This window comes from Typopeltis vanoorti, chromosome 19 (assembly GCF_054136105.1).
Source record: "Typopeltis vanoorti isolate ZY-2024b chromosome 19, IOZ_Tvanoo_1.0, whole genome shotgun sequence".
NCBI classification, from domain to species: Eukaryota; Metazoa; Arthropoda; class Arachnida; order Uropygi; family Thelyphonidae; genus Typopeltis; species Typopeltis vanoorti.
The window spans coordinates 7,970,550-8,544,877 of NC_143567.1; the positions used below are offsets into that span (position 1 = coordinate 7,970,550).

A 574,328-nucleotide genomic window follows, 5' to 3' on the forward strand; every position below is an offset into this window, starting at 1 on the left:
AACAATGAATCCTGCACCACACTATGTTGTCCCTTATAGCATCTATGTAAACTGTTATTTTCTAAAATACCTGATCCAGTCCACCAAATATCCTCTCCTGATCTGCTGTGACACCAATTTTATGATTAAAAAGTTGTTCTAAAAGCTTAAACTTTGGGTTTGTATAAGGATAAAACATCCGATACGCAATTCAGAGATTATTAGCCTTTTTTCTAGGTTCTGGAAGACAGCTCTTGAGGAAGCCTCTGTCGTTCAGCTGGTATTGACGATGCCTTTTGGTTAGAAAGATCCGGATTCAAATCTCCTCTCGGATGCGAAGAACCTTTAGCAAGGCTTTCATAACTGAAGGCGAGTTATCCGGTCTGATGTGGAGGTAGAGGGGTTCCCTTTCTCGGAAATTCAAGTTTTTCATCCTTCAAACAGATCAAGGGAACACACACACACAATTAACAGACATAATACACACTGATCTCATAGTTTTAGCTGCTTCGATCATGCGCTCAATTAAAAGCAACATCCTTTTCTTGAGGGTTCAGAGAAAGGAGTGTTTTACAGTGTGGAGTTTAGTCCCACTCCGATCCCCAATCTCGACGACCATTGGGAATATAGCTGAACCAGGTTGTTCAGCTATATTCCCAATTAGTTCAAGTACTTCGGGAACGCCACCACAGTAAGTCCCTGGGGGAAAAGATGAGATTTCACTTCGTATAACAATGCTGCAAATTTCCCCTGGCATCAAATCATCGTGTGCAGTTGCTTCAGCATCCAGAAAACAGATTCCTCTTTTATTCCAAATACTTATTTTCAGTTAAGAAGCTTTTTATCTTCTGCGAATTCCTCATTCTCGACAATGACAATAGAGTATTGCTCACGTATTGGAGAGGTTCTCTGAAATCTTCATTTCAACCTATGATGGTGAACAGAAAGCTGTCAGACTGATTAACAACTCCTATCGAAGCAATTAGCCCTATTTCCTAGAAAAAAGATGCTTAACCTCTGCACGCTTTTCTTCAGCTACTTCTGCGGTTATTGTTCACATGAATGCACTCATAATTCTGTTTGAATGTGCCACTAGCTACTCTTCCTCTTCATCCATTCGTCTTCCTTTTGTAAGAAGTCATGTGCATCAGCGTTTCCCAGCAAGAACTATTTCTTCCTATCCACTTAAACTGTAACATACAAGCACACTCAAAACTTTTGAGAGTCAAATATCCACAATGAAAGTTAATAAGAATTTCGAAGTTGACCCTTTAACAACGCGGGTTTGAACTGTGCGGTTACACTTATACGCGGATTTTTTTGAATAAATATATTGGATTTTTTTTTTTTTTTTTTTTTTTGAGATTTGAGACAATTTGAAGAAAGTCGCAGACGAACCACGTAGCTTATAAATATCGGAAAAATTAAGAAAAAGTTAGGCATGTTACGAATGCATAAAATATATGTAGATATTAGTCTATTTTATCATTTACTACCATAAAATATACACAAATCTCTTATGAAAAGTTAAAATTTTTCAAAACTTACGCACACAAACGTAAAGATACAGTATTAAATCATCATTGCAGAAATTCATTATTAATTAATTACATTTACTTAATTAAAAAGCTCGAAGCAATCATATCGACTGCACTAGGCTACCAGAAACAATCATATTGCTTCGTTATCAATGCATGAATCGTTATACTACCTGTAAACAAATATGGATTTCTTTTTCACATTATCTTTTCATTTTTGATGACTAGTGTTAGTAATACGTATAACATCTACAGTGTTTTGTATCTATTAAGACAATATTGATGTAGGTACTGACAGACCAGACAGACGATTCATCTCCTAAACAGATGACGTATCGATAAATACAGTACAGTACAGTAAATGTATTTTCTCTTCCTTATGATTTTCCTTAATAACATTTTCTTTTCTCTAGCTTACTTTATTGTAAAAATATAGTATATAATACATACCATACAAAATATGTTAATCGACTGTTTATGTTATCGGTAAGGCTTTGGTCAACAGTAGGCTATTAATAGTTGTTTTTGGAGAGTCAAAAGTTATACGCGGATTTTCGAACAACGTGGGAAGTTGGCTTCCATAACCCACCGAGTTATTCAAGGGTATAGTTATTTAAACCTTAGTTCTGCTATCCTTGGATAGTCGTCATGGCAACGAATATATGTACTAAGAAAGTCAGTTTGGAAAAATTCCGATAAAGGATGGTAGAATATGGATTTCGAAGAGTCATTCGTCAGTAGAGGGCAGTGAGAGAATTCATCCTATTTTGATGCGCATATGAAGTGGCTTTTGGTCCACTTTGAAGTATAATTAATGTGTGACAGTTTAGTTTTTTTCCCTCCAATTTATGTCGTTTCTATCACTAATTGAAATATATATATATACGTCGTTTCACTGGTGTCAAGCAGGTCGTATTTGATAAAGCGCCTTGTCAAATAGTTTTTGTCAGCATTCGAGACTTATCAATTCGGGAATATTTGTGGCATTTTATTAAACCACGGCACTTAAAATGGAATCCCATTAAACCATTCGTGTATATTATTTTTAACTGCAGAGAAGTAATTATTAATTATACAGCCGTGAATGTTATGACAAGAGCAATTTGTTTAATAAATTCTCCAAGCTTGCTATCATTGCATTGCTCTTTATCCTCCCTCTATTTGTGGGATTGTAAATGAGCAGCAAACAACAAAGAAATCGCCACGAGCGAATAACTGCTAAAATTATTTCGCACATATTTAATTTCGCGATGATTTGGTAGAAATATTTCTACGATCCTGGCACAAGTTATAGCTTCCCATTGAAAATATACAGCTTAGCTGACGTCGAAATGTACTGCTCGGTTATTATAAAAGTTGAGAAGAAGAATGACCTCTTTCAGAATTACTAGAAACGAACAACAAGCGCATTTGTTTCTTGGAGGGCCATCAATGAAGTGAACGGCGACGAAAAGAAATCGGCGAATGCTAAACTGAGAGTCATTTAGAGTCATTTTCTGAACAATTTTTAGTTTAGTCCAATGCTTTTGGGTGGCTGGGGAGGGGAAGAAACTTAATAAACACCGCTCTGAAATTCACAGCAACTAACAAAAATAAAACTTAGCTACTTTCTTCGAAGATTAGTTTCATTCGCAATTTTTCCCTCATTTCGAAAGCCTGACTGCCCCCGAAATCCACGCTGTATGATTGTAATCAATAATTGTCTCCATATAAGTTTGAGATTCTACAGTATATTTTTTCCAATTTCTCTGTCTCAAATTCTTTTCTCGACTTTTCCCACCCTCCCCTTGAAAAAAAAAAGTCAAGGTGGAGAAGCGGAAATAGTAATTTAACGACAAATTAACATGTGTAAAGCCATCTACATATACCAAATATGTCATCAATATTACACAAAAAGCGTGGCGCACGCGGTCGATTAACATCATAATTATGCTTCAACAGCTCGGATAGGCTCAGCAAGCTGAATGTTAATTCTGGGCTTGAAGCCCGCTGTCAATGAGAGAAATTGGGCATACGGCATTTAAAAAAAAATAATTTTTATGTGACCTTAAATCGTTTCACCTAATGCATCTTGTTGCAGTCTATATGAATATAGAACAAATTTACAAACCTTCCAAGTAACATTAATTCCCTGTGACTTTAAATATAACGAAATTATTACATAAGCTCGTTATATGAAAGTAAATATTTTATATGGTGACCCACACACTAGAGGTTACAATACCGTTTCTTAAAAAGAAACGTTGTGTTAATTGAAAAAAAAAAAAACGATTTCGGTGGAGCAACGCTGAAAATAACCATAAAAAGATCAATGAGAAAGTGAGGGGGGGGGGACTTATTACGCAGATTGAACTTTTCTGTATACATTCAAGACCTTTCATTGAGATTTTGCTTGCACCAGTATTAATGTGAGAATAATATTCCAAGGTAGATGGATTTATGGGATTTATATGGTGTTCGGAGTTGAGCAGTCTGGTTGACCAAGCGTATGCTTACCTAATCTTCAAACCACAGGCTGTGGGTTCTAATCCCACAGCCATTGGCATGGATCTTAATGTTTGTCTTATTAATTTTGTTTGTAAAGGACAACTTCGACCCCGCTCCTTCTAACAAGGACTTCGCTCCCAAAGCCTATGATATGTTTATGCCGAAACATCTCATCTATCGTATGTCAAAACAAGCTAGATGAGAAATTAATCGACAAAGGAGAAAGTTATCTCGGCTGGAAATCGGAACATTACCAAACGTAAGAGGGGGGAAGAGATGGAAGTAGAATCTTTTTACTGGCATTAAGCCAGGCCTGGGTTTAAATAACATTGAAATTCTCTGAATTATCTGCATTCCACTTGAGAATGGTGAAGATAGCGTTTAACACATTGTTATGGGAGAATTTGAGCGTCAGTCATTTTGAGTACTATAAGATTTTTTACAATGAAGAGAATGGGGAGCGCCATCGTCAGCAAAATCATGAATAAGATTTGAAGTTAGATAAAGGCCATTGGTATACATAGGAGGAAGAGTATGGGTATCAGTAAAAAACTCAGGAGTGCTCCAGCATTGAAAAAAATTCACGGAGGCCATCCTCTATGATATGCAGTGAACGACCAGAGGAAATGGCTATCCATCACACAAAAGGAAGGCCATCTTGGTGGGTAAAGTAGGCGAGAATCCTCATTGATGAGCGCTAACTGATGCGTCTCCTGGTAGTAAAGAAGCTGGTTGTTTTTGATGATCTTTGTCGGTTTGGAGAGTATTGAGGCGAGGGCAATAGGATGATAGTTGAATACAAATGATACGGCAGCAAAGGCTAAAAATCTGCAACATTTATTTCTACGTGAATGTCTAAGAAGTGGGAAAAATCGATTTGAATTCTGTCGCGCCAGAGGTTTTCATCTCACAAACTATCCATCTGAACACATACAGTTAACATGTACAGTGCACAAGTCTCATAGCATTAGTTGTGTTTTCGGTAATTCAAAAAATTAATCCGACAGTCAATTCCAAAAACTGAATCTGAGATTCAACTGATTTTGATAGCAGATTTGTTTGAACATAAAATCTCGTCATAAAACTATGCAGCCAGTCTTATCAAGAGATTTGTGCATTTATTTCCATATTAAAAACGATGTAAACCGTGAAAGTGGTTGTTGTTGTTGGCATAAGCATGTTGCTTTCCAACCCTGTTTATTCCCAGCAGAACACAATACTCGCAAATGCTCAAGAATAGAGATAAAATTCACTCGTTTATATGTTCATAGAAATGAAGAGTTCTTTTACGGAATTTTCAGAATAAAGATTTTGTTGAGGTTGAGAGCAGCATTTAGGTCAGTTTTCTTTGACAAAAAAAAGTGAGATGAAGCAATAAAATGTGCATCTGATTACATTTAATCATTTCATGCGTTCAATAAGTACCGGCTGACGAAATCTATCAATCGCTTAAGATTACACACGCAAATTCTCAAACCACTTTCAGCATACAGGACGCATCGATGAAGTAAGAGGGAAAAAAATTATAAATTCGTTAACTGTTTAGTGGCGAATGAAGTGACTCTGTCAAGCACTTTCCTATTTTAACATATCCATTATTGGTGCTCATGCTGCACGCTCTTCATGTCCAAATTCTTTATTGTTGCATATTTTCATCAGAAAATGTGCTTGCTCTGCTTGTCAGTTTAAATAATAATAAAAAAAAAACATGTCTCCATAACATAGAAAGAAAAGATTTTTTTTTTTTCATTTTAAATTTTAATTCTAACTTTTATTTTTACGATGGCTTTTACACATCAGGTAAGTGATAATTATATTTTAACCAGATTTGTAACTTTCATATACATGGAGTTTTGGGATATTGCTAATAATATATTACTCAAGAAACAGTTTGGGAATGGAGAGATGATTATATTAAATAATGTTTCAATTTGTTCCATTTACCTTGAATGATTTTTCAGAAAACAAGAAAAAAAGATTAAGCAGATTAATGATTTGTCGGGAGTGCAACAAGTTATTGTTGCGCGCCCGATTACTGATTTATACATTCTTACTTTTGTGAGATCTTTATTTTTACATACAGTTGAATTTAAACTTTGCTATTTTATAAGCCTTCGGGGATTGTTCTTTTACTTCACTCCGTGTTATTCCTGGATATTTAAATGTCATTACTTGTAACAGTATTTTTCCCATTTAATTCTAATTTACATCTGATTGCTTCTTTTGCAATTACTGTTTTTTCATTTCTCTCTTGGTATTTTTATGTTAAAACTGCTGCATATCTGTTGAAATTTGAATATTTGCTTTTGGAGATCATCCGATGCATCGAATGGCCTCCCAATGTAAGTTCTTGAAGGAACTAGGTCTGACTCTTTTTTCGAGTTCCTGGATAGATAATATATAAAAAAATTGGCCAGTGCCTCACAGAGCTGAAAACAAAGCGCCAATTAAGAACTGAGTGAAAGATTTTGTGTTTTCATATTGGATGTTTCCCAATAAGAATTTATATGTTCCTCAATTCTGATAACATTTTCTTCAAATTGCATTTTAGTTTATTTTGATAAAGTATTCTCATACTATTCTCTTGTAATAATTCAACCTTATATTTATTTTCTTGCAATTCTTTATTTTAGTTTTTCACTTTATATTATATTGGCGTTGAAATTTTTCGAAAAACCTCAAAAAAAAAAAAAAGGTTTTTATTTTGAATTAAAACAAATATTGTAATTAACACCAAAACACTAATAAATTGTATTCTGAAACATTAACTCTACCCAGAGAAGGACAGCACAACTGTCCAATAAGTATAATTATTGTTCACAAACCCTTCCCCTACATATTAACATTCGATACTGAATGTTAGTTATGATTACTTCAAACGGACCCTACATTTGTAATATAAGACATGTTTACATCTCATCTCTCCAAATCCAGTGTAAAAAATACCGACATTTCTTCATATACAAACCGACCACTGAATTACAAACCTTTATGCAGATTATATGTAAAAGTCACTTAAATAGCGTATATGACCAAGTACATGCAAAATACTTCGTCACGGGCGTCACCACGTAGGCAACTATTTAAGAATGCTGCTGTTGGTCAATAATCGCCAATAGCGTTGATCACAATAGAAAAAAAAACAAAGGATATTCGGAGTTCGACATAAGGCTTATTTGTTGGTGCCCGACTGGCTGGCGTCACGATTTCGAAAACAGCAGAGCTGATTGGTTTCTCAAAAAGCGAGATATCTCGGGTGTTTAAGCAGTGGAAAAATGATAAACATTGCTTGTCTAAAAGGCATAACTGCGATCCTGAAAAGTCTGTCAGGAATGATCGTCTAAGGCGTGTACGGACAAAAACAAAGCTTCCTGTCTGTGTAGCAATTGATCGAATTCAGTGAAGACTGTTCCTGACCAGATCTCACCGAACTACGCGCAGGGAATTGAATAGAATCAGTATTGGCAGTCGCACAGTTATACGGAAACCATCGATTATGCGAAGAACCGAAAAGGTCGTCTACACTATGACTGGATGCTGGTCATGTGGTCCGATGAGTCCCGGTACACCTTGTTCTGTACAGACGGCCGGCAGGCAGTTTGGAGGGAGTACCATGATGCAACGAACCCAGCTTGCCTTGTAAGCACAACTCAAGGTTCTGTTGGTATGGAATGGGTCCCATGATATTACTGAACGGTCGGGTGTCCTCTCCTCCGAGGAATATCTGAACATTGTTGCCGATAAAGTTCATCCTGCAATGTTGACCTTTTATCCAGCAGGTCGTGGACGACAATGCTACATGCTACTATCCATCCCGCAAATATAATAAAAAACTGGGTCTAAGACGAAACATTAACTAATAATAAGAGAAAAACAACTAAGTGTTCCATAACGACAGAAATAATTTTTAAAAATATTCTGCATACATAGCTCTCAAAATATAAATAGCCTTGATTCAGAAATAAGATCGGAAAATAATAATCCACAGTTTAAATTTATAATAAGGAAATCCTAACAATGACTTATTTAGAACTAATTAAATTGAAAAAAAGCATTTTACACCTTAGTTTCAAACAGAAATACAAAAAAAAAAAAATACATGATTACATTTTATTTCTTATACTGTACTTTCTTGAAATATAAATTATCAACAAAGTAACGAAGCAATTCTAAAAACCGAAACATCAAATACAAATATTCACAGAAAAAAAAAAATCAGACGAGTTGTAACTTGTGGAAGCAATTCAGAGAACTGCCACACAGATGCTTTATGCATCTTTGATTTTTTTTTTATAAATTCTATAGAAACAAAGCACATATTTACCTAAAAAGCACTACCAAATCACGCAAGCAAGAAATGTTGTGAACTCTCCAGAAAACCTAGCAGAAACTTATGAGAAGTTTTAGATAGAAAATGTATCCTTTTCTATGTTTTCGTGCAAAGAGTTATTGGCAAAGTAATGGAAGTTCTCTCTCCTATTCATATCGCGTACAACAGAATATCGAAGACTTCTCTCCTGTCCAATATAGGAACGAAGTCTGCAGTACAGTAAAGTACCTCTACATAGTTTTTGCTTATGCGGGAACTGCGTCAATTTGATGATAATATTCGAAAACACTGTTTTTATAACGAACCAGGAAACCTGGAACTAAATTACGTCTCATTAGATTTTTCTGGAGTTCCTGTGTGTGTCATGCGCCGGTCCACCTAGTTAACTGTACTGTTCTTCAGAAGCAAGTGCACGGGACGTCAAACAACCGGATAACTGATGCAGCAATTATAAGGTGTCAGTTAAATGCCTGTAACGGAATCTCTTCAACGTTAATTACAAATAGGTTCTTTCCTCTTTCTTGTAGCGGTGCCTTTTGTAGCGAATTAAAAGTGAAATTAAAGCCCGACACACAAACGCCCCCTATACAGTGACAGTTATGAATGATCCATTGTTGGTATCCGAGGTTAATGAACTGTTTAACAATGCCATGGATGATAAATTGTTCCACAGATTCTGAGTTCCACAATGTACACTTCCCAGACCACCTTTGGGACCGAAGTTGGTGACTTAAAAACTGACTGGTTGCAAAACTTAATTCATCAAATAACCACGCGCATCCTTTTGTCACCTCTTATTAGTGTCGGGAACGCTCGGTGGCATGCAGAAGTGAAGAGACAGAGAAAAGCAATTACGGCACTAAGGAAAAACATAGGAATCGTGACTAACACACAAAAACATGCACGTGAACGGGGGGGGGGGAAGAGAAAGAGAGAGAGACAAAAATAGATACCTGTGCAGCACGATGTCTCCTGAAGGTAGCTGAGAGCATCTTACGTATTACTATTCTTAATCCGCAAAGAGCGGAAATACTTAACCAAGCAACAAGCGGACAAATGCAGGCTGAGATGATAAGGGTAGGGAGAAAGGACATCTCGACGCGAAGTTAATTACAAACAGTTCCTTTCTTGCCGTCGTGTCTTCTGTAGCGTATGAGAAGTGAAATTAAAACCAGACACTCAGACGCCATGGGTACAGAAGTCATCTTAATACATCTAAATCTGTTACGTCATCGTGAATAATGAAATTAAATGTCTCATTTCATCTGCCAGTCCTCGTTCAAAGTTTGAAGCAGAAGTTTATGAAAGAGAAATAACACAAAAACATCACAACAACAGACATGCACGTGAACCGGGGGGGGGGGGGGGGGGGTACGGAGAGAGGAGACAAAAATAAATACCTGTTTGTCACAAGAAAATGTCTTGTGACAAACGTTCGTCATAAGCAATAACAAATCTACAAAAGTAAGAAAAAATTAGAGTAATCGAGCAGCAAAATGTAATTAATGCCTTGATAATTGCATAATTTCATACTTCCATTTGTATGTTATAACTTTAATTCAGCTTGGAATTCAATCAAATTCACCCCACTGAGTTGGAGAAAACTGACTGATTAACCCCCCCCCCCTCAGTCCTTCCAACCTCATTTTTTTCTCTTTTTGTCCAATTATCAAGAAAAACAAATGGTTAGCTTTTACCATCGCGACAAAATTTTACCATTCCAGACAAAATTTTATATGATGGCGAAGCAACCAACACCGCTCATAATTAGCGGAAATTGTGAGGTATGCTATCATAATGATATCATAAAAACGAACTCCTCGGTACGAGCTGCACTCATGACTTGCCAACATTTTCTGTATCATTTGATAGTTGAGTGACAAATGTATTCTTACCCCGAGAAAGAGTTTTTTTTTTTCTCGTTTCTTAAAAGTTACTCAGGGAAGGTTGGAAGGACGAAGCATTTTTGTGCGATTACTGCTCGTTCAAAAGGAGATTCTTAGTCAAAAGGTTCTGATTTATAATTCATATCTAAATTAACTTCTGAGTTTTCTTTCCACAGATATTTCTAGATAGAGCTTTATGGAAGAGATAAAGTACCGCTTGAGTGGCAGGTGCAATATTATGCTGTGAAAAAGAAAAAAAAAAACACGAGCTGCATCGCAAATGATATTTATTCCTTTTTGATCACTAGCATTCCTTATTTGTTACTACAACATCATTTATGATTTTTATTCATATTTCATTAAGTAAAATATGAAATTGATATTCTGTTACGAAGAGAGACACTTACTCGTTTTCACTGAGATATCGATGTTACTAGTAAATGTTTCTTTTCTGCCATGAACTGTTTCGATATTGCACCGTAGTTGAAAGATAAATATTATACAATACATAAAAAAAAACCACAATCCTCCCCCACCCCACACACACACCTGCACCCTGTCCTGCTAAAAGTCATAGGACGCTTCTCTCAAACTGTAGGTACATTGATAAGAACACAATATTAATCATGAGTGACAAAGAAGATTATAAGTTCTTTCGGAAGTCATTTCGACCTTGTATGCCAAATGATGAGCATATGAAAAGGGTTAAAAGGGTTATTAGTGTATAATTAATCGTACTTCGCCTACAGATTTTGACTGAAATGTAGAACTTTTACTATTCTTCAGAAACAGCAGTTGAGTTATTATTATTACGTAACACCTCCAGGGAGCCAAAGACTCATCGAGGGAGGCCACCTACTCTATAACTCTGTCTCCACCACTCAATCCACCGAACCGCAACTACACCAACACTACTGTTTTCACAATCGCAAACATCCATGCCCACAGCGGGATTCGAACCCGCAGCCTTTTGGCTGGAGAGCGGATACGCTAACTACTCGACCAACCAGGCCGGATTTGGAGGTTCTTCAATTTATGTTGATAATTTTAGGTGCCGCTACTCAAAAACAATGTTCTTTTCATGTACCGTAGCTTTTATATTCTTTTTAATGGAAATCCACATTGATATTTGAGGTGAAACTACTAGAATGTTTTTTTTTTTTTTTTGATAACATGGATGACTCAAGGTTGGATTTAACGCCACTTCAAGCCTCCTATAAGTGAACGGTAGTCTCACACAATTTTATCATCTTCCTCATGTGAGGAATATAATAAAATTCATCTTCCTCACATGACCACAGCTTGAATTCAACACGCAGGCTGTTGGTTGAAAGGAGGATACTTTGTCCACTCGTATAACTAGCCTAAACTGAGGATCTCTCTCTCCTTATCTAGAAAGAGAGCCTCATCGCTGGGTAGCTAATTCGGCTGAAAAGAGCATTTCTTTTGTTTTTCCACTCTTGAGAAACGAGTATCTGAAATGCCCAAATTCCTATTTGGGTAGTTCAGATGTTCATTTGTCACTTTTCTCTTTGGGATTTCTCATTTGAAACGCCCCCAACCACTACTTTTTTTTTTCCCTGTGGCTGGGAAATTCAACAGACGATAACTTGTTCATTTTCCTGAGGTTTTTCGTATATAATCGATTTATTTTACACTTTTTCCCTAAGGATATCGCAATATCTGATTTCACTTGTATAACGTTCTTTGTCAAAATACTTGCATCTTGCTTATTATAGAGAAAAGCTCTTATTTCATTTACATATCCTGAATTCGTCACTCAGCATAACGTATTCTGAGTGACGAATTACGTCCCAAATGCAGAAATGTTTATCAAGCATTCCCAGTTATCCTGGTGGATCGCAAAACATACACTCTAAATCGTAAGTCTCCCAAAATGTTTAAGAATTAATATATTTATCATATTTTAAGTATTTATACAGCTTTAATAGAGCCTACAGAATATACTAGCAAGTCTTATCTTTTTAAATTCTTTATTATTCTTCCTGTCTCCACATTAAACTCGTCCTGTAATTGGAATCTATATAATAAAATAAAGAAGATGCCGCTTATCCTCATTTTGATGGGTCAAGTTCCGAAGAGTTTACATGCAGTCATATTGAGATATGAATGCTTCGGGAAGATCGATACACCATCTGATTTATTATATACCCCGCTGTTAAAAAATAGGTTTATGCTTCTCTCATTACATTGTTCTCGGAATATTTCGAAACTACGTTTGTAAGAAAATTGTTCTGTTTTGATCACCGGAAGCAATTTGAGAAACCGCTTCAACAACTTAATGAGGCCCTCGAGAGATATCCGCAGCATAATAACAACCATTTTTGAAGTTCATTTTAATTATTAGGGCAAATCTTTGCAGGAAAGATAACCTGTGGTTTAATATTTCTTAATTATCAACCTACGACTACTTTAACATTGGTTCCATCGGATGGGCTTCGTAAGGAGAAGACGGTATTGTTATTTCAAAGGTTAATCGCAGTCTGAAAAGTTGTACTTTCAATATCTGAAATTAGCACGTGGAATTAATACTTCGTCATGAAGGTTCCAATTTCTGTAAAAAGAAACCGAGTTTACCAATATTTGCTAACGTTTTATAAATCATTTATTTAGTCTGCCTAATACCGTTTATTAGGCAGACTTAGCTTCCATTGAATACAACTCCTCAGCAGGCTTTAAAGACAAAACACGAAAGACAATTTGAATCGAAATAATGGACGATTAGCACTTGAGTTCGAAATGGTAGATTTTTTAGAATTACAGCCGAAGCAACTGAGGCTGTTTATCCTTTTTATAATGTCTGTGAATGGCGTTTATTATTCTGGTCTTTTAAGGGATGAAAACTCAGTCTCCAGGAGGAAAAATCATTCTACCTCCCTATGAGACGCTAACTCAGATGAACTCTTATGAAGGTTCTTCGTGTCCTATACGGGACTGGAACTCGGGTCTTTCAAATCAGACAGCATTGTAATGCCGCCACGCTGGTGTGGTTGAGCCTAACAGTGTCCACAGAATATTGTTCAGCAACCAAAAACCATTAAACCAACAGCAATCCTGTGGCTGGAGTTAGCTTATATAATGCTCATATCAGAAAACAAAGAAGGGCTAAAAGAATCGTGCAGTCCAACCGAAGGACCAGAATCGCTCCAAGGTAACAAGACAATGATCTGCAAAGGGACAAGTTAGAATGTACAATGCCAATTGAAACGCGATATTACGAAGGTCATCGGAATTTTCATTGCTCGGGAGAGACTACATACCACTTTTTTGGTTCATAACCCTTGCATAACCTTAAACCCCTCCCCACCCCACCCCAACACGCACTAGATACGCCAGTAGGTTATTACCAGCCTTTAATGGGACTGACATAAAACACAACGACCTCACTGGATTTCGCTTCTGCTCAAAACAATATTTACGAATATAGTGGGCACAGAAAGAGCCATCTGCAATTGATTTAAAGGACTTCTCTCTCTGTACGAATATACAATCTCTTGTATATGATGTGGTTAAAATATGTTTCTATACCTGATGTGTGTTGGACTTAACATGCGGGAAAATGTTTATTTCCATCCTTCAGGGTGTCAACGACTTCTTGTTAGGTCAACGAGCATGAAATCACGTCACATGATTGCTAACGAAATCGCACTTTATCTGTGCATGTTCAGATTTGTTTGAAAATATTAAACCTTGTTTGGACATTGAGCATCATTCTGTGAGCACAATCCAATTGCAGAACTTAAAAATTAAATTTTATAGAATATTGGTACATTGTCACCACCTCGGACTGCAACTGGAATATTCAGTGAGTGTCTGAACAGTCACCGTAAATGCCAACTTAAGGCATTGCAAACAGATTGTTTCTATTGTGGTAAAGCAGTTGATACCTCAGCCAGTGGATTAAGATGTCTTAAAATATTACTACTTATTCCACTGACAGAAATTAAGAATCCAGAATCAAGGCATTTCATTCCTCGAGTAATAGCAATGCCTTCTACTAGAAGGCCACAAGACGTTTTTATTTATTATTTTTTTGTGTGTGTGTGCGCACGCATGCAATGCGAAGTTGATTCATTTTCCTAATCTCTTAGACGGACATTTTGAATCGCCTTTACGAGCATCATTACGTTGCCATGGTAATAACCATACAATCGAAGAGGACCGTTGCACACATGTCTTTACAAATCAAAATCATATATTTTCGCTACTGCATATGACGTTTAGAATTCACAAACAGATAGCTAAGACCCCCCCCCCTTTTTCCCTGAAGCACCACACAGTGTGATTTACACGAAGCAGCTACTGGAGGAAAAGACTAAAACGAAATTATTTCCCTTTTTACCCTATTTTCTGCATGCAATATACCCACGATCCGTGAAGCGAGTGCCACGTGCCCATAAATTACCCCACAACCCAGATAACAAAAGCTGCGAAAGTTTCAGACAAAAGGCTTTTAAGACGGCGAAGCTAAATTATCTTTTAGTCAAGAAATTACAAGGCATAAAAGAAACAGCTAGGAGGTTATATTAATCTCCCAATTTCCCCTTCTCCGTTGTTACTTCCGCAGTGAAACTGCGATCCGAAAAAAGGCGACTTTAAAAGTTAAGAGTTAAAAAAAAATAGCAAAGGGGGGAGGGGGTTTGTAGCGGTAGAAAGGCAACACCATCTCGCTTCCATAGAACAGATCATTAGTCTTGGTCACTTAAAGCCTCGAACCGGCTGCTCTGACGTTTATTTGCCGTGATAAATAGGCAGACATAATGTAAGAGAATGATTTTATGTACTTCTGTTACCGAAGCGGACTTGGGAGCGAGCGAGAAACAACTAGTAATGGTCTTTGATTGCTTCCGAAATGGTGATCATGGGGCTAAACAAGAATAGGGTTGCTAACAAAATGTCAGCCCAATAATGGAAGGCACGCAGGCCTCGCGCTTAGCGAACACCGGGTTTCCTTTGTGGCCAAGACGGCTGTTATAATGAGTAACCTTTAATATTGTTCTAATGGACCGACCTCCCGTGCGGTAAATAATTGGATAGAATTGTCATTCCAGTTGAATGAACTAAACAGGTTGGATGTTATTACGTCGCCATTTCCAACGCATGCTAAACTGTCACAAGCTTAGCCTTCGGGATGAGCTCCAGCTATCTGACACGTGACACCGCTGCTGTTACTGCCGTAATCAGTGTCAACAGTGGGTGATTGGTAAGCGCCCGTTAAATCGACGGTAGATATCCAGACTGCCTTATTCGCTGGCCACTTGTGAGTCGCCGTTTCTCTTGTGGATTAAAACGGCGATGATAAAGGAGCGAAGTTCCTTAGTAAGAGAGAGAAAAGACGTGCACAGAGCACAACCTGCTGTACTGATCTCCCACCGATATTGATGTCAGCGAAAGTAACGAGTTAGTTCCCTGGAGTGTGACTCAAAAATTAGAAGCGTTTGTCAAACTCATTTGGTGGATTGGGGTATAGAAGAACACGATTCCATGGTTTACTTATCCGCATCTTTGTCTCACTTCGATATTGCCTGTTTGGTAATATTGAAGTGAAAAGAAAATAGATTAGCGATATTCATCAGAACACCTCTGTATTTCAAAATGTTTTCATGTCGAAATTTCGGAATGAAAGCCAGTCTTTTTGTTCATTCCAACGATTCATATACTTGCTGGATCAATTGAATACTGCTGTGATGCAGGTTTAGCAACGACGGGTACTGGTTGCTAAACCAAATCAACAGTGAACTCAGAAAGATGAAAGTTATGTTTGGACAGGGTTTATGTGGTTATTACCTGGAGAGCATCCGAGACGGAATGTGCACAGAATCTATTGAAGGACTGGCAACTGCATGACAGTTACCAATAACCATATAAAATTTTCCGTTGTTTCTTCTGAAAATTTAGGCAAATTATATGAGCGAATTCTGCTAATAAATAAGGAGGATACAAACTATTTAGATATTCCATATAGGTTTTTGTTTACGGATTCTCTATGTTTCATCCGAATATAGATTTCTTTAAAAATCTTATATGCTTTTAGAAACGCTTATGTGAAAAATATTTAAAAAATTTAAAGGGAAATACATCTTTATTCATTTGTTCACCAATGGGTTCGTTTTCAGTTGGATGCAGTAAAACATGACACACTCTCGGAAAGGCGACAGCTTCCTCTGATGCACCTACACTACGGAAAATTAATTCCCCCCCTTCGCAGTCATTTTATATGCTTTCACCTTAAACTTCAGTCCCTCACACCTGATGTGAACGATGTTTCTAGCAATGTTAAATACTATTATTATTAACAACCAAATTATGAATTTATAACTTCGTATTAATTACCAAAAAGAATCTCGCATTTGAAAGAGTTCTTCTTAGCTTGGCACATCACTTAATTCCTGAAGTGCTTCAATAACTCAGTGGATAGCTTTTCAGAAAGACTTTAACAAGAAAGATTACGAACTAGCGGTAAAAGGTGATACTTCTGTATTATAAATGGAGCCGAGATGCGTGTGCACGTTAGCTTTTTTTTTTTTTTTTTTGATAAAAAAGATCCTCGTATCTACTGTTGTACTTAGTTTAAAATAGTTGGGAAAAAAAACATTATAATTACGGCCAAATTAGGGCACGTTACTTAAATTACTACATTCATGCCAGGCGTTAAAACAGCAGCTTGTCTTTGTAGAGTAGGCGTAATTAGAGCCAACATCTTAAAGCCGAAGCACCCATAGAGAAATTTTAAATTAAGGCTGTGCTTAATTATGAACACAGGCAAATAGATGTATAGTGTCTATTAAAAGGAAACGGGCGCTAAGAAAAAAATAATAAAACCAGGCCTGCAAATTACAGTCATGTGACGGGCAACCAGCGCGAGCCAAATTACACCGGCCGTTTCTCCAGAATCCCTCATAACGAGCGCTGCTCTCAGGAGAACAATATTACTAGCGGTCCGCTCATCTTGGACATGGTCATTATTATCATCTCGTGGTACGTGGCTGCCTCTGCCTTTTCAAAGTTTTGTTTTTGTCACCTATTGATTTCTCTTTGTTTGCCTTTTTAACAACCCCTCTGGGCTTCATCTGTTCTCCTCTACTCGTAAAGTATTTTGCCAATATGGCCATACTGGCAATATACGTTAGATTCGGGGACTTTTAAGAGCATTCGCTGGATGCGAGAATGCATTTTGCGCACACAGAATTGCAGAAGGAGAAATATTTACTCGCCCCTAAAGACTTATGTTACGGATAGGATATTTTCATGGTGTGTAAGGATCTTCAAAATTGAGCTGTTAATGTGACAACCATTACTACGAAACAGAGATGGCGTTTTATGGGATCTCTTCTTATTTTACGATTGCATACTTTTCTCAGTTTGCGTTTAGTTGTGCGCACTTTTTATCGTACTAAATGCGATCGCGTGTCTCCTGAAAAGGGCTTTCCGAGAGATAGGGACAGCACGGTTAAATGTCTGAGGATTTCCGTTTTCTTATTTTGGGGATAATAGCCACTTTTCCAAACTTTCTTTAACCATATTTTATTCTTACATCAAGTTTTTGATGCGATAAAAGATTTTCAGTAAGGATAGTGTTAACGTAAAAAAGGGATGGCAAGAAACTAAACAAATAAAGACGAAAGGCTTGCAATTGGCAGCTTGACTAACTCGCAAAACTTTACTCAAAGATCCTTTATTATATAAAACTTGCATTACAATTGTGATTCAAGGTGATCCAACTAATGCGAAGGCAGAATAAATTTTCATTGCACACTGGCGATAGGAAAAAAAAAAGTAGATAACTATCATCACAATGTAACATTCCAAACACTAAAATTTTGGACGAAGAACCGGTATCTAGGAAGGGTCATAAATCTGGAGGATATGAAGCCGTATTTATTGTGTTAATCTCAAGAAAAAAGGACCCATCTGAAAGAAAAAGACGTTTACTTCTGGTCAAACTAATGGGAAACAATTTTGGTATTAAGGCAACAGTTGTATTGTGATAAACTGACAATCCCTCCAGTTAATCACAATAACGGACTGAAGCATTACTATTAAAACTCGATTTCCGAAATGATTGATATTTTGTGGGCTTACGATGGTCAGCAATCGACGAATGAAGAATGTGGCGAGGGAATAACTGGGATCTCAAAAGTAACGAAGCTAACACTACATTTTAGATTGAAATTTGACGTACAGAATGAGAAAAATACACCCAGTCTAATTAAGAATCTTTTAATTCTAATATACAGCTCATTCAGTCCTTGACAGCATGTGTGAATATATAGATTTACACCGAGACATTCACAAATATGCATTTAAATCAAAGGAGTGAAAATTTACACAGTCCCGATTTACAAAATAATTAAAAAAGGCTTTACAATGTTTGGCTTCCGTCTGTTATCTTGCGCGAATGGAAAGGCATTCTTCGCGTCCTCATACGCAGAGAGTTTATTTAAACTATATGGCTAAGTTTTCAATTACAACTAAAGAACTCAGTATTATTGATGGCTTTGCGAAGACAATTCAGTCTATCTTCGGATACAAGCCAAACATTAAATAATTCTTAACAGGTGTATTTATTTCAATAGAATTAAGGATTTTGTTGTCTTGTTTTCTGCGATACGCAATTCGTCATCGTTATAATCCTTGCTGCAAGTGAAAAAATTATAATATATACGATTAACAAAATTAGAACGAATCGAAGCCCATCGGATTCACCTGAACCTTCCTAGACTGTCATAGGAAAGCTTAAAATAGAACTTCAAACGTTGTGGCTATTTTGCAGCCACAATAAATGTCAGGATTATCTTTAATAATTATAAACATTATTTTGTTGGTCACTATCCAATTAGTTATTACACACGCGCATTCCGAATACGTTCTATACGGGGAAGCTCGTCAGATGTCCTTTCTAATTACGGAGATTCCAGTGCAAGGATGGGAGTATTTCTAATGGTTTACCTTCAGCGGATCGTAAAAGGTAAATAGTGCTGGAAGAATTCTTTCGGTGTCAGCGGATAAAATTAAATTTTCCTCGAAAATAATTCAGTCAAGAAAGCTAACTCTCTTTGAGTTGCGGTACCTCGGCAATTTTGCGAAAGTTCTTTATCTACCCGTATAACAGTTGGTGTTTGTTATTGCAGAAACGAGGCAGAGAAAGAAAGAGGAATCAAAGTAAATGAAAGAGACCTGGCTATTATCCAACAAAAAATTCAGACACAAATAAGAAAAAAAATTCTCGCCTTTGCGTGCAATGTTTACTTAGAGTAAATGAAATTGGTCTTGTGGTGTCAGTGAACGCTGGTTTTTTTTTAAAACTAACCGTCAGTGCTTACTGTTAGCCGTCAACTACACGCTTACTCCGGTAATTTGAGGTTTGCATGTATGCTTAGTGATTATGTTGTAATGAGAAGAATCTTAAATACCTGATATATTTTCTACTTTTTAAATTCCGTGCAACTGTTTAAAAGTAATTTGTGAATGTTTGAATTACGGATTTTAAACTATTGGACGTTATTACCATGCCAAAAAAGTTAAATAAGCAACGACGCCATATTTGAAAGCGACACGATCAACCACCATTTTTACATCCAATTACATTTTTATGTACAATTGGTGACGTACTTTATAACGAAATGTACAACAGAATCAGCAGTAGGTGGCGCCACAAGAAGTTCTGGTAGGAAGTAATCAAGTAAAAATACGCTGCGTTTGTCAGTGATCGGATATTCGTAACCGTGTTAACTACAAGAAAAATTTACGCCATAACAGAATGTTTTAAGTTTTTTTCGCAGCGTTATTACTTAGTGAATTTCCCTTTCTGGAATGAGATAAAAATGCAGACGCAAATTTCCAATTAAATACCATTATTTGAAGACAATTACTGCAAAACGCCAGTTACTTGTAGCTTACAGCGCCAGCAATTATCCAAGAAATAAATCCGATTAAACAGCTAAGCTCACGCTTGTATTAACACAATTAATTGCATGCCTGTTCCGAAAGCAAAACAAGTGTTTATCTTGGAGTCGAAAGATAAAGTTTAAGCATTTCATTATTTTTTTTTTTTAATTTCCGAACATAAATATCTTTTTTTCCCCCTTCTTTCTGCTGTTAATGATTTTCAATTATGTTTGTATTAGGGCATATTACATACCCTTTCTTATTTTAAAAATCCTTTTAATTTGCACTTCCTTTCACCGCTGTAATTGGGGGATCAGCGGGGTTTCGGATTACTAATTTAGTAATCATTTAGTAGTCTATTTGATCCCATCGATCTACTAAAAGTAATTAATATTTAGCAAATTATGATATGAAGGAGTAGATTATGTAATTTTTCAAGAAGCATGTTTCAGAAGAAGCGGAATATTATTAATTCTTGACTTTCTTCACCAGAACTGCAAAGTAGCTCATTTTGCTGGAGGTTCTGCTGTTCCGTTGCCAGAAATATAACGACTATCGGACTTCATTTAAGAAGTGAGTTGAAAGGAAGAGTTACTGCGTCGATGGAGGTTGGCCAAAGTCAAGAGTTGCCAAAAATACTTAATTTGTCAAAAAAGCATCGCAGCAGTGAAATTAAGAAGGTTCTTAACACAGAGTTTCGCTGATAACCGAACTGTCCAAAAGGCGAAGTCGTAACTGCTTTTCCACTTCATCCATAATGCGCACTTCTGTTAAACAGAATCCAAAGCACTCCTACAATTGGAAACATTGAATGTTCGCGTAATGAATATGTACAAGAGCACTCGAAAGCATTATTCCATTTGCCTCTTCGAATACAATTATGCGTTTGAATTTAAAAAATAATTAAAATATTCTACGTATTAGAAATGATCACGAAATGATCTTCCATCCCTCGGAAGTTTATGAAAGTTGGTGTTTTGTGTGTTAACATCCAGGCCACCTATTTAACAAAATAACTGAGCAAAGAACACAGAAAAAATTGCTCAGGATTGTCCAATATAAAATATAACAAAAAAATAAAAAATAAAATAAAATAAATAAAGGAATGAAAAACAAAAGAATTTGCGTATGAATTAGAGTTGATGAGCGAAATAATTCCACTGATTATTATTGGTAGCAGCCGTGATAACGAGCGCGTGTTCTACAATGTATCATCAGAACAATTATTATTAATGATTAAATAATTAATAGTAATTTTTTATGTGAAACTGGGTTTAAAGAAGGCTGGAAAGATGCCAAAGATGATGCGATGCATGAAGCATTAGTCCCACAAACTGCAGAATCGAAAGCAATGCTAAAAGAAATTTGGTTCATTCAGTTTAACTATGCGGTTAACAACCAGAAATAAATTTAAATGACGAAACGGTAAAGTCCGTGTTGGCAGGAAAGCTAAACTCGAAACTTTCTCCTAAGAACTGCAAAAAAAAGGTTTCAAATAACTTATAGCTCTTACCAAAACTTAAACGGCATTTTGAAAAAAAAAAACTTCGGTAGCAGCGGAGACTGAAAATAACTTGGAAGACAATTCCAAGAATTAAAGAATATTTGAAGTATTGAAGTGATGAAAGTGCACTTTCCACGATTTATGTATTTACTTTGCATGTGTCGTCTTCGCCTCGTACAGAGCCCTCTGTGGTTTCAAAAAACCCTCTAAAACAGCCTCCTATTCAATCAACAAAATAATTTTAGGCGAGCAAACAGCGCTTGCGAGCTGTATCATATCAATTTATCCGACCTCGTGAAAACCAGAACGGATGAAGACGAACCGAATCTGATGGGGGAGGAAGACATTCCCTGGAGACTTTTGTTGAGATTTTTTTTTTTTTTTTTAAAGCCGGATAACAACAAATGACTATATCTTGATATGCATTGAAACACATTTTTCATTTCACCAGTGGAGCCAGTATATTCGCCACGGGAATGACTCACTGATGTGTTCTCTTTGAATGGGAGTTTAATCGCATCCCTATAATATTAATTGGACCCCGTGATCACAATCTTGCATTATTCTTCTTATCTTTTGTTTGCTGAGTAACAGTTGCTAAGTAACGGATGTTTATTGTTCAGTATACCTGCAACTATTATGTTGTTAGCATATTTGCTTTTGTTTTTTCAGTCGCTATTGAGAATGCCCTTTGGCAGATGTTTCCTACCAAAATCTTTGGAGATTTTCCTTCTAAGGACGCTTTGAACATTTATAAGGACTATCACTTAAAAGTGAGTTAGTCGCATACGAAAGCCAGAAGAACAAGCCATTAAAGCTTGTTCTTCTGGCTTTCGTTTTTGGCTTTGAAGTCGTCGCTGAATCTCTTTAGAGGACGTTTTCATTTTTCCTAATGGTTTGTAATTTAAGGCTTGTTTCGGTAATCTTTCTGTTCTCATTCTCTCAACGTGTTCCATCCATTTATGTTTATATTTTTTTATTTTTCTATTACTGATTCCTGGTTTAATTCTTTCATAATTTCTACGTTTTTTTTTTTTTTTTTTTTTTTTTGGTGATCGAATAGAGTATACTTTGCAGTTTTTCTCATAAACTTCATTTTTGCTGTTATTAATCTTCGTTGGTCTTTTTGTTTTATTGTCCAGATTTCGCTTCCATACATTAAGACCGGTAGGGCTAATGTATTGTATACATTTAGCCTGGTTTGTTTTTGAACTAGGTTTGGTTTAAATATAGAGTTAATTACACCTCTTATTTATAAATGTTTCGCAATTTTTATGTTTATATCTTTTTCATATGTGATCATACATCCTACGTAGTTAACAAGATTTCCTAACAGGTGAATTTATTTATTTATTACTATTTTAATTCTTATTGAATCTTGTCCTTTAAAGGCCATCGTTTTTGAGTTTTCTGTTGATATTATCATACCATAATCTTTGGCTATCTCACTTAAATTTAAAAGACCTTTCTGTAAGTTATCTTCAGAATTTGTAGTTATTTGATCATTAGCAAAAAGGAGTGTTTATGTTCATAGTAGGAGATGGAAATTTTTTTTCCATTTTATTATTTCATTTAAGTAAATATTTAAAAAAGTTGCTGAAAGGGGGCATCCCTGTCGGACTGAGTTTTGTAAGATATAGGTTTTAGAATATTATTTGGTATTTGTCTTTCTTTTAATATGTTAAATAAAATGCTTCTAACTTTATCAAATACTTTTTCGCCAAATCATATGCCTCCTCAAAATTTTTGCGTCGGGAGAGAAATATTTAAAATCTTCCTCTCTCCGAAAAAATTGAAGAATGTCCTATATTTTTGTTTAGAGAACTTTCCTGCTAAACCCATATATTATTTACATAAAACAGTAAACATTTATGGTTTTTGATGAATCTTTGAACTCTTGCGTCCGGAAGGATGCCACGCTCGTATTAGTTCACTATATATAATAAATGTTTGAAGGAAAGGATGTTCGTGAACAGATCCACCTTTTTCTTTATTTAAAATTAACAATAAAAAAACGAAAAGAATATAATCTATAAATCATATTCATAAATGTTGAAAAAGCGTTCGATAAGGTAAAAAGAAAGGAAAATGTCAAAACCATTCAAAGCAATATAACACACGCATATGAGAATAATTAAGTACAGAAAAGATCCAACTTTATATTATTATTATCATTATTAAACGTTTACAATACACCACCACGCATACTAATACTGGACAATAAGAGAAAAAAAGATGAATAGCAGCCGGAATTTACGGCATTAAAATATGCCATAGATTAGTTGTGCGGATATTCTTGAATGCTAGTAATGTCAAGTTATTTTCTAATACATTCTGAATAGGATTCTTCAGTCCCCTAACTTTGACTCAGAACTGTGTGTGTATTCTTTATTGAACTGTTTTATTTCTAACCTCTCTACTATCCATGAGTTAAAATTCGTTCCTCTTGTTCCATGTAAATTTATTCAGCTGCTCCCAAGCACGTGAGGCTTGCTCATTCTGTTATCTATTTCCAAATTTAATCTGCCACTTTCACTAAGAATAGTACTGCAAGTATTTAGGTTTTCCATTGAGAATATCACTGGTGTTTTCCAGGTTCCTTCCTATTTTTGTAGTTTGTCTTTTTATTGCTGATTTCCATTACTATTACAGCAGCAATTCAATCTAAACAGATTGAATTTAGAACTTTATGTGCATAAAATAAGGAATGATGATAGATGGTGAAGTTAAATCTCACGAATTAACTGCAAATATCAACGGTCATCCAGCGACAACATAAGTGATGGCATGAAAGCTCCATTACTCCCACGAGTCTCTTCTAAATACCGAAAGGATATTCGATTAAGTTTCAATAATAATCCGATCGTAGATCGGTTATATTTGATATGTAGAATGACTGCTGAAACAACTCAAGTAATGAGGCCCACATGTTGTCTGTTAATTGAGTGTTCTTGTTAGTGTGCTGCTCTGCGGATAAAAGCTTGCGATCAAACAAATATCCACAATTATCTTCGACATAAATCTGGAATTTACAAAATTCTATTCACGCAAGAGAGATTAGTGACTTACATCCCAGATCAGGGATAGCAAATCTGTGGCGTGTGACAAGATGTTTTCTGACAGAAAAATGAATAGGACATAATTCAACTCGGAAATTAATTTACTTTTTGAAAGAGACGATGATGTGCCCTACCACGTTTAGTGTGTCAACAAAGAATAGTTTAGTAACAAGGCACCTAATATACTACATTTAATTCCCCATTTAATGAGGTTCTTGTGGAGAACATTTTTTTCTCCGCAAGAACATAATTAAATGGTGATCATTAAATGTAAACAAAGAAGAGAACATCATCATCTTCCATGTGCATATTTTTACTTTATATCTCTTCTAAAATAAGGATTTTCTTTTCATTTTAAGGATGAAAATAATATTTTATACCCTTCTATAAAGGCATGTTACACGGATTAAGTCAGATTGAATTGAACTTCCTATAGCCACCTTATTGTAGATGCGGCCATCGTTTGATTTAACATTCGCCAAATACTGCAACATGTTTTAAAACTACCCCCCCCCAACTTCTAAACACGAGCTGTCCACATGACATGGAAAGTAATATAAATTCCGTCTTCAATTTAAAATTAACAAATCTTCGAACTGAATCCTCTGAGTTGCTATGGAGTTATCGAACCTACTCTCCCGAGAACCAATTATTCTGTACAGTTTTTCGTTATTGCTTTTGGGTGTTTTGGTCGTGATGCTGATGACCAGATCGTTTGAGATACGTTTTAATACATTGATTCCACTGATTTTCCCTTTCAATCTTTCCGACCGTAGGTGACTTTGTACGCTTACCCACAAAGTATTACTGGTGAGATTTTTACAGGGTAGTTCACCATTGCTTTCCCAATCCCCCACCAGTGTAATCCGGTCTCAGGACCGACATATGGCTGGTACGTATTCATGACTGTCATCGATATTTCTTCACGGGGACGGATTGCCTGTTCTGGGGGACGAAAAACCCGAGTTTCCGGGTGAAAAAACACCCTTCCTTCGTATGAGACTGGCTAACTCACCTTTCGTCGAAAGAGAGAGAAGATAAAGTTTCCTCACGTCACTGACCAGAATCGAACCCAGGTCTTTCCGATCAAAGGGCTTCGTCTATGCTGACTGGGCTAAGGAAGCTCTCATTGCTTCGAAGGAGTCCACATTTCGAAAACAGTCAGTGGGTGAGAGATCAGGGCTTATGCAGCCATTGAACACATTTTGGCGATCTATTCACTGGAGGTATGATATTTCATCTAACCATTCTCGGACGCGTACGAGGGGGGGGATTCTGATAACACCTAGAAACAAAAATAATATTAAAGCAACCGTAAGAAAGTCACCTCTGTTCTTATATCCTCCTATGTGCTTTCTTTGTTATATCACTTGCTTTGATATCATTTTTGTTCTAGGTGTTTATCAGAACTTTCAAGACCCCCTCGTATTATGTAATGCAAGTAAGGCGTTGGTTAGATGGTAAATATCGGTGGATTACCCCCATGCTGAATGTATACAAAATTTTCTTCGTAAACTAATTGGATCTTGTTTGTGTAATCAATTATGCGTTGCAAGCAAATAGTACAAAAATTCCTTTGTGTACTGACAAATAATGACTTCTGGGATGGACCGTTTTTTTTTATACACTATCCAAGACGCAAAGCTAAATCTTGCAACGCTTCCCGTTTCATCAAACCATTGCATTAATATTACATTTAAAACATCTAGTTTTAGTTTATCAAGGAATATTTGATGAAATTCTTCAAGTATATCCATGATATCAGCACGTAGCAGTAACGGAGTTTCTCATTGTGTATAATTCTTCATATTAAGCACGAGAAAGGGCCAGCAACGATGAGCATATGGATATGCGCGCACAACTCAAGAAATATAATTCCAACGTTTATTAGTGTTATGTATTTTTGCAAGCATATTTTGTAAATAAATTACAATTTCTGCCATAAATAAAGAACTTTGTTGCACTCTCAGCGTATACATACAGTAGATAGCGCGCAAGTTTGAAAAACACTCATTTTGTGGTTTTGGCAACTAGCCAGCAAGAATATTTTCGTAATCAGTGTTCTAACTATTAGCAGTGACCCCCCACTGACCCATCAGAATGGCAGTCATATTTATTTTCAGGATACTTCCTTTTAGTTTATCGCTCTAACTTCTTTCCGGCTTATAAAAGAAGTTGTGGGAGTTATTAGGAATTCCCCTTTCCATAAATAAGGATGAACTCGAACTGAGCACTTTGATTTCATCAACCACCGGTCAATCAAGCCTTCAATACCTGAGTAATCTTAGCAACGACCGGAAGTTTTTGAGCTTTGTTCATAATGAACAGGTGATTACTTAGCCAATACAGTACTGGCTTTAATACTCTGTCTATATGAAGCTGTGGAGCACTGGTGAGCTTGTTATCATCTTACCGTATATAGTAGATGGGAATAATTATCGATTACATGTATCAAGAGAACATTGTCTCTGTTTCAGAATTTAAGATTCATCAAATAATATATATTCAGACAGATCTTGTTTTAAACCAATCCTCAAAAGCTAAATACACGCGGTGGTAAACCTTTCAAATTTAATCCACCTCGATAATTTTGCCCTTCACTGAAAATTTAACGACCGAAGCTCCTATCAGATTTCTTCAGCGTTTAGATTAACCGCAAGGGCGCAATCATAATGACTGTGTAATAACAGGGGGCGCGAAACGCAACAATGAATATGATAATTTATACTGTGCCACGTGCCCTAGTGACGTGTAATGAAGAGAATCATTAGCGCGGCAATAAACTTTGGCACGTGAAATACTTCACCAAGTTGCGCGGGTTTATTATATCGTCCGGCCATTATGGTTCAAGCAAACAGTAAAATCTTAAGTAATCCTAGCTTCCAATAAAGTACTGGGAGCACAGTTAATGTGCTATAGTGACCATCCAAAGGGAGTAATGATGCACTTGGATTTGGATATTGTGGTTTAGTAACGAATACGAATATTACACTCTTACTACGTTGACCATACAAGACATATTTCAAATGGTATTTTATATAAATCTCTTTATAATAATACCTACTTTATTCCGTATACTTCTTTGTGGAGATTCCAGGACTTAAGCCCCTAAATGGTAGAAATATGCGCTGTTCTGAATAGCTGCTATAAATATTGCGCCTGGAAAGATGTCCATTTGTTAAAGTTGGGGAAGCATTAGTGGGCTGGTACAGGGATAGAAGGAGATAATTAACTACGCTAAAAAGACATTAACGGAAGCAAGAACAGAAATTTGTAAACATAGCATAATTTTCTTAAATGAGAATCCAGAGAAAAGTATACTGAAATTGAAGCTTAATGTAGTACTAATACCATGGTTTAGTATTTAATTTGTAAAAGTTTTCGTATATCCCTACTGAAAGTTTACTGAGATGACAGGAAACTGATTCTGGGTTTGTACATGTTCACATTACATCACTATTTTGCTGGGCAACACCGTTCTATCACTTCTTTAAGCTAGTAAAAAAAAAAAAAGGGGGGGGGGGAGAGCTACTGGTTCAACATGCATCCATTCACCATCCAGCTTCAAAACGTACCGAATTAACTTCATCCCTTTCTTTTATTCCCTATATCTATCTATTCTTTGAAACAGCCATTTACACACCGTTTTACACAAATAATACCACTTCCGGTATTATTTACGCTCTTTAAGAAAACTATGTCAACAAGTTCGGCGATTCCCATTAGGAACTTGTCAGTACTGACGTGTTATAGTTGCATGTCATGGAATGAAAAACTGCAACGCTGCCGTATGAGATCAGCTAACATGCTTATAGTTAAACTACTTGGAAATGTTCATTTCGTAAAATGATGGGATCGAACCCGCATCGCTAACGAGAGAGAGAGAGAGAAAAATTGGCGCAGAACGAGAGACACAATGAGGGGATGCATTCAATTGCCAATCTTGAATATGAGCTGCAGCGTCTATCACAAAGCACGAACGATAAACTAGTAAACACAGTGATAAAGGAAAGAATTTGAGGCTTGAGCCAGTCTTTATGAGCTATTTGTCAGTTCGGCAGTACACGAATAAGCATGGGGTGTACTTGTACAAAGTACCTCGGAACAGCTACGAAAGAAAATCGGTCATCGTAATATAATAATAAATGGACATTGGTGCCAGTGATTGCCATAAAATTGCTAAACACACAACATATGAATTCTTGAATGGCTCAAGTACGAGGGTAGTCTGAAAAGTTCTCGGCCTAACAATGAAAAAAAAAAAAAAACGAATTTATAATTTCAAAATTATTTTTATTTTTCAACATAATCTTCCTTAAGACTAATACATTTATTCCAGCGATGCTCCAGCGCCATTATCCCATCCCTGTAATGGTTCTCAGTAAGATCTGCAAAATACCCCTCTACAGCTGCAATCCTCTCGATTCGAAGAAAAACGCTGACCAGCGAGGAAGAGTTTTAGTTTTAGGAAGAAATAGAAGTAAGAGGGAGCCAATTCTGGGAAATAGGGTGGATGTTCCAACAATTCAGTGCACAGAATTTTCTCTTAAAAATTCTGTTCGAGTTCCATGTTCTATACTATAAGCTCTGTTTCTATATGCATCTACTTAAAAAAAAATAGAAAATAAACTTGCCCACAACAGTATGCCTAAACCTAGAATCCACCTTTATGGTTGCTCTTGCTTAGAATTTCCTTACGATATTTTGTAGCATTCAGGTGCTATCTTGATCGCTGTAAATTGTGATAACCGCTTCGTTCTCTTCGGTTATTTATCATGAAAGCTCATTTTCTGCATTCAAAATACGAAAAACAGAGAGATTAACTTTCTTCATAATTCAATATCCACAATTCAAACTGGCTTTCCTTCTCTTCCACGAAAAAATTGACGAACTACTGCTAAACGTCTAAAATGACGTTCTATCATATTATCAGTATGTAAGAACTTCACGTCCTGGCATCATTCTTCTCCCACTACTGCATAGATGAACACGACAAATCCCCCCCCCCCCCATAATGCTATGAACAATTCATTCAATGTTTCCTCTAGTTATTTGTTAGAAAAATTAAAAACAACAACTTTGAACAGCTTAATGACGTTCACCAATTGTGCTCAAAACTTATAGTGCAGAATTGACATATCCAAAATCTCCTTTTCAATCTTTGCTACATCAACATCTGCCCTACTTCAAGCAAGAAGCAAGCCTAAACTCAGTCTATTATGAAAATCGTCAGCCATGAGTGTATCGTTCCACTGTTCTTACCTCAGTTATCTCAAAAATGATGGAGAAGGTAAACAGCCATGTTCACTACGTGAGGAAAACTAGTCACTTTTTAGAGAAATACGAATTATGTCTTTTCAGATCTCTTACCCAACCTTAAACATTTGTACATGTTTAAATTTGGGTAAAAGAGCTGCTGAAGATTATTAACCTTGAAAGCAACTCATATGGTCGCTCATAACATTTCTTGGGGATTCGATTTAGTTTAAGACAGAGGCTTCCCACCATCCTTTCACCTTACAGTCTGCAATCTAATATTTGCAGTTGGGTCTCCAGTTTCTTTTCCGGTTGTTCACTATATGTAATGGAAGGTAACTTGCGCTTCTCATATTTCCGGCACCTATACGTACTAGAGTATCCGAGGTCTCTATTTCACCTTATGTCTTTCTACTGTACATAAATGACTTCTCACTGACTAATAATATGGCGCATAATCACTTCATTCTTCAATGAAGATAACCTAATGAACTTCCATATTACCGAAATGCAGTCCTATTTATTGCAAGAAAGATCTCACTTCTTTCCCGTATCTTTGATGATAACCAGATTTTCGTGGCTACTACTTCTAGCTCTATATAAATCCTTCATCACTCGCTATGCTGTTCTAACGTCTGGTGTGGTGCACAAAATCCTTCCCTAAAATAATTGTATTCGGAGAGGGTAATTTTTCCCACACAATACGGCACTATTATGTTATAGATCTTGGGAACCTTTCGTGTGTGTGTGTGTGTGTGTGTGTGTGTGTGTGATATAAAAAAGTATAAGTGATTGATATCCTTCTATCACACATACACTACAATCACATCATACACTATGTTGACAAAATTATTTGGACACCTTACGTGACATGCAAATTTCGGATCCTACCACATGCAAATATTCAGGGAGTGTCTGCGTAAGTCTGGTAATAAAAGGCGGGGTGAGCTGCATGATTGGCACTGTATTCAATGTCAAGATACCACACGTTTAGCTGAACTGACAGACTTCCATCGTGGGATGGTAGCTGATTATTACATGAGTGGTGGTTCTGTCCGTAAAATTGCCACCTGTCTCAGTATGCCAAAATCAACCTACCCTTATGGCATTCGTAAATGGAAAGTTGATGGTGCTGCCGCAGCAGGAAAACGCCCTGCTAAGCCATCAACACTCACTGACCGAGATTGACGAGATCTGTCTTGAAATGTTCGAGCAACCCACACGCCATCAGCAGCAGACTTGGCAACCAACCTGGAAAATGCTATAGGGACATCTGTCAGCACTAGAAATATCCGCAGAGGATTGCATGCCTTAGGTTACTACGGAAGAGCTGTTGCCAACAAGTCCTATCATCCTTGGACTGGCGTCTTTCACACAGTTCTTGGGCCATAGATGATTGAAAAAGATTCTGTGGGGCGATGAATCACGTTAAAAACTTTTCATTCTGACAGTTGTGTTTGAATCTGACGATTACTCGCGGAACGGTTCCGCAGGACTGCAGCATTCCAACTTCAAGTTTGGTGGAGGCTCGGTAATGGTATTGAGGTATTTCAGTTGGATCTTGGTCCATTGGTGGACGTGCTCAAAACCATGATGTCTGATGGCTACCTGGACAACTTCATGCTTCCGAAGTACTTTAGCAGTGATGATCCTTGCATGTTTCAGTACGACAATGCTCCGTGTCATACTGCACTGCGCATCCGAGACTGGTTTCTACAAAACAACATTGAAGTTTGGACTGGCCGGCTCAGAGTCCAGACTTTAACTCTGTCGAATACCTTTGGGGAGAATTAGAACGCCGAATTCGCTTCAGACCACAACTGCCGTCATCGGCATCAGTAATGAGGACCTTTGAGCGAGGATAGAAGAATATTCCTATGCAACGTATCTGAAATTGATTGAAAGCATTCCCCGAAGGGTAGTTTGTGTCATTCAGGCCAAAGTTGGTCCTACCCATTCTGGAAATTTAATTAAATCGCATTTTTTACCACAACTAGGAGTCCAAATACTTTTGTCAAAATAGTTGGTGTTCTTTTTGCATTACGCCCATTCTGTAAGTACACGTATTTTCATTAGCAGCTTTCGTCTGAACTGGTCACCGTCATACCGCTTTCTTATGAAAATGTGAGAAAACAGAGCTAATCATTAACTTCCGTTTATTGTGCAACTTTAAACTACCTAATCAATTTAATCGACTCAATCTATCAAACGAGGTAGTGAATCCAGGATGAAAAGGTTGTTGGGGCTTAAGGGGATGGTAGTTTCTATATACATACAATGAGTGCAGGTCGAGTGATAATTATTGGGGGAGGGGGAACTTCAACTTACTTCGGAGATAGACTAGGAGGAGGAAAGATCGCATGGCAGGAAGGAAATGGAATTTACACACTGAGAAATAATTACTTCAAGTAACCTGTGATGGAGGCGACTAGGAATGAGAGTACTGGATTTAGTCATGGAATCAGAGACATGCCCATAACTAAGATGGCTACATTGCCTCCAACTGAAGAGCATGATGCGGCCTTGACTTGGGAGGTTGCAAAATATGTATTTTTTTGGTTAAGAAAAATCAGGAATAAGCGGAACTACGGGAAGGTGATTATAACAAGCTTCGGAAATATCTTGCAACGTTCCATATCATAACAATTTGCAAGGGAAGATGTTCACAGTGCTTGGGGGGATAGTCAAGGGGTATCAGGAGAAAGACTGTATGCATACAACAATGTATGCCCAAGTTCAGGAGGGTAAATCACGTAGGTAGGAGATGGATGGATGGATGGATGGATGGATCTATATGGATGGGATGATGCACACCCACTTTTCAAGGTTATATCGTCTATATAATCCAAATGAGGATATTGCTGTGGCAGAGACTGATGTGAAAACAGAGGCTGATGAATTGGTGGTACTTAGGACATTGCAGAAATCCACGATGACTCTCCAGAGATGCCAGAGCATTAATAATTTGTTTCCCATCTGTCATTTCATCCATTTAGTTTCTTCGGACAGCATGGATCTTTGTAAAAGCTTCGTCTGAATGAGCTTGTAAAGCTCCTTGAGTTTTAAAGACTTGTCTATTAAAAAAAAAAAAAAAAGCAAGCACGCTTAATTTGCAAATACTGTACAATTCCTACAGTGATGTTTGTCAACGCTTCGTTTGTACTTCCGTAGCTGGTATAGTCGAAAGAACGACAGTAACTCGTGGAAAGGAATGGGTTCGAATCCGGTCTAGCGCGAGAAACATTTTAAAGGATTTTCAACTGGAGGCGAGTTAGTCTTATAATAGCGAAACTTAGTTGGAAAATGATGCAGCATCTCGGTGGCCACAGTGAGTTCGAATTCAATTCTGGAATGAATGTTTGTGAAGCCCTTAGGTCATAGGTCATTTGAAAAATGACCAAGTTCGGACTTTAGAACAAGGTTTCGGAACAACTTAACTCACCCAAAGTACCAACGCGATAATTTTAATCTTCCACGGGTTCCCGGAATTGTTATAAAGAAAAGAAGTATTATATTTTACTTCCAGAAACTAGTTTCTCCAACCACAGCAAAACAGATTAACACACGAAATTAAAAGAAAAATGTCTCACGGCTTTACCTACTCCGCATTAACAATAAGAAACCTGCAAATAATATAAGCATCTCAAATATACGTTGTATACCCTCGAAATAATGAAGTAAGTTACAAGATAATTTACCTGATAATATATAAAGCTTCTTAAAAAGAATAAGAAAAGTGGTTTAAAAGCCCGCTCATAGCATTCATCCTTGAAATTATACGTAACTATTTCTTAGAAACAAATTCCTGTATAAACATCACATTATAAACTTCAGGTCTCGTGTATTATTTTATTTTATTTTTCCATTTTAATTTTTCCAACCTCAGCGGAATACCAGATATTTCTGAAATTCGTTTTCCGGAACACTTTAAATATTACTGATGATGCGCAATCAACCCATCATCAGATGACACAAGTTTTCAAACGCATCCAAATATTGTCTTGAGGCGGTCATTACCTGCTCTCGATTTAACATAACCGAGACACGGAGTAATTCCGACCGAACTTCTCTCCACTGCTTTTCGTTTTGCAAACACTTCCTAGAAGGGAGAATTATATATGCAGCTTTTAAAATAATAATAAAGTAGAGAATTAGCATTACAAATTCTACTATCAATAAATAACTGATAAAAATGCAAAATATTAAACCGCTAATTTATATTTAATTTCAAATGCGCTACTCGAACTTGCAATCTCTCCAATGTACACTGCACCCTCACGATATTCTTATTTGAAATGATCACGTTTGTTTGAAAGGAAATTTTAAAAAATTGATAATTATAAAGTTTGATGCAACAAAACCGAAATTAACATTACACGTGCATTAGATTATGTTATAAAGTAAAAGAATAACAAAAACGGCTTGCAACAGATTCTTAAAGTATGCAGTTCCATATATGAGCACTGCTTAGTCTTTTAGCCACTTTACGATTTCATTACTTTTCCCCAATTTCACTGTCTTTTCTAACCGCCAGTTGAGCGCTACTTGGCAAAGATTAACGTCCGTGTTTCAAGCAAATCTCCCTTGAGAGTTCAATGTTTCAACCCACAAACTGATAAATATTACCTGGCTGAAAACTCACCTAAAATTTAATTACTATCTCCTTCCATTTGAAGCAGAAGGGCTCCGAGGTAATTGAATTATACTCGACGAGAACCTTGGGAAGCTAAACCATGTAAACAGATCCATATATCTTCCAGCTGTTAGGTCCATCAGCAAGATAATTGTAGTCGTCCATCTCTGCTCTCCCTAGATGGTGATTACAGAACATGTGATGGGACTCTATTGGTTGATATTCTCCCGCAGGTTTCGGTACTTACTGCCCAATTCCGTCAGCGGAGGAATTAGGAATCGCAGGTTTTAAGAGCGTACCCAATCACATTTAGGTCATTCTCTGGATAAATGCGTACGTAGAGCGTTCATAGTTTCTTTCCCAATGGGTCTGTGATTCTTGATGACTCATATTAGCAGTCATGCAATATTAACCGAAGAAAATAAGTAACACGCAAGAAAAACATTTTCCAGAGCCACTGACAAATGGCATTTCGTGGAATATCTCATACACATTATTTGCTTTTAATATTTAAAAAAAAAAAAAAATTATTGTGCAACTTTAAACTACCGGTGAATTTTGTTTCATTTATTTTAATTTTCTATATTCGAAAAACTTCTAGAAAGGTTATAAAAGTTTGTTTCTTTTAAATTTCTATCTATTACATAGACGAGTCTTTTGTGAAAGCATTTTTAAGACTTCCCGAATGCAATTCATTAGCATAGATCATCTCCGCAATATCTAGATCTTTCATTGGAATAGCCCATTTTAGTGAACATTGTCGAAATAAGATTTCAGTGAAAGCCACTGACCTTCGGTGACCTTGAGATTTCAATAAATCTCTTTAGATATTCATAGTAGGATTCTCTGGAAATTTTTAGAGGCTTTCGGGCCCTCTTTCTGCCGCTTTGTTTCTTCACGTAATTTTTAAAGTTCTTGTGTAATTACCTGTGAGATAATTATAGCTTTTCTTTGTTCCCTTTTTCTGTATCTTTCTGCTTTTTTGTCGTGTGTTATAAAACGAATAGCTTTAAATCACGACATGGAACCATCTCGGTGTTTCAGAAAGTGGATTTTATGAACGAGAGAGAAATATTAAAACCTTTAAAATAGCAATTTGGCTTTCAGGGAATCAAGAATGTAACTATGGTGTAAGGTCTATGAAAGATAAAAATCAAAGATGGATTTCCTATTAAGTAATAAACTCGAGCGAATGCGGGGCACATGGAACTGATTCAGTCCCGCATTTCTCAGCATAACTATGACAATGATCTAAGGGAGGAGCATTTAAAAGAATGCGGGAAGATAATTGAAGTGGTCTGGGAGTTTCCGTAAGTTTCAATAGGAAGTGCTGTGACGTTCGTGTTAGAAGAAAATAGTTCCTGACATGCTAAAAATCTCTTCCTCTGTACCGATAATCTCATTGAGGTCGAATGAAAGCAAAATGCTGAACAGGAGGGTCTCAGGATAGTTAATGGAATGCACGGAGAACTTTGAAGATTGTTCCACCCAGGACGAGCACAATCGTTGATACGCCTATCGTCCGTTTCGTAAGTGGATGAACTATGAGCCAGATAATCCGGGAACTCAGCTGTAGAGGCCAAACATGGAACTTCGTCGAGTCTCTTCATCCCCCCAGTAATTAAGGTGGTTGTGTCGTCTCACACCAGGCCGTGAAACTCATCTGCCATTCTAAGAACAATCACAAATATTCATAAAGCAGCGATTAGATTCAAGAGTCATTCACTCGACCAGCCGAGTTATTGAAAGTAGTCTTCAAATATTTATAAAGAGAAACTTCAGAATAATAATAGCAACGCGAAAAGGTAACTATTTAGGGCTACAAGAGAGAAAGCTCATCAATCATTCAGTAAATAGAATTACTTTCAACAATACCCTAAATGCCTTGTTATACACAATTTTTATCTAATTAGAAGAACGTAATTAACTACTACTTCTGAGAGAATTAAGTAATTTCTTGTCACGAAAGCTCAATAGGTTTCATAAACAAGAAAGTGTCCCTATTAACTCCTAAATTAACAAGTATTCGTTAATTGGGCAGTTATCTGCTTAGTAATGTGAAATTCAATGGTAAATATCTAATATTCTTGGCGCTATTTAATTTTTTTCATGCGATATTTAATATTGCCTTTCTTTAATGTTGCTTTCAGAATAAAAATTTGTTGAGAGAGAGAGATTATACGGTGATCATAACTACAGTCCCATGTCTTCAAAAACATGAACAGTTTTGAATGAAAGAGCTTAAAATGTGTACACAACGCAGATTATAATACTTTATAATCTGCGTTGTGTTCACAGATTATAATACTTTATAATCTGCGTTGTGTTTTCAGCCTTAAAACATATGAACCAGTCAAGAGGAAATTCAAGCTCGCTATACAGAAATCTGACACTCCTTCCAGGTGTTACAAACAGGTTAAGGAGAAATATAACCTTTAATAATTGCAACAAGCAGTCTAAAGAACAAGTCTGACAGCATTTTCTAGCAATATTTTTTCAAACGCTTGAAAAAGGCAATATGGATATTCAAAATCCGCATTTCGCCTTTAACCAGAAGCTCCATAAATCCCCCCCCCCCCAATGGAATATCTTTCTGGAGACATTTAGAAAGATTAGACCCAAAAATATTCCGAGGATTTAAACACCAAATGTGTTTAAATGTGTCCAAAATGACAATTGATAATTCCGTTTTGGAGATACCATTATTTAAAAACATTCCGGAGTACCGGAAGTGACAGAAATCCAAGGCTATGGATTTCTCTGTGGATGCCGCTCCCCCTCGCGGTTTAATATTCATTGTGAAGTAGTTGAGCTTTTGCATATTTTTATTTGTTTTTCGAATCAAATGAGAAATTTTTCTCATTTCATTCTAAGAAAGAATGCACTCACCCTTCTTCTCCGCCCTGACTTCCTATCTGTCTACTTACCTGTGGGTTATTCTCTCTTTTTCTATTTCGCTCTGTCTTTCCTATGCCTCACTTTCTTTCTAATGTATAGTAGAATGGATGCGAGAAATCAACTGAAGATGAGTAATGTTTGACAACAGACAGTAAGAAAACTTAACGGAAAAATAATTTCCTTTCTCCCCAAACAAATTCAAAAACTGCATAAAGGGGCAATTTTCCTTGTCGACTCACCGGTGATTTATATTATAAATGAAGTGTTGTCTGCAGCTTAATGCATCGCCAGATATTATTGAGTGTTTTCATAATTGTGGGGTAATTAAGTCCGCATCACGTTCAGACACCATTATCTTAAAGTTAATGGTAAAAGCTTTTATCTCGATAAAAACAATAAGCCCTGCACTGACATTAGCACTTCTGATGTATTCATTGTGTTCATTCTCAGGGGTAGAATTTTCAAATCCCCCGAGATTCATTAGATAAACGTATTATTTTGTGAAAAGAAGAAAGTAGGAGGTTCTAATTAAAATCTTCAGAAGTTGCTTAACAGATATCCTACCTTAATGAAATTATCTCCGGAGTGTCTATAGAGTAAAAATTTAAAAAATATTTTTTTTTTCATCGCGGAAATTAGAGGATACAGAAAACAAATTAGTGAATGCTTTATGAATTCAGTATACCATCATCATGGAAACCTGATTATTACAGCGATCTTCCAGCTGTCGTGGTTTAATGAAGGCCAACTTCTTAAAGCTCATCCCCCAATATTTTCTTTAAGGATTCGTTTCTGTTCATTACGATGTTCGCCCCTTTTATCAGCACTTAACGGAGGTGGAGAGAATCATATCACAAAAGGAATCCGCAATGGTGAACTCACTTTCTTCCATTCAGGATCTCTTCCAGTTTTATCTATTAATAAATCACTTTTTCCGATTGTTTAATTTTTTCTATTGCTTTTCGTGGTCCCATTCCAGTTGTTTCCTCTCTCTATAACAGACAATTACATTTTCCAAACAGAATAAAACTTTGTATATCACTCGAACAAGATTCACACACCCATCACTTATGACTTTCTTTTGCAGAAATCAAACTTCTTGGAATCATGAAATATTTCAGCTTTTGGGAAATATGAAGTTTTTATGTGAATTGCACTAATGAAAAGATGTAAGTTTGTAGTATATTAGTACCGTCGTGACTAAGGATTAAATTATCCGGAAACTCGCTCGAGGCCAAACATGGAACTTTTTTAAGCCACTTCGGGTCTCCAATAAGCAGGTTGGTGGTTCACACTGTGCAATAGAATTTATCTGCCACTTGAAGAAACTCACTAACATCCATGTCCAGGATGGGATTCAAACATACATCGCATGGGATTGAAAGCGTGTAGACCAAACGGTTTGGCCATCGTTGCCCACCCAATACGCAAAAATATCCACCTAAGAATAACTTGGTTCTGCAGGTTAATATAGAAATTTTAAAAGATAAACTTTTATAGTAGGGAAAAACAGATTAAAGCTATAATTTATGCATTTTAGGAAAATATCTCTTAAATATCCAATACCAAGTGAATTATTTCAACCAAAAGTAGGTCTTCTTTTACGGTGGGTCTGAAATAAGGTTCCCCCCACACACACATCCAAAAAATAATAATTTGTAAATTAATAGTATTTTTACTATGCGTTTATGTTAAAATGTTATCCTCAAAAAAAAAGAAAAAAAGATCTGATGTGTTAAAATATCTTGTACTTTTACAATATTTTTTTTATAATTTATAAATGTAAATAAAAAAAATTACGTCTCATTATGAAAAAAAAAAAAAAATCAAAACTTGAGTAAGCAGGAAGTCGGTTGCAATTCGAGAGAGCATCCAACTTTCTCGACAACTAAAATAATAGCCAAGTAGCCGCTTCTAAATTTAATTATAAGCGCATTTGATAAAAAAATCATAGCAGATGATATTTTTTTTGTATCAAATGTTTTTGAGGACTGATGGATTATTACTTATTTTATATGAAGTCGATAAAACAGCAGAGGGGGGAAAAAACATCGGACTATGCAGTAGTTTGGAAGAATTGTTGCACGATGTAATGCAATACGTAGCAATTCTTAGAGTGTCTTTCTTCTACCTTCTTCGTTCCATTTCGGTTCAAGTTGAACTGTTAGAGGACTTGAAGCCAATTCCATATCTGATAGGAAAAGGCTGAAATATGCAAATTTCATCAGTTCTTTCTCCACTGTTTTACCTACTTCATAAAATAAATTATCTCACAAAAACAGCTAAGTAAAGAAAGTGGGCAAATACTGAAGAAACAGAAGGTTGATGCAATTTAGATCGTATTGTGTTAGTTGAGAATTAAAGTTCATTCCGAAATGCGAACACTCAAGAGAATGCTCTGCAATTCTCCTTCATTTTAGTCCAATTAGGCTGAATTCATCAGGCGATATTACGTTGACCTTTCAACATAAACAGAAATATCTCAAACTCCTTTTCACTTTCAGACTATCTTAAGCACGGTCAGAAACACAACCTTCCGCTGTTCAAATAAACATTAAACAGTCCTTATTTCTTTAGACTGTTAGCGGTCTAAAACGATATGCAGCGATATCTCAAGGAAGCGACTCTTCCCCCCTCCTCCACACACCCCAAACATCTCCGTTTTTTGTCCGCAACTGAATGGCAGCATACACAAATTAGTGTTTCAGAGTCGGTGAAAATCGTTGAGCGAGGTGAACTGATGTAGAATCGGATCTTCAGCTACAATATTCCAAACGTCATCGAAATCATTCGAGCGCCGTCACACCTACAGAAGAGAACGACGGTTTGAATGTTTCTCGCCATTTTCCAAGCGCTCTACTTTTATTATTGTTATTAAATGGATTTAACACTCCACATTTGACAGGTTATGTCGTCTTGAATACCGCTGCTAAATAAGAGTGGCGGATCGATAATATTCAACTTAGAACGAAGGAGTTAAGTCGAATTTCGGTCCTGACGATTCTTATAAGAGTGAATACTTGCAGCTTGAGGTCATCGACGTAACTTCTGATTATGAATGGAATGTAGCAAGTTGTCAAGATTTCTGTAGTTAATTTCACTATGCCATGTGAGGGTGTTTTCATATCGCCCAACAGTGCTGATCAATTCACATAACTCAGTACTTGTTATATTGTTACATCGAATAACAAAATTTGATTTCGTTAATAACATAAATGATATAATAACTTTATTTTATTAAATCAGCTAAGCTCTGTTGATTATGAATATAACGAAGTGGGGTTTTTTTTTTACAATTTTTTTACCATTTCATAGTTTTTATATGTATTCAAATTATGTGAACTTTTACTATGTTGCCAAAAGTATTGGAACAACCCAGCAGATGTGCAATATTGCATAAGACATGCAAACAGAGAATTTGCAAAAGAAGTAGTGGCATTCTAGGAAGACAATGAAGATATAAAGATGTAAGCAAGCACCAGGTTCATCTTGAACTAAACAAAAAATTGTTTACCAAGAAGAACTTTCTGATTTCGAAGGGGATTATGAAAGCTCATGCTCAACGACGGTTGTGACGGAGAAAGAGCAAAACAAGAAAAGTGCATACAATTTGCAGACCAACACAAGATGCCTTCTTTGAGTTTTGCGTCACTCAATCTCGATAAATTTGTAGTTCAAAGTGTTTACTACATTCCCCTGCAGGCCTCAGCCGTATGCGTAGCGTAGGAAGAATATCAACTTTATGATTCACTAACATGCATTTGAACAGTCACAAGTCTATGACTGCATGCCACAAATATGAATATCTTTATCCAGTAAACTTGATTTTCGCAGTCAGGAACCAAAATGTTCGGCTTACTAAGCATTAATACTCACGTTCCGTTACTTGGATTATTCAAATAAGGTCTGTTATACTCTTACGGAACTTCAGCCGGAGACTTCAAAAATTACCCCCCCAACTCAGTTGTCCAAACTACATTGTGCACAATTCCTTACCTCACAGAGGCGGTAAGTGTGCACTTCTCAGATTTAACGTTCCATGTCAGAGAGTTCAGAGGATACCAGACAAAAATCCTCTGGTGTACTGTGGCTCAAAAAAAAGTTCCGTATCTTTATCGCCCTTAATTCCGACAGTCAATCGATCTCTCTCTCTGATTTTCTGTAATTCAAATACCCAAATGGTGATGAGGTTTTCAACGTCCACAACTCAAACTGATTTTTCTTCACCAATTCCACTTATCACGCAACAACAAACAACGATGCCGTGGTATTTACTGTTAGCATTGATCTCACAGAAGTATTCCATTTGCTAGAATACTAAACATACTTAACTTCTTAAATAGTTCTCCTTCCAAATATATTAGATATGTAACTCAGACTATAACATCGTTTCCTTTAGTTGCTCCCCTTTAGTCTGTTTGTATTATAGTAATGGCAAATGTTATAATCTTCGTGAATTCTACTCTTTCCATGATCTGATTGTTGCTTCCGCTCTGCTGATCCAAACACTTGCTGCAACCAAATAGTAAATATAAGTAACTGAAATTAAGAAAACATTCAGCATATCATTAGTGGTTAGAAACCAAAACTTCACCTTACACTCGGTTCTCAAAAGCTGAAAAAAAAAAAAAAAAAAAAAACTAAATCAGATTCTGAAAGGGTCAAATGTTAAAACAAAATTCCTTCCTGTTCAAAATAGCGAACCTATTTGTCTTTTCACTAGAAAATTCACTGTTACAACTTTTATGTTCCACTCATTCTGATAATAAGATCTCAACATCACCTAAAGATAAGGCAGCCCTCATGACATATTTCCTTTCAATTCCTGCAGAGATGACCAAGACAAATTAACTTCTATATTCTAAATTAAAAATAGCTCACTAATGTCTTCCCTAGTCTCACGTCAGAAATAAATCAAAAGAACCTAGAATCAAGACGTAATCCAGCATCTATTCTATACAGTGTGTAAACAAATGCCTATACTCGGCTAATTCCAAAAAATAAAAAATAAAAAAATAATAATAATAATAAATAAATAAAATAAAAACGTAACCTATCAAACTAATATACAATTGATTTTTCTCAGAAAACATGGAGAAGGTATCCAAAATGATTATTTTTTACTACAGAGATCTGCCAGCTAATTAGTGACCAGCACCATGTATTTCTTCGTCCTCATCAGATGTAGCCACCTTTAGACATAAGCCATGAAGATGTTTGGAGTGACTCTTATAGCTAGCCCTTTGATCGGGTAAGGCACAAAGAACAACCTGGCAAATTGCCATCTTATAGCGTGTCTTCTCTCCTTCAATATGGATCTCCAGCTTGCTCTCTAGTCATTCATAGTAGATGGCTTTCTCTCCTCTGAGTTTTCTATTAATGTATCTCATGATTTTTACTTTCATCCAATCTCTCCCCCCATTACATAAATGATCTTCCCTCACTGCATTTGAAACGTGGGTAATAAATAAGGAATAAGAAGAAGAATTTCGGCATTTGAAAGAATTTGTTACAAGAACATTCTAAGAATAGGATGTGTACAGAAAGTTACAAATTAAGAGCTCTGTCGGAAGATACAGCCAAAGGAGAATCCAATGCAGAAGATTATACAATGGAAGCTGCAATTATTTGGACACATCTAGAGAATGAGTGAGGACCGGAAGATAAAGACATTCATGTTTGGTATTATGGATGGTGTGAACAGAAGAGGTAGACCATATAGAGAATGGATAGACGGCATAAAGGACTGTGTGGAATGGGTTTACAGAAACTTCGACCCTGTGCACTGGACAAAGAAAGGTGGAAGAAGATAGCGAAGGAGGCATCGGACAATGAACCCATAGTTTCTGATGATGATGATAGTTTTGTTAACGATGTTACAGTTCATTTAAAAAAAGTCCATCATTGGATGAGCTTTTTCAAACGAATCCGCCCATCCTTTGATATTCTGTTCCGAAATTTCGAGTAGTGCATCAAAAATGTTATCCAGAATGGACCATGCAATTTTTGGTGATCTCTCTGACGTTCTCTTTCTGTCTATTATATAGGTGTTTTCATGAAAGTGTTCTGCTGACCTAGTCGGCATCATTCCTCCATTGGTCAAAATCTATTTGCTATTTAGCTTTAGACCTACCGGACCAATTCCTCTCCCTCTTTAATTCCGTCTTTCTTTCTTTCTTTCTCTCTCTCTCTCTCTCTCTCTGCAAAGCGTACATGTTCAATAACAGTTGATTCTTTCTTTTCCCTTTACTTCTTGGCCACGCACGACACTAATGTTCTACAGATTCTGCAACCTCTCGTGTGTGTGTGTGTGTGTGTTTCTACCAAGTTATAGACATAATATTCTAGCTCATGCAACCGTAGCTGCACCGTTCTACCTCAAAATTTCTCAACTTTATGTAACCTGTTATGCAGGTTACATAAAGTTGATAAAATTCACCTTGTTATGCTATCTTCATTATTTTCTGAAATTGTGATTTTACTTCACACTATCCAACCATACATGCACATATACCAAAGATTTCGACGAGGATGACCGAGGGATAATTTCTCCATCTAACAAATTCACAAGAAAACAAGCTGAAGTGGAACAATTCTCACTCCTCACACACTCTCATTTTCCCTTTTATTGCTGCGAATAAATCATACACGGATTCTACGAACATTTAGTTTACTGCAATTTTACAACAAATAATTAGAAATGCCATTTTCTCCTAAACTGTGATGCGAAGCTAAAATTAATTCCCATTTTGAAAGAGACTGCTTTCAAATTTTCTTGGAAGAATAACACAAGTCCACTAAAATTGTCGATTTTTATATTTTCAAGAAAATTTGAATCTGCACAGGAAATAGCAGAAGAAAATTTCTTTCCAAATAATAATGCTTGTTAAGTTCGGTCATTAGTTGAAAGATCTTTTCGGTGAGTTATTTCCATAAATTAGTGAATTATTTTACTTACTGTATGAAGTGACATATAGTAAGTAAAAAAGTGACAAAAGTATTCTCATTGTGACGCGCGTCATTTAATTACTACATTGTCATTACGTAATCTGCAAAAAAATTCATTTTTAAATTTTCTGACTGTTGAAATTCAACTTATATATGTAAATAAGTTTTTTTTTTTACCTTGGGAATAATGTATATTAGGGTTACCAAGTAATTTTATAAACTTATTCTATAAAATAATTTTATATACATTATTCCCAAGGTAAAAAAAAAACAAACAAACTTATTTTCATATCTCCTCCAGAGATTCTTATTCAAAATAAAAACACCTTGTAGCAACTTGTATAGGTACAGTTGATAAGGCTCTGTATTACTAAAAACCTTGGTATTTAGGGTCTAGCTACTCACTGAGGGGACCTCAAAAAAGGTTGAAACCGGTCTGGGTAGTGACCCCACCCATAATGCATTGCAGCATACATCTCTTAGTGAGATGTGCTTTACATTATGGAAAATACTAAGAATAGTGATCAGAGCTTTATCCACCTTTACAATGAGTTGCCCTGGTGTTGCACCACCTTTAGACTTGAACTACGTTCAGGCGCAAACTTAACTGTTTGCTTACTTGGGATTAGGAGTAAAATAACCAAGTTTATAAAATTACTTGGTAACCCTAATATATATATATATATAATATATATATATATATATATATATATATATATATATATATAAAGACATTCTGAAAAGTAGCATTTGTCGGCTTTACTTTTTTCACTTGTAAAACTCCTCCTTTGCTTCATTCGAGATCCCAAATGTCTGTTGCCAACTCTAATGGCATGTAAATGTAAATGCACAGAATAAATAAGGAAGGAGATTCTCATGCAAAAACAAAAAAATTACAGTAGACATTAACTTGAGAATTTATTTCTTTAGCAATATGTTGCTCAATTGCATTTCATTTTACTGACGTAAATTTTCTGAAGCCAACTTTTTTTCTTTAAAGAGACTATTTCGAAGCTATACTAGACGTCTTAGAGTCTGTTATTCGCTGCTAGTAAACATGCAATTATATATCGACTTAGTCCACTGATCGCATAATTACCTACCGCCATGCAGGAAGTGCGGGAGAACTTTCTGCGCGGTCTAATCCCATTAGTGGTGATGAGAGACAGGAATCGCAAACTTTAACCAGTTGAGGGAACTTTAATCCGTGTTCACTACGCAGTTTTGTACACTCTCTGTAGAAGTCTAGAGATCACTGTAATCAAGGGATAATACGCGAACACATCGGCCGCTGTTGTACACGTGCTTAAAACGCTGTCGCAGAGCATAAATCATATTTGCACGTGGCACCGCGTAATCGAAATGTCTGCAGTTATGTTCGTGTGGTCATAGGCATAAAGTTCAAGAACTGTGTGTGTGTGCGCGCGCGACCGTGGTAGAGAGAGAGAGAGGGGAAGAATTGTCTATCGTACTTTTAAACACCACTATGTATAAGTTAAAAATAACTAATTCGCTTCCTTTGCACTAAAAGCGGGTTTAAGAAATAACAATGGATGCGAATAAAACAAATCAATGATAAGTGCACATTCTCCATTCAAAGTTCTTTCCACATCACCTGATTCGTTCTCCTCTACCTAAAAAAAAATGGGTGCATCAAGTTGTTATTATGCATCTGATTTTGTCTTCAAGTGCAGCTAATCAGCAGTCTTAGCTCAGAAGAGACCAAAAATCCATGAATCCATATTTTAAGAAATCATTGAGTTTTATCTTCTATTGAAACAACTAGCGATCCTCCCCCTCCCCCTTCTTCATGATGGTTGATTCTGTCAAATGCTGTAAAAACTACACAAGAATTAAAGTCTAATGGTTAAAGATAGACTTTTAGGAGTTTTTCGTCTAAAATATTACAGTCATTCCAAAAATCGATTTCGTCCAGGAAGGTTGCAGGAAGAAAGGTGTTGGTTTGTTGTTTTTGATTAAATCACTGCAAATGCTACAAGGAAAGGGTATTATTTCTACTACTATTATAACTACTGATGTCCGTTGGCGTCTGAAAAATGACCAAGAACGACAAGGCGTCAGCCTTTTCTCAACAGATCTCATCTTGCTTCAGGGGGTTGCGAGAAGAAACCCCCAAGATATGAATTTTTGAAAGCTGGATTCGAATTAATTAGAACCGTTATTAGATATTAAGCCACTAGAATTCGACTACGCTCAGTCTTTCCACATTATCAACCAAACACTTGCTACTGGGGGGGACCATTGACAAGAATATCTTGACGATAAACAATTATTACTGCTGAGAACAGAAACTACAGGTGTGTGTGTGTGTGTGTGTGAGAGAGAGACTTCAGTTTTCTGATCACTATATGACAACTTTCTCTTATGAACAGTGTGTGCTGTAAATGGTCAGATGTTGCAAGAGTAAGATGGCTATGAATGCTATTAAAAAAATCTCGAGCTTGGTGAGCCCTTAACTTATAGCATAATTCCGATTTTGCAAAGAATAAAAACAGTCAAAATTCGTCGCTCAAACTACAGTACAACGAGAGGAACAAATTATTCCGTACATAAAAGTTTTTGACATGTTGTGATTAAACCATCAAACTTATAAGGAAGAAAAGTCTTTCTTCAAAATATGGGTGTATATTTCATCAGTTAATTCCGGTTTATTTGACAATAGGACATCCCCTCCTTTGATAATTCTCGTTACAATTCGAGAGAAAATTAGGTTACATTCATATACATTCAAAGGAAGTGAAGTGAAAATGATAAATTAGTTTCTCTTTTGCTGTATCTTTGCTCGTGTTCATTATTCGTGGCGTTAACAGTCCATAACTAGGGCAGATTACTGGCGGATCTAAATTATTCTTATTTTCTCTAATTGCTGTTATAACGAACATAAAAGAATAAAAGCGCCATTTACTAAGGGAAAATCCATTTATAGTGCTGCCATCTGGTATAACGATGATGAACTGTAGTAAATATTTTTGTGGCGTGTGCGATTGACGTGACATCAGACTGGAAATGTTTGAACTGTCTGATTCATACTTTGTATTTTCTCTAACATGATGCCTACTAACCTATAAAATCAAGATGTTTCGAGAAAGTTAGAAACATTTTGTTTGACTTTTTTGTTTACATAAAAAACCTGCCCGTTTTTCCCTGAAATATTTTATTCGTCATTAAAAACGATTCATGAAAAAATTCAATCAAACAATAATATTTTGATCCCGAGATTGCCATCTACTGTCCTAAACCAGATTTTATTCTTATGCAATGATCGTACAAAAAACATCTGAGTTTGGACATTTACGTAAAAAAAAAAACGTGTTAGTATTTTGTGTATTGTGTGTTAAATTTATGCAATTCCACTCAAAATTGATAACGTTGCTTTTTTTTTATTGATTGGTATAGATGGCTGCGTTTAACAGTTATAAAATGGATTTTATCCTTGGGTTCAATAATAGAAGATATTTCAATCATTAAAATCAGTTTGGGTTATGCATAGAGTACATAATAACTGTTAGTAATAATTAATAACTAATTAAAAACTTAATTTCTGTGTTAATGACCTTCCCCCTCAAAAAAGGGTATCCTTACAGATCAAGGATATGCATTAGAGGTATGGAAGACTCACTGCCCAACCAACCAAGGAGTAACCAATCTACTGTCCGACCACTGATGCTAGAATCCCAGCTGGCAGATTGCCAAGAAGAGTCAATTCATGTTGAAGGGGAGAAAGGAATAAGACGATGTGCGAATTGGTCACCAACACGCGAAATCATGTGCTTTATATGTAAAATTTTCCAGGTGGTCTACAAGCAAAATAGTTACTACTTTAAAAACTGGAATTTTCTTAAAAGAAAAGCTAATTTTTCGATGTATGATAATAAACACTCATCCCACGAAACGCATTGATTACCCTATTATCGGGACGGATTCGCCTTCTGCCATGCGTCGAAGTGTCGAGGGGTCTCGCATCTGTGGTCGCACAGTAGCCTCGACAGTTCTTTCCTCCTTTCACACCACTGGAGTGTCGAACTCCCTCCAGGCACGATCTGGCAGAGAAAATGACAGTAGGATTATTTGTTAGCTTATGAAGAAGTCTCTTTTGCCGTGGTTAATTGAAGAAGTCAATTAACCACGGCCGATATCTTCTGCTGTTTTCAGAAGATATCGGTTGTGGTTAACTACAATACCTTAGGCCCACGAAGGTTGCAAGCACTGCTTGTAAAAAAAAAAAAAGACAGAAACTGAATTCACTGCTCTCGAAACAAAATATAATTTGAGGCCCCCAATAAGATGACTTTCACCTAGCGATGGAAATCTTTCACAGATCTCGTTGCTATTTTCACTATTTAGAGAAATCATGTTTTTAAGGCAGCATTACTGTGCCTAAGGTCGGGTCTGCGGAAATACAGCATATCGTGTGTGTGGGGGTGACTTGGCTGGGAGAAGCTGTATGTTGTTCTGTGCCGTTCAGCTACTCCCACTAGTCCATTAGTGGCTAAGTGTTGTCGATATTACTGTGATGCGTCTTCGCGCGTCTCTTCAGGTGCCCGCGAATTTATTTTCTGCGCAAACGATGTTTATTACTTTTCGGTAATTCGATAGATCAGACCCGCTGCTTTTATACGATACACGTTTCGTTGTTTGTAAGGTTGGTTTACATTAATGAATGAAATGAAAAATTCACAATTTAAATTAAATACATAAATATTTCAATCAAATTGTTATTTTCCGTTTATTTCTATTTCGAATCTCTTCATTAAGCATTTTGACGTACATTTCTGTACTGCATTAGTTAATATTTGGAATTGTTCCCCTGAATATTAAAAACCATCACCCAAAAAGGTTAATGAAAAAAGGTACATCACTGTTAAATTCTGTCGTAGGTTTCACTATTTATTTATTTTTTAATTCTCTATAAATGATATTGTAGAAATGCATTTCCAGTTACTTTTTTGCAACGAGTTCAACTTAGTGGTTGATAATCTTTTGCAGCCAATACGGACGTCTTGACTGTTATTAACAATAAGTGGAAAATTCAATCAAGGATGAATTATTAATGGGGCTTCATCTGAGGCCCACTAATTTTACAACCCCGCTAACAATTTCAAATAATTTTTGTAATAATTAGTATTAAAAATATGAAGCATAAAGCGTACTTGTTTTGATGATGTTAAAAATTGTGACTACAGAAACCTTGAATATTATTATCAGCGAATTTTTATCGGAGTGTATGTTACGTCCAGAATCCTCGAGACAATCTTTTCGTTCCAATGCAATTTTCCCACGCTGTGAAGGTTCAAAACGAACCTTACTATAAATAAAATAAAAACTGTCGTCGACAGTTAAGAGGTGAGAATGAATAGTAACTTAAACAGTGAAAGTAGAGCTGAATTTCTTATAGGGTTGTTTACGTAACTAGTGTATAAGTGGGTTGTTCTCTTCGATCGGAAGACTTACATCGATACGTCTTGGCAGGTCGATTTATTTCACATTTATTTATTGAATCATGAAACTGCAATTTCTCCCAAGATTCTTATTTGAGATATGAAATGAGAGCGTGTCCACAGAACATACAAACCAGTCACTCTCGTTCATTATAAATATTTTCCAAAAATTTTCTGCCTTCCTTTCGCTCACCATCTCGCCAGTTAATAGCATTTCTGCTGATACATACTTGAGATTACCAGCGTATTTTATTACAATTGTTTAACACACTATTTAGGAAAAGATTACGGGGGTAGCTCGCAGATGGGCCATCCATAATGAAGCAAGCTAATGATGCACCCTCTTCTAAAGCCCTAGCAGGGTATTTTCTATTCCGCAGAGGGAAATTTTAAAAGCCTGCTCGTCTATTTGATGTCAGTGAAGCGGAATAAAGCATTCTTTACGATAGGAACCATAGTTTCAGTCTCCGTCTGATAATACCCTTAAGCAGTCAGGAGAAATGAAGTTTTTTTTTTCTTTTTCTTTGTAGTTTATTCCGCGTTTGTTTCTACGTTTAATAACTTGAGTTTCGGCTCGTTGCACGAGACTCCAGACTACTTTAATCAAAAAAGACTTTCATAAGTTCCGAAATGTTCTGTATTATTATTTTATTCTTTCCGTAAACAAGCAAACATTCATTGGGGATTTTTTGTAATGAAACCGCAGACAAAAACGTTTCACAAAGAGGTCTGTTAAATCAGATTCTTCACTTCATTGTTCATACACAAGAAATTATCTTATGATACTGGTGTTACTTAAAGTCGTCATTCCTTTTAGGCATCTCACGATAATTCATCTGCTATCCTGTCTTCCTTCTGTCCATTTGAAAGATCTGATCAAAAAGTCCCCCCCCTTTAAAGATAATAATAGTTACCTGTTGCTCAGCATCTTTCGTCCAAGTGATTTTCTGAGCTTCATTCAGCATTCCGCAAATGTTTTCAACAATGGGGAGACGTTCGCTGTTTTGTCTTATGCAAGTGGAGCATTTCGTTTTTTTTTAGAATCATGGGGATATCTTGCCTCATTCACTGACATAGATGTCACTTAATTCTGTTAGTTCTGCATTTCCAATAATAAAAAAATAAAATAAATAAAAGAGAAGAGGAAGAAGTTACATTACGGAGTGGCGGAGACTAACCATCTTCTATGCTGCTAAAACTCATGCCAGATTTATCAGTTTTAATTTGGGTCATCAAAATTAAAAATTCCGGGTTCTCAATCACATTTGCAGCCCACTCAGTATACGAGGAACTTTTCTGAGGACTTTTCAGCTGAAGTTCAGTTAGCCAACTTATACAGGAGTTTTTCCCCTGCACAACAGACAAACGGGTTAAAGAACAAGCAAGCAGCTGACAGACCGACATTACCCACGTAGCTTGTAATGCGAAAGAACCACAATCAAGCAGGTTTTCTGGTTTGCCACTTGATGGATTTAGGTCTTCTGGTGGTGGTGATGATCATAAATCCCGAATAATATTAATACAGTTCTGAACAAACAACACAAATGAAAATGACAACACTTCGTTGGAATCTTCTATGGTTTAAAAGTGATAGCGATTTTTAAAGAGGGTGAACGCTATAGACCAACGTGTTTACAGCAACATTCTCTTGCACAAAGCAGATGCACTGTAAATTCCGTAATATCTGGATAACAGACTAGATTTATCGAGTTGAATTTACGGCCGAAGCGACTAAGGCAATGAGGCTAGTCTATTATGAATTTAAGTTGTAACTCAAATTCTGTCAAGTACAAGACTGCGCAACGCTATCATTAACGCTGTCTATGATGTCCTTTGGTTGGAGAGGTCTGGGTTCGAACTCCTAGGACGTGGAGAATGGCCCGTCTCATACTGATGTTGGTGGGTTTTACTGCCGGTTAAACTTCCATTTAACCGGCAGTAACACATGCGAGGCCATCACATTTATTTGTGATGGCCTCGCATGTGTAGAGCGACAATTTTTTTCTTTTATCACTCAGATAATAATTAGTCAAACAAATACAAATAACAGACAAGCATTGATCGTCTTGCATTATTTGCTGCTGCTTCTGTCGCTATCTTGGGCAGAATAACTTCACTTACAAGGAGAGAGTTGAAATGATTTTTTTACTTTCTTTCATGTATAAAAACACGAAGATCTGATGGATCTTCCTGTGAGAAGAATTTAAAAAGTTTGAATTTTGATGGACTCCATAATGATACCAAAGTAAAACATAATTCTGAAGGCTGATTAATTTGGGATGTAATCTTAATAGCCGTACGCTTTCTTCTCGGCTGCTTTTTAAGAAAAAAAAAATCTGCAAATATCCATTTCACTATTTCCGCATACCTATGGAAATGGGGTTAAAAATTCTTTGTAGGCTGTTTATAGTTATTCAAATAAAATAAAATTCAGATATTAATCACATCGGATACTTCACATTACGCCGCGATGGATGACTCAAAGCCAGTTAAATGCAGTAAAAATTAATTCCACTTTCTATTTAATAATTCACACAATATTTTAGATACCCTTAGGTATATGGGGGGGGGGGGGTGTTCGAAGTACAAATTGTTCGTACTTACTATTATTACAGTGTAATAATAAAAGGTTCGGTGGATGCTGATTTATAAAATAAAATGACAGATTGATTAGGTTTAACACTGGACAATTTATTTTGATTTTAAATTTATCGAAAATACAGAATAACGCCGTTGCACTATTAAAATGAAATTCATATAAAATTATTTAAAAAATAAATTAAATTTCACTATACCATTTCAAAATTTTACAAATGAACAAGCTTCGTGGTTTGGAGAAAAAAGCATAAATGAAGTATCAATGTTTACAATGTAGTTTAAATTTTAATTATTCCTATTACATCATCTTTTATTAATTAAAAGGAAACCTTATATTAATGTTTATTAATTTTTATGATTTATTATTTTCCATAATGATTTACTTTATTCCTAAAAATTGACTGCATTGTTTGCAATTATGATCGAAGCAACGCAGGCTATGAGCCTATGCCTGTTAACTGCCTTTTTTGCAGAATGCAAAACTTGTGCAACAAAAGCAAAAATTCTGATTTCTGATAATGGTGTAAGCGAGGAATAAGTAAACATACTTTTGCTAGGAAAATGTGTGGGAATGTTTTTTTTTTTTTTTTTTTTTTTCCCCTTTGGATCTATACGAAATGTACAGCTCGTCGATTGTATCAGATAAGATAGCTGAATCATTTAGATATGTTGTAATTTAAATTGTGTCTCCTTAATTACGAAATGTGTTGGCAATCACTGAAATACCTCTTAAATTTACAGCGCAAAAAAGTTTTCCGTTTTGATGCTTATGACCTTTTAAACATCAAAAAACAATTGCTTAACGTTGGTATCGCAGTAAGGCAGCAGTAAAAAGCCGGTAGTCATCCCTTGAATTTACTTTCTTAGGAAATTCTTATCACAACAGATGTGACCTTTGGAATAATTTCCTCGGTTATTAAATTTCCTTAATAAAACCCATCCTTTCCAGAAGTGCAACTTTTTAAACGTCTGCAATGCGACAGGAGATGAGGCTTAACCTTGTCGAACTTCCTCCAGCTACAGGTTTCGAAGTTGCGTGTGGTCTTATTACAGTAGATTCAAGGGTAGCCACACCACTTGCGTTACGGTCGGAACCTCCCACCTACTAAATTATAATTCCCTCCCACATGCACGTGCAGATCGGAATGTTATTAAGCCTGATGACCCTGACACGGTCTACATTGACTCCTGAACAATCGGCAGTTGTTCGCTTAACCGATCCTTCTATTCAAGAAGAAGAAAAAAAAAAAATATATATATATATATAAAATCCACGCAAGAGGGCGTTGCTATACCGACCTTGCGAAAGCACACACTCATATGTATGTCAGTAGGGTAAGACATGTAGATAACTTTCGCAGAGCTCGTGATGCGACACGCTGACCGTTCCTTAGACCAACCGAAATACGTGGAAGGAGTGTAAGTTAGCCAGATCCGAAAGGCGCGCGCCTCAATGAACCACCCGCACCCACAGCATGCAATATGTATGTGTGTGAACTCGCAGAAACATGAACGGAGTTGCGAAATCGCTGACGCACTTTCGACTTCCTGTCCTGGTGAATGGATGTGCATCGGATATTAATCGTGACTAGACCAGAGAACAACCAACGCAACCCGAGACACCCAACCAACCCCCCCCCTCCTCTCCCCATTTCTCAGCTGCAACGGAATACTAAACGAACGTCCGAGACCTTCAAAACCTTTCATTGTGTTGGCGATCCAGCCATGCAACATCTACAGGTGAGTGAATCCCTTCGTGTGTTTCGCTAACTTCGATTCTGTGTGGTGTTACGGCAGCACTCGGGCTTCCGATTTACATTGATCAGTTCATTATTAGTTAAAGTTTAATACAGTGATGGCTTGCTAAGTACTATGCAGAATCAAAGTTACTTAGACAAAATTTCTCTCTTAATATTTTAATTTTACTATTTTATCATCTCTTTATTCTTATAAAGTATTTTTTGTTCTTGTTTCAACTCAATCGTAAGCATGCTAAGTATACAAATATTATCCGATCTTATGGAAAAAACATTCCATAAATTAACTATATGAAGAATTGTTGCTGATGAGAAATGACTGTTTGATATGTGCGCTTCATCTAAGGATCACGTGAGTTAATTATCAAGGAAAACAGATAAAGTCAAACACATTCTTAGCTTCCTGTCCTTGGGACTACTATTGTTGCTGTTCACTGTTCGTTCATACACGTGCAACTCATTTCCGTGATGAGCTAATCAATTATACTTAACATAGTATCATTAATATGTTGCTCGGCTATTTGAACATCGAGAATTCAGACCACAAGCCATCTGGTGGGGAATACCTGAAGCTTCAATACTGTCCAGTGCTTCGTGAATAGAAAAATCCCTCATCTCGTGAAGTATCACGTGCAAATAAGCAATCACCTCAGCGTATTATAAAAAAAGGCTCTAGTTTTCAATTAGTTAATAAACTATTCATCGCAGACATTATACGAAATTATTTGAGATGCACGAGTGAGGGTTAGTCCACGTTTCCAGATTAATAACTGCACCGTCGTGTTTAGTGGCATCTTTTCGCTGTTCTCTTCCGTGGCGTCTGACGTTTACTTTTTTTCTTTTCGCTTTCGCGGCGTTGCGATGCGCGAGATTGGCGGAACTTTTTACTTCAAGGCCGGATGAAACAAAAATACTATAATTGAGTACCTGCACATCATAATTAGCCCACAGCAGAATTTAATGTAATAGAATTAAGATTTCGATTAGTTCATTTTTTAGTTATTTCTTTTCTTCGTGGACTTTTTTTAAAAGAAAATTCTTAAGTCATCTGAAAAATAATTGCTTTTCGTTGTAAGCGGGTAGTTGAGTACACGGTGCTTTATGGGAAATAATGATCTTAACCGGAAGTATATCAACTGAGCATGTTCATGACGTCATTAGAAAAAAAAATATATATATATATATATAAAAAAACTTCTGAACAGGAATTCGCTGACATATTTATCACAATGACCTACGGGAAAAAGCGACGTAGTGAAATGATGGATCAATTTTCACTTTCTTGCTGAATCACATCTGGTGGAACGAGAAAACAAATTAAAGGAGGGGAAAGTTGTGGGTTTTTCCCTTCGCGTGCGACGAGAAGGATGTTTCATGCAGGAACCATCGCATAATTGACTGCAAAATTAAAAGATCGCTGCTCGAACGGCAACTAATTTTTCAATGGATTAAATAATTCAGCGGAACAGAATTCACGGGGGAGAATTTAAGATTCCCAAAAATACCCACCAGAGAATGGAAGAGAAAAGAACAAAACAAAACAGTCACATAAAAATACCAAGTATAGATTTTAAACTAAGTTTTTCTAGTCCAGATGAACTTGTTTCATCAATCATAAATAAAATGGCAGCCTACGGTTGATCCCCGAGCAAGTTTTTGCACTGCGATGGCATTCGGTGTAATGGGGGCGTTCGATTCTTGATATTACTCCAACGAAATCGCTTGCTGGATTCTAGTCTCAACATTTAGAGACTTTCCCAATTCACAAATGCAAAGTCAGAGTAAAGAATATTAGCGAGAGATCATAATAGAGGGTAGATAGATAGAAGAAACTTCAAAGCATTTTTTTTTAAAAGCTTAATTAAGAAAATGCCAATTTGGAGATATTCATTGAATGGAATTATTTCAGCTTGAGCCTTCTCAATCTAGTTTCATTTAGCGAACTTATCGAAAGCATTTTAGAAAACCATACTGAGCGAATTAAAAAAAAAGTAAATAAAACAAGCCTGAAAATATATACAAAAACGGAAAATGGAGACTAAATCGTGCGTGGTAGTAAATAGCACGAGTGACGATTGTCGTCTAGCACAACAGATGTCACTTAATGAAGACCGCTGCTGTCAGGTATCAGTAATTCCTTGAAATCTATGTGGAGGCTTGGGGCTGACGCTGAGGGGAAATGCGCTATGATTTATTATTAGTACCACAGGCAAGTACAGAAATGCAGGCTTCGAAAACTCCTTTTCATGGTGTGTAAAAAATTAAAACGCTGGAGGAGAAGCTCCATCCAGAGGTGGTCTTCTATAAGCGGTTTTCCTAGGTTTTTTTAAATATCATAGATGCTTTTATTTAATTTACTAATTTTTCATTACTAATGTGCTCAGCATTTAATGTACATCTTAATACGGTGTTATCTCTGACACCATAATCAGTAGCATTTCATATTTTCCCTTTTCTTCATCTATTTCTGATCTACTTTTTTCCTCTTCTTGCTTTTTTTTTCAGATTCAAACTTATTCTAATAATTTTTTCTCTACAATTATAATGCTCAATGAGTGCTATTTTTGGCAGTAGTGTAGTATGTTTTTATTTTTTTCTTTCTTCATAAATTTCCAGATTTTCTGTCAGATGCAATTACCCTGATTACCTTGATAGACTTGTGTTTCACTCAGGATTTCTCCATGAGTGCAGCTCGCAAAGATGCCTCCAACGATTTCGATCCTCTCTCTTCCATGTTATACCCATAGATTTCACTAGTGGATCCTCCGAGCTTGTAGGTGGTCTTCCTGGTTTTCTCTTTATTCTTGGTTGCCAGTTCAGTATTCTATATGTCCATCTGTTATTGTTGAGTCCGGATATGTGACCTGCCCATCTCATCTTGCTTTCGTATACTGCAGTTACCACATCTTTTATGCCTGATCTCTTTCTTAGTTCCGTGTTTCCAACATGTTCCATTCTGCTGATGTTACAAATCCTGCGTTCTATTGCACGCTGAGTTATTCTGAGAGTCTCTTCTTCTTTTCTTGTCGTGTTCCATCTTTCTGATCCATATGTGAGTGATGGAAGAATGTCACTATTAAATAGTTTTGCCTTCGCAGAGACGTCAAGATTTGGATCAGTAAGTGTTTCTTTTAGTCTGTTGAATGATAGCCATGCAGCTTTCTTTCTTTTTGCTAGTTCTTCAGATAAATCGTTCTTCATTTTTATTGTTTGTCCTAAGTACTTGTATGAGTCAACTTGTTCTATAGGGATGTTATTAATACATAGGTGACTGTCACTTATGTAGATGTTTTGGATCCATTTTGTTTTTTCTAGATTCATTTCTAAGCCTATCTTACTGCTGTTTGTGTATACTTTTTCACCCATTTCCTGTAGGTCTTTTGGGTTGTGGGATGTCAGTTCTAGATCATCGGCAAACATAAGAATTTGTAGCTTTTCACCATCCATGCTTATTCCTCCGTTTAGGTCTATTTTTGCGGAATGTATTCTAAAGTGCTGGTAAATAGATTTGGGGAGATCACATCGCCTTGGCGAACCCCTCTCTTTATATCTATAATTATAAGTTGATCAAATAGGGTTATTTGTGTGTGCTCTGATTTTTGTTAATTTCTTTTATCATGTGGACATAAGTAGGATCAACATTTATTTCCAGTAAGACACTGATGACTGCATTGTGTTCTATGGTATCAAATGCTTTTTCTAAAATCAATAAAGAGGAAACAGAGTGATTCGGTGATATGATCTATTGGGGAGAAGCCTTTTCTGAATCCTGCCTGCTCTCTACTGGAGTTATCTTCGAGAGTGTTTTGGATTCTGTTCAGTATTACTCTGTTCATGATTTTATATATGTGAGATAGACAGATTGGACGATAGTTTTTTTATGTTCCCTTTTTTGAATAGAAGTATAGTTTTTGAGGTTTTCCATTCCTCTGGAATCTTTCTTTCTTTGAAGTACCACGTGAATCTGGCATCCAAGGCTTTGAAAATAATTGGTCCCCCTTGTTGGATTTCTTCAGCCTTAACATAATCAAGTCCTGAGGCTTTTCTTTTACTCATTTTCTTAAGGGCATGTTCTATTTCTTCTGGAAGTACATCTGGTATATTGCTTGGTTTTGGAATGATAGTTTCTGAAACTTGGCACTTAGTTGCATAGAGATCATTCTAAAAATTCTGCACAATTTCTTCTATTCTTTTTCTATTCGTATGTTTTTCTCCATTTTGATCCTGTAGAGCAGATGGAATTGACTGTTTAAAATTTAAGTCTTTCTCTATTTTTTTCAGGCTGGTTTTTGCCTACACTGCTTCTCTTAGTTTTTGTATCCTGAAAGCTTTGTAGTCTTTGGAATTCTTTTCCTTAGTAACTTACAGATAATTTTGTATTCTAGAAAATTTCTAAAGATTTCTTCAAATGTAATGCATTACACAATTCCAATATCTTTCGTAGTGAATTTCTTTACTACTTTATTATTAACTGCATCGTTTGCGTATTAGTTTTACATAAGATCGCATGGTTTATATTTTTTCAAGCCACTTATTTCTCCGAGCTGCTTCCTATACGTAAAATATCTTAAATCCCTTCTGGATGCAGTTACAGGAAAGTTACACGGCCTGCATAGGATCGTTTTGGTATTGCTCATATGATGCTAGTCTTTTGATCCTGTGTTCTTCGTTAATCCTTTGTATTAAAGGTTCAGTTGAAAGCAAGACTCAGAGGGATATCTCGACCCACGCTATTACTCACTTTCATTGGCATATTATAACCATTGTTAAGTCTTCTTATGCCCCAGCTTTCTGAGCATTTTTTGTTTTGTTTTCTTGTGTAAATTACCTTTTATAGTAACTATCTGGTCGGACAGAACGGTCTTCTGGAATTTCATATAGTTGAAATGGATAAAATCACTTTAAATTATATTTTAACTATCTTTAGAATACTGTATATATCTTATAATAGTATAGCGATGTTAAAATCAATATTAGAATAAAGCGCTAATTTCTTTCGTAAAAAGCAAGATTTCCATCAAATTTACTAGAGATAAGTAGCGGCCGGTGAAAATTTTAAGTGGGGGCGCTGCATATACAAAATTTTTTAAAAAAAATTCTTTTTTTTTTCTAATCAGTAACCAATTTATTAATAAATAAATTTACATATTAAAAAATTGCTTTATTAAAAATATTTCACCCGAACAAACACCAATAATAAAAGTTTCGTATCTCACAGAAATAACGTGCGCAAGCATACGATACACTGCCCAAACGAGCAGTGTTGGATTGACTTGTAACGTGCAATCACAAGCGCAAACGAATATCGGCGAGTCTGGCTGCAATTGGCCGAACGTAATAATTCCAACACTGCGTTAGATCGCAGTGCTTTTGTTTCGTAATCTTAAGTGTTAATCGAACAATTCCAATTATTAACTATTCAATCAATGTCGAAACATAAGCTGTAATCTTTAATATGTTGTATTGCATTTATATAATGTTGTAAGCATTTTTATTATTTATAAACACAAACGAAATTTAATTTTTTCATTTTTTCCTTGGGGGTGCTGCAGTGTTAGAGTGCTTATATACGAGCCGCCACTGCTAGAGATCATGAAATGTTAATAACAAGCGTTTCACGGGCATTGCTCTGTGCATTATCGTCTACTCTCTGTTGATGTTATTCGTAATTTGTTCAGAAAATAGTGCAGTGTACACTAATAATTCAGATTAGCAGAATTCAGAGATCTGGTTCAAAACGCACACGGCAGCATGTCAGGATAATAGTACGATCGATGACCGCCAAACGTTGCCAAAGTCTGAGTACGAGGGTAGATTTTCTCTGAGCAACCGGCTATGCAGAGACAAGTTCTCTCGGTTATGGCTGCTGGTACGGATTTGAATCCTTTTCATTTTAAAATCCGTACCACTGGTACGCTTTGATCCCTTCTAGCGCTATGCACACGCACGTGAATCAATACATATATAACAAAACTGATATATATAGCAATATATGGTACCCTGAACCGGCACTGAGAAAAATCTGACCGTATTTGACATGTTATTATTATCGTTAGACACTTTCAAGGAGTAAACTCATCGAGAGAGGGGCACCTGCTCCACAACTCTCCCTCCGCCACTCAATCCACAATCACAAACATCCATGCCCACGGCGGGATTCGAACCCCCAGCCTTTTGGCTAGAGAGCAGATACGCCTATGAAGTCAACTTATTTCTGTGCTAATTCTACAAATATGAATCCATCTGTCTTGAGTGGATGATGAATTTTATCGCCGAGTGTTCCACAGCCTGAAATGACTTTCAAATGTTAACAAAAAAAAAAAAAAAATACTCGGCCCACCAACAATGTCTTATAGGTTTACAAAAACCTTCCTTGGGTGGAAGTCACATAAAAAAAGTTTTTTTTCTTAAGAAAAGAAGTCTGTTTCTACAGCAGCAAATAAAATAAAATAGACCTCAGAATATACACGCAGTAATTTAATTATCATTAGTAACACGAGATTACGGCTGCCGGATTCTTGTACCACCTTTCGTCTAATCAGGTCAACTAGAAATGCACTCTATTTGCTGTGATGACGAAGGGTGGGATGGATTGCGCAATTTCAACTATCATGCCGGTGTTTGCGCATGAAAGAGCAATGTTTCCGGGAGTAAAAGGACAATGGGGAGAGACTGATTGCCAACGGATTTCAAAACTTAGGAAATGCCAGTTAACAAATAACCGCTTAAAATTCCTGAAAAGATAGTTCCTACTTTTGCTATCACGTGATGTTTGTGTGCTAATTGATCGCATTTTATTTCCCCACATTAGCCAGTATATGCTATTAATGCTGTCTTCATCCATTACGAGCACGAAATATTAGAAATTTGTAGAACATTTTAAAGCAGTGGGCGGACAACAAAGAATTTTCATAAATCGGACACTTTGCTGTAGAGCACAAACACGGAATTTTTTTCCCCCGAGCTACTCCAGATTTTCATTTAAGTGTGATGGTCTCTCACAGTGCGACGAAATTCATCTCCACCTAGGGACATGAGCACATATGTATGTCCGTAATGGAACCCACGACCTGTCGCGGTTGATGTACGTAAGCATCATACAATCAGACCGGCAAAATTATTACGTACTACGAATATTGCTTCACAGTTGCTAAAATGCAGTATTTCCATAACTGCAATCATTGTTGGCACACCTTCGGTCGAATTTTACAGCAGCTCAATTACATATAACACGCGTACTGTTTTACATTTTTATAATACACAGAATGAAAATGTGAGAGGGCTACAGTGCTGCAATCGATGTATGTATTGATTACAGTATTTTGCACCCGCCTCTCATCCTCTAGAAGTTGACAGTTGGTGTCTTATGAAATGTTTAGCTAGATGTACTTTTAAAAGGCATTTGACTTCCATTAACTTTATACAAGCTTTCGTGTCTGCTTTCTATATCAGAATTGCCGATTCTAACAAGCTTTCCACGTTTTTCTTACGACTGCTGCCGATAAGAAAAACGACAGCAATCGTTTTTCTTACGACTGCCGTCTATTAACATATATTTTCTCCTTTTCCTGCTTTTTTTATTTCAATTATCGTGTTTACATCACTTCTCTCGGTGTTTTTTTTTTTTTTATCTTTCGTAACAGTTCACACTCCCTCATTCCAGACCTACCAAAGCAAAGAAAATGCTGCACAGATTCGCAGGTATATTTCACATCCTCGCGAAAACACTTCTCAGAAGAATGACGCCGGTGAGCGGACATTAGTCATCACCACCACATCCGTGTGAATCGAGATGCTGGCCACTGCTTGGACGAGGCAGTTTTCATTGTGAACTATTCGTAGAGAATCCTCGAGTACATCCTGTTGCTTGTTTAAATTTTCCCACGTGTGTGCGGGTCTTAAACGACCGCCATAAAACTAACGCAACGTAGTTTAACCTATTGATCCAGGGACCACCGAAACATCCTTAAATCTCGCGTAGCTTCGTAAGACAAAAGAATAAAACCAACTACGGTAATACTGATGGACTCACTAATTCTGTTAATTAAATTTTTGCAATTAATTTTCTACGTAATTAGCCCTGAAGATCCTAAGAGATCAATTTAGAAAACTATTAATTTCCTCGCTGCCTCTAATCTTATCAGCGTCAAGAAGAGAAATATCTCGTTTCACTCACTTGCTGTGTGCGCGTAGTTTGCGAGTTGAAAGATGTTGCTATCTTAAAGTTTAGGAGTTTTCTAGGCCGAGGTCCTTTGAGGCAATTAGGTTTTCTTAAAAGGTTTCTCTTCTACATGTCAAATAACTGAAACCTACTTCGACGAGACTGGCTGAAAGAGGATCTCTTTCTGTTCCTAAAAACTCTATTATATTATTAATAGGGAAAACGTCTGTTTCTGTACATATATACACACATTATATATATAAGAAAATAATTCTAAATCATGGGATCATACCAGCAGTATAAAACAGAATATTCTAAAACCCCTAATGCACTCAGCAATAAAATAAAATTACTGCGATACGCTAAATCACAGAAATATCTTTTTATCCCAGAATTAGCACAGGATAAGAGAAATTGGCACTTCATTTGGAAATATTAAAAATTCCACATTCTAAAATACATTTAAGATAAACATAACACTTATATTAGTGTTAAAATGTGTATAATCTTTCTATCTAGAATTTTAATTCTGATCAGAATTAGTTCAAATATTAGTTCAAAAAATCCAACGCAAAATGTTGGACTTTTAAATGGCAGACAGATCTGAATTTGATCCACCATTGCTACTCTGCTAGAATGAAACTGTTGAAATCTCTTCCAGAATCAATGTCTTTACTTAAATGGGAATTAACAGATTAAATAAAACTTTTATTTATGTAGGGATTATATATTTCCATACATAACTTCCAGGATTAGAAGTTATTCAGAGTTTGATTATATGCAATCCAGAGTTTCATGGAATGATTCTGTTCAGAATCCATACTCATGTGTACGCAGAAAGGATACGAAACACCCAGAATTAGGAGTTTAGTTCACCACAAAGTAAGTTATTCTGCAGTAAAATATCTGCAGGAATTGAATGTCCAAAACGTCTTCCCCAGTTTCTTTCAATGGTTATCAAATCTGTGTGTTCAAAATTGTTTGAATTTCAGGAACAAAAGTAAGTTGAATGAGCTGAATATGGGAATTTCTAAGCTTGATGTTTTGTCAAAACAAGCATGAAAAAAAAAAATGTGATTCGGATCTTCAGCTAAATTTTCATAGTCGCACGTAATTATGAAATTTTCAACTTTTTTTGCTCTCTAGTCGGTTAATCATCTGTCATTTCGAAGTAGCTGCACTGTCTTTCTACGCTCGAGAATATTGGACGACCATCATGACATTTCGTGACACCAATAATTGTCCAGAATGCAGTTCACTTTCTGTTGAGATTCTTTCCTCTAAATCGACGGAGCCAATTACTGATGTGCAACCTATAGTTCCGTATCCAAGGGTCATTTCAAAAGTTCAAAACAAACATGGGATGGTCTCATAATTTGATTTCGTCAAGTTCTTTTCTCTGTAATTAAACATACCGTCAGCAATCGGAAGGAGTATTTAGAAGATATCTCAGGTCTCTTAGTTTCAAAGATATGGCTAAGTCTTAATTACAAAAATATGGCAATGTTTATTGTTAAAAGCGAAAATTAAATTAATTCAAAACTAAGATTACATATTTCTGCTCGCTTTAATTTATTCTTTGAGTTTATCTCCGATAATTAAAACGGATATACTACTTGGCATTCGACACTAATAGCATATGAAATCTGGGTTCTCTAATGTAATTTAAAAAGGTTCTACACACGCAGACCATCCTGCTTCACACTGTCTTCTCTAGTTAGTAATCAACACATTATTTTTGCCCAACTGAGATTTTCTTCCCACAGTAACTCAATAAAACTTTAATTTTATTACGGAAAGTTTTTTTTATAGAAAGTGCCACAGTCGAAGCCAATAAACATTAAAGTTACGCAAAAAAACTAAAGACAAAGAAAAAAAGAAAAATTGTTAAAGATTATCGCTTCCGTTTTAGGCAAGCATCCAGTTTTAAAAGGGCGGAGTCAGAACGTTAGTCTTAACAGTACTGTTAATTGGAGAAAAAAAGGTAACTCAGATTTTGACAAAATGTCAAAATAAGAAATGCACTATTTTAAAATTCTGCATTACTCAGAAACCATGGTTTAGAAAACGTGAAGGTTTGTCTGTTGTGTCACTTTCTTATCTCAAAGTTCATATAACCAGAGCTAACACTCGCTTTTACTGAAAATATATCACCGCTTCCGTAGTTTTCGCGAGGACACACGAGACAGTTTGTTCTTTAATTGAAGGTCAGTTATCCAGTTTCGTACGGAAAGGAAAGCTCCACCCCCACCCCCTAAAACTCGACTTTTTTCCATCCCGCAAAATAGGAAAATTGGCCGCATAATAGCAAACACAATCCGCAGCGTAAGTTATTCTGCTGTATTCACAACAAACTGAAAGGTAAACTTCTCAAACACCCACATTTTGTTCACTTACGATTATCGTAACGGCAATGGAGGTCTGTCATTGATTTATCCACCATATTGCCCGTAATTTTTTTTTTTATTAAGAAACAAAATCGTCTTGGGGGTGGGATTTGCGAACAAATCAAATGGTTTTACATTTGAAAGCGACAGTAGGCATTGAGTAGATAGCGTCTTCGTACTCCGACCACTAGGTAGTGGGTTCGAATCCACCTCCCCCCCCCCAGAAAGGTGGGAGATTAATTTTATCCCCTGCGCAAGGCCTGAAGTGGCTTGCAAAACAGTTCCCTGTTCAGTCTATAGAGAAGATTTCCTAATCCTTAGCTCATCCACGTTACTAAAAAGGTTTACAAACTTCTCGTGGATACAAACTTCTTTCGCACACGCGCGCAAAATAGTTTCTTTACAATTCATATTTTCTTACCAAAAGCAAACTCGTACTGATAGCTTTTGCTTACTTTAAAACCTCAAGTAAACAAGCACCTTGTAGGATACCTCGTATGAAGTTGTATAGTAAAAGTAATTGGCCTATAAACGCTTCGAAGTTTAATGCAAGGCAAAAAAATTACAACCCTCCCAGTGCGATTTGCAAACACACTTTCTCTTCATCAATATTGATATTAACGAGCGTTTGCCTGATAAATTCCACTTCGAGGGAAATGCGATATTCTTGTAGTCCTAAAAAATTCTTCGAAATTAATTATCCCTATTCAGCGCCACTCAGCTTTTTTATGAATGGTGTTGATCAAACGAACTAAATATTTCAGGCGATTTTAAAGCTACTGACTTAAGGTCGAATAAAATCAAAGTATGCACAAAAATTAAAAACCATCCGTGCTGCATTTGACTTTTTTTTCTCTTTCGTAGTCTTCACGGCCTAAGCAGATTTAGAGCAAAGTAGGTAGGGCTTAACAAGTTTATGTAAATGATATTTACTTCATTGCACGATCTCCACACATCAAAGTGCAAATCAATACAGCCAGCAAAAACCAACCTGGCAAACAAATCATGACGGGCAGCGTCTACCGAACAACTTTCGGCAAGCTCTCTGCACATACCGCGTCGCCATCATTGAAATTCCCTACCAAAGAAACAAAGTAATTAAGTTCACATGCGAGTCATCCGCTCACTCCGTAATCTTGGCACGGCCGCTAGTAAGACGAAAACGCTAATCAGACGATGAATAAAACATGAGGAGAGTTAACGAAGTCCTTTTCATCCTCTCTTGTCCTAGGATAGAACTGCACGGGGTCTGGGGGAGGGGGGGGGCTCACGGCGCGCACGAGCACACACACTGCTCTAATTTTCTTAAGACTCCCCGATGCTTGGGTGCACGTTTCTTGTTTAAGAAACTCATAAATTAAGTAAACTAGGTCGCTGTCCTTCGTATTCGGTGACCTTCGCAAGTAAGTCACGCTCATCTAAAAAGTCTAATTGGCTAGTCTGATTACTGCCGTGATATTAACCGCAAGTGAAGGTAATAATAGCACGTGTGCGCATAAACCTTGAGGAAGCATGTTTTGATCATTTAATGAAAGTTTATGATGGAGACTTCGACTCTATAATGAGATTATAATAAAAGGGATATTGTGAAGGCCTTATCGTCTGCTTACCGAGATTAAGCTGGATTTTGCAGACGCGTGCGTGTGTGTGGACAACTATTAATTTAATGTTGGGAACTGCGGCATTCAGAAAACAGCAGTTATCTTTTGTGTTTTCGCATAAATTTTAGGGAAGTTTAAAACAAATAAAAAGCTTGACCGAAAAAAATACGACCACGAATTAAAATGATAATGAATGGAATAGGAAAGGGATAAAAGTCAGTATTTTAGTATCCGCATAATGAGTTTGATGTTTCGTAGAAAGAGGACAAAGCAAAAATTAGCATGACAAAATGATAAGAATATTCTCTTTCAATCTTATTAAATTAGTCTATTTTCCAACAAAAGAACGCGAGATTTGTACTTCACTTCCAAGTATGGGAGCAACTTTTTCGTGCCATTCATGTTCGCGAATGAAAATACATTTCCAAGCTGCGCCTCAAACTTGTGCTTAAATAAGATAGCAGCTTGCAATCAGCATCTAAAAGCAGATGACAGAGTATCACACGCTGTCATCAGCAAAATGTGGATGTTTGCAAACTTAATGGCGGTACGTCACTTAATTTCAAGAATAGGTAGCGGAACGGCTTTGAAATTCGCTCAACAAATCCATCTGCTAGCTGCGATACCGCGTTGTGAGCAGTCAAACAGTTGCATAACTATTTGCAAAAATACAAACAAGAGCACGCGTTTGCTTAGGAGGCAACGGATCGTAACTGCCTGCAAAGAAAATAGTTTGAAATAAGAGAAATTCAGTGATTCCTGGAAGATTAAGTTATTTTGAGATTTTCTGGGACTAGGGGCGAATGCTGGTCTTGAAATTCACGCTTGCTCTTGTTATCATTCAAGGAGTGAGAGGTGTGATTGAAGTCTGATTAGCGGAATAATGAATTACTTACCATTTAAAACTATGTATTTAGAAATGTATGTACATTTAATCATACAAATACAACATTTATTTTACAAATGATATTTTATATATTTCAATTTAGCTACTTGAATACAAATTCTACCCTACGGTTCTTCTTTATGAACTGGTCAATAACATCGTCATAAAAAGTTGGTTGTAACTTAATTTTCTCAAGCAACACGCACACTTGTAAAGGCTGCAGCTCACTGGCTACAGCTACTTTGATTGCCTATGGCCTGTGTTTAAGCAACAGAGTGAGACGACGTGAAATGGCTATGCGCACGCATGAAATCATAGTGCTCCTGCGAGGACTTGGAAGCTCCCACAACCGAGCAAGCCAAGGTAGCTTTGACTAGACGAGCAAGCATCGGCCTTCGATATACAACGCAAAGCTCAATTATTGCCGTGCAAACTTAAGACGTCTTCTGTCTGCAAAAATAAAAGCCTAAATGGAATGCTTATAAATGCATGCATTTATTAACAAATAAATAGTACTTCTTTCTCAATTAATGAGCTTGCGCAGCAAGCATGGAGAATTCGCCCCTGTCTGGGATGCTTTCACTGTGTCTGATACCAGCCTGGCTTGTTAATTCTTGAGATAAAAAATGCCAGATGTCAAAACGAAACATGACACTATCGTTTCGAAATAATTTTACAAAACTGCAGAAGACACACCTACTGACACTGCTGAGCACAATCTTCGTATCTATTAGATATACTAACATAAAACTATTACATATACTAACCTAGGAAACGAATTAGTCTATAAATGTATAAACATACAGAATTCATTATTTGCATTTTGAACATATTCAGTTAGCAAAAATTCGATTTGCATTTAATTTGAACGAAGAATTTAAAATTTCAATAACAATTTTGTATTCCACTATTTTTCGTAGCCCTTTCCTTTAATGAAAAAAAAAAAAAAAAAAACCATGAAATTCCTCGAGATAATAATAGATTCTCTAAATTGCGTGACCGGTTAGTAATCAATATTTCTTTCCTGTTGTCACAATTACAGACAACAGGAGACATTATTAGCAAACTCGAGACATTCACGATTGTTCGTAGGCGACCTTCTGGCACAACTAAGCATTGTAAACAGGAAGTGTCGAGGTTAAACCAATTTTCCGATTAAGTTCCTCGCTCAATGCAAAAATTACTTGCAGAGATGCGAAGTAGTCTACGACCACGGACTGTTTCGAATTACTGTTCTTTCACTGTTTCATTAGAGGCGAGTGGCGACTATTCTAGTTCTAACTCGGGAGATTATGTTACGGTCAAATCAAGGAAACAAAAAGATTTAAGGAAATGCTGGCCGAAATATCAGGAGAAAATAAACAAACTAAACACGAAAATAAACAGGGAAGCGTGGTGCATTTATTAGAGTGAGTGGAATATTAAATAAGCCATAAGGAAAAGCAGAGCATAAAATTACAGAAAACTAAACACAAAATTTAAAAGGAAAAAAAAAGGGAAGAATAAATGATGAAAGGTAATAACAGGCAAAGGTGCAAATTGATAATTCTGGTACATGTTAAAGTACGTGGTTCCTCAAAGAACAACGCTCTTTGTGGAGCCATGTATTTTTTTTTATTCGAAATATTTCTTTTCAATTTGTTGCTTTTAAAATCGCAGTAACAAATCTTGTTAATGACAGTTCGAAGTGACGAGTTTATTTTGAGTAAACATGTACGGAGCAAGTCGTGTGGCTCTTTAAACATCAATTCTTTTATCTCTTCTAATCTGCATCCAACATTTTCGGGGCACTTTTTGAGAATATTTTGAGTATATGATAAAACGCGTTGCACGTTTGTTAAACTGTGGCAATGGGATGGGCAAGGAGTGAACACTGAATCTCCTGCATTCTTAAGGCGTTGCAGCACCTCGTCTTAAAAACTTACTCCTTAAAAGCTGATGAAGGGTCGTGGTAACTAAGCAATTAAACATGCTTTACAAATTACTTGACGTCCCCTCCCTCCCTTATGTGCTAACGAATTCAGCTGGAAGTGTTTAAAAAAAAAAACCACAAAGTTATACACTGAAGGAACTATACAAGATCATGTAGAGCAGGATTTCTCAAATATGCTCACGGTGGGATTCGAACACATAATCTGTTGGTTGGAGGGCGAGTATGCTATCCACTCAGCCAACCAAGCAGGCTACGTATAATTGACAACAAAACGCTGGGACTAATTGATCAAAATCAATAATCCATACCACCACTGTATCATGCGGTTGATGGTGGTTACGAGTTCCTAACAATAGTTAGGAAACCCGCAGCGTTGATCACGTAATAAAATAGTATTATTAAGCAATCACCACAATATTCGTTTATCTACTAAAAATAAGGAACATGAAATATTAATTTTGAGAAGAATTCCAGTTTCCCTCCTCCCCTAGAAAAGAAACTGGATAGATCACCTTGCACGAGGGTGTACAGATAAAAATAATACAGAGCCAAGGTATTTCCCGTTAACTTTTGTCCAAGCACTTTCTTTTTTCGTACTTATCCTACTTATAAAAGCATGTGACATCTTTTTTGACACCAGACAAATCTTTTTGTTTCGGTAACTGAAATCAGTTTAAGTAATTAATGTATTTCCGAGATGTTGAATCGAAATATGTATTCAAAACAAAAAAAAAATCAACAGAAATTTATTTTGTGGGGATAAAATACCTCCCCCCTCCAAATAAATAATTTTGGGAGCATTTTATCATGAATTAGTCAGTAATAATAATAGTAAAAATTTAAACTGTTATTTAACTTTTGTGGACGTTGCGATTCCCAAGGAAAATGTAGATTGAAAGCGAATGAAGGCAAGATCTGAAGTTGTCTTACATGAAATGCAAACTTTACAGTTTAGAGTTCCCTGCCATTCACGTTCGAAAGAATCACTGAATCTCTCGTTTCTTTAATTTCTAAATTTGCCACATTTTAAAGTTAGGGACCGTTAAATGAGCGCAACTGCCTTTGTTATGTGTCCCTAAGCATTAAAAGCAACCAGACATCCGTTTGATGTGCATGTTTTCATTGCGTTGGGTGTGGAGTAAGCAGGGAACCAGGATAGAATGTGGGTGGGATCCTCTTTCTTGCACCACGTCTTGTAAAATAATTTGATTCGATGAATTCAAGAAAAAGGTGCGAAACTATGACGGTTGGGGTGATTTGGAAAGAACTAAAACAAGAACATGCAACAGATTGTTAATTCTATTTAAATAACGTATGCGAATTTTCCATGAAAAACAAACATTATATCGTTCCCAAACGAAGAGGGGGATTCTTGAGATGTTCCAGCAATTTCTCTACTATCAACACAAAATATTGCAGTCGTGGAGAGGAAGTTGTCTACAAATCTAATTGATTACAAGGAACTAAATTCAGATATCCTACAAGAGCGTTTATCTAACTGGAATTTTCCAGCCAGTTACTGGAAAATTCTAGTTAGCCGTAATTTAATTTAGAGATGTATTAAAATATAAAGAATTAGAAATGTCTTATTCAAATAGATTCGAAAGTCTAAAAACCGTTCGGGGATAACGTTAAAGGCTTGGGACGACTTCAAAGTAAACACAAGAAGTTGCTTACAAAAGGAAACAAAGTACTTATAGTCGCTTAAATGTATGTGTAACTGTTTCCTGTTATTGTACATAAATTCTACCCTAAAATGCACCTGTTTTGATTCTTGTTGACTGGCATAATTAAGTAGAAGATAAAACGCGCAACGTACAGTGCAATACCTTCGCTAGTTGCGGTACTGGTTCAAGACCAACAAAAATAAACACTTTCGAATGGTTCCATGATAACGTCCTATTGCATCTCGAGAACCATGCTTTATGAAGGAAGCAGTCATTCGTGCTGTCTGCTCGCACCGGTGTGTACATAAACAAAGGCAACAAATGTGAATCGACTAAATTAAAATCTACAAAAGTAAATCACGCTGATATAATTTAGTAGTCAGCGGTGTCCACTCCTAATAACCTTTAGCGTGTGCTTCAACATTGCGTTGTAGGTTAAATGGTCGACTCGCTGCGCAACTTTTATTTTCTGTGATGATTTATAATAGCTTTCTGAGGGAGAAGCCAGCGTCGTTAATTTATTGAAAACACATGGCAGCTTGTAGATCTGGTATTTATGTTTTATTCAGTGGAAGTGACTAACCTCATAAAAACTGCCGAATGAGGGAAAAGTCGGTTCTCTCTAAACAGTTCGGATGAAAGAATTCAACAATTTTCATAAGAACAGTCTGCAGACTATTGGACTGCGTTAACAAAATGATCTCATTTTAAATAATGGATTAGCCCAGCACATTAACCTAGGAAGCCATTTTTGAAACATAGCGAAGTATGTGCCACAATCTCACCCAACAGCTAAAAGAATACGGTGAAAAATAGTACTAAAAATGCAATACGTTAACAATTAGGTAAATAACCAGGTTTTTATCTACTTGACAAGAGATTCGTACTCATTCCGTACACCATTTGATGATCGTTGCACTAATCACAATGGACCTCTAGCAAACAGAACTATAAGCGACCCGAAGGGGGGGGGGGAATCTTGAAACACCAAGCCTCCCCCCTTTCTCGTCAACCATTATTGTGAAATATTTTGCAACACCTTGTTTATCTACATCTAAGATTTTATTTAAGTTTAATTTTTTTTTAATCAAGAAATCTCTAGCACAACCTTGAAAAATAATCACAGCGGTGCTCAGAACGCAGCCACATCTACTTCGCCTTAAAAACGAGTGCGGAAAAACAGTTAAAAATATTTCAGTGTTATGTTACTGCAGGGCTCTATATTTTATATGTTCTTATTCAATATATAAACAAAGTACGGTATTATATAAACAGATATGTCAGCATTTGTCGCTCCAATGCTGAACATAACTGTATGTTGGATCTACACGAAAAGACATTAAGAAATGTGAACAGCATACTGCGCACTGAAGGGCTATATTGGTGGGGGAGGCCTCATAACGGGAGTATCTGCAGCTCCCCCAATATTCGCACTATAACTAGAACCTACTGTTCTTAAGAAATATGACGTATCAACTTCGAATTCTTTAATTATATCCATTGTTCCTAAAATACGCATGATTAAGGTTAACTGTTTGTCAAAATATCTTGATTAGAAATGAGTTCATTGCGATTAAATCCTGCTTTACTATTAAATATTATACAAAACAGTTCTTAACAAAAATAAATACGAAGGTTTATTATAAAAGGCTGAAAAAGGTTGGTTTATTAATAAATAGCATTAATATGAAAATTAAATTCATTGTCTCCGCTGGTAAATAATGAATAGAATACAAATATTTTTTGTCAATTTTTACGCAGAAACATTTCACCCTACTGGAAACTCGTTTTGAGGTAAATGGACTACGAACAATTCATAATGCAACCATCATGAACTCCGTCACTTAGGTGACGTACCTCCGTGACATCACCTCCCTATACATACACACAAAGAATCAGTTCTCGAGCTTTCTTCTAAACCACAATGGGGGGAGGGGGAGAAAAGCTGATAGGAAAATTTCACGTAAATATTTTTCGTTTGACACTGGTAGCTAAATTATTACCCTCAGGTGGAGGTTCAAGATTTTATAGTACGTTGTTTTTACTAGGCTGACCTCATACCAATTACTTGTTAGTCATTTCTCTTTAAAGTCTGAGTAAACGGGTAGCTAGAGCAACGGCGCTAGCCACCCACTCAGATAATATATTCTGTCATTGGACATTTTACATGAGAAAATCAGTCCTCAATTCTTAACTTAACCACACTAACTCCTAGGGATGTCTCCATCCTCCATTCGTTACTCATACTGTTTTGTTTGAAAATATCCTGTTTTGTATGATTTTTCCATCCTGTCACTAGCTCCCATCCCATCGCCAAGAAAATGTAATTTATTAAAACAGTATTTTCCTTTTACAAACCTGTGAATCTCCCCTCTAAGATATTCGTATCCTGCTTTGAAACTAAAAGTAAGTTAGTCGGTCTCATAAAGAGGTGGCAGGCTTTTCATTCCCAAAAGACAGATCCGCCTTGGTTACTTCTGCCGAAAACAACAACCAGTCAAACCCATTTCTATTCAGCCAGTCCAGAATTTCATTCTCTTATCTGCTTTGCCACTTCGGTAGAACATTTCATGGACAATAAAAATAAGTGACAACCATAATAAGTTAAACCAGTTTCTTCTGATTCCTCCTCACGACCTCTGGATACAATTTCTGTCGTTCCGTGCTCTAATCTCACCCAGACCATAACACTGTATTTCCAAAACGCAAAGCTGACCTCCGAATATAATTCAGCTCCTTTAACTCATGTTTATGAAGGTCAGTTATATTTATCATTCTGCTTTCTCACCAAATCATTTTGGTCAACTAGAGAACCGATTATCGAAATGAGAAAAAAAAATAGTATCCTTGATGTTCCTTCTTTCTTCAGAAAGGAATTAGAAGAAATGGAATGCACACATGCCACTTCCGACTCTTCGAAGCAGGCAAACAGAAGGAGCATACATCCAGTTGACAGACATACTGGCCTCATTAACCCTAGATGCGACTGATGCAAATCCAACAAACCATAAGATACCTAAGAAGCCATCAAAATACTCAATTTCTTCACCTGATATCTACTCTCATTTCACAGCGGATATGCCAGCCTACATCAGCTACCCCCAGACGGAAAAATTCGAGAACCTTGTCACTCTTGACATTTCCGGGCACTTGATGAAGCCTGAAGTAATGGCCTGCTTAGCAAACTACTGTCTACTTTATACTTCGTCCTTCCTAACTGAATGGCCTGTTTCCCCTCCAGTGGTTCCAGTGTCTGGCGGTTTCCTCTCTTTATATTTCCATACCAACGCTCGAGTGCTCAAGAATGTTTTATACTTTGTGTCTTCTCCTGTTCACAAATTACATCTCTCATCGACTTAAATTATATCACTATTATCAAAATACTTTGTTCTATTCTTCTTCAATTTAGCACTGTCTTCAGTGCTAACTTATTCTAATATTTCCTACAACCAATGTTTATGAAGATCTCAGTTATCTCCTTTTAAGTTTGACAATGCCAGAAATCAAGAACAAAAGGAAATGTTTTCTTGGCTGATTTACACTTCCATCAGTTCTTGTCACGAACACGTTATATCCACAATCTTCTCCGCTTTCTGAAATGTCCTTTTTCCTCTCAACACATGACTTGCAATCTGCACAGCTGCTAACTCTTGAAAAATGTAAAATGCTGTTCTCACATTTGAGGTGACGAATCAAAAACATCTTTGATTCTTGATATATAAATTCTTGATGTAGCCAAAAATAGCAATTTGGGAAATTCCAAACCTCTATGAAGGGTCAATTCAGACGACTTTCTTACAGACGCGCTTTTTGTTATAGGTATTTTGATGGTTGGCGGTTCAGTGAAACATCCATTAAGATGATAACGCTAACGACAGTTGTTTAGTACCTAGTCCGACTGCAAACTTGTCATACCTGCTTCTCCTCATCTTTCATTATGTCTAGCCTTTCTTTTATTTGTTTTCGCTTAGGACGACATCTTCCAACAGTTAAAGAAAAACATCGATAGGTTTCTTTCCTCTAAACCTCTCTCACATACACTACTGTTCTTCTGAAGGCCTCAAACTGAATTAATAGTTACAAACAATAACATCAAAATATCTGTAGCACGCACGGATGAGAAACGGCAGTAGGTTAAGTTTATCATAAATTAAGGGCGTCATTATGATATTTATCATTTTATGAACGTCTTAAATCATTTCCCTGCTCGTAAGTCTCAGAATATTTTTATTACCAAAATACCTTTCGAATTAAACAGCTTATGAGAAACAATTCTGAATGCGTGAGTGCTTACTAAAGAACTATTCTAATCTTTTTAATCTTTATATACTTCTCTCTCGTTTTCAATTGAATCACTGAATACCAATGAATTGTACGACATAAATTTAACTGGTATTTGAATCTCTCCCCTCTCAAAACAAAACTTTGTCTAAAATATCCAGACAAAAATTATTCGCTTTTTCGGATTTCTTCCAGCTTATCCTTGTCCAAACAATCTATAAGTTTATTTATTATACAAATTAAGTAGATATTCTTTGTATTTTTTTAACATTTGAAATTAAGCTTAAAACCTTCCTGAATCTGTTTCCAAAAACTTAAAGTAACCACGACAACGTAATACCTAGCAATGAGTAGGCACAGGAATCCAGATGAAGGAAAAGGCTAAACAAGTCAGTTGTCTTTACAGGGCAAACGACAAATGACAAATGAATAGAACTGCGTGTCCGTCTATTTCGGACGCTAAAAGAACTGTTTGGTTATCGAAAAACAGACGAGGGGGGGGGGGAGTAAGAGCATTAATTGAGCATATCATATTAGCTTGTCTCGACTAGTTTCAACAATCGTAAGAACACAAATATTAAAATGTATAAAAACAAAAGTCTTACCTAACTCATTATCCGCAAACCTTCCATTGCACAGCAGACTTTTATTTCATTAATTTCAACGATTCCATTTATATTCTCTGGAAAATGGCCTTCCTCTTTCGATCTGCATATCCTTTACAGCATATTCTTCTTCCAGTATTTCCAATCCACTATAGGAGTAAGACTCAACACTGAAACACATGAAAGGTGAATTTCAATAACCAAACTGTATTGTTCTACAGAAGATATAAAATCAACAGAAACAATAAATACAGTGGAGCAAAATGGCCGGCCGACTGGTTAGCGGGTCCGCTCTTCAGTTAAGTGGCTACGGGTTTGAATCCCGCCGTGGGCACTGATGTTTGTGATTGTCTGCGGAAATACTAGTGGTGGTGGTCGGTGGTGTAGTTGCGGTCAGTTGATATATTGTGAGTGGTGGATGCAGAGTTGTAGAGTAGATGCCCTCCCTCGATGAGTCTTTGGACTCCCTGGAGGTGACTAATAATAATAAATCGTTCATTTTATCGCGTGCGCGAGGGTGTATTTTTTAAAAATCAAAAATGACTGTCTTATGTACAAAGATTAACCGACTTTGATTCTGTTAGTCTGGCAGTGAGCTTACATCCTCATTGATTGCTACGATACAATAATGTACAAGTTTTGTTGTATGCACCATCCAGTCGTTTCTGACTCTTGGTGATCTTGTGAACAAAGGCTCTCCATCCTACTCGAACTCTTGTGCTTTCTTTCAGAAATTGTAAATTCAAGTTGGAAAGTTATTTTATGTTGTCCATTCCAATAGTTTTGTGGTCTTCTTCTCACTTCCTTGATCTTCCCCAACATAACTGCCTTTTCCATGATTCATCAGCTCGCATAACATGTTCAAAGTACGTCAACTTCCGTTTAGCGATTATCGCCTTTAAGAAGCATTCTGTTTTTATACTCTCTGAAACCTTATTGGTCATTCCTGCAATTGGGACACTCAGTAGTCTCCTCCACACACGTCTTTCCTCTTAATAATCCAGCTTTCACATCATCATTACTGGAAATACCACTGCTTTCATAATTTTAACTTTCGTGGCCTTACTGCCCTTTTAATTTCACCTTCGTATTGACCATAATTTATGATTTACAGAGGTCCAGAATCAGAACTTTCAATTATTTCTATTTTATCTCCCTCTATTATAAATTCATTTAAATTGTCAGAATGCATCATTTTAGTTTTGCTGATGCTTAAAGTAAGCCCGGTTTTGTTACTTTCCCTCTTAATTAAAAGGGTGCTGCCGCATCCTTTTTTCCACTCGAATACTGTTTCTCCAAAGATTTTTTTACTGAAGCTTCTTGGTTGTCATACAGCTCTCTTATCAAGGGAATTAAATGTGGTGCAAGTATTCCCATTGATCTCATTACAATCCACAGTCTGTTGTGATCCACGCAATCAAAAGCTTTCTTATAATCAATAAAACAGATGAATACTTCCTTCTGAATTTCTCTTGTTCTTCCCACAATCCATCTCATGTTTGCTATTTGATCTCTAGTTTCTCTACCTTTCCTTAAGCCTGCCTATTCTTGTGACATTTCTATTCACATATGGCTCCAGCCTTTGTTGGATCTCTTTCAGCATAACTTTACTTGCATGTGAAATTAAAGCAATAGTTGTATAAATCTCACAATCTCTGGGATTTGATTTTTTTTGGGGAAATGGGTTGAATACTGTTTTCCAATCTCTAGGCCAGTATATTTTCTTCCAAAACTGTTGACATATTTCAGTCAATATATTCGACTACTTTACCCAACTGCTCTCAGTTCCATTGACACTCCGTCAGCTCCAGGAGCTTTTCCTTTTGGCAGCTGTTCCACTGCTGATATCACTTCACTTTTCATTATCATGGGTTCCTCAACAAATTCTTTACAAATATACAAGTTTTATGAGAATAACAGCTATAAGATGATATAATACTTTTCATGCTAATAACAATTACAATACCACGATACTATAACACATTAAAATAGCAGGTTGCTATAAGACAATCTTATATTTACGTGCAAGTAAAAGACGATCCTTATTCATTGGTAAATAGTAGGAAAATCTTTCTTCTCTCTTTTTTAGAAGAGACAAAGATGTTTCTTCTAAGTTGGGAAGTAGATTGTGATGCAGTTGCCCTGCTCAACAGGGATCGATTTCGTGGATTTGGTAGACAAGATTCTGCGTGTATTGATGATGCTCGTGTAGGATACGACTTCTTACTTTTTGTTTAAAGCTGAAAGGAGATGGTCAGCTGCTCTCTCTTGGTGGAATTGTTATGCTATCTGGTCTTGTCTTGTGTATCGAAGATAGAAACTGTATATCACTGCTTTCACAGTGAGTTGCAGATCGAATGGTTTTTACTGTGCGTGCACAAGATTGAGATATTCTTCTTCTGTATGGAGACAACCGCTGGTTGAGACTGTCGGTTCCCGAGACGAACGGATTAATTCGCTGTTAAACGAGAGCTTCTAAGTAGATATGCCGGACTGTTCATTCTCGGTGACAGGAAGTACAAAATACATCCCTAATTCGTTTATTATCATTTAGTAGAAATTCGAACGCTGTACTTAGGCCTATAAAACACTTGGTTGTTTCGTATTTTTCTTCAGCAACATGAACATAATATATTGCAGCCATAGAATAATCACCGCACTTTCTTCGTAATTGACACTCCCAAGAAAAGGGTGCGGAGAGATCGGTAACTATTAAATTAAGTAAATAATCCCCAATGTTTGAGTGGAATCAAGAAAGGCCATCTACTATAAAATTCAGGTTACACTATCGCTAACATCAGTAGAATCCAAGGCAGTCTGGAATGGATTGCCAGAAGGAAGAGAAAGAGAACTGGAAAAAACTAATCTTATTTACAATTTATGTTTTTTCTTTATGATATTCATAATTGTCATCGACAGTTTCCCTGATAAGAATATCAGAAGGTAATCAATCTCTCAAGGAAGACTTCGTTTAGAAAAAGTGGTTTGTAACCTCACTTCAGTTAATAAAAAATGGTGTTGAGCGAGATATATAAAGACTCGTAAATATATATTTTTTTTCTTTTACACAAGGAAGTTATCCGTTTTAAATGAGGTAATTTAAGATGCATGCGTAACTTGAAGTTAAAACATTTAAAAATGAAAGAGGACATTTGTCGTGAATATGTAATAGATTTACCTAAATCTCAGCTAATATATGACACTGTTTGTTCTCGCTGGTCTCTAAAATAAGTGACACATTAAGACATGTCCTTTTATTTGGCTAAGTATCAAAAATACTTATTTGACCTTCTCGACAGCTTGCTTTCAATGACCTCAACTTCAAGACTTGTTAAGCGCATTTTCCTCATTTTCTACAGCAGCAAAACCAGCAGAACACTTTAAGTTAAACTTGTTTCTAGATTACTTTAAAAAAATATACGAAAACGTTAATGTGTTGGCACAGTATAGTGTACTAAGAAATTAAATAGTTATGATACCACTGCTTATCCAGCATTTCGTTGCCGAAAATAAATAGAAAATAAATATACTAATTATTTCCTGTATCAGTTGAAAGCACTCAACATACAAGGCATTTCTTGACTGTCGACGCGAATCATCAGGCCACTTTTTAGAACTCCAACCTGTTAATCTTTGGGTCTATAGCTATACCATTGCGGATTTTTATATTCAATTTTTTCAAGAAATTTATGCCTCAACAAAACTCCTTCCTTCAACTTGCCAATGAGAGTAGTTACATGACGATCTTTCAATCCATCTCTTATTGCTAGTTGCAGAGTGTGAACAGCACAACACATATGATGAATTGTAATTAGCTTAGATGCTTCTTCAGCAATACCATCTAAAATTACAATGCTCTCTTCTGTTTGTGAATTACTCGCAGAAACGTCTTCTTCGTCAAATTTATTCATTTTCTCAATTGTGCTTAACACATATTTGAAGCATTATCTGTTAGAATACATAGAACTTGCTCCTTTTTAATTTCAAAATCTTCTAAAGCATCTTCCACTAACTTTTGAAGATATTCGCTGTTTTGATGTTCCCGGTGTCCTTTACTCCCAATATCTGAGTTATCATTTTAATGTTTTCATCAACAAATCTAACATTAATAGCAAAAGAATCGACTGTGACGTGGTGCATACGTCCATTTTAATAAAGACAAAACGTTCCTTCAGACACTTTCGAAGTTTTTTCTTACAGTTGGCCTCTTCAATTATCAGTTTCTTTATACTTTCTTTCCAGAGTATTCTAGACATTTCTCCATATTTAAGCCCTAAAAAGGCTGGTTGTGAAAAAAAGTATAGAAGTACATTATTCTTCACTGCACTGCCATTTCAATTATGTGGGCTTTTTTTTTTTTTTTTTTTAACTTTTATGGCGTCACTGTTACCTTTTTTTACTTTTTTTAACTTTTATGGCGTCACTTTGTCAGATGTAAAGAATCCTGGTAGTTTTGTTTGGCCTCCAGTAGATTTCAGATCTTTCTTTAGCCCCGAAGCAGAGGGAATGTTTGTATTGCTGTCTTTCTCATTCATAGCCTCTAACACTTTAGGATGAAAACGCTGCAAATGTCTTTTTTTTAAATTGTAGGTGAATTTTGATCAGTTATTTTTGCATCACATGTTATTTGACAACCATCAATAATAATACATTGAAACAAATATTTCCCATCTGTTGTTACTGTAAAGTGTTCAAAAACAGCGGACTTAATTGACACTTTTTCGCCGTCATGAATTTTTTCATGGGGTGTAGCTTTATCTAATATAATATACAAATTATCATAAAATATGTTTTATTTTGAAACTTGCAAAGAACTTGAAATTAAAATATATCAATTCCACGGCGCCCACCTTAATAAGATGTAGGAACTCCTTTCTCTGCGATGACTGCAGCAATCCTACGAGACATACTTTTCACAGCTATGAACGGGAATTTTGGACCATCCTTCCTGTAGGCATGTAATTAGGTCTTGGACTGATGTGGGACGGACGTCCCTTGACCTCACCCAACGTTCCAGTTCATCGAACAGATGTTCGATAGGGTTGAGGTCAGGGCTCTTTGAAAGCTAGTGTGGTGACGTTCATGTCCACAAACCATCAGTTACAGCACAGCAGCGTTATGACGCGATGTATTTTCTTGCTGAAAGAGACAATGGTCAGTTCTGTAGAAACGCCACATTACATTGTCCAGAATGATCGGAATTAAACGTTCGTGACACGACAAACAGAGGTCAAGCCATGAAAAACAGAACTATACTAACACACCACCATCTCAGAATTTCATAGTTGGAGTTCTCACTCTGGTAAGAGACATTCATCGGGAATCCACCACAGCCGTCTATCTGCTCGGTAGAGGGTGTAGCATGATTCGTCGCTTCATAACACGGCTTAACAAGCTTCCACGTCCCACTTTTAGAGGAATCTTGGTGGGTCGCCAATGATGTTCGCAATGGTACACGCTCTTTGCACCACTGAAGACAACGCAGCATGTTGGTTCGGATAATGCGGGGCTTACATATTGCGGTCCTACCATGGAAACCCATGTTGTGTGCCTCGGTTTTGAATTTGTTTGTTCAGATTCATGTTCCTATAGTGAATGGCGGTTTTTGAGTGTTATCTTTCGTAGCGCCTTATGGTCACTTTTAGTGAGGTGTGGTGAGTCGTCCACTACAGGTAGCACTTGCAGTTGACTCCCTGTGCTTCTGTCTCAGTATGGCATCACCGACTGTTGACACGAGATGGCCCAATTCGTCAACAATTTCACGAACAGATAGGCCTGCAACGTGGCATCCTTTCACAACGTCTCTTTCAAACTCCGTCAGTTCCCTTCTCGCAGCCATTTCACCCGGACCCAGTTGCACTGACTTGGGGACATCGTATTCCTCCAATTTATACCAGACAAGCAAATGACTCATTGCAAGACACTATGTCCATGGGGGTGGTTTTGAAAAAAACTGGTTGCATAACACTTAAAGTTAGGTGGAATAATATCTGATCTCAGCCTCTATTTGTCCTTAAAACTTTTCTTAGAAAAACTTGACATAAACGATGAAGTTAAGTGATGCCTGGAAGACATTTCTGGTATTATTGATGCCAGAGGTATTTTTAAAATTGGCGAACGATTCTGTTGCATCGAAGATACTAAGATGGCATGTGGATCACGGTGCGGAGATGATTTTTTTTGAGTATTTTTCAAAACTTTTAGGTGGATCTAGGTGGTCTGGTAAGGAGCCAATGATATTCGCAACTGCATGGTAAAGATTTCCGAGAGGGAGGTCAGATGTTCTTTGTGATAAGTCTAGTCAATCCAAGGAAGAGATTGTCATTAAAATTTCACTTAATTTCTCCATCTCTGATTTCGCTGGATCTTCGGAGATAGGTTAGGTGATTCCTTCAAGCAGCATCATGCAAACACATGCAAGCAAATCTCTTAATTGACTGGCTTTCCATAGGCAAGGAAGAACTCGTGCTAAAACAGGATTACCAGCCTAGGAAATGCCTGATAGGCTGAATTTAACAGCATTGTTCACTGATGCCCACTAAATGACACTTGCATTACCACGCGAAAAATGTCCTGCTGACAGTAACTTTTAGATTTTATAATTTTGAAGTAATCACGATTTCTCTCATTCCTTGCCAATACTTTGACGTTGTATTGGCAACATAATACTTGAATCTCAGGATTTAGGAAACTATTAACAGAAAAAAAGTAACAATGTTGAATTTGGCAAATCAAATGCAGCACGGCAGTAGAATTTAAGGACACGCCTCCATTACTTTTGGCATGATTATAATTCTCATTGTAAGAAGAATATGACCACATCATTTCAGATTCCATCTTGAAACGCTCCAATCCCTTCTAGACTGTCTATAAATAAACCAATAAAAACAAGCTTCAGAAGAACATCCATCGACATCTTCAGCCTATTTATAAAGTGACGTTAGGGGGGGGAACATCAATACAATTTGCACACCCCTTCATTTTCTCAATCCTCATGGAACTTCGTACATTGTGTTAAATCACTGTATATAAAGAACAGTTTATATCCGTTAGAACAGACAAGGAAATCCAGATTGGTGGTCGTCTACTAAGTGAAATGGAATGATGTTCTAAAATGTTCATCAAAAGACGAAATCTCTTAAAAGTATTCAAGAAAGTATCTCGGAAGAAATCTCTCAGAAATTAAACGAACTGATTATAACGTAATTTTTCCCAATAAGACGTTCTTGTATAAGACAATTTTGAAGAAAGTCTTATTTCAAATCGAAGATTATTCTTCATAATTGATTTTGTATCTAAAGAATCTGAAATATAATGCTGATATATTTTCTTTAATTGCATCAAAAATGACCTTTCACTGTCACTGAGTATTGTGTTTCATTTAAAGTGGATATTAGTGTTGGTAGAAACCATGACAGTTTCGTAAGTTTGACCTGAGAGCTTACGAGAATACAATCCTCGGCATCCCCGAGTTGCCTTATCTTGGACTACTTAAAAGACATGGGCGCTGCCCCAAGCGTTCATATATTCGCCTTTTATTAGTCCATTTGAAAAAGGTTTGACTGGCCTGACAGCTGCTTCAAGCTGGTTCGTTCTCTTCAGAATCAGGCAGAAACCTTAAGAGGACTGTGAAACCTTTATCAAATTACACTAGTACAAGGCGAATATGTGAGCGTTTGGGCAGCGACCATGTCTTTTAAGTAGTCCAAGCTAAGCAACTCAGGGATGCCGAGAATCGTATTTTCGTAAGCTCTCAGGTCAACGTACGAAACCTTCATAGTTTCTACAACGTTTGGCATTGAAATAATGCTGGATTTAATATCAACTCTGCCTATGCAATTTTACATCGCCGAAACGAAGCCTTTTGGCCCTTTCTTTAGTAATTAGATATATTTTTACCTATCGTTTCTTCCAGAATTACAACTCAAGCAATTAGCAGTTCAAATGAATTAAGTTATTGTATTCCCGACCACCTCAAGTCATAAGAACTAAAAGAACAGCAATGTTTTGTTTGTGTTAAATGGCCTTTCCATTTATGAAATTCCCGATTCGACTATGGAAGACTATAAGCTATATTAGGCACGAAAGTTTCTATCCATTTTGGTTAATTACAGCATGTGCTAATGTTGATATTAATCTCCAATTCTAATTAAAAAATTAATTATGGGTTGGAAACGGTTTGAACAATTACGGTTGAAACTCGGGATGAAAGAATTTGGATAACAATGAAATAAGTTGCGGATTTCGTCCTTAAATCTAAGTGGCTTCTTTGTTCGAGAAAAATCTGGCGTTGTGATAGCGGAGAAGATCCCGCAGAGTGACAACTACCGTAAAATGTCTCTACAAAAATATTTTACATGAAAAAGGAGGGGTGTGCGTATCAGAAATTACTAAGATAGATGTAAGTAATTACGGCAGAGACATAATGATTTGCCTGCATACAAGCCAAAGGTGAGAGTTCGAGAGGCAGCGGGATGCTTCCCAATATCGTCACGTTAAGGTGGATTAACATAAAACAATAAACTGTCAATACTTGGAAAACTAAGGAAACTACGACCTAAAGGAGGCTCCAGGAAGAAGGGGAATATTTAATACATTGGATGCAGAGTTTATTAAATGCAATGAATCACCAATTTCCTATTGTTTGAATGACGATACATTTTGAAGACATGTTCGAGACTTCCAAGAACAACTTATACATGTACGACAAGTGGGTCACGGATACCAAAGGAATCGGTCGAAAGACATTTCGTGTATACACGATTCGTATGCCAGTTCGATTTTCCATTAATATCGCAGATGAATTATGCCTACAAAATTATCTGATTTTTCCTAATCCGAAGTGCCAACTCCTTGCGTCATATCTAATTTACCAATCTCAAACTCTTGTTGTTACCCAGAATTTGTTTCCTTCTAACTTTAATTATTTTTAAAAGAATACTGATTTGTAACGTAGACAGTTCCTTTACTAATACGCTACTATACTGTGTCATGGTTTCAAACACCCAAGTATAACAAAACAAATTACTGAGTTGCTTGGCCGAATAGAGCTTCTCTACTTTCATTCTACAGGCTACGAGTTCAAATCCAATGAAAGGATGGATGGTGAATATTTTGAGTGATAGATGCTATGCGTCTTTTGGTGCTATATCATGGTTCTGTTTATTGGAGGTCTGAAGCGACTTTAAAAAAAAAATAACGTTTGGTCCATAAAGCAGGGTTCTTGGATTCCAGGTACAGTCACTCTGAATATTTTTTTCCCTCACCTTGCGCGGTTACGTGTGTGTGTGGAGCAAGCTTTCTCATTCTACAGTTTGTTTGAAAACTGGCTGAACGCCTGATTAATCGCCATAAGAGGCACAGTAAAATAGACAGTAAGAAACTCGCACTAGCTCTTCGAGTTACCGAGTGAACTAGGCAGCGGTAGAGATTTACAACCACAACTTACAGGTCTGGAGCACTTAATGTCTAGCTACATGTTCAGGTAATAATTTCATTAATTTTTATGCCTTTGAGGATTTCAATACAGAAAAGAACATCAGAATTAAAGGGGGGGGGGAATAGAGTGTATTCTGTGTCTATATAGTGTCCAAATTGGTTACCACTTACAAAAGTTTCTTACTGGGCACAGATTTTTCATTTGCACTGCTTTATCTTCCACAGTTGGGAACGTTCGCAGCTTCTATGTGTACGATTAGCAGCACAATGACTTATTCTAGTCTGCTTGCTTCATTGGGAAAAGTTTATACCATAATTGCTCCTGATAATTGCATCCAAGGTCGTATTCAGGATTTAGCATAATTGTCGTATGTCTAGTGAGATGAGATTCCCGTGAAAATGCAATTCCATAAATTATATTAGCACGAAAATATAAAATTACATCAAAGCATCATTTTTTTTCATAATTTTCACATTATTGAAAGTATAAGGAATACATATTTATGAATAAATCATAGACCCTCCGGAATGAGGAATTATTATGCACATTTCACTTAAGATGGCATGGTTTTAAGTGGGGGAGGGGAACAGACAATAAGATGAGCATTTACTGAAAAGACTTAAAAGCCAGGTAAGTGTGGTAAAATTACAAGAATAGCAATGAAATTACCTTCAAGGAGTTTTGTTCCGGAAAATGACAAGAAACAAAAGTCGTTTTCTTTTTTCATTGTCTTAGTCACGGACACCATGTTTTTTTTAATTCTGGTCGAGAAGCTGAAATCAAAAGAAAAACAAGTATGGAAATGACTGTGGCCACTCAAAACAAGAAGTGTTTCTTAACGGCATTCTTGTAGTGATGCCATTCATCGTAACAGCTGGCGATGGAACCCGTTTCTTAGAAGTTTTACAAAATCCGATTGAGACAAAAAACTGATTAACCATTCAAGCTTTTCTTTCAAACGGTCACAAACTTGTTACAGGAGCACAAAAGGAAAACGTGTTGAAACTATATATATTGCAATAACTCGACCTTGCCTGGGTGTAATTTAATAAAATTTCGGAATTAGATTTACGAGATGCCCAAAAAAATTAATTTTGGTTTTGATCGGAGCATTTTCATTGGCAAATTTAGCCAGTGAAGTTTAGCCTTTCAAACGGTAGCGAGTAAGTCCTTTAGCGACCTGGATTCGCTGGATCACGTCTCAGACACGTAAAACTTTAAGATTTTTCACAGAAACTGAGTTAGCCGGTCTCGTGAGGAGGGATTTCCTTCCTGAAACTATAAATTCCAATTTTTTATGTCTTGTGTAATGTTTGACACAAAACATCAACATTTATTGTCAAATGTCTTACATACGGCTCTAAGTGGGTCCATCTAATCTATGATTAGATGATGCTCTTAGGAATTAAGTTAGTAGTTGGAGATTTTTTTAAAAATCTATGAAGACAAACAGGCAAGTCAATTTCTTCTTTCCAAAAATGCAAATAAGAGTGATTGAGATGTTGCTTAAAGAGCTATGATATTTGTGGAGCACCGTCTAGAAACTCCAAGGGGTTTGTGTGCGCATGGTACTATATTATAATTCTAGAGGATATTTATCAGCAGAGGGCGTTTGCTGTTGAATATTTGGCATTTGTGAGGGGAAAAAATTGAAGTTGCAAAATGTATTATTAGATTCCACTTGGATCTCTGGTCTACGCAATTTTCAAACAATGAATAATTGCTAGATTAATCTTTTTAACCCAAAAGAAGCACAAATTATTTCTGCTTGTTTTTATATCTGGAAATACCAGATTTTTGACGAGATTTTTTTCATTAATCTAGAAAATTAATTGTTCTGGTTGTATCTTGCAGGTCAGATTACTTGTTACCTATGGACTTTGTTTTTAATTACTTACAGATAGAAGGTAAAACAGTAACCAAATGCATGAAATTAGACAAATCGGTTTATTTAGTGCTAGCTGAGATGATGGCTACTAAGAAAACTTATTTGCAATGGTTTGTTACTGAATCACAGAGCAACGGCATATCTAAGAAACAATCACCGTTGCCGTTCAGGAAATCAATGTTTAAGTATCCAACAAGTAAAAATCTGAAGACTGGTCAATGTTTGCTGTTGTAGAAGGCAAAAATTGTCAAATATTGAGATTGTCTGAAGGTTTACAGTTGGTGCCTGTTGTTAAATCAAGTTCGTCCATCGGGTATTTAAAAATTGCCATCAATCATGCTCATGTTAGGGTTTACTGTTTTCTTTCTTTCTTTTTTTTTTTTTTTTGAAAATACTTACTTTTCTTGGTTATTTTATGGATACGTGCAGTGTCAGAGCCAGGAAGACTGGAGATTAAGATATTAGTTAGCCATGTTTTAATGCTAAATATAATAGGAAATTTGAAGTTGTTTACAGCTGAGGTCATCTATGACAAACAGTAAAATATTTTAAAACTTGCTTTTAAAATTTGACGAATAATCACAGAAGTTAGATAACCTGAGGGCATTATAGTTGAGGAATTAAATAAAAAATATGCATCCCAAAACGTGTTATAGTTCTGTAATTTTTTCATTAGTATATCTCTCAGATATTTTAAGATAAGCTAATAATCCCACTGAGTTGATTTTTATCAACATCTAAAAACCTATTAGTTAAAATTACGTTCATTCCACTCTCTTCTTAAAACTTCCTTGCCATTTCTTAAATATAGAGTTCTAAAGACTCTTCAGTTAAAGGTGATGTAGCCGATTTCATATTATTATTAAGAGAGACGTCCAGGGAGTCAGGGACTCATCGAGGGAGGCCACATACTACACACACACACCAGCTATCATACTTATTCTTTAATTCATTCACACTGCTTTCACTCACAACATCCAATGGCAATCCATTCCAATCACGCACCACCCTCTGAGAGAAAAATTTAGCCCTCACACCCTTCTTGGGGGCCCTTCATTCTCAGCTTCCAAGGATGCCCTCTCGTCCTTCACCACCCTCCATAAATTGAAAAAGTCCATCAATTGAATCCTGTATGATCCTTTCAGAAGTTTGTAAGTCTCAATCATATCATCCCACATTCTCCTGTTTGCTAGCGTCTTCAGTCTACAAATTCTCAATCTGTCTTCATAATCAGTACTCCAAATTCCTGATATCATTTTTAACACTCTCCTCTGTACTCTCTCCAATATACTGGTCTCCAACGACACCAGACCTGCGCACAATAAGTCAAGTGAGGTCTTATCAAAGCCTTGGAAAGAGGCAAATTAACAAGTGAACTTTACATGTGAACGTTCATTTCATCATTGCAGTTACCTTTGAGTTGTATTTGCAATCTTTGCCACATGGACCCTGAACTTCAACTTCCAATCTATTAACACTCCAAGATCCCTAGCCTCACCAGTTTCTTCTAGCCTAATCTCACCAATATAATACGACATTGGACATCATGCCGAAATGAATGATTTTACATTTACTGAAATTGGACTGACCATTTTCCCATGCCCACAATTCCCGCCAATTCAAATCATTCTGCAAAGACTGTATATCAGCAGCATTCCTGATTACCCTACCTATCTTTGCATCATCAGCAAATAACTGTATGTCGCTTATCAAATCCTTCCCAATATCATTAATGTACAGATTGAATAACGGTGGACCAAGCACTGATCTTTGTAAAAAAAAAACAAGTGGTGTCACTTGTTTTTTTTTTTAATCTTTGTACTGGTTATGGGCAGTACTACCCTTACATCACGTCCAGACTTGATATAGGCCTAAGCCTTTACGAGTGTTTTACCCTATGCCTGTTCTAGTTATCATTGTAGTCACTCTGGTGGCAACGCCATGCCACCAGTGTGCCCTGTAGGGCCCTCAAGGAAAGAACTTTTATATCATTCTGCGTAAACCCAAGCTGTTTTAAGTCGTTTTAACTATCTGCTCTCCATACGCCATGTAAAGAGATCGTGGTGTTGGTTAACCTCTGAGTTTCCCCATGCATCTCCCGTATCTTACTAACTAGATCTTGGTTATTCTTATAATTGTTTACCTTATTATGGCTATAGGCTAGTGGGCACCCTGTTCCCACCACCTGGGCATCAACTACCCAAACGTCACCTCTTTTAATCTCTTTTAATCACTAAGTCTGGCTTAGTCTCACTAAGTCTGGCTTAGTCTCACTAAGTCCGCCTTCGCACGCGGACCCCATGGGTGCGGAAGCAACGTTGGGCTATATGAGACAATGCCTCACTGCAGTGACAGCCAGCCCTACAGTTTGAATCGTCACTACCCCATCTAGCTGTGCGGGCTCGAGTGGGCAGGGCATTGATCCTCGTCCTGATAAGGTCAATATACTCGAACCCGGGGAGGTGTCTGGTGCCATCCCTTACCCAATCATGTTGGGGGAGGCACTAGATATGACTCTTTTAAAGGAGCACCATCTACAGAACAGTGCAGCAGATATGCCCATCTCTCGTGTTCTGTGGGCTAACTCAATTAAGGTACCTTGAAAATGGGACCAGCCTTTAGCCCCTCTAAAGTCTTCTTGTATTAATGGGCTATACAAAGCCTCTCTGCAAAGATAGGGGAAGAAGATAGTTCTAACTTCGCGATTCTTGACAGCCGCAGGCGTGGGATCAGCCATCTAAGTGATGGAACCCCGACCCCGCCGTCCTTCACCCTTGCGTGGAAATATGCAGCAGGGGTGTCAGGCGGCAGTCGGAGCCATGATCTCACGGCTGAACGTATAGCCATGTCCATTCGGGACAGTACCGAGATATATGTCCCACCAAGCACCAACTTGTGGTAAAAGCGAGGTAGGAGATAGTGGGAAAGGAGAAACAGTCTTTGCGGGGCTTGAGAGGAACTTTCCTCAAAAAAACCGATCCCAGCTTCTAGGATATACCCAGAAGTGGAGATACCTCGGAACATGATACTGAGGTATCTCCACTCTTCCAGGATGGTCAAAGCATGCAACGGCCTCTCGTGCAGGGAAAACTCTATAGTCTAGACCTTAAGCTCCTTGTCACGACCAGAGGGGACAAGAGCTAAAGAGTAGAACTTCTCTACATTAATAGAAAGGTCACGAATAGAAAAAAAAAGTCAACTGTCGGTCAAGGAGTTCCTGCAAGCCTACCTGAGTAGAGGCTACGAGAATAAGATCGTCCGCAAAGGCCATAGCATTAAAGGAAGAAGCGCCTATAGAGTAGCCTATATGGCTAGGAAGAGAGTGAAGAAACTCATCTATGACGCAGTTAAAGGGAGGGAGATAAAGGATCACCCTGGCAAAACCTTACAGACTCAGATCCCCCTTATACCACTTTTTGATATCTGTCAGTCAACCATCCTCTTATCCATTCTAATATTCTATAACATAAACCCATTTTCTCCAATTTATGCAAAAGTCTACCATACTGTCAAAAGCCTTAGCAAAATCCAAAAGTATCATGGTGTATCCATTCCTCTTGTCTAGTTCAATGGTAACATTGTTATAGAATGCGAGCAAGTTGCTAAAACATGACCTTCCCTTAGTAAACCATTGTTGTTCATTGCAAAGCAGATTCATTGTCAACCCATTTCTGAATGCGGGCCCCTGACCAATTTTTCCAAAAATCTTCACTTCCACTCCTGAGATGCTAATTGGTCGATAGTTGGATACATCGGTCTTTGCACCACCCTTGTGCAATGGAATTACCATAGATTCTTTCCATTCCTCCGGAATCTCTCCTGTTCTAAGACTCATATTAAACATCCTGGTCAAAGGAATGGCCAGTACAACTGAACACTCTTTTAGCATGCGTGCTGAATTCTTATTCAATTTGCGCAACAGCTCTAATACCTCCTCCTCACACACCTGCGTTTCTTCTTCTAGTGAAACTAGAAGTGAAACTAACAGTGCGCTCAATGTTGCGTTCACCAGGTTGACAGCTTTTAACAAAATGGGTACTCATTAACCGAGAGGAATTTTCCAGAAAACAGACAAATCGACTGGAAAATACACGTAATTCATAGATCACCTAATGCACTTCGTGATAAATAAATGGAACTCGACTGTTTTTCTAAATAGTTAGCATTTACATTTCATTATTAGCTCATTACTTCTACTGACAACGTGCGTAATCTTTTATTTCACTGCAGTGTAGGTGTTTGAGTGATGGCGTAAACTATACACGTATTGACGAACAATTCGGACAAAATTTCAGAAAATGTATTTCTTAATTACGTCATTCAGTGCTCAGATGATATGAATGATAACATCCGTTCCAAGAAAAGCTTCTGCGCGAGCACTAGTTGCCATTTATTAAGCATATAACTCTTTTTCTGAAATTTTGTCCAAACAGCAACAACAAAAATCCTTATTAACAATAACATCAGCGCACTTCTCTTCTAAATTGCCTCTAACCTTACATCTTACTTTAATTAATTTTTTTTTCACATGCGAGTTTGAAATTTTTTTCCCCTTAGGTTTAGCTCTCCCGTAGTTAATCGGATTAAAATGCAGGGGGGACGGTTGCAACTTCGAGTAGTATTTTTGTCCGCAGATGCACATAAAAAACATTATTAATTCAACTTATTTCGACAAAATATAGAATATGGTCGTTTCTTACGTTACTGCTCCCCTGAGAATTTTAGCCCAGTCGGACTAAAACGGCGGAGTCGCTTCTAACACTTTGTAGTTAAAGCTTCCAACCGATTATTCAATCCAACTTGGAATATCGTTGTTTCTTACGTTGCTTAAGATCTACGGAAAAGTGCAGAGTCGGACCAATATGGAGTGGTGAAGTGGGCGGGAGTAAACAAGTCATATTATGCAAGCGAATTTGGTCACCTATTTCTGGCTTGCTTTTTTTCTTTAAAAAGTAGTGAGGTGTTTGGTTACGTAAGGTTAGTTATGAGGCCAAAAAAGCGATTTTGATATGAAAAAAAAAAAAAAAAAAACACCTCAGTTCAAAGAAAAGTAAAGTAATACTGAAGGCATTGGAATTTAGAAGCGACTCTTTGGCTATTATAATTGCCAAAAACGCGAATTCTGGGAAATTCCAGTACCACAATAACAATACCACGAATAAAGATAATGGCAAGAAGAGTAAATTGCAGCCGTTGTCCTGCTTTCTGAGTGCTTGATTCGTGTTTTTACATACGGGGTGTTTCTAATTAGATATATTTTCGATATATGCCAAAAATATTAAGATGTGACTATGAGTGACGTACATTAGCAACTCGCATTGGTGCTTGAGAGGAATGATGCACGACTGTTTCATCGTGAATAGGATTGGATGGAAACATGGTGATAAATCTAAACCCCAAACAGGATTTCTTCCACAAATTATTTATTTTTAATCTGTTAAGCAAGGTAGTTTCTCTAGCACCAGGCGATAATTTATCATGAAAAGACCTGTTCTAGGGAAGGAAAAACATCTTACCTCCGTAAAACCGGCTAACTCACTTTTCGTCGAAAGAGACCAGACTATGTTCTTCGTGTTGTGGACGGGCATCGAACCCAGGTCTTTCCGACCAAAGGTGTTCGTCTATACCGACTGAGCTACGGAGGATCAATTGAGCGACCTCAGTATTCACTATTAAGGTTTAGTTCTGATATCGAACTTGGTATTTTAAGGTTCAAACATTTGAAAAATGTAAAATTGTTTTACTAATTTATATTCCTTCCATATTAAAGATAAAAAAAAATTCTTAATATGCTTTGGCGAAATATATTGAAAAAAATCATGGAAATTTAAACTGCTTACCGATTATTTAATTATAAAATTCACATCGATTCAGACTTTCAAAAATGATTTAAGAAACTTTTGGAAGACAGCACAGGTCGACGCTATCGTATTTCACAAAGCTCTCAAAAAGAAATTTGTCAGAGGCAAAAGTTTTCTTCTTCCAGGCAGCATTTAAGAGCTCGAAACTTCCACTTTGGATAAAAAAAAAATAAAAATAAAATAAAAAAAAAAGGAATGTGAAATGCTGAAGTGAAATATCAAGAAAATAACGCAAACTTTTTAATTTACTTTTTTTTTCTGTTCTACTTTCTTCCGTCTCGAACTAAATTCTAAAAATATTTAGCTATGAGTAGCTCCGTCCACAATGAGTCAACAGATCATGAAACCCTTTTGCTTAAAAATAGTAGTGCATCCATATAATCTCTGACCGGTAATTTTTAAATTAATAAAATGATTTCATTGTTCAATTCACTGTGGTGAGCTCAGGTACTCTTGTTTAAAAAAAAAAAAAAATTCTTCTCTTACAGCCGATATAATGAGCAGTTTTAGTTAGGATTTTAAGGACAGTATTAAAAGCTATGGAAGAAGTTAAACCAAATTAAATCACTATGGAACGCTAGTTAAATACCACACGAGCTAATTTTGAACTGACTTGCAGTTTATAGTTTACAGTAACAATAAACTAACACTCGTTCTTTATCCTCTTCTAGATGGTTCTCTCAATTGTGTCCATTACATTAGGTCTACGCCTCCAAGGAGAAATCATTCGTGGATACCCTTGTATCAGGAAGCTGAACCAACTTTACTGTCCCAATCCAGGATCTAATTATCCCAAGTAAGTTTTGAACATCGTCCCCGTTTTATTTTTAATTGTTTTCCTGTATTCGCGTGAAAACGGAATTATACAAAAAGCATTTTACTTATTTTACAAAAAACGAAATAAACGTTTTCAATATCCTATCTTTTTTCAAGCCGAAAAGATACGCCATGAGTGTTTTCTTTTTATCTTCCGTCTCCCTGTTGCTTCACGAATACCTTAAAATGTGCACAAGGAAATAAACACTGCATGCTAGTTCGAATTCCTTTATATTTACAGTAGTTTTATACTGGGTGATCCAAAAGTAACAGAAAAAGTAAAAATTCAATAATTCGGAAAGTATAGACAGTAGCACGATGCGGTTTTCACAGAAATGCACAGAAAGACATGGGATTTTTTTAATAACGAAAAATTTTATCTCCAGAATAGTTACATTTGTCACCGACAGGTGGCGCTGTAGCGGTCCCGGAGCTGCTGCCTGTCGCTATTTAAACCGTGAGGTGCGTAAATTTCAGATGTAGTGAATACTGAAGTTAAACTTTCAGCATTTAACGTTTATTACCGAAGTTAAACGTTCTGCCAAGGTGAGGCCTGTTACGAGATAAAGCACTTTTAGTTAAGCTGTATTATCAGAACTCCGAATGTGCAAGTGCAGCTTTGAGCACTTATCGTTAGATGCGGGGTATTAGAAATGGAAAGGGACTGATGTCTTGTTCCTCACTGATAGCTATGATGAAAAGGTTTGAGGCCACTGGCAGTTTGGAAGCACGTGCAAGAAGCGGGAGACCCAAAAAAACTATTGCAGTTGTGCACGAGGTCGAACACGATACCGACACACAATCGGCAGCTTACGCACATGGGCAATGCAGTGCGCGTGAAATTTCAAGACATTGAACATTTGTAATCCTAGTTGCGTTGCGAACTGTGCTGTGCCGCTGTACAAACTACTGATATGACTGAAGCGCCACCTGTCGGTAGCAAATGTAACTATTCTGGCAATGAAATTTTTTGTTATTAAAAAAAAAATACTGTCTATACTTTTCGAATTATTGAATTTTTACTTTTTCTGTTACTTTTGGATCACCTGGTATATCCGCATTTAGGTGAAGAAATCTCAACGGTATCAGTACAAATATTGAGAAAAATAAAGATTTTATTCAATTACTTGCTGGAAAATTTTCACTTATTTTTATGTTTTTAAGGCAGTGTTTCTCAAAGTGTGGTACGAGAAAGGTCTTCAGGGGGTATGTGGCAATTTTCGGCTATGCATCGTTAACGCACGGAATCATTATACTTCTCAACAAATAGTGCAATTAGAGATATCTGGGATTAAAAACAGCACTAACTAATGAATGACATCTCCCCTGAACAGAAACTGCTGTATAGACTCAAGCAAGACCATATGTTACCAGTGCAACATATGGTTTTGCTTGACATCACCCTGTCGTTAACGTGTTAAAACTAAGAAATATATAGTGAATGTGTTTCAGATATTATGGAATTCGGTTGAAGAGCATTAGCATTTCGATTCAACTGTTGAAATGCTAATCTGACTTTGGTTTGTGCGATCTTTTAAATACCGCACCAATCATATCCACTTCTTCATAGCTGTTCGACGTATCTCGAGTCTTGTAAATTACTGGTAATTTTTGCTTGAAATAATGGGAAAGAAGATGAAGCTATTTGGGTAGATGACTTTGACGATGCACACATCGATGCCTAAAGTAGCGATAGCGAGTAAGAGCTTCTTGGTGAGTCATACCATTTGCATTCTGAAAACTTTAATTTCTGAAAATCCCCGCATATATCTCGCACCACGATTTTTTAGCTTTAATTTTGAGAAAAAAGTTATTATATTCGAGTAGATAAATTTACGGTAATTTTTTTAAGCTTTCAAATACATAAGTATGTGGATCAATGGTTAAAAATTATAAACCACAAAAGAGAACAATATAGCAAATACAAGTAGCTGTAAGCAACAAGAAAACGTTGATATTGCATCTGGATCAAATGAAATTGATAAGAGTGTGTCGTCTGACATCTCTATAGAGATGAAAAATCTTCTTCCTAGGAAGAATCATACTTACGAAGAAGATTTTTCATCTTCTTCCTAAGTATGATATGAATTACTTGAAATGTGGATTTTGATGGACGGCAAATTAAGAGGAACCTATTCCAAATTTTGTTCTATTAAAAAGAAATCGTATTTTTTGTTTACATGAATATATAAATTCAAATAAAATAGACATTTACAATGAAATATACTTTATTTATTATTTGATAAGGGAGTACTTGGAAATAATGAAAATATATGAAGGGATACGCGGATATCTGAAGTTTGAGAAACACTGTTCTAGGTAATAAAGAGGGGTGGGGAGTCAATCGAAATCAAGAAATAGTCGAAGAGAATTTGGTGTTCCTAAATTGATCGCAATGAAATTCAGCTACAGACATCTTAAAAGGGTATTTGAAGCATCAGCTTAACTGTGCATTCCATCCTTCAGTACGACTTGAAAAATGCCGAATTAAATGTTATTGGTACGATTTATATAAGGTTTGCAAAGATAAGCCAATGATGGTCTCCTCGGTTGTTGTGCAGAGGAGTAATGAATTATCCATTTCGGTCAGTTTTGAGACTCGCTGCCTATCATGAACACGTGATTATTATACAGGGTGATTATAAAATAACGTCAAGTGTTCAGAGCCCTCTAGCGAGTAATGTATTGGACGAAACACACCAATATTCGGTAGATACACAGTGGAACATGGGGATTCGATTTAACGAAATAAAAATAGTACCAAAAGTCGCAAACCGGGGAAATTTTGGCGCTGTTTGCCAAGTAAAATGCATTAATTTGCATTATCGCGTTTCTTGTGAGCGATCATGGAAAAGGAAGGTCTGATTTTTCTTATCATTCGTAGACGAACTGCTTTCGATGCCTCTTACCTTACGTTAGCGTGCTTTGTTAGTCAAACTCTATTATCAGCGAAACAATAATGCCAGTGATTTTCGGCGTATGAAAAATTTACTAAAAGAACCGATTGGCGTAACAAACTTACGAAAACTGATTCGGCGATTTGAAACTACTGGAACTCTAGCAATGCAGGTAGGCAGGGGATGCAAACCAATCAATCACCAACAAGTTGAACAAGTTGCAACCTCTGTTGTGGAACAGGAGATGACGAATGTGCAGGGTACGAGCAATATCCCGTCAAACGGATATCGCATACACAACGGTGTGGAAAATCCTACATCAGATGTTGAAGTTTTATCCCTATAAAATCAGTCATGTTCAAGAATTGCGCCCTGGTGATGCGACCGCACGAATCGACTTATCTTTGAGATTCTTAGCGTGCATGGAAGTAGATGATGCATGGCCGTGGCAGATTTTATGGAGTGACGAAGCGCACTTTTATTTGAACGGCGATATTAACACACGCAACTGTCGCATTTGGGCTGCAACTAATTCGCACGTGTGTCTGCAGACGCCTATCCACTCGCCCAAAGTCACAGTGTGGTGCGGATTTACGGCATCATTTATCATCGGTCCATACTTTTACGAGGAAAATCGCCATGGATCAGTGACCTGTTCCGTCAATGCTAACAGATATGCCAATATGCTACAGAACTTTGTGGTTCCACAACTGCAGCAAAGAGGATGTCTCGATTCGACCATCTTCATGCAGGATGGTGCACCACCCCACATCGGACTTCAGGTACAGCGTGTTTTGCGACAACATTTCTCTGACAAAAGAATCATTAGTCGTGCATTTCTCACGCCATGGCCATCGAGATTGCCTGATCTCAATCCTTGTGACTTTTGGCTGTGGGGATTTCTTAAAAGCATTGTGTATCAAGGACATGTACCCGATATTCCAACTTTGAAAGATCGAATAACGTTACACATGAGATAAATCAATTCCGATATGTTGCGAGCCACTGTGGAAAATATCGTGCACCGTATGCAGTTCCTGGAACATCAGAATGGTGGTCATATTGAACCTCATTTGTAATTAACAATAAACGTCATGAAATTGATGTGTGCTGTCTCTCATTTGCCATTTAATCAATTCATTAGTCACACCAACTAAAATTAATTTGGCAGCGCCAAAATTTCCCCTGTTGGCGACTTCTGGTACTATTTTTTTTCGTTAAATCGAATTCCCATGTTCTACTGTGCGCGGCTACCGAATATTGGTGTGTTTCGTCCAATACATCAGTGCTTCCCAAACTTCTGGATGTCAGGGCCCCCTTTGCAAAAATTAAAATATTTCACGGGCCCCCCCCCCTCGAAAAAAAATCGTAATAGAGAGATATATTATTATAATATTTAATGTATTTATATTCAATACAAAACATACACAGCGAATATTGCAAAAATCAAATGCAAATATTACATTTTTTGCCTCTCTAACTCGCACACATCTAATTAATAACAATAGTTTTTAGTTAGATACTGTGTTTGCCCATGCAACAAATGGTTTTGTTTCTGTATGAGGGGACATGTGATTCATTAATTAGTGTATTTTTATCCCAGTTGTCTCTAATTGCACTATTTGTTGAGAAATATATTACACAGACTCCTCATACCTTATTCACTGGCATAATAAAAGTACTCGTTTTGATTGCCTCTGCAGTATAGTGGCTGTTAGGGAGGGGTGTTGTTTACCACTGCAAGCGCGTTACTATCTCCCCACATGAACTTGTTTAAGCCTTTTTTCATGTGTGAAGTATATGCGAAACTTATTGGTAACAGAAAACTAATAAGTTTCGCATATACTTATTAGTATATGCGAAAATATATAAAACTAGCTCGGATGATAGTGATAATATAAAATAAAACGAGTTTTGATATGTATATAAAGTCAATATCAACAGTCCCTGATTACGAACGCGTGATGAAAGGGACAGGAAGATTTGGAGCTTCCCTGGAGAGCATTCGAAGTAAATACAATTAACCACTGCTTTGAAATGAAACATATGAATAAGCAATATTTACTAATATTCATTAAGCGCCGAAATACGCAGGAAGCAAAGTTTGTGAACCAACACCAATGTGTGAACTTTTCCATTAAAATATAAAAAATAACAAAAAAAGAAATAATAAAAGTTCAATACGTTTCTTTTAAATAAAAAAAAATCTACTTTGTCTTAAAACATTTAAAATTTGTTTTCATTATTTCATGGCCCCCATCAACAAAACCTACGGCCCCCAGTTTGGGAAGCGCTGCAATACATTACTTGCTAGAGGGCTCTGAACACGACGTTATTTTATAATCACCCTGTACTTTCTAGACAGAACGTACTGTCTCTTTATTTAAAACCAACCAAAACAGTATATTCTGTGCAATTATATAAGAATATCCTGATCTGATCTTGATTTTCCCTTTCAGTCGTTTTTCGACTGTAGGCGACTTTGTAGCCCCACAAAGTATTCCTGGTGTGATTTCTATAGGGTAGTTTACCATTGCTTCCCCCCTCCCAATTTTTATCCGGGCTCGGGACCGGCAAATGGCTGGGACGTATTCATGACTGTAATCCATGCGTGTTCACGGGACCGGTTTGCCTGTTCTGGGAAAGGAAAATCCCGAGTTTCCTGGCGAAAAAAAACCTGTACCACCGTATGAGACTGGCTAACTCACCTTTAGTCGAAAGAGACCAGATAAAGGTTCCTCACATCATGTAAAGGAATCGAACCTAGGTCTTTCCGGCCAAAGGGCTTCGTTTATACTGACAGAGCTAAGGAGGCTCTTGACATAACACCAGTTAAACTTGACAAGCTTTAGTGGTGTTTAGAAGAGTATGAGGAGCTGATTTTAATAAAAAAATCAATTAATGCCATTTCTTAACAAAATCCACCTAGCTTACCTATGTCCTCAGGGCATTCGCAGACTAACACTTTTCTCTCTATATATATAATATACTAAGGGGTTTGGTTTCGCCGTAGGGGTTTTCCACTGCTTAGGAAGGAATCTATCCATTAAGTTAATTAAGTTCAAATTGCTGACTTAATTATACAACTGAAAATGTAAATAAAAATCATAAATAGAAAAATTCAGACTCATATGCACTTGATAAATTTAGCAATACCAATTGTTGCTATTAGTAACCCTAGTAGTATTAATTAAAACTGCTGGAAACAAATATTTTGTTTCTACGTTTCTTGTACAGATGGCGCCACTAGCTTGGCGAGTTTAAAATGCGATGCATTTAAAACCAGATGGTTAACAGCGAACGTTTGATATTATGTAAACAAAAATAAAACAAAAGAAACCCTGTAACCACCTCTTATTCGCCAAAGGGTGTAAACGGAGCTCCTCTCGCTCTAATATTTTGAAGACAGATGGGGTAGCCATCTGGTAAACATTCTCATCTCCATCGCTGCTCATGAGTATTAATTAAAATGTCAGTAACCCTATTTTAAAATATTATTTCGATTGAAAGATTTATGTGACGTTATCAAGGAAAAGTTCGAATAAACTGTTTCGAACAGTTTATTTAAAAATATTTAATACATATTTTAGTACAATGCAAGGGAAATTTTTCAGGCAAATGTCGTGATAAAATTTACTTGAATTTTCACTGCTAAAAACCTAAAAACTCTGTAATCCTGTTTAATAATCGCAAGCATTTTTCTAGGAGCCACTGCTAACACATACCATGCTTCAAGAAGATCGCTGCATATCTGTTACTAACATTTTTCTTGACAAAAAGGCACCTTTTGTCAAGACAGAATTAAAATCGGAAGCACACAAAAATCTGCTTACAGTTTTAATTCGTTCTCATGTACATGAAGTAGCAGTAATAAAATATCAGTCTTAAAATACATGCAAGGTTCCCCAAGGGGTGGATGATGAATACTTGTGTTAGCCTTACCATTTTAATCAAGGGACACTACAGTGTGCAAGTGTACACAAAATCAGGGCAGAAATTGCAACTCAGTTCAGTGTGAAAGTCAGCCATTGTTCTTTCTTAAAAACAGCAATCGATAATATCGTTATATTTGCTATTATAACAGCGCTATCTTTTTCGGATGGGCCCACGAAAAAGAGTAGATTAAAACCACGTTAGACTGTGGATATGAAATATCTTGAAGATGCATTGCTTAAATTTATTGTTCGCTTTCTTGGTTTCAAGAGTCAGCCCTCTTCTTTTCCTTGGTATGCCATATTCCCCTCGTTAAGGGTGATGTTTGGAATTATACCAGGAGCAACAGTGCTATGAGGAAGTATATTTTGTCTGTAAATTGCGTGTGTTGTTCTGGCGTCTTGTGTGATGAAAAACTTGTAAGGAAATCCTCAACCTTCATACGACAATGATAACTCACCTTCATCTGAAAAGCCCTTAGAAAGGTTCTTTATAATGGCTTTTCTTAAATGGGATTAAGAAAAGATTATGCTCGTGGTCGAGAGATTATTTGGTTTCTCTTTACTTTAGAGCTTGTTTTTGGGGTATGTAATCTGTCAATCTTCCCCCGCCCCCGCCGAGGTGGAGTTTAATCAAGTCTAATTCGTCCAAGGTCAAAGACAAGTCTAACAATTATACAACATCCACAGAACTTAACCTCATGAGTTTCGAGTGTGGGCTGGTTTAGTTTGGAGGCGCAAGGACAGCTAAGGTCATACTGCGCCAATACATGTCAAAAGTGTACCCAAGGTAAGAAATACATAAAACAACAGCATAATCAGGTATAAAAATAAGTGTATAAAAACAAGCGTAAAGATATTCATAAAAAAACGTTAAAAGCTTATATACACTACACCTAAGTATATAACTACTGCAACCGGTGACAGCAATATAACGTTATCAAGATCATCCTGAGAGATATCTGCAGGAGGTTAGTAGATCCGACTCTCAGTCGGGTCTCTTATAACAGAGACCCGACTGAGAGTCGGATGGCAACTGCCTCTAAGCTTGTGTTAGTGGGACTTGCTGGAAAGGGATGTGGTTGCAAACGAGGATGATGTCGATTCCTTTGTGATTAGGTCTATCCCTCGTCCTATTCTTATGAATGACTGTACATTTCATAATGTCGGATCATCAATGGTTTCAGGTATGTTTCCCGAAAGCAAAAGCACATTGGTTTATACTTCTGCAAGAAACCGTGATGCCTTGACAGAATCCACATTTTCAATGTAGAAATGTTTATTATTTTTGGTGGTATCTTCTGACTTCCGATGTTGTGAGAACTCGTTTTCAATGGTCTTCGATGCTTTTCTTTTTAGAGAAATGTGGATAACTAGTGAATCGTTTCTTCTTCCTCAGGAAAAATATCCAAGACGTTATCAAAATGGACTCCCTCTAGAACATATATCAATTATTTTATCTTCGTGTTGGGGAATGGAGATATCCATCCCATCTATTAACGAGTCTGGAGGTATGTCTCTTATCTGCTATTCACGTTTCAAATTTTTTTTCTTTCATTAGTGGATTCTCGTGTCGTTTTGGGCACATCAGGGGTGAGCGGATATCCATTTTTTCCCTTGATACGCGCTAAAGAGCAAATCATACCATTCAGAGATGTAGTTGTGAGAAAACGGGCCTACCATACCCGTTAAGGTCCCTATTGACACTTTCTTTACTGTTGCCTTCTCAGCTCGGTTTTTATTTTTTGGATCTCCTTTTCATTCTTCCTCGTATCACATGCTGGAGAGTACGTTGGGAGATCTCCCTCACAGTTAGGGCATTTCAGTGTTTTGCTCTCACAATTTTTTTCTCTTTATCTTTACTGCCACATCGGACGCAGATTGTAGAGCCCCAAGACAGACAGTTCCAGAATAACTATACTTTTGACATTTAAAGCAGCGCAAAGGATTTCGGATGTAGAGCCTAACAGTTCAAAGTTTTGTAGCGGGGGAAATTGACTAGTATTTCCTCGATGGATAGTGCAGCTGCTTCCTTCTTGCACTAATCCATCGAGGAAATACTAATGGGATTGCCACTAGCAATAATATCAATAATGCTAATGTCAATCCGACAATAATGTCGGATTGTCTGATGGTGTCTTAAGAGCAATATTAAAAACGTCGTATGTTTGTTGTCATCTCCGATGGGGTTAGTTTTTTTTTTGCTTGATTTTGTTTTCCGTTAATGTTGCAATGGTTTTTGGACATGCTTGTAATGGCTGAGGGCCTCTAATGAAATAGATGAAAAATTATTCATACTCGAAGGGAGTTGGATTCAATGCCAGAGCTCCCACTCTCCAGTAAGCAATGACTGCGGTCGAGAGTGGAACAAGGGGTTACCCAGTACTCCATACTGGCACCGCAGCAAACCTTGGGCCGTACCTCCGGACCACGGGGAAGGAGACTTATCGCATTAATAGTTATTCTTGCATGCAAGACCAATAGCTGATTGTTATCGGTCGTGCTGTCCAGAACCACTCCCATCTTGCTGAAGCAGAGACCAAAGTGGTGCGAGACCACCAAGATCCCCCCCCCCCTTCCAGATGTTCACGGGTCGCACAGCACGGAAACCATGACGGTTGTCTGAAAGATAGGACAGTAAAAAAGACTCAGGAGAAGTCTAGCAAAGAAAAAACAAATAATAAGGCCGAATATTGTCACTGTGGGGCCTCCCTCCACCACGAACTTGGAGGGGTGCAGTAAAAAACTAATTTGTTGACATACACTGGTGTCCAAAAGCGAAGGAGGAACTAAACTTTTACCTGTGTATGAAAACAACTATGACGATAGCCAAATAGGAGCATAAATTTATTGCCAGCATACTAATCACTAAGATAATAAGTAATATCCGAAGATAATAAGACTAAGATAATAAATTATCTTATGCAAAAATGTGTCATAAACAAACGTTTAGGCAAACTTACAAATTTCCTAAGGACGTACTTAAGGAATTAATGTACACTGCTTACAGAAATCTATGCGCAGACATTTCCGTATGGAATATGTCCAACCCGAACTGCAATCTCACAACATCCTCTAAGCAAGTGATTCAGGAGTTCTTGAGTCAAACTGGCCTACTCCTCCTTCACAGACAGAATAAGGCCTTGTTTGTTTTCTTGGGGGGGGGGGATTTCGATCCACAGTGCGTCTCTATATTGCGTCTCAAACGGGCTCTATGGGGTTGAGATCGATTCTATTAATGTTCTCGATCTCGAGAAGTATCTCCGCTGCTCATGTACGATGTGGTGTGGCATTGTCATCCATAAAAATAAAGTCATCGCCTACAGCACCACGAGACAATCGAACATCTGCAAAGAGGTTTTTTATTCAGTGGCCGCTATGCGTAATTACATAAACATAGCGTTGTATGTCGGTAACAACACAAATGCCCACTTGATTTTAAACCTTTTATATTACTTTTTTCATTATTTTATTACGTTCTTCAGTAGCAATCGTGAAACATTTTTTAAAGGATTATTTTTGCGAAATCTAACTTCAGCAGTCGATGTGTTAAGCCTACAACTCACGGCTTTACTAGTTTTTTTTTTTATTATTTAATTCCTAGCTTAAATTTCTTATCCGCCATAACATTGAAAATCGTATTCAGTAATCCTTCACGTCCTTCTCATTCGATTTGTAACTAATTAATTCGAATTTATTACCTAGTCGAATACATTTACATTTCTTCACATTCAAGTCTGAAACCTCACCTAATTGAAATTCTTCCCCAAGATCCTTTACCCCCCCCCCCTATTTTTTTTTCGATTTCTTAAAAAACGTGAAGTTCATTCACAGTCAACCACGATTTTGTTTTTGAATTTAATTTTTGGGATAAATTCAAAACCTCTTATGAAGAATGTCCTTAAAAAAACTTCCATGACTATCAATGTTCATTAACACCTTACTTACCAAACCCTCAAAATCATCTCCTAATTTCAATTCCCATTATATACCACACAGCGTCTCTAAGAAACTAATGCGAGGATTTTTTAATTTCTAACTCGAGTTTTCGGGAAAACGTTTGTCATCTTCGCATGTGGCTAACTCACTTTCATTCGTTCGATTCAAGACAAGAATCGAACTGAAGCCTTTCCCAATCGAAGAACGCAATATCAAATGGCGAATTGGAGGCGCTTAATTAATGTGATTTCCTGGCAAACTGAATAGCTTGTCCATAATACAATCGCTGGTTTCTCTGTTGCGATAATATAATCTTATTCATAACTTTACAACTCTCACGTTTGTCAAACAAGACAGTTTCGAACTTCTCGCTGGTACACATTTAATGAGGAGTCAGTTTGGTTCCCTACTAAATAACAATACCACACCCTTCTTTTTCCTATTCGGTCGCAATAATTCTCCTTGTTTAATTCAAGAACTGCAAGATTAAATATCAGTTACTGGTATTATATGAGAATTATCGCCAAAGGCTACTTTAAACCACAGAAGCTTAGTTTATAAACTTTTTGCAGTAGGCGCAAAGAAACGTTAAACTTCAACTATTTCATTGTTTTTCCCCTTCGCCTCTGGCGTTTCAGAAGGGGTTTACACAAAAAAAAGTAGTTTGAAGATCAACAAACAGACATGCACAGTTTAAAACCCATGCCAGCACCATACTCAAAAGCGCACCATCAAACATCTTTTTCGACAGCTGGCCTGGCCCACTCTCGGCCCACTGAAATCAAAATCCAATACAAAGCACTAGAATACATAACATATATTCCTTCATATCAGATTTTACTACCGCACACAACACAGTAACAAGGACAGGAACCCTGTGGGCCGAGAATACGTCTTTGCTATTAATGGGTCATAGTTGCCAGTCTCGCTATTAAAAGTTATTTCAGTAAAAATTTAATCGCATGTTTTGTGGCTTCTACCAACGAAAAGTTTCTGTAAACCAATAGTACATTCCTACTATGGGTGGGCCAAGGATTTGTTTTCGAATTATCAAAGTAGCAGCACTAATAAATGGCGAATATACGGACGCCTGCTCAGCGTTCGTGTATTGAGTAGTGCTTCTGGTTACATTTTCGAAACTGTCAAAGTTCCTACATCATATATTCTGCTTTGAAATAAGGCTGGAATTTGAAATATTAATATCCGCCCACTATATATATATAGGAACTTTGGCAGTTTCGAAAATGTAACCAGAAAGTTTAGGAAGACAATCCATGTTTATATATATATATATATATATATATATATATATATATAAACAAAGCTATTCTCACCTTGACTCTCCTATTACGTCCAAAGACCTGTCATGACCAGAGGTAGGTGGTACCTTAGCTTCTTAGAAACACGATAGGATGGCTAATTCCATGTGCGTTGTATGCTATAGCTGGAAGTTGTGTGCATTCTTAGGGTCGTTTTGCTTATGTTGCGGGATGAAAAGGCCGAGTCTCCCGGAGGGGTAAATCCTTCCATACCCGTATGAGACCGGCTCGCTTATCTTTGTTTGAAAATTCCCAATAAAGATTATTCGTGTCTTAGAACGTAGGTCTTTCCCAAAGGACTTCATCTATACCTACTGAGCTATGGAGGTTGGGTGGCGGGGGGGGGGGGGTATCAGGGTTTTTTTTCCTTGTATTTCTCTATGTATATTTTTTCTTATTTGAATGAAATCAACACTCATTTATATATATTATATATATATTTAGTCATGAGCTGCTAAAGTAAATATAAGCCAGATTTTTTTTTTTTTAAATAATCGGCACTCAAATCGTTATGAAAGCACATCCTATTACTGGCGAACGAGCTCCACTGAAGAACCTCGTGTTTTAATACACAGTCTTTTAATAGTTTGCTTCCATTGATCTTACGCATTCCTGGCTATCGAATCTTATTTATTTTGCTGCCAAAGTTGCAAAAAAAAAAAAAAAAAAAAAAAAAAAAAATCCTCCTCCAATTTTGTAAATCAATTTTAAATGATTAATTCCCACTGATATGAATACCTCGGAATTGTTTTCATTTTTCTTATAATTGGCATATCGTAGGCCACTGAACATTGCACGACTTTCTTGTGGTCGATTCTGCTTAATATATTTATGTCTCAAAGTACTATGAAATCTCCGAAAATTGTAACACTGAATATTAACTTGTCAAAGTTGCAAAGGACTTTCATACATGAATGTAGCGATTTCAAGTTTTATAAATAATTCTAACGACTTTTCTTAACAGCATTTATAGTTATGTGACTAGTGTTAACCAATTCTTCAACATTTTCAGCTACGCGGAACCTTTCCCCCTCCCCTAACTAATAACATCGTTGCACTTAACATGCACTTAATATCTCTAACAGTTATAACACGTGACAATTCCTCCAGTCCAATTTTTTTTCGTAATAGTTCATATCAAAATTTCTAATGTAAGTTGTTAATATTGCTTTAAAATTTACACATTCTTGAATATGTCGAATCATAACCATTAACAGAACAAAACGAGGGAAGAAATACTGCAGTTGATGTTCAACTCGTAAATTCTTACTTACACGCACCAGCCATTTATGTTCATAAACAATAATAAGTGAAATATTATCTGTGCGCCTGCTTTAAAAGCAAAATGTTGCAGCAATTTTATAAACACTTCTGTAAAATAAAACTGAAATAAAATTAACTAAATCTCTTTAAAAGAATTAAATGTGTCGTACAAAAAGATCAGAAGGGAAGGCAGGATAGCCTTCAATTTTTAGTCAGCGTTTTAGTTTTCTAATGATATCAAAGCTTTTTTGTATCTAGCTGTAAACAGTACTTGTTTCAAACTTACTTTGTTGTTGTTCTTGAAGACATATTTCTGCCGCTAAACTTCAGTTCGAGTATATTATTTCCAGGGTCACGATTTAAGAAATGAATAATTTAAAGTTTGCTTGCTCAGAGATAAAATCAAATCATTATTACGCTTTCAGCATAACAAACCTTATGAATAAACAAGTTCGTCACCCCCACACTCACTTATGTTTATTTGTTTACAATTATTTTCAGAGAGAGAATAGATGTCTTCATTGACGAAAACAAAGCTCTCATTAAAAGAATGTTTGGAGATTACGCTACGCCACCTAGTGATGATGACATTCAAATACCTATGGACAAATACGAAACTTACGACGGAAGAACCTTACATGTGCGTTCTGAAAGGGCGCCACCTTTTAGCTCAACTCCGACAAACTCGAATAAGTAAGTATAAGTTTTCGAGATTATTATTATTTTATAGGGGGTGTGCTATCCACTCGACCAATCAGACCAGCGATTTTTACTTTTTCAAATCTATTTATTGATTTTCAGGTTATATTGCTGATAGTAAAAGAAAAATCCTTGTATTGGTAAATAAACGATGTGAATATTTTTTATACTATAGGAAATGCTGCAACCAAAGAAAGTAGCTGATAACCGCTGCTGGCTATTAAGAATTTTTCAGCAGCAGCAGTGATAAAATTAGAATTTCTTTCCGTCGCGGCCTGTGTAGCTCAGTGGATATGACGCTTGCGTCCTTTTCGCTTGGTCGCTTGACCGATTCCCGAGATAGTCGATTTCTGGCACGGGCAAAAGGGTTCCCCCCCCCTCCCGGAAAGTCGGGTTTTTTGTCCCGTAAACTCCAGAAAATCGACCGTCGTACCCACATTGTTTTAGACAGTAACATATCTTATTAGCGTTAGGTACCAAGAGATGGCAACACTTGTTCGCCAGCCTCTTCATCGGTGGCTGCTATAATTAGTGATAGACATGGGCCAGCTATCTCTGATTGGCTACCGGTGGAGATTGAACTGCCCACTCAGTCTCCAAAACCTAGATAGGAATTAAAGGCCTCGCCTACTCCCTACAAGGGAATAAACGACGTTAGCTGATTTATTTATTTCTTCTTTCCGTTATTTCTAGGTTACTCAGTACATTTATGCACAAATCGGTATACTAAGACACTCCCATTTTCGAATGGAACATACTAATATGTATGTTCAGTATATTACTGGTCAGTATATTACTGGCGTCAAAATTAGCCTACACCACTAATATAAAGCCAATGGAAATATCATTTAGACGATGTCTACATTGTGGGTCGCATGTGGTATACATGTTGGTTATCCAAAACCAAAATAAAAAAACCAAAAATCAAAAAAGAAAAATTAATTAATTAAACAAATAAATAATAAAATAAAAATAAAATAGAATACAAAAAGAGGACTCCATATGAAGAGCTGCATAGTCTGAATTTCAATGTAACCGCAGTTGCATATCGACACTGCTGACCCCACTGGTATAAAGAACATCGTGATTAGCCCATAGAGCGTTGGAAGTCTGTGTCACCGAACAACAAATCACACCACCACCATCCCTTTTCCCAATGGAAGACAAATATTGGTATGCCAGATGCCTGGGAAACCCCTTACGCCTAAGTACATCAATTAAGACAGCAAGCAACCCCTCCCCCCCCCCAGAATTTTCTCACTGAAAGTTTTTGTAAAATTTGTGGTCAAGATGATCGGGAGCTCCCAACGATTAAATATTGTTGGGAGAGGATACTCCCAACAATGCGCCAGTTTAAGACCAGCTGCAACATTGCCTGGGCATCAGGACATACTGCACGTGCTACTGTGACATGATTTGAGGGAAATGATTTTTGAAAACGTTACTGACCTGCATCGATCCCGATCTCAGTCCAACAGAACATGAAAGAATTGGAGTGACAGGTATTGGTCATTCAAAAATACTCATATTCTTCCAAACTTGGTCTAGATGGGCGAAAAATATGATCATTAATCAGAGCCAGAGTGAGATTCTCATCACATTTTTCGTCCTTATAGATATGGAGATGTATCTAATTTGTACAACCAACTAAAGTTTTTTTTAAGCCTATTTACATGCAATCATAGATATGAAACTACTTGAATCCTTTACGAACAAGTTAATCTGGCTTATACAGCAGCAGCAAGTGATTTTCTCCCTGAAAGTCAAATGCTTCTACATTCAACTTTCACCTCACATGTAGTGGTACGTAGTACGGTACACAAAGACTACCACGGCAAGATATCTAGAAATAAATGGAAAAATAAAAATAATGAACTGCCAGTGTGCTTCAGAGGGAGCAGCGCTTGCATTTTCTACGCAAGGTCGCCCGGAGAAAAGTTCAAGTGAAGTCGCCGACTGTAGGAACTTTTCCTAAGGCTCTCTTCGATCTGTTGCCCAATTAGCGGGTTTATTCTCCCAGAAGCTCGGGATTTTTGTCCCGTGAACTCAAGAAAATCGATTGGAGGCCCCTGGCGGTAAAATTTACAGGACCACTAAAAGTGGTTGTATATTTATGCTTCACTATAAAAAAAATTAAACACACATAATATGTTATTCATCATCATCAAATTCCTGATATGTACCCTCAAGGGGTGTATTGGATATGATAGTACTACATGAAAAACTTACATCATTACTAACTTCTTATCTACAATTTTCCTCCAAATCAATCTGTTACCTGTCAAGACTCCAACATTGTCAGATCTTATATTTCTATCTTCTAAGGTATTTTACCGCATCAATCCACCTATATCTTGGTCTTCCTCTGGGTCTTTTTCCTGCTAACCTTGCAGAGAACACTTGTTTTGCTAATCTTTCCTGTCCCATTCTGTTTAAGTGACCAAACCATCTGAGATTAGCTCTGCTAACGCATTCATTCCTGGATGCTAACAATGTCAAGTTCTTTCCTAATATCCTCGTTTTTAATATGATATTGCCATTGATGCCATCTATTCACGCCTCTAATCTTTCTCAGGATTTTCATATCTGTGGTTTCTAGTCTTTGGTCAAGTGATTTACTTCTGACCCAGCTCTCAGATCCATAAGTTAAACTTGGTTTGAACACTGTCTTGTATACAGCTAATTTAGTGTTTTGACTAATTTCTCTCTTATTCCATATAAATTTATTCAGTTGACTTCCTACCATACCAGCTTCGCTGATTCTGTTGTCTATTTCCATATTTAATTTACCATCTTCATTAAAAATTGTGCCTAAGTAGCTGAAATATTTTACTTGTTATATAGGTTCTCCATTCAAAATGAAGTTGATATTTTCAATGATTCTGCCTATTTTCATTGCCTTTGTCTTTTTATTGCTGACCTTCATACAACAGTTATTCAATTTATCCTATTACAACAGTTATTCAATTTAATCAGCGAATCATGCAGACTTGTAGCGGATTTATTTAGAAGTATAACATCCCTTCTGTTATTAAACAGAAGGGATAATGTGCATCCTTGTCTGACACCAGATTTAACATTAAACCATCTTTCTGCACTTACTTTAGTTCTAACTGCTCACTTACAACTCAAATAAAGACTAAGTATTGCTTGATATAATTTCTCCACTGACACCATACAACTGAAGCGTTTTGAATAGCTTCTCTCTTGGTATCGTGTCATATGCTTTTTAAGATCTACAAAACTTAAATACAGATCTCTGTTATATTCCCATGATTTCTGCACTATTTGTCATAAAGTGAAAATCTGATCCTGACAGCATCTATTTGGCCTAAATCCAGCTTGTTCTTCTCCAGGCTTATCTTCCACAATCCTTCTCAACCGTTTCTCAAGTATACTTGCATATATCTTACCAGGAACACTCAGTACAGAAAGAGCTCTGTCGTTCTCACATTCAGTTTTATTTCCCTTTTTATATATGGGTACTATGAGAGTTCTACTCCAATCATATTTAATTCGTCCCTCTGTGCAGGCCTTCTGAACTATGCAGTGCAGCCACTGCAAGATTTTAATACATCCATACTTGAGGATTTCTGGTCGAATATCATCTACTCCAGCTGCCTTTCCACTTTTCAGGCTTCTGGTGGCTTTTTCTACTTCAAGCATGGATATGTATTCCTGATTGCATGTCTGGTCAGTGTTTTTTTACCACTGTGCTGTCAACACTGCTTGTTTCATTTAGCAATTTTTCGAAGTAATTCGAAAACTCCAGACTTCTAGGATACCTTTTTCTCCAGTTCGCATGTCACTTTTATCATCTCTACTTTATTTTACAGTACTCTTTCCTCCATTTCTGAGCTTACTTCAACAATCTCCAGAATATCTTGCTACCTTCATGATATTTATTTTCTACGTTCTTGCCAAAGTCCTTCCATGACTTTTGTTAAGCTAGGTTTACACAGTGTTTCGCTTTCTTACATTTGTCTCTGTATTCTCTAAGAGCATAAGCTGACTTATTTGACAGGAACTTTTGATATGCTTTCTTCTTTTCTTTCACTGCCTCTTTAACTTCCTGTGTCCACCATGGAGTTTTGATTTTTCTATCCTTGCAGACAACCTTCTCTGGTTCAGCCTCTCTGGCTGAATCAATCAATGTTTACCTCAGGGACTGCACACTGAATCTCCAAGATTTTTTCCTTGTTCTCAAACTCTTTCATTTTTTCTTCAATAATGTTTGTGTATTTTAGTCTACAGTTCACATCTGAGAGCTGTTCAAGTTTTATTCGCTTTAAAACCTTCAATATGAAATTTAATTTTATCCTCAAGACTAAATGGTGATCATCACTTCCAATTTCAAATCCTCTGTGCACTCTCGTGTCCTGCAGTAGACTGTAATATGTTATTTAATATTTTTATTTCAAAACACTGTAATAAATTTTTCTTTATAATAACATCAGACATGAAATATATAAAAAACATAAAAATTAAAATTACAACAAATTATTTTAAGAAAACAGAAAGAAATATATTTAAGTTGGAGTAAAATGTTAAATAAATTTTTTCCTCGATTTTTCGAGGAAAAAATTTATTTAACATTTTACTCCAACTTAAATATATTTTTCTCTAGTAAATTTATAAATTCTTTTCGATGTATCGAAAGCTAGGCTCTTGCGGCTCCCAGATCCGATACCCATTTGATCCACCTCTGCGTAGAACCCACACTATTTCAGACAAGATATATTTTATAGGTACTAAGAGATGGCAACGTTTGTTGCCAATCTCATCAGTAGCCACTTATAATTAGTGATAGTCTTGGCCCATCTATTTCTGATTGGCTACTGGTGGAGCGTGAACTGCCCACTCAGTTTCGAAAAGCTAGATAAGGTTAAAAGCCCTCGCCTACTTTTTATAAGGGAATAAAAGGCATTAGCTAATTTAAAAATGTACTTATTATTTTATAAAATACATGCTTTTTATTGACGAAAGTGATACGGTTTTAAATTAAACGTTTATTCTTTCTTTTGGAAATTCATGTAATAATGCAGTTCGTATGTCCTTATTAGTTTTGCAGCAAATCGAATATGACGCTGGTTATTTTTGTGCATAGATGCAAATTACCTTTAATAACAAATCCGTTTATGTTTCAGAGTGGATTCTTGTGAATCTGCTGTGGAAATTGTAACTCCGTACTGGGCTTCGAATAGCGCGGGAAAAATCAGGGCAGTGGTCAATACCCAACATCTCCAACAAGCTATTCACCAAGAAGTTTGCCAGTAAGTAAAGAATAATATTTATTATTATTATTATTATTATTAAATTTTATATAATAAAAGAGTATTAAAAAGACATACCCGAGTATGTATTTTTTGAAGGGAGAGATGCCACGATATTTGTTACCGGACTTCATTGAGACGAAAATTTAAAATTTAGAAAAATAGCGAGAATGAATAACAAACATGTGAACGTAAACTATGTCCACTAATCGAAATGAAGCATGAACAGAATCAATAATAAAGAAGATAATGAATAAAGGGGGTTCTATTAAGCAAAGAATGAAATTCACCATTACCATAAAAGCTTTGCTATTTTTTGTTCATCACAAGTCACTGTTATTAGTTATAATAAAATTATTAAGTTAGTTATCTGAATCCACATTAAAGCTTCGTGTTGAACATAAAAAAAGCCAATGTACATTCCATGGACTAAGAGAATATTAAACATCCACTAATGCTTAATAGTCTAGATGAAATTGCAACAGTTAAGCAGAGCGGCTCGTGCATAGGTATTATGGAACTGCAACACCCTGAATTTTTCTGATATATTTATTTATTTATTTATATTTGCTTGTAATATTTAATTTTATCATCAACAATCCTATACAATTCGCTTATTTTGTGTAAAAAATAATAAAAATCCATCTTGTGGCACTTAGGAGGGCGATGGACGCTAGCAGCACTGTGGTAAACACAGTGCCATATTGCTACGCGCGCAAGCATATGCACGTCATAGTGAGATGCGAGCTATTAGCGTAATGTGGCACTCTCCGTCGCGCGGTTTTTACTGTTGTTTATATGCAGTTTGCGCCAGTAGTAGAGTGTTCGTAGTGCTTATCGTGTTTACTCCGTTTCTTTAAATATTTGGACATTTCAATTAAAGACATAACGTTTGTTATAGTTTTTATTTTAGAACATTATTGGAGTTATGATAAAATGGATTTTATTTTTAAGTAATTTTCAATACTAAACTGTGTAATATTATCGATAATAAACAATCTTTTTTCATGTTTAATTTTTTCTTAGTTTTTACCATAATTTTGATATTTTATCCAAACACGTATGCACTGTTCTTACAGTGTGTATGTATATTTCGAAAATTGCAGTACCCCCCCCCCTCCCTCCACGATTTCAAGCCACGAGCTGGTATCAAGAGTCACCCCTTTTCATTTATACAGTATTTGTGAGTGTGCATTCGACTAGTGCATAAATGAACTAGTCGAATGGTTAACGTACCTGTTCTCCAACTAACAGGCTGCGTGTTCAACTCCGTCGATGTTTGTGATTATCTTTAGGTGGCTGGTGGATACTAGGGCCTGGAGTGGTTCCATGTTTGGTTTCTAGACCGACTTACGTAAAAAATACAAAAATAAATTAATAATACCCTTATGGCAAGCACGATACTAATATATTGTAGAAAAATATACATATTTGTAATTAAACTAAAGAATTTTCTCCAACTAGGAAGGGAAAAATATCAGTTTCCGACAGCGCTGTGATTATCACTTCATAGGTGTGATCCATCAGCTTATTAATAGTGCCATCTTTATCATACTAAAATGCATGCCTAATTTAGAAAAACCGCACAGTCCAATGTGTGCCTTCTTCCTTTTAATTATTAACACAGAAGACATGTTTAAGGAAAACTAACTTGGCTTTTGTAAACCTAATTTTAGTAATGATAGGATGGCTATTTCTGTCTCTCTCTCTCTCTCTCTCAGTATGTGTTCTCTGTTAAGTATGTCTGTTTGTCTGAACCCATACCATGTATGGAAAATCCTTACCATTGTATAAGTTCAGCTGGTGGTCAGTTCGTATGCTAATATTATAGTAAGGGCTTTCAACTCGGAAAATCGGTTTTTATCACCTCACAAATCAGACAAACCTGGTGGGAAAATGCGCTAAATAACAGACATAATACTCTGACCTCATAGTCTTAATTTCTCCCCGTGTTTTCAAATCAAATAATAACTATCGAATTAACCCACATCTAGCACTTTTTTTGTCGTTGTGTTGGTAAAAGTATTATGACTGAGAAAAGATTATCTAAACTCTAAACCTGTACTTCTTCCCTCCTAAAAATCCAAACAAAAATGACAACAACAGGTATTGAGGAGCCTGTTTACTTCTCCTGTAAGTACTTTGCAATAAGTCAATTATTTATTCAGTTAAATATCAGCCACGTGTAAAGCTATACCTACCGTGAAAAACAAAGATGGCGGCAACAAAAGCCAAGAATTTATTGTTTATTATGTTATGTTACAAAAAATATTCTACTTAAATGTGGATTCTCTGACTGCACTAATTACTTCTGTGTCAACCTTTATATACACAGCAATACTGAAAAGAAAATTAAACCGTTTAGAAACACATTTGCTTTTGATGTATTAATCGATGTGTCAATAGTAGATTCTTTATTGTATTGATACATTGATATTAAAATAATTAATTGAAAAAACAAAGAGGATTCAAGTTATTTACTCAATTCAATATAACAATATGAGATAAAACAGAAGATATGGCATTTAAAGGAAGGCCAAGAAGAAGCAAAATAGTTTTAAATAGTAAACCAATAGTATAAGGTAATTATTTTAATTATCTTGGCGAGTATAAGCTATTACATTAAAAGAAACAGAAAACAAAAAAAAAAATACATTTACTAAAATTACTGGCATGATTAACGATATTTTAAGTCAAATTTAATTTAGTATAAATGCAAGATTAAAATAATAATAATAATAATAATAATAATAATAATAATAATAATAATAATAATAATAATAATAATAATAATAACATGGGCAGAAAAAATTTGAGAAAAATTACAGGATAACTGGATAAGAAAAGAAGTAGAAATTTTACAAGAACCGATCTTATAAACAATAAATAATTATAAATATAAATGTAAACATCATGTGAATATAATGTCACTACAACACATGAATAATATATAGAGAACATCTTTAAAGATATAGTGTGAGACAAACAGACAATAATAATTAAGGAAATGATGGTGACAACGGCATTATCTGAAAACGTATTCATAACTTTTTTTTTTTTTTTCAAATGGTGGATCATCATTTTTTCCCAGTTTTTTCTTCCTCGAATCTAAATTTCTTTCTCTCTGAAAAACAACAAACTGTCCTTAAAACATAATAATTTACAGGTACAACATACTGGCCTCGTTGTATTAGTTCCCAAGGCAGCAATCCAATCAACGAATCAATCTCTTGGAATGTTTTATTCAGCTTCTGCTAAGTCATAAGCCTTGTATCTAATTACCAATTATGTATATGACTATACTTCATTATTCTTTAAAATATAAAAATAAGGTTTTGTTGTGATTTTTTCCTTAACTAAATAATTCTCACTTAATACTGTCCATACTTGATATTGCAGGTCTTCCCAAACAAAAAAATGTACTGACGATTGCGGTTGTGAGCAGAAATATAAATGGCATCGTCTACTAGCTTATGATCCGGATAATGACTGCAAAGGCATTTTCATGGACTGGTTTCTCTTTCCCTCGTGTTGCGTGTGTCGATGTGACAATTCTACTACCAAGTAAAGACACTCAAGAGAGACAAATATGAATGTGCAATTTTAAAACAGATTTCATTGGAAGATATGTATATATTTTACTGAAAAAAATATAAATAAAATATGCTGACTAAGCCTTTTATTTCAGTTTAATTTCTTTGAACTTTAGTTATTGAGAGGTTTGTTCAATTTATGTTTAATGATGAATATAAGTCAATCACCGTACTGATTTAAATTATAGAAAGAAGGAATTTTTTCGTCGGCATTCCCAATGCGCAAACTAACATTTGCTCCAAACTTGGCTCCCTTAAGAACATTTGATTCAGTAGACAGCATTTCTTTGACCTTGTATGTGTATATGCTTTCTGTATCTATGACCTCATTGTTCCATGGTAAAACATCTACTTGCTGCACCAGTGTATCGAAGGTTATATACTTTTATGTAACAACTCGCATCTGGCTTAAGAGATGCACAAAAGTTCAACAGATTTGTAATTATGAACTCTAGACTTTAATACATTTTTAGAAAACATATGAATCATTTATTTACGAATAAATCATGAACAAATTACAAATTATGAAAATTTTCTTGGCAAAGTTATTCGCTCCCTCGCTGCCAGGTCATAACTGAGGGGAGGCTAGGTAATCGTATGCGACGGGGTTTATCGAGGACGCTTTAAGGAATATAGACTGGGTGCTTTCTGAATGGACGACATGTTTAGAGTCTATTTCTTCTTACGGGAGTAAACCTAAATAAATATTGCACCACCGCAGTTAAATTAAATCACAATTCTCCCTTAAATATTTAAATCCTCCAAATATTTAAAAGCCTGTGTAGCTCAGTGAATGTGGCGTTTGTATACCACGGCGCTTGGCCGCACGAAGGAAGACTTGGTTTCGAGTCTAGTCGGCGACTACAGAAAAATTTTTTCTAAGCCTTTTTTCGACCAGTTCCCGAGTTAGTCGATCTCTGGCACAGGCAAGCGGGTTTTTCCTCCCGGAAACTCGGGTTTTTCGTCCCGTAAACTCAAGAAAATCGACCGTAGAACCCACATTATTTCAGACATTAAATATATTGTGTTAGGGTTAGGGACCACGAGATGGCGGCACATTTGAGCCGTCTCTCTTCACTGTCTACCGCTTAATTTAGTGATAGCCTTGGGCCATCTATCTCTGATTGGTACCAGTGGAGATTGAACTGCCCACTCAGTCTCCAAAAGTTAGATAGGGCTAAATGGCCTCGCCTACTCCCGTATACGGGAATAAAACGGCGTTAGCTGATTTATTTTTATTTTTAAATATTTAAAAACTGAAAACATCTTGCAAACTTCCTTACATCATTCTTGTCACCCAACTCCTGCACAGATGACCAAGGCAAATCTCCTTCTTCTTTACCTGGAACATTGCATCACATGCCTTCTGTAAACTTTTGCCAGAAAAACCTCACAAGAATCTTGAGCAATCAGGATACCAAAGACTTTTGCTCCTGATGGAAATCCCCAGCTGTGATCTTGAAACAACACGTTCTTTATCATCTATGCATTAGATTATACTCAGCTGGCATCCACTCTACATCATGGAAGCAAGACTGCATACAGCCAATTCTAAAATAAAAATGATAAGTGTTTTTCCATCAAACTATCTACCTATTGCTTCACCACAACATCGTCCAAAGTAATGGAGAAAGTCATCAACAGTCAACTTCTTTAACACTTGGAGATATGTCAATTAATCAGTGACCACCAATATGGATTTCGCAAATCAAGATCCACAGCATATCTTCAGGGCTTCATCACCCACTTATGATCACGTGACATGGAATGATTTGCAGAAATTTGTGCTGTGGCACTAGGAATTTACAAGACATTTAATGGAGTCAAACATCGAGGGCCTCTTAGAAAATTGCCATCATGATCTGTCCCCCCCCCCGCCGTTTGTAATTGAATTGACAGTTTTGCTCATCTCTTTCACTACTTTCGGAAACCCGGATTTTTCATCCCGTAATCTATATAATAGACAAGGAAGGCAGTGGGAACACATCCACCCCATCCCACCAACCATTAGGTTGAGGAGAGAAGAAAATTGTATTGAACTTATTGCTTAATAACTGATTAGTGGAAATGATCAATAGCTTTCTTTTTGAATGCTTCCTCTGGAGGTTACAAAAAATTTTAATTTGTTTTATATTCCATTGGTAATAATTTTTTGTAACTGTATACAGTATTATATCCTGATTTCTTGTGTCTTTTTGGCTATTGTTTTACACAGCTAAAGAATTCAATCCGACACGACTAGATCTGGTTTAATTTTTCTTTTGTTTTTGATCAGGTTTACAGTTAATCTCGTGTCAAGAAAGAATTATCTCTTCTTCTGAAGATTTCTTTATTTTATATCGATATTTAATAAATTCATAGGGAGTCTTTTAATCATTTTCGATCTTTCAAGTATTTGTTGATTATGATATTTGAACTCACTAATCGATGCGTTATTAATTAATGTTATTAATTACCTGTTCAACTGGTGTTTACTCATGTCTATTTCTCATTCCTCATTTCTTTGTAGAAAGTATTCGCTTTGTAATATTCCATGCTTTCGGTCGAGCTGTGTTCCTTCTTCAACTTTTATTTCTCCGGTTTAGTTCCTATTTATGAAACAACAAACAGGAATTCCTGTTTGTTGTTGTTTCATTTCTTGTTACTGATGCAACAGGTAATAAAGAAATCATTTTCTTCCTGGGATTTTGGATTATCATCATAAGTGTATAGTACTTGATTTTTTTAATCCTTGCTATTTACACCAGTTTTGCTCAAACTGATGATGTTCAATTTTATATTGTCTGTTTTTAATAATAAATCATCAAGTCTCGATTGTCCTAATAAACATCTATAGTTGTAGATACACATTATACAATGCTCTATTAGTAATGTTAGGTTTTATGGACCATCTTGGTTTTTTTCCTTAATTTTTTTTATTACGAGTTGACTTTTATGTGACTTGGAAAAAAGTCAGGTCATGTTTGAAGGAAAGTCGTATTCATGATGTCCTTGGGCATTTCTGTTACATCAAAATGTAATTAACACTCTGCAAGGCACGCATCACATAAAATATTTGCTGTGGTAACTTATTACATATTTATCCTCACTATAATGCTTTAATATGAAGTTCGATTTAAAAAAAAAAACATTGATTTATTTTATTTTTTATAATTATTGGTATTTATATAAGCTGCTCAAGAGTCCCAAGCTGTACCGCTAAAAATGTTCAAAATGTCCCTAGTTAACAAGGCAGAATATGTTGAAGGGCGCTGTTATAGACCATGTGATACACAGGAAGTGAATATAAAATGTATCAGTCAATTAACTCAGCTGCCAACAAATGTAATAATTATGGGAAAAAACTAACTATGGTGACAGACTAGAAGAAGGAAACAGCATATTGAAGGGAATTTATAGAGTTGTTGAAGGTAAATCCTCAATACAAAAATCCGTTAACGGAATAAAAGCCGTTAACGGACTTTTGTGTAAGAAGAGAGTAGGCGAGGCTATTTACCACTAACTTTTGAAAACTAGCGAGCAGGCAGTTAAACTCCAGTTTGTGTGCGACCTTATGGTGGTACATGGAAGTTGAGTTTAGAATATCAGAGCAGGAAGTTTTGCTAAAATCAGACAGCTTTAAATGACACCAGGGGAGGACGAGCTGAAAGAACAATCAAAAGATATTAAAAAAAAAAAAAGTAATGTAAGTATGTACGAGGATGTGCTGAAAAGTTATGATAATCATCATGAAGGAATTGGGATACGGCGGCTTGTGGCTTGAAATCGTAAGGGTGCTGCAACTTTCGAAACATACATGCACACCGTATGTATATTTCAAAATATCAATAATTTTGATATTTTGGATAAAATATCAAAATTATGGTAAAATTTTTTTAAAAAAATTAAACATGAAAAATATTGTTTATCATCGATAAAATTATACAGTTTGGTATAATTCAAAATTATTAAAAATAAAATATATTCTTCTTGTTTTGTTTCATGAAAGAATATTGTTTATTATCGATAAAATGATACAGTTTAGCATAATTCAAAATTACTTAAAAATAAAATCCATTATCATAACCCCAATAATGTTCTAAAATGAAAACTATAACAAATGTTATGTCTTTAATTATAATGTCCAAATATTTTAAGAGTAAACACGATAAGCACTACGAACACTCTACTACTGGCGCAAACTGCATATAATGGAACTGCGCGACTGACAGTGCCGCATTACGCTAATAGCTCGCATCTCACTAATGGTAAACACAGTGCTGCTAAAGTCCTGCGCCCTCCTAAGTGCCACAAGATGAATTTTTATTATTTTTTATACAAAATAAGAGAATTGTATAGGATTGTTGATGATAAAACTAAATCTTACAAGCAAATATAAATAAATAAATAAATATATTTATGTATCGAGAAAAATTGGGGGTGCTGCAGTTCCGTAGTGCCTATGCACGAGCCGCCCCTGGTTGCTTTAATATAATTTTTCTTCTAAGTGTTTAGGAATACGAGGGGGGGGGGACTTTCCAATCTCCCTCATATTCCTAAATTAAACATTCTAATCCTAAAGAAGTAAAAGCGACCGACAGCGTGAGTATAAATTTTGATTCAACATTGCTAATACTACCCGTCGGTCTGTGAAATACTATTTTCGGTTTGAACCGAACGTTATTATTTTATTTTGTGTTTCATTTTCAGTTATACATTATGCCAATAACTTGTGTGAATAGTCCAGGCGTATTTGCTTATATCTGGTGAAAAAGAGGCCGCAAAACATGGATCTGTGAAATGTGCGTACCATGCGTTGGGTTCGTCTCATGTTTGAAATGAACAAACTTCGGCGTAGTAATAGTAAACAGTAAACAGTAATAAAAAATAATAAAAACAGTAAATAGTAATAAAATAAAATAAAAACAGTAACTAGTAAAAAGCAAAACGATATTACTGTTACAAATGTCATTCTTGAAACAAATCCATGTTGATCAGTTATCATCACTGTGTTAGGACTATCATTTTTTTTTTTTTTGAATGCATACCTGATACTCCAAAAGGTCTTTATTCTTCACAGTACGACACACTGCCATTAAGCTATCTTGACTATTACCTTACACAATACCCATCGGTTCCGTATTCCTTAAAATAAAATAAGATAAAATAAAATAAAATAAAAAAATAAATCCAGCTGAAACACAAATATCTTGAAAGCTAAAGTATGAAACTTCACGCACATTAATTGGAATAAACAGAAAATTGAATTATTGGGATTATAAGTGAAAATCATGGTAATTAATAGCGCTAGGTCTCCAGAAAAATGATTATCATAAGTTCGAGTCCGACTAGAGATTTATTTTTTATTTTTAGCAGATTCCTGAGTTAGTAGATCTTTAGCGCAGATAAGTAGATTTTTTTTCTTAAGGGAACAGATTTTAAATATTAAAATTTCAAAATTAAAATATTTTAAATATTTTTATTTAAAAAATTTAATCAGTTTAGTAATATTGACCGTCTATACACCAGGTACAAAAGTACTAGTATCAGGTTAAGAACATAATTACTTCACACAACGTGGAAACAGCCTCAGCCACGATGAGCACGGCGCTGACTACCCATAATTTATTTTTTGGGGGGAAAGGGGGAAGAAAAGATATTGAAGGATTTACTTTATTTTTATCTAAGGGTAAATGTTTAATACATATATACATACACTACTTGGAAAGAAGTCAACGAATACCCTCATGGGCAAGGTGCATCGTGCTGTGTAACGAATCATGTGTTTGTAGCCAGTATGAATTGGACGAATATAATACTTCCAATTCAGTGCAACTGTGTCTGGGCGAAATGGCTCCGAGAAGGGAACTGATGGAGTTTGAAAGAGGGTGTAGGATGCTGCGTTGCAGGCCTATCTGTTAGGCAAATTGAGCCATCCCTGGTCGACAATCAGCGATTACCATACTGAGTTAGAAGCGCAGGGAGGCAACTGCAAGTGTTACCGCAGTGGAGGACCCATCACGCTCACTGAACGTGACCGTAGGGTGCTACGAAGGGTAATATGTAAAAACCGCCATTCGTCGGGCGACCCATTGAATGCAGAGTTCCGGACATCGACTGGAAACACGAATCTACCCAAAAACATTCAAAACCGAGGCTCACAACATTGGTTTCCATGGTAGGACTGCAATACGCATTACTCTAACTAACACGCAGCGTCGTCTTCAATGTTGCAAATATCGTGTAGAGTGGGATGCTGAAGTTTGCAAAACTGTGTTATGGAGCGATGAATCACGCTACACCTTCTACTGAGCAGATGGACGGGTGTGGCGTATGCCCAGTGCACGTCTCATACCAGAGTACGTAACCCCATTTATGAAATTAGGAGGTGGCGGTGTGATGGTATGGTTCTGCTTTTCCTGGTTTGGCCTTCGATCTCTGTAGTGCCACGAATACTGAACTCCGAGGCAAGATAATGCACTGTCATAAGGCTGCTGTGCTGTAGCTGCGTGTTTATGGCTATTAACGTCACCACAATTGACCGGTTGCAACAGAGCCCTGATCTCAACCCTAATGAACATCTGTGGAGTGAACTTGAGCGTCGGGTGAGGTCAAGCGACATCCGTCCCACAACAGTCCAGGACGGACCTCATTACATGCTTACAAGAAGAATGGTCCAAAATTCCCATTGATCGCTATCATACGGTTGAGATAGCGTATGCCCCATAGGATTGCTGCAGCCATGGCGCGAAAGCAGGTCCTACATCTTTTTAGGTGTGCGCCGTGGCTCCTCACACTATGCTGTCTGTTAACTTCTTTCCAAACAGTGTAAATAAAAGAATACAGGTCAAGAAGAAGAGAAATCGCGGCATTCTCCCTTTTATTTATGTGTTGAACTATTTCCTGTTATGAAAACTAATATGTTACAGAAGTCCAGATTGACTGGCGATCCAGCTGATGACATTGAATATAAAAAATAGTAACATGTATTATTATTAAATAATAATAATAATATTTTTAAACATTTTATTATTTCTCAGATAAATTACATACATGCAATAGTAATTTTTTCATTAAAATTATGATTACATATTGTGATTACATATGACACATACATTTGATTACATATGATGCACACACTGATTACATATATTTTTAAAATTCAATGCTTTTTTATTATTAAAATTATTACATATTGTGATTACATATTTACAACAGGTTTAGTTCTTAAAATATAACTTATTGTTTGTGACCATAGGTTTTTTTTTTTAATTACTATATATGTTCATATAATAACGCCTACCAGTTTCGCTAGCAACTGTCTAGCTTTCTCAAGGCTTGAACGGTAAACACAAAAAAATGATAAATGCACAAAGTATAAAGAATACAAAACCGTTAGTAACTATAAGGTAGCTAAGTTGATACGTTCGCGTGACAATGTCAGCATGTATTGCGAATCTTTAGTCCGTGTCCTGAACACGCGTTATATGATTGTTGGCGTACTGTAGTTCCGTCAAACTGAGTGAATTGATTAAATTTTCCCAAGTCTCATTCAATATGGCACCTTGATTTCTGTTTAGGTTGCTGCCTGTTCATAGGATTACTGTTGCTTCTTTGAATAGTCGGTGTCTGAATAAATATACTTTAAATAGATTTAGTTCTTTTTTTTTTTTTTTTTTTTTTTTGTAACACTGAAATTCGTACAGATTTTCTTTTTTTTTTTTTCCAGTATAATGTATTAATAATAGTTACTGTAGTTGGTAATTTGTTTCTAAGGTTGAATAATATTGCTTTTTTTAAAGTATTTATACATTTAACAATGAGTTATATATATTTACAATTTTCATTTAATGAGTTTAAGCGCTGCAACTACTGCACTTAAATGTGATATATGGATTCCCCCCCCCCTTTTTTTTTCGTTGATCTTGGTTGAGATGTAATTTCTCAGCTTGTTGCATCCTTGAAGCTTGTTAAGCCACACACACACACACACACACACACACACACGATAATTTGGAATGTCTTGACGTGTCTCCGAACTGGAAAGCCTGAACTCTAATATATTGTGTTTCATTAAGTTTGTAAGGTGTGTAGGGTGCATCTTTCTTGTTCATAGTATGTCCTTAGGGCTCTTTTCAGGCTATTGTAGTTTGCAAGGTTCTTGTATTCAAAAGGTAATTTATTTAGCATGTAATAATAATAATAATAATTGTAAACCTGCCATTATATCACAACAGCTGAAATGCTGTATATAATTCAGTTAAAGAAAAGGCTGTTGCATAAACTGGAGAATATGAGATCGGAATATAAAGTATTTACTTGGATAAGCGGGTGGCAGATGGATGGGTGTCAGAAAGTGGTGTATGGTGAGTAAGAAGGTATCAGATTTAAGGTGACTAGTGGTGTACCACAGGATCACTCCATGGACCATTGTTGTTCGATCTAAATATTAATAACATTAGGAAGGATCTAATAAGAGATGCGCAATTATTTGCTGATGACGCAAAGATAGAACAGCAATCAAAGATGCTACTGTTATACTTCACCAACAGAAGGATTTCAATAGCCTAGAACTATGAAACCTGATAATAGCTATCAGTTTAGTGTTAGTAAGTGTAAAGTTATGCACGTAGGCATGATGAGATTTACAGCGGCATATTATCTTGGTGGGATTATGTTGCAAAAGAAATTGATGAGACTGGGGATCTCAGTATTATGGTGGATATGAAAACCGAAGTTCAAATGCTGCATTGTGAAAAGGAAGATACAGTTTAGAGGATAATTGTGATGTAGAAATGAGCACCGACGTGTGAGAGTAAGGAAGTTATTTTGCCTCTTTTACAAAACCTTGACATGACCGCACTCGGAATACTCTGCGCAGATTTGATCTCCTGTTTTTATTTTTTTTAAATGTAGGTCCCCCTCCCCCAGAAAGGTTTCAAAACAAACCTATAGTACATCTGTATCGTGGGCACGCTGAGGATTTTTCTATTTTTTCATCAATCTTTTGTATTTTTAGTTATTATTTTTACATAGTTGGAAACCCTGCTCTAGAGACGAAACGTGGAACGTTTTCAAGCAACTTCAAGCCTCCAATAATCAGGGAAGTGGTTTCACACCAGACGATGAAATTCAGGTAAACAGGAGAAAGGGAAGTGATATGATTGCGTCATCGATATGATACAGGTCTATAAACTTCTGAAAGTTATAGGTTAATGCTGCCCTTATGCCAGGGGAAGAGGGACACTGCCTCAAGCTTTAGAAGACAACTGCGTATCACAAAAAAAAAAAAAAAAAATTAAATAAATAAATAAATAAATAAAAAATTCAGAATCAATCTTATATAAAAATAAATTTCATAATTTATGAACTATTCACTGTCTTTATTTTCTTACACATGCAAATATCGTCGGCGCACCAACCGAGTCTCCAAGATGTGAGCAGTATAATTAAATTCAGCATTTTTTATATTTTGCCGACTTTGAGTCAAGGCGAAACCATAACTTTATATTTTTCGATTTTGTCGTTATGAAGGCATACTTGTCAAGATAGGAGAATATAACTTACTTTATTTAAGTTTGTTATCTTGATTTATATTTAAACGAGCCTCCGTAAACCAGGAATCGAACCCAGGTCTTTCCGACCTGGGTTCGATTCCTGTCCAACACGTGAGAAACCTTTATGTGGTCTCTTTCGACCAAAGGTGAGTTAGCCGGCCTCATAGGGGTAGGAGTTTTTTCACTTGGAAACTCGGGTTTTTTCGTCCCCTATAATTTGAAGCGTTCATTTTTACTCTTGCAGGGCAAGAGTAAAAATGAACGCTTCAAATTATGGGAGACGCACGGTGAGATTGGCATTTGAGTGGGTGTGGCTATATATATATATATATATATTTATATATTCACGTGGAGTATTTGCTGCAAGCTACTCTGAACTCAATTAGTGTTTCTCTAGATAAAATATATATATATATATCAGCGTCATTTATGTATCCAAGAAATAGTCTTAATCCTCTCTCTTTTAAAGGTTGCTTCCGACTTGTCATTTCTGAGTTAAGAGAGTTAAATATTCTTATGCCAGGAATGTGAAATGGCACTCCAGGATACTTCCCCCCCCCCTGAGGTATCTGGGAAATTAGACTATCGTGGGTGCAGGTCAATGAGGCTAATCCAATGCTAATCCTTCTTACATATAAACATAAATATGTAAGAAGGATCAGTTATATATATATATACCAAAAAGGTATATATATATATGTATATATATATACCAAAAAGGTATATATATATATATATGTGTATATATATATATATATATATATATATAACTGACGTTGAGGAAAATTGAATTATAGTTGTCAACTGTAGTGTGATAAGACATGAAGATTTTCTTTAATATTCTGTTGTGCAGATTGTACAATTTGCTAAGGATATTTTTTGTATGCTCCCCTAAACTATAAATTCCATATCGAATTTTTCAGAAATATATAAGATACTATGCGTTTAATGTTACGCGTTCTATACAATGTGTACCTTTGTTTATAACAGCTTGGATATGGGTTTCCCTTTTAAATGATCTACTGTACGCCCAGATACTGGTCGCTGTAGGCCCATTGAGTAGCTTCGCAACTGCGGTCACTTACGGAGTCGCTGGAAGTGGTATGATATTTAATTGTCAGGACGGCTTCTCCACCCTTCAGTTCAAATAGTATAAATTTAGTTTTCTGAATGCTCATTTTGATTTTGTTTTCAATGAACCATGTATGCAGGCCTTAATAAATCAGATTCCTCGTTACGCTTTAAGCTTGACATATCGCTCGATGAGAAAACTACTGCCGTATTATCAGCATAGCTGATTAGATTCCCTTTCAATTCCATTGAACAGAGCGCGTTTATATAGATAATCAAAAAAAGTCTCAAGGCTCCTTACTTTAATCGAGAACTGAGTCTTGAGGAACACCAGTTTTGATGAGTTGGTATTCGCCCAAGCTGCCGTTTCTTTGAATTGCTTGCCATCAGTTTTCTAAATAAGATTGAAACCACAGGTGGTGGAAATTCTCAGAAAGAATTTTTTCTTTCCAAACTAGTTTGACTTAAAAGTAATCTAATCAGAAATAAAAACAAAACATATTTTCAAGAAACGAAAACTGCAATACAGATAAATGATTCCAACATGTATATTCAGCTTACGTTAGCGGGAGTATTTAATAAAACAACCAGGGGCGCCGGCCATATGTGCAATGTGTGCGACGCACACATTGTACAATTTGCCAGGATAGTAAAGGCGCCAAAGAGGAGGAAATACTTAAAAAAAAAAAAAAAACGTATTTTTAAAGTTAATTTTTTTTATTGGAGGGGGTAGAAGCGCCAACTAAAGTTTTGCACACAGGCGCCGGACACTACTGGCGCGCCCCCGAAAACAACAACTCTAAATTTGGTCATAGCAACACGTGTACCGTTATGACCTTACAAGTAAACAACATACCACAATATAATGTTATGGCTACCGAAATAAGCCTTTTACTCCCCGCTTGGAGGTCTGTCAACTCAAAGGACAGGGCACGTTGTTTATTTCCTTCAAGGAAGGTTGTAGTGCATGGGTGTTTACAAGATATCTACATTGTTTATACGGGTCGAACCTCGGGAGGTGGTGGTGGCCAAGTAAAATCATTGCGCCAAAGGAATCTTTACATAATATTTATTAGTCTCTTGGCTTAAAGTGTTAGAAGCACACATTTCAAAACATAGAATTAGGAAAACAATTCCAATATTAAGCTTTTTAAAATATCACCGTTTGATGGAATGGGCAATGATTTCTTGTAAAAGTATGAATTTGATATAAATGAACTGTAATTAATATTGGCACAGGCTGACGCACAGCTTGTAGGAAAATTGCATGAATTACCACCAATATATTTCTTAAGGCCTGCACATAATAATCGCGTTTGCCAAAATTCAAGGTGCTTGTGCTTGCCTTTAAAGAAATACTGTACAGTGTATCGAGAAGTAAATCTTGGTCAGTTTCACAAAAGGCAACCTCTTTTATAAAATTTTATGTTAGTGTTGACTGCCATATATTAGCACCTAATTGATGTTATTCAGAAGTGGGGAAAATATAAGTTTTTGAAATCTTTTATCCCCAAACTCATGATTTTCCTTCCATTACATTTCATACCAGGTGTTATTTTAGTTATTAGCGATGAACCTTTCACTTCCCTCATTTATATATAATACTTAAACACTATTTTAAAGTGAAATGTGTGAATTTCAACCCAAATGTTATTGCTGAAAGGAAGGTATGAAATAGAAACAAAGTCGATTCCGTCGAAGCACATTTACGCGGCAGATATTTACATATGGAAAGATTGAACTTCTAGTCAAAGGATGCAAAACCACAATGTCAACTCGAAAACTCCTAAACAGAAACATCTTTAAGAAACATCTCATGCAGAAAATAAAAAAAAACTACAAAAAACCTGGATGTGATACATAAACCATTCTGTTGGTTTATTAGCTAATGTATATATATATAAAAAAAAAAAAACCACTCCTCCATGGTAAACTTATTTTCTACAAAACTACAGAAACTGAGAAGAGAAAAATTGTACACCTCATTTAATGAGTCTTCTGAAAAGGACTTCAGCATCCTACATTTATCTAAGCTGCCAAGAGCCTATAAAGCTTTTCACCTGAGAGTGAGTTAGCCTGTCTCATACGAGGATTTACGAGCGTTTCCTCCCAGAAACTTGGGCTTTTCTTGGCGAAAAATAAGCGAACTGGATAGAAAAATACACGCAGTGATTTAGGGCCATTTGCTTCGGCCTTAATTCCAAACGACTCAACTCATTCCAGATTTCTTTAGCAATGTGTTTTCTAACTGTGAGCCGCCGACCATTGACATCCTTCACAAATTCGAATGCGACTTCCAATCGCTGCTCATCTAAACATAACAACAGATGAGCATGCTTTAAAAAGCTTTGTACGTTTTTTTTCCAATTATTTTCTAACATTTTACTCATCATTTCTATTTTATTATTTTTCGAGAGAACATTTTAGCCCTTTTTAAAAAAACAACAACAAACAAACTGCATCAATTACCTCCTCAAAACCCACAAGTGCACCCACGTGTATACTCATCACTATTCTTAGCTTAACCCTCCTCTTGTCAACTGCAATTACTTGCCTACGAGGACATTCGTGAGATTCATGAGATACGGCACTCCTGTAGTTGAGGGATAACAGAGACAGGATTAAATAAGTGAAACATGATTGAAAAATCTTCAGGAATGATAATTTTTTTTTTTCAAGTTTACCCATTTTTTTTTAATCTGAATTCCTGTATATTTTAGTATTATATTCTGAGTAAACCTTAGCAAAAAACTACAGAAATGTTACCCCCAAATATACAGTTAGGTATATACACTATAGCAGTGTTTTTCCAAGTATTTTGATCTCGATATGCAATAATACATTTTACATTGCGACGTAGCGCGCGCGCGCACGCACACACAACACTGAAACAAACATTTCACAAAACTATAAGTATCCTTACTACATACAATAAAGTAAAAAGAAAAACGTAGCAAAATGTCAAATATGATTTTATTATTATGTAAATACAACATTGAAACATAAACTCAAAATAAACAATTACACAAACAGAAATTAGGAAATATTTTATTAAAGCATGAAAGCTGTGAAATCCACAGTGGTATTTTTTTAATGAAATACTACGGGTATTTCATTAAAAAATACTTGTCGCGACCCACTAAATTGATTTCACGATCCACCAATGTGTCACGACGAGCAAATCTATAGTATACTCAGCATCAGTGGCGCACCCAGAGCCAAAGAAAAAGGGGAAAACACTAGAACATTTTCCAAAAATCTTTTCCTAATTAATAAAATTAATTTTTAAAAAAGTGTATGTTTTGTCGTGTCTTCTATTTCCATACTACTTATGAATTAGCGATCATTGCAGATATTCAGTCATAGGTCTATGCGATGCGTAGTGTGTATTCTCAAATCTTGAGTGCGCTACTGTTAAGCATAATCTACTTCTTCTCAAATATACTTTCCGCTTGTCATGGAGAATATTTAACAGCTGTTTGGGTTCTTCGGAGTAATAAAAGCAGCAGCTCAGGCTATGAGGCAGCTATATTATGTTTGTAAAATTGTGTGTTATTCTGATCAGATGATCTGTTTTTTGTATGAAAAACCATTTTCTGGGAAGGAAAACCTCGTTAACTCCGTATTATACTCAGAGGTTTAGGCTTTAAAATCCTCCTGTCCCCGGATATATCACTTCCTCTGATCTTCAAATGCAACAGCTTTATTAGCAGTTTAGGTGTTTACACTGAACTAATTGCTTCAGTAATTCGCACTGGTTATATTTCGTCGTAAGAAAATCAAATTATTAATTTTATTTTCTTTCATTGTGCAAATTAATAAACGAAATTATTAATTGCATTTTGATAAATTATTAATCAATTACTTCACTCAATGCCTACATTACCAAATAAAATCATCTTCATCACAACAGGTTCGTAAGAATAGAAAATTCAGCTGAAAATCTGTTCCTCTGAAGTGCCTTTGAAGGAATTTCTTTGATACATTTTTTTTTTTTTTTTTTTTTTGGGAGGGGGATAAATTATCTTTTAATCAAGATATCAGTGAATCTCGCGATTTGTAGAATAATAAATTTTTGTTTGTTTTTCAGTAATTGCGTGAATTAACCTGATGATTTGTAGAATTATTCCTTAGGGTACAATGTAGATTTAGTCAATTATTCAAAAATGAATAACTAGTGACAAGCGACATGGAAACAAGAACTGGCTTGTTCGAGGGATCTTACATCAATAATCAATTATACATACCAGCCACTGAATTAGAAACCTTTATGCAGATATCGGTAAACGTCACTTACGCAGGGTATATGCAAAATACATGGTCGCGTGCATCACCACGTGTTCTAGGCAACCGTTCAAGAATGCTGCTTATGCTGGTGACCAGTAATCGACAACAGTGTTGATCATAATTGGAAAAACAAAGGATCTTTCCGAGTTCCATAATGGGCTTATTGTGGGTACTCGTCTGGCTGAAGTCACGATTTTGAAAACAGCAGAGCTAACTGGTTTCTCAAAAGCTGAGATATTCCGAGTATTTAATTGGAAAATAATCCAAACTGCTTGTCTAAGAGACCTAACTGTGGTCGTAAGATAGTCTGTCAGGAACGAGATCGCAGTCTTCTGAGAAAGCTTATACAGACAAACAGAACTTCCTCTGTGTGTGTGTGTGCAGCAGTTGCCGGAAGTATTTAATGAAGGCTATTCCGACAAATATCTTACGGAACTATATGCAGGGAATTGAACAAGATCGATATTTGAAACATTTGACAGTTTCAAAGCTATGCGGAAACCACTGATTTCTGCGAAGAACCGGAAAGTTCGACCATAGTAATGTCAGGAACACTGTAATTGGACATTGGGAAAAAAAAAAAAAAAAGTCATGTGGCCCGACGAGTCGCAGTACACCTTGTTCTGTACCGACGACAGGCAAACTCTTTGATAGGAGCACCATGAAGCAACGAATCCAGTTTGCCTTGTAAACACAACTCGAGATTCTGTTGGTACGGAACGGGTCCCCTGTTATTACTGGAAGTTGGTGTGTTCCAAGGAATATTTGAACATTGTTGCCGATAAAGTCCATCCTGTAATATCTGATGAGTTATAAATGCAGCCGAATGCCTTGTGGAATCTATGCCAAACCGCATATGTGCTGAAATTCCGCTGGAGATCCAGCCAGCATTAAATAAAAATTTCTAATTCAGTGGCTGGTAGGTGTAGTTAAACCTTTCCTGATTGTAAGTTTTTTTTGTGTAGGGAGAGAGAAAAATATTAGTCCTATTCTCATACTGAGTAAATTGTAAACACCAGTTTCCAATTTACTCAGTATGAGATTACGGCTTGAATCATGTTCAATAATCCCGACGTGAAATCAGTACTTACGATTTAGATAGATTTCACATTGGTTTCAACGGAAAGAAGCAAAATGCTTCACTTGTACTAATTCAGGGCACATTACCAAGCCAGTGCTCCAAGCTCATTAATACAGAACACAATCATTACCAATCAAATGACCCAGTTCACGGTCATAAGCAGTAAATTATTATCGTTAGGAAGAATAAAAAAAATCAGAACACAACAGAGGTAATGGTACAGAAAGTAATTAAGTCCATAGTCATGACACCTACGAAAGATTCCTGAGTAGCTAAGTGGAAGTGGCGTGTTCGGAACACACCACTTCCACTTAGTTACTGTCTACACTGTTGACAGGGTGTAGCATAGAGCAACCTACCTCACGGTGGGGCTTAATAAGGGCGCTCGTTTAGCCATATTGCGCTAGGCGCAATATGGCTAAACGAGCCATATTGCGAATCTAACACAAATGATCATTCTATGAACCTAACACAAATAATCATTCTACCAACCAGAATACCAGACAATCCTCATCATTCTACCAACATTCTTGACCTTTTCTTCTTCCTCCCACCACAGATGTCAGCTCTCCCCTTGACAACTCTGAACACAATCTTATTCAAGTCTTCTGCTCAGCCATTCTCAGACTTGTATCGTATGGGACTATAATTATGCCAAATGGAACCACCTCTGGAATTTTCATGCTGCTTTTCCATGGTCAGATTACTGTTTTCACTCTAGTGATCCAAATACCTATACTGAACTAGCAACCAATCAAATAATCTTCACTGGGATGAGAGCCTCCATTTCCCACTCCAAATTCTTGACATGTAACAAAGCACTGATTCTCAAAAAAAAAATGTGCTTCTGCCATCCATGATAAAAATGCAGCTTATTTTCAGTGGCTTAAATTAAAAACTCCAGCTTCTCACTCAGTTTACACAACAGCTAAAAATGTGTAAAAAAGTTAATTCCATGCCCACTACATACCTCCCTCTGAACTTTCACCAAAAGAAAATCAGGAAAACCCTCAATCTTGATACTAATAAGGCTCTTGGTCCAGATGGTATTCCTCTGGTGTGTTCCAGAATTGACACCATCCTCTATCGTCTATATAAACTTTATATTCTACTGGCATCTACTCAACAGCATGGAAACAAGCCCAGATCTAGCCTGTACCCAAAAATGGGAGATAAAAGTCAGCCATCTAACTATTGTTCCATTACTCTTACCTCAGTACTTTCAAAAGTGATGAAGCAAGTTATCAACAACCAGCTTCATTACCTGGAGCCCCATCAGTTAATTAGTGATCAGCAATATGGATTCTGACAATCTCATTCTACAGCTGACTTCCTAGCTAATTTCACCTACTTTTGGACTCAGGCCATGAAGAGGTTTGGAGAAACTCATGCTATCGCTCTCAATATTTCTATGGCATTTGAAACTGCCATTTTATGGCCTCCCTTCTACACTCTGTGACTGAATTGCCAGCTTTCTCACAGGCTGTTCACTGAGTATCATGGTGGATGGCTTCTTCTCATCAGATTTTCCCATAAATGCTGGAGTGCCAGTGTTCTGTGCTCCTTTACATCAATGACCTGTTTTCTCTGACTTCAAATCCTATTCACAGCTTTGTCAATGACAGTATTCTTCATTGAAAAGCCAAACGGCTATTTTTCTGGCGAGGTTGATAAGTTAAGGGGATAAAAATCCCTTATTGTTTTTCAGCCAGTAAGCGAAACTACGATCTGAACATTTTCATGCCCACGAACTGTCGGCGGATCCAAGCGTAAGTGACCACTTGGTAGTGCCACACCAAGGCAACTCGTTGCAAAGGTGGAGCAAGCTCCCTCACTATTCTTGATATTTTCTCATAATGTAAAACACACAGCTCCTAGGAGATGTAGTACTGCTTTACATTATGAGGAGAGGTCACTACCCAGACCGGTTTCAACCTTTTTTTGAGGTCTCAACCTTTGCAACGAGTTGCCTTGGTGTGGCACTACCAAATGGTCACTTACGCTTGGATCTGCCGACAGTTCGTCGGCATGAAACGTTCAGATCGTAGTTTTCGATCGTAGCTTCGCTTACCGGCTGAAAAACAATAAGGGATTTTTATCCCCTTAACTTATCAACCTCACCAGAAAAAAATAGCCGTTTGGCTTTTCATCTTAGTTATAATATAGTGACACACCTTTCTGGCAATCGTATTGCGAAAGTATGTAAGTTCTTTTCACTTAAACTCTGATATTCTAGGTCTAGCTACTCACCGATACACCTCAAAAAAAGGTTGAAACCGGTCTGGGTAGTGACCTCTCCTCATAATGTAAAGCAGTACGCAGTACAACATCTCCTAAGAGCTGTGTGTTTTACATTATGAGAAAATATCAAGAATAATGAGGGATCTTGCTCCACCTTTGCAACGAGTTGCCTTGGTGTGGCACTACCACGTGGTCACTTACGCTTGGATCCGCCGACAGTTCGTCGGCATGAAACGTTCAGATCGTAGTTTCGCTTACTGGCTGAAAAGCAATAAGGGATTTTTATCCCCTTAACTTAAGTATTCTTCATTATTCAATAAACCCTGCAGTACCCTAATGTTAGATGCCTCAAGATCTTCCATAAGCAGTGACTTGAAACACTGATCTCCTCAACATCCTAAAATGGGGTAAGACAGCTTAATAAATTTCAATGAAAAAAAAAAAAATGGAGTAACATTTACACTTTGGATGGATTTAATATACTTCTTTCTTTCTTTTTTTGTTGATAAGTTATAAAATAATAACTCTGCTAATAATAACTTAATATAAAATAATAAGCAATAAAAAGCAGAGTCAAGCAATACAAAATAAAATACAATTTCTTTCTTTCTTTTCTTTTTTTGTACAATAAAAAGCAGAGTTTAAGCAATATAATATGAGTAAAAAGTATAATAGGACTAGATAAATTTGGCAAGTTGCTTGGTTTACAACTAAAAAAAAAAAAAGAAGAAGAAGTAAAAGCTGCACTGCAATCCAGGCAAATTTCTACTTAGAAACTTTCAAGATACAAACAATATGTACTTATACACACTGCATGGACTAATAAATTGTGACTCCAGATTCATGTAACAAACATCCAACTCAAGCTGCCTTATAATAACCAAGAAAAATCCTACCTCATCCCCCTCTAATTTTGGATGTTAGTTTCCTTTCAAGATCAACTTTCTCTTCTTAGGTTGACTGTCATATTCAGTTTATCCTGACACAAACATATTACTCACATAACCTCCTTATCCTCTAAAAGTATGATGTTCTTTACTGTTCTAAACATTACTTCTCCTTCTCTCAACTCCTAACATTGTATGTCTCAGATCAATCCAACTTTGGAGTACTGTTCCCACATTTGGGATGGAGCACTCAATGTAAAAGGTAAAAATAAAAGTATCTTTGGCTCTCCAGGAAGATCATCCAAAAATACAATAAGTTCCAATTTAGCTACTGAGGCATAGTAGTGTTTATTTTAACTTTGGATTTTTTTTTTTTTTTTTTTTTTGAAATACATGTAATTTAAGAGATTTAGTAACACATACACACATGGGAGGAGAGAGAGAGAGAATTGAAAAAAATGAAGCAACATTTACACTTTGGATGGATTTAATGTACTTTTTTTCCCTTTTTTTTGTACAATAAAAAGCAGGGTTAAGCAATACAAAATAAAATACAATAAGACTAAAAAGAATAATAAGACTAGATAAATTTGGCAAGTTACTTAGTTTACAACTAAAAACACTGCAATACAGACAAACTTCTACTTACAAATTTTCAAGATACAAACAATTTGTATTTATGCACATTGCATGGACTAATAAATTGTGACTTCAGATTCATGTACCAACACAGAACCTCATACTTATAAACATTTTAAGTTGCTTGAAGTTAACCAATATTTTATGATGTGTACAGTAATTCTTTCCTCTTTCTATGACATACTGAATATTCTTCAGTTGCTAAACATATTCCACATGTTAATAGTGTGCATGTGCATATTTCAAGGATAATAAAAAAAAATGAGAATAGTACATGTAAACATACCATTCTATTTTTTATTATCCTTGAAATGGAAAACAAATAATGCAGTGATTGCAAAAGTGACAAAGAAAAAAAAAATTCTATTCATTTCAACAGAACTAAATGGAGTTAAATAACTGATCTAAAAATGACAAATCATTTGCATTAACTAGTCTTGTTAAGGTTGTCACTCGTTTTTATATTTGCAGCAATTTTAAAAGATAAACAAAAAAATTGTGATTATGCAGTGTACACTTTGCTCAGTCTGTAGTTACAGCACTTGGGAAAAAAAAAAAAAAAGGAAATACCATAATAGAAGAAACAGAATGTTGTTTAACAATTTGGATGCAGAATCAAAATTAATTTTTCTACAATATAAAGGTATTAATGGAGAGTTGGCTTGCTACAAATAAATGTATAATGCAGGGAGATTTAAAAATTGACTTCAAATGACATATTTTTATCATAAATTCTTATTGCAAAATACAAATTTAATACCTTCTTATTAATTTATACAAAATAATAACTTTTTATCAGTTATACACTAACAGTTAACATGTTGTACTTTATTTCTTTCAATGAAGGAACCAAAAAGGACATTGTCTAATTAATTAATTAGAAAAAATTTATATTCAAATTATTCATTTTTTGAATCTTTAATATTAAGGTAATTTATTTCAATTGCATAAAAAATACACGTTTCTTGGAAATGCATTTGTAAATTCAATTTACAAATGCATCATATTTGCAAGTTGGGGTCACCCATACATGTTTTAGATGTCAGAATTGGCATAACTCACATCCAGGTAAGTTTGAAATACTTATTTCTATCTATTGCATACATGTCTGAAGTTATCAACATATTTTTGTAGCAATTACCATAAATCTTTTTTCATTTTTTAGTTCAAACAAAACAAAGTAAACAACAGTATTGCTAGTATGCACTGTTAAGGATATCAATCTATGGTACGATCTTATTTAGTAATAATGGCACTCTAGAAATGAGTAACAGCATCTTCTGTGAATGAGCACAGTAGTAAATTAAAAAATATGCATTACATCATTTTTAGTTATAATTTATAATGAAATGTTTCTTTACATATTTATGTGCTCCACTGATTCATGTAGAAACTTAAAGACTGCTACCATTTTATATTATATTTTTAAGATCTAATGTAAAACCAATTAAAAAGAAAACAAAATTTTCCATTTGCATTTATCTATACATTTCTTTGGCAATTGATAAATGTGCACATGCTTTCCATAAACAGAAACAAGTAGGAAGTAGTAGCTTGATTCCTTTATTGCAAAGGAAATCACGTCTAATATACACAAATAATGGGCAATCCCAGTTATACTTAGGATTGCAGATGCAGTATAACTATGTTTGGTAGCACGTGGGGAATTTTTTTAGGATAATAGATATTTTGTGAGCTGCAATAGGGTATCGTACAATCATCTTGATAAACAGTATTTATCTTGTTTCTGGGAAATACATTTCAGTAGTCACAGAAATACTTCACTGTGCTCAGTAGTTTAATTTCTTCCCTATTAGAAATATTATTCTTTTTTTTTTGTCCGAATTCCTGGAGATTCCCTATAATCTTTGTATGCAAATTATTAGTACAAATCCCCTCAGAAACATGTTTCTATCCTGTTTATTATAATGTAAAACAACATATTTTTAACAATAAGGATTTCCAAAACCAGTCCAAAACATTTCAATTTTAATTTTCACAGATAATGAAAATATTTCATTTAAAAGAACATTACTCATAATTTTCGATATAAATTCTTTCAGTCAGCTCTGTGGTTCTCATACTTAAGAACTACCTTGTCTGTATTTGATAAGCCTTATTTTAAATAAGCTTAAATAATAATAATAATAATAAAACCACTGCTTTTTGAGTTCCTTATAAAATCATAATAAAATATCAAATTAAAGTATTATTTATTTTAATATTGTGTCTGTTTATTAGCCATTTGGTCATCACAAGCAGTTGGAAATATTTGATTGAGATTCATTTGTAAGAATGACGGTGCCTAGAAAATGCTTAGATGAATAACAATAATTAAACTGATAATAAAGTTATACTGAAAACTGAACCATGTCTCATTGTTGAGAAAGTACACAATTCTCTGGGAAATGACAGTTATTCTAAATTTCATATTTTGCCAAACTTGCACAGATGGTTTCTCACCCCATTTCCAAAATGAGTAAACACACGATGTCAAAAACAATCAAATGCCATACACATATACATTTATTTGATGTCTTTATTGGTATTCAAATTCTGATAATCACTCTAACCTTTAAAGAATGATTTTCTGTAGCCTATATACCCAAAGGTGAAGGTCATCTTTCTTGAAGACTTCAATGTTCACAACTTAACCTGCTATTTCTGTCATGTCTCCCTTATGAATAAGGGAGACATGACAGAAATGTATTTTCTGTTGGTAATGATAAAACACAATTATCCACCTATCCACCAGAATATATAATAATTCTCACCAGCCTCCCAATAACATGGGCCTTTTATTAATCAGCTCTCCATCCAAACATGCTGTAGATGTTATCATTCCTCTTGATGAAGCACACTATAACCTCATGCATGTTTTCTTATTTATGGAACATTCTTCATATAGTCCTTTTCAATCCCTTGTCATTTGGCATTACATTAGTATTAAATGGAATGACCTGTGATATCTGCTCCTCCTCCTTCATGGTCTGATTACAGTTTTTGTTCTCTGTGGATCCAAATGCCTGCTCTGATCGAATAACTGAAATAATCCTTTCTGAAATGAAAATCTTCATCCAACAGTCGACCCAAAATACTACTAAAGCCTAGGTTCTCAAATAAATGTGACAAAGCAGTCCAAGAGTTAAAATTCAACATATCTCCAGTGACTTAAGTCAGAGCTTCACACTCATCCCACAATGTAGCCTACAACATCATTAAAAAAACTATAAAGAAATCCAACTTTTAAGGGGAAAAATACAGGAAACTTGCCTTCTGCTCAAAAGACAGTTGACTCTTTGGGCCCTCACCCTTCCATATTTCAACCTCTGATATTCAGATGGTACCACTGTGTCATTACCCAAAGATATGGCTGCCCTCTTAATGTTATTCTCCTTCAGTTCTTGTACAGATAAGCAAGGTTCACCACTATAACAAGAACAACTACCTGCATGCCTTCTGATCTATTTCCAGAAAGATAGAAGAATCTGTAACACTTTGGATACCAACAAGTCTCCTGGTTCATATCCAATTGTGCTACAAAATTAACATCAATCTCCTATACTGTCTGTACATTAGCAGTGTTACACCCTGATAACTTAAGAATGTGAAAATTTCAGTTATCATGATGTAACAAGAGAAGAAATAAAAACCCTGTATAGATAACTAAGTAAGCAAGCTTGTTCCTAAGCAGATATTGTTAAGAGCCTTTGAAAGTAATGAATACAAAAAATAAAAGGAAAGAAAAACATGCTTGCATCCAAGTGAAAAATATAGCTGAAATTGTTTGTTGAACTAAATAAAAAAAAAAAAAAGAAGGGAATTTTATTACAGTTGTGATATGATAAAATAACATTAAGTAAAGCAAAGAAGATTAGTCATAGGATTTTGTATGTGAGAGGCTAGTTTTTACACTCGAAATAAGAGATTAAAGATTCAAGTTAATTCTTAGAAAATTTTGGAAAAGGGATTAATTTAGTATAGATGACATAGAGGTTAGCTTAAACAAAAACCAAAGCTCAAGGTCATAATTCCCGAATTGAGACTTCGTCACGTCAGTCGCGTGCACACAGACCACATGATGTTTTGGCAGAAAAACGCCAAATTTAGAGAGTTTTAAAGGTCAAAAGTGTGTATTAGTCAGCGAAAGGATAATTTTAATCCATATTGTCTTAGTGAGAAAATTAGAGTAACTGATTATATATGGCCTAGAAAATACAGAATTATAGCGTGATCAAACCAGCAAGGGGTTAGACAAAGGATCAACTAGTTCTAGGATTATACTTGTTTGTATGTATAGAATCTGTTATGGCGATATGATCACAATTCTCATGTAGGATCTTAACCTAATACTTGTGTTTAGCTAGTGAAAATTTGTATTATATATTCTTAGTATTGAATTGAGTTTTATTTGATACAGAATTAATTGTACCATGTTTAAGAGTTCAATAAACTTTTGTTCACTGAAAATACAGTTGTCTGAGATTGCCGCTCAATGCAACACTTGTAACAATGTACGAACCTAATCACGTGGGGGAGATTTGTTAAGTTACGAGATAAAGGTCACGACTGCATATTAGTTTCATACTCAAATATATTTTGGTAATTGCTCCTTGTTTTTGAATTTTATATCTTAAACTAAATGTCCTGAAAGGCGCAGTATAAAATAAATATTTAGGGACACTAAGGGGAGAAGAAGCTTGAATATTTGTGTTTGGACGATATCTCGTATATAAATAAGATTTGGACAAAGACAAGTAGAGTTTCACATGTAAGGATAGTTGAAAGCCTAATAATTGTAAATTGGGACACAACAGCAGCCCACTTCTTCACTACATGGAAGCCCACAAATTAATCTGTGATCACCAATATGGATTCTACTACTGCTAATACACAGATCTTATATATTATCCTAAACTTGTATCCAAAGGTTAGTAAGGAAATAACAGGTACAGAATGTACCCACCTTTGGACCTAAACCTTATTAAAAACTCAGTGCTCTTGACATTTCCAGGGCATTTGATCAAGCCACTTTATCTGCCTTCTGACCTCTGCAACTGGATTGTCAGTTTCCTCTCAGGTTTCAAGCTTATGCATCCTTGTAACATTGTTACATTAAATTTAACGGATAAAAAATAATATTGAGGAAAAATAAATTAAAGCTTATTAGCTTAACTTTTATTTAGTTACAGTTTATATCCGACTAGTATCATCAGAGAATAGAAGGTCTATGAAGTAAATAGTGAATGCACAAATTTGAATCTATTATGTAGTCATGCTTAAAATTGAAAGTAACATCCCTGTTGTTAATTGGTTACATAACAACAGAGTATTAAGTAACAATTTTAGGTGTTGATTTTTCACATAACTATTTACCAAATGCAAGAAATTGACACAGAAACAGTCTTACTATGATGTGGTTGATGTAGAAAATTTTCAGAAGATTCCCTGAATAATCTTGCAAATTTAAAAGAACTGAGATGAAGTGCCATTTAATCTGTATAAATGCCATGATGACCTCTTCTGAACATACCAAGTTGGCAGAAATAGATGTTTCATATGTTCTTGTTTAACCTCAGCTGAACAACCAGTTTGACTTATGTTGATCAGCCAACATGATCAAGGAATACAGTATACACCAGAATAAGACCAAGAATGTACTTTGTCTATTGTAGAAGGAAAAAAGGAAAACAGGTGGAAAACCGAAATTTTCACAGATTATGAATGGTTCTTTCAGAAATATTTTTAATGCACAGAACAATTCTCTTTTCATTTATATCAGATTATTTAATATTCAATTAATAGTAGATATTTCGTGAACATTTAAACAAAATCAAACATTTCATAATAGCACATACATTTTTGGCCATGAATAATAATAAAAAAAAAGCAATATTTGGAAGTTTTGAATTTAAAATTTGAAAAATGTAAAATATGCAAACAACAAAATATTTGAGTAATAATAGTAAAAAGGAAATACATATGTATGATAATCATATAAAAATGCAAACATAGCAATGAATTTGTAAAACAAAACAAGGTGATTGAAAAAATTTAAAACCACAAAATCTAAAAAAAAGTCTAAAATCAAATCTTCTTCTTTTCGGCCATTTTCTGTCCACTGCTGGACAAAGGTCTCCTCCAGTTCTTTCCACCTTTCTCTGTTCTTGGAAATGGTTGACCAATTTTTCCCAACAAATTTTGACAGTTCATCACTTCACATTCTTTTAGGACGTCCTTGGCCTCATTTCCCTTCTTCTGGAATCCAGTTTGTTAGTATAGTGGTCCATCACTCATCTTCTCTCCTGGATAGATGTCTGGCCCATTTCCATTTTAGTTGCTTATAGTGAAGAATGATGTCAGTGATGTGAGTCTGGATTCTTATCCAGGTATTTCGCTTCTTATCTTTTAATTAATGTGATGCCTAGCATCAACCTCTCCATTTTTCTTTGAGCTGTTGTTAGTTTATTTGCCAGTACTTTTGTTACCAACCAAGTTTCACAACCATATGTGATGACTGGAAGTATACACTGGTTAAATGTCTTCCTTTTTAAACAGAGTGGGACATCATTGTTTTGAAAAATGCTTTTCAATTTTCTGAATGCACCCCAGGCAAGTTGAACTCTATTTCCTTTTGGAGTCCACAGTTTAGATCAATGAGATGACCTAAGTATGTATATGAAGAGACTCTTTCCAATAAATTGTTTTCTATCATTATGTTTGTTGGTGTTACAAAATGATTAAACACAATTTTAGTTTTTTCTCTGTTTATTTTTAGACTGACAAAATCAAATAACCTAAATAAAATTCAGATGACAAATAGGCAAAGTCTTTACATTACACTATGGATGAAGTTATTGCACTGGATAACAGAACATAATTGCATAAAAAAAAAAAAATAATAATAAAAAAAAAAGATTCCCAAGGATATGTCCAGCTTGGTTGGCTGAGTAGTTAGCATATCCGCTTTCCACCCAAAAGGCTGCAGATTGGAATCCTACTATAGGCATGGATGTTTGTGAAAATACCGGTGGTGGTGGTGGGAGGTAGATGGCATTGGTGTAGTTGCGGTTTGTTGTAGTTGGTGGAGACAGAGTTGTAGAGTAGATGCCCTCAATGAGTCTTTGGACTCTCTGGAGGTGTCATGTAATAATAATAAAATTAATAATAAATTCTCAAAATGCTTAAGTTTCATTCTACATTTGGGTATAAAATATGAATAGATCCATAATATCCTCCATTTCAATATCTCATTTATGCGAAATTGAAGCCTCTCAGCTCTATACTTTAATATTTGACAGATATTTTATTTAGGAAAAGCCACAATTTTATCTTTTTATCAAGGAAGAGTGTAAAAATGTAAAAAAAATGAAGGTCCTTGTTATTTTAAGGTTTCTGCTTGATGTCTGATAACTATCCGTTCAAAAGAGCTGACAGGCTAGTGAAACATTAATCAAAAGCACAAATAAAATGATAAAATGTGAATATACAGATGCTGGGCAGCAGTCATATCTTTTAAGTAAGGCAACTCCTGCCAAGGATTGTATTCTCAATAAGTTCTCTGGTCAATTTTCGCAATTTCAAAGTGTGTCTGTGTGCATGTGTGTGTGTATGTATATATATATATATATATGTGTGTGTGTGTGTGTATACGTACACATAGATATTTGGCTCTGTGCATTCCTAATGCTAACTACTTTTTTATTTCTGCATTTTCGTGTGGTTACATGTTTAGACAGATGTATAAATATGTTTTTTGTTGTTGTTTCTTTTTAAATCTTGCTTCATTCTGCAATTTGGCCAAAGCACTGAATATTCAGTCAAAGCAGAGTGAATTCAATTTTATAAACAAATGTTTTGAATAAAAAAAAAAAAAAAAAAAAAATATATATATATATACAGTCGGTGATAGATGGCGTTGGTGTAGATGATGAAGGTAGTTGCGGGTGGTGGAGATGGAGAGTTGTAGAGTAGGTGCCCTCCCTCGATAAGTCTCTGGACTCCCTGGAGGTGTAATAATAATAATAATACACACACTTACCATTAAAAATGGGTATCAATTTTTAATGAGCAAAAACAGGACAAAAAAAAAAATATTGGTTCATAAACTTTAATTCAGCATGCTTTGGCCAAATTTCAAACTGAACGCTTGGTATTCTGTGCTTCTGCCAAATCATGGTTCTGCACATCCCTAATGCTAACTACTCAGCCAACCAAGTGAATAAAATTGTATCATGAAACCTGTGTGGCCTCAAAGAAAGTTCTCCTGAGGAAGAAGTGGAGGAAATTTTTGAATAATTAAAGAAGACAAATGACAAAGAAAATGGAAATGCTAGTCCATGTTGGAAATATAAACAGAACATTTCCTATCCTGCTGTAGGAAATGATTCTGCATGTAGAAATGTTTTGGGAAAATTTGGAGGACAGCTTATAATAATGATAAAGTGCCTGCAGGATTTCTGTTTTGGGACACAGAGGCAGTCATACTAATCTCATGGTTCAACATAAAGATGTGAATAAACTCACATTGAAACAAGACAAAATTAAAAAGAAAACTCATTGATTATATTATTAGTTTAAGAGGCTAATAAACAGAGTCTAGAAAGGGTACAGCACATTCTTCCCAAGATAATTTCATAATTATAGTACTTAGGGATAAACCTCAGAAGTCAAAAATGAAGGTATAACTGATCATTAGGCCACATGATGTCATAATAAACTTTGGTAAGTCTGATTGGTCAGCAGCAACCAAACCCTCTTTCTACACCTTCATGTCTGTGGACCTGTAATAAAGCTGGATAATCCTCATTTGGCCATCAAGATGGAGAAAATTATTTGGGAGTTAATTAATATAGGAAATGGTCAAACTGTGGCATCAAAATGTACTCATATGTTTTCTAAATGTCAATTTATTATTATTATTTTTTTTTTTAATTATGTGACTTCAACCCACAAAAGATTGCAAACCTATACTAATGTATAGGTACATTAGTAGAGAAGTGGGCAGGTTAAGAATTTTTTCCTATTTTTATTAATTTTATATACTTTTTTTTACATAATTCAGAAACCTTGCTCTAGGTTTTCCTAACATGAAACTTTTTTCTTCAAGCCACTTCAGGAGTCCAATAAGTGGGATGGTGGTCTGGATGATGAAATTCAGACGAATTTCATCACTTTTCATCATAAAGGTGGCATTTTGATATTTGCTCTGACAATATGTCATGGCAAAGAGTTTCCAACCTGGAATCCTCTCTTTTAGATCCTTCCTGGCTAAAAATATTTCTATCTGGTACTATCAAATTAATTTCCTAATCTGTTGCTCTTCTAATGCTACCAATCATTCTGAATCATTTGATTCTCTTTCATTAAATGCTTCAATTTTTATTAGTCCAATTTACTAACAAAATCATTCATCTTACTTAGACTATTCTTGAAGGAAAGACTTACAAGAGCATCCCTTTTTGATCTACCAGAATTATATCTTACTAAGAGATTTTAATGTTCATGATTTCAAGTGGTTTTCCTTTTGCTAAGTGCAGGCAGAAATGCCAAGACATTTACTATCACCAACGATTCCACACAAATTGTTCATCTGCATAACAGAATACTTAGGTAACTATGCTTTTTGATCCCTTCTTCACCAATAACCCTTCTAAATATACTGTTGATATTGTTTGTCCTCTAGAATATCCAGACTATAATCTAGCATTGATTTCTTCTACAAAGGAGCAACACTCAAAAATCCACTCTAATCTATACATCGTCTGGCATTAATGTCAATAATGTCAAGTAGGATGATACTTGGTATTTCTCTGCCTCACTTCCTTGAGTGGATTTTTACTGTTTTGAGTCTTCTGTTCTAAACATCTGCGCTAAGTGAACTGCATTCATTCATCAAACTTTCATTCACTTTAAATTCCTGTCTCTTATATGGGTTATCCAAGAAATGTGCTAAGGCTGCTCAAGAGAAGAATCAAGCATAATGCAACTAGCTTTCATAAAAACTTTCCTTTCCTTTTTCTGTTTATACTAAAACTTGAAATAGCTGCAAGAAAATTATCAGTACATAAAAACTGATTCTGAAATGGAAAGAAGCAGGAAACATGCACCATGAGAAATGCCAATTATGCATTCTTGCTCTTTGCTAAAGCTATTGGTCATAACTTTTCTCCAACTCAGTCTCTTTTGCAGTCAGGTGATTTTAAGCAATTTTATTGCACTACTACCCATGGAAAAAGCCAAACACTTAGCACCTTATTTTTCTTCTGATTCTTGCACAGATGATCTTTATAACTTTGCTTTAACAATTCCAATCATAACATTTAATGCCCCCCCCCTTTATTTTTTTCCAGAAGAGATCAATAGAATCTTTGTTTAAAATGAATACAAAATAGTCAGATGGCATTTTTCCAATTGTTCAGAAGGTACATTCTGCAGAGTTGAGAGAATAAGATGTTTCATTTCACTATCTTATTCTCTCCTATTCCAATCATATCTTGCACCCAGTGACATTGCTAGAGCTTTTGCTGTCCAGGGTGGTCTGTGAGTTTGCTGCCTCTCAATACACACCAAAAATACTATAAAAAGTCAAAACAACATATAGGGTAGGGTTTAAACATCTGAGGGGGGGGCAGTCTTCTCCCCCAGCTAAGGCACTGCTTGCACCATGAAAATTAGTTCATATCCTATTCCTAAGAAAAGCAAAATGATCTTTACCATCAAATTCCTGTATACAGTTTCTCCTAATTCTTTCTCAAGTAGTGGAGAAAACCATTTGTAAAAATAATCATAATTAAAATTTTGAATATTTTTAAGAATTGTTTATGTTAGAATGTTTATTAGTTTTAGTTTCATAAAACGCATTGTCGGCACTTGCAATGTGCCCGTTGTTGAAATTGTTTTGTCAAAAATGATATGTAAAGAAGTTAAAAAAAATTGATGTACTTACCAGATTTGATATTTGTATTACTTACAAGAATTTTATTGTAATTTAAAAATTATCAAAAGTTGTGTTTTATGAAGACATTCTCTCTTGTTGCTAACGGAGACAACGTGCCAGCCATTACACCTAGTTTCTCACTTGCTATTTTCAAGGAGTGCGCATGCTCACCGAGAAGTTTGATGTGTGATTGACAGCTGACAGAAAGGGTTCAGTATCAAAGCAACGAGAGAGTAAACAGGATAGCGTTCAGAAAGAATTTAGAACACAGGCCGGCAGATATTTAGATTCAGAGGAACTTAAGTTTTTTTTATGTGACAGTCAGAGGAAAATTAATAGTATATTCCGAAAAAGGAATCGTGGAACTATTAAGTTTTAATGTGGAATAAGTATGTGGATAAATAAAAGAAAATATTGCTATATATTTTAAACGGAATATTGGAGGAAACACAAATTGAAAGATTTATAGTAGATTCCAAAAAGGGAATCGTCGTAGAGCTGTAAGCTTTTTTTAATTGGAAGAGTAAGACTGTCAATAAGCATTTAGTGAATAAAAGAAGAATTTGCTATTTACATTCTAAAGGAGTGTTCGAGAAAACTCTGATTAGGAAGTTGCATCTGTATTAAGGACGCCAGATCTGACTATTATTTCTACAGAAGAAAAGAGACAGAATTAAGTTCGGAAGAAAGGATCCTGTAAAAATGAAGAATAGAGTCATATGTCTTCTGAAAAGGGCCTTGATAGAGAAAGAAACTGGCTATGAACATTTTGTGATTGTGCAAACTTACACTTAAGACTAAAGTGTTTAGTCTTAAGTGTAAGTTTATTTTAAAAAGGCCTTGGATCCAATTAAACTTGCAGTTAGTTATGCAAAGTTGTTTGAAGTGTATATATATATATATATATATATATATATTGTTTTTGTTATATTAAATGTGTTTATTTTGTATTTTGGTCTTGAGTCAGTGATTATTTGGATTCTGAAAGAAAGAGTTAAGATCATTGCACCAATTGGAGTGAACCCTTGTGCATATAACAATATATAGGTACACTCAGAATTAAAAAAATAATTGTTAGAAACAGAGATCATCTCTATGGTAGGATTAATATTAAGATAATATCTATGAATATCCTCTCTATATAAAAATCCACCGATTATTAACACATTAATATTTAACTTTTATTCTACCTGGAAACCTCTCATTAAAGGAATGCTATTATGGATTCTGTCGTTAAATATTATGATCAACAAGGGGAGAGGGTCATCTTGCTTTTTTCTTTTCCATGGAAAAGCCTGGGGATATGTCAAAGTGGTTGTTCTTGACAGCCCATATAATGAGAGTTTATTTAATAGGCCTTTGTGTCAAACACAATGTTTAGCATGAATGCTTCCTAAGTAAACTCCCATTATATGGGCTGTCTCCTAACAAGTGCAACCAGGTGTCCAGATTTCACTCTGGTTGTATATTATCTGTGCTGATGTTAAGGTTCCATAAGGTTTTCACTTTTCTTCCTTCTATATATCAATTCTCCAGCTCAATACAAATCCCATCTACAGTTCTGCTGATGACAATGCATTTCACTTTTTTCTTCTTCATTTGACAAATCTTTCACTATGAAAATCAACACAAAATTTTTACGATATCCATCTAGTTTCTAAATTGGCCATCAATGGGATTCTGATAATTTTCTTAATTTCAATGCTAGTAATATGGCCTCCTCAACAACCAGAAAAAAAGTTGGTTCTCTGTGTTTACAAAAAGCGTTTCTCTTTCTCTGAACAGCTATTATTCCTGTACAAATTAGAAATCCATCCAACCACTGATTACCGTTTTGAAGTTTAAGGTGGTGACCTAAGCTATCTAAAAATGACTGATGCATAGGGAGGAATCTGGTTGATTAATGACCTATTCCCTCCATTCCCTTTCTGCTTGCATTTTCTACAAATATTTCCAGTCAGTACTCATTAGAATTGGTATTACTAGATCTCTCATTCTTCTCTAAATGTGTTGCAACACATTCAGCTGCTATTCATCACTGCTTTGCATTTAACATCAAAACTCACAGAACAAATTTTTTTCTTCATCCATGCTTTCCACTGCTATCTTTTGGAACAGTTCAGCGCCCCTACTTCTGTATTTTCAGGTGTGGAAAATGAGGAGAAAGAAGATATTGCACAATTTCTTCTTTCTTCTCAATCATGATGGTAATGTACTGTAAGACTCAGTATGGGATCACTATTAAAAAAAAGAAAAAGCTGTTTGTATTGGTGAGCAGCAGAGATAAGGATGTGATGGCTGCAGAGTACTGATCACATCTGGACTACTTCATGCTGATATTAGTCGCCTAGAAGATAAGGACTTGAAATGTCGGCTGTGAGGACGAAAATATAATCTGCAGAATTTGGTACATAAGAGAACTAATATTAGTGAGGCATGTAGGTTATTTAGATGCACTTACCAATAGACAGATAAGAGTTTTCAAAATGAAGAGACAAAGTGCAAAAACATAAGGTAGAGACCAAGCAACTATTCTGGAAGGTATAAGAGAACATAAAGTAGGTTTTTTGCATGGAGAATATTTTGGTTGTGTGGAATTCACTGCATGAGAGGATGGAGATTCAGCAGACAGTGAATGATTGAAAACACACTCCAGGAAATGACAATACACATAGTTACATGCAAAAGACACTTATGTATAATGCACTATACAAAAAGATCAACAACTATTTACTATAGTGAGTCACTAGTGATAACTAATGCTAAAGATTACCAAAATAAAAAATCAGATATCTTAATGCATAGCATGATTTCTAATGTTAAATCTTCAAAGAAATAAAATTAAAATACAATTTCTTATTCTCTCTTTTCGTATGAACTGTTTTTTTCTTTTGAGTCATCTTTCCTTTAAGACTTCCTCCTCCTATGTTAATGCTAAACATAAATGTGAATCAAAATACAGTCAAAGGTCACTATAGAAAATATCGTTATAACAAACTCACTATAACCTATTATGCTATGCTAAAAGAAATTTAGTATAGCAAATTAGCCACTACAACAACTGTTGTGTGAGAGTCAACTGTTATGTAAATGAATTTGCAGAAACATGACTGAATTTATATTTTTAATGTTTGAAATTCAAAATGCAACTAACACACTCATGTAAGTAGGTGTGAAAATAGGCCAGAGAAAAACAAAGATATGAAATTAATCTCGCACTTCTGCATATTTGAAATTTGCTTTAAGAATTCAAATTAGGTTGATGTAGCAATGTTTCTTTTAAAAACTCTACTTGCTGCTGAAAATGATCTAGAAAAAGTTTCTCTAGTCAGCAATTAGAATTTTTTTCCCAAATGCTCTTGAAAACTTGGGTTTTAAATCGTGCAAGTCAAAAAACTATAAACTGATACTATTTCAGAAAACAATGTACCAATCAGAGTTTAGAATCGTGAATGACAGAAGATGGAGCCATGGTCTCAGTTATTGTTGAATGCAAGAGTAGAGATGGCTGTTAACCAATTTCCAAAAGTTAGCTGGGCTAAAGAAGCTCTGCCTACTTTGGGGGAAGAATCCAAATTTTAAGTGGCAGATGAATTGCATCACATAGTATGAACACCCTGCTTATTGGAAGCCTGATATGAGTACAGGGTTTCTGGATTATCTAACTATACTAATGTATGACAGGTTTATTACCTTTTTTGGGTGGGAATTACATATGCAAAAGAGTGAATGAAAACAACATAGTATGGTATATATGTTTATGCCTATAATCTTAATTTTCAAGAGATTAAATTTTTAAACACGCAAGAGTGTATTTGAGCCTGGAAGCCACTTTCTTATAAACCTGCATGAACATGATCAGCTGCTGTGAACACCAATTTTCATGACCAGCTTCAAACCTATCGGCTTTAGAACACCTTCCCTCACACTATTTTCTAAGACTACAATTTTCAATGCTGTCTGAACTGTAATGTTCAAAAACATCCAAAGATTCCTTCTTTTCCTTTAACTACCTTCCTCACACAGCTATAGGTTTTTTCAAATAGGCGAAACTGATTAAAAAAAAAAAAAAGTAATTAAAATTTATTAAACTGTAGAGGCATCTAAAGCACAATATAAAAATGAATAACAGCATTGATTAGTTCATCATCATTATCAAATTCCTGACATATCCTTAGGGGATGTACAAGATATTAGGTAGTACTACATGAAAAAGTTACACCACTGACAATTTCCCTCCAAATTAGCCTGTTATCTGCCAACATTCCAATATTACCAGATCTTATGTTTCTTTCTTCTAAGGCACTTATTACTGTGTTGCTCAACCTATATCTTGGTCATCCTCTGGGTCTTTTCCCTGCCATTTTAGCAAAGAATACCAGTTTTGCTAATCTTTCTCCTCCAATTCTGAGATTAGTTCTGCTAACACACATTCCCAAATGCTAACAATGTCAAATTCTTTCCCAATATCCTCATTTTTAATATATAATACCACCTGTTCAGTCCCCTGATCTTTCTGAGGTCTCTCATATCTGTGGTGTCCAGTCTTTGATCAAGAGTTTTATTTCTAACCTAGCTCTCAGATCCGTAAGTTAAAATTGGTTTAAGACTGTCTTGTATACAGCTAGTTTAGTGTTTTGACTAATCTCTCTCATCTCATATAAATTTATTCATTTGACTTCCTACCATACCAGCTCTGCTAATTCTGCTGTTTAAGACCACAACGCAAAATGATGGTGCAACACTGATTAGTTAAGAAACCTAAATTTCTGTTCTAGTCTTCTGAATGTGATCCCATGGACTCAGTAAAATTATAATGTAACCTATTTATTAAAAAATTCTGCATTCCTAAAGAATATGCATTGATAAGATTGGCACCAGGTTTAGTGGAAACCAATTTCATCTCATCAGTGAAATAACCTGCAGTAACAGTCAACTGCAATGTCACAAAATAGAATGAAATGGCTCAATGAAAAGGATATCCATTATTCTTGTGGATAAGAAACAATTTAAAACAACTCAAAAAAAAACTTTAAGCTGCAATAACCTATTAAAATATATATGTGGAATTTCCAGGAAATGAAATACATATTTCTTTAATATTCACTTATGTAACAAAGGAATATTAATGTTACTATTAATTTTCACTCATTAATTTCTAATAAGTAAATCAGCAGTTTACCTGTTTTCGTACTTAGAGTACGCATTCTTCAACAACAGAGAAATTCAGACAAAAGAACATTACTAAATTCCTAATGAATTAATTAGTGCAATGATACAAAAAACTTGTATGAAACATTATGTCCTCAAATGCGTAGCGCTGCAGTTCATTCCCTATTTAGCTAAAGGTCACAAAAATTAGAAAACACACACAAAAAAAAGATAAAAAATAATATAAAGTGAAAGAATATTTTTCTTAGACTTGGTCCTTTCTTCACTTTGCTAACACTGAATCTGATGGAGGTGATGTATGCCTCAAATCCTACTGCCAAGAAGCCACATTTCAATTATTTTATTTTTTTTAAGATGCATCAGTTTACTTATGGATTAAAAGTTAAACAATAAAACAGTCAAAGGATTATTATGCATTATAAAAATTAACAATGCCCTCTATTATTAATTGTGCAATTTAACTTTCTCACAAATGTGGTCTATTGCCTTGAGACAAATTGATAATATGATCATTTTGTAAATAGCCTGTGTTTTACTCAAGTAATGTATTGCAGACTTGAGATAATGGCATTAAGTTTCACAGCTATAATTGTAATGTTATCAACATTCCTAAAATGAAATGTAATTATTAATTTCCTAAAAGGATATGAAATAAGAAAAGAGAATATTCAAAAATCAGAGGTATTACAAACTATGACTTATTGTACAGCATCACTTCAATAAATATAGTAACCCTACAGGATATGGACCAGAGAATTACTATAAATTGTATATTGCAAACCCAACCCATTATAAGGCACTTTCTATTAGCATTTCTGCATAATACTGTACATGAATCCATATCTTTCTTAAAACAATGACAATTCTCAAAGCAACCTGATGATCCTTAAAGAAATTGCTAGATTTATAAAACCTTTCTTGTTATAAGATCAGTAACAATATTTGATTTTATTATATTGTGTCCTTATTTCTTAGCAGAAAAAGCTAATCTGATATGAACTTTGAGGGCTTTGATTTTGTCTTTCTAAAAGTGTTTGATTGTTATAAACGCTATAAAATTCAACATGATAAGGAATGTCCAACATCTTTGATAACAGTAGTTAAACTCCAGGAACTCAAACTGTTAAATAACCTAATAGCACATCAGAAAACAACCTCTTTATGCCCTTGTGCGTGTTCCTAAATCAACAATGCCAACGAGCAACCACTCAAAATCAACTCCTCGTCCAAAATCATAAACCATTACAGAGAATATATTGATGTACACTAAATTATGAAGCTATAGATATTTATTTAACATTTTACTTCCTCCATCCCAGGTTGAAGATCTTGTTGGCTCACCATATTTAAATACTCCCAAAGCATTATGATGTACACCTGAAATGAAAAACACTTACTTTATTCTTTGAATGATTGGAATTACTATTCAATTATGAATATAAACTATGTGTTAAATTTTTTCATGTGTATTTACAAAATAAATACCATATCCATCCGTGTGAAAGTACTCAAGAAACAAATCAATATACATGAATGGAAGATTATATGTACCAAAAGAAGACAATCAAAATTTAAAATAAATAAGTTTATGCAGTTACACAGTAATTCTGGAATATAATACTGAAATGGAGGAGATGGCACACTTAAAATAGCTAGCAGGATGTTGACTCCTGGTGAAATGACTGATTCCATATTATTATGGGCTACTCCATGGAGTAAGACTCATCAAGGGAGGCTCTAAACATCATGCTAAACAATATCCAACATTTGCACGGTATCTATCATACTGTGGCATCCACAACAGGCTCTGGCAACCTATTCCACTCATTCACCACTCTCCAAGCAAAAACATCCAGTTCTAACACTATTGCTCAGTTTCCAAGGATGGTCCCTAGTTCTCCCATCAGACCACTTTCAAAATATTTCCTCTGTATTAATCTTGTGAAAACCTTCATTAATTTGTATGTCTCAATCACATCACTCCTTCTCTGCCTATCAACCAATTTCTGTAACTAACAAATCTTCAACTTGTTCTTGTAAGGTTCATTCCATAGATCTGCTACCATCTTGGTCATTCACCTCTGGTTCCTCTCCACCTCTTCCTCATTGCCATGAAACCCAGATGATCAGATCTGCAGTAGTCAATATTCCAAGAGCAGTTGTTTACTAGAATGAACAATGTACTCCAACTTCAGATAAAGGGAAACTGCTTGTCTCCAAGTCATCCATTGGCCAGCCATCTCAAAGAATCACCTAAAGGATGGACATGTCATTGTAAAGGTACTGGAGATGTGATTAACCCACTGAGCAAGCCAAAATATGAAAGTGAAGTGATGTGGTCACAACCTGTTTTTATAGGCATGAGTAATTTGCATTGTGTGTAGACCTGCTGAGAGATAGATCAGTTCCTATTTCTAAAATATTAATGAAAACCATTTTGTTGTTTTAATTTTATTGAGCATTGTATATCAGAAGAATACTAAATAACTTAGACACTATAAGGTCTTCCAGTCCCAATGGCATCTTTCTCCAGCTGGATTCAAATGTGTTCCAGTGATAACATATGATCTTATATCATCAACATAATCTATACTCAGCTAGTACAGTTCCCAATGCATGGAAGCAAGCATATATCCAGCTTATTTCAAAAATGAAATAAAAATCTTCTGTCAAACTACCAACGAATTCCTATTCCTAGTTCTCCCTAAAATTAACAGCCAACTTCTCTACTATATAGGGAATTCAAAAATTAATTGATGACCACCAGTATGGATTCTTCCAATCTAGAGACATGGTTGGCCTCTTAGCCTACTTGGAGAAACCATGTGCTGTTCATCATCATCATGCATATCAAGAATTTAGGCCTAGAGTGGCCTGTTCCGGCCTTAGAGGTCATTGTTGAATCTCTTAAGAGGATGTCCTGGTTTTCTTTTTCCTAATGGTTTGTAATTTAAGGCTTGTTTTGGTAATCTTTCTGTTTTCATTCTTTCAACGTGTTCCATCCATTTGTGTTTATATTTTTTAATTTTTTCTATTACTGATTCCTGGTTTAATTCTTTCATAATTTCTTCATTTCTTTTGTGATCAAATAGAGCAGCGCTTCCCAAACTGTGGGCCGCAGCCCCCTTGGGGGCTGTTAATTTTGTTGAGGGGGTCGTGAAGTAATGAAAACAAATTTAAAATGTTTCAAGACCATGTCAAATGTGTATATAAGATGCTACAAATGTAATATTTGCATTTGATTTTTGCAATATTCGCTGTCTATGTTTTGTATCGATTATAAATACAACAAATATTATAATAATATATGTCTGTAATATGATTTTTTTTTCGATGGGGGCCGTGAAATATTTTAATTTTTCCAAGGGGGCATTTACATCCAAAAGTTTGGGAAGCACTGAAATAGAGTATACTTTGCAGCTTTTCTCATAAACTTCATTTCAGCTGTTATTAATCTTTGTCTTTATGTTTTATTGTCTAGATTTCACTTTCATACAATAGGACTGGTAGGGCTAATGTATCGTATACTTTTAATTTGGTTTGTTTCTGTATTAGGTTTGATTTAATTATAGAGTTAATTACACCTGTTATTTTTAAATATTTTGCAATTTTTAGGTTTATATCTTTTTCATTGTCATATGTAATCATACAACCTAGGTAGTTAAATGAATTCACCTGAGACAAGGAGTTGAGAGCTTGATCCACCTTTGCTGTGAGTTGCCCGGTGTTGCACTACCTTACCTCAGTCCTGAAGATATTTTCAGGTGCAAACTTTGTTTGCTCACACTTGGATAAAGGATTTAAACTAAATTTATTATAGTCTAACTAAGTGAAAAATAAACTTTCAACATCTTTCTCTAAATCCAGAGTAATTTAATAATAACGTGGCACACCCTTTGGCAACTCCTATAGGTAAGGATGATCTCTCCTATTGCTTCTGGTTTAGTATCTCCACTCTGGGCCTGGCTCCACTGACGAGACCTCAATAAAGGTTGAAACCGTTATGGGTAGTGCCCCCCCCCCTTAATGCATAGAAGTATACACGTCCGCAAAGAGATGTGCTGTGCATTATTGGAGATACTGAGACAAGGAGTTGAGAGCTTGCTCCACCTTTGCTGCGAGTTGCCCGGTGTTGTACTACCTTACCTCAGTCCTGAAGATATTTTCAGGTGCAAACTTTGTTTGCTCACACTTGGATAAAGGATTAAACTAAATTTATTATAGTCTAACCAAGTGAAAAATAAACTTTGTCTATTACTATTTTAGTTACTGGCTCTTGTCCTTTAAAGACCATCGTTTTTGATTGTTCTGTGGATATTATCATTCCATAATCTTTGGCTATCTCATTTAAATTTAAAATACCTTTCTATAAGTTATCTTCAGAGTTTGTAATTATTATTTGGTCATCGGCAAAAAGGAGTGTTTAAGTTCACAGTAGGAGAAAGTTTAATACCTTGATGGAAATTTTTATTCCATTTTATTATTATTTCATTTAGATAAATATTAAAAGGAGTTGCTGAAAGGAGATATCCCTGTCGGACTCCTTGGTTTATCTCTCTGGTATATGATAGCTCATGATTTACTTTTATTTGTATTTGGTTATTTTCATATATACTTATAACTTTTAGAATATTATTTGGTATTTGTCTTTCTTTTAACCACCCAACCGGCCAAGACATGTATATATATACGTCCAGGTTACCATAGATGCAAAGTGCATATTAAAATTGTAATATCATTGGTATTACATCGAAATATATGATGGATACGAAGTGTAGAGGAGTGATGTATTTTATCCACATTGACGGCGAAGTGGTTAATATATTAAATAAAATGCTTTTTTTTTTTTTTTTTTTTAACTTTGTCAAAGGCTTTTTCAAAGTCAATAAATGTAACACGTGTTTCTAAATTGTATTCTTTTCTCTATTATTAATTTTAGGCAGAAGCCAGATCTATACATGCTTGTCCTTTTCTAAATCCATTATGTACTTCTAAAATAAAGTTTTCAGAATATTTTATTAGTTTGTTATTTAAAATTCTGCTATATATTTTGTAACAGGAATTTAGTATACTTATATCTCTATAGTTTTTAGGGTCATCTCTACTACCTTTTTAAAAGATAGGGATTACATTTGCTTTTTTCCATTCTATTGGGGAGTTACTAGTTGAATAGATTTCATTTAAAAATAACAGGAGTCTTTCTTTGAACCTTGTTCCTTTATCATGTGCTGATGCTCTTGGCATTTCTGGAACTTCTGATCATGTATGGCATCAGAGCCTACTCAGTAAACTGCCATCCCTTGGTCTATCTGACACTCTGTAATTTGTAGCCAGATTTCTCTGTTGTTATTCACTGCAAATTATGATGGATTGACTAATATAGGATTACCCAAAGGCTCTATCACTTAACCACTTTCTCCTATATATAAATGGTCTACTCTCAATCACAACTAATCCTGTCCACATCTATGATGATAATAGGGCACTCCATCTTGTTCATTTGACACATCATGGAGTGTTCAGACATTCAGGGCCAAGCTTCAAGATCATCTGCAACCACTGCTTAAAACATTGATCTTTATATCAACCTTTAATGCAGCAAGGATAACATGGTGACCTTCATTGGCACCAAAACACAGCCTTGTCTTTTCTTTTTCTCTCACAAAAGGAATCTCAACTAAGTGACATTATCCTCAGTAATATATAAATCAATAGACATGATCAGATCTCTCTCTCCCTCCCTCATTGGACAAACATTCCTCCTGGCATAAACACATCACAATAACTTCATTGGCCTCTTAAAAACTAGCATTCTTTACCATTCAAGATGTCACTTTTCACCCATCCAAATATTAAATATACAAATGCAAAATCTATCCACCCTTAAAATACTATTCACATGATCAGGGCAGTACACCTAAAACCTCTCTAAAAATTCTTGTTACTGTCTGCAGGAGAGCAATTCAGCTAATAGATTCTCCCCCCCCCCCCCTAACTGACTAACTTCAACCTCTCTATCTCACAGCTGCAATGTTTCAGCTAACTGCATCTTTTCTATAGATACTTCCACAAACACTGCCCCAATGAACTGGCACCTATCATTCCTCCACTTCGTGTTGGAGAGGTTAAAACACATCCTCTCTACACCCCCCCCCCACTGATGGTTCTTCTACCTCTCATGTATTTAATCGATTAAACTCTTATGCTTTCCTGCATTTGGATTTTATAGAACATAGTACTATGCATGTGAAGACGTACTCAACCTAGCACATTACACCATAAATGTGAATAAACCTCTAATCTAATTTTAATTAAAATCCAGCATCATATTCTAACATTATTGCTTTCATCTCAATTTTGTCTAAGGTAATGGAGAATGTTATCAACAGTCTACTTCTTCAACACTTGGAGAACTGTCATCTGATCAGTGACCACCATTATGGATTTCGCCAATTTAGACCAACAGGTAATCTCTTGGCCTACATCATGCATCTTTGGACCCATTCTGTGGAAAGGTTTGGAGAAACCTGTGCTATTGCATTAGACATCTCTAAGACTTCTGACAGGGTCTGGTATCAAGAGCTTCACAAGTTGCCATCATATGGACTGCCTTCATCCTTGTGTAATTGGATTGCCTCTCTCAGATTGATTTCTATGTATAATGGTGGATGGTGTTCTCTCTTCAAACTTTCTTGTAGATGCTGATGTTCCTTAGGGCTCTGTCATTTCACCCATTCTCTTCCTGATTTATACCTGCTCTCATTAACTGCAAACTCTATTCATAGTTTTGCTGATGATAGTACACTCCACTCATCCTACATGTATGAAAAGCCTTGCAACTTCAATGCTTTAAAACATAGTTTTGCTTGTTTTCATGCAAAAAAAGACCTCAGATCTTCTTCACTTACTTCTGATAATACTCATCTCGACAGTCAAGATCAAATCTCTCTTTTGATTTGAGGTACTTCTCTACTAAACAGTTACTCTGTATAAATCTCAAATTCGACCAACCTTGGCATATTGCTGTCATGTTTGGAGTGGTACCCTTAAGACCTCCTTTAAAATTCTTGACACTGTTCAGAAAAGGGCAGTTTGGTTGATTAATGACATTGCTCACAGACTTTTCTATGGCCACTGTTCAGTAGAAATTAGTCCTCTCATTTTGGTCAGATAAACACAAAAATACAACTGCTTGACATATCTTTACAGTTGAACTCATTCAATTCACTGAATCTGCTACTGCCAGTTATCTTTCATTCCAGTCACCTTAATTCTATAGAACAGACTCCCCCATGATGCATTTTTAAAGGACTGCAATGGTTCAAGAAGAATATCAACAGATTACTGTACTCCTGACTCCCCTCCCCTCCACAGCACAGCATTTATTTACTATAGGCTCCTCTGCTTTTTTTGTGTGCATGAATATTAAAAAAAAAATTATAAACTCCATTTTAAATTTATTTTAATAAAAAAAAAAAAAAATAATTTCAATGCAAGGTAATTCTGCAAATATATTTATAATATTCAAGTGGTTGTTAATAATAATATAGCAATCAATATATAATGAAGAGCAGTTCCTATTTTAGTAATTTTAATACCTGGTGGATTAAATGGTACTGCTCCAAATAGATCTTTCTGACCCAAGTCACAATTACTAGTGATTAAACTATCTGTGCTTTTGATGTCAGTAATACCTGAAACAGTAATATGGAATTTAATTAAAACAACACTTTATTGGTGAAAACATGCTAGCAAATATCAAAATATTCTGTTCTCAATGAAATTTTTGTGAGAAAGGCAAGTTAGCTAGGGGTACTGTGTGCCTTTTTTTACTCTTAGTTTCTTTACTCTCAATAAAGTTTTGTGTTGATTACTTGAGCAATAAAAGAAGAAAATAATGAACAGTTAGGAAAAAATAGATAAACTACAGAGTTAATTTTAAAACACAGCCCATTATTTTCATATATCACTTGCATATGATTTTATTCATTGTTGGTAGAAGTAATTCACTGAATCCAATCAGTAAGACTACTTCATGCAGATGAGCAATTAGTAGTGTATGAGGATTGTTTGAAAAGTTTGGTAAAAATATAAACACATTTTTTTGGAAAAAAATCACCTTTATTTCTCAACATAATCTCCATCAAGGTCTACACATTTGATCCAGTGAGTTTCCAATTTTTTCGTCCCATCTAAAAAGTAGGATGTGTCAAATTGTGCAAAATAGTCATTGACAGCCTTGATGACATCCTCATTCTAAGAAAATTTTTTCCCATCAAGCCAAATTTTTAAGTTTGGGAACAAGAAGAAGTCACACGGGGCCAAGTCCAGAGAATATGGTGGATGTGGAACCAATTCAAACCTCAATTCATGCAATTCTGCCATTGTGACTGTGCATTGTCTTGATGAAAGAACACTTTTTTGTGCACCAATCTTGGCCATTTTTTCTTCAGTTCTTCTTTTAAATAGTCCAACAATGATGCATAATAGACTCCTGTTATTGTCTTACCCTTTTCCAAATAGTCTATTATGATAATTCCTTGGGAATCCCAAAAAACAGTGGCCATCACCTTCCCAGCTGACAAAACAGTCTTTGCTTTTTTTTGGTGCTCTTTCACTGGGCATTGTCCACTGTTTTGACTGCTGCTTGGACTCAGGTCTGTAGTGGTGGATCCAAGTTTCGCCTACAGTCATGAATTGATGCAAACAATCCTGCAAATTGTGATTAAACACTGCATTGAATGTCTTTTCATAAGCGTTTTTGATTGACAGTCAACAATCGCAGCACCCATTGCGCACACAGCTTTTTCATGTGCAATTTTTCATGCAGGGTACCTGCATGAAAGTTGTTCAGTTGAGATGCCTACAATCTCATGCACTTTCACCTGGCAGTCTTCCATAACCATACCATGGATTTTGACAATAATTTCCTTCGTAGTGACCTCAGCCGGGCATCCGGAACGTACTTCATCTTTGATGGACTTACGACCATTTAAACTCATTTATCCAAAAATAAATAGTATTTAATGCTGGTGCAGAGTCCCCATGAACTGCATGCAACTCGGCCTTGATCTGCGCGACCATCCACTTCTTCAAATAAAAGTGTTTTATCACTGAACAAAACTCGTTTTTCTCTATTTTTATGAAAAATGCGAACACAGTTATTTTGAATATTTGCCAAACAAGAACTACGTGTCGCACTTGGGCTAAACTTTTTCCAGGGATCATGAAAAAGATGATACGCGCTGACACTGGTATGAATGAATGAATTGTGTTGCTGTCTATTGGAAATTTACCAAACTTTTCAAACAACCCTTGTAAAAAAAAAAAAAAGGTGTGTGTGTGTTGGTGCACTGTACCAGAAAACAAGGCTATTTTGTAACAGTTCATATGCATTGTACCCAGAAGCTTTCTAAATGAGATGATGCCAAACAAAGCAACAATTTACTGCCTTACCAGAAGGTTTGAAGAGACAGGTTCTGTGTGTGATCAAAAACATAGCTACAATCACACAGTCCTTATATAAATCATTTGTGAAAATTGTTACAAGCAGAAAAGAAGATGCCTTTTGGCAGAGTGCACTTGCTTCATCCGAGTGCATTGCATCCATATAGTGCACAAATTGCTGCTGCCAGACTGTTACTGTAATTTGTTTAATGCCTTTGTAATGATAATACTGTTTTATAAAACTTTTTTTACTAATGAAGCATGGTTTCACCTGTGCAGGTAAGCTAATAGCCAGAATAACTGATTTTTTTTTTTTTTGAAGAATCTGAATGCTTATCCTGAAAGAGTACTGCATTTAGTACAATGGTGGAGGATTATTCGTCTAATTTTCTTTTGAAGGCAGTATGACAGTAAAACATTACTAACAGATTTTAATATGGTTTATTGCTTTGAAATGAACAAGAGGAACATGTTGTTAAACATGTGAATGACTATGGCACTATTATGAGAATTTTTTGGTGAATTTTTTCTGGAGAACAGCTGATTTAGCAAGGCTAGTGGATTCAGTCACCTGAATTCACAAGGCTACTGTCTACTGACCTATCTTCACCAAATTTCTTTCTATGGAGTCAACTTAGAGGTGTGCATAAAATAATCTTCTCCACACTAAAAAAAAGATATGAAATTTAAAAACTTGAAAAAAATGTAACACACACACACACACACACACACACACACACACACACACACACACACACACACACACACACACACACACACACACACACACACACACACACACATATATATCTGATATATATATCAGACGCATGCAGCTACTTAATAGAACTTCAACACGGACTGTAGCTACAGTTCAAAGCTAACTGATTTTGTAATAGTCGTTTTATAGTGATACGATGTTTCTTATAGTGTTTACTTGCTTTCTATGTTCCCACGCCTGAAGAAGTCGGACAATCCGATGAAACATATTGCGTTTTGAATAAATTTAATTGTTATTCTAGTCTCGGTTATAGTCAGTATATATAAACATGAATATATATATATGAGGATTGAGGGTGGTCTGGAAAGTTTTGATAAATACCTAGGGAAAAAAAAAAGATATTAAAGCAACTGATATTACCACAAGAAAGAACATATGAGGATATAAGAACATAAGTTACCTTCATAACTCTGCTACTAGTATGTTCTTTCTTGTGGTTATATCAGTTGCTTTAATATCATTTTTGTTCAAGGTGTTTATCAAAACTTTCCAGCCTTCCCTCGCGTGCGTGCGTGTGTGTTATATTTAACATTATCAGGAAATCTTGCTCTACACAGCAAACATGGAATATTTTTCATACCATGTCAAGCACTCGATTAGCAGAGAAGTGGACCCCTACAATGGACAATGAAATTCATATCCTGTTAGAAGCATTCACAAACATCAATGTTTAAAGCATGATCTGAACTCAAAGCCTGTTGGAGAGAGTATGCTAACTAAGTTGTGAACCAGATCAGCAGTTTGTAATAGGTCACTGAATTTACTATTCTCTGCATAATTATAAACAGCATGGGGGTAAGTAGTTGCTTCTCCCATGGATATATATATATATATATATAAAATATATAAGAAATTAAAATACATTCAAGTAAACAACCAACAGCAGCATCAGCCAAATAGCAAGTCAAAGAAGAAGAATAAGCAAAAGTTGAGCCTAAATGAACTTTTAAGTTGCAATTAGTTGCATTAAATGCTGTGTAGGAGGAATGTTTGAGAGATTTTGGATGTGTGGAGTGAGTTTCAGAGAAGAATGCAGTGTTTACAAGAGGGACTTAATTTACAAGAAAATACAGCCTACACTTTGGTATTAAGAGTTCGGAGAAATTATTTATTTATTTATTATGAGACCTATGATGGAGAGTCAGTGAAACTAGATTACGATGAAAGGAATTTTGAGAATCTAAAAATAAGAGCAGCTAAGTTATGCAACTGTGTTAATGATACCAATGTGCATAATCACGGAAGCCATTATGATGACTGCATGCTCATCCAGTTCAGACTTAAGCATATGCAAGGATAACAGCATATAAGGCAGTGAGGCATTAAATATAAAGATCTGCATGTTGTCCAACTCAGTCATGGAAACTACAAAGGCAAATAAGCCTAGGGTGGGAAAAAAAAAAAAAAAGCCAGATATACTAACTGGAATCAAGTGTAAAAGGTACCGTATTAGTGTGTATGTGTGGGGTGCTGGTTGGATATTGGATGACTTGATTGCAATTAGGATAGAAAGCTATGAAATACAATATTAGTAACAATTTTCCATTTAGTGGTGAGTTTGAAGCTATGTGGTTCCAAATGGAATCTAACAAGATCAAATACATCTGAAGTTGGTAGACACCTAGTGGATCAGTTTCTGATGAAAATGAAATGTACTGCCAAATGAACCTGTGGATGCTGAACCACCACAGGATAACTTTAATTATCCAATGATTGGATATAGTTCTCATGAGAAGAAGAAGAAGGATGAATATTTTGAGCTATGGTGAGATAACTTACTTAAGCAGCAAGTGTCAGAAGAAACTTAGGATCAAAGAGTGTTAGATATGATTAATAGTATCAGAAGGCATTTCAACTAAAGAGATCACTTTTTTGTCTATGGATGGTGACAGGGATCATGATGTACTGACCTGGGAAGTGGCTAAGTATGTGGATGATCCATTCAGAAAATTAAATGTTGAATTACAAAGAAGGAAATTATGACCAGTTGAGGAGAATACCAGGTTCAGTCCCATGTTTTTATTGTTGAATGGAAAGGATACTGGCAGTGCATGCTAAGAATTAAAAAATACATATATGAGAAAGCATTCCTAGAGTTTGAAGAATAGAGAGAAGTAATGAAATGAATGTACAGTCTTATTAAGGCAAAATATTCTTAAGAAAAATATGATGTGGACAAAATAGTGTGTTATGAAAATTATAAGGCATAGACCAGAAGACTTACAAGTATTGTACAGAAATCTGAATGTGAAAAGAAGCTGGCTCTGTAAGCTAAAAGACAGCCCTGTTATGCTGTAAATAAAAGAAGGAATGGATGTGAAAGAATAACTACTGAATATGGATGATATAGAGGTGACAGTTGCAGAATGTTCAAGAAACGTGTGCCCCTTTTTGCTAAGAAATTCATGTTATCTCTACAATGGATGAAGAAATTCAGATGTATGAGGAGGTACTAGAGCTGTTGCATAAACTAAATAAGAATTCGGCAATACAGGCTGATGGGATATCAGTAGAGATGCTAAAGGATTGTTCAGCTAAATTGGCTGTGCCTTTGACTTGCTGTATAATTTAAGTTAAATAGAAGATTCTAAAGGAGGGGGGAAAGAATGCACCAGGGTGGTGCAGAGGATGATTTATGTAACAAATGACTTATCAGCATCTTTGAACTGTGGTGAAGATTTTGGAAAAGTTTGTAAGAGCTTGCATACAGAAATGCATTGACAGAGAATCTATTCTTTGCAATGATCAGCATAGGTTCATTAAAGGAAGGTCATGCTTGAGTTAACTTGCTCATGTTTTATAATAATGCCAAGAAAGTGGGGAGAAATGGATACACTAAAGAAGGTTGTTGCATAAGTTGGATAATATGGGATTAGATAATAAACTATTAGCTTATTGGATAATAAACTATTGATTAAGAGGTTGATTGACTAATAGACATCAAAAAATGGTGTGATGGGGAGGGATCTGAAAAATTTAAGGTGACTAGTGGTGTACTCAAGATGCGAGTTTTTGGTCCATTATATTATCAAGCTTTACATTAATGACAGTGATAAGGATATACCAATGATATATTAAACTGGCAGGATTATGCTAAAGGAAACTGATCAGGATAAAAATCTTGAAGTTCTCAGTGGATAGGAAGTTTGAGTTCACGGCATATAACAAACGTTGCTGAGCAGCGGAATACTTCAGTACAACCTGTAAGTACTTATAGTGTATTAAATCAGCTATCCTTCCAATTTTAAATCAGCCATGTGTAAGCGCTCACGATGCCTACCATATGCAGCAAAGATGGCAGCATCAAAAGCCAACAGCGAACGAGCACCACGTGACTCACCAGTACAGTGCTGTCATTCGCCGCAGACAAACCTATTACGTGCCGCAGCTGCAAAACTGGTGTCACAGACAGAAAAAAGGGCATATTCTGTGAGTTCTGTTGCCACTGACTGCACGCTTACTGTGCAAAAATAGATGAAGCTGCGCAAAAGCTACTTATCAAACTTAACCAGCCATTCTTCTATTCGCTGTGCCTCCCTTCGGTAAAACAACTTCTCAACATAGGTAAACGTGCCGAAAACCTCCAACAGCACATCAATGCTTTAAATGAACTTTTACCTCCAAAATACATGCAGTCAAAGCTAAGCTAGAACAAGTTAAAAACCAGCGCAATGAAAGCTCTATGCGCAAAAGAACTTCGCGTATAATCGCATCAACGGTAAACGACTTGATGGAGGCCAAACACAAAAAACTCAATGCCATCATTTTGAACTTACTGACAGAAAACGGAAAATCATTACAAGAGGACATCAACAAACTAGCTGAAGAATGCAACATCGATCCTAAGAATATCGTCAGGCACCATCGTTTCGAGCCTATAAATAAAAGGAAGAACGGAACGAACTTTCCGTACCTAGTAAAAGTGACTTGCGACACACCGACAAGCACCCCAAAAATAATAACAGCAAAAACAAGTTCAAAGACGCCTGTCCCCAATTGCACATATGTGCACAACCAGACTTATCATTTGCACAAAGTGAACAAAGACGGCAGCTTCGAAGACAACTCAAAGAAAAATGTCAAAATGGTGACAACAGTTGGATCATCAACTACAGACAAGATAAACTGGTGAAAAAACCAAGTGATGCCACTAGCAGCCACCATGGAGACCAGCATGCAGGCACCGCATAGGAAATGTGCAAGATCCATGTGGTCCAACATATGACTCACAAAATCCTACACATCCACTTCACCAACATCTGTGGCCTAAACTCCAACCTGAATAGTGTCCACTACCACCTATAGTCTACCAAACCCCACCTACTCTTCCTGGCAGCAACTCAAATCTCACCTCCCCCTAGCATCACTTATCTCAACCTTCCAAACTACTCACTCTTTAACAACTTTCGCCCTAAGGGTGGTGTCTATGCATACATCTGCACTGACATACCTTGCCAGAGAGCACCCAACCTAAAATCACCCAACTTTGACCTTCTTTTGGTCAAAGTTGGGTGATTGAAAATATCCCTTCCCTACTCAGTCCAATTCATCTGCTGTCTTTATCGCTCTCCCAACACAACCAACCACCCTGAGCTCTTTAATTTCCTCTCCCTAAAAATCGACTTTCTCCAATCCCACTTTCCCAACAGCAAAATCATCCTCCTAGGAGATTTTAATGTCTGCAACACTAGCTGGCTTTCCTCCTCCAGTTGTACAGATCTTGCAGGCAGAGATGCTGAAATATTTGCCACCACTAATGACCTTACACAACTTGTCCAGATGCCAACCAGAATACCAGATAACCCAAACTACTCCCCAAACACCCTAGATCTCTTCCTCACCAATGACCCCCTCCAAATAGACAGTGAAAGTAGTGAGCCCCCCTGGGAAATTCTGACCACAACCTAGTGCTCACCTCCTCCCCCATGCAACAACGTTTATACAGACACTCCCATACAAGAGTAGTTTGGCACTATAACAGTGCCAAGTGGGACAGCCCCGCAACTTCTATGCCGCATTCCCATGGTTGGACTATTGCTTCCGGCCTTCCAACCCAAACATACACACCAAGCTTATTACCAAAGTAATCCTCACTGGCATGAATACATACATTCCACACAGTACTCTGAACTGCCATTCCTTAACGAAAAGATGCACCAAGGCTGTAGAGATGAAACATGAGACATACCACAACTGGCTGAAATCAAGAACCTCATCCTCCTTCAAAGCTTACACCGAAGCCTATAATAGATGCAAAAAAAAAAAAAAAAAAAAAAAAAAAAAAAAAAAAAAAAAAAAAAATCAACGTTTCCAAAACAGAGTTCGAAAGAGCAAAAAGCAGGAAACTAGCAGCCTTTCCAAATGGCAGCCGAGCCTTTTGGTCTCTCGCCAAAGCAATTGGCCGTAACTTCTGTCCAACACTATTCCCATCCCTATCATACCCAGATGGCTCTACTGCATCATCATCCACAGAAAAAGCCAATCTTCTGGCTTCATACTTTGCTTCAAATGCATGCATAACTGATGATGGTAAATGTCCCCCAACTATTCCAGACACCCAATATACAATGCCCCCCTATTTCCTTTTGCCAGGATGAGATCAAAAAATTACTGTCCAAATTAGACACACAAAAAAGTCTCCTGGCCCTGATGACATTCCCCCAATTGTTCTGAAAGTTTGTGCTCCAGAACTGACCCCTATCCTATGTCACCTATATATATATATATATTCTTACTCCACTGGAATCTATCCCACAAACTGGAAATTTGCCTATATTCAGCCCATTCCCAAGAAGGGTGACAAGTCACTGCCATCCAATTACTGCCCTATCTCGCTTACTCAGTCCTGTTAAAAGTAATGGAAAAAATCATCAATTCCCAACTCCTACACTATCTTGAAGACACATCACCAAATAAATGACTGCCAGTATGGATTCCGCCACTGCCGATCAACTCACATATGTCACCCATCTCTGGACAAATGATATCTAGATGTCTCCAAAGCCTTCGACCGGGTCTGGCACAAAGGTCTACTAGGCAAACTACAATCATTCAGTCTGACTCAGGACTTCTGTAGTTGGATTGCCAGCTTTCTGTCTGGATTCACACTGTGTGTGATGGTGGACGGCTCCCTATCCTCTCACCATTCAATGAATGCTGGGGTTCCACAAGGTTCTTTCCTCTCACCAACCCTCTTCCTGCTACATATATCAATGACCTACTGCAATTGACCTCCAACCCAATACACAGTTTTGCAGAAGACAGCATACTACACTCCTCACTTGCATTTGATAAGCCTTACCCTACACAACTCACCTAAACTTACAGAACATCAATCGCCACCCTCAACTTTGATCTCCAAGCCATCCTACAATGGGGTTCAGATAACCTCATAAATTTCAACGCCAATAAAACCCAGTTCTGTACTATTTCCCATAAAAAAGAAACCATTTTTTCCCCAGTATCCTTTTTGACATGAAATGCTCATCATGCTTCTTGGAATCACCCTCACATTGAACCTCTCTTGGCATAAACATATCACAACCATTGCATCCTAGGCCTCAAAAAAACTGGGATTTCTCTTTTGCTCAAGACGTTACTTCACCCCCCGAACAGCTATTAACATTATACAAATCTGCCCAGCTATTGAATACTGCTCCCACATATGGGGTGGGGCCCCTAAAAACTCTCTCAAATTGTTTGACTCAATACAGAGGAGAGCAATTAGACTTATCAATGATCCATCCCTTACCAACTTTCTCCCCCTACTTTCACACAGACATATGGTTTCTGCAGTATGTATATTCTACAAATATTTCCATTGGAAATGCTCATGTGAAATAACATCAATAATTCGTTCGCCCAGTACTAAGCTCATTGGAATACGTGCAGCAGCTGCACAACATCCCTTCACAGTACACCTAGAAACCAACAGAACAAGTTTCTTTTCCTCTTCCTTCATCCCTGCACAGGGGCACGCTGGCCATATGTGCAATGTGTGTGATGTACACAGGCGCCAGGATAGTAAAGGCGCCAAAGAGGAGGAAATACTTTAAAAAACGTTTTTTTTATATGATTTTTGTATTGAGGGAGGGGATAGGGGCACCAACTAAAGTTTTGCACACAGGCACTGGACACTACTGGTGTGCTCTTGTCCCTGCAACTGCTGCACTGTGGAACAGTCTCCCACCTGCTGTTTCCCAAGGAATACAATTTAAAGTGGTGAAACACACACACACACACACACACACAACAAAGACTTAATCAGAGGATAATTGCAATACTAAAATGAACATTGACATCTAAGGAAGTCATTTTGCCACTTTACAAGGCCTCTGTGCAGAGATCTGGTCTTCAAGTTTCTGAAGTAGTGTAGATACAATGGAGAAGGTGCAAAGGAGAATGCTTAAAGATGTGTAGGACTGTGCAATGCATATTATGACGACAGATTGAGAGTGTGACTGCAGTTACTAACAAACAGGAGAAAGGGGACCAATATGATAAGACCTACAAACTTCAGAAAGGATCATATGGGATATCTGTAGATGGAATTTTTTATTTAGCCTTTGGAAGTGGTGAATAAAGGTGGTGTGAATGAATTCAAGGAAGGATATGATGTTGTTTGGGATATGTGACTTTCTTCGTTGAGCTCCTGATTCTCTGAAGGTTCTCTAGTAGTAACAATTATAAAATTTTTTCATCCTCTTCACTAGAATTTTTTGTGCAAGCAGTGTAATTAAATTTTTTTTAGTACTTCATGATAAGGTATATTATTATTATTTATATCTGACCCACAAACGAATGTCACATGACCTATAGCACATCAGTGCTGAGTCTGGATGAGAGGATAAGAGGAAAGAATAAATTTTTTGACATGCTTTAACACTGAGGGCTGTAGTCTTGAAAGTTGAAGACAGAGTGAAGGATGCAGTTCCAAAGGACAGAGAAAATGAAAGAGAAGTTATTTGATAAGTATGAAGGTGAATGGTAAATGGATGTTGACCAGAAGCTGCTCTTGTTCTTACAGCTTCTGATAAGATTAGAGGAACGATCGTGGACAATTCAGCAGAGCACCAACCATGAAAGTGCCCATAAGAAAGGTATGTCAGAAAATAACATCTGTAAGAGAGGGAATAGAGTGATTCTGGGAGGAGGGGAAGTAAGAAATTAGAATTTATGGAGACAAAAACACACGTTAGGACAATTACTTATAATTAAGAAAATACTACTTGACATTTTACCTCTATATCGAGGTCATCATCATCAGGAAAACATACATACATAGAACAAGACAATTTATGTGATACTACACAAAAGTAAGCTAAATCTAACTGCTTTTCTAATTGTTTATACTAGCCTGACTTCAGGTGAAATAAATGATTAAATTTCATTAAATAACAAAAGGTGAATGTAAATGTGTAAGCAATGACTGAATATTAAAAATTTCTAAATGTACCTCCATATATTACTATTAATATCAGATGCTGGTACTCTATACCCTCTGGACCGTCCTCATCAAAAGTACTGGGTATCTTGAGAAAGTATTTTTCAGTGTTATGTTGAGCCCATACACGAGAGGCTGGTTGATCAACCTATAGTACATTACTACCGTATATAGGTAATGGGTTGGGAAAGGAGAAACTTGTTTACATTTGATTTCAAACCTTGTATATTGTATTCCTTGGGAAACACATCAAGGGAAAGACTGTTCCACGATATGGCAGTAGCAGTGATGGAAGAGGAGGAAAAGAAATTTTTTCTGTGGGTTTCAAGATGTACTGTGAAGGGATGTTGGGTGACAACTGCATGTGTTTCGACAGGCTTAGTACTGTGTGGGGAATTATTGATGCTATTTCAAATGAACATTTGCCATGGAAATATTTGTAGAATAAATAAATTGCAGAAACAAAACATCTATGTGAAAGTGGGAGGAGTGAGTTGGTAAGAGATGGGTCATTAGTCAATCTAATTGCTCTCCTGTGTATTGAGTCAAGCATTTTGGTGGAGCTCTTAGGAGCCCTGCTCTAAATGTGAGAGCAGTATTTGACAGCTGGGCAGATTTGTGATTTGTATAAGGTTACAAAGAGATGAAGTAATGTCTTGAGCTAGTTTTTTAGAAGCTGAGGGTACAATGGTTGTGTTGTGTTTATGCCAGGAGAGACCTGATGTCAAGGTAATTTCAAGAAGGGAGATCTCATCTTGTTTGGAAATTTGAGTGTTATCAAAAATAATACTGGGAGAAAATGGTTCTTTTTAAATAAGAGAACTGAGTTTTACTAGAATTGAAATTGATGAGGTTATCTGAGCCCCATTGGAGGATGGCTTGGAGATCAGAAATGAGGGCCATGGCAGTTGATGTTTTGTAGGTTGAGGTGAGTTGTGTAAAGTAAGATTTATCAAATGAAAGGGAAGAGTGCAATGTGCTGTCATCTGCAAAACTGTGTATTGGGCTGATATATAGAAGGAAGAGGGTCGGTGAGATGACAGAACCTTGTGGAACCTTGGTTACCCAGTTCAAAAGCTTTGGAAATATCAAGTGCAACCACTTGAGATTCACTAAACTTCTCCATGGCATTTGTCCAGAGATGGATGATATATGTGAGTGGATCTGCTGTTGATCGCCAATGATGGAATCCATACCGGTCATTGTTTATTAGCTGGGTGCTTTCAAGGTAGTGTAGGAGTTTGGAATTGATGGTTTTCTCCATTACTTTAGATAGGACTGAGGTAGGGTGATAGTTAGATGGCAGTGATTTGTCAGCATTCTTGGGGGACATGTACAATATCGACCAATTTCCAGGCTGTAGGATAGATACCAGTGGAATAAGAGAGGATATACAGGTGGCATAGGATAGGATTTCCAGTGTACACACACTGAATCACTTTAAAGCATGGTTGGATAAGCATTGTGTGCAATAGTACGTACCTCACATGATAAGTCTCTGACTCCATGGAGACCAAATGTTAACAATAATAATAAACTAAATTAGATTTAATGGAATGAATACAGCAAATATAAATAATTAAACACAAGTTTAATCTATCCTATATTTCTTCTCAGTCGCTGAGACATCGTCAGAAAAACAATATCAAAATTGTAAAAACACATACAAAAAAGCACAAAACAATAAGTGGAAAAAATTAGACTGAAAACTTCAAGTCCTATGAGGGTACCCTCTATAGGTGCTGTTAGGCAGGAGGCCTAAGAATTAAAATTTCCCAAATCTTGGAAAGTTTAAAAGCAATATTTATCAAGATTTGTTTGTTTTGTTTAGATATGCTGCCAACTCTAAAAAAAGTCTTTCAAGTATGTATTTGTTGTGGCATAGCACAGTTGTTAGTAATTTTTTCCCCGTGATTCCACGCAAGGCATGGCCAGTTAGATCTGACTAACCATACTTATTGGCAGCATATGTATTTTTTATGTTCTTCTAGGTGGATGTTAGCAGATTTCCCATAATATGATAAATTGCAAGAACAAGGAATTTTGTAAACACCTGGAACAGAGAGAGAGAGAAGGTAGAGAATCCTTGGAAGAGTGGATGAGGGCAGCCAGCTTCAGAAGAGGTTTGAATGCAGTGCAGAGATTGTACTTTTCTAAAGTCTGAGTACAGGTAACCCTCGTATAATGCGGATGTTAGGTTCCACAGAAATGCCACGTTATATAAATCGCGTTATGCGAGACTGAGATCACATAGAAAAAGTAGGGCTATGTTCCAAATTTTTTTTTTTTTTTAATTATATAAACAACAATGACATATCCAACATAAAAAATATTTTTATTTAATTCAGGTAATTCATGTAAATTAAGAAAACAAACTATGAAACAAATACATAGCATAAACTCATAAAAATTACAAATTGTATGCAAACTTCATTGCACATAATGCATAAATGTTTTAGGCAAAATAAAATACACTGCATATTTTTAATCGTAATCAAAGTCTTCAAAACTAACATTTCGTAGATGTTCTTTATTTACGAGTGGCTGGACATCATCATCATCACTTGAAATCTCTTGGATTTCAAGTTGTTTCTTGGATTTGTATAATTCTCATTGCATACTTCGGCTGGTTTAGTTATCAAGAAGTCAGTAATAAGACCTTGCATACTATATACTACTATGCTGCCATTTTTTATTAAGTTCATAATATGGAGCTAAACAAATATCCATTGTCTCGTGAATATTCCTGAGCTGTCCATTGAGGGATCATTATCCATAAAATCACTTTCTAACTTTCTTGCCAAGTCCAATCCTTCTGCTAATTTTTTAAAATTGAATTATTTAACGGATTCATCACAATCAGAATCTTTGGTAGAACTTTCCCTGCCATCTGGTTCGACATCATCTATTAATTGTACCAGTTCCTCCTAATTTAATTCTATTTCCCCATCAATTAATTCACTAATTTCGTTTTCAATCATATGGTAAAAGCCCTTTAAGTGGCCATTACTATAAAAATAAATTTTTTACATAAAAAAGCATTACATATTGTATGTAACTCAACAGAAAATAAAGTGCTCAGCTTCAGATTAACATACTTATGATTATTAAAGCGCTTTCCTGGCAGAAAATGATGACAATTTTCAATAATAAATACTTTATATGGTAAACAATTGACATACATGCATGCTAAAGGGTATTTCCTCTAATATAAATTCGCTACTTATAACTACATGCACGATACTGGCAGACGCAAATTTAATGAAGGTAAAATTTGATTTTTAAGTCACACGTTGAAAAATATATGAAAAGATAAAGGGTATCTACAATTTGTAGAACGCGTTATATCGAAACAGCATTGTATAAGTACCGTGTTGAACAAGTTTTAGAATATGTATTGTTAATGAGGGTTACCTGTGCTTTTTTTAATGTGCACCAGATATAAGAAAACAATGATAGCATTACTATAGTCTGCATATTGAGAAGGATGAATTTCTAGGTGTATGCACCCTCTTTTTAACCAGTTTGCATGTGCAAAAGCACACTGCTTAGAGGAAACACTGACTGTCGCTCCCCTATCTGATATTTCAGAGCAAATTTCATTATTATGGACAACCAGCAGATCTTATTCTGATATTACATGCAGATCCTCCTGGAAGTGTTCAGTTTTATATAGTGTTGTTGTAAATGATAGTCCTCCAACTGATGTGGCATGAAGGAGATGCTCTGTTTCTTGTTTTGTTACAAGAAGTTCACCTAAATAAAGATCAGTAATATGAGGAAAAATTAAAAGAACTAGAATCATCACTGTCAAGTGCTCTTCCAAGCTCCACTTGGAAGAGCACTTGACCACCAAACAAGCAACCTAAATGGAAGAGAAAAACATCTGTATTTCATGCAGAAATACTGTATTTTTAAGAAAAGTTGATGTTCAAAATTAAAATTTAAAACTTCTTAATTTAAAAATTAAACAAAATATTTAAAAGTACTGATATAAAAATAACTGACTGGTGACTTAGGTACTTCATTATCCCTTGCAATACATATATATCACATTTATCTAATTAAGAATATCCGACCAGAACAATGTATTTTAATCATATTGCTATTTTTTGCATAACATTTTAAGCAACTTACTATTTTCTGAATCTCTCCTGAGTAAATCAAATTCCTGGCCAAATATATGTTCTTCTGTCATCTGACTAAAAGAAATAGCATCACCAAATGGATTTTCGTGGGCAACATCTGCTGAAACAGGTCTTTGTAGAGTATTTGCAACTGCTGTTGGAATTAATTTCTTATAATCAGTATGTTTTTTCTGTGATATGTCATATGAAGCCAAAAACTGTGAGGTTTCTTCAATAAATGTCCTAAGAAAATAAAGGATATTTCATTCAATCCTTAATTTTAATTCAATAAATAAAAAAATCACACACACACACACTGCTTGGAAAGAAGTCAATATACACCATAGTGTGAGGAACAAACAGCCATGGCACCCACTTTAATAAGAGGTAGGACTTCTTTTCACTGCAATGACTGTAGCAATCATAATCATATGGAGCATATTTTTCACAAGTATATGATAGCAATCAATGGGAATTTTAGACCATTCATCCTCTAGGCATGTAATGAGGTCCAGGACTGTTGCAGGGCAGTATCCCTTGACTTCACCAGTTCATCTCACAGATGTTCAATAGGGTTGATATCAGGGCTCTGTTGAAACTGGTCAACTGTGGTGACATTAATATCCACAAACCATGCAGTTACCACACAGCAGCCTTATGACAGTGCATTATCTTGCTGAAAGAGACAATAGTCAGTTCTGTAGAAACACCACAAAGTAGGAAGCTTTGCATTGTCCAAAATGTTCAGATACCTATTGGAGTTCAATGTCTGCTCCACCACAAACAAAGGTCCAAGGCCAAACCAGAAAAAACAGACCCATATCATCACACGGCCACCTCCGAATTTCATAGTTAAGGTTTTGCACTGTGGTAAGATACATTCACCGGGCATCTTCCACACCTGTTCACCTTTATCAGCTATAACAAGGAGTTAGAGATGAAAAAGATATCTTTGAAGTATGCAGTAATTACTTTGAAAATTTGCTAAATGAAACAAGTAGTAATGACAGGACAGTGATAAAAAACACTGACAGGCATGCAGTCAGGAATACATATCCATACTTGAAGTAGAAAAAGCTATCAAAGGCTTGAAATGTTGAAAGGCAGCAGGAGTAGATGATATTCAACCAGGAATGCTGAAGTATGGTGGTATAAAAGTCTTACAGTGGCTGCACTGCATTGTTCAGAAGGCCTGGACAGAGAGACAAATTCCTGATGATTGGAATAGAGCTGAAATAGTACCCATATATAAAAAGGGAAATAAAACTGAATGTGAGAATTACAGAGGTATATCCCTACTGAGTATTCCTGGTAAGATATACGCAAGTATACTTGAGAAACGGTTGAGAAGAATTATGGAAGAAAAGCTTGGTGAAGAACAAGCTGGATTCAGGTCAAATAGAGGCTGTCATGATAAGATCTTCACTTTACGACAAATAGTCGAGAAATCTTGGGAATACAACAAAGATCTGTATTTAAGTTTTGTCGAGTTGGGAAAAGCATATGACAAGGTGCCAAGAGAGAGAGAAGCTATTCAATAGGCTGCAGTTATATGGTGTCAATGGGGCATTATATCAAGCAATACTTAGTCTTTATTTGAGTTGTCAGCAGTCAGAATTGAAGGAAGTACAGGAAAATGGTTTAATGTTAATTCTGGTGTGAGACAAGGACGTACATTATCCCCTGTTATTCGTTATCTATATGGATCACATTATGAAAGAAAGTGGTATTAAACATGATATCAGAATTGGAGATGTTATGGAAATGTCAGCTCTTTGCTTTATGCAGACGATGTTATACTTCTAAATAAATCCGCTACAAGTCTACAAGATTCTCTCACTAAATTGAATAACTGTTGTAATAGATATGGTATGAAGTTCAGCAATAAAAAGACAAAGACAATGAAAACAGGCAGAATCATCGAAAATGTCAACTGTGTTGTAAATGGAGAACCTGGGGAACAAGTAAAACATTTCAGATACTTAGGCACGATTTTTAGTGCCCAAGTAGCTGAAACAAGAATATTAGGAAAGAAATTGACATGGTTAGCATCCAGGAATGCGTTAGCAGAGCTAATTTCAGGTGGTATGGTAACTTAAACAGAATGGACAAGGAAAGAATAGACAAACAAATATTCTCTGCGAAGTTGGCAGGAAAACGACCCAGAGGAAGAATAATATATAGGTGGATTGATATAGTAAGAAGTGCCTTAGACGATAGAAATATAAGATCTGGTAATGTTGGAGTCTTGACAAGTAACAGACTGATTTGGAAGAAAATTGTAGATAGGAAGTTAGTAATGATGTAAATTTTTCATGTAGTGCTATCATATCCTGTACACCCCTTGAGGGTACAAGGCAGGAATTTGATGATGATGATGATGATAACAGGAATAAACATTCTTTCAGAAACAATGATGTCCTATTTTTAGTATTACAATTCTTATTTTTGCTTTTAAGATACTGGATTTTCTTCAGTCCTGTTTATAGTTGTTCTTAGTGAGAAAGTGGGTTGAATATATCCTTTCCATATGTTTGGAAATTTTAGATCATCATTATTGTTTCAGATTGGGGTGGTTGATAATAATCTCACAAGCTTCCTTAAATTTTCGTTCATACAATGTTTTCTACGAATGATAAATGCACGTAAACACAAGAAAGATATTTAATTAACCAAATATTTCAGTCTGGAAATAGCAGACCATCTTCAGTGGTATTACAAGAATAGTTTTAAAAAATACAAGCTAGAATACTAACAATAGATCGTTAAAAATAGAACATGCCGTGTGATGTTATATCACTAAGTATTAAGTATAAAACGGAACATTTTGAAGTAAAGACATGATTGAAAAAAAAAAAAAAATTAATGAGTAATCTTGATTAGACTTTCCCAGATTTTTGATATAGAATTACAGTTATTACGATTCAGGTTCAGACGATGGAGTAAGGCCTCCACGCTTTCCTTGAACAAATGTTCGAACCTATAACGGGATCTATGTAAGAGGCGAGTCCTGGACCAAAAGATGCTGTGGTCAGTTTCAGTCACTTGTTGAGCCAATCCAGACTTTTCAGGCTTGTTGTGAAGAATGGAGGATTGATGTTCTTGGATTCTTTTTTCAAGAGAACGTCCAGTCTGTCCAAAATAGGAAAGATCACAGTTGCAAGGAATTTGATAAACTCCAAGAAGAGATAAAGTTGAGCGTTTGTCTTTAGGAGAAGGAAAATGAGAAGACAATTTGTTAATAGGTGAGTACGTAGTTGTTAAATCATATTTCTGTAAAATTCTTGCGATAGGTTCTGAAATACCGGAGATATAAGGAATAGGCACTCAACGTATTGAGAAGATGTTGAGTACTTTTTTTAGAAAAGCCATTGAGTTTCATGTGTTGTTGGATAGTAGAAAGTTCTTTCTGTAGATAATCAAAAGTAGAACAATTAGTTTTGGCTCTTCTGATGAGGCATTTTATAATTCCTGTTTTTTGACAAGGATGATGGGCTGATTCTTTAAGAATATAACGACCCGAGAACGTTGGTTTCCTGTATACTGTAGTTGTAAGAATATTTGAAGGTGATCGGATGATGAGAACATCTAAAAAAGATAACTGGTTGTTTTCTTCTATTTCCATAGTAAACTTTATACGCTGATGCCAGGAATTAATACTATTTAAAAAAGAAGGTAAAGAGTTTTTGCTGTGTGGCCAAATAGATGAGAAGAGGACTTTTTCTAAATGTTCCAAATACAAGTTGGCTAAAGCAGGAGAAAGAGGACTTCCCATGGCCGTTTCTTCTACTTGGCTGTAAAATTTATTTTCACATACGAAATATCCAGAATGTATTACGAAATCAAATAGTTTTATAATGTCTTGAGGAAAGATGTCAGCAACTAATTTTAAAGTTTCCTTGAGAGGTACATTGGTATATAAAAATTCTATATCCAAGCTAACCATAAGATCTGTAGGTTGTAATGAGATATTTTTTAATTTTTCTAAGAAATCTGAGGAGTTTTTAAAAAAGAATTAGAGTTGCCAACGTAAGATTTTTCTATTGTTCCAAATAAGATACCATATCTAGATTCCCTAGTTAACATTGAAAGGAATCTCAATCATCTAACTAGTGATGAAGCTAATGCTCTTCGCCTAGAAGTCGCTTCTTCTCTACTTAAGGCCAAACTTCCTCCTTCTAACATATCTCCTTCTGAAATGAAATCTTTACAGTCCTTGAGAAAAAATAATCACCTCATTATCACCAAAGCTGACAAGGGAAAAGCAACAGTAGTTATGGACTCAGCAAATTACAGAATAAAACTTTCTATTTTGCTTCGATATCATTCTACATATCAAGAAACTGATTATAATCCAACCAAAGGACAACTAAAGAAATTAAATTCTCTCTTAGATGAAGTCATCAGTTTAGATAAAGACATGATTGAAAGACTTAAATCTCATTTTTCCAGACCTCCTAGAATTTATGGCCCTCCAAAAATCCAAAAGATTGACTATCCTCTTCGTCCAATAGTAGATTGTATTGATTCTCCTACTTAACGTATAGCCAAATATCTAGCTAAATTATTTAAATCTTACATTGGCAACTCTAATTCTTTAGTTAATTCTAACTCCTCAGATTTCTTAGAAAAATTAAAAAATGTCTCATTACAACCTACAGATCTTATGGTTAGCTCTAATATAGAATCTTTATATACCAATCTACCTCTCAAGGAAACTTTAAAAATTACTTGCTGACATCTTTCCTCAAGACATTATAAAACTATTCGATTTCGTATGTCAAAATAAATTTTACAGCCAAGCTCTCTTTCTCCTGCTTTAGCCAACTTTTATTTGTAACATTTAGAAAAAGTCCTCTTCTCATCTATTTTCCCTCAACCATCCTTTTGGGTAAGATATATAGATGACATCTTTACTATTTGGCCTCACAGCAAAAACTCTTTACCTTCTTTTTTAAACAGTATTAAGTCCTTGCATCATTGTATAAAGTTTACTATGGAAATAGAAGAAAACAACCGGTTATCTTTTTTAGATGTTCTCCTCATCTGGTCACCTTCAAATATTCTTACAACTACAGTATACAGGAAACCAATGTTCTCAGGTCATTATATTCTTAAAGAATCAGCCCATCATCCTTGTCAAAAAACAGGAATTATAAAATGCCTCATCAGAAGAGCCAAAACTAATTGTTCTACTTTTGATTATCTACAGAAAGAATGTTCTACTATCCAACAACACATGAAACTCAATGGCTTTTCTAAAAAAAGTACTCAACATCTTCTCAATTCTTATAATCCTCCACAAAACAACAAAGTTTCAATACGTCGAGTGCCTATTCCTTATATCTCCGGTATTTCAGAACCCATTGCAAGAATTTTAAAGAAATATGATTTAACAACTACGTACTCACCTATTAACAAATTGTCTTCTCATTTTCCTTATCCTAAAGACAAACGCTAAACTTTATCTCTTCCTGGAGTTTATAAAATTCCTTGCAACTGTGATCTTTCCTATTTTGGACAGACTGGACGTTCTCTTGAAAAAAGAGAACATCAATCCTCCATTCTTCACAACAAACCTGAAAAGTCTGGATTGGCTCAACACGGGACTGAAACTGACCACAGCATCTTTTGGTCCAGGACTCGCCTCTTACATAGATCCCGTTATAGGTTCGAACATTTGTTCAAGGAAAGCGTGGAGGCCTTGCTCCATCGTCTGAACCTGAATCGTAATAACTGTATATCTATATCAAAAATCTGGGAAAGTCTAATCAAGATTACTCATTAATTTTTTTTTTTTTTTCAATCATGTCTTTACTTCAAAATGTTCCGTTTTATACTTAATACTTAGTGATATAACATCACACAGCATGTTCTATTTTTAACGATCTATTGTTAGTATTCTAGCTTGTATTTTTTGAAACTGTTCTTGTAATACCACTGAAGATGGTTTGCTATTTCTAGATCGAAATATTTGGTTAATTAAATATCTTCTCTTGTGTTTACGTGCATTTATCATTCAGTCTTATGTCACAAGTATCCTTAAAATAACATGTTTTCTACATCGCATTTATCATTCAGTCTTATGTCACAAGTATCCTTAAAATAACATGTTTTCTACATCGCAGTAAAACATGGTATGAATGGAAATTTAAGGAAACATGTGAGATTGTTATCAGCCACACCAATCTGAACAATAATGATGGTCTAAAAATTCCAAACATATGGAAAGTATATATTTGACCCACTTCCTCACCAAGAACAACTATAAACAGGACTGTAGAAAATCCAGTATCTTAAAAGCAAAAATAAGAATTGTGATACTAAAAATTGGACATCATTGTTTCTGAAAGAAAACCATCTGAAAAATTGTTTATTCCTGTCATTGTAAATAGAATTTAGCTTGATGTAATTTGTATTTTTTTTTCACTTACTAGAGGTCATGCCAGTAGAATCATTTGATCAAAGCATTGTTTCTTTAGCTTACAGTTAATAATGTAACTCAGCTTTTCTTGGATATTGATGTATGCTCCAGATGATGATCTTGAAGTGAAGATCGAAACGTCGTATAATAAAAAAGTTTTTTTAACACGATTGTAAATTCCATAAATTTTTAAAATGAATATTTGTTTCCTCTTCCATTCCAGTGGCTGTAATCGTAATATGCTGGGAGCTGTTTTTATTATATAAATCTTTGAAGTATTCTTCCCATCTGGCCATTCTTTTTTTTTTACTTTCAATTAGTTGTCCCTCTTTGTTTTTGATCATTATAATTTTTGTTGTCCGTGTCTTACTAATTTGGTCTATTTGTTTATATAATCCATGAAGGTTATTTTCTTTTGATAGCTTTTCATCATTTTGCATTTTTCTTCTAAATGCAAAAATCTTCCTGTGTAAATTTTTCTGCCGAATTTAATATTATTTCCTTTAATTTCCACCAATGATCTTCGATGTTTATATTCTGTTTTGGTAGTTCCTTCAGGTTTTTATCTAGTTCTAGTTGATATTTTCTTAGAATATTGTTGTCTTGTAGTTTTTTTACATTCAGTCTCCTTTTGACTCTAAAAGTGCTTCCAGATTTTAACTTTATTCTTAGGCTTGCTAACACTAGCTTATGGTCTGATCCACAATCTGCAGAGAAGGATCTGCAGTTCAGGATACTTGATTTCCAACTTTGGTTTACAATAACATAGGATATCATATTCTTGGTTTGTCTGTCTGGTTATATCCATGTCCATTTTCTTTGGGGTTTTGGATGTTTAAAGAGAGTGTTGGTTATTGTTAGTTTATTATTTGAGCAGAAGTTTAGCAGTCTTTCGCCACATTCATTGCTTTCTCCATACCTGAACTTTCCGATTACTCTTGGCCAGGTATCCCAGTCTTTGCCTACTTTTGTGTTTAAGTACCCCATTACAATTAGGAGATCTTGACTTGATGTCTGCTGTACTACTTTTTGTAAATCTATATAGAACTGCTCTATGTCTTCTTCTGATGATTAATTCCTTATGCACCAAAGAAAAGAAGCTCACAAGACTAAGAATAAAATCTAAAAGTGGCAAGATACTGTAGACAAAAATGAAGAATTCTTAGTATGGAAGAACTACTTTGAAAAACTGTTGAATAATTCATCAGTGAACTTTACTGTGCAGAAGCTTTTTCAGAAATAGTAATCCAAAAAGAACTTTCTATTATGTGTAACAATTTTACAACGCGAGAATTTGAACCTGCACAAAAAAAACCCCCAAAACACCTGGATGGTATAACAGCAGAGGCTATTAAACATGAAAGAACGAAGTTTTAAAATAACTGTTAAATATCTGTAATACAGCTACATTCAACATTCCATCATAATGGAGAGACCTAATAATACCAATACTCAAAATAGGCAATCTATACAATCAAAAAATCACAGAAGAATCACACTGCTTCCTACCACACTGAAAATCTATAACAGGATGCTTCTAAACTGAATTAAACCATATGTAACACCTCATCATTATCAAATTCCTGATATATATATACCATCAAGGGGTGTACAGAATATGACTACTACTACATGAAAAATTTACATCGTTACTAACTTACTATTTACAATTTTCCTCCAAATCAGTCTGTTACCTGTCAAGACTCTAACGTTATCAGATATTATATTTCTATCTTCTAAGGCACTTCTTACTGTATCAATCCACCTATATCTTAGTCTTCCTCTGGATCGTTTTCCTGCCAACTTGGCAGAGAATATTTGTTTTCCTAATCTTTCCTTGCCCATTCTGTTTAAGTGACCATACCACCTGAGATTAGCTCTGCTAATGCATTCCTGGATGCCAACAATGTCAAGTTCTTTCCTAATATTCTTGTTCTTAATATGATATTGCCATTGATGCTATCTGTTCATGCCTCTAATCTTTCTCAGGACTCTCAGTGGTCTCTAGTCTTTGGTCAAGTGTTTTACTTCTGACCCAGCTCTCAGATTCATAAGTGAAAACTGGTTTGAACACTGTCTTGTATACAGCTAATTTAGTGTTCTGACTAATTTCGCTCTTATTCCATATGAATTTATTCAATTGACTTCCTACCATAACAGCTTTGTTGATTCTGTTGTCTATTTCCATATTTAATATACCATCTTCACTAAAAATCGTGCCTAAGTAGCTGAAATGTTTTGCTTGTTCCACAGGTTCTCCATTCACAACACAGTTGACATTTTCGATGATTCTGCCTATTTTCACTGTCTTTGTCTTTTTATTGATGACCTTCATACCATATCTATTACAACAGTTATTCAATTTAGTCAGAGAATCTTGCAGGCTTGTAGCGGATTTATTTAGAAGTATAACATCATCCGCATAAAGCAAAGAGCTGACATTAACATCTCCAATTTTGATATCATGTTTAATACCACTTTCCTTTATAATGTGATCCACATAGATAATGAATAACAGAGGGGATAATGTACGTCATTGTCTCACACCAGAATTAACATTAAACCATCTTCCTGTACTTCCTTCAATTCTGACTGCTGACTTACAACTCAAATAAAGACTAAGTATTGCTTGATATAATGCCCCATTGACACCATATTACTGTAGTGTATTGAATAGCTTCTCTCTTGGCACCTTGTCATATGCCTTTTCCAGATCTACAAAGCTTAAATACCGATCTTTGTGATTTCTCAACTATCTGTTGTAAAGTGAAAATCTGATCCCGACAGCCTCTATTTGACCTGAATCCAGCTTGTTCTTCACCAAGCTTCTCTTCCACAATCCTTCTCAACCGTTTCTCAAGTATACTTGCATATATCTTACTGGGAACACTCAGTAGAGAAATACCTCTGTAATTCTCACATTCAGTTTTATTTCCTTTTTTTATATATACGTACTATGATAGCTCTATTCCAATCATCTGTAATTCGTCCCTCTGTCCAGGCCTTCTGAACTATGCAGTGCAGTCACTGTGAGACTTTTATACCACCATACTTGAGCATTTCTGGTCAAATATCATATATTCCTGCTGCCTTATCACATTTCAGGCTTTTGATGGCTTTTTCTACTTCAAGTATGGATATGTATTCCTGACTGCATGCCTGTTCAGTGATTTTTACCGCTGTGCATCACTGCTTGTTTCATTCAGCTTGTTGTAAATTCAAAGTAATTACTCCATACATCAAGGATAACTTTTTTTCCAGTTTTCATATCACCTTTATCATCACTAATTCCTTTTACAACACGCTTTCCTCCATTTCTGAGCTTTTTCAACAACCTCCAGAATATTTTGCCACTTCCTGATATTTATTTTCTATGTTCTTACCAAAGTCCTTCCATACTTTTGATTAGCTAGTTTTACACAGTGTTTAGCATTCTTACATTTGTCTCTGTATTCTCTAAGTGCACAAGCTGACTTTTTTTCCAGGAACTTTTGATGCTTTCTTCTTTTCCTTCATTGCCTCTTTAACTTCCTGTGTCCACCATGGAGTTCTGATTTTTCTATCCTTACAGACATCCTCACCACATGAGTCTCTGGCTGAATCAATCAGTGTTTTCTTCAGGGCTTGCCACTGAATCTCCAAGGTTTGGTTCCTGTTCTCAAACTCTTTCATTTTTTCTTGAATAATATTTGCGTATTTTCGTGTACAGTTCACATCTGAGAGCTTTTATTCGCTTTAAAACTTTCTTACATGTTCTTCAATTTTATCCTGCTCAAGACTAAATGGTGATCACCTCCAATTTCAAATCCTCTGTACACGCTGGTGTCCTGCACAAGGGAGAAAATATCACTATCAACAATAACATAGTCAATGAGACTTTTCTTATTCCTTGCCTCTTTTCTTCATGTGAATTTGTGCACATTTTTATGTTTTAACATTGTGTTAGTAAAAACCCACACCATGTCTGGAGCAGAAATCGAATAGGTATTTGCCATTATTATTAGCTTTGCTCTTCTCTCCAAATTTTCCCAAAATATTTTTGTATGTCTGACAATCATTTCCTACTCTGCTGTTTAGATCCCCGGGAAGGACCAATTTTTCCTTTTTCCATTGTGTCAGTTGCTTTCTCTCAAGCCTCAAAAAATTCCTCCACTTCTACCTTAGTAGATCCTCCTGTGGGACCATAGGCACAAATAAGTCTCATTATTCAGTTCCCCATTCCCATATTTGCCCACATCACTCTACTTGAGACTGCCTGCCATTCAAAAAGATTAGCCTCGTATTTAGTGTTTTTGCCTTTTTTTTTGTTTTAGATTCAAATATGTCGATTATGTCAATCCAGTACTTATCCAATTACTCAGCTAGCTCCATTTCTTTACCATTCAGGCATCTTATATTGATAGTACCGATCTTGAACTCTGGTGATGTTGAGTTTGTATGTAACACCTCTTCTACTCCAATATCAATGAGGTTTCTTGAAAAATAGAAGCACTGTTGAACACATTCAGTCTTAACCTTCCCTTGATCTTAAACTTTATAGAATTCTTAAAAGCTTTTAATTCAATCAATACACTAAGGATGCTCAAAATTTTCACTCATTATGGTAGCATATCCTTGAAAATAATCAAAGCAATAGCAGAACCAAACCAGAACTATCGTGCAAGGTAATGGTTAATGTAGAAATGACTGAGCTTTCCGGTTTTTTCTGCTGGAGTCCTTGAATGAAATTCTCTGGTACCATATCTTTTCTTTATTACCATTATTATGTATTCATACTCACACGAAATGGGCACAGAATAACTCCTGAAGATTCAGCAGGAGACAAATCCACTTATGCAATCTCTGCTTTGCAGATGATGATGTGCTGATCGACGCTAAAATTTAGACTGCCCAAAACTACTACCTGTCCATCTAGATAACTTATGTAAAAATGCAGCACTGATTGAGTTGGTAGCAGTCAAAAGTAGTAAAGGTCAAGTCCTGAAGAACAAAAGAGAAGGAAATATTAGACTAAATGACCATATTCTTCAAGTAGTAAATGATTTTCAGTACTTTTGTTCCTAAAAGCTCTTCAATTCCATAAGTCTAATATCTAACTCTGCCATAGGTGGAGCTTATGTTAATCCCTATGCCGGTCCTAAGCCCCGTTAAAAGAGGAAGGTTGAGCGATGGGCTAATCACCCATCCTCGTAAAAAATCCATGATTAACAGAAACTATGAGTGAAGCAAGAAATCCCTTGGGGCAGAGTGCTGTTGTCTCCCAACAGATGAATAGTTACAGGACTTTAGAGAGGAACCAACATCTATGACACAGGTGGTGCAAAGCCTTATGGAACCTCACTTGTGATGACATCAATCACTCACCCTAAAATTAAACTTAAAATCAGAACATGGAACATTCGCACAATACCAAATTGGAAAAACTAGGCAGACAGTCAACAAGATGAGCAAATACGGTCTTGATATCTTAGGAATTGCTGAAACAAGATGAACAGGTTTTGGTGAGATAAGAGCAACTGACAAATATTGCATATTGTATTCAGGAGATGATGAAAGACATGAGAAAGGAGTTGCAGTGATTATAAGTGAGAAAGCAAGGAAAAGGCTGATGGAATGGAACCCAATAAATAACCGAATAATTAAAGCTAGAATTTTCTCCAGGTTCATGAAATTGACCATCGCACAAGTATATGCACCCACAAATGATGCTGAACAAATGGAGAAAGCACAATTCCATGATCAACTCCAAAAAGTGATTGATAAAGTCCCTAAACATGACTTGTTAATTTTGATGGGAGACATGAATGCTAAAGTAGGGAAAAGAAAGATGAACATGTTATAGGAAATGAAGCGAGTGGTGAACAGAATGAAAACGAAGATCAATCACATTGCTGTATGTAATACTTTCAAGAGGACATTACAAGATGCAAGGGTTAAAAGAGGAGCTGATGTAGCTTCAGACCATTTTCTGCTAACAGCAATAGTTAAAATAAAGCTAGCAAGAAATTCAAAACTAAGAAAGATTAAGAAAATTAAATATAACATTGATAAACTGAAGGAAAATAAAATAAAAGAGAAATTTAGCAATGAACTGAAGAAAAGATTCCCAGTTTTGGAAGAATCAAATGAAAATGATGAGGAAAATAAGACTGAAGCCAACTGGGAGAAGTGTAAAGAAGTCTTCAATAAAACTGCAGAAGATATTTTTCGAGTGACAAGTGGGAAGTCACACAAAGAATGGATTACAGGAAATACATTAAAACTAATTTAAGAAAGGAAGAAGATAAAATAGAAAATAAACAACTGCAAATTAGAAAGATTACATGGAGAATATCAGAAGCAATACCAAGATGTACATAAGATGGTAAAGCACTCTGCCAGAAATAACAAGAGAAACTACGATCAGCTGTTGGCTGAGGATGCTCAGAGAGTGAATTATACTAGAAATTATTATTATCCAGGCCTCCATGGACTCAAAAGACTCATCGTGGGAGGTCGTTTTTAGGAAGTTTATCATACCGCTCCTTGAACTTATTGACTGTTCTTGCTCTCACCACTCTCTCAGGCAACACATTCCATGGTTCAACCACCCTCCATGCAAAGAAACCACTCCTCACCCTTGCTCACAGCTTCCTTTCGTAACTTTCAGGGATGGCCCCCTTGTCATCGCTCCTTCCTGCCATTCCACCAAGTGAAAGAACTCCCCAATGTTTACCCTGTAACTGCCTCTCAACAGTTTAAAAGTCTTGATCATATCACCTCTCCATCTTCTATCCACCAAACTCTGCAGTCCTGACCAAATCTGAGAACAGTAGTCTAAGTGTGGTCTGATCAGGATCTTATACAATGGAATGATAACTCTTTTATCTCTGCAGGTCAGCGTCCTTCTCAGTATTGCAGCAATCCTCTGGGTTACCCTCACCACCTTTGCAATATGCTCCCTGAATTTCACTTTTCTATCAATCATCACCCTCAGATCTCCTGTCTCCCCTACTACCTCCAGTATAGCTCATCCAATTGAGTATGCATCCTCCCATCGATGGATCCCAAACTTCAAGACTTTACATTTTGCTGCATTAAATCGACATCCCCAGCTTCACATCATCTGCAAACAACTATATATCCCCTTGCAATCCCCTGACAATGTCACATATAAAAGTTGAACAATACAGGTCCCAGTACTGAGCCCTGTGGAACCCCACTTGTAACCTTCTGCTTCCTTGATATTGCCCCACCATATACAACTCTCTGATACCTATTAGACAGCCAATCCTGAATCCAGTTGACTAACCCGACATTTAAACCCATATGCTGCAACTTTAATATCAGCTTATTATGTTGCATCCTGTCAAACAGTTTTGCAAAATCAAAAAAAAAAAAAAAAAAAGGCAGTATATGCCTTTCCCTTATCAACTGCTCTTGTCACTTGATTATAAAAGGCAATCATCTTACTAAAGCAAGAGCGCCCCTTAATAAATCCATGTTGATTCTCACAGATAACATTACCCTTGTCTACCCATCACTGTATATAGTCCCTCACTAATTTCTCCAAGACCTTAACTGATGACACACAAAATGGCCTATAATTAGCCACTTTCAGTATCCTACCATCCTTGTGCAGTGGCACTATCTTACCTTCCTTCAATTCCTTGGGTACCTTTCCCACAGCCAGACTTTAATTGAAGAGCCAGGCCAACTCATCTTGGGAGATCATTTTTAGGAAAAAATGTTTAAGAAACAAAAGAAACAAAGTTTATCATACCACTCCTTGAACTCATGGACCGTTCTTGCTCTAACCAATCTCTCAGGCAATGCATTCCATGGTTCAACCACCCTCCACGCAATCTTGGAGAAGGTTATAAAATTATAAGACAACTTGGAGGAACCTATCAGATGAATGAATGTGGGGTTAAAGATAAAAATGGTGAACTACTAGCTCAAGAGCAAGAAGTCCAACAAAGATGGAAAGAGTACTTTGAAGAATTATTAAATGTTAAACACGATTCTATAAATCCAAATATCGAATCTCCTTTTGAAGAGATACCAAATCAATTTGAATTTCATGTGAACATGAGAGAGATCACAGTGAAAGAAATCATGAAAGCAATCAAAATTCAAAAGAACAGAAAAGCAAGAGGAAATGATAACAGTTGTTTTGAACTGCTCAAAGCAACATCAAAGCAGACATGCTAAAAACATCAGAAACTATACTGTATAAACTGTTTAATATCATATGGGCATCTGAAAAGATTCTGAGTACCTGGAAAGAACACAAATAGTCGAAATTCCAAAAAAAAAAGTTAATCTTATAGAATGCACCAACTGGAGAGGAATCAGTCTATTGTCAGTACCATCAAAGATCTTCACTAGAATCATAATAAATAGAGTAAAAAATAGCACTGAGAAAATTCTGAGAATAGAACTAGCAGGCTTTAGAAATGGAAAAAGCACAATGAATCAAATTTTTATACTTAGAAACATAATTGAACAGAGTGTTGAACTAAATTGAACTATGTATCTCAATTTTATTGATTTTGCCAAAGCTTTCGACAGCATAGACAGAGAATGTCTATGAAAAATCCTGAAAATTTATGGATTTCCTGACAAAATAATAAATAGTATAAAAGATTTGTATGATGGAAGTAAAGAACAAATTCTATTAAATGGAAGAGCTTCCGAAAGTTTTTACATCAAAACTGGTGTTAAGCAAGGTTGTCTCATGTCTGGAACACTTTTCATCGTTGTCATAGATTGGATAATGTGGCATACCCTGAAAAACCTGAAAACTGAAATAGGATGGAACACTGACACCACATTAGAAAATATGGACTATGCTGACAACATTGTACTACTATCATCTAGATTTGAAGACATGAAAATTAAGACAGCAAAGTTAGAAAAAACTGCTAAGCAAATAGGCTTACATGTCAATGAGAAAAAAACCGGATTATTAAATACTTAAGGAATTGACAGCGTATACTAGAAATATAAATTAAATCAAACTTTAATATATACTTTCCAATATTTTGGCAACGTCACGTTGCCATCTTCATGGGAACTTAAGATAAAGACACGTGCACGCAAGTTCTAAACAACAGCAAATGAGAAACGAAGTGAGGAAGCTACCATTTTCCTAAAGTCCTGATGGTGTCCTCCTGGCAGGCTATATTAGGTGTTCTTGGCCTTTGGACTGAAGCTTTGTATGTTTCCCAAATTTGGGACAGTCTCATGCATCCAAATTTGTTGAGGTTTGGCATGTTCCTAAGGGCTGAGGCTGATTCCATGAATAGTCTTTCATATTTGAACTTGCTGTGGTGTATTACTGTGGCTTTCTTCCACTTTATTCTGTAGTGAGTATCCAGAGCATGATGGTTTGCAAGCCTAGAGTGATTGTACTGGTGAAATCGGATGTAGTCCTTGTGCTGTCCTGCCTGTTTGGCCAAAGTAGGACAATTTACAGCTGCAAGGGACCTGGTATACACCAGGTAGGTCTTTAGTGGAACGGATAAGGGATGCCAATTTCCTATGTGGTCTGTAACAAGAGGTCAAGTCATGTTTTTTTAGGATTTTGTTGATTTTTTCCGAGGTGCCTCGGATGTAGGGAATGGTGATGGATTTAGAGTAATCTTTTTTGTGAAGGGGGGGGGAGGGTTGTGGATAACTTGTTTCAGTGTTTTTTGGATTTTTGGTGAATTTATCGGAAGGGGAGGCTATTGTTTTCCTCTTTTTCCAGGGTGAACTTGATTCTGGGGTGTTGGTTGGTTAAGTGTGTTAAGAAGGAGAGGAAGGGGGGGGAATGGTCAAATAACGAACACATCATTGTAGCGAAACCATATAGTAGGTTTTTGAGGGGCAGAGTTTAAGGTTTTCTCTTCAAAAGTCTCCATAAAGAAGTTGGCCAAGGGTGGGGAGAGTGGAGAACCCATGACTGTCCCCTCTATCTGTTTGTAGAATTTTTCCTGCCAAACGAAATAGCCTGAGTTCATTGTGAACTGAAATAGGGCTGAGATATAGGGAAGAAATTTAGCTTGGATTAGCTCTAAGGTTTCTTTGAAGGGGAGATTTGTGAATAAGGAGGAGACGTTAAAACTGACCATTATGTTGGAGTGTAAGGTTTTCTATACTGGCTTTGAAGTGGGCTGAGTTTTTTTATGTGTGATGGTGTGTTGCCAGTATAGAGTGAGAGCACTTTGGCTAAATATTTAGCTAGTTTGTATGTGGGGGGAATCAATGCCATCCACTATAGGACGTAGTGGCACATTTACTTTATGTATTTTTGGGAGCCCATATATACGGGGGGGGACTAGAGTTATATGGTTTTAGTTTGTTAGTAATCTCCACAGGCCAAGAAGTGACCTTCTTAAGGAGTCTATGGAGTTTTCTAATTTGTGAGTTGGCGGGATTGTATTCAATGGGGAGGTAAGTAGCCCGATCTAGTAGTAAAGCATTAAACTTACCTGTGTATTCAGTGTGATTGAGTACCACAGTGGCGTTCCCCTTTCCCTTTATCCGCTTTGGTGATAACTATTTGTTTTTCTTCAATTCCTGTAGAGACTTGTATTCACTATTGGATATGTTGGTTTTTGGTGGTCTTGCTTTTGTGAGAACACAGGCTACATCCAATCTAATATCGTTGGCAATGTGGCTTGGAAGGTGGCGAATCTTGCGTTCAATCTGGATCATTAATTCCTCAGTCGGTATTTTCCTAGGAGCAATGACGAAGTTGTGACCATGTGAGAAGAAAACCAAAGTATTAAAAATCAACAGTAAAAAGAATGACCCAATCTTTATAAATGGAAATCAAGTAGAAGTGACAAGCACTTTTAATTACCTCAGAGCAACTGTCAACATGGAAGGTGGTACCAATGAAGACATTGCAATAAGAATAAAAAAAACTCTTGTTAAGCATTTAAAAATTTACAGAAAATCTGGAAATCATCCAATATAAAAACAAACTTAAAGGGGCAAATTTTTAACTCAACTGTTAAATCTGTATTACTTTATGGAAGTGAATCATGGAAATTAACCAAACAACAAGAAAATAAAATCGATGCCTTCCAAACAAAATGTCTTTGCAGAATTCTCAAAATTTACTGGCAAAATAAAATCTCAAATATTGAAATTTACAACAAAACCAAATCCAAACCCAATACAATAGAGTTAAAGAAACGCAGATGGACATGGACAGGCTATGTATTGAGAATGTCAACATCAGAACACATCAGAATAGCATTGACATGGATGCCTGATGGTAAAAGGAAGAGGGGAAGACCCAAAATGACATGGCACCGGATGATAATTAAAGAACGAAACAAACTAGGATGGTCGAGCTGGGGGAGAGCAAGAGAAGCGGCACTGGACCAAAGAGGATGGCACGCTAAACTCGTGGCTTCATGCACCTTATAGGCGCAAAGAGCAATAAGTCAAGTAAGTCAAAGTCAACTAATATCTAGAAATCCAATCTCATCACCACAAATACCAAAATTCATCTGTATAAAACTGCCAGTCAAGCCACATTTACACACGGTACCCACACATGGAACATCACTACTCATGAGTGATGTTCCATGGAACATCAACTCATAAATCATGGAACATCACTATTAATGAGCAGTTAATACCATTAACTGCTCATTAAGTTGTGATTGAGCAGCTTTGAGACAACATGTCTTCGATCAATACTAGGACATACACATGGCAAGATCACATTCCTAATACTGATACTGTCATTCTTGAAGGAAGCGAGCAAAGACCCATATCAGAAACCATTCAAAAAAAGTCAGCTCACTGAGATGGTTGGGAGACCAACTTAGACATACCCCTTCACCTACATTCAGTGCTTTTATTCTCTGAGACCAACTAATGGACACAAAAGAAGAGGAAAACCAAGAAAACATTTTTGGCAATACATATCCAAACCTCTTTTTTTAAAGATGCAACTCATGAACCATCTGACATTTACAATTTGGCACAAAACAGAGCAGCTTGATGAGTTGTTTTATGAATATTTCTATACATATTTGCATAATCACATCATCATTATCATTTATTCATATATGAATAGAAAAATATATACCAAAATAATCATTGCATGGAAATAAAGTTTATTAAATGAAAGTGAGCCAAATTGCTCTGTTTTGGGCCAAATAGAAAAGGGTGTTAGAAAACAATAAATTTTCTCTTCAGTTTTTTTTTTTTTTTTAAATGGATCATAAAAAAAAAAAAGGGAGAAGGAAGGCTAATAATTTATAATATATGTTATCAATAGGAAGTTCATTCATTACAAATGTTACTGGAGTTACATAATATAATAAATGGAAAAAAAAAAAAAGTAATAATCTGGGATTAAAAATAAATAAAGAAAATAAAAGCCATGAAGTTCACTAGAGAAAATATGTCCAGGTTCATTTTAATGAATGTAAAACATAAATCTGAAATAAAAAGAAGTGGAAATAGCTCAATCAAACTGACATTAAAAATATTACTTTGGATGCTAGGAAAAAACTGACTGAATGTAATGTATGTCTGGCTGACTTTGGTTTATGGAGCTGAGACATTTACTATACTTAAAGATTCCATATAAAACACAAAGGTTTCTGAAAACATGGAGTATGATGAGAATCCGCTAGACAATACTAAATTGAAAGGTGAGGAGAGTTTAAATACTGCAAAAGACGAACAAGTACTCCAAACTATTAATGAAAGGAAAGTCTCATATTTTTGACATTTAATTTGATAACAGAAATTTCAACGATGAAAAGAGAAACCTGATTTCATGATGAGTATATCTAATTGGTAAAGAATGGGTAAAAATAAGAGAATATTGCTTCTACAACCTCCTGGTAAGAGAAACAACATGAAGCTTAATTAAGAAAAACTTAATTATACTTTTCTTTAATGTTTCTTATCTTATATGAAATTAAGATATAATAAAGTTCTTCCTATTTAACTTCATTTTTTATAAAGTGTCAATTTTGAAATAATGAATGAAACACACAAATACCCACTTGTTAAAAGCTGAAGTATCACTAACATTTCTACGATGAGCACTATGAGGCACCTGTGTAGGCGAGGAAGGAGGTGTTAAAGATATTAAAAGTTGTTGATGAGGTAAGCATTTGGTTGTAGTAGAGGAAGTAGAACTATTGAGATTCTGATCTGATCTTAACAATGGAAAACAATTTGGTAATGGTATTTCATTTTTTTCTTCTCTCTTGATTTGCATCTTCTTGTTACTATCTGAAAATGGATCTGGATATACTGATGAAAAAAAGAGAGCATCCAGAGAAACTGTTTTCTGTCTAGCTTTCAATGTAAGAGACTGCTGGGGAACTGAATATTTTGATGTTCCACTAGAACTCAATGGTGGAGGCAGCTGATGATAGCTGACAGACGTTGGCAAACCAGATGAGCGGCGATGATGAACAGAAGGTTGTACATTTTGCATATATAGAGGATTTCGGATATAGCCTACAGGTGCTTGCATGTGGACACTTAGAGGTTCCTCAAAAGATATCAACAAAGAAGAAGAAAGAGAAGTGGCACACTCTGTGACGGGTGGAAAAGATTTCTGTGCAACTGCTGGCGAGCAGAGTGATTCTGAAAAAAGACAAAATCAGGAAAACTCAATTTTTTTTATAAGCAGGTATCTAAGTTTAATATGTTAATTAAATTTAAATAATGATATGCAAAGTATACCTGGTTCATCAAAATGTATATGGATAATCTCCTCCACCCGCAATTATTATTATTATTACTATCTTCAGACCTCTAGGGAGTAAAAATCATCGTGAAAGGTCCCTGTCACACACACAACTCATCATACCATGCCTTAAATACATTCATACTCTCTGCAGTCACCACACTCTCAGGCAATAAATTCCAATCATCCACAAAAAAGTCAATTCTAAAAAACGTTTTTAGAAATTCAAAGATATCTTCTATTTCTTTATTATTCTCAATAATAAAGAAATCACAAATTATTAAATTCTAATTAAGTTTAAATTATCCAAATATTTCCATAAAGTTACTATCTATGTTTCTTTTCAAGACTGCACTTGAGATTTACATCTAAGTTGCTTTTTGATTTTGATTTCACATTACATAGCACTGAATTTACTATATGAGTGATCTAGGAGTTCTTGGAATTTATGATATGATAACTTGATAACTTATATTTAAGGAATTGACAGTGTAATACTAGAAATATAAATTAAATAAACTTTAATATATGCTTATACTTACGCAAAGCTCAAGGCTTTGCTATTAGATAAGTAACCTCCTTAAGAAGGTTACTTCTTGGCCTGTGGAGGTTACCAACAGACTAAAACCCTATAACTCTAGACCCCCCCCCCCCGCATATATGGGCTCCCTAAAATACATAAAGAAAATGTGCCATTACGTCCCATAGTGGATGGCATTGATTCCCCCACTTACAAACTAGCCAAGCGTTTAGCCAAAGCGCTCTCACACTATACTGGCAACACACCATCACACATAAAAAACTCAGCCCACTTCAAAGCCAGTATAGAAAACCTTACACTGCAACATAATGACATAATGGTCAGTTTTGATGTCTCCTCCCTATTCACGAATGTACCCCTCAAAGAAACCCTAGAGCTAATCCAAGCTAAATTTCCTCCCGATATCTCAGCCCTATTTCAGTTTACAATAAACTCAGGCTATTTCGTTTGGCAGGAAAAATTCTATAAACAGATAGAGGGGACAGCCATGGGTTCACCACTTTCCCCACCCTTGGCCAACTTCTTTATGGAGACCTTTGAAGAAAAAGCCTTAAACTCAGCCTCACAAAAACCTACCATATGGCTTTGCTACGTTGATGATGTGTTTGCTATTTGGCCACATGGCCCGGATTCACTCCTCTCCTTCCTAACACACTTAAACAACCAACACCCTAGAATCAAGTTCACCCTGGAAAAAGAGGAAAACAATAACCTCCCCCTTCCTAGACACACTAGTCACCCGCCAACCTGATGGAACCTTGGTTTTCTCAGTTTATAGAAAACCCACCCATACAGGCAGATACATTCACCAACAATCCCATCACCCCCCCCCCCTCACAACAATATGGAGTTATTAAGACACTATTCAACAGGGCAAAAATAATCTGTTCAAATGATCAAGCCCTAACCACTGAACTAAATCACATCCATGACACTTTCTCAGCAAATGGCTACCCCCCCCCCCAAAAAAATCCAGAGAATACTTAACCCAGTTATCCACAACCCACCATCCCCTCCCCTTCACAAAAAAGATTACTCTAAATCCATCACCATTCCCTACATCCGAGGCACCTCGGAAAAAATCAACAAAATCTTAAGAAAACACGACTTAACCACTTGTTATAGACCACATAGAAAATTGGCATCCCTTATCCGCTCCACTCGAAGGTCAGCGACTATCTTGGTGAACAAACCGCGCTCTTGTGCTAATCTGAGCAGTTGTGCACTGCTCTTTCCTGTCCACGTCTTGATGTTGTCAAACCATGATATTCTTTTTCTTCCTCTAGATGGTCGCTGACCTTCGATAGAAGATAGCACAATAAGAAGATCCGCTCCACTAAAGACCAACCACTTCCCCTAGACCTACCTGATGTGTACCAGGTCCCTTGCAGCTGTAAATTGTCTTACTTTGGCCAAACAGGCAGGACAGCAAATATCAGAATCTCAGAAGACAAGGATTACATCCGATTTCACCAGTACTGCCACTCTGGGCTTGCAGACCACGCTCTGGATACTCGCCACAGAATAAGATGGAAGAAAGCCACAGTCATACACCGCAGCAAGTTCAAGTATGAAAGACTATTCATGGAATCAGCCTCAGCCCTTAGGAACATGCCAAACCTCAACAAATTTGGATGCATGAGACTGCCCCAAATTTGGGAAACAATTATCAGAAGAACTTCAGCCCAAAGGCCAAGAACCACCAATATAGCCAGCCAGGGGGCACCACCAGGACTTTAGGAAAACGTTAGCGTCCTAGCTTCAGTTCTCATTTGCTGTTATGTAGTACTTGTGTGCACGTGTCTTTATATTAAGTTCCCAAGAAGATGGCAACGTGATGTTTGCCAAAATATCGGAAAGTATATATTAAAGTTTATTTAATTTATATTTCTAGTATACGCTGTCAATTCCTTAAATATAAGTTATCTTGGAATTTATGTCTTAATGTTGCATTTTTTCTTTTAATGAGTACATAATAAATTATATCTATTCTCAAGATAGACTTCCCAGGGTTTGAATCCTGTCTTGACAAGTCCTAATAAGGAACCTTTAGTTCTTTTCAATTGAAGGTGAGTTAGCCTATATCAAAAGAGATGGTAGGTTTCCTTCCTCCTCCTGAAAACAGGTTTTTCATTCTGAAAAGGCAAACTGACAGGATACACATAGACCCTAACCTTGATACACCTAATTAACAGACATATGCTGGCTAATCAAAAACAATCCAACCAAATTATACAGTTGGCTTTAGCTACAGCATATACATAGAGGCTACAAGGATACAGAAGCTTGTTTGCTATAGTGAATTTCTTTTAGTACAGCATTATACTGGCAGGACCTTTCTTAGAACATTTCAGTAATTTTGATAATATGAGTAAGTCTGTTATATTCAGAGCTGACAGCATTTGCGAGCAAAGATATATGAATTACACATGCTTAATACTTAATCATCATAATCATGCATATCAAGGATTTAGGCCTAGTATGGCCTGTTCCGGCCTTAGAAGTCATCGTTGAATCGTTAAAGAGGACGTTCTGGTTTTCTTTTTCCTAATGACTTGTACTTTAAGGCTTGTTTTGGTAATCTTTCTGTTTTCATTCTTTGAACGTGTTCCATCCATTTATGTTATATTTTTTAATTTTTTCTATTTCTGGTTCTTGGCTTAATACTTAAGTGATGCTTTATTGTTTAGAATAAATGATCAAAATAGTCAGATTCAAGAACTTTTCATTTATAATTTCAAACTTGGACACACTGCAGCCAAATCGGCATGAAGCTACACTGAAAAACTTTTAACTTAGTTAGATAAAAGGGGCTGCTCCATTACCAAAATAGCTTCACTTTTTCAGTTTAATATCAAATTTTAGGAATATGGCATTGCCATCAGACTATTTTAAACAGCATGAAAGTTGTTTAGCTGTTGGGGAGGGCATGTTGTTTACTGCACAGAGCGAGTTACTATTGTCAGGATGTGACGATAGTAACTCGCAATTTGAGTAGGAGAATTCATACATAATATATAATTTATTGAGAAATATATACTTTTTAATTTTTTTTTTTTAATAATGATTCCATGCGCTAATGATGCATGGCCAAAAATTGCCACGTAACCCCTGAAGACCTTTCGCGTACCCCCCAGGGATACACGCACCACACTTTGAGAAACACTGGTCTACTTTATATAAATATTGTTATAAGTGATGTAAAAAAAAAAAAAGTTATGTCAACAAAACAAAGTAGTACATTCTTTAATTATCCCTATACATTACACATAATTATACCGAAATAGGCTTTCCTTTAACGTGGTTTTAAAATGTATGTTACAACGCCGCTCATCACAACTCAGTTTGTTTTCTTTTGTTTATTATTCATAATAAAGAGTGAATTTACATAAATTATCTACAAACAATAATTTAACAGGGAAGGCAAATGATAAAATTTATGAAAAAAGAAATTAGGTAGCATTCAATGTGGAGCCAGACTCTCTTTTCATGATGCACTGAGTCACATGAGCCAGTCTTTGATTTGTCTTTGCAACATAACTGTATATTTTAAATAACAGTATTAAAAATCATTTTAATTATTCAACATGTTCAAGTGTTCAATTGTACTGAGCTAATTCATGTTGTGAGCTGTGAAAATAAGCTCAGAAGAATTACTATGTTACAACTGTGCAACTACTTAAGGGGTAAAAGTGTTAGAAAAATAAGATGTAAAGATGAACTATAGTATTTAATTAGATTGCATTCATTTTGTGTTTATAATTATCAGTTTATTTTGATCAAATTATATTACATGAAAAGTATAATTATTATTATTTTTTAAATAATAGACTGTATTATATGTCGTACACACTGTATATATGCATAAGGTTAATACTGAATTGAATGAATGCATTGATTTGATTAAAAATTTATTTGAAATAACTGCAATTTGATTTATAGGCATATATATAGTGAAAAACATTTTCTTGCACACTCCAACTGTGCAAGATTTACTTTTTTTCAAGTAAAGTGCGTAACCATAACATGTGATTGCAGCTCATTTTTTATCACTTCGTGAAAATTGGAAGTGTGTCATGTAATGGAGCATGAGTACAGCAAAAATTATTATTGTTATTTATATGAGTACTCCCTGGAGTCAAAGGACTCATTGCCGGAGACCTACACCATCCATTAACACAATACCTATCATACATCTCCTTAAACTTATTCACTGTTGGGGTGCTCACAACCACCTCTGGCAATTCATTCCACTCATTCACCATCTCCACTGCACACCCTTACTAACCATACTCTTAAACAACTTCTAGGTGTGACCCCCTTGTTTTCTCTCTAATCCCCCTGTACTGAAAAATTTATTTTGTGTCAATTTTATGGAATCCCTTTAGTAACTTATAGGTTTCTAAAGGGATTCCATAAATCAAGAACTGTCAGCTAAACTCTATAACCCACACACCTTCAATCTATCCTCATAGGGTACATTCCACAGATCTGCAATGAGCTTGGTTACTTGTCTCTAAATCCTCTCCATCACCTCCCAATCCTCCTAGAAACACAGGTAACCAAATCTGTGTACAGTAATCAACATATGGCCAAATCATAGCCCTTATAAAAAGGGATAATAACCTCTCTACAATGAAAACTGTTCTTCTGATATCTAAAGATTTGAGCATAAAAATGAGGATAAGGTTGACAAAATGCTATATATAGTCAATATTATTGTATGGGGGGGGGATGAGGCATGGACAATATTAAAGGAAGCAGAAGATAAAATTAAAGCTGAGATGTGATTTTAAAAGAATAATGAAGGTATCATGGACTCAAAAGAAAATGAATGCAGAAGTTCTACAAATGATGGGAGAAAAAAGAAGTCTTCTTAAAACTATCAAAAGAAGAAAGGCCAAATTATTATTATTATATGATACCTCCAGGGAGTCCAAAGACTCATCGAGGGAGGACACCTACTCTACATCTCTTTGTTTCCACCATTCAATCCACCAACTACAACACTAAACACAACTACTCCAATGCCATCTACCACCCATCACCACCACCACTAGTATTTCCACAGAAAATCACAAACATCCATGACCATTTGAATCTGCAGCCTTTTGGATGGAGAGCAGATATGCTAACCGCTCGGCCAACCAGGCCAGCAAATACTCTGGACATTTGCTAAGACATGACAGCAGACAAAAAAAAAGTGGTCCTGGAAGGAATGGTAGAGGGAAAGAGGAATGCAAAGAATTACTTGGAGCAGCAATCTTAAGAACTGGACATATTTGACATATGAGGAATGTGCAAGGCAGGCACATTCCTCATATGGTGAAGTTGGGAGAGACATGGTAGTTAACCTCTTAGGCAGAGACGACACATGATGATGATGATCATTACATGTCAATGTGTTCTTCAACATCCAAGTAATCTTCTGAGCTATTTTGCCAACTCTTGCAGTATGTCCTCTGAATTTCAAATCTCTATCCACCACCACAAAAAGATCCCCAGCCTCACTAATTTCTTGTAATCTAGTATCATCAATATGATACGAAGTATATAATCTTTTCATCCCAAAATACATTAAACTTACATTTTACAACATCGAAATGACAACCATTGTCCTTTGCCCACACTGACAATTTATTTAAATTATCCTGCAAAATATCTACATCACCTTTATCAATTATTGCCCTCTACAGTTTTGCATCATTCCCAAACAACTCAAATCTTCCACTATATCATTAATGTATAAATTAAAGAGTAGTGGTTCTGGTACAGGGTCCTAGGGCACTCCACTAGTTGCCCTCATTTGCCTTGATTCCAATCTGTCATCCTCTGATGTCTATCAGCCCCCCCCCCTCCCATCCATGCCACCAACCTCATATCCATTCCCCTTTGTTCCAATTTATGTAATAATTTTTCAAGCAGAATTCTGTCAAATATCTTTGCAAAGGCCAATGGTATCATAGTGTTGGCATTTCTTTTATCCCATTCCACTGTCACCTGTGGAGTAATGAGAAGATTTTTGGAACTCGAAAGTGGATATTTATGAAATCTTTCATATAGAAAGAAAAATGTTTAAAAGTTATCAATTGCTATATTATGACAATGACAGAACTGCTGGGGAGGCAGGTGGATACGGCAGATTAGGTGTTCAATTAGTAAGAAGAAACAGTCTTTTATATACAGAGAAAAATAAAGTTCTGAACCTGAAAGGAGGGAAGAAAGTGAAGATGACTGACTTATAAATTTTTGAGAAAACTAGCAACTAAAATGTCAATTGTCTTGGCAATTCTTTAAAAGAAAACACTGTAGTGTTTGAATTATGGATTCCAGATCCAGAAGTTTTATTTCCAACTTTCTGGAAATAAAACTTCTCTAATGAATTCATTGGTAGCTACCTACGATCAAATAACTTGACTTAACAGTGAATGAGATGTTTAAGAACAAAAAAGTGTAAATGATGTGAAAAAAAAATTTTTTTTTAATGCATTTAGAACAAGGTTGAAAATTCACTTACCACTGTTTACTCACCTGTGGTGAGTGGATTTCTGGAGTCCTGATTATAATAGCATGCCTTTCATATTTTTCTCTCAATAACTATCTTCATAATTTTCTTCACATCTTACTTATTCCTTTTCAATTTTTTCCTTTTATCAGTGAACTGCCTTTCCTTTAATCATAATTTTAAACCCTTAAATTATGTATAGTAAACTGAAGTCATCGGCAACAAAAAAAAAAATCTGATAAAGATCCTATATGTTTCTATCTTAACTGCCCTCTGTCTATCTACAAACTGTGTTTTCTCAACCTGTCTTCATACTCAACATTCCAGAGACCAGAAACCACTTTGGTCAATCACTTCAGGACCCTTTCCAATATCTCTTCATCCTTTCATAGTTTCCTTCCATCTACAAATCAGCATCCTCCACATCACTGACAGAATCCCTGTACTGTCCCTCATAATTCGAGCAGTGTGTACACCAAATTTAAGGCCCTTATCCACCATTAACCCCAGATCTTATTTCCTCTAACTCTTTCAACATATCTCTACCAATTGCATACTCTGAATCTTATCTGTTTCCCAAATATTAAAACTTCACACCTAGCAATATTGAACTGGCAGCCCCACTTCCATGCTCATTAACTCAGCTTATTCAAGTCCTCTTACAAAACTACAAGATTTGCTTTATTCCTCACAGTTATTCCCAACTTTGCATCATCTGCACAATTGAATATACCCATTCAAAACCTTCTCCAAGATCCTAAACATATACATAAGTTAAACAGTAATGATCCTAACACAGACTCTTGAGGCACACCACTAGTGACTTTTGTCTTCCAGGATATTGCTCCTCATACACAACTTCCAAACACATCCATTCCAATTAACTATCAACTTATCACGTAGTAAACTATCAAATGGCTTTGCAAAATCTAAGTATACTGCTGTTTATGCATTTCCCTTGTCTGATGCACCAGTCACCTTATTGTAATAAGTAAACAGATTATTAAAACATGATCCTCCTTTAGAAAACTTATAAAAGAGAATGCCAATGTTGTCAATCCAATTCTGGACCTTTTTTCTCATTGCCCTCTTTTATATTTTAACCACAACCTTTCTTTTATAGGTATAAGTGCAAGCAGGATGGATGCAGCTCATCCAGGGCAATCTTCACAGAAAGGAAGGAGAAAAGAGGAGGGACAGAAACATTAATAACAGTATAGGAACCATGTCTGCTAAGAGTGGGATCAGACAATAATATTATATATGTCATGACAGTTGGGCGAGAGTACAACTGTGCAATTCAACCTCACACCAATAATGTGAGGGTGAATAGACTAGTATACCTAACAGGTGGTATAGGCTTCGGAATATAAAGGGTAATGATTGTGAAATGTTTATAGAAACTGGTTGAACAAGTAAAAGCAGTGATCATAATTGGAGAATTTAATTACAGGAGTGTGGATTGAAAGGCGAAGACAATATATAAAAACAAAGAATGCATCTGTAGTTTCTGAGGAATAACTATCTAAGAGTATGTGATTGAAGCAACATGAGGTTTTAGAATACTGGATTTGATGATGTCTTTGCAGGATGTTTATGGATGAGGTACTAACTTGGGAAGTGGTAAATGGGGGAGAAATTACTGTCAGAAGCAGTGACGCTTTATAGTTCTAGCATGGGATAATAGATCTGGGGAGAAGGGATTGACAATGCAGGGATGCTTAAATACCAATCATATAATTCTTTACAAACATGCACCAAAAAAAAAAAGTACTCACCACAATCCACGTTTGCACATCACTACATGGAATAAAAAGAATCTAGACCTCACAGGCTTCCTAACTTCCTAACCACACTCGAACATAGTTTCTAGAGATGACCAAGTCTCCTCATCTCATCACCTGTAACATCTCACTTGACTATGCTGTAAGATCCTCTAAGTTATGAAAGAGATAAGAGAGTATCTACTAGATATACGAGGAATAACAAAATAGGCTAAAAAAGTGACAAGTAAGGGGCAAGCAATACCTTTTGTGAATCAGTTGGCAAGTTGAAAGGCTGCATTTTTAGTTTACATGTGTTTTTGCAACATCGTGTTTTAGTGATTTTCTTCTGCAACTGAAATGGCAGATTTTAAGGAGCAAAGAATCTACATCAAATTTTGCTTTGTCCTCAAAAGAAACTACTGCAGAAAGCCTTTGAATGCTAAAGAAAGCATTTGTATGTCACCAAATTTACCACTGTTGGAAAAAAAAAAAAAAAAAAAAGGATATCAAGTTCACAGTAATGTTATCAATGCTGATAGTTTTTTTTGAGATCCAAGGCATCGTCTACAAGGAATCCCCCATCACTTAGTCAAACTGTTAATGCAAGCTTTACTGCGAGGTTCAAAGCATCTAATGGAGAGCATTTGGCACAAACATTCAGACAAGCGGAAGAACAATCACAGGGTTCTCCACAACTCACTGTTTGACAGTTCCTGGCTTTAACATTCCTACAAGCCAGTAAAAAAAGATATTATCCTTCTTTCCACTAAAGACAGTCTTTTCTTAGTGTACCAAGAGTTTACCAGCATCCTTGTTCCTGCAATCCCTCCTATTTCACCAGACTAGTATGCTATAGGATCCAATGATCAGTACAGATTATTTTCTCTTTTGTATGGATTTTTGTATTCTTCTATATCCAAAGGATGATTTTGATACAAAAGAATGCAAAAAATCCCTTGTAGACAAAGAGCAAATAAAAGAGAAAGAGTGTATTATTGCAAAGCAGACTATGAAAACCTCTATAAGTGAGCAAATCTGAAATGCGACGATCACTTAAAAATTTCAAAATTTTGAGAAATGGTGACTTTGAACTGACACCACATCAGTTCCTGATATGTATTATAAAGAAGTGCACACAATACTATAACAGTACCACATGATTAAGTTTCTATTATTACTAATTTATTGTACAATGAAACGTGGAGAATTCATGAATGAATAAACACACATAATAACCACAGTAATAAGTTTTAATAAGTAAATATTTCATCCTAAGTATCTTAGGACATCATCAGTATGTGCTCTAACATACAGCCAGAGTGCATGATTACAATGGAATCCCAATAAGCATGCAGTAGTGTGTTACAGAATTAAATTAATATATATTTGGAGGGAAAAAAACTCAGGACATATCATGCTAGGCATCCTAGAATATACGGTTTACCTAAGCTTCACAAGAATAACGTTCCACTCAGATCCATCATGGATTCTATTAGCAGCCCGACTTACAAGTTATCAAGATTTTTATCTAACCTTCTCCGTCCTCACATAGGCCACTCAGCCTCATCAATTAAAAATTCCACAGAGTTTCGCGCAAAAATAAAAGACATTCAACTGTTGGAAATTGACATGCTAATTAGCTTCGACACTGTCTCCCTCTTCACTAATATTCCCTATAAGGAAATGGTAGACTTGTTAACTCAAAAATTTCCATCTGATATTGTTGAATTATTCAAATTTGTTATGTCCAGTTACTTCACTTGGAAAGAAAAAATTTACAAGCAAGAGGAAGGAACCGCAATGGGGTCTCCCTTATCACCAAACTCAGCAAACCTGTTTCTAGAATGCCTTGAAGAAAAAATTTTCACATTTAAACAAAAACCGAAAATTTGGCTACGATATGTCGATGACATCTTTGCTGTCTGGGATCATTCCGAACAAGAACTACACCTGTTTCTAAATAAAATAAACCTTCTTCATCCTCATATCAAATTTATGCTAGAAAAAGAATCTCCACAGGGTATCTCCTTTCTGGATTTACACATCCAAAGAAAAGAAGATGATTCCATCTCTACTTCTGTCTATCGTAAGCAGACATTTTCAGGTCGCTACATTCACAATTCTTCTGCTCATCATCCATCTCAAAAATCTGGCATCATTCAATCATTAGTAACCAGAGCGCATAGATTCTGCTCCTCTGAAGAATCTCTAAACAAAGAATTGGAAATAATCAAAAATACAGCCATACTAAATAGATACAATTTTAAAACAACTCAAAAAATAATCAGTCACTTCCCCACACATCAATGTAGACAAGAACAAGTCCGTAGGATTCTGACACTGATGGTATCTGCTTACTTTTCTAAATTTTCTCAAGACTCGCATATCTGTGGTCTTTGATTAACTTTATTTCTAACCCAACTCTTAGATCCATAAGTTAAAATTGGTGTTAACACTGTCTTGTATACCGATAGTTCAGTGTTTGGCTAATTTTTCTCTTATTCCATATAAATTTATTCAACTAGCCCCCAACCAGTGAGATTTTAAGTGGGGGGGGGGGGTGCTGCCTATACAAAATAAAAAAAAAATTATTTTTTTGCTAATCTGTAACCAATTTATTAATAAATAAATCTACAGATTCATTTATTAATAAATTGGTTACTAATTTATTATTTTTTTCCTAATTAGTAACCAATTTATTAATAAATAAATCTGTAATTTATTTATTAATAAATTGGTTACTAATTAGGAAAAAAATTATTATTTTTTATTTTGTTTAGGTAGCACCCCACTTAAAATTTCACCGACCGCCACTGCTCCTAACCATACTAGTTTTGCTTATTCTGTTGTCTATTTTCATATTTAACTTGCCATCTTCATTGAAAATTGTACCTAAAGAGATGAAATATTTAACTGTTGCATTTTTGAAAATTATGGAGACAACTACTGTGTTTGAATAAAAACTTTAGTTTAATATAACTAAAATCTACATTCAACGTTTCGACCTTTATGTCAAGGTCATCTTCGGGACAAACAAGCTACACTACAATCAAACTGGTTTATTAAGGATACTGACCAACTGCTGCAACAATTGTTAGCCTGACCTCTGATGAAAAAAAAAAAAAAATTATACATCAAACTAGAGTCCTATTATTAGTGTTATCTGTTGGTTGTAGAAATACATTGGGCATAACAACAAGTATCTATCTATATACATATATTAACATCATGATTATACTTGTACATTCCAGCCAGTTGGTATGGAATGGTTTCTAATACTAGCTGAAGATTGGCTAGAGTCCTGACTTATGCTGGATCTTATATATTAGGTATGCTGAATGTGTGTCATCCAGATCCTTGGAATTTTCATGCCATCTTTGTTATTGATATTTGGGTGGTTTATCAGGATTTCGCAGGCTTCCTTAAATTTCCTTTCATACCAGATTTTTGTGTGGTATAAAGAGCAGGTGCTTTTCCAGTTGATTTGGTGTAAGGTATTGAGCAGGTGGTCTGAGAGGCCTGCTTCACCATAATGGTTATATTTAATGTGTCTAATGTGTTCTTTCTTGCGTATAGGGATTGTCCGTCCTGTTTCACCAATGTACGGTAAGTTACAGGTGCAGCGGATGCAATAGACTCCAGGATGTGCTAATGGAAGGAGAGGATCCTTAGAGGAGTTGAATATGGTTTTAAGTTTAGTGGGTGGTTTAAAGGTGGCATTGAGGTTATAATGTTGTAGGATTCTGTTGATTTTTTTCTGATAACTCTTTAATGAATGGGATGGCTATGGTTTTACTGTAATCTAGATTCGTTTTTGTTGTTGTTTTATGGAGTATTTTATTAATAGTATTTTTGTTATAGCCATTATTTATGAATGTGTCGCTGATGATTTTTAGTTCTTGTTTCAGGGCTTGCTGGTTAGAGCAAATTGTTGTAGCTCTGTTTTTAAGGGTGTTAATGACTCCATATTTTTGTGATGGGTGGTGGTATGAATTAGCATGTATGTATTGGCCAGTGTGTGTGTCAGTTTTTGGTAGACCGTGAAGGATAGACTGCCAGAAGGAAGACGTGTGACCAGTGTGTCTAGGAATGGGAGCAAATTTTGATTTTCGATTTCGATGGTGAATTGTATGCGTTCGTGTTGTTTGTTCAGGTGGCTAAGGAATGTATTTAGCATTTGTTGCCCATGCGGCCAGATCGTAGATTTTAGAATGTAGATTTTAGTTATATTAAACTAAAGTTTTTATTCAAACATGGTAGTTGTTTCCATAATTTTCAAAAATGCATTCGGATCACCATGTAAGCTTAAAAGAAAGGATTTTAACTGTTCTTTGACTGTTGAGAATGCAGTTGAAATTTTCGATGTTTCATCTTATTTTCATAGTTTTGGTCTTTTTTATTGCTAATTTTCATGCCAAATTTGTTACAAATGTTATTCAATTTAGAAGAACCTCTGGACTCTTGAAAATGTTAAAGGGGTGCAATTATCTGCATAAAGCAAAGAGCTAAGTTTGACATCTCCTTCTGATACCAGGTTTAATGATACTTTTTTTCATAATGTGATCCATACAGATAATGCATAAGAGTGGAGATAGAGCCCACCCTCTCTCACATCTGATTTACATCAAAACAAACACTTTCCTGCATCATTCAATTCTAACTGCTGACCTGCAATTTAAATATACACTATATATTACTCAGTACCATCTCTTCCATTTACCCCCATATAACTGTAGCATTCTGAACAACTTTCCTCTTAGCACGTTGTTATACTTTTTTCAGATCTACAAAGCCTAAAAAATTATTCTTATGTTTCCACAATTTCTCAATTATCTGTCATAATGCAAAAATCTGATTTTGACCTTTATTTGGCCTAAACAATTGTTCTTTTCCCAGTTTCTCTTCCACAATTCTTCTTAGACTATTTTCAAATATGCTTAATATGTATATGTATATTTTCTGTATTATTATTAACCTCTGACCTCCATTAATCAAAAGGACTCATTGTAGAGTAAATTAAAGATGCCATTATATTCTTGGTTTAATCCTTTGTCCAAATGTAAGCACACAATGTTTGCACGTGAAGTATCTTCATAACTGGGCTACTTATATATATAGAGACTAATGACTTCACACCAATTGTCTTAATATCCCATAATACAAAGGCACACATACTGTTTTAGATGTGTACAGGGCTATGCATTACAGGAAAGGCCACTACCCAGACCGGTTTCAACCTTTATTGAGGTGAAAAAGTAAAGGGGTGTTCATCATAAGCATAGAGTAGAAGGGTATAAGAGAGCCTGATAGTATTAAATTAAAGAGAAAGAAAAGACAGATATATAGTATGGGAAGGGCTACTATCCAGACCGGTTTCAACCTTTATTGAAGTGAAAAAGTAGAGGGGTGTTCATCATAAGCATAGAGTAGAAGGGTGTAAGAGAGCCTGATATTATTAAATTAAAGAAAAGACAGACAGATACGATGAGAGATAGAGAAAAGGCCTCAGCTCTTTTATATCATATAGCCAAAGGCTATCATGTTTCTTTTTTCACTAGTCTCATGCAGATGAACAACCAAAAGACCAATTGAAACTAAAGCACAAAGATGACTGATACCCGGGTTGGTAGCCTTATCTGAGTTAAATGCATCGAGTTGGCCTTCTCTGCCCGGAATTGCTCTCCAGTCATTCCTGTAATTGATCATAAGACCACATTGAACTATGAGGATGGAACCATTTAAAAAACCTCTCATAGTAAAAATAGACAGAATTTTATCTCGCCCTAGTGAATATTGTATAATGTGGGTGGTCTACACCATCTAGTCAAAAATTTGATATCTCCTAGAATGCATCTTTCTAAATACAAAATTTGTATTTAGAAAGATGCATTCAATAAAATTTCTACAATACAATATTGTAAAGCATGTGTATGTCATATTACTTGTTTTCAAATCCATGTTTCTTCATAACCTTCCATAAATGGTATTTTAATTCAGGTATCTGTTCCAAATACCTGCAAGAGGAAAGCTGTAGAATGCATGTTCTACTGTTTCCAATCAGTAACAAATGTCAGAGATTGGATTTCCAATGTCCAAGTACTTTGATTTGATGGTATTGACTGGAAGGCAAACCATATGCTTATTGTTTATCATTACACAATCTATTTGGTTGCTTACTGTTCCATCTGGAATGACCCAGGTTTGTTTATGGATATTTCTTCTGGCAAAATATGCACTACCAACTGTAAGTACTCTGGGGTATGCAAAATTAATAGCTCTAATTCCATTGTCGCTACTAATGTCATGCATGCTATCTGGGCCAACTGGTGGTCTGTATCCTGGATAACACTGACCAGGAAAAGAATCATAATCTCTCTTGTTCTTCATAAAATTTATCTTTAATATCATCATGAAGCAGATGACCAGAAGCACAGTGTTAAATTGTGAATGAAGATATTTATAATTAATAATACTTCATTCATAATTAACAAGACCAACCATATCATAAGCAGAATTTATTTAAATTTATTTTGTTAGTCTGTTGCTTATAAAATGTTATTCATGAATTCCTTTTTAGTTTTGTTAGTTAATTTTATTTATGTAATTTTTAAATATATTATAGACATGAAAAGCCTCCATATTAAAGTGTCATTTATTTTATTTGCTTTATTCTTTTAATAATAATATTAGAAATTATTAAACTGTAATGTATGTAATTTTAATATATCCAGAAGATTCTTTGTGATATCATTTGATTGGTTGTTGTGAGAAAACATGCAAATTTCTCCTAGCGCGTGTTGGAGCATGAACTACTATATACGAAGGGAAAAACAAGTTTGATGTGAGCCTAACCAGTGAGAATCAGTTACTGGCGGGAAAAAGGAAGGAGTGGATAAGAAAAAGAAAGTAAAGACAAAATCGAGTAGGGAAGTATAGAGAACGGTAGCTGGAGACTGAAAGGGAATTTTGACGTGCCGAAAACGGAATTTAAAGGACCGGGAATCGCTTGGTATTTTAACTTACCTTTTTCTGAGTTGGTGTTATACCAAAACTTCCTAACGCCTAACAGTGGAATAGTGCAGGAAATAGGATAATATGTATAAGAAAATGAAGAAATAGGTGGATAGTTTAAATCAAGTGCATAGAGGTTATATTCTCCCGAGTCTATAAATCAGTCGCGGAAGTGGAAGATTCTTTTAAGTCTGTGTTATTACAAAGTAAAAGTCAGCAAGGACTTAAAAATTGTTGTACAATCTACCTATGTGTTGAAGCTATATCCTGGTAAGATTACCTTTACTATACTTAGCGAGAAGTAACGAAAATTAATTCCTCCGAAAGTAAATTGTTCCTAGTTGCAGTATTCAGCAAGTCAAGATTTAATACGTGATGCGCTAAGACTTTTCCCTCTTCAAATGATAAATGCTGTGTTATTGAATTAAGTGTTCATTAACTGAATGAGAATACTGTGAAGCCTATTTGTTGTAATTCAGGAATCTCGAACTTACATGAACTAAAATTGATTAACTGAGCCTAGAGAATTACAAATGAATGTCTGAATGTTCATGAGTTGTATTCTTCTGAATATCTTGAACTGATTTGATATTTAAAAATGTTTTGAAATGTAACTTTAATCAGAGTAGAGTTATGATATAAGTTCTTTGTAATAAGAAGGATAAGATCTGTTATAAAGTTTAATTATAACAGATTTAATTATATTTTTAATTATAAAGTTTAAGCTCAGCTGAGTAGTATACTAGAATCTTAATGAGAGCTTTATATTCGTTCAATCATAATGTCCCTGTTGGAATATTGTGTTATGATGTAATTTATGTGTCACTGTATTAAATAATTTTGTTTGAATTGAATCTTGCATTTGCCTGATTGTTTCATTGCACCGCTCATTAAAATAATTCGAATCTCAGCAGGAACCCTATGTAATAAAAATAAAAACCTCGACCTAAAATCAACTTATGATAACCTGATACGGTTGAAGGTTGATTTATCTAAGTTGTTCTTACAATTTCCAAATATGGAGTGGCGCAGTATAATATAAATATTCTTCATATTCGATTGATATATCAGTCCACAACTAGTTAAATACTAAAGAGAGAGAATTGTAAGACAATAAAACATGACTGAGCAGAAGTTACAATCTAACAACAGCCATAACAGAGTCAATCATCTACAGGTGTGAAAGTTTTTATGCATGGCAAAATATTATTGTGCACCACAAAACGTAAACCATTTTCATGTTTGTCATTAGACGTTCCACTGTGGAATATTGTTCTATTATTTGTCTGTAGATTTCTAAGCCCTGGTCATTTGGTTTCTTGTATAGTTGAGATCAGAATATTGTAATTTTCTGTTCTGTCCATAACACATGGAAGAGATCCTAGTTTAAACAAAGATTATAATATTCCATTCCAACTCAAAATCTATCCCTTTTCCTACAAAAAACTAATTAAACAGATTGGCTGGGAAGATAATTCCACTTTTCAATCAATAGATTGCGGGTTAAAATCCTATTGCTGGTATAGGTCTCCGTGAATGTCTTTAGAAGGTAAATGAACTTCACTGGCTGCTATGAGACCACTATAATACTTATTAGAGACCAAAAATGGCTTGAAAAAAAGTTCATGTTTCATCACTATAGCAGGATTTATCATCATCATCATCAAATTCCTGCCTTGTACCCTCAAGGAGTGTACAGAATATGACTACTACTACATGAAAAATTTACATCATTACTAACTTCCTATCTACAATTTTCCTCCAAATCAGTCTGTTACTTGTCAAGACTCCAACATTATAAGATCTTATATATCTATCGTCTAAGACACGTTGTACCTTATCAATCCACCTATATCTTGGTCTTCCTCTGGGTCGTTTTCCTGTCAACCTGGCAGACAAGACTTCTTTTGCTAATTTTTCCTTGTCCATTCTGTTTAAGTGACCATACGACCTGAGATTAGCTCTGCTAATGCATTCCTGGATGCTGACAATGTCAAGTTCTTTCCTAATATCCTCGTTTTTAATATGATATTGCCATTGATGCCATCTGGTCATGCCTCTAACCTATAAATACCATATCTATTACAACAATTATTCAATTTAGTCAGGGAATCTTGCAAACTTGTAGCAGATTTATTTAAAAGTATAACATCATCCGCATAAAGCAAAGAGCTGACATTAACATCTCCAATTCTGATATCATGTTTAATACCACTTTCCTTCATAATGTGATCCATATAGATAATGAATAACAGAGGGGATAATGTACATCCTTGACTCACACCAGATTTAACATTAAACCATCTTCCTGTACTTCCTTCAATTCTAACTGCTGAGTTGCAACTCAAATAAAGACTAAGTATTGCTTGATATAATGCCCCATTGACACCATATAACTGTAGTGTATTGAATAGCTTCTCTTTTGGCACCTTGTCGTATGCCTTTTCGAGATTGACAAAACTTAAATAGAGATCTTTGTCATATTCCCATGGTTTCTCAACTAATTGTCGTAACGTGAAGATCTGATCCTGACAGCCTCTATTTGGCCTGAATCCAGCTTGTTCTTCGCCAAACTTTTCATTCACAATTCTTCTCAACCATTTGTCAAGTATACTGGCATAAATCTTGCCCGGAACATTCAGCAGGGAAACACCTCTGTAATTCTCACATTCAGTTTTATTGCCCTTTTTATATATGGGTACTATTTCAGCTCTATTCCAATCATCAGGAATTTGTCCCTCTGTCCAGGACTTCTCAACTATGCAGTGTAGCCACTGTAGGACTTTTATACCACCATACTTCAGCATTTTTGGTTGAATATCATCTATTCCTGCTGCCTTTTTCTACTTCAAGTATTGATATGTATTCCTGACTGTATGCCTGTTGAGTGTTTTTTACCACTGTGCTATCACTGCTTGTTTCATTTAGCAATTTTTAGAAGTAATTACTCCATACTTCAAGGATATCTTTTTCTCCCATTTTCATGTCACCTTTATCATCTCTAACTCCTTTTACAATACTCTTTCCTTCATTTCTAAGCTTCTTCAACAACCTCCAGAATATCTTACCACCTTTTTGATATTTATTTTCTATGTTCTTGCCAAACTCCTAACATGACTTTTGTTTAGCTAGTTTTACACAGTGTTTAGCTTTCTTACATTTATCTCTGTATTCTCTAAGAGCACAAGCTGACTTATTTGCCAGAACTTTTCATATGCTTTCTTCTTTTCCTTCACTGCCTCTTTAATTTCCTGTGTCCACCATGGAGTTCTAATTTTTCTATCATTGCAGACAACCTCACCACATGCCACTCTGGCTGAATCAATCAGGGTATTCTTCAAGGCCAGTGAATTGCCAAGGTTTGGTTCTTGTTCTCAAACTCTTTCATTTTTTTTTCAATAATCTTTGTGTATTTTAGTCTACAGTTCACATCTGAGAGCTACTGAACTTTTATTCGCTTTAAAACTTTCTTACATGTTATTCTTTTCAATATGAAATTCAATTTTATCCTGCTCAAGACTAAATAGTGATCGCTTCCAATTTCAAATCCTCTGTACACTCTAGTGTCCTGCACCAGGGAGAAAACATCACTATCAACAATAACATAGTCAACGAGACTTTTCTTATTCCTTGCCTCTTATCTCCATGTGAATTTGTGCACATTTTTATGTAGGAACATGGTGTTAGTAATAACCAGTCCATATCCTGAGCAGAAATCCAACAGGTATTTGCCATTATTATTAGCTTTGCTCTTTTCTCCATATTTTCCCAAAATATTTTTGTATGTCTGACAATCATTTCCTACTCTGCTATTTAGATCCCCAACAAGGAACCAACTTTTCCTTTTTCATTGTGTCAGTTGCTTTTTCTAAAGCATCAAAAAATTCCTCCACTTCTACCTTAGTAGAGCCTTTTGTGGGACCATAGGCACAAGTAAGTCTCATTGTCCAGTTCCCCATTCTGATATTTGCCCACATCACTCTACTTGAGACTGCCTGCCATTCAAGAAGATTAGCTTTCTTATTTAACAGGATTTCTAGGGTCAGATAATCCACAGTATAATAGTGAGTTTACAACTCTGAGGGTAAGATTTTACTTAAAATATAAAGAGCTAATAAGCTTCATTTCGGCGATATAAACATTATTTAAATTAAGGGGATATTAAATCCCACATTGTTTTAAAACAGAATAAGAAACTCAAAGATTGGAATCAGAGAATTTCATGCCGATATAGAAAACTATAAAGTATCGGCGACACTAGCGTTAGCCAATGCAAGTGACCCTAGTATGTAGTACAATACCGGACAACTTGTAGCAAAGGTGGTGAAGTTCTGATCGCTATTCTTAGGTATTTTCCATAACGTAAAAACACATTTCCTTGGAAATGTATGCTGTTATTACATTATGGTGGGAGGTCACTACCCAGACCGGTTTCAGCCTTTTTTGAGGCTTCATCAGTGAGTAGCTAGACCAAATTGATACCAAAGTGTATAGCGAAAAGAACTTATATACTCTGCTATAAGAGTTTCCAAACAGGTGCAACCATTAAGTTACTTAAATATAAAGAGCTAATAAGCTTCATTTCGGCGATATAAACATTATTTAAATTAAGGGGATATTAAATCCCACCTGCTTGGAAACTCGTATAGCAGAGTATATAAGTTCTTTTCGCTATACACTTTGGTATCAATGTGGTCTAGCTACTCACTGATGAAGCCTCAAAAAAGGCTGAAACCAGTCTGGGTAGTGACCTCCCACCATAATGTAATAACAGCATACATTTCCAAGGAAATGTGTTTTTACGTTATGGAAAATACCTAAGAATAACGATCAGAACTTCACCACCTTTGCTACGAGTTGTCCGGTATTGTACTACGTACTAGGATCACTTGCATTGGCTAACGCTAGTGTCGCCGATACTTTATAGTTTTCTATATCGGCATGAAACTCTCTGATTCCAATCTTTGAGTTTCTTATTCGGTTTTAAAACAATGTGGGATTTAATATCCCTTTAATTTAAATAAAAGTAAGATTTTACATTAAAAAATGTTATTTTCTAGGGAAAGTCTTTATTTTATTATTGGAAATAAAAATTAAAATCACTGATTTCCATCTAATATTTACAGCATTTTAGATGCTACCATTTCAAAGGACTGAAGGCTAACCTTCTGTTACACAATATCATTTCTTATTAAGACCTACTGACAGCAGACCTTTACTTACCTAACTACAGCACTCTCACCATAGAAAACATTATCCAAGCCTCAAACGAAATGTTATGCCAAAGCAAACTAGTGACTATAACAAAACATTCCTGTTGTTCCTATGAGTTTGCTGAAGTGAGAGTCCACAGTCCACTGCATAAGGGTACACTTCTAACACCAGAAGAGCTTCAACTTACAAATAAGTTCTCAAGGTAATTTGCATGGTTACCCATACTTTATTCTTTATGATTAAGTCGATTACAATTATTTATTTTTGCTATATATGACAGTTATCCTCGGAGGCTTTTATGTAGCAGTGTAATACTGATATCTAACATTATCAATTAATATTAATGAAATTATTTTCTTTCATGCTTTAACACTACCAGTTAAAGCCATTATGCACAAAAGAAAGTTATATCAGTGATAGTAAGTTTCATATTAGCACCTAATGATGACATCATCATAAATGCTGAAATGCTAAGAGTGTATAGCTACTAACAAACAAATGTTACTCAATAGGTGCTTTTAATTAATAAACTTACAATACACATCTGCGCATTACTGGCCTGGTTGGCCAAGTGGTTAGTGGTCTTTGCTGGCCTGGTTGGCTGAGTGGTTACCGTATCCGCTCTGCAGCCAAAAGGCTACAGGTTTGAATCCCACCACAGGCATGGATGTTTGTGATTGTCTGTGAAAATACTAGTGGTGGTGGTTGGCAGTAGATGGTTGGTGTAGATGATGAAAGTAGTTGTAGTTGGTGGATTGAGTGGTGGAGATGGAGAGTTGTAGAGTAGGTGCCATCCCTCAATGAGTCTTTGGACTCTCTGGAAGTTCATGTAATAATAATAATAATAATAATAATTACCTAGCCATATCACAAAAACAATGTATGAATTTTCTGATAATGAATCAACTTGCGATTCATTATCAGGATTTCTAGTAAAAAATCATTTGATTTTTTATTTGAAATAAATACATCTGAAAAACATCAGTGGTGATTTTTCAGACTTATTTGATAAAACCATATGAATAAAAGGCCAGAAGTGATGCTTATTCAATGAAATATACTCACTGAATATTTTCATCAATATCACATTGACTAAAAAAAAAGTTCTTATCTATATAACTGATTTTAAGAGAAAGAAGCTTATTAACAAAATACAATTTTTATAGCTCAATGATGTCTCACCTTGACTAGATATTTCACCTGTTTCACTGGTTTTTCCAATGCAGTTAGAAGCAACACAACCAGGTGGAGAACTTGCATTAGATGTTAATGATATATTATCTCCATTACCTCCAATACTTCCTTGAGCTAGAAATGCCTTGGGTCTTTGTCGAGGAGCAACTGATGTTCTTTCTATCACAGAAGTTACAGCAGGCCTTATATAAAAATTAAAATACAATATATTAATTTGTTATCATAAATAAGCATTGCCAAATAATTATGGTAAAAAAGAAAATTAAATATGTATTGTAAATAATAAAAATGAGCATCTAGCTTAAGTTTTTGGATGTACCACTGAAATATTATAAAAATATCAGCATTAACAGTCATTAAAAATGTTATTTGAATTTAGATTGCTGCAATACGAAGCATTTTATCAACTCATTTAGTATTGAAAAAAATCAGCAATCTTTTAAATCAAAAGTGAACCGCACTTGCAAATAGATATCTACTTTTACATGCTTTTCAATTCATTCCCTGACTATTTAGTTTCTTAACTTGAAATCTACAAGAAACTAAAGAGCACTGAATACAAAATGTCAGCAACAGGCTAACCAGCCTTGGGGATTGAGCAGGTGCAGTGGTGTAGCTAGAGCTTCTGTCGTCAGGATATATTTCACAAACATCCTGAGTATGCTGCCCCTCTCAATACACACCAAAAATACTACAAAAAGTCAAAACAACATATAGGGAAATAAATTAAAACACTATGTTTATTTTTGAAGTAAAACTTTCTAAAATGTTATTTTTCTTGCTTTTCTGTTAGCAAAATCGATGACATTGGCAAAGTCTATTTCATAATAATATAGGTAATTCTTAATCTATTTTATTTAGAAAAACTCCTGTCACAACTAGCAACACTTACAGCAATTGTGAGGAAAATTCGCAGTAGTATTACAATATTTGGAAATTAGTTCCCGAGACTGTATTTTAGAATTAACTGCGAAAGTTCAAAAAGGTTCAAAGTGCTGTCCGGGGTGCCCTCATATTTTGCTTTTTTATTTCAAAAAAGGCAAACGAGCTACGGAGGCCCATAAAACATATGCAGCATATATGGGGATGGTGCCTTAACAGAAGGCATATGCAAAGTGGTTTGCCAAATTCTGTTCTGGAGATTTAGACGTCAGTGATGCGGCTCGCGCCGGTTGCCCGACTGAGGTTGATTCGAGCGTTGTGAAGGATATCGTCAACAAAAATCCATCACAAACAGTGCAGGAGATTGCTGCAGTACTGAACATATCCCATACAAGCGTTGAAAACCATTAGCACAAGCTGGGATATGTTTCAAAACTCAATGTTTGGGTGCCACATAAATTGACTGAGGCGCCAATATGACTGCTCGCATATCCATCTGTGATTCGCTGCGACGTTGTTGCCAAGAAAATGACCCATTTTTGAAGTGGATGATTACGGGAAATGAAAAATGAGTCATGTACGATAACATGGTATGTAAAAGATCATCGGAGCACAAGAACAAACCCGCAAACAACCTCGAAAGTGGGACTGCACCCAAAGATCATGCTCTCTGTGTGGTGGGATTATAAAGCTGTTGTCCACTACGAGGTGTTACCATCAGGCAGAATGATTGATTCAACTGTCTATTGCTCACAGTTAACACGACTGGCCTGTGCAATTAGCATAAAACGTCCTGCATTGGCAAATCGGAAAGGAGTTGTCTTTCACCACGACAATGCCAGATCCCAGACATCGTTAACAACCCGGAGTAAACTGTTACATCTTGGCTGGGATGTTTTGACACATCCTCCGTATTTACTGGACCTTGCACCTTCCGATTACCACTTATTCCGATCGTTGCAGAATTCTCTGAACGGGAAAACCTTCGCTAATGAGGAGGCTATCAAAAGACACCTGGATCAGTTTTTCAACAGTAAACCTCAGGAGTTTTATGAACGAGACATAATGAAGTTGGTGGACATATGGCAAGAGGTCATTGATAGAGGGTCATTACATAACCGACTAGTATGTATTATATATATTAAATAAAACGTGTTTCATTCCACTCTGAAAAACGAATGAACTTATTTGCCAACCCAATATATAGGGCTTAGCTAGATAAGTAAAAATGTCATTCCTCTCTTGTATGAAGCACAGGTACTCTACCAGAATATGACTAATGGTGAGATGGGTGTTGTATTTCTCACACAAAGGTGGGTCACCAGCCCTCAGTAAATAACAATGTGTAAGACGACTGTGACCTATGTGGAGCCTAGCAAGAACAACTTCCTCTCTTCTGGAAGTTGTTCTTGGATTAGACTATCAATGCTTAATATGTATCAATGCTTAAGATGACTGTGACCTATGTGGAGCCTAGAAAGAACAACTTCCTCTCTTCTATTTCCTACATGGATTAGACTGCCAATGCTTATCAGGCTTAATCTCATGCAATTTGTTTGTCAGTGCTTCCTGCCAGTATTGCCACTGGGCAATTAACTTTGATTTTATAAACTGTTTGTAGTCAGCATATGGTATCTTCAAAGAGTATGTTGAAAAAGTATGAGTTGATCAAACAGCTGCATCTGCAATGTTATTTCTCTTAATTTCAATGGGGCTGGGAATCCAACTCAACTGAACATCAAAATTAAAGGTCTTTATTTTGTACAAAAGTTACAACACCTTACCAAGCACTGAATGTGGATTATACACTGGAGAGGAGATAGCCTGTAAAAAAACTCAGTCTGTATAAATTACACACTCAAGTGCAACTCAAGTACAACATTCAAGTGCAAGCTGAATGGCATGCAACTCTACTGTATAATTACTGCAATTTAATGAGATCTGGTTGGAGATAGTAATGTTAGGAAGTAGAGTTAACACAGATCTCTGATCTTGAACCATCAGTAAAGAATGGACAAGAAATCAGAGTGGGCTGCTTTGTGTGCATTAAACAACTGAAGGTAGACCAGATGGCAGTGTATGAGACTCATGTAGCTGACTTAGTGAAAGGTTGCAGGATGGGATGCAAGCCTGTCATTGAGGAATGCTGTTTTCTTTGGTGCAGGTAATGTTAACATTCATGCCAATAGTCCTTTTTTTTCGTGTTACACGGTGATCAGCATTTATTTTTGAAATTATGGATTCTACAACCGTGTTAAAATAACTTTTTTTATTATCCCGACGTTTCGATCTTCATATCAAGATCATCATCATCTGGAGCATACATAAATATACAAGACAAGCTGTGTTACATTTCAAACTGAAAGCTAGAGAAACAATGGTTTGATCACATGCTACTCACTGGCATGACCTCTAGTGAAAAAAAAAATACATCAAGCTAGATTTAATTTATGATTACATGAATTAACATTCTTGCTTACAGATAGTTTTCCTTCCAGTAACAGTGATGTCCTATTTCTATTATTACAATTGTTATTTTTGATTTAAAAAATTATTTATAAATTACAATGCGAATAGACATTCTTTCTTACAGATTTTTTCTTTAACAGTGATGTCCTATTTTTTAGTATTAAAGTTGTTATTTCCACTGTTACTAGAAGGAAAACTATCTGTAAGCAAGAATGTTTATTCATGTAATCATAAATTAAATCTAGCATAATGTAATTTTTTTTTTTTTTCATGAATTCATGCCAATAGCTTTCATGGTCTCTATAAGGAGTATGCCAAAAGGATGAATCACAGTCTGAAGTGTGTAATACTGGATCTCCCAAAAGACTTTGAATGGGTGATGTGAAAAAAGCACGAGTAGCTATTCAGATATCCTGATGATGATGGATTGAGTCCAACCACTGGAGCATGCTCTTCCTTGCAGAACTGTAAACCTAGGATGCATAATCAAGTTTTGAACATACAGGTGTACAATAAAGACGGAGCAAGGAACACCGATCAGCACTCCATTTTGTAGAGGATACAATGCAGAGGATATTCAATGTTTTTTGAAAAAGTATGAGATTTGACACTTATCTCAAAGATGATGAATGTGTTACAGAATGTTAGCTTTCTGTCAAAGATGAGTCTCAAGAATTTGGTCTGCAGAACACATGACAAAGATTCCATGAAGAAACACATATGATTCCTTGTTGAAATGGCCCTCGCATTGCAGGAGTAATAATAAAGTGTAAAGTCATCACATAAAGGCAACTGCTAATTGTGTGAGGAATCTGTTCAGTAATTGAGTTCACTTTAATAGCAAAGAGGTCACACTTAAGACAGAGCCTTAAGGAACTCCCGCTTTTCGATGATGTATACAGCCAAGCTATTGTGCTACCCACTTGAAAGACTCAGCTGGATAGAATGTTTTTAATAAAAACAGGAAGGTGTCCCCTCAGACCAAGATTAAACACATCTTTTAATATGCCACATCACGCTGTGCCATAGTGGGATAGCTTTTTTTCATGTTCTAGTTTCAGGAAAGCATCTGTTATACATGTTTCCATCATCATCATCATCATCAAATTCCTGCCATGTACCCTCAAGGGGTGTACAGGATATGACAGTACTACATGAAAAAATTACATCATTACTAACTTCCTATCTACAATTTTCCTCCAAATCAGTCTGTTACTTGTCAAGACTCCAACATTATCAGATCTTATATTTCTATTGTCTAAGGCACTTTGTACCGTATCAATCTGCCTATATCTTGGTCTTCCTCTGGGTCATTTTCCTGCCAACCGGGCAGAGAACACTTGTTTTGCTAATTTTTCCTCTCCCATTCTATTTAAATGACCATACCACCTGAGATTAGCTCTGCTAACGCATTCCTGGATGCTGACAATGTCAAGTTCTTTCCTAATATCCTCATTTTTAACATGATATTGCCATTGATGCCATCTGTTCATGGCTCGAATCTTTCTCAGGACTCTCATATCTGCGGTCTCTAGTCTTTGGTCAAGTTTTTACTTCGGACCCAGCTCTCAGATTCATAAGTTAAAACTGGTTTTAACACTGTCCTGTATACAGCTAATTTAGTGTTCCGACTAATTTCTCTCTTACTCCACATGAATTTATTCAACTGACTTCCCACCATACCAGCTTTGCTGATTCTGTTGTCTATTTCTATATTTAATTTACCATCTTCAGTAAAAATCGTGCCTAAGTAGCTGAAATGTTTTACTTGTTCCACAGGTTCTCCATTCACAACACAGTTGACATTTTCAATGATTCTGCCTATTTTCATTGTCTTTGTCTTTTTATTGCTGACCTTCATACCATACCTATTAAAACAGCTATTCAATTTAGTCAGAGAATCTTGCAGACTTGTAGCGGATTTATTTAGAAGTATAACATCATCTGCATAAAGCAAAGAGCTGACATTAACATCTCCAATTTTGATATCAGGTTTAATACCACTTTCCTTCATAATGTGATCCATATAGATAATGAATAACAGAGGGGATAATGTACATCCTTGTCTCACACCAGATTTAACATTAAACCATATTCCTGTACTTCCTTCAATTCTAACTGCTGACTTACAACTCAAATAAAGAGCCTTCAAGCCTTTGATGGCTTTGTCTACTTCAAGTATGGATATGTATTCCTGACTGCATGCCTGGTCAGTGTTTTTCATCACTGTGCTGTCATCACTGCTTGTTTAATTTAGCAGTTTTTCAAAGTAATTACTCCATACTTCAAGGATATCTTTTTCTCCTGTTTTCATGTCACCTTTATTATCTCTAACTCCTTTTACAGCACTCTTTCCTCCATTCCAAAGCTTCTATAACAACCTCCAGAATATTTTGCCACCTTCTTGATATTTATTTTCTATATTCTTGCCAAAATCCTCCCATGACTTTTGTTTAGCTAGTTTTACACACAGTTTAGCTTTCTTACATTTGTCTCTGTATTCTCTAAGAGTAAAAGCTGACTTATTTGCCAGGAACTTTTGATATGCTTTCTTCTTTTCCTTCACTGCCTCTTTAACTTCCTGTCCACCAGGGAGTTCTGATTTTTTTATCCTTGCACACAACCTCACCACATGCCTCTCTGGCAGAATCAATCAATGTTTTCTTCAGAGTTTGCCACTGAATCTCCAAGGCTTGATTCCTGTTCTCAAACTCTTTCATTTTCTTTTCAATAATCTTTCTGTATTTTAGTCTACAGTTCACATCTGTAAGCTGCTCAACTGTTATTCGCTTTAAAACTTTCTTACATGTTATTCTTTTCAATATGAAATTCAATTTTATCCTGCTCAAGACTAAATAGTGATCACTTCAAATTTCAAATCCTCTGTACACTCTGGTGTCCTGCACCAGGGAGAAAACATCACTATCAACAATAACATAGTCAATGAGACTTTTCTTATTCCTAGCCTCTTCTCTCCATGTGAATTTGTGCACATTTTTATGTTGGAACATGGTGTTAGTAATAACCAGTCCATGTCCTGAGCAGAAATCCAACAGATATTTGCCATTATTATTAGCTTTGCTCTTTTCACCAAATTTTCCCAAAATATTTTTGTATGTCTCAGAATCATTTCCTACTCTGCTATTTAGATCCCCAACAAGGACCAACTTTTCCTTTTTCATTGTGTCAGTTGCTTTTTCTAAAGCGTCACAAAATTCCTCCACTTCTACCTTAGAACCTTCTGTGGGACCATAGGCACAAATAAGTCTCATTGTCCAGTTCCCCATTCTCATATTTGCCCACATTACTCTACTTGAGACTGACTGCCATTCAAGAAGATTAGCCTCGTATTTTGCGTTGAATACCATGGCTACTCCTTCTTTTCCTTGATTGTCATTGCCTGAATATAACATTTTGTATTTATTGCTCAGAAAGATCTCACCAGTTTTGGTCTTTTTTGTTTCAGTCACCCCTATTATGTCGATCTGGTACTTATCTAATTCCTCAGCTAGCTCCATTTCTTTGCCATTCAGGCTTCTTACATTGATAGTACCGATCTTTAACTCTGGTGATGTTGAGTTCGGGTTTGTTTTCAGATTTGTTCCAGTAGCTGACTTTTCGCTGTTCGCCCTGGTTCCCTGGCGAAAACAATGGAGGCCTTGTTTAATCGGGTGACGCCCCAGCCGGCATGAAATTTTGTCATGTTGTACCATCATTTTTTATTTTGGTTTAACCAATAAGAATACAATTTGGTCGGCTAAATCCCAAATTGCCAGCCCATCCTCGTTCGTTCAGTATCAAAGTAGATACCCAACAGGGTGCACCACGAGAAGGTAAGGATTGGACATTAGGTCAGAAGCCCTGGTCGGTTCTCCGCATTCCTTTAAAGGCTATGTGGTGGTCTCCTCTCAGTTATACAGCTTTGACCCTTAAGCACCCCTGCATGTTTCCAAATAGATCAAATGGTCCAAGATTGATCAGCATCTATGAAAGCCACATAGTGTGTTGGAAAGAAGTTCATTACTCTTTAACATGTTCGCTGTCAACTACAAGTATACTCGTATGATGCTTACCACCGGCAACGAGATTACCGTACTGACCTTGAAGAAGTGAAATTGCTCGGCGTACGGGAACAGACTATGCCGAAGTAGTGTGGCAGCTACTTCGGCATAGTCTGTTCCCGTATGCCGAGTCTGTTCACTTTCCAACTGTTATTGTTAAAGTAGCCTTAACAATAACAGTTGGAGAGTGTCAGTCAGAGATACACTAGTAAATAAGGACTGGATATCAAAGCTAATCATGAGGTCAGTAGGCTAAAGGGTTCGTTTTTTTTTTCTTTTTGTCAAAAAATGTGATAAATTCTTCACAGAGGCTTATGTGTGTGGCCAGTATAGGAGCTTAAAAGATGAGGTAGCAATATGGATAAGTAGGGGAATCTATGCAGTCCATTATGGTCTGAGTGGAACTCCTTCCTTTTGTATTTTTGGAAGGCCATAAAAACATCTACCAAAATAGGTCTTCAATTTTTTTGATAGTTTCTTCATCCCAACTGATCTGATATATTGCTGTGTTATTCATTTCATTGCCTAATTAAATTAATTTTATTTAAATCACCTAATTGTAATCTTATTTTTATTGTAACCACCAACTTGGCATTCTGACATATGGTTCAGCACTGTAGATAAAATTAACATTCTTTGTTCTAGATTTGCCTAATGATTATGCTGATACAGTGGTGATGACCAGTTAGTTTCTGTGCAAAATATTTGCAATAATAAAATACTTATATTCTCGTGAATGCATGTGACTAATAAACATTATGCCACAAGTGCCATTAAGCATGATGGCCTTAACCCAGCACTGGTGAGGTGGGAAAATGTAACAAAAGTGGTAAGGTGGGGTCCCACAGACATACCCAAATAATGTAGTGTATTATAGAAATCCATATCTTTTTAATCAATATTAGATTACATATTGTTTAAGTGTCCTGTAATTTTACACAATAAAAACAAAGATCCACAAAATTAATTCATCGTTGCTGACTAATTCTAAATCAATTTCACTATCATCATCTCTGCTAAATGGCTCCTCGTTTGTCAAAGTGTCATCTCTAAGTTGACGTAACCTCTGCTCTTCCTGCTCGTAACTCATCTGGTAAAAAAAAAGATATTATTCTCAAAATACCCTCTAAATATTTACGAAAACGTATTTGCTTATAGTTGATATGCAAAAATATAGAAGACACAGCAGTAATGATAATATTTTAGTAGAATACACATCAAAACAATTTGTGTTTCGGAAGTAAATATAGTCACACTTTTGGTAAGATGGGGTCTGGTGAACCCCAGCACACCAAACTTGCTTGCGCACAATAGCCTGTCATCTATGGTATCGAGTAGTGGGTTATGGGAGAGGAAGCTATACTGAGGCATGAAGCGATGCCACACGTTGTTAAAAAGTTATAGTCAATTTAAAATCTTTGGGATCTGTGACACCCCACTTTACTAATGCCGGGTTAAGAACTAGTCTGTTCCTATTTTACCATTTTATATTGTTGTTCCTCAGCACTATAATACTCGAGCCACCATGCAGGGGGAGAATAAAAATTTGGTCAACATCTTTCAAATCTAACATGTTTACTTTCATGCAACCTGACAGTGTGCATCCAGTTTACTTATCTGTGACAAAGTATGCAGTTTTGAATGTTGTTAACCGATTATTTACTATTTCCATGACAATGTCCTTGTAACAAGGCAGAACAGATGTTAATATAAAAGTTAATAAATTCTGTATTTTTTTTTTTCACGTGTTAAAATTCATGACACTGTCTATAACACATTCCCTTAATATGTCAAGTGACCAAAGTAACCGCAGAATCTTCTATGACCAGCTAAAAAATCAACTAACGCCTTTTATTCCCTTTATAGGGAGTAGGCGAGGCCTTTATACCCTATCTAACTTCTATGATACACATCGAAATATATATATATATATGAGGGTGGTCTGAAAAGTTCTCGGCCTCGACCATAGATGGCAACACTATCGGAAAGAGATTTTTTTCTCTAAGTTGGTACATCTGTCATAACCATCCATGTAATATTGCCATTCTATCAAGTAATTTGTTTTATACAGCTGTCTGAAGCAAAAGTGTTGTATGTATCTCTTGAAATGGATAAAGTTGAGAATTGTGCAGTTATAAAATTCCTTGGTAAAAGAAAGTTTAATGTCAAAAGAAATTCACTTGAAGTTCATAAAAGTTTATGGGCACTTTTCTCCTTCGTTTTCGACAGTTAAGAAATGGGCTGCCGAGTTTAAACATGGCTGTACCAGCCCTGAAGATGATCCACATGAAGAACTTCCAAAAAGTGTAACAACACCAGAAATCATCGATCAACTGCACGATATGGTATTGGATGACCGGTGAGTCAAAGTGCATGAAAATGCTGAGACTATAGGCATTTCAAAAGAACGTGTAGGATATATTACTAATTATATGAAAAGCAAAAGGCTTCAATTCGGCAACATAACTTATTTAAGTTAAGGGAGGGATATTACATCCCATATTGTTTCTTAGCCGAATATAGAAACTATATAAAGTTCGGTGATTCCAAGCGTAAGCAAATACCTGGATACTGCAGCAACTGACCCTTTAGGTAGTGCAAGCCGAGGCAACTCATATCAAAGGTGGAGCAAGCTCCGATCACTATTCTTGATACCCATAATGTGAACTTAGCTCCTAGGAGCTGTATTACTGTTCTACATTATGAGAGAAGGTCACTATCCAGACCAGTTTCAACCTTTATTGAGGTCTCATCAGTGAGTAGGTAGACCTAGTTAATAATACCAAGTTTGTAGCGAACAGAACTTACATCCCTTCTATGAGAATTGCCAAGAGGTGTCCTAATCAATTACTAATTATATGAAGAGCCAAAGGCTTCAATCCAGTGACATAACTTATTTAAGTTAAGGGAGGGATATTACATCCCATGTTGTTTCTTAGCCGAATAAGAAACCCAATGAGTTTCATGCTGAATATAGAAACTATATAAAGTTCGGCAATTCCAAGCGTAAGAAAATACCTGGATAATGCAGTAACTGACCCTTTAGGTAGTGCAAGCTGAGGCAACTCATATCAAAGGTGGAGCAAGCTCCGATCACTATTCTTGATATTTACCCATAATGTGAACTTAGCTCCTAGGAGCTGTATTACGCTTGGAATCGCCGAACTCTATACAGTTTCTATATTCGGCATGAAACTCTTTGAGTTTCTTATTCGGCTAAGAAACAATATGGGATGTAATATCCCTTAGCTTAAATAAGTTATGTGGCCAAATTGAAGCCTTTGGCTCGTCATATATTTAGTAATTTATTAGGACACCTCTTGGCAATTCTCATAGAAGGGATGCAAGTTCTGTTCGCTACAAACTTGGTATTATTAAATAGGTCTACCTACTCATTGATGAGACCTCAATAAAGGTTGAAACCAGTCTGGGTAGTGACCTTCTCTCATAATGTAGAACAGTAATACAGCTCCTAGGAGCTAAGTTCACATTATGGGTAAATATCAAGAATAGTGATCGGATCTTGCTCCACCTTTGCTATGAGTTGCCTCAGCTTGCACTACCTAAAGGGTCAGTTGCTGCATTATCCAGGTATTTGCTTACGCTTGGAATCACCGAACTTTATATTGTTTTTATATTTGGCGTGTAGGATATATTTTGCATGAAGAATTGCAAATAAAAAAGTTTGACGCAAGATGGGTGCCGCGCTTGCTCACAGCAGATCAAAAATGCACTCGCATGAAAATCTCTGAACAGTGCTAGGAGCGTTTTAACAAGAATAAAACTGATTTTGTGGGTTGATTTATTACTGTGGATGAGACATGGATTCACCATTATACACCAAAATCCAAACAGCAGTCAAAACAGTGGACAGAAGCTGGTTGTTCAGTGCCAAAGAAGATAAAGTCGGTTCCATCAACAGGAAAGGTCATCATGGCATCACTGTTTTGGGATGCTAAAGGCATTTTGTTTATTAATTATCTTATTATTATTATTACGGGTATCTCCATGGAGTCAGTAGACTCATCACGGGAGACTCAAACTATCACAACACTATCTATCATATCTCTTCTTGAATTCATTTACAGACGAAGAACTCACAACTGAGACAGGCAATGCATTCCACTCGTTCACCACCCTCCAAGTGAAAAACTTTGTTCTCACACCCTTGTTAACCACACTTTTCCTTAATTTCCAGGGATGATCTCTTGTTTTTCCATCACTATCACACAGCTGAAACATTTCCCCTGCATCAATCTTATAAAAACCTTTTAGTAATTTAAATGTTTCTATCATATTCCTTCTTCTCCGCCTATCAACCAACCTCTGCAATCCACAAGCTCTCAATCTATCAGTGTAGGGAACATTTCTTTTACATCACTCACCAACTTAGTCACTCTCCTCTGAACCCTCTCCACAACTTCCTCATCTCCAAGGAATCCAGGTGACCAGACCTGAGCACAGTAATCCAAATGTGGAAGTATGAACGCTTTATAAAGGGGAATAATAACTTCTTTATCTCTGGATGTTAGTGTGTTCCTCAATAACCAAGTAATCCTATGTGCAATCTTGGACACCTTAGCAATGTGCCCTCTGAACTTCATCTCTCTATCCACCAACACGCCTAAGTCTCTAGTCTCATCAATCTCTTGGAGTACCGTTCCATCGATGTAGTACACAGCTGGTAATCTTTTAATTCCAAAATGCATAACTTGATACTTTTCCACATTGAACCGACATCCATAACCTTTTGCCCATTTTGCCAGCTTATTTAAATCATCCTGCAAACTCTCAACATCAGCTTGATTTTTTTTATTGCACTACCCAACTTTGCATCATCAGCAAACAACTGAATATCTCCCTTTAAGCCATTTCCTATATCATTTATGTACAAATTAAACAACAATGGTCCAAGCACAGAGTCCTGAGGCATACCACTGGTCACCTGCCTCATCCTGGACTCTGCTCCTCCATACACCACCTTCTGGTATCTCTCCCTGAGCCATTCTCCTATCCATATCACCAGTTTAGTATCCATCGCTATCTGCTCCAATCTGCACAACAGTATTCCATGGGGTATCCTGTCAAACGCCTTAGCAAAATCCAGAAGAACCACTGTGTAGCCATTTCCTTTGTCTAACTAAGATGTCATTCTATTATAAAAAGTTAATAAATTGCTAAGGCAGGATCGACCTTTAACAAAACCATGTTGGCCCCTATAGAGTATCATATCCTGATCCACCCATTCTTGAATTTTGTCTTTAATCAACTTTTCCAGTACTTTTACCACTATTCCCGAGATGGTGATAGGTCTGTAATTAACTACTGCAGTTTTAGAGCTGCCTTTATGCAGAGGAACTACTTTGCCTTCCTTCCACTCCCTAGGGACCATACCAGAGTTCAAACTTAAGTTAAAATTATCAAGTTATTTAACTTGGTCATGGTTTTGTCTTTAATCAACTTTTCCAATACTTTTACCACTACTCCCAAGATGGTGATTGGTCCATAATTAACTACTGCAGTTTTAGAGCTGCCTTTATGCAGAGGAACTACTTTGTCTTCCTTCCACTCCCTAGGAACCATACCAGAGTTCAAACTTAAGTTAAATAACCAAGTAAGAGATGACAATTCCTTTGCACATTCAAGCAACACCGGGGCTGATCATCATCATCATCATACGTATCAAGGATTTAGGCCTAGTATGGCCTGTTCCGGCCTTAGAAGTCATCGTTGAATCGTTTAAGAGGACGTCCTGGTTTTCTTTTTCCTAATGGCTTAAGGGGCAATCATCTTGATTGTAAGGGAAGCGGCACTCCCATGGACCCCTAGCTGGATCTATCCTCTCCTTCTTCTACTTTGAGGAAGATCCACTTACTTTAATCTTTCCTATAAGGCCTTATCAACCAACTTTTCTTACTTTATGACCCTTGTGCTATTAGAGTACTCGAGGGCCATGGGGTCTTTTCATTTCTGGCCTTACAACTATGTCCTCTCTATAAACCTTACTATATTTCTTCTATAATCTACCCTTTCCCCTTCAATATACCCTATTCCTCCTATGGGTTTAAATTCGGAAGAAGGCGAGTTCAGAAGCCTTAAGGTAGCAGCCCTACCACTGAACTATTCCAACATCAGGCTAGTCCCCTGACTTGGAGAACATAACCATACTTGTAAACTGACAGAAAAAGATAATTGGATTGAATCTATGGGAAACGACCCTGGAATGGAAAAGGGAAAACGAAAATGGAAACGACAAAATATAATACACATAGAAAACTGGAATGTAAGAGGAATAGCATATAAAGAAATAGAATTAGACCAGTTATTAAATGAAAGAAATTTTAAAATAGCAGTAATCACTGAAACAAAAAAGAAATTAAAAGGAACTATGAGAACTGTCCAAAGTTCAAAAAGCACAAGCAGGAGTCATGATTTGGATTCATAACTCCCTTTCAAAACAGTTAAAACATTATAAATTATGGAACGAAAGAATAATAGAAGCTAGAATAAAAATAGATAGAGGCTATTTAACAATAATTGGTTTATATGCCCCAGAAGAAGAAAGAGAACAGGATAATATTGATTTTTATAATCAGCTACAAAACCGGGGCTGATATTCCATCTAAAAATACAGCAGTGTTTGCATTTAAATTTGGCAATATACTATGTACTTCTGATTTCTTAACTTCAATTCTCACATTAGTTATTGCTACGGGCACAGAGATATCCTCACTTGGGTGATAGACTTTTGAAAAGTGATCACTCAGTAACTCTACTACTACCTGAATTTGTCACCTCAATACCATCAGCACCCACTAAAGGTATCCTTCTGAAGTCATTCTTCCTTTTACTTGCCAAATAGTGGAAGAACTCATTAGGATTACCCTTGATCTCCTTGGCTAAGGTCTTCTCATAATCTGATTTAGCTTTTCTTAATATGCTGGTAACCTTCTAGCTTGAGCCTTGTACTGCTCATGGGTGTGCTGATCACCTTTCTCCTTGTAAATTCTCCATAACATTTTCTTTTTTTGCAGATCAAGCTTGATACTACTACTCATCCATCTAGCACCTACCTTGTTTTTCTTCCTGACCATGGGGACACAATCTGATATTGCCTTCCTCAGATACCTGCTGATTTTATCCCATGCACTGCTAACATCTTTCCCCTGCAATATGGTCTGCCATGGGACGGCTGCAAGCTCACTCCGAAGCTTGTTATAATTGCCTAGCCTATAGTTCCGTATATACCCCTTCTTAAGAGAGAAATCCACAAATTTTGCAACCTCCCAAGTCAATACCACATGATCACTCTCACCAATTGGAGGTAAGAAGGACACCTTATTTATGCATATATATCCTCTGAACCAATGACCAGGTCCAACACTCACACACCACGTATCCCTTTAGTTAAGTAATTATCTTGTAGAAGATGTATGAATTCCATTTCCTTTTTTTGCCACGTGATATTTCCTTCTTCCAATTTATATCACCATAATTAAAATCCCCCATGATAATCACTAATCCTGCACTCATTGCACTAATTTGCTGATGCATGAATTCAATATCACCCTCTGTACCCCCTGGCTTATAGCAGCAGCCAACTGTATATTTGGTTGCGTTGGTCACTATTTCACACCAGACTGCCTCAAATGAACTATCATTCACATGTCTATCATCTTGATATACTACTTTCCTTGACTGCAACTCATCAGCAATCATCAACAGTACTCCTCCTCCAGTTCAATCTTCTCTATCCTCCCTGAAAATACTGTACCCATCACATTCAATTCCAGTGACCACATCTTCTGCTGACAGCCAAGTTTCACTAATGCCTACGACTTTTGGTGAGATTGCACTGACTAGTGCCAAAAATTCTTCCCTCTTATTTCAATTGCTTCTTGCATTAGTATACAAAAATTAGTATACAGATTCCCTTTAGTTCTTGTAGCAACTTTAGAACTAATTTTAGTAGTCCTATGCCAATTTTTATCCACTCTATTCTGCAATTTATTCCGCGAATAAGGATCAACAAATATACAATCACTGCTTAAGTTTCTTTTTCTTACACTCAACCTTTTCAATTTTAGTTTTCCTACCCAATTACTTCAACTTGTTCAGAAAACAGTAACTTCCTCAATCACTTATGACCTTCCATGTTCAGATGCAACCCATCTCTTGCATACAGCTGTCTTTATCCTTCAAATACACTCCAGACGTCAACAAATTCCAGACCTCTTTTTTTGCACATTCTTTCAATCATATCATTCATTATCATTGCTCATCTACTTGACTCATAATTGTCAAAACGAGGGAGCACACACACTGTCCTCCCTTTGACACTTTTCTTCTTCACAATATCTAGCAATGGTCTTAAATCTTTTGCTACCCGATTTATACTACCACTCAGGTCATTTATACCCACCATAACTATCATCTTTTCTGCATCATGCCCTCTCTCTATTGTTCCACCAGCCAAGCACTCCTCAGGCATACCACTTTCCATACCCTTAATCATAGAATCACCATATATATTACCACTCATAACTTCATTCAAGTCCAAACAAACGCCACTCATGGCCTCATTTTCTACGCTATTCAGCATGACTCTCCCAGTTTCATTACTCAATGATCTTTTACTTACTCCCTCACTCTCACGACATCTCGTTTCTTCTAGACTGCTTGTGCTTTCATTTCATTCCCTCTAAATTTTCATTTTTTTGCAGCTTCTGTTTAATTATACTACACATTCCTTTTAACTCCCAGCTAATTTATTTTCCTGATCCTAAGTATGCTGTACAATATTACTTCCCTCAAATATCCCTTGACCATTTCACATACATGGTTAACCCTTTCTTTTGTACCATATCGCTCCACAATTTCTACTAAGTTTGTCATAATCAATGGCTCTAGGTCTAGAGGACTGAGGTTGGCTGAGTGGTTAGAATATCTGCTGTAGGTTTGAATCTGACCATGGAGATGGATATTTGTGAATATCCTTAAATGAACGATGAATTTCATTGCCTAGTGTGAGACCATCCTGATTACTGGAGGTCTGAAGTGGATAAAAAAAGTTCCATGTATGGTCTCAAAAAGAGAGTTTCCAGATCATGAAAAAAATAAATAACTAATAATACACATACAATAATAACCCATCTTAAGCTGCTTTGTTTTACAATGATCTACTTATATGTTGCTTTTTAGTTATGACCAATGTCCATTTACATGATGCTCCTGTGAAACATCTGATGAGCATTTTTCATGAACTGTTTATAATTTTATTTTATTGTTGTTAATAATGGAAGATAAAATTCAAAGTAAGGGTGCTGTTGCTTCCAGAGAATAGAAGAAGACACTTAAACCTATGACTTATATAATATGCCTGTATATAAAATAAAAATCTTTAGCCCACTCAATGGTACTTATAGGTTTACAACATTTCATGGGTGGGAGTCAGAAAAGAAATAATAAAGAGTTCAGGTTCAAAAGCCAAAGAAGTTGATGGATGAAAAAAATGACAAAACAGAATTTGTTTCTCATTTCTCATACAATAACACTAGATTGATTCAGTTCATTGCTGAGATTTCTACATTGAATACTACTTTCCAAGATTTGGTGTGTTTCCATCTAAAGGTGTAGATCCAGGATCAAGAGCTTATCCAATTTTTTCACATCAAATATTTGTGATATTTTATCTTTTTCTTCCAGGCTCTTTTTGAAACAAATTTATGTCGATGCACTTCTCACTGGTTAGCTCTTCCCTATGAAATTTTAACAATCATACACACTACTGCTGTCTTATTAATTTTCAAGTTGAAATCATGAACGATGGTTTGATATGTTACTTGTAGATCTCATAAATAATACTACGTATACAACAAATAATACAGACAATGCTTTCAAGTTCATTCTATTAGTGTTTTTTAATTGTAGAATCTTCAAAAATAAAGAATGACTGTTGATTGACTTTCTAATAATCCATTGTATCTCTGATAATATTGAAGTTGGACAACAGCTATTGCATTAACTACCTTAAAAGGAAATAAAATATGCTATCTCACAACTGGAAATGCTTATGATGTACTGATTTTAATATACTACTCTTACTACTTACTTCGGATGTTTTCCTATGGTCTGCTTGGCTTGGCTCTCTGTTTGAGGCATTGGAAGATTCTGAAGATCAGGGATTGCAGATTTCTATTAAAAAAAAGAAAAAATCCATGTTTAGTGTCTACACCCAGTTTATTTTTTAATAAAAAATTAGAAAATATATAAAATTAATAAAAAGAGAGAAAAAAATCCTGAGCCTATCCAGAGTATAATGGTAATGTAGGTTTATAAAAATCTTTTGTGGGTGGTAGCGACAAAAAAATTTGTTGATTTACAAATTTTTTGTGAGGAGGAGGATTCACATGTTGCTGACAAAAATGCTGTGGACTAACCAGAGCTCCAGATGACTAATTCATCTTCAACTATTACTTATTAGTGTTATATGACTAAAATCCTTAGTACCTAATTTTGTCAAATGATTAACTGAGTCTGTAGAAAATGTAATATATGAAATGGTCACCAATCAGCATAATAAGTGATTAACATATTAAAAGGAGAAACATTGGACAGGAAAAAATGTTTTAAGTGGAACCAAAGGCAGGCACCTTTCAGATTATACACCATCCCACTAAAAGTCACTGAAACATGCAAATATGTTGCTTCTTTCTGGAAATAGTTTTTATTTTATTTATTTTTTTTAGCTGACAGCCACAGCAGACTATGCAAATGAGATTAATCACCCTATCAAAGCATTAAATGATATTTTTTATTTATTACGTAGTTCCCAAGCATGGAAGTTTTTTTTTTTTGTAATCTATAGCATATTTGTACTATTGGGGGGGTTCCCTATTTTTTTTTTTTTTTATATACATACCTGCCAATAATTTAGAAACCACAAACGTCACTTGTACAGCGTACATGTGAAATACTTGGTCATGTATTCTAAGCAACTATTTAAGAATGCTATTGTCAGTAATCATCAATAGTATTGATCAAAAATGGGAAAAACAAAGGATCTTTCGGATTGTTCAATAAAGAGCTTATTGTGGGTGCCCATCTGTCTGGAACCATGATTTTGAAAACACCAGAGCTGACTGGTTTCTCAAAAGGAGAGATCCCAGGTGTTTAATCTGAGGGAAAATAACCCACTTTGCTTGTCTAGTGGTCCAAAGATGGTCTGTCAGGAATGAGATTGCTCGTATAGACAAACAGAAATTCCTGTGTAGCAATTGACTAAAGCTATTAGTGTTATTTCCACTGAAATTCTCCACCCTGTGAGCAAGTAAATCATCTCTTATCACGAGTAACACTCCAATACCACATTTGCTTTTGTAGAACATCCTCCTCACTTAACCAAGTTTCACTTATTCCTAGATGCTCCTAGCATTGGTATAACAGAAAAACCAGTGTATTGCCAGTATTTTTATAGCCATTATTACTCCCCTCATTTCTCAAGCCACTATCCCCACATGAGGCTATCCCTGAAAACAACAATCCCTCCAAATGCCTATGTGTTCTTCTGCATTCAAATCAGTGGCGGCTTGTACATAAGCACTGCAACACTGCAGAACCCCCAAGGAAAAAATGCAAAAATTAAATTTTGTTTGTGTTTATAGATAATAACAATGCCTACAACATCATATAAATTCAATACAACATGTTAAAGGTTACAGCTTATGTTTCAACATTGATTGAATAGTTAATAATTGGAATTGTTCGATTAACACTTTAGATTATGAAACAAATGCACTGTGATCTAATGCAGTGTCGAAATTAACACGTTCGGCAGTTACGGCTAGACTCGCCGATATTTGTTTGCACTTGTCACTGCACGTAACAAGTGAATCCAACACTGCTCTTTGAGCAGTGTCACTACAGATAAATTGTATGCTTGTGCGCGTTATTTCTATGAGATACAAAACTTATTATTGGTGTGTGTGTTCGTGGTGAGGGCGAAATATTTTTGGTAAATCTTTATTTTATTCTGTTAAAATAACATATAATTATTTATTTATTACAAATAAAAGGCTGAATTATGACCAGTGCCACTGTTGAAAATATGAAAAGAATTATATTTTCTCAATTATCGTTACACGAAACAAATGCACTGCGATTTAACGCAGTGTTAGAATTATCACATCCGGTCAGTTTCAGCTAGACTCGCCAATATTCCTTTGCACTTGTCACTGCACGTAACAAGTGAATCTGACACTGCTTGTTAAGCAGTGTCGCTACAGATAAATTGTATGCTTGTGCACGTTATTTCTGTGAGATATAAAACTTTTATTATTGGTGTGTATTCATGGTAAGAGTGAAATATTTTTATTGAAAAATTTTGTCAAGGCAAAAATAGAAGAATGGATTTTATTTTTAAATAATATTTTTAATAAAGCAGATTTTTTAATATGTAAATTTACTTATTAATAAATTGGTCATTGATTAGGAAAAATGAATTATTTTTCTTATTTGATATATGCAGCACCCCCACTTAAAATTTCCACCAGCCGCAACTGATTCAAATGTAATCCATCTCTTGCATACAGTTCTCTTCTGTCCTCAAATGTACTCCTCCCATCCACATATTTCAGACCTCTTTTCCTGCATATTCTCACTATCATCTCATTCACTATCACTACTCTTTCCCCCCATTCCACAGTATCATACTGGGTCAACATGCTCACTAACATTCCTCCACCACGTTTCTGTTGCACAATGTTTAACATCAAACTCAAATCTTGTACTACACAATTCATGCTCCCTCTCTGGTAATTTATCTCAACCATTACTATCATCTCCTCTACACTTTCACTTCCCCCCTCTTCACTGTCATTGTCACACTCTCTATTATTCCATCAGGCAAGCACTCTACTTTACACATTCTGAATCATCAAATCCCATACATGACACTTTGAATAGATTCATTCATCCTTCTCTCACTAGTATCCCTGAATCTTGTGGCTTTCAATCTCTCTCTGCTTTCTCTTCTATTTTCCTCTTCCCTCTTGCATCTCTATTTTTTGCTTCCACACTATCTGATCTTTCTGCAATTTCCTCTCTTCCACTGTCTCTCCCATTCTCTTGTGTTCCTCTCTCCCTTGCTCTCTGATGACTTGCTTCTATGCTCTCATGACTTTCTAAAATTTCCTCTCTTCCCTTGTCTCTCCCATTCTCTTGCCTTCCTCTCCGACGCTGTTATTTTACACCTACTCTCATTCTCCTCACACTAGCCAACATCTCTATCATCCCAAGATCTTCATTCATCCTCAACAACTCTTTATTCCTTCCATCTCCTTTTCAGGAGTTCTATTTCTGTCTCCACCCATTGTGTTTTCAACTGACATTCACAAGCATAATCATGGCCAACAGACAAACCATATCCATCCACTAAACTGCCCAAGACCTACATATAGACTACATCTATATGTAGGCCTTTAACATTCTCTCCATCCTCTAACACACTACTGGCATCCACAAACTGAAAATCACCTGTTTCCCAAGCACTATCTCTGCTGCCACTATATCATGAGATTGAGACATAAGTCCATTTTTGCACACCAGCTGTGCCCTCTGTTATTGCTGATTTATTGCAGAAGTAATTAAGTATAGTTAAGGAATCCTGCAATTTGTATTTTCTTTATATAAGAGTGGACATTATCTGAATAAGGAAAAAACTGAGTTGAATATCTCCAATCAGGCCTAATGATGCTTTCTGCCACTATATCATTATTAATCATATTCCAAGAATATAATTAGTAATGGCTTGTCCTTGTCCTGAACAGAAATTCATTTAAAAAAAACATTGCAATATTTCTGCTATTCATCTCTTGTTTTCAAAATTTCTAATTCAAAGCTGATAGTTTTTTGGTCATATGAGTTTGAAATTAATTTGAATTTATTGTTTATAGATTAAATAGAGAATATAAATCCATAATCTTCAAATTTTTTTTAATATTTATTGCAAAAAAAAGGTCTCTCTCTTTTTTAGTAATTTTTTTTTATAATCAACAAAGTCTCCAGTTATAACTGGAGACTTTGTTATAACAAATTGAAATTTTAAGGTATAACAACTGAAACAAAGTTGCTTATAGTATTGATAATATACTCTGTTGTTTTCAAAATCTCATAAAAAAACAAGTTGGTTGATTTTACATTTGAAAATCAAGCTTAGATGAGTGCTGTAATAAAAAGAGAATCAAATCAAAAATATAAAAAAATTGAAAACTAGTTTATATATATATATGTCAACTGCAATTTTGTCTTACCAAAAGAACAATGAGTTAGGAAAATACTATGTCAATAAAATTTATATAGTTATTTTGGCAATTTTGGAAGTTAAATACTGTATGACGAGCACAACAGAATACATACCTTTATATTTTTAACAGGACAATCTCTGTTGAACATCTTGAAAGCCACATATGATACCTGGAATATATTTGGTCTTCTCTGAGGGTTGGGCTCTAACATATACCCTACACAAAATGCAGAATGAATACTTGGCAAAAGCGAAACTATCAAAATACTTTACATCTAAAAAAAAAAAAAAAACTGTCATTGTGTATGATTTGCATCAAACACGTATTCAAGTTGGAGTGTGAATATGCATGTGTGTGTGTACACACACACACACTTTTCCAAAAATCAAAGTAATTTACTAATAGTAATTCACCAAAACAAAAGTAATTTAAGTAAGTAACTTAAACCTTGAAAACTATAAAAATGAAGTGGGAAGTCCTTTTTTTAAGACGTTCTACAATAAGAAAGTGTTTTACAATAGAAGTCTTAAGTGAAACACAGCTTATTTTTGTATATGTAACAGAATTACTTTTTTTTAGATGATTTTGCAATATTAAAATGGTTCAACTGAAACAACTTGACAAATTTTAATAGTGATCCTAAACACTACATGTCATCAAAACAAAGAATTGTTATCATCATTTCAAATCATTCTATCAATAAAAACAGTTCAATGATAGTGATTTAGAAAAAAAAAAAAAAAAAAAACTATTACCCAAGCATCTCCATGGGTTCTCAGGACTCATCATGGCCAACCTGCTTACCCAGTTAGCCAAGCGAATAGCATCTCCACTCTCGAACAAGAGGTTGGAAGTTTGCATCCTACTATTATGGGAAGGGATGTTTGTAAATGCCTTTCAGATGATAGATGAATTTCCTCACATGATGTCAGACCACCACTCCAATTATTGGTGGCCTGACATGGCTTAAAAAAGTTTCATTTTGTTCTCAGGAGCAGTATTTCCAGATATGTAAAAAATAAATAAGAAATATAAAAAATGCTCTCATTCCTACCTGCTACCTCAACATGATGAGAAAGAATGAAAAGTGAATGAGTGATGTATGCCAGTAGTATAAACTACCAGAAGGGTCACCCTAGGTATGAAGGTCAATATTGACTTGTCTGGCTAAAGCAAAGGGCATCAACAAGTAGAACTAGCAACTCCAATTGTATGATGTAAAAATTAAATGCTCATAGAAACAATATGATGCAGCCAAGACTGTCCAGACCATAAAGAACAATGGAAAAAGCACTGAAAATAGAACACATGAAGGATTATAAGTTAGAACATTCATTCCTAAAAAAAAAAAAATGAACTCAAAAATCAAAAATATATAAATAGCTTAAATAGCTTGAATATCAGAAACAATAAAGAAAGGTAAAGGAATGTATAAATTAAATAATTTTCTTCTTTTTGTTTCCAATGGAGTAGAGAAACAATAGCTAAAGCGGGTGTAGGAATAAAGTAGATGATAGTGTTGGATTCTGATTATGTAGAGATTAGAGTAATTATTATTTGGTTCAGAATCCAACATGATCTTCCATCACAAAGGCTAGACTTGTAAACATTATTTAATGTAAATAACTTATTTTATAATTTAATATTCATATAACTACCTTAATTTTGTCTAATATTTAATTATTTATTCAAAGATATATGTATTAATAATGAAAAGACTGTATTAATTATTAAGCTATTTTATTTATTACTATGTTAATATTATAAGAACTTGTATTTGATAATTTAACTGCACATTAATTGAAATGTAAATATTCTCTATTTATTCCTACTTGTAGAAGTTTAACGTTATGCAATAGCTCAATTTTATTGTTTTATTGTCATGGAGACTTAAGTAAGCGAGTGCGAGTTTGGAACAGAACGTGAGGAGAAGGTTTATTTAAAAGAGTTTTAGATCACGAGAATAATTTAGGCGGGAAGAACGGATATAAAAAGGAAGAACACTGAAATTATTAAGAGAGAGAGAGAGGAGAGGATTGGCATTAGGTTGGAATCGGAGCATTCGGGAATCACAGTGCGATAATAGCGAGTCGGCAGTCACTCAAGCAGCTAATAAAGTCTACTAGTCGAGAGGCGGTTAACTAATAAGTTGTAGAATAACAATTATAGCTACGGAAGACAGCTGAGTGACTACTAAATAGACTAGCAATACTTGAGTTAAGATTTAATTTCAGGGCCGACCTTTCAAGGACATACGGAATCTTGAAGCAAAGCACGAAGTTACTAGAGAATAGCAGAGACTGTAAAGTTGAAGTTTACCGTTAGCTGTATTTAGAATTATAGTGCCTAAAGAATTATTTGAATGCAGGCGGAATGAACAACTGTGCATATAAAACCTCAAGATAAGGAATTATTGTGTATTGCCTTAATTCATGAGTGATCAGTGGTACTTCATGCAAGAACGTTTGTTTATGTGTATAGTGACCGATGATTAATTCAGTTATTGCTTAGAAGATTTATTTAATGAGTGCCGTATACCGTTCAAGTGTTTACAGTTATAAAGTGTTTACGTATAAGTAGATGAAGAAAAAAGATTATCGGTAAGATTATTCCAACCTTTAATAATTCTATACAGAGAAGTGTGTGAGTTTCATCCTAGAATTTCCTTATACTAACAGTAACTATTGCGGAGAGTTAGCTGAAGTGTAAAATTAAAAGTGTTTGTTTGTGAAGAGGTGTTACTGCAATTTTTATTGTATCTGGAACTTAAGGAACTGTGAGAAGACTGTATTATAGAGATAACAGATTTACCATTGTCTGAGTTTGTATGATTGTACTTATCAGAGAAGCTAAAATGTTTGTGATATCTTAATTACTGATTTGAAGTTAAGTGTATATTTGTGATTTTAAAATTAAATGTTTGTTTTTGTTAATCAAAGTTGTATTTTGCCTGAATCTCTTTTACTGCACCATTCATAAAATATTAGAACCAAAGCGGGAGTGATAAATAAGTTAAATATACTCGGCCAGTATATATAATATTAACATCTAAAAGGAGTGATAGTTGCGAGTTGGTTTTTTTTTTCAATTCTTGAACTAATTCAGACATAGAGTTGGGCAGTCTTTAAATATAAATTTTCTCTATATTTGAGTTAGAAATCAACTTACAACTTATCAATTAGTTAAGAACATCGTAATAGTAATCATGTCGGATCCAAAGTATAGATTGGGAAGAAGTAGGATCCAGCAAAATGGCGCAGCAGTCGACAGGATTTGAATTCACTAACAAAGAATGTAATATTAAGTATTAGATTTTGTAAGAGTATCAAAAAGGTGATCCCAAGAACTTTGAAAGTGAATTAAGTGAATTGGTTGTAAATTAGAATAAGGCAAGAAATTATTTTAGAATTCTATTTTTTTTTTAAAAGTTATTGTTAATAGATTAATATGGCAGTTTCATCAACTTCTAAAATGAAAGATAGTGATTTTGAAAGTTTATTTTACACTTGGTTAGAGTATAATAAATTTAGTTTAATCCTTTATCCAAGTGTGAGCAAACAAAGTTTGCACCTGAAAGTATCTTCAGGACTAGGGTAAGGTGGTACAACACAGTAACTCTCAGGTAGTTAACAGAAATTAAAATAGGACTATAAGAAACAAATAACTGCTGATGTAGTTTTTACTAAGTTAATTATATGTTTTATTGTATTTTATTTTATTATCATCAATAATTTTTGAAATTCTATTTTACAAGGGTGGTCTGAAAAGTTCTTGGCCTAACAATGAAAAAACGGATTTATAATTTCAAAATTATTTTTTTTTAATTTTCAACATAATCTCCCTTAAGACTAATACATTTATTCCAGCGATGCTCCAGAGCCATTATCCGGTCCCTGTGGTGGTTCTCAGTAAGATCTGCACAATACCTCCCTCTACAGCTGCAATCCTCTCTTGATTTAAAGATAAATGCTGACCAGCGAGGAAGAGTTTTAGTTTTGAGAAGAGATAGAAGTCAGAGGGAGCCAAATCTGGGGTGGATGTTTCAAAAATTCTTAGTGCAGATCATTTAATTTTCCCATTGCCAAAACACTTTTGTGGGCAGGCGCATTGTCCTGATCAGGGTGGCTCGTGCATAGGCACTGCAGAACTGCAGCACCCCAAATTTTTCTCGATATATAAATATATTTATTAATTTATTTATATTTGCTTGTAATATTTAATTTTATTATCAACAATCCTATACAATTCTCTTATTTTGTATAAAATATAATAAAAATCGATCTTGTAGCACTTAGGAGGGTGAAGGATGCTAGCAGCACTGAGTTTACAACAGTGTCATATTGTTACGCACGCAAGCATGTTAATGTCATAGTGAGATGCGAGCTACTGGCATAATGTGGCACTGTCCGTCGCACACTTCCACTTTTGTTTATATGCCATTTGCACCACTAGTAGAGTGTTCGTAGTGATTATCATGTTTATTCCGTCTCTTTAAATATTTGGACATTACAATTAAAGGATTTAATTGTAATGTCCAAAAATTTTAAATTCATTCCTTTAATTACAATTAAAGGAATGGATTTTATTTTAAAGTAATTTTGAATTATACTAAACTGTATAATTTTATCGATAATAAACAATATTTTTTCATGAAACAAAACAAGAAGAATATATTTTATTTTTAAGTAATTTTGAATTATACCAAACTGTATAATTTTATTGATAATAAACAATATTTTTTCATATTTAATTTTTATCATAATTTTGATATTTTATCCAAACATGTATACGAAATATACATGTATGTATATTTCGAAAGTTGCAGCAACCCTATGATTTCAAGCCATGAGCCGCCACTGGTCCTGATGAAAGATGATTTTTTTCTTCTGCAAACCGGATCTTTTCTCAAGAATTTTTTCGTCTAGTTTGGTTAAAAGATCAAAACAATATTCCCGGTTATTATTTTACCCTTTTCAAGATAAATAATAAACAAAATGCCTTTAGCATCCCAAAACAGCGATGCCATGACCTTTCCTGCTGATGAAACCGACTTTGTCTTCTTTGGCACTGAACAACCGGCTTCTGTCTACTGTTTTGAGTTTGTTTGGATTCTGGTGTGTAATGGTGAATCCAAGTCTCATCCATAGTAATTAAGTGATGTACAAAATCAGTTTATTCTTGTTAAAATGCTCGAAGCACTGTTCAGAGATTTTCATGCGAGTGTGTTTTTGATCTGCCGTGAGCAAGTGCGGCACCCATCTTGTGCAAAGCTTTTTCATATGCAATTCTTCATGCAAAATATATTCTACATGTTCTTTTGAAATGCCTATAGTCTCAGCATTTTCATGCACTTTGACTCACCAGTCATTCAATACCATATCGAGCACTTGATCAATGATTTCTGGTGTTGTTACACTTTTTGGAAGTCCTTCACGTGGATCATCTTCAAGGCTGGTACGGCCATGTTTAAAGTCGGCAGCCTATTTCTTAACTGTCGAAAATGAAGGAGAAGAGTGCCCATAAACTTTTATGAACTTCAAATGAATTTCTTTTGGAGTTAAACCTTCTTTTATGAAGAATTTTATAACCACACGATATTAAATTTTATCCATTTCAAAGGATACAGACAACATTTTTGCTTCAGACAGTTGTATAAAATAAACTACTTGATAGAATGACTTGCTTATGACATATGTACCAACTTAGAAAAAAAAAATTCTTTCTGATAGTGTTGCCATCTATGGTCGAGAACTTTTCAGACCACCCTTGTACTTCAGATATATACACACCCAGACAGCAGTGTGTGTGTATTCCTGAAGATGACTTTGATGTAAAGGTCAAAACATCAAATTGTATTTTAATTTTAATTAAAGTAAGTTCTTAAACAAGGTAGCGTGTATCCATAATTATTCAAAATGACTGATGATCACCGTGCAATCCTGAAAGAAAGAAATTGGAAAATACAAAACAAGATGGGTACCTAAGTATGCTAAAGAAATACGGCCTAAAAATAATATTTAATATTGAAGGTTTCGCCAATGTCAAGCAAGATCTCACTGCAAATATTTGCAGAGATAATGACTGTGATGTGCTCCACCTGAAAGAATCTCACAGAGAGGAAGGTACTGCCAGACCTAACATCCATGGCATGAAACTCAAATGGATACCCATGATAAATATGGTAGTGCAATATCCAGTAAAGAAAACTTAATTCCATCGTCCACTGACTCAATGAACAACAGAAACATTGAGATTATTACAATCACATTTAAAATATCTCAATCACCTCAGTTTATAACAATAAACTGCCAGAAGAAGAAGCTTTCTCCTTCCCCAACATCCTCCTCAATAATACTGCACATGTGACTAATGTTGTATTAGGCGACTTTAACAGACATAGTATTAACTGGGGTTACACCAAGTCCAATGAAGATGGAGAACTCGTTGAAAAATGGGCTGAAAACTTTTCTCTAAACCTGATACATAATCCAAAACTCTCTGCATCTTTCAACAGTAGCAGATGGAAGCAGGAATATAACCCAGACCTCATATTTGTTAGCTCAAAAATATCCAACACTTCTGTTAAAAAGGTTTTAAATCCCATTCCACATATCAACATAGACCTATACTGCTTCAATTCAACCCAGCCATTATGTCTAACACAGTCCCTTACAGATGACGATTTAATTTCAAAAAAGCTAATTGGAAGGGTTTCGTGGAAGATCTTGACTGCTCCATAGGGCCAGTCACCCAAACCTCTCAAGAGTATCCCCAAATTCATAAAAATACTGAGCTAAATCTCCACTAAACACATCTCCTGAGGATGCCATACAAACTACATTCCAGGCCTTTTTATTATTATTACTACTTGACACCTAAAGGGAGTGCAAAGACTCATCAAGGGAGGGCACCTGCTCTACAACTCTGTCTCCACCACTCAAATCCACCAACAAACCAGTGATATATACAAGTCCAAATATTTACAACTTTATAACACCAACCCCCTTCTCAGAGGAGACTATCCATGCAGGAGAAAAATTATGCTCCGATATGAAAGAGGAAAGGAATTCCTCATGGAAAAAAGAAATAGAAGTCCTTGATATGACTCATAGTAGCAGAAAGCCATGGAACTTTATCAACAGAATTAGGAAGGATTTCACTAAGCCATATAAGCAACCCCAGGTAACAGCCAATCAAATTGCCCACCAGCTGCTGCTGAATGGAAAATTCCCTAAAAAGTGCAAAAAAATAAGATATTTAGAACTCCAAGTGAGGAACAAAATATGATTAACTCAGATTTCACAATCACTGAACTCAATGCTGCCATAAACCTATTAAAACCTAGAAAATCTGCTTGATGATATCTGTAATGAACAAATTAAAATTTGGGATCCAGGACTAAAGTGGTTATTAAACCTATGCACCACTAGCCTCAGAACCCTAAGAAAACCAACTATTTAAAGGCATGCTAAAGTGGTGGCCTTTCTGAAACTAGGGAAGACAACAACCGAAGCAAAAAATTACAGACATATATCACTACTCAGCAACCTTTTTAAACTATAAATGATTAATTTTAAATAGGCTACAACCCCTAATCGAACCTCATCTTATTGCTGAGCAGGCTGGTTTTAGACCAAGCAAATCCTGTACATCACAAATTCTCAACCTCGCTCAATATATAGAAAATGGTAATGAGCAAAAACTAGCCACAGGAACAGTCTTTGTAGATATAACTGCAGCATATGATACCATAAACCATCTGATACTCAGAAATGAAATATACAGAATAACTAGAGACTATTGCCTTGTCCTCCTGATCCCATCACTCTTGGAAAACAGACGTTTTTTGTGGACCTGTGGAATAGGAACAGTCGCTGGTACCCCCCCCCCCCCCAAAAAAAAAATGGCCTCTGAGAAAACGGTGCTATCACTATTACTTTCTAGGAACTAGAAATTTTATCTATGCTGATGACCTTGCCATAGCTACGCAATCAAAAAATTTCAAGTCCATTTAAACTACTCTATCACTTGCCTTAAATAGTCTAACCACAAATTATAGCAGTAATCAATTAAAACCAAACCCCTTCAAAACCCAAGACTGGCCTTTTCCACTTTAACAATAAGGAAGCCAACAGAAAGCACCAGATTACTTGAGAAGGCTATAATATAGAATTATATTATAACCTGGAACCAATCTACCTTGGTGTGACTCTCGATCTCATTCTATTATTACTATTATTATTACCACCCAAAGACCTCATCTGGGAGGTCCTTTTATCACACACACAGCTTATCATACCGTGTTTTAAACACATTCAAACTCTTTGCAGACACCACATTTTCAGGCAACGCATTCCAATCATTCACAACTCTGCACGAAAAAACCTGCCTCTCACTCCCCTACACACCCTCCTTATTACCAACTTGTAGGATTCTATCGTATATCCCCTCTTCCTCCTGTCCACCAGACTCTGCAAATTACATCTTCTCAATCTTACCTCATACTCGACATTCCAGAGGTCAGAAACTACCTTAATCAGTCTCCTTCGGACCATTTCCAACATCTCTTCATCCTTCTGAAAACCCGGTGACCAAATCTGGGCACAATAGTCCATGTGTGGCCTAATCAAAGCCTTATACAACGGAACAAGAATCTCCCTACTTCTACATGTCAGTGTCCTCCGCATCATTCCCAGAAGCCTTTGTGTTGTCTTCACAATTTTGGCTTTGCGTCCCCTAAATTTTAGATCCTTATCCACTATCACCCCCCAGATCTCTTATTTCCTCTACCTCCAACAATATATTCTCACCAAGCATAAATTCTGCATCTCATCTTTGTTTTCCAAATTTTAAAACCTTATATTTTGCAACATTGAACTCACATCCCCATTTCTGTGCCCAATCACTCAATCTATTCAAGTCTTCCTATAAGGCCACAACATCTTCACTACACTTCATGGTTCGTCCCATCTTTGCATCATCTGCAAACAAATGATTATCTCCATCCAAATCTTCACCTATATCATTAATATACAAGTTAAACAGTAATGGACCTAAAACAGACCCCTGAGGCACTCCACTAGTGACTTTCCTTTTCCTGGATATCGCTCCCCCATACAAACTTGTTGATAGAAACCATCTGCTCTAGTTTGACTGTCAACCGATCAGAGGTACTCTATCAAAAGTCTTTGCGAAATCCAAGTATATTACTGTGTATCCTTTTCCTCGGTCCAAGGAAGCAGTCACTTTATTGTAATAAGTAAGTAGATTACTAAAACATGACCTCACTTTAGCAAATCCATGCTATCCATCAAAGACAATACCATTGTCATCAACCCAACTATGGATCCTAGTTCTCACAAGCTTCTCCAACAACTTAACCACAACACCTGACACACAGATAGGCCCCTATAGTTTGATGCTTGAGTTCGATCACCTCCTTTATGAAGTAGCACAATCTTGCTCTCCTTAGGAACTTGACCGAGTGCAAGACTCATATTAAAAAAATATGTCAAGGCAGGTGTCAACTCCCTGGCACATTCTTTCAGAATACGTGGTGATATATTATCAAATCCAACAGCCTTATTAACATCTGGTTTACTCAACTCTCCCATACACCTCTTGCTCACCTACAGTCAGTCTCTCCTCCCCATCATCAACTGCTCTCAATCCCTCCATGAAGTCACATTCACAAGATTGTAAGATCTTTATGAACTGCTCATTAAGTATCTCCACCACACATTCTGCATCAGCTGTCTTTATACCATTTTCTCCAATCAATGTCATTCTTCCATAATTATTCTTTCTTTTGCTGGCTACATATCGAAAGAACTCCTTAGAATTATTTTTGGCTTCATTAGCCAACTGCTGTTCATACCTCGCTTTAGCTATCCTCACTAACCAAGTCACCCTCCTTGCTTGGTCTTTGTAGACCTCATGGAATTGGTTACTTCCACTTCTCTTATGCTGCATCCACAATGCCCTTTTTCTCTGTATCGCATGCTTAATCTCTTTATTCATCCATCTCACACCCACCTTATTTAACCTTCTCACCCTTGGAATACATTTAGACATTGCATCTACTAAACAGTTTTTGAAAATCCCCCAAGCTGCACTGATCTCTTTTCCAGCTAACTCCTCATTCCACACTACACCCACAAGCTGTCTCCTGAGCTCTTCATAATCATCCCCTCCCCTTGTAGTTCCACATATATCCTTTTCTCACAGAGGTCCTCACACTGCTGGCAACCATCCAGGTAATCGCCTCATTTATAATTACATCCTCTGAGGAGATGACCAAATCCAAGACCCTCAATCCTCTTGTGCCCTCTGTTACATACTGTCTGAGGTAGTTATCCCTCAAAAACTCAAGAAACTCATTTTCTTTACTTCCATTTGCTATCTCATCATTCCAGTCTATATTGCCATAATTAATGGCAATATAGAACAATGATCACCCTTTTCTTATTTACTTAGCTAATTTGATTGTACATTTCATTATCACCACCACCATTCACATTACCTGGTCTAACAACAATTCTTTCATATAAAACACATATAGAAAAAACAAAGGCAAAAGTTAATGCAAGAAACAATATACTAAGAAAGCTTACTTCCTCTAAATGGGGTGCAGACCCTAGCACACTGAGATCTTCTGCCTTGGCCCTTTGCTACTCTTCTGCTGAATATGTCTGCCCAGTATGGTCCAGATCCTGCCATGCTGAAAAAACTTGAAAAACCTGAAACCAACACCACTGAGAGACCTGTATACTTTGGCTGGTATTACACCCCCCCCCCCCCCCCCGCCCTCTTCAATTCGAAAATCTGCATTCCCAGCTGATGAATGATCAGCGCCACCCACTATTTGGCCAGATCACAGTGCCTCAAAAACTAAGACCCCGACATAGCTTCCTAGCAACCGTTGAACCACCTAAAAAACCCTCCAGAGACAGAAAGGGATTCCTCATGGAAAAAAAGAAATAGAAGCCCATGATATGACTCATAGTAGCAGAAAGGCATCGAACTTTATCAACAGAATTAGGAAGGATTTCAGTAAGCCATATGAGTATCCACAGGTAACAGCTAATCAAATTGCTCACAAGCCTTCAACAATGGTTTGCACTATATGCTGAGAATAATACTGGTATTCTAACAGGCGAACAACTTCTGTATGGTGCCCACTTAGACTGGAGTAATTGGAAAATCCTCAACAGACTACGGACGACAGGACATTGCAAACAAAACCTCATCAAATGGACCAGATAATTGTGAGTGTGGGACAACCCAGTCAATGGAACACCTTCTTTCTTGACCCCTTCTTCAATCACCTTGCACAAAAGAGGACCTTATATCTATCCTACACAGAAACAGTAGTTGTTTGTGCAAGATTCTGGAGGAACATCTGACCACATTTATTGTATATAACTTATGTATAGTTTATTTTTCCTTTGTATTTTACTTATTAATCCCTGTATAATTTATCTACTAAATTTAAGCTGTTCTCATTTGTAATGTATCCTAATTTGTTGTAAATAATGTTGTACCAATTACTACTGTACCACTTGTGTTTGGATACGAAATAAATAAAAACCAAATTAATGTGGATGAGAATTTCCATGGAATCAGTGGTTAACAATAGGCCATATTTGGAAGCTGTATAAAGAGAGCATTAGCAAGGAAGAGGGAGGGGGGGGGGGGTAGATATCTGTGTGGGTAGCATTGAGCAACTGGAATGTATTGCCTGAAAGTGTGGTGGTGTAGGAATAGTAAATGCATTCAAGTCACAGTATGATGAGTTGTGTGTGATAGCAGACCTCCTGTGATGAGTCGTTTTGACTCTATGGAAATGTAATAATAAAAAAAACCCACACATTAGGTTTACAAATAAATGATATGAATATCATCATCATCAAATTCCTGCCATGTATCCTCAAGGGGTGTACAGAATATGATAGTACTACATGAAACATTTACATCATTACTAACTTCCTATCTACAATTTTCCTCAAAATCATTCTGTTACTTGTCAAGACTCCAACATTATAAGATCTTATATATCTATTGTCTAAGGGACTTTGTATCTTATCAATCCACCTATGTCTTGGTCTTCCTCTGGGTGGTTTACCTGCCAGCCTGGCAGACAACACTTCTTTTGCTAATTTTTCCTTGTCCATTCTGTTTAAGTGACCATACCACCTGAGATTAGCTCTGCTAACTCATTCCTGGATGCTGACAATGTCAAGTTCTTTCCTAATATCCTTGTTTTTAATATGATATTGCAATTAATGCCATCTGCTCATGCCTCTAATCTTTCTCAGGATTTTCATATCTGCGGTCTCTAGTCTTTGGTCAAGTGTTTTACTTCTGACCCAGCTCTCAGACCCATAAGTTAAAACTGGTTTGAATACTGTCTTGTATACAGCTAATTTAGTGTTCCGACTAATTTCTCTCATATTCCATATGAATTTATTCAATTGACTTCCTACCATACCAGCTTTGTTGATTCTGTTGTCTATTTCCGTAATTAATTTACCATCTTCACTAAAAATTGTGCCTAAATAGCTGAAATGTTTTACTTGTTCCACAGGTTCTCCTGTGGAACAAGAAACGTTCACAACACAGTTGACGTTTTCAATGATTCTGCCTATTTTCATTATCTTTGTCTTTTTATTGCTGACCTTCATACCATATCAATTACAACAGTTATTCAATATTTAGTGAATCTTGCAAACTTGTAGCAGATTTATTTAGAAGTATAACATCACAACGAAGTATAACATAAAGCAAAAACCTGGGATTAACATCTCCAATTTGGATATCATGTTTAATATCACTTTCCTTCATAATGTGATCCATATAGATGGATCACATTATGAAGGAAATGAATAACAGAGGGGATAATGTACATCTTTGTCTCACACCAGTTTTAACATTAAACCATCTTCCTGTACTTCCTTCAATTCTAACTGCTGACTTACAACTCAAATAAAGACTAAGTATTGCTTGATATAATGCCCCATTGACACCATATAACTGTAGAATATTGAACAGCTTCTCTCTTGGCACCTTGTGATATGCCTTTTCCAAATCGACAAAACTTAAATACAGATCTTTGTTATATTCCCACGATTTCTCCACTATTTGTCGTAAAGTGAAGATCTGATCGTGACAGCCTCTATTTGACCTGAATCCAGCTTGCTCTTCACCAAGCTTTTCTTCCACAATTCTTCTCAAACGTTTCTGAAGTATACTTGCATATATCTTACCAGGAACTCTGAAGGGAAATACCTCTGTAATTCTCACATTCAGTTTTACTTCCCTTTTTTATATGGGTACTATGAGAGCTCTACTCCAATCATTGGGAATTCGTCCCTCTGTCCAGGCATTCTGAACTATGCAGTGCAGCCACTGTAAGACTTTTATACCACTATACTTCAGCATTTCTGGATGAATATCATCTACTCCTGTTGCCTTTCCACATTTCAAGCCTTTGGTGGCTTTTTCTACTTTAAGTATGGATATGTATTCCTGACTGCATGCCTGGTCAGTGTTTTTTACCACTGTGCTGTCATCACGGGTTGTTTCATTGAGCAGTTTTTCAAAGCAATTACTTAGCTATATGCTTTTTAAAAAACTTCAAGGATATCTTTTTCTCCCGTTTTCATGTCACCTTTATCATCTCTAACTTCTTTTACAGCACTCTTTCCTCTATTCCTAAGCTTCTTCAACAACTTCCAAAATATTTTGCCACCTTCTTGATATTTATTTTCTATGTTCTTGCTAAAGTCCTCCCATGGCTTTTGTTTAGCTAGTTTTACACAGTGTTTAGCTTTCTTACATTTGTCTCTGTATTCTCAAAGAGCACAAACTGACTTATTTCCCAGGAACTTTTGATATGCTTTCTTCTTTTCCTTCGCTGCCTCTTTAACTTCCTGTGTCCACCATAGAGTTCTAATTTTTCGATCCTTGCAGACAACTTCACCACATGCCTCCTTAGCTGAATCAATCAGGGTTTTCTTCAAGGCTTGCCACTGAATCTCCAAGGTTTGGTTCCTGTTCCCAAACTCTTTCATTTTTTCTTCAATAATCTTTGTGTATTTTAGTCTACAGTTCACATCTGAGAGCTGCTCAACTTTTATTCGCTTTAAAACTTTCTAACATGTTATTCTTTTCAATATGAAATTCAATTTTACCCTTTTCAACACTAAATAGTGATCATTTCCAATTTCAAATCCTCTGTACACTTTGGTGTCCTGCACCAGGGAGAAAACATCATTATCAACAATAATAATAATATTATTATTATCATTATTATCTCGGGAACTCCAAGGAGTTGACAGACTCATCGAGGGAGGCCCTAACATCATGTCAAGAACAACTATTCGACATTCACACAGTATCTATCATACCTCACCTTGAACTCACTCACGGTCATAGCACCCACAACAGACTCTGGCAACTTATTCCACTCATTCATCACTCTCCAAGCAAAAAACTTAGCTCTAACACCCCTGCTAACCACATTCTTGCCCAGCTTCCATGTATCCATGTATGGCCCCTAATCCTAACACCACCAGTCCTATTCTCAAAAATATCTTCTGGATTAATCCTATAGAAACCCTTCAGTAATTTGAATGTCTCAATCATATCACTCCTTTTCCACCTATCAACCAATTTTTGCAACCTACAAATCTTCAACCTGTTCTCATAAGGTTCATTCCACAGACCTGCTACCATATATTGGTCACTCGTCTCTGGATCCTCTCCACCTCCTCCCCATCACCTCCTCCTACCCATATCTGGGCACAGTAGTCTAGATGGGGTCTTATCAAGGCTCGATATAGTGGAATAATAACTTCTTTGTCTCTGCTTGTTAAAGTATTTTTTAGCAACCAAGTGATTTGATGAGCTGATTTAGTCACTTTTGTAATGTGCCCCCTAAACTTCAGCTCCCTATCCACCAACACTCCCAAAATTCCTGGCCTCATCAATCTCCTGGAGTATGGTTCCACCAATGTGATATACAGCTGCTAATGTTTTCACTCCAAAATGCATAACCTTACACTTTGCCACATTAAATTGACATCCATTTTCTCTAGCCCAGTCCTAAAAACTATCCAAATCATCCTACAAAATTTTGACATCCTGTGCACTCACAATTGCTCTACCCAACTTTGCATCATCAGCAAACAAGTGAACACTTCCTCTCAGATCCTTTCCTATATTGTTAATGAACAAATTGAAAAGTAGTGGTCCAAGAAGAGAACCCTGTGGCACACCACTAGTCACAAGCTGTCTTTTGGACTTTACTCCTGAATAAACCACTCTCTGGTATCTCTCCATCAACCATCCTAAACATCTCGCCAGTGGCACACCCAGAGGGGGGCCAAGGGGGCCCAGGCACCCCCCAAAGAAAAGGAAAAAACACTAGAAAAATTTCCAAAAATCTTTTCCTAATTAAAATTCATTTTTTTTATTTATGTTGTGTGCTACTTATGAATTAGCGATCACTGCAGATGCTCAGTTATAGGTCATATGCGATGTGTAGTGTGTATTCGCAAAATATCTACTCAACTCGGGGCCCCCCCCAAGGTTAAATCCTGAGCGCTCGGCCCCCTCCAAGATTAAATCCTAAGTGCGCCACTGCATCTCACCAACCCTATATCCATCCCCATCTGCTTTGGTTTACTGATTAAAGTTCCATGTGGTATCCTGTCAAAGGCCTTGGCAAGGTCCAGTAGAATCACTGTAAACCCATTACCCTTATCCAGTTCAGCCGTTTTATAAAATGTAAGTTACTGAGGCATGACCTACCCTTCACAAAACCATGTTGTCCCCCATACAGTATCCCATTTTCATCTATCCAATCCTGTATTCTTCTCTTGACTAATTTCTCCAAGACCTTGACAACGATTCCTGATATGCTAATCAGTCGGTAATTTACAACAGCAGTCTTGGAACCTCCTTTATGCAGTGGAATTATTTTCCCCTCTTTTCAACCCCTCGGGACTAACCCATACCCGAGACTCAAATTAAACAAAATGGTCAAGGGTACTGACAATTCTTTAGCCACTTCACGTATGGGATTGGATGGTATACCAACTCGTGTCATACATGAAGTGGCTAAAGAATTGTCAGTACCCTTGACCATTTTGTTTAATTTGAGTCTCGGGTATGGGTTAGTCCCGAGGTTTTGCAATAGACTACTCACCTCCACTTCATTCACCACAATTCCCATATAATCTATTGGTTCATTCATTTCTGCAATGTCACCACCTGGAAGATATATTCTTGCAAAGTGCTCACTCAGTAATTCAACTATATCAACTGATTCAGTTATCTCCCTACCATCGGCATTCTTTAAAATCATTCTACCATATACATTTTTTCTTTTACTTGCAACATATCGAAAAAACTGTTTAGGATTCTCTTTAGCCTGCATGGCCAATGTTCTTTCGTAACCCTTTTTTGCTTTTCTTACCACACTCGTTACCCTTCTGGCCTGCGCTTTATACTGTTCATGTGCCTGCCGGTCACCTTTCTCCTTAAATTCCCTCCGTAGTTGTTTCTTTTTTTTGCAGCTCAAGCTTAATGGTGTTATTCATCCATTTAACCCCTACTTGATTTATTATTCATACTCTAGGTATACAGTCAGCCATTGCTTCATGCAAACACTTCTTAACTGCCTCCCATGCACTATCAACTTCTAGCTCTTGCAGTTGTACATGCCATGGCACTGAACCAATCAATCTCCTAAGCTTGTCATACTTAGCAGCCCGATAATTCCACACGTACCGGTCTTAATTGTAAATTCCACACCTTTAGCCACCCCCCAAGTCAAGACTATGATCACTCTCATGATCACTCTCACCAATTGGTGGCAACGTGGTCATATTAGTTACAGCCAAATTCTCAGATGCAATTACCAGGTCAAGCACTCTCTGAACCCTAGTATTTTCCATTACATGCTGTCGCAGATAGTTATCCCTTAATAACTGCATAAAATCCAATTCCTTCCTGTCATGTGTCCTCTCCTCCTTCCAATCAATGTTACTAGTTGAAATCTCCCATAATAATTACCCTCCTTCCATTTATTTCTTCTATTTGCTTATGCATACTATCTCCACCATCTATTCCATCACCTGGTATATAGCAGCACCCAACTGTATATTTAGTTCTGCTAGTTTCAATCTCACACCAAATAGCCTCAAATGTGCTCTTTTCTCTATCCTGCAGTTCCACTTCTATTCTTCTTGGCTGTAGCTCATCAGCTATTATCAATAACACTCCTCACCCCATTTTATTCTCCCTGTCACTCCTGAACACACCACACCCCTCACATTCAATCCCACTAGCTGTGTCATCTTCTGTCAGCCATGTTTCACTAATGCCAATAACCTGTGGTCTGGAAATGCCAACCAAGGCCAAAAATTCTTCCTTCTTGTTCCTAATACTTCTGGCATTTGTATATATGAATTGCAAAAGCCGATTTGTCCCATCCCTATTTTGATGCCTTATACTAACTATCTCATTCTGATTCGTGGTCTTTCCTACTCGCTTGGGCATATTACACACATTCACATATACAAATGCCAGAAGTATTTGTATAAAAACTCCCTAAAATCTGCATATCTACTTCCCCCTCCCCTTAATAACTCTAGTTTCCCTTATTCTGCACGTTCACTTCCACTACATTCAACAACATCTTTTCAAGTCTCCGTACACCAAATCCATTCAAATGTAAACCATCCATTTTATATAAATCCTTTCACCCATCGAACTCATTCCACGCATCCACAAATTCCACACCACACATCAAACATAATGCATGCATAAAGTCATTAGCAATTATGGCCCTCCTTCTATACTCTTCACTGTCATACCACGGCAACAGACTCACCAACCTAACTCTCTCCCTCTTCTCTTTTGCTACCTCAAGCAATTCCTTCACATCCTCACTCATAGCCTTTTCGTTTCTTTTCAAATCATTTGTACCTGCCACCACTATCAATTCTTTCACCCATTGCTTTTGCATTCTAATTGACTCGCTTACATTCTTAACGTTTGCACCGGGTTGGTACGATTTTGTTAAACTCTCAACTAACACACCTCTTACTAAGGAATCTCCATACAACACATGCTCTTTCATTTTGTTTACACTCACTATCATACCCTTATTTTTTCTATCATACTTTTGCCGATTATTAGTCAGTACGCTTAGTAAACATTTTTGCAAATGCTCCAGCTGCCGATTTACCTTATGTATTGCTCCGCATAATAAAGTGATCTCACTCATTGCATCAATGTCATCAATTTTATTCTCCGATGATTCATTCAATCGTTCTGTATGTTTACCTTCATTCTCACTTTCAACACCACTCTCGCAGCTATCACAGCTAGTACTACCTCGCAAATATCACCATTCATACCTCGAATATCACTGTTACCTAGATTCTCACTTTCATCAATATAGTCAATGAGACTTTTCTTATTCCTTGCCTCTTCTCTCCATGTGAATTTGTGCACATTTTTATGTTGGAACATGGTGTTAGTAATAACCAGTCCATGTCCTGAGCAGAAATCCAACAGATATTTGCCATTATTATTAGCTTTGCTCTTTTCTCTAAATTTTCCCAAAATATTTTTGTATGTCTCACAATCATTTCCTACTCTGCTATTTAGATCCCCAACAAGGACCAACTTTACCTTTTTCATTGTGTCAGTTGCTTTTTCTAAAGCCTCAAAAAATTCTTCCACTTCTACCTTAGTAGAACCTTCTGTGGGACCACAGGCACAAATAAGTCTCATTGTCCAGTTCCCCATTCTGATATTTGCCCACATCACTCTGTCTGAGACTGCCTGCCATTCAAGAAGATTAGCCTCGTATTTTGTGTTGAATACTATGGCTACTCCTTCTTTTCCTTGATTGTCATTGCCTGAATATAACATTTTGTATTTACTACTCAGAACACCCCTTGAGGGTGCATGGCAGGAATTTGATGATGATGATGATGCTCAGAAAGATCTCACCAGTTTTTGTCTTTTTTGTTTCAGTCACCCCTATTATGTCGATCTGGTACTTATCTAATTCCTCAGGTAGCTCCATTTCTTTGCCATTAAGGCTTCTTATATTAGTACCGATCTTTAACTCTGGTGATGTTGAGTTGGGGCGTGTTTTCAGATTTGTTCCAGTAGCTGACTTTTTGCTGTTTGTCCTGGTTCCCTGGCGAAAACAACGGGGGTCTTATTTAACTGGGCAACGCCCCAGCCGGCATGAAATTTTGTCATGTTGTACCATCTTTCTGTATTTTGGTTTAACCAATAAGAATACAATTTGGGTGGCTAAATCCCAAATTGCCATCCCATCCTCATTCGTTCAGTATCCAAGTAGATACGAGAAGGTGAGGATTGGACATTAGGTCAGAAGCCCTGGTCGGTTCTCCGCATTCCTTTAAAGGCTATGTGGAGGTCTCCTCTCAGTTATACAGCTTTGACCCTCCTTCAATAGCTTAATAATTCATTTAAGTCCAACACTGCCATCACTGAGTTTTTCCATCTGTGTCTGTCATAAATCATCTGGTGTGAAGTGTTCATCCAGCAGTATGAAATCTTTCATTACCACATCCATCCACTGTTTCAGGATCTTCTTTGTGTCTTTTCTTGTCAGTTTTATTTCTAAGTACTTGTTTGATTAACTGGTCATCTGCTCTAAAGACATGACCGAACCACTTAATTCTCTAATTTCTTATAAAAGATGGGATGGTGGGTCCTTGAAATAGAATTTTATATTTCCTTATAATGTCTTCAATCATGCAGTGCAATATTCTGATTGTCCAAATTGTCCAAAGGAATTTAAAGCATAACCAGAAAAAATTGAATAAAACTTCAACGATTTCCTAATATGTATTCTCAAGGGACAAGGATATTATAACAGTACTACATGATTTATCACTTGTCAGCACTCCAATATTGTAATATCTAATATTTCACACTTCTATGGCACTTCTGATTGAATCAATCCACTTATATCTTGGTCTTCCTCTGGATCTTTTATCCTGATATATTGGCATCAAACATCTGTTCTACCAACCTTTCCTCTCCATTCTGTGTAAGTGACCAAGCCACTTTAGATTACATCTGCTCACACATTCTTCAATGTTAACATAACAATATTAACAATGACAAGATCCTTCCTAATATCTTCATATTTAATATGATTCAACCACTCAAGCCATCAATTCTCTTCCCTGTTTATTCTCAAAGCTCTCAATCTGATGCCTTCCAGTCTTTGATCAAGTGCTTTATTTCTAAACAAACAATCAAATCCATAAGTTAAAACTGGTTTTAACTTTTGTATATAACTTATATAACTAGTTTAGGGTTTTCACAAATTTCTATCATTTGATTATAGAAAATGAGTACATTACTATTGCTATCTCCCTACCCATAGAGTATTATTATCACATCACAAATCATGAGGAGACAATGTAACTCTGTCTTGTGTATGGAAAGACTGAGGTTCAGATTCCATTTATGAAAGGCATCTTTATAAGGACTTTTCAAGTGAAGCTAATTAACTGGTGTCCATAAAGAGATAGCAGAATTTTTCATCCTTAAAAATGGAAAGTAGCCAGAGAACATGCAATAACAGAAATAATTTGCTAGCCTCATAGCATTAGATGCTTCAGACATAATCACAACCAGACCCACTGACCAGTCTATAATTAGCTATATCTGTGTTAATCTCTTTCATATAAATACAAGAATTCTGCTCTCTTTTCACTAATTTGGAACCTTGATAATGCTGCTGCTTAAAGGAACCTAGTCATATTGCCAGCCTAGTTGGCCAAGTGGTTAACGTACTTGCTCTCCAACCAATAGGCTGTGGGTTCGAACCCCACTGTTTGTGATTGTCATTTAGGTGGGAGATGAATTTTATTGCCCAATATGAGACCACTGCCCTGCTTACTAGAGACCTGAAGTGGCTGGGAAAAGTTCTATTGTTTGGTCTCTAGAGCAGGATTTCCAGACACATAAAAACATAAATTAAAAATACTATATATATCGTTATACATTATAAATTCATAAAAATAGAGAAAAAAAATTCTTAGCCTGCCTATGGTACAAAGTGTACTATAAGTTTACAAATAACTTTTCATGGGTGGGAGGAACAAAAGTGTACTGACAATTCTCTCGACTCATTCTCTAAATATAGGGTGTCCAGGCTAGAAGTATCCAAAAATAATGGTTTATAATGTGAGAACTGCTCATTATATTTTCTCAAACTAAAGCTCAGTCGATAGGAAATTTCTCCATGATTTGTTTTGTTGCATATTCAAGGTCACTAGTGCACATGTGTAGTCGTGCATGCACAAAAACTGCATAAGAACAGCTATTGCCTCAGTCGAGATGTGAATGCCACAGCATAAGGTGCAAGTGTAAGCTTTGGTTAGCTGAATTTAAATCAGTTACGCGTGTTTTGTGGTGTGCATGACAGGAATGGAATGTGGATCCTCCTACATTAAAATACATTCTTCAGTGGGATAAGACTAAAAGAGACGGTAGGTTTGGTTTTACAAACTAAGAAACATCCAAAAAAAGCGTGTGTGACCGACAAGAACATGGACTGGGTGCGTGCATAATTTTCTAGGAGCACACCAAAAGTCAGTATCTGGTTTTTAGGATTGCACAAAAATGGTGTAATCAGTCCATTTTTTTCCAATAGAGCTCACAGTGACAGGACATGCAGCAGATCTTTGCTATTTACAGATTCCTCTAGGTTTCATTTTTCCAACAAGATGATGCTCCACTTATACTTCCATGTTACTAAATTATTTAATGAAACATTTCCTGGACGTTGGATTGGAAGAGGAGGAGGAGTCCAACTGCCTGGTCGCCTAGATCTCTGGATATGATTTCACTGGACTTTTTTTTGCATGTGGCTTTATTAAAGACTGTGGGTACCAGAGAAAAGTTCGAGATGCAGTGGAAAACACTCGGCAAGAACTCTAATCATTATGACATCTGTTGAACTAAAAGGTGCACATTGAACTTTAATAACCTTCATAAAAACTTGGTGAATTACTCTGTATGATAACAAAAAAATATTTTAATAAACCTTATAGATACCGAGATATATGCATGTATTTTTGGATACTTCTAGCCTAGACACCCTGTATATATGCATACATACTTCTAATCCTACCACCATATTCTCCTCAGTGATTTCAAAATATAAAAATATCTAGTTCACCTTCCTTTATAATTATAACCACTTTGAACTGTTTATTCTTTGAACAATAAAAAATTGAATTATAATTAAAAATGAAAAAAGTCTTTCATTAACATGTCTTAAAAAATGGATAAACAATGAAAATTTCTACACTAGAGTGTATATGCACATTAAGCTTCAGTTTGAAATCATTTAGAATAATTAATAATTCAACTGTTAGCATACCTATTATTTTTGTAAAAAAAAATAACAGAATGTCTAGGACAAGTTATTTAAATTTTTTTTTTTATCAAGTTGTAACTTTTGCAAAGTTCTGATGAGCATGTCAAAAATTATAGCATGATTATAAAATTTTCAGCTTACATCCCAGATAATTAGTTTTACTTATAGTCTGACTGAAATCAAAACTGAACTGATTTTATTAATTTAAATATATATCCTAAATTTCATTTAGGTCAGTGCAGAATTATAAAATAAAAAGTGCCCTTTAGGGCACTTTTTATTGTATAATTCTGCACTGACCTGGTGAATTACTCTGTATTACTAAAAAGTCAATTACTCAGAGTAATTGACTTTTTTACTGTTAATATACAGTAAAAAAAGTATCGCTCATTTACATCTTGCTCTTATCCTAGTTTATTTCCCCTGACAACCTGGTAAAGAGCACTTGTTTTTGCTAATCTTCCCTCTCTCATTTTGTTAGCATTTGGAAATGTATCAGTAGATCTAATCGCAGGTGGTATGGTCACTTAAACAGAATGAGAGAGGGAAGATTAGCAAAAACAAGTGCTCTTTACCAGGTAAGTTCTTATTAGGTAAGTTCTTTCCTAATATCCTCATTTTTAATATGTTACTGCCATTGATGCTTTCTGTTCACTAAACTAATCTTTCTCAGAACTTTCATACCTGAAGTCTCCAGTCTTTGATTAAGTGTTTTATTTCTAACCCAGCTCTCAATCCATAAGTCAAAATTAGTTTGAATCCTGTCTTGTATACAGCTAATTTAGCCTTTTCTAATTTCTTTCTTACTTCATATAAATATATTCAGCTCACTTCCTACCATACCAGCTTTACTAATTCTGTTGTCTATTTACAATTGTGATATCATTATTATAATAATACATGAGAAAAGAAAGGATTTAAATTAACTCACTGAAGCATGCATAAAAGTATGAGGACCATTACTAATTCTTAATTAATATGTATAATGGCATAAACAGTTGCATTTACAGAAAACATTTCACAAATGCTGTATGATAGTATTCTTAATTGGAATGCCTATAAGTTACTGAGTGTTAGATATATCTGACTGAAATCAAAACTGAACTGATTTTATTAATTTAAATATATATCCTAAATTTCATTTAGGTCAGTGCAGAATTATAAAATAAAAAGTGCCCTAAAGGGCACTTTTTATTTTATAATTCTGCATACAAAATGAAACCGAGTTTGTTTCTAAAGGAACAAACTCGATTTCCACAATTTAGCAGATTCCACAATTCCGTTGCATAAACTTAATTATTTGTGCAATTTATTTATTTATTCATTCATATGATCAAATACAGCAAAATAGGGCTATTTACATCTATTACAAATCAAGTTTTAAATTGGACAACCATTGCACTGCTCCCTTTGTAGCATGATGTGATTCCGTTATTTTCCCCCCAGGAAATAGGAAATTGGACAGGACTCCACTATATGAGACATGGCTTGCAGAGCAGTGCATTCACAATAGGGTTGATAGGCAATTTTCCATTTATGAAATAAATTTTTACATCTTCCATTGCCCTTCCCTTTCTGTTTAGGGAGGACCATTTTGAGTGGCATATTAAATCCAGCAGCCTCAGAATAGGGATCTTCAATAAGTGATCAATTAGTAATGTTAGAGTTGTTCCAATGATTCCTCCATTCATCCTCAGGATTAAAGTTGTGAGTTTCCAATAACTGTCCCTCAGACCAAAAGGAAGTGTGTGATCTGAGTCGGGTTCATGAAGGATTGTCTAGTATATTTGAGATTGGCTGTAGAGGATCCAATTTGAGTTTTTTATATTTTTTCAAAGTTGGTCTTTCTCTAAGATCTGGTGGGATGACATTTGCTAGGACAGGAAGCCATGGAGCTAATTTCAGAGTACCTGAGATAATACACATGGTTTGGTTCAGTTTTATATCTATTAACTTGGAATGAGTACTACTCCAGACCGAGGCACAGTACTCTGCTGTTGAAAAGACCAAATCCAGGGCAGATACCCTAAGTATTCAACTCTTATTCAACCTTATTATATATGTTTTTTGTAGGTGGGAGTTCTCTAGGTGGCTCCTAGATATTTTGGTTACTCTTCATGGCTTATGATTTTATTACTGAAATAAGGTTTTAGTATGCAGTTAGTTTCAGAATTGACAGGTGGAATGTAGATGACAGTTTTTGCTGGGTTAGAGGTGAGGTACCAGGAATTGAAATACTTTTCCAGTTGTACTAGTTTGTCATCAAGGGATTTCTCCACTTGCCAAAATTAGGCTTATGACTAATGATAGCTAGGTCATCAGCATACATGAACTTGTGGGAGTATATGAAGGTAAGTCTGATATATAAACACCGAAAAGAGCTGGGGACAAGACCGATCCCTGTGGGAGGCCATTTTGGAGGAATCTTGTCCTGCTTTTCTTGCACCAAGCTGCATAAGGAGTTTATGATTTGAAAACACTGAGTTCAAAAGATTATTTTTTTTTTTTGCATTGGATGATATTTGCTAATTTAAATAGAAGTCCTTTTTACCATACAGTATGATAGGCAGATGTAAGATCTATGAAGACAGCTCCTGTTATCTGGTTTTCTTGGAATTGTTTTTCAATGTGCTGTAATGGAGAGAACCTGGTCACAACACTCTCGTCCAGGTCTGAAACCCACCTGTTCACGGATTAAATACTTTCCAAGATGGGGGTAATTCTTCTGAGGATTACCCTTGCAAAAAGTTTGTAAGACGTGCCAAGGAGAGAAATAGGTCAGAAGTTCTTCAGATCATCAAGCTGTTTCTTTCCCAGGTTTTAAAATGCCAAGATTTTTGATTCTTTCTGCTGTTTGGGAAGTTTACCAGATTGAATTATTGTGGAATAAAGTGCTGCAAGCCAACCCCATGCACTTCCTCCAAGATTTTTTTGGAACTCTGGAAGGATACCGTCAATACCAAGGGCACAGCTATTTTTAGTTAATTTTAATGCTTCTTTTGTTGTGATCTAATCAGCTCGGTGAGATGATTCTTGAGTTGAGGCTAATATACTCCTCAGAGACTTATTTCTCTTTTGGAGTTTTTGCTTTATTTTTGAGGTTTTCAGTAAGTACACAGCTATACTATTTGAGGTGACTTGGAATATTTGAAGTGTAGTCATAGAGGCTGCCCCCAGTTTTCTTAGAAGGTTCCAGCTTTTCCTACTGGATGTTGTAAAATCCAAATCTCCAAAGTTTTGTTCCATATCTGATTTCTTCTTGTCAAGTGTTCCTAACAATTGTTGTGCTATTTGAGAGTCTAGGCTTTCTTCATATTGTTGAAGATCATCACATTCATTATTCCAGCATGGGATGTATTCATTACAGTACCCTCGAGGGATACTCTTTTTTAGCAATTGAAATTAGTAGTTTGGTAAAAGTCATGTGGTTTTCAGGTATGGGATATATGTTAATGATTTCTTCCTCTATTATATTTCTATATTTTCCCCAGTCTGCCTTGTTCACATTCCATCTAGGTAGAGGAGTGCTTTTGAAAGTAGAGAAGATGACCCCTAATTATTGATTTAATGTAACTGAATATAATTTATAGAGCTGAAGTAGCTATTGCAATTATTTACTTATACATTTTTTATTCAATTATCAAGATTTGGGAAGGGACTTATCTTTGTCTTGTCATGTTATTCATTTGATTTGGAGGGTATGGTCTATCTCCTCAGAAAAATTACATATCTGTTATTTCAGTGACATTTGGTTTTCAAAAATACAGAAGTGTGTGTGTGTGTGTATATTTTTCTTACAATGATGTGCCTGGAAGCTTTTCTTTATAAGATGTACTTGTCACTAATTTTTTTGATTAGGGATTATCTTGTTCAGTGGGATCATTTTAGGAACTTGAGGAGTGAAAATATTGATGGTATTATTGGGAAGTAAGTGAGATCATAGCAAGTAGGTATGACTGTGAGATGGCATGACAATCATGTGTGTTTGTGTCCCTTTTGATATTTTTTTAATTCTTGGGTCTCAGCATAAGAGAACTTTCCATTAGATGTATTGTATTGATAAGTTTCAATACAATACAATACAATTCTTTGCCTTCTGATATGAGATGTTCTCTTCTCAATTTTTTGTGATCTCCTCTCCTTTTCATCCTTCCAACAGTGGCATGTTTTAAACGGGCTTTAAAGCATGTTCTACTTAGAGGTTATTACATTTTAATTAATTTATTTATTTATTTTATTTTTTGCAAATTGAATGTATCAACATCCAATTTGCAAAAGAAAAAAGTGATGATGACAATGAACAAAGATTCCACGCACTGCAGGATTAATTAAAGAAGGGTTTCAAAGGTCTAGTAAATTGCAAAGTTCTTTTCTTAAACATGATCCATATACTGAACGAGCTGAACAGTTTAAATGTGAAGTGAAGTCATGTATGGTATGATATGAAGAATTATACAAAGATCTAGTGAAACCAGGAGGACCTCAACGATTAATTACAAAGTTCGTGGTAAAAAAAAAATCAACCTTCAGAATTATTGGAAATTCGTGCTAATTTAGTTCCTTTTTACTGAAGAAAATGTTTCGTCATTGCAGTACAAAAAAGGACAGCCAAAGTGTTTCAAGTGATGGAAGTGATTTAATTCTTGTCTCACACAAAAGAATGCAGCTACTGTCAGAAAGTGACGGTGAATAAAATTTAACTAATAACATATGCGTGGTTGTATTTGGGCCTTTTCGAATTTTTATTTAATTAGTGACACATTATTTTTTTTAAGAAAGATACATATGTATATACTTTTAAATAAGTATTTAAAATAAAAAATAGTCCATTAAAATTAAATAGAGTTTTATTCAATGATTTTTATATGTTCCGTTTGAAAATAACTTATTGTTCATATTGGCTTTTCACATCTGGAACCATTCTTCTATTTTTTCATATGCACTGTATTCTTTTTTTACAAGGTTTTTTCCTAGAACCAATCTACCGTGTAAATGGAGAATTGTGTGTGTGTATCAATTATACATATTTTTAGTTCTTTCACTTCATGATTTATATCTCCGATGTTTAATTTTAATATGCTAATTCATAAACCAGTCTGTAATACTATCACAAACAAATCTTTTTGTTAAAAGATTTGTCTCATTATTTTCATTCTGAGATATAAAGTAACTTGAGATTCATTTGGGATGGCTATCTACAAATACGTGGTGAGATTTTCATCTTTCAGATTTTATATATATGTTATATATGTAATAAGAATAAATATGACATTTAAAATTACTAATGGAGTAAAATAGAGTAAAAAATCACATACTTACTAATAAGAGAATGAATCTTTGAGGAATATTTAGAATTTTCAGGGACAGAAAAATTTCCACTCTGAATTGCTAATGTACTTTCTCCAAATGGCAAAGTAAAGAAGCATAGTTTATATAATAAACACCCTAAAGCCTATAATGGAAATGATAAAATGTAAAGTGAGCACCTGTAATTCAAGACATTACACAAGATACATTTCATAAAATATGTAACTTTTATGGGATTGTAGATCAATGAAATACAGCAGCTGACAACAGAATTTAATAAGGGCTTTTCAACTAAATGTGAATTTAGTTGAAATTCACATTTAGTGTCATGCAGTGATTTTCTAGGAATTTTTATTCCTAGAAAACTAAAGCATCAATTCTCCATAAGACAGGAGTTGAAATGGATATTTATTTCAACAGGAGTTGAAATAAATATCCATTTTGATCCCCAGACAATTATACAATCTTAAGTGAAACAATATACTTTTTTGTAAGTATATTTCATCCTAATGAAAACAACTGATGCTTAGGTTCTAGGATATCTATCTTATTATTATCCTAAGACCCCCATGAAGTCAAATTACCTAGGAAGTCCTTTTGTCATATACACAGCTCATCATACCACACTTTAAATGCACTCAAATTCTCTGCAGACACCACCCTCTCACCAACTCTGCATGCAAATAACCTGCTTCTCACTGTCCTGCTCACACCCTCCCGATACAACTGATGACCTCTGGTTCTCCCCTGATCTCCCACCATTTTCTATAAAACCACTTCAACATTCATTCTATAACAACCCCTTACTAACTTGTAGGTCATCACTATCACATCATCATCCCTCTTCCTCCTATCCACTAGACTCTGTAAATTGCAACTTCTCAACCTTTCCTCATAGTTGACATTCCAGAGATCAGAAACTACCTTAGACAGTCGCATCTGGAACCTTTCCAACATCTCTTTGTCCTTTTGAAAACCAGGTGAACAAATCTGTGCACAGCAGTCCATGTGTGGCTTAATCAGAGCCTTATACAATGGAAAAGAATTTCCATACTTCTACAAGCCAGTGTTCTTCACATCATTCCCAGAATTCTTTGTGTTGACCTCACAATTTTGGCAATGTGTTCCCTAAATTTCGGATACTTATCTACTATCACCCCAAGATCTCTTATTTCCTCCACCTTCAACAATGCATCCTGATCAAGTGTAAATTCTATATCCCATCTTTGTTTTCCCAATTTTAAAACCTTACATTTTTGCAACATTGAAGTGGCATCCCCATTCCCATGCCCAGTATCGGGCAGACCAAGGGCTACTTTTGTTTGCCCGAGCTGGACCAGAGGAATTCATGGGTAACATGTATCAGGGTATCATGAGTTCTGGGATACTGCTCCCCAATATGCAATTTACTGACACCTATCAGTAAATTGCATATTGGGGATAGCAAGCCTCCGATCCAATGCACTAATCTAATATCCAAACCCAACCGCTTTAGTTTGACTATCAACTTATCAGGTGATAATCTGTCAAAAGTCTTTGCAAAATCTAAGTATACCACTGTGTAATCCTTTACTCTGTCCAATAAATCCATCACCTTATTGTAATAAGTAAGTAGATTACTAAAACATAAACTCTCTTTAGCAAATCCATACTGTCCATCAAAGATAATATCATTGTTGTCAACCCAATTCTGGATCCTAGTTCTCATCAGTTTCTCCAACACCTTAACCCACAACATCTGACACACAGATAGGTCTATAATTTGATGTTTGAGTTCTATCACCTCCCTTATGAAGTAGCACGATCTTGCCCTCCTTCCACTCCTTTGGAACTCGACCCAGTGCAAGACTCACATTAAACAAATATGTCAAGGCAGATGAGAACTCCCTGGCACATTCCTTCAAAATAGGTGGTGATATATTATCAAGTCCCACAGCCTTATTAACATCAAGTTTGCTCAATTCTCCATATACTTCTTGCTTACTTACAGTCAGTCTCTCTCCATCATCATCAACTGCTCTCAATCTTTCCATGATGTCACATTCACAAGAATGAAAGACCTTCATGAACTGCTCATAAGATCTTCTGCAGCAGTTGTACTTATACCTTTTTCTCCAATCAATGTTATCCTTACATAATCGCCCCCCCCCTCCGGCTATATATCAAAAGAACTCCCTATTTTTGGCTTCATTAGCTAACTGATGAGCCACCAACCAAGTCATCCTCATGGCATGTTCTTTGTAATACTCATGGAATTGATTATTACCACTTCTATTATGCTGCCTCCATAATGCCTTTTTCTTCTGTATTGCATGCTTAATTTCTTCATTCATCCATTTTACATCTAACTTATTTAACCTTCTGACCCTTGGAATACATTTAGACATTGCTTCTACTAGATAGTTCCTGAATATCCTCCAAGCTGCACTGATCTCCTTTCCAGCTAACTCCTCATTCCATGCTACATCTGCAATCTGTCTCCTGAGCTCCTCATAATCACCAGCCTTGTAGTTTCACATATATCCTTTTCTCAAAGAGGTCCTCAGACTGCTAGCAACCACCAATCACTTCATGGTCACTCTCACCAACTGGAAGGTGATTTGACACCTTATTTATAATTACATCCTCTGATGAGATGACCAAATCCAAGACCCTCAATTCTTCTGTGCCCTCTGTTACATACTATTTGAGGTATTGTCCTTCAAAAACTCAAGAAATTCATTTTCTTTACTTCCAGTTGCTATCGCATCATCCCAGTCTATATTGCCATAATTTAAAATTGCCAATAATGATCAATCTTTTCTTAGTTGCTTGGCTAATTTGATTATACATTTCATTTTCACTACCATTGTTGGATTCCGAATGAGGAGGATTGGAAATTATTAATACTTCATTCAGAGTCCAAAATAATCAGCCATTCCCTAAGCCAAAATTGCTCATCAGACTAATAATCTCTTATTAATAGTATGCTATTCATATGATTTCTTTCAAATTATGTTTATTAATATTTATTTGTTCATTTATTATTTTGATATGAAGTGAGAAAACTGTGTACTAAATATCACTTATTATTATGAAATTAATATTACTAAAAACAGAGATAAAAACTGTAAAATATGTAATATTTTTATGTTATTAGTAAAATGTAATGTATCCAAGAAATTCTTCAAAATAAGACTTGATTGGTTGCTGTGAGAAAATAAGTTATTTTTAGCCAGCGCGTGCCTTATCGTGAGTTACTGTACAGTATGCAAGAAGCCAGTTCGGTATCAACAAAAGTTAGAGCCAGATTTTGGCGGAAAAGGAGAGTAGGATGTCATGGGCAATACATAAAAAAGGAGTAACATAAGAGTAAGCGAGAGAGAAATAACCTGGGGCTGAATGGAGTAGGAACCGCTCTGTATTTTGACTCATCTTTCTTCGAGCTCTTATTCTTTTATAAATTCCTATCGCCTCGCAGAAGGATAGCATTGGACGAAAGGATAATAAAAATGAGTAAGAAATATTGAAAGTTAGACAATTACGAGCAAGGAGATAAATTCTTCCAAGTTAACTAATCAGTTACTGAAATCCAGGATTCTATAATATTTGTGTGTTCTCAAAGTGAAAGTATTCAAGAACCAAGGAGAGTGTCTAGGATTCTTGATAATGAGGAAGCTATATTGTCTATACCGGTAAGAATATTTTTTCTATGCCTCGTGTGAAGTAGCAAAGCTTGTTTCTGGAGAACATGATATAGTTCATATTGCTGAAATTAACAGTCAAGATTGAATGTCTGGTATAGTGAAACATTTCCTCGTAAACATAATATATGAAGTATCTCCGGATTAAAAGTTCATGACTGAATGTGTGATATAAAGAAGCCTGTTACGAGAGAACACATTGTAAATTTGAGACTGAATTTCCTGAGAACTATTGAGTTAGATTGATAAATTTAAAGGTTGCTGAATGAATGTCTGATGACTTATGATTTGTGATTGTTCTGAATAGTTATACTGAATCAATATTTGAAGTACATTGAATGATAGCTTTGTTTAGAGTGAAATTGTATTTGGAATCTTGGATAATAAGAAGAACAGAATTTATATGCATAAATTCTATTCGTAAATGATATACTCAGCTGGGTAAATTACTAATATCGTAATGAGAACTTATTCATACTTAAATTATATTATCCCTACTAGAAATTTTTGTTTTGATGTAAATTTATGTGTTAAAAATTAGTTAAAGCATTAAATAATTTTTTTTTGAGTTGAATCATGTGTTTGCTTGCACCGCTCATTAAAATAGTTTGAATCTTAGCGGGAACCCTACATATATAATAAGGAGAATTTCGGCCTGAATTAAGTTGATAACAATATTGTGCTAGCTGATGGATGATTTCAGAATGTTGCTTATGCAAATTAGAACATGGAGTGGCGCAGTCAAAAAAATAAATTTTCTCTGTGTTCGAATGTAGAGTCAGTCAACAGCTAAGAATATACATCAGAGTAGAATAGGATCCAACACCATCTACATTACCAAGTCTATAACATCTGACTAAGTATTTCATTCTATTCACCTCTATCTCACACCACACAGCCTCAAAACCACTGGCACTATTTCCTTCTTGCATCTCTACTTTGTATGGACATAACTCTTTCTCTATCATCAATAGCACTCCCCCCTCCTTTTGTACCCTTTCTATCTTCATGAAACACTTTGAGGATTTAATCCAGAAGAGCGCAGCCCCCCCCCCTCACTCTGGTAAATCATTTCAGGTCTGAGCAAAATATTTCACTCTCAGAACATAACAGATTATTAATTTGTGTAATTAAAAAAAAGTTCCTTTTGAATTGTTACGAGAGGAACATTTTACCTTGGTTCAAAACCATTTCATCTCCTGCCATACATATCAAGAGCAATCCATCTAAACAGAGAATACACAATTACAGAAGACTGGAGAGATAGGATCACCTTAAATAAAAGAAGGTTACATAAACATTCAGATATCTGTCCATAACAATCCAATCAGCCAAATGCTTAAAAAGAATAATATTCTTAAATTCATGAGGAATTATGTTTGGTAAATGTAATTAATACAACTAAATGACGTAACATTCTAAGCATGATCTAAATTCTATCTTAGCATGATAGATTGTTAAAATTGTTTTAATACCAGTGAAGTTCAACATACATTCCTCTCCCCATTTCTCTAGCACATTAGTCACAGAGGATGCTCAATGGCCTGACACAACCAAGTAGCTTAGCTTCTTTAAAACCTAATCAATGTTCTTAGAGGGCAATGATAGGGCTCTGAAAGTCCTATATCCACAATATTTTGATGTCAATTACATTCATTCTTCTGGCCAGTTTGTGTGTTTCACAAGATAAGAAAACCAAGCCACTTCTATAAGAGACTAGCTAACTCACATTCAACTGAAAGGCCCTAATAAAGATTCACTGCATCCTAGACAAGATTCATACTTAGGTTTTTGTAATTGCAAATTGTTATTACATGGAGTTCTATCATAAGTCAACTGACATACGTGGGTCAGTTAGTTGAAGACTCGGATACATGGTATATTACTTTAATATTAATGATACAAGTCATGATAATGAATATTCACCCTTTAGCACACCCAGGAGTGTATGAGGTTCTCTGTAACTGTGATTTGGCCTACTATGGACAAACAGGAAGATCAGTTAACATTTGCCTGGAAGAACATAAAAAATACATTCGCTACTATTACTATGGCAAGTCAGGACTGGCAGACCATGCTTTGGATACTCCTTCACACAGGATTAGATGGAAGAAAACAAATGTGCTATTTAGGAGTGGTTACAGATCTGAAAGATTATTTTTTAAGTCAGCAATGGCTTTGAAGAATTCTCCTAACCTGAACAAGTATGGTTGCATTTTTTGCCAAAAATTTGGGAGACTGTCATCCTAAGAGCAACTCCCACATAGCTGTAATGATTTTTTTTCAACATTAGAGGGTGCCATAAATAGGACTTTAGATCTTTTGTGCACTGCAATTTTATTGTTTTACTTTCACTGTCGCGTGCACAAGTGTGTTGTGCTCTGATGATGCTGATTTGAAATTCAGCAAAATATAAGTAGTTAATAAAACATTTTTTTATTAAATTGTTTGGTGTTGTTAATACCGTTAAAAACTTCAGTTATGTAACAACACCAGAAATCATTGATCAAGTGCACAATATGGTATTGGATGACCAGCGATTCAAAGTGTGTGAAATTGCTGAGATATAGGCATGTCAAAAGAACGTGTAGGTTAAATTTTGCATGAAGAATTGCATATGAAAAACTTTGCGCAAGATGGATGTCACGCTTGCTCCCAGCAGATCAAAAACGCATTCGCATGAAAATCTCTGAACAGTGCTTGGAGTATTTTAACAAGAATAAAACTGATTTTGTGTGCTGATTTATTACTATGGATGAAATTTGGATTCACCATTACATACCAGAATCCAAACAGCAGTCAACACAGAAGCCAGTTGTTCAGCAACAATGAAGACAAAGTCAGTTCCATCAGAAGGAAAAGGTCATGGCATCAATGTTTTGGGATGCTAAAGGCATTTTGTTTATTATTTTGAAAAGGGTAAAACAATAACCGGGAAATATTATTCCGATCTTTTAACCAAGCTAGATGAAAAAATTTGTGAGAAAAGATCCGGTTTGTAGAAGAAAAAAATCATCTTTCATCAGGACAATGCACCTGCATTGTCCTGATGAAAAGATGTTTTGGCAATAGGAAAATTTAGGGATCTGCAATATGAATTGTTGGAACATCCACCCTATTCCTCAGATTTGGTTCCCTCTAACTTTTCTTCCCAAAATTAAAACTCTTCCTCACTGGTCAGTATTTTTCTTCGATTCAAGAGGTGATTGCAGCTGTAGAGGGGTATTTTACAGATCATTCTGAGAAACTACAGAGATGGGATAATAGCACTGGAGCATCGGTGGAATAAATGTATTAGTGTTAAGGGATATTATGTTGAAAAATAAAAATAATTTTGAAATTATAAATTAGTTTTTTTTCATTGTTAGGCCGAGAATTTTTCAGACTACCCTTGTATAGTCATTTTTATTACATTTATTTAACTGTTTTTGTAGCACCTCATAAAATTGTTCGGGATCCTCTTTCCTACCTTCTTCAGGGGCATATACGCCTATGATATTTAAGTAGCTTCTATTTGTTTTTAATTTAACTGTTATAATTTGATCATTTGCAAAACTGTCCTTTCATATTCTATTTTTCCATTTATTATCAATTAAAAGGCCAGCTTCACCATAAGGCCTTTCTGATCATGCCCTGAATACCTTACACAGAATTGACTGGAAAACCACCAGTTGTCTACATCACACTAGAACATGGTATGAACGGAAATTCAAGGAAGCCTGTGAGATTATCAGCAACTATCCCAATCTGAACAACAATGATGGTTTAAAAATCCCAAACATATGGAAGGTATATATTCAACCTTCCTCACCAAGAACAACTATAAACAGGACTGTAGAAAATCCAGTATTGTAAATCAAAAATACGAATTGTAATACTAAAAATAGGACACCAATTGTTTCTGAAAGAAAGCCATCTAAATGAATGTTTATTCCTGTCATTGTAAAAATAGAATTTAGCTTGATGTAAAAATTTATTTTTTATTTTATTTTATTTATTTTATTTTTATTTTTTTCCACCAGAGGTCATGCCAGTAGAATAACATTTGATCAATTCATTGTTTCTCCAGCTTACAGTTAATGATGTAACTCAGCTTGTCCTGTATATTTATGTACGCTCCAGATGATGATCTTGATGCGAAGCTCGAAACGTCGGGATAATAAAAAAAAAAGTTTTTTTTAATACGGTTGTAAATTCCATATAACTTTTTATTTTTTTTGTTCTTTTTTGTCAAGAATTCTGTGGATTGCTTTTGTGTTGTAGCTGTTTTTTTCATAAACATTTTGCTAATTATATAAGTAAAGTGGATATTAAATCCAGCATTATTTTTCAAAGCCGAATGTAGAAACCATGAAAGTTTTGTAAAAAAGTTGACCAGAGAGTTTACAGGAATACATTCACGAGCTGTATTAGCTTCTATATTGGTCCATTTTGATAAAGTTTCACTGACCTGACAGCTGTTTCAAACTGGATGGTTCTCCTCAGAGACCAAGCAGAAATCTTAAGAGAGCAAAAACTCTCATTCAGTACTAAGGAACTTGAAATGTTTTGCTAATTATATAAGAAACTCATTTTTCAGAACCTACTAATCAGAGCAGACTGTTAGAGCTGTATTTTTGAGGGAGTTAATAACCCCTAGTTTTTTGTTAGTGTCTTATGAGACTTTGTGTATGCATTGGCTAATATGTGTGTGGGGGGGGGGGGGGAGGGATTTACAGTAAACAGTGCAGGATATACATTTGGAGGGAAGAAGTGTGACAAGTACATCCAGAAAAGGAAGCATGTCATTGTTTTCAGTTTAAACGGTGAATGGGATGCATCTATGTTGTTTATTCAAAATGTCTTAGAAGACTGTTTATAGTTTGGCATCTGTGGGACCAAATAACAAATATAGCATTAACATATCTTAGCCAAACTTTGGGTTTTACTTAGCATGGAAAATCAGGCCTTTTTGATCATAACATTAAATGTTAAACAGCAAAGGCACTCAATCCTTACATTATACCAAAACCTAGTACAAATGCAAATTCAAAGCCTGTGAGATGCTAAACCATCAACCCAATCTTAGCAAGAACAATGGCTTAAAAGTCTTAAGGATTTGGATGGCTTCTGTAACCTATATAATATCTAGAAAAAGAAATCCAAAATTTTTCGAGGCATAAAATACCAGATTAATATCACATAAAATCTTTCTAGAATAAATAACCTATATATATGGGAAGAATACCATACCGAAACAATCACTCTTAGACAATAAACAGAAATTAAAAATAACAGGACTATAGGAAACTTAATGCTAACCAATTTCAATTAATGTAGTTTCATTAATATATATGTTTTAAATAAATTTATATTCATATATCATTTATATAAATATAAATGATATATTAATACAATTTATAACACACACACACACACACACACACACACACACACACACACACACACACACACACACACACACACACACACACACACACAACATATAATTCATGTTGTTTTAAAAATGGTGGCAAAACCCGTAAGAACAAAGTAGTGGTTAATAAAGATGCCAGAAACAGAAACCTTTGTACAGCTAAGCAGAACCGTTGCAGCATCACTGTGGAAGATATAAGTGAGGATAATGTAACATTTGAAATGTCCCAATTAAAACAAACTATTAGACAACTGATGAGAAAATTAGAAAAAAGTCGAAACATAATTAAAGAAACTCAGACAGGAAAAGAGAAATGAGCAGAACAAGAAGTAGAAGAAAAACATTGAAGCAGATAAGGTAACAATGAATAATTATACTAACAATAAGATGAGTCAGTTAGAACACAAAGAAGCAATATGGAATGGGATGGTGATTTGATCATGAATATATTAAAGATATGGCAAATAATAGAGAAACAGGAAAGGAAAGAAAAGTAAAGGAAATGGTAATGCTTGTCAGAACTAACGATTTAAGTTATAACAAATATAGTATCATATAGTATCACAGTACATGAAAGGTTTGTTGAATGAAGAAAAGTGAGAGTTAAAATTGTTAGTTTATTACATGTATATAATAGAGCTGAGAAATGGAGTATATGATAGCAATGATTCAATGCATAAGCTGTGTAGAAGAAATATATGGAAGCTTTTGCATGTGTGTGGAGCAAGTTTGATGGTGGAAAAGATTTGTATAAAATGAACAACCAACATCTGAATAGATTTGGCATCAGAAGCCTGGAGAAATTACTGAGTTGAGACCTAATGAAGAGAGTCAGGGAAACTAGATCATCATGGGAGGAATGGTGAGAATATGCATCTAGGTTCAGCTGTGGTATGCAAAAGTGACAATAACATATCACTGATCATACGAATCTGGTGAAGGGGTGAAAATTTATGATCAGGTTAAGACTATCTGAGTGTCTGTGGATGAAAAAGAGAAAGTTACCCAACCAGACCAAGCAGATTGCAGATGTAAGTATATAAAAAAGCCAAGAAATAATTTATGTCTATACATAAATACAAGAAGTATCAGAAACAAAGGGAAAAAAGAAGAAAAGCAAGTTATACAAGACTAGATAAAACAAGAAATGAATTCATACTGAAAGAACTAAACCAAACACCACTAATGAAAACCACAGAAAAATACAGAACCAAATGGAAAGAAAATCTAGAATTATATGGCATATGATAAATACCCAGGAAATGATGAACTACAAGCCAAAAGGTCATAAAAATAGGGGAAGACTGATTAAACACTAGGCCAAGACTGCAAAAGGCCACCTGGCCTAGATTCATGATAGGAGGAAGAAGAAAAATAATTTCTTCTTTATCTAATGATATTGGGATGGATTTACCAGATGGTATGCAACTGTTTGCAGATGATGCAACACTGGGAGAATGATGAAGAATCAAAGTAAATGTTGTGGCCTTACAGGATGATTTGAATAGACTGTTTGAGTAGGACAGTAAGGAACTTAAGTTCAATGCTGCAAAATGTAAGGTTCTGAAATTTGGTAGGCAACAATGAGATGCAAAGTATACACTTGGTGAGGAAGTTGAGCAGACAGAAGTTCCTTGAAGTGGTGGTGGACAAGATCTTAAGTTCAGAGGCCACATTACATAAGTTATGTGATGTGTTTAGTTTCCCCTGATTTTCATGGTGATGAGGATAATATTGGAAAGGGTCCAGAGAAGACCGACTAAAATTGTAACTGGTCTTTGGGATGTCGGATATGAAGACAGATTAAGGGAATGCAGTTTGCAAAGTCTTGTTAATAACAAGAAAGAGAGAAGACATGATTGAGAATTTAAGTTAGTAAAGAGTTGTTACTGGGTTAATGTGGAAGAAATTTTTCATAGAATGGAAGAAGAGGGTAGAACAAGGGGGACATCCCTGAAAGCAGTATAAGGAGGATGTGAGCAAGGGCATAAGGAGCAGGTTCTTTGCATGGAGAGTGGTTGGCAGGTGGAAATGCATTACTTGACCTTGTGAATGTAGCACAATTTGATGGGCTTTGTGTGCAACAGTGTATAGCTGGAGTTTTCTGTACATGGACTCAAAAGATGCCATGGAGGTCTGGTGTTAATAATAATATCATCATCAATACATGCCATACAGCAAACTAGATGCATGTCTGCTTATTTTGAAATTATTTTCTCATTGCAATCATGAAGATATCACTATTATATGATATACAAGAAATGGAGAAAACGCAAACAGACACTTTGCACTGGAGTTAATTTGACTAATTCAAGCCTCCAAATAAAAAGTTGCAGTGTTATAGCATGATGTATTACAAAAGTTTGGCATTTCTGGCTGAGCAATATACTGAGTGCTACTAACACCTAATTACTGCATGTCAAGTGGAACAAACACCAGAAGCTTCATGTTCCTTCCATGGTTGTGATGAAGACAGACAATTACCTTTTCAGGATTACCTCATTCACACATCTCTTTCTTCTAAGAAATTCAAAACCTCATTTAATGGAGAAACAACTACAACAACAACAACAAAAAACATTAATAGTAATGTTTTTTTTTAAATAATTCTCATATAAAAATCCTAAACTTCTAATTTAAAGACAGGATTTTATATTATCTAAATTATCCAAATATAATATTTAAACAAACACTTTCAGCTTACCCATATATCAACTTTTGTTGTAATAGAATGTCCACTATACAAATCTATCATTTCAGGAGCTCTGTATGCTAATGTTGTATATCTATAATGTACAATATATGTTACAATTAAGAGGATTATAATTTTTATAACTAAACATAAACCTCAGGCATTTAATAATAATAAAAACATCATATATTTAATCAACCAAAGTACTGGAGGATTTATAAAAAAAGAAAAAATAATAATAAAAAAATACATGCTATTAACGCTATATCAGTTTTAATTTTAAATCAAATTTCACTAGATATCAATCTTCTATGAAAGAAAGTTTCTGCTACACACACAAAGATAACTCATAAGACGTTTCTGAGTATTTTATTAGGTATGGCAGTTCATTCATTCATATGGAGTTTCCTCCCTTTTCTCTCCTGTCCCTATTGGGGCAAGTTGAGCTCCCTCAAGGGGGGTTAAGTATTTATGGCTGTATATCCGTGTGTTCACGGGGCCGGTTTACCTGCTTGTGGGATGAAAAACTCCAGATAAACTGGGGGAAAAACCCTGCTGTCCATGCCCAAGACTGGCTAACTTGGCTATGGCTGAGGAAGATCCTTAAGTTCCTCACGTCAGTGACGGGAATCGAACCCAGGATACTCCTGCCCCAGGCATATGGTTGCAAAGCACATAGCCACTAGGCTAACCGTGCGGACAGGTGTGGCACTAAGATCTGATAAGCAAAGTTCCATCTTGTTGTCTGCCTTCAATCCCTGACAAGTGGGCTGCCAGCTTCAATTGATTATTCACTACATGTCATAGCAGATACTTTTCCACTAATTCTATGTAGTTTTACCAACTCTCTCCCTCATGTACATAAATAGTCATTTCTCAATGACTTAGTATCCTATCTAAAGCTTTGCAGATGATAGTATGCAATCATTCAAGGAGTTAAGAACTTCCATAACCAATCCCTTAAACTCTGATCTTGTTTTTTAGTGGGGAAAGGATAACTTGTTAACTTCAATACTCTCAAGAAATATGATACATATAATGTATCGTATTTTTTGCAAGAAAGATCTCACTTCACTTCTCCTTACTTTTGATAATATATACATCTCCAAACATGATTAGAATTATCCTCTTGGATTAATTAATACCTCTGTCTTTCCTGGAACAAACACATCTCCACCAAACACTCTCTGGCCTCCAAAAAAAATAAGCTGTACTTTTCCAATGCTTCTTACCTATACAACTGCTGAAATATCAATACTAAATCCTTCCGCAACCATGGATAACTAATTACTAATGCATGGAATAGTGCACCTAAACCATCCTAAGAACTTGATGCTACCCAGAAATGGCCATCCAATTAATTGACCCAACATGGAACTTTTTCAAGCTACTTCAGGCATCCCAAGTGAAGTAGTGGTCTTACACCAAGCAATGAAATTTATCTCTCACCTAAAAATGACCACAAACATCCATACCCATGGTCAGATTAAACATAAATAAATTTCGACCCTTGAGATACAAAGGTCTCACGGATTTCAAAAACCGAGCTACAAGTGATCTGAAAAGATTACTGTCTTATCAAATCCAAATGTAGATCACATCAAGATATTTGATTTTTACTTAGGTTCTGCCAAATAGCACTGTGACTGGTACCAGCAAGCACAGCTGCAAGCAAAACCCTGCAGCAGCATATCAGAGCTGGTCTCAGGCAGTATGCAGCTCTTAGGGTAGATGGCCACCAGATGGCCTTTATTAAGATCAAATCAGTAAGGACTAAATCCACAGAGATACTAAAAGCTAAAGGGACAAAAGTCAGATTCCAAATGCAAGCATCAAAATGGTTGCAGAAAGTGGTTTTGTCTATGTGTGTCTGTGTAGCAAAGAAAGTAATTTATACATCACAAGAAATTATATTATCATGTAATAATATATTATCCATGATGCTTTATTGTAATCTCAAATCTGCTATAATTCACAACAAATCCATTCTAAGTGATTAAAAAAACCTATTATTATTATTACTTAACACCTCCAGGGAGTCCAAGGACTCATCGAGGGAGAGTACCTACTTTACAACTCTCAGTCTCCACCACTCCACCAACTGCAACTTCCTTCATCATCTACACCAACGCCATCTACCACTGATCACCACTAGTATTTTCATAGACAATCACAAACATCTATGCCCACGGCGGGATTCGAACCCACAACCTTTTGGCTGGAGAGGGATACACTAACCACTCGGCCAAACCAGGCGAGCCAAGAACATTTTTAAGAACATAAAGAAAGGAAGCTCTAAAACAGATTCAATGTTAAAAAACAAATGCATTATTATGTCCATAAGACAAAAAAAAAAAAAAAAAAAGATTACACTTTTATATATAAGGTTCATATCTTTCAAACCTTATTCAAATGCTAAGATGAAATAAGTAAAGAACAATGTAATAAAATAGTAGAATCAATGAATGACATCTCATATCATAAATCTCATCTCCTTCTCAAAATTTCCACAAACTGACAATATACAGATATATACATAACATGCACGTATATATAACTGGAACATCTTACTTGTATGATGAACCTTGCACTGTAAAGTTTGTCATATGAATAAGATAGCAGAAACTGTGGATAGGGTTTGATATCAGTGAGAGAAGTTGTCTGTGTATATGAGGAACATCTACATTAGTTGTTAAATCTGAAGACAGAATGCTTTTCACCATTACTTGTAGTTAACAATCTGAGAGAAACTTAGCAATCCAATCACAATGGGAAGAAGGCATATCATAAGATGGCAATTTGCAGAAAGGTCCTCGAAGACAAACCCTATCATATGTCTTGCAGATGTTAAGAACAAGAGCACAGAGTTCTCCAAGTCTTTCCATGGCACATGTCCAGAGGCAAGGAGATCTGTTGTGGATCCTGATTGGCAGAATCCATGCTGGTGGTCACCAGCCTCAGTTGACAGTTTTTAATGTATAAAAGATGTTGCCAACTTTCTCCATTACTTCAGACAGCAGCAAAGTGAATGAACAATAGGTTCATTGTTTATTGGGACCTGCTTACTGGCAGCCTGAAGTGGCCTATGTTTAACCTCCAGAGCATGAGTTCTGGTCTCTGTCCTTTCCTCTCTTCTCCATTTAGTGTAAGTGATACCCTTCAATGACATGCCAAGCATTCTTAGAGACACACAACCACCTCCATTTCGAAGATAATGCATCAGTTAAAATGGTGGTTACCACAGGTTGGGCACCAGATAGTATAATGGGCTTGAACCTGTCAGTAAAAAGTCAGGAGGCTTTCTGCCTCAACTGGCACACATAATTCCACTCTTCTGACCCATTATCCTCACTGGCATGAAAGCCTTCATCCCTCATTCTATAAAATTCTTGTCCACTTCAAGAAGTTGAAGGAAAAAATCTGCTTACTGAAGTTGGCTTGCATAAGAACCTCAGCTTTATACTCAGCCTACTCTGAAGCATGCAATAAACGTAAACAACTATCAGCAAATCCAAATCAAACAGTAGAAAACTCACCTCTTGTCCAAATGGAAGCTATGCCTTCTGATTCTTTGCAAAAGCATTGGATGCAACTTCAACTCACGCTTCCACCTTTCTCTATCATCCAGATGGCACCACTGTTAAAGAAAACGCTGACCTCTTAGCAGCACTCTTTTCCTTTAACTCCTACATAGATGATGAAAACAAATCACCTCCTTCCATGCCAGCAACTAAGCAATATACTTCCTGTGGTTTTCCGTCAAAAAAGATATAAGAAAAATACTAAATAACCTGGACACCAAAGAGGTGCAGAAAAATGAGGTTGAAGAGCTGTTGCATAAACAGCTCTTCAACCTCATTTTTGTTCAGCACGTTTGCTAAAGGAATGTTCAATCGAATTGGCTAATGTTTTTTCAAATGTTTATATAACATGAGTTTCAGCTCGGGCATGAAAGAAATATATGATAGTTCCATTGTACAAGGGTGGTGCAAAAACAGATGTGTCTAACTACTGCCCTATCAGTATCTTTGGTGTAGTAGTGAAGATTTTAGAGAAGTTGGTAAAAACTCTTATACAGAAATGGGTAGATGAACAAGCTATACTCTGCAAGGAGCAGCAGGGATTTACTAAAGGTAGGTCATGTTTTAGCAATTTGCTCATATTTTATAACAATGTTACAGTTGAGTTGGGTAAAAGGAATGGATACACTATGATAATGTTGGATTTTCCTAAGGCATTTGATCGGATACCACATGAGCTAGAGAATATGGGATTGGAATATAAACTCTTGACTTGGATCAAGGGATGGTTGACAGGCACATCGAAAAGTGGTATACAATGGGTTTGAATCTGCCAGATTTAAGGTGATCAAGTGGTGTCTTCAGGGTTCAGTCCTTGGGCAGCTATTGTTCATGGCAAACAGTTGTACATTTCCTGTTAGACCCTTCCTAATGTCATTAATGTATGGATTGAACAATCGGGCTATTAGGGATGCTACTGATATCACATACTTACAAAATGATTTGAAAAGGCTAAAAATTTAGGCAAACAAAAATGGTTATCAGTTTAATGTTAGTAAGTATAACATTATGCAGTTTTGTGTGATGAGATTTCCAGTGGCATATTATATTAGCAGGGTTATGTTACAAGAAAATGATGAGGCTAGAGATTTTGGCATAATAGTGAATAGGAATTTGAAGTTCACAGGTCATATAGCAAAAGTTGCAAATACAACTCAGAGGATAATTGCAATGTTGAAGCGAACCCGACGTGTAAGGAAGTCTTTATAAGGCCTTGATAAGACTGCACCTGGATTACTGTGTGCAGATTTGGTCTCCCGGGAAAAAGAAGCTGTGGAAAGGATGTTAAGAAGAGTTACAAAGATAATATATCCGAATTATGGGAGTTAGGTTATAAGGATAAGAAGGATTGCAAGTATGTGGATTACAGACTTTCGTTAATAGAGAAAGAAGGGTGTTATGAGAGAGAGGTCGATAAATTTCTGAATGGGTGTTATAGAATATTGTCTGATGAAATTTTTGATTTCATCAGACAATAACACTGGGTATCCATGGAAGTTCTATGGATGCCCAGTTTAAACTTGATTACTTATACATAATATTTATAATACATTACATGAACACAATTGTGCATAACAGATATTTACAAATACATAATATATTTTAAATAATAATAACTGTTTACAACATATATTATAATATTAACAATGATGATTCATACAGATTTTTTTACATTTTTACAATATATATATATATATATATACACACACACACACACACACACACAATAACAATGGATATAATTTCTCTATATAATAATTTTTTGAATAATACTATTTTTTATTATCGTACAGAGTATTTACATATATACAATGAAAACATTACATTTTCTGCTCTGTACAAAATTCTGTACAGATTTGAGTACCTTATTTTCTTTTTAATATTTTTAAAAAAAAAAATTTTTTTTCATATCAGTATCATCATTTATTATTATACACCACATTTCCATACACATTACAGTAATTTGCAGTCTATGATTATGAAGATTAGTCGAGTGAGGCAGGCTAATCCCACTTACTTCAAAACTAGGATTAGCTTTTATGAAGAGATTTGGATGTTATTATGGATGGAATGTAGGCGTTGGATGCTGGTGATTTGTGAAGTGTATATAGATGTTAATGCTATATCAACTGTGTTGGTATAGCTTCCAGAGTTTTTGTTTTAATGATCTGTAGTTGTCTGTGTTTTAAATTTCTTGGTAGGTTGAGTAGCATGGGTATCAATTGTGATCTCACAAAAGTACCGTATGAGTTGTTGAACGGTCTAGAGATGTAAAGAGTTGTTGTTGTGAGCTGTATTATGCAATATGTGTCTCTATATGAAGTAATTCTATAGTAACATTAAGTAGTGTTTCAGATTTTTATTGCCCAGGATTCTGTGTATCGTCATAAGTGTTTTGGATATTGGGTGTTGTATATAAGGCCTCCAAATCATTTCAAACAATTTTCGTATATAATGTTTCTAATTTTGTAAGGTGGCTGTTTGATGTGTTTGCATAAACTGTTATACTGTATACCTGAGTAGAGATTCACAAATACTGTGATATAGGAGTTTTTTTTTTTTTTTTTTTTTTTAAATATTAGATGGAATCACATCCTTTACTTTGAAGAGTTTTGCTGCGATGATGAAGGGTTTAGTATATAGGTATTCTATATGTATTGTCCATTTAAGGTGGCAATCTATATAAAGGCCAAGCCATTTATATTGTTAGTGCAGCGATAGTGGTGAGGGAAGCATGATTCTCGGATTTTGTATAATTAGCATCTGCTTCTACAGAATCTGAGAATCATGAGCACCGCATACAAAGGTGGTCTGAAGTGTTCTCGGTCTTGACCATAGATGGCAACACTATCGGCAAGATTTTTTTTTTCTAAGTTGGTACATCTGTCATAACCATCCATGTGAAATTGCAAGTCATTCTATCAAGTAGTTTGTTTTATATGGCTGTCTGAAGAAAATGTGTTATCTGTATCCCTTGAAATGGATTAAATTGAGTATCGTGCGGTTATAAAATTCTTTGTAAAAGCAGGTTTAAAGGCAAAAGAAATTCATTCGAAGTTCATAAAAGTTTATGAGCACTCTTTTCCTTCATTTTTGCCATTTAAGAAATGGGCTGTCGAGTTTATATGTGGCCGCACCAGCCTTGAAGATGATCCATGTGAAGGATGTCCAAAAAGTGTAACAACACCAGAAATCATTCATCAAGTGCACGATATGGTATTGGATGACCAGCGAGTTAAAGTGTGTGAAATTTCTGAGATATACGCATTTCAAAAGAACGTGTAGGATATATTTTGCATGAAGAATTGCAAATGAAAAAGCTTTGTGCAAGATGGGTGCCGTGCTTGCTCACAGTAGATCAAAAACGTACTCGCATGAAAATCTCTGAACAGTGCTTGGAGCGTTTTAACAAGAATAAAACTGATTTTGTGCATTGATTTATTACTATGGATGAGACTTGGATTCACCATTACATACCAGAATCCAAACAGCAGTCAAAACAATGGACAGAAGCCAGTTGTTCAGTGCCAAAGAAGACAAAGTCAGTTCCATCAGCAAGAAAGGTCATGGCATCGGTGTTTTGGGATGCTAAAGGCATTTTATTTATTAATTATCTTGAAAAGTGTAAAACAATAACCAGGGAATATTATTCCAATCTTAACCAGACTAGACGAAAAAATTCGTTAGAAAAGACCCGGTTCGAAGAAGAAAAAAATCATCTTTAATCAGGAGAAGGTACCTGCTCGCAAAAGTGTTTTGGCAATGGGAAAATTAAGGGATTTTCACTATGAATTGTTGGAACATCCACCCTATTCCTCAGATCTGGCTCCATCTGACTTCTATCTCTTCCCAAAACTAAAACTCTTCCTCGCTTGTCAGCGTTTTTCTTCGAATCAAGAGGTGATTGCAGCTGTACAGGGGTATTTTGCAGATCTTACTGAGAATCACTACATTGAGAGGATAATGGTTCTGGAGCATCGCTGGAATAAATATATTAGTCTTAAGGGAGATTATGTTAAAAAATAAAAATAATTTTTAAATTATAAATTTGTTTTTTCATTGTTAGGCAGAGAACTTTTCAGACCACCCTCGTATAACTGACTTTTGGTAGAAGTGAGTTGTGATTTCATTTAGGTCTTGTGCTTTGGAGAGAGCCATGTTGATGTCTGTGTGGACTGCTAGTAGCATAGTGATAATATGATGCCTTGTGGGACACTGTTTTATTTGTATACCCCAGCTGTAATATGTGCCTATTTTTGTTACTTATGTTCTGGAGATAGTTCCTGAACCAGGTATGCAGCGTTCCTCTTATTCTGACTGAGTATAGTTTGGTCAACAGTATGTCATGTTCAAGTGTATCAAAAGCATCATTTAAGTCAAGAAGTATGAGGATAGTGTACTTGTTTTTATCAAGGGCTTTGTTTATTAGAAGACATTGCTGATGCCATAAAGTGATGGTGCTTTTTGTTTTTTGAAAGTTGTATTGGTTTTGTGATATAATGTTATACTTCTGTAAATAGTTTTGTAGTCTAGTTTGTGTTATTTTTTTCAAGAATTTTGAAGATGACTGGTAGGTTAGCTATTGGTCTGTAGTTCTGTGTGTCATTTCTTTTGCTATGTTTGTAAATTGGCATAATTATTACAACTGTTAGTTGTTGTGGAATAATGCCATTGAATATTATATTCATTTGTCTCAAAAGTATTAGATTTATTTGTTCAATGGGTGTTAAAACGTCTATGAGTCTTATTTTGTCTATTCCTGGAGTGGTCTTTGGTAATTTTTTGTTGATTGTTGGTAGATCATCTTTTTTGAGTCATTTGATATTGTTCGTAAAGTTGTGGTTGAATGAGCTTGCTAGTTCCTCTTGGTTCATATCCTGACCGAAGTTTTTTGCAATAAAATCTTGTGCTGAAGTTTTCTTTTTCCGAGTTAGTAATTCATTAAGTGTAGCCAATGTTTGCTTTATATTGTCATTATATTCTGTAAATTTTTGAAAGTAGTAGTGTCTTTTTTGCCCAATGAATTTTTGTTGTTAGTTATTTTTTGTGTTTTTGTATAATGTTTGTAAATGAGTGTTACTGGGTGACTTTTTTTAAGTCCCCCCCCCATAGATTTTCTTTTACAGTAATTATTATTATTAGACACCTCCAGGGAGTCCTAAGACTCATCGAGGGAGGGCACCTACTCTACAACTCCGTCTCCATCACTCAACCTCATCCATAAACCGCCTCATCAACACCAACGCCATCTACTGTCCACTATCACCACTATTATTTTCACAGACAATCACAAACATCCATGCCCACGACGGGATTCAAACCCACAACCTTTTGGCTGGAGAGCGGATACACTAACCACTCGGCCAACCAGGCCGGCAAATACTATTTACTATTATAATATTATTTACAATGTCGTCATTTATCCATGGATTATTTATTGTCTGTTTGTCACCTTGTTTGGGTAGGCTTCGTTGCTTTTTTGTATATTTCTGTGAATATTAGTTGGAAATTCTCATATAAAGTTACAGGATCATTTATTTCCCAGTTATATATATATATATAATTCCAGTTATATTTTATATGGTTGTCGACAATCCTCTTTGATATGATGGAGTTTTACAGTGTTGTGGGGAGGAGGAAGCAGCATAATGAAAAGAAGTTGAGACAAAGTAGACAAGATTTATGTTGTACTGACTTAGAATATCAAGGTATGTGTTATTAGTTGAAGAAGCATGGTCTAGAGCAGTGGCAGCAAACCTTTTCATGTGCACTTGCCAAAAATTTACAAATTAAGTTGCTGATGTGCTGGTCAGTTTTCAATAGGGGAAAAATTAATAGAAAATTAATCAAACTTTATTTATTTATAAATTTATAATATCATTCAGTGTAAAATTGATTATTGTATTATTAAATTGATTTTAATGATGTTGGTTTGAAAAAAAAAAACAGTAGAGAGAAAAATATTGATGCATGCTTACTATATTTACTCGAAAATAACTTGCCCTCGTGTTATAACTCGCACCCCTGATTTTACTTTACAAAAAAAGACATTAAAAAGTTTTGCACATACCTCGCACACGAAAACATTTAAACATGTTCATGTCAAGGCGATAGTAACTCGCTCCCGGCGGTTAACAACACACCCTCCCTAACAGCCATTACACTGGAGATGCAAGAAAAACAAGTAGTTTTATTGTATCCCTGAATAAGATACAGAGCCTTTTGCAGTCTGTATAATACATTTCTCAATAAATAGTGCAATTACAGACAGCTGGAATAAAGACTGTGCTAACTAATGAATCACATGTCCCTTCTCACAGAAACTATGCTGTATAGACTCAAGCAAAACCATATGTTGCACTGGAAACAAAGTATCTAACTAAAAACCATTGTCCCATTTTTCAATTACATGAAATAAGTATTTGTTTTTTTGCATTTGAAATTCTCGATGTCATTACGTTAACCAGCCAAAAGGCTGAAGGTTTGAATCCCGCCGTGGGCATTTGCGATTGTCTGTGAAAATACTAGTGGTGGTTGTGGGCAGTAGATAACGTTGGTGTAGTTGCAGTTCATTGGTGGCTTTGAGCGGTACATAGATTTGTAGAGTAGGTGCCCTCCCTCGATGAGTCCTTGGACTCCCTGGAGGTGTCAGTTAATAATAATATAATAATTATTATGACAGATTACAAAGGCTAACTTTAAATAAAATTCTACCACGAATTGAAATATGCCATATAATACATGTGATTTCCCCTGCCAGCTAAAACACAAACAAGCAGCAATAAAATTCACCCAAGGGTTGAAACTTTGTGTGAGTTGAGCAAGCTAGTAATGAGAAGTTCCGTCAGAACGATAAACAACAACCCATCATGAATGTGTTAAAACTAAGAAATATATAGTGAATGTTGTTATGACAACATTCACTTATTGGGGATCTAAATAGCAGAGTAGGAAATGATTGTCAGCCATACAAAAATATTTTGGGAAAATTTGGAGAAAAGAGCAAAGCTAATAATAATGGCAAATACCTGTTGGATTTCTGCTCAGGACATGGACTGGTTATTACCAACACCATGTTCCAACATAAAAATGTGCACAAATTCACATGGAGAGAAGAAGCAAGAAATAAGAAATGAAATGTCTCATTGACTATGTTATTGTTGATAGTGATGTTTTCTCCCTGGTGCAGGCCACCAGAGCATACGGAGGATTTGAAATTGGAAGTGATCACTATTTAGTCTTGAGCAGGATAAAATTGAATTTCATATTGAAAAGAATGACATGTAAGAAAGTTTTAAAGTGAATAAAAGTTAAGCAGCTCTCAGATGTGAACTGTATACTAAAATACACAAAGATTATTGAAGAAAAAATGAAAGAGTTTGAGAACAGGAACCAAACCTTGAAGAAAACCCTGATTGATTCAGCCAGAGAGGCATGCGGTGAGGTTGTCTGCAAGAACAGAAAAATCAGAACTCCATGGTGGACACAGGAAGTTAAAGAGGCAGTGAAGGAAAAGAAGAAAGCATATTAAAAGTTCCTGACAAATAAGTCAGCTTTTGCTCTTAGAGAATACAGAGACAAATGTCAGAAAGCAAAACACTGTGTAAAACTAGCTAAAGAAAAGTCATGGGTGGATTTTGGACAAGAACATAGAAAATAAATATCAAGAAGGTGGCAAGATATTCTGGAGGTTGTTGAAGAAGCTTAGAAATGGAGGAAAGAGTGCTGTAAAAGGAGTTAGAGATGATAAAGGTGACATGAAAATGGAAGAAAAAGATATCCTTGAAGTATGGAGTAATTACTTTGAAAAATTGCTAAATGAAACAAGCAGTGATAGCACAGTGGTAAAAAACACTCAACAGGCTTACAGGTATTCTCTAAGAGCAAAAGCTGACTTATTTGTCAGGAACTTTTGATATGCTTTCTTCTTTTCCTTCACTGCCTCTTTAACTTCCTGTGTCTACCATGGAGTTCTGATTTTTCTGTCCTTGCAGACAACCTCACCGCATGCCTCTCTGGCTGAATCAATCAGGGTTTTCTTCAAGGTTTGGTTCCTGTTCTCAAACTCTTTCATTTTTTCTTCAATAATTTTTGTGTATTTTAGTCTACAGTTCACATCTGAGAGCTGCTTAACTTTTATTCGCTTTAAAACTTTCTTACATATCATTCTTTTCAATATGAAATTCAATTCATTGTCTTTATCATTTTAATGCTGACCTTCACATCATATCTATTACAACAGTTATTCCATACTTGAAGTAGAAAAAGCCATCAAAGGCTTGAAATGTGGAAAGGCAGCAGGAGTAGATGATATTCGACCAGAAATGCTGAATTATGGTGGTATAAAAGTCTTAAAATGGCTGTGCTGCATAGTTCAGAAAGCCTGGACAGAGGGACGAATTCCTGATGATTGGAGTACAGTATATAAAAAGGGAACTAAAACTGAATGCGAGAATTACAGAGGTATTTCCCTACTGAGTGTTCCTGGCAAGATCTATGCAAGTATACTTGAGAAACGGTTGAAAAGAATTGTGGAAGAAAAGCTTGATGAAGAACAAGCTGAATTCAGGTCAAATAGAGGCTGTCAGGATCAGATCTTCACTTTACGACAAGTAGTTGAGAAAGCATGGGAATATAACAAAGATCTGTATTTAAGTTTTGTCAATCTGGCAAAGGCATATCACAAGGTGGCAAGAGAAAAGCTATTCAATACACTACAGTTATATGGTGTCAATGGGGCATTATATCAAGCAATACTTAGTCTTTATTTGAGTTGTAAGTCAGCAGTTAGAATTGAAGGAAGTACAGGAAGATGGTTTAATGTTAAATCTGGTGTGAGACAAAGATGTACATTATCCCCACTGTTATTCATTATCTGTATGGATCACATTATGAAGGAAAGTGATATTAAACATATCAGAATTAGAGATGTTAATGTTAGCTCTTTCCTTTATGCGGATAATGTTACACTGCTAAATAAATCCGCTACAAGTTTGCAAGATTCCCTGACTAAATTGAATAACTGTTGTAATAGATATGATATGAAGGTCAGCATTAAAATGATAAAGACAATGAAAATAGGTAGAATTGTTGAAAATGTCAACTGTGTTGTGAACAGGGAACTTGTGGAACAAGTAAAACATTTCAGCTACTTGGCACGATTTTTACTGAAGATAGTAAATTAAATATGGAAATAGACAACAGAATCAACAAAGCTGAGCTTTTATGGTAGGAAGTCAATTGAATAAATTCATATGGAATAAGAGAGAAATTAGTCGGTACACTAAATTAGCTGTATACAAGACAGTGTTCAAACCAGTTTTAACTTATGAATTTGAGAGCTGGGTCAGAAGTAAAACTTGATCAAAGACTAGAGACTGCATGAGAAGAATTAGAGGCATAAACAGATGGCATCAATGGCAACATCATATTAAAAACAAGGATATTAGGAAAGAACTTGACATTGTCAGCATCCAGGAGTGCATTAGTAGAGCTAATGTCAGGTGGTATGGTCACTTAAACAGTGAATGGGCAAGGAACGATTAGCAAAACAAGTGTTCTCTGCCAGGTTGGTAGGAAAATGACCCATAGGAAGACATGGGTGGATTTATACAGTACAAAGTGCCTTAGACGATAGAAATATAAGATCTGTTAATGTTGGAGTCTTGACAAGTAACATACTGATTTGGAGGAAAATTGTAGATAGGAAGTTAGTAATGATGTAAATTTTTCATGTAGTAATATCAATATCATATCCTGTACACCACTTGAGGGTACATGTCAGGAATTTAATGATGATGTTGTTATGACAGTTTCAGATGTTATGGAATTTGGTTGAAGAAAATTAGCATTTCAACTCAACAACTGTTGGTTGCTTTTGTTTTTGTAACAAAAGGTCATACGATCTTTTAATACTGCACCAATCATATGCACGTCTTCATAGCTGCTCTCTGGTGTAAAACAAAATTTAACTTGTACGTATTGTAACAATTAAAAAAAAGGCTGAATAATTTATAAGCGTATAAAAGGATATCACCTGTAAATCACTGGCGTGCCACCTCTGGTATGCGTGCCATAGGCTCGCCATCTAGGGTCCAGAGTATTCATGTTAATGTCTCCTATTAGGATGAGCCTATGTGTTGTACAGGGTTCAATGCCGGATAGCCATGCTTCTAATTCATGCAGAAAGCTAAGTGGATTTTTATCTGGGGATCTGCATATTATGTTTATCGTGTATTTGACACTATGTTTGTTGTTATTTGTGATTTCCAATATTAGTGTTTCCGCATGTTCATAATGAGTTTGTTTTTCCCTCACGTATTTTTCTTTGATAAATGCCATGATTCTGCTTCCACTTTTGTTTGGTCTATATAAGGTGTAAGACTGATATTTATTGATGTTGTATGCATAAGTTTCTGTATCATTTATCGCAACTTTGGTCAGGATTAGTACATCTATGTTTGTCAAGGTATAATTGAGCAGTGTTATCAATGTAAATCAGTATTTCTTGACACTTCTTATGTTTGTGTGTATGATGGTGAAGTTGGTATTTGTGGAAATGTTGTCTGCCCACTTCTTCAAAGAGTTAAAGACTTTGAAATTTATATTTTCTGACTGGATATATTTGCCATGCAATAGTTTCTAGAGATAATTTTAAATCTTGTTCTTAAGGATGGGGAGAGTTAATGTACTACACTGGTAGACTGCTTAGGTCAGATTCTCTTGCAATTATATATCAACTCGAGTGTTTTCATTCTGTCTCATAAATATCTGTGAATCCTTAGTCCACAGAAACTTGTAGTTTTTTTTTTTTTCTGTTTTTGTTTTCCTTGCCTAGTAGAGAAGATTTTTGAAGTATCGGATCCAGTGTTCAAATATATAGATTGGAATTGGTTGTTAGTTAGAGTTGATGTTGTTGGCCTTAGTTTATTGCTTGCTGCTAGTATGTGGTCTTTCAGACTTTTGCTGGTAAACTGAGCAATGATTTTGTGGTCCTCTATTAGCAGAGGTGATATCCATGGTTGTGACTGGAATGGCAATGTTGGTGCCAATTATGGAGCTTAAATCTTCTGTTGTTTCTTTTGGTATTCCCTCTATTTGTAGCTCTTTTTTTTTTTTTTTTGTTAATTTTGTTGTATATGCTCGATTTGGCACTTGAGAGTATTTACCTCTTTCTGCAATTCTTTATTTTCGTGCTTTAGGTATTCTTGTACTTCTATCACTACCATTAGTTTTGTTTTTATGTCTTTCACAATTCCAAGTACCTCTTATAGGCTATTATTATTATACTGTATATAATGTTCATATTCCCCGAATTTTTTTTTTGTTAATTTGTTCCATATGAGTATTAAGCAAGTCTTTAGTAGCAATGAGCTTAAAAGTATCTAAGTTGTCGGTAATCTTAGGATCAAGAAAGGTCAGAAGGTTCAGGGAGAGTAATTTACCTTGGTGTGCGTTGTTGTTTTTGTTTGGTGTCTGTTCTTTGTTCTTCATTTTCTCAAGGCATTGTTGACAGCGCCATTTGGTATGTTTGCAGCTCTTTTAGCTTTACATGTGCTTTCTGGGATCCTGGAGCACTGCTAGTGTTGTCTTTGACTGCAGCCAGAGCAATGGGGCCCCATCCCCTTCATTGCACCTGTTACAACTCGCTGTGCTTGGTGACCTTCGATGTCTCAGTGACTTTTGGACTTTCTTCCCTTTAGCAACTGCAGTGCGACTTTTAAAATGCCGACGTCCTTTGTTTGTCCGTTGGTGTCGACAGTTCACTCAGTCTATGATTTTCAGCACACAAAATTTGGATTCTAGTTAGTCAATTTCGATGAATTAAACGTCCCTGTCTTCAGCATAACAAGAATTAAATAGCAGCACTTTCAAATTAAAGACATGAGTTTAAACCACTTTAAAACTATAAAAATGGGAGCAGAGTTATCAGTGTGCATGCATCTATATGCTTACACAGCACCCTCTTAATAATAATGATAATAATTATTATTATGTGATTTATTTCAGTTAAAGCTGAAAGGTGCTTTATTGATTTCCAGTTCATGCAAAAATGGGCACAGAAACGGTAAAGTTTGTTTTATTTAAGACTCTCAGCTTTAAAGGTGATTTGAAATTATTGATATGTTTTAGTTATTGCTTCAATAAAGTAGTATGTTCTATGTAAAAGTAACATAGAAAATAATTTTTTCAGAGCTGATAAAACTGTTGATATTGTTTTAAGATTATTCAATAAAGTGAGAAAATATGGAACATTAATTCATTTTAAAGAGAAGAAATTGTTAATATAGTTATAATGGTATATTTAGTGGAGTTTGCTGCTACTTTCATATAGAAAGAGAACTAAGTTACTTAAACTGTCTTGGATGAAGACAAGATATATGTTTCTTCAGTGTCCCATGATTAGACACACAAGAATAGTTTGACTTAGTATTCTTATTATTAGATTTAACAGAATGAATATACCACAGATAAATAATTAAACATAAATTTAATCGATCCACATTTCCACAATAAGTGGAAAATAATTAGACCGAAAGCATGATGTCCTATGAGGAGTGCACACTGATATTGTTGGAGAGGGAGGCCTAAGAATTAGAGTTCCCCAAATCTTGAGAAATTTAACTCAACTATATTTATTGGGATTTTTTTTTTTTTTTAATCTGCTGCTGATTATAAAAATAGTCTTTCAAGTTTGTATTTGTGGTGGTTAAGTATGGTAGTTTTTTCCCATTTAATTTTGTGCAAGGTATTCAAAAGCATGGTCAACTAGGCCTGACTGACCAAAGTTATGGTAGCAGATCAGATCTCCCAGTTGACCATATGTAGTTATAGGGATAGGATGAAAAGGGTTGAGTATTAATTTATATCAGGGATGACAGTGAAGATAAGATGTGGAGAGGAGTACTGTTAATGATAGCAGATGAATTGCAGCCAAGAACAATTGGACAGACAGGAGGGTGGTATCTATTTGTAGCAGTCATATGTGAGATTGAGGGCAATAAGACAAAATATATGGTTGGTTTCTGTCTGTATGCCTGGGACCTACAAGCAGTAACAAATTAGCACAAGTGCAGGCTGAGTAATTATTGTGGGGAACTTCAACTATGGAATATAGTAGATTGGAAAGAAAAAATATCCTCATATGTGAGATGGGACTGGCATGCAAAACCAATGGTAACAGGAAAAGAAGAGCTATCCATACCAAGGCAAAATCAGATTACAAGAAGAAATTAGCTGAACAAGCCAAAGAAAATCCCAAAGACTTATTTCATTACATGGCAAGCAAGAGGAAGAATGGATATGGAAGCATAACCTCACTTGGATGATGAAACAACAAAAGCTGACAAAATAGGTGAGTTACTGAGTGACCACTTTGTAATAGCATATCATCCAAGTGAGGTTACTGCTGTGACACATGACAGAGACTGATGTGGAAAAAGAAGTACATGAATTCAAGGTTCTTAGGATATTGTAGAATCTTGATGTAAAAACGGCTATGGGATAACAGCTCATGTTTCACAAGAACATGCAAGGGAATGGGTAATGTTTTTGACTGGGCTCTTTAAGTCTGAGCTCTGGCAAAGTCCTAAGGGAGTGGAAGAGCACAAAATAATTCCTTTGCATAAAGAAGGATCTAAGTCTGTGGTAGCAAATTACAGAGGGGAAAAAAATTAATTTCTACATATTGATTTAAAAAAAAAAAAAAGAGCCTATGTGGTTCAGTGGAAGTGGCGTTTGCACTCCATGGTGTTTGACTGAAAGAAGGAAGACTTGGGTTCAAATCTAGTTGCTGACTAGAGGAACATTTTCTAAGCCTTTTTTTCAACCAGTTCCAGAGTTAGTCAATCTCTAGCAAGGACAAACAGATTTTTTTGTCCTGGAAACTGAAGAAAATCAACTGTCAAATCCACAATATTTTCAGACATTAAAAATGCTGTATTAGGGTTAGGGACCACGAGATGGCTGCACTTGTTAACAGTCTCTTCACTGTGTGCTGATTATATGAGTGATAGCCTTGGGCCAGCTATCTCTGATTGGCTACCAGTGGAGACTGAAATGTCCACTCAGTCTCCAAAAGTTAGACATGGCTAAAACAGCCTTGCCTACTCTCTATATGGGAATAAAAGGCTTTAACTGATTTTTTTTTTTCCTTTTAAGGTTATCAGCTGAGGTGATCAGCATTCATAGTGAAGAATTTATGAAAACACAACACACATGTTAGAATAATTACTTTACTTAACATTAGGAAAGTAACATTCGACATTTGAGGTCATCATCAGGAAAAATACATATGTATAAGATACAAGCTACATGACACTGCACTATACAAAAGTAAGATGAATCTTACTTTTGTATAAGATTCATCTTACTTTTTACTAGCCTGACCTCTTGTGGAAAGATTTTTTTTGTGCATAAATTTGTGCATTTATGCATAAAAAATGTGCATAAATGATCAAAAATATAGAAAGAAATCTGAAAAAAAAAAAAGTGCAAAACTGGGTAGAGTAACAGTGAATCAAGGCAATGTGGAGTGCATGCAGGATGATTTAAACAGGCTGTCAGTATGAGAAAAAGATAAAGGGTATCAGTTTAATAATAAGAAATGTAAAGTTATGCATTTTGAGATAAATAGATTACAAGCTGTGTACCAGACTGATGGAAATGTATTTCAGGAAATAGATGAAGCTAGGGATTTAGGGGTAGTTGTAGAAAGAGTTGAAGTTTAGAGGACATGTTGCAAAGGTAACTCATAAGATTACTTGGCTATTGAAGAACACACAAGTAGAAATAAAGAAATTTTTATTCCTCTTTATAAGGCCTTGATATGTCCACATGTGGATTGCTGTATTCAGGTCTGGTTTCCTGGGCTTTATGAGGGATGAGTAAGTAGTGGAGGGGATTCCGAGGCAAGTGACCAAGATGATGAGTGGTCTGTAGAATGCTCACTATGAAGATAGATTGAGGTGGAGAGTTGCAGAAGTTGGTTGATAGGTGAAAAAGAGTTTTATAGGATTGATGCAGAGAAAATGTTTCAGTTCTTGGCTAGAGGGAGGCATATCAAGGTCATCTCTGGAAGTTGAGTAAAAGTGTGGTTAGTAAGGGTCCAAGTTTACATTTTTCACTCTGAGAGTGGAGAATGAATGGAATGGGTTGCAAATGATTTGTCTGTTAATGGATGCAAGGAGAGATATGACAAATATTGTGTGGATAGTTTGGGTCTCTCACAATGATTCTTCAGACTATATGGAGGTACTCAAAAAATAGTAATAACAATAAGATAAATTGCAAGAACAAGGAACTTTGTAAACACCTGGAATAAAGAGAGGAAGAAGAGGATTGTTACAAGAGTGGGCGAGGGTAGCCAGCTTCAGATGAGATTTGAATGCACTGCAGAGATTATGTTTTTAAAGTTCTGACTATTTTTTTTTCTGAGGTGCCTTGCTTATAGGGAAAAATGATGGCATTACTATAGTCTGGATGTTAAGATGGATGTGAGCAGAGTATGGATAATAATTTATTGATCATTTTTGGCAATGCAACCATTATACAAGAAGGTCTCGCAAATAAAGGAGAGTTCAGCTGTAAGAGAAACCTGGGTAGAACAGAAGTTGGAGGCTCTGTTGACAAGAGTTTTGATAACGCTATATTGTTGAGTGTGTGTGGGGTGAGGTGGGGGGGGGGGGGAGTGATAGGAAAGTTCATGTATGTATCTCCTGTGTGGTTGGATTTTTTGTAAGCTGAAAAAAAAAACTGTGCCATTGGGAAGTATCGAGAAAAGGCAGGCTATTATTATTTTCTTTTTCTACGGGGAACTGGATTCTGAAGTACTGGATGTTGAGATGGAGTAGGGAGCAGTCTAATGCATCTCAGCCATGTGACCAAATAGAGAACATATCATCAACGTATCTTAGCCAGATAGGGTTGAGAATTGCAGTATCAAGAGCAAGTTTTTCAAAATACCCCATATAGCACTGTGCTCTCCTCTCTCCTATAGAGGGAGGAGAGCACAGTGCTATATTGTCAATGTGTTCATAAATGGTACCAAGTGAAGTAGCCAGAATGGATGGTAAAATTGAAAAGATCAATAAATATCAAGGGAAAAACCATTTTTAAATAAATTTGAAGTGTCAGAAAAAGGGACATTGATAAATATCCTTGATAAATAGAAAGGTGACATCAAAGCTCATCATGATGTGATTATTATTTAAAGCTAAATTTTGGATTAAATATTTGAAATAAGTGGAATTTTTTTTATGAAAGATGAAGAATGACCAGTGAGCCAGTTTAAAAATTTAGCTGTTTGGCTAACTTAAAAGGAGGAGAGTAGCATCTATGGGACAGGAAGGGTTATCAGGCTTATGAATCTTTGGCAATCCATATATCCATGGGGGGGAGAGGAACTAAACAGTTTGAGTTTTTTTTTATTTTATGCTAGACTATTATTAATATTTAATTTAATTTATTTACTTTTATTTAATATAATTTTGGCATAGGATTAGTAGCATGTGTACACATGTATATAGTTCTGAAGATGACATTAATGTAAAGGTTATAAAAGGTTTATTATCGATGCTTTTATCTCAAACAGTAGTCAACTACTGTTTGAGATAAAAACTTCAATAATAAACCTTTTTATTATTGAAGTTTGCTGTTCACGTTAAATTTCACTGAATTGAAGGATCAATGGAAAAACCTATAAAACAAGTAAAGTATTTCAGCTATCTCGGCACAATTTTAAGTGAAAATGACAAATTAAATGAATAAGTGAATATTATGCTGATGAGACAGTTGAATAAATTTATGAGAGAAAAATCAATATCAATCAGAACTCTAAACGAGAAGAATACAACACAATTTTCAAACCAATTTTAACATATGAATCTGAGAACTAGGTTAGAAATAAAACACTTTATTGGAGGCTAGAGACCACAGATATTATTATTATTATGTGACACCTCCAAGAAGGGCACCTACTCTACAACTCTGTTCTCCACCATTCAATGTGGAGAACAGAGTTGAACTATGAACCAAAACTACACCAATGCCATCTACTACCCACCACCACCACCACTAGTATTTTCACAGACAATCACGAACATCCATGCCCATGGATCACAGGCCAGCAGATATGTGAGATAGGAGAAAAATTAGGAGAGCAAACAGATTACATCAATGGCAGAATCATATGAAAAATGAAGGTATTAGAAAGAAAGAAAATTAACACTGTTGGCATTCAATAATCTGTGTGCAAAACTAATCTAAGGTGGTATGGTCACTTAAACAGAATGGCAGAGAAAGGGTTAACTAAATAGGTGTTTGATACTCAAATGTCGGGGGAGGGGGGAATACTCAAGATACAGGTCAACTGATGCAGTTAGTTAGTGCCTTACAAAACTGATAATACCGACTTGTTAAATACCAGATTAATTTGGAAGAAAACTTGATAGAAAGGAAGTAATAAAGTAATCATATAGGAAGTCAGTCTCTGGTTGGATAACTGAAGGGTAACCTGAAGATGCAATTGCATGGTGCAGTACTTGAAGTCAGTTGAAACATTCATCCATTTCAGAATTGGTTAATCGAAGGTTCAATTATTTGCAAGTCAGGTAAATGAGAGATCACTGCTGTGATAGGATGGCAATGTTTTTAGTTCACTATCAACAAGTCCGTGTAGAATACCACCAAAATTAAAAATATAGTAATGTTAAGAAAGCACTCTATCAAATAAAAACAGCAGAAGTTCTAAAGTATATAGCTACACTTAAAAAATACAGCAATTTAGTTAATAACTCAGTTTACCAAAAGATTTTTTTTTTCATTTGCTTGCAAGTTGGCTTACCTTTTTATTTCATCTTCAACAGCAGTAACTCCCTGAGATAATGGATTCACTACCTTAACTGTTGCACTTCCAAAATCACAGAGTACAAAGTTGCCACATTCATCCATAAGTATATTCTCCACCTGCAAAAATCAGGTAAGTGAAACTAAAAAAAAACAACCACTGCATACATTCAAACAAAAATTGTTATAATAGCAGTAACAGATTGAAATATCATGCTATGACAGTATGAAATATGAGTGATGTGTTTAGAGTCATCAACTGGAGGCAGTGACATACCCAGAGGGGGATGGTCCACCCTGGGCACCAAGCTGAATAGGGGGCCAAGAACATGGAAAATTTTAAAAATTTTCCATGCTCGTATAAAAATGTTTGTATCATTTTCAGTTCTTAAAAATTATTTAATATTATTAATATTTGTAAATAATTTTTTTAAAATTTGGTGCTAAATAGGACATACATATACAATATGTAGATAGTTAATTTGAATTCAAATCAAAATGCACGAATTTTGTTTAGTTACTTTTGTATTATTGCAATGTCAAAGCTAGAGGCCATATAACATTCTAATTTACAGTTAGTGGGGATGAAGTGGTGTGGTGTTAAGACAGAAACATATGTGACCTTGATTAAAAACAACCAATAAACTCTACTATTTTAAAATTTTATTGTTTTAAAACCAATCAATGCAAGGCGAAGACCAGCGGAACAATTTCATAGTAAAATCGCACATTATCTATCCAAATGTATAAGTGTACACATTCGTATTTTTCGTGTTTATAGTCGGTGATAGAATACTGTGTGTTGAAAATAGGCCGATTACAAACAAACTCGGAAGAAGAAGTATTTTTGTGCTTGTACTACATAGCAGATACAGTCGTAAGTGCAGTTTTTAAAAGTACAAATTTAAAACTTTTTTCTACTATTATTTGTTGATTTGCTTCTGATCGATACAATCTATACTAGTCAAACACTAATCAAACCCTATTTAAAAAATTATAGGAACATGAAACGACAGTGTGGATATCAAAGAAGAAAAATTAAAAAAATGAAAGAAGAAACTGTTACAAATATGTCAGGAGTTATCATAAAATACATAATGCCAGCGACATCAGTTTCAACCATAGCAGGTGAAATAGAAGAAATAGTGGCATAACAACGGCAAGAAATGGAAAATATTTTGGAACAAACAGTCCAGCAGGATAAGAAAAATATTGATGATGAAAATAATATTGAACTTAATACGACAGAAGCAATAGAGCAACAAGTAAAGAATGTCAATAGTAAGGAAATGGAATGGACAAATACAAATGAAATATTCTGCGATGTTGCTGCTTGGTCAATCCCAGTACGAGATGAAATTAAAATTGATATTAAATTAAGGGGATAAAAATCCCTTATTATTTTATTTTACAGCCAGTATGCAAAACACTAAGATCGAAAACGACGATCTACGAGTTTCATGCCGAAGAACTATTGGCGAATCCAAGCGTAAGTGACCACTTGGTAGTAAAACACCAAGGCAACTCGAAGCAAAGGTGGAGCAAGATCCCTCACTCTCATTAATATTTTCTCATAATGTAAAAACACAGCTCCTAAGAGATGTAATACTGCTTTACATTATGAGGAGAGGTCACTACCCAGACCAGTTTCAACCTTTTTTTTGAGGTCTCATCAGTGAGTAGGTAGAGCTGGATGATATCAGAGTTTAAGTGAAAAGAACTTACATACCTTCACTATATGAATGCCAGAGTGGTGTGCCCATATATATTATATTATAATTAAGATGAAAAGTCAAACGGCTATATTTTCTGGCGAAGTTAATTAAATTAAGGGGATAAAAATCCCTTATTATTTTATTTAACAGCCGGTATGCGAAACTCTAAGATCAAAAACTACGATCTACGAGTTTCATGCCGAAGAACTATCGGCGAATCCAAGCGTAAGTGACCACTTGGTAGTACAACACCAAGGCAACTCGAAGCAAAGGTGGAGCAAGATCCCTCACTATCATTGATATTTTCTCATAATGTGAAAACACAGCTCCTAGGAGATGTAATACTGCTTTACATAAAGAGGAGAGGTCACTACCCAGTCTTTTCACTTAAACTTTGATATCATCCAGGTCTACCTACTCACTGATGAGACCTCAAAAAAAGGTTGAAACCAGTCTGTGTAGTGACCTCTCCTCATAATGTAAAGCAGTATTACATCTCCTAGAAGCTGTGTTTTCACATTATGAGAAAATAGCAATGATAGTGAGGGAACTTGCTCCACCTTTGCTTCGAGCTGCACTACCAAGTGGTCACTTACGCTTGGATTCGCCGATAGTTCTTCGGCATGAAACTCATCGATAGTAGTTTTCGATCTTAGAGTTTCGCATACTGGCTGTAAAAAGACTTTTATCCTCTTAATTTAATTAACTTCGCCAGAAAATATAGCTGTTTGGCTTTTCATCTTAATTATAATAAAATTGATATTATTAAGCAAGGAAGTGAAGTATTTCAAAATAAAGATGGACCTTTTGATGCAACAGATAAATCTGGAATAGGAATTAAAGGAGATTGTCACCAACTTACAAATGGCGAAAATGTTCTTAGAACTTGGATGGTTTAGTCTCAGACAGCAAAAAAATTATACTTTTTGTTGCTGTTTATTTGCCTGTGGCGATACAACTAGAGTATCGAGTTTTGTGAATGGTTTTAATAAATGGTGGAAATTAAATCCAAAGATTTCGCAACATGAAACTTTGGAACAACATCTTAATTGCTTAGAAATGTGGAAAACTCCAGCAACAAGGTTAAAATTGAATAAGACTATAGATCAAGTTATTTGAGATCAAATTATTAAGGAAAAGACAAGAATGAAGGATGTTTTGAAGAGAGTTTTGGATGGAATTCTCTTTTTAGTGTCAAAATCCTCCTCTTCAGGTCATATTCGTCAGCAACAAATAAAGGAAATGTTTTGGAGTTAATTTCGTTTCTATCTCATTATGACCCTGTTCTAAAAGAACATTTATTAAGAACTGAACATTCTGCTTTACATAATAATAGATACAGCTCATACTTATCTCCCAGAATCCAAAATGAATTCATAAATTTACTAAGAAACCATGTAAAAGACAAAATATTGGCAGACATAAAAAAGGCTAAATATTACGGGATCCTTTTCGACAGTACTCCTGATGTTCTATTCCATGAGAAATGGAAATCTGGCATTTGCATTTCTCATGCAGATCAAATGTGTGAAGTTATCAGATACGTGCACATCGAAAATGGAAAAGTTGAAGTAAGGGAGTCTTAGGTTTTTTCTATCTCAGGAAAAAATGCAAATGATAATTCTGACATTTTGAAGAAATTAAAAGAGGACACACTTGCCATCAACCTATGCCATAGCCAGGGATATGATAATGCTGCAATTATGTCTGGAATTCATGGTAGAGTTCAACATAAAATAAAAAAGTATCAATTCTAAAGCGTTATTTATGCCATGTGCAAATCACTCACTTAATGTTTGTGGAGTTCATGCTTTTGGAAGCATTTCTACTTGTGTAACATTTTTTGCAGTTTTGGAAAAATTATATTAATTTTTTTCAAGATCAACTCACTCGGGAAATATTGAAGGAAAATGTAGGACTAACATTAAAAAAGATTAGCAGACACAAGATGGAGTGCTCACTATGAAGCAGTTCATACTACAAGATATATTAAAAAGTTAATTTTAAGTTTAGAAGCACTATGTGATATAAAAGAATATATTGACATACAAGGATCAGCTCAAAATTTACTTGGTGCAATTTGCGATTTTACTTTTTTGTGTTATCTGTCTTTTTGGAATGAAGTTTTAGAAGAAGTAAATGGTACTCAAAAATACGTGCAAACTAGCAGAATAAGTTTAGAAAAATGTAGTGTGAGACTTGAAAATCTGAAACTCTTTCTTGAAAATGAACGAGAAGGAATGGTGAATAGAGCAATCGAATATGCAACAACAAAATGCGATAAATTGGACATTCCTGTAGAAAAAAGGAGCAGAAAAAGGCTAAAAAGAAAAATGCCTGGAGAATTGTTGGACGATGTTGGTCTTACACTTCAAGAGGAGGTGAGAAGATCAATGTTTGTGCCTCGATCGCTTTTTTCTAGAATTATGTAGCCATAACAAAGCAATGGATGAAATAATGATGATTTTTAGGATTCTACAACCCAATATTTTAATACATGGCACAGAAAAAGATTTTGAAAATTGCACCCGCAATTTAACAAATGTCTGTGATGAATTTCAAAGTGAAGATATAATTCCTGAAATGAAAAGACTGCAGTGATATCTAACAGCTGTTAACATCAGCAAACAAGAAGCAGAAAAGGGGACAGCTCTTCAATTATTACAGTTCGTTGTAGAGTGGGATTTTGTGGAATCTCTTCCAAATATTTCACTGTGTTTAAGATTTTTTTTTTTTTTAACTATTTGTGTATCAGTGGCTTCTTGTGAAAGAAATTCTTCTAAATTAAAATTAATAAAAAGTTATCCGCAGTCCAATATGACAGAAGAGAGACTAAGTAATTTATCCATACTTTCTATAGAAAATAATTATGTCAGCAAGATACACTTGGACAAAGTTATTGAACATTACGTAGATGTTAAGTGCCGCAGAATGTAAAATAAAATGTGTGTTGAAAGTTAAAACAGATGTGTTTTTTGGAGGGGGGACCAAAAAATGTCGCCCTGGGTACCAAAGATTCTGGGTATGCCACAGTCTGGAGGATCTGGCATTTCCTTCTTTTGGGAGTACTGATATATTACTGATTGTTTTTGAACTGGGTGCTAGATATTCCAGCAGTTCAAAGTTGAGATTAAAAGGCTGATGACACTTTTCAGATACATCCAACAGATTGTATAATGACTTTATTCAGCTGTACTCAGAAGTCTAAACACTGATAGAATTGATGTTCAGGATACCAAAATGTAAAGTATGATGAACTTCAATGACAGAGGGTAGTGTCCAAATCCTCTGTCTACACCTTCACATTGGTGGATCTGTTTAGCAGGCAGAATATAACTGCCAGCCAAAAAACATTAAACCACTGGTCTGGAGGGAAACTAACCAGGGTGAAGTAACAGGCAGAGGTTAAGGTGTGATGTTTTCTTTGGAAGAAAGACCACAGCTCTAGTACTACTATGCACTACAAAGTAATAAGTAAACTTTGATCCCCAGTGTAATGCCATCACTTTGCTTACTGGAAGTCTGAAGAGACCAGAAACTATGTTTACACTGCAGAACAAACATCTGGTTGTTCCAATTTCTTCTAGCATGCAACATGAAAGATGTATCCATAATAATATCATCCATCATACTGAAACAGACCAACATTTCTTCTTTTTCAGACAACTGGATAATGGATACTATACTAGACTGAACCCAAAGGCAAACCTATCATACTTCCAGGTGTACTGGTGAGATTATGCCACTATTTGGTCAAGTGTGCATGGAGGAGTCCAAGTTTTTATGAATACCATAACAAGTTGTAAAGTTTGGGTAGACTGAGGTTACGTAATCCAGTTTCCCTGTTTCTCAAGACACATACGATCTCTAAAAACTAGGAGGATGATAATCTCAAACCAGGTGATAGAAATTGTCTACCACCCCAAAATTCACAAACATCCATGTTATGGTGAAACTTGAACCAATAGTGGTGCTATCCACTTGAGAAAAGAAGAGCTGGTCACAATACAAGGAAATGATAAGGAAATAATTTGAGAAGTTGGGTGAAAATGTAGTGTATGGCTTAGTAAATAATTGACTATGCATTCCATATCACTCTCAATTTCAATTCAACTTAAACAACTCTACAAAAAAAAGCAAGCAAAGAAAAATAGATTCCAGTGAGAAAAATGAAAACCTCCCAAAATCACTTTACAAATATACATGGATCTTGGTTCCAAACTCAATGTTCATTTCCCTTTCCAATTTGTAAAACTAATCTTGACACTGTTTCCATTCCTTTCAAGTACTGGCGAAATGAAATCATCTCAGTAAGCCCAAGTGGATAGAATACCAACTCTCTAACCAAGAGATGGAAGGTTTGAATCCTGCTGTGAACATGGATGTTTATGAATAACTTAAAATGAGAAATGAATTTCATCACCCAGTAAGACCCCTGTCTGCTTAGCAAAGGTCTGAAGTGGCTTGAAAATTTTCAATGTTTAGTTTCTAGAGCAGATTTCCAAATTGTGTAAAAACTTAGCCTACTCATAGTACTAATGATTATAGATTTACAACCTTTGTAAATCTCTGGCACAAGTCGCATAAAAAAAGAATTACAACCTATGACTTGGATTCTTTAGAGAAACTTGTGACATTAAGATTATAACACGTTAAGAATATAGACACATTTACACAAGAATATTATATTTTAATTTGCCAAATATTTCAGTCTGAAAATAGCAGACTATCTTCAGTGGCTACATAGGAATAGTTTTTTAACAAGGGGAAATACCAACAATTGATCATTCAAAAGTAGAACGAGCCAAGTGATGTTATATTGCTAAGTATTAAAGATAGGAAAACATTTTTTCATCAGAGTAATGATTAAATTAAAGATATTAATTCACAAATTCACACAACAATCCCAATCTATAAATAGCATCAGACCAATGTAAGAACTAAAGTCCCAATAAAAAAAAAAGTAAAAATAATAAAATATATATATATATATATATATATATTAATGCATCATCCCGATTAAACTCTCCCATATTTTTGACAAAGACATACAGTTACCTCGATTCAAGCCAGGGCGTCGAAGCAAGCCATCCAACCTCAAGCAACACCACATGAGGTTGGATGGCTTCTCCGAAGGGAGTGCACAACATCTGTTCGATTCTTACAGGCCGGTCCAGGGCAGCACGGATTCAATGAGCCAAGTTCCAATTCCTTGTGTTTCCGGGATTTCGGAACCAATTTCAGGCATTCTGAAGAAGTGTAATTTGGCAGCCACTTATATGCCTATTGACAAACTATCCACCTGTTTCCCCTCTTCTGGAGATGGATGCTCAACTGTGTCTCTGCCTGATGTGTATTGGGTTTCTTGTGGCTGTAGTCTGTTCTGCTTTGGACAAACAGGAAGCTATAGAAAAACGAATTCAGGAACATCAATCATTCATTCATTCATTCAGCACAACAAATCCGATAGGTCTGGATTGGCTCAGCACAGAATAGAGACAAGCCACGACATCCTCTGGTCCAGGACTTGCCTCCTGCACAGATGTCGCTATAAATTTGAACGTTTATTTAAAGAAAGTGCTGAGGTCTTGCTTCAACACCCTGGCTTGAATCGAGATGACTGTATGTCTTAGTCAAAAATATAGGAGAGTTTAACTGGGATGACACATTAATATATATATATATAATTTTATTTTATTTTATTTTTTTGGATTGAGACTTTAGTTCTTACATTGGTCTGATGCTATTCATAGATTGGGGTTGTTGTATGAATTTGTGAATTAATATCTTTAATTTAATCATTACTCTGATAAATACTTAGCGATATAATATCACGCAGCTCGTTCTACTTTTGAATGATCAATTGTTGGTATTCCACCTGGTTAAAAAACTGTTCCTATCTAGCCACTGAAGATAATCTGTTATTTTCAAACTGAAATATTTGGCAAATTAAAATATAATATTCTTGTGTAAACGTGTCTATTACAACCTATGACTATTTTCTAAAAGGACACTAAGAATGCTCTTAACCATAGTCATAACTTTGCTATTGCACATAAACAAGTTCCAAAACTAGAAATTATGATGAACATAGAATGGGGTACCTACAATCTTCCACCTTCAATAGCCAATTACGTGCATTCAGACATAGCTAGTATCCTAAACAAACCTAACCACCACCACCTAAAAGTAATATACCATAGAATGAAATAGCTGCATTAAAAAGGTTATATAAGAACAAAAATACTGTGATTAATAAAGATGATAATGGTAATGCCACAGTTATCATGAATGAAGAGGATTACAACAAAAAAAATATGCAGGATCTCCTTAGTGAGTGTTCTGCTTACAAACCTATTGATCAAGACTCCACTATGTCTCAAAAGAAAAAAAGTAATAAATTATTGAAAAAAAGTGACTTCTTAGCTGAAAGAAATCATTGACAAAATAAAACTGGTTCATGTTAAACCACCCTGTATTTATGGAGTACCACAAACCTAACAACTGGAATTCCATAGTTTTGATGTAGTTTTTTTAACTCCACCAGAGGTCAGGCCAGTAGAATAATGGTTGATCAAATCACTGTCACTTTGGCATACCATTTGAAATATAGCTTGTCTTTGTATACGTGTGTGTGTGTGTGTGTGTATATATATGCGTGTGTGTGTGTATATGTGTGTATATACTCAAGATGATGACCTTAATATGAAGGTCAAAATGTTGGGAAATTAAAGTAATTATTCCTAACACAGTTGTAGTCTCCATGATTTTACTGAAATGAATATAATTAATTTCCTGCTGATAACCATGTTAATCTGAATACTTATAAAAATGAAAAGTCAATTCTGTCATACTTCTCACAAAAGAGAATCCTGTTTTTCCAGTCTTTTCACAACACCTAAATCAATGAGCAAGACAATAGTTCTTTTCTCATAGTAACTAACCATTATATGTGATATCATTCAGAAAGCTTTTTTCATGGCACAGATGCATACGAGGAAAATGGCAGAGAAGACTTCCTTGTTCGCAGAGTTCAGCATGAAGGATTTTATACAATGTAGTGCGTTCTATGTACTAGTTACCAAGAGTGAATGGTTTATGGTACAAAAGTGAGTGTTGGAAATGTTTCATGTGCGAGTGCAAGAAATGCAAGACATAAGGAAAGCAGGAGAATGAAGCAACTAGTGTTAACACTGTTATGCAAGACTTGTATATGAAAGAGTGTTATAGAGAAGGTGGAAGGAGTGAATGATAGTGTGCAAAATATAAATTAGAGTATGAAAGAAGTGGCTGAAAATAAAGTGGATAATGAGGTGACAGTAAGGAATGAAACAGTATGCTTCTGGAGTATCCTTCCCAGGATTAAATGTGAACTAGAGCAACTGGAGAAACAACTATTATGTGGTACATCAGGAAGGAGAATAAGAGAAAAAGTGAATGAGAAAAGTATGAAAGTGTAAGAAATTGGAGAGAAGAAGGTGCTGGATGGAGATTCTATGATAAGAGATTTACTTTAATGAGAAAGTGGTGAAGCTGTTAGGTTGTAGAGGAGAGAAGTGAAAGAATTGACTGTTTTGGCTGCCACGAATTTAACTGAACAATAGCCATGGAAATATCTGCAGAACAGATATAATGTAAAAAAACTGATCTTCTATGGGAAATTGGTTAAAAAGAGCCTCTAAGAGAAGCATCATTTATCAGTCAGAATGCCCTTTTCTGAACAGCATCAAGAATTTTAAGTGGTCTTAGGTGCACCACCCATACATGAGAGCAGTATTCCAATGATGTGGAATTTATACAGATCAAGTAACTGTTTGGCAGAGAAGTCCTGACTGTAAAATTATGCCAAAATTTTTTGAAGCTGTTAATGTTATGGAATTGATTTTTACCCCAATCAAGGATACTATAGACGTCAGCATTAAAGGCACTTATTATATATGATCTTGAAGCATGAGATGTTTGAGCACTGCAAGGCTTGCCATATGAGTAGGACAAGTGAGGTGTGCTATCATCAGCAAAACTATGAATAGGGTTTGCAGTCAATAAGAGCAGGTCATTTATATAAATGAGAAAGAGAGTGGGTGAAATAACGGAGCCATGAGGGACACTGATAGAAAAGTCTGAGGAGAGAACACCATTCACTATTATACGTAGAGATCAATCTGAGAGAAAACTGGTGATCCATCTACATAAGGATGAAGGCAGTCTAAATTATGATAATTTGTTGATTATCATAATTAATATTATCATAATCATGATAATATCAATATTATCATGATTATCATATCACCTATCAAAAGCCTCAGAGATGTTAAGATCAGTGGAACAGATTTCTTCAAACCTTTCCATGAAATGGGTTCAAATATGAGTGATGTAGGACAGGAGATCTCCTGTGGATCTAGAGTGGAGAAATCCATACTGGTGGTCACTAAATAGATACATAAATTAAAGATACCAAGAAATTATATACTTGGTCTAATCCCTTATCCAAGTGTAAGCAAACAAGTTTGTGCCTGAACAATTTTCAGGGCTGGGGCAACTCGTATAAAGAAGCTAATAATTTTACACCACTTGCCTTAGTATCCCATAATGCAAAGCACATCTCCTTGCGGACATGCATAATGCTATGCATTATGGGAAGGGTCACTACCCATACCAGTTTTAACCTTTATTGAGGTCTCATCAGTAGGAGCCAGACCCAGAGGTGTTACTAAAAAGGCATTCATATTTAAACCTGCATCTGTGGAGAAGACAAGCTTTATCCCACTGGATATTATGATTAGTGTCAATGCTATGTTGTGCTAGACCAGACTAATGAGATTTCATGTATTCGATATAATATTGATGTTATAGTATCATCTTATTCCCACATATTTTCCAATCAACAAAATTTCTCACTTGTTGGCATCTACAAAAGACAAACTGTTACCTCTATCATTGGCTGGTGTTTACCAGATACCATGTGAATGCAATTAGTCATATTATGGACAAACAGGCCGTTCTATGGAAAAAAGAATGAAGGAACATCAATATCATATCGAATACATGACACCTCATAAGTCTAGTATAGCACAACATAGCATTGACACTAATCATAATATCCAGTGGGATAAAGCTTGTCTTCTCCACAGATGCATGTTTAAATATGAATGCCTTTTTAAAGAAAGTTGCAAAAGCCCTCTTACATCGGCCAAATTTAAATTGAAATGACTGCCTCTCTCCCAAAAGTTTGAGAGACTCTTATTTTATGCAACCATCAATGAAATAATTATCTTTAAAGAATTAATTAATGATATTTTAGTAATTAATCTTCTGGCAGGCGGCAACAATTTTATTTGGTGATCCACTGACTGTTCTGTACTTTGTATTCCATTCCTTTAACTGTTTGTTCTACACTGAGGATGTACAATTACTTTCAGTACAAAATATTTGTAACTTTATTTAATTAAAGTTATTACTGTGGTCTATACGTGTTCCATTATTAATTTATTAAAAAGGAATTTCTTCAACTATCAAAGAAGCATGGTTGATTTGGATTTTCAGTCTTAAAATTCTACCATTTAAGCAATACAGCCTCTAATATCCATAAAAAATTGCAGACTGATCACACACGTGCAGACCTTCTCCAGTATTACTTGAGTTTTCATCTTCCCCTGTTTGAAGTTAATGATTATACAGGTCCGAAAGCTGAGAATGTTATTGAATACTACAACACTTTGTGCTTAACTCAAAGACTGCTAAAACACTCTGGAATTGACATTCTTTCCATTAAAAAAGTAAAATTTGGTATAAAGAAATCTTTAACATCTTTCGCAGCGAAGTTCCACACAGACAACAATATTTTGTTTCATAACTTGATGAAGTTACAAGGGTATCCTAACAGGAGGGATCTTACTTGGAAAATTGCATGTTGCCACCTTCCAGTCAATGCCATCAAATGGAGGTAGTTCAACATCGGAGATCCAATGTGCAATATCTGTTAACGACTGGAAACAGTAGAACATGCATTCTACAGCTGCCCTCTTGCCCTGCGTATTTGGAACAGATTATGTAATGCGTTGAGCATTCCATTACTTACAACAGAAGAGGTTTATTTTATTTTTATTTATTTTTTATTTTTAAATAACGAAACCTGTGGTGCGATCATAATTAAAAGAAACACACGTATTAACCACAATGAAAATTATTTAATTGTAAATATTTCATCCTAAGTATCTTAGGACATCATCAGTACAGTAGTTTAAAACAATAATAGGAATAACATACCATTAGGACGCATGATTACAATAGAATCTCACGAAAGGTGCATAACGTGTTACAGAAGTAAAAAAATATATATATATAATAATAATAATAAAATAAATAAATAAATATAAATAAATAAATAAATAAAAAATAATTATTTAACACAATTTTGTATGACAATTTTCCATACTTTAGGAATAGTAAGAACGTCGTTGCGGTTTAAGTTTGGTCTGTGTAGTAGGGCTTCAGAACTTTCTTTGTATAAACGTTCATGTTTATATAAAGATCTATGTAAAAGTTTAGATTTTTCCCAATGGATCCTATAGTTTGGATTTTCAATTCCATGTTGAGAGAGGCCAGATTTCTGCAGTTTGTGTTTCTGAACAGACCTACCTATCTGTCCAAAGTAAGACAATTTGCATGAACATGGAATCTCATAAATTTTAGAAAGACGTTCGGAGATGCCTTTGACGTAAGGTATGGGAATCCTATGGACTTCTTCCTAATCTGGTTTGATGTGTGGAGAAGTGACTGATGATTTTTTGAGTTGTTTTAGGATTATATCCATTTAGGATGGCTGTATTTTTGATTACTTCTAATTCCTGGTTTAAAGATTCTTCAGAGGAACAGTTTGTTCAGAGGAATTTGTGTGCTCTGGAAACTAGTGATTTAATAATGCCAGATTTCCGAGATGGATAATGAGCAGAAGAATTGTGAATGTAGCAATCTGAGAATGTAGACTTGCGAAAGACAGACGTGGCGATGGAACCGTCTTCTTTTCTTTGGATGTGTAAATCCAAAAAAGGAGATACCCTATGGAGATTCTTTTTCTAACGTAAAGTTGATGTGATGATGAAGGTTAATTTTACCTAGAAACATTTGTAATTCATGTTCGGGATGATCCCAGACTGCAAATACGTTGTCGACATATCTTAACCAAATTTTTGGTTTGGGTTCAAAAGTGAATATTTTTTCCTCAAGGTGTTCTAGAAACAAGTTTGCTAGGTTTGGTGATAAAGGAGATCCCATTGCTGTTCCTTCTTGCTTGTAAATTTGACCTTTCCAGGTGAAGTAACCTGATGCAAAAACAAACTTGAACAATTCAACTATATTAGACGGAAATTTTTGAGTTAGTAATTCTATTGTTTCTTTATGGGGAATGTTTGTGAAGAGGAATACAATGTCGAAGCTGATTAAAAGTCAGTTTTTGATTGAAGAGACTGAGTGGCCTATGTGAGGGCAGAGAAGGTTAGATAAGAATCTTGATAACTTGTAAGTTGGACTGCTGATACAGTCTACAATGGGTCTAAGTGGAACATCAGTTTTGTGTAGTAGGTAAGCCATAAATTCTAGGAGGTCTTGCATGGTATGTCTTAAGTTTTTTGATTGTTTCTTCATCTAAGGAGGAAGTTTCATTAAGTAGCTTATTTAATTTTCTGAGTTGACGTTTTGTAGGATAATAAACCAATTTGGCATAAGTATTACGATCTCGAAGAAGTAAATTCGTTTTTCGGTCATATGAGTTTGTATCAAGAACCAAAGTGATATATCCTTTACCAGCTGTGGTAATGATTGTTTTTATTACGTTTTAAGGAAATAATAAATTTCAATTCTGATGGTGGGATATTTAATTCTGAAGGTTTGGCATTGTAGATCACTTTAGCTATTTCAAATCGAAGTCTGCTGGCTTCAATACTGGAGAGATGGTTGACGTTTCTTTCCATATTATGTATGAAGTCTAAATATGGGAAACATTTTGGTGAAATCGCAAATTTATGGCCTCTTGCTAGAACATTTAATTCATCTTTTGTTAGTGGATGGTTAGATAAATTGACTACCCATTTTTCTATTTGTAATTTGTTAGTGATCTTTTTTGATCGATTTAATAGATTAAGGTATTTATTATGTAGAGCACTATTGCTTTTATCAAAAGCTTTTTTTCCTGAATTCTTTGAGACAGTTATAATTAATTGTAGTAATTCTTGATTTAATGTATTTGATAAGTCTGTTTCTAGTTCTGTAATATTTAAATTGTTTGTTGCTAATTCATGCTTAGAAACTCGTAACTGATTAAGTAGTAAGGAATGACTTGCTTTTTGATAGATTTTATGGGCACCTGGAGATTTGATGGCTTCCTTCAGTTTTGCAAAGGTTGGAATGAGATGTCTTTCTAAAATTATGAAGAAATACAATTTTACCACTACTTACAAACCTATCAACCAAATTTACAACTTGTTACCTTTTCCTAAGGACAAACTCTTACCTTTGATGTTGCCTGGCGTTTATGAGATTTCATGCTCATGCAAATTGTCTTACTTTGGACAGACAGGTAGGTCTGTTCAGAAATGCATCTCGGAACATCAAGACCACATTCGTCTTTTTAAACCGCAGAAAGCTGGCCTCTCTCAACACGGAATTGAAAATCCAAACCTTAGGATCCAATGGGAAAAATCTAAACTTTTACATAGATCTTTATATAAACATGAACGTTTATACAAAGAAAGTTCTGAAGCCCTACTACACAGACCAAACTTAAACCGCAACGACGTTCTTACTATTCCGAAAGTATGGGAAATTGTCATACAAAATTGTGTTAAATAGTTATTTAAAAAAAATTTCTTTTTTATATTTATTTTATATTTTTACTTCTGTAACACGTTACGCACGTTTCATGAGATTCTATTGTAATCATGCACCCTAACGGTATGTTATTCCTATTATTGTTTTAAACTACTGTACTGATGATGTCCTAAGATACTTAGGATGAAATATTTACAATTAAATAATTTTCATTGTGGTTAATACGTGTTTCTTTTAATTAGAACAGGTTTATTTTTTTACAATACCCACTACCTCTCAGCAATGGGAAGAGAATTTTGATTTTTATAATCAATGAAAGGTTAGAAAGAAACATGGATTTGAAAACCAGCAACATGACATCCAAATGCTTTAGAATATTGTACTGTGGAAATTTTATTGTTCAGTCAGATGATTTTTGTATTTAGAAAGAAGCATTCTACGAGATATCAAATTTATCATCAGGTGGTGTACACCACCCACATTATGCAACATTCACCAGGGTGAGATAAAATTCTGTCTATTCTTGCTATGAGAGGTTTTTTTTAATAGTTCCATTCTTTTAATTCAATGTGATTTTATAGTCAATTGCAGGGATGACTGGAGAGCAATCCCAGGCAGTTAAACCCAGATGGGGATGACCACCTGGGTAGAAAGATAAGAGCAAAGATAACCATCAGTTATCTTAGTATGGCGGTGCAAGAGAGCCTAATACTATTAGGCTCTCTTGCACCATTATACTAATTACTCTAGGCCTATGATGAGCAACCCTTTACTTTTTCACCTCAATAGAGGTGGAAACTGGTCTGGGTAGTGACCCTTCCCACAATGCATACCATTATCCATTATTTGAAACACAAGGTGTTTCAAAAAGAATGTCCCGATTTGAAAATTGTATATCTCTGCAACCACGAACCACAAATGAATGCAACTTGTACCATGTGAACGGCCTTGGCCCAGAGTTTGATATGACGACTGCTAGATGCCACTACTAGCGCCCAAATAGCCACTGCCGAGTGAAACTTTAGGCCTTATTTCATACTTAGTAATTTATTTTGTAACTGTACCACATTTTCATTATTAAATATAATTATTTGAAATCAGGTCTTTCTTTTTGAAACACCCTGTACATGTCCGCAAGGGATGTGTTTTGCATTATGGGATATTAAGACAAGATGTGAAGTTATTAGTTTCTTTATACGAGTTGCCCCAGTCCTGAAAATAGTTCAGGAACAAACTTGTTTGCTTACACTTGGATAAAGAATTAAACCAAGTATATTATTTCTTGGTATCTTTATAGCATAACCAACTGGAAAAACTTCCAACAATAATTAGATTAGCAGTTCTCAAGGTGTTGACATTGCTGCTGATAACTTTCTCTATTACTTTAAACAAAACTGATGTGAGAGCAATAGTTTGATAGCAAACATTTATCTCCTTTTTTGGAAACTGGTTGTAAATGAATTATCTTTCATGCTAAAGGGCGGATGCTAGCTGAGTACAGTTTAGTGAATAGATAACCGAGAAAAAGTGTTAGTTCAGGAGCATATTTCTTGAGCACAATGGGTAGATTCTTCAAGATTCTTCTGTCTTTCTGACAGAAGTCACAGGATGCATGAGATGCAATGTTCTAGGCAAGGATGAAGGTAATTTACTATGGTCATCTATGTAGGAATTGGAAGAGAAGAATAAAACCAAGGCATCAGTCTTGTCTTTAAGTGATGTTACATTGCTCCTCTTAGAGGAGGAAGCACAGATGGACAAAAGTTGTGCCTGACGAATTTGGAGAGGGACCAGAAGGCACAACTGCTGGTGGCACAAGCAGTAAGTTTTCTACGTTTATTCTTGTTAAATTTAGACTTTGCCCTTATGATAGCAGTTTTACAAGTATTGCAGGCAACTGTGTAAGCTGTGAAGGAAGCTGGTGTTTTGATCTCAGGCCACTTGAGAAAGACTGTTTGCTTTTCTTGTACAGCCCTGGCACACTTTTTGAAGAACTACAGTTTAGATATGGAAGAACAGAGTGAGGAAAGAAAATTTCCATTCCAATATGGATTATTTCTGTAACAAGATCACAACAGGTATCTGGATCTGAAGAACGAAAAAAAAAAACAGTAGTCTGATGAGGGAAAAGCGGAGTAAAGTCATGCAAGTCCTCCCACTTGGCATTATTGTCATGCCAAAGCACACAAATTTGTGAATGGCTGAAGAAAGGACATTGCACCAGAGATGAAACTTGGATAAGATTGGATTGTATCTGAACTGTCAAGAGGAGCAGTCATCTGAACAGAGTACCTGGAAAGAGCACTTTCCAAGTACTAGTCAAGAAAAGATGTAGAATGTTGGAAGAGTGAACAGGATTGTCTGCATTCCTTAAAAGACTATGTAGAAGTCTCCTTTCTGGTTATTCAGCTTTGACCCATAACCACTCTGTGTCTGGATACCATGGAGACCGATAATAGCAGTCAGTCCAAGGAAAGGAGCAGAATAAATCACACAGGCAGGACTGGTGGCAGGGGTGGAATGGGCGAATTCCGTAGGCAAAAAAGTAAAAGGGCAGAAAACTTAGAGTTTATGTTACAATTATACTGGAGGCAAAAAAAATTTAAAAGAATATTAAATTTACATATACATATTTATAAAGATAATTATATTTTATTCTAATTATATAAGCTCCAAATAATTATTTTTATTTTGATAATCCCTGAGATCAGTACCGTCGACAGGGTGTAGTATAGAGGCAGCCTGCCTCATGGCTCTGCTTAACACTCGGGCGCTCGCATCTGATCTGACAGATACATGCTAATTGTTCACATGAATATTCTTTAACCTATCTATTGTATAGGTTGAAGGTCATGAGTAGCTGCGCATGAGTATATTACGAGTGCTATTTTGCACTTTTGTTGCTGTTCAGTTTGGTTTAACACGTGTTATGCAAAGATTTGTGATATTTGACCGTGCAGATGTCCCGGCAGATCTGACAGATACTTGCTAATTGACATAGATAATTTATTGTATAGGTTAAAGGTCATGACTAGCTGCGCGTGCGTATGTTACGAGTGATATCCCGCACTTTTTTTTTTTTTTTGCTATCAGTTTGGTTGAACACGTTTTTTTTTTTTTGTAAAGGTTTGTGATATTTGATAGTAAATTGTATCTGTTCAGAAGAAGGTTCATAAATATAATTTATCATAAAGTTACTATCTTCTTACTACCAACTTTCTTCCATATTATCTATAAGATTTCCAATACGGTCGATTCTTATAATTCGTTCTCCTAAGAAGGCATTGCTAGATGCCCTCTATCCAACTATAAAATCTTCTAACTCCATAAAATCATCATTCTAAAGGACAGTCCCTATCAGACCTGAAAAAAAGGAACTTCCACAGTGATAACTATGGAAGTTCCTTTTTCCAGGTCTCCCTATTTGCAGCTTTCCTCTTCAGTACCTTATAACCTCTTTCAGTTAATCTGAACACCTACTCTAAGAATGTATATTTTATCCTCTTCTTATTTTCCCTAATATCTTCCCTTCTAATATGTTTGTAATCCATTTGTTATGTCTCCATACATGTCCCAAGAACTTCATCTTTAATGGAATGAATACAATACAGAGAAACAATTAAACATTAGTTTAATGGATCCTATATTTCTTCTCAGTCAGAGAGACATCAACAGGAATATAATAGTTAAATAATGAAAATTCAACTATATAGATGTTACTGACCCCCCCCCTCCTCCATCCCTTTTATTTTATTCTATCCATTTCAAATCTTTAATACAAAAATTTAGTTTTAAATAATGATAATGTCATGGTGAGCTTTAATGTCACCTCCCAACATGACATGCTCAACATCTCCCTTTCTGAACTTAAAATTTACTAAAAAAATGTTTTCCCTATCTTAGAAAAATGTCTTTCCCATCTCAAACCTTCTATCTTAGCCAGATAGAAGGTTTGAGAATAGCATTGTCAAGAGTATGTTTTTCGAAATGCTCCATTTAGTAATTGGCTAGAGACGGGGGGAGCCTATTGCTGTGTCCTCAGTGTGTTTATCATTTACGGTAACTTTTCAATATTGATCTTTTCGATTTTGCCATCCATTCTGGCTAGTTCACTTGGAAAGATACTATCTATGAACACACACTGAGGGCACAGCAATGGGCACCCCCCCCATCACTAGCCAATTACTATATGAAGCATTTTGAAAAACATACTCTTCACACTGCTATTCTCAAAACAGCATCCAGGATGCCACTCATGGGACTTCATGCTTATAGTCTAATTTTTTCAACTTTTTTTTTTTAGTGGTTTTGTGTATGCTTTTGCAACTTTATAATTGTACCCCTGATAGAAGACTTATTTCAACTTACTTTAAAATGATAATGTCATTCTGTATTTGGCCACAAGGCTCAGACACAGACTCCTTCCTCCTCCATCTCAATAGCTAGGACACCAGAATCCAGTTCACTATAGAAAAACAAAATAATAGCCTGTCTTTTCTAAGATGCATAATACTCAATCATGCATTTCCCTAATGGCACCCTTTGTTTTTCAGTTCACAGAAAACCCACCTACATAGATATATACATATATAAACTTTCCCATCATCTCCCATCTCAACAATACGGTGTTATCAAAACCCTTGTCAACAGAGCCTTAAACCTATAACCAAGCTTCTTTATTCACCATACCTTCTTTTCCAATGGTTACAATGCTAAACAGATTAACTAATTAGCTGTTCCTCACATCCCTCTCAACATAAAATTATTATAATGCTATTATATTCCCTATATCTGAGAAACCTCAGATAAAATAGCCAGAACTCTAAACATGTATAATCTCTGCACTGCTTTCAATCCTCATCTGAAGCTGGCAGCTCTTATCCACTCTCCCTCCACCTTCTCTGTTCCATGTTTTACAAGGTTCTCTGTTCTTGCAGTGCCTAAAAAAACACAAGAAATACATCTGCTGCCTTAACTATAACATATATTTAGCTGATATCTTGAATACCTTGCACAGAATCAAATGAAAAAAAAAATAATATGCTTCAGTGTAACAAATATAAACTTGGAAAGACTTCAATTGAAAGACTGTTCTTAGAATCAGTAAAACCAACCAAATTGTAATAAATATAGTTGTGTTAAGTTTCCCAAGATTTGGAAAACTTTAATTCTTAGGTCTTCTGCCAAATAGCTATGGCAACCAACAGCATCCAAGATACCCCTCATGAGACTTCATGCTTATAGTCTATCTTTTCCAACTTTTTTTTTTTTTTTTTTTTTTTTTACTGTTTTTTTGTGTGTGCTTTATGTGCAACTTTATGATTGTGCCCCTGATGATGATGTCTCTGCAACTCACACAAAATACAGGATCCATTAAAACTTGTGTTTAATTGTTTCTTTGTGCTGTATTTATTTAATTTTTTAAACCTAATAATGAGTTTAAATTGGCACCTAAGCCTAAATACTCAAATTTCATCTTTCTTCCTATGACTGTTTCCTTCAATACTGGTTCTCTTTTATTTCATGCAAAACTTATTTGCTAGTTTTATTTTCTCTCCAGTTTACTCCAAGCAATACTTTCCAACATTTCAAATGCTTCAATTCTTCTCCAGTCTTCTGCTGTTATAGTCCAAATCTCACAACTATATAAGAACCAAAGAAAGGTTTTCATAAATTTTTTCCATATATCTTTACATATAATAATAACAGTATCTTACTATTATTATTACTAGTATCTTATTATTTTTAATTTATTATTATTAAATTTATTATCAGTAATAATAATCCTACATGTAATAAATGATCTCTTTTAATCTTTAAAAGGTACTTGTGGCATGACTACAAACAACAAATTACACAATAACTAATTAATTACTGTGGTTATCATGTAATTTATTGTTTAAATTATCTCTTTTATTTTAATACTTCTTTTGCCATAGCAATTCTTCATATTTCCAACTCACATATTCCATCTTTTTGAATAAATCCAAGATATAAGAATGATTTCACTTGTTCAATGTCCTTACTTCAAATCACTAATTTTATCTATCTTATTTTATTCTTTTGAACCTGCCATTATTTTAGTTTGTGCTGCATTTATCTCAAGTCAATAATCTAATAAAATATCCATTCTAAATAATATCTGTTTTAAATTCTGTACATTCTCAGCTAATACAGCTACATCATCAGCAAAGTATATATCATATGCTATCTGCACTCAGACTATAGTTGTCCCATTCGTTTATTCTTTTATTGCTTTCATCACATTCTCTATATACAGGTAAGGATGAAGAAACATTGGTGATAAATTTGTTAATAAAGAAAAGCCATGTAAACATTTCTAATGATGCAAACTCATTTAACAACAAAAAAAGTCAAGTGATTTAAATTTTCCATCAGCAATGAAATAAGTACTTAAATAACTTTTCATGCAACTAATAACATTTATTTTCTTGCATTACACGGTCTTTACCAAATGAATAACAAATTTTAGATAAGTGAGATCATGGTTCAGCCAATTCTATACTATTATTATTATTACATGACACCCCCAAGGAGTCCAATGACTCACTGAGGGAGGGCACCTGCTCTACAGCTCTCTGTCTCAACCACTCAATCCACCAACTGCAGTGAACTACATTATCTACACCAACACCATCTACTGCCCACTACCACCACTAGTAGTTTCGCAGACAATCACAAACATCCATTCCCATGGTAGGATTCGAACCTGCAGCCTTTAGGCTGACAGCAGATACACTAACTATTCAACCTACCAGGCTGGCGAACAACCAAAACAAAAGCTTGTACAGTATATACAACACATCTTTCAAATTTACAGTGTTTCTAAAAATGGTGTATATCATCAGAAATACCTTCAGATCTCTATGAATAATTGGGGTATGGCAATGGTGTAATCTAGATATAGATTCACAAACATCACAGAATATATGAAATACTTCTGTTTCTGTAAAACCAGAAAATCTTCTTTCTTTCATAAGTTTCAGTACATGTCCTAGAAAGAGAAAAAAAAGTATTAAAAATTTAATATATACTTTCAAAATGTACAATTCAAAAGCAGAATCTATGAAGATTATCACTCAATAAATCCAAACTTTTCATCATTAATTCATTATTTAAGCATTATACCCATACAGTACATGAGGACTACCAAAGGCTGGTGACTAAAGCAATATATAGCTAGTCATAACCAAGTCAATCCAGCCCAGCCTTACATAAACAGAGCTCTGGCTTATTTAGCAAATACTGCCACTAGAAATGCACATATTTCCTAGTTGGAAGAAATATCGACTAAACCTCCACCTTGTTTATTGGAAGCCTGAAGTGGTATTCAGAGTAAAAGCTCTGATTTCTTCCACCCACCCATTCAGCATATGTAGTGAGGCAAACTCATCAAGTACAATAAAAATACACTATAGGGACAACAACCCCCACCCCTCCACATGAAAGAATACAGAAGAAAAACGACTAAACAAACACATGTAATAAGTTTTAATAAGTAAATATTTCATCCTAAGTATCATAGGACATCGTCAGTACAGTCAATCAAACAATACTAGGAATAACATACAGTTAAGGTGCATGATTGCAATGGAATCCCAATATGTGTGCAGTAGAGTGCTATAGAATTAAATTAAAATATATCTGGATGGAAGGAAAAAAAAAACAGATTACATTAAAATAAGATAACATATATAAAAAAATTATAGCCTCAAAAAAGGCTGAAACCGGTCTGGGTAGTGACCTCCCTCCATAATGTAATAACAGCATACATTTCCTAGGAAATGTGTTTTTACATTATGGAAAATACTTAAGAATAGCGATCTGAACTTCTCCACCTTTGCAACGAGCTGCCCAGTATTGTACTATGTACTAGGATCACTTGCATTTGCTAACGCTAGTGTCGCCGATACTTTATAGTTTACTATATTTGGCAAGAAACTCTCTGATTCCAATCTTTGAGTTTCTTATTCGGTTTTAAAACTATGTGGGATTTAATATCCCCTTATTTTAAGTAATGTTTTCATTGCCGATATGAAGCTTATCAGCTCTTTATATTTAAGTATTTTACACAATTTTGTATGACAATTTCCCATGTCATTATGGTTTAGATATGGTATGTGAAGTAGGACTACAAGCACTTTCTTTATATATACGTTCATGTTTATAAAAGGTCTATGTAGAAGTTTGGTCTTTTCCCAATGGATCGTATGGTTTGGGTTTTCAACTCCGTGTTGTGTGAGGCCAGATTTCTGTGGTTTGATAAGATGGATACGGTCTTGATGTTCCAAAATGCGTTTAGGAACAAATCTACCTGTCTGTCCATAGTAAGACAATTTACAGAAGCATGGAACCTTATACATGCCAGGTAGCATCAGAGGTGAGAGTCCGTCTTTAGGAGAAGGTAACATGTTATAGATCTGGTTGATTGATTTGTAGGTAGTAGCAAGTTTGTAATTGCTTCATAATTTTTGAAAGATGTTTGGAGATGCTTTTGACATAAGGCATTAGAACCCTACGAGCTTGTTCTTGTCTAGGTTGATGTGTGGGGAAGTGACTGATGATTTTTTGAGTTGTTTTAAGATTGTATCCATTTAGTATGGCTGTATTTTTGATTATTTCCAATTCTTTATTTAGAGATTCTTCAAAGGAGCAGAATCTGTGTGCTCTGGTTACTAATGATTTAATGATGCCAAATTTTTGAGATGGATAATGAGCAGAAGAATTGTGAATGCAGCGACCTGAAAATGTCATCTTGCAATAGACAGAAGTGGAGATGGGCCCATCTTCTTTTCTTTGGATGTGTAAATCCAGAAAGGAGATTCTTTTTCCTAGCGTGAATTTGATGTGAGGATGAAGAAGGTTTATTTTATCTAGAAACAGGTGTAATTCTTGTTCGGAATGACTCCAGGCAGCAAAGACGTCATCAACATATTGTAGCCAAATTTTTAGTTTGGGTTTAAACGTGAACATTTTTTCTTCAAGGTATTCTAGAAACGGGTTGGCTAAGTTTGGTGATAAGGGAGACCCCACTGCTGTTCGTTCCTCTTGCTTGTAAATTTTCTCTTTTCAAGTGAAGTAACCAGACGTAATAACAAATTCAAATAATTCAATATTTCATATCAGATGAAAATTTTTGAGTTTACAAGTCTACCGTTTCCTTATGCGGAATATTATTGAAGAAGGGGAAGATATCAAAGCTAATTAGCATGTCAGTTTCCAACAGTTGAATGTCTTTTATTTTTGGGTGAAACTCTGAATTTTTAATTGATGAGGCTGAGTGGCCTAGGTGAGGGCAGAGAAGGTTAGATAAAAATCTTGATAATTTGTAAGTCGGGCTGCTAATAGAATCCACGATGGGTCTGAGTGGAACGTTATTCTTGTAAAGCTTAGGTAAACGGTATATTTCAGGAGGCCTAGCATGGCATGTCCTGAGTTTTTTATCGTTTCTTCATCTAAGAAAGTGGTTTCATCAAGTAACTTGTTGAGTTTCTTAAGCTATCTTTTTGTAGGATCATAATCAAGTTTGTTGTATGTCTTTCGATCTTGGAGTAGTAAATTCATTTTTGGGTCATATGACATGGTATCTAGAACTACAGTGGCATTTCCCTTGTTGGTTCTGGTGATGATTATGTTCTTATTACGTTTTTAAGGAGGTAAGAGCTTTCATTCTGATGGTGGGATATTCAAGAGCGAAGGTTTGGCATCATAGATTATTTTGGCTATTTTGAAACAAAGTTTGTTGGTTTCAATACTGGAAATATGGCTGATATTTCTTTCAATATTGTGTATAAAATCTAAATATGAAAAGCATTTAGGTGAAATGGCAAACTTATGACCTCTTGCTAGAACATTTAATTAATCTTCTGTGTTAGTGGACAGTTAGATAAGTTGACAACCCATTTTTCGGTTGGTAATTTGTTGGTATTATTCTTAGATCAATTTAACAAATTAAGGTATTTTTTATGTAGATTAATATTACTTTTATCAAATGCTTTGCTCCCCGAATTTTTTGAGACACTAATAATCACTTGTAGCAATTCTTGATTTAACGTATTTGACAATTCTGCTTCTAATTCTGCAATTTTTGAATTATTTGTTGCCAATTCATGTTTAGAAACTTCTAACTGATTAAGCAGTAAGGAATGGCTTGCTTTCTGATAGATTTTATACACAACATTGATCCATTGCCAGCCTAGCTGGCCAAGTGGTTAGCATACCCACTCTCCAGCAAAAAGGCTGTGGGTTAGAATCCTGCCGCGGGCATGAATGTCTGTGATTGTCTTTGGAAATACTAGTAGTGGTGGTCGGCGGTAGATGCCATTGGTGTAGTTGCGGTGAGTTGGTGGATTGAGTGGCAGAGACAGCTGTAGAGCAGGTGCCCTCCCTCAATGAGTCCTTGGACTCCCTGGAGGTGTCTAATAATAATCTCAAAAATTTGGCATCATTAAATCATTGGTAACCAGAGCATACAGATTGTGCTCCTCTGAAGAATCTCTAAACAAAGAATTGGAAATAATCAAAAATACAGCCATACTAAATGGATACAATCTTAAAACAACTCAAAAAATCATCAGTCACTTCCCCACACATCAACCTAGACAAGAACAGGCCCGTAGGATTCCCATACTTTATGTCAAAGGTATCTCTGAACGTCTTTCAAAAATTATGAAGAAATACAAACTTGCTACTACCTACAAATCAATCAACCAGATCTATAACATGTTACCTTCTCCTAAAGATAAACTCTCACCTCTGATGCTACCTGGCGTGTACGAGGTTCCATGCTCCTGTAAATTGTCTTACTATGGACAGACAGGTAGATGTAGATCTGTTCATAAACATATTTTGGGACATCAAGGCCATATACGTCTTATCAAACTGCAGAAATGTGGCTTCGCACAACATGGAGTTGAAAACCCAAACCATAGGATCCATTGGAAAAAGACCAAACTTCTACATAGATCTTTATATAAACATGAACGTTTATATAAAGAAAGTGCTGTAGTCCTACTTCACAGACCAAATCTAAACCATAATGACATGGGAAATTGTCATACAAAATTGTGTAAAATAATTTTTTATATATGTTATCTTATTTTAATGTAATCTATTTTTTTTCCTTTCCCTCCAGATATATTTTAATTTAATTCTATAAGACGGTACTGCACACATATTGGGATTCCATTGCAATCATGCGCCCTAACTGTATGTTATTCCCAGCATTGTTTGAATTAACTATACTGATGATGTCCTATGATACTTAGGATGGAATATTTACTTATTAAAACTTATTACTATAGTTATTAAGTGTGTTTATTTAGTCATGAATTTTCCGCAGGTTTCATTGTACAATATAGAAGAAAATGGTTTTATTAACAGTACACAGAACAGAACAGAAGTTGATAATAATGATTCTGGTGACTTTCCTAACAGCTAGTAAATAATCCTGCTGCCACTTGCTTTTCCTAATAGGAGTTCTAGTATGATGGTATGAAGATGAATTTCATACATATTTTGTCTATGTATAAACAGAGCAATAGGACACTGCACACACACTCAGTGTAGGAAATAAGTTTAAGAGACTTCACCTCACATTATATGTTCCTATTTCTCTCCACATTTAAATGAAAATAACTTACTAAGAACAGATGTTTGGAAAAGAAGTGTAGAAGTTCCAGGGGTCATCCTAATTGATACTATTGTAATGCCAATGGATGCACAAGGTTTGGGTACAGCTGAAACAGTTAAGAGGGAGCTTTGTGTGAGAGAAAATTTGTACAAGATTGTGATCTGCATTACTGAGAGGAGAAGTGACCTCTATCTATACCTGGAAGGCAAACTGGTTGAAAAAAAAGATCAAGGTATTATTGGTAGAGTGGAGAGAATCATAAGGAATTTGTATTAGTAGATGTATGGTTTGCATCAGGTCACTGCTGATAGCAAAAACTTCTGTATCATCACGTCCAGTTCAATAAGTAGTGTTGGAAAATGGGAGCCAACTAGAATTGTAGACTAATATCCAGGATGATTACTTTACTATTTGGATAGCTTCATTGCAGAAAGTCAAGTTTCATGGATAGTAAAATAAAGAGGTCAGAGGAGGTCAAAAGCAGAAGAGTTCGATGGACGTCGCAGCATCATATCATATTAATGAGAATTTGTTGTCAAATTCTTCATTGGTAATGCATAACCTTTCATTTAGAAACATTCAACTGACATGCATTCCATGTCAGTTTAAGTCTGTACAAGTCAGTTTGGAGAGATTATCTATCAGATGTCCGTTACCCCCCCACCAGCTGCATCACAAGAAAACAAATTGATGTTTCCCCCCTAACCTATCCCTGATATCATTAATATATGTCAAATAACAATGCTCTATGGTACTCTATTACCTTCATACTCTTGGACTTAGCACCTCCATCACTCACCTTCTGATTAAATTAATTTAATAATAATCAGTAGGGATGGGGATTATAGTGAACAGTGAGTAAACTTCCAGGGACCCACACTGGTAGGGTGTTCAAAGTTACCACATTAGATAACTGCACTGTTGAAGAGAATACTAACTTATAAGAAAATGGAAGTTATTCTGCCATTTCACAAGGTTTTAATAAGACTGCACTGTCCAGAGGCAGGTGATCCAATAACTGGCTATGGAATTGTAGATATAAAAACAGATTGAGGGAAATATGTTCTTCCAAGTTTGAGGAATAGGCAGATGAAAGGTGATTGATACAAATTAGTAAGGAGTATTTACAATATAGATATAAGTGAGAGACTATAACTTAATGGTGTAGGAACAATTCAGGGGCTCATTCCAGAAAAGAAACTGGCTAGAGTGTGGCCAGGAAGCATGCATCCTGGCCACATTCTTTGTGGTGGGTATGTATGAGTGTATGAATGTGGACTAAGCTATCATTAAATATTGTGAGTGTATCTTTGATGAATATGCTCAAATAGAGGTAAAAATGTGAGTGACTAAAATAGCCTTCCCCCCAGCCGTGGACTCACCATCATTATCAAACTCCTGATATGTATCCTCAAGGGGTGGACACGATATTATGATAGTATTACATGACCAATTTACATCATTATCAACTTCCTATCAACCATTTTCCTCCAAATTAATCTGTTATCTGTTGAGTGTAAGATATCTCTGTTAAAATTCAGCAATCCCACAAGTTTAAAATTATAAAAATAAAGTTAAGTAGCTATTTAAAGGTATGCTTGTTTTTATATATTGCAAGCAAGATGGTTTGCAATGTTATTTTAGCTACAGAAGTCTTGCTGCTTAGATATGAAATAAATTTATTAAAATTAGTTGTAAGCATAATTATGATTTTGTATGAGCCATGTAATGTTGAGCCATGCTTTGTAATGTTGGCGCTGTTTCTGTGTTGAGAAAAGTTGTTTACTAAATGTTATCAATAATGCAGTAAGCAAAAATTACTGCTCTAATTCACATTGCATAAATAATTAAATGAAGTTACCTCAATACATAAAAGGCTGGAATGAAGAAATGTTATAAATTCTGGTTGTTTCATAGTGAAGTTATAATTAAATAAACTGTCCTGCACTGTGAAGAAAGAGCTTTGTCATTTCAAGCCCAATGCTAGAAAATACTAATGGCAAGACACAACAATTGACTTCAGCAGAAGTTTCTTAGTTGCATTTTGAAATGGTTCACTTACTTATTATCGCATGTTAAGTGTAACTTTAAACATGCTCTGAAGATTCTGGTTTGAAATCCAGTGAAATATAAGTTAATAATTCAGTTAATAAACATCTTTTTTTATAATTTAGTTGGTTTCGTGTTGTAATACTGTTAGAAACATGTTTAAAACAGTTTTTTTTTCTTTGCATCTTGTCTTATCATATGCCTTTTCCAAATCTAAACAAAACTTAAACAGATATTTGTTATATTCCCATGAATTCTCCACTATTTGTTTTTAAATGAAAATTCTAAACTCTGAACCTCTATTTGCCCTGAAACCAGCTTGTTCTTCATGCTTCCTTTCCACAATTTTTCTTAACTTTTTTTCATGTATACTTGCATAAATCTTACCATGAATTCTGTAATTCATGGTAAGATAATTACATACAGATTCCTCTGTAATTCTCATATTGTTTAATTTCCCTTTTTCTTTTATAGATGAGTACTATAAGAGCTCTAATCCAATAATCTGGAATTTTATCTTCTGATTATGCAGTGTGGCCAATGTAAAACTTTTATACCTTCCTATTTTAGCATTTCTGGCCAAATATCATCTATTCCAGCTGCATTTTCACATTTTAGGTTTTTGATGGCTTTTTTCTACTCCAAGTATTGATATATAATCCTGCACTCAGCAAGAATATATATTAATACTTGAAGCAGTGTTAATGTTGTGTTAACTGCTGAGTGTTTTCTATCATCAAGCCACTACTGCTTGTTTCATTTAGCAATCTTTCAAAGCAAATCACTCCAGATAAGTAGAATATCTTGTCATTAGTTTTCATGTAATCTTTATTATCATTGATTCCTTTTACAGTATGCTTTCCTTCAGTTCTACAGGCTTTTTCAACAGCCTGCAGAATATTTTACAACCTTCTTGATATTGTAAGAACAGAGAAAATATTCTATATTCTTAGTCATCTCATGACTTGTCTGGAAATTTTGATATGCATTCTTACTTTCCTTCACTACCTCCTTAACTTTCACAGTCCTCCAGGAAGTTCTGCTTTTTCTATCCTCGCATACAATCCGATCGCATGCCTCTCTAGCTGAATCAATCAATGTTTTCTTCAGGATCTGTCACTAAATCTCAACGGTTTATTTCTTGTTTTCAAACTCTTTCACTTTTTCCTGAATAATGTTTGTTGATTTGAATCTACAGTTCATTTCTGAAAGCTTCTCAACTTTAGTTCATTTTAAAACTTTCACACACACTCTTATTATTATTACAGCAACTCCAACAAGTCTGTAGACTCATCAAAGCAGACACCACACATCATTTCAAGAATTCGACCTTTCCACTTCCTCCAACATTTGCACAGTATCTATCATACTTTGCTTTAAACTCATTCACAGACATGGTACTCACAACGGACTCTGGCAACCTATTCCACTCATTCACTACTCTCCAAGCAAAAAAACCTAGTTTAACACCCTTGCTAACTACACTCTTACTCAATTTCCATGGATGGTCCCTAGTTCTCCCACCAACACACCTGCCATGAAAAAATTTGTATATTTTTTCATGGCAGTGTAATAAATCTGTTCTTGTAAAGTTCATTCCATAGGCCTGCTACCATGTTGGTCACTCGCCACTGGATACTTTCCACCTCCTCCTCATCACCAAGAAACCCTGGTGCTCAGATCTGCATGATGTAGTCAAGTAGGGGTCTTATCAAGGCTTGATAACGAGAAACAATAATCTACTTCTCTCTCTAGTCAAAGTATTCTTCAATAGCCAAGTGAACTGAAGAGCTGTTTTAGCCACTTTTGCTATGTGCCCCCTTAAACTTTAACTCCCTATCCACTAACACTCCCAAGTCTCTGACTTCGTCAATTTTCTGGAGTACAGGTCCACCAATGTGGTATACAGCTGGTAATCGTTTCACCCTAAAATGCATAACCTTACGCTTTGCCCAGTCTGCCAATCCATCCAAATCATCCTACAAAATTTTGCCATCTGTATTAACTATTGCTCTACCCAACTTTGCATCATTTGCAAAGAACTGAACAGTTCCTCTCAGTTCCTTTTCTATATTGTTAATGAACAAATTAAACAAAAGCAGTCCAAGAACAGAATCCTGCAGTATGTAACTAGTCACACACCTTCTTTTGGACTCTACCCCTGAATAAACTACTCTCGATATCTCTCCATCAACCACCTTCCTATTCATCTCACCAATCCTATATCCATTGCCATATGCTGCAGTTTACTGATTAGAATTCCACTTGGTATCCTGTCAAAGGCATTTGCAAAGTCCAGCAGTATCACTATAAACCGTTATCCAACTCAGCTGTCACTGTATTATAAAAAAGTGAGCAAGTTACTGAGGCATGACTTACCCTTCACAAAACCATGCTGTCCCCCACACAGTATTCCATTTCCATCTATCCATTCCTGTATTTTTCTTTTGACCAACTTCTCCAATACTTGGAGACTAAAAAGTCTTGGTCCTGATGACATATCTCCTATTGTTTTCAAACACTGTGCTCCTCATCTCGACAATCAACTATACATATCTGATACTTCTCCCAATGCATGGAAGCAATCTCATATCCATCCTATTCCAAAAAAGGGTCAACCATCAAACAACTGACCAAAGGATAAAAGGGAGCTATATGCAAGAGACGGATTATATTTGAATACAGAAGGACACAGTAATCTGGAGAGACTGCTGTTTTCCAAGTGTTGGGCAGAGAAACTAGAAATGCAAGGTGAAACATAGCAGGGATGGTCTTGTGGGGAAAGTGGCTTGATAAATGAGAGTATATACACTATATTTTAGAACCGGTGGAGTATGTAGGGAGTAATAAAGGCTATAAGAATACTAGCAATGCAGTGGTTCTTCTATATACAAATGTTAGGAGCAATAGGAATACAATGAATGAGCTTGTGGCATTGACTGACTCAGTCTCTCTAAAGATAGTTGGTATTAGTGAAACTTGGTGAACTGAGGAGGATGTCGATGTTCCAACAGGGATAGAAGTTGAAGAGTAATATAGCATATTTCAGAAGAATAGGGAAGGTAAAAATGATGGCAGAGTGTTATTCATGATAAGGGATGATTTGTACCTTCTCAGGGTGGAGAATCACAGTGGAAATAACACTAATGACACTGAGAGTATATGGTGTGAGATACATGTTTATAAGATATTTAGTGGGATGTTGTTATAGACCAGGGAATATGGACGGTGATTAGCAGTTTCGAAATGTTTAGGAAAATTAGTTTGACAAGTGAAAAGTGAGTAACATTATGGAGAAGGTCAACCTACAGCAATATAAACTGGGCAGGGGAGATAGTATGCGGGTACTAAAGGAACATTTTTGGATTTGGTTATAGTATCAGTGGATCTGACTGTGACCAAGATGTCATACTTACCCCCAGATGATGTTGGTAACCATGTCTATTCATATACCAGGTCATGGTGTATGTAGAAGTATCAAGGCAGAAGGAATTATAAGGAAGCAATTATTATGGCTTGGAAAACAGGAAAAGAGATCAGCAGTTTTGTATGGGTAAAATTAAGAAAAACTTGTTTAACAGCAATGGCAGATTTATATTCTTCACCCAAGGTGAAGAATGTAATGCAATCTGGAGTCAAACGATGACTAAAGAAATTGCACTAGAATTGCACACGAAAAAGATTATGGAAGACATAAGAGAGAGGTGGAGAACATATGAATGAGGAATATAAGGAAGTGTTTAGCAACAAAATCCTGTTGCAAGCACTTGCAACAGGATTTTAAGAATTTTCTAAGCATTTTCTTATCCTCCATTCTGGAGAGTGAAAGGGGGAGTAAAAAAAACATACCACTGCAATAAAGGTGGTGGTAGGAAGGAGGTATCAAACTGTAGGTCTATTTTTATTTCTTCTGTAGTTGTTAAGATTTTGGTGAAACTGGTAACAACTTGGATACAGGATTGGACAGATGAGGGCAATATTATTTATGCAGGCAACATGGATTTGTTAAATTGCACTCTTATTTTAATTATCGGGTTACCTTTTATGATAGAGTAACAAGAGCAGTGGATGAGGGTAAGGTATACATACATACACTGTTATTTTTTTTTGGATTTTGCAAAGGCATCTGACAGGGTACCATATAACAAGTTGGTTTTTAAGTTGACACATGGGGCTACAAGGAGATATTCAGTTGTTTACAAATGATGTGAAGCTTGGGAGGATTATCAATAACAGTGCTAATGTTTTGGCTCTTCAAGAGAATCTGAATAAGCTGAAAAGTTGTGCAAATGAATGGAATGTCAGTTTAATGGAAATAAATGCAAGATTTTGAAATTTTAGATCCACAGATGGGATACTCCATACTTCAGGTATAACTCAGTAGAGTTATACCTGAAGAAGTGGAAGAAGCAAAAATCTTGAGGTGATTGCAAAGGCCATCAGATGAAAGAGCTTCTCCAGATGAATACCAATTTAATAACACCTGAAGATAAAGCTGACCTGGCATCATTCTTTCCAATTCATACACAGATGACCAAGGCAAATCACCTCCTATCATACCATAAACTATGTTTCTTATTATCTCCTGTAGTTTTTCAGCCAAAAGACATCAGAAGCATACTCAACAATTTGGACATTAGAAATTCTTCTGGTTCTGGTGAGCACCTTGGCAATTGTATTCGAGCATTGTGCTCCAGAGCTAACACCTCTCCTTTATCATCTCTACAATTTTCTATACTTCAGTTGGCACTTATCCCAATGCATGGAAGCAAGAATATATCTGACCCTATTTCAAAAAAGGAAGTAATAGTTTGTTGTTCAACTATTGATCAATTGCCATCACCTCAATCCTCTCCAGATGGAGAAAAGTCATGAAAAGTCAATGTCTTCACTGCCTAGAAACCCACCAGTATGGATTCTGCCAATGCAGATCTATAGAAGATCTCTTGGCCTACACCACCAGATGCATGCCATGAAGAGGTTCACAGAAACATATCCAGAGCTTTTGATTGTGTTTTGCATCAAGGCCTGGTACACAAACTGCTATCCTTCAATGTATCTGCCTCTCTGTAACTGGATAACATGCTTTTTGGTCATTCTGACTCCTCATTTTAAGCTTGCCACCAATGCAAGATTGCTTGTGGACTCTGTTCTATTATTATAAACTCTGGCAAGGAAATAATATATTTTGGTTATCGTCGGAATCGAATGCATGATGGTGGAAGACAAAACGAAGCTAAGTTTTCATTACTGTATTTAGTTATATTTCATTTTATTTAGTGTACTTAAATGTTTTGTTTTGTTTGTAACTGTTTGTACTTTTTTTCTTATTTATTTAACGGAATTTATTAGTTGAATAATTAACGATTACGTTACTCGGCAGTAAGGAATGATGGCGGATTCAGCTGCAGTCGCACGTGGCGTATCGCTAAGTTCTCTGCCATTTAAGAACTCTATTATAAGCAATATCATAAGGGACTTTGTGGCATGCAGTACTTGCAGCATGTATGCGTCTCGGGAATTGGATATGTGGCTTGTGAAAGAGAGCGGAGAGCGTATGTGCACAAAATACAGGCAGTGGGAGGAAATAAGTGCATTCAAAATATCAATATCCGACCTTGTTGCTCCAGTAACGGGGAATGAATGTAGGAAGACAAGTAGTGTGATAGGAGAGAATGAAAAAAAAAAATATATATATGAATGGGAAAATAATAGTTGATAGTGTGGAAGGCGTGAGTGACTGTGCAAGTTTAGGAGATGGTTTTGTTTGGGAGAGTGAATTTAGATTAAGAGTGACTGACCTGCAGAGGGAGATAGATGAGCTGAAAGATGAGGTGGAATGTCTTGTGAATGAGAGCAGAAGTATGAAAGATAAGATTAGGAGAATGGAAGAGATAAATGCAAACCGAATCAGAGTAGGGGAGAGAGAGAATTTTGGGAGCGTTAGAAGAGGAGAGAAAGGAAACAGTAGAAGAGAGGGAATGAGTGAGAGGTATGGGAGTGCTAGAAGAGGAGAGAATGGAAACGGTAGGCAAGATGGAATGAGAGAGAGGTATGGGAATGCTAGAAGATGAGAGGATGGAAACAGTAGGAGAGACAGAATGACAGGGGGGATATGGAAGTGCTAGAAGTGGAGAAAATGGAAACAGTAGGAGAGAGGGAATGAGAGATGTATGGGAGTGCTAGAAGAGGAAGGAATGGAAATAGTAGGAGAGAGAGGTATGGGAATGTTAGAAGAGAGAATAGCAGTAGAGGACAGGGAATGAAAGAAGAGGAGAGAATGGAAACAATAGGAGAGAGGGAATGGTAAGAGGTATAATGTATGGCGACTCAATGATCCGTGGTGTTCAAGATAGGATGCGTGAGGAGTGTTTGCCAGGAGGAACAATAGAAAGGGTGGCTATGGCAATTGAGAGAGGTGAAAGGGTGGATGAGATGATTGTGAAGATAGGAACAAATGACTTGAGTGGTAAAGTAAGTCGGGCAGCGAGAGATAAGAGATTTTTGCTTGAGGCTGTATGGAAGAAGATAGAGAGAGGAAAAATAGTGTGCGTGTTGCCTAGGTATAATAATGACCAGCTGAGCAGAAATATTGAATGGCATAATAACTAGAATGTGTGACAACAGAAGACTGGCATATGTGGATGCTTGGAGTGCATTTGAGGAAAGAGAGGAATCGTATGCGAGAGACCACTTACATTTGAATGAGGAAGGACATAGGCACCTGGAGAGATTGCTGTTCTGAACGAGTCAGTGTGTTCCAGGGAGGATGATAGCAGGGGTGGCCTCTTGTGGGAATGGATACTTGGGAGAAGGGAGACGACATCAGGTAACACTGAGCCCAGTGGAGTCTAGAAGGGATAATGCTGGGTATAGAAACAATGGCATTTATATGCTTTATACTAATGCCAAGAGTATCCAGAATAAGGGAGAGGAATTGGTGGGGCAGATAGCATCAGCCTGGCCAAAAGTTATTGGGATCACTGAGGCGTGGTTGACAGAAGGGGATATAATAACAGGAATAGAAGTCGCTGGATATAGCATTTTTCGTCAGGATAGGAGGGGAAAGTGTGGTGGTGGTGTACTGCTTATGATAAGTGATGACCTATGTCCTCTAAGAGTGGAGGCTTTGGAAGAAAGTGAGACAAATGATTTTGAGAGCATATGGTGTGAGGTAGACGTAGGCAAGACAGGATATTTAGTGGGGTGTTGCTACAGATCCATGAGCACAGAGGATGGGGACCAGGAGATGTTTAGACAGTTAAGTTTGGCAAGTGCAAGAAGAATACAGTAGTATAAATTGGAGAGAGGAAGATGCATGTAGTAATAAGGGAATGGAATTTCTAGAATTCTTGAGGGACAAATGTCTTAGGCAACATGTAACAGAGGGTACAAGAGTTTTGGATTTGGTTATAGCATCAGAAGAGTTGATAATAACTGAGATGACATCTCTTCCACCAGTTGGAGAGAGAGTGACCATATGGTTTTGACTTGGAAAATGAATAGACATGCAGGAGTAGCAAAGAGATGGGAACTTATGTGGAATTATAAAGCAAGTGATTATAATAGTCTTAGACATCAACTTCAGGAAGTTTCATGGAGGGAGGAATTGAAAGGCCGGGATATCATTAGTGCGTGGGAAATTGTGAAAGAATATTTGTTAGCAGCAATGGTAAGTTGTATACCACTAGTGAAGAAGAAGAGGACACAATTTGGAGTAAAGTGGATGACAAACAATATTAAACAGGAATTGCATGTGAAAAAGAGGCTATGGAAGAGATATAAGGAGACAGGTGAAGAGAAGATTCATGAAGAATATAAGACACAGGCCAGAAGAGTGACTAGTGTGGTAAGGAAAGCGAAACTGAATATGAGAGGAGATTGGGCCTAGGATCCAAAGAAAATCCTAGGGAATTTTTTAGCTATGTGGCCAGTAGGAGGAGAAATGACTGCAGAAGAATGATATTGTGGGATAAAAATGGGAATAGAGTGACTGATACAGAGGACATAGTGGAATTGCTCAATGAACACTTTATTGGAGTATTTCATCCTAGAGGAGTCAGTTTTAATGCTAGAGGGATAGGGCTGGTTCGAGGTTTAGAGGTACAGGAGGAGAGTGTGTTTCAGATACTGAGTACTCTGGATGTAAGTAAAGCTTTGGGACTGGATAGTATTTCACCACGAGTTTTGAGAGAATGTACTAGCTGACAGTGCCTTTAACCTGGCTTTTCAATGAAAGTCTGTGGGAAAGGTGCCCAGGGAATGGAAGGAAGGTAAGATAGTGCCACTGCATAAGGGTGGTAACAGACTGGAAGTGCCTAATTATAGGCCAGTCTGTGTGTCATTAGTAGTTGTTAAGATCTTGGAGAAAGTAGTGAGGGACCATATACAGCATTGGGCAGATGAGGTAATGTTATCTGTGAGAGTCAACATGGATTTGTGAAAGGGCACTCTTGTTTTAGCAATATGCTAGCCTTTTATAATAAAGTTACAAGAACATTAGATGAGGGAAAGGCATATACTGCAATTTTCTTAGACTTAGCGAAGGCATTTGACAGGGTTCCACATGATAAGCTGATATTTAAGTTGCAGCAAATGGGTCTGGATGTCAGATTGATCAATGGCATTCAGGATTGGCTGTCTGATAGGTATCAGGGAGTTGTGTATGGCGGAGCAATTTCAAGGAGGCAGAGGGTTACAAGTGGGGTCCCACAGGGCTCAGTACTAGGACCTATATTGTTTAACCTTTATATCAATGACATTGCCAGTGGATTGCAAGGGGATATTCAGTTGTTTGTAGATGATGTGAAGCTGGGAAGGATTATTAGTAATAGTGCAGATGTGGTAGCCCTGCAAGAGGATTTGAATAAGCTAGATAGATGGGCAAATGAATGGGGGTGCCAGTTTAATGCAGCAAAATGTAAGGTCTTGAGGTTTGGGAAACATCGATGGGATGCCGCATTCTCTATGGGAGGAGTTATACTGGAGGAAGTAGGGGAGACAAGAGATCTGGGGTTGATGATTGATAGAAACCTGAAATTTAGGGGACAATTGCCAAGGTGGTGAAGGTAACACAGAGGACTACTGCAATTATGAGGACACTGACCTGCAGAGATAAAAGGGCTATCATTCCATGGTATAAGTCTCTGATCAGACCACACTTAGACTATTGTTCTCAGATTTGGTCCCCAGGATTTGAAGGGGATAAATTAACCGTGGAAAGGATACAAAGACGGATGACAAAGATGGTTTCAGGACTGTACAAGGATAGTTATGAGGATTGGCTGAGGGAATGTGGACTGCAGAGTTTGGTGGATAGAAGAAGGAGAGGTGATATGATTGAGACTTTTAAATTGTTTAGAGGTGATTACAGGGTTGACACTGGGGAGTTCTTTCGCTTGGTTGAACAGCAGGAAGGAGTGATGACAAGAGGCCATCCCTGGAATTTACGAAAGGAAACTGTGAGCAAGAGGGTGAGGAGTGGTTTCTTTGCGTGGAGGGTGGTTGAACCGTGGAATGCATTGACTGATAGAGTGGTGAGAGCGAGACTGGTCAATGAGTTTAAGGAGTGGTATGATAGACTTTGTATTTCTTAAGGGGGACCTCCTCTCAATGAATCTCGACAGACTTTATGTTCTTAGGAAGGACCTCCCACGATGAGTCTTTTGGCTCCATGGAGAACTGAATAATAATAACAATAATAATCTAGTCATTCATGGTCTTCTATCTCTCCAATATCTGTTATTTTTTTTTGTTTTTTTTGTGTAAGAACTTTATTGCTTTAGAGATTTTGGTATGTGGTTTATATATTTATTTTTCTAATTTATCATAAGTAAAGTGATGCATTTAATCATACTTTGATGATACTTGATCATAATTTGATCATACTTTGTACTAATTTGATATTGAAATCTCTTTCCTGCAGCTGGCAGATAGGATAAAATGCATGGCCTAATCTGTCGTCAGCATGGAAGATTAAGACCAAAAAAACCAGTATGACTATTATTATCATCAGCAGACCTCCATGGTGTCAAGAGACAAATCACAGGAGGTCCCACTCTTACACACACAGCTCATCATACCTTGACTTAAATGCATTCACTGTCTCTGCAACTCACCACACTCTCAGGCAACGCATTCCAATCACCTACCACTCTCCATGCAAACAATCTACTCCTCAACCCATTGCTCACACCTACCTTACACAGCTTCTAGGGATGGCCTCTTGTTCTCCCCTCTCTCTCTCTCCAGATATTCTATGAAAAATCACATTCACACTAATCTGATAATTATCCCTTATCAACTTATACATCTCTATCATGTTTTCCCTCTTCTTTCTATCCACTAAGGCTGTGTAATTTACATTCTCTCAATCTATCCTCATACTCCACATTCCAGAAACTGACTTAGTCAAATGTCTCTGAATCCTCTCCAACAACTTATCCTTTTGAAAACCAGTAATCCATATGCAGCCTGATCAAAGACCTGTACAATGGAATCATAATATTCTTACTTCTACATGTAAGTGTTCTCTGCATCATACTCATAATCTGCTGTGTTGTCTGCTTAATTTTAGCAAATGTCCACAAAATTTCAGATCCCTATCCACCATCACCCACAGATCTTTCACCTCCTCTAAGATATCCCACCAATTCTATATTCTGCTTCCCCAATTTTAAAAACTTACACTTTGATACACCAAACTGACATCCCCACCATGCACACTCACCCATTCAAGACATGTCCCATTGCAAGGCTACATCTGTTCTACTTCTCATAACTCTCCCCAACTTTGCATCATCTGCAAAGAACTGTATAGGCCCTTCCAATGTAATTTACATACAAATTAAACAAAAATGGCCCCAAAACAGACCTCTGGGGACACTAGTGACTTTCCTCTTCTGAGATATCACTCTCCCACACACACACACACAACCTGCTGATACCTATCAGACAGCCAATCTCCAATCCAATGCACTAATCTACTATCCAACTCCATCCTTTCCATTTTAAATACCAGCCTACTATATGGCAATCTACTGAAAGCCTCTTTTACAAAATTTAAATACACTACTGTATATGCATCCCCCCTTGTACAATGTATTCTTCACTTTGTTATAATAACTAAGCAGATTACTAAAACACAATCTTCCTTTTGCAAACCCATGCTGCCCATTAAAGAGAATTCTGCTGCTGTCAATCCTGTTATGAATCCTTGTCCTCACTAGCTTCTCCAACACTGCAGGTTGGCCTATACTTCAAAGCTTTAGTTTTATCACTCCCATTATGAAGCAAAACAATTTTGCCCTCTTTTCACTACTTTGGAACTTGGGCTAATCTAAGACTCATGTTAAATGGCAAGTTAAAATTGTTAACTCCCTGGAACATTCCCTCAAGAAACATAGTGACAGTAGTGCTCTCAGGATTTAATCTTGGGGGGGGGGGGGGCAGAGTTCATGAGACGATTTGAGAATACACACTATGCATTGCATACAACCTATGACTGAGCATCTACAATGATGGCTAATTCATAAGTAGTATAGAAATAGAAGACACGACACAACATAAATAAAAAAAATTAATTTTATTAATTACGAAAAGATTTTTTGGAAAATTTTGTAGTGTTTTTTCCTTTTTCTTTGGGGGTCCAGGGCCCATCTTGGCTCCCCCTCTGGGTGCACCACTGCATTGTGATATACTATCAAGTCCAATGGCCTTGTTAACATCATGTTTACTCAATTCCTCATATCTCCTGGTCACTCACACCATCAATGGTTCCTCTTCAATTACCACTGCTCACAAGTTCTGCATTATGTTACAATCACAAGGATGGAATACTTTAATGAACTGCTCATTTAACACCTCTACTATATCCTTCTCAGTGTTTTTCATTCTTGCATTATCACTGACCAACACCATCCTCCCATAATCATTCTTTCTTTTGCATGCCACAAAAAATATCCTCCTTAGGATTTCTTTTAGTCTCATTTGCTAACTGCTGCTCATACTGCATTTTGATACCCATACCAAGTGAGTCACATTCCTTGCTTGCTCTTTGACTCGTGATGTAACTGTTTATCGCTACTCATTTTGTGCTGCCTCCACAGTGACTTTTTCTTCCAGACTGCATGTTTCAGCTCTTCAGTCATCCATTTTACACCTACCTTATTTAATCTCCTGATCTTTGGAATAGGCTCAGTCATTGCCTCTGACTGATAATTCCTGGGCAGCATCGATTTCCTTCTCATCCAATTCCTCATTCCATGATATCGCTGCAAGCAGCCTACTGTGTCTGTCATAATCACCCACCTTATCCCATTCATGTGCCATCTCCTCTCTAAGAGGTTGACTACCATGATGTTACATGGTTAACTATGTGCATATTGACATGTGGTAAGGACCTATCTCTTCTACATATTGTTGTAAGCATTCATGGATGTAAATCCGTGTGTGTGTTCATGGGGCCAGTTTGCCTGTTCTGAAGGACAAAAAAACAGAGTTTCTGAGTGAAAAAACCCCTCTACCTCCATATGAGACCAGCTAACTCGCCTTTAGTCGAAAAAGACCAGATAAAGGTTCCTCATGTCATGGATGGGAATTGGATCCGTGTCTTTCCGACCAAAGGATCAGAAATCTATACTGATTGAGCTACAGAGGTCCTTATAGTTCCACATATAACCCTTTCTCACAAAAGTTCGGACATGGCTGACAACCATCCAAGTGATCACATCGTGGTCCCTTTCACTAACTAGAGGAAGATGTCACTGCAATTCATCTCACACATTCACAAACTCCTTTCTTCTCACACAACCCTACTAGCATACCATTCATAATCTTTACTCACCTTCTCAACTCATTATTATCATACCTTGGCAGCATGCTGACTAATTAATCTACCATACTGTTATCTTTCACTTTCCTTAACGTTCTTCTGGCATCCCTATATTCTCCTTATTACCAGTCAAATAATTGTGCCAACAACCACTATCAACTCTTGCCTGTGTACTCCTCTTATCCAATACTTCAATCACCCTGCTCATTCTACCACCTGGAAAACAAACCTTGTGCAACTTTCACTCACCACACCTTTTATCATCAAATCCACATACACTGCTACTCTCAAATCATTTGATATTTCTTTCAAATCTTGCATCCTATTCTTCTTCACATTCTTATGGAAATCTGAAATTCTCCTCAGTTCATTCCTCATGTTTCATCTGTTGCCTCATTTTTACCAACTCTGCTTTCATCTCTTCAATTATGTTCTCACTGCCATTAATGGCAATTGCATTTTCACTATCCTTGCACATCCACTGTCTTACTGCTCATTGTTGCTAACTCAGCATCTATGCACCCTATCTTACCACTCAACATTGTTAATTCACTGCCATATTAGCCCACTGTCATGCCATTACCATTCAAGCCCTCAACCGTACCGACAACTCTGCTTACTCCATAGCTACATCCACAATCTTTTGCGTATGAAGTGAAGAAACAAAGGCCATAGTGAGCAAATTAATATAATCAAAATAAGATAGTTTGGGGTCATGAAACATTTCCAAAAACCTGCAAGTGAGAGCCATCTTGGATAAAATTAAATCTAATCATGTTCTTGAAATGAATAATAATAATAATTATTATTATTATTATTACGTGACATCTCCAAGAATCCAACTACTCATCGAGGGAGGGCATCTACTCTACAACTCTGTCTCCACCACTCAATCCACCAACTACCATCATCATCTACTGCCCACCACCACTACTAGTATTTTCACAAAACATCACAAACATCCATGAGGCATTCCACTAGTCATGTTTATTATCCAGGATTTTTTTTTTTTTTTATATATCTGATCCCCACACAAAAGGTTGCAAAACCTATAGCATAACAGTTCCATGTGTGGGCAGAAGAAAGGAGGAATCTGTTCACATTTTATTTTTGAATTGATGAAGGTTGTAATCTTTATGGAAGGCAGATTGGGAAACGCTGTTCCATGGAGCAGCCTTCTGCAATCTGCCTTCCAAGTTGGTTCAGCAAGTTTCAAGCTGGGTGTTGGTTAGCAGAAACTCTTGATTTTGGAGGAAAGTCGAGGAATCATAATGACCAGTTCAGCAGAACATTGTCTGTGAAAGTGTCTGTAGAACAGATATAAGGCAGAATCTGAATATCTGTGGGAGAGGGATTGAAGTGAATCCATGAGAGAAGGATCATTAATTAACCAGACTGCCCTCTTTTGGACAGCACTGAGCAATCTTAGAGAGGATTTTGGTGCACCACCCCATATATGGGAGCAGTATTCAATGGTTGGTCAGATTTGGGATTTGTATAGCATTAGCAGCTGTAAAGGTGTGAAATGGTGCTTTGAGTGAAAGAGTAAACCTGTTTTTTGTTGGCTGCAGAAGCTGTGGTTGAGATGTGTTTGTGCTAAAAAGGTTGGAGGTGTAGCCCAGTCCAAGAAGAGAAATCTGATAGTGTTTGGATAGCAGGTTACTATTGAATGTTAGGGGAAGGGATGTAAGCTCTTTCTTGCGAGGAATGAATGTTGATGACATTGAAGTTTACAAGATTATCCTTGACTCATTGAGATATAACTAGGAGATCAGAGTTCAGGACATTTGTCAAGGTAGTTTTTGAGGGTTCTAACAACTGGGCACCAACCGGGCACTACAAGGTTTCTCAAATGAAAAGGAAGAATGCAGTGTACTGTCATCTGTGAAGCTATGAATTGGATTTGTCTGTGAGAGCAAGTCATTTATACACAGGAGGAAAAGAATGGGTGAGAGTACAGAACCCTAAAGGTACACCACAGCATTGATGATGCAATTTGACAAGAGGAAACTATCCATCATGACTCACAGTGAGTGACCAGTGAGAAAGTTGGCAGTCCAGTTGCAGAAGGCAGACTATAGAATGGCAGTTTGCTAAGTAGGTTCCTGTGCCAAACCTGATCAGATGTTTTTGAGATGTCAAAAGTGACTTTTAATTTCTCTGAATTTTTTCATGGCTCGAGTCCAGAGGTGGATGGTGAATGCTATCTCAGCTGTGGTTTGTGAGTGGTGGAATCTGTATTGTTGGTGAATGATTAGTTGGTGGGGATCCTGGTGGTGCAGAAGTTGGCTGCTGATGACCATAGTTTTAGAGAGGACAGAAGTGAGGTAGGTCTCAGTTTGGAATTCAAGTTTTTAACACAATAAGCAGGACACCATCAGTACCAGATGACTTGTGTTCAGGTTTAAGAATTCTTCAGATTTCTTTCTGGTGGAAGACATGGAATGAGTGGTTCTTTTTAAGGTGGGAGTTGCTTTGCCCTGGTCATCAGTGTAGGAATTTGAACAGTGATGCCAGTAAGTAAGCCTTGTGTTCGGATGAGGTGGCTATGGTGTCTGAATGTAAGAGCAAAGGAAGCTTGGGTGGGCAAAAGTTGAGCCCAGTGGCTTTGGCATTGGACGAGAAGGCACAACTGCCATATGCACAAGAGGTAAGTTTGTAGCATTTGGCTCTTTCGAAGTCTGCTTTGGATTTCTTGAAGGTTCTTTTACAACTATTGCAAGCTGCAATATAGGCAGAGTGAGCATCTGGAGTTTTACTCTTGAGCCACTTGGGGTATGCTGAATTATTTTTCTTGTACTGCACTGGCATTTTTTCAAGAATCAAGGCTTGGGTAATGTTGAGGATTTTGGGTGGATTGAGAGATGAAGGCCTTCATTCTTGTGAGAAAGCTTTGTTATTTGTGTGAGCAGGTATTTGAATTGAGAGAATCAAAGCAGTAGTCAGACAACGGAAGGAGGAATAGAAGTCATGGAGAGCATTTTATTTGGCATCCCTATATAGTAAAACCTCCTTATATGAATACCTCCAATTACGAACAAATCGTTTTACGAACTTTTCCACTGAAAAATAATTGTACCGATTGGCAAACGTTGTTTGTTTTATGAATGCACCGATGCGCACGTGAGCCGGCATTATCTCTGCAGTTGTTGATTGGTTCATGTCAGTGCAAGTGATTCTATTCAAGTGCTGTGAATCCATGCTTTAGTGTGTATCGTAATTTTTATAAATTTACTCTCTAATTCAAAGTTGTTTTTTTGTTGTTGTGTTGAGGTGTTTATTTAATAATTAGTTAATTTGGCTCCTAAAAAGTGCAGTTATGAAAATAAACAGAAAAAGAGAGCACCCAGACCAACTACTAAACTCAAGAAAGAACATATAGCTACATGGAAAAATGGAACTTGTATTTTTCAACTTTCTAAAGATCATAAAGGTGGCTTTGAGGTTATATTTCTGTAGAATTCTGTTTATTTTATCTGATGCCCCTTTAATGTAAGGAATGGTTATAGTTTTATTGTAGTCTGGTTTATCTTTGTTTTTTATTGAGGTCTTGTAGTGAATTTTGTTAATGGTGTTTTGGCTGTAACCATTTTTTTTATTTATAATTATCATTTATTATTCTTTTTTATTAATTTTTTTTATTAAAAAAAATGGTTACAGCCAAAACACCATTAACAAAATTCTCTACAAGACCTCAATAAAAAACAAAGATAAACCAGACTACAATTAAACTATAACCATTCCTTACATTAAAGGGATATCAGATAAAATAAACAGAATACTACAGAAATACAACCTCAAAGCCACCTGTAAACCTCCTGCAAGATTAAAAAACTTACTCAACTCATCCAAAGACCTACTCCCTCCGCTGGCCCACCCTGGAGTATACCGTATTCATTGCACCTGTAATCTACTATACAGGGGAAACAGGATGCACAATTCCTATCAGACCAAAGGAACATAAACGACACATTAAATATAATAACTATGGTGAAGCTGGCCTTTCTGATCATGCCCTGAAAACTTTACATAGAATTGACTGGAAAAGCACCAGTTGTTTACATCACACCAAAACATGCCATGAACGCAAATTTAAGGAAGCCTGTGAGATTCTTATCAGCCACCCCAATCTGAACAATAATGGTGGTCTAAAAATCCCAAGCATATGGAAGACACATATTCTACCATTGGAACCTTTCTTCCTAAAGCTAACTATAAACAGGACTGTAGATAATACAGAATCTTAAATCTAATATAACAACTGTCGTGTTAAAAAATAGGACATCATTGTTACTGTACGAAAACTATCAATATGAAAGAATGTTTCTCCTATGTTATCTTAAATAGAATTTAGCTTTGATGTAGTTTCTAAATATTTAATTAATTTTTTATTTTATCTGCAACTTTTTTTTTTTTACTAGAGGTCATGCCAGTAGAATAACCGGTGATCAAATCATTGTTTCTTTAGCTTACTGTGTGAAAAGTAACTCAGCTTGTCCTTGTATATATTCCAGATGATGACCTTGATATGAAGGTTGAAATGTCGGGAAATTAAAAATAGTTATTTATAACACGGTTGTAAAGTCCATAATTTCCAAAATTTATATCCTAAAAGATCTCAGGCTGTTGAGGAAATGGAGAAACATTTGTCAGTGTGAATTAACGATAAACAAATGGCAGGTGACAGCATGATTTGCGAAAAAGCTAAGCAACTACATAATGACCTTAAGCGTTCAACCCTGGGATCTAGTGCTGACAGTAACGATTTTAAAGCTAGGGGATGGTTTGAGCATTTTAAAAAGAGAACTGGGATTAGTAGCATAGTAAGGCATGGAGAGGCTGCCAGTGCTGACAAAGAGGCTGCTAATTAATTTGTGGATGAATTTAAAACTTACGTAGGGACGGAGGGATTTATTTCTCAGCAAGTATTTAATTGTGACAAGACAGGACTTTTCTGGAAAAAGATGCCTAAGCAAACTTATATCACACAAGAAGAGAAACTGTTCTTGTTTAACTCTCTTGTTGTGTGGTAATGCTAGTGGTGACTATAAAATTAAACCTTTGTTAGTGTTTCACTCAGACAATCCCAATGTTTAAATCAAACAATGTAATAAAAAGTAAACTAGATGTGATGTGGAGATCTAACAGTAAGTCTTAGGTAACAAAGTAGTTTTTTATAGAGTGGATCAATGGTGTTTTCCCCCAGTGTAAAAAAACTACCTAGAAAAGAACAATCTACCTTCTTGTGCTGGACAATGCTCCTGCTCATCCCCCCAGGCTTGGAATGATTTGGGTGAGCACAACTTTATAAAAGTCAAATTTCTACCTCCTAATACCATTCCTCTTATCCAACCCATGGATCAGGAGGTCATTTCCAATTTCAAAAAACTTTATACAAAGGCTTTGTTTCAAAGGTGCTTCGAAGTGACATCTGACACACAACTGACCGTCAAGGATTTTTGAAAAAAGCACTTTAACATTTAGCATTGTTTGAGGCTTATAAATGAAGTATGGGGAGAAGTTTTTTTTGAAAACTATGAACTCTATGAAAACTATGGAAAAAATTGTGGCCTGAGTGTGTGACAGGCACAGATTTTGAAGGTTTTCCTGCAAAGCTAGCAGAATCTGTGGTTAATGAAATTGTGTGTCTGGGCAGATCCATGGGATTAGAAGTGGACAATGCTGATGTAGGAGTTAGTGGAAGATCATCAAAGAGAGCTTACCACTGAGGAGCTGAAAGAACTGCAAAAAGATCAGCAGGAAGAAGTTGTTCAGGAACCTTTTTCAGAGGAGAGGAGGGACCCATATGGGAACCATTTCCGCTGCTGAAATTAAAGAAGTGTGCTTCCATTGGGAAAAAATCCAAACCGCTGTAGAAAGTGGCATCCTGATGTATCTATGGTTAAATAACAGTGTTAACATGTTTAATAATAATCTCATTGCACATTTTAGAAAAATTTTAAGAACAAGACAAACCCAGACGACTTTAGATAAGTTTGTAATCAAAGCTAAAGAATCGTCATCTATTCCACACACAAAAAAGACAGAAAATAGCAGTGACACCTGAGGGGAAGTTACCCAACATTTTTATGGCGTGTGACTCACCTTCAAAACAATAATTTCCTCCCTCCTCCTCCCCATATATCTTCAGTAAAGGTAAGTTCATGTTATATTCTTATTTTTATTTTATTTTAATTATAATAGGTGAAAATTTTTCATGTGGAATGGATTAATTTATTTTACATTAATTACTATGATAAAGATTTTATAAAATATCTTTGTGATAAAAGTGTGTGTGTGTGTGTGGTGTTGTTAATACCGTGAAAAATAAGTCATGAATCCACACATTATATTTGGAAGGAGCTTGTTAAGAAGATATCAAATGTGTTGACAGATTAGAGAGGTTTGTCAGGTATTCTGGTAGGGAGATTGATGGTCTGCGATAAGTTGCTGCTAATGGCAAATACCTCAGTAGCCCTACCTGCTTAGTCGGTGAAATTGGAGAAGGAAAGCCAATTTGAGTTGTAGACATTGACATCCCTAAGAAGGACAACCTCACTATTAGGATAATTTTACTGCAAAAAATAGAGCATTGCAGAAAGAGAGAGAGGAAGAGAGTTGAAGAGGTCTGAGTTATTATCAGAGTTTGGGAAGCAATAGAGACAGCAAATGAAAGTGACAGGTTGGTTTGGTAAGGAAATTTTGAGCTTGTGTTGACAGATTGGCAAAACCTTGCGATCTCTGACATGAGATGTAATTTCTGACAAATGCACAAGTGCTGCCCTTGTGACAGAAAGAACTGTATAATGTATAGTCTAGACCAGTGATGGCGAACCTATGACACATGTGTCAGCACTGACACACTTGAGGGTTTCAGGTGACACACCTTGGATGTTGAAAAATATTGGTATTCTGATGAAAAAGCTGCAATAAATCGTGTAAGATCGCTCTCAGTTAAGGCGAAGGCAGGTTTTGGCTTTGAGAATAAACTCAAAATATTTCAACGTGATTTAAAAAGTAACAATTTTAAGTATTTCCCAAGAGTGAAAATTTTTTTTAATGAAACTAGCCCCAAAAATCTTGAACAACATATCAACCAATCTATCGAAGTTGTAAAGTCAGTAACTGAGCAGTTTTCTTCTAGATTTGAGCAATTTCGAATATTGGAACGAACAATCCAATTCATAAAGTATCCTGATGAAACAGAATTCATGGATCTTAAATTAGATGGCTTTGAGTAGTTGGATTTAAATGATCTAGAAATGCAACTAGCCGACTTCCAGTGTAATCCTATCTGGAAAGGAAAGTTTATTGCTCTTAGAAATGAATTAGAAGAACTTGAGTGGGAATGTCTGCATGATACCGCACGTAAAAATTTAGATTGTGAAATTCTAAGCATGTGGAATAGCCTTCCCGAAAACTTTCATGCTCTTAAAATCTTTGCTAAAGCTCTTCTAACAATTTTCTCTTCTACATACTCTTGTGAAACTCTATTTTCTGCCTTAAATAATATCAAATTGAAAGGGAAAAATAGATTGAGCAATGATTTGAGTGCTGCCTGTGTAGCATTAAAATGTACACGCTATAGCTCTTCTATAAAGCAATTTTCTACCAGCACTCAGCAACAGAAAAGTCATTAAATGTAATGTAAGTTTGTAATTTCAGTTTATTAAATTAATTGTATAATATGAATTCATAGATTTTATATCAATGTCCTATTAAATAAATAGCCTAATATGATATGTATAAGTCACCATCTATGATTATGTAGTTAAATTTATAATACATGTATGCAAGTGGCACATCAACAACATCAATATTTAAAAAAAAAAAAGATGTTTGACACACCTGGGTAAAAAGGTTCGCCATCACTGGTCTAGACAGTTGATGTTGCCAGCTGGGGTTCTGTTAGAAATAGTAATTCTGGTTTGGATGACTGTAGGTGGTGGTGGTGGTGCACATTGTTTATGTTACTGTTTAGACCACAAATGTTAGTGAAGTGGACAAAGAAATTTTTTTTTTTTTTTTGGTGAGAATTAATGTGAAGTTTTTATTGTTTTTTTTTGGTTGGATTATCATTTTTTATGATTTTTTTTAAAATAGTTTTTTAGTGGGAGAAATTTTTTCCTGCAATGAAATTGTGTTTTTTTCTTTTAAATACAATGTAATCCATTGTATATTAAAAGGAAGAGATAATAAAGAATAGGGGCATTCAATGAGAAGTAAAAGACCAACAAAATGTACTGCCCACTAAGAAGATCCGAGTCTCCTGTCTACTTGTGGCCTTGACAGTTCCCTCCCCCCATAACTACTGTACTTGGTCTCCCTCCAGTCATAAACTTGCAAAGTAAGTGGCAACAAGATTTGTTGCTAGCTGATATGGCAGCCTTTGGATTCATTTCTAACTGGTTCAGTCCTATGCACTAACTAGCAGCCAGCCTGCAGAACCGTTTTAACTACTGTACAAGCAGGGAGGGTCTGTGTCCCCTTACAGTGTAATTGGTATGTCAGTGGGACAGTCACACTACATGTGAGGAGACAAGGGGGGGGGGGAATCAGAAATCAGACCTCTTGCTCTAGTGACCAAACACAGATGCAAGCCACTTCAGGCCTCTAGTAAACAAGGTGATGGTATTTCACTGAGCGATGACAGACATTTACTTAGAGGTCTAGTTAGTATTTTCTCCAACTAGGGAAGGCATGCATTTTCAGTCCTTTCCACCTGCACCATAACTCCATTTGTGGAAACAGTAAAATGGAAAGGGTAACTGACTGAAAAGTTGGAATGAATTTACTATGAAAGGTATATATTGCACATAGACAGCCCTTTAGTAGTCCACTCTCTTTTGTCTATCAGTCAGTTACCCTTTCCATCGATGACATCAACCTTATATCCATTCCCATATTTTCTCTGACTTCTGTAATAATTTTCCATTTGCTATTCTGTCAAATGCTTCAAAATCATCAGTATTGTGATGTAGCCATTATTTCTGTTATCCAGCTCACTATTATAAAATGTGAGTAAATTACTAAGGCAGGCTCTACTTTTCATAAAGCCATGCTGTCTGCCTAGAGTATCATATTTCTTTCCACTCATTCCTGAATTCTATCTATAATTTGTTACTTTTGTCTTGGCCCCTTCATTATGTAATAAAACCATCCTGCCTCTTTCTACTCCATTGGAACCTTGCCAGAGTTAATTCAACAATTAACTATTTGTTTTTCCAGCCAGAAAGAAGCAAAATTGCAAAGAATATGATACAAAAAAGACATTTTGCATTAGTGAGAATGTCTTTAAGGGCAATATTTGTGAAGAGAGAAGTACCACAGTCAGCCCAATCATCTGCGAGTTCACTATCCACGGTCAACCCCGGTCCAAAAATATTAAATAGAAAATTCCAGAAATAAACAATTTATAATTACATTGCCAAAATGAAGCTATATGGCTCTTTTTTTTTTAGTAATAGACAATTCATAAGTTTTAAATTGTGCGCTGTTCTGAGTAGTTCTCGGTTATCAGATAGACTGTACGATATCGCAGTGCTTGCATTCGAGCAACCCTTATTTTACTTGATAATAGTCCCAAAGTGCAAGAGTAGTGATGCTGGAAATTCGGATATGCCAAAGAAAAGCCATAAAGTGCTTCCTTTAAAGTGAAAAGGGTGAAAGTTCTCAATTTCATAAGATAATAAATAAATAAATAATAATAATAAAAAAAAACTTATGCTGAGGTTGCTAAGATTCCATTCACATTCAGATAACTTTTATTACAGTATGCTGTTATAATTGTTCTATTTTATTATTAGTTATTGTTGTTAATCTCTTACTGTGTCTAATTTATAAATTAAACTTTATCATAGGTATGTATGTATAAGGAAAAAATATAGTATATATATATATATATATAGAGAGAGTTTGGTACTATCTGTGGTTTCAGGCATCTGCAGGGTGTCTTGGAATGTATCCCCCCACAGATAATGGGGGGGTCTCTCCCTTACTGCTCTAATGTTCAAAGTAATTATATATGAGGTTAGAATTTTTGATGAGGGCTTTTAATGTATTCAAGGTTATGGCAAGGTTGGGACGGGGGATGCAAGTAGTGATTTGGATAATTTGAAAGAGAGAAAATCAGTAGCATTCACTTAACCACAGAGGGTTTGGTTTTAGGGATTTGGGGTAATTTATCTATCAGACATGTGAGAATTACATTGAATGTTTTTTTTTTTAATTTGGTTAAGTCTAAAAGCTATAAAGTTACTTTTTTGAGTAATCCTTTTAGCATTTTTTGTGTGTTAGTTATTGGAATCATAATCTGTTGTTTTGTCATGCTGTGCAGATGGAACAAATTTGCCACCTTTTTTTAATTTTTAAAAGAAAAACAATGCCGAAAGAAAAACTTCCCAAAGGAGTTTACATTCATATTCATCCAAAAGGATGGATTGATGAGGAAGGGATAAAGTTATGATAAAGATGTGGTGTGGAAGTCCTGGCAGTTTATGTCAGAAATCCACTTTGTTAGTATGAGATCAGTTTAGATGCCATAAAACTGAAGCTGTTAAGAATGAACATCATAAAATGATCACAAAAATAGTTGTAATCCCAGGAGGACTCACCTCCGTGCTTCAACCTTTAGATGTATTAATAAACAAACCATTTAAAGGATTTATGAAGGAAAAATGGGTCAAATAGATGCAATCTCCAAATTCTGAGGAAGCATCTACAGGTAGAAGAAGGAAGGCCACAATTTCGCAGGTGTGCAAATGGATAAAGAGTTCATGGAATGAAGTGAAACCCGAAATTACACAATCTTTTCAAAAGTGTGGCATTAATAATTCTCTTGACAGTACGGAGGATGACTTATTATTTCAAGACAGCGATGACTCGGTTTCTGATGAAGAAAATTTTCGAGAGTGAAGATGAAGAAAGATTTGAAAAGAAGATTAATGGAATTGATAAAAATTATTTTGTTTATTTAAATTAAGAATAGTGATCAGAACTTTACTGACTTTGCTGTGAGATTTCCGGTATTGCACTACGTGCTGGGCCACTTGCATTTAGCGGACGCTTAGTGATCGCCGATACTTTATAGTTTACTATACTATATTCGGCAAGAAACTCTCTGATTCCAATCTTTGAGTTTCTTATTCGGTTTTAAAACAATGTGGGATTTAATATCCCCTTAATTTAAATAATGTTTTTGTTGCCGAAATGAAGCTTATTAGCTCTTTATATTTAAGTAACTTAATGGTTGCACCTGTTCGGAAACTCGTATAGCAGAGTATAAAGTTCTTTTCGCTATACACTTTGGTATTAACTCGGTCTAGCTACTCACTGATGAAGCCTCAAAAAAGGCTGAAACCGGTCTGGGTAGTGACCTCACCACCATAATGTAATAACAGCATACATTTCCTAGGAAATGTGTTTTTACATTATGGTAAATACCTAAGAATAGTGATCAGAACTTTACTGACTTTGCTGCGAGATTTCTGGTATTGCACTACATGCTGGGCCACTTGCATTTAGCGGACGCTTAGTGATCGCCGATACTTTATAGTTTACTATACTATATTCGGCAAGAAACTCTCTGATTCCAATCTTTGAGTTTCTTATTCGGTTTTAAAACAATGTGGGATTTAATATCCCCTTAATTTAAATAATTATTTTGTTTATATTATTATATATATATATATATATATATATATATATATATATATATATATATATATATATATATATTATATGTTAGATTTTTTTAAGAAGAATAATTATTTCTTTTTATCGGATGATACATATATTAATAAACAGATGATACATATATTAAAATTTTTAATAAAAAATAATATTTACATGAAAAATTTGATGCATAATCATGTGTCTTATACTGTGAAGAATTTTTTTCCCCAAAAAAATTCAACATGAACAATGTGATGCACCCAATATAACGGTGCATCTTATAAGGCGAAAAATAGATTTTTTTTTTTTTTTTTAACACAATAGGTGAGATAACATCAGGAATGGATGCCTCGTTCATGTCTAAGTTATGAAGGCTTCTTCTGATTTGCTATCAGCATCATTATCATTCTTTTGGAGTTTCATCAGACCTTTAAACACCCACAACTTACAAAGTAGCTTTAAATTTCATAACCACATTCTAGGATAAGGTTAACCTTATGCTCATAAGTATATGTGTATGTAAATACCTGTGTTTTCCTGGCTAGGTTGCCTGATTGTGAGATGAAAATCCCATGTTTTTGGAGAAAAAACCCTACCACATTTGTATGAGACCAACTAACTCACCTTCAAATTAAAAGCCATGATGAAGGTTTTTCAGATCCAAGATGGGATTCGAATTCTGGTCATTCCAACCAAAGAGCATCGTCAAAACCGAATGAGCTAAGGAAGCACTGACATTTGCTATCATTATATAAAATGTTCACATGACTATCAGATTATCCACTTTCCAATTATTCTTGATCTCTTCCTTATCAAAGATGTTTTTCAGAATGCTGGAAATCCTGTGCTTCTTAAAGCAATTCAGATCACAACTTAAATGTTGATTTCTTATCAATATTCACACCACAACATAGACTCCTGCTGTTTGACATTATAAGACTGCGGAGTAGGATGACCTTTAGAAATTCTGAGAAACTAAAGTAGCTGCTCTGGATATCTTGTTTAATCAGGTTTAGTAGAGATGTCTTAAAAGTAAGCACCTATCTATGATCTGCCTTTAACAGCTGAGCTACCAGCTTTCTTAATAAAACACTCAAACTTGGAAACTAAAGCAGAGAGAGAGAGATTTCTTCTATTCCTTTTCTTCTATTTATCAAATGACTTGACTAAACTGTCAAGTCATTTGATAAATGTTGAGTTTAGCTCGACAGCTATTCCTCTTTTAACTAAAGGTCAATAGCTTGAATAGTTATTGACCTTTAGTGAAACATATGACCATGATATTCAGGTAAGTTAATGCAGATTAATAATATCCTCATTGCACTTATTAAAATAAGCTTTCAATAGAGATTAAAATTATGCTATTTAAAAATTATGAAATACAAAATTCAGGCTGCTTATTTTTGAAAACGTTTTTCTTATATTTATAAAATATGCTTACCTTTGCAATACTGCATTAGTATTAAGACTTCAAAGACTCCATTTCTAACAAGGCTTACACTAGAGTCAATATAACCAATGATGTTTTTGTGACCATTAAGATTTTTCTGTAATGAAATTTATTTTAAATTAACATTTTGATTGTGTTAAATTTCTCTGTGCTGTTATAAAACATATACATCAATAGTAGCAGCTTCAGAAGTGGCATGGAAGGCCTGACCTCTAATTAAAGGAATAATAGTTTTTTTTAATTATATTGTTAATTTAAGTGTTGCCATTTTTTAAAATTCTTTATTATCCTTATCCCATTCCTAGCCTATTAATGATGATATAATCTCACCATATCAAGGTCACCTAATGTGCCCCTACAACTTACTGTGAAGGCTTGAGGTTAACTTTTATGTTGATTTCATGTGGAAAGATTTTTCGATTAGTAAAAAGTAAATTACACTAGAAAAGAAATGATATTCTAGTTTAAATCCTTTATCCAAGTGTAAGCAAACAAAAGTTTACATATGAAATAGGTACTTGTATATGGAGCCTGTTCACTTCACATCAGTTGCCCCAGTATCCCACAGCACACTACAATTTCTTTCAAATGTGTTTGTTTAAACTTATATGTTGGTTAGACATGCAAATAAAGAGATTCAATACTTGCTTGATGTTCTTATTCAAATTACTGTGTCTTGCATGTAATATTTTTCCTTGACAATGCCTCAGTTACTGTTAAGTGGAATATTGAAATATATATATATTTTTTTAACTGTGTTCTTAATGACTTAAATCTCTTTAGAAGCATACCTTTTTTGATATGTATATTGCTCTGTATAGTGGGAAGGGTCACTATCCAAACCAGTACTGACCTTTGTCAATGTCTCATTGTGGGAGCTAGACAAACTGTGGAGATGGCAAGGCAAAATCAATGCAGAAATTATATTTTCCACATAAAGGCAGCAAAATGATGTATCACTATATTATTGAAATACTCTGGACTGGATCAGAGACAGTGTAGAAGATTTTTTTGTTTGTTTGTTTGGATAGAAAAGTAAAATATAGTATGCATCCCCATAGGTCTGGCATCCACTGAGACCTCAATAAAGGTTGAAACTGATCTGGGTAGTGCATTATGGGATACCAAGGCAACTGATGTGAAGTCAACAGACTATATACATGAAGCTTGGTTGTGATAATAATATCTTGTGTGCAAACAAAAGTTTGCACACAAGATATTATTATAAAACCAAGGGTATTAAACCAGCACCTCCATGGAGTTTAAAGAGTCATTGGAGATCCTTGAACTCATTGACAAAGTACTCACAACAGACGCTAGCAACCAATTCCACTTATTCACTGCTCTCCAAGCAAAAAATCTAGTCCTTACACCCCTAATAACCACACTCTTACTCAATTTCCAGGGATAACCTATCATTCTGCTGAAATATTTTCTCGATTTTATAAAACAATTTAAGCACCTTAAATTTTTCTACCATATCCCTTCTTTCTCTGCCTATCAACCAACTTTTGCAACCCTCAAACCTACAGACCACTCACCATCTAAGTCACTCGCCTCTGAATCCTCTCCACTACTCTCTCATCCCCAAGAAAGGTAGTAACTGAACACAGTAATCTAGATGTGGTCATACAAATGCTTTAGTATGACCACATTTGCAAAGTTCATAAACAGGAATGATAAATTAATTATCTTTGCTTGATAGTGTTTCTCCAATAACCAAGTAATCCTATCAGCTAATATGGCAACACTTAGCAATATGCCCTCTGAACTTCAACTCTCTATATATTACCTCCCCCCCAACCAAATCGCTCACTTCATCTATTTACAGGAATACAATTTCATTGTCATACATACCTGTAATCTTTTTATTCCAAAATGCAAACCTTTACACTTTTCCAAGTTAAACTAACATTCCTTTATCTTTTGCCAACAGTGTCAGCCTATTTAAATCATCCCATAAGCTTTCTACATTAAGATTAATTATTACTCTACTCAATTTTGCATCATCAGCAAACAACTAATTTCCCTTCAAATCATTTCCTGTATCATTTATGTACAAATTAAACAGTAATGGTCATAACACAGAGCCCTGTAGTATACTGCTGGTCACCTGCTTTCTCCTGGATTCTGCTCCTCCATATACTACTTTTTGTTATCTATCTGCCAGCCATTCAAATCATCAATTTCATATCCATCTCCACTTGTCCCAATACACTAAACAGAGTTCCATGTGGTATCCAGCCATATCATCATGCAGCTATTCCCTTTATCCAACTTAGCAGTCACTATTATAAAAAAAAAAAGTCAGTAATTAATAAGACATGACTGATCCTTCTCAATGTTATGAGCCATGCTGCCTTCCCAAAGAGTATCATACTCTCATCCACCCATTCCTGAATTCTGTCTCTGACGAATTTTTCCAATATTTTTACCACCATTTCGGAGATATTGCTTGTCTATAATTTGCTATTGCAAAATAATTCCTTGGGACTTTACCAGAGCTCAGACTAGTTAAAGACAATGCCAGTTCTTTTGCATTCTTGTGAAATGTGAGATAATATCCCATCTAATCCCATGGCCATATTTACACTGAGATTCTGCAATATCCTAAGTACATCCGATTCATTAACATCTATTATTCCTATCATATCTGTCACAGCAATGACAGAACCTTGCCAAGTAGTTACTCAAGTAATTCAACTATTTCATTTGCTTATGTCGGCATCCTACCATCAGCACCTGCTAAAGTTATCCTTCCATGGTCTTTCTTCTTTTTGCTTGCTGCACGAGAAAGAACTATTTCACTGTATGACAATGTAATTCTTGATTAGAATAATTTAAGCAGATATATTGTTTACCAATGATTGCAAAATCTGAATTAAGTGGGACTAGTGGGTAAGTGGGGGATGCAAGGAGAGAGCGAGAGAGAGAAAGAAGAGGCAGGAGCTAAGGATAGAAAGATGACAGGAAGGTAGGTAGGTGGAAGTGCAAAGATGCTCCATTCATCAAGAAATGACTAGAGCATTGAGGTATGTGATGTATGTAGATTCAATGATTTGTGGAATGCAAAAGAGAATGCTAAAAGGAGTGCTTGCCTGGAGGAACAATGGAAAGTGTGACTATGGCAATTAAGCAAGGTGAAAGGGTCAATGTGATGGTGGCTACAAATGACCTGAGAGATGGTGTGAATCGAATAGCAAGAAAATTGGTCTATGCTTCAGGTTGTACGGCAGAAGAGTGTGAGAGGGAAGACAGTGTTTGGCCCAGATATAATAATGCAGTGATGAAGAGAACAGCATCAATAATGAATGACATGATAGCGAGAATGTGTCAAAAGAGAGACTTGGATTATGTGGATGCTTTGAGTGAATTTGAGGATAAAAGAGAGCTGTATGGACTGCATTTGAATGAAGAAGGATATAAGCATCTGGAGTGAATGTTGTTCTCGGGGCGGGTGAGAGTATTAGTGCAGGGAGACTAGAGTTGTCAGAATGGATGGAAGCCATGGATCCTCTTGTGGGGGTAGACACTCAAGATATTGAAGAACATATGGTGTTATGCAGAGTCAAATGGAGTCAAAGTGAATAATAATAGGTATAGAAATACTGACAATTCATTGATATTTCTTGATACAAATGCCAGAAATATCAGGAATAAAGGAGATGACTTAATGGCAATGATAGCCTCAGTCGGACCAAAGATTATTGAGAATCAGTGAAACATGGCTGATGGAAGAAAATATACTGAAAGAAATTTTAAAAATAGAAGAATGCAGTACTTTTCAGCAGGACAGCAAGAGCAAACATGGTAGTAGAGTATTTGCTTATGATAAGCTATGAGTTGTGTCTTCTCAGAGTGAAGGATTTTGAGGAATAATGCTAATGGTTTTGAGAGTGTATGGTGTGAGGCAGCAGTAAGCAGGATAGGATATTTATTGGGATGAAGCTACAGACCAGGGAAAATAGAGTTTGAGGAGCAGTAAATGTTTAGCAGTTGATTTTGGCTAGTGCAAAATGAGTGATGGTTATAAAAAATTTTAACTACAGCAGTATAAATTGGGAAGAGGAAACAGCATTTAATAGTAAGGAAATGAAATTTCTGGAATTCTTGAGGGACAAATGCCTTAGAAATTGAAGGACAAATGCCTTTTACCACATGTAGTAAAACAAACAAGAGACTCAAGAGCTTCAGATTTGGCCCTGGCATCAGAAGACTTGATTGTAACTGAAAGTCATCCCTTTCCCTCTGGTTGAGAGAATTACTGAGACCTGCAATGTTTAACCTTTATATCAATAACATTGTCAATATATTGCAGGGAGATAGTCAGTTGTTTGCAGATGATGGGAAGCTAGGAAGGATTATTAGTAATAGTGCTGATGTGGTAAGTCTTCAGGAAGGTATTGAATAAATTGGACAGAAGGGCAATTAATAGTGTGTCAGTTTAATGCAACTATATGTAATGTCTTGAAGTTTGGGATACATTGATGGGAGGCTGCATACTCTGTTGGAAGAACTGGAGGAGGCAAGAGACTGTGGGATGATGATTTTTTATGTTGAGCCCATATAAGAGAGGTTGGTTAATCAACCTATATTACGTTAGTACCACGTATGGGTAGTGGGTTGGGAAAGGACAAACTTGTTTACATTTGATTTAAAATGTCTGTATATTGTATTCCTTAGAAAACACACATCGGGGGGGGAGACTGTTCCACAATACAGCAGTAGCAGGGAAGAAGGAGGAGGAGGAAAAGAAACTTGTTCTGTGGGTTTCAAGGTGTATTGTCAAGGGATGTTGGGTAGCAGCTGCAAGTGTTCCAATGAACTTAGTACTGAGTGGAGGAATTATGGATGCTATTTCAGATGAACATTTGCCATGGAAATATTTATAGAATACACACAACGCAGAAACCAAATGCCTGTGTGAAAGTGGGAGAAGTGAGTTGGTCAGAGATGGGTTATTAATCAATCTAAATTGCTCCCCTCTGTATTGAGTCAAGCATTTTGAAGGAGATCTTAGGAAGCTGACTCCAAAGGTGAGAGAAGTATTCATAGCTGGGCAGATTTGTGATTTATATAAGGTTAACAGCTGTTCAGAGGTGAAGTAACATCTTGAGAGAAAGAGAAATTCTACTTTTTTTTGAAGCTGAGGATGAAATAGTTATGAAGTGTTTATTCCAGGAGAGGCTTTATGTCAGGGTGATTCCAAGAAGAGAAATCTCTTGTGTGGAAATTTCAGTGTTGTCAAAAATAATACTGGGAAAAAAATGGTTCTTTTTTGTGAGAAATAAAACAGAACTGGGTTTTACTAGCATTGAAATTGACGAGGTTATCTGAACCCCCATCAGAGGATTTCTTGGAGATCAGAACTAAGGGCGGTGGTGGTTGATGTTCTGTAGGTTGAGGTAAGTTGTGAATAGTAAGGTTTATCAGATGAGAGGGAGCAGTGCAATGTGGTTTCATCTGCAAAATTATGTATTGGGATTGGAGGTCAACTGAAGCAGGTCATTGATATAAAGAAGGAAGAGGGTTAGTGAGAAAACAGAACCTTTTGAAACCCCAGCGTTAGTTGAATGGTGAGAGGATAAGAAACCATCCACTATCACACAGTGTGCATCTAGACAGAAAGCTGACAATCCAACTACATAAGTCCTGAAACAGACCAAAGATAAGAGTTTGCTTAGAAAGCCTATGTGCCAAGGCTATAAATATCAAGTGTGTGTGTTGGATCTTGAATGAAAAGATTTCCTTAAAGAAATAATTTATTCAGGATTCAACAAGTTTTAGCTAAACAACAATGAAAATGCTTGTACATAGGTAAAGATACAAGCTGTTTAATGAACATTATGCTAGTACTATTTTATGTAATATTACATAAGAAATTATGTAAACGATGTCATAATTTTTTGTAAGAATTTATATTGGAAAAGGTACTCTTTGTAAGATATATGTTAAGGCATGTAACAGAAGTTCAAAATCCACTAACGAAAACCTCTGGTGAATTACGCAGCCTACGGCAAATTGTTTACGTGCGGAATGGCACGTGCTCAATGTTTTCCAGGAAGACATGGCACACACATGGAGTTCTCCAAGAAGACGCGAATAGAATATACGACACATGCGCAAAAGAGGGTGCCGAGGGTAGAAGGTATAAAAGGGGTTTGCCCCCTTTCGACGGGCTTTTTCTTCTTGAAGTATGTAGTCTACTAGGGATTTTCTTGTGGAGTCGGAGAGAGTTCGAGTTCTTATCGATAGTGTGTAGCTATTCACTGCCATCGTTTTGAGATGTCGTACGGAAGGATTCGAAGAGGAGATAATCGGCAGCATTCCAAGCAAGCCTGAAGGAACTGACCACCATATATGTCCACGTGGATAGGTCCGAGCCATGCTGTTTCTAGTCCACAACAGGAAAGAAAGGCAGAACAATGAAGTCCAAGCCTAGCCTGTGAGACAATCATCTAGAAGAAGACCGGACATTCTGTGGGATGAAGTAAGGATAAGATGACAGAATGAATATACTTCCAGAAATATGGTAATATTAAAATCTTTTGTAATTCTTTGTTAAGAAAGAGAGTAATATTGTAATATAGAAGAAAAGAGATGTTATGTTTCAGAACTCTATACTTGTAGGAAAAGGACTTTGCGAATATTGGATAGCAGTGTTTTAAGTCTTAGGGCTATTTCTCAAGTAATTAATTGAATGAATTGTTATGAGTAATGATCTATAAAGTTACTGATGCGATTGTCTTGAGAGTATGCGTAGACTAGTAAGGATATTTAGAAGATGCAAACAAAACTTTGTGCTGTGAAATTAACCTATGATTGGATATGTTGTGTGAATTACAGTTGCTATGTTTAACTTTATAACTTAGGATACCTCTATTTCAATTGAGCATATTCTTGTAAATGTGTGATCTTAGGAATTTAATAAATGTATCTTGAATATCTTAACCTGTTTTGTGCCTTGAACTGAATCCAATGCACTGCTTGCTAATATCTGAATCTGAGCAGGAAAGAATTATACGACAGAGACCACGACTGCAAACTAAAGATTTTAAGGGAGAGAGATAAAACTGAGATAAAGAATAATTAATAGATTGATTAGCTCAGTATATTTTCTGAAGGTTACTGCTTGGTTAAGAGGAATTTCTAACCTAGGGATCTGGCTGGCACAGCTTGATCAAATAAATCTTGCCAGAACCTGATTAGGAGGTGACTCCAGACCGTTATTGCTGAGATTTGGACTCTATTCAGAAGTCTACCCTTTGTTAATTATTTAATATGCTTAATCATTCTAAGAAATGGCCAATTAAGTGGACAGATTTTACTGTAGATGAGAGGTACAATGTTCTGATATTCGTGCATGTATAGACCATAGAAATATATAGTTCAAGTGATAACACTACACAGTGATATTTTAAGATAAGTTATAAGTAGGCAAGCACAATAAAGTATAAAATAAGGAAATGTCATGACATACATAACAAGTGCAACCACTTCAGATTCACCAAACTTCTCAATGGCATTTGTCCAGAGATGGGTTATATACACCCTCTGTCCAAAAAGAAACCAAACTTTTCGAAAATAGAAGAAACTAGTTGGGCTACCTGCTGTATCTTTTTGTTGTCGAAAGTGGTAACCTTCATTAGTGTTGTGTCAACAGTTTATGACATTTGTTTCATTAGAAGCTGAGTTATAGTGCCAAGAGTGACAGTGTTTTGACGAACGGTCGGAAAATGAGTTTCAAACAGAGAGCTGCGATTCATTTTTGTGTTAAACTTTGTAAAAGTTTTACCGAAATGCATCAAATGCTTCAAAAAGCATATGGTTATGAATGCTTATCCCATACTCAAGTTTACAAGTGGTTTAAGCGATTTCAAAGTGGTAGTGAGACAATTGAGGATGACGAAAAGCCGGGCCATCCAAAAAACTGAACTGAGCAAAGTTAACATCCAAAAAGTGTGTGAATTTATCAAAGAAAACCTGAAATCGTCCGTGAGATTGATTAATTGAAGATGAATTGGGGATTCCAAAATCAAATGAAAATCAAATCAATTTGAATGCCCCTCTTCTGAGTGGAGATCACCAGAAGAGGGGCATTCAAAAAAAAAAAAAAAAGGTCACTTGGAGAAGTCAAAAGTAAAGACAATGCTGATTTGTTTCTACAATTCCAAGGGCATTATGCACAAAGAATTCATTCCACTTGGCCAAACTGTCAATGGTGAGTTTTATCTTGAAGTTTTGAAGCGATTGATAGCGAGAATTTGTCGCATACGGCAGGAATATCGTGATGCAGGCAGCTGGTCACTTTTGCACGATAATGCACCATCTCATCGTTCGAACATTGTGAAACAGTTTTTGAGCAAAAACCAAGTTTATGTGTTGAATCACTCACCGTATTCACCTGATTTAGCACCCTGTGACTTCTTTCTCTTCCCCCGACTTCATTTGCCAATGAAAGGAAAGCAATACAATACCACTGAAAACGTTCAAGCGGCAGTAATCATGATCCTCAACAGTATCCCAATAACCAATATAAAAAACTCATTTAACGAATTAATTGACCGTGCCAAACGCTGTATCGAAGCTGAGGGAAAGTATATTGATTGAAATAAATGATTTGAATAATTATAATTAGCCTGTTTTATTTTCTATCAAAAATTTGGTTTCTTTTTGGACAGAGGGGCAACTGACATACAATGATTTGTATGGCAGTTGATCTCCTGTTGATCGGCAGTGATGAAATCCATACTGGTGGTCATTTATTAGCTGGTGCCTTTGAGGTAGTGTAGGAGCTTGGAATTGTCCATTACTTTAGGACTGAGGTGATTGATAAAAACTTGAAGTTTAGGGAACATATCACACAAGTGGCGAAGAGGATAATCCAGATGACTACTGCAATACTGAGGATATTGACCAGCATAGATATATAAGTTGTGGTTCCATTTTATAAAGCCCTGATCAGACCACACATTAATTACTGTTCTCAGGTTTATTTGCCAGGATTTGAAGGGGATAAATTAACCTTGGAAAAGGTGCAAAGGCAGACGACAAAAGTGATATCAGGACTGTACAATATTAGCTATGATAAGAGAATGAGCTGTGTGGATTGGTAAACAGAATAAGGACAGCTGACACGAATGAGACATATAGACTGTTGAGAGGCAGTTACAGGATTCACACCACTGAGTAGTTCTCTCATATGGTAGATAAAGAGGAAGGAGCAAAAACAAGGGGTCATATCTGGAAGTTATGAATGGAAGTGATGAGGCATGGCTTTTTTGTATGGTAGGTGGTTGGAAACCTTGGAATACACATAGTGAATGAGTTTAAGGAATGGTGTGATAGACTGTTGTTTAAGATACACCTCCCACGATGACTTATGACTCTATGGAGGTCCAAAATAATAATAATATGTTTTAATATAATTTTGTTTGGACAAAGCAGTTATATGTAAAATATAATTTAGACATGTTTTTGTCTCTTTGTGCCTCTGCAGAAAGTGACTGAAACAAACATGGCAAGAAACTGAAATTTTTGTAAGAATTCATAATGCCAAATTTCAATGAAATGAGTCAGAGTCCCAAAATAACCTATGTACGAGATGAATGAACAACAATCCATTAATAACGGCTTATGCATTTTACAACATGCACCTAACAGAAAAACTGACGAAGCTGATGATCAGACGATAGAAAGTTACAAGTCTCCAGTTTTTCAATCTGAAGGAATCAAATAATTATAGATTAACAAACCATCATCAAATTCCTGACATGTACCCTCAAGGGATATACAGAATATTATGATAGTAATACATGAAAAATTTACATCATAACTAACTTACTATCAACAATTTTCCTCCAAATCAATCCTGTCAAGACTCCAACATTATCGGATCTTATATTTTTGTCTTCTAAGGCACTTGTTTTGCAAATCTTTCCTTGTCCTTTCTGTTTAAGTGACCATACCACCTGAGATTAACTCTGCTAATGCATTCCTGGATGTTAACCATGTCAAGTTCTTCCCTAATATCCTAATTTTTAATATAATACTGCCATTGATGCCATCTGTTCGCACCCCCTAATCTTTCTCAGGATTCTTATATCTGGGATCTCTAGTCTTTGGTTAAGTGTTTTATTTCTAAACCAGCTCTCAGAACCATAAGTGAAAATTTGTTTGAACACAGTCTTGTATACAGTTACTTTAGTGTTTTCACTAATTTCTCTCTTATTCCATATAAATTTATTCAGTTGACTTCGTACCATACCAGTTTTGTTGATTCTGTTGTCTATTTCCATATTTAATTTACCATCTTCACTAAAAACTGTGCATAAGTAGCTGAAATGTTTTAATTTTTCTATAGGTTTTCCATTCACAATGTAGTTGATATTTTCAATGTTTCTGCATATTTTCATTGTCTTTGTCTTCTTATTGCTAAATTTCATACCAAATTTATTACAACAGTTATTCAATTTAGTCAGGAAATCTTTCAGATTTGTAATGGATTTATTTAAAAGTATAATATCTTCTGCATAAAGTACAGAGTGAGTATCAACATCTCCAATTTTGATATCAGGTTTAATACCTCTTTCCTTCATAATGTGATCCGTATAGATAACGAACAACAGAGGAATAATGTACATCCTTATCTCACATCAGATTTAATATCAAATCATCTTCCTGTGCTTCAATTCTAACTGCTGACTTACAACTCAAAGACTAAGCATTGCTTGATATAATGCCACATTGACACTATATAACTGTATTGTTCTGAATAGCTTTCTTCTTGGCGCATGACAAGGTGAAGTTCTGGAAAAGGCATATGAATGCCTTTTTCAGATCTTCACCTTGTCATGTGTGTATGAATGCCTTTTCCAGATATACAAAAGTTAAATACAGATATTTGTTATTTTTCCATAATTTCTCAACTATTTGTCATAAAGTGAAAATCTGATCCTGACAGCCTCTGTTTGGCCTGATTCCAGTTTGTTTTTCACCAAGCTTCTCTTCCACAATCCATCTAAACTGTTTCTCAAGTATACTTGCATAAATCTTACCAGGAATACCCACTAGGGAAATACCTCTGTAATTCTCACATTCAGTTTTATTTCCCTTTTTCTGTATGGGTGCTCTACTTCAATCATCTGGAATTCGTCCCTCTATCAGGGCCTTCTGAACTATGCAGCACAGCCACTGGAAGACTTATATACCTCCATACAGGAGCATTTCTGGTTGAATAGCATCTACTCCCACTGCCTTTCCATATTTCAGGCTTTTGATGGCTTTTTCTACTTCAAGTATGAATATGTATTCCTGATTGCATGCCTGTTGAGTTTTTTTTGCCGCTGTATTGTCACTGCTTGTTTCATTTAGCAATTTTGTTAAGTAATTAGTCTATACCTCAAGGTTACCTTTTCTCCAGTTTTCATGTGTCACCTTTATTATTTCTAATTTTTTTTACAGCACTCTTTCCTCAATTTCTGAGTTCTTTCAACAGCCTCCAGAATATTTTGCCACCTTCTTGATATTTATTTCCTATGTTCTTGCCAAAATCTTCCAATGACATTTGTTTAGTTAGTTTTGCACAGTGTTTATCTTTTTTTTACATTTGCTTTGTATTCTTACAGAATACAAGCTGACTTATTCGGCATAAACTTTTGATATGCTTTATTCTTTTCTTTCACTGCCTCTTTAACTTCCTGTGTCCACACCATGAGGGTTCTGATTTTGCTATCCTTGCAGACAACCTCACCACATGTCTCTGGCTAAATCAATATTTTCTTCAGGGCTTGCCAGTGAATCTCCAATGTTTGGTTTCTGTTTTCTCAAACTCTCATTTTTTCTTGAATAATGTTTGTATATTTAAGTCTATAGTTTGCATCTGAGAGCTGCTCAACTTTTATTCGTTTTAAAACTTTCCTACATGTTCTTCTTTTCAATATGAAATTCAATTTTATCCTGCTCAAGACAAATGGTGATCACTTCCAATTTCAAATCATCTGTACTCTAGTGTCCTCTACCAATAAGAAAACATCGCTATCAACAATAACACAGTCAAATGATCATTTTCTTATTTCTTGCCTCTTCTCTCCATCTGAATTTGTGCATATTTTTATGTTGGAACATCATGTTAATAATAACCAGTTCATTTCCTGAGCAGAAATCCAATAGGTATTTGCCATTATTATCAGCTATGCTCTTTCCTCCAAATTTTCCCAAAATATTTCTGTATGTCTGACAATCATTTCCTACTCTGCTATTTAGTTCTCTAAGAACCAACTTTTTCTTTTTCATTGTGTCAGTTGCTTTCACTCAAGCCTCAAAAGATTTCTCAACTTATACCTTAGTAGAACCTTCTATGGGAACATAGGCACAAGTAAGTCTCATTGTCCAGTTCCCCATTCTAATATTTGACCACATCACTCTACTTGATATTGGTTTGAAATTCAAGAAGATTAGCCTCGTATTTAGTATTGAATAGTTTACTTCTTAAGAGTGTCAGTTCGTTTTTAAATTAATCTGTAAGGAATAAATAATTTTTGATATTAATTATTATTTCTGTTCATAGCAAAGTTCAATGATCAACTGGCAATATTTTCAAATGATCATTAATAAAATTATTTTTATTTTAATAAAAAAATTTACAGAAGTATTTCTGTAATAAATAATTAGAATATTTTTGCAATTATTTACATATATACAGTTGACCCTTGAATAACTCAGGTTTGAACTGTGTGGTTCCATCCACTTATACACAGATTTTTTTCAAAAAATTGGATATTTTTTTTTGGAGATTTGTGACAATTTGAAAAAACTCACAGATAAACCACGCAGCTTTAGATAAATCTAAAAAATTAAGAAAAAGTTTTAGGAATGTCATGATTGCATAAAATATATGTAGATACTAGTCTATTTTATCATTTATTACCATAAAATATACAAATCTATCATAAAAAGTTAGAATTTATCAAAACTTATGCACACAAACACTTACAGACCGTACATGGTGATATTTGAAGTCGAGAAAAATGTAAACAAATGTAAAGATGCAGTATGAAATCATAACTGCATAAAAATATAAATTTTATAGGAATTCATTCATTAGTGTATAGACTAGACCACCATCATGTTGTTGCTTCTTTGTTATCAATGCATGAATCATTCTACCTGTAAATAAATATGAATTTCTTTTTCATATTATCTTTTCATTTTTGATGTCTAGCATTAGTAATACAAATAACATGTACAGTGTTTTGTATCGTATAAGACAATACTGATGTAGGTACTAACAGACAGATGATTCATCTTGTATACATACAACATAAACTTATGGTATTGATAAATACAGTACTGTAAATATATTTTCTCTTCCTTATAATTTTCTTAATAACATTTTATTTTCTCTAGTTTACTTTATTGTAAGAATACAGTATATAATACATATATAACATACAAAATATATATTAATTGACTGTTTTGTTATCAGTAATGCTTCCAATCAACAGTAGGCTATGAGTAGTTTAGTTTTTGTGCAGTCAAAAGTTATACGCAGCTTTTTAGACTGAACAGGGGGGTGGGAACCATAATACCCCTAATCCCTACATTGTTCAATGGTCAATTGTACTTTTATACTCATGTTTAATTTTTTTTTCAAACTTTGTTAAGTAATGATTATGACCTGTTCTTTTCTGTATTATCTCATGATTATAAATAATTGCACAAATTTCAAAAAAAATCTTTTAACAGTTCCATATAAAGAACAGGTGTTGCTACTTTTTTTTTTTTTTTTTTTGTTATTCTAATTCTCAAAATATTTATCATTCTAAGATACAGTCCCTGTTGCTTATGGACACTTCCCTCTTCCAGGTCATCCTATTTCTGGCTTTCCTCTTTACCTACCTACCTACTACCTACCATCTGGCATTACAGCCTATTGCGAGCACATTAGCCTCCTGTACAACTTGTCTCCACAATGTTCTATCCTTAACTAATCTTTCTCAGCCTTTCACTTTCATAATAGTCAAGTCTTGAATTATGTTATCAATCTATCTTAATCTCAGTCTTCCCTTTTTCCAAGTTGCATATATCATCTCTCTTACCATTCTTCTTGGCATACGGAGGTCTTCCATTCTTCTCTCTAGATGACCTAACCATTGCAATCTCTGTGCTTTTATGAACCTAATAATACTTTCATTTAGTATCTGACTGATTTCTTTGTTGTACCATATACTCCATACACTGTTTTTCTTCAACAGGTCCATAAATTCTTCTTATAATCTTCCTTTCAAATTTTCTCAAACTAACAGTTTTTTTCACTAAAAGTCCATGCTTCGCTTCTGTATGTAACCACGTGTCTAATGAGCATTCTATATTTAAGTATTTCTGCTTATCAGCTTGCTTTTAATCATAAATTAAAGATACCATGAAATTATATACTTGGTTTAATCCTTTATCCAAGTGTAAGCAAACAAAGTTTGCACCTGGAGTATTTTCAGAACTGGAGCAACTCGTATAAAATAGCTAATGACTTCATCACTTGCCTTAGTATCCCATAATGCAAAGCACATATCCTGCAGACATGTATAATGCTATGCATTATGGGAATGGTCCAGTTTTGATCCAGACCAATTTTGACCTTTATTGAGGTCTCATCAATGGGAGCTAGACCCAGATGTGATGCTAAGGTTGAAGTAATGCAGAAGTCTTATTTTCATATACGAGTAGTCAAAAGGTGTCACACCTTATTATTAAAATACTCTGGATTAGAGACAGTTGTTGGAAGTTAGCTTCTATATATGAGTTGCTCCAGTCCTGAAAATACTTCAGGCATAAACTTTGTTTGCTTACACTTGGATAAAGGATTAAACCAAGTATATAAATTCTTGGTATCTTTAATTAATAGTATAATCAAGTGGAAAAGCTTCCAAACAACTACTTTTAATCATGCTCATATTTGCATAATATGCTTTATTACCAGCTTTAATACGTTCTTTAATTGCTATGGTTGATCATGCCTCATTCTCAACAATATCTCTTAGATACTTAAATCTGGCCATCTCCCTTCAAAAATTTTCTGCCCAACTTGTAAATTCTGTGGTTTTCTTCCTATTTCTAAGGTTGACACCATATATTATTTACACTAATCTCTAATCCCATATCATTAGTTTTTGTTTTCAGTTCATTATGCACCTCAATTAACTGTTTCTTAGTTCTTGACATGATGACTACATCACCAGCATAAACATATAATTGACTTCATTTATCAAAAATTGTCCCTCTTTGATCTAAATCTTTAGTCACATAATGCAAAGCTATGATGAATAATGCTTCTGATAATGCATCTCTTTGTTTTACACCTTTATTAAATTTGAAGGGGTCACCAAATTTATTATCTATTTTAACTTTTGCTTTTGTTTTTTCCATCGTCATCATTACTAATCTAATTCATTTTGGTGGCATCTCCAATTCTTTCATATCCTTTGTAGACAATCTGTTTAGCCTGTCAAATGCTTCTTTAAAGTCTATAAATAACATATGTAGGTCTATTGCATATTCAAAACATTTTCCCATCATCTGTCTGATAATGAAAAATTGATCAATAGTACTTCTGTTTGATCTAAATCCACATTGTTTTCTCCTATTTTGTTTTTGGTAATTTCTTTAAGTATGTCATTTATTATGGATGTGAGAATTTTATAAACTACATTAAGTAACATAATACCCCTGTAGTTACTACAGTCAAATTTATCTCCTTTTTTATAAACAGGGCAGATCGTGCCGACATTCCAGCAGTCTGGCATTTCTTCCTTGGACCAGACTGTCGAAAATATATTCTGTACTGCAAAATATATTGAATCCCCTCCGTGTTTCAATAATTCTGCAATTATATTATCTTCTCTTGGTGCTTTATTATTTCTCATTTTTTTGTATTTTAACTTCAATTTCACTAGTTGTTGTCAGTTTCAATAGGTTTTATACAAGTATTCTCTTCTATATCAGTGTCCTTTCTTGTTTCTAATCGAATATGTTCCCCATTTTTTTCTCTATTTAATAAGTCTTTAAAATATTCCGTCCATTTCTCTATTTTCTTTTCCTCTCCTAATAAATTTCCTTTCTTATCTTTACATCCACTAATTCTTGGTTGAAATCCTTTTTGCATTTTTTGGACAGTAGCATAAAATTTTCTACTTTCATTTCGAGTATTAAATTGTTCTATTTCTTTTAGTATATTATTTGCTTTTCTTCTAAGTTCATTATATCTCTCCCAATTGCTTCTAGTATTTAGCTGCATCATTTGTGCTCTGACTATTCTTCTCTTTTATAGCTGCATCACATTCTTCATCAAACCATTCTTCACTACGAGTTCTTTTCTTTTCACCTATCATTTTGGCAGCCACTTCTTTAATCATATTTTCTACTCTATTCCATTTTACATCAATATTGTTGTAACTATCAGCTATGTTATTTTCAATTTTAGTTAATTTGGTTTTCAAGTTATCTTGGTGTTTTTTAGCTTCCTTTACATCATTACTAAGCTTATCTATGTCCCATAACCCAGTCTTCTTTTTTTGTCATCTTTATCACATTTGATAATCTTTCTCTTATAATCATTTTCACTAAATAATGATCACTGTCATAATCAGTGCTTCTACAACTCTTGACATCAATGACTGAAAAGAAGTGATGTATTGAGACTAAAATATAATCAATCTGGCTTACGTTGTTTGTGTCTGGTATCCTCCAAGTTCCCATGTGAATTGCTTTATGTGCGAATAAAGCAATTTATTATCTATATCCCATAAATAAGCCAGTGTATTGCAGTTACAGGGACTGCCTGTACTGGCAATACACTGGCTTTCCTATATACAAATGCTAGGAGCATTAGGAATAAAGGGAACGAGTTTGTGGCACTGATTGACTCAGTCTCTCTAATGGTTTTTCGTATCAGTGAAACTTGGTTAAGTGAGGAGGATGTTCTAACAGGGATAGAAATCAAAGGGTACAGCATATTTCAGTAAGATAAGGAAGGTAAACATGGTGATGGAGTGTTACTCATGATAAGAGATGAATTGTGTGCTCTCAGGGTGGAGAATCTCAGTGGAAATAACACTAATAGCTTTGAGAATATATGGTGAAAGATAGATATTTATAAGACAAGATATTTAGTGGGATATTGTTACCAACCAGGGAATATAGATGGTGATGAACAGGAAATGTTTAAGCAAATTAGTGAAAAGTGAAAAATGCATGATCATTACAGGGAACTTCAACTATAGCAATATAAACTGGGCAGAGGAGACAGCATGCAATAATAAGGGAACTGAATTTCTGGATTTTTTGAGGGACAATTGTCTTAGGCATGTGGTGGAAGGAACAGAATGATCAAGAGTTTTGGATTTGGTCATAGCATCAGAGGATCTGATTGTGACTAAGATGTCATACTTGCCCTCCCCTCCTCCCATTGGTGAGAGTCACCATGTAGTCCTGACTTGGAGGATTAATAAGCATGTAGAGGTATCAAAAATGAAAGAATTTATGTGGAATTATAAGGAAGGCAACTATCATAGATAACTGAGTCATCTGGTTAGCAGAGAGATGTATTTCATCATCAACCTATGCAATGAAAAATCTGCAAAACAACTGTATATTCATGTGTGGGAATAAAGTTTTCCTATAGCATAAAAACCACACTGTGAATTGCCTTATATTAACTGTAGAAATAATTATACTTTACCATTATTTGAATTTCTCGTTTGCAGACGCAAAGCCCATGCTCATCATTAACAAACATTCGTTTCAGGGCATAACGCACTCCGGTTGAGCTTTTCACCAAAAATACAATTGCAAATCCACCTACATAATTGAAGATATCTGAGTATGGTACTTAAAAAAAATAATAAATAAAAGATTTTGACACGTAGAATTAAACAAGAAAAAGTTATCTTGAATCTGAGGAATTAATTTTGGTTTACAAGACTTACCTATTTTTTATTCTTCAGGGATCTCATACATACATGTCAATTATTAATATCTCATTTTCATGGCATGGTCCATTTCCACAAAAGAAACTCTGGAAAATTCAGTGAGTATTTCTGCTGCAAAATGATACATCTCCATGTTGGAGCAAATGCCAATCAATGCACATAGAATATCACTTTGCTTTATGAAGGCAAAATGGGATTTTGCCTTCACAAAGCCATATTTGGTCTCCATCACAGAGATTTTGGTTTCTGTTGTCTTTTTTTCATGTGCCATGAGTGATACCTTGAAGGTGTCCTCAAGCTGCATGAAAAACATACTGAGAGGCCACACAAACCTTCAAATGTTGGTAAAGCAGCAAAAAGATTTCAAAGAGTGGCTGCCAGAGTACACAGAACTGAACTTGACAATAAAAAATTCAAACATTGGTAAAATGGATTCTCAATCAGATGGAATATATACATATCATCTGACAGGTGGTACCTTGTGGGTGTGGGGGATAGTTGTGGCTTGTAAGAGGTGCTGTTGTGGCCCCATTACATTATGACAAGGAGACTGGGTGCTGTCTGTATGGATGACATATCCAGGAGTATTATTATCTCATCTTATTGTAAGGCTCAATTTTCTAGTCAGTTATTCATCAAAACAAGCCATGGAAACAAAAATACACTATCGCTGCAGTTACACCATCCTCAAAAAATAAAAATTTAAAAATTAAAAACAAAAAATCTTGCCAAAAAAATCATTTCCAAATTCACTTCAACATCTGTAATGTAAACATACACAACATATATCATTTACAGACAATGAAACATGACCTTTTTTGAATGATGCGAACAGTATTCTGATGAGTCTTGCTTTGTTTCTTCATTCTACTATAGTAAATTATGAAGTGTGCAATGTATTACTAAAATTGCTTTATTCATGTTATCTCATACAATTACAAGTTTATGAGTTTGATGACACGTAAAGTGCACGGTAACGAAAGTTTTGATATATGAAAATGTGAATGCTATCATCACATTTACAAAATTCTTATGATGAACTAATGGTAGATTTGAATACTAGATATCACTACACATAAAAAAATAGAAGGAAATGGCAGAGTTGACACTAATGACTGATAACAAACTGAGTAGTTAATCAGAGAAAATTGGAAAATAAGTCAGAAACACCAGCAATGAAATCGAAAGCTGGATTAATGTGAATCAACCAAACTATTACATAAGTGGCTACAATAAAGTGTGCAATAGAAAGTTAGTTGACTGTGTTTCAACATTACCAAAGGAAAGGCAATGCTTTTCTTCACAAGTCACAGACTTGTGAAGAAAAGGAATGAGGAAAAAGGAAAGGAATTGGGAATGAAGTTGGGCCCATCATCATGTCCCTGAAATGAAAATTCAATCTGTGCACCATAACTACCTTTTCTCACTGAATGCCAAAAAAAAGTTCATACTGCAAAAGAAATCTCAACTCACATTCCCTTATCCTCAATAATACACAAACACCAGACAAGATCAGATCTCTCTGCTTGGACTAACATTTATCTTGAGTCCCGTCCCCTGGCACAAACACATCGCATCAATTTATTTATTTTTATTTTTCGCTGATATCTGTCTTTTGAATAGAGAACTATCAAAACAGAAGCAGTACTTTTGAAATGCCCCGTTATAAGCATCTAGATCTGTACCATCATTCTTTCTGACACAAAGGTAGTTGATATTCGGTGGTGTTACAGGAAAAGAAGAAGCAGTGTGTAAGGAGGGCTCCAGTCCAAGATAAGTTTTTGAAAAAATTAATAGTATATAAGTGTATGTTCATGAGTAAGAGTTGCTGTGAAGGCTGTGTGCTTGCAGTGTTATTAGTGCGTGAGATTTTTTTTGCTTAAGTTTATTTGCGAATTCATTGAAATTAGAGCTTAGTACAATAACTGATGGCAGCGGCTTTGCCCATGCAGGAATTCAACTTCGATTTCAGTCGTTTAGAGAAATCTGAGGTGAATATATATATATATATATACTCATTTGATAATATAGATAAATTCTGGATATTTAAGGCAGATGGAAGGAGAGTGTGTGTGAAATGTGAGCTGAAGCTGAATGAGGACTTGACAAGTGCTAATATGTTGATAAATGAAAATGTTAGTAGCAAGAATGCTGCAAGGAGGATGGGTGCTCGTCTGATAGAAAAGGGCGGTTTAAAAGAGCAGCAAAAAAATGTTAAAAAAAGTTCTGAAAAAAAGAATGAGCGATCTGAGAAACTTAACAATCGATGGTGAGAAAGATGAAAGTGATGTGAATGTGGCAGAAGTTAAAAAATAAAGTGCAGTTAAAGATAAGGTGGTGAGTGGCGTTGACTGCGACCAAGTGTGTATGGCTGGGAACAAAATTGAGAGAATGAATGAGAACGAAAGTGCAACACAAGGTTTGAAAGTTTTCAAAAAAATGAATGACAGCAAAAATGTGACGCAAAATTCGAAAGTTCAGTTGGTTGAGATGAGGAAAGAGATGAAATGGATGCGGAATGAAGTTAAGAGAATTCGAGATATGTATGGAAGAGTGAAAAATGATGAAAACAAATAATGTTGGTATAAAAGAGGTAACAAAAGACCTGTGAATGGTGGTGTTATATGGTGATTCAGTTATTATAGTTGTGCTGGACAAGAGGATGCACAAAGTATGTTTTACTGGAGGTAGAATGAGCAGTGATTGAGGCATTAGATATGAGAAGTAAGAGAGCAAAAAAAAGTTGGTAGTTATAATAGGTACAAATGAACTTGGAAGCAAACAAAAAACATGTCAGATTGGATATCAGGAGGTTGTTGAGATGGATAAAAGAGAATAGTGTGAGAGGAAGGGTGGTAAGTTTTTTGCCCAGGTTATGACAGTGGTGAGATGAGACAAAGAGCAAGGATTATGAATGATATGCTAGTGGAAATATGTGAGGAGAAAGAAGTGCAGTTTGTTAATATGTGTGGAATGAGTTTGAAGGAAAAAGTGAACTGTACAGGAGCGATGGACGGCATTTGAGTGGTTTTAGTGTGAGTCGCTTGGAAAGACTGCTGCTAGTAGGTAGAGAAGTGAGTGCAGAGAATGAATCTGATCAAGTGAAAAGCAATGTGGAAGAACAGGAGAGTAAGACAGGAGATATTGAAGAGGTGGTTATGAATGAAGAAGTGAGTGGCATGAGTATAGAGAATGAGAGAACAGGTGTGCATGACAGACAGGGAAACAGGGAGGCTCAGGGAATGCAGCATGAGAAAGATTGATGCACCAAGAGGAAGTGAATGCATCTGTAGACGAAAAGGGAAGGGGATGACCTGGGATCAAGGAAAAGGAGTTGAATTTGAAGGTTCTAAGATGAATAAGGAGAAAAAGAAATGGCTCAAACTAAGCATGGAGAAGTCACATCAAAAGTGGTATCAGTGAAACTAGTTATAGATCCAGGAATAAGCTGCTGTGCTTATATAGAAATGCTAGAAGTGTAAGAAACAATGTAAATGAAATGGTTATTAATTGAGTCGGTTCACCCAAAAATAGTTGGAATAAGTGAGACATGGTTGGATGAGGACGACATCCTGGCAGGAATAGAGATGGAAGGGTATGATGTGTTTTGTGAGGATAGAAAGGGTAAAAAAGGAGGGGGAGTGCTATTGGTGACAGAGAAAGTTATGCAAGTAGAGATGCAAGAGGGGAAATAGTGCCAGTGGTTTTAAGGCAGTATGGTGTGAGATAGAGGTGAATAGAATGAAATATTTAATTGAATGTTGTTATAGACTTGGTAATGTGGATGGTAGTGACAATGAAATGCATAATCAAATTAGCCAAGCAAATAAGAAAAGGGTGATCATTATGGGTGATTTTAATTATGGCAATATAGACTATGATGAAGAGACAGCAACTGGAAGTAAAGAAAATGAGTTTCTTGAGTTTTTGAGGGATAACTACCTCAGACAGTAAGTAACAGAGGGTACACGAGGGTTGAGGGTCTTGGATTTAATTATCTCATCAGAGGATATACTCTTACCAACTGGGTGTCAAATCACCCTCCAGTTGGTAAGAGTGACCATGAAGTGATTACCTCGGTGGTTGATAGCAGTGCAAGGACCTCTGTGAGAAAAGGGTATATGTGAAACTACAAGGCTGATGATTATGAGGAGCTCAGGAGACAGACTGCAGGTAAAAGGAGATCAATGCAGATTGAGGAATATTCAGAAACTGTCTAGTAGAAGCAATGTCTAAATGTATTCCAAAGGTCAGAAGGTTAAATAAGGTAGTGTGAAATGGATGAATGAAGAGATTAAGCATGTGATACAAAGAAAAAAGGCATTATGGTGGAAGAATAAGAGAAGTGATAATAGCCAATTCCATGAGGATTACAAATGACAAGGAGGTTGACTTGGTTGGTAATGGTAGCAAAAGAAGTATAAGGCAGCAGTTAGCTAATGAAACCAAGAAGAACCCTAGGGAGTTTTTTCGATATGTAGCCAGCAAAAAAAAAGATTATGGAAGGATGACACTGACTGCAGAAATGGTATAAGGGCAACTGCTGCGGAAGATATAGTGGAGATACGGAGAGCACTCGATGATGGGGAGGAGGAGGACTGACTATAAGTGAGTAAGAGGTGTATGGTAATAAGGCTGTGGGATTTGATATTATATAAAAACGTATTCTGAAGGAATGTGCCAGGTAGTTGACATCTGCCTTGATGTATTTTTTTAACGAGTCTTGCAGCGGTTGAGTTCCAAAGGAGTGGAAGGAGAGAAAGATTGTGCACTTCATAATGGAGGTGATAGAACTCAAGCATCAAATTATAGGTCTATCTGTGTATCAGGTGTTGTGATTAAGTTGTTGGAGAAGCTGGTGAGAACTAGGATCCAGAATTGGGTTGGCAACAATGGTATTATTTTTGATGGTCAGCATGGATTTGCTAAAGGAAGGTCATGTTTTAGTAATCAACTTACTTACTACAATAAGGTGACGGCTTCATTGGACAGAAGAGAGGGATACACAGTAGTATACTTAGATTTTCCAAAGGCTTTTGATAGATTACCATATAAGTTGATAGTCAGACCAGAGGGAATGGGAGATAGTGGAGATACTTGATGAGCAGTTCATAAAGGTCTTTCATTTCTTGTGAATGTGACATCATGGAAAGATGGAAAGCAGTCGATGATGGGGAGGAGGAAGACTGACTGTAAGTGAGCAAGAGGAGTATGGGGAATTGAGCAAACTTGATGTTAATAAGGCTGTGGGATTTCATATTATATAAAAACGTATTCTGAAGGAATGTGCCAGGTAGTTGACATCTGCCTTGATGTATTTTTTAAGGAGTCTTGCAGCGGTTGAGTTCCAAAGGAGTGGAAGGAGAGAAAGATTGTGCCGCTTCATAAGGGAGGTGATAGAACTCGAGCATCAAATTATAGGTCTATCTGTGTATCAGGTGTTGTGATTAAGTTGTTGGAGAAGCTGGTGAGAACTAGGATCCAGAATTGGGTTGGCAACAATGGTATTATCTTTGATAGTCAGCATGGATTTGCTAAAGGAAGGTCATGTTTTAGTAATCTACTTACTTATTACAATAAGGTGACAGCTTCATTGGACAGACATAGGAGAGGGATACACAGTAGTATACTTAGATTTTGCAAAAGCTTTTGATAGATTATTGCATGATAAGTTGATAGTCAAACCAGAGCAAATGGGGTTGGATATTAGATTAGTGCATTGGATCAGAGACTGGCTATCTAATAGGTATCAATAAGTTGTGTATAGGGGGGGGAGCAATATCGCAGAAGAGGAAAGTTACTAGTGATGTGCCTCAGGGGTCTGTTTTAGGGCCATTGCTATTTAACCTGCATGTTAATGATGTTGGCAAAGATTTGGATGAGGATATTCAGTTGTTTGCAGATGATGCAAAAGTTGGGACAAACTATAAAGAGTAGAGAAGATGTTGTGGCCTTACAAGAAGACTTGAATAAATTGAGTGAATGGGCATGGGGATACGAGTTCAATGTTGCAAAATGTAAAGTTTTAAAATTTGGGAAACAAAGATAGGATGTAGAATTTATGCTTGGTGGGGATATATTGTTGGATGTGAAGGAAATAAGAGATCTTGGGGTGATAGTGGTTAAAGATCTGAAATTTAGGGGACATGTTGCCAAAATTGTGAGGACAATACAAAGAATTCTAGGTATGTTGCGGAGGACACTGACTACTTGTAGAAGTAAGGAGATTCTTGTTCCGTTGTATAAGACTTTGATTAGGTCACACATGGACTACTGTGCACAGATTTGGTTACAAATCTGTGCATTTTGAAAACCTGGTTTTCAAAATGACAAAGAGATGTTGGAAAGGGTCCAGAGGCAACTGACTAAGGTAGTTTCTGATCTCTTTAATGTCGAATATGAGGAAGGGTTGAGAAGATGCAATTTACAAAGTCTAGTGGATAGGAGGAAGAGAGGTGATATGACAGGGACCTACAAGTTAGTATGGGGTTGTTATAGGATCAATGTTGGAGAGATTTTACAGAAAACAGCGAGAGATCAGGGGAGATCTCTTACTGTTTGTCATCCCCAGAAGCTGTATAAGGAGGGTGTGAGCAGGGGAGTGAGAAGCAGGTTTTCTCATGCAGAGTTGTGAATGATTGTAATGCCTTGCCTGAGGGGTATGGTGTCTGCAGAGAATTTGAGTGTGTTTAAGGCATGGTATGATGAGCTGTGTTTATGACAAAAGGACCTCCTAGATGAGTCTTTGACTCCATGGAAGTTTAAGGATAATAATAATAATATTCCATGTCAGGTAATGCCAAACCCTGAATCTCCTCTTCCTGACCTTCTTTTTCCTTAATTCATTCTATAGTGTTCCTTTGGTGTTTCTACCACTTCCTATTCCTGGAAATAACCTCAATCTTTTTGACTTCCTATCCTTGAAGCTTGATTAATTTTCCACTCCCCAAGCAGGAAGTTAAGTTGTATTAAGAGAGAATGTCCAACTACAACTGGCTACCCTTTTCCAATTCTATTAGGTTAGAATTAGTTATAAGCAAATATGTAATCCATGTCACCCACCCACCAAACACATTACCAAATAACCTTCTCAATTCTCCATAAATAAACTGTAGAGGTAACCCCTTTTCTCAGTAATTCAGACCATACTCTTGTTGCAAATTTCCTCTCAAACAGAATATCCTTCAATCAGTTGCTTCAATCTTGTGTATTCTGGTACTTGGCATTAAGCTAGAATTCTCAAGGACTTTTCTTTCTCACGATAAGGATACTGTTTCCACTCTCCTGATCTAAACACCTATTCCAAACAATTTATAGAAATTATTTTCACTAAAATGGGCTTCATTTATCAGTACATTAAAAAAAAAAAATACCACTAACCAAGCCAAAACATGAAAAAGACAATCCAAGAAAAAACTCAGTATTTCAAAAGTGGCTTGAAATAAGAATTTATACTTGCAATGGCCATCATGCTAAACCTTTCTGCTATTTACCACTCTACCAACACTTAAACATAAAACTGATGGCTTGGATTTATTTTTCTCTTGATTCCTGTATAGATAACCAAATTATCTCCAGATATTACCAATTAAAATTTGGCAACTCATGGCAAAGGTGGGAAGTTATACCGCCTTTGCCATGAGTTGAGGCTTAAGTGCTGAGAGGACATCAAGGTTTAATGGAATATATACAGCAACCGGAAAGGATTAAAAACTAATTTTAATGCTTCCAATATTTCGTCTCGGTCACTGAGACATCGTCAGGGATTACAAATAACACTTGTAACACACAATACTAAAGGAAACACATGGGTGGCTTTAAAGTCCTATCTAGGTGGTGTGCCCTCTAAGGAAGTTTGTAGGTGGCCCAGGATGTAAAGTGGGACCTCTGGCAATTATTGTTTTATGCATCCATATTTATTTAAATTCAGTTGATTTCTGAGTGCCACTGCAGATTCTAAAAACAGTCTTTCCTTTTTAAATTGACTATGGTGGAGCATGGTGGTTTTCTTCCAGAAGAGCCTGTGGGTTGTATCCAATACATGGTCTGCAAGGTCAGATTGACCATAGTTGTGATTGCAGATGTACGATTTGTGTCTAAATGGATAGTTGCTGATCTACCTGTCTGTCTGAAGTAAGCCAACTTGCAGGAACAGGATACTTTATATACTCCAGGCACTGAGAGAAAAGGCAGCTGATCTTTGGTAGAACGGATAAGGGTAGCAAGTTTTCAGTGGGGCTTAGAAGCTGTATAGAGGTTGTAATTTTAAAAAGACCTGGCTATTTTTTTCTAATGTGCTACGAATATAGGGGATGGTGATGCCATTTCATCAAAAAGTATTGTCACCACGAGAGCAGATAAGGGTGATGCAATAATTGTCCTTAATGTTATGGAATATAATAAAAAAAAATGAATATTATTCTCTGAGATCATGCTACCTACATCCCAGTAAATAACAATCACATGATTTAGTGGGAATTTAGATGCCACTGATGTATCATGCCACAAATTGTCAAAACAGCTGGCAAACTCTCTTACCCCAACCTATATAAAAAACTCTACCCATTTTAAAGCCTTGATTAAAAATTTAACTTTAAATAATATAGATATATCAGAAAGCTTCACCACCTCATCATCACCTCACTGTTTACCAATATTCCCTTAAATTACACCATAACACTCTTAAAAAACGTTTCTCCTTCTGATATCTTAGATCTCTTTTCCTTTGCCATCAATTCTGGTTATTTTTCTTGGAAGGTGACGGCATTTGAATAAAATTTTCAAGCAGAGGGAACTGCCATGGGTCCCCCTCCCTTGCCAATTTTTACATGGAAAATTTTGAAAAATGAGCCATAGACTCAGCCCTTCTCAAACTTTCCATTAGGCTAAGATATGTAGATGATGTGATCTCTATTTGGCCTCATGGCCCAGACACATTGCACTCCTTTCTCAGTCACTTCAACAGTTTAGATCCAAGAATCCAGTTTATGATGGAAAATGAAAATAACAACAGTTTATCCTTCCTAGACACCTTAGTAACATTTCCTTCAGTGTAAACCTACTCACACAAGCAGATACATTCACAAACTTCCCACCACCACCCTACAATATGGCATTCAGCAGAACCTCTCTTTCAACTAAACTCAACCACATACACGACACCTTCCTTTCTAATGGCTACAGTGACTACAGTATTAAAAATATAATCAGTTCCTCCCTCATCTCTTCAGAAGGATTTCAGAAATGCCATCACCATTCCCTACATTCGTGGCATATCAGAAAAAATAGCCAGGTCTTTAAAAAAAGGACAACCTCTACACAGCTTTTGAGCCCCACTGGAAACTTGCTACCCTTATCCGTTCTACCAAAGATCAGCTCTCTCCTGTCTCAGTACTTGCAGTATATAAAGTACCCTGTTCCTGCAAGTTGCTTACTTTAGATAGACAGGTAGATCAGCCACTATCCATTTAGAAGAATACAATTCGTACATCTGCAATCACAATTAATTAAAAAAATAAGCATTAAAATTAGTTTTTAATCCTTTCCTAGTGCTGTATATATTAGATTAAACCTCAAACATGATAAATTAAAAGTGTGTGCACTGAAAATTTGAAAAAAAAAAAAGGACATAATAGAAAGTGATAAGTTACTCCAGGTGTTCTGAAGATTGGGAATTTTTTAGTACATGAAGAGAAAGGAGAGAATTAGGATCACCCCTGGAAATTGTAAGAGTGTGGTTAGTAAAGGTGTGAGGACTGGATTTTTTTTCTTGGAGAATGTGTGGAATGGAATACCAGATGTAGTTAGCACTCAGACAGTGAATGAGTTTAATTAAAGGTGAGGTAGGTACTGTGAATAATGATAGTGTGGCCCTCACACAAGATGAGCTTTTGATTCCATGGAGCTGCCTGTAATAATAATTATAATAATAACTTCAGAGGATTATTAATGAACATTTCAACAGTGTATATCATAGTGAATGATGCTGTGCAATATTGAGGAGGGAGGCAAGGATTAGGAGAATTAAAGGTGAAAGAATCAGCGGTGTACAAAGTGTTGCTTGAGTTAGATGTTAATAAGGCTGTGAGGGAATGGATGACATATCACCATGTATTTTTAAAGAATGTGCAAAACAGTTAGCCATGCCTTTGACCTGGTTATTAATAAAAGTCCTGCAGTGGAGAAGGTTCCTAAGGAATGGAAAGAAGGCAAAATAATATGTCTCCACAAGTATGGATTGAGAATAGAATTTTCCAATTATAGACTAGTCTGTATATCTGCAGTTGTGATCAAAATATTGAAAAAAACTGGTTAGAAATAGAATACAGGATTGGGTTAATGGACATAAGGTTCTCTATGATGGTCAGCATCGGTTTATGAAGGGCAGGGCTTGTTTTAGCAATGTTTTATGATAAGGTGACAAATGCACTGGATAAGGGAGAATCACATACAGTGATATTCTTGGACTGTGCTAAAGCATTTGATAGATTACCACATGATAAGTTGGTATACAAGCTGCAGAGGACAGGAATATATAGTATACTGGTTAGATGGATGAGAGATTGGCTCTCTGAACAATACCAGCAAGTTGTGTATGGTGGAGCCATGTCTCAGAAAAGGAATGTGACCAGTGGCATGCCTCAGGGTTCTGTTCTTGGGCACCTACTGTTCAACTGAATTGTTAATGATATTTCATGTGGATTGACTGGTGATCTTCAAATGTTTGCAGATGATACAAAGTTATGTAGAATTATCAGGATTAGTGTTGATGTTAATTCTCCACAGGAAGATTCGAATGGACTTTCAACTTGGAGAAATTAGTGTGGTTGCAGTTTTAATATTAATAAATGCAAGGTGTTACTCTTTGGGATACAGAGATATAAGGCTAAGTACTGTATTGGTGGAGCTGAACTTTAGAAATTGGATGAGATTCGAGATCTTGGAGTTATGTGGACAGTGGACTGAAGTTCCGAGGGCACATCACAAGTGTTGCAAAGACTGTACATCATATTGCTGTCATGATAAAAAGTCAGTAACAAGTAGGGATAAGGAGGTGGTGGTGCCTCTATACAAAGCATTGGTCGGACCACACATGGACTATTGTGCTAGTATTGGATCATCTAGTTTTCATGATGATGTGGAAACACTAGAGAGGATCCAAAGATGAATAACCAAAGTGATATCGGGACTCTGAAGTGTTGGTTATGAAGAGTATTTCAGAGAATGAGGATTACAGAGATTGGTGGGATAGGAGGAAAACAGGAAATACGATAGAGACCTTCAAGTCAGTAAGGGATTCCATTAGATTAACACAGCAGAAATTATAAAAACAGTGGATGTTAAGATGGGAAGAATGAAAGGTTATCCCAGGAAGTTGTATAAAGATGTTGTGAACAAGGGTGTGAGGAGTCAATTTTTTACATGAAGAGTTGTTAGTGAGCAGAATGCATTGGCTAAGTGGGCCTCCCACTATGAGTCTGTTGACTCCATGGAGGTTACCAAAAATGTGAATACTATTGAAAATGTAGTATTTAATAGATGAAATAGTACATTTTTGTTTTAAGGATACTTGTGACATAAGACTGAATGATAAATGCACGTAAACACAAGAAAGATATTTAATTAACCAAATATTTCGGTCTGGAAATAGCAGACCATCTTCAGTGGTATTACAAGAACAGTTTTAAAAAATACAAGCTAGAATACTAACAATAGATCGTTAAAAATAGAACACGCTGCGTGATGTTATATCACTAAGTATTAAGTATAAAACAGAACATATTGAAGTAGAGACATGATTGAAAAAAATTAATGAGTAATCTTGATTAGACATTCCCTGATTTGATATAAATATACAGTCATTACGATTCAAATTGGATGATGGAGCAAGGCCTCCACGCTTTCCTTGAACAAACATACGGACCTATAATGGGATCTATGTAAGAGGTGAGTCCTGGACCAAAAGATGCTGTGGTCAGTTTCAACCCCGTGTTGAGCCAATCCAGACTTTTCAGGTTTGTTGTGAAGAATGGTGGATTGATGTTCTTGGATTCTTTTTTCAAGAGAACGTCCAGTCTGTCCAAAATTGGAGAGATCAAAGTTGCACGGAATTTGATAAACTCCAGGAAGAGATAAAGTTGAGCGTTGTCTTTAGGAGAAGGAAAATGAGAAGACAATTTGTTAATAGGTGAATACGTAGTTGTTAAATCATATTTCTTTAAAATTCTTGCGATAGGTTCTGAAATACTGAAGATATAAGGAATAAGCATTCGACATATTGAAACTTTGTTTTGTGGAGGATTATAAGAATTGAGAAGATGTTGAGTACTTTTTTCAGAAAAGCCATCGAGTTTCATGTGTTGTTGGATAGTACAAAGTTCTTTCTGTAGATAATCAAAAGTAGAACAATTAGTTTTGGCTCTTCTGATGAGGCATTTTAAAATTCCTGTTTTTTGACATGGACAATGGGCTGAATCTTTAAGAATATAACGACCTGTGAACGTTGGTTTCCTGTATACTGTATACGTGCATATATCATTCAGTCTTATGTCATAAGTATCCTTAAAACAGTAAATTCGTATCCTTCACGGGGAAAATGCTACCAAAATAACCGGTAAATTAGGAAAACTTTCAGTTATACAAGGTAGGTTACAAGCAAAGATCAATTTCTTAAAAAAGTGCCACGACAACAAGATTATTCCCAATTTCGTTAAGATTAAAGAAACAATAAAATCTCCTGGAGCTCATAATATTTACCAGAACACTAGTTTAGCTCTAATCCGTAATCAACTTAAAGCTGCTAAACATGAACTTGCTATTCACAGTCATCAGATTTCTGATCTGCGCACCTATATTTCCACAAATTTGAATCCACATCTTTCTCACACAGTTCTAAATGTGGCTAAACGTTCTACTCAAAGTGCTTATAATAAACTAAGTCAACATCTTAACCATAAATATGAAGCTCTTTTGTCTAGACAATAGGTTCCCAAAGTGGGCGGTTCTGCCCCCAGTGAGCGCTGAAGCCTTCTAAGGGGGCTATAGTGGTATCAGAAGCATTGGGGGGAGGGGCGTTCAGGCGGTCTAGGGGTCGGTGGCTCTTTATAGAAGAAATTAATAATATATAATTAAAAATTAATTCTTTATATGATTTTGCAATTAGATAATCATTTAAAATTTAAATATTGCATTTTAATTCATCTTATGCCTGTCTTACACGATCAATTTTTTTATCAATTTTCTATTTCAATTATTTAATCATTTGAAAATTTACCATGTCAGATAGAAATAGATGTCAATTTTCTATGTCAATGAGAAAATAGAGCATGTATATATGTGTGTATAATAGGTGGTGGTGGTGGGGGGGGGCGTTACAAAATTTATGTCTTGCAAAGAGGGCGGTGGCCCGAAAAAGTTTGGGAACCTATGGTCTAGACAATCCAAACCATTCATAACTCCAGATAATTGGATTGTCAATATATCCGGATATCCTTTGACTGAAAGCGAAACCCTCATCCTGTCAAAATGACATGATTTTTCTATTGTTCCAAATAAGATACCATATCTAGATTTCCTAGTTAACATTGAAAGGAATCTCAATCATCTAACCAGTGATGAAGCTAATGCTCTTCACCTAGAAGTCGCTTCTTCTCTACTTAAGGCCAAACTTCCTCCTTCTAACATATCTCCTTCTGAAATGAAATCTTTACAGTCCTCGAGAAAAAATAATCACCTCATTATCACCAAAGCTGACAAGGGAAAAGCAACAGTAGTTATGGACTCAGCAAATTACAGAAGAAAACTTTCTCTTTTGCTTCGAGATCGCTCCACATATCAAGAAATTGATTATAATCCAACCAACAGACAACTAAAGAAATTAAATTCTCTCTTAGATGAAGTCATCAGTTTAGATAAAGACATGATTGAAAGACTTAAAACTCATTTTGCAAGACCTCCTAGATTTTATGGCCTTCCAAAATTTCATAAGATTGACTATCCTCTTCGTCCAATAGTAGAATGTATTGATTCTCCTGCTTACCGTATAGCCAAATATCTAGCTAAATTATTGAAATCTTACATTGGCAACTCTAATTATTTATTAAAAAACTCCTCAGATTTCTTAGAAAAATTAAAAAATATCTCATTACAACCTACAGATCTTATGGTTAGCTTTGATATAGAATTTTTATATACCAATGTACCTCTCAAGGAAACTTTAAAATTAGTTGCTTACATCTTTCCTCAAGACATTATAAAACTATTCAATTTCGTAATACATTCTGGATATTTCATATGTCAAAATAAATTTTACAGCCAAGTAGAAGGAACGGCCATGGGAAGTACTCTTTCTCCTGCTTTAGCCAACTTTTATTTGGAACATTTAGAAAAAGTCCTCTTTCTCATCTCATTTTCCCTCAACTATCTTTTTGGGTAAGATATATAGATGACATCTTTACTATTTGGCCTGACAGCAAAAACTCTTTACCTTTTTTTATTAAACAGTATTAATTCCTTGCATCATTGTATAAAGTTTACTATGGAAATAGAAGAAAACAACCAGTTATCTTTTTTAGACGTTCTCCTCATCCGGTCACCTTCAAATATTCTTACAACTACAGTATACAGGAAACCAACGTTCACAGGTCGTTATATTCTTAAAGAATCAGCCCATCATCCTTGTCAAAAAATAGGAATTATAAAATGCCTCATCAGAAGTGCCAAAACTAATTGTTCTACTTTTGATTATCTACAGAAAGAACTTTCTACTATCCAACAACACATGAAACTCAATGGCTTTTCTAAAAAAAGTACTCAACATCTTCTCAATTCTTATAATCCTCCACAAAACAACAAAGTTTCAATACGTCTAGTGCCTATTCCTTATATCTCCGGTATTTCAGAACCTATCGCAAGAATTTTAAAGAAATATGACTTAACAACTACGTATTCACCTATTAACAAATTGTCTTCTCATTTTCCTTCTCCTAAAGACAACTGCTCAACTTTATCTCTTCCTGGAGTTAATCAAATTTCTTGCAACTGTGATCTTTCCTATTTAGGACAGACTGGACATTCTCTTAAAAAAAGAATACAAGAACGTCAATCCTCCATTCTTCACAACAAAAGTCTGCATTGGCTCAACAATTGAAACTGACCACAGCATCTTTTGGTCCAGAACTCGCCTTTTACATAGATCCCGTTATAAGTTCGAACGTTTGTTCAAGGAAAGCGTGGAGGCCTTACTCCATCGTCCTAACCTGAATCGTAATGACTGTATATCTATATCAAAAATCTGGGAAAGTCTAATCAAGATTACTCATTAATTTTTTTTTTTTTTAATCATGTCTCTACTTCAATATGTTCTGTTTTATACTTAATACTTAGTGATATAACATCATGCGGCATGTTCTATTTTTAACGATCTATTGTTATACTAACAATAGATTGTATTTCTAGCTTGTATTTTTAAAACTGTTCTTGTAATACAACTGAAGATGGTCTGCTATTTGCAGACAGAAATATTTGGTTAATTAAATATCTTTCTTGTGTTTACGTGCATTTATCATTCATAGTACATTTTCATTTCCTCCATTACATACAAGATTCTAGCAAATCTATTCCCTTCTCCTAGATTAGGGTGCAAATAATTTTTTTTAATGGGACAGTCCCATTTTCCTGCCATATACTTTGATGTCAGTATGTCTTGTATTTTGATATCTGATTTCAAAGATGAAATGTTTTCACATAGCCGTCATAAAACAAAAAGTCCTCTATGGATTTAATTTCTATTATCAAAATGTTTGTCTTTTTTCTTTTAAGTGTAAGAGAAAATCTGTTTTTACTTATATTAATCATTTCTTATGTGGTCAACATTACTCTTTTCATTTATAATTCACAGAACTGAATATGCATCATTATTTAAAGAGAGAGTTAAAACCAAATCTTATTAACAAAATTAAATGAAAGGAAGAATATTTACCAGCCACCGTTGAAAAGTTATTGCATATTTGACTAATAACGGTTCACTGATACATTCGCAATTTAAGATAAAGCCTATAATACAGTAATAGAATACATACAAGAAGGGATCATCCTTTCAAAAAATATAATTCTATAAAGAGTCAAAAAAAAAATAAAATAAAAAAATAATAATAATGAGGGATTTATTATCCCCTTAACTTAATATAATTCTATGTCCTGAGTAGCACAATATAAAAGTGTAATATGGAAAATCATCATCACTGGCTTGACAACAATAAATTTCATGTCTACATTTACAAAAGTCACAGACCAAGATTATTTAATGAATCCTACTATCTGAAAATTTAAATTCAAGGAAAAATTGCATTTTGGCCATAAACGTCAGATTTTTCAGGGTGCTTAAGAGTCAAAGCTGTATAACTAAGAGGAGATCTCCACATAGCCTTTAAAGGAATGTGGAGAACCGACCAGGGCTTCTAACCTAATGTCCAATCCTCACCTTCTTGTGGTGCACCCTGTTGGGTATCTACTTGGATACTGAACGAACGAGGATGGGCTGGCAATTTGGGATTTAGCCGACCAAATTGTATTCTTATTGGTTAAACCAAAATAAAAAATGATGGTACAACATGACAAAATTTCATGCCGGCTGGGGCATCGCCCGGTTAAACAAGGCCCCCGTTGATTTCGCCAGGGAATCAGGGTGAACAGCAAAAAGTCAGCTACTGGAACAAATCTGAAAACACACCTCAACTCAACATCACTAGAGTTAAACATTGGTACTATCAACATACGAAGCCTGAATGGTAAAGGAATGGAGCTAGCTGAGGAATTAGATAAATTAGATCGAAATAATAGGGGTGACTGAAACAAAAATGACAAAAACTGGTGAGATCTTTCTGAGCAATAAATACAAAATGTTATATTCAGGCAATGACAATCAAGGAAAAGAAGGAGTAGCCATAGTATTCAACATAAAATACGAGACTAATCTTCTTGAATGGCAGGCAGTCTCAAGTAGAGTGATGTGGGCAAATATGACAATGGGGAACTGGACAATGAGACTATTTGTGCCTATGGTCCCACAGAAGGTTCTACTAAGGTAGAAGTGGAGGAATTTTTTGATGCTTTAGAAAAAGCAACTGACACAATGAAAAAAGGAAAAGTTGGTCCTTGTTGGGGATCTAAATAGCAAAGTAGGAAATGATTGTGAGACATACAAAAATATTTTGGGAAAATTTGGAGAAAACAGCAAAGCTAATAATAATGGCAAATACCTGTCGGATTTCTGCTCAAGACATGGATTGGTTATTACTAACACCATGTTCCAACATAAAAATGTGCATAAATTCACATGGAGAGAAAAGGTTAGGAATAAGAAAAGTCTCATTGACTGTTATTGTTGATAGTTATGTTTTCTACTTGGCGCAGGACACCAGAGTATACAGAGGATTTGAAATTGGAAGTGATCACTATTTAGATTTGAACAGGATAAAATTGAATTTCATATTGAAAAGAATAACATGTAAGAAAGTTTTAAAGCGAATGAAAGTCGAGCAGCTCTCAGATGTGAACTGTAGACTAAAATACACAAAGATTATTGAAGAAAAAATGAAAGAGTTTGAGAACAGGAATCAAACCTTGGAGATTCAGTGGCAAATCTTGAAGAAAGCCCTGATTGATTCAGCTAAAGAGGCATGTGGTGAAGTTGTCTGCAAAGATAGAAAAATTAGAACTCCATGGTGGACACAGGAAGTTAAAGAGGCAGTGAAGGAAAAGAAGAAAGCATATCAAAAGTTCCTGGCAAATAAGTCAGCTTGTGCTCTTAGAGAATACAGAGACAAATACAAGAATGCTAAACACTGTGTAAAACTAGCTAAACAAAAGTCATGGGAGGACTTTGGCAAGAACATAGAAAATAAATATCAAGAAGGTGACAAAATATTCTGGAGGTTGTTGAAGAAGCTTAGGAATGGAGGAAAGAGTGCTGTAAAAGGAGTTAGAGATGATAAAGGTGACATGAAAATGGAAGAAAAAGATATCCTTGAAGTATAGAGTAATTACTTTGAAAAACTGCTAAATGAAACAAGCAGTGATGACAGCACAGTGGTAAAAAACACTGACCAGGCATGCAGTCAGGAATACATATCCATACTTGAAGTAGAAAAATCCATCATAGGCTTAAAATGTGGAAAGGCAACAGGAGTAGATGATATTCGACCAGAAATGCTGAAGTATGGTGGTATAAAAGTCTTACAGTGGCTGCACTGCATTGTTCAGAAAGCCTGGACAGAGGGACGAATTCCCAATGATTGGAGTAGAGCTCTCATAGTACCCATATATAAAACGGGAAATAAAACTGAATGTGAGAATTACAGAGGTATTTCCCTACTGAGTGTTCCTGGCAAGATCTATGCAAGTATACTTGAGATAGGGTTAAGAAGAATTGTGGAAGAAAAATTTACTGAAGAACAAGCTGAATTAAGGCCAAATAGAGGATGTCAGGATCAGATCTTCACTTTACGACAAATAGTCGAGAAAGCATGGGAATATAACAAAGATCTGTATTTAAGTTTTGTCGATTTGAAAAAGGCATATGACAAAGTGCCAAGAGAGAGAGAGAGAGAGAGAAGCTATTCAATACACTACAGTTATATGGTGTCAATGGGGCATTATATCAAGCAAATACGTAGTCTTTATTTGAGTGGTAAGTCAGCAATTAGAATTGAAGGAAGTACAGGAAGATGGTTTAATGTTGTGAGACAAGAATGTACATTTTCCCCTTTGTTATTCATTATCTATATGGATCACATTATGAAGGAAAGTGGTATTAAACATGATATCAAAATTGAGATGTTAATTAATATCAGCTCTTTGCTTTATGCAGATGATGTTATACTTCTAAATAAATCTGCAACAAGTCTGCAAGATTCTCTGACTAAATTGAATAATTGTTGTAATAGATATGGTATGAAGGTCAGCAATAAAAAGACAAAGATAATAAAAATAGGCAGAATCATTGAAAATGTCAGCTGTGTTATGAATGAGAACCTGTGGAACAAGTAAAACATTTCAGCTACTTAGGCACGATTTTTAGTGAAGATGGTAAATTAAATATAGAAATAGACAACACAATCAGCAAAGCTGGTATGGTGGGAAGTCAAGTGAATAAATTCATATGGAATAAGAGAGAAATTAGTCAGAAAACTAAATTAGCTGTATACAAGACAGTGTTAAAACCAGTTTTAACTTATGGATCTAAGAGCTGGGTCAGAAGTAAAACAGCTGACCAAAGACTAGAGACCGCAGATATGAGAGGCCTGAGAAAGATTAGAGGCGCGAACTGATGGCATCAATGGCAATATCATATTAAAAACGAGGATATTAGGAAAGAACTTGACATTGTCAGCATCCAGGAATGCGCTAGCAGAGCTAATCTCAGGTGGTATGGTCACTTAAATAGAATGGGAGAGGAAAGATTAGCAAAACAAGTGTTCTCTGCCAGGTTGGCAGAGAACACTTGTTTTGCTAATCTCTGGCAGAATCAATCAATGTTTTCTTCAGAGTTTGCCAGTGAATCTCCAAGGTTTGATTCCTGTTCTCAAACTCTTTCATTTTTTCTTCAATAATCTTTGTGTATTTTAGTCTACAGTTCACATCTGAGAGCTGCTCAACTTTTATTCGCTTTAAAACTTTTGTACATGTTAATCTTTTCAATATCAAATTCAATTTTATCCTGCTCAAGACTAAATAGTGATCACTTCCAATTTCAAATCCTCTGTACACTCTGGTGTCCTGCAGCAGGGAGAAAACATCACTATCAACAATAACATAGTCAATGAGACTTTTCTTATTTCTAGCCTCTTCTCTCCATATGAATTTGTGCACATTTTTATTACTATTACTATTATTACGGGCAACTCCAGGGAGTCATTAGACTCATCGAGGGAGGCCCCAAATCATATTCATCACAACTATCTGACATTCATACAGTATCTATCATACCTCGCCTTAAACTCATTCACTGTCACAGCATCCACTACAGACTCAGGGAGCGCATTCCACTCATTCACTACTCTAAAAGTAAAGAACCCAGCTCTAACACCTTTACTAACCACACTTTTGCCCAGTTTCCATGGATGTCCCCTAGTCCTCCCAAACTCACCATGTTCCAACATTTTTATGTTGGAACATGGTGTTAGTAATAACCATTCCATGTCCTGAGCAGAAATCCAACAGATATTTGCCATTATTATTAGCTTTGCTCTTTTCTCCAAATTTTCCCAAAATATTTTTGTATGTCTGACAATCATTTCCTACTCTGCTATTTAGATCCCCAACAAGGACCAACTTTTCATTTTTTTTTGTGTCAGTTGCTTTTTCTAAAGCCTCAAAAAATTCCTCCACTTCTACCTTAGTAGAACCTTCTGTGGGACCATAGGCACAAATAAGTCTCATTGTCCAGTTCCCCATTCTCATATTTGCCCACATTACTCTACTTGAGACTGACTGCCATTCAAGAAGATTAGCCTCGTATTTTGTGTTGAATACTATGGCTGCTACTCCTTTTCCTTGATTGTCATTGCCTGAATATAACATTTTGTATTTATTGCTCAGAACGATCTCACCAGTTTTGGTCTTTTTTGTTTCAGTCACCCCTATTATGTCGATCTGGTACTTATCTAATTCCTCAGCTAGCTCCATTTCTTTGCCATTCAGGCTTCTTACGTTGATAGTACCAATCTTTAACTCTGGTGATGTTGAGTTGGGGTTTATTTTCAGATTTATATTCAAAATATAGAATATATATAGAATGATTTCTTTATAATGATTCTAAAAATGTAATTAAAATGTTTTTCAACTATTTTATCAGTTCCCAGTGCATCATATGACATCACTACCAGTGTGTCCATTTCTTGGTGTTTTGAAGTCAATCTGAATTCACCAAATCCATAAATTTAGTTTATATATATATATAGATCTAAGGGTTTTATTGAGTGTTTATATTTTGAATGTTTTTACTATAACTGTTTGTAAATGGCACAGAAAACTATTTTAATAAAACAATTATTCAAGACTTGTTATAACATCAGAACTGAAATTGTAAGAAAATGATCAAGTATCAGTAATAAATAGATTGTGTCACTAATAAAAAGAAGTTTTTTTTTCATGCCCAATTAGATTGATAAACACACTAATTTTAGTTAACATATTTGCTTCAACATTCGTAATTACATAAAGTAAAAATTGCCATAGCACTAACAAAAACTTATAAATTATCAAGTACAAAAAAGGAACATATGCCTGAATATTAGGCAACTGTGATAATCCACAGAGGCTAACATCAGATTAGTAAAATACTGCTTGGCTGAATTTAAAGTTTTTTCATTTAGTTGCAAAATAAATTATATGTGCGAAGCAATTATATTCTTAAGTCATTAGCCTCTCTATACAATTAGCCAAGTGATGAAGATACTTCACATGAAAACTTTGTTTGCTTATACTTGGATAAAGGATTAAACCAAGAATATAATTTCTTGGCATCTTTAATTTATAGTCTAACCAAGTGAAAAAACTTTCAATAATTATATCCTTATTTAATCCTTTATCAATGTGTGAGCGAACAATGCTTATTATTAATGAAATAAAGAGCCAAAAGACTTCACTTTGGCGATGTAAAAATTATTTAAATTAAGGGGATAATTAATCCCACATTATTTCAAAGCCGAATAAGAAACTCTAAGATAGAAATCAAAGAGTTTCATGCCGAATATAGCAAACTATAAGAGTTCGGCGAGTCCAAGTGTAAGCAAACACCTGGTAGTACAATAACTACCAGGTTAACTCACAGTAAAGGTGAATAAAGCTACAATCACTGTTCTTAGTATTAGCCCTAATGTAAAACACATCTACTAGGAGATGTATGTTGTTTTAAATTAAGGAAGACATGTCACTACCCAGACTGGCTTCAACCTTTATTGAGGTCTCATCAGTGAGCAGGTAGACCAAATAATACCAAGATTGTAGTGATAATAGCTTTAATACTTTAAGGGGATGTGCTTTACATTACGGCTAATGCTAAGAACAGTATGTTCTTAGTTAGGGCTAATACTAAGAAAGGTGCATAAAGCTAGCTTTATCCACCTTTACTACGAGTTAACCGATATTGTACTACCAGGTATTTGCTTACACTTGGGCTCGCCGAACTTTTATAGTTTGCTATATTCAGCATGAAACCCTTTGATTTCTATCTTAGAGTTTCTTATTCGGCTTTGAAATAATGTGGGATTAAATATCCCATTAATTTAAATAATTTTTACATCGCCAAAGTGAAACCTTTTGGTTCTTTATTTCATTAATTTATTTGTGCACTTTTTAACAACTCATACTGTAAAGTATTAAAGCTATTATCACTACAATCTTGGTATTATTTGGTCTACCTACTCACTGATGAGACCTCAATAAAGGTTGAAACCGGTCTGGGTAGTGACCTGTCTCCCTTAATGTAAAACAACATACATCTCCTAGGGGATGTGTTTTACATTAGGGCTAATACTAAGAACAGTGATTGTAGCTTTATCCACCTTTATTGCGAATTGTCCAATATTGTACTACCAGGTGTTTGCTTACACTTGGACTCGTCGAACTTTTACAGTTTGCTATATTCGGCATGAAACTCTTTGATTTCTATCTTAAAGTTTCTTATTCGGCTTTGAAATAATGTGGGATTAAATATCCCCTTAATTTAAATAATGCTTATTATTATTATGTGACACCTCCAGGGAGTCCAAAGACTCATCAAGAGAGTGTGTGCGCCAACAACACTGAACAATTGAATCCCTTCCAACTACTAACCACGCTCAAACTTGCTTAACTTTTTTACGTGAGCCATTAGTAGCAGAGGCTCTACCAATCAACCAACCTATGCTTATGTGTGAAGAATCTTCATAACTAAGCTTCTTGGATATTATTATAATTATTATCATAAGACTCCATGGAGTCAAAGACTTATCTAGGAGGTCCATTTGTCATATACACAGCTCATCATACCATGCATTAAACAATTCAAATTCTCTACAGACACCATGCTCACTGGCAATGCATTCCAATTATTCACAACTCTCCATGCAAAAACCTGCTACTCATTTATTGCTCACATCCTCCTTAGGATGAAGATGGTCTCTCGTTCTCCCCCATCTCCCATCATTTCATAAATAACCTATCCAATGTTAATCCTATAACAATCCCTTACCAATTTGTACATCTATATTATATCACCCCTCTTCCTTCTGTCCACTAGATTTTGCAAATTGCATTGTCTCAACCTTGCTTCTTATTTGACATTCCAGAGATAAGAAATTATTTAAATTAATTGCATCAGGATCCTCTCCAACATCTCTTCATCCTTTTAAAAAACCAAGTGACCAAATCTGTGCACAGTAATCCATATGTGGTCTAATCAGATCTTTATACAATGGAACCAGAATCTCCTTATTTCCACATGTCATTGTCCTCGTAATGGGTCATAACCAGAATTTGTTGTGCTGTCCTCACAATTTTGGTAATGTGTCCTCTAAATTTTAGTACTTTATCCACCATCCCAAAATCTCTTATTTTCTCTACCTCCAACAATATGTCCCCACCAAGAGTAAATTCTACATCCCATCTTTGTTTTCCAAATTTTAGAACCTCATATTTGCAACACTGAACTGGTATTCCCAATCCTGTGCCCATTCACTCAATCTATTCAAGTTTTCTTGTAAGGCCACAACATCTGCTCTGCTACTCACAGTTCGGTCCAACTTTGCATCATCTGTAAACAACTGAATATCCTCATCCAAATATTTGCCAAAATCATTAACATACAGGTTAAACAGCAATGGCCCTAAAACAGACCCTGAGGAACACCACCAGTAACTTTCCTCTTCTGGAATATTGCTCCCTCATACACAACTTACTGATACCTATCAGATAGCCAATCTCTGATCCAATGCACTGATCTAATATCCAACTCCATCTGCTCTAGTTTGACTATCAACTTATCATGCAATAATCTATCAAAAGCCTTTGCAAAATCTAAGTATACTACTGTGTATCCCCTCTCCTATGTCCAATGAAGCTGTCACCTTATTGTAATAAGTAAGTAGATTACTAAAACATGACCTCCCTTTAGCAAATCCATGATGTCCATCAAAGATTATACCTTTGTTGTCAACCCAACTCTGGATCCTAGTTCTCACAAGCTTCTCCAACAACTTAACCACAACATCTGACACACAGATAGGCCTATAGTTTGATGCTTGAGTTCGATCACCTCTTTTATGAAGTGGCACAATCTTGCCCTCCTTCCACTCCTTAGGAACTTGACCAAGTGCAAGACTCATATTAAAAAAATATGTCAAGGCAGATGTCAACTCCCTGGCACATTCCTTCAAAATAGGTGGTGATATATCATCAAGTCCCACAGCCTTAGTAACATCAAGTTTGCTTAATTCCCTATGTACACTATCTATCAATAATTGTCACATCCTCGATCTGTCACTGAACTCAGTACTGCTTTGATGGAGAAATGGAGACAAATTTTACCTGATGTCTGTCGCACATTGGTGGAATGCTTCCCTCAAAGTGTGCAGGGGGTGATCAAAGCCAAAGGTGAACATGCCCAATATTCGGGTTCACCTGCTGGTATCAATTATAAAGTGCTAAAGTGTCCAGACAATTATTGATAGTGTACCTCTTTCTCTATCACAGTCAGTCACTCTTCATCATCATCTACTGCCTCTCAAACTCTCCATGATGTCAATGTGACATCATGGAGAGTTTGAGCAGTTCATAAAGGTAATTCATTACTTTAGTTGCATTACTTTTCAGCATCTACGTCAATGATCTCCCCATCTTTCCAGGAACTAGAAATTTTATCTATGCTGATGACCTTGCCATAGTTACTCAATCAAAAAATTTCAAGTCCATTGAAACTACTCTAGCACTTGCCTTAAATAATCTAACCACATACTATACCAGCAATCAACCAAAACCAAACCCCTTGAAAACCCAGACTGGCCTTTTCCACCTTAACAATAAGGAAACTAACAGGAAGCTACAGATTGCTTGGGAAGGCTCTAAAATAGAACATTCCTGGAACCCAATCTACCTCGGTGTGACTCTCGATCGCCCACTCTTATATAAAATCCACAGAAAAAACAAAACCAAAAGTGAATGCAAGAAACAATATATTACGAAAGCTTACCTCCTCCAAATTGGGTGTAGACCCTAACACACTGAGATCTTCTGCCTTGGCCCTTTGCTATTCTTCTGCTGAATACGCCTGCCCAGTATGGTCCAGATCCTGCCATGCTGAAAAACTTGATCCAGCATTGAATGAAAGCTGCCGCTTAATTACAGGGTGCCTGAAACTAACACCATTAAAAGACCTGTATACTTTGGCTGGTATTGTACCCATTTTAATTCGAAGATCTGCATTCTCAGCTGATGAAAGAAGCAGACAAATGAATGATGAACCCCACCCACTATTCGGCCAGACCGCAGTGCCCCAAAGATTAAGATCCCGACACAGTTTCCTGGCAACTGTTGAATGATCTAAAAACCTCCCAGAAACAAGACTTCAACAATGGCTTGCACTGCATCCTGAAAATAATACTGGTATTCCAATAGCCGAACATCTTCCACGTGGCACCCACTTGGACTGGAATACTTGGAAAAGCCTCAACAGACTACGAATGACAGGACACTGTAAACAAAACCTCATCAAATGGGGCTACCTCACTGGCCCAGACAATTGTGAGTGTGGGACAACCCAGTCCATGGAACACCTTCTTGCTCGCCCCTTTTTTTCATCACCTTGCAAAAAAGAGGATTTATATCCTGCACAGAAAGAGCAGTTGACTGTGCAAGATACTGGAGGAACATCTTACCATATCTGTTGTATATAAGTTATGTATAGTTTCCTTTTTTCATATTTAATTATTATTTCCCTGTATAATTCACCTACCAAATCTAAGCTGATCTCATTGTAATGAATCATGTTGTACCACCTACTTACTACTGTATTACTTGTGTTTGGATACAAAATAAAAATAAAGGTAATTCTATATTTATGAACTGCTCATTAAATATCTCAACTATATCCTCCAAAGCAGTTGCCCTTATACAATTTTCTCCAGTCTATACCATCCTACCATAATAATTTTTATTTATCTTTATTATTATTATATTTATTTATTATTATTATTATTATTTTTTATTTTTTTTTTTTTGCTGGGTACATAGTGAAAGAACTCCCTAGTATTTTATTTCGCTTCATTAGCTAAGAGCTGCACATACTAAACTTTTTTTATCCTTATCAACTGGGTCACCCTCCTTGCCTGTTCTTTGCATTCCTTTTGGAATTGATTATTATCACTCCTCTTATGTTGCATCCATAATGCCTTACTTTTCTGTATTGCATGCTTAATCTCTTCATTCGTCCATTTCACATTTACCTTATTTAACCTTCTGACCTTTGGAATACATTTAGACACCGCTTCTACTAGATAATTCTTCAATATCACCCAAGTAGTACCAACCTCCTTTCCACCCAACTCCTCATTCCATGCTTCAGCTGCAAGCTGTCTGAGCTTCTCATAATTACCAGCATTGTAGTTCCATACACATCATACTGCCCTTTCCCTCACAGTCCTCACATGGTTGGCAACCACCCAGGTAATAAATTCATGGTCACTCTCGCCAAATGGAGGGAGATTTGACACCTCATTCATAATAACATCCTCAGATGAGATCATCAAGCTGAAGACCCTCAATCCTTTGTGTGCCCTCTGTTACATACTGCCTAAGGCGTTTGTCCCTCAAAAACTCGAGAAACTCATTTTCTTTATTTCCAGCTGATAACATTCCAATCTATATTACTGTAGCTAAAATTATCCATAATAATCCAGCTTTTCTACAGCAATGAAGTATTTCATTCTATTCACCTCTATCTCACACCTGCCATACTACCTCAAAACCACTACCACTATTTTCCCCTTACATCTCTAATTTGTATGGACATAACTCTTTCTATCATCAATAGCACTCCAATACTCTATCTTAACAAAATACCCTTCCATCTTTATTCCATCAGGATGTCATCCTCATCCAACAATTTTTGGGTGAATAAATTCAATCAATACAACCATTTCGTTTCCCTTGTTTCTGATACTTCTAGAATTCACATACAAAAATAACAGCTCATTCCTGGATCTATAACAAGTTTCACTGATACCATTTATTAGATGCGACTTCTCCATACCTTCTTTGAGCCATTTCTTTTTCTCCTTACTCATCCCAGAAGCTTCTTCAAATCCAACTGTTTTTCTTACACACACCCCACCCTTCCCATTTTGTTTCTTGTTTCTGGGTCTGACTCCCACTGATGAGACCTCAATAAAGGTTGAAACCGGTCTGGGTAGTGACTCTTCCCATAATGCATAGCATTATGTCAGTAAGGATATGTGCTTTGCATTATGGGATACTAAGGCAAGTGATGTGAAGTCACTAGCTTCTTTATACGAGTTGCCCCAGTTCTGAAAATATTCAGTCACAAACTTTGTTTGTTACACTTGGATAAAGATACAAGTATATAATTTCTTGGTAATCTTAATTTATAATATAATCAAGTGGAAAAACTTCCAAAACTATTCAAATGCAGTCCATCACTCTTATACAGTTCAATTCTTCCTTCAAACTCATTCATACATTAACAAACTGCACTCCTTTCTCTTCACACATTTCTGCTAACATACCATTCATAATTCCTGCTCTCCACCTCATATAATCACTGTCATACCTGTGCCACACACTGACTACCTTTCCTATCACACTATTATCTTTTATCTTTCTCAACAACCTCCTGATATCCAATATTACATTCTCCTTTTTCCCAGTCAAGTCTTATCCTTACTACCACTACCAACTCTTTTGCTCACTTATTACTCATATCCAATGCCCTCAATCACTATTCATTTTACTTACCAAGAAACAAAGCTTGTGCATATTCTTTTACCACACCTCTAATTGGCATACAGACAATGCCACTTGCAGGTCTTTTGTTATCTCTTTCATGCAACCATTATTTTTTTTTTTTGTCTTTCTCACTCTTCCATACATATAATTCTCTTCATTTCACACCACATCCACCTCATCTTTGCCATCTCAAAAGTCTTGTGTCCTTTTTTGCTATCAATCACTCTCACTATTTTATAGCAGAGTGAAAAGGTAAAACATAGAGACCAAAGACTTCACATTGATTGCCTTAGTATCCCATAATGTAAAGCACACTTCCTTTTGAACAGGCACAATACTATGCATTACAGGAGGGTCACTATCCAGACCAGTTTCAACTTTATTGAGGTCTTATCAGTAGGAGCTACACTCAGGAAGATTCCAGGGTTCAAATAATGCAGAAGTCATATTTCTTGTATACAAATAGTAAAAAGGTATATCACTTTATTATTTGAAATATTCTGTATCAGAGACAGTTGTAAAAATCTTATTCACAAGGGTTACCAAAATAAATTATACTTGCTAAGAAATCATATTCTTGTTTAATGCTTTATTTAAACATAAGCAAACATTTGCATGTGAAGTATCTTCATGCCTAAGCTACTTGTGAAAACACTGTTTGCCTAGACTTGGATAAAAGATTATACTAGAATATAATTACTTGGCTAGCATAATTTGACTGGCTGGTGAGCTTGCACAAATCTTCAAATCACTTTTAAACCATACAAACTAGAAATTCTTATGTATTCCCCAAAGGCAAAACTTTGTCAATTGGCATATCTAGGATTGTATAGAGTGCCTGGTGTGTACAAGACATAGGACACTTTATACACGTTTTTAGCCAGTGAATACAACCTTTGTAAAATAGATAAAATACTACATTTCTCTCTCTACAAAACATATAAGATCCTAGCAAAACTATTCCTATCCCTTATATCCAAGATATATCAGAATAGATTGCAAAGTATTAAATAAATATAATGTTCATACTACTTTTGAATCATATAGCAAACAAGCAATCCTTAAATGTTCTCCTAAGGAAAAAAACTCCATTCTTTAACAGATCCAAGTGTAATAAAGTGATATGTGCCTGAAAGTTAGCTTACTATGAAAAAATAGTAAAAACTATTAATATTTTTCCTGAAGAACATAAAATATATATATTCCCATCATTATGGTAAGTCAAAGATAGCAGATCACACCATTTCAGTCAAAATTAAAATAGAAGAAACTTGAGATACTACCAAGGATCTATTACACATATCAGTCAATTTTTGAGAGTATTTTTCAGTGAGGTTTAGGCACCAATTCAAGTGAAACACTCTCAAAACAAATATGGCTGCACTAATTTACTGCAAAATATAATTTTAAGACTGCCTTCAAATTGTAGACTAACTTAAACTCAGCTCCAGAGAATGAGAAGATAGGAATAGTTATTTTTTTGCCCTTGAGAATTTTTTTTCTTTTTCACAATTATGCATGACAAATGTTTGTGTTCCTAGGATGCTGGTTTGAAATTCAGAAATCCTTAACAGCAGCTTAATAAATTATTACTTTTATTTTGTTCTGTGTAGTGTTATGAGTCAATGCAATAAAAAGCTACATAGACAAAACTTGAATTTATTCACTCTCTCTGACTCTCATCAGCCTCTCAGGAAATGCATTCTATGCACATACACCACTCAGTTGTCTGAAAGAAAAACTTATTTTATTCTTTAAGATAATCACTACATATGAATACTACCAATATTAATTTATAAATAAATTATAATTGAATAAATTTATTAAATTGACAAAAAATACAAAAATACATAATACATAAAAAAATACAAAATGAAAACAAAACATACCCAAAATTAGTAGGTAATATAATCCTCAATAAATAAGTATTAAAAAAAAAAACTGCTTTTTACTTAGCATTAAAAAGTTTTATAAAGATTATAGTGATTTAATATCTTAATCATCAGAGCCAATAAGAATTTTTGAAAATGCAAAATAGCACTTTTATCAACAGCTAGTCAATGCAACTTCATTAATCTTGTGACTATCTAGTGAGAAGCAGCAAAATAAAGTTATTTTCTGGAGGTTAAGATTAAGCATTAATGAAAAGTAGCTGCTCAAATTTCATCCTTAATATTTTTTTCATTGTGAATATTTTAGTTTTCAAAATGAAAAAAATATTAATTTTTCTATACACATAATTCCTTCTTTGCTTCATTATTCAATACTTCATTTTTCCCATTCTTTAACAAGGTCATTGTAATTTAGACGCTTGTGTTAAAGGAAGGAAATGAGATATCTGCAGGAAGTCTAAGTAATGTCTAATCTGAAATTATTATGACTTGAAAGTTGCCTTAGATTTCCTTTAATTTTCAACAGCTTCTCTTTCACACATTAGACAGACACATATTCTCTTATACACTCTTTAAATAAATCTTTGTTCATTAACTACTGAACATTTCTGTAAACAAAACTGCAATAATTGTAGTTATGAATATAACTGTGGATAAAAGCAAATGCAAGAAAAGAAATATTAATTTACCAATGGAGGGGAGGGGGAGGACAGCAAAATTTTTGTTATGTCATATCATTGTTGTATTAGCTTAACTTGAAATGTAATATCTACTTTGGTTCTTATTCTATCTGTGTAATCTATGTGTAACATATTGAAGATCGCCTTAATAACTGGCTGAAAATTTTGCTAGAAATAGTTTTCATAAGTCTAATCTGGTTCAATGTTATTTTCTATAACACTGTATTCTTAGATGAGCAGTAATCTTAAGCAGGTTTGCTTTATTTATAGAAAATGTTTTAACAGAATATTCTTTTATTTATTTTTCCCATATGACAAACAAGTCTGTCATATAAACTGCCTGCTTAATGCATCCTCCAATTAAAAAAAAAATGGCAAGGATTTATAAGCCACCAAAAATATGTGAGCAATACTTAGTGCTTGGGTAGATCCAGGATTTGGTGACCCTCAAACTTCAAGTCTCTATTCACCATCACTTTCAGATCTCTCATCTCTTCCATCTCCTTCAAAATTTCCCCACTGATTATATATTCTGTATCCAAGCTTTGCTTACAAAATTTTAAGATCTTACACTTTGCAACATTAAACTGATGGCTTCACTCACTGGCCCACTCAAAAAGTTCACTGAGATTCCCCCTGCAAGGTTATATATGATCTGCTTCTCGCAGTTTTCCCCCAACCTTGCATCACTGGCAAACAGCCACATATCTCCAGTTAAGCCTGTCTTAAATATCATTAACATACAATTTAACCAGTAACAAAAAAGTTCTTGCGGCACTTCACTAATGACTGTCCTCTTTGGGACAGTCACAAATGGAGTGCTAGATACCTAAGGCATACCTATCCAACTCATTAGTCTCTTATCCAATCTCATCCATTTAAATTTAGTTACCATCATGTGTGTGGCAAATCTATCAAAGACTTTTTAAGAAATCCAAGTATATCACTGTATATGCATCTCCCTTATCCAGTGATTTGGCACCTTGTTGTTGGATGTACATAGAATGCTAAAACATGACCTCCTCTCCATGCTGACCATCACAGAAAATATTGCTATTATCAACCCAAATCTGAAAAGTGGTAATCACCAACCTCTTAAAGCATTAACCACAACCACAGACAGACTGGTCTCTAATTTGTAGTTTCAATCTTACCTCCCTGCTCTTTGTGAAGTGAAACAATTTTGTCCTCTTCCCACTCCTTTGAGACTTGCTTAGTTGCATGATTCATGTAAAACAGGTGTGATTAGAGTGCATTACTTCACTGGAGCACTTCATCAAGACATGAGGTGATGTATTGTCAAGTCCTGGACCCTTATTGACATCAAGTGTAGTTAATTCTCCATATATCTCCTGCTCACTCACAATGTTGCATTCATGAGGATGAAATATGCTGATACACTGTTTGCTGAATATTTCAACTGTATCTTCTGCAGCAGTTACCAATCTACCAATGACATCCACTAACACTATCCTCCCATAATCTCTCTTGCTTCTCTTGCCACATATTGAAAGAACCCACTAAGATTTTTCTTGGCTTGAATGGGTAATTTGTACACATAGCACACTTCTGATGACTCTGTTAGTAAAAACAGCAGAAGTGAAATATGCGCACATAGTACACTTCTATATTTACTAACTGAGTCAGCTTTCTGACCTGCTCTTTGTGCTCTTCATGCAACTGATTATTACTGATATTCATCTTGTGTTGCCTCCAGAGTGCCTTCTTCCCGATTTCTTGCTTAATCTCCTTCATCCATCCAGTTTACTCTTACTTTATTTAGCCTTTTCACTTTGGAATACACTCAATGTTGCTATTAAATACTATACAGGAACCCAAGCACTGTATGACTCCTGCAGTTTTTTTGACAAAAAGATATCAGAAAATTATTAAAAATATTTACACCTAAAAAGTTTGATCAGACCACATCTGGATTTCTGTGCTCAGATCTGGTCACTGGGATTTGAAGAGGATGAAATAACCTGAGGAGAGTGCAGAGATGGATAACAAAAACAATATCAGGACTGTGCATGCCCTTAGTCTATCCTCATAATCAACATTGTATGTTGATTATGTTGATTACTCACTATCCACCAAAATCTGCAAGTGTGAATCACACTTGCAGATTTTGGTGGATAGAAGGGAAAGGGGGGAATATGATAGAGACATTTAAGCTGCTGAAGAGGTATTATGGTATTAACACTGAGGAGATTTTTCATATGGTAGAATAAGGAGACAACAGGGATATTGGCCCATAAATGACAGAATCATAACAGCCAAAATAACTGCACAACCATTCAACTTGTATATTATCCAAGCATATGCACCAACCCAAGATCACCCAGATGAAGAGTTGGAACAATTTTATGAAGACATCCAAACTGCAATCTCCAGTGCTAAGTCAGATGATGTTATCATACTGATGGGTGACCTAAATGCAAAAGTGGGTTCAGAAAAAATCTCATTTTGCATGGGAAACCAAGGGCTTGGAATCAGAAATGAAAGAGGTGAAAGATTAATTCAATTCTGTGAAACCAATGACCTAATAATTGCCAACACACTGTTTAAACATCCTCTCAGAAGACTATATACCTGGACAAGCCATGGGGACATCTATAGAAACCAAATCAACTATATAATAATAAGCAAAAGATTCCGAAATGCAATAACACAAACAAAAACATATCCTGGAGCAGACATAGGATCGGACCACAACCCAGTGATTGCAAAAATCAAAATAAAACTTAAGATACCAAGCCAACCATTCATAAGAGAAACTTATAATTCAGACTCACTTAACAACCAAGAAGTTAAAGACTGCTTTATAAAAGAATTGACAAAATCCCTTAACAAGTTTGACACCACAACTCACACAGAAAATAGAACGCCAATTGATGAAATTAACATGAACTGGCAAACATTCAAGAATAGCATCAATGAAGCAGCCAAAAATACACTCCCACAATTAAAAAGGAAAAGGAATAAACTTTGGATGAATGAAAAAATACTGACGTTGATGGAACAAAGAAAAAAGTTAAAGAACACACCTGAATATAAAAGCATGAATAAAGAAATAAAAAAAGAATGCAGGAAAGCCAAAGAGGAATGGATTAAATATAAATGTATAGATATAGAAAACCTTGATAGAAAACACAGAAGCAGAGAAATGCATGAAAAGATCAGAGAAATGACAAGCAGGACAAATACAGCAAACCGTGTCATTAGAGACTCAAGAGACCATATTCTAATGGATAAAAAAGAAATCATGGAAAGATGGATTGAATACACAAGGAAATTATATGAACAACAAAGAAATGATATTCCTGAACAGACTGATTTAGAAGGACCATCCATTTTACTCTGTGAAGTTGAAAATGCCATCAGAAAACTAAAACCACATAAAGCTGCAGGAATAGATAACATCTTGGCAGAATGGTTGAGGACTCACGATGAAGGAGGACTGAAATTTCTAACAAAATTATGCAATAAAATATACGAGACTAGATTTCTACCCAAAGATATTAATCACCCAATTTTCGTTTCAATTCCCAAAAAAACAAAAGCTACAAGATGTGAAGAGTTCAGGACAATCAGCCTCATCAGTCAAGTATCAAAAGTCCTCCTATACATTATTCTTGAAAGAAATAAAAGAAAAATAAACATAGAAATAAATGATACACAAAGTAGCTTCAAGGAAAATGTAGGTACAAGAGAAGGTATTTTCAACGTCAGAACCATCACAGAAAGATAATATCTAGAAAAACAAAAAGATGTGTACCTCTGCTTCATAGATTACAAAAAGGCATTCGACAATGTCCAACATGAACAATTAATTGAAATCCTTTCAAAAATAGCCATGGATGGAAAAGACATTAGACTATTAACTAATCTTTACTGGGACCAGACTGCATCTTTGAGAATAAATAGAGAGACCTCAGAAGAATTCCCAGTTCAGAAAGGTGTGAGACAAGGCTGTGTCTTTTCTCCGATTCTCTTTAACCTATACACAGAAGAAATTTTAATAAAATTAGTAATCTCAAAGGAATCACTGTAGGGGGGCAGAAATATTAATAACCTAAGATATGTAGATGACACGGTTCTAGCTGAAAACAAATGTGACCTCAAAACTCTTATAGATGAAACCTTCAAGTATAGCGAACAGTATGGCCTCAGTTTCAACTTTAAGAAGACAAAAATCATGATAATTTCAAGAGAAAAGAAAATACCAAAAATATGCATCGACATAAAAGGAAATAAATTAGAACAGGTGCAAAAATACATATAACTCGGACACTTGATCACAGAGAATGGCAGGACAGAAGATGAAATTAGAAAAAGGATTGAAATCGCAAGGTCAACTTTCAACAGTATGAAAAATCTACTAACATCTAGAGCAGGGGTTCCCAACCTTTTTGTTTCCTAGAGCACATTCTAAAATACCGGCAGGGCGACGGGCACCATCTACTTTTTCAAGCAAATTTTTTGAATTTGTTTGTTAAATGAATACATACAAACTTTACATTATAATCGAATGTTTTATTACTTAATTAAAAGTTTACAATATATAAAAATTTAAATATATATATATGTAAGTTAGTGTGATCTTTGGCATTGCATTTCATTGGCTAGTGCTTCATAATTAGGAGAATATGATGATATTCCAGTTCTTAAACTGGAATGAACAACTTCGAATGCACATCTACTTTACATTGTATGCGTTTAATACTAGTCATGTGTCATTAACACATGCGTCATATAGTATGCCATGAATTGTTGCATGATTATTTCAAACTATACGGCACACAGTTGAACAGCGGCAGGCACACACAAATTGGTCGACGGGCACCATGGTGCCCGCAGGCATAGGGTTGGGAACCCCTGATCTAGAGAATTAAATCTGAAAACAAGACTAAGAATCTCCAAATGCTACATATGGTCTACATTATTATATGGAGTAGAGACATGGACACTCTCCAATCTGAGTGTGAAAAAACTGGAGGCCTTTGAAATGTGGATGCTGCGAAGAATTATGAGAATATCATGGAAAGAAAAAAAGACAAATGAAGAGGTACTAGAGATGGCAGGCATCAACAGGAGCCTGATGAAAAATTAAAAAGAGAAAAGTCAGATATTTTGGACATATTCTGAGACATAACTGCCTACAAAGGACACTCCTCGAAGGAACTGTTGAGGGAAAGAGAGAGAGGAAGACAAAGACAGGAGTGGATGAAAAATATAGAAGACTGGACCTATCTCTCATATGTGCAATGCAGCAGAGAGGTGCAGAATAGAACATGGTGGAGACACATGGTAGTCAATCTCCTAGAGGGAGAAGACACCTGACAGGACAGGACAGAATAAGGAGAGGGACAAGTGGCCATACCTAGAAGTTGCAAAAGGGAGTGGTGGGGTAAGAAATGTTTTTTTTGCATGGAGAGTGGTAGAAGCTGGGCAAACATACAGACTGTGGATGAGTTTAAGGAGGTGGTATGATACTTTGTGTTGACCTCCCATGATGAGTCGTGTGACTTCATGGAGGTCAGGAAAATAACAATAATAACACTAAAATGAAATCATAGTCCTTGGAGAAAATAGTGCATGAAAGGTTGTTGCAAAGAATAGAGATAGATGGAATAAAAGATACAGATGAGAAGTCAATTTTCTTAAGCTTGAAGGTAAAATGTGTATCGATGTTTATCAGAAGCTGCTCATAAAATCAGATGTTTAGAGGAAAGAGGAAAGGAATGATAACAGCCAGTTGCATGCAGCCACCATGCAAACACCTGTAAGAAAAGATAAGTGTGATCCATTAATGCAATCTGCCTCTTTAACAGTACTCTAAAGATGGGAAAATTTGGAATTAACAGTGCCTAAGAAGTGGTGTCTTGAACAGAATACAAGGTAGCAGATGATAAGGATGGGATAGGTTTGTGCAGGAAAGGATGTATGTAAAAGTCAGCCAAAGAAGGGAATGTGATCTTGACTGGAGATTAGAGAATGGGTATTATCAAAGGTAAGAAGATATGAGATCTTTCATATTAGCAATAAGACAAGACTACATTTCAGTAATACTGAAGTTAAAGCTCGCTGGAGAGTGGTAAAGATATTGGTATTTAAGATAATGGATAAGGGATGATTCTGCATCTTGCATTTTAGCATTGCAAATTTGTGAAAAAAGAAAAAGTGAGATGAAATATAGTATATTCATTAGAAAACTAAGGGCTAGGATTTGGAGTGACAGAAGGTGGCTGATGTGCAGGAAGAAGAGTGTAATTTAAACTCATAACTTGCAGGTTAATGGAATGAAGAGAACATGTAGGACAGTATAAAACAGCAATTTAATTATCTCAAAATTTCATGTCAAGGCACCTGCTTCAATTCTGTTATGTAGATGTACAGCTTGTATGGATATTAATTCTGGAGCAAATTTTGGACACAATTTGGGGAGATACCATCTAGACCAGGAGATTTGTTCCTATCCAAGCTAATAAGGATTTTTCTCATGTCCTTCTGGAAAAAGATAACTCAGATAACCAAGTCAGAAAGGATCTGACTTGGAAGTGATCTGAAGAATTGAAAGAGAAGACTGATGCCATGGATAACTCATATCTGGGTGATGTTATAAAGGATAACATCTGGATATGAGAGGCAAAAACATTTTCTACAGACTTAACAGGACTCTAGACAGCTCAACCGTTGTTTGAGAAAGAAAAGTTGTTTGCATTTGGCCGTTTCAAAGTCAAGTTTGAATTTGGTTTATTTACAGATGGTTGTAGGTTGCATTGTAGGCTGAGTACAAAGATTGAGTCACTTGAGATATGTCAAATTTAGAACTAAAACTGCTTTGGCAGACTTGTTGGAGAAAGACGACTTGAATAGTGGTTGGGGAGAGGTGTAGAATGGAGATAAAGGCACAAACCAGGCAAAGATTATTTCAGTAGGATTATAAGGATGAGCTTGAGAATGGTGGTGTGATGGATATTCTATATAGAAGGAAACATGAACATAGTTATGGTCTCAGTTACCAAGAGGAGAGCTGATATCTACAGTATATATTCAGAAATAGAGCTAGTTAAGAAAATGTCAAGGGTATTAAGTAGATGGATAATTTGTATTAGATTATTACTAACGGTGAATAAATACCTTGCCATATCTTTTCTGATCAGTGGAATTAGAGAAGGGAAGCCAGTTAAAGTTGTTAACAGAGAAGTCTCCAAAGATGATCTCACTGTTTGGGAAAGGTACTGTAGAATATCAAGCTCCAGAGAGTGGATATCAGAATTTTGAAAATAATAAACACAGTAATTGAATGTAATAAAGTGTGACAAGGAAATTTTTTTATCGAGAATGGATCATAAACAGCAGAATCTGGATTTGGCATTCTTTCATATGGGATGTCAAATCTGACGAATTCACATATGCAGATTTTTTTAGAAAGGATTATCATGTACAGGCAAATTGGCCTTGAGAACACATGAAATTTACAGACAAAAAATATTAGTGGTGATGATGGGCAACAGAAGGCACTGTGTGAAGATGATGATGGTAGTGGTAACAGTTCTGTGTAGTTAGCAGATTAAAGGGTGGAGATGGAGAGTTGTAGAGTGTCCTCCCTCAATGACTCCTTGGAGGTGTCATGTAATAATAATAATGTAAGATGTAGCTGGATAGTTGAGATATTGAGGTTGCTAGTTAAGTTTCTGTGGGGAAAAAACACATCTGGATTAGAAGCATTAAGTTATTGTGGTGAACATCACAGCAAAACTTAAAATATAATAATGATAATTATTATTATTATTCCAAATGGGGGTGTGAAGGAGTGGTAAAGTGCATTATACAGCCTCTTCCACTCAAATACCAACCTCACCTTCTTGTGATCCACCTTGCTCTAAAAGTAAAAACAAAGCGGTGGTGACTGGGCATGGGCTGTCTAACTATAACAGAGTGAATGCTGTTAGAACTGCCTGTCCAGAGGTATTTGGTAGCAACTCTACCACTGGACTTACCCAGTGAAAAGCCTGAGGAAATTTGACACACTTTAAAGTATCAGCCAAAGAAAGGCTGAATGGACTATCAGGGAAATGACCATGATTCAGGAAAAGGTAAATAAAACTGGAAGAAGAAAGATAAAATCATATTTGCAACTTGGTGTATAAGGAGAATAACAACTAAAGCAAGCCAATGTAAAGACATATATAGTAACAGAAACAAAGAGAAAGCAAAAAAAAAGTACCAAATAAACAAATAACTGTATACAAATTTATAGCAGAGTAAAAAAAGAAGAATGAGCAAAAGTAGACATAACGATAATGATACACAAATCTATGAAGAACAAGACTGAAAGACTATTAGAAATTAGACTCAAAAAACACTAAGAGGTCACTTAACAATAATCATGGCATATGAACCAAAAGGGGATAGAAGAAGACAGTAAAACCTTTTATAGAGAACTGCAGAAAATCACAAATAAAACAGACTATTTACTACTAGCAGTGGATTTTATTGTTAGAATATATAACAGGAAATAAAAAACAAACATAGGAAGATTTGGTGAAAATACATGTAATCAAAATGGATACAAATTGCAAGATTTTGTCATTTATAATAATATGAGAATAATGAACTTGGCATTTGAACATAAAGAATACATAAATATACGTGGTCAGCCAGAGGATGTAAGTCAGTTACTGACTACATTATCCCAAATTTTAAATCAGCCGAGTTAATCTGAGATGTTAGAGCATATTGAGGGTTGGAATTAAACTCTGATCATCATATGGTATTAGTTAAAATTTGATTTAAAACAAAATGGCTAAAAATAAATAACGTGGAAAATAACAATCAACTGAGCTATAAAATTTCTTCACTATGAGATTCCCACACTAGGCAACAATATCAAAAACCATACATGAATCAAATGACACAGAAAAGGAATGGGAAAATCTGAAATAAATCCTGATGAAACCAGCACCGGAAAGCTTAGGAATAAAGAGTAAATGGAATAGAAAAAGAAAACTGAAATTGGAACAAAGAAATAGAAAAGATAATAAAACCAAAAAGATAGTTACCTGAAGTATTTTAAAAATAAACACACACAGCCTTCATTGATATGAAAAAGCATTTGATAACATTAATAGACAAAAGTTACTTAAAATGGGGTGCTTAAGGGTCAAAGCTGTATAACTGAGAGGAGACATCCACATAGCCCTTAAAGGAATGCAGAAAACCGATCAGGGCTCCTGAGCTAATGTCCAATCCTCACCACCCTGTTAGATATCTACCTGGATACTGAATAAATGAGGATGGGCTGGCAATTTGGGATTTAGTCAACCAAATTGTATTCTTATTGGCTTAAACCACAAATAAAATGTTGGTGCAACACGACAGAATTTCATGCCGGCTGGGACATTGCCCAGTTAAAAAAGGCTGCTGTTGTCTTTGCCAGTGAATCAGGGTGAACAGCAAAAAAGTCAGCTACTGGAACAAATCCTGAACCACACCCCAATTCAACATATCCAGAGTTCAAGATCTGTACTATCAACATTTCTATGTTGATAGTACTAACCTGAATGGAAAAGAAATGGAAGTAGCAGAAGAATTGGATAAGTACCAGTTCGACATAATAAGGGTAACTGAAACAAAAAAGATAAAAACAGGTGAGATCTCTCTAAGCAATAAATAAAAATGTTATATTCAGGCAATAAAAATCAGGAAAAGATTTAGTAGAGTGATATGGGCAAATATCAGAATGGAGAACTGAACAATGAGACTTACTTGTGTCTATATTCCCACAGAAGGTTCTACTAAGGTAGAAGTGGAGGAATTTGAGACTTGAGAGAAAGCAACTGACACAATGAAAAAAAAAAAAAAAGTTGTTTCTTAGAGATCTAAATAGCAAAGTAAGAAATGATTATCAGACATACAAAAATATTTTGGAGAAAAGAGCATAGCTAATAATAATGGCAAATACCTGTTGGATTTCTGCTCAGGAAATGTACTGGTTATTACTATCATGATGTTCCACCATACAAATATGCACAAAATCACATGGAGAGAAGAGGCAAGAAATAAGAAAAGTCTCATTGACTATGTTATCATTGATAGTGATGTTTTCTCACTTGTGCGGGACACAAGAGTGTACAGATGATTTGAAATTGGAAGCAATCATAAATAATAATTTTGATCCAATAAAATAATAATAATCCAATAAAAATATTTTGGAGAAAAGAGCATAGCTAATAATAATGGCAAATACCTGTTGGATTTCTGCTCAGGAAATGTACTGGTTATTACTATCATGATGTTCCACCATACAAATATGCACAAAATCACATGGAGAGAAGAGGCAAGAAATAAGAAAAGTCTCATTGACTATGTTATCATTGATAGTGATGTTTTCTCACTTGTGCGGGACACAAGAGTGTACAGATGATTTGAAATTGGAAGCAATCATTATTTAGTCTTCAGCTGGATAAAATTGAATTTCATATTGAAAAGAAGAACATGTAAGAAAGTTTTAAAGCGAATAAAAGTTGAGCAGCTCTCAGATGTGAACTGTAGACTTAAATACACAAACATTATTCAAAAAGAAATAAGAGTTTGAGAGCAGAAACCAAACATTGGAGATACACTGTGCAAAATTCACTGGCAAGTCCTGAAGAAAACATTGATTCAATTAGAGGTATGTGGCGAGGTTGCCTGCAAGGATAAAAAAATCAGAACCCCATGGTGGACACAGGAAGTTAAAGAGGCAGTGAAAGAAAATAATAAAGCATATCGAAAGCTTATGACAAATAAGTCAGCTTGTGCTTTTAGAGAATACAGAGACAAATATAATAAAGATAAACACTATGCAAAACTAACTAAACAAAAGTGATGGGAAGATTTTGGTAAGAACATAGAAAATAAATATCAAGAAGGTGGCAAAATATTCTGGAGGCTGTTGAAAGAACTCAGTAATCAAGGAAGGAGTGCTGTAAAAGAAATTAGAGATAATAAAGATTACACATGAAAACTGGAGAAAAAGGTAACCTTCAGGTATAGACTAATTACTTAACAAAATTGCTAAATGAAACAAGCAGTGACAATACAGTGGCAAAAAACACTCAACAGGCATGCAATCAGGAATACATATTCATACTTTAAGTAGAAAAAGCCATCAAAAGTCTGAAATGTGGAAAGGCAGTGGGAGTAGATGATATTCGACCAGAAATGCTCCTGTATGGAGGTATAAAAGTCTTCCAGTGGCTGCACTGCATAGTTCAGAAGGCCTGGACAGAGGGACGAAATCCAGATGATTGGAGTAGAGCACCCATACAGAAAAAGGGAAATAAAACTGAATGTGAGAATTACAGAGGTATTTTCCCTACTGAGTGTTCCTTATAAGATTTATGCAAGTATACTTGAGAAAAAGTTTAGATGGATTGTGGAAGGGAAGCTTGGTGAAAAACAAGCTGGAATCAGGCCAAACAGAGGCTGTCAGGATCAGATTTTCACTTTATGACAAACAGTTGAGAAATTATGGAAATATAACAAAGATCTATATTTAACTTTTGTATATCTGGAAAATGCATTTATACACACATGACAAGGTGAAGATCTGAAAAAGGTATTCATATGCCTTTTCCAGAACTTCACCTTGTCATGCGCCAAGAAGAAAGCTATTCAGAACAATACAGTTATATGGTGTCAATGTGGCATTATATCAAGCAATGCTTAGTCTTTGAGTTGTAAGTCAGCAGTTAGAATTGAAGCACAGGAAGATGATTTGATATTAAATCTGGTGTGAGACAAGGATGTACATTATTCCTCTGTTGTTCAATATCTATATGGATCACATTATGAAGGAAAGAGGTATTCAACCTGATATCAAAATTGGAGATGTTGATCTCAACTCTGTACTTCACGCAGACAATGTTATACTTTTAAATAAATCCAGTACAAGTCTGAAAGATTTCCTGACTAAACTGAATAACTATTGTAATAAATATGGTATGAAAATCAGCAATAAGAAGACAGAGACAATGAAAATAGGCAGAAACATTGAGCCAAAACATTAAATATAGAAATAGACAACAGATTCACCAAAGCTGGTATGGTACGAAGTCAACTGAATAAATTTATATGGAATAAGAGAGAAATTAGTCAAAACACTAAAGTAGCTGTATACAAGACTGTGTTCAAACAAATTTTCACTTATGGATCTGAGCGCTGGGTTAGAAATAAAACACTTGACCAAAGACTAGAGACCACAGATATAAGAATCCTGAGAAAGATTAGGGGTGTGAACAGTCAATGGCAATATCATATTAAAAATTAGGATATTGGGAAAGAACTTGACATTGTTAGCATCCAGGAATGGGTTAGCAGAGCTAATCTCAGGTGGTATGGTCACTTAAACAGAATGGGAGAGGAAAAATTAGCAAATCATGTGTTCTCTGCCAGGATGGCAGGAAAAAGACCCAGAGGAAGACCAAGATATAGGTGGATTGATACAGTAAAAAATGCCTTAGAAGACAGAAACATGACATCTAATAATATTGGAATGCTGACAGATAACAGACTAATCTGGAGGAAAATTGTTGATAGGAAGTTAGTAATTATGTAAGTTCTTCATGTAGTACTATCATATTATCCTGTACACTCCTTGAGGGTACATGTCAGGAATTTGATGATGATGAGTTACCTAAAATATTAACCAATCTAAATATACCAAACCAGCTCTTGGTTTATTCAAGAAATATACAGAGGAAATAAATAGCAAACAAATTAAAATAAATATCAGAATGCAAAGACATTTCAAGAGGAATACAGCAAGGATTTACCCTACCACCTTTACTTTTTAATATATGTATGAATAAAATTAAACAATCTAGAAATAGCATAACCAAATGGGGTATCATTTGGTATACAAATAAACCCACAAATAAAGATACATATGCTATTATTAGCAGATTGTAAAAGTGTTTTAGCTACATCAGTAAAATCATTAAATGAAATTTCAGAAAATATAATATGAGAATATCCAAAGTATAGACAAAATTAATAGCTTTCAAAGGAGAAAACTGGGTAAGAAGAAAATAGCGATCGATTAAAAAATAGTAGAACAAGTAAATACTTTCAAAATACCTGGGATTTGACTTATCATACAGACATTCATGAATCAACTTTTGTTAAAGTAAATGGCATAGTAAATAATATATTTAAGCCATCCCATACAAAAACAACACATCGGACTGTATAATGTTCTGTGTAAACCAACTTGATTATATGGAAGTGAAACATGGACTAGAAAAAAAAAAAAAAAAAGAAGAAGAAGAATGAAAAACAGATTCAAACAGCAGAAATGAAATTTCTCAGAAAAGTAGCTAGATATACAAAGGGGACTAAAAAACAAATGAAGAAATATTACAACCACCGAATATAAAACCAATTAACTACTATATACGAGGGTGATTTGAAAGGTTCTCGCTCTAACAATAAAAAAACGAATTTATAATTTCAAAATTATTTTTATTTTTCAACATAATCTCCCTTAGGACTCATACATTTATTCCAGCGATGCACCAGTGCCATTATCCTGTCCATATCGTGGATCTCAGTAAGATCTGCAAAATACTCTTCTACAACTGTAATCACCTCTGGATTCGAAGAAAAATGCTGACCATCAAGGAAGAGTTTTAGTTTTGGAAAGAGAGAGAAGTCAGATGGAGCCAAATCTGAGGAATAGGGCAGATGTTCCAACAATTCATAGTGAAAATCCCTTAATTTTCCCATTGCCAAAACGGGCAGGTGCCTTGTCCTGATGAAAGATGATTTTTTCTTCTTCGAACCGGGTCTTTTCTAACGAATTTTTTCGTCTAGTCTGGTTAAGATTGGAATAATATTCCCTGGTTATTGTTTTACACTTTTCAAGATAATTAACAAATAAAATGCCTTTAGCATCCCAAAACACCGATGCCATGACCTTTCTTGCTGATGGAACTGACTTTGTCTTCTTTGGCACTGAACAACTGGCTTCTGTCCACTGTTCTGACTGCTGTTTGAATTCTGGTATGTAATGGTGAATCCAGTCTCATCCATAGTAATAAATCAATGCACAAAATTAGTTTTATTCTTGTTAAAATGCTCCAAACACTGTTCAGAGAGTTTCATTTGAGTGATTGTTTGATCTACTGTGAGCAAGCGTGGCACCCATCTTGCACAAAGCTTTTTCATTTGCAATTCTTCATGCAAAATATATCCTACACGTTCTTTTGAAATGCCATTAATCTCAGGAATTTCAAGCACTTTGACTCACCGGTCATCTAATAATATCGTGCACTTGATCAATGATTTCTGGTGTTGTTACATTTTTTGGACGTCCTTCATGTGGATCATCTTCGAGGCTGGTACAGCCACATTTAAACTCAGCAGCTCATTTCTTAATTGTCGAAAACGAAGAAGAGTGCCCATGAACTTTTATGAACTTGGAATGAATTTCTTTAGAGGTACCTGTGGCATAATTAAAATTAATAACTTAAAACGTATAAAACCAACAGTAATAACTTTAATGAATTAAAGGTACAAATATTTCGTAATGAAAGTAATAACAGTACATCATCATCAATGTAGAACAAACAGTTAAAGGAATGGAATACAAAGTACAGAACAGTCGGTGGATTACCAATTAAAATTGTTGCCACTTGCCAGAAAATTAATATTAATAAATTATTATTAAGTAATTCTTAAAAACTATTTCATTGATGGTTGCATAAGATAAGAATCTCCCAAACTTTTGGGAGAGAGAGAGACAGTCATTTCGATTCAAATTCGGCCGATATAAAAGGGCTTCGCAACTTTCTTTGAAAAGGCGTTCAAATTTAAACTTGCATCTGTGGAGAAGACAAGCTTTATCCCACTAGATATTATGTTTAATGCCAATGCTATGTTGTGCTAGACCAGACGTATGAGGTTTCATGTATTCGATATAATACTGATGCTCCATTCTTTTTTTCCACAGAATGGCCTGTTTGTCCAAAGTATCCTAATGAAAGATGTGCTGACGAATTACTGGATATCGTTCTTTGAGTGTCTAAACAATCTTTAGCCCATTCCTATGAAAAACATTCCTGCAAACTTATGCAAAAATATGAATCGTTTATACCATAAGCAAAAAATGACCTCTGACAACACTCCTATGAATAAATGGATTGTTAATATTTCTGGAAGCCCTTTATGTGACGCTGAAATGAGTGCATTAGCTAAAGGCCTTGATTTTGCCGTAGTAGCTAAACGTATCCCTTATCTCAATTTTTTGCATAACATCGTCTAGAAAGTAATTTGTCAGACTTTCTAGCGAAGATGCTAATAAACAACGGTTTGAAGTTGCTGCCTCTCTTTTTAAAAGCAAATTACCACCATGTAATTTATGAAGTGCTGAAATCCATGTGCTAACCTCATTAAGAAAAAATAGTTAAATATCTATTTCAAAAGCTGATAAAAGAAAAGCAGCAGTGGTCATGGATAAGGCTGACTATGAGAATAAAGTAACCTGCCTTTAATAAGATACCTCCACCTATCAAGAAATCAATCATAATCCTAAAAATTCACAAATTAAACAATTAAATAAGTTGCTTGATGAAGTTATCAGTTGGGATCAAAATACCGTGGATAAACTGCGCACTCATTTTGGAAGAACTCCTCATTTATATGGCCTCCCAAAAATCCATAAAGAAAGTTATCCAGTAAGACCCATCATGAGTTTTATTGACTCTCCCACGTATCGAATTCCTAAATTTTTGTCACATTCATTAACTGCCCTTACTGGACATTCTAGATAATTCATCAAAAATTCTGCACATTTTCTTGAACAAATCAAGGATGTTTAAATCAAAGAGTCTGACATGTTAGTCAGTTTTGATATTGTTTCCCTTTTTACCAATATTCCATTAGCATACGCTATCAAATTACTATACGATGATTACCCTCTGGATATTGCAAAGATTTTTGAATTTGTTATACATTCAGGATATTTCAGCTGGAAAAATAAGATCTACAAACAAGTTGATGGTACTGTCATGGGTAGCCCTCTGTCTCCACTTTTGGTAAATTATTTCTTGAAACATCTGGAAGACACCTTGTTCTCATCCATTCATGCCATATCCCCCTTTGGTTTCGTTATGTCGATGATGTCTTTGCTATTTGGCCACATGCTGAAGAAGAACTTATCACATTCCTACAACAGATAAATAGCCTTCACCCACACATTCAGTTCACCATGGAAAAATAAAAGGCTGGTAGTCTACCATTCTTGGACATCCTCCTAACATGCACATCCTTCCTCTGGTACTTTGTCAACAAGTGTCTATCGAAAACCTACCTATACTGGCAGATACATTCATCAAAAGTCTGCTCATCACACCTCCCAAAAAGTTGGTGTTATCAAATCTTTAATTAATAGAGCACATAAAGTGTGCTCCTCCCCCTTTAGCCTAAAACAAGAACTTTTCACTATAAAAAATGTAATAGACTAACGGTTACAACCCCCTAATCGAATCCAACAGATAATCAACTCCTATGTTCCAACACCTTAGGATTCTTCAACAGACCGCAGAGTTCCAATCCTTATATTTCAGGCATTTCAGAACCTATTGGCAGAATTTTGAAGAAGTATCATCTTATTCCCACATCTTTTCCTATCAACAAAATTTCTCTCTTGTTGCCATCTACAAATTCGAAATCTGTATTATATCGAACATGAAACCTCATAAGTCTGGTCTAGCACAACATAGCATTGACATTAAACATAATATCCAGTGGTATAAAGCTTGTCTTCTCCACAGATGCAAGTTTAAACATAAACACCTTTTCAAGGAAAGTTGCGAAGCCCATTTACATCGGCCGAATGTGAATCGAAATGACTGTCTCTCTCTCTCCCAAAAGTTTGGGAGATTCTTATCTTATGCAACCATCAATGAAATAGTTTTTAAGAATTATTTAATAATAATTTATTAATATTAATTTTCTGGCATGCGGCAACAATTTTTATTGGTATCCACCCACTGTTCTGTACTTTGTATTCCATTCCTTTAACTGTTTGTTCTACACTGATGATGTACTGTTATTACTTTCAGTACAAAATATTTGTACCTTTAATTCATTAAAGTTATTACTGTTGGTTTTATACGTGCTAAGTTATTAATTTTTGGTGTTAAACATTCTTTTACAAAGAATTTTATAACCCCACGATACTCAATTTTATCTATTTCAAGGGATACAGACAACTTTTGCCTCAGACAGCTACTTGATAGAATGACTTGCAATTTCACATGGATGCTTATGACAGATCTACCAACTTAGAAAAAAAAATCTTGCCAATAGTGTTGCCATCTATGGTCGAGGCCAAGAACTTTTCAGGCCACCCCGAAAGTAAATACAGGGTGGTGCAAAAGTAGCGAAGGGGTTTAATAATAACTTTTTAAATTGTAAGTTTTGAATTTATTTCTCTTCAATACAGTAACATATAATACATGGAGAATTTTATGAGCTAGGTATGGAAGACTATGTCCTCTAAGTGACTGCCATATTAAAAGCCAAACTTCACAAACTTGTGCTCTTTTGAGAACATTTTCCATTACGTGTGTCAGAGTATCTGGCGTTAATTCCTGTATTTGGCTCGAATGCTATCCTTGAGCTGCTGTGTGGTTCTGGGTTTACTGACATACACCCTCTCCTTAAGATGTCCCCAAAGGAAAAAGTCAGGGGACATTAAATCTGGCAAAAGATCGGGCCAATTGAATGCAGATTTCTTGAAATTAGATGCTCACCAAAAATCTCCCTTAAGACCTCTATCGTGACTCGAGCAGTGTGTGCGCTAGCCCCATTATGTTGAACCACATCACTGGAGTATCTGGGTTGATGTTCTGGGGTTCTCCTCAATGCTCTCCTGAATGCGCTGAATATTCACTTCACTTCAGGCAGAACGTTGTCTTCCAGATCTTGCACTGCACCTTGCTGGCGAAAATGTCCCACCAAGCGTCGAATCATCGATTCAGCAGGTGCATTTCGTGTATTAAAATGATGAAGATAGGCTCGTTGGGTCTATTGAACGATGATGTTCAATATAAAGCTCTATGATCTGGGTTTGTTGCATAATGGTGTAATGTTCCATAATGAATCTCCTAAATGTACTTCACAGGCTCTTCTTCTTTCGCTACGTGTTATTCCCGCTTCCTATGCAGGGTCCGCGTGTTACTTAGATGCGACTTCTTTGTTAGTACTACTCCCAACCGACTTGTCGCCTAGTCTGCTGCTGGGGGGGATATATTCTTGTCTGTAGAAGCGTATGTTCACAGGGCCGATTTGCCTGCTTGCGGGATGAAAAACGCCAGATAAAGGCGGAAAAAACTCTACTGCCTGCGTCCAAGACCGGCTAACTTGGCTATGCCTGAGGAAGATCCTCAAGTTCCTCATATCTTCGATGAGATTCAAACCTGGGACACTTCTTCCCCAGGCATATGGTTGCGAAGCGCAAAGCCACTAGGCTAACCGCACAGACACTTCACAAGCTCTAAAAGAAAAAATTAAAACAACATTGAATTTCAAAAAGTTATGATTTTTTCCAACCCTTTTGCTACTTTTGTGTCACCCTGTATAAACAAAAATTACTAGAACATCTAAATCAAATGGACAATAGCAGACTGCCAAGAATACTATGGATATAAAATAAATGGAAAAAGAAGACTTGGAAGATCAAGAAAGCAATGACATGAGACCAGAAGAGGCAATTTCACCTAAAATACATCACAGGAAGAAGAAAAGGAAGATTATGCTGGACCTTCATTTAAAACTCGCTGTGGAAGGCCCATCTTCGACAATACGAAGTCTATCAGGGAATATCAGGGAAGAATTAATTCCCTGATAGTGATGACTGCGCAGACACTCAATGGGTTTAAGAAGTGGTAGCGCAGTCATCACTATCAGGGAATTAATTCTATGGTCCAACCACCCTCCATGCAAAACAACCACTTCTCGTCCTCCTACTCATACCTTGCAACTTCTAGGGATGGTTTCTTGTCCATCCTTGTTCCTCCTCATCCTATAAATACCTCTCAACAACTTAAATGACTTGATAATGTCACACCTTTGTCTTCTATCTCCCAAACTCTGCAGTTTTCATGACCTCAGTCTATCCTCATAACATTGTACAGTACTGATATCATTTTGGTTATCCTCCTCTGTACCTTCTCCAGGGTTAATTCATCCTCTTTAAACCCCGATGACCAAATCTGGGAACAATAGTTCGGATACTGCCTGATCGAGGCTTTATACAATGGAATCGCCACTCTTATCTCTACTGGTCAAAGTCTGTCTTAGTACTGCAGCGATCCTCTGGGTTGCAAACACCACTTTTGCAATATATGCCTTAAGCTTCAAATTTTTATCAACCTCCAAGATCTCTTGCCTCATCCACTTCCTCTAGTAGAGATTCCACCAATTGAGGATGCAGCCTCCCATCTGTGAATTCCAAATTTCAAGACAACATTTAACTGCATTAAACTGAAATCACTATTCATTTGCCCATCTTTCTGGCTAATTAAAATCCTCTTGAGAAACCAAAACATCAGTACTATTACTAATAACCTTCCAAAGCTTCACATAATATGCAAATAACTGAATATCTCCCGGCAAGCCAACGATAATATCATTGATGTAAAGGTTAAAAAGCAAAAGTTCCAGTACTGATATAACAGTGACATACCATTATGAATCCCATATTACATGTAAAAACTTTTCATTTTAAAAAAGACTCTGTTCAAGAGGAATCAATACAATTAGAAAAAGGGCCATCCTGACAGGAATTATGACTGAAGTAACTAAAGCAATGGTAACTGTATGTGATCTCTGGCTGGCTGGCTCTGCAGAAGAGAACTCCTTCCCATGCTTCTTATGAGCCTTTGATCTAGAGGTTTGGCTTGGTTTATTTAGATTTATGGCCAAAGCAACTCAGGCAATGAGACAGTGTATTATATCTGTTAATTACGTGGGTTCTAATGGCCTGTTTGCCTGCTTTGCGGGATGAAAAACCCAAGTTTCCAAAGGAAAAATGCTGGCACCTCCATGAGACCTGATAACTCACCTTCAATTGAAAATTCCTGATAAAGGCTTTTTGCATCCTAGACTAGATTCGAACTCAGGTCTTTCCAACCAAAGGGCATAGCTGAAACTGACTGAACTACAGAGGCTCTACAGCAGTGTTTCTCAACCGCAGGGACACTGTCTGGTACCGGGCCCTGGCATCACATCAGTTATACCAGGCTGCGAGAAGTTATCCTGGAATTTGTCATTTTAGTTTTCTAAGCATTTTTCATGAATAAATATTTTCTAGTGGAAATATTTCTGAGGAGAATAATATTCGTGAATGTGTTGAAAAGCTCAGACCCAGAATGCCTAAATAACATCTGTGTAGCAGATTTCAGTAACCAAGCCGTGTATTTTTAAACCTTGAAGTATTCATGAATTATCGTTAATTTTCAGACATCAAAATCTTTCAACATTCGGGAAAAGGAATACCACTGTTTATGACCGGTCATAAAAATTGCCTGCAAGCCAATTACAAAATTGGCAGCGTATCCTCCGTTCTCAAAACTGAATGATATAACATCTGTGTTGCAAATGTTAGTGACCAATCAGCAAGGAAGTATAAAGAAAATTTTTCCACTGAAATTGAAGATCAAGGTAGTCAGTATCCGGTTCTCAAATCTGGTAATACTGAATACTTTCTTCACAAGTTCGTATTGCAGTGTGCAAGTACTTGTTTCGAAACTGGAGTTAAACGATTACTGTGATTTTTTTAAAAGTAATAGGCTTACAGATTTAAATTTTAATATGAATAAGAGACAAGGGGCTTTGTTTAATTTTGGCGTTAAGAAATCTCGTATGAAAGGTGTTTGTGACACAACAAATAGTGATTCATCTATCTCAAGCCTACAGAGCGATCTCCAGGATGTACAAAAGGAGGGGAAAAACACACAGAAGAAAAAGTCTGCATTCACTCATAAGTACATGGACAGCTATTTAAAATTTGGTTTCATACAATGCCCTGCCACTGACCAATTGCCATGACCTCAATGTGTCATTTGTGCTACCATTGTGGGAAATGAAGCCATCGCAACTTACCTGCCATCTCAACACAAAACATTCCGATCTAGTCAACAAACCCACTGAGTTCTTTATGCATAAAAGAGATGCACTAAAAATAGAAAAGAAAATTATTTCCCAAGCTTCAACCACTGACATTTCACTTCTGATGACATCCTATTTAATATCATTACTGATAACTAAATGTAAAAAACCGCATTCCATTGGCGAAGAAATCATTAAGCTTTCTTTGACTGCTGCTTGTAATAAAGTATTAGGCCAGTCTGCAGCAAGTAAAATGAAAGACATCCCATTGTTGAAAGGCAGATATCTGATATGGCAGAAGATACAGAAACGCAACTCAAAAAAATTAAAAAATGGAAATTGTTTGCATTACAACTGGACGAATCTACAGATATTCAAAACAGCATTTTACTTACGTATGTACGATATATTGATCATGATGAAAGTGACATGAAGGAAGACATTTTAAGTGTTTCTGAATTACCTATGCACATTACCAGCAGTGAAAATTTCAGAGTTTTAAATGGTTTCATTGAAGAGAAAGGTCTCGAATGGAAAAATTGCATTGCAGTTTGTACTGACAGCACTGCTGTCTTACAGGTAGAAATTCAGGTTTAGTCACTAAAATTAAGGATATAGCAGGCGATAACTTATTGTCAATGCATTGCTACATTCATAGGCAAAACCTGGCTTCCAAAAAAATGGCCCCTGAGCTTTATGAAGTCCTGCTGTCTCCATCTGTTAAAATTATTAATTATATAAAAAACAGTGCTTTAAATACAAGACTGTTAAATGCATTGTGCAATGAAATGGACTCTGATCATCAAAAGCTTCTTTTCCATTTGGAAGCTTGTTAGCTGTCCCGTGGTAAAGTTCTCAAGAGGTTATATGAACTCCGAAAGGAAGTTGAGTTGTTTCTAATTGATAAGAAAAGTGACCTGTCCCATTATTTCCAGGATAAGAAATGGGTAGCCAGGCTGGCATATCTATTTTCTTACACAAACGAATTGAATTTAAAACTTCCAGGTCCAGATACAACAATATTTAATGCTTGGAACAAGATCAAATCATTCAAAAAAGAAACTCAAACTCTGGCTTAATATGACTGCAGAAAGAAATAATGAAATGTTTCAGTCGTACTCAGAATTTTTCACAGAATTCAGTTTCAGGTATCACTGCAGCCCACTTAAAGTTGTTGTTTGAAAAGTATTATCCCGAACATGGGATCCCAGAGGCAAAATATGTGGATTGTGAACCCCTTTGTTGAACACAAAAAGACAGCCCTTTCCCATGAAGAAATCCTTCAACTTATTGAATTATCATTGGACAAAGGACTGGAAAGTACTTTTAATTCTGTGAGTAATTCAAAATTCTGGATAAGAATGAAAAATGAATATCCAAATTTACATAAAATAGCAATGAGATTTCTTCTTTGTTTTTCCACCACATATCTTTATGAAACTGCATTTTCTTCCATGATTATGCTCAAAATGAAACAGAGGAATGCCTGCAACTTTCTAATTGTCTCCGTTCGGCTATCACTTCAATTCATCCCAGAATTAATAAGCTAATGGACAGAAAACAGCAACAAAAGTCTCACTAGCCTAACTAAAAACAATCAAAAACTCAGTTGTAATAAAAGAAACTAAGTTTAACTTTTTCAATAACTTATAATTGCTGTGTTAAAGTGTTGCATTTTTAAATTCAAAATATTAATTAGAGTTGGAACTAGTTTAGAATTGAGAGATTCATACATTTTTATTTATTAAATTACATACTTTGCATATATAATAAATATCTGGCATGTGTATGTGATAAGTGTTTCGCCAACAAATTGACATCCTGCTGCTGCTTCCCCTGCTCAGCTGACTTCTATGGTGAGTTACAATGTCTAAATATTTTTCTCACTACCATTTTTTTTAATTTAAAACCAACATTATTAAAATCAATTTAATAATACTATAATCAATCTTAAACTGAATAATATAACTTTTTGGTGATCAGAATGGGATAGGTCAATGAAAATTAGCACAAATTAATTTAATGATGTTGACCTGAGGAAATTACAATATACTACAAGATTTCATTAGTCCAGTGATTGATAACTAATTTAAATGTAATTTTATATTTGTCAACATGTCACACCATATACATAAGTGTACTAATGCTCTTTATGATTATGCCATAATTAATTATTAATGCTTATGTTAGTTTAAGGTATGAACTTTAAAAAAAATTGGAAAGGTATTTACGAGTAAATTTGTTGGGACCGGGCCCTCGTCATAAAAAAAAAAAAAAAAAAAAATTTACTGGACTGCAGTCTCACAAAGGTTGGGAACCACTGCTCTAGAGTACAGAGAGACATACTGAAAGGGAGAGGGATCTAGTCATCTTTACACATTAGAATAGGCAATGCTGGTTTGAACTCAATATTTGTCAGACTTAGAAATTTTGCAGGCTGACACTACATTACATTTTCAAAGTATAATATTTTAAACAAGAATTAAGAAAGAAGTTAAATAAAGAGAAAAATGTTTAATTACTGTGAAAAAAGATATTAAATACTTAAGGAATTGACAGTGTATACTAGAAATAAAAATTAAATCAAACTTTAATATATACTTTCCAATATTTCGGCAACATCACATTGCCATCATCATGGGAACTTAAGATAAAGACACGTGCACGCAAGTACTAAACAACAGCAAATGAGAAACGAAGCGAGGAAGCTACCGTTTTCCTAAAGTCCTGATGGTGCTCCCCTGGTGGGCTATATTAGGTGTTCTCACAAGGACTACATTCTATATTAGGATGTAGTCCTTGTGTTTTGAGATTCTGATATTTGCTGTCCTGCCTGTTTGGCATAAGTAGAACAATTTACAGCTGCAAGGGACCTGCTATACACCTGGTAGGTCTAGGAGAAGTGCTTGGTCTTTAGTGGATATGGAGTTATTAAGATGCTATTCAACAGGGCTAAACTAATCTGTTCAAATGACAAAGTCCTAACCACTGAACTAAATCACATCCTTAACACTTTCTCAGCCAATGGCTACCTCCCCCCCCAAAAAAAATACTAAAACCCGTTATCCACCCCCCCCCCCCGTTCATAAAAAAGATTACTCTAAATCCACCACCATTCCCTACATCCGAAGCACCTCGGAAAAAATCAACAAAATCCTAATAAAACATGACTTGACCTCTTGTTACAAACCATATAGAAAATTGGCAGCTCTTATCCACTCCACTAAAGACCAACCACTTCCCCTAGACCTACCAGGTGTATACCAGGTCCCTTGCAGCTGTAAATTGTCCTACTTTGGCCATACAGACAGGACAGCAAATATCAGAATCTCAGAACACAAGGACTACATCCGATTTCACCAGTACAGCCACTCTGGGCTTGCAGACCATGCTCTGGATACTCGCTACAGAATAAGGTGGAAGAAAGCCACAGTAATACACTGTAGCAAGTTCAAATATGAAAGACTATTCATGGAATCTGCCTCAGCCCTTAGGAACATGCCAAACCTCAACAAATTTGGATGCATGAGACTGCCCCAAATGTGGGAAACATACATCAGGAGAACTTCAGCCCAAAGGCCAAGAACACTAGCCCACCAGGAGGCACCATCAGGACTTTACGAAAATGGTAGCTTCCTCGTTTCATTTCTTATTTACTGTTGTGTAGTACTTGCGTGCACATGTCTTTATCTTAAGTTCCCGTGAAGATGTCAATGTGACGTTGCCAAAATATTGGAAAGTATATATTAAAGTTTGATTTAATTTATATTTTTAGTACATGCTATCAATTTCTTAAATATTCAATAATTATGTTTAATTTAACCAGCGTATACGCCTTTCTACAAGAATTACTGTGAAAAAAATTACACAATATGTTCTGACTGTGGAATGTAATGAGTTCGCACAAGTGATGATGCTACTGATGGTAGGAGCATGTTGATTTTCAATTTTAACATGCAAATGCCTTTCAATGTAAAGGCATTTGCATGTTATCTAAAGCTTAAAATGTGGAAAGGCAGCTGGAGAAGGAAGCATGATACCAGAAATGCTTCCAGGTAGTTTGCTTTAGATTTATGGCAAAGCAACTCATGCTATGTGGCCAATGTATCATATCTGTTAATTATTCTAATAGCTGGTCTGCCTGTTTTGTTGGATGAAAAATTCAAGTTTATGGGTTGAAAAACCTCTGTATGAACCCACAGATATGTAAGTATAAAAGTTATACAGTGTATGCACTACATAATTCAGAATTCCTGGTCATATAATTATATGACCAGGTATAATTCTCTGAAGTACAGCTCTTCTCAAGTATGCTTGCATACAGCATACTTGAGAAGAGACCAAGGAAAACTGTGGAAGAGAAACTTGGAGAAGAACAAATTGGGGTCAGGCCAAACAGAATTTACCAAGATCTAATTTTCACTTTACAATACACAAATGAGAAACTATGGAAACATAACAAGGCTTTACAAGTTTTATAGGTCTAGTTAAGCATATGATAATATGTGCTAAGAAAAACATTGAGTTGAGAATATTTATCCAAAATGTTGAAAGTTTATTTTTCACTTGGTTAGCATTTAATAAATTTAGTTTAATCCTTTATCCAAGTGTGAGCAAACAAAATTTGCACCTGAAAATATCTTCAGGACTAAATATGGTGTTGTACTACCTTAATGGGGTAAGGTAGTACAACACCGAGCAACTCGTAGCAAAGGTGGACCAAGCTAACAACACTCCTATCCCAAAACTTTGTTTGCTCATACTTGGATAAAGGATTAAACTAAATTTATTATTATTTATCGCAAATATTCCATTTGGGATAAATATATACATAAGGTATATTTTTTAAATCAGCAGTTAAACTACAGACATACAGAAAGTGATCTGATATAAAATCAAGTGCAAGACACAAGTACACTATCTACACTCATCATCTATACAGATCACTGAAAGAAAGAAAGTTGAACTGAACTGGATATCAGAATTGGAGATATATAATTTAGCTCTACTTTATGCAGATGATCTGTACTCCTAAACAAGTTCAGTGCAAGGTCTCCAGGAATCTTTAACTGAATTAAGATGCAACAAATCTGGCAATAAAAAGACCAAAACTATGAAAAATATGCAGGATCATGAAAAAGTTCAGTGCATTTTCAATAGAGAACCTATAGAACAAGAAAACCATTTCAGCTATTTTCATTGTTTAAATGCAATTTTTATGAAAATGGTAGACTAAATATTGTTGAATTTTGAATGAAAATATTTTAACTAAGAAATATCTCATTCAGAATTTAACAAGAAAAAAAAACTAAAAGGGGAAATGCTTCTAAATAAGTAAAGATACTAATTTGTTTAAAGAATTATACCAATACAAATTTTGAAATATTAATTAAAGGTGAAAGGTGTCATTTAATTGTAAAAGATTATAATGCAAGAAGTTTCTCTATAAGATATATGTTAAAGCATAGTAACAAAGGTTCAAAGTCCAACAACAACTTCGGATAAATTGTGTAGCCAACGGCAAATTGTTTACGTGCGAACGGCATGCACATGGTGTTTTCTAGGAAGACGCGGCACGCATACGAAGTATTCCAGGAAGATAGAAATAAAAACAGGAGCCAGGCGCAAAAGGAAAGTATCAAGCAGAAAGGTTTGATAGTAAAGAGGGCGCTAGAGATACAAGGTATAAAACGGGTTTGTCCCCCATGCCGTTCAGGGCTTTTTAGGTTTTTTCATCTGGAGTTGCTGGAGAATTTCTTGTGGAGTCGGGAAGAGTTTGAGTTTGGGATCTAATCGATAGCAGGCAGCTATTCTCTGATGTCGGTTCGTGATGTCATGTGGAAAGAATAGATGAAGAAATATTCGGTACTCTTCCGAGTAAGCTTGAAGAAACTGGCCGCCACATACGTCCACGTGGATCGATCCAAGCCATGCAGTTTCCAGTCGAGAATGTGATGGAAAGACAGAACAATAAAGGCCAAATCTAGCCCGTGAATCAATCACCAAGGACGAGATCGAACATTTCGGAGGGAAATTATATAAAAATGACAGACTGAATGAGTTCCAGGAATGTGGTAATGTAAAACCCTTTTATAATTCTTTTGTTAAGAAAGAACGGAATATTATGTTATGGAAGAAACGAGATGTTAGGTTATAAAACTCTAAACTTGTAGGAAGAAAGACTATAGTAAGATTTAGATACCAGTGTCTAGAATCTAAAGGCTGTTTCCTTAGTATTTATGTGAATGAATAGTAGTTAATTTGATATAAGTAATGATCCATAGTTATCAATGTGAATGTTTTAAGAATAAGTGTAAGATAGTAAAGATATTTAAAAGATGCTAGCAAGAATTTTGTATAGTGAAATGAGCCTATTCTTGGATATGATGTGTGAATTACAGTTGCTATGTCTAACCTTATAACTTGGGATAGCTCTTCCTATCGAGCATTTTTTTTTGTAAATGTGTAATCTTAGAAATCTAATAAATGCATCTTGATTATCTTAACCTGTTTTGTGCCTTGATTTGAATCCAATGCACCGCTTGCTAACATTTGAATCTGAGCGGGAGAGAATTATATGACAGAGAGCACGACTGCAAACTAAAGTATATTAAGAGAGATAGATAAAATTGAGATAAAGAGTAATTAATAGATTGATTTACTTAGTATATTTTCTGAGGGTTACTCCTTGGTTAAAATGAATTTCTAACCTAGGGATCTGGCTGGCACAGCTTGATCAAATAAATATTGCCAGAACCTGATTAGGAGGTAACTCCAGACCGTTACTGCTGAGGATCGGACTCTATTCAGAAGTCTACCCTTTGTCAATTTATTTAATATACTTAATCATTCTAAGAATCGGCCAATTGTGTGGATAGATTTAACTGTGGATAAGAGAGTACAAAGCTCTGAGAGTCTCATGTGTATAGAGCATAGAAATATATAAGTAAAGTAATAACACTACACAGTGACAAGATAAATGATATAAGTAGGAGAACACAATAAAACATAAATAAAAGAAATGTCACGACATTACAATATCAAAATTGACAATGGAATAAGGATTCGGATGAATAAATTTATATTCATCCGAATAGTGTAATAGTGTTCTCTATTATTTGGTGAAATAATAGAGAACACTACCAAAACACTAAGCTAACAGCATACAAGACAGTGTTCAAACCATTTCGAAGTTAAGGGCTTGAAATAAAACAGATGATCTCTTCTCTAATTGACAAGAAATTATATTCTCCTTATAATCCCTTACCCAAGAATATTCAAAGTTTGTGCATGAAGTATCTTCCTGACTAGTCAAATGTACACTAGTGGCCAAAAGTGTGGAAACCTTTTGGAAAAAGTGTGTTTTTGAGGTTTGATGGCTCATAACACCACTTTTTTTTGGTGTAATACTATAAAATTATACAGGGTGTTCGGGATAAATTTGACATATTTATAATTAATTATATTTTTCCGTAAGTTACATGTATTAACACACACTTCTCTTCATTTAAAAGTTTGGACCCTTCTTCATTCATATACAAGATGTCAGAAAGGATGGATAGCTGGAACCCACCTGAATCATGGAAGAGAATAACTTGTATCATGATGATTCGTGCCCGCCATCAAAATAAGGATATTACGACTGCTGCCCAATGCTCCCTGAATACAGTAAAAACAATCAGGCATGAACTAGAGACTTGCAATGGTGACTACGAGGATGTAGCAAGAAGAAAGATCCCTAGCAGACGATCTGATTGCGTTCGTACAGCAGAATTCCTCGCAAATCTGCAGGAACAGGTGTTGAAGAACCCTGGCATTGGAATTCGGGCTTTGTTCGTGGAGTTGCTAACTGTAGTCAAGCCCTGGATAACAAGGGTAGCCAATGGTAGGCCGTATGTATGGCAGCAGGATTCGGCCCCTTGCCACACCTCTGGGAAAAGTCAAAAATGGTTGTCTGAAAATTTCTACGACTTCACCAGTCCAAATGTTTGGCCTCCAAACTCCCCAGACCTTAACCCCATGGATTATTTTGTATGGGGCGCAGTTGAAAAAGACACCAATCGCACTTCCAGTAATACAAAAGCCCAGTTAATGGATAAAATTAAAACAGTTTTTGCGGCCCTTCCCAGGGAGACTGTAGCATCAGCTTGTTCGAGGTTCCGAAGCAGAATTGAAGCTGTGATCGATGCTAATGGTGGTTATTTTGAGTAAATCTTGTTGATAGTATTGTAATCAACTCTGCCTGTAATGTTTTTTTGTCAATTCATTAAATTTAATAGATACAAAGAAGATTTTCTTTTTCCTTACGAAACTGTCAAATTTATCCCGAACACCCTGTATATCAATGAAAAGATATCATGTTGGAGGCTTAATGGATTTTTTACAACACTCAAAAAGAATTAAAATAGAATTAAATGCTTCCTATATTTCGTTCTAGTCACTAGGACATCTACAGGGATTACAAAAATACTTAATGTAACATATACACAAATAACAAACAATACTAAGCCCAACCAAGTGGGTGACACTAAAGTCCTATCTAGGTAGAGCGCCCTCTAAGGGCAGTAGCAGGTGGCCTGGAATGTAAGGGGGGAACTCTGGTGATGAGTGTTTCCCAAATCTTTGGAAGCTTAATGCAACCGTATTTATTGAGATTTGGTTGGTTTTTGAGAGCTGCTGCTGCTGCTTCTAAGAAAAGTCTCTCTTTCTTGAATTTGCTGTGGTGGAGCACGGTGGTTTTCTTCCATGATACCCTGTGGGTGGTGTCCAAAACATGGTCAGCCAAGCCTGAATGGCCATAGTTGTATTTGAAGATGTAAGACTTGTGTTCCTCTAGACGGATGGATGCTGATCTGCCTGTCTGTCCAAAGTACGCCAGCTTACAGGAACAGGGTACTTTGTAAACTCCAGGCAGAGAGAGAGGAGGGAGCTGATCTTTTGTAGAACGGATAAGGGTAGCAAGTTTGCAGTGGGGCTTATATGCTGTGTGTAGGTTGTACTGTTTTAGTATCTTGGCTATTTTTTCGGATGTGCCTCGGATGTAGGGTATGTGATGGCATTTTTAAAATCTTGTTGACGAGAAGGACGGGGAATGGGGGAGGAGTTGATTATTTTTTTGATACTGTGATCGCTGTAGCCACTGGAGAGGAAAGTGCTGTGTATATGGTTAAGCTCAGCAGTGAGGGCGGTTCCACTGGAACAAAGATTGTGGGCTCTCTTGGTAAGAGTTTTAATAATGCCATATTGTTGAGAGGGGTGGCGGTGGGAGAGTTTGTGAATGTATCTGCCTGTGTGTGTGGGTTTTCTGTATACGGCGAAGGTAAGTGTATCATTAGGCAGGCGTGTGACTAAGGTGTCTACGAAGTGTAAACAATTGTTCTTTTCCTTTTCCATAGTGAACTGGATTCTTGGATGTAGACTATTGAGATGACTGAGGAAGGAGTCTAACGTGTCTGGACCATGAGGCCAAATAGAGAACACATCATCTACATATCTTAGCCAGATAGAAGGTTTGAGTGGGGCTGAGTCTATGGCTCGTTTTTCGAAATCTTCCATATAGACATTGGCAAGGGGGGTGAGAGGGGGGGAACCCATGGCAGTTCCCTCTATCTGCTTATAGATTTTGTTGTTCCAAGAGAAATACCCAGAGTTAATGGCAAAGGAAAAGAGATCTAAGATGTCAGAGGGAAAAACGTTTTCTAAGAGAGATAAGGTGTCAATTAAGGGAATATTGGTAAACAAAGAGGAGATATCAAAGCTTACCAATATGTCTGTCTTATTCAAGGTTAAATTTTCTGTGAGGGCTTTAAAGTGGGTCGAGTTTTTTATATAGGAAGGGGACCTTCCGGTGAGGGGGATCAGCGAGTTGGCCAGCTGTTTAGATAGTCTATAGCAAGGTGCATTGGTGGCATCTACTATAGGCCTGAGTGGGGAATTGGGTTTGTGGATTTTTGGTAAACCGTATATTCGGGGGGGAGCGGAAAGGTTTAAGTTTTTTCGTGACGTCAGGGGGCCAGGAAGATACTTTTTTGAGTAAGATTTTTAGTTTCTTAACTTGTGTTTTTGTGGGGTCATGTTCTAGTGGGATGTAGGTATCGCGATCGCTGGCCAACTCGCTGATCCCCCTCACCGGAAGGTCCCCTTCCTATATAAAAAACTCGACCCACTTTAAAGCCCTCACAGAAAATTTAACCTTGAATAAGACAGACATATTGGTAAGCTTTGATATCTCCTCTTTGTTTACCAATATTCCCTTAATTGACACCTTATCTCTCTTAGAAAATGTTTTTCCCTCTGACATCTTAGATCTCTTTTCCTTTGCCATTAACTCTGGGTATTTCTCTTGGAACAACAAAATCTACAAGCAGATAGAGGGAACTGCCATGGGTCCCCCCCCCCTTTCCAATTTCTATATGGAAGATTTCGAAAAACGAGCCACAGACTCAGCCCCACTCAAACCTTCTATCTGGCTAAGATATGTAGATGATGTGTTCTCTATTTGGCCTCATGGCCCAGACATGTTAGACTCCTTCCTCAGTCATCTCAATAGTCTACATCCAAGAATCCAGTTCACTATGAAAAAGGAAAAGAACAATTGTTTACCCTTCCTAGACACCTTAGTGACACGCCTGCCTAATGATACACTTACCTTCGCCGTATACAGAAAACCCCCACACACAGGCAGATACATTCACAAACTCTCCCACCACCACCCCTCTCAACAATATGGCATTATTAAAACTCTTACCAAGAGAGCCCACAATCTTTGTTCCAGTGGAACCGCCCTCACTACTGAGCTTAACCACATACACAGCACTTTCCTCTCCAATGGCTACAGCGATCACAGTATCAAAAAAATAATCAACTCCTCCCCCATTCCCCATCCTTCTCGTCAACAAGATTTTAAAAATGCCATCACCATACCCTACATCCGAGGCACATCCGAAAAAATAGCCAAGATACTAAAACAGTACAACCTACACACAGCATTTAAGCCCCACCGCAAACTTGCTACCCTTATCCGTTCTACAAAAGATCAGCTCCCTCCTCTCTCTCTCTCTGCCTGGAGTTTATGAAGTACCCTGTTCCTGTAAGCTGGCATACTTTGGATAGACAGGCAGATCAGCATCCATCCGTCTAGAGGAACACAAGTCTTACATCTTCAAACACAACTATGGCCATTCAGGCTTGGCTGACCATGTTTTGGACACCACCCACAGGGTATCATGGAAGAAAACCACCATGCTCCACCACAGCAAATTCAAGAAAGAGAGACTTTTCTTAGAAGCAGCAGCAGCTCTCAAAAACCAACCAAATCTCAATAAATACGGTTGTTAAGTTTCCGAAGATTTGGGAAACACTCATCACCAGAGTTCCCCCCTTACATTCCAGGCCACCTGCTACTGCCCTTAGAGGGCGCTCTACCTAGATAGGACTTTAGTGTCACCCACGTGGTTGGGCTTAGTATTGTTTGTTATTTGTGTAAATGTTACATTAAGTGTTTTTGTAATCCCCGTAGATATCCTAGTGACTAGGACGAAATATAGGAAGCATTAAATTCTATTTTAATTCTTTTTGAGTGTTGTAAAAAATCCATTAAGCCTCCAACATGATGTCCTCACAGCACTTAAGCCTCTACACACGTATTCCAATGGAAAGATAATTTAATCAAGAATGTAATGCAATAACTTTTATGAAGAATTTTTTTATTAGAACAGCAGTTATAAAGAAGAAAAAATGAGATATACAAAAATTCTCACAATGCGAGTTAATACTTAGTTGGGTAACCTTTAGCGTTAATTGCGGCCTTACAACGCCTTCCCATGGAGTAAACCAAATTTTTTAGTTCTGCAGCTGTTATAATGTGAAACCAAGATTGAATTACTGCTTCTATTAATTGGGTTTTATTGGTGGGTTGCTTCTGACTAACAAGTTTCTTTAGTCGGCTCCATAGATTTTCGACTGGGTTAAGGTCTGGGCTATCCCAAACGATTCCAGCAGTGGAATATGATTATCTTGAAACCACTTTTTGCACACAGCAGCAACATGACATGGAGCTGAATCCTGTTGAAATATAAATGCTTCATCTTGGAAAAGATCACATGCAGAAGGCTTCAGTTTGGGTTCAAGTATTTCATTTATGTATTTTTGGGCATTTATATTCCCATTAATCACGCAAATTCTGCCCACACCTTTTGATGTCATACAACTCCAGATCGTAACACTAAGTGGGTGTTTTACAGTAAGTGTAATGCAATCAGGATGCAAATCTTCTCCGATTCTGCTCCTTACGTATTTTATGCCATCACTACCAAACAGGGAGATTTTGGTTTCATCACTCCAAATAACACTGTCCCATTGTTCTGCTGTGCAGTTTAATCTTTTCAACCTTTGTTTGGGAGATAAAAATGGCTTTTTTGTGGAATTCTAGCATTTAGACCAAATTCCTGCAGTCTGTGCCGAACAGTCCTTGCACTCAACTTCACATTGTATTGCGCCATTTCATCTTGTATACACCCAGATGATTTTCTTCTGTCATGTAAGAACAGTTTCTCAATTCTTCTATCATCACTTGCTGTTGTGCACCTTTTCCTGCCTCTACCAGTCTGGTTTTGTAGTGACCGAGTCTCCTTATACCTCTTCAAAAATTTAGAAATGCAACCTTTGGTTAAGTTTCCACCAATTTTTCTTCATAACTGTAGCCTTGTTCACTTAATAGTACTATTTTACATTGCTTTCTAGGTGACCAGCCAACTCTTTTCGCCATTTCTTTAATTTTATTACGTTTTACAAGCTCACTAAATGAAAGAACACAGAAAAAACCAACCAACTTGATAGCAATCACATAACACACTGACAAATGTCCTCCTCTCAGCTCCAATACATGACATCAATAGCTGAATCCTACTGTGACCTTATTGGCTTATTTCCAAAACAAGATGACACCTGATTGGCTCTCTATATACTCATGCTCATTGGCCACATTCAAATGAAGGAAAGCTACTTCATATCAACCTAAGCAAGTTGTGCTTCTTTTTTCTGGTTATTTGGCTATAACTATTCATAGAATACAGATAATTGAATAAATTTTGTTGCATTACATTCTTGTTTAAATCATCTTTCCATTGATATATAATTTTATGGTATTACACCAAAAAAAAAAAAAAAAAGTGATGTTATGAGCCATCAAACCTCAAAAGTACACTTTTTCCAAAAGGTTTCCACAATTTTGGCCACTAGTGTATATAGAGATTGTTAATAATATGATGATACGCTGCAGGAGCATAAGCCTGAAAAATTGTTGTGTTTATTCTGTCACCGATAAAGCTGGTACCAAGTATAGTTTTTACTGTGTTGCTATCAACACAGTAACTCCAGTATAGTTAGATTCTTGAAAACCACAGAAGTAGATGGTAATGTTCTTGGTCACAATATGTCCTGATCCTCTCTAATGAGTTTCAGCAAAGTCTAAAATGTTTAATCTTTGAAGAATCACTTCTGCAGGAATATATCCACTTTTCCTGTCTCCAGGAAACCTTGAACATTTCAGGTTCCCATTCTTATTACTTTCCTAAGAGAGAGAGAGGGAGGGATTAATTTATTTCTTGACTGATTTGGTGCTGGGTTTAGAAATGGATTGCTTTGATTAACGTCAGAGTTTCTCAACACTAGACTTGTTTGATGATGCACATTCATCTTCCCTCTCCGAACAGAGGTGCCACTTTAGCATGCCAAGCTGGTAACTGCTCGACTATATTTGGAAGACATCGTCATTATTATTAACATCTCCTCAATGGATATAATAAATTTAGTTTAATCCTTTATCCAAGTGTGAGCAACCAAAGTTTGCACCTGAAAGTATCTTCAGGACTGGAGTGAGGTGGTACAACACCAGGGCAACTCGTTGCAAAGGTGGAGCAAGCTACCAACAACTCCTGTCTCAGTATCTTCTATAATGCAAAACACATCTCCTTGCAGATATGTCTAATGTTATGCATTAAGGGAAGGGCCACTACCCAGACTAGTTTCGACCTTTATTGAGGTCTCTTCAGTGGGAGCCAGGCCCAAGTTGAGATACCAGGCAGAAGCATTAGCAGGTTATCTCTACCTATAGGAGTTGCCAAAAGGTGTGCCACCCTTTTTTTAATAAATTACTCTGGATTTCTCTAAATCCAGAGTAATTGCTAATGCTTCTGCCTGGTATCTCAACTTGGGCCTGGCTCCCACTGAAGAGACCTCAATAAAGGTCGAAACTAGTCTGGGTAGTGGCCCTTCCCTTAATGCATAACATTAGACATATCTGCAAGGAGATGTGTTTTGCATTATAGAAGATACTGAGACAGGAGTTGTTGGTAGCTTGCTCCACCTTTGCAACGAGTTGCCCTGGTGTTGTACCACCTTACTCCAGTCCTGAAGATACTTTCAGGTGCAAACTTTGGTTGCTCACACTTGGATAAAGGATTAAACTAAATTTACTATACTCTAACCAAGTGAAAAATAAACTTTCAACATCTCCTCAATGGAGTCAGAGACTCATCATGGGAGGTAAAGACTATTGCACACAATGCTCATCCAACTGTACTTTAAACTGATTCAATGTGTACATTCACAACACACTGAGGCAATACATTCCACTCTCCATGCAAAGAACCTGCTCCTCACTCTTCTGCCTCCCACCCTCCTTATACAGTTTCCAGCAATGGCCTCTTGTTCTATCCCTCTCTCCCATTCTACGAAAAATCTTTTCCATGTCAACCTGATAACAATTCCTGACCAGCTTATATGTTTCAATCATATCACCACCCCCTCGTCCTCCTATTCACAAGGTTTTGCAACTTTACATTCTCTCAATCTGTACTCCTCCACATTCCAAAGACCACCTTTATGAATCTTCTCTGGATGCTTTCCCACATATCCTCATCACCATGAAAACCTGGCAACCAAATCTGTGCACAAGCCTGATCAAGGCCTTATACAATGGAATCATAACCTCTTTATTTCTGCATGTCAGGGTCCTCCGAATCAATGCCATTATCCAATATGACATCTTCACAATGTGATCCCTGAATTTCAGGTCCTTGTATACCATCACTCCTAAATCTCTCATCTCCTCTACTTCCTTTAAAGTTCCACCACCAAGTATATACTTTGCATCCCATTGTTGCTTACCAAATTTCAAAACCTTACACTTTGCAACATTGAACTGACAGTTGCATTTACCTGCCCATTGCATAAATTTTCAAGTCCTCTTGTATGGCTATAACATCTGCTTGACTCTGCATTGCTTCCCAGTTTTGCATCATCTGCAAACAGCTGCATATCACTAATTAAACCTCATTAACATGCAGTTTATCTTTTATTCTTATTTCTGCTCACCTTCTAACTCCTTATTGTTTTAAACTACTTTTCCAACTATCCTATCCCTTCACTTGCTGCACCAACTTCCACAAATCTCTTAGCGTTCACCTTTCATCTCAACTGGTACAAACACATCACATCAATAGCTTCCTCATCATCCAAAAAACTAGGCACTCTCTTTCACTCTTTTTCTTCACAAGCTTAGAATACGATTCAAAGTTTGGGGTAAGTTAACTAAAACTTCTCCAAAAATTCTTGACTCCGTCCAAAAGAGAGCAATTAGGCTCACAGATAATCCGTCTCTTACAGATTCATTTCAACTACTATTTCACAGATGCAATGTTTTGGATCTTTGTCTGCTCTACAGGCTTCAATATTCATTACTCCATTGAACTGGCAACCATCATTGCTTCATTTTCTGTTACACCTGTTAATGTAAGAGCAGCAGCTGCTCCTTTACTTTGCAAATGCAAACACAAAAAACCTGATCCATCACTTACAGATTTTCTTCTTCCTCTTTTATTCCATTTACCCCTCTGTCTTCTGGAATAGCCTTCCAGAAGAAGTATTTCCAAACCATTACAACCTGCAACTCTTCAAAAAAATGTCAAGAAACTTCTATCTGAATAGTCACCCATACTCCAGACAAGGCACTGATGTGCTTATAGGTCTTTCAACACCTCTCATATATGGGATCAATATAAAAACTGAGAAACATGTCTCATGCATCCTCCTATTCATCATTCCTCTAATGATTGAATCTCCATACAATACCAGAGAGTAACCCTTTAATACTTTCTCCTTACAGTGAAGTGCATTTTAAACAGTCAATTTTGTCCTCTAAATCCTTTTCATTAATTTCATCTGTTTCGTTTAAAATCAAATGTTAATTTTTAATCCTGTAATTTTATTACCGTTATCACCAATTTTCTCTTAGCTCTGTCAAAACTGTTCTCTATCTTCACATGATTTAGTCCAGTTTACTTTCTTGCATGTAATCCTGTCAATTGCACTATCTGTAAATTACTCCCTTGATTTTGTATGGCAACAATATGGTATCCTCAAAACACTTACAGAGGTATCTTTTCATATGAGTCCTTGAAAATGAGCTCCTATACCTTCACAGCACTTTTTCAACCAATGGCTATAACCTTTATAAAGAAGATAAAATACTGTGTGCTACCTCCTTCCCTCCTGCAACAAACACACAAAAGATCACAGCAAAGTTATGTTAAATTTCTCTGTAAATATAATCTTCATGCCACTTTCAAACTTCTCTGTGCTAGCTACCTTCATCCATTCTCATAAGGATCAAGGCATCCCTTGTTAGGACATTTCTTTTCAGTTAGAATTAAATTGTTTCAAGAACTATCTAGTCGAATGTCATTTGTGTGCCACAATGTTGTAATTTGTGCTCTAATGATGATAGACAGAAAAGCAGAAAATATTAGTACAGTCAATGAAATAATTATGTTTTCCTTTTACTAAAATAAAGAACCAAAGGTTTCATTTCAGCGATGCAAAATTATATAAATTAAGGGGATATTAAATCCAACATCATTTCAAAGCTGAATACAGAAACTATAAAAGTTTCGTGTGAAAATTGACCAGAGCTTGCAGGAATACACCACTGCCATACTATGAGTTGCCCTAGCCAAACCTAATAGGAAAAGCACGAACACTTAAAAGTGCCCGTATATTGCCTTCTATTGGTCCATTTTGATAGGTTTCACTAGTCTGACAGCTGTTTCAAACTTGGAGGTTTTCGTAAGAGACTAGGCAGAAACCTAGGAGAGCAAAAACTCTCAGTACTAGGGAACAAAGCATCAGAGAGGTGTATTTTCCATAAGCAAACTCTCAGTTGGTGCGTAAAGTATTTACTAAAATAAAGAGCCAAAGGCTTTATTTCGGCGATGCTCTCTGGTCAATTTTCGCACAAAACCTTTATAGTTTCTGTATTTGGCTTTGAAATGATGTTGGATTTAATATTCACTTAATTTATATAATTTTGCATCACTGAAATGAATCCCTTTGGCTCTTTATTTTAGTAAATACTTTATGCACCGACCGAGAGTTCGCTTACAGAAAATAAACTCTCCGATGCTTCAAGTTCCCTAGTATGGAGAGTTTTTGCTCTCTAAGGTTTCTGTCTAGTCTCTGATGAAAACCAATGAGTTTGAAACAGCTGTCAGACTAGTGAAACCTATCAAAATGGACCAATAGAAGACAATATACAAGGCACTTTTAGTGTTCGTGCTTTTCCTATTAGGTTTGGCTAGGGAAACTCGTAGTATGGCGGCAGTGTATTCCCGCAAGCTCCCTGGTCAATTTTCGCATTAAACTTTTATATAGTTTCTGTATTCGGCTTTGAAATGATGTTGGATTTAATATCCACTTAATTTATATGTTTTCCATTTGTTGTTGTTTATATCATGAAACATATGAATAACCACCAACACCTGAGCCTTCCTTGATTCCAAGTGGTTTAAACTTAACTTCAAAATAAAAATAATCTTAAACTGAACTAAACCAAAAGAAAAATAGCTTTTTTTTTTTTTTTTCTGCAGATCAAAGGTAATTTTCTTTAAATTACCGTTTCTTTGATTTGTCCCTTAATGAGAGACTTTGAAGACTGTCCCTTAACGAGAGACAGGTCTAAAAAAAAAATAACACACACACAGGCCACTTGGAAAGAAGTCAACAGACACTCCTATGGGCAAGGTGCATCATGCCATGTAACAAGTCACCTGCTTAGAGCAGATATAAATTGGAGGAATATGATGTTCCCAAGTTAATGCAACTGTGTCCCAGTGAAATGGCTGCGAGAAGGAAACTGACACAGTTTGAAAGAGGTGTTATGATAGAGGTGTCCAACAGATAAGCCATGATGTAGGCTTATCTGTTGGACAAATTGTTGACAAATCTGGCCATTCCAGGTCAACAATCAGTGATACCATACTGAGAAGCACAGGATGTTAATTGCAAATGCTACCCACAGAGAAATACCCACCATACTCACCCAATGTGACCGTAGGATGCTACAAAGGATAATATGTAAAAACTGCCATTCATCAGCTGACATGTTGAATGCTGAGTTCCAGGCATTGAATAGAACACAAATCTGCACAAAAAATCCAGAATTGAGGCTCACCAACATGAATTTCCATGGCAGGACTGCAATATGCAGGCACCACATTACCCGAGCCAACATGCAGCATTATCTTCAGTGATGCAAAGAGCATGTACAGTGGGACGTGGAAGCTTGGAAAGCTATGTTATGGAGCAACGAATCACACAACACCTTCTACCGAGAAGATGAACAGTTTGAGTATCAAACTGAATATCAGCTGAATATCTCTTACCAGAGTGCATAACACCAACTATGAAATTCAGAGATGGCGGCGGTGTGATGGTATGGTCTAGTTTTTTTCTGGTTTGGTCTTGAACCTTTGTTTATGGTGCCACAGACACTGAACTCCAAGAGGTATGTGAACATTCTGGACAATGAATTTGTCATACTTTTTGGCATTTCTACGGAACTGACCATAGTCTCTTTCAGGAAGCCTATATCCATGTCACAAGGCTGCTGCTGCAACTGCGTGGTTTGGTCACCACACCTGACTGGCTTCCATAGAGCCATGATCTCAACTCTATTGAACATCTATGGGATGAACTAAGTTTTAAAAGAGGTATACTATGAGTAGACATATCGATACAAAATTAATAACGGAAAACTCACATACAAAGATTATTTAATAGTATAATTTTCGCCTCTGTGTCACAGGCATCTTCAGTACATATTAAGCGCAAATTAAACAAATAACTGACAATTCCAAAAAGCGCCACCTAAGTAGCTGGTGTAAGATAACTAAAAAGATCAATAAATTTCCTAACAAAAAAAAATAATAATAATAAAAAAAAATCAAAAAAAATCTATACAATAAAAAGTTAGGAAAGATTAACTGATTTGTAAAGTACTATCTCCCATAAAGGGGGATAGACGTAAGCCGTCGGATCTGTTTAAGTTAGGAGAATGAAGTAAAGTTTCACATGTTTCTTTATAAAGGCGTTCCATGAGGAACCGACTTTTGTGAAGGACTCTTGTCTTTCTCCAATGAACTCTATGTCTAGTGAAGATGGCATGTTCTGCAAGTCCAGACTTTTCGGGTTTAAAGTATTCAATATAAGATTCGTGTTCTTCTAGCCAAATAGAGGCAGATTTTTTTTGTTAGGAAATTTATTGACCTTTTCAGTTATCTTACACCAGCTACTTAGGTGGCACTTTTTGGAATTGTCAGTTATTGTTTAATTTGAGCTTAATATGTACTGAAGATGCCTGTGACACACAGGTGAAAATTATACTATTAAATAATCTTTGTACGTGAGTTATCCGTTATTAATTTTGTATCGATATGGGATGAACTGGAACATAAGGTGAGGTCAAGGGATGTTTGCCTGACAACAGTCCAGGACCTCATTACATGCCTACAGGAAGAATGGTCAAAAATTCCCATTGATCGCTATTGTATGCTTGTGGAAAGTATGCCCCATAGGATTGATGCATTCATTGCAGCAAAAGTCTACATCTTATTCAGGTGGGTGCCATGGCTGTTTGTTATATATATACACTCAGGTCTCTTTTTATGCAGTAGATACGTTCCACAGAAAACCGCATATAAAAAATCACACAAAAAAGGCCTAACTTATGTTGAAAAATCAGGGATACGTTCCATAATTTTCTAAAACCATATAAAACCGAAGCAATAAATTAAAATAAACCTAAAGTCGCATAAAACAATTTTTGAAAATTCAGGAAAATAAGAATGCCTAAGTTTGTTTTAAAGCTTTATTCATTTAATTTTATTGAAAAGTAACATTTTTTTTTTAACATTTTGTCATAAGAATTATCATTGCTATTAGACAATATTCAGCAACATTTTGCAAACTGGTGCAAAATCACTTTCATTACCAGAAGAGATAGTCAGCGCATCAGATCTGTATGGTAAAGGCATTGGTTCTTCACAAACAGAATTAGCTTCACCCTTGTTCTGATTTTCTTCTGACAACGTAATCAGTGATTAAACTTTGCGATGATGATTTCACTAATTTTTTATACAGCTCACGATATCCAGACATACAGTTCTTCAGTTCACGTTGGAATTTAAAGGCTCGTTCAGAATTTGTGTCATTAACAAGAAAATGATTTTCCAATTTATTGCACAGTTCAAGACCTTCTCGAATTATATTTGCAGTGAGGGGGGGCATGTTTTTCTTCCGCTTCACTATTGTTTTTCTGGATCTTAGATGATATCTAAAGTTAATCGATATCCAATAATATCATCGTCACTTAACGCATTATCCACAAGATGTTTGCATGGCTGCACTGTTTGCAATACATTCAGGCCAAGTTGCTTTCCAGCAAGCATTTAAAGTTTGTGGTCTTATTTCAGCGATAGCAGATGCAACATGATTTAAGCAGTCTAAAATAGAAAAGCTTTTCCAAATGTCAGTTACTGTTAATGATTCATTTTCTAGTTTATCCAGTATAAACTGAAAAGTGTGTTAACGTAATATTTTTTTAAAAGTAGCAATTATGCCTTGATCTAATGGCTGAAAATGCTTGTTGTATGCAGGTAGTGTTTTTTCAACCCAATTTGGATGTTCTAAATGCAAATGACTTGGTGCATTGTCAACAATTAATAAAACTTTAAAATCAAGAGCTTTTTTGCTTCATGTACATTTCCACTTCTGGTACAAAGCAATTATTGAACCATTCAGTAAATACAGCAGTTGTTCTTGTGGAAAGGCTTAGACGTTGGTTATGCATTTTTTACTAAGTAATTTAAGGAAATTACAACGTCACTAGGATATACATTAAAATAAATTTTAATATTTAATGTATTTAAATAAAATACATTAAAATAAATCTTGTTACAGACCATATAAAAAATTGGCATCCCTTATCCACTCTACTAAAGACCAACCTCCCCCCTCCCCCTTAGACCTACCTGGTGTATACCAGGTCCCTTGCAGCTGTAAGCTGTCCTACTTTGGCCAAACAGGCAGGACAGCCAATATCAGAATTTCAGAACACAAGGACTACATCCAGTTTCACCAGAGTTTCACTCTGGTCTTGCGGACCATGCACTGGATACCTGCCATAGAATACGGTGGAAGAAAGCCATGATAGTACACCATAAATACAAGTATGAAAGGCTTTTCATGGAATCAGCTTCAGCCCTAAGAAACAATCCAAACCTCAACAAATTTGGCTGCATGAGACTGCCTCAAATTTGGGAAACCTACATCAGAAGCCCTACAGCCCAATCGCCCAAGAATATCAACATTGCCTGCTAGGGGACACCATCAGGACTTTAGGAGAAATAATAGCTTCCTGCTTCTTCCTCATTTACTGTTTGTTGTGCCTGCGTGCACGTGTCTTGTTCTTAAGTTTCTTGAAAATGGCAACGTGATGTTGCCGAAATATTGAAGTATATTAAAATTTATTTTAATGTATATCCTAGTGACATTGTAATTTCCTTAAATTACTTAGTAAAAAATAAAAAAAACAGCAGTTGTTAACCAGGCCTTTGTATTAGCCATCCAATGTACCGGCAGCTGTTTTAGATCTTTGCCTTTTAGAGCACGTGGTCTTAGAAATCTATTTACTAGGAGGGGTTTCAACATTCGATCTCCTAATGCATTGCTACAAAGTAACAACGTTACTTGATCTCTGCTTGCTTTAAACCCACTTGCTTTTTTCTCAGACTTTGTAATGCGAGTTCAACTAGGTATTTTCTTCCAAAACAATCCTGTTTCGTCAGCGTTAAACACTTGATCGGGACAACATCCACCATCTTCAATAATTTTGGCTAACTTCTCTTAAAAATGTTTGGCTGCTTCTTCATCTGTTGCTGTAACCTCGCTTGTAATCTTCACGTTATGAAGTGCATTCCTTTTTAAAAACCCGGTTTACCACCTTTGCTAGAAATTTTTTTATCAGCCTGGAAAGCAGAAGTAGATGGCTCCAATCTTCATCTGTTCATAAAACCAAAGAGCTTTTTCTTTAATTAAACAACCACTTATAGGAATTTCCCCTTTGAGTTAATTCTTCAATCCAAATTACGAGCGCTCGTTCCATGTTTTCTAATAAAGAATCTCTTGAGTGCGATGATAATATGACAGATTTTCTTATTGCGACCTCATTCTTTTTAATTGCTCTTATAGTAGATTCGCCTAAATTAAAATGTTTACCAATCACCGTAGATCCCTCTCCTTTTGTTAAGCGATCTAAAATTGCAATTTTCATTTCCAAAGAAATTGCTTTTCTTCGGTGCTTTTTTTCCTCCATTGGGCCAAATTTAATTAATCAATTAATATTTAATGATCAATTATTAATAATAAAAAATCAGCAAAATTAACAATTAATTATTAATGAATACATTACAAAATAATCAAGGTATTCCATGAAAATTTCAGGATTTGTGAAGTGTTTCCATTGTAGGAAAAGTTTGGGAAACGCTGGATTACCCTATTATCGGAATGGATTCTCCTTCTGTTGGTATGCACAGAAGTGTCGAAAGGTCTCGTATCTGTGGGCATGCACTGAAAAACTTCAAATCCGCATGAAAAGAGACCCAAGTGTATGTATATATTTAATTTAATTTAGGGGCACCTTGATCTTTAGGAGATTGCAAAAAAACATTTCTATGTACCTATCTCCTTTCAATTATACAAGTTAACAGTTATTATACTTCCTGGACAAACTTCTGGAATTTTAGTCTCTTTCTTACAGAAGACTTTCATTCTTTCTTTCACACAGAAGGAACTGGCAGTCCTTAAAACTGAGTTAGATGCAACTAACAAAGAAACTGCTTCTTCCTATATGGTAGCAACATAAATCACTTAAATTCTTCCTGCATCCTAAATCACAGAATACCTTGTCTCCATCCAAAACATTCAAGTTTAATTCAGTTTTTTTTATATGACAGTTACAGCAAGTTTCATTGAATAAATTACTAACTTAACAAAACCCTATCAATAGTTATATCATTTTAGAATGAATTTATTTTATATATGAAACTATCTGCATGGTCACTGAAAAAACTAAAACCATTTAAAACTTCAAATCATTTTTCAGACTGAGAATCTTAAATAAAATAACAAATTCATGAATACACAAACTTTACTGGGTCCATTTCTGTATGAAATGGAAAACAATAAAAGTTTCTTTTAGTTTTAACTGAATAAATCTATACAGACTAATAAATACAATAAACTTCACACATCTCTTTTTAAAGAATTTTTTCTCTCTCAGTTTTCCATTTCTAACTTTTCCTCTAATTTCTATTCAAGCTTCATTTATTGAAGCTACGGAAAATATCCCAATCTTGCTTCTACTGTGTTTTCTTTTCTCCCTCTTGAACAGCTGATAATATCTAGTGAAGTCTGTTAATACTGCTCTACTTCTGCGCATGATTGGAAATTATTTTTCTTAAATTTATTATTATCAGATCTCCATGGAGTCAAAGCCTCATCATGAGAGGTCTCTCTGTCACACACTCTCAAAGCAATACATTCCAATCACTCTCCATGCAAAAAAACCTGCTTCCCACTCCCTTGCTTACATATTCCTTATACAGCTTCTAGGAATGACCTCTTGTTATTCTCACATCTCTCACCATTCTATGAAAAACTTCTTCAGTGTAAATCTGATAAAAATCCCTTAGCAGATTATATGTCTCTATCATTCTTCATATTCAACATTCCAGAGACCAGAAACCACCTTTTCTGGACAAGATATTCTAAAGGATCCCAGAGCCTTTTTGAATATCTCTTCATCCCTTTGAAAACCAGGTGGCCAAATCCATGCACAGGAGAAATACAACAGAATAACTTCTGCTTCAATCCATCAGTGTGTGCTGCCATTACTGGTTTCAGCATGAAACAGCAATAAAATTACATTTCAGTGCAGGAAAGTTCGTTGGCTTTAACTATACAATGAAAGTAATGAAAATTCTAATATATTTTTTTTATTTCATAGGATTTAAACTCTGAGATAAGTTCACTTAAGCACTTCCAAAGCGTGAATACAGCGGTCACTTTTAATGACTCTCCAAGTATGATCATTTCATTTGTCAAGTGACAAAATAACGAATTTTTTTTAACCAATGTTTAGCTGTACAAACAGCACTAAGATTTCAAAAATTGAGAACTCATACAAAAATATAATTAAGGTCTAATTTCTAATCTAAATTTTCTTTTATATCAGTATATTTCTTGTAAGACCAGTAGCCAAATATTTTCTCATGACATACAAAAAGAAGAATGTCTTTTAACAACTTTATAAAATAATACTATGTTATCAACTTAGCTATTCAGTTAATTTTTTTTTTTTTTTTTTAATTTGCAGGATATCGGAATTTTATCTAGATATCTTACAATATCAACTGCACTTCTCACAGTGCTTTTTTTTTTTTTTCAATGCATACATAAAGCAAAAAAAAAGTCAACAAAAGGATCTATAATTACATCTCATCTATTTACAAAGACATATGAGATGTAACTAACTATGGATTCTCTGACTGGATAATGGCCATAACTTTAAACTCAAACCTAAAAACAACTATAACCTGCACCTATACATCCACTGAGACTTCAGCGAAAACTGCAAGGTGATATCACCCACTTTGCATTGATTATAACATGAAATCTTGTGATTTTGTGCCATTTAGATGCTGTCAATTGCATTTTCTTCCAGGTTTTTGTGTGGAAGTTTGATCTGTAAACTGACAGGGTTATGAATACATTGCATAACTCAGCTAGAGGATGTCTATTTTTATTTGTTATACTGTGGTACTTGAAAAGTCCAATATTTTTTGGTAATTCTTGAAACATCGGATCCTATTTGTGCATTAAAATCTCCACCTATGATGTGGAGATTGTGCGTTAGGATAAAAAAGGATAAAATCATTCTGCTAGAATCATTTGATTCTAGATGAATGATTATGTGATGAATGTTATTAATTTTTGTAAGATTTCCAATTCTTAATGTGATTTATTCCAAACAGTAAAAATATCATCCATATGTGAGAGATGAATTTCATCATCTGATGTGAGGCCACTGCTAAATTTATTGGAGGCCTGAAGTGGTTTGAAAGTTATATGTTTGGTCTGTACAGCAAGTTTTCCAGACTAGGTAAAAAATAAAAACACAACAAAAATAATAAATTACTTAAAAAACAGAAAAAAAATTCTTAACCCACACATGCTACAAATGTACTATTGGTTTGCAAAAACTTTTTGTTAGTGGGAGCCACATAAAAAAAACAAATAATAATAATAAAATCCTTTCTGGATATCCTTATAAAAAAGAGAATTAGACAATTCCTTATCAGCATTTGTCTATTTTGCAAACCATTCTTCTCAGGTTCGCATATTCATAAACTTGTGCACACCAATTCTCACAGAAGTATGGTATTATTAAATGCTTCCTTTCAAGAGCTCATATCACCTTCACATCTTAACTGCCTTAGAAAAATTTCTACAATCAAAGAAGCTACTCTCAATGGCTACAACTCCAAAATAATACAGAACATTATCAACAGCTTTTCACTAACCCCATTAGAAGAGATGACTCACATAGAATCTCCATCCCATACATTCAAGGTACTTCAGAATATCTTAAAAAAAGTTCAATGGAAGTTCTCTACCATTTAAGCCTATTAGTTCCATTAGCCAGCTCTATGATGCAGTCTCTGAAAGCAAAATTCAACCTTTGATGCTACCTGGAATATATTCAGACTTAAATCAACAAAAATTTATTCTACTTCAGACAAAGAGGCTGATCTTTTTCTAAATGCATGCCTGAACACCTACATCACCTACAAGAAATGTCAAAAATGGGTCTGATTGAACATGGGAACACTAATACTAGCCACAGGATGCGCTGTGATGATAATAAATTATTACGGAGTTCCCATAAATACAAATGTCCTTTTTAAAACAATGCTCAAGTTCTTTTTTATCATTATAACCTAACCTTAACAATGGACTCTTCATGCTACAACGCCAGGAAATTTTTTTTCAAGAACAATGCTTCTTAGTATTATATGTATAATATATATATTTTTAAAATACCTATTTATAATTTCTCTCTCACACACACACTTCACTTCTGGATCCTAATAGTATCCAGAAGTGAGGTGTGTGTGTGTGTGTGTGTGTGTGTGTGAGACTTCTGGATCCTAATAGTATCCTTTTTCAGTTGGATGTCTTGCAACTGTGGACATAAAAAGATTCCAGTCTGTATGTACCTTCGTTATTGCTTGATTTTTGAATTTCCAAATGTAACATACTACACAGAGAATGGTTCACAACACATATACCAAAATATTACTGCTATAATTAACCGAAATCAAACCAAAATATCATTTACAGCTTTCAGCATATACAAACCGCACGTTGCACATATAGAGTCACTCAATGTTTGAAACGTCCCCCTTTTGCCACATGAAGGCCACATATTAATGGCAGCACACACAACATCCAACAGAAATGCTGTCACTCATCACTCCAAATTGCCTTCAGGCTGGCAATGCTGGGATGTTGTTTCTTGCAGGCTACTCTCCAAAGCTCCACATTTGAAGTATAACAGATTCAGGGCTGTACCACAGGTTCCAGCAGAGAGAAGTTTTGACCCATTTCTTGAAGAAATGCAACAACAAGATTTCGACGGATTTTGAAGCTTCGTTCCATATTAGGATCAGCATCAAACAAAATTTCCTTAGCATACTCAATGTGATTGAAAACTAGTTCAAGTTCTTTTGCATTTAGCTTTTTAGTTCGTAGCATTCTCTTCTTGTTTGCACTCCTTATCATCATCTTCATTTTTTTAAATTTTTATTTTATTTTATGCCCTCAGCTATACGGCTGGTGGGAATAACTATATGCTATCATACTAGGGAATTCATATGCATGCCGTTCTTCTAGTTGAAGGAGATCATTCTTACTTAACTGTTCTGATTGGGAATCGAGCCAGATTCTCACATCTTCATTATCCAGTTCATTAAATCCTAGTTCTTTTTCAATTGTGCCTGATTTCTTCAATGTGAGACCTTGGATTTTGCATGGGATAAACTGACACAGACTTTAATTTAAAATTCGCCTTCTGCATTGCCTCCTAATAAAAGCGTAAGACGATATTTAAATACTTTGTATCCTGGTTGAGATGCTTCAGTTTTAGCTAGGAAAGTTTTTGTTGGCATACGCTTCCAAAAGAGACCAGTTTTGTCTACGGTGAATATTTGACGATCATCATAATCACCCTCCTGAATTATACTTTGCAATTTTTCAGGAAACTTGGCTGCAGAATCTTTATCAGCACTAGCAGATTCCCTAGTTATTCTTATGTTATGTAGCCCAACTCGATTTTTAAAATGATCAAACCATCCTAAACTCGCAGTAAAGCTTCCAATTCCTTTTGAAATTTGGTTTCTTTCAATGATGTAAAAATATTGAGAGCTTTTGTCTGAATATCCTTGTACTAAGAGGTATTCTTTTTTGGTTACAATCCTCAATCCAGAGTGATAGAAGACATCAATCTTTAAGCATGCAGATTTGGATGATCTGCATGCTTAAAGAAGCAGTAGCAACTTTTCCTTGTTTTTTGTATTCTTGACTCTTATTTAATATAGACCAAACTGTAGACTTGCTGTGTCCCAGGTCTCGCACAATTTGTATTACTAGCGCTGAATCAAATGCTGAGTGTCACAGGCAGCACTGCTACTGCCCATTGGCTGCCACATTGACAAGTGCCACCGCTTGCTGCAGATTGGCAACAAAAAATCGTGTTAACTGATTAATCACTCTTTAATAAATAGTATCATTTATACCATTTATTAAGTAGTATCATTTCACTCAATCGCACTAACATATTGAATTTGCATTAAGTACGGTTTTCCCAGGGTGTGGAACATCAATACTCAACGAGCAGTGGATATCATCAATAGCTTTGGGAAAACATGCCTTCAATCAATACCAGAATATATACATGGTAAGATCACATTCCTTATACTCTCATTCTTGAAGAAATCCAACAAAAACACCTAATAGAAACAATTCAGAGAAGTCACCTGAGGTGAGCTTTGGTCATGCATAAGTAAACTTTTTTGAAAACAACTCACAATGTTGGCACATAATGGAGCAACTTGCACAATTTCATTTCTTGTGCTTCTTTGCCATCTCCTATCAGAGGTCGGCAACCACCTTAGCAAATTTTGAGTGATCTTCAGCCATTCTGAGTAGTCTTTCAGAGCTCATTTCAGTCCACTGGCTGATGTCTGCTAGCCAAGATCACCTTCATCTTCCTTGTCCCCTTCTTCCAATTATCTTCCCTTTTATAATCAATTGAAGTATCTTATATTTTTCATTATGTAGTACATTACCAAGATATGCAGTTTTTCTTCTTTTTTGTGGCATCTAAAAGTTCTCGTGATTTTCCCATTTGTTCCAAATTGGACGATTTTGCTATCCATGGAATTTTTAGCATTCATCTGTATAACCAAAGGCTTCAAGATTTTTTCTTTTTTTTTTTTTCAATCGATACTGTCTTCAAGGTCCAAGTTTCTTCAGCACACAGCAGAACAGACCATACATAGCATTTAACCATGCATACTTGAAGCTCTAAATTTAAATTGCAGTTACACAGTGTTGATTTCATCAGGAGAAAATTTTTTCTTGCCATTTCAAGTCTAGCTTTTATTTCCATTTCACTTTCATTTAACAGACTTCATCTCTATGGAGTTGTTATATGCACACACACACGCACATACTTCTCTGTTCATATATGTATAAATGAATTAAAGCAACTTTTGCACCAGTAAAAGTTCAAAACAATCGGTATTCAAACTGAAACTTAAAGTGTTGCCACTTATCACATCACTTTTCAGTTAATGGAATGGTGTTAATCATGGAAGGTTATCTATACACATCAGGTAGACTAAAAATTAGATAATCAAGAAACCCTAGTTCTTAAAAAAAACATAGTACTTTCTCAAGCTACTCCAGACTTCCAGTAAAGAGTGTGTCTCAGTAAGCAATAAATATCAACTAGACACATCCATGCAAACAGTGGGATTTATCAACAGCCTGTTGGTAACTTTTCTATTATCCAGGGAGGAAATAAACCTAAATTGAATATAAATTCAATTATATTCTGAAATAATAATTTCAGTGTGCTATTCGTGCTACACATTTATCCAACAGAAAGAGTCTGTTATTATACAAATTAATGATAATTATTCTTGCCTATAAGTAATAAGTAATAATTTAACTTGAAGCAAAACAAAATTAATACAAATCTTTATGCTAATGTGCTTCCATATTTAACCTTCTATAACCTGGATCTCATAAGTAACATTAATATATGATTGTGGTCTCACAGAATGCTAATCAACTTTGCGAACTAATATTTTTACTTCATAAACAACTTTATGTATGAAATAAGTTTATCTATCTTTTAAACATAAAAAGAGTTGTGAAAGAAGAGTCAGATGTCTGCCTCCAAGATGCAAAAGTGAATGGAGTTAATAGTAATGGTAGCATCAAGGAAAAGCACAGATTAGTCTTAGGTGGTAGTAGAAGAGGATCAGTAAGGTTAGGAATGTGCTGGATGCTGAGATCGAATCAACAGATTTTATTATTATTATTATTATTATTCAGGCCTCCAAGGAGTCAAAAGACTCATCGAGGGAGGTCCTTTCTAAGACATAAAGTCTGTCAAGACTCATCGAGGGGAAGTCCCCCCCCTGAGAAACACAAAGTTTATCATACCACTCCTTAAACCCACTGACCGTTCTCGCTCCCACCACTCCATCAGGCAATGCATTCCACGGCTCAACCACCCTCCACACAAAGAAACCACTCCTTACCCTCTTGCTCACAGTTTCCTTTCGTAACTTCCAGGGATGGCCTTGTAAAGTATCTCACACAATACAATGTCAGCTAAATACTTCACATACTTATTAAATTTTAGGCAGTCTTTATGTTATTTTCTTACTATTGCAGTTATTGCTAACTGTATATGAATGGCTAATTTACAATCACAAGAAATTTGGTTGAAAGCGGGTTAGGCACGCCTTTTAGGGTTTTAACTTGGACATTATTTTTACAGCACTGCTAATAATACCTTAATTCATAAATAAAGATTCCCTAACTGTGAATTATTTCATATAATTCATTAATAATTACCAATACACACCTTCTGCTATCACATCCTCTACTGTAACTAAAAACCTTCCGCATGTAAAATTCTTCCCAATATAGATGTGACTATCTTTAGATGACTGATCAATTTTGGAAAATAGCTTTTTCATGTTACTGTCTAACTTTCATTTCTGAAGCAAAACTCTGAAATGGTTCCAAGCAACCTGAAAACATTTAAAAAATATACATATATATATGAATACTGCTGCTGTTTTTATAGCCTTCATTTTGCAAAACAAAAAAATTAAACAACTGTTAGATATTAAAATATCCATGGATCAACATGAAACTATATACAGTAACATCTATAGAATCAATTAACTATCCCACCAAACACAATCTTCATATTTTGAAGGACAGGAAGAAAAAAAGAAGAAAAATATAATCTTTGCACACAAAGAGATAACAACTTTGAATTAATATATCATGGATAACAACTTTGAATTAATATATAATATAATAAAAGAAAATTTTATACCAAATTAAATTCTGATAACACATTATATTAAATTAAGGAGATTAACTTTTGATAATCTCCTTTATTTTATTATTATTATTATGTGACACTCCAGGAGGGCACTCTACTCTGCCTCACTAAATCACCCTCTCCACCACTACTTAATTCTCCTACTACAACACTCTTATGTCATCAATGCCATTTACCACCCATCATCGCCATTGTTATATAGTGACATTTTATTAATTTATTCTTTATGTTGTGTGTTCTTCTGATTATATCACTTATATCATTTATCCTTTTCACCGTTATATCTATTAACACAATTTGGCCGATTCTTAGAATGATTATGTATATTAAATAAATTGACAAAGGATTGACTTCTGAATAGAGTCCGATCCTCAGCAATAACGGTCTGAAGTTACCTCCTAATTGGGTTCTTGCAATATTTATTTGTTCAAGCTGCGCCAGCCAGATCCCTAGGTTAGAAATTCCCTTTAACCAAGAAGTAACCCTCAGAAAATATACAAAGTAAATCAATCTATTAATTACTCCTTATATCAATTTTATCTATCTCTCTTAAAACACTTTAGATTGCAGTCATGGTCTCTATCATATATTTCTCTCCCGCTCAGATTCAAGCGGTGCACTGGATTCAAATCAAGGCACAAAACAGGTTAAGATAATCAAGATACATTTATTAGATTGAAAAGATTACACATTTACAATAAAAAAAAAAAACAGTCAATAGGAATAGAGTTATCCCAAGTCTTAAGGTTAGACATATCAACTGTAATTCACATATCACATCTAAGAATAGGCTCATTTCACTACACAAAATTCTAGCTAGCATCCCTTAAATATCTTTACTATCTTACACATATTCTTAAAACATACACATCGATAATTCTATAGATCATTAATGACTTATGGCAAATTAACTACTATTCATTCAGACAAATATTAAAGAAACAACTATTTGGTTCTAAACACTGGTATCTAAAATCTCACTATAGTCCTTCATACAAGTTTAGAGTTATATAACCTAACATCTCATTTCTTCCATGACACATTATTCCGTTCTTTGTTAACAAAAGGAATTATAATGGGTTTTACATTACCACATTCCTGTAACTTATTCCGTCTATACTTTCTTTATAATTTCCCTCCGAATGATCGATCTCGTCCTTGGTAATTATAACTCACGGCTAGGTTTGGCCATGTTCTGTCCTTTCATCACATTCTCGACTGGAAACAGCATGGATTGAATCGATCCACATGGACGTATGTGGCGGCCAGGTTCTTCAGGCTTACTTGGAAAAGTACCTAATATTTCTTCGTCTATTCCTTCCGCCCGACATCGTGAAACGACAGCAGAGAATAGCTGCCCACTATCGACTAGACCTTGAACTGGAACTCTTCCTGACTCCCAACTCCCGATGAAAAATCCTAAAAGGCCCTAAACGGGGGGGGGGGGGGGGAGGACAAACCCATTTCATACCCCGTATCTCTAGTGCCCTGTTTCACCCAAAAATTCCTTTTTTTTTGTGCCTGGCTCCTGCTTCATTCTTATCTTCCTGGAATCTTCTGTACGATTGCCGTGTCTTCCCGGAAAAAACAGTGTGCGCGTGCTGGTCGTACATAAGCAAATTGCCTTCAGCTAAACAATTTATCCGAGGTTGTCGTTAATGGACTTGGATCCTTCGTTATTATGCTCTAACATATATCTTTATAGTGAAACTTCTTACATTATAATCTTTTTACAAAAAAATGACATCTTTCACCTTCAATTAATATTACAAAGTTTGTATTAGTACAATTCTTTAAAAAAAATTGGTATCTTCACTTATTTACAAGCATTTCCTCTTTTAGTGTTTTCTTTTTCTTGTTAAATTCTGAATGAGATATTTCTTAGTAAAAATATTTTCATTCAAAATTCAACACCATCAACAGTTATTTTTTTGTCTGTAAATTGAGTGTTCTGAAGGCCGATTTGTCAGTATGCAAGATGAAAAACCAGAGTTTCTGAGAGGAAAAAACTCTGCTACCCCTGTAAGAGATTGGTTAACTCACCTTCAGTTGAAAAACCCCATATAAGAATTCCCCTCGTCATGATGAGAAACTCTGCTACCCCTGTAAGAGATTGGTTAACTCACCTTCAGTTGAAAAACCTTATAAGAATTCCCCTCGTCATGATGAGAATCGAATCCAGGTTTTTTTAAATAAAAGAGCACAATGTTCCACCGTTCTTCCAATTACGCTACAGAGGCACAATGTTATGAATGGAATCCATTAAGATCAGAGCTAATACTGGTAGGATATTCTGTCATGTATTGAAAAATAATGCAATACATGAAAGAACATCCAATACTATCCAATACTTGGCTCTGTGTGTGTTTGTGTGTGGAAAAAAGAGAAAAAAAAAAAAAATATATATATATAACCTAGATGGACCCGTGTTTTACTCAGGATTTCTCCATGAGTGCAGGTCACAAAGATGCCTCCAACGATCTCGATCTTGAGCCTCTCTCTTCCATGTTATACCCATAGATTTTACTAATGGATCTTCCCATCTTGTAGGTGGTCTTCCTGGTTTTCTCTTTATTCTTGGTTGCCAGTTGAGTATTCTATATGTCCATCTGTTATCCCTGAGTCTGGCTATGTGACCTGCCCATCTCATCTTGCTTTCATATACTGCAATTACCACATCTCTTTCTTAGTTCCGTGTTTCAACATGTTCCATTCTGCTGATGTTACAAATCCTGCGTTCTATTGCATGCTGAGTTATTCTGAGTTATTCTCTTCTTCTTTTCTTGTCGTGTTCCATGTTTCTGATCCATATGTGAGTGATGGTAGAATATCACTATTAAATAGTTTTTCCTTCGGAGAGATGTCGAGATTTGGATCAGTAAGTGTTTCTTTTAGTCTGTTGAATGATAGCCATGCAGCTTTCTTTCTTTTTGCTAGTTCTTCAGATAAATCGTTATTCATTTTTATTGTTTGTCCTAAGTACTTGTATGAGTCAACTTGTTCTATAGGGATGTTATCAATATATAGGTGACTATCACTTGTGTAGATGTTTTTGATCCATTTCATTTTTTCTAGATTCATTTCTAAGCCTATCTTACTGCTGTTTAACTTTTGTATGCTTTTTCACCCATTTCTTCTAGGTCTTTTGGGTTGTGGGATATCAGCTAGATCATCGGCAAACATAAGAATTTGTAGCTTTTCACCATCTATGCTTATTCCTCCATTTAGGTCTATTTTTTTCAGAATGTATTCTAAAGTGCTGGTAAATAGATTTGGGGAGATCACATCGCCTTGGCAGACCCCTCTCTTTATATCTATATTTATAGGTTGATCAAATAGGGTTATTTGTGTGGTCTGATTTTTGTTAATTTCTTTTTATCATGTGGATATAAGTAGGATCCACATTTATTTCCAATAAGGCACTGATGACTGCATTGTGTTCTATGGTATCAAATGTTTTTAAACTCAATAAAGAGGAAACATAGAGGGATTCGGTATTCTCTGCATTTTTCTGTTAGTTGTGAAATGACCTGAATATGATCTATTGTGGAGAAGCCTCTTCTGAATCCTGCCTGCTCTCTGCTGGAGTTGTCTTCTAGAGTGTTTTATCTTAATTCATACAAAATGGAACACAGTCTATTTCTACACAAAATTTATTATTATTAACATCCGACTACCATGGAGTCGGAGATTCATCGTGGGAGATACACATAATGCTCATCCTAAATTTAGTTTAATCCTTTATCAAAGTAGAAGCAAACAAAGTTTGCACCTGAAGTATCTTCAGGACTGAGGCAACTCGTGGTGAAGGTGGACCAAGCTCTTATCACTCCTTGTCTTAGTATCTCCCATAACATAAAGCACATCTCCTTGCAGACATGTATAATGCTATGCATTAATAGAAGGGCCACTACCCAGACCGGTTTCGACCTTTATTGAGGTCTCGTCAGTGGGAGCCAGACCCAGAGGTGGTGATACTACGGCAGAAGCAATGGAGAAGTCATATTTAACTATACGAGTTGCCAAAAGGTGTCTCACTTTATTATTAAATTACTCTGGATTTAGAGAAAGATATTGGAAGTTTTTTTTTTCACTTGATTAGATTATAATACACAAACAAAGCTTGTGCCTGAAGTATCTTCAGGACTGAGGCAACTCGTGGTAAAGGTGGACCAAGCTCTCATCACTCCTTGTCTCAGTATCTCCCATAATGCAAAGCATATCTCCTTGCAGACATGTATAATGCTATACATTAAGGGAAGGGCCACTACTCAGACCGGTTTCGACCTTTAACTTCTCCACTGCTTCTGCCTTAGTATCATCACCTCTGGGTCTGGCTCCCACTGACGAGACCTCAATAACATCATACATGTCGGCAAGCTTTGTTTGCTTACACTTGGAAAAGTGTAAGCAAACAAAGCATTAAACTAAATTTATTATAGTCTAACCAAGTGGGAAAAAACTTCCAACATCTTTCTCTAAATCCAGAGTAATTTAATAATAAGGTGAAACACCTTTTGGCAACACGTATAGGTAAATATGATTTCTCCATTGCTTCCATCTTGGTATTACCACCTCTGGGCCTGGCTCCTACTGACGAGACCTCAATAAAGGTCGAAACTGGTCTGGATAGTGGCCCTTCCCTTAATGCATAGCATTATACATGTCTGCAAGAAGATGTACTTTGCATTATAGGAGATACTAAGACAAGGAGTAATGAGAGCTTGGTCCACCTTTACCACGAGTTGCCTCAGTCCTGAAGATACTTCAGGCGTAAACTTTGTTTGCTTACGCTTGGATAAAGGATTAAACTAAATTCATTATAGTCTAACCAAGTGAAAAAAATAAATAAATAAATAAATAAATAAAAAATAAAAAACTTCCAACCATGCTTTAAACTGATTCAACGTGCCTACATTAAAAGCACACTCGGGCAATGCATTTCACTCACCATGCAAAGAACCTAATCCTCACTCCTCTGCTCATACCCTGCTTATACAGTTTACAGCGATGGAATTTTGTTCTAGCCACTCCCTTCCATTTTATGAAAAATCTCCTGCATGTCAACCTGATTGTTATCAGGTTGACATGCAGGAGAATGGAAACTGTAGGAGAGATGGAATGAGAGAGGTATGGGAATGCTAGAAGACGAGAGGATGGAAACAGTAGGAGAGATGGAATGAGAGAGATATGGAAGAGCTAGAAGAGGAGAGAATGGAAAGGGTAGGAGAGATGGAATGAGAGAGAGGTATGGGAATGCTAGAAGACGAGAGGATGGAAACAGTAGGAGAGACGGAATGAGAGAGGGATATGGAAGTGCTAGAAGTAGAGAAAATGGAAACAGTAGGAGAGAGGGAATGAGAGAGATGTATGGGAGTGCTAGAAGAGGAGAGAATGGAAACAGTAGTAGGAGAGTGGGAATGCTAGAAGAGTGATTAGCAGTAGAAGAGAGGGAATGAAAGAAGAGGAGAGAATAAAAACAATAGGAAAGAGGGAATGGTAAGAGGTATAATGTATGGCGACTCAATGATCCGTGGTGTTCAAGATAGGATGCGTGAGGAGTGTTTGCCAGGAGGAACAATAGAAAGGGTGGCTATGGCAATTAAGAGAGGTGAAAGGGTGGATGAGAAGATTGTAATGTTAGGAACAAATGACTTGAGTGGTAATGTAAGTCGGGCAGCGAGAGATATGAGATTTTTGCTCGAGGATGTATGGAAGAAGACAGAGAGAGGAAAAATAGTGTGCGTGTTGCCTAGGTATAATAATGACCAGCTGAGCAGAAATATTGAATGGCATAATAACTAGAATGTGTGACAACAGAAGACTGGCATATGTGGATGCTTGGAGTGCATTTGAGGAAAGAGAGGAATTGTATACGAGAGACCGCTTACATTTGAACGAGGAAGGACGTAGGCATCTGGAGAGATTGCTGTTCTGAACGAGTCAGTATGTCCCAGGGAGAATGATAGCAGGGGTGGCCTCTTGTGGGAATGGATACTTGGGAGAAGGGAGATGACATCAGGTAACACTGAGCCCAGTGGAGTCTAGAAGGGATAATGCTGGGTGTAGAAACAATGGCATTTATATGCTTTATACTAATGCCAAGAGTATCCAGAATAAGGGAGAGGAATTGGTGGGGCAGATAGCATCAGCCTGGCCAAAAGTTATTGGGATCACTGAGGCGTGGTTGACAGAAGGGGATATAATAACAGGAATAGAAGTCGCTGGATATAGCATTTTTCGTCAGGATAGGAGGGGAAAGTGTGGTGGTGGGGTACTGCTTATGATAAGTGACGACCTATGTGCTCTAAGAGTGGAGGCTTTGGAAGGCAGTGAGACAAATGATTTGAGAGCATATGGTGTGAGGTAGAGGTGGTCAAGACAGGATATTAATGGGGTGTTGCTACAGACCCTGGAGCACAGAGGATAGGGACCAGGAGATGTTTAGACAGTTAAGTTTGGCAAGTGCAAGAAGAATGATTGTTATGGGAGATTTTAACCACAGTAGTATAAACTGGAGAGAGAGAGAAAGATGCATGTAGCAATAGGAGAATGGAATTTCTAGAATTCTTGAGGGACAAATGTCTTAGGCAACATGTAACAGAGGGAACAAGAGGTTCAAAGTTTTGGATTTGGTTATAGCATCAGAAGAGTTGATAATAACTGAGTTGACGTCTCTCCCACTAGTTGGAGAGAGTGACCATATGGTGTTGACTTGGAAAATGAATAGACATGTAAGAGTATCAAAGAGACTGGAACTTATGTGGAATTATAAAGCAGGTGATTATAATAGTCTTAGAGGTCAACTTTGGGAAGTTTCATGGAGGGAGGAATTGGAAGGCCGGGATATCATTAGTGCGTGGGAAATTGTGAAAGAATATTTGTTAGCAGCAATGGTAAGTTGTATACCATGAGTGAAGAAGAAGAGGACACAATTTGGAGTAAAGTGGATGACAAACAATATTAAACAGGAATTGCATGCGAAAAAGAGGCTATGGAAGAGATATAAGGAGACAGGTGAAGAGAAGATGCATGAAGAATATAAGACACAGGCCAGAAGAGTGACTAGTGTGGTAAGGAAAGCAAAACTGAATATGAGAGGAGATTGGGCCTAGGATCCAAAGAAAATCCTAGGGAATTTTTTAGCTATGTGGCCAGTAGGAAGAGAAATGACTGGAAGAATGATATTGTCAGATAAAAATGGGAATAGAGTGACTGATGCAGAGGACATAGTAGAATTGTTCAATGACCACTTTATTGGAGTATTTCATCCTGGAGGAGTCAGTTTTAATGCTAGAGGGATAGGGTAGGTTCAAGGTTTAGAGGTATAGGAGGAGAGTGTGTTTCAAATACTGAGTACTCTGGATGTCAGTAAAGCTGTGGGACTGAATGGTATTTCACCACGAGTTTTGAGAGAATGTGCTAGGGAACTGACAGTGCCTTTGATCTGGCTACTGGAAAGGTGCCCATGGAATGGAAGGAAGGTAAGATAGTGCCATTGCATAAGGGCGGTAGCAGACTGGAAGTGTCTAATTATAGACCAGTTTGTGTGTCAACAGTAGTTAGTAAGATCTTGGAGAAAGTAGTGAAGGACTGTATACAGCATTGGGCAGATGAGGGTAATGTTATCTGTGAGAGTCAACATGGATTTGTGAAAAGGTGCTCTTGTTTAACAATACGCTAGCCTTTTATAATAAAGTTACAAGAACATTAGATGAGGGAAAGGCATATACTGCAATTTTCTTAGACTTAGCGAAGGCATTTGACAGGTGCCACATGATAAGCTGATATTTAAGTTGCAGTACATGGGTCTGGATGTCAGATTGGTCAACTGGATTCAGGATTGGCTGCCTGATAGGTATCAGAAAGTTGCATATGGTGGAGCAGTTTCAAGGAGGCAGAGGGTTACAAGTGGGGTCCCACAGGGACCAGTACTAGGACCTATATTGTTTAACCTTTATATCAATGGCATTGCCAGTGGATTGCAAGGGGATATTCAGTTGTTTGCAGATGATACGAAGCTGGGAAGGATTATTAGTAATAGTGCAGATGTGGTAGCCCTGCAAGAGGATTTGAATAAGCTAGATAGATGAGCAAATGAATGGGGGTGCCAGTTTAATGCAGCAAAATGTAAGGTCTTGAGGTTTGGTTTGGGAAACATCGATGGGATGCTGCATTCTGTATGGGAGGAGTTATACTGGAGGAAGTAGGGGAGACGAGATCTGGGGTTGATGATTGATAGAAACCTAAAATTTAGGGGACATATTGCAAAGGTGGTGAAGGTAACACAAAGGATTGCTGCAATTATGAGAAGGACACTGACCTACAGAGATAAAAGGGTTATCATTCCATTGTATAAGTCTCTGATTAGACCACACTTAGACTATTGTTCTCAGATTTGGTCCCCAGGATTTGAAGGGGATAAATTAACTGTGGAAAGGATACAAAGACGGATGACAAAGATGGTTTCAGGACTGTACAAGGATAGTTATGAGGATTGGCTGAGGGAATGTGGACTGCAGAGTTTGGTGGATAGAAGAAGGAGAGGTGATGTGATTGAAACTTTTAAACTGTTGAGAGGTGGTTACAGGGTTGACAGTGGGGAGTTCATTCGCTTGGCTGAACAGCGGGAAGGAGTGATGACAAGAGGCCATCCCTGGAAGTTACGAAAGGAAACTGTGAGCAAGAGTGTGAGGAGTGGTTTCTTTGCATGGAAGGTGGGTGAACCATGGAATGCACTGCCTGATGGAGTGGTGAGAGCGAGACTGGTCAATGCGTTTAAGGAGTGGTATGATAGATTTTGTGTTTCTTAGGGGGGGATCTCCCCTCGATGAGGCTTGACAGACTGTATGTTCTTAGGAAGGACCTCCCATGATGAGTCTTTTGACTCCATGGAGGCCTGAATAATAATAAGAAGAAGAAGAATAATAGAAGGCAGGCAAGATTGTACTGCATCATAAGAGGTGACAAAATTAAAGAATCAAATTATAGGCCAATCTGTGTTGTTAGATGTTGTGGGTTGGAGAGACTAGTGAGAACCAGGATCCAGAATTGGATTGATAACAGTGGTATTATCAGTGGTAATCTACTTACTTATTACAATAAGGTGACAGCTGCATTGGATGAGGGAGATGAATACACAGTGGTATACTCAGATTCTACAAATGCTTTACTGCATAATAAGTTGATAATCAAGCTAGGGCAAATAGGGTTGGATATTAGACTAGTGCATTGGATTGGAGATTGGTTATTTCACAGGTATCAGCAAATTGTGTAGAGAAATATCCCAGAAGAGGAAAGTCACTGGTGGTGTACCTGAGGGGTCTGTTTAGGATTTTGTGTTTAAGATGTATGTTAATGATACTGGAGAATATTTGAATGGAAATACTCAGTTGTTTGCAGATGATGCAAAGTTGGGATGAACTATGATGAGGAGAGCAGATGTTATGGCCTTACAAGAAGACTTGAATAGACTGAGTAAATGGGCACAGGAGTGGGAATATCAATTCAATGTTGTGAAATATAAGGCTTTAAAATTTGGAAAACAAAGATGGGATGTCAAATTTACTCTTGGTGGGGATATATTGTTGGAGGCAGACTAAATAAGAAATCTTGGGATGATGGTGGATCATCATCATCAGTGGGTTTAACAGGCACTTAACTGCCCACAGCCTTCCAAGTTGTAATGATGATGGATAAGGATCTAAAATTTAGAGGACACATTGCCAAAATTGTGAAGACAACAAAGAATTCTGGAAATAATGAGGACGCTGACTTGGAAAAGTATGGAGATTCTGGTTCCATTGTATAAGTTCTTAATTAGGCCACGTATTTGGTTACCTGGTTTTCAAAACGAGATATTAGAAAATGTCCAGAGACAATTGACTAAGATAGTTTTTGATCTCTAGAATGTTGAGTGTGAAGAAAGGTTGAGAAGATGCATTTTGTAGAGTCTAGTAGATAGTATGAAGAGGGGTCATATGATAGAGACGTACAAATTAGTAAGAGGTTGTTACAGGATTAATGTTGAAGTTTTTCATAAAATGGTGGGAAATGGGTGGAGAACAAGTGGTCATCCCTGGATGCTGGATAAAGCATGTGTGAGCGGGGAAGTAAGAAGCCGGTTTTTTGGATGGAGAGTTGTTAATGATTAGAATGCATTGTCTCAAAGTATGGTGTCTCCATGGAGTCACAAGATTCATCATGAGAAGTCCATCAGATCAGTCCTTGAACTCATTCACTGTTCATGCTATCACCACCCTATTAGACCTTTCATCAAGATACAAAATGGCTGGTGAAACTAGCCTATTCAGCAGATATTTACCAGCACTTAAAACACCATAGATATCAGCATGCAGGAATGAAAAAGAATATAGTGTAATTTCCACTGGATAAATTTCTTGTACTGAAGAATAATCTTAAGGTTTGGGGGGGGGGGGACTTTACCCTTCAAGTAGAAATATTGAAATGTTTCCAGTTTAGGTTCAGAGTCAAAGAACTTATAACAAAGTCAGCCACTGATTCCAGTCATATAGAATTACTAACAGAAGAGCTTGACCAATATAAACCTTCGTGGTAGAATGACTGGACACTGTGCCCTTTGATTAAAAAAGACCCAAGTTTGATTCTCATCGTGATGAGAGGAATCATCACATAAGGGCTTCTATAGTCAAAGATGAGTTTATTATTATTATTACCCCAAGACCTCATGGAGTCAAAGACTCATCTGGGAGGTCCTTTTATCACACACACACACAGCTCATCATACCATGCCTTGAACACATTCATACTCCTTGCAGACACCACATTCTCAGGCAAGGCATTCCAATCATTTACAACTCTGCAAAAAAACCTTCTCCTCACTCCCATACTCCCACCCTCTTTATACAGTTTCCGGGGATGACCTCTGGTTCTCCCCTGATCTCCCACTATTTTCTGTAGAATTTCTCCAGCACTGATCCTATAACAACTCTTTACCAACTTGTAGGTCTCTATCATATCTCCCCATTTCCTCCTGTCCACCAGACTCTGCAAATTACATCTTCTCAATTTTTCCACATACTCGACATTCCAGAGGTCAGAAACACCTTAGTCAATCGCCTTTGGACCCTTTCCAACATCTCTTCATCCTTCTGAAAACCAGGCGACCAAATCTGGGCACAATAGTTCATGTGTGGCCTAATCAAAGCCTTATACAATGGAACAAGAATCTCCCTACTTCTACACGTCAGTGTCCTCCGCATCATTCCCAGAAGCCTTTGTGTTGTCTTCACAATTCTGGCTATGTGTCCCCTATATTTCAGATCCTTATCCACTATCGCCCCCAGATCTCTTATTTCTTCCACCTCCAATAACATATCCTCACCAAGCATAAATTCTGCATCCCATCTTTGTTTTCCAAATTTTAAAACCTTACATTTTGCAACACTGAACTCACATCTCCATTTCCGTGCCCAATCACTCAATTTATTCAAGTCTTCTTGAAAGGTCACAACATCTTCACTACTCTTCATGGTTCATCCCAACTTTGCATCATCTGCAAACAACTGAATATCTCCATCCAAATCTTATCCTATATCGTTAATACCTACTGATACTTGCTGATACCTATCAGATAGCCAGTCTCCAATCCAATGCACAAATCTAATATCCAACCCCATCTACTCTAGTTTGACTATCAATTTATCATGAGATACTCTATCAAAAGCCTTTGCGAAATCTAAGTATATTACTGTGTATCCTTCTCCTCTGTCCAAGGAAGCAGCCACTTTATTGTAATAAGTAAGTAGATTACTAAAACATGACTTTCCTTTAGCAAATCCATGCTGTTCATCAAAGATAATACCATTGTTGTCAACCCAACTCTGGATCCTAGTTCTCACAAGCTTCTCCAACAACTTAACCACAACACCTGACATACTGATAGGCCTATAGTTTGATGCTTGAGTTCGATCACCTCCTTTATGAAGTGGCACAATCTTGCCCTCCTTCCACTCCTTAGGGACTTGACCGAGTGCAAGACTCATATTAAAAAAATATGTCAAGACAGGTGTCAACTCCGTGGCACATTCCTTCAGAATACGTGGTGATATATTATCAATCTTATATAGAGTTAACCAATCTTACATAGGGACAGTGAGATTCTTTCTTCGATAAACTCAGGATTTTCATCCTGCATACACACAAGTTGGTCAGATTATGCATCAAATTAACAAGAAAAATACAGTTAATGGGTAATGTATAGATGATGGATAGTATCACAATGTGCAGAGAGTAATGTTCTGTTAGAGAATTAAGTAGTGTGCACACTGGATTACATAAAAGAATGGTCTGCTCTCCCATCAGTCCTTAGACTCCTTCAAGATATCATGTGATAACAATATGTACCTTTTTTTGTCATCAGAAAAAGATTCAAGAACTCTTTTGTTGAGATCTCATAGAATTAATAAAATTACTCAGGTCCTCAAGAACAACAACTGACTGAACATGTGATGAAACTTAGAAAAAATTCAATGTTCGCTTCATATGTTTAGTAATTCAATAAACAAAAAGCAAAAGCAGTGAACATCTTACTCCAGTGTTCAACTTGTGACCTCTGTGAAAAGAACTTTCTGATGTCTAACAAACATTTTCTTGACCTCTATGAAGTCAAAAGACTTCATGGGAGGTCACATTAGTCAATACAAGTCTATCATACCACTCCTTAAATTCAATCACTATCCATGCTTTCACCACCCTCTCAGGCAATGCATTACATGCTCATACCACTCTTTATACCAAATACTTTCTTAGCCTTTTGCTCACTGCTTCCTATTGTAACTTACAGGAATGACCTCTTGTCCTTGTTCCTTCCCCATTTTCCACTATATAAAAATTTCTTTAGCGTTAATCCGATAATAACCCTCCAACAGCTTAAATGTCTCAATCATATCCTCCTTTTGTCTACTATCCGCTAAACTCTGCAGTCAGCTTGCCCTCATTCTATCCTTATAATCAACATTTTACAGTCCTGATGTCATTTACCCTCTCCATGGTTATTTTATCCACGTCAACAATAAATGACAATTATGTTGAGCCAATACACAAAAGGTTGGTTAATCAACTTATATTACATTAGTACCATGTATGGGTAGTGGATCGGGAAAGGAGAAACTTGCTTAATTTGATTTAAAAGCCTGCATATTATATTCCTTAGGAAACACATCAGGGAGACGAATGTTCCATGATACAGCAGTAGCAGTGATGAAGGAGGAGGAGGAAAAGAAACTTGTTCTGTGGATTTCAAGTTGTACTGTGAAGGGATGCTGGGTGGCAGCTGCACGAATTTCAATGAACATAGTACTGAGTGGAGGAATTATGGATGCTATTCCAGAGGAACATTTGGCATGGAAATATTTATAGAATACACATAAGAGAGTGGTCTGAAAAGTTATTAGCCTTGACCATAGATGCAACACTATCAGCAAGTTTTTTTTTTTACATTTTGAAAAATTATAGAGACAACTACCATGTTTGAGTAAAACTTTAGTTTTATATAAACTAAAATCCACATTCGACGTTTCGACCTTTATATCAAGGTCATCTTCTGGAGCATATATACTATATACAGAGAAACAAGCTGCACTACAATCTACACATGGTTTGTTAAAGTTACTGACCAACCATTACAATAATTATAGGCCTGACCTCTGGTGAAAGAAAAAAAAAAAAACCTTACTACATCAACGGTAGAGTCCTATTATTAATATTATCTATTGGTTGTAAAATTACATTCGGAGCAACAACAAATCTATATATATTAACACCATGATTATACATATAAATTCCAACCAGTTAGTATGGAATGGTTTCCAAGTATGATGGTTACTAAATATTAAGTAGGCTGAATGTGTGCCATCCAGATTCTTGGAATTTTCACCCCACCATTATTGTTGATATTTGTGTGGTTTATCAGAATTATGCAGGCTTACACCTTATGGTGTAAAGAGTGCCTACTCTTTACACCATGCAAAAACCTGGTATGAAAGAAAATTTAAAGAAGCCTGTGAAATTCTGATAAACTACCCAAATATGAACAATAATGGTGGCATGAAATTTCCAAGAATCTGGATGGCACACATTCAGCCTACTTAATATTTAGTATCGAGCATACTTCAGGACGCTAGGCAACCTTCAGCTAGTATTGGAAACCATTCCATACCAACTGGTTGGAATTTATATGTATAATCATGGTGTTAATTTATATATATAGACATGCTGTTGCTCCCAATGTAATTTTACAACCAATAGATAATATTAATAACAGGACTCTAGCGTTGAAGTAGTAAGGTTTTTTTTTTTCCCCACCAATAATTCAGGTCAGGCCAATAATTGTTGTAACGGTTGGTCAGTAACTTTGTAGATTGTAGTGCGGCTTGTTTCTCTGTATATAGTATATATGCTCCAGAAGATGACCTTGATATAAAGGTCTAAACGTTGAATGTGGATTTTGGTTTATATTAAACTAAAGTTTTACTCAAACACGGTAGTTGTCTCCATAATTTTCCAAAATGTATTCGGATCACTGTGCAAGTCCAAAAAAATAATTTTTTTCCAAGTTAAAAGATCGTTTTTTTTTTTTTTTTAAGTTGGTACATCTGTCATAAGCATCCATGTGAAACTGCAAATCATTCTATCAAGTAGTTTGTTTTATACAGCTATATGACGCAAAAATGTTGTCTGTATCCCTTGAAATGGATAAAATTGAGTATTGTGTGGTTAAAAAATTCTTTGTAAAAAAGGTTTAATGCCAAAAGAAATTCATTCGAAGTTTGTAAAAATTTATGGGCACTAATCCTTCGTTTTTGACAATTATGAAATGGGCTGCCCAGTTTAAATGTGGCCGTACCAGCCTTGAAGATGATCCACATGAATAACTTCCAAAAAGTTTAACCAGAAATCACTGATCAAGTGCACGATATGGCATTAGATGACCGGCGAGTCAAAGTGCGTGAAATTCCTGAGATTAATGGCATTTCAAAAGAACGTGTAGGATATATTTTGCATGAAGAATTGAAAATGAAAACGCTTTGTGCAAGATGGGTGCTGAGCTTGCTCACAGCAGATCAAAAACGCACTCCCATGAAATTCTCTGAACAGTGCTTGGAGCATTTTAACAAGAATAAAACTGATTTTGTGCGTCGATTTATTACTATGGATGAGACTTGGATTCACCATTACACACTAGAATTCAAACAGCAGTCAAAACAGTGGACAGAAGCCGGTTGTTCAGCGGCAAAAGAAGACAAAGTCAGTTCCATCAGCAAGAAAGGTCATGGCATCAGTGTTTTGGGATGCTAAAGGCATTTTGTTCATTATCTTGAAAAAGGGTAAAACAATAACTGGGGAATATTATTCCGATCTTTTAACCAGATTAGACGAAAAAAATTTGTGCTAAAAGAACTGGTTTGCAGAATAAAAAAATCATCTTTCATCAGGACAATGCACCTGCCCACAAAGGAGTGGGCAGAAGCCGGTTGTTCAGTGCCAAAGACGGTCCCATCAGCAGGAAAGATCATGGCATCAATGTTTTGGGATACTAAAGGCATTTTGTTTATTAATTATCTTGAAAGGGTAAAACAATAACCTTGGAATATTATTCTGATCTTTTAACCAGACTAGATGAAAAAATTTGTGAGAAAAGACCTGGTTTGCAGAAGAAAAAATCATATTTATTCAGTCTTCATATTTCTGAATTTAGGGACACAAAACACACGTGTCGAAATGATTATTTTACTTACTATTAATAAAATAACACTAGACGTTTTTGATCCCTGTATTGAGGTCATCATCAGAAGGATGTATGTGTATAGGAACCCAAGATACATGCTCTTTCACTCTATAAAGGTAAATTAAATCTACGCTGTTAATTAATCTTTTTCTTAGCCAGACCTCTAGTGATGAAAAAAATAATAAAAAATAAAAAATAATAAATAAATGAAAAATAAATTTAAAAAAAATAAAATAAAATAAAAAATTCAGGACAATGCACCTGCCCACAAAAATGTTTTGGCAATATGAAAATTAAGGGATCTGCACTTTGAATTGTTGGAACATCCACCCTATTCCCAGATTTGGCTCACTCCAACTTCTATCTCTTCCCAAAACTAAAACTCATCCTCACTGGCCAGCAATTTTCTTCAAATCAAGAGGCGATTGCAGCTCTTACTGAGAACCACTACAGGGACGGGATAATGGAACTGGAATATCGCTGGAATAAATGTATTAGTCTTAAGGGAGATTATGTTAAAAAATAAAAATAATTTTGAAACTATAAATTCATGTTTTCATTGTTAGGCCGAGAACTTTTCAGACCACCCTCATAATGCAGAAACCAAATGTCTGTGCAAAAGTGGAAGGAGTGAGTATGTAAGATATGGGTTATTAACCAATTTAATTGCTCTCCTCTGTACTGAGTCAAGCATTTTGAGGGAGCCCACTCCAAATGTGACAGAAGTATTCAAGCTGGGTAGATTTGCGATTTATATAAGGTTAACAACTGTTCAGAGGTTAAGTAACATGAAAGAGAGAGTCTTTCTTTTAAGGTTACACGGTGTCAGCACTCATATTCATGAATTTAGGGACACAAAACACACATGTTGAAAAGATTATTTTACTGATTAATAATAAAATAATAACTTGACGTTTCGACCGCTGTATTGAGGTCATCATAAGAACGATACATGTGTATAAGCACCAAACTGCATGCAGTTGCACTCTATACAGGTAAATTACATCTACATTGTTAACTAATCTTTTTTCTTAGCCTGCCCTCTAGTGATTAAAAAAAAATACCAATAAAAACTACAATAAACTCTGCTAAGGTCCTCACATACTAGGATTCTTCTGGAATTATACAGTTTATATTGTTATATTATGATTATCTTCTGGATTTGTACAGCACAGGTTGCTATTGAATGTTCAGGAAAAAGAAAAAAAAAAAACACTTCACCAAGTCTTCTTGTATCGAGATTTTTCTTCATGGTTGCTATAAAGGTTGCAGATGGGTCCTCCACATTCTTGGAATGGTGAGACCATCATTTTTATTCAGATTATGTTTGAGCATTTCACATGCTTCCTTGAATTTCCGCTCGAACCAGGTTTTGGTGTGGTGTAGGGACTTGGTACCTTTCCAATCAATTCTGTGGTATGTTTGGAGTGCATGGTCAGAAATAGAAAACTATTGAAATAGAAAAAACAACTCTCTTCCATTGCTAGACACACTTGTCACGTCTTCCTTCAGGCTGTCTCTCCTTCTCAGTTTACCACAAACCTACACACACAGGCCAGTACATACACAAAACATCTTATCACCACCCAAGACAAAAACTAGGGGTTACAAGCACCCTTAAACACAGAGCTCAAACCATTTGTTCAAATGAACAAACTCTTAACCATGAATATGAGACCATCAAACATACCTTTATAAAAAATGGATACAGTATAAAAACCATTCACAAGATCCTCCACAAAGATACCAATAATAACAAAAAAGATTTCAAGAATGCTATTGCTATACCATATGTTAGAGGCATTTCAGAAAAAATAGACAGAACACTACACAAATACAACATCAAAACCACCTTTAAACCCCCGACAAAATTAAGACACCTACTCAGTTCTTCCAAGGATCCCCAGCCACACGTAGCCCATGCAGGGGTTTACAAAATAGATTGCACATGTAACATACCATACATAGGGGAAACAGGGCGAACCATCCCAATCAGAAAGGATGAACACAAACGACACATAAAATACCTCCATTTTGGAAAAACCGGCCTTTCTGACCACGCACTCCAAACATACCACAGAATTGATTGGAAAGGTACCAAGGTCCCTACACTGCACCAAAACCTGGTTCGAGCAAAAATTCAAGGAAGCATGTGAAATGCTCAAACATGATCCGAATCTGAATAAAAATGATGGTCTAACCATTCCAAGAATGTGGAGGACCCATCTGCAAACCTTCATAGCAACCACTAAGGAAAATCTCAATATAAGAAGACTTGGTGAAGTGGTTTTTTTTTTTTTTTTTTTTTTTTTTTTTTTTTTCGCTGAACATTCAATAGCAACCTGTACTGTACAAATCCAGAAGATAATCGTAATATAACAATATAAACTGCATAATTCCAGAATAATCCTAGTACGTGAGGACTTTAGCAGAGTTTATTGTAGTTTTTATTAGTAATTTTTTTTTTTATCACTAGAGGGCAGGCTAAGAAAAAAGATTAGTTAACAACGCAGATGTAATTTACCTGTATAGAGTGCAACAGCATGTAGCTTGGCTCTTATACACATGTATCCTTCTTATGATGACCTCAATACAGGGGTCGAAACGTCAAGTTATTATTTTATTATTAATCAGTAAAATAATCTTTTCAACATGTATGTTTTGTGTAACTAAATTCATAAATATGAATGAAAGAGAGAGAAATCCTAGTTTTTAGAAGCTGATGATGCAATGGTTGTGAAGTATTTATGCCAGGAGAAGCTTGAGGTCAGGGTGTTCCAAGAAGAGAAATCTCTTGTCTGGAAATTTGAGTGTTGTCAAAAATAACATTGGGAGAAAATGGTTCTTTTTTTATGAGAAATAAAACAGAATTGGGTTTTACTAGCATTGAAATTGACGAGGTTATGTGAAACCCATTGAAGGATGGCTTGGAGATCAAAACTGAGGGCAGTGGTGGTTGAGGTGAGCTGTGTAGAGTAAGGTTTATCAATTGGAAGGGAGGAGTGCATTGGGTTGGAGGTCAACTGAAGTAGGTCACTAATATATAGAAAGAAGATAGCTGGTGAGAGAACAGAACCTTGTGGAACCCCAGCATTAGTTGAATGGTGAGAGGATAAGGAACCATCACACATAGCATGCATCCAGAAAGAATGCTGGCAATCCAACTGCCAGCATTCTTTCTGGATGCATGCTATGTGTGATGGTTCTGAGTACTCCCCATCATTTTGGTCTGTCCCAGGCCTGACCAAAATGATGGGGAGTTTGCTTAGAGCCTTTGTGCTAGACCCAGTCAAAAGCTTCAGAGATATCAAGTGCACCCACTTGAGATTCACAAACTTCTCCATGGCATTTATCCAGAGATGGGTGATATAGGTGAGTAGATCTCTTGTTGAGCAGCAATGACAAAATCCATACTTTTGGTCATTTATTAGCTGGGTGCCTTTGAGGTAGTGAAGGAGCTGAGAATTTATGGTTTTCTCTCCAGGTACACATGACAAAGAAGAAGCATACAGAGTGGTATACTTCAATTTTACAAAGGCTTTTGATGAAGTGCAACATGGTAAGTTGATACTTAAAGTTGAGAAAATGAATCAGATATTAGCTGTATGATAGGTATCAGTAAGTTCTGTATGGGTGAACAATATCTCAGAAGAGAGAGAAGTCACTACTGGTGTGAGCTCCTAGAGTATAATAAATTTAGTTTAATCCTTTATCCAAGTGTGAGCAAACAAAGTTTGCACCTGAAAGTACAGGTGTAAGTTCTTCAGGACTGGAGTAAGGTGGTGCAACACCAGGGCAACTCCTTGCAAAGGTGGAGCAAGCTAGTAGCACTCCTATCTCAGTATCTCCCATATATCTCCCATATAATGCAAAACACATCTCCTTGCGGATATGTCTAATGTTATGCATTAAGGGAAGGGCCACTACCCAGACTAGTTTCGACCTTTATTGAGGTCTCTTCAGTGGGAGCCAGGCGCAAGTGGAGATACCAGCCAGAAGCATTAGCAAGGTCATCTCTACCTATAGGAGTTGCCAAATGGTGTGCCACCTTTTTAATAAATTACTCTGGATTTAGAGAAAGGTGTTGAAAGTTTATTTTTCACTTGGTTAGAATATAATAAATTTAGTTTAATCCTTTATCCAAGTGTGAGCAAACAAAGTTTGCACCTGAAGGTATTTTCAGGAATGGGGTAAGGTGGTGCAACACCAGGGCAACTCCTTGCAAAGGTGGAGCAAGCTAGTAGCACTCCTATCTCAGTATCTCCCATATAATGCAAAACACATCTCCTTGCGGATATGTCTAATCTTATGCATTAAGGGAAGGGCCACTACACAGACTAGTTTCGACCTTTATTGAGGTCTCTTCAGTGGGAGCCAGGCGCAAGTGGAGATACCAGCCAGAAGCATTAGCAAGGTCATCTCTACCTATAGGAGTTGCCAAATGGTGTGCCACCTTTTTAATAAATTACTCTGGATTTAGAGAAAGGTGTTGAAAGTTTATTTTTCACTTGGTTAGAATATAATAAATTTAGTTTAATCCTTTATCCAAGTGTGAGCAAACAAAGTTTGCGCCTGAAAGTATCTTCAGGACTGGGGTAAGGTGGTGCAACACCTTATTATATTCTAACCAAGTGAAAAATAAACTTTCAACATCTTTCTCTAAATCGAGAGTAATTTATTAAAAAGGTGACACACCATTTGGCAACTCCTATAGGTAGAGATGACCTTGCTAATGCTTCTGGCTGGTATCTCCACTTGGGCCTGGCTCCCACTGAAGAGACCTCAATAAAGGTCGAAACTAGTCTGGGTAGTGGCCCTTCCCTTAATGCATAACATTAGACATATCCGCAAGGAGATGTGTTTTGAATTATATGGGAGATACTGAGATAGGAATACTAGTAGCTTGCTCCACCTTTGCAAGGAGTCGTCCGGGTGTTGCACCACCTTATCCCAGTCCTGAAGATGCTTTCAGGCGCAAACTTTGTTTGCTCACACTTGGATAAAGGATTAACTAAATTTATTATATTCTAACCAAGTGAAAAATAAACTTTCAACGAGCTCCGAGAGTCTGTTTTAGGGTCATTGTTATTTAACTTGTATGTTAATGGTATTAAGGAAGATTTGGGATATTTAGTTTTTAGATATTTGTTTGTAGACGATATGAAGTTGGGAAGTATAAGGAGCAAAGCAGATGTTGTTGCTTTATCTATTTTCTTCATTTATCATAGTCCTGTGCTCTATATGCTACACATCTCTCCTGTGCCATGAAGCTTGTAACTGGCTAGCTACTCTCAAAAGTCAAAATCACATCAGCACTCACTTGAACTGGTGGCATTATGGTGATATCATCTGTTATAAGTGAATGAGAAAATATATTATACATATATTATTATATATATTGCATAAGATAATAGGCAATAGGAACCAATGAAATATAAGCAAATATGCTAAAAGAGTATTCAGCCGATCAGCTGAATTGGCTATTGACATGTTTGTATAACTTGAGTTTTAGCTCAGGAAAGATACCACAGGAATAGAAGGAATGCATGAAAGTTCTCCTGTACAACAGTGGTGTATAAATTGATGTGTTTAACTACTGGCCTATCAAGTATCTCTGTTGTTAGAAGTTTTTTTTCCACTTGGTTAGACTATAATAAATTTAGTTTAATCCTTTATCCAAGTGTAAGCAAACAAAGTTTGCGCCTGAAGTATCTTCAAGACTGAGGCAACTCGTGGTAAAGGTGGACCAAGCTCTCATCACTCCTTGTCTTAGTATCTCCCATAATGCAAAGCACATCCCCTTGTGGACATGTATAATGTTATGCATTATGGGAAGGGCCACTACCCAGACCAGTTTCGATCTTTATTGAGGTCTCATCAGTGGGAGCCAGACCCAGAGGTGGTGATACCAAGGTGGAAGCAATGGAGAAGTCATATTTACCTATATGAGTTGCCAAAAGCTGTCTCACCTTAGTATTAAATTACTCTGGATTTAGAGAAAGATGTTGGAAGTTTTTTCCCACTTGGTTAGATTATAATAAATTTAGTTTAATCCTGTAGGTAAATATGACTTCTCCATTGCTTCCACCTTGGTATCACCACCTCTGGGTCTGGCACCCACTGATGAGACCTCAATAAAGGTTGAAACCGGTCTGGGTAGTAGTCCTTCCCTTAATGCATAGAATTATACATGTCTGCAAGGGGATGTGCTTTGCATTATGGAAGATACTAAGACAAGGAGTGATGAGAGCTTGGTCCACCTTTACCACGAGTTGCCTCAGTCCTGAAGATACTTCAGGTGCAAACTTTGTTTGCTTACACTTGGATAAAGGATTAAACTAAATTTATTAAAGTATCTCTATTGTGGTGGTGAAGATTTTAGAGAAGTTGGTAAGAACTCGCGTACAGCAATGGGTAGACAGATAAGCTATACACTGAAAGGAACAGCATGGGTCTATTAAAAGACGGTCATGTTTTAGCAATTTGCTCATATTTTATAACAATGTTATGGCCGAGTTGGATAATGGGAATGGATATGCTATGATACTGTTGGATTTTGCTTAGGCATCTGATAGGATACCACATGAAAGATTGTTGCATAAACTGGAGAAATTGGGTTTGGAATATAAATTCTTGACTTGATTAAGTGGATGGTTGACAGATGGATATAAAAAAAAAATGGTATGCAGTAGGTGTGAATCTGCCAGATTTAAGGTGACCAGTGGTACACCTCAGGGCTCAGTCCTTGGGCCATTGTTGTTAAATCTATACATTAATTAACATTAACAAGGGTCTAACAAGAGATTGTTTGCTGATGATGTGAAGACAGGCAGGGCAATCAGAGATGCTACTGATATCCAGCAATTACAGAATAATGTGAATAGGCTGGAAATTTGGAAAAACAAAATTGACTGTCAGTTTAATGTTAGTAAGCGTAATACGCATTTTGGTGTGATGAAATTTCCAACAGCATATTATGTTAGCAGGATTGTGCTACAAAAAACTGATGAGGTCAGGAATCTTGACATGACGGTGTATAGGCACTGGAAGTTCAAAGGTCACATAGAAAAAATTGCAAATATAATTCAGATAGCTGCAATGTTGAAGCAAACCATATATTGCACCTGGACTGTGCAGATTTGGCCTCCTGGGTTCCAAGGAGATAGAGAAACTGTGGAATGGGTGCAAAAAGTCATGATGAGATCATGGAATTTACATTATGAGAACAGATTGCAAGTATAGGCTCTGGCTAACAGGAGAAAGAGGGGTGATATGATAGAGATCTACAAACTTCTGAATGAGTGTTACAGGATATTGTCTGCTGAAATTTTTCATTATGTGAATGGTGGGGAGAAAACACAAGGGCATCCATGGAAATTAAGTTTGTTCACAGAAGGAGGTAAGAGCTAGATTTTTTTCTTACACAGCAGTGGGCAAGTGGAATAATTAGCCTGTTGAAAGTAGCGAGTGCATCTAGTATGAATCAGTTTAAGGGAAGGTATGACAGCTAGTTAGGGTGATGTAGAGCCTCCCTTGATGAGTCCTTGACTCCCTGGAGGTCTCACATAATAATAATTGTGCCCCTAAGCAGCTAAAGGAATTTGTCTGCTTTACTCAAATGATATTTCCTACTTTGCAATATTTCCATAGTTAAAGTCACTCATTTGTCTGAACATTTCAGAACCATCTCAATCTACATTTCCTGGTCTGTAGCATCATCCCACTAAATATCTAAAATTTGTGTTAACATCACCCTCACACCAAATCGCCTCGAAGTCATTTCTCTGTGATAGAGCGATGCACTTTTGTTGTTGTTTGAAACTAAATATCCTTGAAACGTTTAATAACACAAGCTTCAAAAAATTATAAGAAATGAAATAAAAATCCATATGTCCCTTAAAACATCATTTATGTGTGATTTCAAGATTATGCTTCGATCATTTTGTCTATATTAAGAACAGTTATAATTATAGCTACAAGATATTACACCTTCTCATGTATTTCTGGACATATATGCATATATAATAAAATAAACGCCTAGATATGTTCTGACCTTTGGCTTTAAAGGTATGAAAATATTATTATTATTACGTGACACCCCCCCCCCCCCAGGGAGTCAAAGGACCATCGCGTGAGCGCACTCTACTTCGCTATATACTTCTCACCCTCTCAACCACTATTTAATTCTCTTACTATGATACTACTACCATCAACAATTATTATTATTATTCCTGACACCTCCAAGGAGTCCGAAAACTCATCGCGGGAGGACCTAGAACTGTCACAACCACTACACCGAACCTCTACTACGAATCATCTCCATTATTATTATCAATTTATTGTCATATTATCAATTATCAATTTATCAATATTATTATCAATACTCCATTATTATTATTATTATTATTATAATTATTATTATCAACTATCATGAACTATGTAATAAATGCAGGTTATGTGAAACATCTATTAGGATTTAATACATATGAATATTTTCTGACTAAAAATATACATTTGAAAACAAAATCGCTGCCTATTATTTCAATGTTTAAAACTGACAAAAATAAAATAAAATAAAATTCCAAGGTTATATTTTCAGACTTGCCGGGAGGTAGTAACAGACCAATGAGGTAATTTCAAAACACGCAAGAGTCAAGCAAAAGCCAATATAAGCAGGCCAAATGCAATCTTGTTATACGCTTTTAAAATTTAGCTAAAGAAATAGTTATATTTATCACGTAACGTATTGGTAATAATAAAAGATGCAATTTAATAACAAAATTGAACAAGGCTTCTTAAAGAATACTCACGTTACAGATTTGTTTATCAACATGGCACTTAGATACAGCATCGAATGCCAAATTTCATTACGAGATTGCACATGACTAGAGTCACTCCAAAGTTTAAATATTACCATTAAATAACCATATTAGCAAATTACACCACTAAAAGGAAATGTGTGTATATTTTATATTTCTATGAAAGCACCCAACGTCTCTTTATACCATATTTATTCATTACAAACTCATGTTCACTTCGTCAAAATCATATGATCACACAAACACATCACTACTCAGCTGCAAAACTAGACTGCATCGTACGCACAGTCAGCACCTAATGTTATCACAGACCGCAAGCGCAGACCGCATGCGGAATTTGGAGAAAAGTAAAACTGGCCCAGTTCTTCCACCACTCACGCAAACACATAGAAAATAAATAATTAAATAAAATTTAAAAAATATATATTAAAAAATAATAATAATTCAAAGATCTTCCAAATTCATTTCATTAATATTCTTGACTTTAACGGAAAAAAACATAAACAACGAGCAATACCATTTACAGGTGTTTAATCCTCTCCACTTCTTTGGAAGAGAATTTCTACTAGAAACCCTGAATAATAATAATAATAATAATAATAATAATAATAATAATAATAATAATAATAATAATAATAATAATAATAATAAATAAATAAAAATCAGCTAACGCCTTCTTTATTCCCGTATATATAGGAAGTAGGTGAGGCTAATAATAATAATAATAATAATAGGAAGACGACCACAAGATGGCCTATGACTAGTGGTGTACCACAAGGATCTATTCTTGGACCACTGCTGTTTAATTTGTTCATTAATGATATAGGAAAGGATCTGAGAGGAACAGTTCATTTGTTTGCAGATGATGCAAAGTTGGGTAGGGAAATAGTGAATGCAGATGATGTCAAAATTTTGCAAGATGATTTGGATAGATTGGAGGTCTTGGCTAAGGAGAATGGATGTCAATTTAATGTGGCAAAATGTAAGGTTATGCATTTTGGGGTGAATCGATTAGCAGCAGTTTACTACATTGGCGGAACTGTACTCCAGGAAATTGATGAGGCACGAGATTTAGGAGTGTTGGTAGATAAGGAGTTGAGGTTTAGGGGGCACATTTCAAAAGTGGCCAAATCAACTCATCAAATCACTTGGTTGCTGAAGAATACATTGACAAGCAGAGACACAGGTTATTGTTCCTCTGTATCGAGCCTTGATAATACCCCATCTCGGCTACTGTGTCCAGATTTGGTCACCTAGGTTTCTTCTTGATGGGGAGGAGGTTGAGAGGATCCAAAGGCGAGTGACCAAGATAATAGCAGGTCTGTGGAATGAACCTTATGAGAACAGGTTGAGGATTTGTGGGTTGCAAAAATTGGTTGATAGGCGGAAGAGGGGAGATATGATTGAGACATTCAAATTACTGAATGATTTCTATAAAATTAATTCAGAAGATATTTTTGAGAACAGGGCTGGTTCTGGGAGGACTAGGGGACATCCATGGAAACTGGGAAAAATTGTGGTTAGTAAGGGTGTTAGAGCCGGGTTCTTTACTTTTAGAGTGGTGAATGAGTGGAATGGGCTGCCAGAGTCTGTGGTAGATGCTGTGACAGTGAATGAGTTTAAGGCGAGGTATGATAGATACTGTATGAATGTCGAATAGTTGTGATGAATATGATTTGGGGCCTCCCTCGATGAGTCTAAGGACTCCCTGGTGTTACCCGTAATAATAATAATAATAATAATAAAGACCAAAGCAGATTATGAGAAGAATCTATCCAAGCAGGATAAAGGCAATCCCAAATAGTTCTTTTGTCATTTGGCAAGTAAGTGGAAGAATGACTGTGTTGACTGTTGACTTTTATGGCTGGATGGATATCAATCCCTTGGATTATAATCCTTTCATCTCTAAGAAGTTGGATTAATTTAGTGATAGATTATCGAGCACTTGGCTCGTCCAAATTAGGGCGGTGTGGGAGAGCTTGTACCAATGAGCAGAGCTGCTTTTGAGCGCTTGTTTCCACCTGTCGTTTTCATCATAGTTGGACGATTCTTGAACGAGTTGTTGGGGTGAAGAGCTGCTTTTATGAAATATGTAGAGGCAGTTTCATGGAGAAACGTGGAAATATCTGGTGTTTTAGCATCTCGGTGGAGGAGAGCATGCCTGACAAACCATGGAGCGTCAAAAATCATGCGAAGACATTTGTTCTGAATAACTTGCAGTTTTCTGATGTTGATGTGGGAAGTGTAACCCCCAAGCCGGTGAACCATAGGTTAATGTAGGTCTGATAATTGTTTTATAGATCAGTAATTTGTTTTCAGTGCTGACTTAACTTCTTCGGTGGAGAAGAGGCTAGAGTTGTACAATTGTGGAATTTTATTTGTTGCAAGCATAGTCGATGTAAGGGTTAAAATTGAGCTGATTATCCAGTTGTATACCTAGATATTTGGTTTTAGATTTCCATGGAATGCTTGTGTTGGAAAGTTTGACCTCTCCATAGTGGGATGCTCTCCATCTGATAAAGAGAATAGCAGTGCTGTTGTCAGCATTTACAGCTATCCTCCACTTTCTAAACCATTTTTCTAGATTTGATGCTACGACTTGTAGGTACTGCAAAGCTAGATGGTGTGATAGATCTGCTTAAAATTGCTATATCGTCCGCATAGCAAGTTATGGTGGTTGATGTCGTGCAAGGGATGTCTGCAACGAAGATGTTAAAAAACAGCGGCGAAAGTAGTGAGCCCTGAGGAACACCCGCAGAAATTCTTTTCAAAGAGGATCTAAGTCCGGGAAGAATGATTATGGAAGATTAAACTTAATGAGTGATGATGGTCACGAGGTCACAGAAGCGGATAAAATAGTTGCGTTACTGAATGATGGCTTTGCAACGGTATATCATCCTAGTGAAGTCACTGCTTTAATCTATGTGAGAGAGAGTAAAGTAGGAACAGAGGCGGATGAATTGGAGGACCTTAGGATATTGCTAGAATCTCAATGTAAATACAGCTGTATGGTTAGATGGGATAACAGATATGGTTCTGTGGGTTCTAACACTCCATGGGAACTGGCAATGCCTTTAACCAGGCTCTTTAATTTAAGTCTCAACTCTGGTAGAGTTCCAAGGGAGTGAAACATGACAAAATAATTCTCTTGTACAAGGGTGGTTCTAACACTGCAGTAGCAAATTATAGGTCAATCAGTATCTCAGGCTTGGTGTTAAGTACTACAAAAATTGGTCAAAAGAGAATTCAAGAATGAGTAGATAAAAATACGATACTGTATGAGACTCAACATAGCTTTGGGAAGGGACCATCAGGCCTCAGTAATTTACTAACTTTTCATAATTGAATAATAACAGCTGAGTTGGAATAAAGGAACTGACTACCCGATGATCTTGATAGATTTGACAGAGGCATTTGACAGAATACCACACAGAACTCTGCTATGCAAATTAGAACAAATGGAGATGCATATGACACTGGATAAGTGGATAACAGGGTGGCTGCCGGACAGGTATCAAAAAGTGCATATGAAGGGGGCAGAAACGAGGCCAAAACAGGTGATTAGTGGTGTCCCACAAGGTTCAGAGCTGGAACATTGCTGTTTAATTTCTACATAAATGATATGGCAAATAATCTAAAAGGAAATATTCAGTTGTTTGCTGATGATGTGAAATTAGATAAAGTAATAGTTAATCAAGGCTATGTTTAACCGCAAGATGTTTTAAATACGCTGTCAGTCTGGACAAAAGATAATTGGTGTCAGTTTAATGTGGAAAAATGTAAAGTTATGCATTTTGAGATAAATAGATTACAAGCCATCTATCACGTTGATGGCACTGGACTCCAGGAAATAGATGAAGCTAGAGATTTAGGTTTGGTAGTAGATAGAGAGTTTGCGAGAACATTACTGAGGTAGCCCATAAGACTACTTGGCTAGTGAAGAACACATTAACAAGTAGAGGTAATGAAGTTGTAATCTTCTTTATAATGCCTTGATATGGCTACAGTTGGATTATGGATTACTGTGCTGATATCTTGTCCCCTGGTTTTCTTTGAGATGAGGAAACTATGCATGGGAACTATCAAGATCATTGGGTAGCCATTTCCTTTATTCAAACTCAGCTGTTATTGCTCAATTGTGAAAAGTTAGAAAATTACTGAGGCATGATCGTCCCTTCCCAAAGCTATGTTGAGTCTCATAGAGTATCATATTTTTATCTACTCCTTCATGAATTCTCTTTTTGACCAATTTTTGTAGTACTTAACACCAAGCCTGAGAAAATGATTGACCTATAATTTGCTACTGCAGTGTTAGAACCTCCCTTGTACAAGAGAATTATTTTGTCATGTTTCACTCCTTTGGAACTCTACCAGAGCTGGGTCTCTCGTAAGGAGTCTTCAGAATGGAGGTGCTTGTATAATAATAATTATTTGCAACTGCATTCTGACCCACCACCCCATGTCAGAGAATGATATGCTAAAATTGAATCTTTCCTAATCTGCTGTAGCTCAAAATTACCATGCAGCATTCGTTGCGTTCACGGTGTCTTTATCATTTTCTCAGTTCTGATCGTCATCCTAATCTCTGTTGTTACTCAGAGTGTGAACGTATAAATTCATAAAAAAACAAACAAATAAATAAAGCTATTACGGTAGATGAAGGTATGTGACTGGAAGCACCTATATAATCGTAGTTTGGTTCCAAGCATGTGTAGGCCAGGAAATCGCTTTTGTGTGTATCCATAGCGCTAAAGTCACCAAAACAAAACTTAGCCAAATACATGATTCTTCTCGGGGGAGAGAGGGGGGGGGGGACATTAATGTGTTTTTCGAGTCCATCCATGGCAAGTAAATCCAGATAACCTTCAGACAAGCTGCTGTTCTTCAAGAAATCAATATTCATATCCTCCAATATGAGTCACGGGCATGCGGATTATTTGTCAAAGAAACCCAGGTTTCTTTATCTCGTAAATTCAAAAAATTCAGTCATAGGATTCATTATATTTTAGACAGTGATATTTAGTGTAAGAAATATCACGAAATCACAGCAGTTGCCTACCATTCTCTCTCCTCCTCAGTGCCAATTAAAGTCTCTAACGGTCTTTAGCCAGCTATTCTGTGATTTGGGTAAACCGGTGGTTAGTTGTCCGCTTGTCTTGTATAATACTAATTATACTAGATTGTATAATATTTATACAAAACTCGCTCGTGCTAAATTGCATTGCCTTCTCCCTTATCTGCATTTTTCACTGCTGAACTTTTGAAGTACCATGCAGTCTCTAAACGCTAGTTAGGGTAATTGGTTACATTTCCAAATTTGCTAGAATATGCTTAAACTTTTATTTATATTTTCAGTGATGTCGTATTAAAGCTATCAAAACTCCACATTTACAAAATGCACAGAATTACACCTGTAAATCTCTTAAGAGGCTAATCACTTAATCAGCCTCTTTTATAAACGGTTTATTTGTAACGTTGATTTCACCAAATTTATTATTGTTCAGTCTCTAGATGGATCACAACATATATCATATATGACTAAAATCATAATAAATTAATAACACATATATTCATCAATTGCATTTACAATCGTTATCAACAAACATTCTGCCTGAATATGTTGTGTTTAGCGACCAAACAAACCCAGTAATGCTTTTTATTCCCGAAATGCAGTGGGTAAGGCCATTCTAGCTCTGGATAACTTTTGGAGACTGAGAGGTAGTCAATCTAGACTTTTAACCGGAGATAGCTGCCCTAAACTATCAAAAATTTTAAACAACATCCACTAAAAAGATTGACTTGGTTCCTAAACGTCACGCATTAGAGACGGGCGAACAAATAAATATAAACAGGTAACCGAATGTTCACGAGTATGAACAAATCAATATTATAATGATGTTTTATTATGCAATTTAAATGTTTCAGTTAAAAAATAAGCAAGATGAAAAAGAAAATATATACATCTATACAAAATTAATAACGGAAAACTCGCGTACAAAGATTATTTATTAGATGGTGTGTGACTGGAAGCACCTATATAATCGTAGTTTGGTTCCAAGCATGTGTAGGAATATAGCATGACAAAACTGGTCATGCTATATGACCAGTTTTGTCATGTAGCAAACTTCGTATATTCGCGTTCCCTTGTTAGATTACACCTTCCCAATTTCATAACATCTCGAAAAAATGAGTACAATTTGGATAATAATAAAAAAAATTCATGAGCTCTCTCATATCTTGTTCACCATTAAAGGGAATCTAACAACAATCTTCCATTTCTAGATATTTTAGTAATCCGCATCTCTGTAGGTCGTACTCATTTGATTTTCTTTTTCTTTCAAATCTTCGTTTGCTGATAACTATATCCAACGCCTTCACATCACACCTTATTAGCAACATTGCTGTACATCAGATCAATCCAATTGGTCTATTGGTTGCCTCCTTTTGAAAGAATTAAGCAAAATAAAAATTTCCGAAGACTACCAATGAATTTAAGCATGACAGCTGGCAGACAATTAAAGATAAATTTCCTCCATCCAAGAGACATTTTTCTACTTCCTGCAATCAGTCACACGAATTTCTTCATCGTTGCAAAAACTTTTATTATAAAAAGATTACATCTCTAATACAGAAACAATGGCCATAAATTACCCATTACTGACAATCATCAAGTGGAGTCTACACGAAGGCTAATTTTCGAGAAACTCTATCTCGGAAAACAAGGAAGAATACCTAAATTCACAGTGAATGCAACAGAAATGATATCCTTTTCATCACAGATAGTAATGTAACTGAGAGGTCACTTCAGATTAATTAACTTGAGCATCAGAACATCAGCTCCAATATTTCACTGGAGAAAGTGCAGTCTATCAATTAGTCTCTCTCCAAGCCATACTAGCTCACTTTTTTATGTTGCTCCCACGCCAAAGCATATTTGCAAACCTACAGTACATTACATGGATTAAGAATTTTTCCCCCATTTTATCAATTATATACAGGGTGGCCATCCATCTTTGAAGGCATCTGTAGCTAAAACCAATAAACGGAATGAGGCCAAATTTCATATTGAGACTTTTGAAGGCATGTTCTCTTTCAAGACATATAAGTTGGGAGACGATTTCCCCGAAAAAAAGATTTAGTACCAAAAGTCGCCGATAGCGGAAATTTTGGCGCTGGTGGAGCCGAAAACAAGCGGATAATTACATTAAAGGCAGATAACATGGAATAATAATAACATTTCGACGGTGTAAGCGACAGCCGCGTCACTCATTCCAGCTGGATATGTGGCGCATTACAATGATAATAATAATAATAATAATAATTAAAATAAAACAACAACTTGCGAAAGATAGAGAAATTAATGTAGTGATTGAACTCACAGAAAATAATGTTTTGTTGATCAGGATCAGGGTCCCCTGGACCACATACATGATTTTCAATGTGCTGACCTTTCTTGTGTACAACAAATAGCATCTGGTGTGCGACATGTTCTACAGAGAGAGTAAGGAGTCGGATTGGATGTTCATAACAGCCCGTTTTATGTTCTCTTTCAAAACATGCAGGTTGGGAACGCCACCAACATACACAACGGATTTCAAATACCCCACATCCAAAAGTCACATGGAGTGATGTCCGGGGATAGAGGCGGCCATGCCGTATGGATGGAAAGAACTGACTGATAACATAACCCTCTCATTACTGAAATGCTGGCGTAAAAGGCGCTGTACTGAACGTTCAATGTGTGGCCGTGCTCCATCCTGCATAAAAATTATGGAGTCCAAACATTGTCTTTGCTGTAATGCAGGAATGACAAAATTTATACAGCATTCGTCGATAAAGCTCTCCAGTAATGGAGCAGATTACAGGACCTGTAGTGGTAATACGCTCAAAAAAGAATGGTCCTATTATGAAATAGGCTGTGAAGCCACACGACACGGTTACTTTTCGAGAATGCAGTGGTACTTGGTGGATCGCATGGGGATGTTCAGATACCCAAATTCTGCAGTTGTGAGTGTTGACCGACCCATTCAGATAAAAATGAGCCTCATCACCCCACAATATTCTCCAAGGCCAATGATTGTCGACCACCATTCGGGCAAAAAACGTTAGCGCGAAAGTCATGCGTTTATCATAATCTGCGGTAGTTAGTGCTTGCACACGACTGAACTTATACTGATAGAACTGAAACATTTTCCATAAGATTTTCCAGACTATATCAAGTTTGCGAGCTATGGCACGAGCGCTTGGACCAGTACTGTTCCCTGTGTCGTCGAACACAGGTCTAACTCCTAGTGATCCAGTTTCTTCAAACTTCTAAATCATAGCTCAGTGCTACAGCTGACATAGGACTTGTACGCAGGTTATGAAGCCTTCTAAATTCCCGAAAGGCCGCTACGGCATTGCACTGTTTAAGGTAAAACAACTTAACAAGTAAAACACGCTGAGGCAAGGTAGGACGTATAGTGAGCACAATTCGTCAGTCATTCGGTTAACTGCCTGAACGTTTCCAATCCCTTTTTAAGTGGAATTGGTTTCGCTGCTCTCACGTACGCACAGTAAAATTTGCATAATCCTTTTTACCTGCGTTTGCTGCAAATATTTGACTGCTTTCGACTCCGCCAGCGCTAAAATTTCCCCTATCGGCGACGTTTGATACTAAATCTTTTTTTTTCGCGGAATCATCTCCCCATGCCTTCGAAATTCTCAATATGAAAGGTGGTCTCATTTCGTGTATTAGTTTTAGCTACAGATACCTCCAAGGAGCGAAAGTTAATTTATGGCCACCTCATCCTGTATATATATATATATATATATATATATATATATATATATATATATATATTTTTAGGAAGAGGAAACAATAATAAAAACTGAAGATTCTAAAAAACTGAGAAGCACAGATAAATTTCAGTATATAATTGAAATAAAAAACGTTGTATTCAAGTTGTTCTATTTTACATGCCATTATTTGTTGTATGCGTGGTAGCAGACTCTCGAGAACGCCAGTACTGAATAACAGCAGTATGGCTGTCAGGGATGTTATAGCTTAAATTGTTTAAATGTTCAGGATTAAGGAGGATCTCCCTGGATTCCACTATCTTTCTTTCAAATTCATCATGGCAGTGGAAAATGTTTTCAGATCTATCCCAGGAAATTGAGTGACCTTGAAAATCACATTAGGATTGTTAGAGAAGACAATATGGCTGGATAAGGCACTTGTATGTGATCTTTTATAGGAGATTTCGCTTTTATGTTCCTCCATACGAAGTTCGATAGACTTATTACTTTGACCATAATAAGGAACATTACAGTCACACCATAATTTATATACGCCAGGATATTTCAGATTGTGATGCTTAGGCTTAGCATGGCTTATAAGAGATCGGATTTTTGGAAGTGTGGCGAATAACGTCCTGATGTTGGACTTCTTAAGGACTTTAGCCAATTTTGGGGAGATCTAACTGATGTACGGGATTGAAATGCTACATTTATTAGCAACATTGCTAATAAATGTAGCACTGCAATACAGAAACTACATAAATGTAGTTTCTGTATTGCAGTGCCTAGGAGGATCTGTAAGAAATTTCTTAATGGTTTTTTATAATACCCATTTTGTTCAAAGACATGTGAGAGGTGATTAATTTTTTTTTGAAGTTCATCTGGATCGTTTAAAAGAGAGCGTGCTCTGTGTCCCAAGGTGGAAATAGTTCCGAGTTTTTGTGGTAGAAAATGATGAGAAAAATTGTGAAGATATCTATTAGTATGCGATGGTTTTCTGTACTTAGAGATTCTAAATTTTCCAGAGCAGCGTGAGAGGTTTATATCCAGGAATGGCAGGGAGTTTTCTGTTCTAGTTCGGCTGTGAATTTTATATTTGGATGTTGGTTATTGGGATGATGAAGAAAATCCATGAGAGAGTTTTTGCCGTGACTCCGTATAATAAAAATGTCATCTACATAACGCTTCCAAACTTTTGGTTTAAACGAAAAGGACGATATAGCTCTTTTTTCGAAGTCCTCAAGGTAAATATTTGCCAGAATAGGGGATAAAGGGTTCCCCATCGCCAAGCCCTGGTTATATATATACTAGGGGGCTCCTCCCCCTGACGCCCCGTCGAGTTCCGGACTGGTAGGCCAGTTCTCCTCGAATTCTGATGACTGGAAAGGTGGTTCTGCTCCCCCCCTGGCGCTTACAGTGCCCCACCCCGTTCTGGACTGGTAGACTGGTTCTTCTTGAATTCTGATGCTCGAAAGGGAGGTTCCCACCTAACCTAACCCCACCCACGGCGCTCAACCCCCCGAGTTCCGGACTGGTAGGCCGATTCTCCTTGAATTCTTATGACTCGAATTTTGAAGACTCGAAAGGGGGGTTCCTTCCCCTTTGGCACCTACTGCGCCCAACCCCAAGAGTTGCGGACTGGTAGGCCAGTTCTCCTTGAATTCAGATGACTCGAATTTTGAAGACTCGACACTCAGTGTAGCCCCTGAGTTTCAAAACGTTTCAAATAACTTGACAAAAAACGTGACACGAAAACGTTACAAAAAAAGGCTAATCATTTTATATTATATATATATACTGTATATATATTCATTTTTAATATAAACTGACTAAAAACCCGAGAATTATAACAAAATGAGATTTATTTGAAAACGCAACATGTCTCGGCGGGATTGACTTCTTCAGGCGTTAAGAACATAGAAAACTATTAAAAGACACTGAAAACAAAACATTGAGACACTCTAAAGCTATACAATTATAAAGCTATAATATTCGACTGTAAATTACAGTTATTATGAACTTGAGCTATAGTCCGTGTTAAAGTTCTATTGTTGTACACTTGTGCGTGTGTGGAACCACGCGATCTCCAGTATCTGATAATAGAGCTGAAAGAGTCAGCCAAATTATAGCTGAGATTATTGTTCATATGAAGAGGTTCCAAGGTGATTTCTTTTGACTCGAGAATGTCGCGTTCTACCTCATCATGGCAAATATGTAGGTTTGAAGTTGTTGTCCAATTTACTTCATGTTGGCGGCTTTCGTTATTCGGGTTTATTGAAAACAGGACATGGCCTGATAGGGCAGTAGCTCTGGTTCTTGTAAGCAATGTCTCTCTGGTGTTCCTCGAGACGTAGGAGGATAGATTTCTCCGTTTGACGATAGTAAGATTTTCCGCACTCGCATGTGACTTTGTATACACCTGGAAATTGTAGAAGGTTGTGGGAATGTTTGTAGTTGCTGAAACTTGATCTTATTCTTGGAAGAGTCGAGAAGCACGTTTGTATGTTGAATTTCTTTAAGATTCTACTCAGTTTTTTTGGATAGTGTGCTGATATATGGCAAGGAGATATAACCTTTGGAGTCGTTCTGTGTCTCTACGTTGCTACGTTGACGGTGGGATAATTATCTGTTGATACTTTTTAAAGAGTAGCCATTGCTTTTAAAGGTCCATTTAAGATGTTGTAGTTATTTTTTTAGTTCTTCTTCATCTGACAGTACAGATCTTGCACGATTTGCAAGAGTTGATAAAATACCCAACTTTTGCGCTGGATGGTGACGTGAGGACGCAAGTTTCAGCAACTACAAACAATCCCACAACCTTCTACAATTTCCAGGTGTATACAAAGTCACATGCGAGTGCGGAAAACCTTACTATGGTCAAACGGAAAAATCTATCCTCCCTCGAGGAACACCAGAGAGACATTGCTTACAAGAGAACCAGAGCCACTGCACTATCAGGACATGTCCTGTTTTCAATAAACACGAATAACGAAAGCCGCCAACATGAAGTAAATTGGACAACAACTTCAAACCTACATATTTGTCACGATGAGGTAGAACGCCGCATTCTCGAGTCAAAAGAAATCACCTTGGACCCTCTTCATATGAACAATAATCTCAGCTATAATTTGCCTGACTCTTTCAGCTCACTATCAGATACTGGAGATCGAGTGGTTCCACACACGCACAAGTGTACAACAATAGAACTTTAACACGGACTGCTCAAGTTATTATTATGCTCAAGTTCATAATAACTGTAATTTACAGTCGAATAAGCTTTATAATTGTATAGCTTTAGAGTGTCTCAATGTTTTGTTTTCGGTGTCTTTTAATTTCAGTGTCTTTTCAGTGTAATTCTCAACTATCTGTCTTAAAGTGAAAATCGGATCTCCACAACCTGTATTTAATATGAACGCAGCTTATTATAGTTTTCTATGTTCTTAACGCCTGATGAAGTCAATCCCGATGGGACATGTTGCGTTTTCAAATAAATCGCATTTTGTTATAATTCTCGGGTTTTTAGTCAGTTTATATTAAAAATGAACATATCCCAACCCCGAGTTAATAGTAGTAGTCACACACACACACACACACACACACACACACACACACACACACACACACACACACACACACACACACACACACACACACACACACACACACACACACACACACACACACACACACACACACACACACACACACACACACACACACACACACACACACACACACACACACACACACACACACACACACACACACACACACACACACACACACACACACACACACACACACACACACACATTTATATTATCTTTGATGCAGTGGATTTAAATCGGCTGACATGAATAAACACTTTATAACTAGAAGCCGATGGATACCAAAATAGACAAAATACTATTTATTATTTGATTGCACAACTAGTTTCGTTTTCTCAGAAAACATCATCGGGTGCATAACATCAAAAGAGAAATACGAACTTGCAAACATACTGCTGACATTTGAAGCCATTGTAGATAATATTCTATTGTTGAACACACGCTCATAAGGGCAATTCTATTTTGGTATCTCTCGGTTCTAGTCCTTAAATTTATCTATTCATGTCACATAATCGAGTAGACCCATTACATCACCTTAGCTCAGCTCTGTTGACATATATTTGAATGCTAATTATTATTATTATTATTATTATTATTATACTGAAACATAATAAAATGTTTAAAAAAAAAAAAAAAATTTAAGGTGAAACACTTACGCCACTACACAGTCATGTTAAAACACTACTACAGCCCAACATATAGAGTAACCAGAACAACATATCAAATAACAAGACCACAGTCAACAAACTACATAACATATAAGTACAACAATCATAATGGCAAAGCCACCCGAAACTTCTACGTACCTGACATGATAAACAAACTGCCGTTCGACAACAGAAACCTAGGAACACACAGAGAGCTGAAACAGGCACTATATAAATATTATAGCGAGAATGAAAATTAGAGCAATTCCTGTTTCTCTCTCCCCCACCACACATATAGTTACAGTTTAACTACCACTACAAGAACACAAAGAAACAAACACACCATGTCTAAATCCAACCCTATTTGCACAAAAAAAAAAGTTAAACTGTAATAGCAGGCGAAGTCTTTCAAGCACATACCAACAAACAGTAAAATCAAAACCTGGCTTGTGACCACTATAGGAACACAACCATGAAACCACCACCCTCTGTCATCTATTATCTTCCTCAGATAAGCTCTGCTAAGCTTCGAGGAAGAAAATTACTAACTTGCAAGTATCTGTTATACACACTGTAATGCGTTATAAATATTATATACATATAATTACTACAGCAACTATGTATGCAATTCATCTGAGACATAAAAAAAAATAAAATAAAAAAATTAAAAAAAAATCTGTATAATCCTTATTGTAAATACTGTAAATATTATTATTGTATGTAACTTATACTGAGACATAATAAAATGTAAAAGAAAAAAAAATTATTATTATTATTATTGAATTGTGTGTGTATGCTGCATTACTGCATTGTATCGTGAACTGTGTGCACATTGGTGCCAATCCATAGTTAGCTAGTTTAAAAAAATGTATATTCATATTTATAAAATGTACTCTGCATTTTGTATATCGAATTTTCGTACTGTACAGAAAAGATAATATGTTTTTCATTGTGTGTGTGCAGATACTCTGTGTGATAGTAAACCTTAAAAAAAAAAATTATTATTATTATTATTATTATTATTATTATTATTATATTCTAAATTCAAAAATTCTGTATAAACCTTATTGTAAATATTGTAAATATTATTATTGTATGTAATTTATACTGAAACATAATAAAATGTTTAAAAAAAAAAATTATTATTATTATTATTATTATTATTATTATTATTATTATTATTATTATTATTATTATTAATGATGTCAAGTTCCTTTTAAATATCTAAATTTTTAATATGATTCAGCCATTGATGTATATCGGTTCACTTCACCTATTTTTTCTCAGAACCCTCATATCATTGATCTCTAGTCTTTGATCAAGTGCTTTATTTCTAACCCAATTCGCAGTTTAATAAATTAAAATTAGTTTCAGCACTGTCTCATATCCTGTAAGTTTGGTGTTTTGGCTAATTTCTCTTGCTCTATAGGCTCTCCATTCAGAATACAACTGAAGTTTCTGGGATCCAGCATATTTTCATAATCTTGAACTTTTTATTTCTGATTTTCACGTCAAATTTGTTATAGCAGTTATTCAGTTTAGTTAGAGAATCCTGGAGACTTGCACTATATGTGTTTAGAAGTACATCATCAACTGCATAAAGAAAAGAACTAAGTTTGACATCTCCGATATCAAATATCAGACTTAATGCCACTTTCGTTCATAATGAGTTTATATAGATGATGACCAAGAGTGAAAGTAATGTGCATCCTTGTCTTACCCCTGATTTTACATCAACCCATCTTCCTGTATTTCTTTCTATTCTAACTGCTGACTGACAACTTAAATATCGACTATATGTTGCTCTGTATAATGTTCCATTCATTCCATATAGCTGGAGTGTTATGGAAAGATTTTCTCTGAGCAACTTCTCATATGCCTTTTCCAAATCTACAAAACATATCCTTGCCATATTCCCAGGATTTCTCAACTATCTGTCTTAAAGTGAAAATCGGATCTGCACAACTTGTATTTAATATGAACGCAGCTTATTATTAATATATCTCTATATCTCTCATACATATCTTATGTATACATCATGTATATATCTAATATAATATAATATAATATAATATAATATAATATAATATAATATAATATAATATAATATAATATAATATAATATAATATAATATAATATAATATAATATAATATAATATAATATAATATAATATAATATAATATAATATAATATAATATAATATAATATAATATAATATAATATAATATAATATAATATAATATAAATCTCTAAGTTTCGCTTCCACAATTTTTCTCGACCTCTTTTCAAGTATGCTTGCATAAATCACATTTGGAACACGTAGTAGAGAAATTCCTCTGTAATTCTCACAGTCAGCTTTAATCTCTTTTTTATAGATTGGTACTATGAGAGCTTTATTCCAATCATTGGGAATTCGACTTCGACCAGGCCCTCTGAATATGCACTATAGCCACTGCAAAACTTCCATACCTCCATACTTAAGCATTTCTGGTTGAATATCATCTACTCTGCTGCATTTCCGCATTTCAAGGTTTTTATGGCTTTTTCTGTCTCAAGTATTGATGTGTGCCTCTCTTTTCATTCCTCGTGAAATTTTTCTTGCAAGCGTCTGTCATTGCTAGAGTCATTTAACAGTCTTTCAAAGAAATTACTAAAGACATCTAGGAGATCATTATCTTCAGTTCAACTGTATCTTTCTTCCAATTCTAAGCTTTTTCAGTAGCCTCCAGAATATTTTCCCACCTTCGTGATATTTACTTTCTATACTATTACGAAAGTCTACCCATAGATTTTCCTTAGCTACTTTTACAAAGAGCTTAGGTCTCTTACATTTTTTCTCTGGATTCTCTTAGGACATCTGCCAACTTGTTTGCTAGGAAATTTTGATATGCTTTCTTCTTTTCCAGAACTGCTTCTTTAACTTCCTGTTTCTACTATGGTGTTGTTATTTTTCTGTCATCTTTGCAGACAACTTCACTACATAACTCCCTAGCTGAATCAGTCAATGTCTCCTTTAAAATTCGCCACTGAGACTCCTAGGCTGGGTACTTGTTTTCAATTTGTTTAATTTTTCTTTCAATAATATTTGATTAGTCTAAAATTTATCTCTAAAACCTGCTCAACTTTAATTATTTTTAAAATTTTCTTACATACTGTTCTTTTTAATGTGATATCCCTTTTTATCCTGCCTAGTACTAAGTAATGGTCACTTCGAAATTCAAATCATCTCTACACTCTTGTATCTTAAACCAGCATGTTGATATCACTATCAACAAAGACGTAGTGAATTAGGCATTTCTTATTTCTTGTTTTCTCTCCACGAAAAATTGTGCACCATTTTTATGTTGAAACATGCTGTTAGGAATACCTAGTCCATGTCCTTAACAGAAGTCAAGTAACTTCTTAATATTATTATTTGCTTTTCCCTTTCTGGAAATTTTTCCAAAATGCTCCTATATGCCTGATGGGATTCATTTCATACTTGCTGTTCCAATCCCCAACAAGGGCCACTTTTCCATTTTCTTTATATCAGCTGGCTGTTCTAATGACTTAAAAAATTCCTCCATTTCTTCTTTAGAAGAATCTTCTCTGGGATCACAGGCACAAATATGTTTGATTTGATTGTCCATCTTCCCATTTTCAGCTTTGCCCACATAACTCTGCTTGAAACTACATTTCAAGCAACAAGTTTATCTTCATGTTTATTATCAGTACTACTTCGTTGCTTTGATAATTATCGCCTGAAAATAGCATCCTATACTTATTATTTAGTTAAATCCCCTCTGTTATTGTCATCTTTGTCTCAGCAGTGCCAATTATATCCACGTGGTAGCTTTTCAATTCTTCTTTAAGTTCAATTATCTTTCCGTTGATAATCCTTGTACTGATGATTCCTATTTTCAGTTCTTCTGATGTCGGGTTTATTCTTTTTCTTCTTCTACATGTTGAGTTGAGGTGAGGTGAGCTTATTCTAGAAGCTATCCTTCCACTGTTCATCCTGTTTTCCTGACCAAAAGAGTGGGGGGCTTTATTTAACCAGGCATCTCCCCAGCCAGCATTGAATCTCATCATACTGAACCATTATGTGCATTTATGTTTTATCCAAAATATAGTACGAATTGATCGGCCAAATAGTCGGTACCATAGTGCAAGTCCATCCTCGTTCGTTCAGTATTCAGTAGATATCTAATAATTGAGCACACCACGTGAATGTGAGTATTTTTTCCCCCATCCCTTAGCAGGATAACGGATGGAGCTGGCCCCTTAACTAGATAATAGCCCAGAAGTACTATAGTACACGGCTATAGTACTTCTGGGCTATTTGTTCATTGGTTTGTTGCCTGGTTTTTACGACCCACCTCGGTAGGGGCAAACTGTTGTTTCCGACAGACAGTGTATTATGTAAGTGTTAATTGTGTGTGTTCTGATCGCTAGTTTGCCTGCTCTGAGGGACTATCCACCGCATTTCAGCCTTCAGCTGAAACGCCCTAATAAACGTTGTTTGCGTCCTAGAGGGATTCGAAATGTGGTCTTTCCAACCAAATGCTTCGTCTATACCGAATGAGCTACAGAAGCTCTGAAGGTGAGGATTAGACATTAGCTCAGAAGCTCTAATCGGTTCTTCGCTTCCTGTAGGCAATGTGGAGGGCTCCTACTATTTGCAAACATAACTTAGTCTTTGTCATGGACAACCTATTATCTCCTATATTAGCTAATTTATATTTACAAAACTTTGAAGAAACTCCTTCCCATTAAAGACAAGGTTATCGAAAAGGAATATTGATGATATTTTCAAAGTCACGGATCAGATTATTTAAAAAAGTTTCTGAACGATCGCAACAATCAACACTCAAGAACAACGCTTACCTCAGAATTGGAAGTTACCTGTTTTCTCCAGCTCCTGGATGTAAAACTCACTCGTTTCTCAGAAAAACTGAAGACCACTAATTATTGAAAACCCACACATACCAACTTCATGAGCAATCACACCATTAACCGCCCCAAATGATTGGCATCATTTCTGCTTTGGATAAATGTGATCGCTCCCTCCTCAGTGAAAAAGGAAGAAATCACCAAAGAACTACAGTTTCTTTCTTATTACAAACTTTCATAAAAACCGCTATCCTATACAGACTGTTCGTAAGCTACTTTCTAATCCACCTGTTAGCTGTACTGAAGATGGTACTGATGTAAATGGGTTTATATCTCTGCAGTATATCAGCCTCGTTTTACCAAAAAGTCAGCCAAAATTCTGAATAAATTTAGTATCCATCCTTCTTTTACTCCTCTGTCCAAACTTCATTCCTTACTTGGTTCAGCTAAACCAAAACATGATAGCTTAAAGTATCCAGGAGTTTATCGTATTTTTGGTGTGAGTGCAATGTGCCCTATTTTCGTGAGACAGAGAAATGCACTGAGTTGCTTATGGAAGAACACATGAGAGATATTACATATGGAACTAGAGCCACTGCACTCTCTAATCACTTTCTTAATTCTGCACACCTACAGGAGAACATTGTCTCTCATCCAGTGATCTGGAAGAAATCTGAAAACATTTTTAAATGATGCGATTAACCAAAGAGAACTATGGAATCGACAGAAATTTTCCTCAGTCCGGTACACCTGAATACTAACCTTCGCTATAACGTATCAGCATCAGCTATCGAGCTTTGCCATGTACGAGATCATGTCTGCATGAAATTGTCCGATAATATTATGACATCTAGAACGGCTGCAAATGGCAAGAATACATTTGTAGGTTAATTTATAGCTGCCTCATTTAATGTACACACGTACACGCGCGCGCGCACGCACGCACGCACGCACGCACACACACACACACACACACACACGCACGCACGCACGCACGCACGCACGCACGCACGCCCGTTCGTGCATTCCCCCCTCCACTGAAGACTATTCAATGGAATCTCACTTCTGGGAACAAGCAGGAAAACTGTAAGTACACTATCTTAAACTTTGTATCTTAGAAAGCGTAGCAGTTCAATAGGAAGGCTATAACACACAACTTCAAATAACGTTAAGATGGCCGCACGTGACGAATTAGAGTTCGAAAAAGCCCTAGATTTGTTGTGTAACGTTGCCAAAGTACGAGGTAGTTTAAGAAACATTTTAAAAAAAGGGACATACTAACCGCAGTTAGCGAACTAACTAAGGTTTTCAATAAAATAAAAAACGAAACTAAACTAGCAATAGAACTACAGGTATCTACAAACAACCAGGAACAGGTTAACTTAGCTCAGCCTACTCAGCTATACTCACAAGTCGTTAAAAATAATGATAAAAATAAAGACGAATTTGAAAACAATCCATGCTATAAACTAATAGTGAAACCGATAGCTGAACTAAACAGCGAGGAAACTAAAAATATCATCAAAGAAAAAATACACCCAAGGAAAATCAAAATCGGAATAACAAAAATGAAAAGTATTAATAATGGAGGAATCTTAATTGAATTCAAAGAAAAGACTGACATAGACTTGCTACATAACGAAATCACGAAGGAATGCAAAGACACGCTAGTAGCAAATTCCAGCAAGAAAGATCTTCCAAGACTAATTATATATGATATTCCCAGTGAAATTGATACGAACAACGCAATCGACTCAATCTGCATGCAGAATGAAGAACTCTTCAGAACCGATACAAAGCTGACACAGAAATTTATCAGGACAAATAAAAAATCGAACAAGAGAAATTTAATGATTGAAGTTGATCCAATGGTGAGGACAAAATTGTTAAAAACTGCTGTCAAAATGCTGTGAAGAATTTGCCATTGTGCAGACTATGTAAACGTTCTGAGGTACTTTAACTGTAACAAATTCCACCATCACACAAGAAACTGCAGGGGAAAAGAAAACCACCTGTCCATTCTGCTCTAAAGAACATAAGTTCGGTGAGTGTCTACGAAATAAGTCAGAGATGAACTGCATAAATTGCCAAAATCACAACAAGCATGCCAAAACCAAAAACGACTACAAACACATGGCACTAAGACTACAGCCAGCACAAATTTCAAAACACAGATTATGGAAAGCAATAATAAAGCTACCAGAAACAGCACTACTTCTCTGGCATGCCTTCAAATAAATCTTCAATGTATTAAGGCTGTAAATAACTTAACAGAACTCATAAATAGAAAAAATATGACTAGCATTAATACAAGAACCCTACAACATCAACAACAAAATATGCGGCTTTCCAAGTAATTATAAAATATTTTCAAAGGGATCAGAAAGAAAGAGAGCTGTAATACTAGTGATCAACTCTGAAGCCTAGGCAATATTAATTTCTCAGCACAGCAATGAGGACTCAGTACTGATCGAAATTACATACAGAGGAATTAAAACTTCGCTGCAAGTATGTATATAAGCTATCATGCTGACATAAAATACGACCTAGAAAAAATAGGCAACATCGTGGATTTTACCGTCAACCACGGCCTAATTCTAGGAATTACAACGCCAATTCGGTATTATGTTGTACCATCATTTTTTTTTTTTTTTTAATTTTGATTTAACCAATAAGAATACAATTTGGTCGGTTAAATCCCAAATTACCAGCCCATCCTCGTTCGTTCAGTATCAAAGTAGATACCCAACAGGGTGCACCACGAGAAGGTGAGGATTGGACATTAGGTCAGAAGCCCTGGTCGGTTCTCCGCATTCCTTTAAAGGCTATGTGGAGGTCTCCTCTCAGTTATACAGCTTTGACCCTTAAGCACCCCCAAATGATGTAATTTTTTCATGTAGTAGTACTGTCATATCCTGTACACCCCTTGAGGGTACATGGCAGGAATTTGATGATGATGATGATGATGATGAATTCGGTATTATGGTTTAACGAAAACACAAACAATAGAGGAAAAATTTTGAAAGAGTTCTTAGCATCAAATTCCCTACACATACTAAACGACGATTGTAACAGTCCGTCATTTGAAAATACCAGAAGAAGCAGCTTCATTGATCTGACAATAGCAAACAACGCTATTTTACCCTGGGTTTCTGAATGGAAATGCGAAGAACAGGAAAGCTGTTCTGACCATCGCATATTAAGTTTCGTTATCAGTAACAAAAATTTTAAAGGAATAGATCGAATGAATACCAAGTACTTCACCAATAAAACCAACTCAGAGAAATTTATAAAAGCATTAAAAAGAGATTTTTCACGCCTAATCTCAGAAGATCACTATAATGCGAACAGCGAACAACAGCCCAGCTTAGACAAAAGCTAGCCATCTGGGCATCAGTACAAACCGACTTCCTTGCTTCTGCGCTTTCATCAAGTCTGATAAAATCCAGCGACCAAACACTCAGAACAACGAATAAGCTAAACATCGATGGAAGAAAGTCAATACCTTGGTGGAACGACGAACTAACAGTCCTAAGAAAACGTGTTAATGCACTCCGACGACTATATTAAAGAACATACAATAACAATAACCATATAGCTATCAGTCCAAAATTACAAACGCGAAAACAGAATCATGGAAAAATTCTGTACAGTTTCAACCGTATCGAATCCTTGGAATTGCATATATAAATTCGCAGCAAGCAAGAATAACACAACACCTATATTATCCAACTATCAAGAAAACAAACGGCATCTACACTAAAATCTTAGCTGAAACTGCAGCTATTATCATAAAGAAGTTCATTCCCGATGGCGATGAATCAACAGATGAAGAAATCCACAAAACTTACAGACAAAGAATGAAAACAGACTTAGACACTCTTGACGACGACTTATTTACATCTAAGGAAATCGAGTTACTATTAAGATCAATGGATCAAAAAAAAAAAAAAAAAACACTCCTGGAGAAGAAGGAATAACCAGCGATATACTTCTAAGAGAGTTTCTCGAATTCCCCAAATTCATAACAACAGTTTACGAATACCTAAAAAGGAGGTCGATTTCCTTCAATATAAAAATGCTCAAAAATTATAATCATAATCAAACCAGGAAAAGAAACATCCGACGAAATTCTCAAGAAATCTATTAAGCAGCAATCAATACGCATTTAGACGTCTAGTCCAGCACAGTAGACGCAATTATGGAGGTTAAAGAGTTCACAGAAGACAGTCTACAGCAAAAAAAAAAAAAAAAGACGTACTACTGATCTCACTCGATGTGCAAGGAGCCTTCGATGCTGCGTGGTGGCCAGACATAATTAATCAGTTAATAGATTAATTATGTCTGGCCAGACATAATTAATCAGTTAATAGATTTAAAATGCCCAAAAAAACTTACTCTACCTTAAAAAAAATTATTTTACAGAGAGAAGAGCAACCATGACATTAAAAACCACAACTATAGCGAAAGAAGTCAAACGAGGCTGCCCGCAAGGTTCCTGCTGTGGGCCAGGTTTCTGAAAAGTACGACTCGCTTTTAAGACTTTATTTCATTACTGAAACAAAAGTCATAGCCTACGCCGATGATGCGATGATAATGATCCGGGGACGCGACGGCTTACAGTTAGAAGTAACGGCCAACAAAAAACTCTTTAAAATTGCAGAGTGGCCACGCGAGAAAAAAGTTACCGTCAATAGCACCAACTCAAAAGTGCTCCACATTTCACGCAAAAAATCAAAACTACCTGTAACGGTCTTCCTAAACGGAGAAGTTCTCGAGGTAGCCAGTAAGTTAAATTCCTTGGAGTGATAATAGATGAAAAATTTATCTTCAATAAGCATATCTCATATGTTGCCGAAAAAAGCTTGCAAGTAGTCAACCTCCTAGCTAAGGCGGTAAGGATTAAGTGGGGAGGGATTAGGCCAACGAGCTCTGAAAACAATATATACCGATGCTATAATACCACTGATATCTTATGCTGCACCTGCCGGTTAACATACACTAAAATCAAAGATAAACCGACAAAAACTAAACAGTGTTCACCCCTTATAGCCATACGTATAATTAAAGGATACAGAACAATATCTTTCGAGGCAGCTTGCGTTATTGCAGCTCTAACACCGATCTTCGTGAAAATACAAGAATTATCTCTTGCATATGACGTCACTTTTGGAAGATATAATGAAAGTTACAACAACGATCCAAATTACTACGAACGCCCACTTCACTACAGTAGGTGGCCTCACACAGCAAAGAGAACATATATTAAGGAGAAGGAAAGCTCCGAAAGCAACGATTTTCAAATATGCACTGACGGAAGCAAAACAGAAGGGAACGTCGGTTATTCTTTTATTGCATACAACAGCCAGTCCATTATACAAGAACGCTGCATCCTCTTTATTCCAAAAACCAAGCAGAACAGCTTGCTATAGTTCAGTCACTTACATATCTCCAGGAATTAGAACTCAACGCCTCTCATCAAAAGACAGAATCAATTTACAGTGATAATGAAAACACTATAGACGGCATAAAAAACCAAAACAACCATATAGCATTAATAGAACAGACATGAAATTTCGTTCGTAATCTCACACTAGAAGGATGGGAAATCAATTTCTGCTTGGTGAACGCGCATACTTGAGTAGCAGGAAACGAGAGAGAGCAGATCAGCTGACTAAAGAAGCAGCTAGAAACGAACGACTAGAAACAAGTTACCAAAAGTACTCAAAATCTGCTATAAAAACAGTTGCAGAAGAGAAAAATGACTTGGTTGTTCCAACAACCAAGCAGAACAACTTGCTATAGTTCAGTCACTTACATATCTCCGGGTATTAGAACTCATCACCTATCATCAAAAGCCAGCAACAATTTACCGTGATAGTAAAAGTACCCATAGACGGCATAACAAACCAAAAGACTTGTGGGAAGAAGAACGGAAGACATCAAAAAACGGATTAACAACAAAAGAATTCTTGCCAAGCATCAGAAGCAGACTCCCATTGAACCCCCCCCCCCCTCCCATTTCTTCAGGTTTTACAACGCTACTAACGGGACATGGAAAACTAAGACAATATTTACACAGATTCCATATCCTGGAATCGCCATCATGCACTTGTAGACCACACCTTCAACAGACTCTTGACCACATATTCTATGACTGTCAGCTACTGGACTCCATCTGGATGCCCCTAATACAACAGTCGTCACTTTCGGAGACAAGTGGCCAGAACAGAGACTTATCGGAAAGTATTACTCAGAATTAATTAAATTTGCCAATAAGATCAACTTCCAGTGCTTGTAATCTAATATAAATTACTAATATTGTGTGAATTATGTGTTGTTAATATATGGATATATAAAAATATAAATGTAAGTATGAATATTGATACAAAAATATAAATATAAATGTTAATCAGTACTTGTAAGCTACATGTAATATAAGCATTGTATGCAATGGAGCATGTAGGAATAAATTACTTCCTGGTAGGGTTACTATTGGGAGGCGCGCGGGCGCGCGCGCGCACACACACACACACACACACACACACACACACACACACACACACACACACACACACACACACACACACACACACACACACACACACACACACACACACACACACACACACAAAAAAAAAAAAAAAACAGTACTAAAAACTACAGCGATATATGTTATGGAATAAACGGGTTTATTTACAAAGAAATATGTTTACACATGATGATATGTACATTGACAACTATCGGTGGAATTTTGGTCGAACAAAGCATTAAAGAGAGAGTAGATTACGCTCGAAAAGGGCCCTTTTTGTTTTTCAAGACAGGTTTCGTATGCATGAGAAGGTTCTCTGTCATGTTGGAGAACAGGGGTTGTGATGTTTCCTGGATATATTATGTTGTTTTATCCATTAGTTGATCAATTTGAATGAGGGGTTATGGTGGAATACTTATTCCTTCAACATACCTCAAACGAACTTATCAAGTGATCTGAGATCAGGAGAATGTGAAAGGTATCGGAATTCTGTGAACCTTGAAATGATTCTCCAGGGAAAGTGTTCTGATAAATAGGCTCTAGCAGCACTTGGTCTATGACAAGTTGCTTCATCCTGATGGAATACCTGAGCACAAAATAGAATGTTTTCTGCATCAGGCATCTGTGCAAATCCTGGCTGAAAGAAACCAACACATTCTCGATGTAGCGTTCGCTATTCAATGTCACGGTTGCACCACCCACTTCAATGAAATAGGGTCCAATTATACAATGCCCGGAAACCGCACACCATGCGGTGACCCTCTCCCGGATAAATTCAGTTCTCGATAAATCAAGCAAACTGTAGGTCCGTCATATGAACGATTAGATAGAAATGCGCTTAGTCCGAGAACCAGACATTATGGAGGAAGGTTGGATCTTCATAGACCCTGGACAGCACGCCTGTACAGCATCCTCGCTGTGCAGCGTAATCCATTGCTGTTAAACACTGAGCCATCAGAATGCTGTACGAAAAGGCTTCCAGCTCCTTAAGAATTCTCGGTAGTGATTGCCTTGTTATCCCAAATTTTGCCGCTGTTCAGCGTTGACTGCATTTCGGAGACTTTAACACTTGTTCCAGCACACCCCTGTGATTTTCATTTGTGTTAACAGTTCGTGGACTCCATGAATGCCCTTTGCGTTGTGGAATAACCTTTCCAGTAAATCGAAACTCATTGATTAAGGAACGATGACACTACTGCTTGGGTCAAGCTTACCGAAACGAAACGACGAACAAACTGCTTACAAATATGTCGTAGGCTCGGGCAATTTGCTCTAACAACGAAAAAAATGCTCAACAATAAACTTCTTTTTTCCAACGTCAAAATTATTGCGACAGCTAAATGTAATGGGAGTAGACACTATGAGATATGCCGTTTGACTGCATGCATATCAATAGAAGAGCATTCAGTCGAACGACATATCTCATAGCTTGTGTACCGGAGGATGTCGAAGTTCAGTACTGCTTATTTTGAGCCATGCCATATGTTTTATTATTATTTCTCTTTTCATGATATGAAGCGGAAGAAGCTTTCTAAGAAAAGGAAGATAGTTATGTGATCAAATAATAAACAGCATTTTTTCTATTCTCGTGTCTCTCGGTCTGTATATATATGTATATATACATACATACAGACAGACAGACACATGCACAGAGTGCTTGAAAAGAGGTCAACGGACATCCACCCATGGACAAGGAGGTGCAAAATGCGTAAACAACACACGTGATTGTAACCGATATAAATTGCAGGGATATGATTCTCCCAAGTTAGAACAACTGTGTTCCTGTGAAATGTCTGCGACAAGGGAACTGACGCACTTTGAAAGAGTCGTTACGATAGGATGTCTTGATGTAGGCTTATCTGTTCTACAAATTATTGGCAAATTTGGCCCTCCCAAGACAACAATCTATGATACCATACTGAGAAGGAAGCACAGGAAGTCAACTGCAAGTGCAACCCGCAGTAGACAACCACTACACTTTTCCAACGTGGCAGTAGGATGTTGCGAAGGATAACATGTAGAAACCGCCATTTATCAGTCGACATGTCGAATGCGGAGCTCTAGTCATCGAATGGGACATTAATCTGCACAAAAACATTCAGAGTTGAGGCTCACAATATGGGTTTCCATGGTAGGACCGAAATATCCAAGCCGCACATTATCCTAACCAACATACAGCGTAGCGTTCAGTGGTGTAAAGAGCGTGTACAATCAGACGGCAAAGCATGGAAGTCTGTGCTATGGAGCAACCTCATCACTCTCCACCTTCTGCCGAGAAGATGGAAGATTTGAATGTGGCGAATGTCTCTTAGAGAAGAGGTTATGCAGCTTTCCAGAGTGCATAACCACAACTATGAAATTCGGGGGTGCCAGTATGATGTTATGGTTTGGTCCAACGAACATTAAATCCCGAGAGGAATCTCATTATTCCGGATAAGGCAATGCTTTCTACTTTGTGGCCATTCTGCGGAACTGACGATTGCATCTCTCAGTATGACAATGCACTGTTTCATGGAGACATGAACCTCACCATATTCGACTGGTCTCCACAGAGCCTTAATCTCTGATCCCTGGAGCGTCAGGTGAGGTCTATGGAAGTCTTCCCCCACAACATTCCAGAATCTCATGTCATGCCTCCGGGAAGAATGGTATTCAGATCTTGCAGCGCAACAAGATCCGTTATATATATATATATATATATATATATATACCATGGGGCTTCGCCCCCTTAAGCCTACGGCGCCCAAACCCGCCCCCGTGTTCTGGACTGGTAGGCCGGTTCTCCTTGAATTCTGATGATTCGAATTTTGAAGACTCGACACTCAGGGTAGCCCCTGAGTTTAAAAACGTTTCAAATAACTTGACAAAAATGTTACACAAAAACGCTACAGCCTACACCCGTTATATATATATATATATATATATATATATATATATATATATATATATAATCATTTTTCTAAATTAACTGACTTAAAACCCAAGAATTATAACACAATGACATTTATTTGAAAAAAACGCAACATGTTTCGTCAAGAATGACTTCATCAGGCAATAAGAACATAGAAAGATATTAAAAGACACGAAATTAACATTGACACACTCTAAAGCTATACAATTATAAAGCCATAATATTTGACTGTAAATTACAGTTATTATGAGCTTGAACTACAGTCCGAGTTAAAGTTCTATTGTTGTACACCTGTGCGTGTGTGGAATCACGCGATCTCCAGTATCTAATAGTAGAGTTGAAAGAGTCAGCCAAATTATAGCTAAGATTGTTATTCATGTGAAAAGGGTCCAAGGTGATTTCTTTTGACTCGACAATGCGGCGCTCTACTTCATCATGGGAGATGTGTAGGTTTGAAGTTGATGGCCAGTTTATTTCATGTTGGTGGCTTTCGTTGTTCGTGTTTATTGAAAACAGGACATGGCTTGACAGAGCAGTTGCTCTGGTTCTCTTATAAGCAATGTCACGCTGGTGCTCTTCGAGACGTAGTAAGATAGATTTCTCTGTCTGCCCATAGTAAGGCTTTCCGCATTCACAAGTGACCTTGTATACACCTGGGAATTGTAGAAGGTTGTGAGGTTGTTTATAGTTGTTGAAGCGTGATCTTATTTTTGGCATAGTCGAGAAGCACGTTTTTATGTTAAACTTCTTTAGAATTCTACTCAGCTTTTTGGACAGTGTGCTGATATATGGCAAGACGATATGACCTTTGGAGTCGTCCTGTGTCTCTACGTTGCTACGTTGACGGTGGGATAATTGGTTGTTAATATTTTTTAGAGAGTAGCCATTGTTTTTAAAGGTTCTATTGTGTATTTCTCTTGTTGGATCTCTCTCAATTTCCGAATAACTATCTGAATCTAACAGTGCTAAGATTTTTTCTCTGTGGTCTATTTTATCTAGAACTACAGTTGCATTCCCCTTATCAGCCTTTAAGATGACAATGTCCTTGTTAATCCTTAGATTTTTAATCGCAAGTCTCTCACAACCGCCATCAAGATATAAAATTGACTACGGAGATTGAAGAAAATAGTTCCATCTGTTTCCTAGATGTTAAACTCACTAAGACGCCTGAATCAATTAAAGTCTCTATATTTAGAAAGCCAACTCATACAGACAGATATTTGCATGCGTCATCCCATCACCATCCAGCGCAAAAGTTGGGTATTATATCAACTCTAGCGAATCGTGCAAGATCTGTACTCTCAGATGAAGAAGAACTGAAAAAGGAACTGCAACATCTTAAATGGACCTTTAAAAACAATGGCTACTCTCTAAAAAATATTAACAACCAATTATCCCACCGTCAACGTAGCAACGTAGAGACACAGGACGACTCCAAAGGTCATATCGTCTTGCCATATATCAGCACACTATCCAAAAAGCTGAGTAGAATTCTAAAGAAGTTTAACATAAAAACGTGCTTCTCGACTATGCCAAAAATAAGATCACGCTTCAACAACTATAAACAACCTCACAACCTTCTACAATTCCCAGGTGTATACAAGGTCACTTGTGAATGCGGAAAGCCTTACTATGGGCAGACAGAGAAATCTATCTTACTACGTCTCGAAGAGCACCAGCGTGACATTGCTTATAAGAGAACCAGAGCAACTGCTCTGTCAAGCCATGTCCTGTTTTCAGTAAACACGAACAACGAAAGCCACCAACATGAAATAAACTGGCCATCAACTACAAACCTACACATCTCCCATGATGAAGTAGAGCGCCGCATTGTCGAGTCAAAAGAAATCACCTTGGACCCTTTTCACATGAATAACAATCTTAGCTATAATTTGGCTGACTCTTTCAACTCTACTATTAGATACTGGAGATCGCGTGATTCCACACACGCACAGGTGTACAAGAATAGAACTTTAACTCGGACTGTAGTTCAAGCTCATAATAACTGTAATTTACAGTCAAATATTATGGCTTTATAATTGTATAGCTTTAGAGTGTGTCAATGTTAATTTCGTGTCTTTTAATATCTTTCTATGTTCTTATTGCCTGATGAAGTCATTCTTGACGAAACATATTGCGTTTTTTTCAAATAAATGTCATTGTGTTATAATTCTCGGGTTTTAAGTCAGTTAATTTAGAAAAATGAACATATCCCAACCCCGAGTTAATAGTACTAATCATATATATATATATAATATATATATATATATATATATACATAATATATATATATATAATATATATATATATATATATATATATATATATATATATATATATATATATATATATAATATATATATATATATATATATATATATATATATATATATATATATATATATATATATATATATATATATATAGAGAGAGAGAGAGAGAGAGAGAGAGAGAGAGAGAGAGATTAGATCGTGCACTGAGGCAATATTCAAATGCTATTTTGTTTTTATTACAAGAGAAACATTAATGCAAAACGATTCCCTAATAATATTAATTAAATTTGGCTCTACGGGGATATCGCACAATAAAAACTGTTTATATGCTTTTTTAAATTCAAATTATAAGCTATGCCTACCTCTATCGATATAGTTGCTAGACCAACCGATCTTTCCTGGTTGGTCTAGGAAATTATTTTAGAAAAGAAAAATTATTTGCGAACAGCAAATAATTTTTAATCAGTTTAAGCTTGGAAAAACGTCTTTCCGAACTTGGTACGCTTCTTCTTTGAGTGTCATCTCATATAGGAGGTCGGCGACCACCTTGGCAAATTTTGAGTGATTCTCGGTCACTCTGAGCAGTCTCTCAGTGTTCATTCATGAACACTGAGAGACTGATGTCTGCCAGCCAAGATTTGCTTTTTCTTCGTTGTCCTCTTCTTCCATTTACCTTCCCTTTCATAATCAATTGAAGTATCTCATATTTTTTCATTACGAAGTAGGTGACCAAGATATGCAGTTTTCCTTCTTTTTTTACGGTATCTAAAAGTTTATGCGATTTCCCCATTTCTTCCAGTACTTCCTAATTGGACGTTTTTGCTGTCCATGGGATTTTTAAGATTCGTCTGTATAACTACATCTCAAGGGCAAGTCTATTAATTGATGTTGTCTTCAAGGTCTAAGTTTCTGTATAGCAGAACTGACCATACATAGCATTTAACCATGCGTAATCTAAGCTCTAAATTTAAACTGTAGCTACACAGTGTTGATTTCACCAAGAGAAATTTTTTCTTGCCATTTCAATTCTAAATTTTATTTCCATTTCTGGATTGCAATCTTTATTTAGCCAGCATCCGAGATATTTAAACTTTACCACTCTTTCAATATGTTTTCCATTTAAAGAAAGTGCTGAATTAAGAATTGGTTTCTTGCTTATGACCATGAATTTAGTTTTGGTGATATTTATATTTAATCCCATTTTTTCACTCTCTTCATTCACTAGTTCCAGAAGATTTTGAAGATCCTGAATATTGTCAGCCAGGAGAGCTGTGTCATCAGCATATCGAATGTTATTGATGATTTCACCATTTACATTAATCCCTTCCTTTCTTCCTTTCAAGACTTTTTGAAATATGGTTTCTGAGTATATGCTAAAAAGGAGAGGTGGTAGCACATATCCTTGCCCTACTCTTCGTTTGAAGTTAATGGAGTCTGTAATAATGTCATCAACTTGAACAGATGCCTTTTGGCTCCAATATAAGTTTTCAATGATCCTGATGTCTTTACCATCTAATCCAATTCTTTTTAATACTTCAATCATTTTAACATCTTGGACTTGGTCAAATGGTTTCTCGAAGTCGATGAAGCAAATGAATCTGTCCTTGTTTTGCTCAATTCATTTTTGGAATAAGATCTGAAAACAGAAAAGAGCATCTCTTGTTCCCAAATCGTTTCTAAAGCCGAATTGGGTATCACTGATGGTGTCTTCATATTTTCTGTATATTCTTTTTGGAATTATTTTCAGAAACATTTTGAGAACGTCACTCATTAGGCTGATCATCCTATAGTCATTACAAGTTTTCGCATTTGCTTTTTTAGGTAGAATGATGGTCGACTGTAACCAGTCTTTAGGGAATATACCTGTATCGTAGATCTTATTAAATAGCTTTACTAATATATTAATGTTATCACCTTCTAATATCTTTACTATTTCTGCTGGTATTCGATTCGGCTTAAGGCTTTACCATTTTAGCTGAGTTTAGTGCACATTCTACCTCTTATCTTAGAATGCATGGCCCTTCCATATGTTATTATTATATTATTATATTATTATTATTATGTGACACCTCCAGGGAGTCCAAAGACTCATTGAGGGAGAGGGTGCCAACAGCATCGAACGATTGACCCCTTCCAACTACTAACCGCGATCAAGCTTGATTAACTTTTTAAGTGAGCCATTAATAGCAGAGGCTCTACGAATCGATCAACCTATGCTTATGTGTGAAGTATCTTCATAACTAAGCTACTTGAATATTATTATTACTATTATTATCATAAGACTTCATGGAGTTAAAGACTCATCTAGGAGGTCCATTTGTCATATACACAGCTTCCATAAGTATTTTCTGGGTTCTGCCTGTTATTAGTAAAGAGTTCTTTCATATATTTCATCCATTCTTGTATTTTGATATTCTTTTCGGATATTATTTCTCTCTTTGGGTTCGAAGGATACAGAATTGTTTTTTCTTAAATATTCCTGAGGTATCTTTCAGCTTTTTTGCAGATTAAATTAAAATTTTCATGCTTTTCCTGTAGAATGTCTATTTCTTTATAGTTTTCATTCATCCAGATTTCTTTTGCTTCTTTAATCTTGAATTTAATAATTTTCTCAACCTCTTTATATTTTGTTGGACTATGATTTTTATATGATCTGCGTTGATCCATGAGAGAAAGAATTTCATCAGTTATCCAATCTTTATTTTTACTGCTCTATTAGGACACAAGATGTTGGTACATTTATCTATGAAGACAGATTTTAATTTTTCCCATGATTCATCAATCCTCATGATGTCATCATTCTTGATAAGTGCTGGTAATATCTTGATTCAAATCTTGATTCAGATCTTGAGTCAATTTGTTTCTTATCTCCGTGTTTTTTAAATTTACTAAACCAAACCTTTTTTGTTGATGTTTCTTAAGTATAGCTTTCAGTCTAACTTTGAACTTTGCCACATGTAGGTTATGATCAGAAGAAATAACTGCACTAGGATAGGTTTTTTATACTCTCTATAGAACTTCGAAATTGTTGATTAATATTAATTAGCAAGTAATTAATTTGGTTTCTGACTATATTCCCGTTATTAACCTGTGGTGATCACCAAGTATACAGCCTTTGGGATGGTAGCTTAAACTACGTGTTTGTGATTATTAGCTCCTCTTCTGGCAGAATTGAATAAGATGGTAGCCTCTCTTATTTCTTGTTCCCAGTCCATGTTCGCCAACTACATATCCACTTCTACCTTTACCAACTTTAACACTGAAATCGCCCATGACGATGTTAATATCATGCCTTTTTGTGTTTTTCATTAGTTTTTTTAATTAATCATAAAATTCTTCGATCTCGGTATCACTCTTGTCAGCAGTATGGGCATAGATCTGTATAACATTAACATCTAGTGGATTGCCTTTCCGTTTTAATGGCATCATCGTATCTGAGTAGGGGATGAATCTCAACAGTGATTTATTGAATCTTTGTTTACTATTATTCCAACTCCGTTTTGATGGTTATTTTCACTACTTCCAGAGTGATAAATTGTCATATCATTAACTTGAGTTTTGCCTGATCTGGGCCACCTAACTTCACTCATTCCTAAAATCCCAATTTCAAGTCTTTTCATTTCTTTGATAGCATTTCTTAGCTTACATGCTTCATACAGGGTTCTGACATTCCAGGTTCCTAGTTTTCCACACCACTGCGCTTGACTGCACGAAGGAAGACTTCTTGGTTTCGACTCCAGCGGCGACTAGAAGAAATTTTTCTAAGCCTTTTTTTGACCGCTTCCCGAGTTAGTCGATCCATGGCACTGTCAAGCGGGATTTTTCTCCCGGAAACTCGAGTTTTTCGTCCCGTAAACTCAAGAAAATCGACCGTAGAACCCACATTATTTCAGGCATTAAATACGAGTGTTATGGACCACGAACGTGTTGAGCCGTCTCTCTTCACTGCGTACCACTTAATTAGTGATAGTCATGAGCCAGCTATCTCTGATTGGCTGCCAGTGGAGATTGAACTGCCCACTCATTCTCCAAAAGTTAGATAGGGTTAAAAATGGCCTCGCCTATTCCCTGTATACGGGAATAAAAAGTCGTTAGCTGATTTTTTTTTTTTTTTAGTTTTAATGAACACACCATTTTGAGCCCGGAGATTCTTTGCACCACTGTCCCATTTAAGGGACGCCGGGAACTCGGAGCCATTTGTGTAGATTTGTTTACCATTTGGTACACTAATGAATTGTTAACAATAACCTTAGGGCGGTGCTTACATTGGATAAATTTCTACAAGATTCTGGTTATATATATATATATATATATATATATATATGATAAAATTGGTGAGGACCACTTTTCTCTTATATTATTTTTGAGAGAATTTTTAATTATTCAAATAAATCTATTGAATCTACATCATATGTTGTAAAGTATCTTGTGGCTGTAATACAGCTCCTACCGCAGTATGGCTGAACGAGCCATACTATATATAATACACACACACACACACACACACACACACACACACACACACACACACACACACACACACACACACACACACACACACACACACACACACACACACACACACACACACACACACACACACACACACACACACACACACACACACACACACACACACACACACACAGTCTATATAAGGTTGGTCGATTGGTAGAGCCTCTGTACTAATGGCTCGCAAAAAAAAAAGATAGGCAACTTTGACCGCAATTAGTAGTTGGAAGGGTTCAATAGTTCGATGCTGTTGGCACACTCTCCCTCGATGAGTCTTTAGACTCCCTGGAGGTATCACATAATAATAATATATACCGTATAGCATGATATATCTCCTCAAGGAGATGGCTTTGCATTAAGGGTAAATATTAAGAATAGTGATCAGAGCTTATTCCACCCTTACCACGAGTTACCTAGACTTGAACTACTTTGTGGATCACCTACATATATATATGTTAACAAACTAACTAACTAACTAACTATATATATATTTTTTTTTTTTTAGTTAGTTAGTTATACAGTATAACTGTCAGTGGCGTCGCGTGCCCATTTTGGTCGAGTGTGCTGTCGTAGTTTATGCAATCCCCGCTACAGAATTCACGTCAGTTTGACCGTATGATTGCATTTTTATTGATGTATGAAAGTTTATTTTGTATAATATAATTAATTGTAGGATAACTTTGAATAGTTTCATATATCAATTAGTTGTAACCAAATATGAGTAGAGTTGGGGAAAATGTGTTTGTTATAAAATACTGTATATTTGAAAACAATAATGGAGGAGAATGTTATTGGTTGATATATTTGAATTACTCAAAGGTGTAAAATTTGGAAGAGGAGAACAAAGCTTACCTCCTTCGACTACAATGTTGTTTCCCATTGTAAATATTGGGAAAAAGCTATAAATTTATCGAAAATTATATATTAAATGCATGTCTATATCACACATAAAATGTGTTTACATATCAGTTGTTTGCTCACGCAAAACAGATGAAACTCAGAAAACAAAAAACGAAACAAACAAACAAACAACAACAACAATAACAACAAAAAAAATTAATGACAAATGACTACGTTCAATTGGATTGGTTGACAAAATAACCAATTACAGCCTATAGATGCTATGGTCATAGAGCTCATCCTGACTCGCGTTCTGAGCGGTTTAAAATTAATAGAACGCTAATAATTTGACCCACTGCGCCATCTGTACATATTTTCAAAGCGCTCAAAGGTGTATGTATGTAGTGTATGTATGAACGTATACTCGCGCAATTAACGCAAATGTGATGCATTGATTACGCATCGAAAAGTGTCCTCTTCATTAAGAGGACAAGAGTTAAGCAGGGCTAGAAAAAGAAAGAAGCAATCCGAAACAATAATAAAGACAGAACGAACAAACAAGAAAAACAAGTCAAGGAGATAATTATGTATGAAGACTCAATAATCAGGGGAGTACTTAACGAAAGTTTGAAAAAATTGTGTTTGCGGGAGCCAAAATTCACGATATTAGCCATGCCATCCGGATGCAAAAGGTAAGTCTAAAGAAATAATTGTCATGGTTGGTACAAATGATTTGAGAGGCGAGATATATTCTGTGAGAGAGGATGTAAAGGAGTTGTTAGAAGAGGCAAACTGAAGAGCGAGAAGGTGAAGATTGTAAGTTTCCTACCACGCTGTGATAGAGGCGACATGAGGAGGAGGAGGACATTGATAGCCAATGAGTCTATTTGTAGATCTGTGGTCTCTGTTTGACAGAGAGAAGGATTTGTACAATGCGGATTCACTGCATCTGAATGGTTTGATGTTAAGTGTCTGATGAGGGCTTTGTTTGCGAAGCATGCTGACGTGCAGATTCATGGAAAAAACCTAAGCTATTAGGGTGGAAGCAAGTGAGTTTTTGTGAATGCAACCAAGAAGTGAGTGAGTGTGAGCATGACCAAGTGAGGAATCTAGTCTCTGAAACAAAAATACTGAACAGGGAAATCAATTCAGAAAGTAAAGGTGGATGGGGAATAAAGTTATGTTTTCGTTTCTATATACTAATGCCAGAATATCAGGAACAAGATTGGGGAGTCTTTGGCATTGATTAGTGCAACCTCGCCAAACGTTATAGGCATTAATGAGATTGGCTAACAGTAGATGATGTAGATAGAGGGATTGAATGCGAAGGCTTTAGCATTTTCAAGGAAGATAGAGAAGATAGGATGGGGGAAGAGTACTGCTGATGATAGAAGATTAATTGCAATAAAAAAGAATAGCAGACAGGCAGGAGGGTGGCTGTTCATTTGAAGCACTCTGGTGATAGCACTCTTTGTCACGGAATAATATAATTTCATGAGTACTTCATATTGGAAGTCCAACAGTAAACTACTGAAAGAATGGCATTACTTATTACAGAAAACATGTAACTCTGTCTGATTTCAACTTAGTTTAGAACCCAAATTTCACCTTTTTTTTTAAATTGAAAACATAACGTAACTCTGATTGTGCAGCCAGCTGAAAATCCACACAAAATGCTGATACTATTCTAGTGACTTCAAGACGTAAAAGGTTTTCATACCTTAAAAGATTCATGCACAAATACTGCCTTAAAGTACTTCAAATCAAATAATATTTCAATGTCCAACACAGCGATCAAAGTCATCACGTAGAGAATGGCATTGTTATGTTTGTTGCATAATAAAGCAAACTTTTTGAAGACAACTTCCTAGCGATTTCCAATATAATACAGCCAAAAATTATCACTGACTTTTCATCTAGCTGGATGCATATACATAGACTGTATAGCAGCCAAACCGTCTAGCCACAGACAGTGCTTTAAAAAAATTCATGAAAATCCCTTGGCAACCTTCCGCTTCCGAGTAATGTTAACAACATACCGATAGCTAGAAAAATACACAAAAATGGCCTGTATAAGCAGTTTTCATTTAATTACTTATTCATCTCAATAAACAGTAATATTCCAATCAAATTGTCTCATATGATTAACATTGGCAAAAACAGAATCAACTACCCATGCTGCCTCTTTCATCACAATCTTTATGCTGTCAGAAGGAGATATCGACATTTCAAAGAAATATCAGCATATTTTCCATGAGGCAGGAATAAATGCCCTACTCAACTACAGTGATAGCGACGAATATCATCATAAGGATATCATTAAGTGGATATTAAATCCAATATCATTTTAACGCCAAATAGAGCCTCTCCAACGCTTTGAGTTCCTTAGTGGGGTTTTTTCTCCCGGAAACTCGGGTTTTTCATCCCGCATAAAGACAAATCGGCCCTTCGGAACACACGCCATTTACAGACAAAAAATACTAGCTGCGGTGATAGTGGTGGGCAGTAGATGGCGCTGATGTAGATGACTGGTAGATGAGGTTCGGTGTAGTGATGGAGACGGAGAAGTTGTACAGTAGGTGTCCTCAGCGATGAGTCTTCGGACTTCTTGGAGGTGTCACAAATAATAAAAAAAATAAAAATAACCAGCTAATGCCTTTTATTCCCGTATAGAGAGTAGGCGAGGCAGTTTTTAGCCCTATCTAACTTTTGAAGACTGAGTGGGCAGTTCAATCTCCACTGGTATCCAATCAGAGATAGCTTGCCCACGGCTATCACTAATTAAGCAGCATGCAGTGAAGAGAGACGGCTCAACAAGTGCCGCCATCTCGTGGTCCCTAACACTCGTATTTAATGTCTGAAATAATGTGGGTTCTACGGTTGACTTTCTTGAGTTTACGGGACGAATAACCCGAGTTTCCGGGAGGAAAAACCCGCTTTCCCGTGCCAGAGATCGACTAACTCGGGAACCGGTCGAAAAAAGGCTTAGAATAATTTCCTCTAGTTGCTGACTAGATTCGAAACCAAGAAGTCTTCCTTCGTGCAGTTAAGCGCAGTGGTGTGCAAACGCTACATCCACTGAGCTACACAGGCTCGAATAATAATAATAATAATAATAATAATAATAATAATAATAATAATAATAATAATAATAATAATAATAATGAGAGTTTTTGCTCTTCAGGTTTCTACCTGATCTCTGACGAAAACCAATGCGTTTGAAACAGCTGTCAGATCAGTGAAACTTTATCAAAATGGACCAATAGGAGGCGAATATACGTGTGCTTTGTGCGTGCGTGTCTCCTATGAGGTTCGGCCAGGGCAACTCGTAGTATGGCAGTGAGTGTATTCCCGAAATCTCTCTGGTCAGTTTTCGCACGAAACTTTTATAGTTTCTGTATTCGTCTTTGAAATGATGTGGGATTTAATATCCACTTAATTTATGTAATTTTGCATCTCCGAAGTGAAGCCTTTTGGCTCTTTATTTTAGTAAATCATAAGTATATATATCAAGGACGAATATTCCGGCTGTGGTATATGTGCGCTGCTCTGAATATCAATATTACCGATATTATATTTTTTTTATTGCCGTCAAAGATTTCCCCTAATTGTTTATTCTCGTAATTCCTAAAAGTAAACCCATTATATTAATGCTTCATGAAGAAGATAGTTTTCGACGCTTATTCATTGCATCGCATTCGCGTTAATAGCCCCGATGTGCCTTCAAAATACATGCACATTTGAGCCCTTTGAAAAGATGCACAGATGGCGTAAGGTGCCAAATACTTAGCGCTCTGGTAGTTTTAAACCACTTGTAAGGCGAGCTCTGAGACAGTAGCACCTAGAGGTTGTGATTGGTTATTATGTCAACCAATTCAATTGAACGTCGTCATTTGTCATGGGTTGCAGATTTTGTTTTCTGAATTTCATCTGTTTTGTGAACTGACATGGTATGCAAGCATTTATATATAATATAGAGACGCTTTTAATATATAATTTGCAATAAATTTATACCTTTGTTGCCCATATTTACAATAGGAAACACTATTGTAGTGGAAGGAGGTAAGTCTCGTCCTCCTGTTCTAAATTTTACACCTTTGAGCAATTCATATATACCAACCAAATATAGCATTCTCCTTCATTATTACTTTCTAATATGCAGTATCTTAAAACAAACATATTTACCCCCACTCTGCTAAGATTTGGTTACAATTAATTGATAATTTAAAGTATTCAAAGTTATTCTACAAGTAATGGCATTGGACCAAGACGCGCACTGATGTGCTATGCACTCTTAAAACTTTCATACATCTATAAAAATGCAATCACACGGTCAAACTGACATGCATTTTGTAGCTGGGCTTGCATAAGCTACGACTGCATACCCATCCGAAATGGGCACTCTGCGCCGTTGATATACATATATATAGATAGATAGATTGTGCGATCGGTATTCTTGAGTTTACGGGATCAAACCCACCATTTTCCGATAATTGTCCTTGACTAACTCGGATACTAAAAGAAATAACTAAACATGATAATAACCCCATTAAAATCGTCATCAGAAAAAAAAAATCAGCTACCGCCTATTTGTTCCCGTATAGGGAGTAAGCTGGCCGTTTACCCTATGTAACTTTTGGAGACTGAGTGGGCAGTTCAATCTCCACTGGTAGCCAATCTGAGAGATAGATGGCCCAAGGCTATCACTGATTCATCGGTACGCAGTGAAGAAGGCGACAAGCTAGTGCCGCCATCTTGTGATCCCTAAACCTAACACAATATTTTTAATGTTTGAAAATAATGTGGGTTCGACGGTCGATTTTCTTGAGTTTACGGGACGAAAAATCCGAGTTTCCGGGAGAAAAAACCCGCTAGCCCGTGCCAGAGATCGATTAACTCGGGAACCGGTCGAAAAAAGGCTTAGAAAAATTTCCCCTAGTCGACGACTAGATTTGAACCACCAAATCCTTTCTTCGTGGGGTCGAGCGCCGTAGAGTGCAAACGCCACTTCTACTGAGCTACACAGGCTGCTCATTAAAATCGTCATTTCATAGGAAAATGGAATAATTATTGATGGAACTAACTGAAATACTCCTTTTGAAAATTACCTCACAGAGACCGCCACAATTCTCCGTTCAAAATAATACTAATATGTTCCATGTATCCAAAAGCATATAGTTATATTTCAGCCAGTACGTCTCAATGACACAAGTGCTTCTATAGAGAAGCGACATTTATTCATATAATTTAAATGCAGCTGTAGTAGCACTTGTACCAACTAAAGTAACTTGTTAAATGTTCTTACTGAAATCCCTCATTAGATTTTTAGAGGGTTCTTAAAGAAATATAGCTTGATTACTGAAAAATATCAACACTGTCGTCAGCTATCCTGAATGGCTTACAGAAAATATTTGCCTTGACTATGTTTTGCTTATTCACAATTACTAAGAATCTTTCGTCTATAACTGTAAAAAAAGCTAGCAGGTGTTATAACATATAATACCTGGATCAATACAGAAGGAATCAAGCTTCTAATTTGCCAAAGCCATTAAATTGTAATATCTCTAGGCATTATGTTCCTAAATGCAAGAGGATATACTTTTCAGCTGACGTACTGTACATCCTGATGAATTATGGGATTCAGTATCCTAGTTCTTGTGCAAGTGTAGCGAATCTCATTACTAGTCAAATTCTATCTCTGCCATCAATATATGACCATCTTCAAACACTAATCCACGTTATTCTTCATATATTTAATATTTACTTATGATAGCAACAGCATCATGCAGCACTAACATGTTTCCTTATCTTTCGAATGAATCAAACCAGGAATTGATCAATTTTAACAACACTTAATACAAGATCAATATATTTTAATGGTACATGCTACTCTCACAAATTTAAAAGAAACAGCAATATCTGTTAACACACTTGGTATCCCAGCTGAATATATTCAGACGATCCAATTGAAATACGTCTGAATTGCAAAAATGCTGCAAAACAACATACTCTTCATATTCATTTTTGCTAAGGCCATCCATGAAATCTCTAGAGGAACAGAATATTGCAGCTCAAAATAGCCTAAAAATTATATCACCACTAAAGACGCGAAAAGAATATGAAGATCTCCATGCTTAGATTTAATCACATATTCCTTCTGAGTTTTTGATACTGACAGACCACTCCTTTAAATAATTCAAAAAGCTTACGATGTTGGTGGCACATCTAATACCAAAGAAGAGGGCCCACATAGACCCTTCAAGCTGTCTTCTAATATCAGTGATTAACACAGACTGTAAAATAATTTCCAAACTAAACACAGTTCCAGATTTTATTTGACACTGTAATCTACACTTAAGTAGAGACATCGGCAACATCACACTCACTGAGAATGAAAACCTATCACCAGTCAGCCTTGATGATAAAATAGCATTTCACGGAATCGAACATAAACACCTTTTTGAATTCCTGGCAACATTCAGTTACCATCTTTAATTATTAAAAAAATCCAGCTGTATACCGAAAAGTACTCTTCTGTTTAAAAATAAGCCAGTATATTTCCTGCACATTAACTTACATCGCTAAAAATAAAACAAGGAGGCGTGCTCTCCAGGCAACTGTATATGATAGGTATTGACCTATACTGGAAAAACATGTATTACATACGTTTCCTCTCCCAAAATAAAGAATTGCATCTCGTCATCTGCATGTCAGAATTTGCTAATGATGTGACAATCATCACCTGCAACGAGTTAGAAATAAATGTTATTCTAATGTACATAGGATAAATGTATAAACTTCTGGAGCAGAATTAAACTTTAGAAAAACCTCGCAGTTTTGCTGAAGAAAAGGAAGTCCAGCAACTTCTGTGATACCAAATGAACGTGGACAAAAGTAATAAAATGTTCATTTTGGGAAAACCCAAACCAATAACACGCAACTGCTTCAAACAAGTAGCTTGGCAAACAGAACAACATACTAGCGACTTGTTTTCTCAGTAGGGGAAGGAGTGAAATTCTAATCATAAACTAGATGGGAAAGAGTAGATATAGCACACTGTCAAAGTACTGGCATCTACAGAAGACTTTGTCCATGAGATTGAAAAGGCAATCATTTGTTTCCTCTGAACATAACAATATTACTCTGTAATCTGGTAAACAAGCAAGGCTAGGATCTTTTTCTATTGAAAACGAAATCACAACATTTAGGTTTATTTAATCCTGAGGCAAAATAGAACAATAAGACGTATTGAATAACTTTTTCACACACCCAGAAGAATACAACAGGACTCATAGTTTCCTAAATTCTCCGCATGTGTAGTTTACCATTACATCCCGAATTATCTTTATGCTGCCGACATACTCTACATGATGAAAGGTACAGATGTTTGTTAGCAGTTACTGACAATCCCACTCAGCTGTATTTATAGAACGTGTACTTTTAACGAAACCCATAACCAAGACGGTTTAGCCCTTTTGTTTTGTTTTCTGCATGGAAACGGGCAGCAATATGCATCACAAGTGTCCTCCAATGCTTCAACACGAAATCGAAAAGCATTGAAATGCTTTCCTATTAAAACCCCCACAACTGCAATTTTGTAATGCAGACATGCATTACAAAAAGGTTCAAGAAGCATAATAAAGGCTTTTCAGATAGCTCTTATCTCAAATAATCCGTACTGCTAAGGAAATCACCCAAGAACCCTTTTTTCAGCTTTTCTCTTATCTTCTTATGTTCTGTACTTCTGTCTGCCAATTTGAAGAAAATATATCACTTTCTCACTTCAGTACATGGAATCTCACGTTTTGCGTATGCTTTCACATTCTCGTCCAGATCTGCGCATCTATACAGGCTTGCCAGCTTTCAGTAGTATCGTCCCTACAATGCAGACATTCAGTGTAATCAGATACAAAATTTACCCGTTCTAATTAATCTACAGAAACGTGGATTGAGAGAATCTAATCGTTGTCTCTTCTGTAAAACAGGTATGCCAGCAGTGTGGGATCGTCCCTATAATTCAGACATTCTGTGGCACTTATGTCGCAACATTTACCCGGTTCCAACTAATCTACATAAACTTTGACTGAGAGAATCTGTTCTTTGTCTCTTCCACAACGTCACAGTCACACACACACATAGCTGATATGCACTGCAAACAATGCTTTAATGGCTTACGTCATCAACGCTCTCTATATAGTTTTTTGAGAATTATTGGTAGCTAATACATAAAGATCCAAAAAGACAAGATACTTAATTTGTTCTTCACAGCTACCGAGATATCTACAATTTTGACTTAAGAAATATGATGGAAAAGAGCAACCGTCTGTCACCGAATCCAAGCAATTTCTGATGCAAACTTGTGTAAGAAGTGTGATAGCTTATACGGTCACTCGTATAACATAATTACGGAGAACAAGATGCCCTAAAACAATTAAATGCTGAGTAGACTCCAAATGATGCCTTACTCTGGACTCGAAAACAGAACATAAAGTTTCTTATATTTTGCTGAAAACCCACCCAGCACTGCTGTTCTTCTTCTGCATCAAGAGAAATATATCCTTCTTTTTTCTGATAGTTTCTCTTCTATGTTTATAATGTTCTATCTCATATCATATCACCGCTGTAAATTAAAATCACTGATAATCTTGGATCAGTTGTTTTTGTGTGATTGGCTTAGGATAGATACCCATTAATCACTAGTGTTCTAATGTTTTGATAAGAGGTCTCGACTACTCCCTTCGAAAAAGAAAAGGCGTTTTCTTCCTTAATAGTCATATTATAATAGTGTGCGATAAAGCATGCCTACTCCCAAATGTGATTTTGGTAATGAGCTTATTGTTTGACTTTTTCAAACGTATATTTTTGCCAAGGTTAATTCCATAATTTTTTAAAATGTGCTAATCATTATTTAGTTCATAATCATTAGTATATTATAATTGACAAGAAATTATATTTTTTGTTTTAATCCTATACCCAAGTGTAACCATAAGTGGGACATAACATCATGTCTACTCTACTTGAATCCAGATGCTGTCCACTTCAATTGTCTGAGCGTCCCATAATTCAGAAAATTATGGTAAGCGTTGCTACCGAGACTTATTTCGACTTGGAACCATGCCCAAGTAGATAGCAATATTACGTTAATGCAGAAGACGTATATTTCCACACATATAAGAGAAAAAAAGTTGACTTACCTTATTATTAAATACTGTGGATAAGAGATAGCTGTGGCAAGTTTCTTACTTATGGGAGCTAATGTGAAATGAACAGTCTCTATATACAAGTAGACTCGTTATGAAGTCACTTCGCACTTATGCTTACGCTTGGGTATAGGATTAAAACAGGAATGTAATTTTTTGCAAATTAATTTATGTATATTAATTTCGTGTTAATTGATTGTAAATTAATTTCTTGTGAAGTGCAATATACTTTGTAACCAAGCTGGAATACTTTCCACTACGCATTAACATAAATTTAATAAAACATATTAATACGCATTATTATTATTATAAAAAAAAATCAGCTAACGCCTTTTTATTCCCGTATACGGGAGTAGGCGAGGCTATTTAGCCCTATCTAACTTTTGGAGACTGAGTGGGCAGTTCAATCTCCACTGGTACCAATCAGAAATAGATGGCCCAAGGCTATTACTAATTAAGCGGTACACAGTAAAGAGAGACGGCTCAAATGTGCCGCCATCTCGTGGTCCCTAACCCTAATACAATATATTTAATGTCTGAAATAATGTGGGTTCTACGGTCGATTTTTTTGAGTTTACGGGAACCGGTCGAAAAAAGGCTTAGAAAAATTTCCTCTAGTCGCCGACTAGACTCGAAACCAAGTCTTCCTTCGTGCGGCCAAGCGCCGTGGTATGCAAACGCTACATCCACTGAGCTACACAGGCTCTATTATTATTATTATTATTATTATTATTATTATTATTATTATTATTATTATTATTATTATTATTATTATTATTATTATTATTATTATTATTATTATCAGAACTTCTCCATGTATTTGATGAAAAACCAAATTTGAAACAGTGTGCAGACCAGTTTAAAGCCCAAGACGTAATGCTGATATGTGCACCTTATAAAAAAAAGTAAGATATATTACACATTCCAACACAATTTTTGCTGACTTTTATATGAGACTTGTTTTTTACTAATTCGGGTGCGCTGATTTCAAATATCAAACCCATTTTTCTCTATCCCGTCAGGTTTTTCCTCTATGGCATTTTCTTTTTGTTAATTTGTAAGTTTTTAATAGTTTTAAGGAGGCAGTACTATTTAGAGCATCAAAAAATCGATTTTTTCATATTATTTTCTGAAATTATGTACTTTTAAAAATCTCTTCCTAATGTTTTATCCAGAAATTCGAAAAATTCCCGAAGATATAGTCTATTATTCAAAGCGGTGCGCAGATCAGAATCGGAGCGCTCACCGCTCTCGCTTGATAATAAACGAATAAATGCATAAGAAGCTGCAACGGCACGTACTAGTGCTTTGAATGCGAGAGAGGCCGATAATTAGATACATAACTACTTAACAATATTCATTAAAAATTACAAGAATATTTATAAAAAAAAATAATAATTTTACTTACACATGAGTTTCAGGGAATAAATTTTTGTTTGTAGCAATTTCTGCTGTGTGTTCTGTTTTGGCAATCCCTTTGAATACTCCAACAGTAGTCGGCCATCATGTGAGAATCCCATCTTCCTTGGTACCGATTTTCCATAGTTTTTAAGTCTTGATGAAATCTTTCGCCTTGTTCATCGCTTACAGTACCTAAATTCTCGAGAAATCTGTCAAGATGACTGTATAGGAAATGAGGCTTTATGCTCATGTTGCAACCTAGGCGCTGCAAATCTTCAATTATTGTTTCCACTAGATCTTTGTAATTGCACGCTTTTTTGTTTCCAGGAAAATTATTCGCAACCATCGTAGATGAAGTCCAGGCCTCTTTCTCAATTTCGTTCATAGAGTTGATGAAATTTGGGTCTCTCATTAAAGTTCTAATTTGCGGTCCATCAAATACACTGGCTTTAATTTTTTCATAACTAAGTCGTGGAAATTTTTCACATATGTATTGAAAACAGTCACCTTGTAAATCTAAAGCTTTAACATACTGCTTCATAAGACCTAGTTTGATGTGTAGAGGTGGAAAAATGATTTTTTCTCTGTCGATTAAAGGTTGATTTATAACATTCTGTTCTCCAACACTTAAAGATATTCTAAGAGGCCAATGTTTCTGACTCCAGTGTTGGTTTCTAGCTCGACTATCCCAGAAGCATAGAAAACATGGAAACTTTGTATATACTCTTTGAAAGCCAAGTAAAAAGTTCACCATTTTAAGATCCACACAGATGATCCAGTTATGGTTTGTATATTTTAATAACTTCAGAACCTTTTTAATGTCCTCATATGTTTCCTTTAAGTGGACTGAATAGTCAATAGGAATTGAGCCATATACATTCCCATTGTGTAGTAAGACACACTTGAGACTTTTGCTCATTTGGATGATATTGTACAACACTCATTTCAGTTAGTAAACCTGACACATTGTTACAGTAAACAAACCACACTCGTGTTTAAAATATTGTACAAGATTACTTTCCCTGCTACGATAAAAAGTTATCTTCGTATCTTGTACCAGTAAGTTTTTTTCATTTAATCTTGAAGCTAGCAATTCCGATGATTCCTTTGATAGGCCCAAATCTCTTACTAAGTCATTCAATTCCGCTTGAGTAAAACGTTGCGGTCCAGAACTAGAAATTAAATTTTCATTGTCTAAATCGACATCCTGGTCTTGCTTCTCAAGAACATCTAGCATATCCCGATCATGCTCGTTCTCAAGTAAAGGAAGTCCTTTATAAATTGGCACGGCTGTTTCATTGGAATGAGCATCTGGCCGAATTGCTGAGTCGAGATTTGGATACACAATTTTTTCTTATTCTTCTTATTATAACCAGAAGTCTGAACTAAACAAAAATAGCAATCATCTAAGTGATTTTTCGGTTCACGCCAAATCATTGGAATGCCAAAGCTAATTTTTGGCGTGTTCCCTTGCTCCATTGTCGTAAATTTTCTACACATGACTTACACAGTTTATTTGGAGCCCATGATTTGTCCTGATCTGCAAGTTTTACGTCAAAGTATGCAAAGTATACTTTCTTAACGAAATCAGTGATATTTACTTTCACGATTGATTAACGATTGACTGATTTCGATCGTTCTTTGCCCGCTATGACGCATATAGCATTTATTTGTTTTAGGCAGTTGTCATCGCCTACTTTTCATCAGCTAAATGTATTAGGTCGGTTATCGGCCTCTCTCGCATTTAAAGCGCCAGTACGTACAGTTGCAGGTTCTTACCCGTTTATTCGTTTACTAACAAGCGAGAGCGGTGAGCCCTCCGATTCTGATCTGCGCACCGCTTTGAATAATAGGCTATATCTTCGGGAATTTTTCGAATTTCTTGATAAAAAGTTAGGAAGAGATTTTTAAAAGTACATAATTTCAGAAAATAATATTAAAAAATCGATTATTTGATTCTCTAAATAGTACTGCCTCCTTAAAACTATTAAAAACTTACAAATTAGCAAAAAGAAAATGTCATAGAGGAAAAACCTGACGGGATAGATAAAAATGGGTTTGACATTTGAAATCAGCGCACCCGAATTAGTAAAAAACAAGTGTCAGATCATAATCAACAGAAAAAATTTTTTGTTTTGTTGGCCAGTGTTATTATGTGACACCTCCAGAGAGTCCAAAGACTCATCGAGGGAAGTGTGCAGACAGCATTGAATGATTGAATCCCTTCCAACTACTAACCGCGCTCAAACTCGTTTAACTTTTTTCGTGAGCCAATAGTAGCAGAGGCTCTACCAATCGACCAACCTTTGCTGGCCTGTTGACAAATCGAAACCTTTTAGGTTTTCTCTTCTTCATTATTTCAAGAAATTCGTCTAATTTTCTTTTTAAGTTCGTTTTGGGAAAACCCAAACCAATAACACGCAACTGCTTCAAACAAGTAGCTTGGCAAACAGAACAACATTTTTCTGTAGATTTTTAAATTTATTTTTGTAATCTGAAATTTTTTTTTATATTTTCGTAAAAACATTTCACAATAAAAAATTAAAATGAAGAAATAAAACGATCAAAGAAGGAGCCATGCAGCTTCCATCATTCATAAAGTTAAAATAAAAATAAATTAAAAATAAACCTCTTTTTCCTATAGGGGAATAAAAGTTATTAGTGGATTCATTTACATATTTATCGTATTTACAATTTTGTGCCACATAGGTAATAACTCTTTAGGTGGCGCTTCTTTGTTAGTTAATGCTTGAATTTAGGAAGCTGAAATATGGTGAGTGTTGCGATATTTTTTATTGTTGAAGTAATCTCTGCCATCATATTTTCATTTATAATAAGGAATTGATGAAGTATATTCAATAGATGGCCAAAATCTTAATTCAACTTATTTAGAAGTTCAATTTAAAATTAACTCACTCAGCTTTGAAATTCCAGATTGTAACTGTTGTGTTCACCTATGTTCGTTTTTCATAGGTGAATATTTCGTATATCGTAGCCTAGTTTAGGTGTGCGGTTAAAGTGTAAAATGTGATATGGTTTTGAAAGTTATTAGTGAAGTGCGTTTATGTCTTATAATTTTTGTTTGAAGTTTTTACATATGTCGTATCATCAGTTGCTGGTCGTACGTGCATTTCTGATGAAACCCCATTTTTTTTTTTATGAGGTTTGAAGCCTCGAGATTCGTTTGTCTATTCATTTTCTCGTTTGTAGAAAATGATGCAGTGTTGTTTTATATTAAGACCACCTGAACATGATGTGGGATTCCAGCTTTTGAACTTTTTCAGAATTATTTTGGATTTGGAGGAGTCCTTTTAGCTGCCAATAATTTGGTAGTCATTTGTGTGCCACTTCAGTTTCAAGAAAGAAATCGAAATTGTTAATGCAACTCAATTATTCTTGCGTAAATGTTGAAAATGATTGAAAATATAAATCAACTTTGTATTCATTTTATTTGGCATTCATCGTTGCCAGTTATATTAAGTAGGAAAGTTATTATGTGACACTGCCAGGAAGTCCAAAGACTCATTGAAGGGAGGGCACCTACTCTACAACACCCCATCGCCACCACTCAATCCACTGACAAAGCTCTGCAGCCAACTGGTCGGTCGTTCTACATGCGGCCATCCTCCAAGCAACATATTTATTCTTCATATTCCTGTAAAAGAAAATATTGGCACCCATGATTAGGTGCAATATTTTCATTCCTGATTTCATATGGAGACAGCATGGTTTTCCCTCTGAGAAATTAGTGTTTTATTTGACATACAGGCAAATCAGCTAGAATACACAGCAATTTATAGAGAGAAAAAAAATTATTGGATGGAAGAGGATTTTCTTTAGTTGTACTGTTATAAGTCAAACAGAATCTTAGGGATGGTGTTACAGGTATTGAAGAAATTCATGAAAGTCAGTTATACTTTAGTCTGTTACAGTTTATCGTTTTGAATTCATTTTTTTATGGTCCTTTCCTTCATGGTTACATGGTGATAGGCATTCACTATTAAAAATTATGGAAACATGCCAAAATCACTTGCTGTTTTGACATTCACATTAATATCATCATCATCTGGAGTATACACATACAATGAAACAAGCTACGTTATAATCTACGTGGTATGCTAAAGTTACATTAAGATTCCATCTGTTCGCCTCTCTGATCTTTCTCATAACTCATATCTGTGGTATCCAATCTTTGATCAAATATTTTATTTTTAACCCATCTCTGATAAGTTAAAATTGGTTTCAACACTGTCTTGTATACAGTTTTGTGTTTTGAGTAATTTCTCTCTTATTTTGTATAAATTTATTGTTTGACTTCCTACCATATCAGCTTTGATAATTGTTATCTATTTCCATATATTTAATTTGCCATCTTCACTAAAATTGTGCTGAAATGTTACTTGTTTTATAGGTTCTCCATTCTGGATACAGTCAAGATTTTCAATGTTTCTGCCTATTTTCATTGCTGAGTTTCATACCAAAATTATTACACCATTTATCCAGTTTAGTCAGGGAATTCTGCAGATAGTTTAGAACTGTTTAGGAGTATAAATTATCTTCTATAGTTTCCAGTCTTCTCATTATTTGTTTAGCTACATTTACACATAGCTTTACCTCTCTTACATTCTTCTATTCTTTTAAAGCTTCTGGCAACTTACTTGCTATGAACTTTTATTATGCTTTCTTCTTTTCCAGGACTGTTTCTTTAACTTGTGTCAACTATGGGATTTTTATATTTTCCTATCCTTGCAATCGACGTAATCACATTGCTCCCTAGCTAAATCAGTTTTCTTTTTTTTTTAATTTTGCCGCTTAAACTAAAGTTTAGTTCTTGGAACATGGTGTTAGTAATAATTAGTCCATATCCTGAGCAGAAATCTACCAGATGCTTACCATTGTTATTAACCCTGCCCTTTTTTTTTTTCTCCCAATTTTCCCAAAAATGTTTCTATACGCCTAGTGGGATTCATTTCCTGCTGTGCTGTTTTGATCTCCAACAAGGACTGCTTTTTCCTTTATATCATTTTGTGTGCTCCTAATGACTCAAAAAAATAAATTCCTCAACTTCTTCCTTTGGAGAACCTTCAGTGGAACGGGTATAGGAACAAATAAGTTTCACTGTCCATTTTGTAGTTTGCCCACATAACTACTTGAAATTGCCTTCAGTCAAGAAATTTATTGTCATGTTTAGTGTTGAATTCTATTGCTGCTCCTTCCTTTCCTTGATTGTTATTGCCTGAATAAATCATCCTATACTTATTTAGTAAGATCTCACTTGCTTTTATTTTCTTTGTCTCAGTAATGCCAATAATGTGTGTGTGGTACTTTTCTAGTTTCTCTGCAAGTTCAGTATCCTTTCCATTGATGGCCCTTCAGTTCTTTTGATATTGGGTTTAGTTGGAGTTTGGTAAGGGCAAACACTGAAAAATCACTGACTTTTCACTATTTGCCCAAGTTCCCCGATGAAAACAGCAGGAGCCTTGTTTAACTGGTTGACACCCCCAGCTAATTTCAGTACCCTGTTCAGCTAAGTTCCAAACTTCCAGCCCATCCTATTTTGTTGATTATGTGGTGGATACCTACTAATGCGTTGGATGCTCATCTGACAGGTCAGCACCCAACCCATTAATAGGTATCCACCAAACTTCTGACATTTTAGAGCAAAATGTCAGCAGTTTGTAGACTTCCTGTTTATGTCACTGATATTTGAACTGTTTTGGCACAAAGTTATATAAAGCTGTCATCAGGTCCATGTGGTTTGATGTCTGCATCTTCCTCTCATCTTCCTGCCTGGCTAAATATTGTGAGATGGTGGAAGGATAATCTTTTCTAAGTATAGTTTTGCAAGTGCTTTGTACTTTAATCACTCTACTGTCCTAGGATGAATGAAATACACAAACTGCCTTAGGGATGTTCAAGGATCAAGACTGAGCATCATTCTGACTTTTATCACATACTTACCCTATTCTACTGTTAATCCTTTAATGGTGATTGTAGAGCTATTAATGGAATATAATGGACTGATCTTTGTGTCTACTTGACAAAGCATGTTTTATATGAAATTTCCTTTATTTTAACTTCTTGTCATGCAATTATAAGGCAAATATAGTTAGAAGGCAGCTTGCAGCAGTACAATAAATGAAAGAATTAGAAGGAAGAGAGGTCAGTAGTGCATGGGAGATGCTTAAGAGCAATAGCAGATTATATATTTTGGCTGGCCCTCCCCCCAAAAAAGCTAAAAACATTAGAAAATTTTCCAAAAATGCTTTCCTAATTAAAATTCATTTTTTTTTAAATTTTATGTTGTGTTGTGTCTTCTATTTCTGTACTACTTATGAATTAGCAATCGTTGCAGATGCTCAGTCATAGGTCGTATGCGATGCGTAGTGTGTATCCTCAAATCGTCTACTCAACTTCTTCCCCCCCCCCCCCCCCCAGTCTTCAGTGCGTACTGCAATGAACTTTGTATTGACTAGTGTTGATTCCATGGAGGTCAAGAAAACAATAATAATAAAATGTATTTATGCTTGTTCTGAAGTATAAAAACGAATTTCAGATATGTGAAAATAAAGTAATTATGCATTTTGAAATGGGGCGAGATCATCCTTAGCGATAAATTTTTATATATTTATTTTTTTAAATCAGTTCATTGGAATTTATTATAATACAGGTAATTTATTATAAAAAAATTTAAAAATTATATGTTAATACTAAAGGGAAATTAGAATTTAATATAAACTCCTATATATTTTGCTCATTGTAACATGCAGTCCAGTTGATTAAGATTACAGTTCAATTTTTTGGTTTGATTCCAGTGAACTCTATTTACTGTCTGTGGCATGAAATGCAAGCCTTGGAACCCTCTGATTCTAAAAATCTTATGTAGTTGAAGTGTTCCTGGATTCTGATCCTAGCACAGTGACTACAGTCTGTCCAAAGTAGCAAAGTTGGTGAGAACAGGCCACTTGATATTTTGAAATGTTGCAGCCTGTCATTCTCACTATATGATGCCCATGTTACAATGAGCAAAATATTCTAATTCATTTACATGTTAACCAGTTTCTAAAATATATTAGTAAGTCTGCACGTGTTTCTCCTAGGATATCTAATTTCTTTCATTTTATTGACAGTATAAAAAAAAGGAAGATCATATTTGTATCAATAAATGTTAATCGAAAACACCACAATGCAAGTATATGAAAATAGCACAAAAATTTCCGTGATATATTATTATTATTATTACCACCACCCAGGGGACGTGCTCTCTAGGAGTTACAGGCCTCCCCCCTGAGAGGCATCTGCAATGTAATGTCCTTTAAATTCTAATGTGGCTGGGAATTCAACACAACCAAATATAAACATTAAGGATCTTCATTTTTTGTATAGCAGTTGTAAAATCTCATGTTGTGGACACCCTGTATTTCTATTTAGCAGCATTGGCATATTTCAGGTGGGGGTGCTCTCCACATAGCATTTAAAGGAATGTGGAGAACCAATCAGACCTACTGTCCAATCCTCACCTTATTGTGGTGCCCCCTGTTAGGTATCTACCTGAATACTGACCAAATGAGGATGGGCTGGCAATTTGGGATTTAGCCAACCAAAATAAAAAATGATGGTACACATGATAGAATTTCATGCCAGCTGGGGTGCCGCCCAGTTAAACAACCCCCCCCCCCACCACCACCACCACCATTGATTTTGCCAAGGAACCAGCGCAAAATCAATGGTGGCGGCAGGGGGGGGGGGTCGTCAGCTACTGGAACAAATCCTAAAACCCACCCCAACTCAACATCACCAGAGTTCAAGATCAGTACTATCAACATACGAAGCCTGAATGACAAAGAAATGTAGCTAGCTGAGGAAGTGAATAAGTACCAGATCGACATAATAGGGATGACAAAAACTGGTGAGATCTTTCTGAGCAATAAATACAAAATATTATATTCAGACAATGACAATCAAGGAAAAGTAGGAGTAGCCATAGTATTCAACAATAAATACGAGGCTAATCTTCTTGGATGGCAGGCAGTCTCAAGTAGTGATCTGGGCAAATATGAGAATGGAGCATGTCCCCTTCTTGCAATGATTTAATGAATCCTCTCTACCTTCTCTTTTGATATTGACTGTTTCCTCCATGTTGTTTCAAAATGCTTCTTGTCATTAGGAAATTTTCTTTCCACAAACGGATACTCTTGGAGTTGGGTGCTGCCTTCTTGTACACCTGACAGAACTTGCTGCACTGTTTTGATTGATTTCATCTCAGTTAACCACACAACTTGTCTTTCTCTGACCCTGATTCCATGTTTAAAACTATGACAGCCCTGTCCAGCAGTGCCACAGCATCGTGACGCAGGAAAAATTCTGGATGAAACTTGTAGTCTCTGGAACGTTTGAAGAACCCAAACCTTACATTCTTCTGCATTTCGATTTTTTACTGTTCTTTGAAACTAGGGAGGTTCATTGTGGACACCCTGTACTTTCATACTTTTCTGCATATATATAAATTTGGGTTCCAGTGTTTAAACAGTGTCAATTTGAGCATCTGTGTGTGATAACATTTGAAATTTTTAATGGGCTTGTTTTTAGTAATGACACAGTATTTGATTACATGCTTTAATTGTTCAACTAATTTTGGTAATCCTGTGCATTCTTTGGGAATAGATCAAAATGGAGTTTAGTATTTTGTGTGCTTCCATGGCACTTATCATACCTTACCTTTAAAAACATTAGGGATTGGGAACCATGTAGCTGAACATTGCAGCCTGTGCTTTATGATTACCATATGAATAATAGCAGAAGCTTTATCATTATAGCATTTGGTGTGTCAGAATTCTAATGAGCATCCCCAATGAAAATATTCATGCTCCTGGAGTATATATTAAACACATTTTAAGTCAACACATAAATGATGTATCTCTCAGTATTGATATATTTACTTTGCTAAACTGCACTTTATATGTTATCATTTTTACAATGCAAACCATTTCTGTAAATTTGTTTCTAGAGTGAAGGTACAGCAACAATTCGAACAAAAAAATTTATGTCCAACCGTCTGCTTTGCAGAAAGCAAATGGTAAGTATTATTTTCCTAGAGAATACATAATTGGTTAAATTTTTTGATTATTAAGAAACAGTGTGGTGCAACTAGAAAATATCCCTCAAAAAATGACACTTAAAATGATCTTGTCTGGCACAAACACATTACATCCATGTCATCCTCGATCTCCAAAAAAAAAAAAAAAGAAAAAAAAAAACTTGAGTGTAATTTTGCTCTTAAGACTGCCCAGCTGCTAATCACAAATCTGCCTAATCTTGGAATACTGTTCTCACATTTAGGGTGGTGCATCAAGACTCCTAAAATTCTGATTGGCCTAGAATTTTGGTTTATATGGATTTAACCTCCCTGCCGGCCAATGTGGATGAAATAGTGACACAGAATTGCACTTTGTATCCATGTTATTCAATGGGTTTAAGAGCTTCGTATTCAGATTTAGCTCGGCGTCTATAGACGTCGTGGCTGGTTGGGGGGGGGGGGGGTAATGAATGCTGTATCTCAGTTGTCTGCATTCTCTGGTTGGTTTATCTGTTTTGTGAGATGAAAAATCTCAGATGTCTGAGATTCTGTCTCTGTATGGGATTATCTTGAATTAAACATTTCTGAATTTTTTTTTATGTTATTATTACGGGCAACTCCAAGGAGTCCGTAGACTCATCGAGGGAGTCCCTAACATCATGTCAAGAACAACTATTCAATATTCACACAGTATCTATCATACTTTGCCTTGAACTCATTCACAGTCATGGCACCCACAACAGACTCTGGCAGCTTATTCCATTCGTTCACCACTCTCCAAGTAAAAAACCTAGCTCTAACATCCTTGCTAACCACACTCTTGTCCAGTTTCCATGGATGGCCCTAGTCCTCCCACCACCAGTCCTGTTCTCAAAAATATCCTCTGAAATAGAAACCCCTTCAGTAATTTGAATGTCTCAATCATATCACCCTTTTTCCGCCTGTCAACCAATTTCTGCAACCCACAAATCTTCAACCTGTTCTCATAAGGTTCATTCCATAGACCTGCTATCATCTTGGTCACTCGTCTCTGGATCCTCTCCACCTCCTCCCCATCAAGAAGAAACCCTGGTGCCCAAATCTGGGCACAGTACTCAAGATGGGGTCTTATCAAGGCTCGATGCAGAAATAACTTGCTTGTCTCTGCTCGTCAAAGTATTCTTCAGTAACCAAGTGATTTGATTAGCTAATTTAGCCACTTTTGCACTGTGTTCCCTAAACTTCAACTCCCTATCCACCAACACTCCCAAATCCCTGGCCTTGTCAATCTCCTGGAGTACAGTTCCACCAATGTGCTATACTGCTACTAATCTTTTCACCTCAAAATGCATAACCTTACATTTTGCCACATTAAATTGACATCCATTCTCCTTAGCCCAATCCTGCAAAATTTTGTCATCGTGTGCATTCACTATTGCTCTACCCAACTTTGCATCATCAGCAAACAAATGAACAGTTCCTCTCAGATCTTTTTCTATATCGTTAATAAACAAATTAAACAGTAGTGGTCCAAGAACAGGGCCTTGTGGCACACCACTAGTGACAGGCCATCTTTTCGACTCTACTCCTTAATAAACTACTTTCTGATATCTATCCATCTCACCAACCCTATATCCATCCCCATATGCTGCAGTTTACTGATTAGAATTCCATGTGGTATCCTGTCAAAGGCCTTAGTAAGGTCCAGTAGAATCACTGTAAACCCATTACCCTTATCCAGTGACAACTGAACATGAGCAAGTTACTGAGGCATGATCTACCCTTCACAAAACCATGCTGGCCCCCATACAGTATCCCATTGTCATCTATTCATTCCTGTATTTTCCTTTTGACTATTTTCTCAAAGACCTTGATAACGGTTCCTGATATGCTGATCGGTCGGTAATTTACAAGAGTAGTCTTGGAACTGCCTATATGCGGGTGGATATATTGTAATAATTACTATGTTTACTGGACAAACTCAAAAGTTAGGTAAATGTCATGCTTTTAGATCTCTTCTGCTCTTCCTGTTAAGATTTCTTTTCATTACTTTTATATTAAAAAAAAAAACTGGAAGCACCTAATTGCTGTAGCCTGAACAGTAACATGTTAATAACATTCTTTGTGTTCATATCGATATGCAAGATGTTATTTGTAGAAGTTTGTGGTAAAACTATCAATTGCAAAAGAGTGGCATTCTAGGATTGTGAAGTGCAGCAGAAATTTAATGTTTTTGTGAATCCCACCTACTAAATGTACTATAGGTACTACAGTTGGCAGTGTGGCTGGGCATAGAGCTTCACTTCATATAGATCTGAATGCTGTACCAGGACAGTTAATTCTGTACATATATTCTGCTTTGTAACTGTCTTTGGCCTCTTAATTTTTGTGACTGGTTTTGCCATTTTTATAATGAAAAACCCCAGGTTACTTGAGTTTCCATTGATACATGAGATCATCTAATCTGAAAATTTTGTTGTAATGGTTTCTTAGAGAAATACACAGGTAGATGGCATTGTGTATGTGCTTGCACACAGATGAACACATCACTTGTAATAACATGTAGTTATTCTCTCACCATTAAATGTAAAGATGTATATTTCTAGCTAAGAATTCAGCTAGAAGATGAATTCTTAGGAACTTGTTTTGAAAAAATATGGATATCATCATCAAATTCTTGACGTGTATCCTCAATAGGTGTATAGGATATGATAGTACTACATGAAAAACTTACATCACCATTAACTTCCTGTCTACAATTTTCCTTCAAATCAATCTGTTACCTGTCAAGACTCCAACACCAACATTGTCAGATCTTATATTTCTGTCTTTAAAGGCACTTTTTGCTGTATCGATCCACCTATACCTTCGTTTTCCTCTGGGTTTTTTCCTGCCAACTTGGCAGAGAACACTTGTTTTGATAATCTTTCCCCTCCCATTCTGTTTAAGTGACCATATCACCTGAAATTAGTCCTGCTAACACATTTCTGGATGCTAACCATGCCAAGTTCTCTCCTAATATCCATCTTCCTGTACTTCGTTCAATTCTAACTGCTGACTTACAACTTATAGACTAAGTATTGCTTGATATAATGCCTCATTGAAAGCATACAACTGTAGTTTTTCTCTTGTCACCTTGTCATGCTTTTTGCAGATCTACAAAACTTAAATACAGATCTTTGTTATATTCCCATGATTTCTCAACTACCATATTTGCCTGCGTATAAGACGCACCCCCTGTTTTGTACACATTTTTTATGAAAAAAAACTTTATCACTGAATATTATAATGAATTACAGTATTTCAAATATAAAGTAATAAGTAGGTCTACTTTCAACAAATACTTAATCGAACTAGGAAAGAGTACCCACCTTTTAATCTTCTTCATCAAAACCCAGAAATTCATCGACAGTGCTAAATGAAGAGGCACTTGAAACTCTTCTGAATCAGAATCTGAGTCCTCATACAACAAATTGTTCTCTGTACCATCCAATGCATTACTAATGCCACATTTCTTAAATGATTTAACCACTGTCTCAGTTTTCACAGCATCCCATGAAGCTTTGACCCACTCACAAACTTGCGAAATGCTAGGCCTCTTCCTTCTTTTGAGAAAATTTAACGGCAGGAATTTATCACAGTTCACAACAACAGCCGCGACAACATTTGGAAAGTTTAAACGAACAGGAACACAGCTGTGATCGTGGATGACAGTGCATGCACATCTACTGAACTCTATGTAACTGGAATGCTCTCACACCGCAAGGAAACAAGAAAAGAAATTGCTTGACTTGGAACAGAGAAAATTTCCAGAAATGAAAGTAATAAAAAAAAACTGGTATCGATGTATTTTCAGACCTATTTTCAAAGGAAAAAAGTGTCTTATACGTTGGCAAATACGGTATTTGTCATAAAGTGAAAATCTTATGTTGATCTAGTACTCATCAAATTCTTCTGCTAGTTCCATTTCTTTTCCTTTGATGCTTCTTATGTTGGTGGTGCCAGTCTTGATTTCTGCTGATATTGAGTTGGGAATTTGTTCCAGTAGCTGACTTCACTGTTTTCCCTGGTTCCCTGACAAAAAAAAACAGGGGATCTTCTTTAACTGGGCAATGCTCCAGCTTGCATAAAATTCCATCGTGTTGTACCATCATTTTGGGTTATGGTTTAAGCCAATAAGAATATAGTTTAGTATCTATTTAGATGCCCAACAGGGGTGCACCACGAGAAGGTAAGGATTGGACATCAAGTCAGAAGTAAGTAGACATAATTACTTTTGACCTGATCAGAAGTAATTAGACATTACTTCTTACCCTGGTCTGCATTTCTGAAAAAGCCATGTGGATGTCTCCTCCCAGTTATCCAGCCTTGACCCTTAAGCACCCTAAATTTTCTTTCATTTCTTGTTTATAATAAAAGGCAAATTTATACGAATTATCCATCAACAATAATATAGCAGAAAAGACAGAACATTCACAAATACAAGAAAATAGATAGCACTCACTTAGTCACATGATCCAGTCTTTGCAGTATAACTATTTTTTGAAGAATCTGTTATACAAGAGATTCAAGCATTTAATTCAAGAGATTCAAGCAAGACTTTTTTCTTGCATTTAATTACTTTGTTTATAATCACCAGGTTTATTTTGCTATAAAATTGTATTGTAACAAAAGGAAATTGATTTTTTTTAAAGAATAGATTGTCTATTACGTATGTCGTGCATATTGTGTATACTTATAAGGTTAACACTGAACTAATTTTTTTACATTTGATCCACACACGAAAGGTCACATGACCTGTTAGTGCTGTGTGTGGCCAAGAGGAATAGAACAAAGGAGGAATCTGTTCATTTTGCTTGGACAGCTGAGGATTGTAATCTTTGGGGAAGGCAGAGTGGAAGAGACTGTTCCAAAGGACAAAAGTAGATGGAATGAAAGAGGAGGCAGTGAAGTTGGTTCTGTGAGTTTCAAGGCGGACTAAAGGGTGTTGGTTATCAATGGCTCTTTTTTAATGATTTTGGAGGAGGGGGAATAATTGTAGCCCATTCAGCAGACCACTGTCCATGAACACTGAACATATTTAAGAGAGATTAATTGAAGTGGGTATGTGTGAGAGTGGCGTCATTAGCCGAATTGCCCTCTTCTGGACAGAATCATGCAATCTTAGAGAGAATTTGGTTCACCAACCCAAATATGGAAGCAATATTCCATGGATGGGTGAATTTGGGCTTTGTATAGGAATTTTAGCTCTGTAGGTGTGAACTAATGTCCTATGCAAAAAAAAAAAAGTGCACGAAGATTTTTGGCTGCAGAAGCTATATTGAAATTGGTTGTGCCAGGAAAGATCTTAGGTGCAGGTCAATCCAAGAAGAGAAACCTGATCGTGCTTGGATATTTCAGTATTACTGAAAATAAGGGGGAGGCATGCAAGCACTGAGTTTTGGTGGCATTGAAGTTCACAAGGTTGTCCTTGAGCCACTGGGATATAGCTAGGGAATCTGAGTTCAAGTCGTTGGTTAGTGTAGATCTTGAGGATTCAAATATTTGAGTACTACATGGTTTGTTGAATGAAAAGGAGCAATGGACTGTACTGTCGTCAGCAAAGCTGTAGATAGGATTGGAAGTCTGAGAGAGCAGGTAATAATTTATATACAAGAGAAAGAGTGAGTGAACGAATATAATCTGGGGTGCTCCTGCATTGGTGAGGAAATCTGACACATACTAAGCAATCAGTGAGGAAGACAGACCATAAGATGGCAGTTTGCTGGGTAGGTCCATGTGCCAAACCTGATTGAATGCCTTTGAAATGTTGATGACAACAGTGAGTTTCTCCATGGCCTGAGTCCAGAGGTGAGTGGTGTGAACAAGATCATCTGTAGAACACAAGTGACAGAATCCGTACTGCCGGTCACTGATTTGGTGGTTCTAAAGTTGGTTATTGATGACCTTCTCCATAGCTTTAGAGAGAACAGATGTGAGAACAATTGGATGGTAGTTCGTTGATTGACTTTTATCAACTTTCTTTGGGATGGGTTGGATGTGAACCTGCTTCCATGTTATAGGATAGATTGAAGAAGTGATACAGGATAGGTGTTAGTTCTGGGGCATGATATTTTAACACAATAGGTGGGATACCATCAGGACCAGGTGCTTTGTTTATGTCTAGGTTATTTAGGATTCTTTGGATTTCTTTCTGTCAGAAGACTGGATTATGAACTATGCCCCAGTCTTCATTGCAGGAATTGGAAGAGAAAAGTATAATGCCTGTAAGTTGGCCTTGTCTTTAGGTGCGGTAACTAACCATTTGGATGTGAGAGTGGTGGAAACTTGGGTGGGCAGGAGGCAAGTTTTCAGCATTTGGCCCTTTCAAAGTCTGACTTGGACTTGGTGAGGATTCTTTTACAGCTGCAGTGTAGGCAGAGTAGGTAACTGGAGTTTCGGTCTTAAGTCATTCGTGGTAAGCAAGGTTTTTGTTTACAGCTTTGGCACACTTTTTTTGAGAACTGGGGCTTGAATGGTGGTGAGTTTGGAATGGAATGAGGAATGAAAGCCTCCATTCCAGTGAGGATGATTCTGTGATTCAGTCCGAGTAGGTGTTTGAATCAGAAGAACTGAATCCGTAGTTGGCCCATGGGAAGGAGGAATAGAAGTCATCCCAGTTGGCACCCTTGTAGTGCTAAAGCACAAGAGACTGTGAACTGGTGGGTGAAGGTTGTTCTGTGGCAGAAGAGACTTGTATGTGGTTATGGTCCAGGTTTCCAAGATGCAAACTGACAGCGGAAAGGGAACTTGTTAGGAAAAGGTCAAGTGTGTTGGCAGTGCTAAAGCACAAGACACTGTGAACTGGTGGGTGAAGGTTGTTCTGTGGCAGAAGAGACTTATATGTGGTTATGGTCCAGGTTTCCAAGATGCAAACTGACAGCGGAAAGGGAACTTGTTAGGAAAAGGTCAAGTGTGTTGGCAGTTTGAAGGGGGGGAATTGTCAGGTATTCTGGTTGGAAGATCAATGATCTGAGGTAATTTCTGATGGCAAACGCCTCAGCATCTGTTCCTGCTTGATCGGTGAAACTGGAAAGAGAAGCCAATGTGTGTTGTGGGCATTGAAGTTCCTAAGAAAGATGTCCTCACTATTAGGATATTTTGATTGCAGAAAGTCACTTTGTTGGGATATAGTTGAAGAGGTCAGAGTGGTTGATGGAGTTTGGAGAGTGATAGATGGAGCATATGAAAAGGGCAGGTTGGTTTGGTAGAGAAATTTTGAGCCAAAGTAGATCAAACATACTGCCCACACAGAGAGGTCAGTGTCCTGTCCATACATGGCCTTGGCAGTTCCCCCAGCAGCCACACTATCTGATCTCCCTCCAGTTGTCAACTGCAAAATAAGTGACTGCAGGATTTGTCGCTGACTGATCGGGAAGCCTTTGAATTCATTACTGACTGGTTTGAACCCATGTACTACCAGCAGCTGGCTTGTGGAACAATTTTACTGCTGTACCCTCAAATAGGGGAGGGTCCAAGCCTCCTGAGATTGGTATGACATTGAGGGTATCACTCTCACTGCATATGGGAAGACTTGGGGTGCACATGAGCTGGAAATCTTGCTCTAGTGAACGAACATGGCTGCAACTACTTCAATTCTAATAAGCAATGTGGTAGTATTTCACCTGGCATCTACCAGTTATGATGACACGAAAGCATCGATTTGATTGAAATTTGGAAATAACTGCAATTTCATTTAAAGCTTATGATATCAAAAACATTTCTTGCAAGATTTACTGTTTCCAAGTAAGGCATCGTAACTATAACATGTAACAGCAGCTTTATAAGTGAAGCAAAAAGCTGAAGTATGGTGCATAATAGCGTGTAATATTACTGTGGGAGAATGAGATTTTTGGAACTTGTAAGCAGATATTTATTGAAGTCATTCGATGATATAGAAAGAAAAATGTTTTTCCATTATCGATTGTTAGGTCACCACAATGACGAGAAAAGAGTAATATTTGGGTGGAGATGAGGCATAGCATGTTGAGTTTTTAATTACTATAAAAAGCAAAGTCTTTCATATATAGTTTTGCACCTTAAAGGAGATAAAAGGGAAGAAAGTGAAGATAATTGGCTCTTGTTATGACTTAGAGAAAACCAGCATCTAAAATTGCAAATGTTTTTGTGATTCTTTAAAAGGAACACTATAGTGTTTGAATTAAAGATTTCAGATTCAGAAATGTTATTTCCAACTCTCTGGAAGTAAAACTGCTTTAATAAATTTGTTGGCAGCCACCCATAATCAAGTAGCTTAACAGAAAATAAGCTGTTTAAAATGGTGGGGGGTATAAATTATAGGGGGGAAATAATATTTTGAATGCATTTGGAATGGCGCTGAAAATTAACACACCTCTTGTCTTTGTTAATTCATCTGTGGCGAGTGGATTTCTGGAGTCCTGATTGGGAGTACAAATTGGAGATCTATTTCTAAAGGGATATTCAGTATAATACAAAACATTTTTTTTAAAAAAAACGTTGTGAAAATCTAAAAAAAAATGGATGTTCGTTATCAGCGATTTTGTAAAGTATTTCAATATTGAATCCCTTGCTAACATTGAAAAATTTAAAAAAAAAATCATTTCGATGTCTTTTACAACAATTTCAGTACCTAACCCTTTACCAAACTTGAACTGTGCTAGATGACCTAATTTCTACTTTTACTGATTTGTTCCAACATTACATTACTATGTATAGTTTAATTCCACTGAAAATCTGTCATTTGGATGTATGTTTGCAGTTCCCAACTTCTGAAGAGGGAGGAAAAAAGTGACATTTTAGGAGGAGTACTGCAATTTAAAAAACAGTTAGCATAATTTAAACATTTTTATCTGGTGCAATTATGTTTGTAATAAGACTTTATTTTTTCTTTTCTTTAGGTTGTAGATGTACTTCATCCTGGAAGGGGAACTGTTCCTAAATCAGAAATCAGAGAGAAATTGGCACGAATGTTCAAAACTTCTCCAGATGTAATCTTTTGTTTTGGATTTCATACACAGTTTGGTGGTGGAAAGACAACAGGTTTTGCACTTATCTATGATACATTAGATTATGCAAAGAAGTTTGAGCCAAAGTATAGGCTTATAAGGGTATGTGTCGATAAGCTATTTTGTGTTATATGCTAATCTGAGTTTGATATACATATTTAACAGATACTCTTAATATCAAAAGAAAGAAATTGATATTAAAAAAAAAAAACACTGGTTTCTTTTTGCTATTCCAGTATTTCTTTAGTGACATCAGAGTAAACCCCACTTGCTAACATCATCATTATTAGCAAACCTAACAAATACAATTGGAAAAGAAAAGAGATGGTAATCTGCTAGAGTAGGAACAAATTTGCAAAATGATATAGTATTATTAACATTAGCCCTCCATGGAGTCAAGACTTCATGGGAGATTCACACTGCACACAAAACTGATCAAACTATGCTTTAAACTCATTCAACATGTCTGCATTCACCATTTTGGCTGACAGTGTATTGCTCCATGCAAAGAACCTGCTCCTCACTTCTTTACTCACACCGTATATAGTTTCTAGCAGTGACCTCTTGTTCTATCTTTTCTCCCAATTTATGAAAAATTTCTTCCACATTAAAACCAGGTAAACAATCTCTTACCAACTTATCTCACAGTTATATTCTCATTGAAAACCAGATGACCAAATCTGTGTGCAATAATCTATATAAGGCATGGTCAAGATCCTCTTCATCATTGCCATAATCCAGTGTGATGACTTCACAACTTGTGACCCCTGAACTTTTAGGTCCTTGTCTACCATCATTACCAGATCTCTTATCTCTTCAGCCTCTTTCTAAATTTCCGTCATTTTTATAGTTTGCATCCCATCCTTGTTCACAAACTTTCAGAACCTTACACTTTTCAACATTGAACCAACAGTTCCATGCATTTTCTGATTCATACAATATATTCAAGTCCTCCTGTAGAGCCACAATATCTGCTTGGCTTCCCATTTTCAATTTTGCATCATCTGCAAACAGCAGCATTTTTTTCAGTTAAACTCATCTCAGTATTAGTATACAAGTTAAACAACAGTGACTGCAAATTAGACCTCTGTAGCTTTCCTCTTTCAGGGTACTACACCCCATACGCAACTTGTTGATACCTCTGTATTAGTGATTATATATTAGAGCATAAACTGATAACTTAATCTGGCTGTGTCATAACTTTTTTTGTACTTGCACATCATGTCACTGCTTACTTTGTTATGCATTTGCATTATACTAGAGAGATATCTTAGTAAAGCAGCATGGGTTTTATGTCAGTGAAATAGTGGTACAGTATCTGTTTTTGAACTCATTAAAATACAAAGCACTTACAACTGACTCTGGCAGCCCATTTCATTCATTTACTACTCTCCAAGTGAAACATCTAGTCCTCACACCTTTGCCAACTACACTCACTCAACTTCAAGGCATGACCACTTATTCTGCCCTCACTAGCCATATGTGAAAATATTTCCCCTACATCAATTCTATAAACCCTTTAAGCAACTTAAATATTTCTACCATATCCACCCCCTTGCAACCTATAGCTTCCCAGTCTATCTTCACAGGGAGTACTTTATGCATATCTTGCTGCCTTACTCTTCATTCTTGCTTGAAGAAGCAAAAGTGAAGAATAAAGAAGTGAAAATTGTATATTACCAAATTCTGATAGCACTGAATTGAAAAGATGGGCAATGATGGCAAATGATTCAATGCATAGTCTACATAGAAGGAATGATTGCAAGTTTTTGGAGGTGTGTGTGTGTGGTGAATTTGGAGGAAGAATGGATTTATATAAGAGGGTTTGCTTTCACATGAATGCTGTTGGTATATGAGGAGTTTGGGAAACTAGATTATGATGAGAGGAAGGGTGAGAATTTAGTCATAAGAGTAACTGCTAATGATATATTCTTAGCTTAATCATGGAGGTGATTATGAAGATTGTGCACTCTACATCTTAAGTATGTGAAGTGAAGGAAGTACAAGGATATGCAAGATAAGTGAAGAATTAATATGAACAGAGATCTGAAAGTTGTCCAAATGGATTGTGCAGAAAACTGATAAGTCTACCAAAAGTATGGATGTAACTTTTGTCTGTGTACAAATGCCAGGAATATCAGAAACAATGGAATGAATACTTTATTGCCATTAGCGAGACCTGGCTCTCAGTAGCAGATATACTAACTGGTAAGCATAAAGGATGCAGTATTTTTAAGAAGGATAGATGAGATAAAAGAGATGGGGTGTAATGTTGTGATTGCAATATTAGTAAGTTTCCATGTAGTGAAGTGCTTGAAGCTATATGGTGTGAGATAGTCTTGCAAGATCAGATATATGGTGGTGTGTTACAGGCCTAGTGGGTCAATTTGCCAGTGACAGTGAAATGCATCATCAAATAAACTCAATGGGTACTAAGCAAGTAATCACTATGGTGGCTTTAATTATCTGAGTATTGATTGGGTAGTCCTGATATCTCATGATGAATGAAGGTAAATTTATTGGGCTATTGCGAGACAACTTCCTTGACAGTTCCATTTGGTGGCTCTTTGGAATAAGTTGACCTAAATGTGTGCTGCTCATTTTCATTGTTTTAAAAGTGATTTCTATATAAATGAAACAACACAGCAGCAATTCTCAAAAGGATCAATATACAGAGAAATCTATAAGTGTCCCATAACAGTTTTTTATTCATATAATATTGTCACATGCAAGCATCTGCTAATGTGCAAAAAAACAAACATGGCAGCAACAAAGCCTAATGACAACAGTGTTCTGAGGATAACTAATGCAGTGCATCTGACCAGCATTGATAAATCCCGCAATTCTATGAAGTGTTGCAGCTGTAGACTAGATGTCACAGGTACTAAAAAAAGCCTTTGCAATGTTTGCTGTCAGTAATCACATGCTTGGTGCATAAAAATCAACAAATTGTCATATATATTTCTTGAATTTTAACCAGCCTTTCTAACTTCTTTCAGTGAAGCCGTTTCTGAACTTAGCAAATGCATTGAAAGCTTGGAACAGCACCTTGCTTCTATAAGCAAAACTTTCTCCCACAAAATCAAATGAATTAAAGCCAAGCTAGAAGAAATCCACAATTAGCACATCAACAGTGGACTGCTCAGTAGGGGCAAAAACAAAAAATACCACAGTTATTCTCAACTTCCTCACCACAAGCAATGATATGAACATATCACCAAACTAATGGGAAAATCCAGTTTCAGTTGCAGAAAAGTCATTTGATGCCACTGTTTCAGATCTACAAACAAAAAATAGGACAAGGCAACCTTCCTGTGATTGAAAGTAACCTCTGACACACCAATTAGTGCTTCAAAGTTAATGGTGACTGAAACAGAGCCTCAAGGTCATTTCTCTTTAATTGTGCATGTGACTGACCTGAACTTACCTTCAGCCAGTAGGAATAAGGATGACATGCAACAATTAGAACAAAAACAATGCACCAGTGAAACATGGCACATCAACTACAAAAGAGGGATACTAGCATGGAAAAGCTGTTAAGAGCAATTTGAAAACAGAGAGCATGTATGACATCCTCAGTCAACAACAAACTACAGATTCCAGTCTGCAAAACTTCATCTGCTTTTTACTAACAAGCTCAAATATATTCTTTTGGCTCAAAAGTTGCTTTTGTGATGTGCTTACTCTGACATGCCATGACAGTAAGCATATAATTTAGAATCTACTAATCATGATCCAGTTTGGCTGAAAATCTCTGTCCCACTGTCAAGTTCATGTGCTGTGTATATTACTCTCCCAATGCTGCCAATCGCCCCTTCTCCTTGAAAATTGATGTCCTTCAGTCCAACTATCAGTGAAGTTATCTTTCTCAGTGATAGTAATATTCACATTCCTTTCCCAACTGCCAAGCAGGTAGAGATGCTAAAATATTTCCCCCATCACAAATGACCTTATGCAAATTGTTCGCGTGCCACCAGAGTAACAGATAACCCTAAACACGCTGAACATCTTCCTTGCTGGTGTTCTTTTCACATATACTGTGAAGGTCATATCTCTTGGTCCATTCAAACCACATCATTGCGCTTTTTTTTTTCCCTACAACAACACTTGCACTTTGTGTAAGGTATCCTACAGCAACACTTGCACTTTGTGTAAGCTAATGGTATCAAATTTGGATACCATTAGGTATCTAAATTTGATACCATTCCTCCAAAATGTGTTGCCCTGGAAATCAGTCCATGTCCAACCTATTCCAAAGAAGGATAACAGATCCTTACCATTAAACTATTGCCAGTCTCTCTCTCACCTCAGTTCTCTCCAAAGTAATGGAGAGAAACTCAGTGTCCAACTCCTATGCTACCTTGAACATTCTTAACTAATAAATGACTGCTAGTATGGATTCTGTCAATGCTGTTCAACAGGGGATATGCTCATGACTATGTTACTCATCTTTGGATAAGTACCATGTAAAACTTGAGTGAATCACTCATGGTTGCACTAGAATATCTCCTAGGCTTTCAACCAGGTTTAGCACAAGGGCCTGTTAAGTAAGCTCCCATTCATTTGGTCCCATGACTTCTCTTCTGCAAATGGGTTGCCATTTTTTGCACTGGGTGCACACTACACATAATGGTTCCTTACTTAACTGTTGCATAGTTATCTTAACTATGCAACTAATGCTGGAGTCCTGCTAGATTCTGTCCTCTTCTATTTCTTCTATACATCAATGACCTTGACCAGCAGTCCAATGCTCAATTTTGCTGGTAACAATCGCAACATATTTCCTCATTTTTGATAACTTGACAAGGTTATCAAAAATGGTCTGGAGATCAGAATTCAGGCTTGTGGAGGTTGTTTTGGGACAAGGCTTGCCAAGCCTGAATTCTGATCTCCAGACCATTTTTGATAACCTTGTCAAGTTTTGATGCCTACAAAACACAATTCTACCTTATTTCCCACAAAAAAGAACCATATTTTCTCGGCCTTACCTTTGACAACCCCATGTCTCTAGGCAAGATGAGATCTCTCTTTCTCTCTTCCCTTGGCATAAACAAATTGCATTTGTTGCTTTCTTGGCATCCAAAAAATTAGAATTCCTCTCTCATTCAAGGCATTACTTACACTTGCATGGTTATTTTCAACTGTCAGTCAACAGTGGTATGAACAGCTGTTAACCCTTCAAATCAGAAATTTGCCAATTCATTGAGTACTGGCTCACATCTGGGACGATGCCCAAGACCTCCCTAAAATATTCTGCAATAGACGGACTGATTAATGTCTTGCCATCCACTCACACAAGTATTTAGTATCTATTGCATGCATCTTTAAATATTTCTATGGTAAAAGGTTCATCAGAACTGGAATAAATAATCCCCCACCCCCTATCTCTTTACCATTGAAACACATGCAACCACCACCCAACATCCCTTTACGATCCAGTTGTGAAGACAGATCACTGTCACCAACAGGCTGTGTGATCCAGTCAGAAAATGTTACATGCTGAACTGCAATGCAGGAAAACCTCTCATGTCTGGGCTAAAAAAAAATCATGTCACAGAAGGAACTTTAGGACAAAGAATATTCTAACTGATTATGATGTCAAAAGGTGTTTGAGTTGTGAAATGTGACTGTTTTGCCTCTAGTTGATGACAGTGATTTATGCTCACACAGATTGCTGTCACCAACTGGCTAAGTGTATGGTCCATTCAACCATACACTAGTTCATTCCATACCAAGGAATGAACTAGCAGAGGAGAATCCCATGGTGTCAGTTGCTAGATGAGAAGATATCAGTATTTCAGCGGAAGTACAGGGTGTTTCAAAAAGAATGACCCAATTTCAAATAATTATATTTAATAATGAAAATGTGGTACAGTTACAAAATAAATTACCAAGTATGAAGTAAGGCCTAAAGTTTCACTCACCACAATTACACTTGGTATTACACAAGTCGTATTCATTTGTGGTTTGTGGTTGTAGAGATGCAATTTTCAAATCAGGACATTCTTTTTAAAACTCCCTGTATTAAGAAGTACATCTATGATGCCATATCGGAATTTATAGACATACATTTTATTTAAAAGGATGGTTACAATATACACATTTGTCATCATTTGTTATGTCAGTGCATACTTAATATGCAGGTATCTATTAAGGTTATATTTGAATTCATAGTGAAATTAGCATTCGTGTCCTTTTGCTTTAAGACAGGATAAAAGTTTTCAGTTTGATACTGTTGTTACTTTTGTTTATTTTAATTCTGAGAGGAATGTGGGAGAAAAGACATTAATTTTTGATTGTAAAGATGCTAAATTAATGACTGCTATTAAATACTAATCCACTTTATATGTAATGAATTTTTATTAGAATGGGCTTGGAGAAAAGAGTAAACAAGGGAGAAAACAGCGTAAAGAAAGGAAAAATCGAATGAAGAAAGTTAGGGGGACAAAGAAGGCTAAAGTTGGTGCAGCAAGTGGAAAGAAGGTATGAGAGAGCTAGTCATTTATGTTGTAAATGTCTTAGATTATTCTCTGTTTTAGTGCACTTTTGTAATCTATTTTATTTCTGTTATTTAAATCTGAAATTTATTTGAGTAAAAATGAAAACCAAATGTGCTATTTGTTTTTCATCAGATACCTTTTATCAAGAATGGGTCATGATATAAATCTTTCAGATTAGTTATGTATTATTTTGGCTTTTACAAGTCCTTTCAAATTTGAGAGAAGACTTCAGAAAATGCTATGAAGTCCCTTTGCAATCATTCTAATCTAAATTGCAATAATTGTTTAAGAATAAATTCTGGGAAGAAAGTAGTGGCAAGTTGAACTCATGCTAATCTAACATTTGAATATGTATATACAATTCTTAAACAGTACTCTTATTTATTTATTCACAATCTGGTTCTGGACACAAGTATACAAAAGATGAAACAAAGTGATTACTATTTAGTTTTGAGCAGAATAAAATCTGCTAAAAAAATTGAAAACAAAAATATTTAAGCAAGTTTTAAAAAGAATCAAAGTTGAACAGCTTTCAGAGTTTTATTGAAATATGCTGATATTAGATGGAAAATGAATCTGTTTGAAACCAATAATGAAATCTCAGAGTCAGAGGTAGACTATAGAAAAGATTAATTCAGCCAGAAAGGCATGCTGTGAAGTTGTTTATAAGATAGAAATATAACTCCATGATTGTTGTAAGAACTGAAAAAGACTGTCCAGGAAAAGAAAGTACATTGAAAGTTCCCTGCCAGTTAGTCAGCAGATGACCTAAGAGAATACAGATTAAACGTAAGAAAGCAAAGTAGTGTGTAAGAATAGTTAAACTCTGGGTAAGAATACTGTAAAAGGAATTGGGGATGATAAAAGTGACATGAAAATTGAAGATATTCTTGATTGTCTGAATAATTACTTTGAAAGGTTATTGAATAAAACAAGAAGTGACATAACGGTGGTATTCAAGAGGAATACCATCAGGAGTGCATATCATTATTTGGCAGAAAAGCCATCAAAATCATGAACTGTAGGAAGCAAGCTGTATTCAACCAAAAATATTCAAATATTGAGATATGGAAGTTGTAGAGTGGCTGCATTGCATAATTCAGAAGGCATAGTTAAAAGGTCTGATTTAAGGTGATTGGAGTACAGCTCTCATGCCCATCTATTAAAAAGGGAACTCAAACTGAATGTGAGAATTAGAGGAATTTCATAATTGAGTGTTCCAGGTATGATTTGTGTAGTCATATGTGAGAAGACGCAAAGAAAAATTTTTGAACGAAGTGGGAAAGAACAAGTATGGTTCAAGCCAGGTGGGTATTTTCATGATCAGATTTTCACTTATAGACAAATAGTTGAAACATGGGAATATAACATGGAGCTGTGTTTCAGTTTTGTAGACCTGTGAAAGGCATATGACAAAGTTCCAAGAGAAAACCAGTTGAAAACAGTACAATTATTATGGTGTAAATGGGAAATGCACCAAGTGATGCACAATTTGTATTTAAGTTGTAAGTCAACAGTTAAAATTGAATAAAATCTACTTTATCTCCATTGCATGAAGGAAAGTGACATTAAATGAACTTTTAATGCCCTTGTGACATTATAAAACTTATTAGACATGCAATCACAATATTTGCAATAATAAAAATTATTTGTGTGTGTGGTCTAATAAAGTGGCATTAAACTTGACATCAAAATTGTTGTGAAGGCCTGTATAATTCAGTGAGAGTGGCTCTTCCATCCTCTGTACTAGGCTGTACAAAGATAGACTTAAGTTCAAGTCGCCAACTGGAGGAACTTTTTCTGTAGGCCTTTCTTTGACTGGTTCCCAGGTTAGTTGATCACGTCTAGGATGGTCAAGCAGATTTTTTTCTCCCCAAAAACTGTTTTTTTCCTTGTAAACTCAAGAAATTTGACTATAGAATCCACATTATTTCAGACAGTAACACATCCTGTTTAGGGTTAGGTACCAAGAGAAAACAGCACTTGTTGGCTGTCTCTACATCGGTGATAGTCATGGGCCAGCTATCTCTGATTATTGTCAGTGGAGATTGAACTCTTCACTCAGTCTTCAAAAGCTAGATAGAGTTAAAAGGCCTTGCCTACTCCCTATAAGGGAATAAAAGATATTACCTGATTATAAGAAGTTTTTTTTTTTTTTAACCAAGGAAACCTTTCTTTCCTAAATTGAATAGCAGCCGTAATAAATATGGCATGACAATTCCAAATAAAAAGACAAACTATGAAACTGCATTCATCTGAAGATGTAGGTGGATTGATGCAGTTAGTTGTACCTTAGACCAAACTGTATGAGCTTGACAGTATCGGAACTGGCAAATAAATTTGGAGAAAAATTGTCACTAGAAAGTTAGTAATGACCTAACCCTCATGTAGCATCATCATCATAGTATCGTGTACAGTGCTTGAGGCTTCATATGAGGAATTTGATATATTGTATTTACTCAATATATCTTGCACCCCTGATTTTACTTTACAAAAAAGAAATTAAAAAGTTTAAAACTTTAAGAAATATATAGTGAATGTTATTATTCAGTTTTAGATCATTTGGAATTCAATTGAAGAGAATCAGCATTTCAACTCCACAATTAGTTGCTTGCCTCTGTCGCTGAGTCGCGTTAATACCGCACCTACTGACCTACCATTGCTGTCTGTTTCGCATTCTGCTTTCACTTCTTATTAGTCATTTATGAAGGATTGTTTGTATTGGTAATTTATGCTTGAAATATGGAGAAACATTCAAGTTCCAGTGCTGGTTTTCAACTTAAAGTTATTGATTTTGCATACAAACATGGCAGTCGAGCAGCAGGGCCTGAGTTTAATGTGTGATATTGGCATAAACAGAAATTTTCATTACTAAACACCAATTAGTCAAGAAAAGTATTTCACAGATCTAAAAGTGGAAAGTCTTCTGCATTGGAGGATGAGTTATTTGCATATGTATTAGGTTTGCATAAGGATGGTTGCTGTGTTTTGCACGAAATGTTACATTTCAAAGCTTGTGAGTTAGCTACGAAACTAGGCATCAGTCACACAGATCTGAAAGTGAGCCGAGGTTTGATCACGAGATTCATGAAGAGGGAAAGTCTTTCCCTTCATCGAAGGAATCCCTTTACCAAAGAATGCTGAAAGATTCCAAGGATAGGTAATTGATTTTCATTGCTATGTGATTCAACTTAGGAAGAGCAATATTGCCGATACTGAACACCCCTCAATTTTGACATGAACAACAATAACAGAAAATGTAAAAAAAAAAAAAAAATTGTGATAATGCACAGAGGAAGTGAAAAGCATCGATGCACAGTGATGCTCACAATCACTGCAGATGGTAGAGAGTTTTCTCCTTATGTAATATTCAAAGGGAAAACAGTGCTGAAGGGGAATTTTCCTCCTGGAATAAGAGTTCAAGAAAAAGGGTGGATGAACACTAGAATGGTTCAAGATTGGGTTACAACAGTTTGGGAGAAATGACCATGGACCTTATTTTGATGCCTGATTTCATTTGGGATAGTTTCCGCAGACACTTAGAACCTGAAATAGTAAAACAACTTTCGGATGTGAAGACTGATGTGGCCATTGTTCTTGGTCGTCTTACACCTTGTCTACAGCCCTTGGATATATTGATAATCAAACTACTCAAGGACTAATTACGAAATTGGAGTGGATGGCAGCTGTGAACTGACTCTGGAGAGGAAGATTAAGAGAACTTGTGTAAAGATTTGAGAGCTTGGGACATGATTTCACCAGAAATAATTGCCAAGAGTTTTAAAAACTGGTATCTACAACGCACACGAGGAAACTGCTCTCGAGACGAAGTAGCAATAGCGAATATGAGATTCTTTGCAAGTTATACTCAATTTCAGTTTTTTTTTAATCATGGTGATCTTATGATTCCGAAATGATAAAAGGACAAGCATAACAAGACTTTGTTTTAATTTAATTGTAGAAGCATTGTCGCTAAAGATTAAAGAATCATTTTATAAATATTGTGAGCAGTTGTAAATCATGATTACCGAGGATTTGACTATGAATGTAAATTCAGTTTTTTCCTGAAAAACTAGTTTCTGAAAATCTTTGAATATATCTCCCACTGATTTTTTAACTTTAATTTTGGAGGGAAAAGTGCAAGTTATATTTGAGTAAATACGGTATATACATAGTCATATGCAAATAGGGATGTGTTTGTAAAATACACACATTCATGAGGTGATTTTTTTTGGATGCTTCCTATTTAATTTGACTTCTATTTAGTTATTTAATTTTTAAATTTTTACATCCCATCTTGTGGTGTTGACTGTGTGTATCTTTAAATAATTATGATGAATATTTGACAAAATTTATCAGGCCTGATTGGCTAAGTAGTTAGCACGTCCACTGTCCAACTAATAGATGGTAGGTGAATTTCATCAGCTTCTGTGAGATCACTATCCCACTTACTAAAGGCCTGAAGTGGTTTCAAGGAGTTCCATGTTTGGTATGTAGAGCAGTTTCTAAACCAAGTAAAAAATTCCTAAATATAAAAAATCTTTAAAAAGTAATAGAAAAATAGGGGGTGGGGTTGCATTAAAAAAACTTCAGTGATGCTCAGTTATTGATAGTGACGCTCATATTGGGAAATTCTGTTGGACTGTTAAACTTGGGTTACAGTTAATTAATGCTAAATTAACATAAATCCATTCAAACATTGAGTGTAGAATGCTGTGACAATTGCACATCCTCAATTGTCATTAGCTCCTCCTCCCCAGCTCATTTGTAGGCTATAGTTTGGAGGTCTCACAGATAGAAGCTTGGTGTGTGTGTGTGTGTGTGTGTGTGTTTATTTATGGATAAGGAAAGGATACCTTAAATTCATTGCTAAAATGGTACTTTTAAGTTTCTTAAATTGAGTTTGCCAACATGAGAGACAACTATTTCCATCAGAACCTAAAATATCAAATAACATTTGCTGCTTTAGAGGATTGCACTGTATCAAATGTCATTATTGGTATAACATGTTAGATTTCTTGTTTCTAGCTCTCTGCAGCTAGAAGCCTTTTTCTTTGCTATGAGGATTTGAGTATAAATCAAATAAAAGGTTTGAAATTGCATTGTGAATATTTCAAATTTTATAAAAGGTTGGTTTAAATTAGGTTTATGTTTCATGAATTATCTATCTTCTAAAACTCAACTCAACTGAAAAAAAAAAATACCACTATTGTGTAAACAGTATTAGTTATTGCCCAAGTATTTTGTCCAAATGCCTAAAAGGGTCAAATGGACCCTTTTAGACATTTGCTTTCTTGTTAATTACTTTGTTAAAGTTTCAAGTTAGCCCAATATCTTGTCTGTTTGCTATTATGTTTAACTTTTAACATATATTTTCACTATAAATAATGAAAATATTTCTTTATGACTCCAATTACATTTATTATTGCATGAAACATTTTTAAATAGTTATACTTTTTGATTGTCCTGCATGGGTAACATTTTTACCATTTAGTATGATGTGTATACATTAATGTCTTCCTTTTATTTTCTTAAGCTACAAAAAAAAAAGCCTTGCTGGTGAGTGCTAACCATGATTTGTTTTCACCCTAGTACCATATTAATACCTGAAAATTGTTAATTCCAGTGATTTCTTGAAACCAGTCCATTTGACTGCATGAATAGATCTTAACTATTCCCATTTCAGGTGTAGTAAGTAGTACTGGCAGTAAAATGCATCTTTGTTCTAACAAATCATTAACTGATTTTTTACTCAAATCATAACCAGTGTTGTGAATTAATCAATTTTGTGTGTAAGAAACTAAATTACAGCATCTGAAATACTTATAAATGAAACAGTAAATGCTTAGAGCTTTGATTAGATATTTATATACTTTTCTTTGATAATCCACAGAGACGTTAAAAGGGATAGCCTCACCAGTGAAGCTGTCTTCCATTCTTGCTGCAAGCCTCTAGCTTAATCTTTTCTTTCTGTTCATCTTCCATAGGCATTGTAGTCTGGTGGGATTTTTTTTTTTCTGATAGTTTAATTTTCATTACGTTATGTAATTAACTTGATTTCTTTTTTTTTTTCCCTTACAGTAATTATGTGAAGAATGGAGGCTTCTATGTATTAATATCATCAAATAAAAAAAATCCAACACAATATGCTTGTCATTTTTTGTTTTCTTAAATTGAGAATTCTTGTATTGAAACAGTGAAGTGCATGTGATAAGTATGACATTCCCATCATAATTTGGATATTGTAGTGATTCTTTATATATATAAAGAATGCCACTTGCAACTTATTTCTCTAAGAAGTCCTATTTTGAAACCTGTTTATCTCATTCTCTAGACAGTTTATCTTGGAACCATTTAAAAGAAATTAGCACTCTTAAAGCTTCTAAAATTCATTATTCTAATAAAATTAACCTAATCAGAAAATTTGATTCCCTTAAATATATGCAAGACTGCCAAACTTCTCATTTTGATTCTACCTTTTTGAAAAAAGTTATCAATAATTCTTCCCACCAACTGTCTTCGGCAGAAGAAAGTATACTTGCTAAAGGTCTTAATTTTGTCACTGCTCCATACCTAAAGAACGCCTCTTAATGAAGATAGAAAAGGCGGCATCTTTATTACCAATCAAAGACGCTAACCTCCTTCGTATAGAAGCCATTTTCACCATAAATCATGCTAGACCACCTCCAGACAACATATCTTACTCTGAAAGAGCATCTATTAAGTCTTTAAAAAATAATAATAACATTGTGATTCTACCTGCTGACAAAGGGAATACGACTGTCATCCTAGACAAGTCTGATTACTATAATAAAATTTTGGAACTTTTAAACAGTGATACTTACTCTGAACTTAACCATGATTCTACAATTGAACTATATAATAAAACTAATAATTTATTAAAAACCACCTTGGAGTTACCAAGAAACATCCGTCTTTCGCTTAGATCACTTCATCCTTTAATCCCTCGATTATATGGTCTTCCCAAGATACACAAGGCAAACATCTGCTCAGACCAATAGTTGAAGGGACTCGCCTACCTACAACCTTTCTAAGTACCTCGCAACTTTTTTAAGAAATCTTTCTGGAATTTCCTCTTCTCATATTAAAAACTCTGCTGACTTTGTATCAAAAACCAAGGACATCAAACTTAAAAAAACAGATTTAATGGCTAGTTTCGATATTGTCTCTCTCTTCACAAATGTTTCTGCTCAAGAAGTCCTTAATCTTCTTAAGAACAAATTATCCAAAAAACTCTTTGCTTTACTCTCCCATTGCATAAAGTCAGGATACTTCAAATATGACAATAAGATCTACTTACAAACTTCAGGTCTAGCCATGGACAGCCGATTCTCGCAGATATATTTCTTAACGATTTTGAAGAAAAAGCTATTAACTCCTTCCCCCTTAAACCAAAATTTTGGTATCGTTATATAGATGATATATTCCTCATCTGGGAAGACGGTGTCAACAACTTCAATTTATTTTTGGACCACCTAAACAAGTTTCATGAAAAAATCTCTTTTACCTTCGAACTGGAATCTGTTGACTGCCTCCCATTTCTAGATCTGAAGCTTACCAGATGTTCTGAAAGTATTAAAATCTCAATTTTCAGAAAACCTACTCATACTAACAGAAGAAACAAAAATTGAAAATGAACTCCTTTTTCTTAAAAAGACTTCTTTCAATAATGGTTTTTCTCCTAAGAAGATTAAAAATTTTCTTTCTCTCTGTCACCCAACTGCTTCTGAAGATCCCTCTTCCCCCAGAGCCTTTATTTCTTTGCCTTACATCAGCTCTCTTTCAAAACTAGCTAAAATTCTCAAGAAATTTAACTTCAGAACTTGCTTCACTACGCTCGCAAAACTTCGCTCCATACTTAGTAAACCTAAAGAGAAATATCTTCCAACTCAGTTTCCAGGAGTCTACAAGATCTTATGTGATTGTGGAAAGCCAAACTGCTAAATCCATCCTTCTACGTTTGGAAGAACATTGTAGAGATATTTCCTACAACAGGACTAGAGCCAGTGCTCTCTCTAGCCACATACTTTTCTCCGTTAACTCAGATGAAGGCCGCCAACACATTGTGGACTGTACACAAACTTCTAATATCCATGTGTGCTATGATGAACTTGAAAGAAAGATTGTCAAGTCCAGAGAAATTGCGTTAGATTCTTCCCATATCAATAACTCCCTAAGTTTCAATCTTTCTGATGCACACATTGCCTCTGTTCAATACTGGCTCATGTAGTCAACTTTTATTTGGAACTCAAGCTCGCCTTACTGTTTTTTTGGAATAGTACTGTTAATGCAATTTTTAAGTCTGTTATTTTTTGTATATTTCTTTGATTGTGATACCTGAAGAAGTTGATCCATTCAACGAAACCAGTTAACTAGTAGTATCTTTTTAAATAAACCATGTCATCTCTATCTCTCGGTATCAGCCATTTAAAATAATTTATAATATTTTCTACCGAGTGAAAATGAATAATCACTATATATATATATATATATATATATATAAAACAAAAACTTATCTCAATGGGGAAATTATTTTTAAGAAAGTAGTCATAAAATTCCATCATTTTGAGTTATAGTTTAAGCAGTAAGAATAGAATTTGGTCAGCTAAATCCTAAATTGCTGGCCCATCCTCATTCAGTATCCAGGTAGATTCTCAACAGGGTACACCGCAAGAAGGTGAGTATTGGACATCAGGTTAGAAGCCATGGTCAGTTCTCCACATTCCCAAAGAGCCCATGTTGAGGTCTCCTCCCAGTTATCTAGCCTTGATTCATAAGCATCTTTGCCAAGATGGCAGGAAAAATACTTAACAGAAGACAAAGATGTAGGTGGATTGAAAAATTGCCTTAGAAGACACTTTTTACTTCATAAGATCTGATAATATTGGAATGTTGACAGATAACAGGCTAAACTGAAGGAAGATTGTTAATAGGAAGTTAGTAATATCGTAACTTTTCGTATAGTACTATCATAAGATCCTGTACACCCCACCCCCCGATGGCACCTCCATTTAGGAATTTTATGGTGTAATAAAATTTATTTCTTGCCAAGCAAATTTCAAATAAACTTGTAAAAACGAATATTTTATTGCTCTAATTATCATAAGCAGGGTAGTACTTATATAACCATCAGTATATAAATGGATATATATACTACTGTTTTTAAAAAGACATATCCAGAGCCTTGTGTAATTTGCTTTTTGAAACTTGATAAACACTTAATGGGTTCAGTTAATGGATTGTTCATATAGATGCATTAAATGAATGCAAATTAATCTGCTGAGGATTTTATTGAAATTCATAATTTGGAATCTTTACAAGGATCACTTCATGATCAAAGCTAGAAAACTGGAAGGACACCTCCACATAGCTCATAAGGAATGTGGAGAATTAACCAGAGCTGATCCACTTTCTGTTGGTAGGTATAAACTTGGATATTGAATGAAGATGGGCTCACAACAATAGTATGATATAATGATGATATAATGAAATTCCATTGTGTCAAGGATGTTTCATGGTTAAACAAAGTCCCTGCTGTTTTTCTCAGAGAAAATTAGATAAGTACTATTACAAGAAATTGAGTTTTAATTGGTTAACAGTAAAATGATCCACAAAGAAACACTGACTAGTTTTGCCACAAGGGATGAGAGACTTCAGGGTAAGTAAACAAAAAATATGAAATTATTAAGACAGTCAAAGCATAAGCAGCCAGTGATTATCAGTATAGTTTTTTTTTTCAGTTACTTGAATATTGTAGGTCTTTTGAAATAGGTAATGTTCAGATTAAATCACATACTTTTCAAAATCAATAAATGCCAGACCTAAGAGTTTTTCATATTCCTTTGTTGTTTCAATGATTTGTCTTATTACATATACAGTGGTGCCTTGGTTAACAACGGCCTCAGATAACGACAAGTGGCTGTAAGAAAAAAAATCTCTTGGTTAATGACTCGATTATGTGAACCTCTGTCTGATCTAAAAAAACGGAATTTTCCAATTGCACTCAGCCACGCGTGGGAAGACATTGTCGAATAGAGAACAGTCACAGGGCATAGCTGTGTAGCTCAGATATGTTTGACCCATTATAGCCAGCTGTTTACGTTTTCCGTTTATTGCTTCTTATAGTGTACTGTGCTTTATTTTAAAATTTGTGGTTATAAATTCGTTTTATGATGAAGATGAGTATTTAAGCATTTATTTTTTGTGTTGGTTCATATAGACAATAAATCGGCTGGTGCATGTCACTGTTCATTCGCCATCAAATCTCATCTGTATAATAATCATTGTATCTATAAGCTGCTAATCAGTATGTTACGGTAAGTGCTGTATCTAATATCGTCACCTTACAAGCAAAATGCAATAATAAGTCAAAAATTGCAGGTTTCTAATTTAACTGTTAACTTTTATTTCAAAAAGTTTTTTTTTGAACTCTTACTTTTATTTTCAGGTGATGATATGTTCTTTGTATTCCTTGTCTTAGTGTTGTACAATTTGTAATAATACCATATTTTGCATATCTTTTTTTTTTTCATAGAGTGAATTTTTTTACCGTGTGACAAAATGATGGGTCCCAAAAAGAAAGCTAGTGGGGGGGGGGGGGAAGAAAAATTTTCTCTGTTGAACAGAAGACAGATAATAGCAAAACATGAAGGTGCGAAAGTTATGCAGCTAGCTCGAATATCTGAAACCAGTCATTCTACAATATCAACCATTTTGGCTAATTAAGAAGAACTTATGGTTGCTAAGGGAACTTCAAGGTTGAATGTCAGAGGGCTTCTTTTTGAGCAAATGGAAGATCTATTACTAATTTGGATCAAAGAAAGGGAAATGGCAGACGATACTACATCTCAAAATGCAATCTGTCAGAAAGCTAAATAGATTTATCAAGATTTGAAAAAGAAGACTTCGGGATTAAGTTCTGAGGTAGATGATGATTTCAAAGGTAGCAGAGGTTGGTTTGATAACTTTAAAAAAAGAACAAATTCATAGTGTGGTCAGATATGGAGAGGCAGCTAGTGCTGACAAAGCAGCAGCAGATAAATTTGTCAATTGCTTTACAAGAATTAGAGGAAGGAGAATACCTACCTCAACAAGTCTTCAATTGTGATGAGACTGGATTATTTTGGAAGAAAATGCCCAACAGGACATTTATCACAAAAGAAGAAAAAGCACTTCCTGGGCATAAACCAATGAATGATAGGTTAACGTCATCAACCTCAGAACTTGATCCCGAAAGTCTTCTTTCAGGATCAAGTTCTGAGGATTCAGCAAATGCAAGTGGAGACTGCAAGGTAAAACCAATGTTAATCTACCACTCAGAATTCCCGAGCATTCAAAAAGTTCAATGTCTCTAAATCCGGTCTCAGTGTTTTGTGGAAGTCTAACAGCAAAGCTTGGGTCACGAGAATAGAATTTAGAGACTGGATTCACGAAGTGTTTGGACCAAATGTCGAAGCCTATCTTGAGCAAAACAACCTGCCTCTAAAAGCCATTTTAACCTTGGATAATGCACCTGGCCATCCAACAGGCATACAAGAAGAGCTACCAGAGGAATTAGATTTTATCAAGCTGATTTTTCTTCCTCCCAAGATTACATCTCTGATTCAACCTATGAATCAGCTGATAATTGCAAATTTTAAAAAACTTTTTACCAGGTGCTTTGAAATGTGTGAGGCTACCAACATAACCCTAAGAAAATTTTGGCAAGAAGAATTCAAATTGTCATAGCAATTAGGCTAAATTGTAAAGCATTGGCAAGAAGTAACAATGAAATGTCTCAAAGCAGCATGGAGGAAACTGTCCTTCCTTTGGTAATGAAGAAACTTCAGATGAAGGACAAATTGGTAAAGGATATTGTGGCAACTGCTCATGATCTTAACTTGGAAGTAGAGGAAAAGATGCTGAAGAATAATTGGAGATGCATGACCGAGAACTGACATCAATTGTGGCAACTGCTTATGATCTTAACTTGGAAGTAGAGGAAAAGATGTTGAAGAATAATTGGAGATGCATGACCGAGAACTGACATCAATTGTGGCAACTGCTTATGATCTTAACTTGGAAGTAGAGGAAAAGATGTTGAAGAATAATTGGAGATGCATGACCGAGAACTGACAACTGACGAGCTAAAAGAACTTTTCAAGCAGCAATGTGAAAAAAGGGAAGTGGAAATTTCATCTGAAGATGAGGATGGAGAGAAAGAACAAATTATGACTGCTGAAATCAAAAATGTTTTTGCAAAGTGGGAGGAAGTTCAAAATGTTGCTATGAAATGGAATCCAAACAAATCTGAGGTTATCAGAACTAGATCTATTTAATGAAAAGTCCATGCAGTTTTTCAGAAACATTTTAAAAAAGAGGCAGAAGCAAACAAATCCTAGACATGCTTTTTACAGGTTCATTTGTCAAAAATCTCCGAAGTGAGTCCAATTGTCCTGGTGAAGATTGATAATTAAAAACTGTTTTCATGAACAATTCATTTTTTTTGTATCAAATAAATATACTGTATAATAAATAAATGATGCTTTTTATGACATTTTAAATGAGTTTTATCTGCATTTTTGATATGTGCTATGGTTGTGGGGAGGAGCCGGAACAAATTAATCGATTTTCAATTAAATCTTATGGGGAATCGTGCCTTGGACAATGACTGTAATCCTGGAACGGATTACCGTCAACCAAGGCACCACTGTATATATATATATATATATATATATATATGTGTTAAAAATACCAAGCAATTTTAAACCTGGTTTTACTCCATTTCCCAAGTAAACAAACACAAACAAGTCAAGTTTGTGCCTGCAGGTGATGCAAGTCTAGCTGATCCTACAGTTAGTGCAAGACCAAGGCAACTCGTGGTAAAGGTGGCATAGCTCCAATCACTAATCTTAATATTTACCCCTAATGCCAAAACACATCTCCAAGAAGGGGATACATGATGTTTTGTATTAAAGGCAAGAGGCCACTACCCAGACCGGTTTCGACCTTTATTGAGGTCTCATCAGTGGGAGCTAGGCTAGAAATACCAAGATTTAGTAATACAGAGCTTATAAGTATTTTACCAGAACAAGTTGCCATAAGGTGTTTTAACCTTATTAAATAAAAATCTGGAGGAGATATATAATTGTAGAAAGTATTTTACCGTGGGTATATTAAATGTTAAAAAGCAATTTTAACCTGGTTTTACCCCATTTCCCAAGTAAACAAGTCAAATTTGCGCCTGCAAGTGATGCAAGTCTAGCTGATCCTACAGGTAGTGCAAGACCAAGTCAACTCGTGGTGAAGGTGGCATAAGCTCCAATCACTAATCTTGATATTTACCCCTAATGCCAAAACACATCTCCAAGAAGAGGATGCATGATGTTTTGTATTAAAGGCAAGAGGCCACTACCCAGGCCGATTTCGACCTTTATTGAGGTCTCATCAGTGGGAGCTAGGCTAGAAATACCAAGATTTAGTAATACAGAGCTTATAAGTTTTACCAGAACAAGTTGCCATAAGGTGTTTTAACCTGGTCTTGCACTGCCTGTAGGATCAGCTAGACTTGCATCACTTGCAGGCACAAACTTGACTTGTTTGTTTACTTGGGAAATGGAGTAAAACCAGGTTTAAAATTGCTTGGTATTTTTAACATTTAATATACCCAAGGTAAAATACTTTCTAAATGATAAGTGGTATACTTTTTTCTGAATCCTGCTTAATTCTAGTTTGCTGTGTATCCTGTGGCTGTATTCTGAAGCGACTTGTATTTCTGTTTTGGTTCGGTAGGCCCAGTTCTCTTTGTTAAGGAGATAATTGGTTTCTTCATGATTTTCCCAGCTAGGATAATTGTGTGACGGGAGAAAGTTGAAGAATCGAAAAGTAGTAATTTTTTGACATGTAATCAGTCATTATTTATGATAACTCTTGCATTATCTTTGTGTGTAAAAATTCTGTTGTCCTTGCAATTATGGATATAGGTTCATTTGCTGACACATCAACAGATGTGTCAGCAAATGAAATTTTGAGATGCGGGGCTTCAAGCAATACCTTCAGTCTAGTTCTTCAAATGGAATGATTGCCTCTATAAAAAAAAAACTTTTGCCCTTGCCTTGGAAAGTTTCATTAATAGATCCTGCTATCTGGCAGAGATGTTTTCATTTGGATTGTATGGAAGCATGGCTTTCTTATTTAAATGACATTTTCATTTCCCTGATTTCACCCAAAAATTCAATTCACCTTGAAATTTAGAGAATTAAGGCAAGTTACCATTTGCTGATCTCAAAAACATCATAACAGATTTGCATGACACACTGTTCAAAAGTCCAACACTCTAGACATTATCTAAGATGATAAATATGAAAAGAAACTCCAATTTCTTTCTCGGCCAGTTTATCCTCAATGAGCATTCAAGAAGAACTATGTAAAAAATGCTACTTCCTAATCCTCTAGTCAAATATGTTATTCTTTTTAAAGAATTGGAATTGGCTGTTGAACTGCAGATAACTTGTGGGCTGTAGATTTAGATGAAACAAGGGGCATAATGGTTGTTAGTTCTGCTGAGCAGTGCCTAAAGAAATATTTTCCGAAGAGAATTTGAAAACTGACTGCCTATATGAGTAGCATTTATTTGCTATAAGCCACTAACCTTATAGTAAATAAATGCCATGAATGCCACATATTCTCTTTTAATCCTGACAAAATTATCAAAAGTAAACCATTATAGTATTAACAACTGAAGCACATGGAGATAGAGAAGTGTAGCATGCATAATCTACACCCCAATGTTTACAGATTAACTGCAAGGTTTAAAATAAGTTTTTTTTTTTTTTTTGAAAGAACAATGGGGATGAATGATGGTGCTAGTTTCTTTAACCCAATGAACAAAGTTCTTTCTTATCCAAATAAGAAATGTAACATTACCTAAAGATTTCCAGGCATCTTTCTTCACATACATAGATGAAGGCAAATCACCTGCTCTTTACCTAGAACAAAACTGCATGTCTCCTGTAGCCTTCCACCTGATACAGAAGAAAAATCTTGAACAACCTGGATGCCAAAAAGAGACTTGTGATCCTGATGAAATCCCACCAGTTGTGCTTCTAAACTGGTTTAATACTTTATCGAAGTGTAAGCAGACAAAGCTTGTACCTGAATTATTTTCAGGACTGAGGCAAGTGATGTGCAGTCATACCACCTTTATCACAAGTTGACCCAGTCCTGAAAATACTTCAGGCACAAACTTTGTTTGCTTACACTTGGATAAAGTATAGGTATAGGGCTTAACCACCTTAGTCTGTAATTATGGTTATGAAATCCAAGGATACCTTCGACTGTTATGGGCAGTTGAGATACCTTGTACAGTCTAGTAGAATTTACTAAATAATCCCAATGTGGGCATAGATGTATGTAAACGACTGCGTTGGACGAGGTTGTAGCTCTTATAAGGCTCAGCCTTCACAGTTTGGGTGAAGCTGTGATATATGTGTGTAAATGATATAAATAAAGCATTAATTATGCAAACCCAATTTAGAATAATTTTCGTAAGCGAACAGGTTATGGGATCACGGCAATTTGGTCATCCTTATGCACCATTATTTTCTGCAATAAAATAATGCCACGTTTACGAATAACTAGTAATCAAATAAAAAAAAAATAGCTGACAGACTTTATTCCCTTATAGGGAATAGGTGATGTTAACTCTAGCTTTTTGAGACTTGAGTTGGTAGTTCAACCTCCACCGATGGCCAATCCGAGATAGCTGGCCTGTGACTAACATTCACAAGCGGCAACCGATGAAGACATGAACGAATGTTGCCATCTGGTACCGAACCTTATACGATATGTTACTGTGAAATAATGTGGGCTCTACGGCCGATTTTCTTGAATCTTGAATTTATGGGATAAAAAAAAAAGCTTTGCCCATGCCAGAGTTTGACTAACACAGGAGCCTGTTGAAGATAGGCTTAGTAAAAGCTCCTCCAGTCAGCTAGCAGACTTGAACTAAAGTCTGTTTCGGGCGGCCTAGGATGCAAGTATCACTTACACTGAACTACACAGGCCATAACTGTAATAGAACTTCTCACTTTATCTTTGTTTTTAACAAAATTAGTGCGAAGTAAGTTTAGCCTATGGCCCGCCATGATTAAATTTAATCATTTTAATCTTAGCATGTAATGTAGCAGATTTACACATCTTTTTCACTGGAAGCACCCTTACTTTGAATTTGTCATTAACAAAAACGAAATGAAATATATATGGGCACTTCCATGGAGTCTGAAGATTCATCGCCGGAGACTCAATGTATCGTACTTTTCCTTGAACAAAGCATTCACAACTGACTGGCAACTCATTCACCACCCTCCAAGCAAAGTATATATATATATATTCCTCACACCTTTATTCAACTTCCGTGGACGAACCCTTGTTTTGGTCCCTCTAGCCAAGTGTTGAAATATTTCTCCTGCATCTCTCCTATAAAATCCTTTAAGCAACTTAATTGTTTCTATCATATCTCCTATCAACCAACTTCTACAATCCAGGCACCATCAATCTATCCTCATAGGGAACATTTCACAGGCTACTCACCATCTTCACTCATGGAGAGGTTTCAGAGGTCACTCATTTCTGAATCCTCTCCACTGCTGTCCTGGGGACCAGACTTGAGCACAGTAATTCAGATGTGGGCATATCAAAGCTTTACTTTCTTATCTGTACTTGTTAATATGTTCTTCACTTGCCAAGTAATCTTATGGGATATCTACCACCACACTTAAATCTCTAGCTTCATCTATTTCCTGGAGTACAGTGCCATCAATGTGGCACTGTACTACAGCTTGTGATCTATGTATTCCAAAATGCATAACTACATTTTTCGACATCAAACGCACTCATTAACTTTTGCCCACTGACAGACCATTTAAATTGTCCTGCAAACCCTCCACATCGTCTTGATTAACTATTACTCTAATTTTGCATGCAAACAACTGAATATTTCCATTCACATTATTTCCTATATACCAGGTGATTATAAAAAACGTCAAGTGTTCAGAGCCCTCTAGCGAGTAATGTATTGGACGAAACACACCAATATTCGGTTCACGTACAGAGTGGAACATGGGGATTCGATTGTACGGAAAAAAATAGTACCAAAAGTCGCCAATAGGGGAAATTTTGACGCTGCCAAATTAATTTTAGCAGGTGTGACTAATGAATGACTAAATAACAAATGAGAGAGAGCACACATCAATTTCATAACGTTTATTGTTAATTATAAATGAGGTTCAATATGACCACCATTCTGATGTTCCAGGAACTGCATATGGTGCACGACATTTTCCACAGTGGCTCCCAACATATCGGAATTGATTTGTCTCACGTGTAACGTTATTCGATCTTTCAAAGTTGGAATATCGGGTACATGTCCTTGATACACAATGCTTTTAAGAAATCCCCACAGCCAAAAGTCATAGGGATCGAGATCGGGCGATCGCGGTGGGAAATGCACGACTAATGATTTTTCTGTCAGAGAAATGTCGCAAAACACGCTGTACCTGAAGTCCGATGTGGGGTGGTGCGCCATCCTGCATGAAAATGGTCGAATCGAGACATCCTCTTTGCTGCAGTTGTAGAACCATAAAGTTCTGTAGCATATTGGCATACCTGTTAGCATTGACGGAACAGGTCACTGGTCCATTTTGGCGATTTTCCTCGTAAATAAATGTATGGACCGATGATAAAAGATGCCGTAATCCGCACCACACTGACTTTGGGCGAGTGGATAGGTATCTGCAGACACGTGCGGGTTAGTTGCAGCTCAAACGTGACAGTTGCGTGTGTTAATATCGCCGTTCAAATAAAAGTGCGCTTCTTCACTTATTAAAATCTGCCATGGTCATGCATCATCCACTTCCATGCGCGCTAAAAATCTCGAAGATAAGTCGATTCGTGTGGTTGCATCACCAGGGCGTAATTCTTGAAAATGACTGATTATGTAGGGGTAAAACTTCAACATCTGATGTAGGATATTGCTCGTGCACGGCTGGTACCCTGCACATTCGTCATCTCCTATTCCACAATAGCAGATGCAACTTGTTCAACTTGTTGGTGATTGATTGGTTTGCATGCCCTGCCTACCTGCACTGCTAGAGTTCCAGTAGTTTCAAATTAGTGTAACAAACATACGAAAACCGAATCAGTTTTCGTATGTTTGTTACACTAATTGGTCCTTTTCGTAAATTTCTCATACCCCGAAAATCACGAAGACAAGCACTGGCATTATTGTTCTGCTGATAATAGAGTTTGACTAACAAAGCACGCTCACGTAAGGTAAGCAGTTCGTCTATGAATGATAAGAAATCTCACAGGCTTTACTTTTATTGCATGATCGCTCACAAGAAACGCGATAATGCAAATTAATGCATTTTACTCGGTAAACACCATCAAAATTTTCCCTGTTGTCGACTTTTTACTATTTTTTTTTTTTTTTTTTGGTTAAATCGAATCCCCATGTTCCACTGTGTATGTCTACCAAATATTTGTGTGTTTCGTCCAATACATCGTTAGAGGGCTCTGAACACTTGACATTATTTTATGATCACCCGGTATATCATGTGCAAAATAAACAGCAACGGTTCTAGCACTGAGCCTTGTGGCACACCACTAGTCACCTGTTTTCGCCTCGATTCTGTCCATATATATATATATACACACACACACACACACACCACTTTTTGATATCTGTTCAGCAGCCTTTTATCTACTTAACCAGTGCCATATCCACCCCCATTTGTTCTATAATTATAAACAATTTATATCTCAGATTAGAACAAACAAAATTAAGTGAAATGCTATGAAATCGTCCGAACCTCAAACGCTTTGTCTGCATGACAATCTTTAAGTTTTGGGAAGTCATCACTATTAATTGTACATAATTTGTTTTATTTTTATTTATAAAATTAATAATTCTTTTCAAGTACATTTTTATAGGCCAGTGTAGTTCAGTTAGTGGTGTAGCTAGAGCTTTTGCCGCCCCTGTCAATACACACTAAAAATACTACAAAAAGTCAAAACGGCATAGAGGGAAATAAATTAAAAGACTATGTTTATTTTTGAAGTAAAACTAAAATTTTAAAATTCTAAAATTCGTAGTAATGTAGATAATTCTTAATCAATTTTATTTAGAAAAATTCCTCTCACAACTAGCAACACTTACAGCAATTGTGAGGAAAATTCACAGTAGTATTGCAATATTTTGAACTGAGTTCTCGAGACTGTATTTTAGAATTAACTGCAAAAGTTCAAAAAGGTTCATTCAAAGTGCCGCCAGGGAAGATCACTCCCCTCCGCTCTTCTCTAGTTAGGCCTCTGTGTTCAATGGAAGTGACGATTGCAACGTTTGCGCGAAGCATCAAGGAGATAGAGTTCGAGTCCAGTCGCCGACTGGAGGAACTTTTTCTAGGCCTTTCTTCAACAGGTTCTTGAGGTATTCGATTTATGGCACAGGCAAGCGGGGTTTCATCCCGTAAACTCAAGAAAATCGACCGTAGAACCCACATAATTTCAGACAGTAACATATCCTGTTAGGATTAGGTACCAAGAGATGGAAGCACTTGTTTGCCAATCTCTTCGTCGGTGGCCACCTACCGGTGGAGATTGAGCTGTCCACTCAGTCTCGAAAACCCAGATCGGGTTTAAAAGGCCTCGCCTACTCCCTATAGGGGTATAGAAAGTCGTTAGCTTATTATTTATTTATTATTTTTACCTACGCTTCTTGTACAATTGTTCCTATGAACTCTAATAATGTAATAATATACTTCGACCGAGACACGAACTAGAATATGCATGCTTTATGACTCATTACTGCGATTCATTTTTTTTAATGTCGCTAACGTTGGATGAAATACATTGAAGTTATTGAATAAAATTCTATATAATTTTGTTACGTGCATAAGTCGGGAAATACAAGCATTTCAAAAGAGTCCTAGGTTATATAGAGAACTAAAATATTTTTTTAAAAAAATCACCCAACGCCTTTTTATTCTCGTGTACAGGGAGTAGATAACTAGAAGAAATTTTTTCTAAGCCTTTTTTCGACTGGTTCCAGTGTTAATCGATCTCTGGAACGGGCAAGCGGATTTTTTTTCTCCTGGAAACTCGGGTTTTTCGTCCCGTAAACTCAAGAAAATCGACCGTAGAACCTACATTATTTCAGACATTAAATACGAGTGTTTGGGTTAGGGACCACGAGATGGTGGCACTTGTTGAGTCGTCTCTCATCACTGCATGCCATTTAATTAGTAATAGTCTTTGACCAGGTATCTCTGATTGGGTACCAGTGGAGATTGAACTACCCACTCAGTCTCCAAAAGAGATATAGAGAGGTATGATTAAAAAAAAATCAGTTAATGCCTCTTTTTCCTGTATAGGAGTAGACGAGGCCGTTTTAGCCATATCTAACTTTTTAAGACTGAGTGGGCAGTTCAGTCCCCACTGGTAGCTAATCAGAGATAGTTGGCCCAAGACTATCACTAATTTAATCATGAAAATCTGACTTTGCTTCAAACGTAGTTAATGGAGATCGCTTAAATCAACTGGTATAGAACTATTGCATTTAATTAACACTTGGATCTGAAACTATTTCTTGAAAGTGTGGAGTACAACGAAGTTCTTTCAGCTTTAACTAAATATTCAAGAACGTGAGCTCAAGGATGAATATTGTCTGCCCACCTGTCACGAAAACTTAGTTATGACTACAGGAAGAATGTCTTTGCACTTCACGATTGCCAAGATCTTTTGATACCTAGCGCTTTCTAGAAACAGTGGGATTTTTTCTTTGCTTATTTCGATAGACATCTGTCTATCGAAATAAGCAAAGAACGATTCTTTTTCGCTATTCCACCAAAAAAACAGAGATTAACTTAAATCTCAAAAGAAAAACTAGAGCAGCGAAAATTATTATAGGTGCAGTGTTATCTACAAATAATTTAAAAGCTGAACAAGAGTCTGCACTTCAAATACCAGAAGACAGAAAAAACTTTCCCCCGTCAAATTCGCTTGCAGAATCAGGGGCGAACAACTGGATCACATCTCACTCACGACTTTCCATGCCTGGACAGGAAAATCTAGACTAAAGAGATCATGTACCTTAGAATATGAAATTAGAAAACAGATCGACTTTGAGCACCTGTCTATCGAAATAAACAAAGATCCATTATTTTCCACTTTACCACCAAAAACGCAAATATTAACTTAAATATACTAGATCCTTAGTCAAAAAAGGATTCACAGCATGAAAAGGACTCGACACTATACATCACTTAAATAATCTAAACTATGTTATCGCTTACACGGATGACTTATCTGATGGTGATTATCTTGCACCTGATCATCACCTGAGGAACTAGGGTTTTACTAACTCTGCCTGGAGGCGAGGAAACTCAAATGAAATACACAAAAAAATATATATATATCAGCTAACGCCTTTAGCTTCAATGTGAATTAACAGCCATAGAGACAGCTCTAAAGTTCTCTCTCTTTAATCCAGTAATAAACAATACGGAAAGAATAAGCATCTACAGTGACTTGATTGAAGCATTAAAGAAATGGAAAAAAATACTCATAGAGGAAATTCACTGATATCTAACAACTTTAAATTTGAAAAACAAGAACTATACACTGCAATGGATACCAGCCCATGTAAGTATTCAAGGCAGTGAGAGAGCAGACTAGCGAAAAAAGCAAGATACTCACCTCAAAAATTACACCCATTATCACTAACTGATAATAACTCTGTCGTAAAAATAAGATTCTCAAAACAAACTATCAAGAACAAGCATGAAATTAGCGAAATTAAAAAATAGAGCCGTAGTCGCCATCACACTAAGGCTGGAACATTTTAAAGGTATGAAAATTCAGCCGGACAGTAGTAGAAGCTATGAAATATGCTAGAACTGTCCAGGAGACGAACTAACACCTCCCCTTATCTATCCTTTTCCAGCAATTGCTGTTGCTCTACAGAAAATTGACAATAACCATATAGAAAAGCTCTACTCCTTCAAAGTTCAACAGATTGCTAAAGCAGTTCTACAGGCCCACTGTCAAATGAAGGTCTCCAATGGACTCGGAAACAACAAAAACAACAACAACAGTGTGAGCTCTAGAGCCTCCGTAATCCTTAGCGCAGTTGGTATAGGCAAAGCTCTTTGGACGTAAAGATCTGGGTTTGATTCCCATCTATGACGTAAGGAACCTTTATCTGGTCTATTTCGACTGAAGGTGAGTTTTCAGGTCTCATACGAATGCAGAGGGTTTTTCAACCAGAAACTCGGATTTCGTCCCTCAGAACAGGCAAACCGGCCCAGTGAATACACCCACATATTACAGTCATAATTCCTTGACCTCAGGAGATGCAGTAGAGGAGTGACAAGCCAGCTGCATTAATTCGTTATAAACCTCTCCTCATTAGGGGATGAGACTCAACTCGCCCTAAGGGGAAGATGAGAAGAAGAAGGGATGTGAGCTCTATGGTCGTTTCTCTTGAGATTAGAAATCAAAATTCCGAGTTTCTGCGAGAAGCACCCTACTTACTCATGCCAAAAATTGAATATCTCTTCTGAAATTGGCCAAAGAGAGGCATAGAAAAAGTCCCTGTAGTTGGCGACCTTTTGGCGGCTTGGGATTAAATTACCACACCAATAGCAACTAGCAGGGAATTTGAAAAGATTCGAAACTTTACAATGGCTAGCAGTTACTGGCAGCTTGTCCATAAAGACTGCAGTCCTCCCCCTCTCCTAGCAGTTACTGGCAGCTTGTCCATAAAGACTGCAGTCCTCCCCCTCTCCACAGCATAAAATAAAAGTTCCTGCTTTATTATCGCCGTTCTTAAATTTTTATATACAGTATTTTCTTGTTTTTAATACAATACTGCTCGATAGTATTTTATATAATTTTATTTTGCAGCAATAGTTGTACTGGCTAGTATACTCAACGCTGAAGCTGCATTCAATGCAGACCGCAACAAACCTTTGCCTAGTGGGGGATAAGGTAGTAGGGGTTACGCGTGATTTACGTGCAGTTTGGGCTGATAGTATTGTAGTCCAAACGTTGGGCTGCAATGCTACTAACAAAACATTTACCTAGGAAGTAAATGTTGTTCATTTACTAGCATTTAATTTATATCTTTGTAGAAATGAACAAAGAGAAGAATTCTGTTAAATATTTGCAGAATATAAACTTTTTTGCCTGAAACTGCAGAAAAAATTTTAAACTAAAGTTTTGGGGCATCTTACACCTGACAAATTTTAATGATAAGGTCATAGATAATTTTGTAAATCAAAAAGAACGAAGAATGGAATTTAAAATCAGCTAACGCCTTTTTATTCCCGTACATAGGGAGTAGGCGAGGCCGAGGAATTTAAATATAAATTTAAATTTAAAATGGCTGGATAAGTGGTTGGCATATTCGCTCTCCAGCCAAAAGGCTGCGGGTTCGAATCCAGCTGTGGGCATGGATGTTTGTGATTGTCTATGGAAATACTAGTGGTGGGGGTTGGCGGTAGATGGCATTGGTATAGTTGCGATCAGTTGGTGGAAACAAAGTTGTAGAGCAGTGTCCACCAATCAGAAATAGATGGCCCAAGGCTATCACTAATTAAGCGGTACTCAGTGAAGAGAGACGGCTCAAATGTGCCGCCATCTCGTGGTCCCTAACCTTAACACAATATATTTAATGTCTGAAAATAATGTGGGTTCTACGGTCGATTTTCTTGAGTTTACGGGACGAAAAATCCGAGTTTCCGGGAGGAAAAACCCGCTTGCCCGTGCCAGAGATCGACTAACTCGGGAACCGGTCGAAAAAAGGCTTAGAAAAATTTTCTTCTAGTAGGCCGGCGACTAGATTTGAACCACCAAACCCTTTCTTCGTGCGGTCAAGCGCTGTAGAGTGCAAACGCCACTTCTACTGAGCTACACAGGCCTCTGTCAAATAATAATAATAATAATAATAATAATAATAATAATAATAATAATAATTATTATTATTATTATTATTATTATTATTATTATTATTATTGAGAGCCTGTGTAGCTCAGTGGATGTGGCGTTTGCACACCACCGCGCTAGGCCGCACGAAGGAAGTCTTGGTTTCGAGTCTAGTCGGCGACTAGAGGAAATTTTT

The 574,328-nt window shown here is 36.0% G+C and overlaps 3 protein-coding genes across 7 annotated transcripts; 2 read left to right on the forward strand and 1 right to left on the reverse strand.

Annotated features, from left to right (window-relative positions):
• Positions 1 to 53,871: 53,871 nt before the first annotated feature.
• LOC150095837 (protein spaetzle 3-like) lies at positions 53,872 to 116,770 on the forward strand. The gene is made up of 5 exons (XM_090408981.1): positions 53,872 to 54,224; positions 93,622 to 93,746; positions 107,618 to 107,809; positions 112,963 to 113,088; positions 116,488 to 116,770. Exons 1-5 carry the CDS (start codon positions 54,045 to 54,047, stop codon positions 116,654 to 116,656), a joined length of 792 nt encoding a protein of 263 aa, XP_090265107.1. The 5' UTR covers positions 53,872 to 54,044; the 3' UTR covers positions 116,657 to 116,770.
• Positions 75,835 to 480,214, reverse strand: LOC150095838 (uncharacterized). 4 transcript variants are annotated; one of them, XM_090408977.1, is made up of 17 exons: positions 479,985 to 480,214; positions 454,914 to 455,082; positions 372,312 to 372,430; positions 354,569 to 354,674; positions 321,796 to 321,935; positions 300,379 to 300,500; positions 278,968 to 279,049; positions 267,177 to 267,309; positions 239,517 to 239,620; positions 235,213 to 235,295; positions 217,678 to 217,871; positions 194,764 to 195,355; positions 175,343 to 175,575; positions 160,133 to 160,228; positions 153,840 to 153,911; positions 121,709 to 121,805; positions 75,835 to 75,932 (listed from the first exon to the last, which is right to left on the reverse strand). In XM_090408977.1, exons 2-16 carry the CDS (start codon positions 455,026 to 455,028, stop codon positions 121,756 to 121,758), a joined length of 2,241 nt encoding a protein of 746 aa, XP_090265103.1. In that variant the 5' UTR covers positions 455,029 to 455,082; positions 479,985 to 480,214; the 3' UTR covers positions 75,835 to 75,932; positions 121,709 to 121,755. The 4 variants fall into 4 exon arrangements, with proteins under 4 accessions (XP_090265103.1, XP_090265106.1, XP_090265104.1 ...); XM_090408978.1 differs by lacking the exon at positions 75,835 to 75,932 and adding an exon at positions 115,359 to 115,428; XM_090408980.1 differs by lacking the exons at positions 354,569 to 354,674; positions 372,312 to 372,430; positions 454,914 to 455,082 and having other exon boundaries at positions 479,985 to 480,029.
• Positions 480,215 to 528,276: 48,062 nt separating this feature from the next.
• On the forward strand, positions 528,277 to 556,295 carry RpS24 (ribosomal protein S24). 2 transcript variants are annotated; one of them, XM_090408947.1, is made up of 5 exons: positions 528,277 to 528,342; positions 534,577 to 534,645; positions 543,543 to 543,752; positions 550,017 to 550,133; positions 556,044 to 556,295. In XM_090408947.1, exons 1-5 carry the CDS (start codon positions 528,340 to 528,342, stop codon positions 556,050 to 556,052), a joined length of 408 nt encoding a protein of 135 aa, XP_090265073.1. In that variant the 5' UTR covers positions 528,277 to 528,339; the 3' UTR covers positions 556,053 to 556,295. The 2 variants fall into 2 exon arrangements, with proteins under 2 accessions (XP_090265073.1, XP_090265074.1); XM_090408948.1 differs by having other exon boundaries at positions 556,232 to 556,295.
• Positions 556,296 to 574,328: the final 18,033 nt, after the last annotated feature.

Bases quoted from the DNA above. Each gene is read 5' to 3' on its own strand.
- LOC150095837 (XM_090408981.1), top strand. From the start codon at position 54,045: ATGGATGTGCATCGGATATTAATCGTGACTAGACCAGAGAACAACCAA. The intron at 93,747-107,617 runs GTAAGTTTTGAA...AATTATTTTCAG, and splicing joins CCAGGATCTAATTATCCCAA to AGAGAGAATAGATGTCTTCA. The intron at 107,810-112,962 runs GTAAGTATAAGT...TTTATGTTTCAG, and splicing joins ACTCCGACAAACTCGAATAA to AGTGGATTCTTGTGAATCTG.
- RpS24 (XM_090408947.1), top strand. The intron at 534,646-543,542 runs GTAAGTATTATT...TCTTTTCTTTAG, and splicing joins TGCTTTGCAGAAAGCAAATG to GTTGTAGATGTACTTCATCC. The intron at 543,753-550,016 runs GTATGTGTCGAT...AATTTTTATTAG, and splicing joins CAAAGTATAGGCTTATAAGG to AATGGGCTTGGAGAAAAGAG.
- LOC150095838 (XM_090408977.1), bottom strand. From the start codon at position 455,028: ATGAAAAAGCTATTTTCCAAAATTGATCAGTCATCTAAAGATAGTCAC. The intron at 239,621-267,176 runs GTAAGTATGTGA...CATTTTGTGTAG, and splicing joins AAAGATTCATTCTCTTATTA to GGTATATGTTAGAGCCCAAC. The intron at 160,229-175,342 runs GTAAGTTGCTTA...TTACTGTTTCAG, and splicing joins CAGGAGAGATTCAGAAAATA to GTATTACTGACATCAAAAGC.